General features: G+C 39.4%; 3 protein-coding genes, 1 long non-coding RNA gene and 1 other non-coding gene across 10 annotated transcripts; 1 reads left to right on the plus strand and 4 right to left on the minus strand.

Moving 5' to 3' along the window:
* Positions 1–99,153: 99,153 nt before the first annotated feature.
* LOC136867329 (serine/threonine-protein phosphatase 6 regulatory ankyrin repeat subunit A) lies at positions 99,154–304,777 on the minus strand. 6 transcript variants are annotated; one of them, XM_067144486.2, is made up of 5 exons: positions 304,719–304,777; positions 204,755–204,864; positions 174,078–174,128; positions 156,671–156,721; positions 99,154–101,695 (listed from the first exon to the last, which is right to left on the minus strand). In XM_067144486.2, the coding sequence occupies exons 2-5, from the start codon at positions 204,759–204,761 to the stop codon at positions 99,582–99,584; spliced, it is 2,223 nt and encodes a 740-aa protein (XP_067000587.2). In that variant the 5' UTR covers positions 204,762–204,864; positions 304,719–304,777; the 3' UTR covers positions 99,154–99,581. The 6 variants fall into 6 exon arrangements, with proteins under 6 accessions (XP_067000587.2, XP_068083174.1, XP_067000588.2 ...); XM_068227073.1 differs by lacking the exon at positions 304,719–304,777 and adding an exon at positions 226,953–227,067; XM_067144487.2 differs by lacking the exon at positions 304,719–304,777 and adding an exon at positions 216,670–216,688.
* TRNAL-CAA (transfer RNA leucine (anticodon CAA)) lies at positions 199,466–199,542 on the minus strand. The gene has a single exon. It is a non-coding gene; the product is annotated as a tRNA-Leu (tRNA).
* On the plus strand, positions 244,227–245,964 carry LOC136867328 (uncharacterized). The gene is made up of 2 exons (XR_010859664.2): positions 244,227–245,668; positions 245,777–245,964. It is a non-coding gene; the product is annotated as an uncharacterized lncRNA (long non-coding RNA).
* Positions 304,778–314,809: 10,032 nt separating the features above from the next.
* Positions 314,810–403,654, minus strand: LOC136867330 (ankyrin-1). The gene is made up of 4 exons (XM_067144489.2): positions 403,514–403,654; positions 391,019–391,146; positions 362,353–362,403; positions 314,810–317,405 (listed from the first exon to the last, which is right to left on the minus strand). The coding sequence occupies exons 2-4, from the start codon at positions 391,023–391,025 to the stop codon at positions 315,292–315,294; spliced, it is 2,172 nt and encodes a 723-aa protein (XP_067000590.2). The 5' UTR covers positions 391,026–391,146; positions 403,514–403,654; the 3' UTR covers positions 314,810–315,291.
* A 55,859-nt stretch (positions 403,655–459,513) lies between these two features.
* Positions 459,514–549,663, minus strand: pasi1 (pasiflora 1). Its single transcript, XM_067143236.2, has 6 exons — positions 549,601–549,663; positions 543,851–543,939; positions 538,091–538,190; positions 507,250–507,437; positions 485,661–485,711; positions 459,514–468,191 (listed from the first exon to the last, which is right to left on the minus strand). Exons 2-6 carry the CDS (start codon positions 543,935–543,937, stop codon positions 468,108–468,110), a joined length of 510 nt encoding a protein of 169 aa, XP_066999337.1. The 5' UTR covers positions 543,938–543,939; positions 549,601–549,663; the 3' UTR covers positions 459,514–468,107.
* Positions 549,664–576,716: the final 27,053 nt, after the last annotated feature.

Below are 576,716 nucleotides of genomic sequence, written 5' to 3' on the forward strand. Positions count from 1 at the left end.
AACGAAAGAGGCCAATAAATGTCAAATGGAACGAAGGACACACCAGATAAAATCACCTCTGGTTCCCTTCAACGTCAAATAGAAACAGCTCCAAAAGGAAGGATAGAACACTTTTTGTATGTAGCACGTGTTGTCACGAGCGAATGAGGGGGGGGAAAAAGACGAACATCAAAACACAGCGGCGTAATAAGGTAACACTACACTCCCGACTGTGCGCGGTCGAGCCACGATACACACTGACAACAAAACAGGTCCCATTGGTTTGTTTCCCGCCTCGGAGCAGCCCACGACAAATCCGTGCTAACACTACCGACATCTCTTGCGCAACACGTGAACTAACAAGACCGTGCGTAGGATTTGCCTCTGACGTTGTAATACCCATATGCGATTTCGCTCAGCAGCTTTTCTTAGTCAAGTGAGTGTGCACGTGTGTGAAGGCAGAACAGCCTGTCAAAAGAAGATATTTTAATATATTGTCTAGATCACATACAATCTGACAAGTCTGCACACTATACACACACGCAAACGTTTAACTTCACTAACTTTTTTTTAGAATTGTTGAAATTTGTAGATCTAACTTCACGAACGTTTTGAATTATTCGAGTTCGCTGGGCTGATTAGCTCGGACAGTTGAGGCGCTGGTCCTCTGACTCAAATTTGGCAGTTTCGATCCTGGCTCAGTACGGTGGTATTTGAAGGTGCTCAAATACATCAGCCTCCTGTCAGTACATTTTACCAGCACGTAAAAGAACTCCTGCGGGACAAAAATCCGGCAACTCGGCCTCCACGAAAACCGTCAAAGTAGTTAGTGGGACATAAAAACAATGTATGTATGTATGTATGTATGTATGTATGTATGTATGTATGTACGTATGTATGTATGTTGCGTATTCAACCCGAAGGCTGGTTTGATCCTCTACAGCTCCACCAACAGTTGTCATGGATAGCCCAGGTGACAATGAAGAGGTATACTAGGGAAATGAGGAGTGAGTTAGTTTCCCGTTCCTTTCCTCACTGTGCCAGAAGTTGCTATTACAAATCAGTCTGCCAAGCCCACTGAAATGCATGCACCAACCGACCCTATGAGCGATATTTTCACACCATTCATAACAGGAACTGGCTGCATAAGGAACGGTGTTACTAGAATCGCTCATACCTCGGTCACTTTCATATTGTCAGAGCCAAGGATGAGACGGAGACAGGTCAATGAAAGTAACAAATTTATTGTAGCCCACACCAGAAGACATAGTGCACTGTAAACACTACATCCCGCCAGTAAAGGCAAAATATTATTATTACTATTATTATTATTATTATTATTATTATTATTATTATTATTATTATTATTATTATTATTATTATTATTATTATTATTATTATTATTCGAGATCTTTACAAACAATTTATTTCTTAACAAATATTTACCGTATTGTGTATTCTTTGTCTTCGGGCAAAGTCTAGCTGGGGGAAGAGTTTATAATTAATAATGCATACATTAATACCAAGCGAGTTAGCTATACATTTGAGTCAACTAGCTGCGAACTTGCATCCAGGAGATAGTGAGTTCGAACTCACTTGTAGTTTTTCTTTCCTTGCAGTAACCGTGTTCTCTTCCCTTATATCTACGATTGGAAAACCCTGTGAGCGGGGGACGCAGACGAAGAAAACTCCCACGGTATCCCCTCGAGGAAATCTTCATTAAATCAGATACCGGTACATGCAACGAAGTGAGCCTGCAACGTTCTGAAGTTTAAATCCTGTCTGTTGGAAAACATCTCTGTGTCTCTTCAACTTGTAACATTTCCTCGCTAAAGATTATTTTTGAAAAATAGCGCAGCACTGTCTAAGTCGCACGTTACAGAACACAAGACCAATTTTGAGTGTGCACGAGAGTTACAATGGTGTCAGTGCACTGGCGGAGGCAGCGAGATCGAAATAGAATTAGGGTCTCCGAACGTGTTGGCGTTAATTAATGTGGTCTAAAAGGCAGGTTCATGTATTATTATTATTATTATTATTATTATTATTATTATTATTATTACTATTACATATTAAATAATTTGTATTTCGTTCGTTCGTTCGTTCGTTCGTTCGTTCGTTCGTTCGTTCGTTCGTTCGTTCGTTCGTTCGTTCGTTCGTATTAACGTGTATGTATTATTAATTATAAACTCTTTCTCTACCCCTGCTCGAAGACAAAGAATACACAGTATAGGTTGGCAAATAAACTGATTGTAAAGAACTCAAATTAATAAATAAATAAATAAATAAATAAATAAATAAATAAATAAATAAATAAATAAATAGATTAATAATAATAATAATAATAATAATAATAATAATAATAATAATGGTTTTCTGTCCCACTTTTAGTTTTCAGAGATGCCCAGGTGCCGGAATGTTGCCCATAGGAGATCTTTTACGTACCGGTAATCCTACCGAAACGATACTGGTGTATTTGAGGACCTTCAAGCACCACCGGACTGAGCCGGGATTGAACCCGCTAATTTGGATTCAGAGGTCTAACATTCTATCATCTGAACCATTTATTATTATTATTATTATCATTATTATTATTATTATTATTATTATTATTATTATTATTATTATTAGAGTTAAGAGAGGCTGGTAGTACTTAGTTGAACTGTACTTCTCCTTATAATAATCATCACCACCACCACCAGCTGTTAGACCTGAGTTCGATTCTGGTTCCACCACAATCTTAAGACTAGACTAATGAATCAGAAGTATGGACCCAGTTCTAGAAACTCTCAACCGTTCAGTGGTCCGTCCTCCTTCCTACTTAAACTCTAAACGAATGCTGGGATGGTATCAAACATCTAGGCCAGTGATTCCGCTACATCATCACGGTATTTCATCCTTCTAAAAGTGATACACTCCCCTCCATTATTAGGAATTTGGTACACCACCCTGACGAGAAAGGCCCAATTAATAAGCACTGGATTCTTTAGAAATTATGCTTCGTGACAGGACTACAGACCTACTTCAATAATATTTTCAGTACTATGTATTATTAGGCTACAGTACGTTTACATTTGGATAGTAATTGTTGTAGTCACTATACTAACCCACACTGCTGTTTACATATGGCAGTCGTGAAGTGGCTAGTCTAGCGACGAATATGAAGCCATTTGTGTGTCGTGGGCGTAACCTCTCATGGAAACAAGAGTAAAAAGTTTGAAAGAAATGTACTTTTCGTGTATGTAGAGCTTTGAGATCAAATTGAGTGCTAGAATCGAGGACGAAATGTGCTTATCGAGAAGAGAGTGGGCAAAAAAAAAAACTGGGCTATAGATGGCCCAACCGAAAATTTTCTGCAGCTGATTTCACCTGCCACACAGCGTCTGCTAGTGCATTAAACAAACGCGAGGCCGATACAGCCTTGATAGGCTACCAAGCGACTGCTGCTCAGCCCAAAGGCCTGCGGATTACGAGATGACGTGTGGTCACCACGCGATTCCTCTCGGCCGTCATTCTTGGCTTTCTAGACTAGGGCCGCTATCTCACCGTCATATAGCTCCTCGTTTGTAATCACGTAGGCTGAGCGGACCTCGAACCAGTCCTCAAGTCCAGGTAAAAATCAATGAAGTGACCGAGAATCGAATTCGGAGCCTACGGATTACAGGCAGGCACGCTAGTACTATCCACAAGAGAATGTCCTACACAGTGAAAATGTGGGTGCGGGAGTAGCGCAGTGGGATGGTAAGCAGCCCGCCTCCAAATACCTATCTTGTCTCAAACTGCGACTAGTACTGTCCCAAGAGTTTAAATAATAATAATAATAATAATAATAATAATAATAATAATAATAATAATAATAATAATAATAATAATAATAATAGTTTTACGTCCTAATAATTACTTTTGCTGTTTTCGGAGAAACTGTAGTGCCGCAATGCTGTCCTACTTACGTGCCAGTAAACTGGCGTATTTGAGCACCTTCAAATACTACCGGACTGAACCAGGATCGAACCTTGGATTAGATTTTTTTTTCTAGTGGTTTTACGTTGCACTCACTCTTAGAAGATTTTCGGCGGAGCAAAAATGGGAAAGTGCAAGAACTGGGAAGGTAGCTCCCGTGGCCTTAATTAAAGCACAGTCCCAGCTTTTAGCTGACGTGAAAATGGGAAGTCACAGGAAACCATCTTCAGAGCTACCGACGATGGGATTCCAACCCCCTATCTCCCGACTACAAACTCATAGCTATGTCACCCCGAACCACACAGCCAACTCGTTCGGTGCTTTCGATTAGAGCTATAATGGAATGACTATCTAAAACGATAATATCTCCGAAAAAAGAACTTAACAAATGTTTACATACATCTAGATACGTGCGGTTGATGCCTGTATCTGCTGAAGTAAATTGATTACACCGACATTTTGTCAGCTATAATTTAGCTGTAAGAATCTAATTTAAACTTCGTGTCCGACCTGGACAATCCGGTATTTGTACACTTTGTTAGAGGCTGACAAATGGCTTATACCTTTTATCTGCTTTCTACGGTCTTCCTTTTCTCGGCACTTACGAAAGAGTCATTACTGAGTTTTGGAAGCTTATTCCTGCTTTCCGCTGAAGCAGAACTTATGTAAACACTCATCGAAAAGCAATTATATATTTCAATGCTTTATCCCGTTACTTTTGGACCGTAATTACCACTTCCTTCCACTTGTACACGAAGTTATTAGAGATAAAGAATCGTGCCACGGCTACACCTGTTGTGATACGCAACATTTAACACCGTCGTAAGTAAGGACCGGCTTTAGGTCTAGATAATGGGATTTTAAAACACGGTAAAGTGAACCTTTCATCTGAGATCAATTAACCTTGAGTTTCACCTTCTTCTCTCCGACGTCTTCTAATATTTATGTCTCATGACCCACCTAACGCAGTACTTTGCGGTGGTTGCTCTTGAATGAGAGCTGCATTTCTCTCGTAAAGCGGCATGAAGGTACAGGATCTTAAAGACAGTAAGTCATGACCACATCCAGTCCTTAAGGGTGAAGATTTAAGGGGAAATGATGGCCGATTAAGTGCGAAGTTTTAAAATTATCACAGCGTTAGTATTATTTGAGACGGAAGAATTCAATTATGCACTCACATTCACAGTAGGTTAAGCATTAAGGGAGATGACTATTTATATTTATATTGAATTTGTAGGCTTCCAGCCAGTTTTCTTTCTTTTTCACAACACTTCGTTGATAACGTCTTATAATTCGATCTGCCGATAAAGGTGGAGGTCAGAAAAGTTGGCTTAACGAAATTAGATAAGAAGTTTCTGATGAATTTACTTAATTTAAGTGTCAACGTGTGAGGACTATACGGCCCAGATGGGTGAGGTGTCTCACTCACGGGGAGGTGGGGGGGGGGGGGGCGCGGATAACAGGAATACAATTTCTTTCCTTTTTCTACAATTTGTTTTACGTCACACCGACACAGATAGGTCTTACGGCGGCGATGGAATAGAAAAGGTCTAGGAAGCGGTCGTGGCCTTAATTAAGGTACAGTCCCAGCATTTGCCTGGTGTGAAACTGGAAAACGACGGAAAACCATCTTCATGGCTGCCGCAAGTGGGGTTCGAACCCACTATCTCCCGGATGCAAACTCACAGCTGCACGCCCCTAACTGCACGGCCAACTCGCCCGGTGAGTGCAATTTCAGATGAATAGTCAAATTTGAAAAGACGCCGTGATTACGTAAGTTTTCCGAATTAGGTGCAGTAAACGGCATTAATTTGTCAAATAAACCTATTTTCTAGGATGGATAGTGATATTGAATCAGAAGTATCGATGTGGGTCTTGTTTGCGAGTACACACATTTTAATGGAACATTTTTTGTAACGTCACGTTCCAATGACCATTTCACCCAAGTCAAAACTATGGACGTAAACAAGCCATCTTCCCCAGATCGTCAGCTTTGTCGGAAGTGTAGCTTAATTTGTAATTATTTTGTAATAGTTCTGCTTAATTTAAATTTAATTTAACATTAATAACCGTATATATTTTGAGAAACTAGCCGTTGTTTGAGATCATGAAGCCCACGGCCGTGTCAGCAACACAGCCTACTAATCCTTTCCATATCCTACATCCTACTCTGTTATTTATTGCTCATTTTCCGAGACATTTTATTTTAAAATATGGTTTTCATTGCAAATCGAAAATAGCTAAAGATGTTTGTATGAAACTGTGCCTGGAAGTGCATTTTATTTCTAAACTGATCATAAGACCTTGCCAGCCAGTATATAGTGTTGTGTGTCATTTGTTGTGTGTGACTGTGGTCTTCGAAGTATGACTGGCGTGATAGAAAGGGGGCTGAACCATAGCTGGTGGATGAAGAAGGTAGGACATGACTGTTTAAGAAGCAACCTCAAGTCATTCCATTCCTGGTTAAAAGGAGATATTTTTATTGCCAAATTAGTATGTAACATTTTAGGCTTTCCCTGTTTCTCCGTTCTGTTTCATTGTTAAATAATGTGGGAAATATTTATAGTCTTTTCTCTAGTCAGTTTCAGGAGAAATACTAATGTTCACCATGCGGGGCTAAGTTAGGTTTTTGACACTCACTGTAATTTTTTTTTATATCATGAGGATGTTCGAGTGTGTGTGTTTGCCGCGTAATCCTCTTCAACTTTTATTCACTAGGGCTCGTTTCTTTTTAATTTAACGTTCTTGTTCCTCTTTTGGTATTTGAGCATTCCTTCCCACAAGTCTCACCTCAGTTTTAATTGGTTAATCGTGCCCCAGTAGGATGTAATCTAATTTCTCGTGTTTACGGGACTACACGTCATTTTTTAATCCCTGCTTTCGTACTTTTAGCCCTTTTCTAAATTTCTTTTTTTGACTAAAATTTATTGTTGGCTGTTTATGAAGAATGAGATAAGTTCTTTTCTTGGGCAGATACAGTTTACCCAATTAGAATCTATTTCGGCTGCGGCTTTCCTTACTTTATTCAAGATAATTAAGTGAATAACACTCGGATTCCCTTCTTGATAGGTTAATACATCAGGTAATGCTGTGTTATGTAATCAACTGTGTGCACTCCCGTTTCGAGTGGGGATTCAGTGATTCCTCTCATAGCCGTTTTACATGTGGTTTATCATCGCTTTTCTTAGATTAAATATCTTTGAGATCAGTTCTTCTAATGGTTTTTAATATTTATTATTATTATTCATTCATTCAACTTCGCTAATCGGCCAACTAGGGACCACGATAAGCCTCACTTTACATTCTGGCATTTGTTCATCTTTCGCTTGATCCACATCGTTTTCATTATCTCACTGTGTTTAGCACGACGTTCTTCTGTCCATTTAGCACCAGTTGCCCGTTTTTCGTCCCAAAAAGTCCCAAAAGTCTTGATGGCTGCTCTGAAAAGATTTCGGTCTTGTTCATCTTCTGCTTGTAGGCCCAGTTCTTTAAGATCTTTCTTGACATTAACGTACCATGGCATTGCCGTTTTTGGTTTTGCGTCAAATATACTGAAGATACGTTTCGTCCATCGAGAGTCGATCATCCGTCGTATATGACCGTAGAAGCGAACTCTGCCTTTACGCATTGTGTCCGTGATCTTCTCTATCTTAGAGTATACTTCTTGCTTGGATTTTCTAATGTAGATGCCATTTTTGTAGTTTGGACCAAGTATGGTGTGTAGGATCTTTCTTTCTTTCTTTCCTCTCTAAATCCGCAAGCAAACATTTCTCGGACAGGATAAGGCATTCAGATGCATACAGTGATACTGGTTTGATGACCGTGTTGTAGTGACGAATTTTTGTGTTCAAGGAAAAGCACTTTTTGTTGTAAATGTTGCGGGTGGTTTGGAAAGTGACTTCCATTTTCTTGATTCTTGCTGCTATGGCCTCTTTGTCAAGTCCATTTTGCTGAATCCATTCCCCAAGGTATTCAAATTTACTAACACGGTTTATCGTTCCATATTTGGTGTTTAGTTGTGCCGTATCATCTTTGATATTTGACATTACTTCTGTCTTTTGAAAGGAAATTTGTAAACACGTTTGTTCTGCTACTTCCTTCAACACATTGATCTGTTCTGATGCACTTTCGAAATTTTCTGCCATAAGGGCTATATCATCAGCGAACGCTAAGCAATCTATTTCCACTCCATTTTTCTTTGTCCCATTCCTTACGGGTTTGTAAAGGTTTCTTTCTTTTAACGTCTTTCACCACTCCTGTATTACCTTCTCAAGTACGCAGATGAACAAAAGAGGTGACAGCCCATCTCCCTGTCGAACGCCTGTCTTGATCTCAAAGGGTTCAGAGAGACATCCTTGGAATTTTACTTTGGATTTGGTATTAGTTAGTGTTGCCCTTATTATCGCCAGCAGTTTCTCATCGACTCCCATTTCTGCAAGGATGTTAAGCAACACATCACGGTCGATGGAGTCGTATGCTTTCCTGAAGTCTACAAATGTAGATACATAGGTTCTACCTCTCAGCATATGGTATCATATTATGGTTTTTAGGTTAAGTATTTGTTCTGCACTTGATCGGCCTTTCCGAAAACCTGCTTGGTATTCCCCGAGTTTGTGCTCAATTTGCTGTTCTAGTCTTTCAAGGATGGATAGTGACAGGATCTTGTAGGCTACTGGCAGAAGAGAAATTCCCCGGTAATTGTTCACATCTCTTATATTTCCTTTCTTGTGTAAAGGATGGATCAAGGCTAGCTTCCAGTCCTCTGGTAGTTGTTCTTTTTTCCACATATCTACAATGGTTTGGTGTAGGATGTCAATTGCTGCCTCCGGGGCATGTTTCCACAGTTCCGCAATCATGGAGTCTTCACCAGGAGCCTTGTTATTTTTCAGTCTCTTTATGTGGCGTTTGATTTCATCGCGATTTGGTGCAGAAGATGGCAGGTTTTGGCTCACTGGTTTGTTTGTTTTGATGGGGTTGGCTGGTTTTTCACAGCTTAGAAGGTCGTTAAAATACTTAGCTAAGATTTTTCAGTGTTCTTCATTTGATGTTGCAAGAGTTCTATCTTTCCTTAGAAAGCAAAGGAAAGGTGCCTTGTATCCTTATACCTTCTTTTTAAAATTTCTGAAGTATTCACGGGTCTCACCTCTATGAAAGTCTTGCTCAATCTTGTCCAGTAGTTCCTTTTCATACTTTCGTTTCTCACTGCGTATTATTTTTGCTGTTTGTGCTTGTTGTGTTTTGTACATCTTCCAATCTTCTTCTTTTTTCAAGGTGTAATACTTTTTCCAGGCATTCAGACGATCCCCTAATGTCTTCTCGCAGTTATCGTTCCACCACGTGTGCTTCTTCCTCTTCTTGATTTCCGACACTCCTTTTGCAGCTTGTATCATCTGCTTTCTTGTGCTGTTGAAGTCTTTTTCCACTGGTTGGGCAAGTTCTTTGAATTCATTCTCTCTTTCTCTGAGCTTTTCTGTGTCAAAGCGAATTATGGTAGGTTCGTTCTTATTTTTGTTGAGAGGGATTGGCCGAAACTTGATTACTGATACATAGTGATCTGAGTCTATGTTTATTCCCTTTTTTACGGTAACGTTCATGATTTCCGGACTGTATTTTCGAAATATAGCAACATGGTCTATTTGGAATTCTCCTATTGTTTTGTTTGGGCATCTCCATGTCATCTGTTTTCTTGGTAAGTGACGAAAGTGTGTTGACATCAGTTGGAGGTTGTGGTTATCACATAGTTCAACGAGGCGTTCTCCATTCTTGTGGGTTCTTTTGTGTGCTGGGTAGAGCCCAACAACTTTCCTGTGTTTCCGTTCACGTCCTACCTGTGCATTAAAATCAGCCAATAGGATCTTGACGTGGTGCTTTGGGATTTTCGCTAATCTGGCATCCAGGATGCGCCAGAATCTATCTGTGCCTTCCAGGTCTTTTTTGTTTTGTTCATTAGTTGGAGCATGTGCATTGACTAGCGTATATGTTTTATTTGCACAACGCAGGGATAGTAGGCATAACCTATCATTAACAGCTTCAAAATTTAAGACTGACCTAAGAATTCTGGTGTTGACAGCAAAAGCTGTACCGAAGATAGGGGTGTTTTTCATTACTCTCTTATGGGATCTGCTCTTGAAGAACCGATACCCTTCAGACTCAAACGTATCTTCGTCAGTTAAGCGAGTATCTTGCAGAGCCATTACTGCGATTTTATTTTCGTGGAGGGCATTAGTCAGCTGTTTCATCTTACCAGTTTGTATTAAACTGTTTATGTTGAACGTTGCCAAAAAGGTCTTAGATATGGGTTTCAGCTTTCGTGACTGTTCAGGATTTCCAAGACGTTCCGACTCGTCTTTAGCATGATGTTGCATCCCCCCAGAATCCGAACGGGATGCATGCGTCGCCTATCGGCGACGGTGGATTTCTTTGAAAAGTTGCCACCTGGGGTATTAACTTCATTATTATTATTATTATTATTATTATTATTATTATTATTATTATTATTATTATTATTATTATTACACTGACTGATAGTGACAATGCAACACCAAGGAGGAGTGGTTCGAAAGGGATGAAAGTTGGGGAAAAAACAGAGACGGCACGGATGAATAATTGATGTTTATTTCAAACCGATATGCAGGTTACACAATGCGCACGGCATCGACTCAGTAGGATGTAGGACCACCGCGAGCGGCGATGCACGCAGAAACACGTCGAGGTAGAGAGTCAATAAGAGTGCGGATGGTGTCCTGAGGGATGGTTCTCCATTCTCTGTCAACCATTTGCCACAGTTGGTCGTCCGAACGAGGCTGGGGCAGAGTTTGCAAACGGCGTCCAATGAGATCCCACACGTGTTCGATTGGTGAGAGATCCGGAGAGTACGCTGGCCACGGAAGCATCTGTACACCTCGTAGAGCCTGTTGGGAGATGCGAGCAGTGTGTGGGCGGGCATTATCCTGCTGAAACAGAGCATTGGGCAGCCCCTGAAGGTACGGGAGTGCCACCGGCCGCAGCACATGCTGCACGTAGCGGTGGGCATTTAACGTGCCTTGAATACGCACTAGAGGTGACGTGGAATCATACGCAATAGCGCCCCAAACCATGATGCCGCGTTGTCTAGCGGTAGGGCGCTCCACAGTTACTGCCGGATTTGACCTTTCTCCACGCCGACGCCACACTCGTCTGCGGTGACTATCACTGACAGAACAGAAGCGTGACTCATCGGAGAACACGACGTTCCGCCATTCCCTCATCCAAGTCGCTCTAGCCCGGCACCATGCCAGGCGTGCACGTCTATGCTGTGGAGTCAATGGTAGTCTTCTGAGCGGACGCCGGGAGTGCAGGCCTCCTTCAACGGGAAATTGTTCTGGTCGATATTGGAACAGCCAGGGTGTCTTGCACATGCTGAAGAATGGCGGCTGACGTGGCGTGCGGGGCTGCCACCGCTTGGCGGCGGATGCGCCGATCCTCGCGTGCTGACGTCACTCGGGCTGCGCCTGGACCCCTCGCACGTGCCACATGTCCCTGCGCCAACCATCTTCGCCACAGGCGCTGCACCGTGGACACATCCCTATGGGTATCGGCTGCGATTTGACGAAGCGACCAACCTGCCCTTCTCAGCCCGATCACCATACCCCTCGTAAAGTCGTCTGTCTGCTGGAAATGCCTCCGTTGACGGCGGCCTGGCATTCTTAGCTATACACGTGTCCTGTGGCACACGACAACACGTTCTACAATGACTGTCGGCTGAGAAATCACGGTACGAAGTGGGCCATTCGCCAACGCCGTGTCCCATTTATCGTTCGCTACGTGCGCAGCACAGCGGCGCATTTCACATCATGAGCATACCTCAGTGACGTCAGTCTACCCTGCAATTGGCATAAAGTTCTGACCACTCCTTCTTGGTGTTGCATTTGCTCTGTCAGTCAGTGTATTATTATTATTATTATTATATTTTCTTCGTTATGCCCATTCAAAGAGCGTGTTTGAACTTGTTGGTTGGCCTGATGGTTTTTGCCGCCTTATCCTCCCAAACTCTCTTCATGAATGCACTGTGGGTGTTGCATCTTGCGTTCAGTGAACGACTTCCTACCAGTTTTCTTTTTAGATTTCTCCACGAATTTGTGGCTGGCTGCTATTGTGCTAAACACTCCACGATCTTCTATGATGCCGCCCGTGATGTTCATTTCTTGGAGTTCGGCCTTAGTTTCTTCTAGCCAGTTTATTTTGACCATCTTTGAGTTGATTACTTTAAATAATCTTTTGGTGATTCTATCGCTGTACATTCTATAGATATGGGTATAGAATTCCAAGCGTCTCTTGCGCACGGCATCAGCGAACCTGTCAGTTAATGAATAGAGGTCCGGTGTTCTCTTAATCCACATCCCATTTTCGTTGGTGGATCATACATTTTCTGGAGAATTTTCTTTTCTTGTTTTTCAATTTCTATAATTTTAGACTGACCTCCAAGGGATACGGTTTGTGAGGCGTATAAAGTTTCCGGCAAAACAACTACCTTGTAATGTCGTAATTTTGCATTACGCGATATGACTCTCTTGTTGTAGTAATTCCACGTTAGTCTGTACGCCTTATGGAGTTTAGTGGCTTTTTTTATGTTGGCCCTACTGTCTAGTCCCGATGGTAGTATGATTTCTCCAAGGTGTTTGAAGGAGGACACCTGTGAAATTGTGCCGTTTTCCATCTCTAGCGGAGTTTTTTGCTATGTTGATATAGATTTTCCATGAACTGGTTTTTCGTACGATATCTGGAGGGCTACCTTTGATGCTACATTGTGCATTCTCTGTACGGCGTATCTGGTTTCATCTCAAGTCTTAGTATTGATTGCTAGTTCATTAGCAAAGGGTAAGCATTTCACCTTGACCTTGCTTCCCAAGTTTCCGATGCTCACACCTTTGACGTCCCTTTTCCATTCTCTATTAACTTTGTCTAGAACTAAGTTAAACAGAATAGGGTAGATGCCGTCACCTTGACGAACGCCCGTGCATATTTCAAAAGGCTCAGAAATTTCCCCAAGGAATTTCAATCTAAAAGTCGTATTCGTGAGAGTTTTAAGGATTAGTTGTCCGGTCTTCCTGTCCACTCTGAGTTCTTCTAGAGTATCAAAAACGGTCTGTCTGTTCACAGAATCATACGCATTCTTACAGTCCACAAAAGTGACGATCGTGCTGGTAGCTTGACGGAGCCTTAATATCGTCTTCAAATTCGACCTTTCCTGAAACCCGCTTGGTACTCGCCAATCAGGTGATCTGTCTGTTTTTCCAAACGGTTTAAGAGATCCTTAGAAATAATTCTGTAGGTGATTGGTAGTGGGGAATAGCATCTGTAGTTGTTTAGATCCTCCTTGTCACCTTTTTTTGTGCAATGGGTGTAATAATGCATACTTCCAATCCTGCTGGATCCTTTCAGTTTCCCAGATTTCTACTAGGATTGCATGAATTCTACTTACGAGGTCATCTCCTAGTTTTCACATCTCCGCGGTGATGCCATCCTCTCCAGGGGCTTCATTATTTTTAAGCAATCGAATGTTCTCTGCTGTTTCCTGTATTGTCGGTGGTTGTGAATCAGGATTCAGCATGGGCTTTTCGAAGTTCAGTCTTTCTTTTGGAGGATCACAGTTGATGAGGTCTCGGAAGTAGTCAGATAGAATTGTGCACTTGGTGTACATTGTACATTCGGTGTTCGTTTCTAATGTTCCATCTGCTTGATGGAAACGTAGGTGGTGGTTAACTTCTCACGGAAGATTTTGCAGAAAGTCCTAGTGTTGTACTTGAGGAATTCTTGCTCGATTTCTACGAGTCTGTTTTTGTCACACGCTCGTTTATTCCGGCGGATTATATTTGAGATAATTTGCTGTATCTTTAAGAAGGCCTCTCATTTTTCAGTTTTTTTATGTCCATTCCACTGATCCATGATTTCCTGCGATCATCAATGGCTTTATCACAGGTCATTTTCCACCATCTATGTTTTCGTTTCCTCGGAGGCTGTCCTAACTTCAGGGCTGATGCATTGGTTCTTTCTGCACTCCTTGTGCTTTACTCCGCTGTCTGTACAATGAACTCTTTAAACTTTGGAAACGAGGCATTCAAGTCACTAACTCGTATCCTATATGATGCAAGTGTCCGAATATTTTGTCATATATCTGAAAATAATACATGGCGTTAGAATGGTTCACTTTACCGCTTGTAATTATGTAATTAATTATTACAATAATTGTTAAATAAGTAAGCATAACACATTAATCATATTAGATCCCTAAGCATGATGATATTATTCCTAAGCATATTAGATGAAGATAAATATTATATTATTTAATCATTCATGTTTTAATCTTAGCCTTATATTTAATATAATAATTTAAAGTGGGTCAAAATCCCAACAACCCTATGTTCAATTTCTGTATTTGGTTAATAAAATAGCTTGTAAAAAATAAATAAATATGAATCATCCTTACTTGTGAGACTGAAGTGTTATTTTCCTCGCCATGGAAGCTGCTTTGAACACTTCAACGCTGGCCACATCAGGAACACAATTATGGTCCACTTCTTTAATCACTTCTGCGGCAGCACAAATCCACACTTCACTTCATTTGTTGTCGCGTTTCTTATAAAAACCGTAACCATTAAATAGCAAAATTTGGTTTCCTTAAATGCTAGTTGTGAACTCCATATTTATCTGCTCCACTCAATGACACAAACACAAATGACTTGAAAATAGCCCTTAGGTACCCGGTAATAAGGCCATTCACTCTTCAAGGTCGCGTCATACTATTATTAGCCGGTCAAACCTCAGAACTGACAGCTGGGTTTTTCCAGAGACATTCGGAACTACTGGGACTCATTAGCTTATTTACTCAGTCGTGAATACGCGGAAGGAACTCATGGGACGTTTTTCCTAAGCAATTTGTATTCGGAATTCATGGGAATGGAACTCGTGGGACGGAACCATCAGAAACTGCCCCAGCTCGCCTGTAGCCTCGTGTAAGGAGAGTCTCACAGCCCGTAGCACTGTTCAAGATCCAATCAAGATACGTAAGGTCCAAGGTTACTCCAATTGTTAGGGACAAGCTGAGCGATTTGATTGATTGGTTGATTTAATTTGAAGTCACAGTAGTGGCAACTCAGAAACAGATGAAATAAGCTATCGAATGCCAAACCGCTAACAGTTACAATAATCTACTACAAACGTTCAATGCAAGCCCCTAGGTGGCACTCCGAACCAACAGTAGTGATATCTGTTAATAAACTTGAAAATCAAGTAGGCCTACTCTTCAGAAAGTTCAGCGTATTTTCGCAAGGTTACACGCCCTCGGACGTTTAAGGTTTTGCCTACCACTTGTGACGTGCCGTACTGATGTTACGTTTTGTATTACAGGATGAATGCTTCTGGATCCCACATGGATATTCTGATAATGTACATAGTACAATGCAGTTTAATTAATACGCTGTACAAGAAAAACTGACTTCCTCAACAAATTATGAAAGTTGATATAGGTGATTTGGAATCTAAAGGATTTCCTGGTTTCCTTTTCATTAATTTTCATATTGCAGATTTTCTTCAACTTCCCATTCTAAAGCCTCTTGCAGGCCATGTCATTCTTATGCAATAAGAACTGCGTCATCTGCAAATATTATCGTGGTAAATTTTACTCCACTTACGTTGATGCAATACCTTTTAGCTTTAGCCTCTTCAGTATATAAATTGAATAATATTAATAACTAGCAAATATACCCGTGATTCACTACGGTATTCTACCTCGGATACGAATTTCTACGTATTCTTTTTATTTTACAAAATACTTTCTCTCGTGCAGAGAATGTCTGGCGACAAAGTATATTTTAACATTCATTTTTAGAAGAGAAATATACTTGAGAAATGTTGATGGTAACCTCATTGTAACAATGATTTCTTAGAATTGTCAATGAACCCCTTTAGGGTATGATGGCAATCTCCCCAACGCTGTAACTGGTAGAGACATCTGTTCCAAAAACAGGCTTCAAAAACGGGAATTCTTCCCCTCGCTCCAATCATCAGACCCACTATGTCGATTTCCTCTGACTGGTATTTCTCCCTGCAGTAAGGAATTATTGGTAGGTCTGAGGGCTGCGACTTATGGCTTTCAAAGCGAACAGTGGGTGGGGTCGGTGATGTAACCTATCTTCTTATTCTTGAAGGCAATGATGTCGATCCCTCTGTGGGTTCCGTTGTCCACTAAGCAATGAATCTCTTCAAATACCTGGAAACCATGGTCTTTCAGCGTTGTCGCAATGAACGAGAGGATGTTATGATGAAGCGTATTCCTTAAAAGTTCACCATGATGACAAGATTCCAGAACATGCGCAATTGTTTCAATCTCCTTGAGGCAGCGCCTACAAATGGAATCGTTCTGAGATATTCCTGATGCCGATATAACTACTAAAATATTTGCTGGCATCCTAATTGCCTCACGCCATTCACTACATGACAAGCCTTGATTGTTTCGAATCCAGGAGTTGGCAGGAGTATATTCATTGTATAAACATACACCTGTTTCTTTCTGATGCAAGTTACACCACTCACTGAATGCCCTTTTTCTCAGTACCCTTCTCTTTTCTGGCATCAGTTATTTCTAAGCGACGATGTAGCAAATAGTCAGATGGAGGGACATTGAGGGATTGTAGTGAGAGAATTATTTCTTCTTTAAGATTTCTTGTAGCATGGATGTAGATAAGCCTTTGTGAAATAAAGCACCCATAGTGTACTTTTAATTACTAGTGCAAGTGCGCAAAGGTAAAGGTTCATTGTTAGCGCCCAACCGGGACTGCGTTCCCCCACCCCGGTTTTTTAGAGCACCTCGCTTATTTTCGAGGTAGGCCTGGCGTGTGGCTCCACACATGAAGTTAACGGCACGGGTCCGAAGACCCACGGACGCCATGAACCCACACGATTAACCGTTCTCGACCTTTAAAATAATGAAGACCTAGCTTTCTTTTTCTTTTTTTAAAGAATAACTATGTGAACATTTTAAGATGTTTGTCGTTTTTACTACTAATTATTTACGTAGTAATTTAGGCTTATAATTATTTCTCATATATGTGCTAACGTTCTGTAGGACAACTAGAGCAGAATTGAATTGGTAAGACGGGTGAAAGAAGGGTGGAAAGGAAAACTCAGGAACGAGATGGCACTTTTCTCAAATATTGTGTGTCCGCAATCGAGACTATTAATAAGGTGTCCGCAATCAACACACAACACTTGTCTTAATGCCAGTCACAATCGAGTTGGAGAGATTTGATTATATTCTAGAAATGCAGCGCTATATAATGTATAAAGAATCGAGATACAGAAATAAGTCACAGAACCAAATTTGAAGATCTCTCCAAATTGAGCAGCTATTTTGTAATCTGCTTTGTGAAATGACTTACCGTTTCACCAGCAGCGAAGGTCAGCAACGTCATTAAAATTGCCTCCATGTTTTGATGTTTTCATCGGCCAAAAGGTTATATATTTGAACAACTTAGAATTTTAACTCAAAGGAAGGAGTGTCCAGTGATCAATTGAATGTATGTACATAACAAAAGATGTTTAATAAAGGGACGTTTCAGATATAGTCCAGGGATTGTAGAGAAAATCAATAGTATAAAAGAAAATGGAAAAACTGATGTGGTTTTCTTATAAACCCCCAGTCTATACAGTGATTTTTAAATCATATGCATATCGAAACGTTCTCCTCGATGAGCATACTTTAAATATGAAGTTTGGTCGGGATCTATCCAGCCGTTTCGCTAACTGGCATGGTCTTGATTTGACCTAAATTTGATAAATTTCTGAAAAACTGGCAAAAATGAAATTACAAACAGCGGAAACCCTACAACTTTATTTATACAGTGCGATTCAGCAGCCCCTTCCAATATCGTTTCCTGTAGCCCAACTAATGTGCACATGGTTATAGGGGCGCTATTCCCCTGCAGGCGTACTGTATGGTACTAATATTCAGTGAGCACACTTTGTACACGATTCTGAATCCTAGCGAAATGTTATATCATCCGTTCGCAAAACATGACGCCTTGAAATCATGTAGCAACGTCATTTTACCATGTAACTATGTTAATGTGTCGTTCTTCGTGACTGGGTGTAACAAAGAGCGGAATCAATGCATAAAACTAGGTAACAAAGCAGTAATTAATGTCTTAAAGACCGAACCGGATGGCGTATGTACGCTGTTCTCGTCATACTACCAGCATATTCCCAGCAGTGTAGCGTAGCGGATGTGGTTAGGCGTTCGCTTAGCAATTGAAGGAATGTGTCAGCGGCGGTTCGAATCCTGCGTCGTTCAAATATTTCTTCATCGGTATGATGTTTGAGTGCGTAAATACAGGCCCACGTTTGCCACATTCAAACAGTAGAATGACGCTGTTATTCGTCTTGTGCCCTGCGCATACTCCACTGGTTAGGGCCTGAATGTGCTGTAATCCCTGCTGTCATTCGGCATGTTTTTTCACAGAGGAATACGTCGGCATGCTCCTCATTTATGGGGAAGCAAGTCAAAGTGCGGGCGAGGCACTACGTCTGTACCAGGAACGGTATCACGACAGGCGACACCCGGCTGCTACGACATTCCGCCGTGTTGGAAGACGTCTAAGGACAACAGGCGTGATTTTCAACCAGCCACCAGTCGGCGATAGGCCCGTTACATAGAGTGAAACAGAAGAGGCCGTTCTGGAGGCAGCTCATAATACTCCGCACGTCAGAATAAAGGCGACTGCACGACAGGTGAACACCAACCAGCCGTCCGTCTTGCGAATACTGCATGAACATGAATTTCACCCATACCATCTTGAGCTACACCAAGAGCTCCACGGGCGGGATTTCGAAGCTCGAATGGAGTTCTGTCGTTGGCTATTAGGCAGCATTCTTATCGCATATCTTGTTCTCGGACGAATCGCGCTTCCGCAAGAACGGAAACGTCAATCGCTAACACATGCACTATTGGAGTCCGAATAATCCTCACTTGGTGCGACAGGCGGCCCATCAAGTACGATGGGGAGTGAATGTTCGGTGAGAAATCTTGGGGATCGCCTGATCGGACCTTATTTCTTTGAGGGCCATTAGACGAGCTCATGCTACCTGCACTTTCTGCGTCAGGAGCTCCCACTGCTGCTGGAGGATGTGGCCTTGCAGGATCGTTTAACGATGTGGTTGCAACAGGATGGAACTCCACCACATAAGACTTTGCCCGTTCGTAACCATCTGAACAAGAAACTGCCGGGGAAATGGATAGGGCGGGGAAGCCCTCTTTCTTAGCCCACCAGATCACCGGATTTAACGTCGTTAGACTTCTTTTGTGGGGACATTTGAAGAACGTCTTTTACACTCAAGCGCCGCAAAAGCCCAAGCAGCTCCGGCAACTCATCACGGACGCCTGCCGAGCAATTACACCTGGAATGCTAAGCATGCAAGACGATCTATTGGACACCGCGCCCGAAGTGCATAGACCAAAACGGTCATCACATCGAGAATTTGCTGCGATAAAATATTGTCAGAGCAGTTGTGTTCGTATCATTTCCGGTCTGTATGTGTCCGGCCTGCTAACTAATCGGCTCTTGTTACGGTCACAAACATATTCATTCACATACAATTTGCATGAAAGCGTGTATTTAACTTACATTGCGTGCGGGACGTATTAAACAAATATTTTAAAAATTTGTAATCTTCACCTCGGACTCGAACCTCCCACCTAACATGCATGCTCACTCTGCCACGCATTTACCAGCTACACTACGGTTCTATATGGCATATTGGTCAGCTTATAGCAAGTATTAGGTTCGCTGCGGTCACAATATCTTTTTCTTTCTTTTTTTCTTTTTTTGCTATTTGTTTTACGTCGCGCCGACACAGATAGGTCTTATGGCGACGATGCGATAGGAAAGACCTAGGAATGTGAAGGAAGCGGCCGTGGCCTTAATTAAGGTACAGTCCCAGCATTTGCCTGGTGTGGAAATGGTAAACCACGGAAAACCACATTCAGGGCTGCCGACATTTGGGTTCGAACCCACTATCTACTGGAAGCAAGCTCACAGCTACGTGTCCCTATCCGCACGGCCAACTCGCCCGGTACGGGTCACAATATCAAGTTAGTGTTTTGCCGGCGTGTCAGGTTCATATTATCTAGAAGGCACACGCATGTCTTCCAGTGTTTAATACGAGTATAATATTACAGAGTCCTATCATGGTGAGGCGGTAAATACCAAGATATCCGGTTGTGTTGCCTGAGCATTCCGGCTAGGCAGATGTTTCAGGACGGAATGAATATTGTAGGTTGCATAAAACTACATTTGAAGGGGCGGCTGAATCACGCTGTGTGGATAAGCATGGGCACGTTTATAACTGCAGACCTTCATATCGAGATTTACTGCTTTCAAACGGTACACCATATCGACCAACAGATTCAGCCATCAGACGCCCCTTTATGTGTTCTACATGGTTGGTCCTATGACATTTTCTGATAACTCCTATATTTATGGGTTACATTGAATAGGGTGAAATTTAAGTACAGTTTTTACACATTACTTAATTTTTTGGATACTTATGTGAAAGCTGGAATCATCAAATATATGACCACTGGCCGTGTAAATACGCGCACCGAATTTGGTAGTCCTATTTTTCCTATACATGTGTCAAACGATAACATACTGTATACGTGTACAAAGTACAAAATTAACTTAAAAAGTGAGAAATACAGCTCTATATAACGTATAACGGATCGAGATACGACAAAATGTCATAGGACCAAAATTGTAATCTCTTCAAATTCAACAACGATTGTATTATCTGTTTTGTGATAATACTAGCCATTTAGCCACCAATTAACCCGAAACGGAGGTCTGCACCGTCATTGAAGTTGCCTCCAGATTCCGATATTTTCCGGGCCAAAAAGTTATACATTTGAACAGCTTGGAATATTTCCTCAAAGGAAAGAGTGTCCAGATTTCTAAATTAGCACTGGCATACATACGGAGTAATTAAGGAAGAAAGTTGAAATTAACAGAGGATTATTACTGAGGACAGTAGTGGGATGGGACAAATATGTAAATACCAAGTGGATCTATTGGAAAATGAAATGCCCCTCACTAAATTGTGATGATTTTGAGTTACGGATATACGAAGGCGGTAACAAGGAGAAATTTAGGTGCAGGGATTCTTAGGTAAACAGATAATAAGATGACTTATGGTCTTATTACTTAAGCCTAAAGAGGCAAGGCAGAGCCAAGAACTTAAAGCGGAAAAAAAGAAGTAGAAGACAAATACAGTAAAGAAGACAGCAAATGACAGAAAACATCGTACGGTGTGACATAATGGGCTAAACCCCTCGCCACTGATCAAATATTAACAGCTACTCTTAGTCATATTCTTGGGAGAAGACGAGCTGCTCGACTAAGTGGTATGTCCCGAGCTGTCAACGGAGAGATGGCGTGGAATGACATTAGTAGACAAATAAGTTTGATTGGCGTCTTTTAAAGTAGAAAAAATCACAATATGAAGATAAAGTTGGATTTTAAGGGTTAAATTGGGGCAAATATTCGTTTATAGAAAGGGGAGTTAATAACTGGAATAACATACCAAGAGAGATGTTCAATAAATATCCAATTTCTTTGAAACCATTTCAGAAAAGGCTAGGAAAACAACAGATAGGGAATCTGCCACCTGGGCGACTGTCCTAAATGCACATCAGGATTGATTGATTGATTGATTGATTGATTGATTGATTGATTGATTGATTGATTGATTGATTGATTGATTGATTGATTGATTGATTGATTGATTGATTGATTGTTTGATTGATTGATTGATTGATTGATTGATTGATTGATTGATTGATTGATTGATTGATTGATTGATTGATTGATTGATTGATTGATTGATTGATTGATTGATTGATTGATTGATTGATTGATTGATTGATTGATTGATTGATTGATTGATTGATTGATTGATTGATTGATTGATTGATTGATTGATTGATTGATTGATTGATTGCGATTGTAAACTCCAACGGTATTCAGCAAATATCCCGCAGAATGGCATTTTGACGTCTCTCTCGCCTTCTACCGAAGTAACACACACGAATTTACAGGAATGATGACGAACATGGCATTAAGTACTTCCCTGCTGGCAAGCAGCCAGAGACGTTGCGACGGTAACCGGTAGGTAGGTTGTCGGCCTGTCTGTCATCCAATACGGAGCATAAAACCCGCAGAAAGTAGTAATTTTCTCCTATAAACCCCCAGTCTATTCACTGATTTTTAATTCAAATACAGATCAAAACCATCCCTTTGATGAGTATTATTTAAATATGAGATTTGGTCGAGATATGTCCAGCCGTTTCGCCATGATGGTGGTACAGACTGATGGACAAACAGACACGAAAGCTAAAAGCCACTGATATGGACTTGAGTTGACCTAAATACGATAAATACCTGAAAATTTGGCAAAACAAACGAAATTACAGACAGCGAAACCCCTACAACTTAATTCATATAAATGACAGATAGGTATGGGCACGTTTATAAGTGCAGACCTACATATCGAGATTTACTGCTCCTAAACGGTACATCATATTGACAAACGGATTGCACCACCAGACGCCCTTTATGTACAATGGAGAAATACAGCCAAATCCAACATATAAGGGAGAGAAATACGACAAAAATTAATAGAACCAATGTTGTAAATCTCGTCATGCTGAATACGATTGTGCCATGTGTTTTGTGATACGACTTACCGTTTACCAACCAAATACCTCAAAAGGAAGGTCTGCACTGTCATTAAAATTGCCTATATATTTCGATACTAGCAAGATACCCGTGCTTCGCTACGGTATTATAATGACATTTAAAACTGAATGCTTAACAGTTTTATATATAATCCGCCAAAATTCGCGATCTGACTAGTTTTCTGAGAGAATCCGCCAAAATTCGTGATCTGACTCGTTTTCTGAGAGATTACGGCAAAGTTCCTCCCGTTTTTCAATCTTTCTTTCCAGCAATCGATTTCGTACTTCCCGGGCTAGGTCCAGGTATTCCACCCGATGAGTTGGGTCCCTAAATCTTTGGCATCTTTCCCTATAAGTATTTTTAATATGGATCAAATCCTTGAGGAGTTGAATTTGGATTATTATAATTATTATTATTATTATTGTTATTGTTGTTGTTGTTGTTGATGTTGTTGTTCTGGACCCCACGGAAAGATGCAGGACCGCTACTTGGCGGTAAATTATATCTGCTGCCAATGTCATTGCTGACAATGTAACCAGCACCATCGTTGCACGTAGGCATGTGCGCGAGATTTCTGGTGACACACATGATATACTTCCGTACATTATTAACCTTATTATAGACGTGAACAACTGCACGGTCAATTTCATTTCTATCGTTTATTTCAAATGTTTTTAAATTTTCATTTATATGCCAGGAGAATCTACCGTAATCTATGCTGTAATGGCCGCTAGCTGCTAGTCGCGCGCAAACTTTCTCTCGCAAAAATTGTAAATTGCAGGTGATATAGTGCTTGAAGTGATAAAGAATTACATTCGTGCTGAAGTTCAACGTGCTTGAAGTGATAAAGACGTTATTACATTCGTGCTGAAGTTCAACGTGTGCAGCTAACTACAGTAAACTATCAGTGTTATACTACTAAGTTGTCATAATGGCTCCTAAGAAGCTTCCCCAAGCCAGCCCGCCGCATGGCGCCAGCATACAAGAACTCGTTAAGCAGGCCGTAGCCGTAGCCGTAGCCGAACAGTTACAGCCCCTAATGTTGCAGCTCCAGGAACTAAGAGCGGAATACAAGGAAAGTGTCAAACTATTACAAGATCAGCTTCAGGCTAAGGACAAGGAACTTGTAAAAATTAAAAGCGACTTTAAAAACAAGCAAGATGAACTGGAGCAATACCAGCGCCGGCAAAGTATTCGTATTTTCGGCATTCCGGAAAAGGAAGGAGAAGATCCCGATGTCATCGCAATAAGCATCGCAAGAGATCTTGGTGTCGACCTTGACCTTCGGGACATTGACAGGAGCCATCGCATTGGAAGACGACTGGGTGCGAAGCCACGACCTCTGATAGTGAAATTCGTTTCCTACCGTAAGCGGAGTGAAATCTTCCACAAGAAAAGAGGCCTTAAGGGAACGGCGGTCACAATAAGAGAGGATCTGACTGCAACAAGACTCGCAGTCCTCAAGGAGGCAATTTCGAGGTTCGGTGTACGCCAGGTATGGAGCATTGATGGAGTAATCAATATAAAAATAGGATCAAATAAGTTTAAAGTGTGCACTATGGAACAGTTAAATGAACTAAAGTGATATGCGGGAGAAATGATCACAACATTTTGTTACTTTCTATTGTAGTTTAATTTTAGAGTTAACCTTGTAGTATACCGTAATTTTTAACTTTAACTCTCTATTAGAACGTAATTAGTAATATAGCTTACTTTTGCTTGCCGTAGTGGTAGATTGGTGTTAGTAGCGGTAGACTGGGTTCAGTGCCTTATTTTTGTCGTGTTTATTTCCACTTACATTATTGACACATTGCCATTATCGTATTGATCGCTGTAAATTGTTATTTCCATTTCATTCCCATTATTGTCATATTCATCTCCAACATAACGGAGAACAACGTAATTTACAGTCCCCCTGATAACGAACTTGTGACAAACGAACAGGCTCCCCTCTTCCTTGCAAACATTCCTCAAAACCTTTCACTTACTCCACCCTCCCCCAATGTCGCTGGAACCAGCTGTGCAGGCAACATACACCTATTGTCATCTGAGCTTTCTTGCCATTCCCAGTCGACAAGGGACATCATTAACCACCAGCTTTCTCCGTACAGTAATGCTTTAAAAATTTGCCATATAAACGCTCAAAGCCTCCTTGCGGAGGAGCGAATGGACGAAATAAAAGCCCTATTTATGCCTCCCAGTTTCCACGCAATATTAATCTCTGAATCTTGGTTAAAACCACATCACGCAATAGAAAGACTGCAGCTGGCGGGTTATACATTTCTTAGATCCGACAGATTAAATAAGCCCTCCGGGGGTACCGCTGCGTATGTTATGACCAGCTTACGCCCTAAAATAATCTGTAGGCCTCCAGGTCCGTACGAGCGAAAACCTGAGTTCATGTTCCTGGAAATAACTGTGAGTGAAGTTAAATGTCTTCTGGGTGTAGTATATAAGCCACCGAAAGCGGGTTTTTTATGCGATCTAGAGACTCAAATACAAGATTTAGTCACTGATTACTCAAATATAATTATAATGGGCGACTTTAACATAAACCTTCTTGAACCTAACTCTCCTCAGACAACCCAACTTTTAACATCATTTAAAGCTTGCAATTTAACGTTTCTCCCTCTCAACGCTACACATCACACAGACACATCACACACCTTAATTGATCTCATTGCCACTAACCAACCTGAATTAGTTCTTCATCACGGTCAAATTAGTGTCCCGGGTATATCGCGACATGATGCTATATTTATGGCCTATTCTATTAAAAGTCCCAAGTTCAAATCGAAAATAATTTCATATAGAGATCTACGAAGAATTGATAAGATTAAACTTTTACAAGACGCAGTTGCAGTGCCATGGCATGACATATTTAAACTTAAAGACATAAATGACAAAGTAACTCTCTTCAATCAACATATGACTGAACTGTATGATAGACACGCCCCTGAAAAGAAGGCTCGAGTTACGCGGAAGCCAGCTCCCTGGCTCTCAGATGAGATTAGAGCACTAATGGCTGAACGCGATGCTACTTATAGACGAGTTAAGAAACATTGCACTCCTGACAATCTACTGAACTATAAGAGGCTGAGAAACGCTACGACCCAACAGATTAGAAATGCGAAACTACGACACGCCCACAGTTTAATTCAACCAAATGTTTCAACAGCTGTGTTGTGGAAATCCATAAAGAGCTTTGGAATTACCAAAGGACGAGACGATGACGAAATAAATATACCCTTGGAAAAACTGAACGATCATTTTTCATCTAACTGCACATTAAATGCAGCGCTGAAACAGGAAGTTCTAGACGGGAATTATGCAAAGACGCGAACAGATAGAGAAAACTTCTACTTCCGTCCAGCAACCCACTCACAAGTCAGGTTTGCTATAAATCGGATAACATCAACGGCAAAAGGAAATGACAGGATAGGAATAGAGATGATAAAAATTATTCTGGATGTGATATTACCTGCACTAATTAACATATTTAACTCTTCCCTTGTAGACAGCACATTTCCCGAAATATGGAAAGCGGGCATTATACGTCCTCTAAAAAAAGTAGCTTCCCCTTCTGAACCATCTGACTACAGAGCCATCTGCATACTTTCTGCTTTATCCAAAGCGCTAGAGTTCATCGCTCATAGACAAATAACAGACTACATGACGACTTACAACTTATTTGACCCACTACAATCTGGTTTTCGTCAAGCACACAGTACTACAACGGCACTACTGAAGGTCACAGAAGACATCCGAGAAGCTATGGACAACAAGGAAGTGACAGTTTTAATACTCTTAGATTTGAGCAAAGCTTTTGACTCTGTTGACATTGACATCTTGCTCTCGAAATTGTATTCCCTCCATTTCTCGGACAGCGCCCTCCTTTGGTTGCATTCCTACCTGCATGGCCGTCGGCAGTGTGTTACAGATAGAATAAACAAATCAACTTGGCGGTCTGTGCAGTGTGGTGTGCCCCAAGGGTCAGTGTTAGGACCCCTTCTTTTTTCCATTTACATTAATGATGTCTCCCAAAACCTAACGCATTGCAAATACCATATTTATGCTGATGATGTACAAATGTACCTCCATACATCTCCAAATCTAATACTTTCCGCCATAGACAAAATCAATCAGGATCTAACATCATTTTCTTCTTGGTCTTTGAGATGTGGGCTTAGGTTAAACCCAGCTAAAACGCAAGCCATCATCCTTGGATACCCAAAACTACTCACGAAGGTCAATCGACCAGAGATTCCATCTATAAGGTTGTGTAATACTAACATACCATTCACGTCATCAGTAAAAGTCCTAGGCATTACTTTCGATGATGACATGTCATGGAAAACGCATATCACGAACATCACCCAGAAAATATTCTCTGCATTGCACATGCTGCGCGGGTATAAATACTTATTTCCTGAAAAACTAAAAAAAATGTTGGTAGAAAGTCTGGTTTTCCCTCATTTCGACTATTGTGACGCGATTTATAGAGACGCTCGAGGCAAGTTATTGAGCAGATTACAACGTGGTCAAAATGCTTGTGTGAGATACGTCTGTAACCTACGGTACTATGACCACGTAACTCCTTCATATAACCATCTATCTTGGCCCCGACTAGAGATCCGTCGCACTGTGCATTCCCTATGCCATCTCCATAAAATCCTTCATTCTTCACAACCATTTTACCTTACTTCATATTTCAAATACTTATCCTCTTATCACAGTCTTAACACCAGATCCACTAATAATTCCATCCTTGCTTTACCTACCCACAGAACTGCCATCTATGATAAATCATTCACAGTAATTGCCTGTCGTGAGTGGAACCTCCTTCCCGAAAATATCAGGGGGTTAAGCGCTATTCATACTTTCAAGGAAGCACTTTGGAGACATTTTATGCACCAGTAAGGATCATCTGTAAACTTGATGCTGCTACTTACAACCATTCTATTGTTATGGATGTCCTGGTAGAGAGTCTAAAATTTTTACATGTATGATATTAGTTTTAAGAATTTATCCCTTTTTATGTCTGATTTATTTAATCTTAATTTAATCTTAATCTTAACTTATTAATTTAATCTTAATTCATTTCATCTTAATGTAATCTCACCATTCTTGTATTATTATTAATTTAATTTGTATTAGACGTAGTTATTGTAATACAATGCAACATATGTATATTTCAGTTCCTGGTTAGATGGAAGAGAAGGCCTGAAGGCCTTAATCTTGCCAGGTAAAATAAAACATTACTAAACTAAACTAAACTAAACTTCATGTTCTCCAAAGGAAAGAATGGCTCTTGAAAACGAACCCAGGAAAGATTAAAAATGATCAGTTTATGATTAGAATAAATGCATTATGAAGAGTAAAGTCAATTTTTTCAACTCCTTTTTCACCCCACCGCCGTTCAGTTGATTTACCCACCACCCCCCAAAAAGGAAGATGGCGTGTTGCTTTATTATTAAAGGAGAGTCCAAATACCAATGTTCACGTCTGATACCTTCAGTTGTGAGATATAAGTATCCCCATAAAAAGAATTCACTTTTTTCACTACCTCCCCCCCCTTAAGTGAATTTTCCAGCAAAAGAATACTTGTTTCTTTAATAGTAAAGGATTTTCTAAATACCAATTATCACGAATCTAACAACTTCAGTTTTCGAGATATGTGTCCTCATAAAAGGAATTCAACTCGTTTTAACCTCCGCCCCCCGAGATGATTTCCCCCAAAATGCTTTTTTCTTTGTTTTTAAAGGAGATCCAAATACCAAATTTCTCGTCTGTAAGAACTTTAGTTTTTATAAGATGTATCCTCATACAATTAATTCAGTTTTTCAATCCTTTCACCTCGCCCCCACCCCATTTATTGGATTTTCCAAGAATACGTGTTTCTTTAATTTTAAAGCAGATTCCAAATACCAATTTTCACGTCTGAAAAATCTTTCATTTTTGAGATAGAAGTGTCCTCATACAAATAATTCAACTAATCTTTCTATTTCCCATTCCCCCATTTAAGTGGATTTCCGAAAACAAAAATAGGTATTTCTTTATTTTTAAAGGAGATTCCAAATACCAAATTTTACGTCTGTAACATCTTCAGCTTTTGAGATATCAGTATCCTGATTAAAAGAATTCAGCCCCATTTTCAGTCACTTTTACCCCACCAACCAAGTGGTTTTTCAAATAAAAAATATGCATGTTTCTTTATTTTAATAGATATAAAAATACTATTTTTCACTTCCGTAACATTTTAAGTTTTTGAGATATACTGTAGAAATGCTCATTTTAAAATTTCATCCCCTTTGTCCCCTTAAGTGGAGTTTCCGCAAACAAATCACCTATGTTTCTTTACTTTTACAGGATATTCCAAATACCAATTTTTACGCCTGTGACATTTTACGTTTCTGAGATATACTGTAGATATAGTCTTTCTAAAAATTCACCCCAATTTGTCACTCCTGTTTAACCCCCATTAATTGGATTTTCCAAAAACAAAAATTTACGTGTTTTCTTATTTTCAAAGGAGATACCAAATACCAATTTTCAGGTCTGTAATATATTCTGTTTCTGAGATATAAGTATCCTCATTTAAGGCATTCAACCTCTTTTCACCCCTTTTCACCCCTCCTATTGGGATTTTCCGAAAGCAAAAAATATGTGTTTCCTTATTTTTAAAGGGGATTCTAAATACCAAATTTTACATCTGTAAACATTAAACGTTTTGAGATATAGATACACTCATTTTAAAAATTCACCCCCCTTTTCACCCCCATTAATTGGATTTTCCAAAAACAAAAAAACACGTATTTCTATATTTTTAAAGGAGATACCAGATACCAATTTTCAGGTCTATAATATCTTTAGTTTCTGAGATATAAGTATCCACATTAAAGGCATTCAACCCCTTTTACACCCTTTTTCACCTTTCCTATTGAGATTTTCTGAAAACACAAAATACGTTTTTCTTTATTTTTAAAGGAGATTCTAAATACCAATTTGTACATCTGCAAACTTTTAAAGTTTTGAGATATTGATACACTCATTTTAAAAATTCTCCTCCCTTTTCACCCCCATTAATTGGATTTTCCAAAAACAAAAAAAAATTAATGTTTCTTTATTTTTAAAGGAGATCCCAAGTACCAATTTTCAGGTCTGTAATACCTTCAGTTTCTTAGATATAAGTATCCTCATTAAAGGCATTCAACCTCTTTTTGACCCCTTTTCACCCCTCCTATTGGGATTTTCCAAAAACAAAATAATACGTGTTTCTTTATTTTTAAAGGAGATTCTAAATACCAATTTTGACCTGTAACCTTATAAAGTTTTGAGATATAGATACACTCATTTAAAAATTCACCCCCCTTTTCACCCTCCCATTAATTGCATTTTCTAAAAACAAAAAATACGTGTTTCTTTATTTTTAAAGGGGATCCCAAATACCAATTTTCAGGTATTGTAATATCTTCAGTTTCTGAGATATAAGTATCTTCATTAAAGACATTCAACCACTTTTTCACCCTTTTTCACCCCTCCTATTGGGATTTTCTGAAAACAAAAAATACGTATTTCCTTATTTTTAAAGGAGATTCTAAATACCAATTTTTACATCAGTAAACCTTCAAAGTTTCGAGATATAGATACACTCATTTTAAAACTTCATCTCCCTTTTCACCCCCTTAGCGAAGGAATATCCAAACATCCTCCCTTAGTGAGCACCTACATTGTACTATAAATGTATCCTCCAAATTTCATTTCATTATGTCCAGTAGTTCTGACTCGGCGATGATGAATCAGTCAGTCAGTCAGGACATGTTATTTTATATATATAGATTTTCCGGGGGTAAAAAGTGAAAATGTTAACATCTTGTAATTTTTTCGTCGGTTACGGGATAAAAGCTATAATTTCACCAAATTTCAATTTTCTAACTCGTCTGGCAGATTGTGCCACCATCTTGATTTGGGGGAGGGGAGTAAAAATTAGAAATTTTCTGCAAATTTTTAAGCCCACGAAGCCTATAGGTTATCGCTTTGGATAAATATATCCGACTGCGTTCTTTTGCTGAGCCCCAAATTTGAAGCCCCCACCGCCACCCCCCCCCCCCTCAGGGAATGTTGAGAATTTTCCATTTTTCTAGGGATTCTGAGGTCATCAGCTTCTCTGGTACCAAGTTTCTGAGATGCCAGGAAGTGCCTCATTAATTCACGTCTATTTTCATTTTTATACCATTATATATAGATCGCTTCAAACCGACTTGCTTTTGGGTAGATAAGAAGAAGAAGAAGAATCCGTAGCCTTAGTAGCCGTGTGCAGGCATTTAAATCTGACGCCATCTACGCTGCCTGCTCGTCAATTTCGACTTTCAGTTTTATTCTACCAGATGACAGAGTAGGATCGATCTCTCTTTGGCGACCTATGACTGAGCTTTTATTAATATTGTCGAGGGAAAACCAAACGTGTCACCAGAGATCTTTTACATGCCGACATCGTACGATATGGACTTTTTTTTTTTTCGTCCTTAAAAATGTCGACTACATCTGCGGGTTTGAATCCACGATTTTGGGATCCGGGTACCGACAGATTAACACTAATCCACAGAGGGAGCTATTTTTTACTCTTTTCCAGATCTTCAACCCATCACAAAAGTGTATATTTAAAGAAAAATGTCAGGTAGGAAAAGGTTAGTTGCAAAAAATTAATACAAATTTGATAATTTTTACTGGTAATTACCAGACTTTTTGAAAATATGAACATTATTTCATGAATGGTAATGAGTATAAGCATGAAAATGTTAAGTGTCGATTGACTTTGCTGAGGTTTGAACATTTAAATATTACTAACAGAACGAAAAATGTATCTCCTCTTTTTAAACAATAATCGCCACTACCGCTACCATCATGATGTCCAGTTGCATTCCATAGAAACTCGTATTTCCATCACAGTATTTATTAGAGCGCTAAGCCGTTGACTATCGTTCACGAACTAGGGTTTAACTACAAGAGCCCACGTCATGAACCATAAATTACCTACTGAGCTATAAATGGAACTCGAATAATTTAATTCTAAAATATATTTCACCGCACACAAAACGGTAGCGACGTTTACAGGAGCCAATTTTCTGAATCATCACAATCCTTGAAAGAATGTCTCCGTGAAGTTAAATGCTAGAGACGAACATACATACGGGGATTAGTAATTTTAAAGGTTGCCTGGAGCACTTATCCGCACACGAGGAGAAGATAACTATTTATTTGTCCTCATAAAATAATTTTACTGTCATTTCATAAATGCTTCTTCCTTTCACGAACCTTATCCTCAACCATTATTCACACAGTTGAGTGAAGACATCAGAAACTTTATAGCTTCACAGCGAGACCACCAAGAAGATTCAGCTATTGTTGAGCTAGAAGCTAAGAGATTCCTTTGGATGTCACCCGTTATAAATAATTGTTGGAACACCCTTTCGGTCGGTGGACGATAATAAGAAGGGGGACAGAATTCCCTGGACCCTATTAGCCACGCTTGGAGGCGGTCTTTAAACACACTGGCTCCCGGCTCGTATTCAATATACCACCGTTATATATTCAAGTCAGTTGTAATCATGTTCCATTAACATCAAGAATAAAAAATGGAATATATTTATTTTGATAATACTCGCTGTCTGTCTGCCTTCCTTCATTTCTTGTGACAGATCCAAAGCGTCAGGCTAAGAACGGATCCCTGCGGTGACCGATGTACAATCGTGAGAACACTCGTGTTCGAATCAATATTCTACATTAAATCAAAATAAATTAGGTAATCTTTAGTAGAAGAGGGTCGTGGTGTAGAAGCTGTGTTGCCAGACTTATCAGTTTAGAATAAGGGACAAAAAGTTCGAAATATAAAGAAAGCCTTACTTATTTGTAAAAAAAAAAAAAAGTACCCAGTGAAGAGAAATGATATCAGTTCTAATTATCAGATCGTTTCTACATTATACACATCAAGAGAAAGCCTGAATAGGGCAATGATTTTTCATTTTTATGGAATATTAAGTGTTTCAATCTTTATCCCCTTTCAGCGATTCTTTCTTAGGCGTTAAAGCTATTAAGTGTTTCAATGTTTATCTCCTTTCAGCGATTCTTTCTTAGACGTTAAAGCTACTGCTGGATCATAGGAGCTTGTGGTTCCTTGGGCAATATCTCCGTGTCAATGTGTGAGAATTATGTTTGACAGTTCATGTTACTATGCTATTAACAGAGTTACGATTTTTTGGTGCGAACTTTTTTGTTAGGGTAAATAATTAAAGCTGTTTGGAAAGATATCATAGTGTGAAATTATGTTTCTAGTTGCGAAAAGAGGCATTTTTCACGCACCTTTTTTGCCCTTTTACCGGGCGAGTTGGTCGTGCGCGTAGAGGCGCGCGGCTGTGAGCTTGCATCCGGGAGATAGTAGGTTCGAATCCCACTATCGGCAGCCCTGAAAATGGTTTTCCGTGGTTTCCCATTTTCACACCAGGCAAATGCTGGGGCTGTACCTTAATTAAGGCCACGGCCGCTTCCTTCAAACTCCTAGACCTTTCCTATCCCATCGTCGCCATAAGACCTATCTGTGTCGGCGCGACGTAAAGCCCCTAGCAAAAAACAAAATTTTGCCCTTTTAGTGACCCTTATCCCTTTTTCCGCCAACCATGCCCATAATCCCCACTTTCCACCTTTTTTTCTTTTAAGTTTAATTCCAATTTATTCTACAATATTTCTAATCGATATAAAATATTGAACTTTAAATTAACGTCTTTTCAGCTTGCTGTGTACCTGCGAATAGTAAGACTATCTCTTTCAGTAAACACCACGCGGAGTTGAGAGCACACTTGCAATAATGGAAAATAATTGTGTGTTCGACAAAACCTCTTTCTCTCGCTTTACTGCTATAATGTAGCCCGCAATGATGCAGTTGACGAGTGATTCTATCCCACCACCAGAATCAGTAGCCTGCTGTTCGCGAATGTGAGTTTGTTACTGTGAGAGATGTCATCTGTTCGCATGGAGGCGGAGGCCGGTGACGCTTAGATATCAGCAACCGCACCCGCGTAGTTCCCAGAATTGAGACTGAGTTCTGCTCGAAGCTACTAGAAATCGCTGAGACTGCAGTACCAGCATGAATGAGAACATTCTGGTAACTGTCGCGGTGTTATCAGAGAGCGTGGACAGCAAGTGAGCGAGTAAGCGCAAGAGTGAGTTGTGTGATAGTCGCATTGAGTTAGCAAGTGAACTGGTCTTAACACTTTGTTACATTATTAACGAGTGTACTATTAAATTTTACCATGCCAAAGGTGTACAGTGCCCGATTTATTGCCCTGGCTTAGGAATTCAAACTAGATTTCATAGACACTGATGGAACTGTTATGCGATGTACTATTTGTGATTCAAGAATTTTGTTAGATGAAAAACACCAGCGAGATCGTATCAAACAACACATTTCCAGCTCTAAGCATCAAATGAATAAGACTTTTCAAGCAAACAAATCGCGGCAACTTCTATTACGAAATGCGTTTCAACAGAATTCTTCAAAAAGCCAAAATTTGAAGGAATTAAACATTGATTTGTGTGCAGCTCTTACACAAGCAGGAATTCCACTCAATAAGGTGAACCACCCAGTCTTCAAGGGATTTCTTGAAAAATACACAAAGATGTCAATGCCCGATGAGAGTTCTTTAAGAAAAAACTACTTGGAGCCTGTTTACCAAGGAGAAAGTGTCTGATTACGATGTGGGAATCATTGTGGATGAAACCATAGACTCAATTGAAAGATATGTTTTGAACATTTTAGTTTTCTCTTAACAGGAAAGAACGTTAAGCCCATGTTGTTAAAAATGTATGAGCTGCATAAAGCCAATGCCTGTATAGTAATGCAATCAATTATGGACTTCTGCCGAAAACTCTGGTCCAATGGTATCTATCTTGAAAGACTTCTTCTTGTGGTTACGAACCAAGCTCCATACATGATTTCAGTTGTTAACCAATTGAAACCTCTACTTCCTAAGATGAAGCTTGTGACATGCTTGGTTCATGCCCTTCAAAGGGTTTTTGAATCCATAAGGAACGAATACATCGCAAATAAATTCATCTCTACTCTGAAGCAGATTCTACTGAAAACTCCGAGTCGTGTTGTTGCCTACAGGGAAACCACTGGCCTGGTCCTTCCAGATTTCCCGGTCATTACTCGCTGGGGATCGTGGATTGAGTGTGCTGCTATGTTGTGTGAGAGTTTTAACAAAATTGGAGAGTTTGTGCTTTCTTTGGATCCAGCCCACGCAGGAATTTCCTAAGCACAGCAACTTCTATTAGCGGAGAAAATACATCATTTGCAGACAGAACTATATTGTGTCCATAGTTACAAGTGCCTGACTGCAGTTATTAAACGATTAGAAGAACAAAGTCTGAAAAAGGAAAAGCAATGGGATATTTTTACTTCCATGAGGGAGCAGTTAGATGGCTTTGCCAAATACAAACTTGAGTCTTGTCTTCAGAAGAATCCAGACATTGAGGAATTCGCCACATCTGTAGAGTTGCCATTACGAGTGAATACAAGTTTTGCCCCACTGGTTTCTGTGGATGTCGAAAGAAGCTTTAGCATCTACGAAGACATTCTATCTCCAATTAGAAAGAGGCTTACTTTTAAAAATGTAGACATGCTTAATGTCTTGAAGTACAACAGCTTCATGTTTTTTTTTTCTCTTTTGATGAGTGATAATTTGATGTACTTGTTTGTAATTCAATAAAATGGAATAGACGAAAGAGAAATGTTTGAATTAGTTGAATAAACTAGCATATTTTTGTCTATTTTCTTTAACCTTATTTGAGCACTTCTTCCCTTCCTTTTTTCATCTGAAATTTGCACCTAAAAATCCTAACCCTGGCTATTAGTAATCCTATGTGCATGCTTCAAAATTGAATTGATCCAAACACTATCCGTAGGGCCTACTCAACATACCACCGCCATACATTCAGTCAATTGCAATCACGTTCCATTAATACCAGGAATAAAAAATAAATATGTTTATTTTGATAATACTCGTCTGTTTACTTTATTTCATTACTCGTGACAGATTCAAAGTGGCGGGCTAAGAACGGATCCCAATAGGGACCGACGACAAATCGTAAGAACATTTGTGTTGGAATGAATATTCTAAATTAAATCAAAGTAAATTAGCTAATATATACTACTATAGGTTCCGTCGTATTTGCCATATATGTATGTCAGATCAGAATAAGGGATAAAAGTCTTGAAATCTATTTATCAGTCCATGCAATGAACTGACGTATGTTAAAGATTTATTGGACTTCTACTATCCATAAATTATTATAAACTGTAAATTTGAATATCGGGGCAATGTGATGAGTCATCCTGAGAGATTGAGACTCCTTCAGCTGATATATCAAGTGAAATTGGTCGGTAAATGTACCCCTGGAAGATGACGGATATAATGGCTAAAATATTAAGAACGTGGTTTCGTGCTTCATTCACTGACCTGTTCCGAACTGCAGTTCATGTGGATTGCCAACACGGACAACGGATCGATACTTGAAGAAGAAGAAGAAGAAGAAAGAACAAAATATTAATCTAATCAGCTGATCTTTTCTATATTCCATAGGCCTACACTAAAATAAATAAATTAATAAGCTATCATCGCCTTCGTCATCGTTGCCGTATCGTGAATTTCGAACTACTGTCGGAGATTCCAAACCAAGGATAATTTTTTCCGCCCAAGTACATGTTTTCCTCCCTTCTTGCGATTTATTGCCGGTTGTATCAGGCTGAGTTTTTGTTAAATTGTAACAATTTTCTTTACGTCACACCGACACAGATGACGATGGGATAGGAAAGGGTTAGGGGTGGGAAGGAAGTGACCGCGGCCCTATTTAAGGTACAGATCCAGCATTTGCCTGGTGAGAAAATGGGAAACCACAGAAAACCATCTTCAGAGCTACCGACAGTGGGGTTCGAACTAGTGATGGAATAATCGAATATTTTTATAATCAATTAACCTCCATACGATAATTAAAAAATCGAATAAATAATCGAATAAGTTTAAAATATCATTCAGTTGTATCGCATAGAATATTCGGATGCGTCATGAATCAATTTTTCGGTTGAAGTGTGTCGGATGGATAATCGTTTGAAATGAGCGAATAGATGAACTCTTATGAAAAATAGAAATACGCCTTTTTCCAAACGTATTTCCAAATGTTGAAACTAAATGAGTGAATTAACTGTCTTAATAACATCACTTTTCATTTGATTATTTCGAAAGCATTCACTATTCAATTGACTCATTCATTCGAATGAATAATCGAAAAATAATCGAATGGAAAAATATTCGATTGCCTCATTCATTCGAATGATTAATCGAAAAAGAATCGAACGGAAAAATGTTTTATTGCCTCATTCATTCGAATGAATAATCGAAAAATAATCGAATGGAAAAATATTCGAGTGCCTCATTCATTCGAATGAATAATCGAAAAAGAATCGAATGGAAAAATATTCGATTGCCTCATTCATTCGAATGAATAATCGAAAATAATCTAAAGGAAAAATATTCGATTGCCTTATTCGAATGAATAATCGAATGGAAAAGTATTCGATTGCCTCATTCATTGGAATGAATAATCGAAATATAATCGAATGGAAAAATATTCGATTGCCTCATTCATTCGAATGAATAATCGAAAAATAATCGAATGTAAAAATATTCGATTGCCTTATTCGAATGAATAATCGAAAAATAATCGAATGGAAAAGTATTCGATTGCCTCATTCATTCGAATGAATAATCGAAAAAAAATCTAATGGAAAAATATTCGATTGCCTCATTCATTCGAATGAATAATCGAAAAATAATCGAATGGAAAAATAGTCGATTGCCTTATTCATTCGAATGAATAATCGAAAAATAATAGAATGGGAAATATAATCGAATAAAATTAAATAATCGAAAAAAGCTATTTTTTGTATTCGATTATCCCATCACTAGTTGGAACGTCCTATCTCCCGAATGCAAGGTCACAGCTGTGCTACTCTAACCGCACGGCCACTTGCTCGGTCAATATATCAGGCTGTATTTGTAATTTCGAGAGAAGTGACCAAAATAGGCTGATTTCTTGTATTGTGTCATAGTTAGGGCTTTACATGGTATCCCGGCACGAGAGAGTATCTCTTCATCGTGAAGCAGGTTAAAATCCCAATAGATGTTATTAGAAACTTGTGAAAATTGGCTTAGTTTGTTACAAACGTCACACTGCTGTGAATTGAATGAACTGACAGGCGACAGGTAGGGTGGAAACAAGTAATGTGATTCCGTTAAGCTGCTAAAGCCTGTGTGCATGGAATCTGTGAAGCTGCAGTGAGAAAACTAGAATTCTCATAGATTGTTGGTCCAGTGGAGCAGAGAATATGTCTTCTTTTTCTTTCTGGCCGTTTCCCAATTTCTTGGGACCAAGCTCGATAGCTGCAGTCGCTTAAGTGCGGCCAGTATCCACTAATCGGGAGATAGTGGGTTCGAACCCCACTGTCAGCAGCCTTGAAGATGGTTTTCCGTGGTTTCCCATTTTCACACCTGGCAAATGCTGGGTCTATACCTTAATTAAGGCCACGGCCGCTTCCTTCCCTTTCCTAGGCCGTTCCTATCCCATCGTCGTCATAAGACATATCTGTGTCGGTGCGACGTAAAGCAAATAGCAAAAAAAAAATCTTGGGGTCGGTACATGCGTAGATTTGGTGCAGTTTTATAGCTGGATGCCCTTCCTGTCTCCAACCCCATGTGAAGGGATGGAATAGCTATTTCGTGTTTATGTGGTGGTAAGTAGTGTTTGTGTAGGCCTATAGATGAAGATGCGTATTGAGACGAATACAAAAACGCAGTCCCTGAGTCATAGAATCATTACAAAATACAAAAATAAAACATTCATACTGTAATTCTAATATGGAGATGAGCCAAGCGCTGAATACTAATGTATGTAAATAACGATAGCCTAGGTGCATCACACCAGAATTTTGGTATTTACTCGGCACGAAACAGTATGAGGACTCCCCCCCCCCCCCCCCACAGAGCTACTGTAGTTCATCTGCGTCCTTCTTGAAACTAGCTGGGAGAAATTAAGGGGAGCATGCGCTGTCAGACACCGCGCTTTCCCGAATAATGGTATGCGCGACCATACTTCACTTATGCCGTGTATATGAGGCGAACTCATAGTTGTCTATTCTTGCGTTTTATTTTATTTAACGACGACTGACACCATGACACTCACTGTGACCTAACAAACCAGACTATTCAGTAATTGTATTTCTAATGTAACAATTTACACCACAGTATTATTTGAATAAATCGTAATTTTCAAATGTCTTTGATGTACATTTTTTGAGATAACAAATAGAATGCAGTTTTGAAAATACAGTATCATTGGCTTCCCTTAAGCGACTTATAATGTGCAGGTGTTGATTATTGTTATGTTAAGGGACAGAGGATTACTGGACTGACCCATAAAATATGGGACCCCTGGTAACCCTGTGTAGGAGTCTCCAAGATCGATTTCTCATGCTAGGAAGATTCTACATCATATCTGACAGTTGAAATATCGTTCACACCCTCTTGAAGTCTGCCAAAGAACTGCCTGACATCAGATGTAGCGATGGTAACTAAAAAGTATGAAAATAAATCTCCCTATTCCTCGTAAACCAATAAAGGTCGGGCTCGGAAGAGAATAACAGTAGTCGAGAGTGGTTGGACAGGAAGTATCAAAGTAAGCAGTGTCGGACTCCGTCTCCACCATCATTTCTCCACTTCTCCAGTCTTCACACAGAATGTAGATTCCAGCACTGAAGATCAGAGCGATATGACAATCACAACTTTTGGGCCACCCGTTACTCAATAACTCTCCACAAAGAGCCCTTTTTTTTTTTTTTTTTCTGGTGCACCAATATACTATAGTAGGCTGGCTAAAACTGGATGTGCCGGGCTGAGTGGCTCAGACGGTTAAGGCGCCGGCCCTCTAACCCCAACTTGGCAGGTTCGATCCTGGCTCAGTCCGGTGGTATTTGAAGGTGCTCAAATACGACAGCCCCGTGTCGGTAGATTTACTGGCACGTAAAAAGAACTCCTGCGGGACTAAATTCCGGCACCTCGGCGTCTCCGAAGACCTTAAAAAGTAGTTAGTGGGACGTAAAGCAAATAACATTATTATTATTAAAACTGGATGCATCTTCAAAACAAGCAATACAATAAACAAGCTTGATATAACTACGGCCAAACTTAAGTGAGAACTCCACGCAGTCAATGGTGACCACACCTCTGCGCAGGAGAAAATGATGGGAGACAATGTAACAGAAAATGAAGGGACGAGTGCAGGGAAGACATCAAACATATAACATAGGACCGACACAGAATGCCTGCGGAGTTTCATTGCTGAATCGTTTCTCCGCCAAGAAAATGTCCAAATATTTATCAGGTGGTGGTTATTTGGCGATAGATTTGGTGTCTATGGTAAATGAGGAAGTTGAAATCAGTGTTACGTGTCAGCCCTCTCGTAGCACCCTTCGGTATTTCCTGAAAAGGATGAGTAAGCCAGACCAGAGACCTTCCAACCGGCCCGAACATGCCATGCCCTCTCCTTCTGTGCTCTAATTTGGTTCCCCCGTGTGCCTTCTCGAAGGCGAAACGAAAACGTTCCATCTCCAGCCGAGCCCCGAAGATTCGACTACTCTATCAACAGGATATAAAAAGGAGGCTAGCCGGGAACAGTCAGTCACTCAGTAGCTGGAGTAATTGGAGTTGAGTTGGAGTAGTGTTGCTGGTTGTTGTTGTTGTTGTTGTTGTTGTTGTTGTTGTTATGTTGCGTTAGAACGCAGGGTGTGTGATGGGTGTTCCACCAAAGTCAGTGTCAGAGTATCGTCGTGTTGAGTACTGAGTGGAGTAGTGTGTGTGCCGACGTGTAGTCAGTAAGTGTAACAGTTGGTGTGAGTAGAAGTGGAGTAGTGTCAATTGTCGCTATTATGAGACTTCGTGGCTCAGGCGGCAGCGCGCCGGTCTCTCACCGTTGAGTTCCGTGGTTCAAATCCCGGTCACAACATGTGAGATTTGTGCTGGAAAAAGCGGAGGCGGGATCAGATTTTTCCGGGTACTCCGGTTTTCGCTGTCATCTTTCATTCCAGCAGCACTCTCCAATATCATTTCATCTGACAGTCATTAATCGTTGCCCCAGAGGAGTGTGACAGGCTTCGGCAGCCGGCACAATTCCTCACCGCTAGATGGGGGCAAGGGCGGGGGGGGGGGGGCAAGCAATGGTAGTCGTGTGTTTTGACAGTCGACAGCCCTATGTTCGAACCTGTCTGTGTGCAGCTGCTGTTTGAATTGACTGAGCGAGCAGAGCGAAGTGGAAGTGACGCCTGTCAATAAGGATTATAGCCCGTTCCAGGTAAAGATTGCCTAGCTGGAATCTTGATGAGAGAGATTTGTAAATAGATAGCAATTAGTGAAATGTTGGAATAAAATATAGCTGCATGTGTGTAATAATTAGGTCATCCTGATATTTTTTTAATTTTTTAATTTGGTTTACGTCACACCGACACAAATAGGTCTTATGGCGACGATGAGATAGGAAAGGGATATGAGTGGGAAGGAAGCCTTAATTAAAGTACAGCCCCAGCATTTGCCTAGTGTGAAAATAGGAAACCACGGAAAACCATATTCAGGGCTACTCAACGCACTATCTCCAGAATGCAAGCTGACAGCTACGTGACCCAAACCGCGCGGCCACTTCTTAGTTCATCCTGAATTAAATTAGATCGATAATAGACAGTGTTTCGTTCGCAACACTATGTATTTTTTAAACACGTCATCGTACGTTGTCATGAATAAAACTTCATCAGTCTGCACCACTTAACACGTAATTTAATTCATCTGAGTGCAGTACTTCTCAGTAAAAATAGTTTCTCTACATTTCAACAAGGAAAGGTGAATAATATCCGTTGTACACAACAACCTATTGAAATAGCTTAATTTTGTGTATATCTGATTCATTTAGTGGTGTTTAGTGCTTGTTGGTAGAAATTGGGAGTAGTAATAATTATTTAAATTTTGTAACAAGTAATTCAGTTGGTCTTCAGTAAATTACGTTTTCTAGGTTAAGTAGGCTAGCTATTATAGGTGCACCTTGTTTCGAATTTAGGTTTAGGTAATACTTTAGGTAACAATATTAACTTTAAAAATAATTGTAAATATCTGTAGGTTCGTTGGTTGTACTTACAAAGGCAGATTATCATAAGGAATAGTACCGTAACTTCTGCAGCAACTTCTCCGGTATTTCGTATAGATATACGTTCAAACTATCGCGAAGGTAATAATTTACTACATTAAAAAACACGACACGCCTGTAAACTTCCATTTAAAAAGAAGTTAAAGAGATTACACGGTAATAGTTAACAGTCGTATTGTTATTGATTATTGTCGCTCCTCATATTCAAATATTGCATTGTTGGCTACAGTCGTGAACAAAGGGTGTAGTGTAGTCAAGTGAATATAAATAAAAATCAGCTGACCTTGTATTCCATTCATTTGTACTTCTGAGTAGGTAGTTAGTATCCGTAATTTATATTTCGCTCCCTCGATCTTTCAGTATTTATGAGCGGTTAGCTAATAATAATAATAAAGTTCATATATCCCAGTAATTGCAGTTCAAGTCCCTGGAGTAGTAGTAGTAAATTTTGATAGAAATATTTGAGAAATTATTGTAGACAACCTCGTATTTTTCAGTAGGCCTAATTCAGGACACTTTTATTCTCCGTCCCGTGGAGTAGGGAAAATAATAGTAATCCACCAGCTGTAATAATCACATAACCACATTTCAGTAGAATTGTAGTGAAGATAAGGTATAATATATTAGATAGTATCTTGCCAGTTATATTCGTGTTTTTCTTCGTGTACGGCAATCCTTTCGATACTTAAGCATTTAACCAAACGCAGTGTAGTGTAGTGTAGATACATTGTAGTATAGATACAGTACATTTAGATAGTGCCGTATCTTGCCTGCTATATTCGTGTGTTATCTTTCGTGTGTATCTATTAGACCCTAATACTAATAGTAATTTGTCTAAGCATTTAGCTTCGTTGGTAATCTTTGAGTACAGTAGTTCTTGCAAATTTCATTTCTGTTGTGCTTAGTAGTGACATACGGTACGGTACCGGTATCGTAATTAGGATACGTCTGAAAGTAGTTTAAAAATTACTGTAGTGTACTGTACAGTAGTATACGAGTAATATCCTATTAGAAATTAGTGTGCTTATTTTGTTATTGTAAAATATTTGTGTAGTACTGGTGTAGTAGAGGTATCCATAGAAACTCTTACTAAAATATTGTTGAAATTAGGATAGGCTTAATTGCAGTTTGGAATTGTGTAGTTCTTGTGTATTACTTTCGATATTCAGTAATTAACAGCAGTTTTTATCCTGTTAGGGGTTGTAGGATTAAAAAAAAATAGAGCACGACTAAGTAGTATTGTAGTGTAGTCGTATATTAATTACCTTATTGTTGTGTAGTATCCCAGACAATATATCCCTCCGTTCATTTATTTTTTTGCAAATAAGTTACTTTATTTTTTAATTTAAAATTTTCCCCCCGTAAAGAATGACTAAGGAGCGCGAGTGTACTTATTGTGGGTGTGGTGAGGCATTGAGGGGTATGAGGGAGGAGTTGGAAAGTTTGAGGGAGATAATTAGGATTCTCACAGAAGACAGGAAGGAAGATAGGACTCCCTCAAACAATGTACAGGTTACAGTAGGTGTACAAGAGGGAGGGGAAGGAAAGGGAGGAGTTGTAGAAGACAGGTGGTCTAATGTTCTAAGGGGAAGGAGATTGCAGGCCAAGGGCTCTACTCAGGATCAGAATTCAGGACAGGTGTCTGTGCGAAATCGGTACGAGTCACTCCAGGTAGAACAACAGAGGGAAGATGAGGGACAGGGAACTGTTGCTGAGATGCATGGAAGTAGGAGGAAGGGAAAAGGTAGGAAAGGGAAATGTAGAGTAGAGGATAGGAAAAGACAGGTGGAACAGGGTCATGGGAAGGAGAAAAGGGAGGAGGAAGTAGCTTCTGCAGCTATCAGAAAAGATAGGGCTGACCAGGAGGGGAGGGGATCAAATGAGGTGGGTAGGGTTGAGGCTCTGGTCATGGGGGATTCCATCGTTAGACACGTGGGGAAAGTGTGTGGAGGAAAGGGAACCAGGGTAGAATGTTATCCAGGAATTAGGTTGAGTCAGATGTTGAGGAAAGTAGAAGAGAGGGAGGAGGGGAAGGAGAAGGTGGTAGTGTTTCATGTTGGTACCAACAACGTAAGACAAGCTGATATAAGTACCAACATAGTTGGAGATGTGTGGGATCTGGTAAATGCAGCACGGGTGAAGTTTAAGAAAGCGGAGATTGTTATTAGTGGAATACTGTGTAGGAGGGATACTGACTGGAGGGTGATTGGGGATTTAAATGAGACTATGGAGTGGGTATGTGGGAAACTGGGAGTGAGATTTCTAGATCCTAATGGGTGGGTAGGAGATAGGGATCTGCGCTCGGATGGCCTTCATTTAAACCGCAGTGGTACGTATAAGTTAGGAAATTTGTTTGGAAGGGTAATAGGGAGGTACATTCAGGGAAACGGGATGGCCTAGGGAGCGGTGATAAGGGAACAGGGAACTGGAAATCAAGTAGGGATGACATAAAATTGTTAGTGTTGAACTGTAGAAGTATTGTAAAGAAAGGAATAGAATTAAGTAATTTAATAGATATATATTTACCAGATATTGTAATAGGAGTTGAATCATGGCTGAGAAATGATATAATGGATGCAGAAATTTTCTCACGGCACTGGAGTGTGTATCGTAGAGATAGGATAGGAAAGGTGGGAGGGGGAGTTTTCATTCTGGTGAAAGAAGAATTTGTAAGCTACGAAAAAGTTAAAGATGAGACACATGAAATTCTAGGTGTAAGGCTGATTTCTAAAGATAACAGGCAACTTGATATATTTGGAGTGTACAGATCGGGAAAGGGTAGCACTGATGCGGATTCGGAATTATTTGATAGGATAGTCAGCTATGTGGGAAACGACATGGAAAGAAATGTGATTGTAGCGGGAGATCTGAATTTGCCAGATGTAAATTGGGAAGGAAATGCGAACGACAGGAAGCATGACCAACAAATGGCAAATAAGTTAATATGGGAAGGACAGCTGATTCAGAAAGTGATGGAACCAACCAGAGGGAAAAATATCCTGGATGTGGTGCTGATAAAACCAGATGAGCTCTATAGGGAAACTGAAGTAATAGATGGTATTAGTGATCATGAAGCTGTTTTTGTGGTAGTTAAAAATAAATGCGATAGAAAGGAAGGTCTTAAAAGTAGGACTGTTAGGCAGTACCATATGGCTGATAAAGCAGGTATGAGGCAGTTTCTAAAAAGTAACTATGATCGGTGGAAAACGGTAAATAAAAATGTAAACAGACTCTGGGATGAGTTTAAAGAAATTGTTGAGGAATGCGAAAACAGGTTTGTACCTTTAAGGGTGGTAAGGAATGGTAAAGACCCACCTTATTATAATAGAGAAATAAAGAGACTAAGAAGGAGGTGCAGACTGGAAAGAAATAGAGTTAGAAATGGCTGTGGAAGTAAGGAGAAATTGAAGGAACTTACTAGAAAATTGAATCTAGCAAAGAAGGCAGCTAAGGATAACATGATGGCAAGCATAATTGGCAGTCATACAAATTTTAGTGAAAAATGGAAGGGTATTTATAGGTATTTTAAGGCAGAAACAGGTTCCAAGAAGGACATTCCAGGAATAATTAATGAACAAGGGGAGTGTGTATGTGAGGATCTTCAAAAGGCGGAAGTATTCAGTCAGCAGTATCTAAAGATTGTTGGTTACAAGGATAATGTCGAGATAGAGGAAGAGACTAAGGCCAAAGAAGTAATAAAATTTACATATGATAACAATGACATTTACAATAAGATACAAAAGTTGAAAACTAGAAAAGCGGCTGGAATTGATCAGATTTCTGGGGATATACTAAAGACAATGAGTTGGAATATAGTACCATATCTGAAGTACTTATTTGATTATTGTTTGGTCGAAGGAGCTATACCAGATGAATGGAGAGTTGCTATAGTAGCCCCTGTGTATAAAGGAAAGGGTGATAGACATAAAGCTGAAAATTACAGGCCAGTAAGTTTGACATGCATTGTATGTAAGCTTTGGGAAGGCATTCTTTCTGATTATATTAGACATGTTTGTGAAATTAATAACTGGTTCGATAGAAGGCAATTCGGTTTTAGGAAAGGTTATTCCACTGAAGCTCAACTTGTAGGATTCCAGCAAGATATAGCAGATATCTTGGATTCTGGAGGTCAAATGGACTGTATCGCGATTGACATGTCTAAAGCATTTGATAGGGTGGATCATGAGAGACTACTGGCAAAAATGAGTGCAATTGGACTAGACAAAAGAGTGACTGAATGGGTTGCTATATTTCTAGAAAATAGATCTCAGAGAGTTAGAGTAGGTGAAGCTTTGTCTGACCCTGTAATAGTTGAGAGGGGAGTTCCTCAGGGCAGTGTTATCGGACCTTTATGTTTTCTTATATATATAAATGATATGAGTAAAGGAGTGGAATCAGAGGTAAGGCTTTTTGCGGATGATGTTATTCTCTATAGAGTGATAAATAAGTTACAAGATTGTGAGCAACTGCAACGTGACCTCGAAAATGTTGTGAGATGGACAGCAGACAATGGTATGTTGATAAACGGGGCTAAAAGTCAGGTTGTGAGTTTCACAAATAGGAAAAGTCCTCTCAGTTTTAATTACTGCATTGATGGGGTGAAAGTTCCTTTTGGGGATCATTGTAAGTATCTAGGTGTTAATATAAGGAAAGATCTTCACTGGGGTAATCACATAAATGGGATTGTAAATAAAGGGTACCGATCTCTGCACATGGTTATGAGGGTGTTCAGGGGTTGTAGTAAGGATGTAAAGGAGAGTGCATATAAGTCTCTGGTAAGACCCCAACTAGAGTATGGTTCCAGTGTATGGGACCCTCACCAGGATTACCTGATTCAAGAACTGGAAAAAATCCAAAGAAAAGCAGCTCGATTTGTTCTGAGTGATTTCCGACAAAAGAGTAGCGTTACAAAAATGTTGCAATGTTTGGGTTGGGAAGAATTGAGAGAAAGAAGAAAAGCTGCTCGTCTAAGTGGTATGTTCCGAGCTGTCAGCGGAGAGATGGCGTGGAATGACATTAGTAGACGAATAGGTTTGAATGGCGTTTATAAAAGTAGGAAAGATCACAATATGAAGATAAAGTTGGAATTCAAGAGGACAAACTGGGGCAAATATTCATTTATAGGAAGGGGAGTTAGGGATTGGAATAACTTACCAAGGGAGATGTTCAATAAATTTCCAATTTCTTTGAAATCAATTCGGAAAAGGCTAGGAAAGCAACAGATAGGGAATCTGCCACCTGGGCGACTGCCCTAAATGCAGATCAGTATTGATTGATTGATTGACTAATCAGTCAGCATACAGCAAACTTTCTCGAATGAAGGTTCGGTTTTGACAAGATTTGGGACCTCAGCCAGATAATCAACGATCCATTGTTCTGTCAACGTGCTGTAAAATATAGGAGCATTTCTGCTCCGGGGGAGCAGACAAGTGTAACGCTACAACAATCAATCAGTCAATCAATCAATCAATCAATCAATCAATCAATCAATCAATCAATCCATGATCTGCATTTAGGGCTGTCGCCAAGGTGGCAGATTACCTATCAGTTGTTTATCTAGTATTTTCTTAAATTACATCAAAGACGTTGCTCCGCCTCCGTAGCGTAACGGTTAGTGTTATATTAGCTGCCGTTCTCGGGGGCTGAGTTCGATTCCCGGTAGTGCCAGAAATTTAAGATTGGCAAGAGGGCTAGTTAAAATGGTACATGCAGTTCACCTCCATTGGGGGTGTGCCTGAGAAGAGCTGCACCACCTTCTTGGGATGATGACACGAGTTTACTTTACTTTATCAAAGACGTTGGAAATTTATCGAATATCTGTCTTGGTAAATTATACCAATCCCTATTTTATTTTCCTGTAAAGAACTATTTCCCCAATTTGTCCTGAAATGAAATTTCTGTCGTTCAATTCATACTGTATGTAATATTTTTAAAAAACTGTTTATTCGTACACATTTAAGTAGATTTCAAATGATGGTATTACGGAGAAACTGTGATATAATTATAAATGCGTATAAATAACAGATGATTATGATAATCTTGTGAGAGGAAAGATGGAAAATGTGTGTTTATAGTCTACATGTTTAATAACTGAAATTATATCGATCACACATCTATAACACAAACATTTGACATTTTATAATGTTTCTCTTGAATAAAGAGCCTGTCGTAATCACATATAAACAAGATTTAGTTTTTGTATTGAATTAAATACGCCTCCTTAAATTGTTGTGTGAGATATTCTCAGTGCTGATAATTTAGCCTCTTTCTAATAGAGAAGATCTGTTCACTGCGTTGTGCCACAGTACAGCAGTTTGGCTACAGCTGTGGCCATTGCCACCTATGGCTCAGTTTGCCATGTCTGGTGGAGGACGAATTTCACTGCCATGTTCCGTACAATATGATGAAGGTCAGAATTCGCCGATACTATCGTACAGTCATGTCATAAAATATCACCGTATAGGAATTTTTGGAACCATCGCTATACAGTAACTTACGGTCTGTTCGTTTACTTTGTTAGCTCGAGATGCTCTTGATGTCCCTAGCTACCTGTCCCTGCCCCCAGCCCCACCCAAATGTGCTTGTGACCAAATTTAAACTCTTAAAGTATAGTAGCCATGTTCGTCGCTTCGATGTTGGTCTGTCCGATTGTATCGCAGACTAGAACTCAAATAATTTCAAACGCTCATGGAGGGCTATTTAAACTGCACTGACACAATATGGCGGTATTTTTAAATACGAAAACCACTTCGTCTGACATTCCATGCGGAAGAAACAGTACAGTATAATAACCGGGAATTGTTTTAATGTATCTAAACTTCGAATTATTGTTCCGTACTGCGTTTCTATCTCGGATTAGGCGAACAAAAATCGACGAAAATTGGCCACGATAAGCGGAACCACGGCCACATGGTACGTAGCGTGGGTTTGAAATACAAGTGAATACTTAGAATATAGGTTTATAATAATAATAATAATAATAATAATAATAATAATAATAATAATAATAATAATAATAATAATAATAATAATAATAATAATAATAATAATCTTAAGCCGCTTTTCCCACATCTGTGGGGTCGCGGGTGCTACATGTTTCTGTGGTAGTTGGTAGTGTACTGTGTTGTCTGAATATGAAGAGGAGAGTGTGGAGACAATCACTAATACCCAGTCCCCGAGCCAGAAGAATTAAGCAGACGCGATTAAAATCACCAACCCGGCCGGGAATCGATCCCGGGAACCTCTGGACCGAAGACCTCACCGCTGACCACTCATCCAAGGAGTCGGACAATAATAATAATAATAATAATAATAATAATAATAATAATAATAATAATAATAATAATAATAATGCCCTGCTCCTTGGCTGAATGGTCGGCGTAATGAACTTCGGTTCCGGTGCCCACGGGTTCGATTCTCGGCCGGGCCAGGCATTTTAACCACGTTATGTTGATTCTTCTAGCTCAGGGGCTGGGTGTTCGTGATCGTCTTAATAGGCTTACACATCTTTATTTACGCGCAACACATCACACTACTAACCCTCACAAAAACCCACAATAGTGAACGCATTTCTCCGCATAGCGTTGGTGTTAGGAAGGGCATCTCATCGTAAAATTGGCCTTATTCAATCCTTGTGCGGACCCCAGATAAGTGGAAGGACACAAGGAAAAATATTATTATTATTATTATTATTATTATTATTATTATTATTATTATTATTATTATTATTATTATTATTATTATTATTATTATTATTATTATTGTAAGCCCTATACCTAGACTCTTCTTTTGCGAATGTCTTCAAATCACACTAGTTCCAATCTTCATCGAACCAATTACAGCCCCTTGAGTGTCTTCGGGAGTATTTTCCTCCATAAACGAGACGAGAGCAGTAGACCTACTCACAAGAGTCACCCATGACCTCGAACGCTCTGAACCGAACTGAAACATGCTTAGAATATACAGTAGATCGTCCATCACAATAACAGTGGTCTGAGTCATTCCCATGCAAAACGGTGCATTCTAGCTCAAGAGACATCTGAATAATCATAATTTCAAATCCTAAGAGATGAACTTGGGTTACGTAAGGAAACGTAGCATCAATATAATATGAGGAAACATACATATAATTCAATGACATGAGTTTATTGTTACACTGTCCATCAACAGTGTCACAAAGTTTCTGCTTAAAATAATTACGATACTTAAACCACATTGGTTCTAATGACCTGATAGCGCTGCTATTATTTTTTTCAAAGTGCAGTCATGGGGTTCCAATGAAGTGGTTGAAACAAATTGGGAGAGAACAATATGCACATCTCACTACAGACATACGCTTACTTTCAACATCACTTCAGCCTTCAAGCAGTGCAATATCGTACAACTGGATTTACGTCGCACCGACACTGATAGGTCTTACGGCGACGATGGGATGGGCAAGGGCTAGGAGTGGGTAGGACGCAGCCCCAGCATTTGCCTGGTGTGAAAAAGGGAAACCACGGGAAACCATCTTCAGGACTGCCGACAGTTTAACATCGAAAGCCACACTAACCTATTCAAGTCACAATACATGGCCACATTGTTGACTGTGGAGTCAGATTTAATTTGCTCGCCCGTAGTGTGAGCGTACCTATCACACAAAACCATGCATTAAATAAAAACTAATGCAGATAATGCACTCAAATTTCGCATTCATGCCATGCCTTGAGTGATTGTTGGATGTGGAACAAATGTTTCATTTGAAATAATTTCGAAAAGAGCGGATCCATGTACTCTAAACACAATGCAATTTCGGACGGTTGTAACAATTTGATGATGACTACCAATAAATAATAAAATATCATGAATAAAAATATATAAATAAATAACGTTACTCAAAAATTTCATAAAATACTTGAAATAAATTAAATTAATAAAATAGTTAATCGAAATGTCCGTAGTATGGGCGCCAGAGTTCACCAGAATGGATCCCTCGAATTTAAATACAGCATAATAAACGTTATATCCCAGGGTGTGTACATAATGCTGTGTACTGGTACATCTGCTGCAGGCCTTACCTAACCTCCTGAAAACGACTAAATAGGTAGGAACTGCACCTAGGTTCATCAATAACTCTACTGATTCTAAACTAGCTAACTATATTCTTAACAAAATCCGTGCATGAGCACCTCATCAACACACAAAATTATACATATAATACCAGTAGCGGCTCGTTCTAAAGGGCAGAGGGGCACGTGCCCCTCCGGCTAAGTAACTGTTAATGCATGGTTTTATAAATACTGGCAATTTGAATGGTGATACATTCAGTTTTGATATTAGGCGCCGCATGCAGCTAGAGTGTCAATGTTTTCATCATACACGTACTTTGCTTCCTCCGGCGGGCTCTACGCTGGCTGGTCATGCTGGGCCCTGTGCCCTTAGCTGCTGACTCTTTCTTACGTAATTTTCGTTCACGCATGCGTGGAACGAACTAATTTTTAACATGCACTGAATGGGAGATTGGGTCATTACCGAAGCCAGCCCGCTACGATTACGAGAATACGCGAAGGCTTATCGCGCCGAGCAGAACATCGTGTTCCAAGTCTGTCATCTGCGGTCTGATAAACATGCTGTACTGGCTAATGAAATTAGTCAGTATCCTATCTCGTAATATTTAGTGTGGTGTCGTTAAAAGTAAATCTGTCGTGTTTTGTGTGCGGACATACAGAATCCCTATGAAGAGTCTCTTAAGGTATATCACACAGGTATGATTAACATCTAGGCTACGTACAATGAATTCTGTGAGTAATATTTTAAATAGACCTTTTTCTCAACTGTCCCTAACGGAAAAGACTGAGATAAAGACACTCGGTCGACCAACGCCTCATTTACAACTAGAGCAAGTCGGACAATATAAAGGGCGTGAATATCGACGTAGATTCCAGCCAGGGGTGTATACAGAATACGAGTGGTTGTGTGGCTGTGATTCAAGGAATGCGTTTTTCTGTTTTCCGTGCATGTTATTCGGACATGACCAGACGTGGACGAAAACCGGAGTAACAGATCTCAAACACTTGAAAGAAAAAATTAAAAAACACGAAAGTTCCTCCCAACATATCAATTCATGCATGGAATTAGCTGTGCTAGGGAAAGTTAATATAGTGACTCAACTGGATTCTGCTTATCGCCAATCCATTAACAAACACAATGATCAGGTTAGGAAAAATAGGCACATATTACGCAGAATTATTCAGTGCATAAAATTCTGTGGCGTATTTGAAGTGGCACTCCGTGGCCATGATGAGACAGAAAATTCTCTAAATCCTGGAATTTTCAAAGGCCTCATTAATTTTACGGCTGAAATAGACGTTGCTATGAAAGAACACCTGGCCAAAGCTTCTGTATTTAAAGGCACTTCAAAGACCATTCAGAACGAGCTTCTTGACTGTATGTTAAATGTGTACAGGGAACAAATTTCTTCAGAAATTGGGGAATCCCAATTCGTTGCAATAGAAGCAGATGAAACAACGGATGTTTCAAACAAATGCCAATTGGTACTTGTTTTTCGATATGCATTAGAGGGTCACGTCCATGAAAGATTCTGGGGGTTCATGAATCCAACCGACAGGACAGCGGATGGATTGAGTCAATGTCTGTTAGAGCAAATTAATCCCATATTAAGGGACACACCACATGAACTTATTTGTCAGAGTTATGACGGAGCCAGCGTAATGAGCGGAAGGACAGGGGGTGTGCAGGCGAAATTGAAAGTACACTACCCTAATGCACATTTCATTCATTGTTATGGACACCAGCTAAATTTGACAATGCAGAAGGCTTGTTCGTACAGTCCCCAAGTCAAATTATTTTTCTGTAACCTGTCCGCAATTCCAACTTTCTTTTCCAACTCGTCTCACAGAAGTGACCTATTGAATGAAATAATGAAGACTAGACTCCCTCGGACAATCACTACTCGCTGGAACTACAACATTCGTACGGTGAATATAGTTTATGAGAATAGAGATAAACTGATCGAGTGCTTTCGTAGAATAGAAGAAGAAGGTAAAACGTCTGTTAGCGTAAATGAAGCCAGTGGACTGCGACGTGCTCTTGAGGATACCATATTCATGTTCTGGTTGTCTATTTTTCACAAATTAATGCCGCATGTTGACATTTTGTACAATCAGCTACAAAAACGCGAAACAGATTCAGTCCAAATAAAAAAGGCTATTTCTGACTTCGCAAAGTGCGTAGCACAACAACGTGAAGAAATAGATACAATTTCATGTGACCTCACGGACTACAATAATTCCGATAAAAGACGTAGAGTAAGTGACACAAGGACCATTGCAGCGAAAGAAGTATGTGACGTTGTAATGAATCAGGTGTATGATAGGTTTGCATTTACTGGGTACATTGAAGCTGCAACACTACTGTACTCAGATTCGTTTGACAAATTCTCTATAAACTTTCCACAAAATGTATTAAATTCTACTGTGTTACATTATCCAATGTTGCAGAAAGAAAGGCTAAAGACGGAATTAGAAGTGATTTACAAACGGACAGATTTCAGGCAAGTGAAAGGAGCTCTACCACTTCTCGCTTTTATTTTAGAAAATAATCTGAAATCAACGTTCAAAGAAACGCTAAAGCTTCTCAGGATAATTGTGACAACACCCATGTCCACAGCCGAAGCAGAGCGCTGTTTTTCGACACTGGCTCGTATTAAGACATTTTTGCGCAACACAATGACCGAAGAACGACTATCTGCTCTGGCAATGATTTCTATTGCGAAAGACCTTATTTACGATATGCCTGACTTTGACGATAAAGTCATTTCTAAGTTTGTGAATTTAAGGCATAGAAGAATGGAATTCGTGTTTAAATAAAGAGATAACACTGCGGTCGTTGAACAAGGCCCTACCGTATTCATTTGTATGGCCAGGGCGAGTAGACTGTACTTCATTCGTCCTGTAGACTCAGTAGAAGGCCTATCAGTCGGTACAGTAATTTGAATGGACTTCTGTATTACAAGGCCCTCCAACGGTAGTTCCATAATGTATATAGCGCTGTGAACGTATTTCAGATAGACTTCAGTGGCAGTAGGCACATTGAAATAGTTCAAGATACATTAGTGACAGTAGGTGCTGTACATTTAAATAGTTCAAGATACTTTAGTGACAGAAGGTGCTGTACATTTAAATAGTTCAAGATACTTTAATGACAGTAGGTGCTTTACATTTAAATAGTTTATGATACTTTAGTGACAGCAGGTACTGTACATTTAAATAGTTCAAGATACTTTAGTGACAGTAGGTGCTGTACATTTAAATAGTTCAAGATACTTTAGTGACAGTAGGTGCTGTACATTAAATAGTTCAAGATACTTTAGTGACAGTAGGTGCTGTACATTTAAATAGTTCAAGATACTTAGGGTGATGAAGAGTCTGGATCGCTGCCTTCTTCGAATGGACACCAACATTTCATTCCACAGTTTCTCTTAAAATGAAGAAGATGACAGTGAAGTAGGTGAGTAATGATCAAGTATTTAACATTGTGTGATGTGTATCCGGCTATGCATTTCTTTACTCATGTGTGCTTAGTAAGAACGTAAATTTGTGAAAAGGTAGTGTGCCCCTCCACCAGTTCCCCTCAGCAGCCGCTGCTGTATAATACACACACAAAAGATTGCTGGAAGACTCTATATTTACAACAACAACAATAATGAAAACAGTGGGAAAACGAAAGCGACAACTAAGCTACCATTTGTAGATAGTCCGATGAACAATGTACATATATGTAGATAAATACCCTTCACTGTCTCTGTATCAATACGACTTACCGATTCTCATAATCGGCAGTTATAACATCACACAGATACTGTACCTCGTAATACTGTGTTCACAGACTTAAAAACTTGTTGTAAAGATATATACAATTAAGTAACACATGCTTTTCGACTCTGAACATAAATTTTGGAAAGTCTGAGATAGCTTTCACCAACATATAATGCCAGGCCGCCACAAGTGCTACAATACTTAATGCGCAAGCACTCCACAATCCGTCGATCAGCCATTTTCCACGAACACAACAAGACTACCTTCACGAACGTTTGAAGTCCAGTCCCTTGTAGCTGTGTCACTCGAATACCGTATATCCAGCACTACTTCCTTCTCGTACAGTGTGTCAGTTGTGGTTCTTTCATACAGTGATGTCGAAGTTTTTATAACCATCCGCTTCTCCCTTCCTCTCAGATGATACGTCTGGATTGGTCCTTGCCAGCCAATCATGAGTGGTGCTCTCGTCAAGACCATGCCCTGAACTCATACTTGGTCCCAAGAAATAAACAAACGCTGGGGTATATCACATGACTCATAGAACTTTCCTAGCACAATAACATCAACAAACACATCACATCAGACACTGGGATGCCCGTATGAGTCATCCAAATTACCAGAGTCCAATATAGCAATGTTTTCCCACTCGTGCAAAACAAATTACTCATACCTACATATGTGGATATCTCCCAGCTTACAAATATAAATGACAAAATATACAAATGAAATACTGATAATAATAATAATAATAATAATAATAATAATAATAAATCGAATACTGACAATGATATCGCTAACTTCTACATACAGTGCGAGGCTGTGATATATGTACTATCACACGGTGGACGGACTATACATTTTTCGTAAGTATTTCTGAAACACTACTGTATCCACGAAATGCATACATATCAGGATTATAGTCTTTTTTCTCCAATTTCCAATCACTACGGCTCCTTTGTGCCACCGGCCGCGCGCGTTTGGTAGTCCAATATCAAAAGCCACACTAATTACATTTTCAAACGACGATGTGGGTAAGTCAGTGCCATAACCTGCCTTTTGTCGGCATAGGCCTATTACAACATAGGCATATACTTTGGTGCAGAAAATTGACTGACTGCATATCACAGTGTGTATTCTAATGATGAAATACCGCTCATGTAACTTTACTTGCGGTTTTTCATATTGTAATCTTACAATATCGGCGTCGCTTCTCATATTAAACTTATATTAACAAAAAAGTATACTTAGGGACAAAATATGACGGCTTCAGTTCCTGGAAGCGAGCTGGAAGGCTGCAATCAATAACACCCTGTACCCTGCTGAGTTAACGAGTTCGAAGCGATCTTTGTTTGGTGTGGAGAGGTTGCCAAACCACTTCCTTCCACGCTCTCTTCAGTCTTTACCCTTTATTCGTGTTGAGTGCAGTAGACAATTTGGCAACTCCGACTGCAGCAGACGTAGTAAATCCCATAAGCCGCTAATAGCCAGCAGGCCTCGCTGGAGAGTAGTGGTGTGAGGCGAGGTCGTCATGTTTTGTCCCCAAATACACACGTCAGAGGATGGCAATATTTTGTTTTTGTGTCAATGTGGTACAAATGTTTCTCTTGAAATAATTTCAAAAAAGAGCGGATCCGTGTAATCTAAAAACATTGCAATTTCGCACGGTGGGCGGTCTATACGTTTTTCGTAAGTATTTCTGTAACAGCGCATTTTTTGGAAAGCTTGCATCTATAAGGGTACGATCTGTATGTCCTGACCAGAAACTGTACTGCAATGGGCTCTGTTTACTTACATGTTCGCCAAGGACTGATGTTATAAAACGTTTCTTATTTTCTTTTCGTCATTTTTTTCACTTTTGCTTGCCTCCACATGGATGTTTCGTGGTCATTATGCTTCAAGTTTCTTTAAAACATTTATTCCGATAGTGCGTTGTGTCACAGATATACAGTTTATTAGCTAATCTGTCACCGAGGTCGATAGCTGCAGTCGCGTAAGTGCGGCTAGTATCCAGTATTCGGGAGATAGTAGGTTCGAACCCCACTGTCGGCAGCCCTGAAAATGGTTTTCCGTGGTTTCCCATTTTCACACCAGGCAAATGCTGGGGTTGTACCTTAATTAAGGCCAAGGCCGCTTCCTTCCCACGCCTAGCCCTTCCCTGTCCCATCGTCGCCATAAGACCTATCTGTGTCGGTGCGACGTAAAGCAATTAGCAAAAAATTAGCAAGCTAATCTGTCACTCATTGATAAAGCCACACCAGTTGAATGGCTGTGTGGTAGAGCTATGTACATACTGCAACACACAAGCCGTAGTTTTCTCTCCTCTGTACGATTGCGTTGACATTTCATAATGAAATTTACTTTGGTCACTGTTCCAAACATGGCCTTTGTCCACAATCACATCTGTTATAAATTGTTCACTTCCTCCACAATCGCTTCTGCCTTCCAACGTATACTATTATCTTCTTGTATGTCCTTACTTATGGCGAATTAAGTAAACTGCTTGGATGAAATGTAGATAAAAGTGATCGAAGCTTTAAAATTGTCCTGGCCAACTATTTTAGACTCTCAAAATTGCGGTATATGCAGATGCCTATAGTGAACTCTAGATCTATATGCTCTTGATCTTTACGAAGGCGAAAAAATTAGTGTATCCATATATTCCATATGATCTATTGAATTAGGAGGATACACTCATTTTTTCAGCTTTGTAAAGTGAAAACCGTCAATACGGAATGATTCTAATATCTTGTAATGCTCTTGATCTATCAAATTGCGACATTACGTGCTCGTTTAAAGTCTGTAATTGTGACAGCCTATTTCCTTTGGGGTAAGCTTCTTCTCGTCGTTTGCTAGTTACATAATTTAAAACTAACTTGCAATGTATTTACTTGTAATGCACTTATAGCACAGCATTAGTTTGCTATAAAATTTGAAGCCACGATTTTAATAGTCTTCATAAAAGTTCTTCAGTATGATATCATCAATACATTCTAACACACCGGGCCTCAACTTTGGGTATACATAGTTCGTACACTCACTTCGACTTGACGGTTCCTGTAGCTCTGGAGATGAAAATATGCTTTGAAAATTCACCTTCTTCTCCTTGAAAATCAGTATATCCATCTAGCGTAACATCATGCATTTCTGTGTCATCCCCATGAGATTTCTGCATTTTTATGCAATATAACATATTCGCGAACTCCATATCCTCGACTCCGATTGAGTTTTCCATATTCAGCACGTTGCGACTTTGTCTCTAAAGTTTTGACACCATTTGTGGGATTAATTATTCTTTCCATGATGGCAATGTGCACAGTTTACACTGTAACTCGCATCCGAACACTCCAAGAGACACATTCGTACTGCAGCTACACTTGTCAGTGCGCTAGGAGGCAACTGCCGAGTTCTACACTGAAAAGTCATAGACCACTATTTGTGTGATGAACTGTCTACAGTATACTCTAAGCATGTTCCGTGCGGTGTAGGCCTGTTTTTACACTAGGCGGTTAAGTTGATTCAACTCAGTTGCCCTGTAGACTATGTGAAGACGCAAGCGGATTGTGCTCACATTGAGGCAACTTGTGGAATCAACTTTTTTTAAGTTCATTCTAGTTAGTACAATGATAGAACCCGAGGAAGCAGGTGCGCTCTCTTTACTAGCTATCTTAACAAAGGAGCATATTCAAATGAGAAGACTAGTCGAAGAAAAATGTGGGTTCATCCTTTTCGAGAAAGAGGCGTTTTTTCTCATCTATACCTACAACTGTTTTGTCATGAGCTCGAAATCAGGAAAGAAATAGTGACCTACTTTCCTCCTAGATTTACTTCTTTTTATCAATATACTCCTCACAACGCACGTCCCATACTGTTGCGCGATTTCTAACTTCCTAAATAAAAAGTTCTACATGGAATGTTGAAAACAACCTTTCCATATTAAATCAGCTAGGCAACTGATCAGCGGACTCGACTGTACCTGGTACTTTGAGTTGAGCCAACTTGTGGGGAGAACGTGAGCGGCACTTGTGCCTGTTGGCCACCCACCTGGACGTGCCAGTAGCCCGAATATAGTTTTTTTCAATTTCCTCGTTAACGCCCGGCACGCTTTTGAAGTCCACACTGTGGTCCACGTGGAGTCTATCACTTAGACTACAACAAGGCAAGCATGCTACTGGTCAACAGTGGAGTCCCCCACCCCCAGACAGCCGTATATAAGACATCTGCTACTGGTCAGCAATCGAACCATCGGGTGGTCCTGCTTAACGTTTGAGTAGCCGTTCGTTAACAAGGAAAGTGCAAGAACTATATGAACGGGGAGATCCGATTCCTATTTAAAACTTCTACCTGTTGCTATCCCTGACCCCCGCCAAAGAAACTAGTTGAATCAACCTACCGCCTAACGTGAAACAGGACTAAGAGCATTTGAGGTACAGGATATGTCCCTTGTCAGTTGTGACGTGGGGCGCTCGGCCGTCACTGCTCATTATTTCTTCTTGTTTCCGTTTCCAATAAGCTTGAACCTTCTTTTAATTGATATGCTTAGACATTTCGGAAATGTTTACAAAGTTCAAAATTATTTCGTGCCCCTGTGTGGTGTAATGGTTAGTGTGATTAGCTGCCACCCCCGGAGGCCCGGGTTCGATTCCCGGCTCTGCCTCGAAATTTGAAAAGTGGTACGAGGGCTTGAACGGGGTCCACTCAGTCTCGGGAGGTCAACTGAGTAGAGGTGGGTTCGATTTCCACCTCAGCCATCCTGGAAGTGGTTTTCCTTGGTTTCCCACTTCTCCTCCAGGCAAATGCCGGGATGGTACCTAACTTAAGGCTACGGCCGTTTCCTTCCCTCTTCCTTGTCTATCCCTTCCAATCTTCACATCCCCCTCCAAGGCCCCTGTTCAGCATAACAGGTGAGGCCGCCTGGGCGAGGTACTGGTCATTCTCCCCACTTGTATCCCCCGACCAAACATCCCACGCTCCAGGACACTGACCTTGAGGCGGTAGAGGTGGGATCCCTCGCTGAGTCCGAGGGAAAACCAACCCTGGAGGGTAAGCAGATTAAGAAGCAGAAGAAGAAGAAGAAATGGCTGATGCGCACTCCACTCACTATTATGCCATCTGACCTTGAAAGCTATTTGGACAAACACATTTTTTTACAATTACGTCATGATACAGATAGGTCTTCTGGCGACGATGGGATAGGGAAGACTTAGGTGTGGGAATGAAGTGGCCGTGGCCTTAATTAATTCGCCTGGTGTGAAAATGGGAAACGACGGAAAACCATCTTCAGGGCTGCCGACAGTGGTCATACTCTTTGGACCTTCCATTTTTCAAGACAGGTTTTTATACACTTCTTGCTAGCTTTGATAGTTTTGAAATTATTGAAGGAAGTCCTTTATTGGCACGAATGGATTTTTGCCGAGGGATCCAATTCTGAAAAGGTCTATCAATGTAGGAAAAATGTCAATAAAGAAAACTGTAATTGTTAATGGAAATATTAACGGGGGACATTTTTGTAAACCTTACAAAATGTGAGGCAATTTTGAGGATTTCACGAAATATGACTTTTTTGTAAAATATTAAAATAATAATAGCAAAATAATAATACTACTAATAATAATAATAATACTTTTGTACAATTTGCTTCGCGTCGCACCGACACAGTTAGGTCTCATGGCGACGATGTGACAGGAATAAGGCTATGAGTGGGAAGGTTTTTTTTCTATTTGCTTTACGTCGCACCGACATAGATATGTCTTATGGCGACGATGGATAGGAAAGGAATAGGAAGGAAGCGGCCGTGGTTTTAATTAAAGTACAGCTCCAACATTTGCCTCGTGTGAAAATTGGAAACCACGGAAAACCATCTTCAGGGCTGCCGAAAGTGGCATTCGAACCCACTATCTCCCAAATAATAATAATAATAATAATAATAATAATAATCATAATAATAATAATAATAATAATAATAATAATTAGGGGGCGGATTTCTATGACAAGTCATATTTTTCCCTTAACATTATATCTTATAGTCTTGTATTTTCAACACGTTTCCAAGCATGATAATCAAAATTAAACAGGTTTTATTGGGCATATAAATTAAGTTTTATGGCATATTTTGAACAAAATATCATTATAACGGTATATTTTGGTCATTTTCATTTGAATTTCGTTTTATAAAGATCAAAATAGGCTCTAGAAATTATTTTTCAGGATAGACTGGAATATACTACTGAAAAACCATTCTAAAGTAGTGTATGGAATGTTTCTAACAGGTAGGAGCTATTGTTTGCTAGCTGGGTCAATTCCTGGAAACCGGGCTATTGTTTACACGGTAGCAGAGGTAATTCTGCAGTTATTTGTCACTGTTCTTATCTCTCTCTCCTTCGCCCTTCCCTCTTCCACCTTCAACACACTAAATGACCTTGGTCATTAGGAAGCTTTAGTCATTCAGTTCCTTTCAATATGCCTAAAACGAAAGTCTCAATTTGTGGGAAGTTGAGAAGTTTTGTTCGCGAGTTCGGTGAAAACATATTCAGTACGGATAGAGTGATATTATTCTGTAAATTGTGTGAGGTAAAAAGTTACTGCCGAAAAACGCTTCTCTGTGCAACAATACTGTAATACTGTAAAACATAAGAATTGTGTAACTAGATAATCTGCACTCGAAAATAGGCAACGTCTACTATTCGAAACCCCGACATCAAGTTCGCAGTGTTCACAATTTTCACAAAGATGATGGTTTCGTCTAACATTCCTTTAAAGAAAACAGCCGAAGCTTCAGACCGTTTCTTGAAAAATATACAAAGCATCCTGTTCCCAACGAATCTACTCTCAGAAAGGACTATCTGACCCCTTCTTATGAAGAGATGTTAGATATAATAAGGTGTGACGTGGAAGACAGTAAGATATGAGTTTCAATAGACGAGACCACTGATGTGGATGCAAGATACGTAGCATATGTGATCGTCGGCACGCTGAAGGAAGACCGGTCTGGAGATACGTTCCTCCTGACATGGGAAGTGCTAGAGAAGACAAACCATTCCACCATTGCAGTTCTCTTCGACAATTCAATGAAGCTGTTGTGGCCAAACGGGGCAAAGCGAGAGCACATTTTTTCTATTTGTAACTGACGCTGCTCCGTATATGGTGAAGGCAGCCATGGGACTTAAAATGCTATACCCGAAAATGATACATGTGACATGTCTTGCTCATGCTTGCATAGGGCAGCTGAAAAAGTTGCTACCCTGAAGTTGATAAATTAATATCGAATTGTAAGAAAGTGTTTGTCAAAGCTCCACTTTGTGTTCAGAAATTTCAAGGAGAAGCACCTTCACTACCCCTACCTCCCAAGCCAGTTATAACGCGATGGGGAGCTTGACTTGATGCCGCAGTGTACTATTGCAAAAGATTGGAGAAGATCGTGAAGTCTTTTGATCCTGCAGAATCGTCCTCCTTAAAAACCACTCAAGATTTATTTTCAAGCACTACATTAAAAGCGGACCTGGCTTACATAAAGTCCAATTTTAATTCTTTATCTGGAGCAATCACGCAACTGGAAGTTTCAGGTGCAGAACTAAGCAATGCACTGGATGTTGTAAAGTGCATTGAACAGGAATTAAAGCATGCGAAAGGACCAATAGCATCTAGGGTGTGTAGAAAATTAAAAAATGTACTGGAAAAAATTGCGGACTTGTGTATCTGGCTGGAATAAGTGACATTCTTTGTGGAAACCCTTCATCTGCAGATTTCCAGGAATTTTCTCCAAGTGATTTAACTCTATTCAAGTACGCTCCCCTTACATCATGTGATGTCGAAAGAAGTTTTCTCGCTACAAGACGATACTCACAATCAGCGATAACAGGAGGGGATTCTCATTCAACAATCTTAAGATGCATGTGGTCATAAATTGCAACAATTCTGATGTTGGATACTAGATCAGGTATGAAAGTTTCATTCAAATAACATATCTTTTGTGTATAAATTAAAACTGATTGATATTGAACAGTGAAAGTAACTGTAGTGTTTATGTCTTCCACACAGTCCGTCCTTGCCTAGGAGTATGCAGTGTAACCTTAACGAGTTCATGAAATATTCATCATTTTAGCTGATTTTGGTTTAAAGATTTCGAAGAACTAAAACTTTTTATTAACTCTAAATTAATTGCAGCCTGCAGCAATCGTAGTAAAAGTGTTTGTTTCTATGTAACCCATATTTTGAATTTTATAGGTCAAACTTTTATTTTAGGTCATAAATGCATACACATTTCATACATTTTTAGGTCATAGAAATCCGCCATATAATAATAATAATAATAATAATAATAATAATAATAATAATAATAATAATAAAACATGAAACGGCGTATACCTTTTAGTGCCTGGAGTGTCCGAGGACATGTTCGGCTCGCCGGGTGTAGGTCTTTTGATTTGACTCCCGTAGACAGCCTGCGCGTCGTGATGAGGATGAAGTGATGATGATGACGACACATACACCCAGCCCTCAAAGCGGCGAAATTAACCAATGATGGTTAAAATTCTCGACCCTACCGGGAATCAAACCAGGGACCCCTCTGATCAAAAGCCACGACGCTAACCATATAGCCATGGAGCCGGACACAATAGGCCTAATAATAACAATAATAATAATAATAATAATAATAATAATAATAATAATAATAATAATAATAATAATAATAATAATAATAATAATAATAATAATAATAACAAATGTTATTGGTTTCAAGTCCCACTATAGTCCGAATACTTTGTAAACGTCCTGCGTGGAAATAAGTCGTGCATGTGGGAGGCGCAATCGAGGGGGCTGTCTGATCTCCCACTCCTCTCGCTGCCCAGTCTTCGTCTACACATCGGGCTAATCACTGTTACGCAGTGGCTGAACCAACGTGTCAACAAGCGAGTTAAAAGATAGCGAACCGAGAAGAGAGAGAGCGCGTGCGAATGAGATCCCCCACACTCCCTACATGACGACGCGCCTTCAGTCACTCAGAAGGACGTTTACTGAGAATTTGGACTGTAACTACTTTTTTTTTCTTTTTTTCTTTTCTTTTTTTTTTTTTTGCTAGGGGGCTTTACGTCGCACCGACACAGATAGGTCTTATGGCGACGATGGGACAGGAAAGGCCTAGGAGTTGGAAGGAAGCGGCCGTGACCTTAATTAAGGTACAGCCCCAGCATTTGCCTGGTGTGAAAATGGGAAATCACGGAAAACCATTTTCAGGGCTGCCGATAGTGGGATTCGAACCTGCTATCTCCCGGATGCAAGCTCACAGCCACGCGCCTCTACGCGCACGGCCAACTCGCCCGGTACTGTAACTACTTATACGGTTTTCAGAGACGCCGAGGTGCGGGATTGCTCTCCCGAAGGAGTTCTTTTACTTGCCGGTAAATCTACCGACACGAGGCTGAGCCAGGATCGAACCTGACAGGCTGGAGTCAGAAGGCCAGCGCTCTACCACCTGAGCTACTCAGCGGGGCAGGTACATTATCCTGGGAGCAAAACGTCCGACGGTGTTTCAAATTTCACAATAAGGTAACCCTGATAAGGTAAAGGAAGGGTTATTCTGCCCGAAGGCAGGTCCGAACCTCGGCAGAGGTGTTCCTGAGCCGGAGTTTACGTGCGGTAGGGTGGCCAGTTCCTTTCCGCTCCTCCATTCCCTTACCCCCATCAACAGCGCGTGGCAACCCATCCAACTCCTGACCACACCCAATGTTGCTTAACTTCGGAGATCTCACGGGATCCGGTGTTTCAACACGGCTACGGCCATTGGCACCCTGATAAGAGAGACGTGAAAATACCGAGCGAGTTGGCAGTGCGGTTAGGGTCGCATAGCTGTGAGCTTGCATTCGGGAGATGGTGAGTTCGAATCGCACCGTCGGCAGCCCTGAAGATACTTTTTTGTGGTTTCCCCATTTTAACACCAGGCAATGCTAGGATTGTACCTTGATTAAGGTCACGGTTGCTTCCTTCCCAATCCTATCACGTTCCCATCCTTGCGTCCCCGAAAACCTCAAATAAGCATCGAGGCTTTCACTTCCGTGACCCCTGAGTTCGATTCTCGGTCAGGTCAGGTATTTTAATTGTGTCTGGTTAATTCCTCTGACTCGGGACTGGATGTTTGTCCCAACACACTTCTATTCATATTTACACAACATATGGCACTACCGCCCACCACAGAAACACGCAACAGTGAATACGTACATCCTTCCACATAGGGTGGGCCTCAGGAAGGGCATCCAACCGTATAACAGGGCCAAATCTATATGCGCAACATAGTTCGCACCCGCGACCCCACCAGGGCGTGGGAAAAGCGGTAGGAGAAGAAGAAAAAGACTCCTTGATTGTTGTCAACCTTCTGTCAAGAGAAGACAACAGAGTTGTCATAATCATCATCGTCATCATTAAGACTTGTACATGCTGTGACAGTCCGCACCTGCAAATTAAACTGAATGTAGGTCACGACTAACGGGATAAATGCGCTATGCCCAGAATGTCAGACATCAAGAACAGATCCCGATTCTATGCGATATTTGATACGTTTGTAAAGCTTCTTTCTTCCTTTCCCTTTTTAATTTCCTTTTTTGTCAGCTGGACAGGCATGTCTGTCTAATGAAGCAGGTGTTCACCTGTTCATACTCGAATGCTTTGAAGGACGATACCCGAGAAGGATTCTTAAAAAAAAAAGAATACATTATATTCTCTATTTCCATATATAATGTTTAGAATTTCAAATTCATGGCATGGGGCCAAAGTGACAGCTCTGCTCTCTCCCTTACCCCTTTCAAGGCTAGAATGATAAAATCCTTAACACTTCTAGTGGCAGATTGCTGTCACCATTGTCACTTCCATAATCTTTTCCGCCTCGTAGTCTTTGAATGATAGTAAAGCTAGAGGGGAGAAGGATTGTCACATACTTAACGATGTCATCCCTCCCTCCCACAGTAGACTTCTCAAGAGAGATGGACGAGAGACAACACGGCTTCTGCTGCGTCATAGGGTAGCAAGCCTTCCATTGTGACCCGCGGTCCATGCTCCTCTTTTGTTGAAGAGAAATAACCGCACAGGAACCATTCTCTTTGACGGCAATGAGCTAAGATCCCCTGCTGAGACGTTCAAGAAAAGAAGTCTAAGATTTTGATTCTTTCCTATTTATCGCACAACAAAGATTAACTGAACCCTGTATTAAATCATGAATAAATAATAATAATAATAATAATAATAATAATAATAATAATAATAATAATAATAATAATAATAATAATCTGTCTGTTAGGTCATCAGCCCAGAGGCTGGTTGGATCCTCAAATAGCACCACCAAAGGTTTGCGGTTATAAGGAAACCCCAAAAACCAACGGCAGCACCAAAATGAGGCGTACTAGGCAAGATGAGGAGTGAGGTAGTTTGCCATTGCTTTCCTCACTGGGTCAGAAAGTACTATTGCAGCACGACTGACCCTATGAGCAGCACCTTTCATAACACTCAGATGCACTAGTCATGTTCTGAATGTCATTACTCAGCACTACCCATAGCCCAGCAACTTCCATATTGTCACAGCCATGGATGTTAACTGGGACTTCGGTGGAAGCTACACTTTACTCTGGCCTGTGCCAAGAGATGGATGCAAAAGTATAATAATAATAATAATAATAATAATAATAATAATAATAATAATAATAATAATAATAATAATAATAATAATAATAATAATAATAATAATAATAATTGAACCAGGGGTCCACCTTCTCCGGTTGATTAAACTTCGCACCTTCTCTATGACTATATAATATTAGTGATGACGAACTTTTAAAAACTTCTAAAAACTTGCTTCTCCGACGGTTAGATGGCTGTGCCATATACTGAATATATTTTTGTTGTTGTAGTTGGTAAACCTTTTTTCCTCATGATTGTTTTTTTAATGTACCGAAGTTGTCAACACTTCACCTGGTTCCTCCTCTAATATAATCTGCCTATTACATGCCGTTAACTATGTTCTCTAGCCAATCAAACCCGGTGTTGTGTATGGAAATTTAGCCTATCGGCGCTTTGTATTTTAATTTAATCGGGAACTTTCCCCTACGGAGCTATTTAAGGAGAGAACTTTAGGGCCGTCTTGTCTGGTTTACTCCGGATATTGACAGTGCGACTTGACGGAGGCCAGGACGCAGGGTGCGGCCGGCTTGAAGAAGATCCAGCGCTATAAGGCCATAGCAGAATTTATCTAAACATGCCAATGTGCCGGCGGGTAATTCGAGGGGACGGTTTCAGCAGTGTTCTTAATATCTAACATGTAATATGTTCTTTTTGGGCAGACATGTAGGACTTTCTGTGCAGTCTTCGGACTCTATTTATATTCCCTACTGGGAAAACATTTAATGTAAGGGAACACGAGTGGTGATCCTCAGTTTTCTTCCCTTCAACTTTTGAGCTTGGTGACTAAAGTTTTCAACCACTAAATTTTGGAAATCTTGTCTAGGCTTTTAACTTGTTCCCTTTTAGTCGCCCTTTTTAGTATGGGATTAGCCTCTGCTTCATTGGGCCTTAAGTCCACGTAGGTTCTCGTCTTTTCCAGAATGTTCGTTAAGGAGAGCTGGTGTTTCACCTCTTTGCCTTTTGTTAATGGCCTATTGTGTGTAACCTTTCCTTTTTATCCTTAAGGCCTTGTAGTATGGGTAATTATGCCCCTGTATATTCTTTATATTTTTTAGGGTAACCATGTCTAAGTTTTGGTTCCCTTTGGGAACAGTACTTAAACTAATTGTGGAACTTTGTAATAGATAGGCCCACTATGGGGCAAACAGTGTATGAACACTGTGATGTGGGGTCACCCTAGGGGTTAACAAGCGTAAATCAGATTGTAAATAGCAATGCATTGTTTGCTTGAGGCTAGCCTCTATTGTATTCTGGAGCTGAGACTCCTATAATATTGTACCTCTTCGGAGAAACTATGCTCCTTCATAAAATTGTACCTGTCAGGAGCAATTATGCTCTTATCATACGTAGGGCCTAAGTTAAAGACTGGGTGTTCTTCCAATTAATTTTGTACCTGATTAAGGACTAAGTCCAATGCCTTGTTGGAGCTGACGAGTTCGTTGTTAATGTAAATATCCCCAAGTTATATTTCAACTGTTCCTTGTTATGCCATTAAATTTCTCTCTCTAAATTTTAAGAAAGGAAATAAATAATATTTCCAATTTTTTAAAAATAGAAGTTGCTCTAAGTAATCCCCTGTCTAGCCATTCAACCCAGGCCCTTTCTATTCCTCTGTGAGCCACGGAATCGCGGTAATAATAATAATAATAATAATAATAATAATAATAATAATAATAATAATAATAATAACTGTACCGGGGTACACCTCCATCCAGTTGAATTGCGCGCCTTCTAGAAGGCCATCTGTGCTGGGAATCCTAAACTATGTATCTGAAGATACTTGGACCTTTAATCTTTAGATGTCTCTACTATCGGCCTATGTGTCAAACTGCCAAATTTGCAAAAAAGGAAAGAAATAAAAATTCAATATTTAGTGTTTTAACTTATGCTCTGATCTTTTCTCTGTCCACCCACTCACACCAGCACCTTCTTACAGCTCTGTAAACCACGGAAATCCCGTAATAATAATAATAATAATAAAGTCGATGGCATTTCAGGGTGTTTAAATACAATGCAACTCGGAGACGTTCGCTTTCAGCACGTTAAAGAATTCTTGAAGGACAAAACTCCTACATCTCGGTGGCTCTTGAAATCCTCAACAATCGAAACGATGTTGAATAATGACAATACAACCCGTTTCACAAATAGGCCACTAAGACCTTTGGCCTCCGAAGACGACTGCCGCCCACTCATATGAAATGCAGATATTGAGTAACACGTGGTTAGCTTTACGACATCCTAGCCGATTCTGTTAGACTTTCACGATCGGGTCCGCTGTCTCTCGTACCAAACAGCTCCTCAGTTCAAAATCACGAGGCTAAGTGAATCCCATAATAATACCGAGCGTGTTTGCAGGGGGTACGGCCCTCGTAATTGTAAGCTTTCATTCGGATGCGGATTATTATTGTTGTTTAAAGAGACCGAATATCTCAATCATCGGCTCTCTTGCATTCAGAAGTGGGGGTTCGAACTCCACCATCGACACCCCTAAAAGAGTTTTCCGAGATTATCCACTTCCATACCAGCCAAATGCTAAGGCCGTACCTTATAAGGTCATGGCCGCTTCATCGCAGTCCTAGCACTTTCATCTCACCGTTGCCGAAACCCGTTAATAAGCCAAAAAAAAGTGTCGATCTCGACGTTCCATTCTACTCCACTAGATGGCAGAGAAGTTGGAGCTCTACTGGGAACCGTACTGCTGAGCTTAAACTAATTTTGTCGGGTAGACATCAAATGTACCTCCAGATTATCTTTTACATGCAGACATCGTACGATATGTAATGCCGGTGATCTTTTCTTCCTTCTTGAATATAACGATTACTTTTGCCGCGGTAGAACTCACGATCTACCACTGATCTACAGAAGTGGCTAATAATAATAGTAATAATATTAATAATAAAAATAAAATACTCGGTATAAAATTTCACGTCCGGTCCATTTCAGTTCACAAACATAAAGGCAGCAAACATGTTTAATAAGCGCGACATGAAAATATGCCTCCCTTGTAATAAGTCCTCCCTACTTGCACTTGTTCTGCACGCCATCTATAGCTCTGTGAGTTTCTCTGAGTTTCTCTGAGTTTCAACTTGACAGTTAACCGGAAGTCAGACATTGGTGCCAAATGGTTCCGAGTACAAACAGCTGATTCGTGACACACAACACGAACGGAAATGTATATACCGTATTCGAACATAAGTCTTGAATCAATTATTCTTTGTGGTAATATGTATAACTCATATATGCCCTAAGATTAACAATAACACAAAATATATTTAAGATAAGGCTATAAAAGTAGATCAATGCTCGAACAGATAAAATGCGAGAAAATGAAAATTCTACTCACCATCTAGAAGGGCTCGCGTTGTTGATAGATTCAGTTTCTCCTAAGGAAGGAAAAAATCCTACAAAGGGAATACACCACTCATTTCTGAGTCACTATCGGCATTGTCATCTTCTGTTGAGGATTCACTCTCGCTTGACCGTAACGAGATAATAACATCTTCAACATAATCGCCTGTGATACTTTCCCTCTCCCAAGCTTCATATATCTCGGATTGTCTCTCACAACCTTGCTCCAGTCGTCCGCACTTACACAGCGTACGGCTGCCCACAGAAGTCTTTCAACTTCCGAAACTGTAACGAGTCGATTATTTGCAGGTACACAATCCTTCACTTGGGCCCAAATCAGTTCTATGGCGTTAAAATGGCAATGATATAGTGGAAGGCGAACAACTTTATGCCCATGTCTCCTGGCTATTTCATCCATCACGTAAACTGGATACTAGAGTTTGTTTTGTTTCACCAGATGCATGAGATCCCCACTTCCTCATGCCATCGAGAACCGAAATATTGTGCTCCTTCTACCACTCAATCAACTCATTTCTAGCCGCTATTGTTGGTACTTTGTTAAGCATGACCGAGTGAACTGACAAAGACCGCGAAAATCACTGAGCACAATACAACACACAGCTGATAGCACGTGGTTATTGTAAACAATAGATCGACAACACTGGTAACCGGAACTAGACTCTAACGCGCTCTATCTGAGCGATCGGCTACCTATGACTGGCTGTTTATTAATTCATTTGGGCTCCGCCAGATGGCAGCGCTCAAATGTTAAGTCGAAACTCGTAAGAACTGTGCTATACGGCTATCTGGTGGAACCATGTGTAACCGTGATTGTGATACAACCAACGGACTTAACTGCAATCAGTCTACACTTCTTGCACCTTTAGTACGTCTCATCTAGCGGTATCTTGAAACCTTGTGTAGAAGTTATAAATTTCACTTTCACGGTTGGTACCCCTTTTTTCCCGAATTATTAAGATGGCACTACCTGTGTCCAATCAACAACCAGCCTGTAAAAGAGCGATTCAGTTTATCAGTGACTGTCATCTTCCCTGGGTGTGAAAGTGAGCTGGCTGGTAGCGAGGTAAGGCCTATATTTAACATGTCTTCTTCTTCTTCAGCCGCTTTTACCACACCTGTGGGGTCGCCTGTGCAAACTGCGCCATACATGTTGATTGGAGAATTAATCCCCGAGCCGGCCGAGAATTGAATCCAGGACCCTATGAACAGAAGGGCAGTACGGTGATCCTTCAGCCAACGAGTTGGACAGCTACATTCAACACATGAAGACTTAAAATAGCCTCTCCTAGTTGAGGTAGATATTATGTAGACTTCTAAATTTGTAATTATGGAACTGTAAGGAAGGGCCTTCGGGTTTTTCAATTACATAATGTAGGGAATATTAGGACAAGCTCTTTTTAGCTATAAGGGCCAAACGTTAGTGCTACAACTTGAATGTAATCTTCATTAGGATGTTCGAATGAATTACCCTCGGCATCCTCCTTTTTCTCTTACCGCGACTAGGTATTTTCAAAATTTAAACTCTCGTCAACCATTCAAGATTTTAGGTTTTTCTCCTAGGCGCCGCGTAGTTTGAGCTTATCCCCTGATTAAATTGGGTACCCATAACCCCTATTACTTTATTTCTCTGATGTAATTCTTTCTGGAGATCTCATATGATGTTGAATCCCTAATCTTTTGCTATTTTCTGTCTTTGCTAAAACTATTCTTTCTTCTAGTTTGGAGTTAATTTTCCCTGTGCCTATTATGTACGAGTCTAGTTCCTGAATTTGAGTGAGAAAATCCCAATTAAGATTTAATTTAAATAATAATAATGTTATTTGCTTTGCGTCCCACTAACTACTTTTACGGTTTTCGGAGACACCGAGGTGCCGGAATTTAGTCCCGCAGTTCTTTTACGTGCCAGTAAATCTACCGACACGAGGCTGACGTATATGAGCACCTTCAAATACCACCGGACTGAGCCAGGATCGAACCTGCCAAATTGGGGTCAGAAAGCCAGTGCCTCGACCGTCTGAACCACTCAGCCCGGCAGATTTAATTTCACAACTGTTTCATTTCCTGTTGGGAGTAACCGAGTTCTAAATACTCTAACTTCTTTTCCGTTAACATTGAACGTGTAAAATGGGGCTTCCCTTCCAGACTCTCTTAGCATTGCTTTTATTAGCTTAGGTTCCCATTTTCCTTGAGACTGAGTCTCAACCTTGTTAAATGTACGAATACTTAAAATATTCTCTATTAATGTTATCTGTTGAGCTCACTTTATTTGTTTAGATATTTCATTATTTCTTATACGCTCATGTTTTAATTGATTAAAAAAGAGGAAAGAGTGAAAGTTGTTAAATACACGGTAAAATTGAAGAATCCGCTTCTTCTCTTACCCACCTCGCCCAGCCCCGAGGCCCTGCCATTTCCTTAAATCAACAATCTGCTGTAAAAATAAGGATAAAAGTTGTCTCAACGATCTCACACGAGCATTGTGTTTCTTCCTATCTTCAGTTTGCTGTGAACCACGCTTGAATTTTCTGTCATCATATACTGTACAGCTGAACGGTTTACTAAATATTGTTTTAAACAAAAGTCGAAAACATTTACTCACTATATGACGAACATAACGTTTTAATGTTACTACGATACATTTAGTTTCACTTCAGATATTTTGTTTTAGCTAGAATACACAAATCACTGACTTCAAGAAGGTCGCCAAAGGTGAGAGTACATACTTCGAAGAAATTTAACACCTTAAATGAACAAGGAGGAACCTACAAAATATATTTTAGAGATAATCTAAAATATTCAGCAGCTTAAGAGACATGGAGGAACCTATGAAATCAGCTTTGTAAATAACGTATTTTTTTTTCAATTTCAATCACTACTGATCAGCATTTAGGGCAGTCGCCCAGGTGGCAGATTCCCTATCTGTTGTTTTCCTAGCCTTTTCTTAAATGATCGCAAAAAAATTGGAAAATTATTGAACATTTCCCTTGGTAAGTTATTCCAATCCCTAACTCCCCTTCCTATAAACGAATATTTGCCCCAATTTGTCCTCTTGAATTCCAACTTTATTTTCATACTGTGATCTTTCCTACTTTTAAAGACACCACTCAAACTTATTCGTCTACTGATGTCGCCCCATGCCATCTCTCCCCTGACAGCTCGGAACATACCACTTAATCGAGCAGCTCGTCTCCCTTCTCCCAAGTCTTCCCAGCCCAAACTTTGTAACATTTTTGTAACGCTACTCTTTTGTCGGAAATCACCCAGAACAAATCGAGCTGCTTTACTTTGGGTTTTTTTCCAGTTCTTGAATCAAGTAATCCTGGTGAGGGTCCCATACACTGGAACCATACTCTACTTGGGGTCTTGCCAGAGACTTATATGCCCTCTCCTTTACATCCTTACTACAACCCCTAAATACCCTCATAACCATGTGCAGAGATCTGTACCCTTTATTAACAATCATATTTATGTGATTACCCCAATGAAGGTCTTTTTTTATATTAACATCTAGGTACTTACAATGATCCCCAAAAGGAACTTTCCCCCATCAACACAGTAATTAAAACTGAGAGGACTTTTTCTATTTGTGAAACTCACAACCTGACTTTTAACCCCGTTTATCATCATACCATTGCCCACCGTCCATCTCACAACACTATCGAGATCACCCTGCAGCCACTCACAGTCGTGTAACTTATTTATTACTCTGTACAAAATAACATCATCTGCAAACAGCCTTATCTCTGATTCCATTTCTTTACACATATCATTGAAATATATAAGAAAACATAAAGGTCCAATAATACTGTCTTGAGGAATTCCCCTCTTAATTATTACTGGGTCAGATAAAGCTTCGCCTACTCTAATTCTCTGAGTTCTATTTTCTAGAAATATAGCGACCCATTCAGTCACTCTTTTGTCTAGTCCAATAGCACTCATTTTTGCCAGTAGTCTTCCATGATCTACCCTATCAAATGCCTTAGATAGGTCAATCGCAATACAGTCTATTTGGCCTCCTGAATCCAGGATATCTGCTATATCTTGCTGAAATCCTACAAGCTGAGCTTCAGTGGAATAACCTTTCCTAAACCCAAACTGCCTTTTGTCAAACCAGTTATTAATTTCGCAAACATGTCTTATATAATCAGAAAGAATGCTTTCCCAAAGCTTACATGCAATGCATGTCAAACTGACTGGCCTGTAATTTTCAGCTTTATGTCTGTCACCCTTTCCCTTATACACAGCGGTACTATAGCAACTCTCCATTCATTTGGTATAGCTCCTTCAACCAAACAATAATCAAATAAGTATTTCAAACGTAAGAGAACATAGAGCAAGCTACGAATCTATTTCGCAAGTAGCCCTCAATTTTCAACAGCTTACAAGAACACAGAAGAACGTATGAAATCTGTATTGAAGTAGATTAGTAATTTAGTAGTGTACCGGGCGAGTTGGCCGTGCGGTTAGGGGCACGCAGCTGTGAGCTCGCATCCGGGAGATAGTGGGTTCGAATCCCACTGTCGGTAGCCCTGAAAATGGTTTTCCGTAGTTTCCCATTTTCACAGCAGGCAAATGCTGGGGCTGTACCGTAATTAAGGCCACGGTCGCTTCCTTCCCATTCCTAGGCCTTTCCTGTCCCATCGTCACCATAAGACCTATCTGTGTCGGTGCGACGTAAAGCAAATAGCAAAAAAAAAGTAATTTAGTAAGTAGTAAGCAATATAAGCATGCAAGCAAGTAAGTAGAAAGTAAATAGAGCCTCCAGTTATACACAGAATTCGAGCCTGAGAAATGTGATGTTTCATTTTATTCAAATATATATTTCCTTCATTGACCTGGAAATAGAACGAGAAAAAATGAAGCTGTAAAAGTACATCAAACAAAAAAACAGTATGTTATTAAAACGATCACATTTTAAACAGTAAATTCATCTGTAATTTTCTAAAAATAACGTTCCGTGCAGTTGCTAGTTTAACAATTATACGTGTTTCTGCCAGAAAGTTAAAATACAATTAACTTTATCCAGCTTATTCGAGCTATTTCTGGAGTCACTGCAGCCACACATTTCATTTCGGTTCTGCCAGACACCACGCTACTTTTGAGATGAAAATTTCAAATCAGGATCGATTGCAATTCGAACCTTAGCCTTCCAGATGGAAAACCAGCAGCTAAATCGCTGAACTAATCACGCTGCAACACACTCCCTCCTCCCACTTGCGTTATTTCTCTTATGTCAGCATGTAAAAGATATCTGGTGACACATCCCACAAAATTAATTAAAACTCGAAGGAAAGTAATCCAATAAATTTCCGATTTCCCTGTAATCTGGCAGCGTAAAACTGTACGTCGAATTTGATAAGCAGGCAACCCTGATCACTTTATATAAAAATGCCTGCACACGTTACCTAGAAAATGTTCTTGGTTTTAATTATCACTGACTACTGGTACGGTTTTCGGAGACGCCGAGGTGACGGAATACTGACCCACGGGATCCGTCTTATGTGCTGGTCAATTTATCGTCAAGTACAACGCTGGCGTACTTGAAAAATTTCAAATACCATCAGGCTGAAGCAGAATCGAGCCAGACAACTTCGGCTCAAAAAGAAAGCGCTCTACTGCCTGTCTGAACCATTCAGTGAGGCGCACAGTAGCTGAGGATATAAGATTATTATTATTATTACCGTGTTTTATTTTCAAGAAATAACAATGAATCGTTTTATGTGAGGAACTTGACAGCAAAAGCTATAAAGAATGGTAAATTAAACTTACATAATGCTACCGTGAAATTGATAAAATATGGAGCTGAAGGATAAATTTATAGGTATTTTGAGTGGTGTAATTACTGCGGCGCAAATCACGAAATGTCAGAAATGCGCGCTCTGTTCTCTTGCATGGCCGTGGGTTATATTCTTAGTCAATAATTCGATAAATTTAGAGACTAGATTTCCTCTTCTTGGCATATTTAAGTGTGTTTCACGTCGCACCGACTCGGACAGGTCCTATGGCGACGGTGGGTCTAGGACTCTGAAGAAAGCGACCAAAGTCTTAATTTATTTGCTTGGGGTGAAAGTGGGAAACCATCTTCAGGGCTGCCGACAGTGGGGTTCGAACCTACCATCTCGCTAATGCAAGCGCTAACATGATCCAAACCGTGTTGTCAACTAATTCCGTCGTCTTGACAATCACACAGCTCAGGTGTTCACTCAACCAACACCAGAATTTCGTTAATTTCTTCCCTATCCCGTAGTGCCGATGGTATGAAAAATGTGGAAGCCTTATCTTCCATTCCACCAGGAACCTAATATATCCTTTACGGGGATGACTTTGCGATGTACATGAATACAACTGAAGTCATGTAAAACTGATATACCGTACCAACATGCAAGTTTAAAAACAACTGAAACATTTTGTATAGGCATTCCGGCATGGACGCCGCGAGCGGGGTGTAGAGTGCGTGCATTTGCACCCCTCTGGCTAATGAAAAGGTTGGGTTTAAGTGGAAAAAATCCGCAGCAGCAACAACAACAACAAGAAAGGTTGTAGAATAAGTGTTATTGATTTTACTTCCCACTAACCCCTTTTACAGTTTTCGGAGTCGGCGATGTGCCGGAACTTTGTCCATCAGGAGTTCTTTAAAGTGCCGGTAAATCTACCGACACGAGGCTGACATACTGGAGCATCCTAAAATGCCACCGGAATGAGGCAGGATCGAACCTGCAGAGTTGTGCTCAGGAGGTCAGTGTTCTACCGACTGAGCTACTCAGATCGGCAAATGTCCGACTCGTTGGCTGAATGGTCAGCGTACTGGCCTTCGGTTCAGAGGGTCCCGGGTTTGATTCCCGACAGTGTCAGGGTTTTTAACCTTCATTGATAAGTTTCAATGGCTCGGGGGCTGGGTGTTTGTGCTGTCCCCAACATCCCTGCAACTCACACACCACACCACACATAACACCACAATAACACGCAGTCACCTACACACGGCAGATGACGCCCATGCTCATCGTAGGGTCTCCCTTACAAGAGCTGCGCTCTGCTCTCGACCCACCTGCAGCTACTGTTGGAGAGGTAGGACATTGGGACCAACCGGTAAAAAGGCATATAATATGCCCAAAACGCAGGCTTCAGCATGAATAACTGATATCCCTGTCTTATGCTGGCTGTGATTAACGAGCATTAAGGTATGTGATAATTTTTATAAAGTGTAGTAGTGTTGCAATTAGTTGTCTTCAGTGACCTTCTGCAAGTCATAAAACCTCAGAGACTTAGCATCGATCTCCACGAAAAAATTAGACCGTAAATAATATCTGTTGATAATTTTTGTTAAAACAATGTTATGTCAGAATACTGGTGAACATGAAAATGTAAATGCCAGCATAACTTCCAAATAGTTATTTGTATCACAAAGTAACCAAATTTTTAAACAGCTCGACTGAAAAGTTATGAAATCTTATGTTGTAACATTACATGCTAATTCAAGGCCTTAATTTCTTTCAGTGGCATTCAATTCAATTATATGATATTAGTAAGGCTCGGAATTTCATGCCCTAAACAACTAAGAAATATGCATGCAAATATGCTCTTAAAAACTCTAAAATATGCCAATAAATATGCACTATTAAAATGAAAAGATGACAGTAGACAAGATAGTCAGGTTAGTATTGATAATAATAAACTTACATTTATTCCTTGGAGATTGAAGCAGAAATGGTCCCGCTGTCAATGCTGAATGACGAATGGCAGTTCACAACTATCACTTTGCACAAATTTTCAACTGAAAAACATCATCTGTTGTTTTGCAAAACACTGCGCCACAGGAAGAGGCAAGTTTCCTTCGAGAATGTCTCTAATAACACACAACTGTTTATAACCAGGAATTTTTGAAGTTACATAATTTATTTTTTCTTTCACTTTTTGTCCTATATTACCAGAAACAGAATTTAGATTGGATATTGTTTTTTCGAAAAACAGTAAGTATTTCCTATAAGGAAGATCCTACAGCTTCCGGAGACATTATGGTGGTTGGCAAAAGAGAAAAATGGGCATTATTTTATAAAAACAAGATTCTTTTCTAACTCAATGCCTGACAAAATGTTTTGCACTGTTTGTATCGATGCAGCTTCATTCGAGTCCAATGAATTAACAACCTCTTTGAATACTTCTACGTGCTGAGCATAATACAAAGCTGCATCTAGCCATGTTCCCCATCGTGTTAACACTGGCACAGGAGGAAGTGGGATATTGGGTGCTGTTGCTCTAAACAACTTGACTCTTGAAGGAGATTTAACAAAAATTTTCTTTGAACAGGCCACAAATCGATCTACCAATGGGAACGAATTGCGTATTGTCTCAGCAATGTGATTAAGTGTATGTGGCAAACAAGTTATATGAATTAAGTTAGGAAAAATGCCTTTCAGTGTTTGTCCTGATTTTACCATATAAATACCTGCATCGATAACAAATAAAAGTAGCTAGTCGGATTTGATTCCAGATAGCCATAATAATTTCAATGAGTCCATCACACACTAGGTTACAGTTACTTTGTATTGGGTGGCATTTCACACACACTAAGAAGATATGGTATCGTCTTTTGTTCCTTATTTAAGGCGCCCACAATTACTTTAGCAATAAATCGGCCCTCAGAACGGGTGGTTTCATCAATAGACAACCACACAAACTGATCCGCTAATTCAATTTGTAAATTTGACAATACGTTATTGTAACAACGTCCTACGTAAGTCTTACGCAATATAGCCTACTTGCTTCAGGCACATGTTGTCGAGTGTAATTAGCAAGAAAATGTTTTAATGTGGGGTTATTAATTTTATACAAGGGAATATCAGCAGCTAAAAATGCTTAGCACAAGTCGTAATAAAACTCACTAATCCTACTTCCTAAACACTCTAATAGTTGTTTTTGAACAGGCTCTTTATTTGCAAGTTTGCTAGTTAAATTCTCCTGATGTTTTGCTATGTTTATGTGTTGAACTATTTGAAACCTTTTCTTACTTCCTATAGTTCTCTCACATGCTCCACAGAACAGTACCCTATTATCTGTAGATATTAAGTCACCTGATTTTTCTCCGGGTACTCCGGTTTTCCCTTTCGTATTTCATTCCAGCAACACTCTCCATTATCATTTCATAACATTTATCACTCATTAATAAATCACCTTGGGAGTGGCGACCCCATTGTAATAACAGCCTATATATGTTTCATTCATTACATCCCTGACCCGGTCAATGACTGGAAAACAGGTTGTAGGTTTTCATTTTCATTAAGTCACCTGAAAACTCCTTTTGTAAATTAGTTAATCTGCAACTCAAAGTTGCTCTTATTTTCGGCATTTAAAGGACTTTTTAATGGACACTTTATACGCGAAACATAGTTTGGTCACAACCAGTTCACACCACTGTTACACGACTCAATGGACAGCCAGTCGACAGCTAAGCACAAAACGTGAGGGTAGATGATGAAACAGGGAATTCACTGCATGACATCATAACTCGTATGACAAGTTGCGTCATCATGCGCAACATTACTGCCAACATCAACCAGATGAAAAAAGCTGATTAAAAAATACTGTAAAAACCATTAAACTGATTAAAATATGCCATATAGGTGCTAAAATATTAAAATATGATACATTTATCAAAATGACAAAAATATGCAGTTATATGCACCATAAAAGCATGTTCTAATGACTGAAAATTCCATAATGCATGCACATAATGTATAAGCATACATTTTAGCCCCTAAAAAATGCAAATGCATGAACTTCCGAGCCCTAGATGTTAGTTACATATTATGGAACACAATAGTACCTTTATCTCAATACCGGACATGCGGTCCCTTTTCACATACAGACACGCGCGCGTGCGCGTTAGTCCCGAAGGCAAAAGTCAAGAGAGATTTTTGAGATTCAGTGATGTAAGCGGTGACTGTTCTGTTATTTCTCTAAACATCTCTTTGGAGTGTTACAAGAATTTTAATGTGGTGAAAAGTTAGTAGCAGAAACATTAGATGGTGCAGCAGTGATGGCAGGACAGCACAGTGGGTTGCAGAAGTTATGACCAGAGTATATTTGTTCACTGCAATGATCATAGGCTCAACTTGGTATTACAGCAATCTGTCAACCACATCACAGAATGCAAAGTATTTTTTCAGTCCTTGTCCAGGTTAGCAGATTCTTTTTTCATCCCCTAAAAGGGCTGCTGTTCTTCACGGTGGAACGAGAATTCAAGGTAAGGGTTCCTATGTTACCCTACAAGAATTCGATTTCTATTTCCTATTAAATTTATTTGCTGAAGTGCTTCCTCAATCTGATGTTATGTGTCAGATCCTTCAGAAGAAAATATGTGATGCGGCCTTCTGCTCCAAAGAGATCCAGTAATTTAAAGCAATTTTGCAGACAACCAGAAATAATTTTGAAACTAGGCTTATGTGATCAAAGTTGCAAGACAATGAAATGAAGCAAGATTACCCTCTAAAGTGCCTGAGAATTGATTTTATAGGCATTAAAAAATCATCGTATCTCCTATTGTATTTGGAAATAATTCACATCATATCCGTGCAACTGTCGGATAGATTTTCTGATATTAACAAGCTGGAGTTCCTTCATTTAATTGATACTGACCAGTTTAACAATTTTGCAAAGGAGTTCCTGAACAGTGCCTATCAGTCGTTAGCGAAGACCTATGGACAAAATTTTTACTACATGAAACTTAAAAGTGAACTGTCTGTCATCTACACGAAGCCGGAGCTTGTGAAAAATCATGCATATAACCTCTACCAATATTTACACAGCAGTGGTCTTAAAAAAGCATATTCAGGAGCAATGAAATTGATGAACCTCATTCTCACCATCCTGGCAACTAGCGCTGCCTCTGAAAGAAGCTTCTTGGCCTTAAAAAGGATACATAACTTCTAAAGAAATTCACAAGTACAGGACAGGCTCTCTGCACTTCCTTTCATTGCGACTGAGAAGGAATTTCTGAGTGACTTAATGAAGAGGCCTAATTTCTACACTGCTATGATACATATTTTTGATGCCACAACATGCTGTCGTATCGACCTGAAGTACAAATAGGAAACTGAGGTAAGTATTGAAGCTCCATTAGAAATTAATTTTAAACTTTATGTTTATGAGTGCACGAGTATCCTGCCATACGTTTCTCATGACGTGAACTATTTTCAAATAGTGCTTGATCGAGACTGCTAGTTTCTATGATGTTGATCCTCATAGTATTCAATATATTATGTGCCATTTCATAATTTTCAAATGATGTTATCTTATACAAAAGTAATATCAATTAATAAGTCGTTCACTTTAATGAAATATACTCAAAAAATACACACACACTCTTATAACAGTATTATTTTCAGTCTTTTCACCTCTTTCTCAAATTGTCTTCTTCCTTAGCACTCTGCATAATACATGTTACTTCAATTCTATATGTTCTATTTCTGATGCTGCTAACTTTGTTTTGGCTGCGATTTTATCTGTATTTTTTAAATACTTTTCTAAAGCTTTATTTCTCAATGTTGATGCATTTTTGGCTGCACGGATGATTTTTTTTCAAAACATTGACAGCTAATACTCCACGAGCTGCAGATACTGCATCAACACCAGACACTGTGCAATCAAGCTATTTTAATGAAGATTCTAGACTAGGCAATCTTTGTTTATTGAAAAACCTCCTCCTACAGTAGCGTTGTTATGAAACAAAACAAGTACTTCTTGTGTGAAATGGATAATTTCTTTTGAAACACTGCGTTGAAAATAGGCGGTGCGAAGAAAATTGTCCAATCAATCAGTTTTGGGATCAAACTTCTTGAGATACTTCACTACTTCTTCCTTTGATAAGAAATCTAAGTAGTCTCGTTTTGCAATATCAGCTGCCATAAGAGATTAAGTTTTGACTCAACAAAAACTTCTAATACAGCAGTTGCCCTGCAGGTCCTAATAGACAATTTGGTCATAATTGCAGGATTGTAGCAGCTGGCACCTCTAACATACTTGAAAGCAAGAGGACTTTTGACAAAAATATTCATACAAATATCAACAAGAAATTTTCTGCAGTCTCCATAGAACTTAAGAACTTTCACACATCTTTTATTCCCTTACCTTCTTTTTAAAAGCTGCTGAAGCCGCAGATCCAATGTCAGCAGCAGGGAAGGGCTTGAGGTTTTCTGTTTTCTTCAAATCAATCGAGAGAAGTTTCATATCAGTATTTGCTGATTCTAAAACCTGGTTCTTTACAATTCTTCCCAACAGGTGTTCAAGCATAGTACTCAGATCAGAGAACATTAAAGGCAAAAGAGGATTATTACTCTGATACCCAGATATATTGTTCTAGTTCAAGGGAAACAGAATGCATGAATCCCAACTGTACAGAGAGCAGATAATTTCTTACAAAACTTTTCATAATTCCAAAGTTTTCTGATGCAGTAAGTTTTTCCTCAAAAGCATCAACATACCTATTAAAATGTGGCAACATTTCCACAGCTCTTTCAATAACTCTTGAGTTTTCAGCACATCTGATAGAGCAGAACTTCAGAGGAAAGAGATGTGATCCTCTTATGCATTTGTAATCTGCACATCTACTTGGAAAGTCCTTGAAGAAATAATATAGAGAGTGCGAAAATCTGTGAATGTACCATTCAGAGTTGTTGTGTGCCATTTTATAAGCAGCATGAACAGTATGCAAGGAGCAGATACCAAAATCCAACAGCTCTGGATCTGAAGGTTTGAATGCTTTGAACTGAGAGTGTTAAACTGCTGAATGATGCAAAAATGGAACTTAGAAACTAGGAATATTCAACAGAAGGAATTGCACCAATAGAGGATATTGAAATTGAGAAGGGATATGGGACAAAGGTTCTCAGACTACAGTGGAACAGAAGGTCGGACACACTAATTTAATACAGAATTTTTAGCTCTCCCAGAAGTATAGACTAAGAGAATCCTACTTTCCTTAATATATAACTTTTTTTTATATCACCGGATTTCTCACACCAGCACTTCTCCTATTCGAGGTGTTGTTGCAGAAGGAATGGTGTACCGAAAATGGAACCAAGAAGGTTAAAGAGAAGTGGGACTCGCCATTGCCTGAGAGTATCGCTGATGAATTTTGGAAGCGTTATCAGGAAATAAACTGCTTAAGGGAAGTGGAAGTTCCTTGACTAATCACGCATGGTATGAAGGAAATGAATCAATAACACTTCATACCTTCGTAGACGCTAGCCAGCACGTTTATGCTGCTATTATCTTTTTACAAACTGAAAGTGACCAGGGAGTTTCAGTGCAGCTGCTGTTAGCTAAAGCCAGGGTAGCCCCTCTCAAAACTATCAGTATTCCCAGGCTAGAATTATTAGGCTGCCTAGTTAGAAGTAGACCAGGGTAGCCCCTCTCAAAACTATCAGTATTCCCAGGCTAGAATTATTAGGCTGCCTAGTTAGAAGTAGACTCACATCAACAGTTTAAGTTGGCTCTACATCTACAAAATGTGAGAGAATATTTCTGGAGTGATTCTTCAACCGCATTAGCTTGGATAAGATACGAACCATGGGCTTCATTTGTTGGCAAGAGAATAAAAGAAATCAGGAGTTTAACATGTCCACAGGACTGGAATATGTTTCCAGAAATACGTAATCCAGCTGACCTCATTTCAAGAGGATGTTATCTGACCCAGCTGAAGGACTCTGAATGGTGGAAAGGTCCAGAATTGTTAAAATGACCAGAAGAAGAATAGTCATTTAATCATCTAGAAGAAAATGAGGATGAAACCACAATTCTAGCAGAAAGGAAGAAGTTGGACTACACCATGACAATGCAAAGTCTAGAAATGACAAGAAATTTGAGCTTGTCTTAACGAAATGGAGTTGTAGCATGGATTCTTAAATTCTGTTGTAATGCAAGGAAGACAAACTCCCATGCAGGTCCCCTACATTTTTCAGAAATGAAGTCAGTAGAGCTGATTGTCATCAAATGTATTCAATCAGATTCATTCCCAGCTGAAGGTGATAACGTCAATGGGATAAAAGTTGTCAGGTTTGAGAAAGGGAAATAAGAAAATTAAAAAGAAAATGTAGAATAGTAAACAGGAAAATCAAAGAGGGTAGGGAGAGTAGAGAAACTAGCAAACAGCTAATGAGGGAACTGAATAGAGTGAAAAAGGAAGCAAAAGAGAATCATATGAATGGCATACTTCAAGAGGGTAATGACCACAAAGGGAAATGGAAAAAGCTGTATTCATATGTTAGGAATCAAAAAGGAAAAGGAATCCAAATTCCTACAATGGTGGGAGAAGGGGGTGAACACTTTTTAGTAGATACTGAGAAAGCAAATCCATTTAGTAGGGAATTGAGAGATTCAGTAGAAGATTGTCAGGAGTTGGAAACCGTAACAGAAGACAGAGAGGGAGAGACACATAGGGAAACAAGAAGCTTCTCATTCACAAATTAAGATATTTTCAGAGAAATCCAACTGCTTCAGCAAGGAAAAGCAGCAGGAAGTGATCAAATTACTGGGGAGATATTAAAGACAATGGGGTGGTACATAGTGCCTTATTTAAAATTTCTCTTTGACTATGTCATAAATAATAGTGTAATACCTAAGGAATGGAAGGAATCTATAATAATACCAATTTATAAAGGAAAGGGTGATAAAAGGAAACCAGAGAACTACAGATCAATCAGCCTGACCAGTATAGTTTGTAAAATACTGGTGAGTTTAATACCAAAGTACATCAGAGGGATATGTGATGATAAAAATTGGTTCATGAGGAGCCAGTATGGATTTAGAAAGAAATTTTCTTGTGAGGCACAACTGGTGGGATTTCAGCAGGACATATCAGATCAGTTGGATTCAGGAGGCCAGTTAGATTGTATAGCCATAGATCTTTCCAAAGCCTTTGATAGAGTGGAACATGGAATGTTATTAAAGAAATTGGAGGGAATAGGACTGGACGTAAGGGTTATACGTTGGATAAGAACATTACTAAATTCAAGGGTTCAGAAAGTTAAAGTAGGAAATAATATATCACAGGAAGAGAAAGTTTGGAAGGGAATTGCACAGCGTAGTATAATTGTTCTGTTACTTTTCTTAATATACGCAAATGATTTAGGGAACAATATAATATCAAAAATAATATTGTATGCAGATGACATACAGTGTTGCCAACTTAGCGGATTTTCCGCTAAATTTGGCAGAATTAAAAGATTGTCGGCAGAGAAATATACCATTTAGCGGACAGCGGATTTTTTGGCAGAATTCTAGATTTATTATAGCGGAATTTATCGTTTTATCCATTTTACTTTTTTAAATTTGTACTCCAGTCTCTCTCTGAGCTATTCTGTATTTCTTGTCAGGAGCTAGCAGTCACATGAGGAAAACATGTTATTTGATTTGATGTTATGAGGTCACGGTATCGTAAATTTGCAATGCGTGGGGAAAGGGTACTTATCTCTTACTTCATGAATGACGACAGATAATTAAACACTGTGAGAAAGTAGCATTTATATTTATGCTATGAAGGAAGACCGTTTAATGAACTGGCCTGTTCTGTGTGTGACCCTTGAGGTAGGGGATTCACCTAGGTTTTTTTTTTTTTTTGCTATTGGGTTTACGTCGCACCGACACAGGTATATCTTATGGCGACGATGGGACAGGAAAGGGCTAGGACAAGTTAGGAAGTGGCCGTGGCCTTAATTAAGGTGTAAAAATGGGAAACCACGGAAAACCATCTTCAGGGCTGCCGACAGTGGGGTTCGAACCTACGATCTACCGAATACTGGCTGCACTTAAGTGACTGCAGCTATCGAGCTCGACGATTCACCTAGTTTGTACCCAGAAGTAAAATGCCTACAAGTTTTAGCTTACCGGTTCGCAGGCAGGGGGTTAATCCCAGTGAAACTCACAGATCAGGTGAGTGCAGACATTTAGTTTTATTATTATTATTATTATTATTATTATTATTATTGCTCATTATTTGAGATTGGATTTCTTGGAGGAATTTTAGCGGATTTTTCGTAGTATTTAGCGGATCTTGAAAATATAAGTTGGCAACACTGATGACATAATTGTTTATAGGAAAATAAATAACACTGAGGATTGTTCAGAATTACAAAGGGACCTTGAGAGTATCCAACAATGGGTTGAAGAAAATAATATGAAGGTTAATGAGGCAAATCAACTGTTACAACATTTACAAACAGGAGCTTTAAAACTGAATCTGAATATACTTTGGATGAGGTAGTTATCCCAAAAAGATGGCAAGTGCAAATACATAGGTGCTTTGAAAAGTTCTCGGAATGTACTAGAATTAAGTATCTTACCTCGGTGGAAATGCTTTTATTTTTCAACATAGTCTCCCTGTAGACTAATGCATTTGGTCCAACGATGTTTCAATGCCTTGATCCCATCTCGAAAATGAGATTCCTCCAGGCCTGAAAAATACCTCTCCAATTCGGCTGTCAGTTCTTCTCTTGTAGAAAATCTCCGTCCACCCAGGAAAATATTCAGCTTGGGGAATAGATGAAAGTCTGATGGTGCCAAATCAGGTGAATAAGGTGGAGGTGGCAACAATTCATACCCCAGTTCATGAAGTTTTGCCATGGCAATAACTCTTGTGTGCGGCGGAGCGTTGTCCTGACAGCTTATAAATCTCATATTTATCCCGTATTGGCTCAACACAACTTAACCTTAGTTGCGTTGTCCTGATGAAAGATGACCTTTTTCCTTGCCAAGCCAGGCCTTGTTTCGCATATCTTTTCCTGTAGTTGGTCTAGGAGGTTTGCATAGTATTGCCCCGTAATTGTTTGGCCAGTAGGAAGATATTCTATCTGCAGAATGCCTTTTGCATCCCAGAAAACTGAGGCCATGACCTTTCCGGCCGAACGCACTGCCTTTGCTTTCTTTGGTGGTAGTGAATCAGCATGTTTCCACTGCTTTGACTGCTGTTTTGTCTCTGGGGTATAGTAGTGGATCCAAGTTTCATCTGTAGTCACAAACCGGCGCAAGAAATCTTGTTGGTCGCACAGAAAACGGGCCAGACTTTGTTCGGACATTTCCAATCTGGTGCGTTTGTTGTCCAATGTCAAAAGCGCGGCACCCATCTTGCGGATAATTTTTTCATACCCAATTCTTCGGTTAAGATATAATCTACCCGTTCAGAAGACATCCTTACAGCTTCAGCAATCTCCCGCACTTTCAGTCGACGATCCTCCATGACCATTTTATGCACTTTTGCGATAAATTCTGGGGTCGTAACACTTTTTGGCCGTCCACTACGCGGATCATCATCCAAGCATTCCCAACCAAATTTAAACTCGCTGGTCCACTTGGCAACAGTTGAAAATGAAGGAGCATAGTCCCCCAGTGTGTTCTGAAAGTCGGCATGAATTTCCTTTGCTTTCATACATTTCTTTACAAAGTATTTAATCATTGCTCGAATCTCAGTTTTTTCCATTGTCACAAATCACTATGCGGGAACAACAACAAAGAGTCGTCACTACCACACTCCTGCAGCTAGAGCACTGACGCGCCACGTGTTCACTCACAAAGGATGTGTGATTATTGCGCAGGAACCTTGTTGCTCTAGCACCGACATCTAAAGATGATTCCGAGAACTTTTCAAACCGTCCTCGTAGCTAGGTGTGAGATTTGAAAGTAATTTGCACTGGAAGGGTCATGTTGATGACATTGTTGGGAAAGCATACAGATCATTACATGTCATAATGAGGCTACTTAAAGGATGAAAAAAAGAATTAAAAGAAAAAAGTGACTTAAGTATGGTTCGTCCATTATTCGAATATGCAAAAAGTGTTTGGGATCCTCACCAAGAATACCTAATAAAAGAAATAGATAGTGTGCAGAGGAAAGCATCAAGATTTGTAACAGGGGATTTCAGGACAAAAAGTAGTGTATCAGAAATGTTAGAGGAACTTGGGTGAGAAACTAAGTAAGAGAAGGGAGAAAACTAGACTTATAGGATAATATAGAGCCTATACAGGAGAAGAAGCATGGGGAGAAATCCGTGAGAGGCTTCAGCTGGAAAATAATTATATCGGCAGAACTGACAAGTATAAAATTAGAAGGAATTTTACCAGAAGCGATTGGGGTAAATTTTAATTCATTGGGAAGGGTGTGAAGGAGTGGAACAGTTTACCAGGGGTAGTGTTTGATCCTTTTCTAAAATCTGTACAGATATTCAAGAAGAGAATAAACAGCAACAGAGAAAATACATGAAATGTTAGAGGGCATTCAACCAGTGCAGGTTATTGTAAATAAAAAATGTTTGTGATTAAATTAACTCCATCCCCTGGTCTAAGGAGTTTGGACAGCCGAAGTAGGGGACTGCCTGTAAGGCTGAAGTACAGTGGGGACTTTGAGGGCCCTTGGACTGCTACGGTAGCTGTGAAGGCCCTTCAGGAACTCTGAAAAGTGGTGGCAAAAGGGGCTCTGGTTGAGACGCAGCAGGTCGTTATGCTACTTAGGCTCCAAAATGGATAAACAATAAATAAGTAAATAAATGCAATGTTAATTTTAATCTTGTACCAGTTATATAGTATTATTAGAATAATTTCACATACTGTATATGAACAGACTATGTTTGTAAGTACAGGAGATATTATAAGTAGAATTTTGTAAACATATAAATTTAATAAGGATGAGGTGTGTGTTTAATAGAAAAAATTGTTAGCGTAAATTGTATAATATTGAATACAATAGGAAAATTTTCTTCTTCTCTTGTTAATTTAAAATTTAGTGCTTGACAATAATGTATTTTAGTGTACCGTTTGCCACCAAGGTAGACACCTCATTTGCAAATAAAGAGATTTTGATTTGATTTGATTTGAAAGGTCTCATTCGAGTGAAGACCAAGATTGTGATGAGAGAGGATCTAATGAACTTCAGATACCGTACCCATTGTTGTTACCTAAGAAACATAAAATAGTTGAAGCAATGATTATGGTGCAACGTAGACTTCGCTGTCATGCAGGTTTGCAGTTTTTAATGGCCTATTTGAGGAAAAGATACAAACTAGGAGGACAGTAAAGAAGGTGATAGCAAGTGGTCTGCAATGTAAGCATCATAAACTAAAGAAAGATATGAGCTGAAACAGAGTCTGCCCCTCTACCTAAGGATGCCAATGTTTTTGAAGTGGCTGGCACTGACATGGCAGGACCATTGATTCTGAGAGATAATTCTAAGGTATGGACTGTTCTCTACACCTGTGCCGTCTTCCGAGCAATCCATTTGGAACTAGTTTTGCCATCTGAATCTTTCATTGAGAAGATTTATTGCTAGAAGGGGCCATCCATCCATTATCCATTCTGGCAATGCATTAAAAAGCCTACATCTCCAAGAACTTCAACAACAATCTAGGTTTCAAGGAACAGAGTGGAAGTTCAATCCCCCTACTGCAAGTTGGTGGGGAGGAAAGTGGGAACGTCTGGTCCATTCCATTAACCCTTACCCCTCGAAATAAAGTTCTGTCTTGTCCCTACTACTCCTATTTTAAATGTGAATTTCCATCTTATATGACCTGTTTTCATCTTTCACAATTTTGGAGATGTATTTATGGTATAAACTTATACAGCAAGCTCTACTGGAACAAATAAAAGCAATATGTGCAATTTAAGACATGTTATTTTACATTTTTATTATTATTATTATCGCATACCGATTGGTTTTGTTAGTAATTTCACTGAACAAATTAACGGTAAAAGACAACTGAGAAACTCAAATTCAGTGTCCAGTTTCATACCTCATGGTGGCTTGTAGCCTGCAACGACTGTAAAGACTACTTTTTGAAATCTGGATATGTTGACTTATATTTGCGCCAGCCGTCAGCATCAGCTACATGTTGGGTTATGGTACACAAGCCGACCACCACCTGTTCTTTTGCATGTGCCATCAAATGCTGTAGATATATTCATTAGGGTACAAGGAATGAGAGAAGAGGTGCAAAAATACTTGGTTTTTGTACTATTACCTGACATATACAACACTGAACAGTACACTGTGTATGATTAGGACAGCACATGGCAACTGTGTTTGTTAAATATTGTTTGAGCCTTTGCGTACTGAGTGGACAGGACACAGCTCACGGCTACATTGCCATCTAAATAATAGATTTTTGACTGACTGTCAAATAGTATCTGGATTTTACAAAGTTCCATGCTGAACCAAAAGATGGCAATACAGTATAGCATTGTGTATTTCGGCAGACGAGCAGTGGGCGATAAAATGTCATGTCGGGCCTTGCCCAACACATGACCGGAAAGGGAATTTTGTAATATCGGGCCTCCCCCAACAGACAAGTGCTATGGGTTAAAGAATTGTTGAGACAAATGCTCGGAAGGTCTGTACTCACTTATGAAGAATTATCTACTTCGCTTTGTGACCTAGAGGCCATTATCAATGGACGTCCACTGACTTAAATATCAGAGGATCCTGAAGATTTAAATCCTTTGACACTATCGATGTTTCTTAACAATGTTGGAGATAGTTTTGTGCAAGATATTGATCATCTTGAGAAAGAGAAGTTCCAGGCACACCTGTGGTTCTAACAACACCTGATGCAAGAACTGAAACAAAGCTTTAGAAAGGTTCTGGTTGGTTGCATGCAACAAAAGAGAGTGTAGTGGCCACTAGCAAGAACAGTGTCGCTCTTTCCTGGCAAGGATGGTGTACCTCGTGTAGCCAAGTTAAGACTGAAAGATGAGACACTCATAAGACCTATTGAACAACTGTACCCTCTTGGAGATGGACACTTGTGAGGACCCTTTAGTTTCCAAAGCCTCTTCACCTGATTACATTCCCCATCGGAACCCATAGTGGTCACAGAGTGATCCCCAATCCAAAATACTCCTCTTAAAGTTATAGACTATGGAACCATGCTGATAAAAGGTCCTGTGATATTTGCAGGCATAAGTTATGTGTGATATTAAAGTCACTGAAATTATTCTTACAATTTCAGAGTGGGAGAAATGTTGAGAATTTCAATTGTTTTGGATTGTGTAGTACTTCTACTTTGTGTCATTTGGTTGTATATCACAGCTATTCTTTAATCAGTGAAATTAATTGTCAACCAGGTCTGTAATCTATGAAGATTATATGTTGTTACTGACTTTACACAATAAATATAATGAATATCAAATTAAGTGTATTACAACACCACATGTATAAATGATTTAAAATCTTCAAACATGTAAGAAAATGACTCAAAAAATATAAAACAGTCTAATAAATTCCATAAAATGACCAAATAATGACATATAATTTTAGAAAACTACCTAAAAATACAAAATGGCAAAAAAAATAGCCTAATAAATTATAATTTCTACAATGTGGGAACAATGATCAGGATTTCAGTACAAGTTAGCGATTTCTATAATGAACCAATTAAAATATGACACGTCATCAGAATCCTAGCCTTGGGGACCATTAAGGAAGTCATTAACAAGAAGCACACAATGGATGCATGCATTATCATCCATTATGACAAATTCTACTCCAAAATGTTATAGATATGGTGTCACTGCGGGTTGAAGAACGTCATCCCTGTATTGTACAACCAGGATATTGCCCTGCATGACTAGGAGTGGCATATGGTGGTCGCACTGATTGAAAATGAAATCCTACAACCTGTTTTCCAGTCAGTGACTGGGTCAGGGATGGAATGAATGAAGGCCCCATCTTGCGGCGAGGATAGAAATTGTGCCGGCTGCCGAAGCCTGTTGGACTCCTCAGGGGCAATGATTACTGACTGACAGATGAAATGAAATGATAGTAGAGTGTGTTGCTGGAATGAAGGATGACAGGGAAAACCGGAGTACCCGGAGGAAAACCTGTCCCGCCTCTGCTTCGTCCAGCACAAATCTCACATGGTGCGACCAGGATTTGAACCACGGAACCCAGCGGTGAGAGGATGACGTGCTGCCACCTGAGCCATGGAGGCTTGGTGGTCCCACTTATTAGATTTTCTCCAAACACATTGCCAATAATTGTTATAAACAAGGCTTATGCAACATTAATTGGTGAAAAGGACTTTATGTTAATTCTGAAGAGACCACTAGTGCTACAACTTCAACTGAAATACTGCCTCCCGTTTGAGCATGGTGTTCTGTCTGTAGGTGTGACAAGTTATTTTACAAACATCCTAAAGGGTTGTCTTTCCAGCCTGCATACGACAGGCCAAGATAGCAACACAGTTAAAAGAGTGTAAAATAAATCATGAAGTTCCAATAATACAGACTTGTGAAACCCCTTCTTTATCATCACAGGATCAGATAAAGTTTCACCTACTCTAATTCTCGAGATATATATTCTGGAAATTTAGCTACCTTTTCAATCACTGTTGTCTAGTTCAATAGCCCTCATTTTCATTAGTAGTCTCCCACATTTTACCCCTATCAAAGGCCTTGGATAGGACAATAGACCTCCTGAGTCTAAAATATCTGTTTTATCTTGCAGGAATCCTACAAGTTGAGCCTCATGGAATAACATTCCCTAACCCAGAACTGCCTTCTGTCAAACCACTTAGTAATTTTGCAAACATACCTGATATAATCAGAAAGAATGCTTTCCCAAAGCTTTTATTTTACAGTACAACCTCGATTATACATTCTCGGAAACTGAATTTTCCCGTATTATTCGTTCAAATTACGTGGTCCCATGAGCATCCTAATTAAAGCATGTAGGCCTAGTAAAAATCCTGCATTGTCGATTCCCTGGATCAACCGCCCAGTCCCATCACCGCTAAATCCTCGATCACGCATTTTTCAAGAAACTGTATCTCACGAAAGGATGGCTATAGCATACTTACAGACCTTAGTTTTTTAACATCCCGTCATTGCGGTAATTAGAAGAAGTACTGTACTGGAAAAGGGGTCAGCGGTGAACTTGCATAAGGGACCATCTTAGCATCGCATTTGAGTGGTATTGTTTAGAGAATCCTTGGAAATTATAAAGCACGAAGTGGCCATAACAAGTGGAAAGAGACAGCGCGCATTTCAACAGCTCGACTTGAAGACGGAACGAGTCTTGTCAAATGTTCGTACTTGCAAAACGTCTATGTTATGTCCAGGGTTAGAAGTTTACTTTTCTTACTTTTTTCAAGTGTATCGCCGAACAGGTTTTTGGCACCTCCCTCAGGGCACTCTACTCACTAGGCTTTCAGGCATAAATCGAAACTGCTCCTTCTTAAGTAACATAAATTTAGTATTTTAATATTATTGTATATGATTATGTTATTATCGAGACCAGAACAGATGTTGCACCTTACATACATAAATCCATGGGAGGTTTTGTGATTGCCTATTACTGTTTTGGTCCTAATATAAGACTGAGAATTTCAAGTTTTTGTGTTAAATTGCCATAAAAACTGCAGTCGTTTTATTTGCGCACCTTACATTTAAAAAGTTTGTATCATTTCACACTCTTATCGACTTGTACAGTGAGCTCGCTTTCCAGCTGAGCTTAAGGTCACAAACAAACCTAATTTCTTGAGTTTTGATGATATTTTTTTCTCTTTTAAATTTGATTCTGATGAGTGACAGGCAGAATTGAATATAATGCATTCAAGAACTTGAGAATCGATACTTACATTCGAAACCGTATTCTCAAGGTCAACATAACCTTTAAAAGATGATGTAGGCCTAATTTACACGGTACAAGAATTCCATAAACTGACTACGAACACTATACCGGTGACCAAATTACAATGGAAGATTAAAAAATGGGATTTCACCATCATCTTGGGCGCTTTTATAACTAATGTGCTTTATTTTATTTTATTTTATTCTAGAATTAAAAACTACTTGTGGTCGATTGTTGTTTGGCTTCGCGTTACGAGTATTAGATTTTTTTACGAGTTTGGCTGATCAAAGTTGCTGAACTGAAAGAAGTTTTCAGCCTTAGCACTGGTTTTCTCTGCTGTTGACTATTGTGCTCCAGTGTGGATTAATAGCCCGTATACAAAGTATGTTGAGCGAAAATTGAATACCAGCATGTGTCTCATATCTGGCACCATCAGATCAACTACAGTTCACTGGCTCCCACTGTTGTCTGGAATAATGCTACCTGACTTACGAAGATCCAGTACTCCTGTTCGAGAGTACAACAAGATCTGCAAGAATCCTCTGCTACCTGTTCTAAATGACATATCAGCTCTTAGTCTCCAAAGACTGAAATCACGACATCCAACCCTTTGTGATGCTGCTCTGAAGATGTCACCAACTTCAATGCTTTGGAGGAGTGGAAAGGCCGCTGGAATAACTCTCCTGATTTGCCCCTATACAACATCTTCAGAGGGGAAAAAATTGCAAATGGATCCCAACTGCCACATGCATTTTGGTCCAGACTGAACAGGATCGGGACAGGTCATGGAAGGTGCAGGGATTCTCTCTACAAGTGGAACTTTGTACCATCTCCAGAATGTGACTGTGGAGCCCCTCGCCAAACCATTCCCCACATTGTAAGCGAGTGTCAACTATGGACTTATCCGGATAGATTGGAAGACTTCCTATCTCCAACAGCGGAAGCACTACAGTGGATTTTAAAAAGTTGGACATTCAGATATAATAGATAACACTAATGCCTGAAGTGAATCAATGCTTTTTGTTATTGTGTATATATTGTATATTATGTATATAATTTCCTTGCCATACGCTTATAATAATTGTACCGGGAGGTACACCTCAACTCTGCACATTTAAAAGAAGCGCCCTATCAAACAAAACGTGAAACAGATACGGCATGAAGTTGGGACATTGACTAGAAGAGGTCACCATTGAATTATTGATTAATGTGTTATTTTGAAGTTGCCTAAACTGACTGGATTCATTTGTTTGGTTTGGTTTACTCAAAAAGTTTGAACTTTTCTCCATAGATGTCATCACAAGAAAAACTGAGGTAATGCACTCTGGTGCAAGGTAGAAGAATTAGTGATTTATAGGTTTTCACAAGTAAACTAACTTTCATTTATTTCTATATTTCAAGGTTGGCAACACTTCCTTCTCATTCTGACAGCTTTTGAATCTGGCCAAACACAAATTTTCTGTACATTCTTTTTTTCAGCCAATAATAGGCTTCATGTAAAGTTTTGTTCGGCCAATAAAAATGACAGGGTGTGTCTGGATTTAGTCCAGAACCTTCTCGAGCCATCCCCTCGGGTATATAAACTGCAGCTTTTTCAAGCTACCTTGTCTTATCGATCGTCATCTTACTGAGTGTGCGTGTTAAAACAGGAGGCAGGGCACCTCATTCTTTGCCAGGCAGTATACTAGCCCAGGTAATGGCCACCAGTTTTCTCTCTCTGTAGCTATCTCCGCCAACTTATCCGAGGGGAAGGATCTTCTTTTTTTTTTTTTTTTTTTTTTTTCTAAGGGCTTTACGTCGCACCGACACAGATAGGTCTTATGGCGACGAAGGATAGGAAAGGCCTAGGAGTTGGAAGGAAGCGGCCGTGGCCTTAATTAAGGTACAGCCCCAGCATTTGCCTGGTGTGAAAATTGGAAACCACGGAAAACCATCTTCAGGGCTGCCGATAGTGGGATTCGAACCTACTATCTCCCGGATGCAAGCTCACAGCCGCGCACCTCTACGCGCACGGCCAACTCGCCCGGTGGGGTAGGTTCTAAACTTTAAGTATGTAACCATCTCATTTCTGAAATGTAATATCCTCCTTTTCTAATGTAAACTTCATAAAGGTCTTTTAACTGTAAATCAGGGACAGAGAGTGCGTTACCTACCGGGTGAGATGGCCGTGCAGTTGGGAGCGCGCAGCTGTGAGCTCGCAACCGGGAGATAGTGGGTTCGAGCCCCACTATCGGCAGCCCTGAAAATGGTTTTCCGTGGTTTCCCATTTTCACACCAGGCAAATGCTGGGGCTGTACCTTAATTAAGGCCATGGCCGCTTCCTTCTCACTTCTAGCCCTTTCCTGTCCCATCGTTGCTATAAGACCTATCTGTGTCGGTGCGACGTAAAGCAAGTAGCAAAAAAAAAAAGTGTGTATTAACCTCCCGAGTTCCCCTTCAATTTATCTTGAGGTGACTAGGATTTTGTAACAATTTCTCTTTTCTGTAAATCTTTAAATTAACCTTCATTCTAGTCACCTCAGTAGCAAGCCCAATTAGGGTTTTGTACTTAATTTTTTTGGGAGCGCAATGGTACGCCTCCATATATTTTGTGTTTGGGCCAGTAATTTAACCTGTTCTTCTTTCCACGAAGGCCCAGTAGTTTTGGCTAATAGATTCTCCTGTGTAAAAAATTGTAAACTGTAGGTTGGGCCTAGAGGGGCCAGAAATTGTAAGATTTTTTGTAATGTTGCCTTGAGTAGACTGTAAGAAATTGGGAGCCAGTCTCCTGTGTTGAATGCGGAGAGATTGTAAACTCTTTCTTTTTTTGTGTAATATTGAGTGGGGCCTTTGGAAGGCTGTATTTGTAACCTTTGGAGCAAAGTGCTCTTGAATTGGGAGATTTCTCTCCTCGTCTAACTAAACGCAACATTTGCAATGTTGTAAACTTGTAAATTTGGAGCTGGAAGCTCAGCACTTGTAATTTCCAAACTGCTATTTGTATCTGTAACCTTGTTATTTCATTAAGTGAAAAGTTTGTTAAGTTTGTGATTGGAAAAGAAATATAACCTTTATTTAAAGTTTTAAATTAATTTTTGATATCGTGGTTAAAACCCATTCCCACCAGCACCTTCTTTCACCTCTGCGTACCACGGATAACCCCGGAACAATAATAATTGTGGAAACTGACCAAGTTTCCCCAGTAAAACTGAATGTAAAGTTTCGAGATGTTTAAGTTGTGTACCAGTAATTAATGTTTGAAGCCAGTCCCGCGGTCATACTTGCCTGCCCTTCACCCGGAGGGCCTGGGTTCGATTCCTGGCCAGGTCAGGCTTTTTTGCCTAAATGTGTGGGCTGGCTCCAGGTTTACTCATTCTACGATTACCTTTAATTGAAAAGCTATCAAATGGTGAGATGGCGTCCCCAGTCTAGAGCGCCAGGAATAATGGCTGAGAGAATTCGTCACACTGACCGTGCGTCACCTTGTAATCTCCAGGCCTTTGGACCATGCAGTGGTTGCTTGGTAGGCAGACGGCCCATTGGGGCTGTATTTTGGTTTTATTTAGGGGTGTTTGTAAGATTATAATTATACATATTTCATTTTGTGATGTTTAGCCAAATTGATTGTTCATTCATTCCTGGATTTTCCATTTTCCCATGTTGTACGCTTTTCCCAAAAATTCTCCAAAATGGAGAATCGAGGTTCCTCTGTATTTATTTTTCTGCACCGCACTCATATCTCATGTATTATTCCATTTATTATTAAGCTTGTTGTCCTTTTTGTTTTTGTAATTGAATATTAATATTCCTCGTTACAATGTAATTTAAATGGTGAAGTCAAAGAGAGGAGGGCCACAAACCCAAAATTCACCATTTCTAATCTATATACCAGTACATAAAATTATACTTTTGTTTATAAAATTCAAATGTTTGCCTCATCCTTAATCTTTTTCTTGGATTAGGTGTACAGAGGTCGAAAACAAGTTTGGTTAATTTCTGTCTGTCTATTTGTAGGTTTGTGTCAACATCAAAGGACAACAGCTAAACAGAATTTCCAGTAAATATTCTCATATTTGTGCCCGTATTGAAATTCAATATAAATGTTAAAATACAAGTGTTTATTTGTAAGTTCACCTATTCAATACATAAAATACATTCTTAATTCTTGTTATAAATTCCATATTTGGTACAAGTTTTGCCCGTCTACCAGGCTTCATCGGCCATAATAATATCTGAACTAACCTTGAGACATTATTATGGCTGATGAAGCCTGGTAGACAGGCAAAACTTGTACCAAATATGGAATTTATAACAAGGGCGAAGTCCTAATTATAACTGTATTTTATGTATTGAATAGGTAAACTTACAAATAAACACTTGTATTTTAACATTTATAAACAAAATTTCTCAAAACTGGTAAGTTCAAGGATAGCCAGGATGTGCACAGGGTATGTATTATTTTATTAGTATGTGGCACAGCAATACTAACAGGATCAGAATAGGGAATACCAGAACTCTGTTAATATTAGCAGCATGAAAACTGTACATAATTAAAGTTATCTAAAACATCAGTCCTGACTTTTTATGCTGCACGAGATCTCACCATATGTGTCTTGTTACATTTTATATAAAACTTCCATATATTTTTGGACATATTAGTTCTAACTAAAAGGTGCACACAGCAATTATAGACAATCTATTTCTCAATCATTTATGTCTAGTAAATTCCTTATTCTATTTGTTTCCTTTTTACGCTGCACGAATACAGGTAGGTCTTATGGTGACGATGGGAATGGACAGGGCTAGGATTGGAAAGGAAGCAGCCATGGCCTTAGTTAAGACACAGTCCCAGCATTTGCCGGGTGTGACAATGAGAAACTATGGAATGCCATGTTCAGGGTTGCCAACAGAGGGGTTCAAACCCACTATTTCCTGAATGCAAGCTCACAGTTACATGACACACTGTGTAGTCAACTCATTCAGGGGAACAGAAGTGTTCAAGAATAAATTTTGACTATGAAGTTCACCAATGGTCAGCATCACTGACGTGGAAATATTGTTCATTTGACATGGTAACAAAATAGCATGCGATGCTGGTGATGGTTGTTGCTTTTATAGCTGATAAACGATGTGATTGTTAGCCCCTATTGTTCAGAAAGGTAGTGAAGATAACTTACTGAAATGTGAAGAAAAACTTAAAAGGAACTATCACCCAAAGAATGATGAGGAGGGAAGAAATCATAAAAGAATGGGATGGATACTCTGGGGTGGAATGTTTTAATAATTCTGAACTGGAAAAAAAAAGTGATGATCTACAAGTCAGAAGTCCATAAAAGTTTTCAACAATAACATTACATTGTGCTCTGTGTCTTCTGCTGCCATTCATCTTGCTAGATGGCATTTCTGCAGCAACTACATGAAGACTAAGCAATCACTGGGATACAGCTAGCAAGTAAATAAAATATGGTAAGTACACTGAAAGAAGTACTGTACTGAAGAATTGTATCCATGATTTTACCAAACATTCTACGTGTTTTGGCGGAAATGCATTACAACCTAGCAAACTAATTATTGAATGTTGTGGAAATGGAGGTGATTTAGGCACAGTAAAATAAACTACAATGTAATTACAGGAACTTACAAAATATGCAATTATTATGTACAAGTAACATTTAATGTCTTCAGTAAAGAATGTTCATACAGAAAAGCATTTAATAGGTGTCAATGTTTACATAATTCTAACAGTGACAAAGAAAATGCAGACGGAGAAAGGAATCTAAAATAACAGGCTCCATACCAGAAGGAAAAACAAACAAAAAAAAAGCAGCAAAGTTCTTTCCCCTGTAGGCTACACACACATACGACTTTAGTAATCAACATTACATACAATCAGTAGATAAAATAATGTCCACTTGGACAAAAAAAGTATGACAGTGGTGTATACTAGCACTTATGTCAACAAAAATAGTTATATGAAATAAAATTGAAACTGAACGAGAACATCCAAGTTTTTTATGAGAAGGAAATAAATAAAAATAAGTTCTTTACTTTCTAAATGCCTGATAATCTGTCTGATAATACGTTCCACACATAGATGTTAAATCATAATTTTTGATGTCAATGAATGATTAATAATTTCTGAAGAATACAGGATCTATATATCAGCACCATTTTGCCTCAGGAGAGAAACGCATGCTGAGTGATTTCTCATACAAGCTATTTTCAAAGGGGTTTGGTTGTCAATATTTGTGTATTTAACCACAGCTCCCTTCTTAATCAGCAGCTGAACAATGTCAGCATCACCACAGAAAGCAGCACAATGAAGTGGTGAATTCTTATTTTTTGACAGAATATTTACATCTGCACCATTTTGTAACAGTAATTTGGAACACTCTGTTCTACCATAGAAAGCACTCAGATGTAATGCTGTCTGCCCATTTTTATCAGTAGCATTAATATTGGTTCCTTGCTGAAGTAAGAACTGAAGGCAATCAACCTTCCCTCTAGTGGCAGCTATGTGAGATGGCAATTGGCCATCGTTACACTTAGCATTCATATCTAGCCCCAATTCATGAGCCACTGTTAAACACTCCACATTGTGGCTTGCAGCCACATGAGCAGCACTAACACAGCCAACACCTCTCCTATTTTTATTCATTTTTTGCAACAGCATCTTAAAACACTGTACATTCTTTTCTGCTGCATAATCTAAAGGAAATCTTCCACCATGATTTACTGAGAAAGGATCTGCTCCATATTTCATTAACATCTCAATGCAGTCTACTCTACCTAATTCAGCTGCAAAATGCAAAGGGGTATTTCCAGCAACATCTTTAGGATCATACATACAGGAGTGTTGGAGCAATAAAAGTGCACAGTCTCCACGGTTGCCCAGGACTGCAAGATGAAGGGCAGTCTGGTAATTGGAAGTGCGTTCATTGATGTTGGCTCCCCCTTTTAATAATAATTTTATGCATGCTAAATCTCCTTTCACGACAGCACAGTGAAGAGGGGTGAGACCTGATTCTAACTGTACATTTACCTTAGCTCTATGTTTAATTAACAGCTCAACACATTCTGAATTTCCACGCATCCCAGCAACATGTAGAGGTGTGCCACCATCAATCATTTTTGCATTCAGATTAGCTCCCCAGTGAATCAAAAGTTGCAAACATTCTGAGCTATAGGCAGCAGCAGCATGTACTGGACCATGGCCTGTAGAGTCATGCTTGTTCACATCGCTTTTCTTGACAAGTGAAGTAAAATATGTTACACCTTCCATTGCTGCTAAATCCAAAGGAGTAACCCCATTTACACTTTGAGCAAATATATCACTCCCTTTCTCTAAAAGAATATCAATGCACTCTTTAGCATGATAGCTAACAGCAAAATGCAATGGAGTAATTTCATCACTGTCCTTCACGTTCACGTCAGCACCGTTGTCAAGGAGGAATTGAACACACCGGTTCTGTCCATTTCGTGCAGCAATGTGCAATGGTGTGATGCCATAAATATCTTGTGCATTTACAAATGCACCTTTATTCACCAACAGTTCTGTAAGTTCATCATTTCTGTTTTGAATGGCAAGATGAAGAGCAGTCACCCCCTTCTTATTCTTAATTCCAATGCTAGCATTTTTCTCCAGAAGAACTAAAACACAGTTCATAAAACCTTTCTGTGCAGCTATATGAAGGGCAGTATCACCAGTATTATTGACTGCATTCACATCACTTTCTGCCTCCAATAAATGTCTCAGTTTTACATCATCATTCTCTGAAACTGCTGAATGAATGGGATTATCTTTGAGAGTTTCAAATGCAATTTTCATTAATGCCAATGTTTCCTCGCTGTAAGACATCTCTATTTTATGTTTCATCAAGATTTTAATACAAGATGTGCTATTTATCTCCAGTGCTAGAGACATAGCAGTTTCCCCTTGCTTGTTCTTCAAATTTATATCAGCACCATGTTGAATAAGCAGTTCTAAACATTCGGGATGATTGAAAAAAGCAGCTATAGCAAGTGGTGAGTCAAGCATGGAGGTATTGGGGGTATTTCCATTTGCATCTGCTCCATGTTCCAGTAAAATCTCAACACAGTCAATATAATTCCTGAGCACTGCATATCCAAGAGGTGATTTTTTAAATCCCGAGTTCACATTGGCTCCTCCTAATATGTATTTCTTGGCCGCTTCTGAATTCCCGCATAGTAATGCTGCCACCAGACAGCAGTCCTTGAATGACAGTATCTCAGTAAAGAAATTATAATCTGAAAAGCAAAAGGAATAAACAGAATTAACGAAAACATTTGAAACTGACTGAATATTACTGGTATCAGTGTACCCATCTCAATGGACCTTGTTAATACCTTTTTGTGTGGACCACTAAAATACGACAACATAAGGAAAATAGGCTAAGAAATTGAAGCTGTTGCATTTAATTACATTGTATCAACCAACACAGAAAACAATTTAAGGGAAACATTAGCTAGAAAATAAACATAGAAAACAAGGAACATATGAACTATAAATCGTCATTGCTGGGACAAAAGCTCCTACTGACCCACAGCACATACATTATGAAGAGCGAGAATGCCTTGACAATGTGCACACAATATTCCACCTGATGACAGAACCTTACCGGCCAAAGTTCTAAGCTAAATTATTTCACATAGGAGGTTTTGTTCCAGCAGCAAAGAAATATTACTAAATGTGTATAAACACAAGTAATTTTTGTTCAAAAATCATATACAATGCAGACTGTTTCATTTTCAGTCTTGAAATATACATCACATATTACATGAGAAGGTTGCCGATGCCGAAAATTTGTCAGAGTTGTGAACACGCAACACTACAAAACTGCAGTATTTCTAAACAATTACATGAATGCTGGACTAGAAATGGATTTAGCTGTGCATGGTTTTAACAGACTGCGTACAAAATATACACTTCCTTCTCAAAAACTAACTATCAAACATAAAAAGATCACCAAACAAGATTAATACAATCAATAGAAATAACTAAATGCACTTGAACTTTCTTTGTGTGCACTTGTGCATGTTATATGCACACTTTTTCTTGATCTAGCTTTTAATTTCCTTTGTGCGCATATCTGGTTCCCATGGTTGGATCCTATATTCATATTCCTTCTTAGTTCTGAGTTTTGAAATATAAATGGGATACAATCCACTGCATTGAGTTGTGCTAATTCTTCACCTACTGTCATACTCATCTGTTACATTACCACCGTCAGAAGCACACACTCGACAATACATTGCTAAATGCAGTGCCGAATTTAACTACTGCAACACCTCTGGGTCCAAATTTGATAAGACAATATTACATGTACTATTATTTTTATAAAATGAATACACTAATACAGTAGAATGCCTCCAAGATAAAATATCAAACATTAGTACAATAATAATAATAATAATAATAATAATAATAATAATAATAATAATAATAATAATCTATATAAATAAAGCTGTAGGGGGCCACTGTCTGTACTTTCGTTTGTTTTGCCAATTTTTCAGATATTTATCCATTTTAGGTCAACTCAAGACTGAATCGGTGGTTATTATTTTTCGTGTCTGTCTGTCTGTTCCACCATCACAGTGAAATGGCCGGACAGATCTCAACCAAACTTCATATTTATATTATACTCATTCCGAGCAAGGTTTTGATATGCATATCATATTAAAATCTTTGAATAGACGGTTTATAGGAAAACCAGAACGGTTTTCCTCCATTTTCTCTTATACTATTGATTTTCTGTAAACTACGTGGACAGTATGTGAAATGCATCTTCATTATAAAAAAATTTGGTTATGTTCATAATTTACCTTACTCTTCAAATGACGGAGAAATTTACTATGTTCTGCGGGTACCATGCTCTGCATTGAGTGATCGACAGACCGACAACGAACCTACAGGTTACCATGGCAACGTCTCCGACTGCATGCCAACAAGGAAGTAAGGTATTGCCATTTTCCTCATCATGCCTTTAAATTCGTGGTTGTTCCTTGGGTAGAAGGCAAGAGGGGCGTCAATCGGCCATTCTGGGGGATATTGGTGGAATATCGTTAGAGGTTATAACCATCCTCGAATAGCTCAAGTAATAACACCATTACTCATCTTCTTATCTGTTTACCTAAGAATCCCTGCACCTAAACTTCTCCTCTGTTACCACTTTCTTATATCCATAACTCACACCAGCAAACTTTATTGAGGGGAATTTGATTTTCCAATACATTCACTTGGTATTTACATATTTATCATCATCCAGCTATCCTCAGTTATAAACCATTTTCTATTAATGTCAGCTTTCTTAGAAGTATTATTTTGCTTCCTTAATTACTCCGTATGTATGCGAGTGCTAATCCCGAAAGCTGGACACTCTTTTCTTTGAGGAAATATTCTAAGGTATGCAAAAGTATAACTTTTGGCCCCAGAAAGTATCGAAATATGGATGCAATTTTAACAACGGTGCAGAACTTCATTTTGGGATAATTGGTGGCTAATCGGTAAGTCGTATCACAAATCAGAAAGCACAATCACCTTTCATTTTGGAGAGATCTGAAACGTTGGTCCTACGACTTTTTGTCATATTTCTATCCCTTATACATTAAATAGAGCTGTATTTCTCGATTTCAAGTTAATTTTGTACTTTTACAAATTATTGTTGTCATTTGGTACACTTTTAGGAAAGATAGAATCATGACATTCGGCTCGCACATCAAATTTCACCCCATTCAATGACTCTTAACTCAATGAAACCATAAATATAGGAGATACGAGAAGACGTCATGGGACCAGCCATGTAAAACACTGAATGAGGCGTCTGATGGTGAAGTCCGTTTGTAGATATGTCGTACAGTTTCAAAGCAGTAACTCTCGAAATAAAGGTCTGCACTCTAGACATGTCCATACTTATCTATATAAATAAAGTTGTAGGAGGTCTGCTGTCTGTAATTTCATTTATTTTGCCAATTTTTCAGATATTTATCCGTTTTAGGTCAACTCAAGACCGAATTGGTGGTTTTTATTTCTCGTGTCTGTCCGTTTGTCTGTTTGTTCCACCATCACAGCGAAACGGCTGGATAGATCTGGACCAAACATCATATTTAGTGTATACTCATCGCGGCGACAGTTTTGATATGCATATCGTTTTAAAATCTTTGAATAGACGGGGAAGGATTATAGGACCCCCCTGGTTTTCCTCCATTTTCTCTTATACGATTGATTTTCTGTAAACTCTGTTAACTTTATGTGAAACGCCCCTTCATTTTAAACAACTTTTGTAATGTTCAAAATTTACCTTACTCTTCAAATGACGGAGAAATTTACTAATTTCAGCGGGTATTATGCTCTGCATTAAGTGACCGACAGACCGAAAACGAATCTACAGGTTATCATGGCAACGTCTCTGACTGCATGCCACCAGGGAAGTAACATATTGCCATTTTCATCATAATTCCTGTAAATTCGTGGTTGTTCCTCGAGTAGAAAGCAAGAGAGGGGTCAATCGGACATTCTGCGGGATATTGGCGGAATATCGTTGGAGGTTATAACCGTCCTCGAATAGCTTAAGTAATAACACCATTAGTCATCTTCTTATCTGTTTACCTAAGAATCCCTGCGCCTAAATTTCTCCTCTGTTACCGCTTTCTTATATACATAACTCATACCATCATAATTTATTTAGGGGTATTTGATTTTCCAACACATTCACTTATTATTTATATATTTGTACTCATCCCGCTGTCCTCAGTTGTAATCCTTAATTACTGTCTTCCTTAATTACTCCGTATGTACGCGAGTGCTAATCCCGAAACCTGGACAATATTTTCTTGGAGGAAATACATCTTCCAGGCCATGCAGATGTATCACTTTTGGCCCCGGAAAATATCGAAATATGGATGCAATTTTAACGATGGTGCAGACCTCCCTTTCGGAATAATTGGTGGCTAAACCGTAAGTCGTATCACAAAAGATCACGTTTCAATTTGGAGAGTTTTTTTTTTTTTTTTGCTAGGGGCTTTACGTCGCACCGACACAGATAGGTCTTATGGCGACGATGGGATAGGAAAGGCCTAGGAGTTGGAAGGAAGCGGCCGTGGCCTTAATTAAGGTACAGCCCCAGCATTTGCCTGGTGTGAAAATGGGAAACCACGGAAAACCATCTTCAGGGCTGCCGATAGTGGGATTCGAACCTACTATCTCCCGGATGCAAGCTCACAGCCGCGCGCCTCTACGCGCACGGCCAACTCGCCCGGTCAATTTGGAGAGATATACAACTTTGGGCCTATGACTTTTGTCATATCTCTATCCCTTATTCTTTAAATAGTACTGCATTTCTTGAGTTCAAGTTAATGTTGTACTTTTTACATGTGTATGTTATTGTTTGGCACACTTATAGGAAAAAATGCAATCATGACATTGGGCAGGCACATTATGACATGACCAGTGGCCATATGTTAGCAAAATTTTATGATTCCAGGGTCACATGAGTATCAAAAAAATAAAGTAGCATATGAAAACTGTACCAAATTTCACCCCATTCAATGAATAACTGAATCTAACCCATAAATATAGGAGATACGGGAAAACGTCACAGGACCAACCATGTAGAACACTGAACGAGTCATCCAATGGTGAAGTCTGTTTGTAGGCGCAATATAATATAGTCTTACTCACTTCATTTACAGTAATTTACGGAGAAATCCATATATAATGTAGAATACCGTAGCGAAGCACGGGTACATTCACTAGTAGTAGTAGTAGTAGTAGTAATAATAATAATAATAATAATAATAATAATAATAATAATAATAATAATAATAATAATAATTCAACTGAGAGAGCAGATGCAGATGCCTATCAACTCTGCACAATTCACTACCCTGTCTTTTAAACATTAACACATAATCACAATGAGAGTGGATATTCTCATGTTCCATTAACAGCTGGTTTCCATGCTTCCGATCATTGAAGCCAGTTGTTGCAAATTGGGATCATCATCATCATCATCATCATCATCATCATCATCATCATCATCATCATCATCATCATTTCATGTTTCCAGCTTCCCAGGTCAAGTTGTGAATCAAGGACCTCCATCTCTGCGTGTGTCTATACCACTCTCCTCCTTTTTTTAAGTATATCTTCTGGTTTTCCTCCCCTCTTCTCTATGCACTCCCACACTGAATCTGTCCATCTCTTTCAGGGTCTCTTTCCTGTTAACTTCTCTGAAAAAGCTTTTGTAGCACTCTCTCTTCTCCCAATCTCATCATATGCCCATACCACTTTAGCTGTTTTTGTTTCTATCCTGTCTTGAATTTTCAAGATTCCTGTCCTTTTCCTGATCTCTTCATTTCTAATTCTATCCTTTCTGGTCTTGCCCTCGATACCTCTTAGGAATTTCATCTCTGCTGCCTGCATTCTACTCTCCTCTCATTTCATTGTAGTCCACGATCCAGCTACAGAGGTTAGTATGGGTTTATAATAGGTTGAATATAATATTTTCTTACATTTCTTTGGGACATCATGGTTCCACAAAACACCCCTTACACTCTGGTAGAAGCTGTTTGCTTTTTGTATTCTTTTCCCAATTTCCTCTGTTATCTTTCCGTCTTCTGTGATCACACTTCCCAAGTACTTGAAACTTTTAGCCATTTCCAGAATTTTACCATTCAGTTTCATCTTTCCTCTTCCTTTCTTTCTTTCTTTCTTTCTTTCTTTCTTTCTTTCTTCCTTCCTTCCTTCCCCTTGTCATCACTATTGTTTTACTTTTCTCTGAGCTTACTTTCATCCCAAATTTTTCTATCTCTTGACTCCATACATCTACTTGTTTTTGCACTTCCGTTTCATCCTCAAAAATGTTTACAAGAAGCTCGCAGTTGTCTCTAGGTGGCGTTGGTTCGCCACCCATTTGAATAAGTTCTAGCCCAAAATCATCTTGATACCCATACGCAGAAACAAGGGGGGCATGTTTCAACATTGTGGTGGTATTCGTAATATTATAACAGACAGTTTTCGCAAAAGTGGAACAAAAATTCCGTTATTCATGCAGGTACCTTTAGCTTTAGAATATCACAAAAGTGCGCAAATCCTAAAAACTCATTTTCAAACTATTAGAACTTTTCATTTTTCCCACCCCATAAATTTGCCGCCCTGGTCCTGGGCCCATAAGGCCCATGTCTAAATACAGCTCTGGTTATATGCTCCTTGCAAATGTACTTTCGTCAGATCACATAGGTAATGTACCAACTGCAAGATCAAATACCTACATCAAGATGTAGAGAGGGAAGAACATAAAGAAAAAAAGCACACACATACAAACAAAACAGAATCACACTCAGTTAATTCAATGATAACAGCAGAAAATTTGGCAGCCACAACTAGTTACACAAAGAACTTGTGACCATGTTGGCGCAGTTCTACAATATACTCTGTAATGCTTTGTTACTAATTAGAACTTAGTTGTATAACAACAATTTACAGTACCGTATTACAAATGTTTTATTCCTATTCAATACAGTAAAGTGTTTTGACACCTACAATGTGGATGAAATTTATATATTGTAGTACCAATTAGTAATATTTTGTGTTGGTGGCTCAGTTGAATATCTACATGTGTTGCACTGCGACCATTGACACGTGATAGTGACATGAAAATGCTCAGATATAGTTTGATACATTTACCACAGGTAGTAGTTAACTGTAGGTAATGCCAGGTCAAGGTTCATGTTACAAAGATAATAGCATCCAGCTGGATGGCTAAATGGTTAGAGTGCTGGCCTTTGGTCCAAAGGGCCCCACGTACGGGATTTAAACCTTCATTAGTTAATTCCGATGGCTTGAGGGCTGCATATGTGTGCTGTCATTACAATTCATCATAGGTAGGGTCCCATCCTCATACACGCACAGGTCGCCGATACGGCGTCCACTCAAAAGACCTGCACTAGGTCTCTTTGGAGGCCACACGCCATTATTTATTTAAGATAATAAGTTAGCAAAAATAAAGATTATAATAGAAAGCTAGGAAAGGAGGGGAAGCGTGAATAAAGACAGCTGACAGGTATACAAATATAAATTCGGTATATAAAGTGATTTTCATAAATACTCATAAAAGAAAAGGGGTGGGTAGAAACAAACCCAGGAAAAAAGGGTGGAAGAGATCCCAAACAGCAAGAACATTATAATAGCTCAAGTATAATGTCTATTCTCCAATCAAATAATCTCAACGAGTAGGAGCAGAGTAAACAGCATACAAGAGTAAAGCAAGAGGGGAGATAGACAAAGATATCACTTTGCAAATATGGAACGCAGATCCCAAACAAATATAGTACTCGATAAATCAATGCCCATCATAAGACCCAGTACAATATTAGTTACAACTTCCCAAACACATCATACTTTACAAATGTGTAGAAAGTGTATATAGAATGTAAAATACAGAATGAATATCAATGCTAGAATTCAGACGATTCCAAGAAATGTTAACATCAAATAGAAACAACATTTAAAAAACAGAAAAACTAAAGTGACCAAGGAAATAGACAGGAAAGTCCAAATGTCCCAAAACACAGGGAGTAGTGAGGAAAAAATCTGTGTTGGAGCATAGTGCTTAGCATTACTCAGTTAATAATCTATGGAGCAGAACAAGCTCACTTCAAAAATTTATGTTAGGTAATTGAATAGATTCACCATTTATGTCTGTCATGGGGCATAATGTACATGTTTAGTCTAGATTTAGTTACCATTGCCAAAAGAGACCATGGTAAGCTCAACGAGGAATGATAAGTGATTAAAAATAAAGAAAGAATCCCCATAGGGAAAATGAGAAAGTTCAATAAAAGTGTTCATACCTCATGGTTCTGTTCTCAAGACGATAACCCTGGTGCTCAAACATAATAACCCAGACACACACCAGGAATGTAGTACTCCTCCCTCTCCGACAGGCCAAAAATCATCCCCACAGGATAGCGGCCTTTGAATGCCTCGACTTCAAGATTTGATTGCTCAGTCACATTCTCCTTTTCTCTTGCTGGGAGACAGATGCCCACAACACCCTCTGGGGTTCTCCATCTTCCTGTACTAGGGGGAGGATTCTTGTGCCCACAGTATGCACTAGCCATGTGTCTTATTGGGTGTGCCATTTACCAACTGATGAGCCCAACTAGGCACACTGGAGCGAAACAATGCCAACAAGGAATGAGTTAGCTGGAAAATTTATAATGTCCAATAACGGACCACCTATATTGGTATTATAAATTTACTCATTCGGAACAAATATTTCAGGTTCCCTGTGGGAATTAACATCTTTATCATAAGTGGTATGTTCCGAGCTGTCAGTGGAGAGATGGCGTGGAATGACATCAGTAGACAAATAAGTTTGAGTGGTGTCTTTAAAAGTAGGAAAGATCACAATATGAAGATAAAGTTTGAATTCAAGAGGACAAATTGTGGCAAATATTCATTTATAGGAAGGGAAGTTAGAAATTGGAATAACTTACCAAAGGAGATGTTCAATAAATTTGCAATTTCTTTGCAATCATTTAAGAAAAGGCTAGGATTTCACCATCATGTTGGGCGCTTTTATAACTAATGTGCTTTATTTTATTTGATTCTAGAATTAAAAACTACTTGTGGTCGATTGTTGTTTGGCTTCGCATTACGAGTATTAGATTTTTTGACGAGTTTGGCTGATCAAAGTTGCTGAACTGAAAGAAGTTTTCAGCCTTAGCACTGGTTTTCTCTGCTGTTGACTATTGTGCTCCAGTGTAGATTGATAGCCCGTATACAAAGTATATTGAGCAAAAATTGAATACCAGCAAGTGTCTCATATCTGGCACCATCAGATCAACTCCAGTTCACTGGCTCCCACTGTTGTCTGTAATAATGCTACCTGACTTTCGAAGATCCAGTACTCTTGTTCGAGAGTACAACAAGATCTGGAAGAATCCTCTGCTACCTGTTCTAAATGACATATCAGCTCTTAGTCTCCAAAGACTGAAATCACAACATCTACCCCTTTGTGAGCTGCTCTGAAGACGTCACCAACTACAATGCTTGGGAGGTATGGAAAGGCCGCTGGAATAACTCTCCTTATTTGCCCCTATATAACATCTTCAGAGGGGAAAAAATTGCAAATGGATCCCAACTGCCAAATGCATTTTGGTCCAGACTGAACAGGATCGGGACAGGTCATGGAAGGTGCAGGGATTCTCTCTACAAGTGGAACTTTGTACCATCTCCAGAATGTGACTGTGGAGCCATTCGCCAAACTATTCCCCACATTGTAAGCGAGTGTCAACTACGGTCTTATCAGGGTAGATTGGAAGACTTCCTATCTCCAACAGCGGAAGCACTACAGTGGATTTAAAAAAATTGAACATTCAGATATAATGGACAACACTAATGCCTGAAGTGAATGAATGCTTTTTGTTATTGAGTATATATTGTATATTATGTATATAATTTCCTTGCCATACGCTTATAATAATTGTACCGGGAGGTACACCTCAACTCCGCACATTTAAAAGAAGCGCCCTATCAAACAAAACGTGAAACAGCTACGGCATGAAGTTGGGACATTGACCAGGAGAGGTCACCATTGGATTATTGAGTAATGTGTTATTTTTAAGTTTGAACTTTTCTCCACAGATGTCATCACAAAAAAACTGAGGTAATGCACTCTGGTGCAAGGTAGAAGAATTAGTGATTTAAAGAAGTTTTGTGTTTATAGGTTTTCACAACTAAACCAACTTTCATTTATTTCTATATTTCAAGGTTGGCAACACTTCCTTCTAATTCTGACAGCTTTTGAATCTGGCCAATCACAAATTTTCTGTACATTTTTTTTCAGCCAATAATAGGCTTCATGTAACTTTTTGTTTGGCCAATCAAAATGAGAGGGTGTGTCTGGATTTAGTCCAGAACCTTCTCGACCCATCCCCTCGGGTATATAAACTGCGGCTTTTTCAAGCTACCTTGTCTTATCGATCGTCGTCTTACTGAGTGTGTGTGTTAAAACAGGAGGCAGGGCGCCTCAGTCTTCGCCAAGCAGTATACTAGCCCAGGTAATGGCCACCAGTTTTCTCTCTCTGTAGCTATCTCCGCCAACTTATCCGAGGGGAAGGTTCTAAACTTTAAGTATGTAACCATCTCATTTCTGAAATGTAATATCCTCCTTTTCTAATGTAAACTTCATAAAGGTCTAACTGTAAATCGGGGACAGAGAGTGCGTTACCTACCGGGTGAGATGGCCATACAGTTAGGAGCGCGCAGCTATGAGCTCGCAACCGGGAGATAGTGGGTTCGAGCCCCACTGTCGGCAGCCCTGAAAATGGTTTTCCATGGTTTCCCATTTTCACACCAGGCAAATGCTGGGGCTGTACCTTAATTAAGGCCACGGCCGCTTCCTTCTCACTTCTAGCCCTTTCCTGTCCCATCGTCACCGTAAGACCTATCTGTGTCGGTGTGACGTAAAGCAAGTAGCAAAAAGAAAAAAGTACGCATTGCCCTCTCGAGTTCCCCTTTTATTTATCTTGGAGTGACAATGATTTTGTAACAATTTCTCTTTTAACCTTCATTCTAGTCACCTCAGTAGCGAGCCCAATTAAAGTTTTATACTTAATTTTCTGGGAGCGCAAGTGTACGCCTCCATATATTTTGTGTTCGAGCCAGTAATTTAACCTGTTTTCTTTCCATGAAGGTCCAGTAGTTTGGGTAATAGATTACCCTGTGTAAAAATTGTAAACTGTAGGTTTGGCCTAGAGACGCCAGAAATTGTAAGATTTTTGTGTAATGTTGCCTTGAGTAGGCTGTAAGAAATTGGGAGCCAGTCTCCTTTGTTGAATGCGGAGAGACTGTAAACTCTTTCTGGTTTTTGTGTAATATTGAGTGGGGCCTTTGGAAGGCCGTATTAGTAACCTTTGGAGCAAAGTGCTCTTGAATTGGGAGATTTCTCTCCTCGTCTAACTAAACGCAACATTTGCAATGTTATAAACTTGTAAATTTGGAGCTGGAAGCTCAGCACTTGTAATTTCCAAACTGCTATTTGTATCTGTAACCTTGTTATTTCATTAAGTGAAAAGTTTGTTTAGGTTTGTGATTTGAAATGAAATATAACCTTTATTTAAAGTTTTAAATTAATTTTTGATATCGTGGTTAAGACCCATCCCCACCAGCACCTTCTTTCACCTCTGCATACCACGGATAACCCCGGAACAATAATAATCGTGGAAACTGACCAAGTTTCCCCAGTAAAACTGAATGTAAAGTTTCGAGATGTTTAAGTTGTGTACCAGTAATTAATGTTTGAAGCCAGTCCCGCGGTCATACTTGCCTGCCCTTCACCCGGAGGGCCTGGGTTCGATTCCTGGCCAGGTCAGGCTTTTTTGCCTAAATGTGAGGGCTGGCCCCAGGTTCACTCATTCTACGTTTACCTTTAATTGAAAAGCTATCATATGGTGAGATGGCGTCCCCGGTCTAGAGCGCCAGGAAAAATGGCTGAGAGAATTCGTAACACTGACCGTGCATCACCTTGTAATCTCCAGGCCTTTGGACCAAGCAGTGGTCGCTTGGTAGGCAGACGGCCCATTGGGGCTATATTTTGGTTTGATTTAGGGGTGTTTGTAAGATTATAATTATACATTTTCATTTTGTGATGTTTAGGCAAATTGTTGATTGTTCGTTCATTCCCGGATTTTCCATTTTCCCATGTTGTATGCTTTTTCCGTAAATTCCCCCAAAATAGAGAATCGAGGTTCCTCTGTATTTATTTTTCTGCACCGCACTCATACCTTATGTATTATTCCATTTATTATTAAGCTTGTTGTCCTTTTTGTTTTTGTAATTGAATATTAATATTCCTCTTGTTACAATGTAATTTAAATGGTGAAGTCAAAGAGAGGAGGGCCACGAACCCAAAATTCACCATTTCTATTCTATATACCAGTACATAAAATTAAACTTTTGTTTATAAAATTCAAATATTTGCCTCATCCTTAATCTTTTTCTTGGATTAGGTGTACAAAGGTCGAAAACAAGTTTGGTTAATTTCTGTCTGTCTATTTGTTGGTTTGTGTCAACATCACAGGACAACAGCTAAACAGAATTTCCAGTAAATATTCTCATATTTGTGCCCGTATTGAAATTCAATATAAATGTTAAAATACAAGTGTTTATTTGTAAGTTCACCTATTCAATACATAAAATACATTCTTAATTAGGACTTTATTCTTGTTATAAATTCAATATTTGGTACAAGTTTTGCCCATCTACCAGGCTTCATCGGCCATAATAATATCTGAACTAACATTGAGACATTATTATGGCTGATGAAGCCTGGTAGACAGGCAAAACATGTACCAAATATGGAATTTATAACAAGGACGAAGTCCTAATTGTAAATGTATTTTATATATTGAATAGGTGAACTTACAAATAAACACTTGTATTTTAACATTTATAAACAAAATTTCTCAAAACTGGTAAGTTCAAGGATAGCCAGGATGTGCACAGGGTATGTATTATTTGATTAGTATGTGGCACAGCAATACTAACAGGATCAGAATAGGGAATACCAGAACTCTTAATATTAGCAGCATGAAAACTGTACATAATTAAAGTTATCTAAAACATCAGTCCTGACTTTTTATGCTGCACGCGATCTCACCATATGTGTCTTGTTACATTTTATATAAAACTTACATATATTTTTGAAAATATTAGTTCTGTCTAAAAGGTGCACACAGCAATTATAGACAATCTATTTCTCAATCATTTACGTCTAGTAAATTCCTTATTCTATTTGTTTCCTTTTTACGTTGCACGAATACAGGTAGGTCTTATGGTCAGATCAAAAAATTAGATGTATGGCTTTTCAGGCGTTTGCTCTATTAACCAGCATTTTGTCTTAGGTCTGACACTAGACTCTTCAGAGTGGGATGTGTCACCTGCATACACCCCAGCATCAGTGGGTAGGGTCTGACACATCCCACTCTGAAGAGTCTAGTGTCAGTCCTAAGACGAAATGCTGGTTAATAGAGCAAACACCTGAAAAGCCATACACCTAATTTTTTGATCTGATTTTGATATGCTCTATTGGTGGAAAAATATCTAGTTCCCTCCATGGGAACTTAGAATTTCCATTTGGAATTGCTAGGCGGGCATTAATTCCATTGTGGAGTCTTATCTCCCGTATGCAGTTACCAGACTGTGCCTCATAAAAGGCTTCTGATAAGTCCACCTGCATACGACACTACCAGTGTCATCTCTATCCGTGTTCATTTTCAATCATTCTGTGTTTTTCGACTCCTCATAGCTTCACTAGTGTTCGTCCATTTCTTTTTGCTTCCACCATAATGTTTTTCGTATCGTACGTCAAGATGAACTGAAGACTTTTCTCTCTCAGTACGATGTGTTGTGCGTTTATACTTTGTGTGCCAACCGAAATCAATGAAAAATAGACTGACATGGAAGAAATCACATAATATTTCCTTGTTCTATACTTGTTTATGTTTTACATTTTCTCTGTTTCAATCTGTATTTGATTATGTTTTGTTTTCAGTATGTACGAGACATACTTCTATGTATGTGTTCCAAAATTCAACTTTTATGTACTCACTCACCGGCCAAAGAGCTACATGTTTAGCTGGTGGCCCGCCTGCCCCTTACCGGGCAGGAATGAAATAACTATTTGAATAAAGAATACCACCTGCATACACCCCGGCATCAGTGGGTAGGGTCTGACACATCCCACTCTGAAGAGTCTAGTGTCAGACCTAAGACGAAATGCTGGTTAATAGAGCAAACGCCTGAAAAGCCATACATCTAATTTTTTGATCTGATTTTGATATGCTCTATTGGTGGAAAAATATCTAGTTCCCTCCATGGGAACTTAGAATTTCCATTAGGTCTTATGGTGACGATGGGAATGGACAGGGCTAGGACTGGGAAGGAAGCAGCAATGGCTTTAGTTTAGGCACAGTCCCAGCATTTGCCTAGTATGACAATGAGAAACTATGGAACGCCATGTTCAGGGTTGCCAACAGAGGGGTTCAAACCCACTATTTCCTGAATGCAAGCTCACAGTTACATGACACACTGTGTAGCCAACTCATTCAGTGGTATATTTTTACCAAACAGAAGTGTTCAAGAATCAATTTTGACTACGAAGTTCACCAATGGCCAGCATCACTGACATGGAAATATTGTTCATTTGACATGGTAACAAAATAGCATGCGATGCTGGTGATGGTTGTTGCTTTTATGGCTGATAAACGATGTGATTGTTAGCCCCTATTGTTCAGAAGATAATGATAACTTACTGAAATGTGAAGAAAAACTTAAAAGAACTATCACTCAAAGAATGAGGAGGGAAGGAATCATAAAAGAGTGGGATGGATACTCTGGGGTGGAATGTTTTAATTCTGAACTGAAAAAAAAAAAAGTGATGACCTACAAGTCAGAAGTCCCTAAAAGTTTTCAACAATATCATCATATTGTGCTCTGTGTCTTCTGCTGCCATTCATCTTGCTAGATGGCATTTTTGCAGCAACTACATGAAGACTAAGCAATCACCGATGGATACAGCCAGGAAGTAAATAAAAATATGGTAAGTACACTGAAAGAAGTACTGTACTGAAGAATTGTATCCATGATTTTACCGAACATTCTACGTGTTTTGGCGGAAATGTGTTACAACCTAGCAAACTAATTATTGAATGTTGTGGAAATGGAGGTGATTTAAGCACAGTAAAATAAACTGCAATGTAATTACAGGAACTTACAAAATATGCAATTATTATGTACAAGTAACATTTAATGTCTTCAGTAAAGAATGTTCATACAGAAAAGCATTTAATAGGTGTCAATGTTTACATAATTCTAACATTGACAAAGAAAATGCAAACGTAGAAAGGAATCTAAAAATACAGCCTCCATATCAGAAGGGAAAACAAACAAGAAAAGCAGCAAAGTTCTTTTTCCCTTGAAGGCTACACACAAATCCAACTTTAGTAATCAACATTACATACAATCAGTAGATAAAATAATATCCACTTTGGACAAAAAAGTATGACAGTGGTGTATACTAGTACTTATATGTCAACAAAAATAGTTATACAAAATAAAATTGAAACTGAAGGAGAACAAGTTATTTATGAGGAGAGAAATAAAAATAAGTTCTTTACTTTCTAAATGCCTGCAAATCTGTCTAATAATACCTTCCACACATAGATGTTAAATCATGATTTTTGATGTCAATGAATGATTAATAATTTCTGAAGAACACAGGATCTAGATTTCAGCACCATTTTGCTTCAGGAGAGAAACGCATGCTGAGTGATTTCTCGTACAAGCTATTTTCAAAGGGGTTTGGTTGTCAATATTTGTGCAATTAACCATAGCTCCCTTCTTAATCAGCAGCTGAATAATGTCAGCATCACCACAGAAAGCAGCACAATGAAGTGGTGAATTCTTACTTTTTGACAGAATATTTACATCTGCACCATTTTGTAACAGTAATTTGGAACACACTGTTCTACCATGGAAAGCACTCAGATGTAATGCTGTCTGCCCATTTTTATCAGTAGCATTAATATTGGTTCCTTGCTGAAGTAAGAACTGAAGGCAATCAACCTTCCCTCCACTGGCAGCTATGTGAGATGGCAATTGGCCATCATTACACTTAGCATTCATATCTAGCCCCAATTCATGAGCCACTGTTAAACACTCCACATTGTGGCTTGCAGCCACATGAGCAGCACTAACACTGCCAACACCTCTCCTATTTTTATTCATTTTTTGCAACAGCACCTTAAAACACTGTGCATTCTTTTCTGCTGCATAATCTAAAGGAAATCTTCCACCATGATTTACTGAGAAAGGATCTGCTCCATATTTCATTAACATCTCAATGCAGTCTACTCTACCTAATTCAGCTGCAAAATGCAAAGGAGTATTTCCAGCAACATCTTTAGGATCATACATACAGGAGTGTTGGAGCAATAAAAGTGCACAGTGTCCACGGTTTCCCAGGACTGCAAGATGAAGGGCAGTGTGGTAATTGGAAGTGCGTTCATTGATGTTGGCTCCTCCTTTTAATAATAATTTTACGCATGCTAAATCTCCTTTCATGACAGCACAGTGAAGAGGGGTGACACCTGATTCTAACTGTACATTTACCTTAGCTCTGTGTTTAATTAACAGCTCAACACATTCTGAATTTCCACGCATCGCAGCAACATGTAGAGGTGTTCCACCATCAATCATTTTTGCATTCAGATTAGCTCCCCAGCGAATCAAAAGTTGCAAACATTCTGAGCTATAGGCAGCAGCAGCATGTACTGGACCATGGCCTCCAGAGTCATACTTGTTCACATCGCTTTTCTTGAGAAGTGAAGTAATATATGTTACACCTTCCATTGCTGCTAAACCCAAAGGAATAAGCCCATTTTCATTTTCAGCAAATATATCACTCCCTTTCTCTAAAAGAATATCAATGCACTCTTTAGCATGATAGCTAACAGCAAAATGCAATGGAGTAATTTTATCACAGTCCTTTGCATTCACGTCAGCACCATTGTCAAGGAGGAATAGAACACACCGCTTCTGTCCATTACGTGCAGCAATATGCAATGGTGTGATGCCATAAACATCTTTTGCATTTACAAATGCACCTTTATTCACCAACAGTTCTGCAAGTTCACCATTTCTGTTTCTAATGGCAAGATGAAGAGCTGTCACCCCCTTTTTATTCTTCTTTCCAATGCTAGCATTTTTCTCCAGAAGAACTAAAACACAGTTCATAAAACCTCTCTGTGCAGCTATATGAAGGGCAGTATCACCAGTATTATTGACTGCATTCACATCACTTTCGGCCTCCAGTAAAAGCCTCAGTTTTTCAACATCATCCTCTGAAACTGCTGAATGAATGGGATCATCTTTGAGAGTTTCAAATGCAATTTTCATTAATGCCAATGTTTCCTCGCTGTAAGACATCTCTATTTTATGTTTCATCAAGATTTTAATGCAAGATATGCTATTGGTCTCCAGTGCTAGAGTCATAACAGTTTCTCCTTGCTTATTCTTCAAATTTATATCAGCACCATGTTGAATAAGCAGTTCTAAACATTCGGGATGATTTAAAAAAGCAGCAATACCAAGTGGTGAGTCATATAATGAGGAATCGGGGGTATTTCCATTTGCATCTGCTCCATGTTCCAGTAAAATCTCAACACAGTCAATATAATTCCTGAGTACTGCATATACAAGAGGTGATCCTGCATTAACATTGGCTCCTTCTAGTATGTATTTCTTGGCCGCTTCTGAATTCCCGCACACTAATGCTGCCCACAGACAGCAGTCCTTGACGGACAGCATCTCAATAAAGAACTTATAACCTGAAAAGCAAAAGGAATAAACAGAATTAACAAAAACATTTGATACTGACTGAATATTACTGGTATCAGTGTATCCACCTCAATGGACCTTGTTAATACCTTTTGTGTGGACCACTAAAATATGACATCATGAGGAAAATAAGCTAACAAACTGAAGCTGCTGCATTTAATTATACTGTATCAACCAACACAGAAAACAATTTAAGGGAATCATTAGCTAGAAAATAAACATAGAAAACAATCAAGGAACACATAAACTATAAAAATTACTAAATGTGAATAAACACAAGTAATTTTTGTTCAAAAATCATATACAATGCGGACTGTTTTATTTTCAGTCTTAAAATATACATCACACTAGAGGCGAAAAACTATCGATAGTGCTATCGATAGTTATCGATAGCGACCACTATCGTCTGATATCGATAGTCAACGATAGGTTTTTTTTTCCCTCTTCGGCTTATTTTATACCCTAACAGAAATTGTACCGCTTTTTGCAGTTAACTGGTGAGGAGTTTGTTCCAATTCAAATGTGTGCATTTAAGTATCTCTGTGTACCTGTGACTTCAGTGCCGGCAGAAAGACTATTTAGCATTTTGGAAGGTGGGATTCTCCATTCAACCTAACCTTAGTTGAGTTGGTGCCAATACGGGACAAAAAATGAGATTTGTAAGTTGTCAGAGATTGTATGTTGACGAGAAAAGATAAGGCACACTTTAGGTCAAAGACTTAATGAAAACAACTGGAAACTCTCCTGCCAGCTGTTGAGAATGCTGTAAAACATTTTTCCAAATATATTACAATACTCAAGAAAATGTCGGGTGATCGCAAAATGAACACTGCAGCTGAACAAGAATTTCTCGGGCGATCACGTTATGGGCAAGCGCGTGCAGCCCGAGAATGTTTCGGACGTGCCACTGAAGATATTTATGAGTGATTCCGATTTGAATTTCAGAAATTACATAGCATGAAAATGTTGTGCTTTGTAATGATTTTTTGTAGATTGTGTTCAATAAATGTTCTATTTTCAGGCATAATGGTATGATTCGTTCCACTTTTTGAAAACTATCGTATTTTTAAAATGCTGTTTGTTCGGGGCGTCGACCTATAGAGAACTTTTGCCCCTACTTGCACCATGTGATATGAACCTGCGTGTAACTGGAATGGAGGAAGTGTAGAGTGTTGAATGTGAGGAGAGGAACATTAAGGACGACACAAACCCCCAGTCTCCAGGCCAGGGATATTAATAATTTACAATTAAACACCCCTGACCCAGCCGCGAATCGAACCCGGGCCACCGGGTGACAGGTGGACGCGTTGCCCCCTACACCGCGGGGCCAGACAAACTATAGATTACTATCGATAGTAAAGCTCATAATATCGGAAAACATCGATGGCGATTACTATCGATAGTTTTCCGCCTCTACATCACACATTACATGAGAAAGTGGCTGATACTAAAAATTTGTCAGAGTTGTGAACATGCAACACTAGCAAACTGCAGTATTTCAAAACAATTACATAAAAGCTCAACTAGAAACGGATTTAGCTGTGCATAGTTTTAACGGACCATGTACGAAATATACACTTTCTTCTCGAAAATTGACTTTATCAAATATAAAATATCAACAAACATGATGAATACAATCAATCGAAATAACTAAATGCACTTGAACTTTGTCTTCGTGTGCACTTGTGCATGATACATGTACACTTTTTCTTGACCTAGATTTTAATTTCCTTTGTCCACATATCTGGTTCCCACAGTTGGATCCTATATTCATATTCCTTCTTAGTACTGAGTTTTGAAATATAAAAGGGATAAAATCCACTGTACACTGAGTTGTGTTAATTCTTCACCTGCTGTCACACTCATCTGTTACATTACGACTGCCAGAAGCACACACTTCACAATATATTGTTATTACAGTGCCGAATTTAACTACTGCAACACCTCTGGGCCCAAATTTGATAAGACAATATTGCAGGTCCCATCATTTTTATAAAATGAATACACTAATACAGTAGAATGCAACAAGATAAAATACCAAACATTAGTACTACAACCTTCCACCTACCATTACTTCATAAATCTTTTCAAGAACAGGGGTTAATTGCGTAAATCATGTACGGTGGTAGGAAGTATATGTTCCAGCTAGCTACTCGGGGTAAAATATATCAACTTAGTCCAAAAAACCTGTTAATATAATTGCAGGTTCCGTTGAAGAGTAAAGATATTCGCATATCAATCATTCAACCCCCCAAAATCAAGCAACTACTTTATGGCTACATATTATTACCTATTCTCAGCAAGAAAATGCAGAAATTATCCTAAATCTAGTTTATTAGCATGCTAATATGATATCAAATAAAATAAAATCGAATTAGGGGCTGTAGAGAAAAGAAAAATGCACTTATGTTACATTTTTAACTTGAATACATAAATTATTTCCATTGACATAGTTGAAAGTAGATGCTAGTTGCTTTACGTCGCACCGACTCAGATAGGTCTTATGGCGACGGTGGGACAGGGAAGGGCTAGGAGTGGGAAGGAAGCGGCCGTGGCCTTAATTAAGGTACAGCCCCAGCATTTGCCTGGTGTGAAAATGGGAAACCACGGAAAACCATTTTCAGGGCTGCCGATAGTGGGGTTCGAACCTACTATCTCCCGAATACTGGATACTGGCCGCACTTAAGCAACTGCAGCTATCGAGCTCGGTTGAAAGTAGATGTACCGTAACCTTTCATTCATAACTTGTCACTATTACTTTGTAGAATCATTTCAATTCATTACTTTTGCATACAAATATTTCATGGGGCAAATGAGGATTGATTCTTTATTTCAGGAGGGGATAGGGTTTCTTCATATTTAGTTTGTTTGGATTTTTGTATTAACATTTTTGAGATACGAGATAATCAATAAGTTTCCTGAGTATGGTTTCAAAATGCCTTCTCACTTTAAATTACTATGTCTATAAGGATACCAAATAAATATTGTCATATTCAGACACACCAGTAGAAATCACATATTTCATCAGTGAGTGCCATTAATAGAATAACCAATCAGTTCAAACTATGAAAGTCGTGCTCTACGATTATATATTTATGTGCTATAGTAATTAAAATAAACTCTTATATCACTTACCGCTGTGCCAATATGACGTAATTCAATACACCAATCTACATTCATATTGTGAAACATTTGTTCTGTAAGGCGATGTTCCTTCATATCCCTATATCTACTCCATAAAGTATGTGAGATTCAATTAACCTAACATAATCTCTCATGTTACACTACCAATCGACAATTAATCACCTGGACTGTACCTCTATATTCATATGAGCATGACCTAACCTCGCTGCTTGCGTCTTATCATACAATAACCGTAACTAACACATAAATCCACAACATCATCTTCCAACCATTGCTCACACAATGAACAATTAATATTCCCCAATACTATTATTACTTCATAATTCTCATATATCTCTTTTCTTTCAGACTCACCTGCTTATACAAATTCTCATCTCATTTCTTCTAAACAACCTCTTTGTTATGGTTACTAGTCAATCGACGACAAATTCTTCTTATCAACCGCGAATTTCCAATATTTAACCCATTTCTTCTTATAATACAGTCATAATGGCCGTGTCTGTCGATCTGGTCCTTGCAATATCCAGGTTTTACTCTGTAATTCACAGACTCTCTTCTTAACCTCGCCTACTTCAACGCTAAATGATCATTCTGAGTAGATTGGTACATAAGCATCGATATTCACATTCCATATATTTTTACAATAACCTAAAATCATCTTACGAGCACAGTATAACTATTACTCAAATTGGCACACGCTTGCGATTAATTTCTTAAAATCTAGCACTGTCATTCACATACTGGCACATATAATTTATTTGCAGGCAATTCTGCATTCCTACTATTATATTTCAACAACTACAAATAACTTTGAACTGGTAATTTGGAAACTTATTACTTATCTCGTCTCAATTAGGCCAGCTGCTGGCTCCTTCTCGCTTCTTATGCCATCTCTTGAGCACTCAGCCTTGGTCTCCGTGAAAGTCACAGCTGGGCATCGGTCTCGGCAGTCTGGCTTGAGTCAAATCATCTCAGGTAGTCATCCTCCACCAGTTTAAGCGTGTTTCATCATATCTCCCGTGTCCATGCAATAAGAAGACAACATTATTTGGGCAGAATACATAGCTAGATCTTCCATTACAAGCTTTCTAGGACGTATAAATAGCTATTTGGTATTTCTTAATACTCAAAAGTTGTGCTCTAAGTATATATATTTCCAATAAAGCTTGTTCTCATTAAATATATCCTCTACTGAATGTTGATTAGAGCTTCTGAATAATATCCCTGCAGTTTTTGATGGTATCCGGCCACTTATTATAATGCAACTGGCCCTTTCCTTCTCAATCCTTTACTGGTCCATAGGTTTTCTTAACTTCTATATTTTAAAACGAAAGTATATATGTTTTCCTCTCGTCTTGGGTTATTTTTGCAGGTGTAAATAACTAAATTCTTTGTTCGAATGTATTTTATCTCTCGGCTTTCTCCTAGTACGCTGATAATATTCTTCTTAGCTCGCAGTAAAATTGCTATCTTTTTAAATACGATCTTCTCTTACAAAATAGTTAAGAATAGAATAGATTCAATTATTTTTTAAGGACCATATTGTTCTATCTAAGAAACTATTTTCTTTCTCACCGGTCATTATAAGTCTCCTCTTTCTAATTACGATCAACATGCCACATGGATACACTTCATATATATTTGCGCTGTCTGAAGCTGCTCTGCGCCATTTTATCCACTACGTCTCCATGTTAATGATCATCTCAACTGTAACGTAATGGTACATTTCACCTCCCAGTTAATTTTTGAATATGTTGGTCACAATATATTTAAATTGTACTTCCATTCACACATCTAATGGACCTTTACGTTACATAATCTCTTTCTCCGTACTTCGTTTCTTATACGTTGATCTCCCAAATGATTTTATATTATTTTAAGCTTCCTTCTTTCATCTACTTTTTTAAGCAGTTTCATTCTCACTATCTGTTTGGTATTCTGTATCACAGCGTTCTTCTTTCCCGCACATTTCCGGCATGTTGCTTGGGATCAGTTCTTCATCTTCTCTATAATAATATTTAATGTTTGCTGCATTGTGGACTCCTTGATATGTCCCGGACATGTTCTTGACCTGGTATGCGTTGTTTCTGAATACTTTCCTAATAACATATGGACCATCATATAAATGTAAAAATTTTGCGAAAATCTTTCCTGTGACACTGGAACTTGGTGACTTCTTGATCAGCACTAGATCATTTACTTTTAATTGAGGGTGAAACTTTTTGTTTTGCCATCTTCTAAGCCTTTTCTGGGATTTCTCCTACAATTTTCTTCGTACCATGCTATTTAATTCTTGCGCATTGGGTCTATTTTCTTCCACTTTTCCTATAACGGCATCCCATGGCCTATCTGGGACCTAATTTCTATGTAGAATATTCGGAATCTGCCCAGTGGATTCATGCCCAGTGTTGTTTATATTATGTTCAATTATAGGAATAACATAGATTCATTTCCAATGATTTTTCCCACAGTAAATTCGGCAGAATTTTGAGATCTCTTTCATGCAATGCTCTACTGGGGTAGATGACGGATGCCTAACTGAACACAATACATGCTTTATATTCAATTGTTCTGATGTAAATTGAGTACCACGGTCACTCAGTATTCTTTCTGGCCTTCCTATTCTTGGTATTACACCTTTTATAAATGCATGGAGGACTTGCTTTGAATTGGCTCTTTGAATAGGTTGCATAACTGCGTACTTGGAGAATATATCCATTGTTACCACAATAAATTTTCTTCCTTTCCTAGCTACTGGAAGTGGTCCGAATATCGATTGCGAATATCTCATTGGCCTTAGCTGGCAATATATCTATTGGTTGGTGGCTAGCTAATCTTGTATTGTGCTTCGTTCTTTGGCATATATCACATGTTCTAATTACTTTTCTTATCATCGCTCTCAGTTCTTTCCAAGTAAATCTTTCTAAAATGGTGTACAACACTTTATCAATACCTCCGTGTCCAGTAATCCGGTGGGTCAACCATATTAGTTCTCTTTGCAACTTCATTGGCACCATAATTCGTGCTTTTCTCTGTCCCTTATGAAGATATTTATTCAACCTTCCATTTATTAATCCAAATGTTTGTGCCACTTGTGACTCCTCGGTTTGTCCTTCCAACCTATTTATGATTTTAGCCAGCTCTGTGTCTGCTCTTTGTAAGGTATCTATTGTTTGTAGCCTATTTATAATATCCCTATCTTGGTCGTCCAGCTCTATCTGATATATTAATTCCTCTCTTTGTTCTGGATTCCTACTTAACGCATCAGCTAAGACATTATCCTTGCCTCTGCAGTATTCTATTTTTAATCGAAACTGCTGCGTAAATAGGATCCATCGAGTTACACGTTCACTTGCCATTGCAGCCTTTAGACCGAAAGTTAATGCTTTATGATCGGTACGTATGATTACCGGATATCCACTTATTATTTTTGACCATTGCTGTAATGCGAATACTATTGCTAATAATTTCTGTTCCGTTGTCGTATAGTGTTGTTCGTGCTTTCTTAGCCTACGACTCGCGAATGCCAAGTACGTTAGTTTCTTTTCACCATCCGTTTCCTCTTGGTACAAGCATGCCCCGACTCCTATATTGGATGCATCAGATTGTATGACAAATTCCCTCTCATAGTCAGGATAACCCAGCTTGATATTGTTCGCCATGAACTCCTTCATTTCTATGAAAGCCTTATCCGTTTCTTCACCCCATTTCCATCTGTTATTTATCTTTAATAATTCTTGCAAGGGTGCTGCTACTTTAGTATATCCTTTGCAGTGATCCGCGAGAAATTGTGTCATACCGAGGAACTGTCTGAGCTGTTTTATTCTGGTTGGTCGTGGAAAATTGCATATTACTTTAATTTTAGCTGGTTTAGGTCGTATCCGCTCTCCATCAATGATATGTCCTACGAAAGGTATTTGCGCTTGGCAAAACTTCGATTTGGTGAAATTGACCTTAAAACCTGTATTTCTCAAATTGTCCAACAGCCTTTCAAGTCTTTCGCAATGCTCTTCATACGTTTGTCGCAAGGACCAAGTCGTCCACGTAAGAGGTCACATAACTCTTTACCTCTGCTGTTAGATTTCTGTCCAGAACCCTAATGAGAATGGCACAACTAATCTTTAAGCCAAATGGAAGCCTGCAGTAGGCACACGTCTGGTTATCGAACATGAATCCAGTCAACAACCATGATTTTTCTTCCAGTACGATGTGATGGAATGACGAGGTGAAATCTAAACTAGTAAAGTATTTCATGTTATTGAACCTCTTGATGATGTCCTTTATTCTCAGCACTTGATAGTATTCCGGGATCAGTTTCTCGTTTAATTTTCTCACGTCTAGGCAAATCCCCAAGCTTCCATTGCTTTTCCTTACAATAACTAAAGGGTTTAGATAAGGAGTGGCTGTTTTAATAATTATTTCATCATCCAACATTTCTTGTATAATTCCTTTAACTTCTTGGAAATATTTTTCAGGTATCTCATACAGTTTCGCTTTATATGGCGTCCAATCGTTAACTAGTAACTTGTACTTGAAATTCGGGATTTTTCCTGGTTTATTTTTAAATACACCTGAATATTTCTTCAAAATTTTGTATAATTTGACTTTCACCTCTGATGAAATTCTAGTTTCTACGAGGCTTTTCCATCTCAGGATCCTTCTCCTCTTCTTCCAAACTTAATATTCTTTCAATTTTATGGACTATTTCTGCTTCTGCTGTACCAATTGGGCTTTGGTTTTCATTTGTATGGATACTTTCTTGATCGCTATCATTAATTTCCCGACCTTCAATTCTCATATGCTCCATGTGCTCTTTATTAATGCTTAAGCTGATCCTTTCAGTCGTTTCCTTTCCATAACTTTCGTTAATTGGAAATCTAATCTCTTGCCTTTCCATGTCAATAGTCATCTTTGTGGTTATCATAAAGTCCACACCTAAATAATGTTGTACTTTATTCTATTCATAATTACGAAAGGGTGTTCAAATCTCTGATTCACAATTCCAATACACAGGTACGTTTGCATTTTACATTCTACCGTTTTATCCGGTATGATCCCTCTAATTTTTATTCCAGACACTGGTATAGTTGGTAATATAATTTTTCTCTCTATTTCTAGAAATAATATGTTTGAGATTACACTTATGTTTTCTCCTGAATCTATGAGACAGTGTGTTCTCATTTCATTGACTCTCACAACAATTATCGGTAAATTCAATCCCTGAGGCCTTATATTTGATGAAAGATCATGTAATAAATCCTCCGGTCCAATCTCCCATGATTCAATTTGCGCGATCAACCAACTCGTAATTTTGTTATTAATTTTCTTTTCTCTACTGCAATTTTTATCAACAACTAATTCATAATTGATGTTTTTTTCTCGGAAACATCTAATCCTGCATTAAAATTTTGCAACCTTGCAAGAAATGCACCAAACAACAACAAAAACCAAACACAATACTTACCATAAGGGCAGTAGCACCAAATACGAAGCGTGGAGGGCAAAATAGGGAGAGAAAAGGGCAGGATCTTACGTTAACATTTGACAGGTTGGCAGGTCAACATTGTTAACTACTAAATGAAAGCAAAATTAAATTTCAATAATTTAAACTTTACTTAAAGTTCAGGAAACAAAAAATAAAATTAATGAAAATTATAACTTTCTGAAATATGTTAAAAGGTGAACAAAAATCAAGAACAATTAATTGAAAATTAAATAATCTCTCAGAATTATACATTGAAAGAACTATTTTTTTTAAATAATAAAATAGTGAGTGTACACTCGGATAACAATGAAAAATAATTCTTATGCTGTAATAAATAAGTACGTCGAAGAACTTACACCCTAAAAAGAAAAATTTCTTTTTAATTCATAAAAGAGGAGATGAATGTCCCTTATTTTTAAACAATAATAATAATTAATATCATGAAAACTCACTCAGACCGCACACTAGAGTAAATCTTACAGTACCAAGAAATGAGCGGAGTCTGCAGCTCGCATCAGAATTCATTCAATAACAAATTTTAAAACGGATCCGTGTATTAAATATTAATCATGTAACTGGCCAGCTTATCTTTCTAAGTAGGTAGAAAACAATCTCATTCCACTGAAATTTGTTCCCAGGACTTGTACACAAGGATATCAATCATCTAGAAACTTGGAAGCACACTCAAAATTTAAGAGAACGATAGCCAACCAAATATTTCACACGAAAATAATTGAAATAACACAAGAGAACAGGCACGAACTCGAATAAAAATATGACTCAAATAGTTTACAATTTACAAAATGGAAACTCTTAAAATTCCACAGAAAACAAGCAATGGTACACACGAAGCATCCAGCTTCCCAAAACCGAACCCAACATCTCACTACAAGAGACAATAGGCAAAGCCCCCACAAAATTAGCGTACCTGAGATAAGATAAAAATACGACATGCAATAATGAAAGAAAGAAAGAAAACACGGACGCGAATAATCTGAGGAGGGCAAAAGTATCTTTGGGGAATAATTGGAACAAATTTCAGCTTCGAGCAACTACAATATTACAATATAATTATAATTTAAGACTACCTCCAACCAAAAATAAATAGGGAATATAAATGCCGGCTATTAAATATTAATTTTAGGAGGCCCTGGAAGACGGTTATGCCCAGACGAGACCGGAAATAAACCATCCCATTAAGCAATTAACCAAAGATCCATCACAAAAACAATACAAGCACATAACATCTTTCAAAACACTGATAACAGTGCAATAGATATCACAAATATGAACCAAGAAAAGTAGAAAATGCACCAACAAAATAATAATAATAAAAATATTACAAAACAGAAAACAGTATCATAACGATAATCACAATTAAATGAGGAGATGGAATAATTGGTCTTTCACCCGTGCATCTACCGCGTTCCAGAATTACTCCATGATAATAATTTGAATATAGAACTTTACCAAAATCACGTTAAGTTACATTTGAATATTTAGCAAATACAATTTATATCATTAAAATGTCCAACGAAGAAGTAATTCCAGCTTAATTTAATAAATAAACGGTGGTCGACATGTCCATAAACTGTAGGCCTAATTTCAAATTACCGGTACTAGGTTGGCAGATACGATTCAAATAGTGTTGCCGAAATACTTCACAAAATTAATGTCACACAGATACTTCTTTTCCAAATAATCCGGCAGTAGAACAGTTTTGAAACCACTAAGTAGATACATCCTTGGGTATCCAATTTAATATAATCGCATAGCTTATGTTGTTAGGCCATCTTGCAAAAAGGCACACTCACTCAGATATTCGTATTCCGTTAAAATAAAAGAACAGTAGGTAGGAAATACATTAAAACTCAAAGTACACTACAACTAGGGCAAATGCCCTGGTTACACGGTTATCAGCCAGGAGCATTGCACTCCATTCTACCAAAACTCAATTGCGTCTTATACGCTACACTTCTCCAGAAGCGTTCATCTTGGCGAGCTGCTGGTAACAGACTGGCATTCAGTCCAGTCAAGCCGTGCGTCGCTCAGTTGAAGTTCGACAACAGCGCACACTCAAGTCAAAGATTTGCTTAGTGAGCCAATCAGAATTTTTTAGATATCGACGTAACAATAGCAAGAAGATGCATTTTAAATCGCCACAGTTTCAGGCATATAATTTAACGGCAATGCAACCAATAGCCGATATTTGCTGATAAAGTCCCCACACACAAATATACATGTCCAACAAATGAGGGTATCATAAATTATTGTCTCAATAAAGTCCACACCTAAATAATGTTGTACTTTATTCTATTCATAATTACGAAAGGGTGTTCAAACCTCTAATTCACAATTCCAATACACAGGTACGTTTGCATTTTACATTCTACCGTTTTATCCGGTATGATCCCGCTAATTTTTATTCCAGACACTGGTATAGTTGGTAATATAATTTTTCTCTCTATTTCTAGAAACAATATGTTTGAGATTACACTTATGCTTTCTCCTGAATCTATGAGACAGTGTGTTCTCATTTCATTGACTCTCACAACAATTATCGGTAAATTTAATCCCTGAGGCCTTATATTTGACGAAAGATCATGTAATAAATCCTCCGGTCCAATCTCCCATGATTCAATTTGCGCGATCAACCAACTCGTAATTTTGATATTAATTTTCTTTTCTCTACTGCAATTTTTATCAACAACTAATTCATAATTGATGTTTTTTTTCTCGGAAACATCTAATCCTGCATTAAAATTTTGCACGTTTGGATTTCATCGACGCTTTCCTGACTCCATGCTTTTGTATTCCTGGAGCTCCAAACTTTCTGCACCTTCCATATCTCTGACAACCTCTTTGTCCTTTATTGCTTGTTCCCATTTCTCTTTATTCCTTGTGTTTTCCTTTAGTTCCTGAATATATTTTCTATTTGCAAATTCCCTTTCCTTGAAATTCTGTCCTCTTCTTCCTTCATAGAAACGTTCTTTTAGGAAATTATTCCGATTTCCGCTCCCTGTGTACCTATTTGGTCTGTAATACGGTACATATCTATCGTTTACCTGATATGTTCGCCGACATTCATGACCTCTCTGACATTGGCATTCTCTTAACTCTTTTCTTCCATCTATTTCTTGATTCCTAGCATTGTCTTTATGTTCTCTCTGTCCACCTATTTCCAAGTTCTCCTGCGCATTTACATTTATCAATTCCTCATTTCCTATACTCCACATTAACCTAGCCATAGGATGTACAGTTGTCAAATCAATTTATCTCAACCTATCCTCCATCTCAATCGCTGTCTGAACATTCGCAGCTGCCAACAGCCTTTGCACATCAGGTGAAAACTGCCTTTGAATGGTTTTTATGGCTTCCAACTCACTCGGTACGGTATCTAAATCTCGGAAACGATGAAACTAGAATGCAAAGTAATTACTATATCTTGTTTGCCCATTAGATGCATATTTACACAAATAAAGCTCCATTCTAAGCTGTTGCTGAACTTCTGAGTTCCAATATCTTCTCAGAAATGCTGCTTTATACTCCTCTTAGTCATGAAAACTATATTTGAATGCTTGATACCATATACTTGGGTTGGAGTCTAAATGCTTGTCAATAACTCTGAGTCTTTTCTCATTTTGAATTTGATTCTCCTTAAAGTGATCTTCCATTTCCCTTAAAAATTGCTTCGGGAATAAACTTGCGGTATTATTGAAATGCTTTGGCCTATCATCGACAGTCTTGATTATATTTATCACTGCCGGACTCCCATTGTTACTATTTCCATTTCCTATTATACCACCATTAATAACTTGGCTCAAATCAGTTGTCATCACTGGTGTCATTTCTCTGTCATTAACCTGAATTTCCACAGTCCTTAATAAACTGGTTTTTGTGGTTTGGTTCTCTATTCTTAACTCTTGTATTTCTCTACGTATGGTTCTCAATTCCCTTTCCGCTTTGTCAATCCTATTATCGGTCTTGTTTTTGCTCTGCTCAGCTTCTTCTTGCATTATACTCATTTTATCTGCTACCTGATCTCGTGCCAGAATGAAATTTACTTCCATCGACTTATTCATGGTTTCGATTGCATCATTTAATTTGTTTATCCTTTCTTGATATTGTTCCCATCTCTTTGCGGAGTTTATTCTCAGGCCTTCTAAATTATCTGTCAGACTGTTTATTTCTTCCACCTTTAGATTTTGTATAATGTTTCTACTCTCCGTCAATTCCTCTCTGGCTTTATCTCTTGATAAACCTCTTTACTCTTACTCTCCACAATCCCTGTCATTTCAGTAGGTAGAACATCGATATCCGTTTTAATTTGAGTTATTTTGCTTCCAATTTTCTCAATTTCCATCCTTACAACCTCTTTAATTTCCTTCATCATTTCTTGCTGCCTCTCCTCCTGCCTGTTAATCATTTCTTGCTGCTTTTCTTCCTGCCTGTTAATCATTTCCAGGAGCTTCTCATTCTGCTTCCTTACTTCTTTCTTCCTTTCTCTTCTCGCTTCCTCATTCTGCTCATTAATCATTTCCAGGAGCTTTCCTTCCTGTCAATCATTTCTTGCTGCTTCTCCTCCAGCCTGTTAATCATTCCCTCATTCTGCTTCCTCATTTCTTCCTGTCTCTTCTTGCTTCCTCATTCTGCTTTCTTGCTTCTTCCTGTCTTTCTCTTCTTGCTTCCTCATTCTGCTTACTAATCGTTTCCAGGAGCTTTCTTTCCTGTCTGTCAATCATCTGTCTGTACATCTCCAAGATTCCATTTTGTTCTTCCTTGGTTTTCTGTATCTGTTCTTGATTATTGCATATCGCTTCATCTCTCTTCTTGGTTTCCTCCTCAACTTCCTTCTGATAACTCTCAAATTGCGATTTCAACTGAGCTAAAGTCACCAATTTTTAAAATATCGTTTAGTATGTTCTATTATTCCCGTTAAATTATTCATAAGCCTAACTCTATATATCCTTCAACCTTAAACAATTCAGCCTCCAAATCTCAAATCTGAATATTCAAAATTTGTTTTCCTTTACTAAATCTTGCTTAATTAGGAAAGACTACCCAAGACTACTGTAACTCAGCCAAGACAGCTTATTTAAGTATCATATGAAAATCCAAACAACTTAAAAAATATATATGAAATCCAATTTCAACTATGTTTAGTCCCTATTCGCTTAACCCATTATTATTATGAATTAAATTGACATTCTATTACTCTATCCTGATCATCATTGATGCATTAAATTCTTTCAGGTAATCTAAATAAATGTACAGTGAATTCTCTCCTTCTTCAATTCTGATGTCTGGGAAATCATTCTTCACTGTATGCCACATCTATGTTTAAAACCTATCAGGCATCATCTCTCTCTTCAATCTAGTCTCACAATTATACTCCAATTACATATCATTGCTATTTTCTAACTAGGGTACTCGGGACCACGTTTGTCATCCTCCCTTTCTTCAATCTTGCCTCACCGTCGAAAGTGAAATTCATATGCCTTAACATCAGTCATAGTCTATGTTCCCAATATTTATTTTTGACTCCCGCGGTGTGTTTCTCTTCAATCTTGCCTTACGTTGTGCCACTTAAATACATTCACCAAGGCCCAACATTTATTTCTGAGTCCCGTGGTATCTTTCTCTTAAATCTTGCCTCACAGTTGTGGCGCCAAAATACATACAACAACCACGGTGCCTTTCTCTTCAAACTGACTTTCTCTTCAACTTGCCTCACATATGGGAGCCAAAATTATATACACCCTTCCACCTACAATTATTTCATAAAACTTTTCAAGAACAGGGGTTAATTGCATAAATCATGTACGGTGGTAGTAAGTATATGTTCCAGCTAGCTACTCAGGGTAAAATATATCAACTTAGTCCATAAAATATGTTAATATAATCGCAGGTTCCGTTGAAGAGTAAAGATATTTGCATATCAATAATTCAACCCCCCAAAATGAAGCAATTAACCATGATATCGCTCATATCATATCACAGATTATTGCTATAAGCACTTATACTACCTTATGGCTACATATTATTACCTATTCTCAGCAAGAAAATGCAGAAATTATCCTAAATCTAGTTTATTAGCATGCTAATATGATATCAAATAAAATAAAATCAAATTAAGGGCTGTAGAGAAAAGAAAAATGCCCTTATGTGACATTTTTAACTTGAATACATAAATTATTTCCACTGACATAGTTGAAAGTAGATGTACCGTAACCTTTCATTCATAACTTGTCATTATTACTTTGTTGAATCATCTCAATTCATTACTTTTGCATACAAATATTTCATGGGGCAAATGAGGATTGATTCTTTATTTCAGGAGGGAATAGGGTTTCTTCATATTTAGTTTGTTTGGATTTTTGTATTAACTTTTTTGAGATACGAGATAATCAATAAGTTTCCTGAGTATGGTTTCAAAATGCCATCTCACTTTAAATTACTATGTCTATAGGGATACCAAGTAAATATTGTCATATTCATTTAGACACGCCAATAGAAATCACATATTTCATCAGTAAGTGCCATTAATAGAATAACCAATCAGTTCAAACTATGAAAGTCGTGCTCTACGATTATATATTAATGTGCTATAGTAATTAAAATAAACTCTTATATCATTTACCGCTGTGCCAATATGACGTAATTCAATACACCAATCTACATTCACATTGTGAAACATTTGTTCTGTAAGGTGATGATCCTTCATATCCCTATATCTACTCCATAAAGTATGTGAGATTCAATTAACCTAACATAATCTCTCATGTTATACTACCAATCGACAATTAATCACCTGGACAATACCTCTATATTCATATGAGCATGACCTAACCCCGCTGCTTGTGTCTTATTTATCATACAATAACCGTAACTAACACATAAATCCGTAATATCATCTTCCAACCATTGCTCACACAACAAACAATTAATATTCCCCAATACTATTATTACTTCATAATTCTCATATATCTCTTCTTCCAGACTCATCTGCATATATAAATTCTCATCTCATTTCTTCTAAACAACCTCTTTGTTATGGTTTACTACTCAATCGATGACAAATTCTTCTTATCAACTGCGAATTCCCAATATTTAATCCATTTCTTCTTATAATACTGTCATAATGGCCATGTCTGTCAATCTGGTCCTTTCAATATCCAGGTTTTACTCTGTAATTCACAGACTCTCTTCTTAATCTCGCCTAATTCAACGCTAAATGATCTTTCCGAGTAGATTGGTATATAAGCATCGATATTCACATTGCATATATTTTTACAATAACCTAAAATCATCTTACGAGCACGGTATAACTATCACTCAAATTGGCACACACTTGCGGTTAATTTCTTAAAATCTAGCACTGTCATTCACATACTGGCACATATAATTTATTTGCAGGCAATTCTGCACTCCTACTATTATATTTCAACAACTACAAATGAACTTTGAACTGGTAATTTGGAAACTTATTACTTATCTCGTCTGAATTAGGCCAGCTGCTGGCTCCTTCTCGCTTCTTATGCCATCTCTTGAGCACTCAGCCTTGGTCTCCGTGAAAGTCACAGCTGGGCATCGGTCTCGGCAGTTTGGCTTGAGTCAAATCATCTCAGGTAGTCTTCCTCCACCAGTTTAAGCGTGTTTCATCATATCTCCCGTGTCCATGCAATAAGAAGACAACATTATTTGGGCAGAATACATAGCTAGATCTTCCATTACAAGCTTTCTAGGACGTATAAATGGCTATTTGGTATTTCTTAATACTCAAAAGTTGTGCTCTAAGTATATATATTTCCAATAAAGCTTGTTCTCATTAAATATATCCTCTACTGAATGTTGATTAGAGCTTCTGAATAATATCCCTGCAGTTTTTGACGGTATCCGGCCACTTATTATAATGCAACTGGCCCTTTCCTTCTCAATCCTTTACTGGTCCGTAGCTTTTCTTAAATAAATGCTTCGTTCGAACGTATTTTAACTCTCGCTTTTCTTCTCGTACGCTGATAATATTCTTCTTAGCTCGCAATAAAATTGCTATCTTTTTAAATACGATCTTCTCTTACAAAGTAGTTAAGAATAGAATAGATTTAATTATTTTTTAAGGACCATAGTTGTTCTATCTAAGAAACTCTTTTCTTTCTCGCTAGTCATTATAAGTCTCCGCCTTCTAATTACGATCAACATGTCACATGGATACACTTCATATATATTTGCGCTGTCTGAAGCTGCTCCGTGCCATTTTATCCACTACATCTCCACGTTAATGATCATCTCAACTGTAATATAATGGTACAGTACCATAAAATATTAATAATAATACAACTGAGAGAGCAGACGCCTGTCAACTCTGCACAATTCACTACCCTGTATTTTAAACAATAATACATAATCACGATGAGAGTGGAAATTGTCATATTCCGTTAACAGCTGGTTTCCATACTTCCGATCATTGAAGCCAGTTGTTGCAAATGGGGATCATCATCATCTTTATTTCCCATTTCCAGCTTCCCTGGTCGGGTTGTGAATCAAGGACCTCCATCTCTGCCTGACTCTCTACCACTCTTCTCCTCTTTTAAGCACATCTTCCGGTTTTCCTCCCCTCTTCTCTATGCACTTCCACACTAAATCTGTCCACCTCTTTTGGGGTCCTCGTGGTCTCTTTCCTGTTAACTTCTCTGAAAAATCTTTCTTGGCACTCTCTCTTCTCCCATTCTCATCATATGCCCATACCACTTTAGCTTTGATGTTTCTATCCTGTCTTGCAATTTCAAGATTACTTATCTCTTCATTTTTAATTCTATCCTTTCTGGTCTTGCCTTCGATACCTCTTAGGAATTTCATCTCCACTGCCTGTATTCCATTCTCTCCTCGTTTTGTTGTAGTCCACGATCCAGCTGCATAGGTTAGTATGGGTTCATAATAGGTTGAATATAGTACTTTCTTATATTTCTTTGCGACATCTTTGTTCCACAAAATACCCCTTAAACTCTGGTGGAAGCTGTTTGCTTTTTGTATTTTTTTCCCAGTTTCCTCCATTATCTTTCCATCTTCCCAAGTACTTGAAACTTTTAACCACTTCCAGAATTTTACCATTCAGTTTTATCTTTCCTCTTCCTTGCTTCCTTCCCCTTGTCATCACTATTGTTTTACTTTTCTCTGAGCTTACTTTCATCCCAAATTTTTCTATCTCTTGCTTCCATACATCTACTTGTTTTTGCACTTCCATTTCATTATCAAAAATGTTTACAAGGAACTCGCAGTTGTCTCTAGGTGACGTTGGTTCGCCACCCATTTGAATAAGTTGTAGCCTGAAATCATCTTGACACCCAAACGCAGACCCAAGGGGGCCGTGTTTGAACATTGTGGTGGTTTTCGTAATATTATAACTGACAGCTTTCGCACAAGCAGAACGAAAATTCCGTTATTCACATTAGTACCTTTGGCTTTAGAATATCACAAAAGTGCGCACATTCTAAAAACTCGTTTTCAAACTATTAGAACTTTTCATTTTTCCCCACCCCATAAATTTGCTGACCTGGTCCTGGGCTCATAAGACCCATGTCTAAATACGGCTCTGGTTATATGCTCCTTGCAAATGTACTTTTGACAGATCACATAGGTAATGTACCGACTGCAAGATCTAATACCTACATTAAAATGCAGAGGGGGAAGAACATCAAGAAAAAAAGCACACACACAAACTAACAAAACAGAATCACACTCAGTAACTGCAATGACAACAGCAGAAAATTTGGCAGCCACAACTAGTTGCACACAGAAGTTGTGACCATGTTGGTGCAGTTCTACAATATACCCTGTAATGCTTTGTTACCAATTAGAACTTAGTTGTATAACAATTTACAGTATTACAAATGTTTTACTCCTATTCAATACAGCAAAGTATTTTGACAGCTCCAATGTGGATGAAATTTATATCTTGTGGTACCAATTAGTAATATTTCATGTTGGTGGCTCAGTTGAATATCTACATGTGTTGCATTGCGACCATTGACACGTGATAGTGACATAAAAATGCTCAGATTTAGTTTGATACAGTTACCATACGTAGTAGTCAACTGTACGTAATGCCATGTCAAGGCTCATGTTACAAGGATAATAGCATCTGCCTCTATGGCTAAATGGTTAGAGTGCTGGCCTTTGGTACAAAGGGTCCCAAGTATGGGATTTTTACCTTCATTAGTTAATTCCGATGGCTTGAGAGCTGGGCATGTGTGCCGTCATTAGAATTCATCATAGGTAGGGCCCCATCCTCATACACGCACAGGTCACCAATACGGCGTCAACTCAAAAGACCTGCACTAGGCCTCTTTGGAGGCCACACACCACTATTTATTTAAGATAATAAGTTAGCAAAAATAAAGATTATAATAGAAAGCTAGGAAAAGAGGGGAAGCGTGAATAAAGACAGCTGACAGGTAGAGGTCCAATGTGGATGTTATACAAATATAAATTTGGTATTTAAAGTGATTTTCATAAATACATGTAAAGGAAAAGGGGTGGGTAGAAACAAACCCAGGAAAAAAGGGTGGAAGAGATCCCAAATAGCAAGAACATTATAATAGCTCAAGTATGTCTATTCTCCAATCAAATAATCTCAACAAGTAGGAGCAGAGTAAACAGCGTACGAGAGTAAAGCAAAAGGGGAGATAGAAAAAGATATCACTTTGCAAATATGGAACGTAGTTCTCTAACAAATAGAGTACTGGATAATCAACACCCATCATAAGACCCAGTACAATATTAATTACAACTTCCCAAACACATCATACTTTACAAATGTGTAGAAAGTGAATATAGAATATAATATACAGAATGAATATCAATGCTAGAATTCAGACGATTCCAAGAAAGGTTAACATCAAATAGGAACAACATTTAAAAAAGGGAGAAATAGATAGGAAAGTCCAAATGTCCGAAAACACAGGGAGTAGTGAGGAAAAATCTGTGTTGGAGCATAGTACTTAGCATTACTCAGTTAATAATCCATGGAGCAGAACAAGTTCACTTCAAAAATTTATGTTAGATAATTGAATAGATTCACCATTTATGTCTGTCATGGGGCATAACATACATTTTTAGTCTAGATTTACTTACCATTGCCTAAAGAGACCATAGCGAGTGATTAAAAATAAAGATAGAATCCCCGTAGGAAAAATTAGAAAGTTCATTAAAAGTGTTCATACCTCATGCTTCTGTTCTCAAGACGATAACCCTGGCGCTCAAACATAATAACCCAGACACACACCAGGAATGTAGCACTCCTCCCTCTCCGACAGGCCAAAGATCATCCCCATAGGATAGCGGCCTTTGAATGCCTCGACTTCAAGATTTGATTGCTCAGTTACATTCTCCTTTTCTCTTGCTGGGAGATATAAATGCCCACAACACCCTCTGGGGTTCTCCCTCTTCCTGTACTATGGGGAGGATTCTTGTGCCCACGGTATGTACTAGCCATGCGTCTTAGTGGGTGTGCCATTTACCAACTGATGAGCCCAACTTGGCACACTGCGGCAAAACACTGCCAACCAGGAATGAGTTAGCTGGAAATTTTATAATGTCCAATAACGGACCAACTATATTGGTATTATAAATTTACTCATTCGGAACAAATATTTCAGGTTCCCTGTTGGAATCTACATCTTTATCATAAGTAGTATGTTCCGAGCTGTCAGTGGAGAGATGGTGTGGAATGACATCAGTAGATGAATTTCTTTGCAATCAGTTAAGAAAAGGATAGGAAAACAACAGATAGGGAATCGGCTACCTGGGCAACTGCCCTAAATGCAGATCAGTAGTGACTGATTGATGCAAGGCACCACAGAACTTTTAATTTCTTTACCTTTCTTTTATGTTATGCAGAATCCGCATTTGGGCCTAATTTTACGCTACCTTACCCTCTCTTCATGCTGGAATATTCTTTCGGAGATTCCATGATGCTTATGATTATTTGTGTGGGGGTCTTATTTCTAGGGCCTGCTTCACAAGCTGATGTGAAGTGAGTTCACAGTATAATATTTTCATTTCCTCGGTAAGGTCTGAGTTGATCAGACTTTGTGACTGTGTTCTGAGTTGAAACATATTGGAGCACTGGTGGCTTCTGTTTATTTGACGTGAATATTGTGGGGGTGTGCGCGCGCGTGTGTGTCTGTGTCAAATGTACCATATTATAAGCACATGTCTGAGCCCACCATTTGTAAGTAAAGCACCTGCATGTCTGTGAGTACCCCAGCATCATTTTCATTTGTTTTATTTGAGGCCTGCCCATTTTTATTTTCTCTTGCTGTTTTTAGTTTTTTTACAAACCTCATGTTTTGCTATATCAGTAGGTTGCCTTACCCTAGATAGATTTTATTTATATTGGACAAGCGGGCTTACAATCATACCATTTCATGTCCGCCCTGGTTGGGATTCAATGGCCTGCACCTATTCTCCGCTTCCAATTTTGACTGCAATATTTTTAATCCATGTGATCTGGGTAGGGGTCTAGTTCAAGTCCCATTCCCAGCGTATTTGCTAAGCGAGAGTTCCATCTTTACGAATGAATAAGGAGGTAGCAATTACTCCCCACATACGCTACCAAAATTCGTGAAATGCCACTACATCCAAGTTATCAATGCACCTTTAGTACCCAATACCACCAGAGGTACCAAAACCAGCTGAAAGCCACATGGATTGTTAGGATTTGAATTTACCATGTAGCTTGTGTCGTGAGTTAGATGTGGCTACAGGTGATTGTCTTGAACAGACTTCTAGCGAGGTACCTCCGTGGTTAGCTCCTCGACCAGGTATATGACTAGATCTACATCGTGGATCCAAGGTGAACACGGATGTCTTAGTTCATCGGAGATATTTCCAGGACTTCATTCACCAGTATCCAGCTGCGAGACATGTCTTCACGTATGGTTCTAACACCAGAGAAAACATGGGACACTCTTTCTTCTTCGATAATATCAGCATGAAGATCTCACTTCCTAGTGTATGTAGCAAGTAAACTGCATAGCTTTCCACCATCTTACAAGCTATGCAGTTTGCACTGGGTGACAAGAGAAACCACTTTCTTGTGCGTACCTATCCGCTAAGTTCTCTGCAGTCTATTGGTATCTGTTTCCCAAAACACCAACTCCAGATTCATAGTGTGCCGTTTCACAGTTCTTCATAAGAGCTGTAGGAACAAAGATGGAGTCTCTGCGAGCAAAATGTCAAATAAAATGCATTTAACGTCAGTACGGGCCGAGATGCAAGTCCTTTCGTCGGTCGATTACGGAAATAACCGCGTATAGAAGGCGCTGAAAAAATTACAAATGGACATTATTTAAAACCATTATTCAAGAAAAATGTGCTCATCACTTATTATATAATCTGAACTCGAAGCTGTAAGAAGACTCAAGACTAGATTGAAAGGGATTATCCAGCGGAGCTAAAGATTATAAGTTGGAAACGAAAGATAATTCGCGGCTACACGCCAATCAGCTGATATCAAGATTAAATCGTTGCGCGGAAGATTAAATAGGTAAAAAAAAAAAAAAAAGAGATAAATAGACTACAGTAGAACTACGTCATGAAGTGGCGCAGGGCTTCAATAAAATTTTCCCGATACTGTTTAATGTTGAAGGACACCTACTGATCAGTTGTTGAGTGCATTTACGCCAACAAAAAGATAGCGGAAAGAAATGTATTTTCAAATTGAAATATATACAGAACATCTGTCTTAGTCAATTTTGAACTAGTTTATTGGATCAACTGTACCCTAACGAAATCTATGCAATCTGAGCAATGCAAGAGATATATTAATTGGAAGATGTCAGCAATGAATCAAATATTCTATTATTGTTCTGTTTCATACGCACGAGTCTCCACCATGGGTCTGTAAGGAAGCAAGGCAATGCTGCTTGGATCCTGACAAGGCGATACGATGTTAGCTGTCCCGGATGACCAGTGATCAGTGTTGAGAAGCTACGATGTACCCGACCACTTGTGGAGGAACCAGATGACGAGATCCTAATCTCAGATGACCGGAGATGAGGAAACATCGAGACCATCTTGAGCAAAGCTAAGTCCATTATCTAAGTCGTTTTCGTAAGTAAGAGTATATTATTTCTTTTATTGCATGTTGATGTTTGTTTTGTGCGAAGACAGTGCGTAGATAAACATCTTGCTGATGTGATTGGAAGTAGGTATTCATCCATATGGTATGTCAATTCCACTTGTAGGCGTGGTCACCAAGTGATTTTCCGATCGTAATGTTTTCCAGTGATATGTGAGGAGAGATAGCTAGAGTTATTATTATTACCAGTGTTGAGTAAAGAGTGAAGTTGGCATTAATACCTGTGTGTCCTAATTTAATCAATGTCAATCAGTTCGAGATCGTATATAGGATGTGTTTTATGAAGGAATATGGCAGTAGACTACTCCAAGTTCATATTAAATTTGGCACTATGACAGTAGTAAGTAAAGTAGGCATTTTATGAATGTCACGGCACGTTGATGTGCAAGTTAAGGTAGTGATTTACATATGATGAAGTGAAAGAGTTGTTATATATGAAATATGAGTATTAATTAATGCGTCATAGATATGATATAAGGATGTTAATGATTTATGATGGTGGTATTTATTGTTTTCTTCGAGAGAGAAGTAGTCGTAGTTGTGCGAAGTGAGATCTAGTCATTTCAAAGGATGTTTCGGAGAGTGTCACTGAATTCTCGCCAATTCCATGTAATAATTCTGGATCATACGCATTGTACATAGCTTAGGATATGATCTCGAGACGAGTAGTGCAATGTTTTTTTTATCCATGTTAGGATTACCTAGAGAATCATATATGTACTCAAGATAAGATTTGAGCCTTCACTGATTTACTTAGGATGATCTTGAAAACTCTCACGATGTATAACTTTATTTCTGGACAAATTTCAACCTAATAGGCTGATCACTGGTGACATAGATTTTCAAGGGAGAATTATTGTTTTTTTTTTTTTTTAGTCGGAGATAGTGTCATCTGACCAAGTAGATTTTCCGTTGATAGTATGTGTTATGATAGCTGCATATGATATGTGTGGTGACTTTTTTTTTTTAGCAACCATGTACGCACGTAGTCTGATAATCAATAAGCTAAGGTCATATTACCTTAAGTTCATAAATTAAATCTTGCGATAACGTTACTTGTAGGGTGATTACGACTTACAATGGACGTAGCTTAGCTTATGATGTGTGACACAAGGAAATATGAGCGTCTAAGAGGCAACTAAGTAGGCGGAAGTAAATGTTTAAAATGTAAAACATACAAGAGAGTACTTGTCAAATCAAAGGAAGAAGAGCTTTGTGATAGCCTTTATTGAGAATTTTAAACCTGCATCTAGACAAACAGTCAGTGAAAATTAAGTAATGTGACAGTTTATAGAGTAAGGAATAGGTGATAACTAACAGAATCTAATGCTTATCCCAAGAATAATTGATTCAGACAACTTGAACTCCATTTCTTAACCCGCCAGTGCACGGGTCACAAAAAGTTACATGAGTGAACGGGTTGGGTCTCACAGACCCATCATCCTATTTCTTTTTTATAGTATGCTAATATATTTTTATTTTCAATATTCATTCCCTCCTATTCCCCTAACATTATAAACACATTGCTGTCACAAAACCATTGATGATTAACACTTACTTAACATTTTACAAAGCAATTCTCTAACCACTGCAAATTTACACACAATATTATATTTGATCACAAAATTCAGAACTTATCAAGTCAAAATTTATGAAATCATCATAACCTAATCTTCACGATCCAGAATGTTCACTGGAACATTCACATTTCAGCTTTACATTCATTGCACACAAATACGGAGAGTTCAAGATACATTAACTTTCTGCACAAACAGCACGAGTAGCGGGTCTTTTCTGACTTTACAGTATGCACGACGTCCTCTTTTGTTTTCTATATTTTCACATCCTGCTTCTGCCGTCAACCCAGATATCCTTCTTGCAGTATCGCGAATGCTCTTAGGAAGATATCTTGAGACAGCTCTTTCTCTTATTTGTTCTTCAGTTAGAAGAAACAAGAGTTTCTTCAAAAAAATTATTCCGTTCCTTGCATCTGGAGAGTTAGGGTTGTTGACCCTGAATATTAAATATGCGTTAAAGCCTGTAATATTCAGCAATGCATAAAAGACCACCATTGTCCAACGTCCAGTGTTTCGAGCTGTCCTTTTGTCTACACAGCATACACCACCCTTAGCTGAATTATAGAATGTGACTATTACAGGCTTCCTCTTTCCTTCTATACTTTCCTCATTTTTATCATCGCTGTGCATCAACGAGAGGAAAACCACAGTAAATTTCATCATCTGATAATGGTTCTTCCAATAATGAGGCAACTCGTTCCATATCACGTGGACTGCTGACATCATAACTCTCCTTTTTCTTAGACCTACGAAGAAACGAACTGATTAGAACAGGTCAACCCATTTTCAGTCTCATCTCTGTACTTAAAACCCAAGGAACTAAGGTGAAAGACAGCCAGGCTAGCTAAACCACGGATTTGGACAAGACGCTAAGATATAATCACCCTATAATCTTCTTTATGTACACGGTTAACATGGAAAGACTCAAATGCTTATGATAAAAAAACTTACACGACTGCACGGGTTGGGTCTCACAGGCCCACAGAGCACTTTAACTTACCACTGCTCACGTACTAAAGCAATCACTCCCATGTTCGTCTGCAGGAATACTACACCGGTGATAAAAGGAAGGTAGCAGAAGCCGGAAGTATGCAGCTATCACCGTCTATCAGAAAATGTTGGAAATACCAGCCCATAGGTCTCACAGACCTAACCCGTGCATTGGCGGGTTAACTGAACATTAACTCGGCAATTCTACTAGCGTTTCTTTATTTTCTCAAGAGAGTATCACTAGAAATACTGTAAATAGTAGTTAATACAATTTTTATTTTTCTTCTTTGAGGATGCATCCTATATTCTTAGTATACTTGATTTTAATGTTTATTTTCTTGCCAGTATGGCACATGTAAATACCATTATCTGTATTCACATTAATTTATTTTATTATCGCCCAACTTTGTAAGTGAGTTGTATACGTAGGAAAACATAGCTTTTTCGAAAGTTTCCCAGATGTTATATCGGATTTTTTTTCAATAATTCGTGATTTTGGAGATCAATGGGCTTATGAAAGGAAATAATATGATCCGAGAAGACATTTATTTAGGATGAATTCGGAAGATGTAATTTTTCTGAAATGTTGTTAACGGATATAGACTATAGGGTTGACAGTGAGTCACTCATTTCAAGAACTATTTCATTGGTAAAAATTTGAGATAATTTTCTTGAATATTTGACTTAATATTTAAAATAAATATGGAATAATGAAACCTAAACACTCTTTCTCTGTGTTCTTAGAATAAGAATTAGTTGTAAGACTGTAGTAGTTTCAAGCGACGACAATTTCTCTAAGAGCTAATAAGAGTATGGTATCTAACTAGATACGAGTAAGAGACGTCTTTCTGCGTTAGTTAGAAACTACCATTAATCGACCTGGACGTTTTTCTATTACGGAACTCACACCCGTAAAACTCAGTCACCGGATTAATTGAATTTAGAGCTAGTCAGGATCTCTTGTGTCCATGCCTGGACGCGGGAACGGCGCAATAGAGATCATGACCTAGGCAGATTGTGTAATCCTGGCACCTGAATAACTTTCGAATGGCTTCCAAGCCACGTTTGGATTGCAGAAAATAAATGTGCCGATGAAGCTGCAAAGGAAACGACACTTTTAAATCCTGGACCCCTGTTAATAGCTTCTTGTGTGGACCAGTACCATATGACATCATGAAGAAAATAAGCTTACAAACTGAAGCTGTTGCACTTAAATATATTGTATCAATAATAATGTTATTTGCATTATGTCCCACTAACAACTTTTATGGTTTCTGGAATTTTGTCCCTCAGGAGTTCTTTTACGTGCCAGTAAATCTACAGACACGAGGCTGACATATTTGAGCACCTTCAAATACCACCAGACTGAGCCAGGATTGAACCTGCCAAGTTGGGGTCAGAAGGCCAGTGCCTCAACCGTCTGAGCCACTCAGCCCTGCAAATATATTGTATCAAGCAACACAGAAAACAATTTAAGGGAAAACATTAACTAGAAAATAAGCACAGAAAACAATTAAGAAACACATTTACCATCTCCCAAACGTTCACCATCATGACATTTTTAGTCATGGGGTGCTCATTTGGCGTGCACAGTAGGATCCCATTTCTGTCACTCTGAGTGTGACGTCACTCTCAAGACAACTCTAGCGGAAGTCTCAGTAAGCATAGTGAAATAGTGTTTTACTTTATTTTATTGCTTTGAACTGATCCTTTGCTAGTTGGTTTGTTATTATAGTTATGGTTGTGGATAATGTATGTGTGATTGTCATAAATACGTGCAGGATTAGTTCAGTTTACTTATTTAAGTGCGGAGTGGACGGTGTTAAAATACTAGTTTTTTAAGTGTTCTAGTTTAATTAATGTTATTTCCATTGTCATAATATAAACATTTGAGTGTGAGGATTAGTAGAAGTTTTTTAACAATGACAAATTGTGCTGTGACTGCATGTGAAAATTATAACAAAAAACTGAAAGGTACAAGCATCACCTATAATTCATTTCCAAAAGACTCAGCTGTTAGTAAACTCTAGATTCATGCTTGCAAAAGGGGAGATGAAATTAACGTGAAACATGCAACAGTGTGTAGTGCCCACTTTAATCAAGAATATTATGTGCATGACCTGAAATCGGAACTTCTAGGATTACAACCACAGAAGTTGCTTAAAACTGGTGCAGTGCCTGGTTTAAATTTAATTTCAGGGCTTACACTTATACCAATAGATGGCCACGGAAATTCCCAAGTGTCAACTTTACTTTCTTCCCAAGATAGGCCTATTAATAATGAACAGGCTGCTACTAGGAAAATTCGGTATCAAAAACATGGGACTCGAAAGTGTGCTATTAAAAGAATTTTCTCTCTCTCGCCCATATACAAAGACACCAAAACTGAACCATTTAGTAAACTGTCGCCCGAACAAAAACTACGAAAGAAGTATCATAAAATGTAAAAAAAAAAAAAAAAAAAATGCTTAGAAAGTGAGTTGACTTGGCTTAAAACTGAAATCAGATAATTTCAGTCAGCCTTGAACACAAAAAATAAACAACTAGTCTATTTGAAAACTTCTATGCAAGAGGCTATGAAACTAAACATTCTAACAGAATTCTAGGAAAAATGTTTACAGAAATACAAATCAACTGCCTTTTCAATGAAAACAAGAAACCTTGCTGGACAAAAGAGGATATAAGCAAAGCACTGACTCTTCGATCTTTATTTTTTTTAAAGTATGCATTCTTACGAAAGTGACCAGCACCTTCAACTTTAAGGAGATGGATTTCAAACTCGTTTCCATGCTGTGCGTGAATTTTGGTAGACTTCCTACATTTAATGGAAACCCACGCAAAAAGTTTAAATACTAATGGAGATATTGTGTATACTGAGCTTTGACAAAATGAATGTTGATTCTTGCATCTATTCTGACCAAGAAGAGGACAACATTCTCTGACGCCACAGCCAGATACAGGTTGTGATTGTCCGTGGACTGTGCGCAGCCCGGAAACAGCCTGTACTTTATACTCCAATGACTGGTGTGCTAATGAAGGAAATTACTGTTGAAGTACAGGCGGCAGGCATCATAGTTGTAGGCATAGTCTTAGACTTGGGGGAGGGGGGGGGGGGAGTACACGAAAGTATGGAAAGATCTTTGAGTGGACTACAAAAACACATGTTGTAGTAATCCTTCAGATGAGAGTAAACATATTTGGGTGTTTTGTGACATGCCACACCTGATAAAACTATTGAGAAACCATTTCTTAGATGATGGTATTGCACTATCGGGAGGGAAGATTGTTGACAAACGTGCTGTGGAATAGCTCCTGTCACTGGATTGTTGTGAAATCAAACTGTGCTCTAAACTTACAACTCATCACCTGTCTGTTTTCGGTAGAGACCATCAGCGTTTTTATCTTGAATTCCAGCTGTTCTCTAATCATGTTGCACCTTCTGCCAGACGAAGAAGAAGCTGCTAAGTTTATAAAACTAGTAAATGGCACTTTTGATGTACTGAATGCAAGAATTCCTAGTTTAGAAGGCCGTCCACTCAAAAGTGCCTTTGGATTGTATATGAAACAAGAGGGAGTTCTGTGCAAATTTTACTTTGCAGATCACTTGAGTTGGTCGCAGTTTTATCGGATTAAAAATAGTGGTCAAAGTTATTCCTCGCAGATGCACATAGTTGAGTGTAACCTCCAATTCCTTGTCTAAGAGTGTGAACAGAAAATAACATCATGTCGGAAAAAATCATATCTAGTGTTTCCATATCCGTGTTGGATAGTTTTTATTCGTTTATTCAGTAGTTTTTTCACTTAGCATGGGTAATTACAAATGCTGATAAAGGAAAGATCACTGTAATAATGTACAAAAAAAATTCTATCAAAAAAACAGGAAAATATTTTCAGGTGTTATGTTCAAAAAGATTGAAAAGGAATTTTTAAAAATCTGAAACAGATTTTAAAAAGCATCATTTTCATATTAAACAAACAGGAAATCTCAAAGCTCATCAACATGAAACCTAGAATCCCTTTAGCTAAGAGCATTACCCAAAATTCTTAAAGACGGAATCCCTATTAGACCAATTGTTAACTTTAAAAATAGCCCCACTTGCAAGATATATAATTTTTCGTTAAACCACTAACTTACACCTTTTTCAACAAATCTCCCACTAAACACTCTTGTCATTACTGTAACACATCCAAAAACCTTAAATTGAAGCTACACCATACTATACATTCATTTGACATAACTGACATGTATTCAAATAGCCCTGTAACACACACCATTAATCTTGTCACAACCAACCTACACAAACACACTTTACAAAGGAAAAATTAAGTGTATCCTCCTAATTCAATAAATCATAAAACGTAAGTCTTGCCCTAATTTGGCAACCTTTATTTTGAGATTCCAAATAAAGGTTAGCTTCCTTGCCTGCCTGGATGGCATTTCCACTACAAGATATTATGCCATCTCAAAATAAAAGTTGCCAAATTAGGGCAAGACTTATGTTTTATGATGTATTGAATTAGGAGAATACACTTAATTTTTCCTTTGTAAAGTGAAAACCGTCAATACAGAATGATTCTAATATCTTGTAATACACAAACACAGTTTTAATTTAATTTTGTGTGGCTATTTCTAGCTGAGTGCAGCCCTTCTAAGGCAGACCCTCCAATGAGGGTGGGCGGCATCTGCAAAGTGTAGGTAACTGCGTGTTATTGTGGAGGAGGATAGTGTTGTGTGTGGTGTGCGAGTTGCAGGGATGTTGGGGACAGCACAAACACCCAGGCCCAGGCCATTGGAATTAACCAATGAAGGTTAAAATTCCCGACCCGGCCGGGACTCAAACCAGGGACCCTCTGAACCGAAGGCCAGTACGCTGGCCATTCAGCCAACGAGTCAGACACAAACACAGTAAATTAAGCAGACAAGAAATTGATGAATTTGTGATTATTTTGAAAATTTATTTTATCCAAAAATTACTTTTTTTTAAAACACCACTATAAACCAACAGGAAGGTCTCCCTACGGGTGCTCCAGCTTCAGGTATTCTAGCCAAAATTTACGTTGACAATTTGAAAAAACTTAAAATACTGGTAATCAACAACACTGAAGGAATCATTTTTTTTTTTTAGGCTAGGTATGTCAATGACTACTTTGCAATAATGAATCAATGTGCTATTGTGCCCCAACTTACCTTGTGTACCAGCCATTCACATTACACTACCATCTGCCGGACTTGTTCTCCACAGACTGACCGCCATTTTGAACGATCAGCTGACTCTCCCGCTCACCTGACGTCGCTCTAATATCTCACACATTCTAGAATGAACTGTCGATCATATAAATACGCCTCACCTCGCGCAGTTGGGCAGGTTGAATGAGAGGCCATTCCCCGCTGGATGTGCGAGCACACCACACTGGACAGAGCTGGTTCTCTAGTCCCTTCGACTGCTGTTGTTTCGGTTTCAGGTGAGACAGAGATCAAGTCATGTAAAACAAACTTGCATTCATCTTTCTAAATAATCATGGAGTTGCGAGAGTCACGCAGTTGCATGGCACTAAAATCCATTTGTGTTTTTGGCTACTGATCCTTAACGCAAGCTTGGACTTATAAACGCTTTACTGTATTTTGAACTACTTCACTCTTCAAGCAAATTCTATCTTCATGTGCCTGTCGTTACTCCTATTAGAACTCTTTTCACAACAGTCGTGTCTCTCGGTGCCCTCATTTGCGTCCCACCTCCACCCCTCATCTTGTTTGAAACTTTGTACAATTGTATGGTATTAGGTATTTAAAATATAGGACTGACTTGTAATGAATTTAACTATCGTTTGATTAATCTCACTCTGGATTCTTTTGTGTTACTTATTCAGTTAAATTTATGAGACTTGTTAACGATTTGGCATAAGTGTGTCCATGTCTATGCATCTGTATTAAATATATATAGTATTTAAACTAAACACGTACCATACACTTTCAATATTTGTCTCAGTATCCATCGAATTATATTTGTAATGCTTTGTACCCACTGGTCGGTTGTGTACACACACGTATATCATATTCTAGTAAAAGTTTATTATTATTATTATTATTATTATTATTATTATTATTATGATCGAAATTATCATTTCATTTAGTTGTATATTCTGTTACCATCCTCTATGTCCCAGATCCCTCTGGACTATATTCCACTGTGCACAATAGTATTTAGTTATTATTATTATCATCATCATCATCAGTAATACTGATGTTAAACCTGTACTCTGTCACTGAGCAGTAGCTTCGGCCAAACATACGGTCACCACATGGTGACAGAGTACCATAACAACCTAGTAACAATTGATAACAACATAATAGCAGTTCGTAAGAACATAGTAGCAGTAACACAAAATGTAAACACAAAAAAATGTAACATCAACAAGTTAATAGTAGGAACTTAATTTTAGAGAAACTTAACTCAATAGACCTCTTCATAAAATTTATATTAGAATCAAAGGTCAACAAATTATTACATATTTTAGACCTCAAAATAATTAGAAATAACAACAAACTTTCCTTTGTTATTTTTAGAAAGTCAAGACAAACTATTAATACAGTACTATAAAGCAAGATTCTCTCCATCCTGGTTCTCAAAAATGAGCAACTTTCTTTAGTCTGATACACAGAGCCTTCAATATCCTTCTGTCCAAAAAAAATTTCAAAAAAGTGATCAACACATTTCGTGCAATAGCTGCCAGCAATAGTTAACTCTCTGAAGCATGGTGGTATGAATATATATACCACCTTTTTAATTCATTCTGAGGACGGTGTATGATGGTAAATTTCTACTACCACCACTTTGCACTTTTCTGCTAGTTCTAAACTTTGTTGATATAGTGCGTTATAATCTGTTCTCATCGGCTGCCTAAGAGTGTTCTTACTTCAGGGAAGTGAACCTTAGTGCATCACCCGTTGTTATTTATCCAATTGTGGCTCTAGAAATCTGCTTTTGTGCTGTTTATTTCTGCAGAACAATTCACTAGATATCAGAGCTAAAGTAAGTAAATGAAATAAAATGGCGTATGGCCTTTAGTGCCAGGAATGTCTGAGGATAAGTTCGGCTTGCCAGGTGCAGGTCTTTCGATTTGATGCCCATAGGCGACCTGCGCGTCGTGATGAGTATGAAAAGATGATGAAGACGATACATACATCCAACTCCCGTGCCAGCGAAATTAACCAATAATGGTTAAAATTCCCGACCCTGCCGGGAATCAAACTTGGGACCCTTGTGACCAAAGGCCATCATGCTAACCATTTAACCATGGAGCTGGACACTAAAGTAAGTGATAATCACTTTGTTTTACTTAATAATGTTTATGTACCTCGATTGGGAAAAATGTGTAATGTGTTATCTACCACCATGCTTGTATCATGCAAATATGGACTAAGGGGATTATAACCTAACCTTTCTGTTTTCCCTTGTGACGGATGCCATTTCAGTCAAATCTTGAACAATCATCTAGAAATGAAGTTCAAGTAAAGACACGTGGGTCACTTGTGCTACAGCATACGACTGCTGAGTTCAATTATAAGAAATAAATTGACAAGATATTGATATCTTGTATTGAAAAGGTCTTGTCAATTTATAACTGCACTTCAATATGGAACAAAAATGAAATATATAGCTTATAATTATGCCGAGTTCAACTCAATAACCAAAGCACTCAACGGCGCTATGCCAAATTCAGCATGAAGAACAAGCAAGTTCGCACCATGTGGATGTGCACCGAATGTAATGTTCCCTTGTAAAACGCGAATAAAAATTAAATATGTGTATTTTTACAAATATTGGGATAGTGTTGCTCATAATTAGAGTAGCATTGCAACATATTTATGATGAATTTATTATTGTGTTTGATTTATTTTACCCGTGTATCTTTTTGTTATCCTTTTTGCCATAAATGAATATAGTTCAATCAAATTCATTATTGCATTAGTGTTCACTAAGGTTTAGAACTGGGAAAATGATCTTAAAATTCCACATATTTGTAATCATTAGCATATATTGGTTGAAAATGACACAGACAAACTTGCACAGTGGTTTGTTATGTATACCAGCTTATACCACCCATACCAAAAAAAAAAACACGCACGCACACACGCACACACACACAAAAAAATTCAAAATCATTAATATGATATTCTGCTAAATGCATATAGAAGAAGTAAACTTGCCCTTGGCATTTTCATAGCAAAAACGCATCTTGGGCTTCAAAGAGTTAAAAGAAGTTTTGTTGTTAAAATTATCAACCCAGTAAAACAGCAAACCACATTCTAAACTTACTGGAGACTAAGAGAAAAGAAAAATTTTGTTACTTTTATGTATAGTAAAACTTGCTCAAGCGGAACGTCTATAAAGTGGAAACTTGTCCAATGTGTACAAAAATTATGGTCCCGGCACACTGTATATGGCTTTGCATGTTAATTATGTTGTATAAAGCAGAATCTGTTCAATGTGGAAATGGAAAAGTTATGAAAATAATTACTGTATAATGTACAAATTATGCTTTAGCTGTGAAATTTATTTAGGAATAACCAGTACTGCAGGTACATAAATATTTCACCAGGGGAAGAGTCAGGTGTTCACAGACCATGACATGCTGCTCTAATGAGGTCCAGGTTTACCTAATTCCTGGTAGAATGGGATTTAAATCTCCACTAATTGCCTGACTCTTGCCATGGTTTGTAGAGATCTTTATCTTGATGTACAACTTGAGCCCAATTCTAAGATAAACAGTTCCCTTTCTTTGTGCCCCGTCAGTAAATTTGTGTCAGTTTTGAAGACAGCATGATGGCTAAAAATTATATGTCACTGACACTGAACGAGAAAGTGAAAGTTATTGAAGCAAGTGAAAAGGAGAAGTTGTCTGTGCGTGAAGCCGTCTCATTTCAGATGTGGAAAAACTCAAGTTTATGAGACTTTAAAACATAAGGATGATCTTACTAAGCAGTGGATGGATGGGAATGGGGAAATGAAGAGGAAATCTAAGGTAACAGGCAATGAAGAAATCAATGATGTAGTGTGGGAATGGTTCATCAGTGCCCATTCGAGAAACCTTCCGGTTAGTGGACCTATGCTACAGAATGAGGATCTTGCCGTTGCTAAATCACTTGGCAACACCGCCTTTAAAACATCAGTTGGGTGGCTGGAGAGTTTCAAAACAAGAGACAATATGATGACGATGCTTGTTGTTTAATGGGGCCTAACATCGAGGTCATCGACCCCTAATGGTATGAAATAAAATGACAAACAAAGAGGTCAAAATAATCCACCGACCATAATAAAAAAATGTAATGAAGAATGAATGGATGGACATGAACCCCAAAAGACAAAAAACAAACCAGTGGATCCGACTCTAAAAAAGGATCGTAAATAATAATATTATTACTGACCAAGGGACCACTTGTCTGTCTGTTAGGTCATCAGCCCAGAGGCTGGTTGGATCCTCAAATAGCACCACCAAAGGTTATGCGGTTATAAGGAAACCCCAAAAACCAATGGCAGCACCAAAATGAGGTGTACTAGGCAAGATGAGGAGTGAGGTAGTTTGCCATTGCTTTCCTCACTGGGTCAGAAAGTACTATTGCAGCACGACTGACCCTATGAGCAGCACCTTTCATAACACTCAGATGCACTAGTCATGCTCTGAATGTCATTACTCAGCACTACCCATACCCCAGCAACTTCCATATTGTCACAGCCATGGATGTTGACTGGGACTTCAGTGGAAGCTACACTTTACTCTGGCCTGTGCCAAGAGATGGATGCAAAATTACTGTATCCATCAAGAAATGACAGCAGGCAGAGGGACCACTTATAAAGCACAATGATGCTTGATGTCTAAAGGGGTGCAAAATCCACATCTAAGGCCCCACAGAATGGTACATGTCGCGAGTAAAGTAGAACCATGGTATTTGTCATGTTGGGGTACTAATCAAAAGTAGCGAAGACTCACGGTGTTCCACACCAGATGGTACTACTCACAAGTATTGCACTTCGTACAGGGAACGCGGACCTATGGTGTTTCTCACACAATGGCGCCACTCATAGCCAACGCAAACCGATAAGTTTCCCCACTGAGGTGTACTAATCACGGGCGCCAGTATTCCCGTGGTGTTCCTCACATAGTGGGTACTAATCACAGGCAACGCAGACCCACGGTGCCGCTCATATAGAGGTACAACTCACAGGCTACGCCCAGACTCACGGTGTTGCTCACATGGGTACGGCGCACGGGTACTGGAAACCCCCTTGCCAGCCTCTTTACTGCTACTAATCACAAACCTATTTCGTACCTAATTTAGTGGTACTACTCGCAAGTACAGGCAACCCATGGTGTTCCCCGCATGATGGTACGAATCAAAAGTAGTTTCATGGTTCTAATTCAATCATCCCTTGGTCGCCCCTTTTAGTCGCCTCTCACGACAGGCAGGGGATACCGTGGGTGTATTATTCGTCTGCATCCCCACCCACAGGGGGTAAAGAGAGAGAAAAAGGAAGAAAGAAGGGATCCGTCACTTCAAAAAATGAAGTAACGGACGAAGAAAGGCAAGGGCCACGAAGGGCGTGAAAATGAAAGACTCCCTAGGCCTCAAATGCTCTAATACCGTTGGGGTCGGAAAAGAACAAGAGTTGACCAAGGTAGGTCAGATAGGATAGACGAAAGTGACGAGCCTGGCACAAGTAAGTGGAAGCAATGCCAACACTTGGCCAAGGCCCCCGTGGTCGCCAATCCACACTCCCAAGATGAGATCCCCGTCGGCCCCTTGTAGTCGCCTCTTACGACAGGCAGGGGGATACCGCAGGTGTATTCTACATGTGCGTACCCCACCCGCAAGGGTAAGAGACAATATTGTATGGAAACGAGTCTGTGGCAAGTCCAAAGTCGTGGATGGAAATGTAGTAGCCATGTGGAAATCGAAGCTGCAAAATTTAATTTCCGGCTATAAACCTAAAGACATTTTCAACGCAAACGAAACAGGGTTGTTTTTTTGAGCCTTGCCTTCAAAGTCACTTGCACTTTGTGGGAAAATTGTGGTGGGGGTATAATATTGAAAGAATGGCTTACAGTACTATTGTGCAGTAATATGGAGGGGGAAATGGAAAAGTCCCTGGTAATTGGGAAATAAGCAAAACCAAGGTGTTTTAAAAACTTGGACTTGCACAAGCTTCCGGTAATTTGGAGGAGCAATGGGAAAGACTGGATGACCAGTGCTCAAATGGAAGAATGGCTTAATGAATTCAACTGTGGGATGAAGAAGGAAAATGCTGCGGATGATGATGATGATGATGATTGTTGTTTCAAGGGGCCTAACATCAAAGGTCATCGGCCCAAGAAGGAAAATTGCAAAGTTATTCTTTTTCTTGAAAATGCCACTTGTCATCCACATGTGTTGCTTTCTGATGTCAAGCTAGCCTGGTTTCCACCTAACACAACCAGTTAGACCTATGGACCAAGGTTTTAAATCTCACTACAGGTATTTATTGATGCAGTTACTGATCAAGAATTTTGATACAGCTGACAACACCTACTCCCTTGCACGCTCAGTTTCCATACTGGATGCTGTCAACTTGATCAGTGTGGCTATGAAGCAGATCAAACCTCAAACAGTCTTAAAGTGTTTTGCAAAAGCAGGATCTGCAGAAAATGACTACGTTGGCACACCTGAGGGAAGTGACTGAAAATGCTGCACTGATATCTATGCTGAGCCAACAACAGAATTTTGCATGTAATGTAGACGAATACATTTGCAGCAACGACCAGCTTGCTACTCACTACACTTTCCAGTCTGCTGTACAGCTTCTGTAGATCCACCATACAAAGAATGAAGAAGATGGTAATCCGAGGGACGAAGACCAGGAAGAGGAGGAGGAAAGAGAAAGTCGGGAAAAGGTACGCTCTCATGAACAAGCTATTGAGTGTGTCAGGGTCATAATGAAATTTGCTGTCAAGTTGAATTCAACGTGACTCTTGAGCTACTGTACAGCGCTAAGGTCTGCATTGAGAAAGACATGACATCAAGGAAGGTGAAACAGGTTTCTTTGTTAGACGTATGGAAGGAGGAATAATTTGACAAATACAGTATTGTATATAATGTGTTATATGAATACCGTAGCTTGTTTATTAAACATGTGAAATAAGGTAGAAATTGTCTGGTTTTCATTGAGTATGGTACATACAGTACATACTGTACATAATATGTTGAGTTTGTTATAGTGCAGGCCTATGCAAGAGTAAGAAAAACCTACTGTACATCAAGATATGGTGTTACTGAGATCTGCAACACCAATACTAGACTAATGGATCAGGGGTAAGTAATTTGTGAATTCTTTTGTATAATTTTGTTTAACCGGAAACTTGTCTAATTCGGAAAAAAAACTTGGACCCTTGCGATTCCGCTTTGAGCAAGTTTTACTGTATAATAATAAAAATATTTTGTATAACATACCTCGAAACAAATCCGTGGATTTCAGCAAAAACTTTGGAAGAAAGGCACCCCCTGTAGATGAAAGAAAGGAGTTACACCAGCAGAAAATGTGCCAATACTGGGCAAAGATCAAAGCCAAACACCAGAACTAGCATGGTCCAAAGTAGGCCCATTTGAACCCCAACACAAATTCCACTTTGTTTCACAATCCACAGTATTAATAATAACACAAAATGTTTGAACTCTGGAGTCTATAAGTTAAAATGTACACATTGTGAAGCTAGCTACATTGGTCAGATGGGAAGAAGTTTTACCACCCATTAATGCTTTAAAAAAAAGGCATAAACTGAGCTCGGTAGCTGCAGTTGCTTAAGTGCAGCCAGTATCCAATATTTGGGAGATAGTGGGTTCGAACCCTACTGTCGGCAGCCTTGAAGATGGTTTCCCATTTTCACACTAGGCAAATGCTGGGGCTGTACCTTAATTAAGGCCATGGCTGCTTCCTGCCCCATCGTCGCCATAAGACCTGTGTCAGTGCGACAAAACGCAACTTGTAAAAAAAAAAATTAAAAAAAGGTAAAAACATAATAAAAACTCAGCTACGAGTATTCACATCTCAGAATGTAATCACTCCTTTTCATCAATAAATCAAGATACGTTTATTTCATGCATGATTAATAAGAGCACTCTACAAAAACATATACATTCACACTGATCGAAGAAATAACCCAAGATCTTAATGAACTAACAGATAAATCTAACATTCCTTTTGACGTAATTGCAAAGATATCTATCTCGATGAATAATATCATCACAAAACACACACAAGCACTTCATACTCCCCTTATCCCCCTCCCTCCACTTGCCAAACATTTGCTGCTCGTCGCTGCATAACAGTTGCTTCTAGTACTACATAAGCCTTCAACATTACATTACTTCAATTTTCTTTCTAGCAATTGGCATAATTCTCCTCCTTTTCTTCTTATACTCCTTTTCATGCACACATCTACAATTTGCCTAACAACATTCATCAGTGCAATAGAAGTTCTTTCACTATCTTACTTCAAGAATATTCGCTCGCCTAGACGCAGCAGTCAGTGCCGACAACCCACTGACCATGCTCCTTGCGCATGGTGGCGAGTTCCAGGCATTCAAGAAACAGGCCAGTGAAGATATCTCCAAGCTTAAAGAGGAGCTGAAGGCTCTGGAAAATCAGCTCCAGAAACAAGACGACATATTGGACGAGTTACATGTTATAAACCTCATTTTAGGTCCGTATTGAAAATTTTATTCAACAATATTAAAGGTGTTTTAATTTGTTCCACCTATTCAATACTTATATTTTCGCTTATAGTGGTTACATAAATAGATTCTTAGTTACATGGGACATGTTTTGCCCTCAATTAAGGGCATCTTCAGCCTAAACACAATCATCAACAATACAACTAAATTAAAAGTGGAAGTTAAAAGTTTAGTTAGTTATTAAAATTCGGAACATAAAAATGTGAAAAGTGATACAATATATAAAGATGCTAATGGAAAACTGTCTTATGATTAAACCATAATCTTGTCGGAGACTAAAACTTCTTCTATTAAAATTCTAATTAAAAACAGTTCATATAAAATATTAGTGGAAAACCAAAGTGGTAATAATATAAAGCCAACTTATATTTTCACTTATAGTGGTTACATAAATAGATTCTTAGTTACATGGGACATGTTTCGCCCTCAATTAAGGGCATCTTCAGCCTAAACACAATCATCAACAATACAACTAAATTAAAAGTGGAAGTTAAAAGTTTAGTTAGTTATTAAAATTCGGAACATAAAAATGTGAAAAGTGATACAATATATAAAGATGCTAATGGAAAACTGTCTTATGATTAAACCATAATCTTGTTGGAGACTAAAACTTCTTCTAGCGGAGTCAACCGTATTGCTGGAAGTAGGCCTAATATCTGTGGGTATGGGAGGAGTATTAGAGTTTGAAGAATTAAATATATTAGGTATCCTAAATTTATTCAAACTAACTGACTTTAATAATTTCGGCATTAATTCATGTAACATAGTTTTATTGTCCGTGGTTTCATTAAGATTCTGTTGCTTATTGTACGTCTGATCTAAATAGATGTATAAACTTTCTAATTCGTTCAGCATTCTCCCTTTTTGTATGTTTCTAATTATCGCTAAGCCTTTCTCTATGGATTCAAATCTGTGACCAGTCTCCCTCATATGAAAACTCATCGCTGAGTATTTCCTATGTTTTTCCGCGTTAACATGTTCCATGTATCTTGTCTTAAAACTTCTCCCAGTCTGTCCAACATATGAAAAATTACACTGAGTACATTTGAGTCTGTTTACTCCCGATCCCAAATAACGATTTTTAACATAATTAACTTTTTTATTAAAGAATATGGACTGGTTAGTAGTTCTAAAAGCTATATTAAAAGTGAATGTAGCATACTCAGTTTTTTTTGGTCTTTTCTGGTATTAGATTTGTAGATAATTTGTTCTTAATTTTATTGATTAATTTGTTAATCATTTCTATTTTGAAACCATTTTGTTTATAATATAATATAATAATATAATATAATTTAATTCTTTCTTCAAATTCTTGGGAGATAGAGGGATTCTAAGTGCTCTATAAATCAGACTGTGAAAAGATGCTTATTTATGTGAACTCGGGTGTAAAGAAGAATTGTTTATAGTTGTAGATGACTATATCGGTTTTCTAAATATTTGGAAATCAAAAGTGTTAACATTACGCGTAACTGTTATATCTAGAAAATTCAATGAGTTATCAACTTCGTCCTCTTTCGTGAATTTCAAGTTAGGTTAGATTTCATTTAATTTATTTAAGATTTCTTGACTATTAGTGACATCTTTGTTTATGATTACAAATGTATCATCTACATATCTCAACCATAAATCAATTCCTTTAATATTTGCTATTACTTCATTGTGTTCGATTGAATCCATACATATGTCAGCAAGGATGCCCGATATTGGGTCACCCATTGCTAGTCCATTCTGTTTATAAATATTATTGTTAAATGAGAAGTAATTATTGTCTAATACGAAATTTAACAATCTAGTGAATTCTTCTACTTCAGTTTTACTAAGATTACTGTGTTTACAAATATTATCATGAATGATATTAACAGTTTTATCTGTCGGAATATTCGGGAACATATTCACTACGTATTACGAACACATCATCTGGTTTGGACGCACGCCAAATTTAAGCAAAATGTCACACAAGTCAATGGAATTTCTTAATGGTTGTTTATTATTAAAAGTGTAATGTCTTTTAAAAAAATTATGAATGTATTTGGAGACTTTATACGTGGGAGAATTTCGGCAATTGATAATCGGACGAATCGGAATATCTTTTTTGTGTATTTGGGGCAAAGCTCTAGTTACTGGGAGCCTAGGATTCATATTGACAAGTTTTAATTGTTCTTGTTCAGTAAAGAGAGATGTGGATCTTTTAAGTAAGGCCTTTAAGTTGTATTGAATTTTAGCTAACGGATTTTTAGTTACTAATGTGTATTTGTTATTATCAAAAAATTCTTCAGTTTTCTTGATATATGTATCTTTATCCATCAAAACGATCGCATCCCCCTTGTCAGCCTTGGTTACTATAATATTGTTATCTTCAATTTTCGATTTCATGTTTTTTATGGTTTTCTGTTGTTTGGGATCAAAATTGGTATAAATTTATTTAGCCAATCTGGGTAATCTCTTCTTTAACTCCAATCTTACTTTGTCTTGTACATCGCATGGGAGTTTTGATATGTTCGCTTCCGCTTCTGCAACTGTGTTAATGATGTCTATTTCTCTATCTTTATTAGGCCAATTGTGTTTTGGACCCCTTTTAAGTAGGTCATTCTCTCCTTCCGTAAATTTTACCTTGGTCAAGTTAACTACCGTGGGAGTAAAAGTGTCCGATGGGCCTATAATTTGTTCTTGTTTCGTTTGTTTACTACGACGTATTTGTGTGTCTATCAAATGATTCAATTTCTTATTCAATGTATCCTGTTTCTTACTAAGTGCATATGTTAATTTGTGTTCCATGTGTTGATAAAATGACTGCCATTCTAATGGGGCTAAATCCTGTGTCACCGCTAAGTGAACGTTATATAATTGCAAATTCAATTTGGATTTCTTCCTGTAATATGCCTTGATTTCATTTTTAAGCCATAATTCATTTACCTTATTTTGGGTTACATTATGGCTTGGATTGCTTATGTTCTTACGTTGTGTTGATTTAAGAAAAGTAGGTACTAGTTTTAGTCTCAGACATTGTTTAAGAAAAGCTAAATCCTTTCCTAACTTACAAATCTTCATTTTCAGATTGTGAAACTTATTTAATCTACATTTTGTCTGGTTGGCTGTCACATTACATGTTATAAACCTCATTTTAGGTCCGTATTGAAAATTTTACAGTTCAACAATAATAAAGGTGTTTTAATTTGTTCCACCTATTCAATACTTATATTTTCACTTATAGTGGTTACATAAATAGATTCTTAGTTACATGGGACATGTTTCACCCTCAATTAAGGGCATCTTCAGCCTAAACACAATCATCAACAATACAACTAAATTAAAAGTGAGAGTTAAAAGTTTAGTCAGTTATTAAAATTCGGAACATAAAAATGTGAAAAGTGATACAATATATAAAGATGCTAATGGAAAACTGTCTTATGATTAAACCATAATCTTGTCGGAGACTAAAACTTCCTCTATTAAAATTCTAATAAAAAACAGTTCATATAAATTATTGTTGAACTATATTGGACGAGGCCGAACAGTAGAGTCCCCGGAAGTGCCTTTTATTGCATGGTGTCCCGGAACAGCCATCCAAGAACGTTTACATCAAAATGCTAGAGACACTAAAAAAATAAACTTTCAGTAGAACTTTCAATTCTTGGTATGGATCACTGTCACATGCTGGGTCGCCGAAATCGAATGTCTTCTGAGGTGGTCTCACAGGGAAATCGACCGATCATCATTAAGTTCCTTCAGTACCATGATCATAATCATGATCGAGTGTGGCACACGAAACAAGCTTTGAAGGGTAGTGGGCTCATGCTAACGGAGTCCCTCACAGGTGTGAGAAAAAACATCCTTAACCAGGCAAGGGATTCATGGGGACTACAGAAATGCTGGACTCAAGATGGACGCATTTGTGTTTTAAGAGAAGATGGAAGCAAAACTCAAATATGCACAATGGCACAGTTGAAAAAACATTGCAGGGAGTAGGATGAACATCCAAATTTAGAGAAAGAAATTGTGTGTGCTAATTTATATCTGTGTGTGTATAAGTGTGTGCTTGTGAAAGTGGATCTACTCACCAGTTTGCTCGGATAAGCTCATTTTATATTTTACTTAATTTGTTCTCCTACTGCATAGTTTCATATGTTTCCTGACCAGTACAATGGTAATACCATTGACCTGCATTCCTCTCCACAGAACTCACCCCCCCCCCCCCCCCCTTTTACATTCGACCTTACCATGTTCAACAGGACAGGTGTTGCAAGAGCATCTCAATAGCCACCCGCGGTCGTTACATTGCTGCCACCTAAATGGCCAGTCATTATTAGCTCATATGGAAGAGGTACAGGCTAGTTTTGAAGTGAACAATGTACATATTATTGGAATCAGTGAAAGCTGGATGTGTAAAGATTTGCAATCATCGGCAGCTAACCTTGACGGATACTCAATATTACGCCACGACCATATTGACAAAATAGGTGGTGGGCTTCTACTTTATTACAGAAATGACCTAGAATGTAAGATAATTTCCATTTCTGACCCAAGACTTACACTGCGACCAAAATTTATGGTTGTAGAGTTAGACTGCCATAAAAAGATATTAATAGGAATTGTATTACAAGCCACCTAAAATAAAACAGACTGATGATTCTGAAGAGGCATTAGCAAATCTTATCTCGGCATACGATGACATTATAATCATAGGTGACTTCAACACTGACCTTTACCGGGCGAGTTGTCCATGCGGTTAGGAGCGTGCAGCTGTGAGCTCGCATCCGGGAGATAGTGGGTTCAAATCCCACTGTCAGCAGTCCTGAAGATGGTTTTCCGTGGTTTCCCATTTTCACACCAGGCAAATGCTGGGACTGTACCTTAATTAAGGCCACGGCCGGTTCCTTCCCATTCCCAGGCCTTTCCTGTCCCATCGTCGCAATAAGACCTGTCTGTGTCGGTACGACGCAAACCAAATAGAAAAAACACTGACCTTTTAAAGCAGACTAGTGACGTGAACAATCTACTGAATTTATTTCTCGCTACAAAGCTGACGATTTTACCCTTCAACACTACTAATTACGTTCATTACTCTGACCGCACAAGTCATACCTTAATTAATCTTCTTGTGGCAAATCAACCTAAAAAAGTAATTAAGCACGGACAGATCCCTGCTCCTGGCTTCTCTTCACATGACTTATAATACATGTGTTATTCTACGTGAATACACAAGTACAAACCGCTCTACATTAAAACACAAGACTTACGACATATGGACCGGAATAAACTATGCCACAATGCATACAACTTGCCTTGGTATAGTATACGTAATTTTCAGAACATTAACTATAAAGTAAACTAAATTCAATTCACTGGTACTGGAAATATTTGACAAGAACACACCAAAGAAACAGGTAAGAATCACCCACCATTCTTCCGCGTGGCTAACGGCCGAGATAAGATCTGTTATGGCCAGTCGTGACAAACTGTACAGACAATACAGACAGACTATTTTGAGCAGTACAAGATTCTGAAGAACAGAACCAAACAGTTAATTAGAAATATAAATATAAATACTTTCAGGAACTGATGAACAATAACAGCCCGTGACAAAAATGGACTAAATTGCGTACGTTAGGTATAGGTAAAGCCGTAGAGCAACATGTACCAAGCATATCACTAGAGGCTTTAAATGACCATTTCACATGGCCAAGAATATCCTCTACCTCCTTCCCTAAAAATTCACTACCCTTGTTTCAAAAGCAGTCTGTGTATGACCAATTCTCTTTTTAGAAATGTCAAGTTAAAGCTGTGATATCTCTATTACATCTAATGCCACAAGTAATGATATTCTTATATCGCTGAATAAGGATATCTTTGGAGCTGTTCTGCCAATACTAACCCATATATTTAACTACTGCCTGACAAAAGCAGTGTTCCCAGATGTTTGGAAAGATGCAATAACTACACCCATCCCGAAGAGCTCCAAATTAGATTCTCCTTCAGATTATCATCCAGTGTCTATCCTACCACCCTTATCCAATGTCTAGTTCAAACACAAGTTACTGAATCCCTTACCAAGCATTCCCTCCTCAACCCCTTTCAATTAGGCTTCAGGAAAGGACATAGCACTGCGACAGCTTTACTACGAGTGACAGATGATATCAGATGTGCAATGGACCAACGGGACGTGACTTACTAACATTACTAGATCTCAGTAGTGCTTTCGACACTGTCAACCCTCAGTTACCACTGCAGAAAATTTGAGAGTTAAATTTTAATAGTGAGTCACTTTGGTTTTTTTCCTCTTGAAAATTGCCGGTAATGTGTGACAGTTGAAAATATGAGTTCAGGATGGCAAAATAAGACCCTCAGTGTCCCTTAGGGGTTGGTTCTCAGACCACTGTTATTTATCATCCAAATTAATTATATATCAAAAGCACTCAAACTCTGCAAATTAGAAGTGTTCGTGGATGATGTGCAGATTTATTATCATTCAAAACCGAGTGATATCGATACTGCAGTTACTAAAATAAATTCTGACCTTCAACATCTTAGTGACTATACAAATAAAAACAGTATATTATTTACATAGTTTACGCCCATATTGGAGCACTTATATCAATCCATATACACTACAGTCTTCACAATATTAGTTGTAATGTTTTCTCAACTTCCTCTTCTCTTCCCAGAACTTCATTTTTTCTGAACTCGTCACCTCTCTTCATCTGTAATAGTGTACAGTTTTCATCTGACTGTTTTTAATTTTAGTCTTGTATCTCTACTTCTCAGAATCCTCCTCTCTTTTCTCTCTGCAATTTGTTTCATTGTTATATTCAGCTCTTCTAAATTATTCTTGACCCCAATGAACCAGTTGTTCTTGGTTTTACTTTTCCAAAAGAAATTGAATAATTGTTTCAGTAGTCTGGTCTCTGGTTAAGGACACTGTTTTTGCCAACTAGGCCCTACTATAGATTGCGTTAACTTTATTGCCTCTGTAGGCCACCCCTAGTGGACTTAGAGTGAACTAAAAACCGTAGATAACTCTTCTTTTGCCGAGAAAAAAGTGGCAGAAAAAAGTAAAGATGGAGCGAGCTGTTTTTGTACATTTGTGTAGCGATAATTGTGGTGTAAAATAAAAGTGTAGTTAAAGCAGATTCAGTGTGTTGTGTACTTTGTGGCAGAAAAAAGTAAAGATGGAGCGAGCTGTTTTTGTACATTTGTGTAGCGATAATTGTGGTGTAAAATAAAAGTGTAGTTAAAGCAGATTCAGTGTGTTGTGTACTTCACTACATAATTGGTGACCCCGACGTGATTCAGTGACGGAAGTGCGCAATAAACATAGCAAAGTGCATAAGTGTAGTGTAAGCGTGAAGAACAATGGATGCAAACCACACAACGGGTACGCCAACGGCAAACGAATCTCATTCAGGACACATGGTGGGTGAAGCTAACAAGGTAAGCATCAAGATCCTAATGGATAGTGGAGCCGATGTTTCAATAATCCGTGTCACTTCCAGTAACAGAAACTGTGACCCTGATTTTAAATTGTTTGCAGCTAATGGCACAGAAATCCCAACTTATGGACTTAGAACACTGAATATTGATTTGGGACTCCGTCGACAATTCCAATGGCCTTTCATAGTAGCTAAAATTGGCAAGGGCATATTAGGTGCTGATTTTCTGAAGAAGTTCAACTTACTAATTAAACTTACTAAATAAAAAGCAGTTAATTGATGGCGAGACTAAACTCTCTGTCATGGGTGAAGTAACAGCCATCACAGCTGATAATGTTGTTAGCACAATGTCAAATGCACAAAAGTTTGCTGATCTCTTATCCGGTTACCCAGATTTAACAAAACCTAATTTACTACCTACTCAAATCAAACACGACATTCAACACTTCATCCCAACTGAAGGCCAACCAGTTTATTGCACACCCAGACAGCTGGATCCTCGGAAGCTACATATTGCTAAACAGGAATTCCAGTTTATGCAAAACAGTGGAATTATTCGACCATCAAAGTCGCAATGGTCTAGTCCTCTCCAACTGGTCCTCAAAAAGGATGGAACTTTTCGACCATGTGGTGATTACAGATGACTGAACGCACAAACTATCCCAGACCGATATCTGATTCCTCGGAATGAAGATTTTCAACCTATTTTGAGGGGTAAGAAAATATTTAGCAAGCTCGACCTCTTCAAGGCATTTTTCCAAATCCCTGTAGCAGAGGAAGACAAACCTAAAACCGCTATTATCACTCCGTTTGGGTTATATAAATTTAATGTGATGCCGTTTGGACTCCGTAATGCACCAAGCACCTTCCAACATTTCATTAATGAGGTATTTAGAGGCCTAGACTTTATTTTTCCATATCTTGATGACTGCCTAATTGCTTCAGAATCAGTAGAGGAACATCGTGAGCATCTTAAGATTGTGTTTGAGAAGCTACATGAATTTGGCCTCCGAATCAATGTCTCCAAATCTGTACTTGGCGTAGAGCAAGTGGAATTCTTGGGACACTTAATCACCACAGAAGGCTCCAGACCCTTACCAGATAAAGTGAAAGCGATTGTTAACTACAAACTACCACAGACAGTTCATGACCTTTGTGTATTCTTAGGTACCGTTAATTTCTACAGACGTTACCTCAAGGATGCAGCAGAAACGCAGTCTCTTTTGCATGCTTATCTCAAAGGTGCTAAAAAGAAAGATAAGCGACAAATTAACTGGACACCAGAAGCTATCACAAAATTTGAAAAATGTAAGCAGGATTTGGCAAATGCAGCACTGCTTACATTTCCAGACCCAACATATCAGCTGGCCCTGGCAGTAGATGCAAGTGACTTTGCAGTGGGAAGTGTCCTGCAACACTATGAAGAAAAAGGATGGAAACCTATTGGATTCTTTTCGAAGAAGTTAAGCGATACACAGAGAGCATATAGCACCTGTGACCGAGAACTGTTAGGAATCTACCTCTCTGTCAAGCAGTTCAAACATTTTCTCAAAGGAAGAGACTTCATAATATATACGGACCACAAACCACTCACTTTTGCATTTAATCAGAAAAATGAGAAGGCATCTCCACGGCAGCTGCGACATCTTCAGTATATCTCTCAGTTTACAACAAACATCCAACACATTAGTGGCAAGGACAATATCGTTGCAGATAACCTGTCACGGATTGAATCTATGACTGTCATCGATTACGACACAGTCGCTGAAAGCCAACGTCAAGACAGTGAACTTAAACAACTTCAAGAGGAAAGTCGGTCACTCATGTTCAAGAGCTACCCACTGCCTTCTGGAAAGTTATTGTGGTGTGATACCTCCACAAACAACATAAGGCCATACATTCCAAAAGAATTTCGCAAACAATTCCAATTTCGCAAACAATTCTTTCTTCAGATCCACAAAATGGCGCATCCAGGGAAAAAGACTACTGTTAGGCTGATGACTTCTAAGTTTATCTGGCCTGGTATCAAGAATGACATCAGAAAATGGACGCAAGCTTGCATGGGATGTCAAAAAAGCAAAATAACAAGACATACCAAATCGCCAAACAGCCATTTTCAAGATCCTGATGAGAGGTTCAGCACTGTTCACATAGACATTGTTGGCCCCCTTTCACCTTCTGATGGCTATCTCTACTGCCTCACATGTATAGATCGCTTCACCAACTGGATGGAAGCAATACCATTGCAAAATATAACAGCAGAGACGGTAGCAAAATCATTTTATGATCATTGGGTGACGCGGTTTGGAGTCCCAGCAAATCTAGTTACTGACCAAGGCCGACAGTTCGAAAGTCAGCTCTTTAAGAATCTTTCTGAATTGTGTGGTGTGAAACTTAAACGTATGACACCCTATCATCCGCAGAGCAATGGTAAAGTTGAAAGTCTGCATCGAACAATAAAATCTGCTATCAAAGCCCACAACTCTATAAAGTGCACAGACACCCTTCCGACTGTGTTGCTAGGTCTACGCACATCACTCCGGGAGGACTCGAACAGTTCAGTTGCACAAATGGTGTATGGCACGCATATTAGGCTTCCAGGTGAATTCTTTGATAACCCTCCATCTCATACCGAACCAGAAACTTTTGTCTCCAAACTTCAGCAGCACATGCAGCAACTCAGGCCTGTGGACGTTAAGCACAAAACTTCCCGAACTGTGTTCATCCATAAAGACTTGAGTAAATGTACTCATGTATTTCTGAGAATCGATAGAGTGATAAAACCTTTGCAACCCCCATATGAAGGTCCTTTCCTGGTAACTGCCAAAACTGATAAATATTTCACGGTTACCATAAAAAACAAATCTGTGAATATCTCCATTGATCGCCTGAAACCAGCCTACTTCATAGCAGCAGATGATGAAACTTTTACAGCTCGTCATGAAGAACGACCAGGTGTCTTGCAAGGACTCTGCTCCCCTGATGGATCAACCGCGGATACTCAGGACAAACCCAGCAAGGAGAAAGTGGTAACAAAATCACGTAGTGGAAGGACTGTCAGATTTCCCACTCGCTATTTAGATGATGTATATATTTAATATTCTTGTGATTATGGTATATTTTGTTTATGTTTATACTGTCTTTGTATCGTAACTTGGTTACTGGAGGGGGAGCGGTGTAGGCCACCCCTAGTGGACTTTGTTGAGTGAACTAAAAACCGTAGATAACTCTTCTTTTGCCGAGAAAAAAGCGGCAGAAAATAGTAAAGATGGAGTGAGCTGTTTTTGTACATTTGTGTAGCGATAATTGTGGTGTAAAATAAGTGTAGTTAAAGCAGATTCAGTGTGTTGTGTACTTCACTACACCTCCTATGGGCCCTTTTGACTGTTTACCACCATCAAACACTTCACTTCCAAAGATTTTAAAGAAAGATACTCTATCAACATTCCAAATGCTGGGGCTGTACATTAATCAAGGCCACGCCCGCTTCCTTTTCACTCTTATCCCACATCACCATAAGACCTATCTGTGTCGGTGTGACGTAAAACAAATTGTAAAACAAAACAAACATTTTTTCCCGAGTGTCTTGCATTATGGATGAAATGCAGAATCCAAGCCATCATATGTAAAACCTTCCAGTAGGAAATGTGTTGTGAGACATCAATGGAAGATTCACAGTGTTATGGTTATGCTCACTGGCATATATCAGGTTATTTTCTATAAATAAAAGTTTCACTTCAATAGAACAGTTTCTTTATTCATCTGGTTGTCATGACAGTTTTCTAACCCAGTCCAAAGATAACAAAAACAAATGACAATCCCAAAGCAGCAGCTCTTTTTCCTAAGATATGACATCCTCCCACCTTGAGAGGGTGGAAAAACAACACAACTATACATAAATAGAAAGCCTCTGTGACTCAGGTGGCAGTGCGCCGGCCTCTCACCGCTGGGGTCCATGGTTCAAATTCCAGTCACTCCATGTGAGATTTGAGCTGGACAAAGCAGAGGCAGGATGGGTTTTTCTCCAGAAAATCCAGTTTTCCCTGTCATATTTCATTCCAGCAACACTCTCCAATATCATTTTATTTCATCTGTCATTAAATCATTGCCCAACAAGAGTGAGGCAGGCTTTGGCAGCCGGCACAATTCACATCCTCACCACTAGATTGCGGCTTCATTCATTCCATTCCTGTCCTGGTCAAATGACTGGAAACAGGCACAGGAGTTTCATTTCATAAACATAAATACAATCACCTCAAAATACAATAATTTCAAATCTAATCTGGTTGGAAATTTTACAGTCCTACCACTTCTACAGGTTTCCCTTGGCATCTCCTGTCTCAAAGAAGGATTAGGTGATTTAGATAGACATCTTGGTTCAACCTTTATATGCTCTACCCAATCTGATGAAAATTCTAAGGAATAGACTCTCTGAATGGGTAAGAGTAGTGATGAAGTAGCTGTTTTCAAGTGTACAAGACTAGCAACATTATTCCTCCCTGGAATGATCTTCACAACATGGCTCAATGGCCAGTCTATACGTTTGGCATGCTCACTTCCTATCAAGACAATGTCTCCTAGTTTTATCTTAGCCTCAGCTTTCTTGGGATCAGGTCTTTGACATAATTGGTATTCTGATCTGAACCTATTCCTCAAGTCAGTCATTAGTTTCTGTTGATATCTTAGCCTGATATCAAGTGAATTCTCATCAACAGCATCACAATCAGATACTCCAGTTTCAGTGATATGTAAAAATAATACTGGTAACAAAGGAGGAAACTCACTCTCTGAGTCATATGTAAGTCAGTTGTCAGAGATCGAGAACTAATAAATTACTCTGTATCACACAGAATAGTGTTCATCTCTTCATAGGTAAGAAGGGCTTTACCTAAAACTTTCCAAAGAATCTGCTTCATTACTCCAATGAGTCTCTCCCATGCCTCTAGGGGGCTGCAGGTGGAATGAATTTCCACTTCATTTTCTTCAATCTTCTGTATTGCATGATTTTATTCCAGTCGACGGATCTCTAATCATTTGAAGTGCCCATAGAGTATGATCTGTTATCAGAATAAATTATTGCGGGCCTCCCTTGATGAGCAAGAAAATGCTAAAGACCCTGATGATGATAATAATATTCTAGGTGCACAGCTCTATAAACACCACGTGTAAATAAGCAAATACAGGCCTTAAAAACATCTCTTAAATGAAACGACCACCAAATAACACCTACTACCTTCTATACCAGAGAGTCTTTGATTCAATCCTTGGGTAGAGGGGCAATGGGTCCTACATACTGTACCTTACACAAATAACGCATTTCGACAGGATCTACCGGTATTTAAACACAAGGATCAAAATTTCCAAAATCAGAAAGGATATACTTTTTGAAAACATGTTTGGCTAATAATTTAACTCCAAATGTATTAAGCTCTGTTCAGAAAAGATCTTGGCATCAAAAAACACAAAAAATCTACCTGGCTCAAAAACAACATAAAATTTCTCTATGGCAAAAATTGTTTTGAATGCACAGCTGTATGATGCTCCCTTGAGTGCTCCTTTATCACTGGTCCACTTGGAATTGGATTGTTTTCACAGATTTGTTAATCAGAAACTCCATAATATATTGACTAAATAACATTTCTCTAAGTTATAGAAAAAATTCCTTTTTGAATGCACAGCTGTACGATGCTCACTTAGTGCTCCTTTAATGCTGGTCTGCTTGAAATGGGATTCTTTTCAAAGATCTGCCAATCAAAACTCTTAATATATTGACTAAACAGCAAAACACTTTAGACAAAAATATAAACATTTAAGCACTCCTAAATCAATAGTAATTAGAAATATGAAAAACATTTCCGGAACACCAATACAGTTTGTTTCCTCATCCTCCCATCAAAAATTTGACATACAAATTCCACTGATACTGAACTTAATATTTTGGAGAAAGGTCCGTTACACACCTGGCGTAATTCTTCAAAATTGAAGAATACAATCACAATGACTGCTGAAGTTCAGCAAGCTATTTCAAAGTTACCTTTAGATTAAACAGGATGAACTCAGGTTTGAAGAAAAAAACAACTTCCCAACCTGATTGATGAACAAAATTTAAGAGTATCTTTACCATTACTGCCTTTTAAAACCTCAAATGACCTTAAACATAAAATCAGAGATAATTTAGTACAGTGAAACATCGTTAGTGCATTCCTCTTTAACACTTTTTCCCACTTAACACGTTATAAATTCAAAGTCCCATTTCTCATTGTATTAAATCTATACAAAAATACATCTCTTGTCGCACAACAAATTTTTGCTATTGCACAAGAACCTAGTTTATCTGGATTAAGTGGGACCGGAATTGGTCTGAATTATCGAAAATCTGGATAATCCGAAGAAACGATAAAACAAATACAGTACATGTTATACAATCTATTAACATAAGTTGTAGAGTAATACTTTTTTTCAATTGTACAAAAAATATAAGAACACTTTTTTTTTACATTTACGACTCTGTTTTATGCACTAAAATAATGTGCAAGTTTTTTCTGTTTTACATTTGTACAGCGTTTGCGCGCAGCACGCTCACGAAGATGCGTAACTAACAACAGTTCTGCTGGTGTGGTTTCAATCAAGGATTCTAAATAGGCCATCAGTTTGTCCAGCTGCATTGTTGCCTCTTCTTGAGACATTGTTTCTTCTGATGGAGTGCTGGTTTCATTTTCAAATTCACCATCAGTGAATTAATAGTTCGTTGCATTCAGAAGAGCATGGGTTCGAATCCCACCTTGGCCGTCCTGGGAATGGTTTTCTACGGTTTCCCATTCTCACTTCCAGATGAACGCCGGGACAGTACCTTTGATAGAACATGGCCAAATTACTTCCAATTCTTGTCCTTAACTATCGTTGGCGGAAAAGACATTCAAGAAAAGTCAACGCCGTAAAAGAAATATTGTACAAGTATAAAATTGTTTTTAATTATTGATCCAGATAAACCAGAGATCCAGATTAGTGAGGGCCAGATAAATGAGTTTTTTGTGCATCATTTAGTACAATCACATTTTCCCTAGCACTGACAATGGTTATTTGTCATCCCTTGTCAAATAAACTTGATTTCCAACTCGGATAAGAGCCGTTGCCACAGTTGCATGATAACGATAAAAAGCCTTGAACTTTACAGGATAAATTGCTGCACCTTCGGGGCGTAAGCCATTAACCTCAGGAATGTTCAGTTTTGCTTGCAGGTTAGCAGCGACATTGCTGAATAACACAGTGAGCATGTCTGTACATGTATTTTGCATTCCTTACAGAAGTTAGGAATTTATTTTGTGTTGAGTGGTAAGGTGAAGCATAGTGAATATTTGTTATGTGATGGCCCACATCTGGATTACGAACACAATCATGTGAAGTTGACCAGTGTGGTCCATACTTGTCTTGTGCAAGCATAGTTATGGATAAGGAAGAAATCATGAAATTCCATAATGAAGACAAAATTAAAATCAGTCCGAAAGTGGACTAGCATCCACACCTTCAGGAAAGGTGCAAATGTCAAAACACGCACCTTCATTTTTGACTTGATCACTTGCCTTGGTCGCAGTCAAATTTTGTACACCTTCAATTTCGACTTGATCACTAGAGTTGGTCTCAGTCAAAGTTTGTACAAACAATCACCCTAGAAATTAAGTTCAGGTAAAGAAACTTAAGTTACATGTGCTACAGCATTCGACTGTTGAGCTCAATTATAAGAAATAAATTGACAAGAGGGTAATGTAATATTATGTAATATTATTTACTTGATATATTATAACTGCACTTCAATACGGAACAAAAATTTAAAAATATAGCTTATAATAATTATGCTAAGTTCAACTCAATAATCAAAGCACTCAACAGCATGGTGCTGTGCCAAATACAGCATGAAGAACAAGCCAGTTCTCTTGTAAAGCATAAATAAAAATGAAATATGTGTCCAAGATTTTTGCATATATTAGGGTAGTGCTGCTCATAATTAGAGCAGCATTGCAATATATTTATGATGAATTTATTATTGTGTTTGATTTATTTTACTCATGTATTTTTTTGCTATCCTTTTTGCCATAAATGAATATAATTCAATCAAAATTATTATTGCATTAGTGTTCACTAAGGTTTAGAACAGGGAAAAAGCCACAAATTTGTAATCATTAGCATATCATCGTTGCCGGGATAAAACCTCCTATGCAATAATATTTTTGGAGATATACTGACCTGCAGCACATACATTATGAAGAGCGAGAATGCCTTGACAATATTCACACAATATTGTACCTTAGATGACAGAACCTTATCAGCAAGACTTCTAAGCTAAAATATATCATACAGGAGGTTTTGTCCCGGCAGCGACGATATATTAGTTGAAAATGACAGACAAACTGGCACAGTGCTATGTTATGTATAGCAACTTATACCACCCACACCAAAACACAAAAAAATTCAAAATCATTAATATGATATTCTGCTATATACATATACAAGAAATAAACATGCCCTCGACATTTTCATAGCAAATACGCATATTGTGCTTCAAAGAGTTAAAAGAAGTTTCGTTGATAAAATTATCAACACAGTAAAATAGTAAACCACAATCTACACTTACTGGAGACTAAGATAAAAGAAAATTTTGTTACTTTTATGTATAATAATAAAAATATTTTGGTATGACATACCCTGAAAGAAATCCATGGATTTCAGCAAAAACTCCGGAAGAAAGGCACCCCCTGTAGATGAAAGAAAGGAGTTACACCAGCAGAAAATGCACCAATACTGGGCAAAGATCAAGCCCAACTCCAGGACATTTTTTTTTTTTTTTTACAAATTACTAACTTGTTCTAAAGAAAGAGTTACAATACAGCATTTAAAACTATCAACACAAATTTCAAATTTTTGAACTCCGGAGTCTACAAGTTAAAATGCACACATTGCGAAGCTAGCTACATTGGTCAGATGGGATGAAGTTTTACCACCTATTAATGCTTTTTTTTTTTTTTTAAACTGAGCTGGGTCGCTGCAGTTGCTTAAGTGCAACCAAAATTCCAATATTCGGGAGATAGTGGGTTCGAACCCTCCTGTCGGCAGGCCAGAAGATGGTTTTCTGTGGTTTCCCATTTTCACACTAGGCAAATGCTGGGGCTGTACCTTAATTAAGGCCACAGCTGCTTCCTTCCCGCTCCTAGCCCTTTTCCTGTCCCAAAGTCGCCATAAGACCTACCTGTATCTGTGCGACGAAAAGCAACTTGTAAAAAAAAAAAAAAAAAAAAGAAAGAAGTGTAATAACATAAGAAATACTCAGCTATGACAATAAATCAAGATATTGCATGTTATAGATAAACAGAACAAGTTAGTTAACAAAACTAATATACTTAGGCGCAATAGTAAGAGAACTGAGACTGATTCTCCCTCGTTTATGGATCATAACAATTGGACTGATTCAACTACCGTATTTCACGGCATAATCGTCGCCACCGCGTAATCGTCGCATCCTTTATTTTCAATACAAAAATCGGACTTTAAACCTTTAATTACATAATCGTCGCACGTCCAAATTTTGTTCACTAATCTGGTTAAAAGGTAAATGGAACTGCAACGTAAGTTGCACATGAATGCGCAATTTAAATACGTGTATGGTTAATGGGCAATTTGGCAACACAGCCACGTTTGCGACATGTTGCACAACGTATAAATAAATAATACCGGTATATGTACGACGCATGGCTTACCGGTAGACTATCGGCAGTTTGACAACGTGGTCGCGAGACAGTGTACTATTTATTCACCACCTACATATTATGCTTACCGGTAAGCTATCGGCAGTTTGGCAACGTGGTCGCGAGACAGTGTACTATTTATTCACCACCTACATATTATGAGTTCCCATTTGAAATACGTAAGGCTGTAAGTTATCGCTTATCAGCAACGTCGCCAGGAAATACCGGCTAGGTAGGTTGAATGGACCTCGAACCAGCCCTCAGATACAGGTAAAATTCCCTGACCCGGCCGTGAATTGAACCCGAGGTCTCCGTGTAAGAGGCAAGCACGCTACCCCTACACCATGGGGCCGGCTCCTGTGTTATTGCGCACGAAGTGAAATCCAAGACGATAACGCAGATTTCCACGGAATTATTTAGCCGAATTATTTACGATGTCACAGTTGTCATCGCTAGACTCTTATCTTACTACTACGTCATAAGTGTCCGGGCATGGGATGAAAACTTTTATCCAAGCAGTCAAAATAATTATTATCCAATGCTATTAAAGTTTTATTTTATAAACTCGTCAGTAATGTAATGTAAAATCATTAATTACAGGGAAGAAATATTAACCTAATTACCGTATGTTTAAAAGAAATTGAAAAAAATGAATGTTTGTTACTGACGTCTTGGAATACAGTCAACTATACAGTAGATCTACACCGCGCTAGCTAGAGCTCCGGTTTGCGAGCTTTGCACAAGCGCAGTAGTGTGTCGCAACCAACGAGCTAAACTGATAAATTGTTGCATGCTTCCTTGCTGCCTAACAGTATTGGCTGCTCTGGAATGGACAGATCACAGATGCATTTATTTGTTTCAGATTTACGTGATTACTGTAGACATGTGTGCTTGAGAACTTAAGTTTTTAATTTGTGTTTTGGGTGTTTGCAGAAATAATTTGTTTTAATAGTGAACAATTACGGAAAGTCATTTATATCGCAAAACATTAACGTGTGAAGCATTTATAAGCGATTATGGGTAAATATAGAAACTATTCTGCAGGCTTCAAGCTAAGCGTAATTGCCTTCGCTGAACAGCACGGGAACAGAGCTGCAGAAAGAAAATTTTCTGTGAGTGAAAAGTTGGTGCATGACTGGCGGAAAGTAAAAAACAAGCTAAAAAGCACAAACCCTTCTAGACGCGCGTTTAGAGGTCCTAAAACAGGGAAGTTTCCTATAATTGACGAAGAAGTGTTTAGGTACGTGGCTGCAGTGTATCATATGAAATGTTACAAATTAAGGGACAGGAGGTAGCGTGCAAACACAACATACCGGTAACTCAGTTTAAGGCGACTCGTGGGTGGATTAAGGGGTTAATGCGACGACACAATCTGTCAGTGCGAAGGAGAACAACAGTAAGCCAAAAGTTGCCAGCTGATTACACGGACAAGATTGTAAATTTTCACCGATTTGTCATACGTTTGCGCAAGGAAACTTCGTACTTGCTTTCTCAAATCGGTAATGCCGATCAGACTCCAATCTTTTTTGATATGCCTCGCAACAGCACTATTGCGCTAAAAGGATCACGGAGTGTATTAATGAAAACCAGCGGTAGTGAGAAGTTGCGATGCACGGCAATGCTAGCCATTACAGCTGACGGGAGAAAGTTGCCGCCTTACATCATTTTCAAGAGGAAAACGATGCCTAAGAATATACAGTTTCCCCGTGGAATTCATGCACGAGTGCAACCAAAGGGTTGGAGACGTAGAACTCATGCTGGACTGGGTTAAAACTGTGTGGAATAGAAGACCTGGTGCACTACTAAAACAACCAGCTCTGCTTGTTTTAGTTTCCGAGGTCACCTCATGAACGAAGTGAAGCAAATTCTCACTACAAATAAGACACGACAGATAGTCATTCCTGGTGGCCTAACATCTGCTTTGCAGCCACTAGACGTATGTGTTAATAAACCCTTTAAAGACCACTTACGTCGATTTTACAACGAGTGGATGATGAGCGGCGATCAGCAATTGACGCCCGCCGGAAATATCAGGCGTCCACCCTTGGACTTGTTATGCTCGTGGGTGAAGAAGAGTTGGGATCTTATACCACCTGAACTAGTCTCCAAGAGCTTCAAAAGGACTGGGATTTCGAATGCACTACACGGTTCCGAAGATGACGCAGTGTGGCAGGGAGACGAAGAATCTGATACTGGTATTATTAACAGAGGCGAGGACGGCGCATCAGATAGCGAAACCTGCGATAGCGACACCGAAGATTTGGAATAAATTGCGTACCGGTAAGTCCGCATTTCACAACAAAGCGATAATTTTTTGCAAGTGTAATATTTTAACTTTAATACTCAAATTAATGACAAATTAACTTAATACGTTCATTTTTATTTTCAGGTTGGAAAAACGTTCGCCGAATTGTTGCGAAAAATTATGAATTTTGTTTCAGACTATTTTAATTATTTTGATGTATAAACGCGAGTATTACGTGCATCTTAAATTTGTATCAAATACAATTTAGTTATAAATACATTTTTTGAGTAATACAAATACTGGTATTAAATATTCATCGTATAATGGTCGCACCCTACAATTTTTTCGAAAATTTTGGTATAAAAAGTGCGACGATTATGCCGTGAATTACGGTATTCCTGTATTTCATGAGCCTGTTTTGATTTTGATAAGTCCGAAATAAGTGTTACGGAGAAAGGTCCCAAATTTAATTGGCCCGTTCAATTCAAACTTAAAGACACGATCACAATCACAGCGGAAGCTGAAAATGCAAAACAAAACTTGCCGATGGAGAAGCAAACAGAGACTAGATTTAATATTAAGAAAAACTTTCTAATTTAATAAATAATAACAAAGACAGAGTTTCTACACAACATAACCGAATAATAACTTCATTGAAACAGAAAATTAAGGAGAATGGTTTGATTGTGACTAAGGAGGACAAGGGGAATGTGACGGTCATTATGAATAAAGAATCATACATACAGAAAACCAAAACCTTTTTGCAGAGAATTCATTCAAATTTTTTTTTTTAAAGACCCAACAAATATTATCCAGAGAAACTTAAAGCAACTTCTTAAATGATGATCTTTCAACCTTAATGAAAGGCAGTCCCAAAAACTTATTAATATGAACCCGTTTGTTCTGACAGCTAGGGCACTACCGAAGGTGCATAAAGAGAATATACCTATAAGACCCGTCATTAATTTCAGAAATAGCCCTATATATATATATATATATGACGTCTATATTTATATACAATTTTTTTTAGAACGTTATAGATTTGAGGGTAACAGGTCTATTAACACATTACAGACCGGGTGCCCTTCACCCCATGCACAGCCCTGTTCCTGGCTACTTTCTAACTACCTCCAAACTGGAGTGCAAGCATTCAAATAAACTGTCAGAACTTCACTAGCCTTTGAAGGACTGCTGTGTTTTTTTCTGGTGGCCTTCCTGAATAGTCAAGTAGATAAGTAGATAAGTATTTGTGGAAATCTATTTTGGCTCATAGTTTTCGGAAATACGGGGGTTTCTCTTAGGGGATCAGTTGGCCGGTATTCTTTCAGACACGATTTCTTCACCTGCCCTATCAATATACACAAAGCAATTATTTTAATTTCCCTGCTAGAGACATTAGTCCACTTTAGTGTTTTCGGGGATACGTTATGAGAATGTGAATTCTGCTCATAGTATAAATTTGTCTGCTCAGCTACATACTGAAAAGAATCCTCACCAAACATTTGTCTGCTCGGCTACATACTGAAAAGAATCCTCACCAAACATAAGTCCTGCTACTTGTCCTACGTTTCCACGTTCATTAGACCATACCTGTATACCAGGAGCACCTTCAAAATCTTCTAGCCTAAGTTCACTGCTGTCCATAACCCAGTCATCAGAAAACACTGCATTATTTACAATATTTAGAATATTTACACCCGTAACACAATTATCAGACTCGTTTTGCACCACATGAGTTCCACACCTTGAAGATAAGGCTATATCCTCCTCACCACTTTAAACATTTCCGTCAGAAGATATTTCATCATCGAACTCTAAATATTCAGCATCACTTGGACATTCAGAGCCTGTATCAGAACATAATTCACGACTAATTTCATCCCTGTCTAAACAAGTACGATCCCTGGGTGCTGCCATCTTGCAGACTGCATAGCTCTTTAAACTTTGTAAACATGTTGTCAGGAAATGCAAAGAAAAGCTATAATATGGAGAATAATCTAACAAAATGCGACTATCGATTGTGTAGAACCATACATAACAGCGTTCTGTCACCCTTGACCCGAATAGTTCTGGTATATCTCAAAAGATAGCACTAAACTTCAGTCTGCTGCTAACACGAGATAACTCAGGACCGGTCCGCAACGCTCAGCCAGGCAAACACAAGTTTTCTCGGGACTGGATCGCATTGTGTTAAGAATTCCAAAGAATTTTGTGATCGTATTAAAGATTTAAACATGCAATCAAACCATAAGATGTATTCATTTGACATCAAAAATATGTTCTCAAATATTCCAGTATGAAAAACGATAAATCTTGTTAAGAATAATCTACTTAAATATAGTAATTTGAGTAGGCAAGAGATAGCTGATTTTATTAATATTTTGGAGTTTGTCAACGCTAATAATTACTTTACCTTCAACGGCCAAATATATAAACAGGAAGGTCTTCCTATGGGGGCCCCAGCTTCTGGAATTATGGCAGAAATTTATATGGATTTTCTTGAAAATAATAAAATCAACTACATTAAAGGAATAACAAGCTGGTTGAGATACGTAGATGATACGTTTGTAATAATTGATCATAGCATTACTAATGGACAGGAGGTATTAGAATTAAACAATATGGATTCACAGATTAAATTTTTGAAAGTGAAAATAATAAAGCATTAAATTTTCTTGAAATTATAATTATTAATAACTTTAATAAACTTAGGTTTAAAATATTCAGGGAACCCACTCAAACGGCGAACGTAATTAGACATACTTCCATACACCCGGCAGCACTTAAGAGGGCCTCCTTTTACAGTACGATTTACAGAGCTAATAATATACCCATGTCAGAAGTAGATCGTAAAAATGAATTGGATAGTTTATTTTATAGCAAAAAGCAATGGGTTCAACAGGCAATTTGTGGATAAAATTATTAGCAAAATTGAGAGGAAATCATATTCCACATTAACCAAGTATACCAAAAAGAAAGAAGATAGTTATGCCCTTTTCACCTGTAGTCACAGTAAAATATACAAAATTATGAATGTTTTCAAGAAACTTAATATGAAAGTTTCTTATAAGACAACTAATAACAACGCTTATCTTTTCTTTCATAAGTGCACTATCAATAACTGCAATAGCAAATTTCAGAATCAGATGTTTACAAATTAAAGTGCCAGCAGTGTTCCGTCAGTTATATTGGACAGACAGGCCGCAATTTTAACATAACGTATAATGTACATGTTAATGCATCAAAGTACGGCAGATTCTCAGCATTCGGTTCTCATATGGACGATATCAATCATACACTATGTGATCAAAAGTATCCAGACACCTGGCTGAACATGACACACAAGTTCATGGCGCCCTCCATCGGTAATGCTGGACTTCAATATGGTGTTGGCCCACCCTTAACCTTGATGACAGCTTCCACTCTTGCAGGCATACGTTCAATCAGGTGCTGGAAGGTTGCTTGGGGAATGGCAGCCCATGCACCGAGGAGAGGTAGCAATGTCGGTCGGTGAGGCCTGGCACGAAGTCGGTGTTGCAAAACATCCCAAAGGTGTTCTATAGGAGTCACGTCGGGACTCTGTGCAGGCCAGTCCATGACAGGGATGTTATTGTCGTGTAACCACTCCGCCACCGGCCGTGCATTATGAACAGGTGCTCGATCATTTTGAAAGATGCAATCACCATCCCCCAAAGTGCTCTTCAACAGTGGGAAGCAAGAAGGTGCTTAAAACATCATTGTAAGCCTGTGCTCTGATAGTGCCATGCAAAACAAGGGGTGCAAGCCCCCTCCATGAAAAGCACGACCACATCCTTAACACCACCGCCTCCGAATTTTACTGTTGGCACTACACACGCTGGCAGAAGACGTTCACCGGGCATTTTCCATACCTACACCCTGCCATAGGATTGCCACATTGTGTACCGTGATTCGTCACTCCACACAACATTTTTCCACTGTTCAATCGTCCAATGTTTACGCTCCTTACACCAAGCAAGACGTCATTTGGCATTGACCTGCGTGATGTGTGGCTTATCCGTTTCAGACCGTGTACGCACAATTGTGCGGGTTCGTATTTTAGTTATCCCTGACCGGATTTGATGTTTTTTCGGTGCTAGACCGGACTGCAATGATTGTGCGGGACACGTGGCGTGTATTTCAATTGCTTTTAGTATGCGCTTGACCGTCAGCGCAAAGGAAGAAGAGTTTAAAAAGCACAGTTGAGCGAGATGGCGGGAAGCAGTAGTGCCAAAAGTAAGTATTTATTTATTGTGTTTATATTAATCTAGAAGCTTTACTGAATACCGGAATATATTCAATGAAGTGTGTACATTGGTTAGTGAACGTAAATTTTGAAGATACATCGTCGTATGTGATACGAGGTTTTGAATTTTGATACGCACAATTGTGTGGGTCCTGTTTTACGGATGTTAGTTTTTATTTCGTAAAATAAACTATCAATATGTATATATTGAGGAGCATTTTAGTCAGTTTTTGACATACAAACAAAAATTCACACCTCCAGTTTTCTTTCAGGTCTGAAAGGGTTATGGGCAGCCGCTTGAACAAGAAATCCAAGTTTTCTCACCTCCCCTCGAACTATCATAGTACTTGAAGTGGATCCTGATGCAGTTTGGAATTCCTGTGTGATGGTCTGGATAGATGCCTGTCTATTACACTTTACGACCCTCTTCAACAGTCGGCGGTCTCTGTCAGTCAACAGACGAGGTCGGCCTGTAACACTTTCATGCTGTACGTGTCCCTTCACGTTTCCACTTCACTATCACATCAGAAACAGTGGACCTAGGGATGTTTAGGAGCGTGGAAATCTCACGTACAGACTTCTGACACAAGTGACACCCAATCACCTGACCACGTTCGAAGTCCGTGAGTACCACGGAGCGCCCAATATACTGCTCTCTCACGATGTCTAATGACTACTGAGGTCGCTGCTATGGAGTACCTGGCAGCAGGTGGCAGCACAATGCACCTAAGATGAAAAACTTATGTTTTTGGGGTTGTCGGATACTTTTAATCACATAGTGTACATTCACGGGCATAAAACAAAACCTTCAAATTCTCCATTTATGTAAGAAATGAAATTACTGATTTTTTTTAGAAAACATTTCATAAACATTGATCAAAAATGTAACCCGATTTCTAATCTTAATGAGATATCAGAGGAAATCAATAGGGGAAGGTCTGGCAGTACTGGACACCTAAGCAAATGCTCGAATTTAAAGGGTCGACTAGTGTGGAATTAAACAAATTACCGATTTTCAAGAACCTTATTATTCACCTTATGACTGCTGTTGAACTCTTACATACTAACATTATACAAAAGCAATTTATCAGTAATTTAGGAAACATAACAATCTTATTTAAAAACATGGCGTACAGTATCGGACAGTCTGCTTTCAAAGGAGTGTTCTTACTTTCTTATATATTGTTACATTATTTCACACTGCACATGTCACATTAATAATAAAGTTCATTTCCCTTGAAGATTTGTACACTTTTCATGAGCCCAACCCTTGCATAAACTGCACTGGATCCAGTCCTCAGCGAAATTTTCCCCGCAGATGATGCAATCAGTTTCGTCATCTCCAGTGTGAAATTTTAGCGCTTTCCTTGCATTTTTACTGCGCTGAATATTTTCTTTTAATTCTCTCCTGGATTTAATATTGGACTTGACGGTCGTCTGCAATGAATGGGCACCTTTTATTCGTTGCATTTCTTCGAGTGAGGAGTTTGTAAGGGCTTGAAGTGAGAATTTCACTTTGGTCCCCACGGATAGATATCAGTTCAAGCGAATGCCAACTGAGCCAGATCCATACGACACACTTTGGTAAATGCAGCATTTACCAGCCCGGAAATGTCTCTCAGCGAGAAGTAAGCTCATTTCCGGAAGAAATTAATTTTACCCTGTCGCCTAATGTGCTTTTGGGAACTTGGGATACTTCTGTTTCCACTTTTTACTTCATTAATGGCCATTTTCATATTTTCCTCTGTCCATTTTCCACGTTTCTTCTCCATTTTGAGCTGGAACAAAATAGAAAATTCTTATAGTCAGCGAGAAAACTTACAAGCTTCATGTCCGATACTGCCCTCCAATCGTCTGTCCGATACTGCCCGACCCATTAGTTTAAATTTTATACGTCAGGAAACTGAATGTATTAAAGCCACAGGGATATTATACCACTCAATTGTGTACTAACCAATAGTAATTGATGAACCGTACTGTAATTGCTTCGTCGACGGATTACATTCTTTACCCGATACCTCCATTTTTTAATTCGTCGTTGGGCAGCCTAGTTTGACGAAATGGAGTCGCTCAGCGGATACCTCAGGGTTTTCTTATGGCAAGTAAGACATGTAATCTTACTGTAGAATTCGCTTTACGTGAGTTCAAGAGAATCCCAACTCATGGGTGACACCTACCGACACTCACGACATAATAATAATCGTCGACAACTTTTTCCAAATATTGACTTCGAGAGAACTTACCATGATTAAATGAAGCACCCAATTGCACGGTACCTTCTTAGCTATTAATTAACTTACGAGCTAGACAGTAATTAAAGAATTCATGACACAAGCAATTATAGAAAAATAACATGATATTTATTAATAAATATTGAATTATTAAATTACCATATTATGCGACGCATTATTTAAAATTGACTGAAAATAAGTATGGAGAATGAGTCAGCGCTGGCTCGTAAAAAATAAACGAAAAATAATATTCAGTATTTAAAATTATTAAGATGATCAGTTCCTTTGTGAAGTAGAAGTTAAGTATTTACACATTTACAATAGATCACTGGACACATCTGAGGTCCACCTTGCAATTGGAACGTAAGTATAACATCAACACCATTAACTTGTTACGATAGTTCATTTTCTTTAGTCTGATTAAACCAGTCTCACTTGGACACAATATCCAGCCGAAATGCATCTCAAAAACACTAATAGGTTAAGTCTGAATAAATTGGAATACATTTAAATAAATCTGAATAAATTAAAGGAAATTGAAAATAGATCGAAGTAAATTAAGATAATTCTGAGTAAAATCCGAAGTCATGATTTGCAACGATCTCGTTGTATGTGGATAACTACTTACGAACTAAGGCATTCTTTCCTAGTGCCTGGTAAATACGGCTCCTACTCTAGCTTTTCCCTAGCTGAAGTTCGTTAAAGAAAGGTACGTTCAAACGGAGAATATTAATCGATCTAGCTATCTAACTAATTTTCAACATAATCTTTGGCTGTCATACACATGTCGTTTTAGGTTCAATGTCCCTTTCTTTAGTTATATTCCAATAACATTCAACTACAATGCAAGCTACTTTTCTCTCTCGCAATTAGTATGGAAGCGCTATGCCGCGAGGTTTAGAAACATAATCTCATATACATCAGTGTCGTAATGTATCTGGTTAACTACAGCTATTCACAGTATCATAGTATTCTGATGTTCATTATAAATCATCTACACTAACATACGATTACGTCACGAGCATACATCTGTAATAGTAAACCCAGTTCATACCTTGGCTTGTGTAGCTCCAGCGGTGAGGGCAATCTTACGTAAACGAATCATAAAATAAACTTGTAGTGTGGCATATCTTAACTTGCAAGTACACGATGGCCCTGCATCGCGTGAAACATCTCTTATCACTATATATATATATATATCTCTCGAATCTTTCATACAATTACCATAATCATATCCTTATCACAACATTCATCTAATATTAACACCGTAGCCTCCATAATAATTTATCATTTCCCAAATTCACGACTACGTCAAAATACCACACTGTTTCTTAATATAACATCTACAAGTCGCTGCTTCTCATAACCTACGGATGAGTTCAATGCCCTCTCTATGAACCAAACAATGAGTAATTCCATTTGTTTCTTTCTACACCGCGCACAACCACTCATGACGTCAACTTTAAACATTACTTCTATGAAATCTCTATAATCTCCCAGTATGTCATTAAAATCAGCTGTTTCACACTTCTCTTTCAAACCGCACGCTTCATACAAATATTCTGGTCGATATAGCATAAACTATTGCTATATTACTAAATCATGTAACTACGAACTTATATATCTGACACTTCGCTGGTAACTTTCACTTGCATTGCCATATTTATCGGTCTACAATTAGCCCATCGGCACATACCTAAGGTACATGTGTAGGCAAACCATAAATTATGCGATAAAATATTGTGAATGACTTAGCTCGCTCATGGTTGTCCCTAGTCCAGCTGTTCGGTTCCCAAATGGATGTAGTTGGGTCTTCGGTTCGGTCACGGGTTGAACATATGGTACATCATCCGCTCCTTCGTTCTGGAAGTACTATCTGGATTCCCGTTGCCTTCCTTCGTCATGGCTCGATCGGATGGTTACCCGTCGCCTTCCTCGTCATTGCCTGGTCGTATGGTAAGATGAACTGTTCCCAGTTGGTCCATCATGTGTATTTAGCACATCATCTTCATCATCTTCTTGTCAGTCTCAAAGTTGAAGATTATATTGCAGTATACAGCCATTTTACTATTCTTCTCTGACGTCTCTAATCCTTAATTTTATTTCTTTTTATTTTTCTTCGTAGCTCTCCGACGTATCCGCACTTCCATATGTAACGAATTCAGTACGTCTATTTTCTGTCTTCACTACTTGTGAATCTTAACGAAAACTTTTTTTTTATTCCTTTTCAACCGTTGGAAAATACTTCTTTTCTTATGCGTGATTCTTTGCTTCTCCTAAAAGAATTATTCCACTGACGGTAATTGCGTCCGCTCTCTACGTCGTGAAAATTCAAGATGAAGTTTTTTAATAATCAAGTTTTTTTTTTTTTAAACAATACAGTAGACCGTCCACTGTCCGTTTTACCCGAATATTTGACCATTCCATGACGTATATGGCCCTCTGTATCATCACAACAGGTGACTATTCCTTGCTTGCTATAGATTACATGGCCCATACCTTCGGTCGGCGCCATTTTGTAATCTGTCGTGGACGTGCGAGCGGGCACAGTACATTAATTGATATTGCACTTACCTATGCTGACGTTATTAGCCAAGAAAGGTATCTTCGTACAGTGACACTGAGCACAAAATCATGAAATCTCACACCACAAGTACACTTCTTAAGTAACCACCTCAAAATGGCGACCACACACTTCCATCACAACAAGCTTGTAAGCACTTACTGAAGGGTGCTGCAATCTTGCTGCGATTCCCAAAAAGTGACACTGTCCGATACTGCATGCCGTCCAGTACTGCCAGATCTTCCCCTATACTTTTCGAGGAGTTATTCAATAAATTCTTTTCACGAAGGCGGGTGAATAATGCTTTATGTTACACCTCTCCCCTTACATCAAACTTCCCTCAACCTCCCCTCACAGTCGGTCCTCAACGACCTTCGAGGACGTCACTCAGTCAGCTTTAACACTTGAGGTGAAGTGGTCGAAGTAAGGCGGGAAAGGAGGTGATTGACTGGATGGGCACTTAATTCATATTTTATTTGAATTTATTTTTTAGTTCATAATTTTCTTTTTTCTTTTCTAGGCCCCTATTGTCAACGCATAATCAAGTTCAACTTGCCTCAGCAGTATAACTCCACCTTCTAATCAAGAAAGCTATTTTAACATGACATTACCATCACACTGTTTTAAGTACAATATGCATATAATTTTCATTCACACAGCCACTCATGTTGTCTTATAATTGGAAAATTCGTTGTTTAACAACATTTTAATCTGTGATTTTAACTGGATTTCATGCTTCTATCATGTTCATGCTGCACCATTTAAACATTAAAGATTGACAAGACGCCATCACGCCGCGTCACAGAACCAAAGATTTTTATTTACTTACTTCAACGTGTCCTCACCTCTTTTTTTTTTTTTTTTTTTTTGCTAGTTGCTTTACGTCGCACCGACTCGGATAGGTCTTATGGCGCACCTTATTTTTAATGTTTTGTATTTGTGACTGAAGATGTCCCATAAGAGGACGAAATATGTATCACAAGTATAATGTAGTCTTCTTAATAAAGACAATTACAGTATTGTAAAGGTGGAATTATAAATTCAAATTTTCACAAGTTTAAATCAAGATGTTCATTTCATGCCTGATTAATAAAACCACTCTCCTGAATATGTAAGAAAATTTCTACATTCACACTGATCAAAGAAATAATCCAAGATCTTAATGAACTAGTAGATAAACTTAACATTCTTAATTACAAATATATCTATCCCGATGAACAATATTATCACAAAACAAACGCGGCTGCTTCATACTCCCCTTATCCCCCTCCCTCCTCACGCCAAACATTTGTTGTTCGCTGCTGCGTAACAGCTACTTCTAGTCCTACATAAGCCTGCCAGGACAGTCACCAAGGGAGTCCAGCAGGGGAGTGAGTACTGAAGTGCATCACCTTTAATATTACATTACTTCACTTTTCTTTTTGGCACCTGGCATATTTTTTCTTAGACTTTTTTCTACACATATCAACAATCTGTCTAACATCTTTCATCGGTGTAACAGAAGTTCTTTCTCCATCTTACTTCAAGAATATTCTCTAAATAACTGTTTTGAGGAGTTCCCCCTAGTTCTACTCTTAACAAATACACAGTATCATTCCTAGGAACATTCTGCTATATCCCTTTTAAAAATTGTTCCTATTTTACAACCATAGCCTGTAAGGACTATCTTCAATACCAAAAACTACATTTTTACTATGGACTATTCTATGAAAATCAGCCATAAATATATATTATTCACCTTAGAACATTAAATCATCAATAAATATAATTGTATTTTTTAGGACACTGTTTTGCCAACTAGGCCCTACTATAAATAGTAAAATTGTGTTAATTTTATTGCCTCATATGGGCCCTTCTGACTGTTCACCGCCATCAAGTCTTCATTTCCAAAGGTTTTAAAGGAAGATAGTCTATCAACATTGCAAAATATTTGTGATACGACTGAGCATCGAACTGTGTTACCGGTTGTTTCATAAACCGGTACCCATAGGGAACCTAAAATATTTGTCCAGAATGAGTAAATTTACATATACCAATATAATTGGTCTGTTACATTATAAATTTTCCAGCTTTCTCATTCCTGTTGCCAACGTTTCACCCCAGTGCGCTAATTTGGGTTCGTCACTTGGTAACTAGCACACCTACCAAGATGCATGGCTAGTCCATACCGTCGAGGCCACTGCATAGGGTACTTAAAAGCCACCTGCAGTGCCAATGCAAAACTGATGAGCCTAAATTGGCACACTGGGATGCAATGCTTTCAACAGGAACGAGTTAGCTAGAAAATGTATAATGTCCAATAACGGACCAATTATATTGGTACTGTATTACCGGTATTTGATTTTAAATTGATGTATATTTTTTGTGTTTTGGAATTATATTTTTCCAATAAGTGCTTTAAGATGTCCCAAAAGAAGGGAAAAAGCATGTTTCAAAAAAGTTACAGCACTGAAAATGGAGTTTCTCTCAAATATATTTGACAGGATTTGTCAAACAGTCTTCCTAGCCTTCAAAACCCAATATTGTTCCCTCAAAATGTATCTAAACATGAACTGATTTTAGCGAATCTTGTTTACTTACATGAATGCATAATAACATTCCTTTTTTTTTTTTTTAATTCAGGTATGTTGTTGATGAGATGCTGTGCAGTGAAGGCCACTGTCCTATGACTTCCTCTGCATCACTCATTTTTGAGTGCTATTGAATTAGTATGGTCTGTGGCAAAGCAGTATTAACACAACCAGTGGCTTCAAGACCAGGCCGTGAACTAGACAAAGCCAGAGCTGTATGGAAATAATCTTTTGATCAGATAGGCCAAGTGGAAATGTTAAAACTGAACCAAACTCCATGGCGCAACAGCCCCGGAGGGCCATGGCCTACCAAGCAACCGCTGCTCAGCCCAAAGGCCTGCAGATTACGAGGCATCGTGTGGTCAGCACGACAAATCATCCTGGCCGTTATTCTTGGCTTTCTAGACCGGAGTGGAAATGTTACTTTTTGGATATAGGCAAGTGGGCCTTTTCACGTACTTTTCAGATTGTGAGAATTAAATATACCCAAGAGGTTACAGCAGAGAAATAAAGTGAAACATGCTGAGGAGAAGATTGCAAAGTTCTACAATAATGAGGTGAGAGGTGGTCCAGAAGTGGAAGAACTTATCACTAATCATAGCAGTGAATCAGAGGAGGAAGAACAGAAGAAGCAGAGGAGTTAGCTTTTTCCATTGGAAGGGCCATTCTATGAGATTAAGGGTATTCCAACTTTGTCAGAAAATAATAAATATTTAACTGGCCTGTCCTTTCTGATATAAAAATTTACATTTGAAAATTATAGGGAAATGGTACCTTATCGCTAAACAAAGCTATTTACCGGAAGGATCTGGGTTCAATACTCATGCAGGTTGGAGATTTAACCTGAATGTAGGAGAAGGTTTTAGGTCCAGTCAATCTACAGGAGAACATCTGAGGAGCCATCGAATGGTGAGATATTGGCCCCAGCCTAGAAAGTCAGAATAACAGCCGGGAGTCCTTGCGCTGACTACGTGCCACCTTGTAATCTGCAAGCCTGAGGCTGAGCAGTGGTCACTTGACAAAGACCTTACAAGGCTGTAACGCCATGGATTGAGGGAGTCATGAAAAATAGAATTCTTACCAAAGTTTATGCTCAAGCCCATGAGCTCTTATTAGGAGTATGTTCTCGGCCCAAGTAGTATGTACTCCATTTGGTAAGAAGGTTCTCCTTCGATGGAGTAGACACTCAAGCGAACTACCATGTTGATCATTTTAAATTTCTGACCTTTCAGAGCAGCACTGAAACAGTGATGTAAGCAACAGACAGCTGATGAAAAGCACAAATTCATGTACAATGGAAGAATCAAACAGCCGGATGTGAGAAGGATTTTTTGAGTGGTTAATATGTGCATGGGACTCCATTCCACTACCACAGGTGGAAAAATCTTTTTAAAATGTGGTACCGCGAATTCACTTGGCGGAAATGATGATGATGTTTTATGGGAGCATGACAATGACAAATCTGATTCTTCTGCTATTTTATTCCAAATAAATATATATTGATAAAAATTGTAATTCACATTTTTTCCTATTGTAGGTAAAGTCTAGATCCTTCTGCAACAGCATGTGGATAGGAACCAAAAGAAGAAGAATATATATGCACTGTCCAATAATCTGCACACCCTAGTTTAAGGAGAGAAAATTTAAGGAAAAAGAATGTCGGCTTAAATTTTTGTTTTATTTTCAGGAAATTAACCCTGCATAATGTCATACTCCAAAACTAAAAATAATAATAATTAAGAAGTACTGTATGTTTTAAAAAAATACATCATAAGGCCGAGATGGTTCCAGGAATGCGAAAAAGATCTGAGGCAGATTGTTATTTCAGACCAAGAAATTCAAGACAGGAACGCATTCAGAAGATTGGTGAACAACTACCAAGGTTTCCAAATGGCATCAACTTCCAGAAGATGGAAAGGACATTTGTCTGAAGAGCATAAACAGGCACTCGTCACTGGGCTCAGAAGATACTGGCAGGAAGTCAAAGCCGGAACAAGAACAAGACCTAGACACTGACATGAAGTCGGTTGTTACCACGCAGTCCATAGAGGCTCAACTCGATGTATAAAAAAAATGAAGACACCATCATGACCGGACATGCTGCAGGCGATGTAGTATTCATTCCTGAGTTTCAGATCATCACTTTAGATATACCGTTTCAATTTAGAAGTCTGCAGTTCCCCGTTTGTTTGAGTTGCATCCTCCCCAGTAGTGGTACCCTTCATGGCAACTAGACTGAGTAGCTTTTCCGTAACTTGGAGATCTTTGTCCACCCCCAGAATAAATATTGCAAGATGTGCTGTATCAACAACATCAATACTTTCATCAAGGCATCTGTAATAAGCAAAAAACTCCTTAGCTTTTAATGAAAGTTGCTGTTCAATATCGTCTTCTATACATCAAGCAACAGTTGCTCGAAACAGGTTCATTTGACCGCTCATTTCAGTAGGGCACACACATTCCACAGCTATGTCGATGCATTCCTTCACAAATGGTCTCGCAGTAAAAGGTTTCAACTGCTGTGAAATTACATATGAGATTCTGTAGCCGGCTTTTAAATTTGCACCACTCTTTCTCAGATCTTCTCCATCTTGTAAAGAGTAATACAATGTATAATTCCTTTTTATTACCTACTACCAGTGTGAAAACATGATTCTTTACTGTTTCTGTACCTTTGTAATAATACAAAAATAACACGTCGTTCAGGTCTACAACTATTTTAATTTGTTCATCCCATACAACAATCTCATGCCAATGAGCACATTTCATTTTGTGGTGGGAGTCTACATTACATTTCTTTGATATGATTGGCCACATAGCAGAGATTTTGCACTGTCCCCTGCTTGCACAAAGAGAAGACAAGTTCTTTCCACTGGCTCTCTGCCATCAGATTCGGCGAGGCCCTCTTTCTTTCATTACTTTCTGCCTCTATTTCGAACTCTGATATCGCTGAAGTGATCTGTGGCAGTATAATTTAAAGGGAATTAGTATAACTACTGCCATCTATGACTGTTAGTATGTGTGGAATTTAAAATGTATCAATTAACAATGCACCATGAACTGATAGACAGCTGTAATTTGTTAATTGTGGTACATCTAATATCTTGATTGGATGACGTGGAGTAATTTCTATGGCTTTTATTCCTTGACTCCACTGTGCATTTATCAACTGTTGACGTGCGTTGACTTATTGACCTACTCTGTGAACTGGAGTCAGCAGATGGTCATCTCCAAGATGGCTGTATTTGAAGCGATGCTCTGTCTAGCCATTATGGCTAAAGGAAATGATTACCTTCCACCCTAGTTAAGGGACTGAAGTGGCTGTGGAGCCTCTTACTTCTTAGAACCTACGGTGATAAGTTATTGGTTGTTTTAATTTACTCTTAAAGGGGATGATTAGTACAGTGTAATACAAATTCTTTCTGTAAACTAACACAGAGTGTGTGGTAAGACTAGTTTATAAAATGTGCCGGAAAGGATTAATTACAGACCTCTTCGTCGGTTAAGTTCGTTAAAGCTCATACTTTGGTGAAGGTAGCTCGTCTACCATGACTGTTGGCACAAGGAGTTCCCACGAATTAAAACATGTCCGACTGAAATGTTTGCTATACAGCGCAATGGCGATGCGCTGATAGTTCCTGTGGTACTGAGTGAAAATCTCTCAAATTTTAGATTCATCATTCGAAATAATATTAGAAGCAGTTTAATGGCCGGTTTCTGGAATGACAGTTATCTGTAGATGCGTAGTTATCAGTGACTTAACATGGTGATACGTTTAAAACGAGTTTCCAAAACAAAAGCATACCTGCCAACTTTCGAAAAGAGAAATCCGGAAGATCCTTAAGCGGAAAATTCTTAACAACACGCACATGCGTAACAGCCTTGAGACATAATGAAAAAGGACAGTGGGGGGGATTATAAACAATACTAATACAAGTCAAATACATCGTTCCCGGAACTGTCGTTTTGCCGTATTCATTGTTTGATTTATTCGGTCCAAAAAATGTTCCACATAAACCAATGTTAAATTTCCCTGCATCCATCGTTTCTCAAACTATTGTTTTATCGCATCGATCATCGAAAAATTAATTGTCCTCGGTCACAATTTTCCCACATTAATCAATCGTACAAAAGAAAAATATACGCAACATTTCTTTGAATTTAGAGAGACTGCTCAATACTCTTAGCATATAATAGCGGCAACCTGTTGCAAGAATGTGTGAGCGATTTGGAGTTGCTAGTCTTGAACAAGGATCTTGTAGGCTGGAGTGCTGTGCGCAGGTTATTCACACGCAACCTCACTACGAGCCCCGTGGTGCCAACGCTTCTCCTCAACCACTAACTGACCCCTAGAAGTATACTTATTTACAAGAATTAAAATGTAGACAGCATAAAACTCAAATTTGCCACCATTTTCTGTGTTGGTATAGGCTGGCTAGTGCCGACAACATTGCAGAAAAAAAAGAGAAAATCGCGCAGTGCGCCAGATTCGTTTTAATTATTCACAGGGTGATTAATTGCGTCAGCTTGTGTAGTGTGTGGGATGCTAGAGGCCTGTTGACCACTTTGTTGCCTCTGCCCAATAGTCTTGTTACAAGCCAGACCTAATCAAGCCACACCAATAATCTTTTCTCATAGCCTAGTCTTGTAACTAGTTCATAAGTTGGCAGCTTCGCTCAAGTCGCTGTGACATCATTCGAAACACGCTGCGTTGAATTTCTAACCTCTGTGACATCGTCTGAGCTGAGCTGCGGGAGCAGCACCGTGTTGGGTATCTAACCTATCGTTCGCAAAGGGTCTACGGAATATTTTCCTAAATACAGGTTATTGCCGTAATATCCACGTATATATTTAATTTGTAATATGAGAACTGAACTTAAAGGTTTCAATTATTACAAAATGTGTAAAGAAAAGTGAAATGAAACAGCATAAGTCACGCTTTTTATTTTCACCTCGTAGGCCTATATCATGGTTGCAATATTTTCATACCGTTATGTATGGGATGAGCTAAATGGTTAGCACGTGTTGGCCTTTGGTTCGAGGGGTCTCGATTGGGTCGAGGATTTTAACTTTCCTTGGTTAATTCCAATGGTTCGGGGCTTTCTGTTTGTCGAATTAAACATTAGAATTCATCTTAGGTAGGGCCGCATTTTAATATGCGCGTAGATCGCCTATCACGCGACAACTCGAAAGACATGCACCCGGCTCTGGAGGCCATGCGTCATTGTTCTTCTTCTTTTATGACCACATAGGATCACTTTAGTCGGTCCGTCGTTCAGGTCTCTTTGAAGGGATTATTAGGGCTTTGCGGTCTTCCCAGTACTTCTTCAGACGCTCCGATCTTCGTGCCCTTTCCTCAGCTGAAAATATGCGTGTTGTTGGTTTGTTTTGTGTAAGGGTAAAGCGGAGGTTTGTATTCTTGAGTTTTGTATTCAATTTTATCTTATTTGTGGTGTCTTCTGTTGTAAGGTCTATTTCCTTCAGATCCTCTCTTACTTCTCTGATCCAGTTACATCCTGTTGTCGTGTTTTTTGAGACAAGATTGTGTTGTACTAGTTGTTTCAGAAGCCTCGAATCCTGCATCCTTATGTTCTTATAGTAGTAGTAGTAGTAGTAGTAATAATAATAATAATAATAATAATAATAATAATAATAATAATAATAATAATAATAAATTTACATAACGAAAAATGTCCCAATACAGTACCCATATTTTATTATTTTGCTTTTCTCCTATTTTTATGTTGCCCGCATTTATAGTTTTCCCCACACCCGTCGTCTTTTTCCTCCTGCCCCTTGAAAAACGATGCATCAAGGTTTTACTGTGTATGTTATGATCAACTCTAAAATTAAATACACGAAGTTACTTCTTGATGAGTGCTCATCTGTTTTCACTTTACACTGGGAACACTTTCCGTGATCGTATAAAACAAGGAAATTAAGCAGAATATGCCTCACGAAAAGACTGATAATATCGTTTCTTACGAACATTACTAAATCGCTTAGAAATTCGTCACACAATTCCACGAGTTTCAGAACTACCGCCAATGTTACACACGCACACAAACATAGCCTTTCAGCTGCTACGAAGCACGACACAGTTACTTTTCACGGATTTCTTTTCTTCAAAATCGCAGCCTGCTACTTGTTTGGGAACATCTGATTGAATGAAGCAGCAGTTGTGGTCGAACAGGTGACAAAAGCACGGTGATAATCGATAATGTGATTATCAATACATTTATCGGTCGAATTTCAAACACTGCATCTCGTTCTACCAGCTAATATCAAAAGTCAAACAAATCCAATTTGACCGCAGAAAGCGAAACCAAGCGCGGATATTCAAAATCCGTACAATAACATTGTTCATCCGTACAACCGTAAAACACACTCAAAATCTGCACATTTTATGGAAAAAAACGGAATACATGGCAGGTATGCAAAAGTTATCGGCTTCTTCACAGTTATCTCCGTAACGACTGGTAACTGCAGCTAGTGCTGTAGTTACCTTTATGTTAGAGCTGATTCCAACAAATACTGATATGAGGCGCCACCCCATAGCATTTTGTACGAGGTCTTATATTAGTTTCGTAAACATTAGTAAGTGATAATGAACTGGTTATAGTATATTTACAATCATTCATTGTAGTTTTAATGAGCTTGGATGTGCTGGAGTCGACAATATTTCGGTCAGTACGTTTACTTCCATGTTATCACTGGCTTTAGTCACTGACTCCACTTGTATGGTGTCATCTGTCCCAGCTGTTTAGAGATTACAATCTCCTCAGAGCTTGACACCTCTACTGTATATGTAACTTCCAATACGAGAAATGAATCGTCAAATAAAATAGAACTCGTATCAAACGGATTCATCAGGCTCAAATTGATCATTCAGTGTAACTATAATGTTAAGATCTCTTTCGTCAGGCTTTGAATCATGAGTCCCACCAACAGTTAGTGAACACCCAATCTGATATTATGGAGTATTTACCATTAATATTTACATTTGTACTAAATAATAAATATCTTAGGTACTGGTATGCATTTAATATAAACCTGCTGAATAATAAAATTGATTTTTAATGTTATTTCCTTTAACCAGTGACATGAGGTCTCATAGACTTTCAATAAACATAAAACATCTGGACTTATTTAATTAAAAATCTTGCAGGGAGCTGTAGTTTATGTTACCTTCTTATCTGTGTCAACACAGTTCACACCCTGAGTCAGGGTTAGCTAGCTACGTTCCATTGAAATTCTCAAGTGGACTGCACATCAGCAGTTACGAGAGTATTAAAAATAATAACACTCGTATGGCCTCAGCTACCATGTGCAGACATTTCCATTTGACGCCATCTGGCTGTCTGCTCGTCAATTTCGACGTTCCGTTTTAATCTAGGTCCACTAGATGGCAGACCGAGTAAACCGAAACTCTCTTGGGCGTCTATGGCTGAGATTCAATGAATTTTGTCAGGTAAACACCAAATGTGTCACCAGAGATCTTTTACATGCAAACATCGTACGACATGGAGTGTCGAATGGAATTATTTCCGCCCTTAAAAAATCCGACCACCTCTGCCGGGTTTGAACCCACTATCTTGGGATCCGGAGGCCGACACTCTACCACTGATCCACAGAGGCAGCTTACGAGAGTATTTTTGTCAATGCATGTTGCATGATCAGTGTAAGTAAAACATCTCAAATTACTAGTCCGTTGCAGTTATTAAGAACTACAAATTCTCAGTTTGAGGAGTAGATTAGGGAACTACTAATGAAAAATTTAGTGATATGGCTACTTTCTTTTAGCTATTGGAGATCGCAGTTTGTAATGCTTTCGTGTTGTTCAAGTTGTGCTATGAAAGCCCGGGAAAAAAATGGAATTGGAATTCTTAAAGTGTTTGGCATCTGATCAGGTCAAATTACATATCAAAGAAGAATGATAAATGAGCAAGTTCCTGAGAGATACGAGCAGGAATAAGCAACATTTTGCACGTAAGACTCTGTGCCAAGATACGGAAGGAAAACTGAAGAAACGGCTATCTTGCCGTACATGTCCAGCATCCTTGAAGAGAAAAACAGTATATGTGTGTTCTTTCAGTTTGTTTGCCATCTACTAAAAAAATCTGCAACAGCTGCAGCGAGAATAAATGAATATCGAATCATAGCAAGTAGAAGAGAAAGTGTGAGCTCGTAAGTTGTTCTCTGTTGGCTATTATAGGGCCTGTGATGAATCGTCCGCTAGTGGCAGCACCGTTGGTATCTGAGGGTTGCGCCGGTTGGTATCTGTAGTTGTAATATGGTTATGTTCGGTAGTGTTGTTCTTTGAAGGCAAAAATTTAATTGTCGTACATTATTGTTAAGCGAAAGCGAAGAGCATGTGATTTGGTGATAGCGTTCTTTTATTTAGTGTAAATATAGTGCTGAGTTTATGAAACTTATACAAATACCGACGAGGAAAAAATGCCTACTTGCTTCATTCCGGGATGTAAGTCTGGCTACAAAACTATGAAAGGTAAACACTTCTTCAAACCACCTAAAAAATGAAGCAGAATTTTCAAAATGGGAAAAGGCGATTCCCAGAAAGGACAAAAAGCTTTCTGATAAGTGTTATGTGTGCGATTCACATCTTTCTGATGAATTAATTGTTAAATCAGATTCATTTGTAATACAAGGCGAAGAGGTAGAAATTCCTAGAGATAGATGGAAACTGAAAACTGGCGCTGTCCCTCATATATTCTCCAATTTGCCACAATATCTCACGAAACAATTAAACAAACGAAAATCACCCCGTAAAAGACAGCCTCCGAAGACGGAGGAAGGTTCAAGAAACATATCACACAGGCTTCACCGCAAATTAAGTTTCAATGCTTTTTCTGACAGTGCTAAAAGAAATTAAACAGATACATACACAGCCAAAAAGACAATAAGTTCACTTAGAAACAAACTAAAGAGACAGGGACGTAATATAATGACTATCTGTAATAAATTGTAAATAGCTAATGCTAAGATTTTGTTGCTAGAAAAACGATTAAGAGATCCCAAATTACAGTCAAATTATTCAAGTGAGCCGACATTAAGCAGAAAGCAAAAGGTGATTATTGACACCATGTTAAAAAAGTCAGCTAAGAAATAAGAAAGGGATGAGTTATGATAACGAATTCCTTTCAGATAGTCTATCATTTAAAATTAAATCACCTAAGGGCTATAGACACTGTTTAAGGCATGACATACTTCCCCTTCCTTCGGAGGCTAACCAGTGAAAATTAGTTAAAGGTCTTAAGTGCCCTTACGGGGTGAACACCCATGCCATTAGTGCTACTGAGAACTATTTCTGCGATGAGAAGAGTGAAAACAATCGCACGGGAATTCTCATATATGATGAAGTAAAACTGAGAGAAGAGGTTCAGTTTAACACCAACTCATTAAAAGTTGATGGATTCGTAAATACAGGAGAACACACCCAAGAACACGGGAAAAAATAAACTCTCAAATCATGCGTTAGTGTTCATGTTTGTGCCACTATTGCATAATTGGGTTCAACCGGTTGCTGTGTATGCAAGCTGAAATTCCACACCTGGTCATATTTTGTCACAAATTTTAATCCAGGTGGTCTTACAACTGGAGCAAATTGGCGCTAATTATAGGTTTCACCTCAGACAGGAGTCAGTCTAATAAAAAGGTGTGGAAATGTTTATGAATAAATGGAAAAGAAGGGAAGGTCATGTGCTCTATTTCTAATCCTTTTGATTCTAATAGGATGCTGTACATATAATTAAGTGCATCAGAAATAATTTTCACGACAAAAGGCAAGTCTATTACAATAATGAAGTTGTAGACTTTAAATTTTATCGACAAGTTTTTTAAATGGATAACTGCCATACATTTGTAGGTTTGAAAGTCTGCCACAAGCTAACATCTGCACATATAGACCCCACTTCATTTCAGCGCATGAACGTGAGACTTGCTTTTCAGTTATTTAGTAATTAGTTGCAAATGGCATGAAGTTCTTTAGACAGATAAACTCGGAGGGATTAGAAGACAGCGGGTTCAAACCCGGCAGAGGTAGTCGGATTTTTGAAGGGCGGAAAAAAGTCCATTCGACACTCCATGTCGTACGATGTCGGCATGTAAAAGATCTCTGGTGATACATTTGGTATTTACCCGACAAAATTAATTAAATCTCAGCCATAGACGCCCAAGAGAGATCCGGTTTACTCTGTCTGCCATCTAGCGGACCTAGAGTAAAACGGAACGTCGAAATTGACGAGCAGACAGCCAGATGGCGTCAAATCGAAATGTCTGCACACGGTAGCTGAGGCCATACGATTATTATTATTATTAAGGGAATTAAACATACTAAAAGATGAATATTGAATTTTCACGACCGCATTGTAATCGAAACAGACTTTCAACATATTAGGTCGTGTTACGTACATGTAGTACGTGTTGAAGAGATGTTAAGTACAGAACAAAAATGGCCAGCCGGACACCAGTGGGATCCGAACCCACAACCTCCCGATTTTGCGTCGGTTGCTCTACCAATTGAGCTATGGTGGCCTAGGCCACTGGTGTCCGGCTGGCCATTTTTGTTCTGTACTTAACATCTCTTCAACACGTACTACATGTACGTAACACGACCTAATACGTTGAAAGTGTTTCGAATACTAAAAGGTGTATGAAATACTTCTACACCAGTAGGGGCGCTTTATAAAGATTGAGTAGGGCATCAAACCTTAATAAAATGGATAAATAACCTCAGTGGGGAGAATAATACTTTTGCTTCAGAAAGAACTCTTTAAATCCCTAAGAGTAACAATTGAGAGCACCATACAGATTTCCGAGTATTTATGAAATAATGGATTCCGATATGTGCTCACAGCCAAATTTAATCAAGATCCACTAGAACGGCACTTTGGTATACTACGCTCATTAAGTTGTAACGACCACCCTTCAACAATAGATTTTCCAAATTTACACACATGTTACACATGTTGCATGCAGTCTATCTGAATGCCAACCAAACGTGCCCTGTCATCGGGTAGTACTTGTAAGCCAAATATGAACTGAGATTGACATCATTCGTCAATCAAATGAGAACACTGGCTAAGAAGACAGAAGAGACAAATAAGGCCATAGTAGAAAACGCACAAAATAAAATAAGACAGGCACTAGACTTCACTGAGAACATGGATGACCTCTTACCGGACTGGGAGGACAATTTAGGTCTAATCAACAGTGATAGCCGCAGTCTTGCAAAGGAGTGTTTAATTTATTATCTACGAGGATATACAGTACGCAATGTATTCAAGGTCACAAAATGTGTCAGCCTGCTTCACGGAAAGCCTACAGAAGAAATACTTGCCGCAGCCCTCACATTTATTAGGGACTATAGCAATAAATACAGCACTGACAGCACTTTCCTCAACCATCCTTCAAGAGCAGTTTATAATCTGTTCATGCAAGTTGAAAGTGTAGTGGAACAAAAACTCTCCCGTGAACATAGTCTATGGGGCGATATATTTTACGAGTGTTTGGACAGTCTGCACAGTATCACTATTAATTCAAAAGAATGATGATGCTGCGATGACCCTGTTGTGGACATTATCCCTATACTTGTTACATTATATGAAATGCTGATTTTCAAGACAGATGAGAAAGGAACTGAAATCTTCTAAGACCACAAAGTCTACCCGGAAGCTATCTATACTATCTGACAACTGATTTCTGGAATGGTAAGCAAAATCATAATATTCTGCACGCAATAATTGTCTTTTATTCGTATGCTGACTTGTATGCTCAAGCTCAAATACTGCTGGGAGAGCAACCTAGTGGAGGAACCGATGAACTAGAGGAGTGATCACACTACTTCCTTCTACTCGCTATAATTGAATCATCAGTGTCTGAATGATAGGTTCCAAAGTGTGCTGCATGTTTTCACTTTTGTAATTATTTTTGTTTACGCTTATTGTGTTTGGATCAGTGAAAAGTGATCTGTTTGGTAATTGCTGTGTATTTTTATAATTTTACTGATGACAACAATCAAGGTGAAATTTAAGATGTCTGCGTACTGTGAATTAGAAAGAAGGGGAAATATATCCTTGCATTATTAGATAGTGGCCATGATCGTTAAGGCGCTGAAGTCTAAAACGGTCTAACACCATCAGAATGTTGGCCGGCAGGGTAGGGGAGGTGGTGGTATACAATTTCTAATCACTAGATTGCGTGCCAAAAGCCTGGATTAAATTCCAAACCTCTCCGCAGTGCTCATATGGAGTGAGGGCATATGACGCTGTTGATGGTGATTCGTCCGTCGGATGGGGACGTTAAGCCTTGAGCAGACCCCTTGGTGCTATTCGACAGGAGTAGGCTATGTGCCGGCACCGGGTTTCACCCTCTCCCTACTATCATATATCACGTCATTCATTTCATCTCCCATTAACTCCTCTGATGAGGTTGACGTCAGGAAGGGCATCCGGTCATAAAAAACCGCCACGACAAATTCATCTCACCTCATACCCGACCCCGTAGCGAAACGGGACAAGGGTTGGACAAACAAACATTAGATAGTACATATATTCATATTATGAGAGATTATTACATGTTGAATCAGATTGATTGGGATGACTGTGTTCATATTTGTCAACCATTTTTCATTGTAGAAAACTCCTGCTAGTAAAAGTAACTAGATATTACCAAAATAACCCTAAAAACATTTGCGTAGAGACATCTATTGGAGGACAAGAGATACTAAACATGACGATAACCGTACTGTTTATTACCAGGGCTTATAAATCTGGATTGAAGTTTCTGGAAACTCATTAAAGTTAACAGCGCAGTTAAAGTTACAAGCGCATTTAGATAACTCACAGGTAACTGTGGTGTACCAGAAACCAGCCATAAAAGTGTTCCCCTCTAAATTTCAAGGTGATACCCGGTATGTACTTTGACGGCCTTAAAACCAAAACAAACCTCTGGTCTCCGTAATTGTTATTCTCTAGTGTTATATTTAAAGACTGTTCTAGGCACAGCTAAGGCCTAATAGCAAATTATTATCGCTACAGTGATACTTCGCCTTCTGCCATTAGTGGTATTTTGAATTTGTTGTGATGGTTCACCTTCCCTTCTGGTTTATTTACTTATTTTATTTCTTGTGTGACCTGTAAATTGAGTTTTTTTTAACGCACTTCAATATTTTGGTAGAAAAATTTGTCTACTAAAAACGGTACCCCATTATTAAAAAAAAATCATAGTCATTGAGAGCTCTCAAACTAGCATAGTCACATGACAATCGATTGTCCGGCTCCATGGCTATGTGGTTAGCGTGCTGGCCTTTGGTCACAGGGGTCCCAGGTTCGATTCCCGGCAGGGTCAGGAATTTTAACCATCATTGGTTAATTTCTCTGGCACGGGGGCTGGGTGTATGTGTCGTCTTCATCATCATTTCATCCTCATCACGACACGCAGGTCGCCTATGGGAGTCAAATCAAAAGACCTGCACCTGGCGAGCCGAACGTGTCCTCGGACACTCCCGGCACTAAAAGCCATACGCCATTTCATTTCACAATCGATTTAAAAGTTTTCTTTTTACAGAAAAGGAACTGCAGTTCGCGTGCAAAATATTTTTAAAATGTATTAAACGATTTTTGATTTAATATTGTTTCAGTGAAAGAAAAGATTTCTTCTTATTCTCAATTAAATTTATTTAGTTAAATTCCTTTTTTTATTATTTAACAAATTATTTATAGGTGTTACTTTCCCCTTTTTAAAAAAAATATTCTTATTTATTAACCCGGTAAGTGCTATGCCTGCCTATAGATGGGCTGACATAGCCAGTCAAGCACTGCTACGCCTGTCTATAGATGGTCCACGAGAACTCGAAATAATATTGAACATAACTGTAGGATTCTTGCTTGTTGATGATGCTTGTTGTTTTAAGGGGCCTAACAGCTGTAGGATTCCATTTGCATTTATATTTATAAAACAAACCAACATTTATACACATTTAAAGCTTTTTTTTTTTGCTAGGGGCTTTACGTCGCACCGACACAGATAGGTCTTATGGCGACGATGAGATAGGAAAGGACAAGGAGTTGGAAGGAAGCGGCCGTGGCCTTAATTAATGTACAGCCCCAGCATTTGCGTGGTGTGAAAATGGGAAACCACGGAAAACCATTTTCAGGGCTGCCGATAGTGGGATTCGAACCTACTATCTCCCGGATGCAAGCTCACAGCCGCGCGCCTCTCATTTAAAGCTAATAACCCCACTGATAAGTTAAAAATTGAGGCTTCTACAAACTTTTTTACATACAACTGAAAAAACTCAGCACTGAGGTAGCAAACAGTTAACTGCTAGCTCAGCACTTAAAAGGTTAAAGTTTTTATGTGGTTAAAACTATTTAGAGTTTCCTGGTATTTCACATGAATTTCTCTACCATATTCCCCTGGACCCACCCTCTGTTGCGATTCTTTTAAAATGTGGTTCTGCCCAGATTCCATCGCTTGCCAGTCCTGTGTCTTAAGTTTTGATCGAGGTCTACTCTAAGTATTTGGCATGATTTCACACTGGGACGGCCTCTAGTCCCTCTTGTGGTAGTACTGGCAATCGAAACTGAGTGTTTGTGGTGTTGTGCCGTAAGTTGTTTCGTCGTCCTGTGTTCAATTGTCGGTACGTCACAGATCGAGCGAGAGTGATTGGGAGAATTTGCGCAGACTTCACAGCCTGTGGCGTAACCACAATGTCACTGTGGCTGATTCGCATACACTCATCGTGAGCCTCCCTGCCCACTTAAAGTGCTGTGCCCCCGCAGGACAAAATGCCTCACACGAGCATCTCTCATCTAGACCATACTGATGGTTTTTTATGTAACTGACTATCTGCAGAAATGGCTGCTATCGGCATATCTAATGTTATTTATCCAGGAGCTATTTAAGAGTACTCCCATCTCCACATCTTAGAGAGTTTCCTTGATGATGTATTCTGAATAGATGATAAAAGTCAGCGGAGATAATATCCAGCTTCCACATTCTCCCTGGCTAACCTCACATAAGCAGACTGGTTGCAATACAAGTTTACAATTGTTCTGATCCAAGCCAATGTGCATGTGGAACAGTGCATGTAAGAAGTTAACAACTTCAATTGAAAAATTAATGTCTGAGCATTTTTAAACCGCTTGAAGGCCAGCTCCTGCAAGAGTGAGATCTGGTAATCTACCCTTCCTGATATACTGTACAGTGCTACCTTTCTCCAGAATTCTCACATACGGTATTGTGCAGTTGCATAGAGGAAAACTGTAGTATTAATATATTATTTATTGAAAGAATATATAAGCAACCCATGGGCACACATGGGGAATCAAATTAAATAAAACCCCATAGCACTACAGCCCCAAAGGGCGTTGACCTACCATGAACTGCTACTCAGCACAAAGGCCTGTATATTACGGGGTGATGTGTAAGCAGTGCAATGAATTCCCTCAGACATTATTCTTGGCATTCTAGACCAGAGCTGATATCTCACTGTCAGATAGCTCCTCAGCTGTTCTCACATACGTTGAGTGGACCTCAAACCAACCCTCAGATCCAGAAAAAAATTTCTGACCTGGTTGGGGATTGAATCCGGAGCCTCCATGTGAAAGGTAGGCTAGCTACCCCCTAGACCGCAGGGTTGGCAATCTTTAGGAACCACTGCTCTATAATAATGTTAGGAATGAAAGAATTATGGAGATTACTCACTATGCCACAATAACCAACAGAAACAGGAAACACTCACCTTCCATGCTTGTCTTCTGTTGGCCTCTTTAACTCCACTGTTCACAAATGATTTGATATTTACTGCACAGTTACACCTCCATTCAGCTTCTAGCAACTCTGAGAGGGAATCTGGAATCAGAAAAGAATACATAGAAACACTTTCTTCTTCTTCTTCTTCACTATTTGCTTTACATCGCACCAACATAGATATGTCTTATGATAATGATGAGACAGGAAAGGGCTAAGAGTTGGAAAGAATAGACCATGGCCTTGATCAACATGTGAAAATGGGAAACCACATAAAACCATCTTTATTGTTGCTGACAGTAAGGTTCGAACCCGATATCTCTCAAATGCGAGTTAATAGCTACGTGACCAAAACCGTGCAACCACTTACTCAATAATTCACAGTGACTTTGCAATTTGCAAAAAATATATACATATATCTGAACAGTATACAAGGATCACTGAGAGGTATAAAATGGCAGGAAAGGATCTAGTTGGGCAAAAATGTATCAATCACTACTGATCTGCATTTAGGACAGTCGCCCAGATGGCAGATTCCCTATCAGTTGTTTTCCTAGCCTTTTCTTAAATGATCGCAAAAAAATTGGAAAATTATTGAACATTTCCCTTGGTAAGTTATTCCAATTCCTAACTCCCGTTCCTATAAATGAATATTTGCCCCAATTTGTCCTCTTGAATTCCAACTTTATCTTCATATTGTGAACTTTCCTACTTTTAAAGACAAAACTTATTCATCTACTGATGTCGTTCCATGCCATTTCTCCACTGACAGCTATTGTAACACACTGCTTAGTCGAGCAGCTTGTCTCCTTTCCCACAAGTCTTCCCAGCCTTAACTTTGCAACAGTTTTGTAACGCTACTCTTTTGTCAGAAATCACCCAGAACAAATCGAGCTGCTTTTCTTTGAATTTTTTCCAGTTTTTGAATCAAATAATCCTGGTGAGGGTCCCATACACTGGAACCATACTCTAGTTGAGGTCCTACTAGAGACTTATATACCCTCTCCTTTACATCCTTACAAAATTTGCCCATGAGTACAGACTAATCACCTTCTAACTATCATTTGTTTCTGTCTCTGTGAAACTCTTTGAAAGTAGAATCACTTAACAATTTCAACAGGGTAATAAAGCAACAAGTTGCAACAAGATTCACAAGAATGTCAAAATTTGTCCACGCGAGCAAAACATCTAACTTGGAAACTCTTGGAATGGAGAATAATTTAACAGTTTCAACATGGTCACAAAGCACTTGGCTAATTTCATGATCACCAAATCAATTCAGTTCTCAGAGACTGCAAGACTTCAGGACCAACTAAAAATGTGGATATGGAAAGAAATAAGAACTACTTTGATAAATATTTTATCATAACCATATAAAACTTACTGTAAGACATGGTCCCTTTCAAAACCTTCTTGATGGCCTGGAAGTAACAGAAAGGCTGAAGAAATGGTATTAAGAAGGGAAATCTGCATTCTGGTCCACATCCTTTTCTTAAATAAAACACAGTCCACTTTTCAATTTTATGGTCATTTGGAAGAATCTGATCCAGACAACAAAATAATAGTCCCAGTACCTAAAATTACAATTTATACCAAGCTTATTGATTCATCTCATAGTTTTCATTCCTTTCCCCTCTCTTGCATCTATTCATCGATGTAAAGGAAATGTTTACAACATGCAGATTTTTACTTTTTAGGTACTTATCAACCACATTTTATGAAAAAATCAACACACAAGTGTTCACTATACCAATGGTAATGTACTCAAATCGACAAGTCATCGATTTAGTCTGACTGTTACATTTTGCTTGGTGGTTTGTGTGGCACAAGTTTAGCTACATGAAATTTGGTAAATTCCTCTTATTCTCAGCATAGGGTGTACTGTACAAAATTGTTTACAATGAGCAAATAAAAAAAACGAAATTGACACTGAAAATAGTATCCATCCTATCAAAACAAAAAATAACACATTGTTACACCTTGTTTACAGAGAGAGAGTTCATGACAGGAAATATTGGCCACTTCCCTTACCCCTTCTGCCACTACCCCCTTTGTATCACCAAGGACACACAGAAAATTATAATTTCAATCATATCATTTTCAAGAACTATTGCATACAGGATACCTGATGTGGCATGTATGGTCAAAGAAATAGATATTGCAATTCTGATACCGCTACAATACTCTTTGACTTCTAGCAACATGGTCTAAAGAAATTGAATTAACCTGGAACACCACAGTGGGGTCTGAGAAACCCAACATGAAATATACCACTGCATACCTTTCCCATTTTTACAAGTGGAATTTAGGTTCATCCAAGTAAGTTAGGTTGGTGGTACCTCTTTGAGCACTACAATGAGTCCTTCCAATATGTCTGTTGTATGCAGCATTCTGACACAAACAAATACAGGTCAGGGTCACAGAAACACCAGTTTGGTATTCACACTTGTGTTTTCCTCATGTGTCAGTAATTGACAAAAGTTAACACCTTGCTAGCCAAGATTTTTAACATTATAAGGAAGTATAAAGTATAAAAATCTTACTTCAAACTCCTTACACAGGAGAAATGTGTTCATTACAATGACTAGGAACCCACCAGCCCGCTCCCAGAAGTACAATTACTTTTATAGCCTAATAAAGATCAGTGTCTGCCACTATCCATTTCTGAAGTAGCTACTTGCATTCCTATTGGCCAACGTGAAAAGAGATGCAACGCCATTCCCATCAATAATGATAATTAGATTGCGTTACCAACCCCAGCAGAATAAAAGCACAAATAAAAAGAACATATAAAGGAAACAATGTGGAATAAAGACCACAGGAATGTGTCAAATCAAATGCACTGCACTGCGCTCTGCTATTGCCCTAGGTGAAATAGAATGCGCTGTTGTTGTCCTACAGAATGCTAGAGACCTAAAAACTGCTTTCCAAAACTAACCTGGGGCTTACACCCCCAGAACAGTTTGCTTACTCACAGTCTAATGGTTTTGTCACTAACCAGAATGATAAATTAATTTTTTATTTTTTATTTTGCTTTACGTCGCACCGACACAGATAGGTCTTATGGCGACGATGGGATAGGAAAGGCCTAGGAGTGGGAAGGGAAGCAGCTGTGGCCTTAATTAAGGTACCGCCCCAGCATTTGTCTGGTGAGAAAATGGGAAACCAAGGAAAACCATCTTCAGGGCTGCCGACAGTGGGGTTTGAACCCACTATCTCCTTGATGCAAGCTCACAGCTGCGCACCCCTACTCCCATGGCCAAAGACAGATTTATCACAAAGACAACACTTTTGCTACTGTAAACTGGCAAAGAATCTTCGCCTACACTTTAAAAAAAACAATCGCTTTATTCTTCCTTTTCTTGTTTTGTCTAGCATTTTTGAAAACCACTTACATACTTACGTTTATCAGTACTCAAACTTTTAATATAAAACTGTACACATGTCAACCAGCTGAACTGACCACAACTGACAGTGAATTATCATCCTGATCTGGTTCTAAATATGATTTGGCCGGGTTAAGTGGCTCAGATAGTCGAGGCACTGGCCTTCTGACCCCAACTTGGCAGGTTCAGGCTCAGTCCAGTGGTATTTGAAGGTGCTCAAATATGTCAGCCTCATGTTGGTAGATTTACTGGCACATAAAGGAACTCATGCAGGACAAAATTCCAGCACCTCAGCGTCTCTGAAAACCATAAAAGTAGTTAGTGGGACATAAAGCCAATAACACTATTATTATTCTTAAATATGATTTAGGGATTTCCTTTTGAATTATATGCAATGCAATCAAGAGTGAGTTTTGAGTTCAACAGGAGGGGAAAGATGACATAATCTGAGCCTACAACCTACAGTGAATGGGGGGAGACCTGACAGCACTGATTGATGATAAAGATCACTATGTTGTAATTTTTGTGCTTGTGCATGTGTAGTGAAACCAGCCTACTTCATAGCAGCAGATGAGACTTCTACAGCTTGTCATGAAGAACAACCAGGTATCTTGCAAGGACTCTGCCCCCCCGATGGATCTACGACGGATTCTCAGGACCAGCCCAGCAAGGAGAAAGTAGTAACCAAATCACATAGTGAAAGGACAGTCGTGTTTCCCACTCGCTATCTAGGTGATTATGTATATATTTAATATTCTTGTAATTATGGTGCATTTGCGGGGGAGCAGTGTAGGCTGCCCATTAGTGGACTTGACTGAACTCAGAACCAAAAATAAGCAATCTTTGCAGAGGAGAAAGGCGGCAGAAAAAGCAAAGATGGAGTGAGCAGTTTTTATATATTTGTGTAACGATAATTGTGGTACAAAATTAAAGTAGTTCATTTTCCGGTGGCTGAGAGTGCTGGAGTACGTGAAATTCATCGTTGCATGTCTGCTGTATATGGCGAACACTGCATGTCCATGATGAGCGTACACAAGTGGCATAGGAGATTCCAAGAAGGGCAGGCATCACTTCAAGACGATGCGCGCCCTGTTCAGACCCAGCGAGCCATTACTCCTGATGTGATAGGATTTAATGATGGCCTTTATCCAGGAAAACCAACAAATCACGGAGTAAGAAAGACAATCGAAGACATCTGTTTCATTCGGACAAGGAAGCGCAAGAGGGAATGCAGTTGTAGATCCGTCAGCGACCTACCTCTTTCTACAAAACCAGAATTGACAGTCCGTCTCCAGTGGGATAAATATGTTAACGCTTTTGGTAATAATTACTTATGAACAAAACCATTCCATGGTCACGTTGCAGAGGGTGTTTGGTTTACATTTGACTGCCCCTTATATGTGCCTTGAAAATGTAATTCTGTTTTCAAAAGCAAAAGGCAATGGAAATAAAAAAATGACTGAATAGTTTTGACATTGTGGTTTTGCTTGTGTTCCAGTGCAAGATATGACAATTAATATTGTTTAAATATTTGAAAGATAAATCCACTGACATTCATTTTTTTTTTTTTTTTTTTTTGCTATTTTGCTTTACGTCGCACCGACACAGATAGGTCTTATGGCGACGATGGGAGAGGGAAGGGCTAGGAGTGGGAAGGAAGCGGCCGTGGCCTTAATTAAGGTACAGCCCCAGCATTTGCCTGGTGTGAAAATGGGAAACCACGGAAAACCATCTTCAGGGCTGCCGACAGTGGGATTCGAACCTACTATCTCCCGAATACTGGATACTGGCCGCACTTAAGCGACTGCAGCTATCGAGCTCGGTCCACTGACATTCAGACAGCAGCCTCACTGTTAGAACAGGTTCAGAATAATATGCCAGAATTGAGACAAAATTTCATTAATGCAATTTAAAGGTAGCAAAGGAAATTGCAAATCCCTGGAAAATAGACCCAGTTTTCAGAAAAGCATGACATCCTGTCAAAATGTTATTTGATGAGTTGCCGACTGATGAAAGAATTCTAAACCCAAAAGAGAAATTCTGAATATTTGTGTTTAATGGTTGCCTGGATATGATAATCCAGCAGATTTTAGTAAACTAAGAAAGCATGAAAGATGTAAATTATATCAGCAAAATTTTTCCTACTGTAGCCAAGAGAACTAATCAGCTTAGAAGAGGAAAATTATGGAAAAAGCAAATAAACTTTGCCAATATTATCCAACCGATTTATCTCTTACTCCTCCTGGACAGATAATTTGTGATCTTTCAACTGTAAAAGAACTCACCAAACTTGTGACAGTAACTCTCGGCCATTGCTAGTAGTGTCACTGATTTGTATACAGAGCTGAAACTTCATCTTACATTACCGGTCACTACCATATCCACCATGCGATTGCTCAGTAGACTAAAACTTATTAAAATACACGTGCACAGTATATTTCTCTCAATTTCCTCATTAATGACGGGCAACTCGCAAACATTAAGCAGGCCCATGACTCCCTCAAAGGTGAGCTAGTCCTGGATCTGGCTTGCTTGTCAAGTTTCCCATACTGCACAGCTGCATGCAGTTTTGTCCACTAATGTTGCTGACTCTCAGTGGCTATATAGTTAAAAGTTAATGAGTCAACAATGCTGTGTCGTAAGTTGGGGAAATCCTGACTCTCTATGTACAACAAATGTAGACACAGCCAGCCAGCTAGGCTTCATAAACATGCCAGTCATTAACAAGGAAACTGCAAGAACTATATAATGTCACAGATGATTCAATGACTCTACATTGAAAGTGATGAGGCCAGCAATATAGACCCTGGAATGCATGCATAGGCAGTAATTAGACTGCACTTTTCAATTATTCAGTTGTATTCTTTGTTAATGTGTGCCTAGGCTGATTAAGCGCACTGCTAATCTTTGCTCACTATGTTAAGCATCGAACAGCAAGTTATCACCGTTCAGCTTGTTTAGAGCGATTTTAACACTGCAATGCACACAGAAATGCAAGCATATTTTTGAGCTTATGTTTGCAGTTTGAAGTGGTATCATACATTATTTCTGCTGTAACAAAGTGCAAGGTGCATACTTCATCAGGTAGGTAGGTATGTATTTGGTATATGAAATGTAGTTGTTTTTTTTTCCTACAGGGATCAAATAAGATATGTTGAGCAATCACAGTCAGCATAAAAATTCTTTTGACGAGTGCAATCAAGAAGCTGTGGACTAAGACTGAATTTGCTTGATTTCCTTGCGAACAGTAGTTTGTTATTTCATTCCATGCCTGTTTGTAATGCAGTCCTGTGTTTGAGTTTCTTGACTTCTGTTTGTGTGTTCCCTAAAGTAAGTTCCATGCATAGCCTACAGAGTGTATATATATATTAAGTCTTTTTATAATGAACCCTACAACTTTTAATCATTTTAGTTAATTTTCATAACCTACAGATGATAAAATTCACATAATGGTTGAGAAAGTCGATTGAGGGGGGCGTCCTTTCTTGGTTACGCTACCGCATCAAATACTTAAGCGTGGCTGGTTTATGGTAAGTATAGAATATTTGTGTGATTTTTAAAATGGCTAGTTCTGTATTAAGACCGTCAGAAGGAGCATAGGGCATACTGGAGGATGATGACAGTGAAATGTATGTAAGTGGTGGCAGGCAACTTGAGCACAACAATGTAACCAACGGCACTGAAACCAGCAGTGAGGTGATATGTTCAAAGTGTGGGAAACCATTTTGTCCTAGTAACAGAATTATGTTGTTGTCAAGTGTGATCACCAGAGGTCCCCTTGTGAAGCATGCTGGAACCCGCACTAAGAAAACTTGTCAGAGATACTTGCTCCAAGATATGGTTTTGTTATTAGGAGACATTTTAACTGAGAGTATGATAATTCATAAATATCAATCTATTGAGTTGACAAAAACTTTACTTTCTTGTGCACCAACTACAAGGTGATTTATATAAACTGGTTGGTTTTCAAAACTATCCCATTTCAGTCTCAAAGCAGATAGATGCAAATGCTTTCGAAATGTGGAGAAACTGGGAGATTTACTTATCAATGCTTGCCAAAAATACACAAATTATGCTTTGTTCAGCATCACTTGTTTCCCAAATTTTTTAGTGATTATGAAGTTCATTGTCTTGATGGATGCAGTATTTTTGTATCCGTCTCTTGGCACAGGCCAGAGCAAAGTGTAGCTTGCACCGAAGTCCCAGTTTCATCCATGGCTGTGACAATATGGAAGCTGCTAGGGTATGGGTGGTGCTGAGTAATGACATTTGGAGCACAACTAGTGTGTGAGAGTTATGAAAGGTGTTGCTCATAGGATCAGTCGTGCTGCAGTAGCACCTTCTGGTCCAGTGAGGAAAGCAATGGCAAACTACCTCACTCCTCATCTTGCTTAGTACACCTCATTTGGGCTCTGCCATTGGTTTTTGCAGTTTCCCTATAACTGCATATTCTTTGGTGGTGCTCTTTGAGAATCCAACCAGCCTCTAAGCTGATGACCTAACAGACAGAGAAGTTCATTGCATCCAAGCAAAGGGCATTTAAGAATATGATGTGCGTAATCCTCATAATGGTGACATGATACCTTGTTATAGTGACATTGTCCTGTAATTTGTCGAGCAACTAGACGTCCTTCAGTTAACTCAGGGTTATTTTAAGAAGAATACCTCGCTATGATCAACTTCGTTGAGGTCAGAGTATTCTTTTAGAATTTGAGGCTGGCAAGATCAGCAGACCTACAGGCACCAGATCATTTCCTGTGGTGTTATCTCAATTGACAACAAACAATTGAAAATTTGAAGATAAACATCATGACTGAAATCAGTGGAAAGGATGAGGAAATGTTGCAGCAAACTGCCAGAAGCATGGAGCAGGAGGTACAGTATCTACAGAAAAATGCTGGTCATTTCCAACATGTGCTGTGATGTTTTTTATTTACTGATTGGTTTTACGTCACATCAACACAGATAGGTCTTTGTTTACAATTTGTTTTATGTTGCACCAACACAGATAAGTCTTATGGCGACGATGGGATAATAAAGGGTTAGGAGTGAGAAGGAAGCGGCCATAGCCTTAATTAAGGTACAGCCCCAGTATCTGCTTGGTGTAAAAAAAAAGAGGAAACCACGGAAAACCATATTCAGGGTTGCCAACAGTGAGGTCCGAACCCACCATGTCCTGAATGCAAATACACAGCTGTGCTTGCTGTGATGGTAAATTAATCTCCCACAGTTTCTTCATAGTTGCATCTTCCTACCTCCTACCAAACAGAAATGGGATTGTTTTGTAAACCACATGGTTTATATTAATCACCTGGTATTTTCAAAGTTTAATTGCCAGAATTACAGCCTGCCTGGTGGTCATGATCATTAATGCGTCCTTTATGGTCTGACACCATGATTCACCATTTCAAGTCCCGCTGATTTAAAAAAAAAATCTCCATCAGAATGTTGGCCGGCAGGGTAGGAGTTCTGGTGTTATGCAGGTATTGTCAATCAAGAGTGAAGTGCCTTGGAAGCCAGTTTGCTCCCCGCTCTTGAGGAATGAGAACAGGTTAGCGAGCAAGTAGGGGAAGTGCATGACGTAGTACGCACTGATGGTCAGTGGTGCAAAGGTATAGCACATCTTTCTGGACAGGTTAGATTGCAACGAGATATGCGTGGACTCATGTGAGGTGACAGTAGTGTGTTCCGGCCTTTATCCTCACACCACACGACATGCAAGCCTAGTTGCTAATGTTGCATTTACTAGGGAAGAGAGTTCAGCACAGCGTAGGCCATCGGTGCCAACAAGTTTCAAACCTTCTTGGGAAGAAGGGTATTTGATACTTCAAGAAAATAACACACAAAATGTTTAATATGTAATAAAATACTGAAGCACATTAAAAAATTTAATCTGTAGCGCCATTGTTCCTTATGTCAACAAGTATGATAAATATGAAGGCCAGGAAATCATAGCATTACTAGAAAAACTTAAAAATAACACATTTGAGGAAGTACGTACATTTCATCTTACCCTATTAAACTCTATTTATATTATAATGTTCAATAATTCCTCAGAGATGATTTCTTTATGTACCGGTATGTATTTCATTGCTGTTGTTCATATGATAACATGTTCATGATAACATGTTCGAGCGGCATGAACAGTACTGCCGCGGTATGCAACCTGCCTGTCCACTGCTCTCTTGTTACGTGACTGACAGCCGTCCCAAGTGGAGCAAGTAACACCGGCTCCCTAGAGCAAATACGTGATGATGTCTGGTGTTATGAAATTCAATTCTTAATCAATAGATTGCGTACCAAAGCCAGAATTCAATTCCAAACATTTCCACATTATTGATAATAGAGTGAAAGCATACGTCACTGTTGACAGGAATTAATCCATTGAATGGGGTTGTTAAGACTTCAGCAGACCACGTAATGCTATTCGACAGGAGTAGGCTGTGTGCCAGTACCAGGTTTCATCCTCTCCCATCCTATTACTTTATTATATAGCCTACCATCATCAATTACATCTCATGAACTCCCCTGATGAGGTCTACGTCAGGAGGGCATCCGGTCACAAAAAATCACTACGAAGATTCATCACATTTCATACCAGACGCAGTAGATAAACAGGACATGGGTTCAACATACAATTGCTAAAATTACATACGGTATCTTAAACGATGTAAATAGGCCCTAATAAAAACACTCAAATGAACGGGGCCATAAAATATATTGTAGGCCTACTGTATTATTCAGGGGCGGTGTGTGGTATTGTTGCAGGGTTGCACAACTCCCAATAATTTTGCACTTCATTTGTCTTCTTTTCTTCTAAAGTTTTAGTTTAATAAACCTAACATGTATTCGAAAACGTGTTAAAATCAACCATCTTCGGTCATTCGCTGTACTAATGCTTCGTAACGGACCAACAAACGCTGCTAGCTTCGAATCAAACTCAGGGGGGTTTGCTTTCCTGCATCAACTTCCTAGCAGACAGCGCGGCATAGCGTACCTCAGCAGGGACGAGCCTCAGCCTGCATAGCATCAGCCAGCATTCTCGCCAGTATCGGTCTCACGGAGTAGCACGAGACTAGCAAGTCCCCTATCTAGAAACAGTTCCAAATGTCCCCGTTAGATTGCTCTATTATGCGGAGATTACTTCATTCCTACTTTCTCTCCTCTCGCAAAGTTAATTCATTTCCATTTTTAAATTTAAAAATTTAATGTATGTTGCAGATAGGGATAGGAAAGGGGTAGGAGTTTGAAGGTAGTGACCATGGCTTTAATTTGCGTGGTGTGAAATTTGGAAACCGCTGAAAACCATCGTCAGGGGCTTCCGACAGTGTGTTCGAACTCACTATTCTATGAATGCAAGCTCACAGCTATGTGACCCTAACTGCACGGCCAACTTACTGGGCAATTTCTTTTCCATGCCATACCAGGCCACCCACAATATTACCAACATCTTGCCTTGATGAAAGAAAGGATGGCAAATTTTCAATTAAAGTAAGGCAAAAGTGACTGTGCCATGCTGAGTGGTTCAGATGGTTGTGGCGCTGGCCTTCTGAGCCCAACGTGGCAGTTTTGATCCTGGCTCAGTCCGGTGGTATTTGAAGGTGCTCAAATACGTCAGCCCCGTGTTTGCTTTCCTGCAGCAACTTTCTAGCAGACAGCGCGGCATAGTGTACCTCAGCAGGGACGAGATTTACTGGCATGTAAAAGAACTCCGGCACCTCGGCGTCTCCGAACACCTTAAAAAGTTGTTAGTGGGACATAAAACCAATAACATTATTATTAAGAGTAATTGTAGTTACAGTGTATAATTAGCCTCTTATTTCCTGGGTTGTAATTGCCAGATATATTACATTTTTTAATAGGAATATAGTTCATTACTTAACGATAATAGAGTTTCTTGTTATGTCTGTAAGCTATAAAAATGTGACACTGAAAGTGTTGGTGCAACACCCAGCTTCAGATACCACCAGCCGCCACTGGTATTATTACACTAGCCTACAACAGAGAACTAGAATAAAGAAGTGCAAAATGACGTAAGTCGTGATATTATTTACTATGTAGGGTTTGTCAGACCCCTCTGTATGAGTTTTACAACTGTGGAGTTCCAGGGTTAGGTACATGACTAAAAGACGGACTGCTCCGTAGAGTTATTATATAGTTAACGGAATGTATAAGAATATACCAATAACGAATACAAAAATTTAAGCATAAAGCTCTATTTTTCTAAAACATAAAATACGGAGAACAGCCGACATCTGAGCTTCCTTTCCCCACAGGCAGTTAGAAAGACATCACGTAAAATGTTGGGTATGAAAACTTACATAATTGACTGCCTTTTCCAAAAAGTTAGTTGTCCAACGTTGAACACAACGAACTTCTTCAGAAAACTAGGCGGCGATATCCAAATAGTATGTCGAGATCCACCTACTATCATAGGTGACGCCTAAAACCTGCTAGAACCTATGCACAGGTGGCACACAAAGAACAAAATACCTGCGCATCACAAAACAGCGACGGTTACCTGCATACGCCGAGGAATCCCAGAATGATGCAAGATATATATCTCGCTCACTGTTGCCAACCCCACGGCACAAATACAGAAAAATAATAAGGACGACTTCCCTGAATTTTTAAAATAATGATGTTCCTTCAACAGATATACTCGGCCGTTTGCAGTACCGTACCGGTAACTGACAGTAAATTAAATACAGTACTAGATCATTTCATGTCTATAAAAAGAGCATCCAGGCTTAAGAAAAGACTTCAGGTCTTTTGGGCTTTTACTTCTATTGGTGTTACCCACATTAGACCTAAATGTATATAAGAATTATAATGAATTCCTATCAAAATGCGTATTTTTTTTCTTATGAAACAAGCATAGTTTGTGCCATACAATTCTGAAGAAGACGTAAAATCATTTTAATATATTTTGAGTTTATCCTTTTAAATATTATATATGCGGTTCACTACACGGAACAGCCGGTCAAGCTTGTAACATCGTGCGCCACATTTCGGTGTGTAATGCGGAAGTGCGTACAGTATTCAACACGTGTAACGTGTAATAACTCAACTTAAGTACTGCGATTCATCATTGGTGAGGTCAGCGCGGCATGTTTCCCATTTTGCATGTGTCACTCATTACAGTGATTGGTTATGCAAGGGAGATATTCGGCAGATTGAAGTGATCGTCTTTGTGGGGTGCACAGTGTTTCCTTATAAATATATTGTGTTTCTTTTTTGTGTATTGCATTGCTTTTGGTTGTGTGTATTGTTTTTGTCTGTTTAGCATTTTATATAATCAATCAGCATGTAATATGTGAAAAGGAGAAGTGGTGAAGTTCTCAGGAGAAAGGAACGGCAAATGGTGCTTAATACATTTTCATATTTGAAAACAAAGCATCCAGGACAAAGTGTAAGCTGGGTAGTAGATGAAGCCACAAAGGCTTTAGGAATGTCGAGTTCTTCCATCTTCAAAATAAGGAAGGAAGCCAGCGAAGGTCCACTCCAGATTTCAGCAAGAAGCGGGAATGAAAAAGTTAATTCGCAGTAATTCCAGACTCATTAAATACGATGATATTGTCAGAAGTGGAATGCGGCGCATTGTTCATGAATTCTGTTTCAGGAAAGAACCGCCAACTCTGAACGCAATCCTCACTTCCCTAAACAGTAACCCCGAACTACCCAATTTAAAAAAAATCTGCGTTGCATGTTATTCTCAGAGAAATGAACTTTGTGTACGAGAGAAGGGGAAATAGAACAATGTTAATAAAAGGAAGATATTGTGTCTTTGCGTCATAAGTACCTCCGAAAAATTAAAAAGTACAGAGAAGAAGGTTGGAACATTGTTTATACAGACGAAAGCTGGGCTAATACTGGAATAACTGTTGCTAAAGAGTGGAAAGATAAAACAATTACAACGCCAAGACAAGCTTTTCTTGCAGGGCTTTCAATTGGGATGAAAACTCCTACCACTCGTGGGCCGTGATTTGCTATCGTTCACGCAGGTAACGAAAACGGGTTCGTGCCTAAGGCTGAATAGACTATATTTTTTTGTGTAAGAAAAATACTGCCGACGCACACAATGAGATGGACGGAGTGTGTTACGAAACATACTTTTTAGAAAAACTTTTGCCAAACTTGCTTCCAAATTCCCTTATTTTATTGATAATGCTTCTTACCACAGCAGAGAGAAGGAGACTATACTGACAAGAAGCTGAAATGTGCTATGCAAGAATGAATGAGGGAACATCATATTCAATACGAAGATGTTGAAAAAAAAAGACTTAATGGACATCATTGCTTTGGAAAAGGGAAAATACGATAAGTATAGATGAATTTGCTTTAGAAAGATGACACACAGTACTTCGGCTGCCTCCCTACCACTGCGAATTAAACCCCATTGAACTCGCATGGTCTCCGGTGGAACATATATTATGTGAGCTTTATTATTTGAGCTTACATAATATGGACTTCAAAGTGACAGAAATGCAAAGATTAACTGAGGAAGGTTTAGCATGTGTCACACCTGATAACCGGAAGAATTATGTGAATCACAGGGTGTGAAATCGCGGGGGAAAGGGAGGGTTTCGCCTCACCGATGATTTTATCACAAAGATACCCCACACTAAAATTGCCCAGGGGAGGATACTTCGTTATAAAATGAGGAAAATATAATACATATATTACTGAAATCAGTGTATTTTAGTGTGCATATTTTCATAAAAAAATAATACACATAAGATAGAAATAATAGGATGACTGCCAGATCTTGAGCAATAAAACAACGCAGCGGTGGCAACTCCGCACATGCAGCCTATTTTTCATGTTTCACTCTGGCAAGTCAATCTGAAACCAGAGAATAATTTTCCATTGAACATCATTCTTATTATAACAATAGAATTCAAACAAAATATTTTAAATTTATATTTTTCAGGGGGAGGTGGTAATATACTTACAATGGAATTATACAATATACCCTTCCCGGCCGGGTACTGCTTGAAATAAACACTACTAGTTAGGTCCTGTGACCCTTCTCCCCCCACCATTTTTTTCCGATTTCGCACCCTGGTGAATCACGTTACAAAAACTGAAGATACCGTATGCGGAAGGCTGATGAAATTCAGGACGACATCGAACCCGTTATCGACCACCTCGGTGACTCTTCAGACGAAGATTCCTCAAGCAGTGTGTAAATGGAAGATATGAACATCCCACTCCTGCCTTAAAATCTCTACATTGCTGACAAGGTAAGAACAGGAGATGAATTTATTTTAAAATTATATTTACATTTTACTGTATTCGTCTATCTGTGCTTGTGTGTTTTCGCATAAAAATAGGTCATTGGGCATGTTACGGAAGAATATTTAAGTTCTCATATTTTGTGATAAAGATGAAGCCCTTGCATCTGTTGTCAGTTACGAGTAAATTTGTCTGAAGTGAGGTGTAGGATACATCACCGAGATAGAGATATCTCGCCGTCATCAATCCTTAACGGAGCTTCCTGTGTTATAACCACACGGTATTTGCCTTAATAGTGAAATGATTCTACGGGCTGATAAACTCAGCACTGCGCTCCCTTAAAGCAACAACAATCGTGAAACTTTCTCAGCTATAAGAAGCAAGACATAATCATTTCAAGTTCTGGACACGCATGTTACTGTTTATGTTATTATTATTTAGTTCGCATCCCTACATGTTGAAACTCTTACTCTATTTCGAATGGTACAGTCAGTGGGCTGATATCCTTAGAAACGTTATGGCAAAACGAAATTTCATAACTGTAATTTCATTAATGACTGGAGATAATCGGCCATTTATATTATTATTATTATTATTATTATTATTATTATTATTATTATTATTATTATTATTATTATTATTATACCTGGAAGTACACCTCTACCCTGTGCATTTAAATGAAGCGCCTGGAAGAACGAGATCTAAAATTTAATGTTTACAACAGCTATTTCAAGAAGTTGGGACATTTCTCCATAGATGTCTCTATTCAAGAACTGATGTCATGCATTCTGGTGCAAAGTGGAACAACGAGAAATTTAAAGAAAATTTGTGTTTATAGGTTTTCTGAGCTGAATTGACATTCTTTGCTTTTGATATTTCAATGTTTGCAACACTTCGAACTCTTTCCGCCAGCTTTAGGAGTCTGGCCAAACAAAAATTTTGTGTATTTATTTTTCTGTCCATCATAGGCTTCTTGTAACTTTTCGACTGTCCAGAGCCTTCTCGAACCTTCCTCTCGGATATAAAAATTCGTCTTTTCGAGTTAAGTTGTCTTATTGATCGTCGTGCTATTGAGTGTGTGTGCTAAGACAGGAGACGGAGGCCTCATCCATCGGCAGGCAGAATATCAGCTAAGGCAATGGCCACCATTTTTCTATCCCAGCAGTTATCTCCGCAAGCTGACTCGAGGGGAGGTTCCAATCTTTAACTATGTAACAGTTCATTTCCTAAAATGTAAACTTCTCTTTCGTCTCATGTAAAAGTTCGATTAAATTAAGTGTATGTATGAATGTTCAATCCGTCAGCGATTCCGCTAGTGGGATCCTCAAGAGCTATGCCATCAGCTGCCATAGATGGCCTAGGCATCACTGGAGAGGCGTACTAGGGAAATAAGAAGTGAGGTAGTTTCCCGTTGCTTTCCTCACCGAGACAGAAGTTGCCATTACATATCAGTCTGCCAAGCCCACTGAAATGCATGCACCAACTGACCCTATGAGCAATATTTTCACACCATTCATAGCAGAGACTGGCTGCAGAAGGAATGGCATTACTAGTATCACTCATACCTCAGTCAGTTTCATTTTGTCAAAGCCAAGGATAAAGCTGAGACAGATCAATGAAAGTAACAAAATTGCTCTAGCCCATACCAGAAGACAGTGCACTGTAAACACTAGGTCCCGCCAGCAAAGGCACAAATTAAATGTACTTAACTGAAATTCGGGAATAGAGAGTGTGACACCCTCTCGAGTTCCCTATCTACTTGTATTTGAGGTGACTATACCTTGTAACCGTTTTCTATATGTAGCCTTGTAACTTAAATTTCCTCCATCTAGTCACCTCAGGAGTGTGGGATTAGCCTCTGCATCGTCGGGCCACTGGCCCAAGTAGGGTTTTCATCTTTGATTTCTAGGAGCGCAAGTGTCCGCCTCCATACATTTTGATTTTTGGGCCAGTAATTTAACCTGTACTTTTCACGAAGGCCCGGTGGAATGGGTACTCGATACACCTGTGTAAACTTTAAAAGTAATTGATATGGTCTTGTAAATCATAGGTTGTGCCTACAGAGGCCTGAAAGTGTAATTTTATTGAGGAAAGACGCTGTAATGCGAATTGTAAAAGTTAATGGTTGCCTTGAGTAGGCTGTAAGGGTTGGGGAGCGTAGTCTCCTTGGTTGAATTGTAGAGCATTGAGGCTCTTTTCTTCAAATGTAAAATATACTAGCAGTTTCCTGCTGGCTCCACCAACAATGTATGAAGTATGGTGTTGTTCGTTACTATCCTCACGGATGTATCTGCAAAGTTTCGAGTTAATGAAATAAAGCACATGATCTGCTGTGGTAATAGAATGTAATATTATGTCAACAAAACACTTGAAAATACATCACACAGAGAAATTGAATTAAATGTTCCTTGGAACAAAACTACGCGGCGAACTGATTAAAAGTCCTACAAAGATATTCGTCATGGAAACAAATGTACTCATAACTTTTTCTCAGAATCTACCAATTTAAATAGTTATTACCTCAAAAGAAAGCGCTTGATCCACTCAGTGTTTTAGACCAAAATAAACTGCGTACTTCAATTAGAACGAAAGATATGATTGCTTCAATGAGAAAAAATGCTGAAGAAATGAGACGTCAAGTTGAATGTGCACTCATAGCTGTACTCAGAATCAACCAATTTGAATAATTAAGAGCTGAAATGAAAGAGCTTAATCCACTAAGTGTGTTTAGAACCAAACAAACTGCGTACCTCAATTAGAACGAAAGATATGATTGTTTCAATGAGAAAAAATGTTGAAGAAATGGGACGTCAAGTTGAATGTGCACTCATAACTTTCCTCAGAATCAACCGATTTGAATAGTTAAGAGTTGAAATGAAAGAACTTGATCCACTGAGTTTTCTTAGGTCAAAACGAACTCATTACCTGTCAGAACCAAAGATATGATTGCTTCAGAGAGACAACAAATTGAAAATTTCAAATAATTTGAGGAAGGCGGAAGTTAAGTGCAAGATGTTGTTTTGCCCAAAAAAAATGACGTGTGTCTCCTGACAGTTGCAAGGCGTCAGTGCGCCGAAGTTGAGTGTCACAATTTTAAAACGGCATGTCACATATAATAGATATGAAAGATTGGGATTAGCTAGTACAGAGAAAATCATGTAACTTGTAGAAGTCTATTTTATGGCTGGTTTGTTGGAAGAGAGGTCTTGTTGGGGTTGAGTAGTGGAAGTATTGGGATCGGATGTTTGTCCTGATTGAAGTATGTGTTGTTTAGCCATATTGTATGCCGGTGTCTGTCAGTTGGAGATTGGTCTCGTCTATGGATGTCAATATTAACGCCAAGTTATAGGTTAGGTATTCATTTTGGATTATCAGTATCACGTATTTCATTGTAGGAATACTGTTTGTATTTGTTGATGTATGGGAGTGATTGTTTGGACGTTGTAAGAACTCTGTATTAAACTGGGAGTGAAGCTGATTGCCTGTGTTGACCCAGCTAAAGTAGTTGGAAAATATTTTCCATTACTGAACTGAACGTCAGCATTCGACAGTCAGATAATCATAGTGATCACCTGGCTTAAAACTGATCACAATGACAAAATCTAATGGAAATGGTCCTTCCAAGGGACCGCTATGTGTAAATCTAGGACCAATGATCAGAATTCTCCAGCTCAACATAGAAGGAATGAGTCGAGCTAAGGGCGAGTTACTATCGAGAACATCCCTCGATAAAAATATTTATTTGATTGTTATCCAGGAAACTCATGCAGCAGATGAATATCAACTGCACTCTAGAGGAAAACTTCCTGGCTATGATATTTTAGGAGCTACATTCCATCATGCATACGGGGTCGCAAAATATGTAAGACACGCTGTTGAAAATGCCTCGCTGTGCACTACAAGTACTACGGAAAACATCCACTCTGTGATCACCAGAATAGAAGACATTACAGTCACTAATGTGTATAAACCTCCAGCTGAGCAATGGCCCCCTAGTGTGCTCCAACTCCAGCCACATCCAGCTGTCCACCTCGGAAATTTTAACAGTCATGGAGATACACTTCTAGTGATGAGAACGGGGAATCTTTGGTTTCATAGGCTGAGGATCACAACCTCCATCTTATTTATGACGCTAAGGATCTCTGCATTTTTAGATCAGTAGCATGGGGACGAGAGTCTAATCCTGATTTGTGTTTTGCGTCTACTAACAACTGCACGCCCCTACCAGTTACGCGAAAAGTTCTCTCCAGCATTCCTCAGAGACAGCACCGGCCAGTTGTAATAGAGATCGGAATAAAAGTCCCTATTGTTTCAACTACTCCTCATCCACGCTAGAACTTCCGAAAGGCAAATTGGCCTGCCTTTACTGAACAGCTTGATAAGGTATTGGGATGGATTCCCCCAACAAGTGACAACTATGAGCGATTCACATGTGCCGTAATAAGCACAGCAAAGAAGTTTATACCAAGGGGTTATCGAAAGGAATACATTCCTGGAAGGAGCGAAGCTACCGAAGAACTGTATCAAGAATTCCAAACAAATGGAGACAAGAACACAGCTGATCAACTATTACACAGCTTGGACACTGATCGCCGACAGAAATGAACAGAAACAGTTGAAAACCTCGACTTCAAACATTGAAGCAGGAAGGCACTGTCCTTGTTAAGGAATTAGGAGATGGGAGCCGATTAGCTCGAGACATTAGTCCTATAAACCCCAACAGAGTTGTACCTCATATCGTGTCAAGTTCAAATGCTCAGAAAGATCGTGACCATACCACTGCAATCAAAGGGAAAATCAGAGCCTTGAAAAGAGACAGTCTTAAGGGCAGCATGTTTTCTTGTCCATTCTCTCGAGAGGAAGTTGCTACGGCTTTAAAAGATGTGAAATCAGGAAAATCCACTGGTTTCGATGGCATCCACTCAGAATTTTTAGTGCATGCTAGGGAGTATGCAATGATCTGGTTTGCAAAGTTCTACTTCTGTATCTTAGAAACAGGGTCCATCCCTCGATTTCTGAAACAGACAAAGATCATCGGCATTCTCAAACCAGGTAAATCTTGTAAAAATCCCCAAAGCTACCACCCAATTGCACTTGTGAGTGTGGTTTAAAAATTATTGGAGAGACTTCTTTACAACAGAATTGGCTCAGTAGTTCTTGGCCATCTACACATTGAACAAGCGGGCTTTCGCCCAAATCGAAGTTGCACAAACCAGGTTCTCTCTCTGACTACACATATTGAAGCTGGTTTTCAGAATCAACTTAAAACCTCAGTTGTGTTCGTGGACATTACTGCAGCGTACGATACAGTATGTAGACAAGGACTCTTCTACAAATTGTTTCGAGTAATACCTTGCAAGAAAAGCGCCAAGCTCATCGAAAACATCTTATAGACAGGATGTTTCGTATAATTTTGGGAAACAAGACAAGGAAAGGATCCTTAATAACGGTCTTCCTCAAGGATCGGTACTAGCACCTCTGCTGTTTAACTTATATATATCTGACTTACCGAAAAGAGCCTCTAAAGCATTTGGTTATGCGGATGACTGGGCATTTGCAAAGCAGGGCAAATCTATGGAGAACCCCGAAGATAGGCTGACAGCTGATCTCGCCACCTTAGATCAGTACTTTCGCAAGTGGAGACTTAGGCTAAGTTTGAGTAAAACTGAAGTCTCATGTTTCCCTCTCAACAATAAACTGGCCCAACGTGAACTTAATATAAAATTCCAGAACACTAGAGTTCCTTCACAACAGACACACAAAATACCTCGGAGTAACCCGTGACAGAACACTGTCCTTCAAGGAACATCTGAAGATGACAAAAGCTAAACTCTGGTCACGGAATAATATCAACCACAAACTGTGTGGCATCACCTGGGTCTTCTGCTTCGACCATACGAACTTCAGCCCTTGCCCTTGTCTTCTCAACTGCAGAATATTGCTCTCCAGTCTGGCCGAACAGCTGTTACACCAAAACTGGTTGAGGCACAGCTAAATCATACTTTGCGCATTATATCGGGAACCATAAAATCCACCCCCACTTCTTGGCTACCAGTTGTGGTCCATATTCCTCCACCTCACCTATGGAGAAAGAATGACTTGTTGCGTGAGCACCAGACGCTGTGGAGGAATTCCAATCTGCCAATTCATGGAGATATACCCAACGCCTTGAACAACAGACTTCGGTCCATAAATCCGCCAATAAGTACTGCCAAAATCCTGGTTGACAAATTCAGCCTGCAGCAGGATTGGATTCAAGAATGGACCCCTATGGCTCCAGCTCAGTATCAGAATTTCGCCTGTATTACAAGAATATCAAAAGGATTTGACCTACCTCGCAAAACCTGGACAACCCTCATATTGTATCTTGACAGACCATGGAAAATGCGCTGACTTCCTCTATAAATGGGGCAAACTTCCCTCCCCGGAACATAGCTGCGGTGCCTCTAAGCAAACAGTTCGTCATATAGTGGAACAGTGCCCCCTGAGTGCTTATCAGGGTAGCCCAAAAGACTTTCTTGACCCAGATCCTTCTTGCAGAGCTTGATGGTGAAATTGTAACCTACTTAGTGTATTGTGTACTTAATTTGTGATTGTGATTGTGTGTTTTAATTTTTAATGTCATACGCTAAATAAATAAATATGGATGCCCGGTTGGGACGCACTGAACTGCATTATATTATATCTACACTAAATGTTATATAACCTACAAAGTGCTATGCCAATGCACTTGGCGGAATACAACGTGAGTACGATTTCAATATGAAACAAGAAATCAAGAACTTGTCACCTAAGATATTGGAGAGTATGGCTGGGGTATGGTGACATTTGACATCAACCTCCAACTACAATCCATCTACCACTAAAGATCAATTCGATATGGTGTAGCGAGTTATACTGCATATGTTTGTTATCCCATTATTCAGACTAGCGCGATTACATACAAATTCAAGTAAAGGTTTTGTCTATATATATATATATATATACAGCGAGTTTGGCTTGTGGCAAAGGACGGAGAAAGTTCGAATACAGTGTTGATAGAAATGGTCGTCGTACCAGCTAATTTATTAAGCTTGTTATCATGACATGAAAATGCTGTGCGGGTTGTAAATAAAAAGAGATAAACAGTGTACCGGTATCTCTGATGTTGTAATTTCTTTATATTACTGAGGAGGTTAAGTTTGTAAGTATATATATATATATATATATACATATAAATGGACAATGTGTAATTTCACACGAGAATATAACCTTCCCAGAATGCCCTAATGCCTTTACTTTCAGTTCAACAAGTCATCAGGCTAGGAAGGCAAGTCGGGATCATCAGCATATGACCCCACCCTGGAGGATAATTTATTCTCATGGTTATTTCATGTTATGCATTATCAAATACACTGCCGCCCAATCGGTTTTCCTTTGTTAGCTCTGTTCCAGAACAGTGAATTAAATGTAAATGTATTGAGGAGTCCAGAAAGCTGTAGATGCTACTTGACTGCTACAGAAGTTTCGTTTACACAATGATAATAACGATAATCAGAATAATCATAATTGATGCATGAGCATTACCTTGTGTAGTGCAAGCTTAAAGTGGATGTCTGCAGTCTGAGTCCTAGTTAGCTGGTGATCACGTTGTGGAGATTGTGCACACTTCACGGGTATTCATCATTCTTCCCCAAAGCAGTTTTTCCAAACCTTAATGTGAAAAATACATAAAAACCACATAAAACAAAATTGTACGTAATATAGTTGCATGCACCTTTACAGTGAAACTGTAGTGACGTAAGATGGCAGCGACCGCAAGTTTCCGGCTTCATTAGCAGCAATGCAACGAGATACGGCGCTGCCTCCCTATTTGCTATACGTCTACGACATGTGATGACTAGACCCCGCATTATATGTAATTACATACCTGTTCCCAAACATGTAGCTACTAGAAAAACTTAAAAATATCGGCGAATCAGACTAAAAGGGTTATATTCCAGGAGTTTAAAGTTACACATTTTTACATATTTTGATGAATTATAAATACTTTGAAAAAATTAAATTTTATATATTTTGAAGGATATTGCGCATTTGAAAGAAAACACAATTCATTTTCACTACTTTTACATTGGTTTAAAACACTTGAAAATAGTTTTAAAAGCCTGTACATTTCCAACATCTAAAAATAATTTAATAACTTAAAATTAAATATTCTCCCAAAGAATCGCATCCCTTAGATATGTTGATGATGTATCGGTACAGTGTGAAGGGTGGATCAATGACATGTCGCTGCTATTGTGGAGTACCAAAATAGTTGGGGATGTGTGGGATCTGGTAAATGCAGCACGGGTAAAGTTTACGGAAGCTGAGATAGTTATCAATGGAATACTGTGTAGGAGGGATACTGACTGGTGGGTGATTGAGGATTTAAATGAGACTATGGACTGGGTATGTGGGAAACTGGGAGTGAGATTTCTAGATCCTAATGGGTGGATAGGGTATAGGGATATGCGCTGAGATGGCCTTCACTTAAACCGCAGTGGTACGTATAAGTTAGGAAATTTGTTTGGAAGGGTTATAGGGACGTACATTCAGGGAAATGGAGTGACCTATGGAGCGGTGATCAGGGTTCAGGGATCTGGAGGTCAAGTATGGATGACATAAAAATATTAGTGTTGAACTGTAGAAGTACTGTAAATAAAGAAACAGAATTAAGTAATTAAGTAGATGCCGCATATACTTACCAGATATTGTAATAGGAGTTGAATCATGTCTGAGAAATGATATAATGGATGCAGAAATTTTCTCACGGAACTGGAGTGTGTATCGTAGAGATAGGATAGGAATGGTAGGAGGAGGGGTATTAATTCTGGTGAAAGAAGAATTTGTAAGGTATGAAAAAGAAACATGAAATTCTAGGTGTAAGGCTCCTTTCTAAAGATATTAGGCAACTTGATATCTTTGGAGTGTACAGACCGGGAAAGGGTAGCGCTGACGCTGATTCAGAATTATTTGATAAGGTAATCAGCAATGTGAGAAACGACATACATTATAGCGGTCGATCCCGATTTATCAAATGGCAGTTGGGAAGGTAATGCGAACGACAGGAAGACTGACAAACAAATGGCAAATAAATTAATATGGGAAGGGCAGTTGATTCACAAAGTGATGGAACTAATAAGAGGGAAGAATATCCAGGACGTGGTGCTGGTAAAACCAAATGAGCTCTATAGAGAACCCCAAGTAAGAGACGGTATTAGGGATCATGAAGCTGCTTTTGTCGTAGTTAAAAATTAATGTGATAGAAAGGTCATAAAAGTAGAACTATTAGGCAGTACCAGTGACGCATAAAGCAGGCATGAGAGAGTTTTTGAAAAGTATATATGATCGGTGGAAAACGGTAAAAAAAAATGTAAACAGACTCAGGGATGGGTTTAAAGAAATTTTTGGGAATGTGAAAACAGGGTTGTATCTTTAAAGGGGGTAAGGAATGGTAAAGACCCACCTTATTATAATAGAGACATAAAGAGACTAAGAAGGAGGTGCAGATTAGAAAGAAATAGAGTTAGAAATGGCTGTGGAAGTAGGGAGAAATTGAAGGAATTTACTAGGAAATTGAATCTAGCAAAGAAGTCAGCTAAGGATAATATGATAGCAAGCATAATTAGCAGTCATACAAATTTTAGTGAAACATTGTAAGCTACGAAAAAATTAAAGATGACAAACATGAAATTCTGGGTGTAAGGCTATTTCTAAAAATATTAGGTAACTTGAAGTCTTTGGAGTGTACAGACCGGAAATGGGTAGCGCTGACGCTGATTCAGAATTATTTGATAAGGTAATCAGTAGAGTTTGTGATTTATAGCATTTGCGATAAATGTGAAATATGCCGAAACTTTGACAGAGTATGTACCTTCATCTTATATGACCCGTACGGGTGGTTTTTAGCGATTTCGAATTCGCGATAAAATGCGAAATTGGTTCAAAATGCGAAATTATACAATTTATGCGAAATAGATGCGAAACTCTCAGTTTTATACGAAATAAACATATATTGTTAAAAACTATGTATTTTTCTTAAAAATAAGATATAAATGTTGTTATTTATTTCAGGAGAAATAATTTTTACGGCGCCCATTGCGATCGTAAAGCGGTAACATGCTTTGACGGACACTTCCGTCTTGGTGCACGGAACATCTATAAGTTCATTATCGCAGTTAGCTGGTCGGAGAGATTTATTCTCTTTGTTTTGCAGCCTAACCGATTGATGTCAGATGATACCTGAAGCTATTTTCTCTGTGTAAATAGTAACTCTGAGCTGAAATACGGAAAATAAAAAGCACCTCATTTCGCCGCTCGTTGTAAACAATCATGGCGGCATCCAAGCGCGGCATGGATGAGTTTATTCGTAACTGGTTTGAAAATAGTGATGTTGAAAGTGGAAAAGATTTTCTGGAGAGTGAAAATACTTCTTCTTCTTCAAATGACAGTGATGAAAGTGATTCCGATTTCGGTTCCGAGATTATAGTGCCAATTGAAACTACGTGACAAAACTAGAATGCAACAAGAGCGAGTGAGAAGTCTAGTTTTCCTTTTTTTTACGTCGCACCGACACAGATAGGTATTACGGCGACGATGGGACAGGAAAGGCCTAGGAATGGGAAGGAAGCGCCCATGGCCTTAATTACAATACAGTCCCAGCACTTGCCTTGTGTGAAAATGGGAAACCACGGAAAATCATCTTCAGGGCTGCCGACAGTGGGGTTCGAACCCACTATCTCCTGGATACGAGCTCACAGCTGCGCGCTCCTAACCGCAAGGCCAACTCGCCCGTTGAGAATTCTAGTAAAATGATACTTGGAATTATGATCTTGTTGACAATAAGACTCTTTCTGTAACGTGTAAACCAGTTTTTGAAATTCACTCTATAGTGAGGAGGGGTTGGGTAATAATCCGAAAGAAATGGACTTAGGGAATGAATTTCTAACCCCACAGTTCTGGGATCACGTTACTAAGGAAACCAATACCTATGCCCCTACATTTCTTGCTAATTGATCTGCTTCCCTTGAAACCAGTAATACGAACAAAAACATTGGTTTCCTGTTACTATAGACGAGGTAAAAGCTCACTTTGCTTTGTGTATCCTTATGTAGCCTATGTGATTAATCAAATTTATGTTAAAGTGAAGAAAAATAAATAGTATATAAGGGAATATTTCCTTTCACAAGTAATGGCAGGCCAAACGGTTAAATCATTCAACGTGTGGAATTTCTTTCACTGGCTAAAGAGCACTGCAAAGACCAGTCAGTCAAACAGCAAATACACTTTCAAGCACCACGTTCATTCTCTTTGTGTGTTGACCCTTGATCTTAGTCGGTTATTCTTGACATTGGTGTTGAGTAGTAGTTCTGTTTAAAAGTACGGTAGCGATTTATTCTATTGTCTGTTAGCCATGGGTAGAAGCGAAGTGACGATCAAACAGCATGCCGAAAGTCACAAATCGGGACATTTTTATGTACGGATACAGATGGCCTATATTGATGTGCTGACTCTGCAATCAAAAACTTGAAGAAGAAAAAAATTGTTTTGCAAGCTTTCCTTTGCCTTGGCTGCACTTCTGTGCATTTGGGCCTCTACGGACAGTGTCAATGTAGAGTTTTCTTTTAGCAAGTACAACATAATTGTAACTGATAGGCGGTCTCAAATGAAGGAGGACACCTTTTAAATAATTGGCATGTTGTACTTAAATCATCATTGAAATTCCTCTTCCTTGTAGGTGTGTTGTACTGTGATAAATAAATACGTTCAGAATAGTATTTTTCACTTTGAAATTGTGTTTGTAAATTTGAAAATAAGCATATTCCTGTGTGTTCGTTAATACTTCTTGCAGTCTTATGTTGATATTTGTCTTATTTTCTATAGTGAATTCAAAATTGCATGTCGAGCAATGTGTGATTAAACAGTATGATTTTACTCCCAACTGTTGTGTGTGCAATTTAGCAAATTATGCCTATTTTTAACCAATTTGCTACAAAATGCTAAATTTGATTACTTTAGATGCTACAAAACACTAAATTTGAAAATCAAAACGCTAAATCTCTGATTTTTAAATGCTATAAACCACGAACTCTAGTAATTAGCAATGTGGGAAAAGACATAGATTATAGCGGGAGATCCCAATTTACCAAATGGCAATTGGGAAGGTAATGCGAACGACATGAAACATGTATAGGTACCTTAAGGCAGAAACAGGTTCCAAAGAGGACATCCCTGGAATCAAAATGAATAAAGGGAGTGTGTATGTGAGGATCTTCAAAAGGCAGAAGTATTCAGTCAGCAGTATGTAAATGTTGTTGGTTACAAGGATAATGTCCAGATAAAGGAGGTGACAAATACTACAGAATATTAAAATTTAAATATGTTAACAATGACATTTACAATAAGATACGAAAGTTGAAATCTAGAAAAGCAGCTCGAATTGATAAGATTTTTAGGGATATAGGGTTGGGATATAGTACCATATCTGAAGTATTTATTTGATTATTGTATGGTTGAAGAAGCTATACCAAATGAATGGAGAGTTGCTATAGTAGCCCATGTGTACAAAGGAAAGGGTGATAAACATAAAGCTGAAAATTACAGGCCAGTAAGTTTGACATGCATTGCATGTAAGTTTTGGGAAGGCAATCTTTCTTATTATATTAGACAAGTTTACGAAATTAATAACTGGTTTGATAGAAGGCAGTTCGGGTTTAGGAAAGGTTATTCCACTGAAGCTCAACTTGTAGGATTCTAGCAAGATATAGCAGATATCTTGGATTCAGGAGGTCAAATGGACGGTTTCGCGATTGACATGTCTAAAGCATTTGATAGGGTGGATCATGGGAGACTACTGGCGGAAATGAGTCAATTGGACTAGACAAAAGAGTGACTGAATGGGTTGCTTTATTTCTAGAAAATAGATCTCAGAGGATTAGAGTAGGTGAAACTTTATCTGACCCTGCAATAATTAAGAGGGGAATTCCTCAAGGCAGTATTTTTGGACCTTGATGTTTTCTTATATATATAAATGATACTGAGTAAAGAATTGGAATCAGAGATAAGGCTTTTTGCAGTTGTTGTTATTCTGTATAGAGTAATAAATAAGTTACAAGATTGTGAGCAACTGCAACGTGACCTCGAAAATGTTGTGAGATGGACAGCAGGCAATGGTATGATGATAAACGGGGTTAAACGTCAGGTTGTTGGTTTCACAAATAGGAAAAGTCCTCTCAGTTTTATTACTGCGTTGATGGGGTGAAAGTTCCTTATGGAGATCACTGTAAGTACCGGTACCTACTGTCGGCGCAGAAAGTATGTGCGGTCGAGTTTAAACGCTAATAAAATTTGAACCAGTCCATCATTCTAAAATATAATCACACCGTCGTAAAGCTTGTTCTATTCTGCGTTCTTTGGTGGTTTTTGCTTTTTTTATTATGTTTCTTGTGAAAGATATATTAGGCAGAATGCAAAAAGTACCTATTTTCTGGCCCATTTTTTGTAAACAAGAACTTTGTAGTACCATTGCATGAAAGAGCATTGTCCGATATTCATGAAATTTAGGTGGATTATGGAATGCTCTATTATAAATATACCGGTATATCTGAAGTTCAATTACTTTACACACTTTGGCAAAGAAGTTGTTATTGTTTTTGTAAAAGGCTGTCCGTTTGATAATGGGTGTTCTTCCGAAAATGAGATTGAGTTCATCAGAAAAGTCTGAAGTTTTTTGTTTCAAATCGCTGAATACCGAAAACCTACAATGTTTTCTATATTTTATACCGATTTCTATTTGAAACCACTGGCGTCAGCAATTTTTCAGCTGAGTCAGCACACGAGGTCATTGACCCCATGACGTGACGACCATGTGACCGTGACGTCACGAGCACGTGGCCTTGTTTGTAAACAATAGCACGTGCTTTTGACAGCTGTCGTCTTGACACACCCTAACCTCACATTTGAAGCACGTGGGCGCGGCTAACCTCACTGCTGCCATCTTACTTTTTCGCCACGTGGTGGGCACGGAATTGTATCAAGTGAACGTGGCTAACCTAACAGCCGTTATCTTGACAGGTCCTAATCTCATGCATTTGTTTTAGCTCGGAATTTTGAGTTTGTGTGCATGGCTAACCTCACTTCCCCCATATTGACAGGTCGTAACCACGTGCACTTGTTTTGATGCGGAACAAGGGAACGTCACTAACTTCACTGCTGCCATCTTGACAGTCCCTATTCTCACTGCTGTCATCTTAACTACGTGTGGAACGGAATTTGAAAAAGTAACAGCTGTTAAGATGACAGCTGCCATCTTGTCAGGTCCTAACCGCATGCACTTGTTTTGATGCGGAACAAGTGAACGCGGATAACCTCACTGCTGCCATCTTAACGACGTGCGGCACGGAATTTGAATAAGTGACAGCTGTCGTCATATTCTCAGGTACTAACCACGTGTACTTGTTGAACAAGTGAACGTGGCTATCCACACTGCTGCCATCTTAACTACGTGGCGCGCGGAATTTGAAAAAGTAACAGATGATAGCTACCATCTTGTCAGGTCCTAACCACGTGCACTTGTTTTGAACGTGGCTAATCTACTTGCTATTATCTTGACATGCCCTAACCACGTGCACTTGTTTGGCGCAGAACGTTTTGTAAAAGTGTGCGATCCCATAACCTCACTTCTATTATCTTGACGGGACTTAGCCACGTGCTTTTGTGTGCTGTGGAATTTTTTGAAAAAGGGAACGATCCCTAACCCTACTGCCATTATCTTGACAGGACATAGCCAGGGGGCCTAACCTCAGAAGATTAAGGCTAGCTGCCCTTCTCGACATGCCCTTTCCCCCGACACCGTCTAGGAGCGTATCCGACAGCTTAATCCCTCCTCCTCCTCCTCACAATTACGCAGGTCAGCACAATCCTTCCTCCTCTTCACAGTTACGGAGGTCAGCTCAATCCCTCTTCCTCTTCCTCCTTACAGTTATGGAAGTCAGCACAATCCCTCATCCTCTTTACAGTTTTGCCGTTATCGGACAGATGCCCCTCCTACGCTTGGTGGACCTCCCCCTCGGAGGAAGCCAAACTACACTGTTGCTAAGGCTTTACGTTTCCATCCGAAGCGTGACCTCCCATCCTAAACAACATAAAACATGTTGTTAATCTGTACAGGTTCAATCCTGTTACAGAGGACCGGAAAAAATGCATTGTACTGTGCGCCTCTAACAAGATCAATATTTTTTTGTAATTCGAACATATATAGTCTGTTGTTATCTTTAAAAAAAGATTTGAATAGTCATCATACATTCACATCACGTTCTGAACAGAAAATTACCTTGATTATAAATATATGTTAGAAGGAGGGTGCGCGGTATCCTGTTGATAAAAACAAGAGAAATTAACACGCAGGCGGATGATAGTTTTATTGTCAGATAACCATTGTTATTCTGACTTGCAAAAGTTTTCCTTTGAAAATACGAATCTTGCTTGTTATGAATACCGTTCATTTACCAAGAAGTTTCCGTCCCTAGCATTTGTTTGATGCACTCCTAGCATGTTCATGGTCACAAGGTTAACATTCTGCAAAGGGAGTCGGATAATAATTGTTATGCACCTACTACAACATTTGCTTGGTATTATCGCTGTTCATTTACAGTCGCAGCATTTGTTTGGGATAGTAGATGGGTAGCCAGTCTCTGTAACTAGATCTACTAAAAGCCCTTAACACTGTAACTCGCGCGGTGTAATGTTAATTAACTCATGTGTTACTGGTCTTATATCCGACTAATTACATTCGACAGGCTGAGCGGCTTGGTCGGTTAAAGCGCTGGCCCTCTGACCTCGATTCGATTCGATCCTGGCTCATTCCAATGATATTTGGTGGCGCATAAATATAACAGCCTTATGACGGTAGATTTACTAACACATGAACGAACTCCTGCTGGACAAATTTCCGTTACCTCGTCGTTATCTGTCTACAGCTTAGCAGATTCGATCCTGACTTATTCTAAAAACGCTGAAATAGAACAGTCATGTAACGATAAAATTACTAACACGTTAAAGAACTCCTGCGGGACATAATTCCGTCACCTCGACGTTATCTGTCTACAACTTGGCAGATTCGATCCTGGCTTATACTACAGGTATTTAATAGCGCACAAATACAACAGGCTTGTGACGATAAATTTACTAGCACGTTAAAGAACTCCTGCGGGACAAAATTCCGTTACCTCAACGTTATCTGTCTACATTTTAGCAGATTCGATCCTGGCTTATTCTAAAGACGCTGAAATGCAACAGTCATGTAACGATACATTTACTAACACGTTAAAGAACTCCTGCGGGACAAAATTGTGTTACCTCGACATTATCTGACTACAACTTAGCAGATTCGATCCTGGCTTATTCTAAAGGTATTTAGTAGCGCACAAATACAACAGGCTTGTGACGGTAAATTTACTAGCACGTTAAAGAACTCCTGCGGGACATAATTCCGTCACCTCGACGTTATCTATCTACAACGTAGCAGATTCGATCCTGGTTATTCTAAAGACGCTGAAATACAACAGCCTCGTAACGGAAAATTTACTAACACGTTAAAGAACTCCTGCGGGACAAAATTCCGTCACCTCGACGTTATCTATCTACAACTCAGCAGGTTCGACCTGGCTTATTCTAAATACGTTGAAACACAACAGCCTCGTAACGGAAAATTTACTAACACGTTAAAGAACTCCTGCGGGACAAAATTCTGTCACCTCGACGTTATCGTCTACAACTTGCCAGATTCGATCCTGGCTTATTCTAAACGTAGTTAAATACAACAGCAAATATCACGTCGTTTATTTCATCTTACTCCTCTGTTGAGGATGACATCAGAAAGGGCATTCGGTTGTTAAAAAAAAACCGTCTCACATGGCTAACTCGCTCAGTATCACGAAATTAATAGTCATTCTTGTCCTTGCAAATATAATACTGTTATTATTAATATTGTGTACCTCTTACCCGAAGACCCCGGGTTCGATTCCCATTTAACCTTTGCAAAGCTTACAGATAGCTACGCAACCCTAACCACGCGGCCAATTCGCTCGGTATAGGTGTGTTGCAATGACATTATCACATAATGCAACTAGAACCATAGAGTATAAAGATATCTGTATTATTACTCTAATTGCAAAGCCTACAGCTACACAATCCTAGCCGCGTGGCCAATTCGCTCGGTCCTAGGTGCCAACATGTTTTATCTGTTTAATTTGATAATATTTTCCTTGCTACTGTCTTGGACACTTCATAGTGTGTGCAGTGCAGCACACGAAGCGTGCATTATGCTGAATCGTAAAATACCTTTGATAAGCTCAACAAGATGTAGTGGAATGTGCCAGGGTTGACCAAGACGACGAGATTGAACTGTCTTCTTCGCTCCCGTTTGAAATAACAGAAATTAATAAATTGTGTCTATTTCTTGACGTGCGTTGGTGCAATAAGAAGGAAAGGCTGATTATCTATTTTTGTACTGGGGGCGTGTTGACATTAATTATGTAAATACGATATTCTGAGGTATTGAATAATAATAATAATAATAATAATAATAATAATAATAATAATAATAATAATAATAATAATAATAATAATAATAATAATAATACCGCCTCTGCCGAGTTTTCAACCCCCTATCTTGCGCCGCGCGTCTCTGCCGAGTTTGAACCCGCTGTCTTGCGATCCCGAGGTTGACACTCTTCTACTAAACCACAGTGGCAGGAATAATAATAATAATAATAATAATAATAATAATAATAATAATAATAATAATAATAATACCGCCTCTGTGGAGTTTTGAACCCACTATCATGTTGCGTCGCGCGCCTCTGCCAAGTTTGAACCCGCTATCTTACGATCCAGAGGCTGACACTCTACTACTAATCCACAGAGGCAGGAATAATAATAATAACAATAATAATAATAATAATAATAATAATAATAATAATAATAATAATCAGGGCCCGGATTTCAATGACATGTCATCTTTTAATTGGTGCGTCATAGATTATATACAAATCCTGTACATGGCCCCCAGATTATAGAAATGCGTATTTATTAAGTCATTTTTCGACATTTTTTGAAGTATTTGATTTTTAGGTCATTTTTTCGCTTTTTGCGTCATTATTTTGTCATTTTAAATATTTTATGTTTCTTATTGGTTATTTTTAAATAAGAATCCACTTTTACGACATCAACCAACCAGTTCCTATATCTTGACGTACTTGAAGGTTTACGTGAAGGTTCAACTTCGAGTTTCTGCACTCAGTTGTGAGCTGAGTACGTAGCTTTGTACATCCCTCACCTTTATGTCTTAACATGAGGTAAGAGCTAAGCTATTCTTGGGCGACCTTCAGACGAGGGCTAAGCCTTTATCCGTTCATCAGGGAAGTGTGTTCACAGTGTGACGTTAGCAGTGAGGTATTTCTGCCAGGGTACTCTATTTCCTTGTGCCTTCAGGTCAGTTTTAGCTGTACAGTTTGTAGATGTCAGTTATGTGTACCGGTAACCATTTCGAGTGCGTGTTAAAATGCCAAAGGTAAAACCATCCAAGGCAGGTCAGTCGAGACAAACTGTCTCTGAATTCGGGAAAGATACCTTTTCTACAGATGATGAAATACTATTCTGTAAAGTGTGTGAAGTTAAAGTGGCAGCAGCAAAAATATTCACTGTTGAACAGCACGTCAGTCGCGACAAACATGTGCGCGGTATTCAGAATATCAGCAGAAAGAAAAGTACTCAGCAGTTACTCATGCAAAACGCATCATCAAGCAGAGGTTCAACCTCAGCCTTTTTTAATGAACTGTGTGAAGTTTTTGTCACAGCAAATATTCCTCTTCATAAACTAACTGTTCCTAAATTAAGGCAGTTACTAGCACGGTATACAGGTCATTCCATTCCGGACGAATGTACGCTAAGGAAAAATTACATACCCCTCTGCTATGAAAAAACACTTCAAGGAATACGGGAAAGAACAAGCGGAAAGAAGATTTTTGTCTCAGTAGACGAAACTACTGATGTTGAAGGTCGTTACGTAGCTAATGTAATTGTAGGAACCCTGGAAATAGATAACCCCGGAGAAATATTTTTGCTAACTCCTGAAGTCCTTGTTACATCCAGAGACTAAATGGAATGCACCCACCAGATTTTGTACTCTTTGGTTTTGAGAACAGTTTTTTTTTGTACGGGAAATAACGATGAAAAAGTTGTTGTAAGTTTGTGGAAAATAATAAAAGTCATCACCTGTGTAACTATCTGACGAATTCCGTTATATCGGGTAGATTTTCGGGTTCGACGTAACATTAGTGGCGACCGTGACAGGATGTGAACAAAGCAGTAATTTGAAATGGATAAGTTGACTAAATCGCGAAAACCAATACGTGCGATGTTCACGAAAACATACGATGCGGTGATGGCGGAAACAGACCCCAACAAGGTAAGATTGCATTTTACTAAACTAGAACGACTAGAAAATGAACTCAAGGATGCCGATGAGAAAATATTAGAAGTGCTTCTCGACGACAGTGACGAAGAACGATACACAAATGAATACGACAAAGTGAATGAATATCGTCATAAAGTAGATGAAGCTCGTCAGAGAATGGAGTGTGTTGTATTAACACAACGTACAAATGAAGGAAATCAAATATCGAGTGATGGTTTCGTAGGTTTCTCACAGAAAAAGCTCAAACTGCCGAAAATCGAACTTCGAAAATTTTCCGGAGAGGTTAGGGACTGGTTAGGGTTTTGGAGTCAGTTTCGTCGAATTCATGACGACTCAGACATAGAAAAGGAAGATAAATTTCAATATTTGATCCAATGTACTGTTGAAGGAAGTAGAGTTAGGGAGGTGGTAACTAGTTTCCCTCCAACAGCTAAAAATTATGATAGTGCAGTTCAGTGCCTTAAAAGTAGATTTGGAAAAGAAGAATTACTCGTAGAATTTTATGTTCGTGAACTACTTGGACTTGTGATTCAAAATGTTTCTTCAACACAAAGACTAACTCTCCTAAAGCTCTATGATCGCTTAGAATCCCACCTTCGATCCCTTGAATCTCTGGGCATGACTGCTGATAAGTACGCAGCATTCTTGTTTCCGTTAGTTAAGTCATCTCTACCAGAAGACCTGCTGAGAATATGGCTTAGAAATTCTGTCCATCACCCTGTTAGTGACTCTACCGAGGATTTATACTGTGACAAACTCTCACAACTGATTGTATTCCTCAAGAATGAAGTGAAAGGTGAACAGAGGGTAGCACTTGCCCAAGGAGGATTTAATACAGCAAATCAGAAGCCTACAAAGCAGAAACCTAGGTTAAACGAAATGGAAAACATGGCCACTGCTAGTAGTCTGTTCACAGGAGACATTAAAGATCTTGGAAATGTATGTGTATTCTGCAGAAAATCTCATGAGAGCAAAGAGTGCTTCAGGGCACAGAAGATGACTCTAGTGGAAAGAAAGAATATTTTGATGAAAGCAGGGTATTGTTTTCAGTGCTTGAAACTTGGTCATGTTGCCAAGATCTGTAAGGGTAATGTACTGTGTCACTTCTGTGGAAAGAAACATGTTATTCTAATGTGCCCAACATTACCTTCAAATATTTTCAAGGAAAATGTGGAAGAAACACAAGACGAAAAGGAAGGTGCCAGTGCTACCTTGGGTAACCAAAACTGTAGTCAGGATGTTCTTCTGCAGACCTTGTTGGTGAAGATCACAGGAAGAAAAGGGGATCGGGTAGTAAGAGCACTCATAGATAGTGGATCACAACGATCATACATATTAAAGAAACTGGTAGATACCATCGGACTGGAACCGTCGGGATCTGAAAACATGATTCATGCTCTGTTTGGAGGAACTGAATCAAAAGAGTATCTACATTTTAATTATCAAATACAGTTGAGCAGTTTAGATGGCAGGTACACATGTAAGATCCCTGTATTGGATCAACCGATTATTTGTGGTACTGTCCCTAGAATCCAAAGTGGTCCTTGGATGAAAGAACTCGAAAAAAATAGAATCTTTCTCTCTGATTCTGGAGAAGGGACGCCTGAAATTGAACTTCTTTTAGGAGCGGACACCTACGGAACACTTCTCACTGGAAGAATAAAAAACATGGACTGTGGACCAGTGGCTGTTGAGACTCGACTTGGGTGGGTTGTTATGGAAAGGCTATCTCTGAACAGTCTCTCAGACTCATCCAGTATGGTGGTATCGTCGATGTTGACTTTGAACACTGCAATCACTGATTTATGGAAGTTGGACACCCTGGGAATTAGGGATCCTGCTGAGAAGACATCGAAGAAAGAAATAGAAATGGCTACCTTGAATCATTTTAAGAAGACTGTCTCAATCGACGAGGAAGGCCGTTACGAAGTCCATCTACCATGGAATGAGGTATCTGAGGAGCTCTGCGACAATTTGGAAATTGCTGAGAAGAGGTGCAGGACGACAACTAACAAACTGTTGAGTAGCAACAAGTATCAGGAATACAATGTTGTGTTTCAGGATTGGCTTCAAGAAGGGGTGATTGAAGAGGTACCCTTTCAAGACCTTGAGAATAAATGTCACTATTTGCCTCACAGAGGTGTATTCAAAGAAAAGTCAACCACACCGTTAAGACCCGTATTTGATGCTTCTTGCAGGGGGAAGGAAAGTCCATCTCTGAATGAGTGTCTGGAGAAAGGACCAAATCTGCTGGAACAAATTCCACCTATTCTGATCAGGTTTCGCCGTCGTGAAATTGGAGTAATTTCGGACATAAAAAGGGCCTTTCTGCAAATTTCTATTGCTCCTTCAGACAGAGATTTCTTGAGATTCTTATGGTGGGAGGATTCCTCCATGAAGAAATTCAAGATATTCCGACATCGACGAGTTGTATTTGGGCTGAAGTGTAGTCCATTCTTGTTGGCTGCTGTTCTTGATCTCCATTTAGAAAACAGCCCTCCTGAACTGCAAGAAACAGCACAACTATTAAAAAGCTCATTCTATGTCGACAACTGCGTAACATCCCTTCATTCAGAGGAGGATACGACCCAATTTGTTGAGAAATCTATGAAACTACTTTCAGGAGCCAGATTTGAACTACGTGGCTGGGAATACACCTCAAGGGGAAAAGAGAATACGTTTGAGAAGATTTCTCCTGTTCTTGGATTATTATGGGACAAGGAAGAAGATGTATTGTACTGTGATGTGAGGCCTCAGAATGAGACTGGATGTGTTACACGAAGAAAAATCTTGTCATCTGCTCAGAGGATTTTTGATCCCATTGGTTTTTCATGTCCTCTGACCTTATTCCCTAAACTTCTCATTCAGGATAGCTGGAATTCAAAGATGGGGTGGGATGATCCATTGCCAGAGGATGTACAGAAGAAGTTTAGAAAATGGGAAGCTGAAGTTTGGCGACTTTCTGAAGTGAAAATACCGAGACATTTCGTACTAAGCAGGTCTGAACAAATCTGGAGTTTACATACATTTTGTGATGCCAGTCGGAGTGCTTATGCTGCAGCTGTCTTCATACGAAGCTGTGCCGGTACTGAAGGGATTGTTTCTGTTCAGCTGGTCATGGCAAAGACAAGAGTTTCACCACTGAAGGAAATTTCAATGCCGCGATTGGAGCTCCTGGCATGCTGTATTGGTAGTCGACTAGCAAACTTGGCCAGAGAAAGTCTGAACTTGAACATCTCCGAGTTTTATTGGACGGACTCTTCAGCGGCATTGTACTGGATCAAGAGAGATGAGTCGTGGGGAGTATTTGTGAACAATCGAGTGAAGGAGATTAGATCTCTGACGAAACAAGAAGACTGGAGGCATGTTCCTGGGGAGCAGAATCCAGCTGACCTTCCATCTCGAGGCTGTTCCGTAGAAGTCCTGATAGACTCCAAATGGTGGGAGGAGCCCCACTGGTTGAAGTTGGCAGAAGGGGAATGGCCGACATCAGAAGTCAACGTGGATGATGACATCATCAAACAAGAGAGAAGAAAAATGTCTCCATCACTGATCAATTCCTCAGCGGAGAATGGAGATGCCTGGTACTTAAGAAGATTTTCCAAGTTTTTTCAAATTGTCAGGCTCATAGGATGGATACTGCGATTTGTTGGAAAATCATTGAAACGTAGCAGTTGTGAAAGCGGGGGTGATCTCTCTGCTTCAGAACTAGCACAGGCGGAGAGAAGGCTCCTGCGTCTTGTCCAGACAGGGGTTCTGGAAGAAACTGAAAGACGACGACTGAACTCCCTTTGCACCTTTGTGGACCAAGATGGTCTTCTGAGACTGAAGACTAAAATTGTTCAAAGAGAAGATGAGGAAAATTTTAGATATCCCGTTCTTCTGCCTTCCAATCACAAACTTGTAGAGATTCTAATCAGAGACTACCACATACAATATTCTCATGCGGGTGTTGGGGTGTTACTTAGAATATTAAGGGAAGAATACTGGATCTTAAGAGGTCGGAAGACAGTACGAAGGGTGATCACAAAATGTGTCAAATGTCGACGATTTGAGTCAAAGAAAATTGATGTAGAACCTGCTCCATTGCCAGAAGATAGAGTGAAAGATTCGTCCGTCTTCGAGGTCAGTGGGGTTGATCTTGCTGGGCCGCTGATTTTAAGGGGTGGAGAGAAAGCTTGGATTTGTTGTTTACTTGTGCTGTGTATCGAGCTGTACATATTGATCTGGTGTTAAACCTCTCCACAGAAGCATTTCTTCAAGGACTTAGACGATTTATTGCAAGGCGGGGACGACCCAGAGTTATATACAGTGACAATGGGACCAACTTCACAGGAGCTGTGAATTCCTTTGACTCTTTGGACTGGCATAAGATAGAAGAGGAAACATCTTCAAGGAGGATCCAGTGGAAATTCATTCCACCCACGGCTGCTTGGTGGGGTGGATGGTGGGAGAGGATCATTCAAATGGTCAAGAAGTTGTTGAAGAGGACATTGAGAAGAGCCTCTCTCACCTACGAAGAGGCTTTGACTGTCTTATGCGATGTGGAGTCTGTGGTAAATTCTAGGCCTTTGACGTACCTGTCTGAGGATCCAAGCGACTTAGTGCCACTGACTCCTGCAATGTTCCTGCAGGACAACCGGTCGATTGGAGTCCCTGATCTGGATTGCCTTGACAAGACTGATCTCAGAAGACGGGCCAAGTACCTGCAGCGTTTACGGGAGGAATTGAGGAAAAGGTTCCGTGATGATTACCTGAGCCTTTTAGTACATCCGCAAGTTAAAGGAAAGTGTCGAAGGATGCTAAAGATTGGTGACATTGTGTTAGTAGGCTCTGATCAAAGGAAAAGACTCGATTGGCCTTTGGGTAAAGTGATTGAGATGTTTCCTGGTAAAGATGGTAACACAAGAGTGGTTCGAGTGCAGACTGCTGGACGGGACATCATCAGGCCCATTCAACATTTGTACCCACTGGATATTACTTCATCGCAGGATACCTTACACGTGGAAGATGATGGAGATAATGAGCAAGAAAGTGTTATTTCTGCTGTAAAAGATGAACTGAAAACGAAAAGTGGACGTTTGGTGAAACTCCCTGCACGATATAGGACTTACGTTTTGTGATAAGTTCTTGTCTTGTTAAACTGTGAAGGTGAAATGACTGTCAGATTATTTTATTGGTTCATTTTGGTTTTCTGTTAACAGGAGAATAAAGAAAACCAAAAGGTGGGAGGTATGTTACATCCAGAGACTAAATGGAATGCACCCACCAGATTTTGTACTCTTTGGTTTTGAGAACAGTTTTTTTTTGTACGAGAAATAACGATGAAAAAGTTGTTGTAAGTTTGTGGAAAATAATAAAAGTCATCACCTGTGTAACTATCTGACGAATTCCGTTATATCGGGTAGATTTTCGGGTTCGACGTAACAGTCCTGGAATCTGTTAATCATTCTACAATATGTCGAATGTTTGACAGGGCCATGGTTCTGCTGTGGCCTGACGGTGTGAGGTACGATGACGTTTTACTATTCGTGACCGATGTCGCGCCTTACATAGTTAAAACTGGTAAAGCTATCAAAGTTTTTTTATTCAATAATGGTGCATGTAACTTGTCTAGCTCATGCTTTCCAGAGAGTGGCAGAAGATGCGAGGGAGAATTTTCCTGACATTGATAGATTTGTGTCGCAGGTAAAAAGGCAAGTATCAAGGCCCCATCGCGCAGGAAACTTTTTAAGTCACCAGCTTCCGATATCCCACTACCTCCACAGCCTGTAGTCACACGTTGGGGCACGTGGATTAGTGTGTGCGAGTACTACAGCGACAAATTTTTAGCAGTGAAGCGAGTGATAAACTCTCTAGAAGCCCAAAGCGCCAGGGCTATCGAAATCGCCCAAGAGATGTTTACAGCTGACGATGTGCAGGGTAAGTTGGCATACATTAAGGCAAATTTTAGCTCCCTGTCGTCAGCTGTTACACGACTTCAGGACAGAGGTGTGAGAATCGAACAAGCGACAGCTTTGGTGAGATTTGGAAAATGTGCGTGATGAAGTTGGCGAGTCGGTATTTCAGAAACTAAAATCTATTCTTGATAAAAACACAGGATACAAGGTTTTGTGCTAAGTCGTCCGGGTACTCACTGGGGAAGATTTCAGTAAAGTGGATATTGAAGAAGAGCTGTCACCAAGTGATTTAGTGCACTTCAAGCACGCACCCCTCGGAAACTAAAATCTGTTCTTGATAAAAACACAGGATACAAGGTTTTGTGCTCAGTCGTCCGGGTACTCACTGGGGAAGATTTCAGTAAAGTGGATATTGAAGAAGAGCTGTCACTAAATGATTTAGCGCACTTCAAGCACGCACCCCTCGGAAACTAAAATCTGTTCTTGATAAAAACACAGGATACAAGGTTTTGTGCTAAGTCGTCCGGGTACTCACTGGGGAAGATTTCAGTATAGTGGATATTGAAGAAGAGCTGTCACTAAGTGATTTAGCGCACTTCAAGCACGCACCCCTCGGAAACTTAACTCTGTTCTTGATAAAAACACAGGATACAAGGTTTTGTGCTCAGTCGTCCGGGTACTCACTGGGGAAGATTTTAGTGTAGTGGATATTGAAGAAGAGCTGTCACTAAGTGATTTAGCGCACTTCAAGTACGCACCCCTCGCATCTGTGGACGTCAATAGGAGTTTTTCGATGTACAAGAACATTTTGGTCGACAATCGACGTTCTTTTACCTTCGAGAATCTACGGATGGTCACAGTTCTATACAGCAACACGGTCTGAGGTAAATATTAAAACCTACATAATATGGCATTATATATAGCTTTGCAGTTATATCTGCAACCGACGGCGATTACGATTATCTTTACAGGAACGTTGTTTTCCTTTTCAGATCATTTCTCTTTGCGGAGAACCTGGTGTCCGAAGATCTTCGTACCGGTACATTTTTTTTCAAAGGAAAACCGAGATTCCAAAACAAAGAACTGACATATTGCTATGTCAATATTAGAGAAAATATCAATATTGTTCGTATCTAGAAATGTGTATAATTTAGTTTCAAACAATAAATACTTGAGATTTTTAGGTCTTTTTTGTTCATTTTTAGGACATTATTTTATTATTTTAAGGTCATTCTAAAGGCCATCTTTTAGCATTTTAGGTCAACAAAATTTGGGCCTTGTAATAATAATAATAATAATAATAATAATAATAATAATAATAATAATAATAATAATAATAATAATAATAATAATACCGCCTCTGCCGAGTTTTGAACCTGCTATCTTGCGTCGCACCAGTTTGTAAGCTTGTATTCAGTAGTAGTGATTATTGTTTTAAGAGGAAGTACATCTGTTAGGGGCGCTAAGCTTGCATCCGGGAGATAGTAGGTTTGTATCCTACTGTAAGCTGCCTTAGAGAATAGTTTCCAGTAGTTTCCTCCATGAAAATGCTGGGGGCTGTACGTAAATTAAGAACAAGGTTGCTTGTTTTTATCTCCTATCCTATCGTCGGTATATAATCTATCTTTGTCGTTAAGCCACTACCAAAGCCATTATTCATGTTCTGGCATACTGGTCACCCCTGTACACGTCGTATCATAAGAACAAAAAAAGGAGTGAAGCAGTATGTCTGCGCAGTACAGTTACTCTTGCGACCTCACTGCGTCCAATAACGGCGTAAATAAAATTCTTCGACTGCTCAGATGATATCATGGTATATTTACTATAAAAATTCGCTTAACGTGAATCCCGAAGAGTGGTGCAACTGTCTATAATTTGTAATCCAACATTTCCGATGGACGTCTCCATCCCTTCGCACCTAATTTATCGCATTAGAAAGACGAGAATCGCAACATATACTTATCAATAAACTATTCTACCATTTCAACCTATAAATAAACATATTACACATATTTAATCTTAACCAATTAGTTTATTAACATAATAATACGCTTAGAAAAGAGGAAATCATATTAAAGTTTTGTTTCATTCTTCAAAATTCCAAATAAATATCATAAGAGTGTCTTAATGTACTATCTGCGCACTTTTTAGTGATAGATTTACACCCTAGAGCTGAAGCGGTCGACTTCGGTTATCTTCGAGATTCATATTGGCAACCTTTGAAACACAAACTAAGAATCGCTTATCATCGCTGAGCGCCATCTGGCGTACACTGTAAGTACTCGTACTGTTCTTGTTTACACAGCAAAGCCAAACTATAGAATTCATGCTAGGAACACGTTTCGCAACGGAAAATGTTATATAGTATTATATATTGTGTGTGTGACACAGTTGTTTGCTTACAATAATAAACGTTTATAAAATTCATACCGGTATCGATCGATCATATTATCGATTCAATTCAGATTTCATTTCCATTCAGTTGGCAGTATTAACGGAACCCTTCTTACTTCTCCAACGAGTACAAAAATCTATCACTAAAAAGTGCGCATACTATACATATATTCACTAATAATGATCACCTGCAGTCTTGACATGAGCTAACTGCATTTCCATTCATCGAACTGATGGTTGAACTCTTTTCTTTCATCATAACATGTCCGCAGATATTTATATTGACAATTATTAAAATCATTTCTAAAGAAACGCATATTTTCTTACTTTAAGCTTCTAACATTATTTCTGATCGACTAAGTTGTTCTGCCACTGTCAATTACGGTATTTTAATTACCGATAAATGACTCGCTAAGCTGGCTATTTTCTACTGCCATGCATAATCCTGGCACCTACTGGCCTAACCATTCAGCATTTAATTATTTAAATAGCATCATACAACCTCTTGAAATCATTATCTATGACTGAATTCTAATTATTTTAGTTATTTTAATCACAACTCTCACTTAAGATTCTAAGTTCTACCTTCAATGAAATGACATTCGCCTTTTAAATTGATTCACTCCTTTCAATCGATTGGATAGCTCAATTATAACTATAGAATTATTGATCATTACAGCATCATACACCACACATTACCTGGTACAATACCAAAATGGGATAACTATTGAGGGTATTTCCTAACATTATATCCTTATTTTCAACATATGGATATAGTGAGACTTATTTGACTTAACATTTACCTGCCTCGGTTAGCTATACCTTCATTATATTTATCTACTTCCACAATGAGATGTCTTTTCATGCCAACGCTTCTTGTATACGATCCAAACTTAAATATACCTATCCTTCATATTATTCTATCACTTCTGTGCCTTTTTCATATAAATTCATCCCCACGATTGCTTATCTCTTTCATTATAACCTGCGTATCATTTAATTCATTCATAACACCTTTATAACGTAGCCATTCCTCTTATATCTCATAACCTTTAATCGTATGCACATTTCCCACGACGTACTCTATTCCATTGAAGACATCTTCACTTCACTGGATCACATCTTATTTCCCATAATGACATCTAACCTATAACACTCCTTTCTGTTTCTGCATTGACAAAGAATAACTCATATTTTCTGCATATCTCTTCTACAGCATATTATCATGATGACCAACAACACGTTACGTTACTTCACCATTTCTCAACATATGCTGCCATTATGCTGTAGTCAACTCTACTCATTCCTGCTATCAATAATAAATTCTCCATATCTAATATATTACATTCAATACACACTGTCACTTCTCCCAATCGAGGTATATGGATCATAACATATCTTAACCATGAGAGCTATATTTTGACATTACACTTCACTGATCCCATTCATATCATAGGTACACAATTTAGGTAATATTTTTATAATGTTATTATCCTACATCAGTTTAATTAAGAACTATGATTTAGAAAACTTGGCTTGTCATTCTCGGGTTTATGACGAATCTGTAGCCATCCAAGCTACGGCTGCTGCGCTCGGCCGGCTGGAATCCATAGAAGCTGGTCTCCCGTTCTACATCAGTTTGGTTGGATCGTCCGTTACTCACACATCCCCAAGACGGTCCACTGCGGATCTAGTTGCACATATTGTCGGCCTTCTTTCTTGCGCTAAGCTTAACAGAATATAAATATGACATGTATGAGTTCATATCAGTCTTCAGTAGTTCGACAGTCTAAAATTGTTCTTCTTATATATTTGATAATAAATATGACTGCTTTCAAATGGGTTTTATTAGGTTAACTACTGCTCCAGTATCAATTCTGTTTCTAATTGAAAGTGAATTCAGATAATAATATTGTTTTTGAAGTTCTATTTCCCTTAATTTTCTTCCTTCTTGATATTCTCGAACTGATGATTGAACTTTTTTCTGTCATCATAATATGTCCGCAGATATTTATATTGAAAATTATTTTCAATTATTTTCAAGAAACTCATATTTTTTCTTTAAGTTTCTAACATTATTTCTGACCGACTAAATTGCTCTTCTGCCATTTGGCAATCTTTTACTCCGTCAGTAGTCAATATTCTGGTCCTTGTCTGACCACTTGCCTCGACTGCTAAGTTTTCTCTTCTTATTTTAAACTGGAACACTTTTCTTTTATATTAGATATGTGACGTTCTACTATATTTTCTTCTGTTACTTGCAGAATATTTTGTATATATTTTGCTAGTTTCCTTGCGATTATACGCAAACGGTGCCTTCGTCCTCCATTTAATCTTTCGTCAGATAGTTGTATGATAATAATATATATAATTTATCTTGTTTTTTCAACAATCTAACTAGCATTTCAATGTTCTTTTCTTCCATAGCCTTCGTGATCATGCTCCATTTTTCCGAGTTCGGAAACTCCGTCTCGCATGGTCCATACATCTATTTTGACGTCATTTTTTAACGCGCGAGGCCAACGTGAGAGACAGGCCACGGTCCACTAAAGTCACGTGACAAGACCAGTCCCAGGAATGGCAGAGCGAAGCCGGTTATTACCTGTGATCTTGCGGTGTTGTTGCTACTTTGTTGTGGATTATGGAAGGAATTAACGGAGATTTTGTGTTTATTTGAATATGTTGGTGTTGTGCAACAGTTCCTTACATTCATAGTGTTGTGTGCGGAAGTGTAAGTAAGTATTTATTTACAAAAATATGTATATAACCTCAACGTTCTTCACTTCATTCAGCAATGTTGGGCTGCAATACACAAGTTCGATAAATTACAACTCCAGTGCTGAGGATTTAGAGGTAATACATTTATTTCCTATTTAATTACAGATATATGAAAATGCCTCGTCGCTGTAGTGTCTTCGGCTGTCGGTCTAATTATGACACCAAAACTGAAAAAACATCGACTTTTTCCTTACCGACGGATGAAAGCCGGCGTAAGCTATGACTTCGTTACATTCCGACAGATTTTTCTAAACTGAAAAACCCAATAGTATGCATAAAACATTTTGATGAGTCGTGCATAATTCGAGTGGACAGGGTTACAGTTAAGGGAGAGCTGAGAGAGTTTCCAAGAATAATTCCGAAACTGACTGAAACTGCTGTGCCAACTATTTTTCCAAATACACCTTCATATTGTTCGCCAGGCATGGCGTGGAACAAATGTAAGACTTGTAAATAGCTTACAATAGGCCTACCTTTCACCCTGGATTCAATAAGATATTCCCTACATGAATGTTATTGTAAATATAGGCCTAATTGTACATTAACCAGTTTCATTAGCAATATTTGATTTCTATGACTATGTATTTTTTTACTGCAGTATAATCCTTAGTTTTTGTCATCCAAGCCTAGTAAGAGACACTATGTTTCATTTACTTTCTAATTCAATAGGGTGGTTCCAAAATAACTTTCAGGAAGTGAGCATAATTTCAGTATTAAATATGTTGCTGAAGCCAGGCATGGCGTGGAACAAATGTAAGACTTGTAAATAGCTTACAATAGGCCTACCTTTCCTCCTGGATTCAATAAGATATTCCCTACGTGAATGTTATTGTAAATATAGGCCTAATTGTACATTAACCAGTTTCATTAGCAATATTTGATTTCTATGACTGTGTATTTTTTACTGCAGTATGATTTTTAGTTTTTGTCATCCAAGGCTAGTAAGAGACACTATGTTTCATTTAATTTCTAATTGAATAGGGTGGTTCCAAGGTAATTTTGAGGAAGAGAGCATAATTTAAGTATTAAATATGATGCTGAAGCCAGGTATGGCATGGAACAAATGTAAGACTTGTAAATAGCTTACAATAGGCCTACCTTTCACCCTGGATTCAATAAGATATTCCCTACATGAATGTTGTAAATATAGGCCTAATTGTACATTAACCAGTTTCATTAGCAGTATTTGATTTCTATGACTGTGTATTTTTTTACTGCAGTATCCAAGGCTAGTAAGAGACACTATGTTTCATTTACTTTCTAATTCAAAAGGGTGGTTCCAAGATAATTTTCAGCAACGGAGCATAATTTAATTATTAAATATGTTGCTGAAGCCACGTATGATGTGGAACAAATGTAAGACTTGTAAATAGCTTACAATAGGCCTACCTTTCACCCTGGATTCAATAAGATATTCCCTACATGAATGTTATTGTAAATATAGGCCTAATTGTACATTAACCAGTTTCATTAGCAATATTTGATTTCTATGACTGTGTATTTTTTTACTGCAGTATGTTTTTTTAAAATTTTTGTTATCCAGGGCTCGTAAGAGACACTATGTTTCATTTAATTTCTAATTGAATAGGGTGGTTCCAAGATAACTTTCAGGAAGGGAACATAATTTAAGTATTAGATATGCCGAAGCCAGGTATGGAGTGGAACAAATGTAAGACTTATAAATAGCTTACAATAGGCCTACCTTTCACACTGGATTCAGTAAGATATTACTTACATGAATGTCAGTTTTAGTTTTTGTTCAACCAAGTATAGTAAGAGACACTATGTTTCATTTGATCTGTAGTTCAGTAGTGTTCTTTTAGTAGGTTAAAATGCGCTGTAATGTATTTTATTTACCGCGCTACGATAGTCTCTCGCGTGAGCTTGGGGATGCATTCTCTACAGTAAGACCGGCCGAGTCACGTGACATTCAGTGTATGATGTGCGCGCCGCGGCCTGTCTTTCTCGTCCGCCTCGTTAACGCGGCAGAAAATGCAATGGCACACTGTTTAGATAGTCTGTTCAGACGAGTTTTTATCTGTGCATTTTTATATTATCGTAATATTGAATATGTATTATTGAGTTATTCGTTAACAGCAGTATACAAATATCTGTGTGCATGTGTGTGTAAATGTGGAGGTGGTTACAAATGCTAGTCGCCAGTCATGAAGGTAGTTTTCCGTGAAGGAGGTTTTCTGTGATTTTACATTTTCATACTAGGCAAATGCTAGTCGCCAGTCCTGAAGATAGTTTTCCGAGAACAGTTACGCATAGACACCTGCTCTGTTTATCAGTGCATTTTTATCGTAAAACTCAATAATCATTATTGGTTATTCGTTAAAACAGTGAACGAAATATATAATACCTGTGCGTGTGTAAAACGTGAAGGCAGAGCGCAATCCAATGTGCTCATCGTTTGATTAAAAAAATGCGGACAGGTAATGTTTGATCGATACATGGGTATATAAGCGATCAATCAATTCTCCCCCTCTCTTACTTTCAACGAAGCAGCTTTCGCAACAAGTTGAACTAAGGTGAGCACACGCGTGTACAGTTTGTAAAATGAATATATATTTAAAAAGTAAAATAAAGTATATATTTACGATTTTTCTTTTTAGAAAATCATCATCAACATTGCCAATATTATCGGTGATTGTTATCTGCTTTCTACTCTTATTAACAAACATCTTGTGGCTTGATTTTCTACATTCATCTGAGAAAGTAAGTTTGATTTTTTAAATGTAAACAATTTTATGATTATTATTATTAATTGATTTTATCTTACTTTTTAGATATTATCTTCATTTGTAAAAAGAAGACTCATAATATCAGAGCAACAAACGTTTACTGATTGGAGTATTTTTGCCATATCCACATCGCAGAAAGGACTAGGGAGTTGTTATCTGCTGTCTACTCCATCATTATCTGTGATTGTCATCTGCTGTCTACTCTTATTGACAAAAATATTGCGGGTTGATTTTCTACATTAATCTGCAAAAGTAAGTTTGATATTTAAAATGTAAAAATATTATTATTTTTCTTTTTATTGTTATCTTTCCTTCTTAGATGTTATCTTCATTTGTATAAAGAGAGACTCATAATATAATAGTGGCAAACGTTTACTGATTGGAGTATTTTTACCATACCCACATCGCAGAAAGGACTGGGGAGGTTCTTTCAACGATCGCAGAAAGGACTAGGGAGTGTTTGTTGTATCTTCTTTCAACGCGTACGTCATTTAAAGGTATGTTTTCACCTTTTTATTTATCAATTATGCGTTTGTTTTTTAAAAATTTTAATAATAGGGTTTGATTTTTTAGAAAAATGGAAAGAATTAACAATCTAGGACGATTTACAGGGACACCCACAAGAACACTAAGTGATCTTCCTGTTAATGAACAATTTAAAATGATTTCACTTCAGAGAATAACTACTAGATTTGGTGATATGATATTTTGTATCTGTGAAGAATTTAAGGTATTTCAACCTAATAGATTTAATGCTTTATCAGATTCGGAATTAGATAATATAAATCAACAAACAATTGCCTTGTGATACCATGGAATAGCAAACAATACATGTATTCTTAGTTTTGTTGATATTTAATTAATATACATCTATAATTACTATTATTATTTTTAATGTCATGGCATCTAAATGGGAAACTATTCATACATGTTTTTCATCACGTATACAAAGTGGTATTATAAAAAATCATTGAATATTTTAGATCCAAATTCGTTTTGCTATAATATATTTGAAGGAAAAATATCTTCTTTGTTAACTACACACGCTGCGCTTAAGCGAAATGCCTCACTTGCATGTTCATTTACTCTTTTTAAAGATAATGATGACATTCATAAAACTTTTTATATATCATCGAAAATGAAAAAAAAAAACTGTTTTGCTCTGATAATATTTCAGGATGGTTTCGTGAACACGCTGTAGGCGAATTGCTTGCAAAATTTCAAGTTTGCAGAGGGTGCGAGCAATAAAGCTCTACAAAGTATTTCTCACGTTGAGACTAATGTCTAAATTTGATCTATTAAATTCAGGTAGACAATATATCCCACTTCCGAAATCCATTGCAGATAAAAAAAGTCTGTTATCAATATTCGGAATAATGATGACTATTGCTTTCTATGGTGTATCGCAATGTCATTAAAACCAGCAACACTTAATCATTCAAGAACTTCACAGTATAAAGATATGTTTATTGAGTTGCAAAGTACGTTAAATTTTGACGATGTTACTTTTCCAACGGACTTAACAGACATTTCCAAATTTGAGAAAAACAATCCTAATTTTTCATTTTGTGTGTACGGTGTAAACGGAGAGGGTATTGTTGGACCACTTTACTCAGCTTCTTCTCCGAAACAACATCATCATCATCTTTTATGTCGTGTACCTGAATTTATTCCATGCTTTTCCCATAACTTGTCAGGCTACGACAGTCACTTCATTGTTCGTGTGTTTGCCCAATGAAATTGCAAAACGTTCACTGTAATTGCACAAAATCATTAGCACATTATTCCATTCAGTCAACTCCTTCTAGATTCTTGTAAATTTATAAAATTTCTCTTGATACACTTGTAAATGGGCGTTTAAGTGACGAATTAAAATACATTAATCAGTATTTTCCAGATCCAGACAAATTTAAACGTTGTATAAGAAAAGGAAAGTATTCTGCCATATGAATATATATTCAAAGCTATTGGAATTAATAATTTTATCTTCTGTATTGAGTGTCATTTAAAATTTGACATGATGAGAAAAATAGTTCGTAGTGTGTGTAGTATTTTTCATATCTGGTAGTGTTTTTGATTATTCAATTGTTTTATTCGGAGATTGTGTCGCCAACCTTCTCACATCGAAACCGTGCTAAATTTATATTTACTCTGTAACTAGAACTGTGCTTTTTTGTTTTTGCTTGTGCTGAGTAATGGCGCGATGTGTTGTTGAGTGTAGATTTGAGTTGAGACAGAATGTTTTAATAAATTTTTTTAATCAATTATATTATTGAGAGTTGTGCCCGAATTTATTTCTGATAGGTTATGGGCCCAGTGTGTCAGTACGTCATGAGTAAAAATGGCATCAGTTGCGGATACGCCGAAGATTGAGAGACTTGGGCCGAAAAACTATGTGGTGTGGTGCAAGCGAGTGAAGGCTTTCCTAATAAGAAAGAAATGCTGGACTGCCATCGATCCCGGTTATGATGATGATGATGAAGATTTAACTGCAGACGAAGAGGACCTAAATGCCACTGCACTTAGTTACTTGACGGAGTTAGTAGAGGACTGTTACTTGAATGATGTAACCAGACATGAACGAGCAAAGCATGCCTGGAACAGACTTAAAGCAATCCATTTCAAGATTTCTCCTTTTCAATTTGTGAGTACCATGGACGAACTGGCAAGCTGCATCAAGAAACATGATGAACCTGTTTTGGAATATCTGAATCGAGTTGAGCAATTAGTGGAAAAACTGAGAAATCATGGATCCAACATCAATGATCAAGACTTGGCGGCCTACATGCTGAGAGGTTTGAAGCAGGAAAATTACAAACACATTGCCCACGTGATGGAGTTAAATGAAGAAAAACTATCGTCAGAAAATGTGAAGAGTAAATTGCTGCTGGAAGAAGATAGACTAGAGAGAGAGAAGGATGAACGTGAGAAGAAAAATCAAGAATTGAGGAGCTATGTTATGAAGAACAAAGGAAAATTCCATGGTTTTGAGAAGAAACACAATTTTTCTGGTGAAAAATTCAGCTCTTCTGATAGATCCTGTCACTGTTGTGGTCAACTTGGGCATTTTGCAAGAGAGTGTCCAAAAGTAAGAGAAGCCAAGTCAAGAGGAAATGTGATTTGTTACTCTTGTGGCAAGGAGGGACATCCTTCGTTTAGGTGTAGAAACTCTGAAGCTAGTACAAGTGACAATAGGGGCTCAGACGGAAATGTCTATGACAACAATAAACCACAGAGAGAATTCAAGAATAAAGTTGCCACTTATGAAGAGAAGAAAGAACCGGAGACAGAAGAAAAGAAGATTGGAAATAGCACTGTGAAAGTGAAATATGCTGTGCACTTGATGAGAGGACCTGAGGACAAAGAATGTAAACAGGACGAAAAGTCAAGTGATGCAAACACTTGGATTGTGGACAATGGTTGTAACCATCACATTATACCGCACCGTGAGTTGTTGAACAACTTTACAAGAAATGTGTCAGGTTCAGTGCAGGTGGGAAAGAAAAGTGTCGTATGTGATGTGAAAGGCAGTGGGTCCATAGTACTGAAAATAAGTGATCAGTGTGGTGGATGGACTTTGAAATTAACCAAAGTACTGTGGGTTCCAGATGCATCTGATAATATTTTGTCAGTGAGGCAACTTGAGAAAACTAATGTGCGTTTTGAGATAGACAATGGAAAGCTGACTGCTTATGACAAAGGGAATGGAGATGAAGAATTGTTCAGTGCCTATGCAAGAGAAGAAATGACATGTATATCATCAAATGTGATTGGTATGAACTAGAGAAATCTGACTGTCAAGATAGTGATGGTGAACAGGAATCTGTGTGTGCAGTTGCTTGCAAGATGGTAACAAGAGAAATATGGCATGGCCGTTTTGGGCATGCTGAAAATTTGCCTGACAGTGATTTGATTAGCAAACAAAAAGGTAGTGAGAAGTGTGAAGTGTGCATGAAAGGCAAAGCTAAAAGGGCTCCTTTCCCAGATAGACTAGTAAAATCACCAGCTCCCTTAGAACTTGTTTACTCTGATGTTTGTTATGTAAAGCCTGAAACATTGGGAGGGGGAAATATTTCCTAACCTTGACAGATGACTATTCCAGATACAGTGAAGTGAGTGTGTTAAAGCACAAAAGTGAGGCTTCTGAAAAAATAATCACATTCAAGAAAAGAGCTGAGAATATTCAAGATAAAAAACTGAAAACTGTTCAAACAGATGGGGGAGGAGAATATTGTAATAATGACTTGAAACAGTTCTTTGTTGACAATGGTATTGTTCACAGGCTGTCTTTACCAGGCGAACACCAGCAAATGGGAGTGGCAGAGAGGCTGAATCAACAGCTTCTGACTTTAGTTCGGTGCATGTTATTAAATGCAGGTATGCCTTTGAATTTTTGGGGTGAGGCGATATATACTGAGTGTTACATTAAGAATAGGTGTAAAGCATCTGCTATTGAAAACAGTGTGCCCTATGAGTTGTGTTTTAACAAAAAATTGTCTGATGAGGTAATTTGTAGAATGAGAGTATTTGGATGTCGTGCCTGGGCATATGAGGATCATAACAAAGCTGAGAAATTAGAGTCTAGAGCAAAGGAATGTGTCTTTTTGGGCTATCCTGACAATAGAAGAGGTTATAGGCTGTGGGACTTGGAAACCAAGTGTGTTGTTTTGTCCAGAAATGTAGTATTTGAGGAAAGAGTGTTTCCCATGAAAACTAAGGAAGGACCTGCTATTGTGTTACCTGTTAAGTCATGTGAGAAACCATTGGTTGTAGATTTGAATTTGTTTGATTCTGACAATGAATCTGACTTGGTGCGCAGAACTGATGAGCAAGTAATAGATGAGCCAGAGATAGGTCCTGAAATCAGTGTGAATAACATCAATACTGAAGTGCAGACAGAATCTGAAATTCAATATTTTGATGTTTTTCAAGCTGCTAAAGATCATAATCGCGGCTACGTCATAGAAGTTTCTGTTGCATACCCTTCACATCTGCATGATTCAAATTCCGAATTTCCTTTTTGCGTTGAAAAAATGATTCCACCTAATCATACAAAGCATAATAATCTGCCAGCGACTCTCTTTCTGAAAAAGGGCTATGTTATCCACATCCAATGTCTTGTTCAATGTCTCGAATACGGCTTACAGTTAGAGTGTATTAATCGTATCGTTGCGTTTAAGCAGGAAGCATGGCTTAAACCGTACATGGATTTGAATACTGAACATCGTCAACGTGCTACAACATTTGAGAGTACGTTTTCTAAATTGATGAATAACTCTTATCTATGTAAAAAGCATGGAAAATGTACGCAAACATCGCGGCATTCATTTAATTAATCAATGGGATGACCGGTATAGGGCACGCAAGTACATCTCAAAACCAAATTTCAAAGCCTATCATGTTATTGATCGTGACCTTATTTCCGTTGAAACGAAAAACTCAGATCGGCTATGCCAAGCCAATTAATTTATTTACGAATGGCTATACTTGATTTTTCAAAATTAAAAATATATGATTTTCATTACGGATTTGCAAAGCAACAGTTACCTCATCCTACAATTTTGCATATGGATACAGATAATTCCATTTATAATATTCGGAAGACAGACGTCTATGATGTGATGTAAAACCATTCTCAGTTCTTTGACACATCTTTCTTTTCACCTAGTAATCTATTTGACATTAAGCCACAGAACAAAAGAGTCATAGGACTTATGAAAGATGAATGTGGTATGAATATTATGACTGAGTTTATTGGTTTAGCACCAAAAATGTATGCCTATGACTTCAATATTCACAATCTGTTAAAAAAGCAAAAGGCGTACGTTCAAGCGTCGTAGGCCGTTTACACGTTCAACACTATCGCGATGTACTAACATCTAGAAGTGCCGCCTTCTGTACGCAAATAAGAATTCAATCACCCAAAATAAATGCTCACTGCTTTCTTTTGATAAACGTGTATGGGATAGTAATTCTCTTACAAGTGTGACATGGGGTACAGCAACATGTATCTGGCTCCATGGCTAAACACTTAGCGTGCTGACCTTTGGTCACAGCGGTTTCTGGTTCGATTTCCGGCAGGGTCGGGAATTTTAACCATAATTGGTTAATTTCGCTGGCACGGGGGCTGGGTGTATGTGTCGTTTTCATCATTTTATCCTCACCAAGACGCACAGGTCGCCTACGGGAGTCAAATCAAAAGACCTGCATCTGGCGAGCAGAACTTACTCCCGGCACTGAAAGCTATACTACATTTCATTTCACAGCAACATGTAAAATTACAAGATGCATAATTAACTTGTAAGAAAGGAGTAGAGCAACATGTAAAAATAACATTATCATTTAAGATGCAGAAAAATTACTAATTCTGTACATCCATTATTTGTAAGAAAGGGAAATTATATTATCATTTAAGACGCACAAATGCCCTTTAAGAAGGAGGGTACACCAACATGTGTAAAAATTATATTATCATTCTAGATGCAGAGAATGAGTAAAGCTATAATTAAGTTGTACATATAAGAAGGGGAAATTACATTATCACTAATGCTGTAAGAAGGTAATACAGCAAATTATGTTATCATTCAAGATGCAGAAAAAATTACACATGCTATAATTAACTTGTACATACAAGATGCAATGTTAATAAATAATGTAGAATTGACATATTCATTTATTTTAGGTTATGTATTCCTTTGTCCACATGTTAATCAATAGAAGTATTACCTTCTCCTTGCGACATCCTCCTCCTACCGCTCCCTCCTTCTTTGCAAGATAAAGTTAGGTTCGATTGCTTAAATTCTACGTCTGCACATCACTCGAGGAGGAGGAGTAGGATGAGGAGGAAGAGGAAGAGGAAGAGGAAGAGGAAGAGGAAGAGGAAGAGGAAGAGGAAGAGGAAGAGGAAGAGGAGGAAATATGCCCTGTCAGAGGAGGAGGAGGCTGTAACATTTTATAAAATTAGATAGACAACGTAGTTAACAGCAGTCAGGTTAAAGTCTAAGAGTGTTCAGAAGAGCTTGCTTTAAATCTATGTTCACTAAGATGTCAAAAAACAGGAGCCTAGTTTAAGATGGTAAGTATGCCCAGAAAAAAGGTCTCAGAAGAGCAGCTTGCTTTAAATCTATGTTCTCTAACATGTACATACTTTGTATGTCAAGAACAGCAGCTTCGTTTAAGATGGTAATTATGTCAACAAAAAACCTCAGAGTGTTGAGAAGAGCAGCTTGCTTTAAATCTATGTTTACTAAGAAGTCAAAAACAGCAGCTTGGTTTAAGTATGCCGAAAACTATGTTCTCTAAGATAATAGTATGTTGAGAAGGGCAGCTCGCTATAAGATGGTAAGTACACTGAGCAAATGTCATGAGATAGCGGAGCACTGATGCGCAGGTGTGTTGTCTGAGCTCCACACGCCCCCTGTGCCAGCGGCAGTTGTATAAGACACCTTGTGAGCAGTGGCTGTGCATGTGACAGGTGTAACATGGAACGTCGTCGTGAGCTGACACCGTTCGAACGGGGTGTGGTGGTCGGTGCCTGACGGATGGGAAGTGTAATTTCGGAAGTGGTGCGGGAATTCGGCTTCACACGATCAACCGTGTCCAAGGTGTATCGTGAATGGTTGAATGAGGGTGTCACCGTCCACAACAGACGAACGAACGGCCGTCCAGTCACCCTCGATGACCGTGACCGGCGACATCCGAGACGGATTGTCAGTAGTGACAGACGGGCAACCGTGCAACAAATCACGGCTCAATTCAACACATGGCGTGTTAGACATGTCTCCCAGTGGACAATCCGTAGGAACATGGGTTCTATGGGGTATGGAAGCCGGCGCCTCACACGGGTGCCACTGTTAACCCAACGTCATCGGGCACAACGACGCACATTTGTCGCCAGTCACCAGGGATGGACATTGTAACAATGGCGTAACGTGATATGGTCGGACGAATCACGATTTCAACTGCACCATGCCGATGGGAGGCACCGTGTATGGCGCAGACCACACGAAGCGATGGATCCCGCCTGCCTCGAAGGTGTGGTCCAGGGCGCTGGTGTATCTGTTATGGTCTGGGGTGCATTTTCCTGGTATGGAATGGGCCCCCTAGTTGTTCTGGAAGAGACTTTGAATGGTACGCGGTATGTTAAGCTGCTTGGAGACCACCTCCACCCATTTTTGGCCTTCCAGCGCCCAGACGGTTCTGCGGTGTTTCAAGATGATAACGCGCCGCCACATCGCTCCCACGTCGCCCGGGAATGGTTCCAGACACATGCAGTGGAGGTCCAACGACTGCCATGGCCACCCAGGAGCCCCGATATGAACCCTATCGAGCATATGTGGAATGTCCTGGAACGCAGGCTCCGTGCCATGGATCCTGCACCCACGAACAGACCAGCATTGGCGGCCGCTCTGCAAACGATTTGGTGTCAGCTGCGTCCAGAGGGCTACCAGGGACTTGTCGACTCACTTCCACGGCGTCACACTGTAGTTCGCAGGGCCAGAAGAGGCCCCACACGCTATTAGGTGCCTATCCCATGACATTTGCTAAGTCAGTGTATATGTCGACAAGGGCAACTTGCTTTATAACTAAGATAGTAGTAGGATGAGAAGGGCAACTTGCTTTCTTCACGGCGTGGCTAAGCCCCGCCAAGATAAATTTAAATTCTGTGCCATAAGTTAGTAGCAATAAAGTTTACTTCCGTCAAGATAGCAGCAATCAAGTAAGTCATGTTCAAAACAAGTGTACGGAGTTAAAGATGGCGGCTGTTATCTTGATTGATGTTAAAAAAGCACGTGCAATTTCAAATTGCCCGCTACACCACATGCATAAGGTACCAACAGTAAAGGTTTAGGTTTGTTAACATAGCAGTACTGAAGTTAGCCATGTTTAAAGTCCATGCCCACGTGGTTAAAAGATGACAGCTGTCATAAAAAAGCACATGGCATTTCAAATTGCCCGCTATCACGTGCATAAGGTAGCAGCAATGATGATTTAGTCCCGTCAAAATGCCAGCACTGAAGTTAGCGATGCTCTGTTTTTTAAGGATGGCAGCTGTCAAAAAAGCACGTGGAATTTCAAATTTCGCGCGCGCACGTGCATAAGGTGGCAGCCATGTGGTTTAGTGCCGTAAGAATGTCAGCAGTGTGGTTAACAATGCTCTCTAGTTTAAAGATGTCAGCTGACAGCTGTCAAAAAGCACGTGGCTTTGTTTAAAAACAAGAGTACGTGGTCACCCGGGGTCAATGACCTTGGGTGCTGACAAAGCGGCAAAAGTGCTGACTCCGGGTATTCAGGAACCCTATTGCCCTGCTACTGGTGATAGTTGAGTGGATAAGGCGAATTATTGCCTAAAAAGCGGCTGCAACCATTTTATTTTACTAACTTCGAGCAGCGGACACTGAAACATAATGGTTAATTGTATCGACCGAAGTTGACATTTACATAGGTTAGACTCTACCAATTTCATGCGATATAACTGTTCAGGATTGCACATGTGATTGCGACGCAAACGAATAATATTAGTAATATGACGTCTAGAATAATAATGCTGTTTAAACCACGGAGATTTAGGTATAATCGGAAGGAGAGTAAACAAACTTTGACACGTTCTACTCGATGGGTGACTCTAATCATCTTGCCATAATTGTCTGATCGTATCTCTAGAACTGTTCCAAAGATCAGTACAGGGTAATGTCAAATGGTGTGCTTCACCCTGTCCTTTACCCGCGACAATAGTCAAGGCATCGGCCTGCTCATTCGCTTTAATATTAGAACGACCAGGAATCTAAAGTACGGTAACCATTATCCCTAACTGATGAATATCACAACAAATTCTTCAAAGATTTTGAATGTAACAATTTTTCCTGTAACAATCAATCAATCAATCAATACTGATCTGCATTTAGGGCAGTCGCCCAGGTGGCAGATTCCCTGTCTATTATTTCCCTAGCCTTTTCTTAAATGATTTCTATGACATCGGAAATTTATTGAACATCTCCCTTGGTACATTATTCCAATCCCTAACTCCCCTTCCTATACATGAATATTTGCCCCAATTTGTCCTCTTGTATTCCAACTTTATCTTCATATTGTGATCTTTCCTACTTTTAAAGACGGCACTCAAACTTATTCCTCTACCAATGTCATTCCACGCCATTTTTCCGCTGACAGCTCGGAACATACCACTCAGTCGAGCAACTCGTCTCCTTTCTCCCAGTTCTTCCCAGCCCAAACTTTGCAACGTTTTTTTAACGCTACTCTTTTGTCGGAAATCAGCCAGAACAAATCGAGCTGCTTTCCTTTGGATATTTTCCAGTTCTTGAATCAAGTAGTCCTGGTGAGGGTCCCATACACTGGAACCATACTCTAGTTGGGGTTTTACCAAGGACTTATAAGCCCTCTCCTTTACATCCTTACTACAACCCCTAAATACCCTCATAACCATGTGCAGAAATCTGTATCCTTTATTTACAATCCCATTTATGTGATTACCCCAATGAAGATATTTCCTTATATTAACACCCAGATACTTACAATGATCCCCAAAAGGAACTTTCACCCCATCAACGCAGTAATTAAAACTCAGAGGACTTTTCCTATTTGTGAAACTCACCACCTGACTTTTAACCACGTTTATCATCATACCAATGCCTACTGTCCTTCTCAAAACATTACAGAAGTCATTTTGCAGTTGCTCACAATCTTGTAACCTACTTATTACTCTATACAGAATAACATCATCCGCAAAAAGCCCTACCTCCGATTCCACTCCTTTACATATATCATCTATATATATATAAGAAAATATAAAGGTCCAAAAATACTGCCTCGAGGAATTCCCTTCTTATTTATTAAAGGGTCAGATAAAGCTTCGCCCACTCTAATTCTCTAAGATCTATTTTCTAGAAATATAGCAACCCATTCAGTCACTCTTTTGTCTAGTCCAATTTCACCCTTTTTTGCCAGTAGTCTTCCATGATCCACCCTATCAAATGCTTTAGACGTGCCAATCGCAATTCCGTCCTTTTGACCTCCAGAATCCAAAATATCTGCTATATCTTGCTGGAATCCTACAAGTTGAGCTTCAGTGGAATAACCTTTCCTAAAACCGAATTGCCTTCTATCGAACCAGTTATTAATTTCGCAACCATGTCTAATTTAATCAGCAAGAAGGCCTTCCCAAAGCTTGCATGCAACGCATGTCTATCACCCTTTCCTTTATATACAGGGGCTACTATAGCAACTCTCCATTCATTTGGTAGAGTTCCTTCAACCAAACAATAATCAAAGAAGTACTTCAGATATGGTACTATATCCCAACCCATTATCTTTAGTATATCCCCAGAAATCTTATCAATTCCAGCCGCTTTTCTAGTTTTCAACTTTTGTATCTTATTGTAAATATCATTGTTATCATATGTAAGTTTTAATATTTCTTTAGCATTAGTCACCTTCTCTAACTGGACATTTTCCTTGTAACCGACAATTCTTACATACTGCTGACTGAATACTTCTGCCTTTTGAAGGTCCTCACATACACACTCTCCTTGTTCATTAATTATTGCTGAAATGTCCTTCTTGGAACCTGTTTCTGCATTAAAATACCTATACATACCTCTCCATTTTTCACTAAAATTTGTTGACTGCCAATTATGCTTGCCATCATGTTATCCATAGCTGCCTGGAATTGTTTAAAGCTTGGAGGATACTGAGGGAATCACATGCAATGTAGCCACTGGTGAGTTCAGAATACTCTATGCATAATAAGGCTTAACGGATCGCAAAAATATCCGCCGTAAAGATAGATGTCTCGGACGGGAGTGTGTGTTGTTTTGAAATGTGGAGATCTTGTGAAAGAACAGCAGCCCCTACACCTGGAGGATTAGTATGTTTGGACCCATCGGTATATAAGATTGGGGAAAGGAAATGGACACTGTCACTGTGCAACTCATATGTGTTTATTGGAATTGGTTCCAAATAATTGACCAAAGGATTTAGAACCACCGAATGAGGGAAGGATAATTTGGGGGGCGTAATAATATGCTTGAAAGGTAAGAAGATAATTAGATGTAGACGGGGTACGTATAATAGTATTTCGAAGGGAAAAGGGAATTACGTGCCCAGGCAAGACCTGGGTAACGGCGCAGGGGAGTACCTCGTTCCTGATAGTAGCGTATTAGTAAGGGTAATTTTGGAAGGAGGGGATAGGAGGTTATCGAGAGAGTCCTAAGAATAAATTTGGAAGCAAGCAATTTTCTCCTTAAAAATAAAGGTAATTCCGCAGCCTCTACCAATATCGTGTAATTTGGGGAAGATTTCAGAGCCCCGATACAGAGTTTAATAAATTGTACCTGAATCGAGTCCAATTTAGAAAGCTTCTTATTAGCCGCCGTATCATTGAAGCTCGTGCCGTAATCAAAATTCGAACGAATGATGTTTTTATATAACAGTAGCATTGTACATGGATCGGATCCCCAAGACCGCTTCATTAAGGCAGAAAATAATGTTTCTTTCGGCAGAGATCTCCCTCCTATGTACTGAATGTGAGTGTGCCATAATAATTTCCTGTCTGCGTAAATACCTAGGTGTTTAGTCGACGGAACAATCGGGATCGAAAAACCTTGAAAGAGGACGGACGCGTGATCAGTATGCTGTGACCAAGAGAAAATTACCGCTTTACAGTTTTCGTAGGCCACTTTTAATCAATGATCTTGAAGCCAAGTATCCAAACCCAGGAGAGTCTTATGTAAGGAAAAGTAGATTTCTTCAAGAGACGAAAGACTTAGATAAAAACCAGATCATCGGCGAATTGCAACATACGACCCCTGCGTGTCATAACTTTCTCAAGGGACATCGAACATAGGGTAAATAAAATAGGACTGAGAATATCACCTTGAGGCATACCATGAGAAGTCATTCGTGTCTTGATATGCGGAAAGTATTTTAATTGAATTGTTCTGTCAAAAACTATGTTCAACAGAAGATTAACAAACAGGGGTGGCAAGTTATAAAAGAGCAATTTTTGAAGTAACACGTGGATGTGCACGTTATTACCGGCGTAATAATTTATACCCTCTCCGTAAATATTTTAGGACTGGCTGCACAGCTATTGAAATTCTTGTCTTTAAAGTGGTTGCCGCTACGTTATTCATCAAGCAATTCATGGTCACAGATACCATGGTTTCCAAAACTTATAAACATGAACTTCCACCGGCTTAAAAGGTCATTAATGTGCCCATCTGTGGAGTATGGCCAGACGGTGCCTTTTCCTGTATTCTCCTGCATTCTAGTGTCGTCGGTATGAACTGCCTCGCCTCACTCCTCCTCCACTGGGCGTGTATGCACATGTCATCATTGCGGCTGTGGACTGACTGGCAGGCTTCTGAGTAGTCGCCAATATCGTTCTGAGACTCGGTTGGCCCAGATTGGTTGCGCAGTAGATGTTAGTTTTCCTCGTCCTGCTCGTGACGTCATCACAGGAGCACCATGACTGTGTAGCATACAACCGCATGCGTATCTTATATCGTTGTTTATAGCTGTCTGTCTTATAAAGAAAGGATTTCCACGTAATTTCTTTCCGTATATTGCTGTTGGTTTATATAGTGGCCTACTGTATTTTGCGTAGTGTGTGTGTGTCGTAGTTCGTTTCTGTGAGATCTCTGTTAAGTTGCTGTGTTTCGTGCAGTGAGGTGCACTTATTTTCTTTTCGTTAGTCGCGTGAACAGTGTAATAGTAGCTGGAGTGAAATTTCTGTGTTCATAGTATCATTGCGATAGAAAACCGTGCCGCAATCTACAGCGGGATGAATAGAGGTTATCTCGGGGAGGTCTACTCGTTCCATCGGAAGAATGGTAAACCAAATAAATTTGAGTTAATTTTCACGGACACTCACGGAGGTGCTGAACTGTGACAAAAAACCTACGGTACTTAACGCCCTTGAAAGGGCCTTGGCTTGCTCAGCGACGGCTGCTCAGCCCGAAGGCCTGCAGATTACGAGGGGTCGCGTGGTCAGCACGACGCATCCTCTCAGCCGTTATTCTGGGCTTTCGAGACCGGGGCCGCCATCTCACCGTCAGGTAACTCCTCAATTCTAATCACGTAGGCTGACCTGACCGGGAGTCGAACCCGGGGCCTCCGGGCGAGAGGCAGGCACGCTACCCCTACACCACGGGGCCGGCGCTGAACTGTGACGCATATCTAATATTATACGCAAAGTGTGTCAAATAATTAGTAGTAAATTCCCCGCTGTATGTTAGAACGAGAACATTCATACGCATACGACAAATGAATATTCGGGCAAGAACTGAAAAATCCATAGCAGCTCATCGGCGAAAGGCACGACAGTGGATTTCATCTTCAAAAGCAACCACTTCATGACATCTGATCTCACGGGTAGGACTGTGTTCTAATTAAGTGTTCTTTCTTATTCTATAATTTTAAAAAGTAGGAATATCTATGCATGGTTTCGAATATGAACTTACTTCTGCTGCTGTTACAATATATGTTAAGCTTTAAACTCGATACCTGCGGAAGTCAGTCAGTATATTGTATGTTAACATACGGTAGTTCCATTACGGAAGTTCTGCTGTCAAGATTTAATATTACAAACATTTCATATCTCTAAACATTTATTTTAACAGATTTGAGGGCGCATAACCTTCCTCAAACTAAATAGAGGAACTTGGAAATGTTAATAAATTTCAAGCGTTGGTCAGTGCACCGTCACGTTACATTTATGCCTTATTCGTAATAGAAATAATGAAAACTTACTATGCTGTACTCTTTTTCAATCTTATAACAGCAGTAATCTCTATGTCTGGTCTGCAATTAGTTATGAGAAACTGTAATGTTTGCTGGTATTATGAGATTCCTACTGATTTGCGCGCTCTGGGCTCGGCTGCTTTGCTCCTACTGTGACGTCATTTCGTTAACCAATAGCAGCTCGTCTCGCGTTGGGCCCAACCTTGAGTAGTGTTTAAGAACCTTGGTTCTGAGAGTGAAGCGAGATGGAACGGCGGCGTGCTTCTCTGCTTGACGTAATGGATTGTGGAATTAAGATGGACCCAGGGTGAAGTTACTTTGTTAGGGATTGCGCCCTCGTGAACTTTGAAGGTTTTCTTTGAATTTTATCTTAATTTTATCTTCCTCGCCTGGAAATTTTAAGTGCCTTCTAAGGATTTCCTCTGCATACTGTCCCCTTCAAAATTGGCAAAATCATTTATTGGAAAGCATTTATTTCTACTGTGTGTTAAAATATTATTTATGAACCAGGAAGGGAGTTTTAACACGTCGAGTTGACTGAGCGAGATACGCCAGGTGGCTGGGAATTCCACTCAAGGCCAGGCGAGGGGAGAACGCAGAGACAGCTAGCCAAATAACCTTGGAATCAGCCGTGAATGACACGTGACCAGGCTGAATGTGTGTCAAGTGCTCGATCGATAATTGTGAAGGTGCATGACGTCTGACTATGGCAGCCAATCAAGCGATTAATTTGGTGCTAAGTTAATAAATTAACCAATCACTTATGAGAAAAAGACGCACCCCTGTCTTAAGACAGTGAATAATGGATTTTCCTAGGGAAAATTTACACAGAAATTTCTACCTCTGAACACGTCTTGTGGAGGATTACTCTAGCTTCAACAACGGACGGAGGAAGACGTATTTCGCTTACTGAGAAGAATTACTCTAGCTTCGACTACGGGCAGAAGAAGACGCACTTCGCTTGCCAGGGAACTTCGTCATTCTGAGTCTACAACTGGTTACAACTGCAGTTCAGATGTTTGCGGATTCCACCTATAATTCAGCAGACTCTAAAAGTTAAGTTTCCTTGTCATCTTATCAGACATCGGTGTGAGTTTTGGACCTTGTCTTAGACGTGATTTTTAGTTTCAGCTTCACAAGATTTCCACTGAAGAGGTCACCGGTTCGAGTCCGAGGCAGGATGTCAGTCTTCTTTCTTCGTGAACGGTGTGATTTCCAGCGCGCCAGCATGTCTCCAATGCACGAGTAAAATGTAAGGCAGTCCAGACGGGCGTGACGAGGATCGATGGTGCGTAAGGTGATAATGCACTAGGTCATCAGCCCGAGTTCTACAACCGACAGTCACCACCAAGTAATATTTAAACTTTGTTATTCTTTCTTTCCTTTTGTAAAGTAATTGTAATGACATAGCCTCTACTTATTTGTTTAGACATTTTCTATTAGTTAGAATTTTTCCATCTCTTCTTTCTTGGTGATGGTAGATTGAGGATGAGTGAGTATTTGAACCTATTAGTTTGTTTTGAGTGGATGTCTTCGAGAAGTGTTTCAACTGTCCCGAGTTCATTGTGGCAGGAGAAATAAGTGTAAATTGACCCCAACGTTAAACTTGGACTATTTGAATATTTTTTGACTTTTAATAAGATCAAATGGGACAGAAATTCCGTGGATTCTATCATGTCAGAGTTCATTCTTCAATTATGCGACATATGGTTGAGTTTTGTGTGCAATAGAGTCATCTGAAATATTATTGTGTAGTAGCTTCCGCACGTATGATCTTGCGCGGCTAGTAATAATAATAATAATAATAATAATAATAATAAAAATAATTTAACTAAATTACCGCGTAAAAGAACACCTAAGGTCATGAGCATAATATTAGTTATTATTGAAAATGGTTGATGTGCGCTCATTATTGTAATTTAGGCCTGGGAAATGGCAGTATCTGACCGATACAATTTGTTATATATTTGCTGTGCTGTGATGATTAGTTGATTGATTGATGGATATTATTGAATTCAGCAGTCGAGCTGTGCATCCATTAATGAGTCAATGACGGAATAAATATGTTACTTGATGTAATGTCTTCGTTATGAGTGCAGATTAATCGAGAATCACAATTATAGTGGAGAAGTAAAAATAAATGTCGTAGCTCATGAACCGCGTGCGCGGAATGTTTATTCTGGCCTATGTTTAAGCGATTTATCGATGATTTTTTGGATGATTTTGTGTTCGTAAATTTTCTCTAAACGTTGTCGTATAACTGTGTTCTATAATTAAGTGATAATCCTTGCTCTGTCACATTTCCCAGTTGATGAGAGGAGGTCACCACGATAGTGTCATCGTGAGAATAATTTTCCTAACTTTGTCTAAACATAAAAATTAATAATCAAGGGCTAGCGTTCGTATAAATATGTATATAATATTTCCGTGTATCCTTGTGTGAGTGTAGTATGTATGATTTGACTGTGTTTTGCTTAATGTAAGTTTATAATCCATATTTGTGATGATGCTCTTCATTATTTTGTGGAATTTTCGGCCTAATTTACGCCAACTTTAGTGGTTCACCATTTGAATGAATTCAAACCTTTAGTAAATTTTATTCGTTTTTAAGGAGGAATAGGATCTTATTTAACGAATACACATGAATAAGTATAGGCCATGTCAGTGGATTGAAATCACAAAGTCGAAAATTGTAAGAAGAATTTAATTAATTGTTTCGAGTAACGGATAAATGTAAATTGACATGAGGTCAAGTTCCGAGCTATTGTGTGAGAAGCAAATACTAAATAATTATAAAGTTGAGTTTATTAATTAATTTAAAGGTCAAGGAAGACGACTTAACTATAATTTTATAAGAGAAAAATTTTTATTTAATTTTCAAAGAGAAATGAAAATGATCATTTTCAAATTTGTTTAAAATCAAATCCATGAAGGAAGGAAGTTTATTTTCAAATTATTAAATTATCAGAGAGAGAGATCATCTCAAATTAATCATTATTAATTATTTAATTAATTTTTCACTAAAAATATGAATATTATATTTGCAGATACAGGCATTTCCTGTTTCGTTTACCGATGAAGTACCTATGTGACTACGACATAAAAGAAGACAAATCATATAAACAGAATACCTAGATTTTGTTAATTATTGTATAATTTATGAAGAGCAGTAGTTGTAATAAATGTCTAAAACCTATTTAGCTTTCTCTCATTTGCCACTAGTTCATTATCTATCCCTGCACTTTAAAATTTTCGCACAGCCAATAAGCGAACGATCTACACCCTGGAGATCTTCGCTCACCGGCCGAGCTGAGCCCGGCATGACGGGTGCAGGTATAGATTTGGCGGCCAACGTGTTAAGGCCCGATTTATTGGCTGTACCAATAAAGAACTCGATCTTGTAGTCCAGAATTTGGATGCAAACAAGATGCAGTGGCAAATTAAAAATTTCAGGTTTATTTTGTGACATTTATTAGCCCAAATTACGCTCATGTTAAAGGTTAGGAAGGGCCTTGGTGCTATATTATAAACAAAATCTGGATGATATTTTCAAAATTTATCTTTTGCGGCAGATTTCCGCATAGTTTGGACTTAAATTATAAGATATTATTGTGTGCGATAATAATCTTCTTTTATGACTGTGAATTCAATCCACACGTGACTGTCGATCGGAACTCGGGTATTAGACCATCGAACCTGGTCCGTCCAATGTCTGAACTGCTAGTTGTCTCAAATTAGAATGGGTACTGTGACTATGGAGGACCTTCGTAGGCTCCTAGAGGTAGTGACCGCGGACTTGAAGGACAGTTTAAAACAAGAGTTAAATGAAAACAGTAATTCATTGAAGCAGGAGCTAAAAGTGGAGCTAAATGAAAATAATGACTTATTGAAACAGGAATTAAATGAAAACAATAACTTACTGAAACAGGAGTTAAAACGTGAGTTAGCTGAAAACAGTAATTTACTAGAACAAAAGTTAGGTGAGAACAATGAACTGTTAAAACGTGAGATTAGTGAGAACAGTGTACTGTTAAAACGTGAGATTAGTGAGAATGTGAATGCTCAATTAGGACTTAAGCTAACGGAGAATAATGCTCAACTAGAACGCAAATTAACCGAAAATAACACTCAGTTGGAACTTACACTAACAGGAAAATTAAATGCAGGACAGGACAAACTCAAACAAGATCTTAAGGGTGCCCTGGAGGAAATTCAAGCTAGGACGGATGAAAACTTAGGGAAACTGCACATGGACGTTAAATTATTTAACGGAAAACTAGCGTCAGTCCAGAGTGAATTGGTGTCCGTTAAGCAAAAATTTTCTAACCTGAAACGGGAAATCCAGGCCGGAATCGATAGCTCCATGTCAGCTATGTCAAATGAGTTTAGCGAAAGGCTAGCCAAAGTACAGACAGGAATACTGCATGGACTAGATCAATACAAGGACGAAGTAAACGAAAATTTTAGGACCATTGAAGAGAAAATTAGTGACAATGCCGAGGACTTGTCTGCAACTAAAACCGCATGGGGCAGGAAGTTCACCGAAATCTATGAAACGGTAAAACAGGTGGAGAAGGGCGTAATAGCCGAGATTAAGGTAGCCCAAGTCACTAATTCGGAACGACTCGAATACTTTTATGAGACAATCGAGGAAACCCAGCAGAGTCTTGAAACAATAAAAACATCCGTGGACAAGGAGATAAGTGAAGTTAGAGCTAGCTCGGAAGTCTACAAACAGGAATTACAGGGAGAAATACAGGAGCTTACCAAGGAGCTGAAGCTACTCAAGTTACAAGGAGAGAGTAATAATATTGTAGCTAATTCTTTATTAGAACGGCAGGGACAACTGGAGAAACGTTTATCTGGGGAAGTTCAATTCTCAACTCCCAAGACCGATGAAAGGGTAATTCTAAACGTTCCCGTAAATACCACCAACCCATTTTTAGAGCCTGTTAGAGGGGAAACAAGTCAACTGAACACTTCTGGTCAAACCCAAATCGTAAATATAATACGATTGCATGAGGACCACCCAAAGAAATTCAATAATGTAAAAGGAATAACCCCCAAGAGTTTTATTAACGAATTGCAGGAGTTCTTCCGAGACAATAAAATCCCTGTGGAACGTCAGCTACGAGTAACCGAGAGATACCTGGAAAACTCAGTGTTGACGTGGTTCACAGCCTTCCGATACTCGTTTGACGATTTTGAAGGCTTTAAAAGGGCATTTTTAGAGAAGTACTGGAACTCAGATATTCAGGACCAACTTAAGACAGAACTGTACGCTAAGAAATATGCTCAGTCTACACCCACGCGCTTCTCAGAATTTTTTTCAAGCCAGTTACGCAAATTGCGTGAGCTTGACGCGCCACCTACAGAAACTGAACTAATAAAGGTCATCGTAAGACAACTGCCTGCGGATATCCAAAGAATTATGATAGCCTCGAACGTCCAGACGGCAATTCAGGCAGAGGCTATTCTCAGACAGTTAGATATGACATCTAGGGAACCGTCTCGGCGAAGTACAAACCCAGAGCAACAGGTGTTCCATGCAACTGTCAATCGACCAGACGACAGGAACCTTAACAGCCAAGGGAGAAACCGGAGTCGCGAAAGTGAAGAAAGACCGCCCAGGGATCGTTCTCCAAGACCAGGCTATAGGAATGAAAGAGAATGGAATTACTACCGGCGGAACAATCGGAGAAGGCCGTATGAAAGTAATAGAGATCGCTGGAGAAGAGAACCCAACGACCGCAGACTCGAAACCCGGAAGAGGAACTGGAGGCAAAAAGAGCGGGAAAAATATCTCCGCGAGTTACAACAATCCAACCAAGAACGACGCAAATGGCACCGGGCTATCCACGACCAAGACGTCAATCCTGACATGGTCGGCGCCGAGAGCCTAGAATATCAGAGAGCTAAAGAAAAGGAGGAAAGGGAACGTCCTGAAAGAGAAGAACAGAGTCAGGGCGCTATTAAAAAAAAACAATCCCTGAACTAACAGGAGATAGCCGGAATTCTAGCCCTTGTATTGACAATACGACACGAGAATGGATAATAGTGCAGATTGATTCTTGGATGACAAAGTCGGAGGATTTACTAGAAGAAAATATGGATTCAAGTAGAATTTGTACGAGGACATTGCCAATAATTTTAGCCCGAGTGTGTGGTGTTAGAGTAAAATGTTTGGTCGACACAGGGTCCACCATCAGTGTCATCTCCAATTCGTTTCTAAATGACTTGAACGAAAGATATAACATTCCGATTATTCCAGTGTCTCATGTAAAAATAAAGGGAATTATCCCGGATAAAACTGTAGCATGTAGACAACAAACTTTACTGGATGTTGAAATTGGGAATTCAAAATTTCAAAATATTTTCCTGGCCATGTCAAATATAAAATTCAATATCATCCTTGGGGTGGATTTCTTAACTACTTATCAGGCCAACATCGATCTTAATTTAAATCAGATACTATTCCGGTCAGATGAAACAATTGAAACAGTCATGGTTAACCCATCAGAAATAGCTGATCAGAGTGTGTTCCAAATTAGTAACGCCTATGCACCGTGGGAATCTGAAGACCAGGAGGCCACAGAAGAAGTTCACCAGGCCCTGGACAACGTAATAGAAGAGGGCGATAGTACAACACACCCGTACGATCTTATAAACTCCAAGGCTGAACAAGCATTAGGAACAGAGAAAGAGAGAGGCCAGCTCCGAGATCTTCTGATGAAATATAAATCGCTGTTCGATGACAAACCAGGCCAGATTCCTGATTTTAAATACTCACTGGTAGCTACAGATTGGACCCCATTTAAGAAGAAACCCTATCCGATCCCAGAGAAATTTCACTCTCGTGTGGCGAAGATTATCAAGGAGATGGAACGGGATGGAATTATTATGAAAGCTTGCACACCATTTCTTAGTGCTCTTGTAGTAGTAAATAAACCAGACGGGTCTCTGCGCATTTGCATCGACGCGCGCGATATAAATAAGAAGTTAGTACCAGAAAGAGACCAGGCACCGGCAATCAAAGACGTCCTGAGGAAATTCCATGGCATGAGATTGTTCTCATCAGTTGATTTTACAGCCTCCTATTATCACATACTGTTAGAAGAGAAGTCTAGGCTGTTAACTGGGTTTATGTTCGATCAGCAGACCTATGTTTTTAGAAAGCTTCCATTCGGCATTTGTAACGCCGGAGCCGTTCTCGTCAGAGCCTTAGATAGATGCCTTACAGAAGAAGTTAAGAGCTTTACCACCAGGTACATTGATGATCTGCTTCTGGCCAGTGAAACCTTTGAAGAACACCCAATTAAATTGGAGAAATTGTTAGATAACCTTTCTAAGTCTGGATTCCACATCAACTTAAAGAAATCCCATTTTTGCCAAGCTGAAATATTGTTTTTAGGCCATATAATTGATGGGGAAGGAATACGACCCAATCCTGTAAAAATAGAGGCCATCAGCAAGTTCCCAAGGCCGATCCGCGTGAAGCAAGTACGGCAGTTCTTAGGCATGGCCAACTTCTTCGCGAATCACTGTCCGAACTTCACAGAAACCGTCGCTCCATTGCAAGACTTATTGAAGAAAGGCAACAGGTGGAAGTGGAACAGAGAATGTGATCTAGCCTTCGCAAAGACCAAAGAGATGCTGTCAAATCATGTCAAACTAGGATATCCCAATTTCAAGAAACCTTTTATCCTACAAACAGATGCATCAGGAGTCGGAATTGGGGCCGTACTGTTTCAAGAAGACGAAAGGAATCCCGAGGACAAGATCTACCTAGCCTTTGTCAGTAGAAAACTGCGCAGCCACGAGAAACACTACTCAGTAACAGAATTAGAGATGCTATCTATCGTCTATGCCTTAAAATACTGGCAGAAAATTATCTATGGGTTCGAGATAATTATTAGGACCGACCACAAAGCACTGATATTCATGCTAAAGGCCACAATGGCGTCTGAGCGCATTTTTAGATGGACCATGTTCGTACAACAATTTAACATCAAATTAGAGCACTGTTCAGGGAAGAGTAACATGCTAGCTGACTGCTTGAGCCGTAATCCCAACGAGGAAACTTTACAAGTCAACCAACTGGAATTAATTCCCGAAGATCACGAGTTTTTGAGAAAATTGAGATATATAAAACAAGCTCAAAAGCGAGATGGTAACCTGAGACCTATTATTGACTTTCTAGAAAACAAAACTAGACCTAAGGACCCTGGGTACAGAAAGATAAGAAGGAAAGCGTCCCGGTATCAATACTTAGATGGTACTTTATTTAAATTTGTGGACACAGCGAAATCGAAGCTGAGAGTACTAGTACCTTCTAAATTACGCGAGCCATTGATATGGCATGCTCACAGAATCACCGGCCATGGTGGCATTGACAAGACACTAGCCACGATACAAGAAAAGTTTACATGGGACAAACTCCGGTCAACTGTAAGAAACATAGTCCGAACTTGTGACGTTTGTCAAAGAGTGAAACCGAGCTCTCATCTGCTCCAACATAGTCCGATTCCGATCATTCCTTCTAGGCCAAAACAACTATACGCAATGGACCTATTTGGACCTGCTCCGACATCGAAGCGAGGTAACCGGCATATCATCGTCACCATCGACGTATTTTCAAAATACGTAACTTTGTACCCGATCCAGAAAGCGAACTCGAAATCAATAATTCGGCGCATCACTCGCAATCTGATTCCAGATATGGGCAAACCAGAGACATTACTCACTGACCATGGGTCCCAATTTACATCCACAGAATTCCGTGAAGCCATGGAACAGCTTGGAATTAAGCATATTCTGAATTCTATCCGCCATCCTTCAAGCAACCCGGCAGAGAGGGTGATGCAAGAGCTAGCTAAATTCTGTAGGATTTATTGTGGAAATACACATTGGTTATGGGTTGACGTTCTACCTATAATGATGGAGTGTTTAAACAGTACTGTACATGAGGCCACGGCACAAATCCCTGTCAGTCTCCATTTCAATCGACCACCAACTCGACCTTGGGATAGCATCGTTCAATGCCCCGGTAACTTAAGGCCAACACTAGAGGAAAACATTCAAAAGGCTGCTATCTCATTAAGGGAGCAAGCTGATCGCAGACAACGGAGGGTAAGAGAAAAGAAATTCCGTCGACCCCTGAGATTGAATGAATATGTTCTTTTAAAGAAACCAGCCATTTCGGAACCTACCAGTAAATTCTACGCAAAATTCGCACCTCTTTTCGTGGGTCCCTATAAAATTATCCGAGTATATGGGAATAATGCCTACAAAATTCAAAGTCTTGGTAAGAGCTATGAGGGAATTCATAATGCCTCAAATTTACGAAGCTACAACTGCCCTAGACCAGTAAATAATGCCCAAGTCAACACTATAATGGAAGAAGAAACGTCATGGGATACAAGTGAGGATGCAGTGTACCACCATGCATCGACCCAAGTCAACCTGCAAGAAGAAACCTGTGAGGAATGTCAAACAATGCAGAACACTATAATGAATCAACTTCGACTACTGGGCGCAGCACTAGAAGCGGACAACAGGAGGCTACGTGCCGGAACAAGAGCTGAAAATATGGCTTAGAAGTGTGACGCATGTTTACCACTCAAATTTTTCAGGGAACATGTTAAGGGTCTATTTCCAGCGTTAATGATTTCATCTTCCGACTAAATCATTAACCAACCAAGGGAGATGATGTCCCCTTCAAAATTGGCAAAATCATTTATTGGAAAGCATTTATTTCTACTGTGTGTTAAAATATTATTTATGAACCAGGAAGGGAGTTTTAACACGTCGAGTTGACTGAGCGAGATACGCCAGGTGGCTGGGAATTCCACTCAAGGCCAGGCGAGGGGAGAACGCAGAGACAGCTAGCCAAATAACCTTGGAATCAGCCGTGAATGACACGTGACCAGGCTGAATGTGTGTCAAGTGCTCGATCGATAATTGTGAAGGTGCATGACGTCTGACTATGGCAGCCAATCAAGCGATTAATTTGGTGCTAAGTTAATAAATTAACCAATCACTTATGAGAAAAAGACGCACCCCTGTCTTAAGACAGTGAATAATGGATTTTCCTAGGGAAAATTTACACAGAAATTTCTACCTCTGAACACGTCTTGTGGAGGATTACTCTAGCTTCAACAACGGACGGAGGAAGACGTATTTCGCTTACTGAGAAGAATTACTCTAGCTTCGACTACGGGCAGAAGAAGACGCACTTCGCTTGCCAGGGAACTTCGTCATTCTGAGTCTACAACTGGTTACAACTGCAGTTCAGATGTTTGCGGATTCCACCTATAATTCAGCAGACTCTAAAAGTTAAGTTTCCTTGTCATCTTATCAGACATCGGTGTGAGTTTTGGACCTTGTCTTAGACGTGATTTTTAGTTTCAGCTTCACAAGATTTCCACTGAAGAGGTCACCGGTTCGAGTCCGAGGCAGGATGTCAGTCTTCTTTCTTCGTGAACGGTGTGATTTCCAGCGCGCCAGCATGTCTCCAATGCACGAGTAAAATGTAAGGCAGTCCAGACGGGCGTGACGAGGATCGATGGTGCGTAAGGTGATAATGCACTAGGTCATCAGCCCGAGTTCTACAACCGACAGTCACCACCAAGTAATATTTAAACTTTGTTATTCTTTCTTTCCTTTTGTAAAGTAATTGTAATGACATAGCCTCTACTTATTTGTTTAGACATTTTCTATTAGTTAGAATTTTTCCATCTCTTCTTTCTTGGTGATGGTAGATTGAGGATGAGTGAGTATTTGAACCTATTAGTTTGTTTTGAGTGGATGTCTTCGAGAAGTGTTTCAACTGTCCCGAGTTCATTGTGGCAGGAGAAATAAGTGTAAATTGACCCCAACGTTAAACTTGGACTATTTGAATATTTTTTGACTTTTAATAAGATCAAATGGGACAGAAATTCCGTGGATTCTATCATGTCAGAGTTCATTCTTCAATTATGCGACATATGGTTGAGTTTTGTGTGCAATAGAGTCATCTGAAATATTATTGTGTAGTAGCTTCCGCACGTATGATCTTGCGCGGCTAGTAATAATAATAATAATAATAATAATAATAATAAAAATAATTTAACTAAATTACCGCGTAAAAGAACACCTAAGGTCATGAGCATAATATTAGTTATTATTGAAAATGGTTGATGTGCGCTCATTATTGTAATTTAGGCCTGGGAAATGGCAGTATCTGACCGATACAATTTGTTATATATTTGCTGTGCTGTGATGATTAGTTGATTGATTGATGGATATTATTGAATTCAGCAGTCGAGCTGTGCATCCATTAATGAGTCAATGACGGAATAAATATGTTACTTGATGTAATGTCTTCGTTATGAGTGCAGATTAATCGAGAATCACAATTATAGTGGAGAAGTAAAAATAAATGTCGTAGCTCATGAACCGCGTGCGCGGAATGTTTATTCTGGCCTATGTTTAAGCGATTTATCGATGATTTTTTGGATGATTTTGTGTTCGTAAATTTTCTCTAAACGTTGTCGTATAACTGTGTTCTATAATTAAGTGATAATCCTTGCTCTGTCACATTTCCCAGTTGATGAGAGGAGGTCACCACGATAGTGTCATCGTGAGAATAATTTTCCTAACTTTGTCTAAACATAAAAATTAATAATCAAGGGCTAGCGTTCGTATAAATATGTATATAATATTTCCGTGTATCCTTGTGTGAGTGTAGTATGTATGATTTGACTGTGTTTTGCTTAATGTAAGTTTATAATCCATATTTGTGATGATGCTCTTCATTATTTTGTGGAATTTTCGGCCTAATTTACGCCAACTTTAGTGGTTCACCATTTGAATGAATTCAAACCTTTAGTAAATTTTATTCGTTTTTAAGGAGGAATAGGATCTTATTTAACGAATACACATGAATAAGTATAGGCCATGTCAGTGGATTGAAATCACAAAGTCGAAAATTGTAAGAAGAATTTAATTAATTGTTTCGAGTAACGGATAAATGTAAATTGACATGAGGTCAAGTTCCGAGCTATTGTGTGAGAAGCAAATACTAAATAATTATAAAGTTGAGTTTATTAATTAATTTAAAGGTCAAGGAAGACGACTTAACTATAATTTTATAAGAGAAAAATTTTTATTTAATTTTCAAAGAGAAATGAAAATGATCATTTTCAAATTTGTTTAAAATCAAATCCATGAAGGAAGGAAGTTTATTTTCAAATTATTAAATTATCAGAGAGAGAGATCATCTCAAATTAATCATTATTAATTATTTAATTAATTTTTCACTAAAAATATGAATATTATATTTGCAGATACAGGCATTTCCTGTTTCGTTTACCGATGAAGTACCTATGTGACTACGACATAAAAGAAGACAAATCATATAAACAGAATACCTAGATTTTGTTAATTATTGTATAATTTATGAAGAGCAGTAGTTGTAATAAATGTCTAAAACCTATTTAGCTTTCTCTCATTTGCCACTAGTTCATTATCTATCCCTGCACTTTAAAATTTTCGCACAGCCAATAAGCGAACGATCTACACCCTGGAGATCTTCGCTCACCGGCCGAGCTGAGCCCGGCATGACGGGTGCAGGTATAGATTTGGCGGCCAACGTGTTAAGGCCCGATTTATTGGCTGTACCAATAAAGAACTCGATCTTGTAGTCCAGAATTTGGATGCAAACAAGATGCAGTGGCAAATTAAAAATTTCAGGTTTATTTTGTGACATTTATTAGCCCAAATTACGCTCATGTTAAAGGTTAGGAAGGGCCTTGGTGCTATATTATAAACAAAATCTGGATGATATTTTCAAAATTTATCTTTTGCGGCAGATTTCCGCATAGTTTGGACTTAAATTATAAGATATTATTGTGTGCGATAATAATCTTCTTTTATGACTGTGAATTCAATCCACACGTGACTGTCGATCGGAACTCGGGTATTAGACCATCGAACCTGGTCCGTCCAATGTCTGAACTGCTAGTTGTCTCAAATTAGAATGGGTACTGTGACTATGGAGGACCTTCGTAGGCTCCTAGAGGTAGTGACCGCGGACTTGAAGGACAGTTTAAAACAAGAGTTAAATGAAAACAGTAATTCATTGAAGCAGGAGCTAAAAGTGGAGCTAAATGAAAATAATGACTTATTGAAACAGGAATTAAATGAAAACAATAACTTACTGAAACAGGAGTTAAAACGTGAGTTAGCTGAAAACAGTAATTTACTAGAACAAAAGTTAGGTGAGAACAATGAACTGTTAAAACGTGAGATTAGTGAGAACAGTGTACTGTTAAAACGTGAGATTAGTGAGAATGTGAATGCTCAATTAGGACTTAAGCTAACGGAGAATAATGCTCAACTAGAACGCAAATTAACCGAAAATAACACTCAGTTGGAACTTACACTAACAGGAAAATTAAATGCAGGACAGGACAAACTCAAACAAGATCTTAAGGGTGCCCTGGAGGAAATTCAAGCTAGGACGGATGAAAACTTAGGGAAACTGCACATGGACGTTAAATTATTTAACGGAAAACTAGCGTCAGTCCAGAGTGAATTGGTGTCCGTTAAGCAAAAATTTTCTAACCTGAAACGGGAAATCCAGGCCGGAATCGATAGCTCCATGTCAGCTATGTCAAATGAGTTTAGCGAAAGGCTAGCCAAAGTACAGACAGGAATACTGCATGGACTAGATCAATACAAGGACGAAGTAAACGAAAATTTTAGGACCATTGAAGAGAAAATTAGTGACAATGCCGAGGACTTGTCTGCAACTAAAACCGCATGGGGCAGGAAGTTCACCGAAATCTATGAAACGGTAAAACAGGTGGAGAAGGGCGTAATAGCCGAGATTAAGGTAGCCCAAGTCACTAATTCGGAACGACTCGAATACTTTTATGAGACAATCGAGGAAACCCAGCAGAGTCTTGAAACAATAAAAACATCCGTGGACAAGGAGATAAGTGAAGTTAGAGCTAGCTCGGAAGTCTACAAACAGGAATTACAGGGAGAAATACAGGAGCTTACCAAGGAGCTGAAGCTACTCAAGTTACAAGGAGAGAGTAATAATATTGTAGCTAATTCTTTATTAGAACGGCAGGGACAACTGGAGAAACGTTTATCTGGGGAAGTTCAATTCTCAACTCCCAAGACCGATGAAAGGGTAATTCTAAACGTTCCCGTAAATACCACCAACCCATTTTTAGAGCCTGTTAGAGGGGAAACAAGTCAACTGAACACTTCTGGTCAAACCCAAATCGTAAATATAATACGATTGCATGAGGACCACCCAAAGAAATTCAATAATGTAAAAGGAATAACCCCCAAGAGTTTTATTAACGAATTGCAGGAGTTCTTCCGAGACAATAAAATCCCTGTGGAACGTCAGCTACGAGTAACCGAGAGATACCTGGAAAACTCAGTGTTGACGTGGTTCACAGCCTTCCGATACTCGTTTGACGATTTTGAAGGCTTTAAAAGGGCATTTTTAGAGAAGTACTGGAACTCAGATATTCAGGACCAACTTAAGACAGAACTGTACGCTAAGAAATATGCTCAGTCTACACCCACGCGCTTCTCAGAATTTTTTTCAAGCCAGTTACGCAAATTGCGTGAGCTTGACGCGCCACCTACAGAAACTGAACTAATAAAGGTCATCGTAAGACAACTGCCTGCGGATATCCAAAGAATTATGATAGCCTCGAACGTCCAGACGGCAATTCAGGCAGAGGCTATTCTCAGACAGTTAGATATGACATCTAGGGAACCGTCTCGGCGAAGTACAAACCCAGAGCAACAGGTGTTCCATGCAACTGTCAATCGACCAGACGACAGGAACCTTAACAGCCAAGGGAGAAACCGGAGTCGCGAAAGTGAAGAAAGACCGCCCAGGGATCGTTCTCCAAGACCAGGCTATAGGAATGAAAGAGAATGGAATTACTACCGGCGGAACAATCGGAGAAGGCCGTATGAAAGTAATAGAGATCGCTGGAGAAGAGAACCCAACGACCGCAGACTCGAAACCCGGAAGAGGAACTGGAGGCAAAAAGAGCGGGAAAAATATCTCCGCGAGTTACAACAATCCAACCAAGAACGACGCAAATGGCACCGGGCTATCCACGACCAAGACGTCAATCCTGACATGGTCGGCGCCGAGAGCCTAGAATATCAGAGAGCTAAAGAAAAGGAGGAAAGGGAACGTCCTGAAAGAGAAGAACAGAGTCAGGGCGCTATTAAAAAAAAACAATCCCTGAACTAACAGGAGATAGCCGGAATTCTAGCCCTTGTATTGACAATACGACACGAGAATGGATAATAGTGCAGATTGATTCTTGGATGACAAAGTCGGAGGATTTACTAGAAGAAAATATGGATTCAAGTAGAATTTGTACGAGGACATTGCCAATAATTTTAGCCCGAGTGTGTGGTGTTAGAGTAAAATGTTTGGTCGACACAGGGTCCACCATCAGTGTCATCTCCAATTCGTTTCTAAATGACTTGAACGAAAGATATAACATTCCGATTATTCCAGTGTCTCATGTAAAAATAAAGGGAATTATCCCGGATAAAACTGTAGCATGTAGACAACAAACTTTACTGGATGTTGAAATTGGGAATTCAAAATTTCAAAATATTTTCCTGGCCATGTCAAATATAAAATTCAATATCATCCTTGGGGTGGATTTCTTAACTACTTATCAGGCCAACATCGATCTTAATTTAAATCAGATACTATTCCGGTCAGATGAAACAATTGAAACAGTCATGGTTAACCCATCAGAAATAGCTGATCAGAGTGTGTTCCAAATTAGTAACGCCTATGCACCGTGGGAATCTGAAGACCAGGAGGCCACAGAAGAAGTTCACCAGGCCCTGGACAACGTAATAGAAGAGGGCGATAGTACAACACACCCGTACGATCTTATAAACTCCAAGGCTGAACAAGCATTAGGAACAGAGAAAGAGAGAGGCCAGCTCCGAGATCTTCTGATGAAATATAAATCGCTGTTCGATGACAAACCAGGCCAGATTCCTGATTTTAAATACTCACTGGTAGCTACAGATTGGACCCCATTTAAGAAGAAACCCTATCCGATCCCAGAGAAATTTCACTCTCGTGTGGCGAAGATTATCAAGGAGATGGAACGGGATGGAATTATTATGAAAGCTTGCACACCATTTCTTAGTGCTCTTGTAGTAGTAAATAAACCAGACGGGTCTCTGCGCATTTGCATCGACGCGCGCGATATAAATAAGAAGTTAGTACCAGAAAGAGACCAGGCACCGGCAATCAAAGACGTCCTGAGGAAATTCCATGGCATGAGATTGTTCTCATCAGTTGATTTTACAGCCTCCTATTATCACATACTGTTAGAAGAGAAGTCTAGGCTGTTAACTGGGTTTATGTTCGATCAGCAGACCTATGTTTTTAGAAAGCTTCCATTCGGCATTTGTAACGCCGGAGCCGTTCTCGTCAGAGCCTTAGATAGATGCCTTACAGAAGAAGTTAAGAGCTTTACCACCAGGTACATTGATGATCTGCTTCTGGCCAGTGAAACCTTTGAAGAACACCCAATTAAATTGGAGAAATTGTTAGATAACCTTTCTAAGTCTGGATTCCACATCAACTTAAAGAAATCCCATTTTTGCCAAGCTGAAATATTGTTTTTAGGCCATATAATTGATGGGGAAGGAATACGACCCAATCCTGTAAAAACAGAGGCCATCAGCAAGTTCCCAAGGCCGATCCGCGTGAAGCAAGTACGGCAGTTCTTAGGCATGGCCAACTTCTTCGCGAATCACTGTCCGAACTTCACAGAAACCGTCGCTCCATTGCAAGACTTATTGAAGAAAGGCAACAGGTGGAAGTGCAACAGAGAATGTGATCTAGCCTTCGCAAAGACCAAAGAGATGCTGTCAAATCATGTCAAACTAGGATATCCCAATTTCAAGAAACCTTTTATCCTACAAACAGATGCATCAGGAGTCGGAATTGGGGCCGTACTGTTTCAAGAAGACGAAAGGAATCCCGAGGACAAGATCTACCTAGCCTTTGTCAGTAGAAAACTGCGCAGCCACGAGAAACACTACTCAGTAACAGAATTAGAGATGCTATCTATCGTCTATGCCTTAAAATACTGGCAGAAAATTATCTATGGGTTCGAGATAATTATTAGGACCGACCACAAAGCACTGATATTCATGCTAAAGGCCACAATGGCGTCTGAGCGCATTTTTAGATGGACCATGTTCGTACAACAATTTAACATCAAATTAGAGCACTGTTCAGGGAAGAGTAACATGCTAGCTGACTGCTTGAGCCGTAATCCCAACGAGGAAACTTTACAAGTCAACCAACTGGAATTAATTCCCGAAGATCACGAGTTTTTGAGAAAATTGAGATATATAAAACAAGCTCAAAAGCGAGATGGTAACCTGAGACCTATTATTGACTTTCTAGAAAACAAAACTAGACCTAAGGACCCTGGGTACAGAAAGATAAGAAGGAAAGCGTCCCGGTATCAATACTTAGATGGTACTTTATTTAAATTTGTGGACACAGCGAAATCGAAGCTGAGAGTACTAGTACCTTCTAAATTACGCGAGCCATTGATATGGCATGCTCACAGAATCACCGGCCATGGTGGCATTGACAAGACACTAGCCACGATACAAGAAAAGTTTACATGGGACAAACTCCGGTCAACTGTAAGAAACATAGTCCGAACTTGTGACGTTTGTCAAAGAGTGAAACCGAGCTCTCATCTGCTCCAACATAGTCCGATTCCGATCATTCCTTCTAGGCCAAAACAACTATACGCAATGGACCTATTTGGACCTGCTCCGACATCGAAGCGAGGTAACCGGCATATCATCGTCACCATCGACGTATTTTCAAAATACGTAACTTTGTACCCGATCCAGAAAGCGAACTCGAAATCAATAATTCGGCGCATCACTCGCAATCTGATTCCAGATATGGGCAAACCAGAGACATTACTCACTGACCATGGGTCCCAATTTACATCCACAGAATTCCGTGAAGCCATGGAACAGCTTGGAATTAAGCATATTCTGAATTCTATCCGCCATCCTTCAAGCAACCCGGCAGAGAGGGTGATGCAAGAGCTAGCTAAATTCTGTAGGATTTATTGTGGAAATACACATTGGTTATGGGTTGACGTTCTACCTATAATGATGGAGTGTTTAAACAGTACTGTACATGAGGCCACGGCACAAATCCCTGTCAGTCTCCATTTCAATCGACCACCAACTCGACCTTGGGATAGCATCGTTCAATGCCCCGGTAACTTAAGGCCAACACTAGAGGAAAACATTCAAAAGGCTGCTATCTCATTAAGGGAGCAAGCTGATCGCAGACAACGGAGGGTAAGAGAAAAGAAATTCCGTCGACCCCTGAGATTGAATGAATATGTTCTTTTAAAGAAACCAGCCATTTCGGAACCTACCAGTAAATTCTACGCAAAATTCGCACCTCTTTTCGTGGGTCCCTATAAAATTATCCGAGTATATGGGAATAATGCCTACAAAATTCAAAGTCTTGGTAAGAGCTATGAGGGAATTCATAATGCCTCAAATTTACGAAGCTACAACTGCCCTAGACCAGTAAATAATGCCCAAGTCAACACTATAATGGAAGAAGAAACGTCATGGGATACAAGTGAGGATGCAGTGTACCACCATGCATCGACCCAAGTCAACCTGCAAGAAGAAACCTGTGAGGAATGTCAAACAATGCAGAACACTATAATGAATCAACTTCGACTACTGGGCGCAGCACTAGAAGCGGACAACAGGAGGCTACGTGCCGGAACAAGAGCTGAAAATATGGCTTAGAAGTGTGACGCATGTTTACCACTCAAATTTTTCAGGGAACATGTTAAGGGTCTATTTCCAGCGTTAATGATTTCATCTTCCGACTAAATCATTAACCAACCAAGGGAGATGATGTCCCCTTCAAAATTGGCAAAATCATTTATTGGAAAGCATTTATTTCTACTGTGTGTTAAAATATTATTTATGAACCAGGAAGGGAGTTTTAACACGTCGAGTTGACTGAGCGAGATACGCCAGGTGGCTGGGAATTCCACTCAAGGCCAGGCGAGGGGAGAACGCAGAGACAGCTAGCCAAATAACCTTGGAATCAGCCGTGAATGACACGTGACCAGGCTGAATGTGTGTCAAGTGCTCGATCGATAATTGTGAAGGTGCATGACGTCTGACTATGGCAGCCAATCAAGCGATTAATTTGGTGCTAAGTTAATAAATTAACCAATCACTTATGAGAAAAAGACGCACCCCTGTCTTAAGACAGTGAATAATGGATTTTCCTAGGGAAAATTTACACAGAAATTTCTACCTCTGAACACGTCTTGTGGAGGATTACTCTAGCTTCAACAACGGACGGAGGAAGACGTATTTCGCTTACTGAGAAGAATTACTCTAGCTTCGACTACGGGCAGAAGAAGACGCACTTCGCTTGCCAGGGAACTTCGTCATTCTGAGTCTACAACTGGTTACAACTGCAGTTCAGATGTTTGCGGATTCCACCTATAATTCAGCAGACTCTAAAAGTTAAGTTTCCTTGTCATCTTATCAGACATCGGTGTGAGTTTTGGACCTTGTCTTAGACGTGATTTTTAGTTTCAGCTTCACAAGATTTCCACTGAAGAGGTCACCGGTTCGAGTCCGAGGCAGGATGTCAGTCTTCTTTCTTCGTGAACGGTGTGATTTCCAGCGCGCCAGCATGTCTCCAATGCACGAGTAAAATGTAAGGCAGTCCAGACGGGCGTGACGAGGATCGATGGTGCGTAAGGTGATAATGCACTAGGTCATCAGCCCGAGTTCTACAACCGACAGTCACCACCAAGTAATATTTAAACTTTGTTATTCTTTCTTTCCTTTTGTAAAGTAATTGTAATGACATAGCCTCTACTTATTTGTTTAGACATTTTCTATTAGTTAGAATTTTTCCATCTCTTCTTTCTTGGTGATGGTAGATTGAGGATGAGTGAGTATTTGAACCTATTAGTTTGTTTTGAGTGGATGTCTTCGAGAAGTGTTTCAACTGTCCCGAGTTCATTGTGGCAGGAGAAATAAGTGTAAATTGACCCCAACGTTAAACTTGGACTATTTGAATATTTTTTGACTTTTAATAAGATCAAATGGGACAGAAATTCCGTGGATTCTATCATGTCAGAGTTCATTCTTCAATTATGCGACATATGGTTGAGTTTTGTGTGCAATAGAGTCATCTGAAATATTATTGTGTAGTAGCTTCCGCACGTATGATCTTGCGCGGCTAGTAATAATAATAATAATAATAATAATAATAATAATAATAAAAATAATTTAACTAAATTACCGCGTAAAAGAACACCTAAGGTCATGAGCATAATATTAGTTATTATTGAAAATGGTTGATGTGCGCTCATTATTGTAATTTAGGCCTGGGAAATGGCAGTATCTGACCGATACAATTTGTTATATATTTGCTGTGCTGTGATGATTAGTTGATTGATTGATGGATATTATTGAATTCAGCAGTCGAGCTGTGCATCCATTAATGAGTCAATGACGGAATAAATATGTTACTTGATGTAATGTCTTCGTTATGAGTGCAGATTAATCGAGAATCACAATTATAGTGGAGAAGTAAAAATAAATGTCGTAGCTCATGAACCGCGTGCGCGGAATGTTTATTCTGGCCTATGTTTAAGCGATTTATCGATGATTTTTTGGATGATTTTGTGTTCGTAAATTTTCTCTAAACGTTGTCGTATAACTGTGTTCTATAATTAAGTGATAATCCTTGCTCTGTCACATTTCCCAGTTGATGAGAGGAGGTCACCACGATAGTGTCATCGTGAGAATAATTTTCCTAACTTTGTCTAAACATAAAAATTAATAATCAAGGGCTAGCGTTCGTATAAATATGTATATAATATTTCCGTGTATCCTTGTGTGAGTGTAGTATGTATGATTTGACTGTGTTTTGCTTAATGTAAGTTTATAATCCATATTTGTGATGATGCTCTTCATTATTTTGTGGAATTTTCGGCCTAATTTACGCCAACTTTAGTGGTTCACCATTTGAATGAATTCAAACCTTTAGTAAATTTTATTCGTTTTTAAGGAGGAATAGGATCTTATTTAACGAATACACATGAATAAGTATAGGCCATGTCAGTGGATTGAAATCACAAAGTCGAAAATTGTAAGAAGAATTTAATTAATTGTTTCGAGTAACGGATAAATGTAAATTGACATGAGGTCAAGTTCCGAGCTATTGTGTGAGAAGCAAATACTAAATAATTATAAAGTTGAGTTTATTAATTAATTTAAAGGTCAAGGAAGACGACTTAACTATAATTTTATAAGAGAAAAATTTTTATTTAATTTTCAAAGAGAAATGAAAATGATCATTTTCAAATTTGTTTAAAATCAAATCCATGAAGGAAGGAAGTTTATTTTCAAATTATTAAATTATCAGAGAGAGAGATCATCTCAAATTAATCATTATTAATTATTTAATTAATTTTTCACTAAAAATATGAATATTATATTTGCAGATACAGGCATTTCCTGTTTCGTTTACCGATGAAGTACCTATGTGACTACGACATAAAAGAAGACAAATCATATAAACAGAATACCTAGATTTTGTTAATTATTGTATAATTTATGAAGAGCAGTAGTTGTAATAAATGTCTAAAACCTATTTAGCTTTCTCTCATTTGCCACTAGTTCATTATCTATCCCTGCACTTTAAAATTTTCGCACAGCCAATAAGCGAACGATCTACACCCTGGAGATCTTCGCTCACCGGCCGAGCTGAGCCCGGCATGACGGGTGCAGGTATAGATTTGGCGGCCAACGTGTTAAGGCCCGATTTATTGGCTGTACCAATAAAGAACTCGATCTTGTAGTCCAGAATTTGGATGCAAACAAGATGCAGTGGCAAATTAAAAATTTCAGGTTTATTTTGTGACATTTATTAGCCCAAATTACGCTCATGTTAAAGGTTAGGAAGGGCCTTGGTGCTATATTATAAACAAAATCTGGATGATATTTTCAAAATTTATCTTTTTCGGCAGATTTCCGCATAGTTTGGACTTAAATTATAAGATATTATTGTGTGCGATAATAATCTTCTTTTATGACTGTGAATTCAATCCACACGTGACTGTCGATCGGAACTCGGGTATTAGACCATCGAACCTGGTCCGTCCAATGTCTGAACTGCTAGTTGTCTCAAATTAGAATGGGTACTGTGACTATGGAGGACCTTCGTAGGCTCCTAGAGGTAGTGACCGCGGACTTGAAGGACAGTTTAAAACAAGAGTTAAATGAAAACAGTAATTCATTGAAGCAGGAGCTAAAAGTGGAGCTAAATGAAAATAATGACTTATTGAAACAGGAATTAAATGAAAACAATAACTTACTGAAACAGGAGTTAAAACGTGAGTTAGCTGAAAACAGTAATTTACTAGAACAAAAGTTAGGTGAGAACAATGAACTGTTAAAACGTGAGATTAGTGAGAACAGTGTACTGTTAAAACGTGAGATTAGTGAGAATGTGAATGCTCAATTAGGACTTAAGCTAACGGAGAATAATGCTCAACTAGAACGCAAATTAACCGAAAATAACACTCAGTTGGAACTTACACTAACAGGAAAATTAAATGCAGGACAGGACAAACTCAAACAAGATCTTAAGGGTGCCCTGGAGGAAATTCAAGCTAGGACGGATGAAAACTTAGGGAAACTGCACATGGACGTTAAATTATTTAACGGAAAACTAGCGTCAGTCCAGAGTGAATTGGTGTCCGTTAAGCAAAAATTTTCTAACCTGAAACGGGAAATCCAGGCCGGAATCGATAGCTCCATGTCAGCTATGTCAAATGAGTTTAGCGAAAGGCTAGCCAAAGTACAGACAGGAATACTGCATGGACTAGATCAATACAAGGACGAAGTAAACGAAAATTTTAGGACCATTGAAGAGAAAATTAGTGACAATGCCGAGGACTTGTCTGCAACTAAAACCGCATGGGGCAGGAAGTTCACCGAAATCTATGAAACGGTAAAACAGGTGGAGAAGGGCGTAATAGCCGAGATTAAGGTAGCCCAAGTCACTAATTCGGAACGACTCGAATACTTTTATGAGACAATCGAGGAAACCCAGCAGAGTCTTGAAACAATAAAAACATCCGTGGACAAGGAGATAAGTGAAGTTAGAGCTAGCTCGGAAGTCTACAAACAGGAATTACAGGGAGAAATACAGGAGCTTACCAAGGAGCTGAAGCTACTCAAGTTACAAGGAGAGAGTAATAATATTGTAGCTAATTCTTTATTAGAACGGCAGGGACAACTGGAGAAACGTTTATCTGGGGAAGTTCAATTCTCAACTCCCAAGACCGATGAAAGGGTAATTCTAAACGTTCCCGTAAATACCACCAACCCATTTTTAGAGCCTGTTAGAGGGGAAACAAGTCAACTGAACACTTCTGGTCAAACCCAAATCGTAAATATAATACGATTGCATGAGGACCACCCAAAGAAATTCAATAATGTAAAAGGAATAACCCCCAAGAGTTTTATTAACGAATTGCAGGAGTTCTTCCGAGACAATAAAATCCCTGTGGAACGTCAGCTACGAGTAACCGAGAGATACCTGGAAAACTCAGTGTTGACGTGGTTCACAGCCTTCCGATACTCGTTTGACGATTTTGAAGGCTTTAAAAGGGCATTTTTAGAGAAGTACTGGAACTCAGATATTCAGGACCAACTTAAGACAGAACTGTACGCTAAGAAATATGCTCAGTCTACACCCACGCGCTTCTCAGAATTTTTTTCAAGCCAGTTACGCAAATTGCGTGAGCTTGACGCGCCACCTACAGAAACTGAACTAATAAAGGTCATCGTAAGACAACTGCCTGCGGATATCCAAAGAATTATGATAGCCTCGAACGTCCAGACGGCAATTCAGGCAGAGGCTATTCTCAGACAGTTAGATATGACATCTAGGGAACCGTCTCGGCGAAGTACAAACCCAGAGCAACAGGTGTTCCATGCAACTGTCAATCGACCAGACGACAGGAACCTTAACAGCCAAGGGAGAAACCGGAGTCGCGAAAGTGAAGAAAGACCGCCCAGGGATCGTTCTCCAAGACCAGGCTATAGGAATGAAAGAGAATGGAATTACTACCGGCGGAACAATCGGAGAAGGCCGTATGAAAGTAATAGAGATCGCTGGAGAAGAGAACCCAACGACCGCAGACTCGAAACCCGGAAGAGGAACTGGAGGCAAAAAGAGCGGGAAAAATATCTCCGCGAGTTACAACAATCCAACCAAGAACGACGCAAATGGCACCGGGCTATCCACGACCAAGACGTCAATCCTGACATGGTCGGCGCCGAGAGCCTAGAATATCAGAGAGCTAAAGAAAAGGAGGAAAGGGAACGTCCTGAAAGAGAAGAACAGAGTCAGGGCGCTATTAAAAAAAAACAATCCCTGAACTAACAGGAGATAGCCGGAATTCTAGCCCTTGTATTGACAATACGACACGAGAATGGATAATAGTGCAGATTGATTCTTGGATGACAAAGTCGGAGGATTTACTAGAAGAAAATATGGATTCAAGTAGAATTTGTACGAGGACATTGCCAATAATTTTAGCCCGAGTGTGTGGTGTTAGAGTAAAATGTTTGGTCGACACAGGGTCCACCATCAGTGTCATCTCCAATTCGTTTCTAAATGACTTGAACGAAAGATATAACATTCCGATTATTCCAGTGTCTCATGTAAAAATAAAGGGAATTATCCCGGATAAAACTGTAGCATGTAGACAACAAACTTTACTGGATGTTGAAATTGGGAATTCAAAATTTCAAAATATTTTCCTGGCCATGTCAAATATAAAATTCAATATCATCCTTGGGGTGGATTTCTTAACTACTTATCAGGCCAACATCGATCTTAATTTAAATCAGATACTATTCCGGTCAGATGAAACAATTGAAACAGTCATGGTTAACCCATCAGAAATAGCTGATCAGAGTGTGTTCCAAATTAGTAACGCCTATGCACCGTGGGAATCTGAAGACCAGGAGGCCACAGAAGAAGTTCACCAGGCCCTGGACAACGTAATAGAAGAGGGCGATAGTACAACACACCCGTACGATCTTATAAACTCCAAGGCTGAACAAGCATTAGGAACAGAGAAAGAGAGAGGCCAGCTCCGAGATCTTCTGATGAAATATAAATCGCTGTTCGATGACAAACCAGGCCAGATTCCTGATTTTAAATACTCACTGGTAGCTACAGATTGGACCCCATTTAAGAAGAAACCCTATCCGATCCCAGAGAAATTTCACTCTCGTGTGGCGAAGATTATCAAGGAGATGGAACGGGATGGAATTATTATGAAAGCTTGCACACCATTTCTTAGTGCTCTTGTAGTAGTAAATAAACCAGACGGGTCTCTGCGCATTTGCATCGACGCGCGCGATATAAATAAGAAGTTAGTACCAGAAAGAGACCAGGCACCGGCAATCAAAGACGTCCTGAGGAAATTCCATGGCATGAGATTGTTCTCATCAGTTGATTTTACAGCCTCCTATTATCACATACTGTTAGAAGAGAAGTCTAGGCTGTTAACTGGGTTTATGTTCGATCAGCAGACCTATGTTTTTAGAAAGCTTCCATTCGGCATTTGTAACGCCGGAGCCGTTCTCGTCAGAGCCTTAGATAGATGCCTTACAGAAGAAGTTAAGAGCTTTACCACCAGGTACATTGATGATCTGCTTCTGGCCAGTGAAACCTTTGAAGAACACCCAATTAAATTGGAGAAATTGTTAGATAACCTTTCTAAGTCTGGATTCCACATCAACTTAAAGAAATCCCATTTTTGCCAAGCTGAAATATTGTTTTTAGGCCATATAATTGATGGGGAAGGAATACGACCCAATCCTGTAAAAATAGAGGCCATCAGCAAGTTCCCAAGGCCGATCCGCGTGAAGCAAGTACGGCAGTTCTTAGGCATGGCCAACTTCTTCGCGAATCACTGTCCGAACTTCACAGAAACCGTCGCTCCATTGCAAGACTTATTGAAGAAAGGCAACAGGTGGAAGTGGAACAGAGAATGTGATCTAGCCTTCGCAAAGACCAAAGAGATGCTGTCAAATCATGTCAAACTAGGATATCCCAATTTCAAGAAACCTTTTATCCTACAAACAGATGCATCAGGAGTCGGAATTGGGGCCGTACTGTTTCAAGAAGACGAAAGGAATCCCGAGGACAAGATCTACCTAGCCTTTGTCAGTAGAAAACTGCGCAGCCACGAGAAACACTACTCAGTAACAGAATTAGAGATGCTATCTATCGTCTATGCCTTAAAATACTGGCAGAAAATTATCTATGGGTTCGAGATAATTATTAGGACCGACCACAAAGCACTGATATTCATGCTAAAGGCCACAATGGCGTCTGAGCGCATTTTTAGATGGACCATGTTCGTACAACAATTTAACATCAAATTAGAGCACTGTTCAGGGAAGAGTAACATGCTAGCTGACTGCTTGAGCCGTAATCCCAACGAGGAAACTTTACAAGTCAACCAACTGGAATTAATTCCCGAAGATCACGAGTTTTTGAGAAAATTGAGATATATAAAACAAGCTCAAAAGCGAGATGGTAACCTGAGACCTATTATTGACTTTCTAGAAAACAAAACTAGACCTAAGGACCCTGGGTACAGAAAGATAAGAAGGAAAGCGTCCCGGTATCAATACTTAGATGGTACTTTATTTAAATTTGTGGACACAGCGAAATCGAAGCTGAGAGTACTAGTACCTTCTAAATTACGCGAGCCATTGATATGGCATGCTCACAGAATCACCGGCCATGGTGGCATTGACAAGACACTAGCCACGATACAAGAAAAGTTTACATGGGACAAACTCCGGTCAACTGTAAGAAACATAGTCCGAACTTGTGACGTTTGTCAAAGAGTGAAACCGAGCTCTCATCTGCTCCAACATAGTCCGATTCCGATCATTCCTTCTAGGCCAAAACAACTATACGCAATGGACCTATTTGGACCTGCTCCGACATCGAAGCGAGGTAACCGGCATATCATCGTCACCATCGACGTATTTTCAAAATACGTAACTTTGTACCCGATCCAGAAAGCGAACTCGAAATCAATAATTCGGCGCATCACTCGCAATCTGATTCCAGATATGGGCAAACCAGAGACATTACTCACTGACCATGGGTCCCAATTTACATCCACAGAATTCCGTGAAGCCATGGAACAGCTTGGAATTAAGCATATTCTGAATTCTATCCGCCATCCTTCAAGCAACCCGGCAGAGAGGGTGATGCAAGAGCTAGCTAAATTCTGTAGGATTTATTGTGGAAATACACATTGGTTATGGGTTGACGTTCTACCTATAATGATGGAGTGTTTAAACAGTACTGTACATGAGGCCACGGCACAAATCCCTGTCAGTCTCCATTTCAATCGACCACCAACTCGACCTTGGGATAGCATCGTTCAATGCCCCGGTAACTTAAGGCCAACACTAGAGGAAAACATTCAAAAGGCTGCTATCTCATTAAGGGAGCAAGCTGATCGCAGACAACGGAGGGTAAGAGAAAAGAAATTCCGTCGACCCCTGAGATTGAATGAATATGTTCTTTTAAAGAAACCAGCCATTTCGGAACCTACCAGTAAATTCTACGCAAAATTCGCACCTCTTTTCGTGGGTCCCTATAAAATTATCCGAGTATATGGGAATAATGCCTACAAAATTCAAAGTCTTGGTAAGAGCTATGAGGGAATTCATAATGCCTCAAATTTACGAAGCTACAACTGCCCTAGACCAGTAAATAATGCCCAAGTCAACACTATAATGGAAGAAGAAACGTCATGGGATACAAGTGAGGATGCAGTGTACCACCATGCATCGACCCAAGTCAACCTGCAAGAAGAAACCTGTGAGGAATGTCAAACAATGCAGAACACTATAATGAATCAACTTCGACTACTGGGCGCAGCACTAGAAGCGGACAACAGGAGGCTACGTGCCGGAACAAGAGCTGAAAATATGGCTTAGAAGTGTGACGCATGTTTACCACTCAAATTTTTCAGGGAACATGTTAAGGGTCTATTTCCAGCGTTAATGATTTCATCTTCCGACTAAATCATTAACCAACCAAGGGAGATGATGTCCCCTTCAAAATTGGCAAAATCATTTATTGGAAAGCATTTATTTCTACTGTGTGTTAAAATATTATTTATGAACCAGGAAGGGAGTTTTAACACGTCGAGTTGACTGAGCGAGATACGCCAGGTGGCTGGGAATTCCACTCAAGGCCAGGCGAGGGGAGAACGCAGAGACAGCTAGCCAAATAACCTTGGAATCAGCCGTGAATGACACGTGACCAGGCTGAATGTGTGTCAAGTGCTCGATCGATAATTGTGAAGGTGCATGACGTCTGACTATGGCAGCCAATCAAGCGATTAATTTGGTGCTAAGTTAATAAATTAACCAATCACTTATGAGAAAAAGACGCACCCCTGTCTTAAGACAGTGAATAATGGATTTTCCTAGGGAAAATTTACACAGAAATTTCTACCTCTGAACACGTCTTGTGGAGGATTACTCTAGCTTCAACAACGGACGGAGGAAGACGTATTTCGCTTACTGAGAAGAATTACTCTAGCTTCGACTACGGGCAGAAGAAGACGCACTTCGCTTGCCAGGGAACTTCGTCATTCTGAGTCTACAACTGGTTACAACTGCAGTTCAGATGTTTGCGGATTCCACCTATAATTCAGCAGACTCTAAAAGTTAAGTTTCCTTGTCATCTTATCAGACATCGGTGTGAGTTTTGGACCTTGTCTTAGACGTGATTTTTAGTTTCAGCTTCACAAGATTTCCACTGAAGAGGTCACCGGTTCGAGTCCGAGGCAGGATGTCAGTCTTCTTTCTTCGTGAACGGTGTGATTTCCAGCGCGCCAGCATGTCTCCAATGCACGAGTAAAATGTAAGGCAGTCCAGACGGGCGTGACGAGGATCGATGGTGCGTAAGGTGATAATGCACTAGGTCATCAGCCCGAGTTCTACAACCGACAGTCACCACCAAGTAATATTTAAACTTTGTTATTCTTTCTTTCCTTTTGTAAAGTAATTGTAATGACATAGCCTCTACTTATTTGTTTAGACATTTTCTATTAGTTAGAATTTTTCCATCTCTTCTTTCTTGGTGATGGTAGATTGAGGATGAGTGAGTATTTGAACCTATTAGTTTGTTTTGAGTGGATGTCTTCGAGAAGTGTTTCAACTGTCCCGAGTTCATTGTGGCAGGAGAAATAAGTGTAAATTGACCCCAACGTTAAACTTGGACTATTTGAATATTTTTTGACTTTTAATAAGATCAAATGGGACAGAAATTCCGTGGATTCTATCATGTCAGAGTTCATTCTTCAATTATGCGACATATGGTTGAGTTTTGTGTGCAATAGAGTCATCTGAAATATTATTGTGTAGTAGCTTCCGCACGTATGATCTTGCGCGGCTAGTAATAATAATAATAATAATAATAATAATAATAAAAATAATTTAACTAAATTACCGCGTAAAAGAACACCTAAGGTCATGAGCATAATATTAGTTATTATTGAAAATGGTTGATGTGCGCTCATTATTGTAATTTAGGCCTGGGAAATGGCAGTATCTGACCGATACAATTTGTTATATATTTGCTGTGCTGTGATGATTAGTTGATTGATTGATGGATATTATTGAATTCAGCAGTCGAGCTGTGCATCCATTAATGAGTCAATGACGGAATAAATATGTTACTTGATGTAATGTCTTCGTTATGAGTGCAGATTAATCGAGAATCACAATTATAGTGGAGAAGTAAAAATAAATGTCGTAGCTCACGAACCGCGTGCGCGGAATGTTTATTCTGGCCTATGTTTAAGCGATTTATCGATGATTTTTTGGATGATTTTGTGTTCGTAAATTTTCTCTAAACGTTGTCGTATAACTGTGTTCTATAATTAAGTGATAATCCTTGCTCTGTCACATTTCCCAGTTGATGAGAGGAGGTCACCACGATAGTGTCATCGTGAGAATAATTTTCCTAACGTTGTCTAAACATAAAAATTAATAATCAAGGGCTAGCGTTCGTATAAATATGTATATAATATTTCCGTGTATCCTTGTGTGAGTGTAGTATGTATGATTTGACTGTGTTTTGCTTAATGTAAGTTTATAATCCATATTTGTGATGATGCTCTTCATTATTTTGTGGAATTTTCGGCCTAATTTACGCCAACTTTAGTGGTTCACCATTTGAATGAATTCAAACCTTTAGTAAATTTTATTCGTTTTTAAGGAGGAATAGGATCTTATTTAACGAATACACATGAATAAGTATAGGCCATGTCAGTGGATTGAAATCACAAAGTCGAAAATTGTAAGAAGAATTTAATTAATTGTTTCGAGTAACGGATAAATGTAAATTGACATGAGGTCAAGTTCCGAGCTATTGTGTGAGAAGCAAATACTAAATAATTATAAAGTTGAGTTTATTAATTAATTTAAAGGTCAAGGAAGACGACTTAACTATAATTTTATAAGAGAAAAATTTTTATTTAATTTTCAAAGAGAAATGAAAATGATCATTTTCAAATTTGTTTAAAATCAAATCCATGAAGGAAGGAAGTTTATTTTCAAATTATTAAATTATCAGAGAGAGAGATCATCTCAAATTAATCATTATTAATTATTTAATTAATTTTTCACTAAAAATATGAATATTATATTTGCAGATACAGGCATTTCCTGTTTCGTTTACCGATGAAGTACCTATGTGACTACGACATAAAAGAAGACAAATCATATAAACAGAATACCTAGATTTTGTTAATTATTGTATAATTTATGAAGAGCAGTAGTTGTAATAAATGTCTAAAACCTATTTAGCTTTCTCTCATTTGCCACTAGTTCATTATCTATCCCTGCACTTTAAAATTTTCGCACAGCCAATAAGCGAACGATCTACACCCTGGAGATCTTCGCTCACCGGCCGAGCTGAGCCCGGCATGACGGGTGCAATACGTAAGTAAGCATATGAGGCTGAAGCTACTTCTCGACCACGGCAAGATAGTACACCGTATGTGGTTTTCCAATTCTCCTTTACTGATTCCGTGTGGTGAACTGAATATTTCGAGATGGGAAGTGTGTACCGGGACATAATGAACCTCTGCGTCATCTAAATTCAGTACTTTAGTCTTGTGGTTTTCGAACATTTTTCCGGTTATAAAAAAGGGAAATTATATGTTAACCAACTTTGTTCTCTAGGGACTTGCGTCTACTGTAAATTAATGTTAATTCTTATTCTTGGAAATTGTAAATTTAATACTTAATGTTTGGTTGTGGCCTTCTAGGCCTGATAGGTAGGGGTTAACGGAATGTTTTGGCAAGGTTACTAACCAAGCGAGTTGCTACAAGGGTGTGGGGTTTACGTTTGTATTCCATTTCCATTTTAACTTCTTTTTGGTCTTCTTAATTAAATTTTATTTTTAATTTGCTTTGTATTTTCGTGGTAATTCGGCATTCTGTTTTCCTTTGGTCTCTTATTATGTATTTGCCTATTGTTGATTGGTGGCCTGTGATTGGCCCTTTCCCTTAATTGACCTAGCGTGTGTTCGTTGGGAATGCTAATGTGGATTGTTGGTGATGCTGATTGTTGATTGATTTTGGTGGAAATGAATTGATGTCCCTGTTATGAATTTAGTATTGTGGGTGGTTTAACCTGTTTTTCTTTAATTATATTCGGCATTTTTCTCCCTGATGGCATATTTTCCTACCCCGTGTCGCGGACCTGATTATTATTATGATTATTATTTTGGGGTAAACATTTTTGAAAACTTGATCGTGATACTCCACCCTTCCTTGTAGGAACTCCTTGGAATGTGCTCCAAATAACATTTCTGATTTTAAAAGAAAAGGGTCAATTAAGTAAACTTTGTTTCTGAGTCTAACAAGATATATGATGGTAATGTGAAACTTGCCATGAAATCTATTGGTATTTAAAGGATATCTAAAGGTTGAAGAAGTGTTTCAGAATATCGTGTAATCTTTATTAATTTATTAATTAATTATTTTATTCAATTAATTTCTAATGAAACGGTCGACCGCATGTTTTCTTTAAATCTTTGAGCACTAAGTTTTTCTTGGTTTATTTCCAGCGAGGATTATTGCAATTTAATTGTAAACTTCTTAAGGTCTATTATTAAATTTCTCTTTGTTTCCAAGTCAGAGGTCGTTTTTAGTTTTTGAAAGTACGTGAACATTTTAAAATGATGACCAGATCTCCATTTTATCCACCTCTCTGGTGTCACCGGTTTACTTAATGGCGAGTACTTGTTCATTTTTCCTTATTTGATATTTTTTTGGACTCTCGCGTTTCCATAACTCTGATCTGTACCTTCTTTCATGTATGGTCAGAGCATTTGCTGTCACTTGGGGCAATCGGGTAATTAATTGCACTAAGTGGTACAACGTAGAGGTAGCACGTCGTCATAGGCCCCACGCAGGTCAAAAATATAGCTATCAAGGGTTCTTTCCGACAGCGTGCGAGAGTAATATCAGTTAACAACAAGTTAATAGCGTCGGTGGAAGAACGACCCGGGAGGAATGCGAAGTGGTATTTGGGAAGTAAATTATAGTATTCTAAGGACCATTTTAGTCGCTCAAGAATATCTTTTGAAAATGTTTCGTAGGCATTGTGCAAAGGAAATGCCCCGTTAACTTTCTGGAAGTATAGGGTTTTGACCTGGATTTAAGATAGAGTAGATACGAAAAAATCCGTTCCATTGGGTAGGAATCTGAGCAAAATCGAGGCAACGATTGAAATTCTGAAAGAAGGTCGTTCTCGCCAATGTAGGAAGTTGTTTTAATACCGAATACGATATATCATCCCGGCCGGGGGCGAGGTACGTGACGTCTGGAAGGCCAGATTTAATTCATGGATATCAACGGGACTAAGGAGAGAAGAAAATTTGAGATAGGAGGGATAGGGAAACTATGAGGGGAAACAAAATCTGGGGTTAGCTGATTAAAGAAAAGCATTATAGACTCTATATTATAGTGTACAATAGATGGTGTGTGGAGGAAATGGTTTGATAGGTGTGCAATCGCTCCCCATGTGTTTTGACGGCGATTGTCTATTAAGGGAGGAAATAAAGGATTTCCAAGCGAGGCGGCGTTTGTCGTTAAATTTCTTTTAAATTTGGGCAACAAGTACTTTGTAATATAAATATGTTGGATATTTCCCAAACATCGAAACGAGCGAAGTGCTGCTTTCTTTTGTGAAATTAAAGTGACACACTCATTGTCAAAAAATTGGCCGTTTAGGATGGTACAGATCTAAATAATGAGTAGTTAGGGAAGTAAAGGTATTATAGGGCATATGTTGATAGTCAATACCAGAAAACTTGTCCATCAAAACCAGTTGAAATTGGGTTGTATTAAAGTGCAGCTTTCTCCTACCCAATTTGACCGGATGTATATCTGCTTGATGACAGTCAGCAAGGACAATACGGATCGGAAAATGATCACTCGAATTAGTGTCCCCTTTACTACCTCCCATTCAATTCAGTGTGCCATTTCACTATTACATATTGTTAAATCAACTGCACTTTTCTATTAAAAAGGCGACGTCACCCAAGTGGGCGAAACATTATTTAAGATGCGTAAATTATATGTTGCTGCTAATTTAGCTATTTTATTTCCTTTAGGACAAGATGTCTCGCATCCTCAGCTATGATGGTGACAATTGAAGTCACCCCGAGGATAAAAGGGTGCAGAAATTGCGATAAAAATGTTCCCAATTAGCATATGAGCCTTGAATTTTCGGTGGACAGTAGAGAGAAATAACATTGATATTTGCAACAGAAATACCGACCACTTGCGTACCCGAAATTCTGTATGGCAAAGATTTAGAATGAAACTATAGTTGGTTGGATACCATAATACAGGCCCCCATCATAACCATAGTTATCATGTTGAATACAAATATAGTTTGGCTGGGCCCATCCAAGTTTCCCTGAGCAAAATTATGTATGATTTATAGGAGTCAATAAGTAAAAATAGTTCGTGTCTCTTACTTAAAACACCATGTGCATTCCACTGCAGAATGATGATTTTGGAACAGACAGTGCTAAAGAGTGGAGAAGTGACATGACTTCCTCTTGCATGGTTAAAAGCATTTCAGACCATTTCGAATCATGTTCCGCTGCCCGTATATAGGCAGATAGTTTATTGGAAATGGTGTCAATTGTGGCATTGAAAGGGGGAGATATCGCGAAGCGTTCTCTTAAAGTGCCATCATCTTTATCAACACCACCTGGAAGAACCGTTGTGGGATGCCTAGATTCGGAAGACATGGGAGTAGGTTAACTCCTGAAGGAGGAAGGCATATGGAAAATTTCACGTGAAATTGTGCGCAATTGGCACACCGAGGGCTTGTAGCACTACAATTATTCCGAGTGTGTCCATAACGTTGATATTTTAGGCATATCGTGGGTTAAAAACAAAGGGTTCAACCTGGGATAGAACTCTATAGATAGGTACACATTGAGGCAGGGTCTGACTGCGTAATATGATCTTGATTGTGCCTGTGGGAACGTAGGATTCCTTGCCATCCTGCATGGATCGCCTGTTCACAAGTTGAGCTACCACTGTAGGTACTGGCGATTCAGCGTATTTGCGAATTTCCTCTTCTGTCAAGTCCCTATCCATCCCTCTGATCACTCCAACCTTATAGATAGAACCAGAAGGAATAAAAGCTTTAAGGTGCTCTTCCTGTAAAATGTGATTTGACAGGAAAAGTTTGGCCTTAGTTCGGGAGTGAAATTCAATTTGAATCCTATTTTTACCTCTACGAAAGATTTGGTTCATACCAACAAATTTCCTTTCATAAACAATGTAAGTAATATTGTGTTTGCATATATATTCTTCCAGGGACAGAGATCTATATAGTACTTCATAATCTTCTGACCTGCTCGACACATATTTTAACTGGCTTAAAATGTAATACGCATATTTTATTGTATAGTGCAGCAGTTAACCTTCAATACCGATGTGTTGTTGTAGGTGTGATCTGTGGGTTTTGAAATGTCACCAGTGGCGGCCGGTCAGTACGTGCTACCGGGCTCCAGCACGTAGCTTGGAACTGTAAGGAATATTATTTATGTACAGTACAATTATCCTGGTGCCTTTTCGTTGTTCTGAGTACGATATGAATTTGTGTTTTGTGAAAATCAGGACGAGATCTGTCGAACACCTAGCGCCGTTCTCCCGGGGAACAAGGCTCGTGCTCATGTGAAGTGAGCCCTTGCCTGTAGCCTGAAGGAAGCAATACGCAGGCGCAGCCAAGCTTGCAACACTCCCCCTAGCCGGCGGAGTATACCGTAAACCGGGATCAACTTTCACTGATCCCATTTATAGTTACTTCCTCTCCCGCAAGGGGGTAGAATTACTCGATGTCCTTATGTTCACGGCCGACTTGATGCGTCGCTCTAGCTAGCTCCTTGGAGCACAGCGAGGGATCCAGTCGGCCGTGCTTATGTTGAACGTGGTAAGCGAATCTGCCACTAGAGAGTAGCATCGTCTGGCCTCGAAAGTAAAGCGTAAGTGGAGGCAATCTATCACACACATGCTTATTAAAATATCCATCTTCCTTTTGTGTCAAAAATAAGGAATTCGTAGGTGAGTCAAAGAATCTTTGAGTGACTCTAAATGTTATCCCGCATTACAATGTAATTCACTCTGGTGAAATGAAATAGCGTATGGCTATTAGTGCCGGAAGTATCCGAGGACATGTTCGACTCGCCAGATGCAGGTCTTTTGATTTGACTCCCGTAGGCGACCTGCGAGTCGTGATGAGGATGAAATGATGATGAAGACAACACATACACCCAATGATGGTTAAAATTCCAGACCCTGCCGGGAATCGACCCCGGGATCCCTGTGACCAAAGGCCAGCGCGCTAACCATTTAGCCATGGAGCCAAACATTTACTCTGGTAATAGGGAAGGTTCCAATGAATCAGTTGGTAGCTCTTTCAGTTGCTTTGTGCGGTTTTTAATCTCGCGGCTATATTATTGGTGCGTGTTTTTTCTGTCATTGTGTTAGTGCTAAAGTTTATACGGAGATTTATCAAATTATTTATCCACTGCAGTGTATATAAAGTGAAATTAAATTAGTGTTCTTAGTGGGGATCTTTCCCACGATTCTATTTGCACTGATGTAAGTTGCGCCATTAGGTTAGTAAAAACAATATTTCTCGAATGAATTATTTATCTCGTAGACAGTTGTCGAATAATTCATCTGCTTCCAAATTAATGTTGTTTTTGTTTGTTCTGAGTTATAAATTGTGAGAAAAGTTGTATTATTATTATTATTATTATTATTATTATTACCAAGTTTGAAGTATGCGTTGTTCATCATGGCAATATACAGATTTAAAACAGCGTATTTAGCTTGTTTCTTGTAGCACGTAGGACGATTTTTTCACGAGCCGCCACTGAATGTCACAGAAGTGATTTGGATAAGGTGTACAAGAAAGAAGGGACGTTCCGCTTATATAAGAATTATAAGATCTGTTCAGATCATTTCCAGGCCAGCGACTTTAAAAATCCTCGACTATACAGCCAAGGGTATGTTACATTTTTACTATAATTGTACGTAAATATTCCTCAAAGCATCACTATCGACAGCATTTTCATACTTTTCTTTCTTTTATCCCTCTTCTCAGATTAAAGCCGGGATTTTATAGATTTTCTTTCTGTTAGTAGGCTTCATGTTAAGAGGAAAACTGTCCAGCTATTAAATGTTAATTCATTGCATCATGTGTGTAAGGAATGTGCCGATATTTTTATTGACAAGTGTCTTAATGTGATGATACAATGTTTTTAAATGAGAAAAAAGATAAATCCAACCGTATGAGTTCAGGCAGGAATGCTAAAGCTAAAAAAGTAATGCATAAATGACAGATAAAGCCTTTTCACAGCAGTCCATTTCACATCTTGTTAATGTGTCTAATTTCAGTCTTTGAATAATAACTTTTTAAATAATTCTTCATTCATTTACCAGAATCATTTACCGAATCTAGTCTACATATTCCTACCTTGTTTACTGCTGCTCGCTTCTACTTCCTTCTCGCCGCACCATGCACCTCACTCACCTGTCGTTTACTTGACTGATTACGTCATCTTCGCTGCACTTCGCTGCTTGTGCGCTGTGTAACCACGTGACATTATGTTTCTAGTACTCACTGGCTTGTAGCCTGCGTTCTTTTTCTGGAATCTTCCTTTCTACTATATATTGCTCTCTCCGCCTTTCCACCGTTGAGTCGGGCTTCGTCGCGGAGTGGTGGACCACACACTAAAACAGTGCTTATTGTAATCATGTCAATTTCATCTGGACTCTATCTACAGCGACTCGGTGAGCAAGACTTATAATATTTATCTGCATTTGGACTCAAAACTTTCATTCGGGCTATTGCCTGCTGTAATACTTTCTTCTGTCGAGTGGTTATGCTTCCCTTTAAAAACGCATAACTTAGACTGCTTCTATTCACGCACTGCGCTACTGACGATTGTAAATTATTTTCAGATGTCATCCTAGATCTATGCTATTACTAAACTTCAGGAATACCCGGTGAAGAAAATCCTTTCCCCGTCCTAATCCTCATCCTACTTCCCTTCCCCCTCCCTTTCATGCTTTTTCTCTTTCAGGGTTCAGTTTCGATGTATATTGTACACTTCCAATGTATTCAACAGGCTTTCCTTTTATGTACCATTGGATAATTATTTGTAAATGTGGCACACCGTTTGGATTTTTCTTCTACTTGCAATTATTTATCTTGTTGTTAAATTATGGTTGTTAAATATATATTCTATTTCGCATTGTTATTTTGGTGATCTTCTATTGGCCTAGTTTCTTCCTTACTTTTTTTTTTGCTAGGGGCTTTACGTCGCACCGACACAGATAGGTCTTATGGCGACGATGGGAGAGGAAAGGCTTAGGAGTTGGAAGGAAGCGGCCGTGGCCTTAATTAAGGTACAGCCCCAGCATTTGCCTGGTGTGAAAATGGGAAACCACGGAAAACCATTTTCAGGGCTGCCGATAGTGGGATTCGAACCTACTATCTCCCGGATGCAAGCTCACAGCCGCGCGCCTCTACGCGCACGGCCAACTCGCCCGGTTTCTTCTTCCTTACTGCGCGATTTTCCTTGATTTATACTACTCATCATCATTTATTATTATTATTGTACCGGGCGGTACACCTCCACGCCGCTTATTTAAACCTTGCGCCAGTTGAAACTCCCCTACTGGGAGAAGTCTGAACTTGGTCTTATGTGTTAATTTTCAAGTTACCCTGAAGATGCCACTACTTGGAAATTTTGAAGTTTCTGAACTGTGTTGTTTTCGATGTATTTTTGTTTTGCTTGTAGTAAGAAGTGTGAGCATTCTCTTCTAGAGGACACTACTGAAGTACTACAACGGTGCACCCTAGTGCGAAGTGAAAGAACTGTTTTTGTTGAGAAAATTTAATTTCAAAAGTTTGTTCTTTGCTAAATTTCTTTCAGTCATTGTTTAAGTTGGCAATATTAACCTTTCTTTCCCCTTGTTTTGAATTTAGCCAATCCCGAATTTCTCGAATTAATTTTCAACCAATAATATGTTTCTTCTTCGTATTGTGTAGGGGGTTTCTTGGTGAACCAATAAAATCCTTGTGGGAGGGTGTTCTCATTCCAAAAACGCCTCGAACTTTCCGCGAGAGTATATAAACTGCTGATTTTCGGGTCTCGGGGCCACTTCAGTACCATCTTTCAGTGTGTAAAGTACATAGCAGGAGGCGGGAAGCGCCTCTTTCTTCGGGGAGCAGTTCAACACCAAGGTAATGGCCTTTTAATAACTTCTTTTCTTGCTAGCTCAGCAGTTTAAATCTCGGGGCGGGTCCGAAGCGTCTCTACCATGTAACTTTCCCTAAAATGTAAAGACTCTTAGCCTCTATTCTTTTTCAAAACTACATATTGGGATAGAGAGTGCTTAACCCTCTCGATCTCCCACTCATATTGTTCTGGGGTGAACTTATTTTTCTCAACCGATTCTTCCGTAACAGTAATGTAAATTGTTTCTTTCTTAAGTCACCTCTTTAGTATGGGATTAGCCCTTGCATTAGCGGCCTAGTGCCAGGTTAGGGTTTTAAACAAGTGTATTAGGAGTGCAGATCGCCTCCTCTCAATTGTTATTTTAGAGGTCAAGTAATTAACCTTTTCTCACTTAATAGACCTCAGTAGGTTGGGTATGTTACCCCTGTGTATATGTCCTTAGAGGACAACTTGAAGGTGGAGTTTGGTGTGGCCTTTGATAGGCTTAAAGTTGAGAGCGAGTGGCTCTTTTTCGAAAATTGAGTGTTGTATGCCTCGAGGAGGCTTTACTGTGTAATTTGGAGCAAGTGCTCCTGGGCTTGATTGGGGTCTTCTGCCCCTTTGTTGAATTCTGTATATCGTAATGCTGGGCTAATTGCCCAGAATTGTGTGTCTGGCTCTCGGAGCCCAAATCCTGTAATTGTACATTCTCGATTAGTGGTTTTGCTACTCTGTACCTGCCAATATTGTTAATTCTTGTTTTTTGCTAAGAAAATATAACCTTGTTAAATTTTACATTAACTTTAATTTCGTAGTTTGAGACCCGTTCACACCCGCACCTTCTTTCACCTCTACCTACCACAAAAACACGGTAACAATTATTATTATTATTCTAGTACGCTGAGCTCTCTACTGTATCGCTATATATCTTTGCATATTTCACTGCGTACTTCTGATTTATTATCGTTACTTGTACTTTTGTCTAAACACGCTACCACCCCGACTGTTATGGTAGCGCTATTATTATAGTATGATAGCAGAGGTCCTCCCTCACTACAATTGATATTTGAATTTAGCGCGATTTTTCAGGTCAAGTCACTAGGAGCGCCACCGTCGAATTGTCTCCCATTTTAGCAAGGCGAAATCCGTAAGTGTCGCCTATTGTCTCTACTGTATTTGATTACACTCAGTGGTGGTGCGTGAACAAGTGAATGCAGCATGGATGTAGGCTCCACGCTACCTGCCCCACTGTCATTTCTGGCAAGTTGTTGCTGCCTGTCCCTCACTGTGGCCATTGATTCCATAATGGAAACGTTTATATGTGCCGACTTAGCTGATATTCACCTCGTTTACGAAGCAGCTGGAGAAACTGCACATGCAGCGAGGAAGCTGTATAGATGCCGGTTTTAAAACCGCCGTATTTCCAATAGCCGAACGTTTTTCGCTGTGTACCGAAGACTCTGGGACTCAGTTTTGCTTCATCCTCTGATCGAGGACCGCATTGCGAACTTGTCGAAGAGAGATCGAATATAAGCACACGGAGCTTGGCAAGACGACAAGTAGGCATGTCTAACTAGACAGCTCATCGTACATTGCGTGAACAGCTACTGTAACCACAGCACTACCACAGAGTTCAGCATCTAACCGAGCAAGTAGCCGCATGGTTTGGGTCACGTAGCTATTAGCTTGTATTTGGGAGATAGTGGATTCGAACCCAACTGTCGGGAGCCCTGAAGATGGTTTTCCGTGGTTTCCCATTTCTTACCAGGCAAATGTTGGGGCTGTATCTTGATTAAGGCCAAGGTTGTTTCTTTCCTATTGCTGGTCCTTTCCTATTCCATTTCGCAGTAAGACCTATCTTCGTCGGTGTGACGTAAAGCAAACTGTAAAAAAAATAAAAAAAATAAAGAAGGTTGAGCATCTCCAAGAAGCATATTACCTACCAAGAGCTGAATTCTGTACCGTACCTGGTTCTTGCAACAATGTGAACATAATGCAGATATTTCGCATAGTGTGTAGATTACATAGAGGCATCCTCTAAGTGGGAGTGTATAATTAATTTTCACGAAGCCCACGCATGGGCAGAAGACCCTCATGCCTTTTCTAGAACAGGTTTTCTAAAAATATTAGGGCTGTAACTTTGATAGATCAGCTTCTTGGACCATTGGAGCTGTGTGCACGACTGACTGGCTCTAGTTATCTCCATTTTCTGCAGTCTACTCTGCCAGAGCCTCTGGACGACGTTATACTACAGATATGTAAGCGGATGTGGCTCAAAATGCTGGAGCACCTCCTCACGTCAGTATGCATGATCGTAGATCGCTAGAACGCCGTTTTCCTAATCGGTGGGTTGGTCGGCATAGTCCCGTCAGCTGGCATTCGAGGTCCTCCGATTTAAATCCACTAGATTTTTATTTCTTGGGGCGCCTCAAAGACGAGGTGTACCAAGTGGAAATTACCGATGAAGTAACTCTAAGACAACGTATTTGGGATGCCGTCGGAACTGTGAGAGCTGATGTGGAGGTGTGGAGGCGGGTGAGGGCTTTATGGTCACAACACAGGGAAGTGTCTTAACGGACGACATTTCTTGCATTTGCTATGAAGGGACAGAAGAGTAATTTCGGACGAAATACGTGTTCCAGTAATTGGGGAGTCACGATTAATAATTTGGAGTTGTTGACAGTTCACTATTTTCTTTCTTGTGCATTCTAACAAATTAAAAGCTATAATGTTTGAGTGTGACGGTTAGCTTTTATTTAGTCCAACTAACTTCTTTTTACGGTTTTAGGAGACTCCAAGGTGCCAGAATTTTGTCCGAAGACTACGAGGTTCCAGAAGTTTGTCCCACATGTGTACATTAACGTGCTAGTAAGTCTACTGATAGGAAGCTGACGTATTTCTAGCAGCTTCAAATACCACCAGACTGAGCCAGGATTAAGCCTGCCAAAAACCAGGAAGCCAGTGCTTTAACCGTCTGAGCCACTCAGCCCTTAAAATTTTTATTTTGGTACGGTTAATAAGCAGTGCATCGGACGAGTTGGCCGTGCGGTTAGGGGCGCGCAGCTGTGAGCTTGCATCCGGGAGACAGCGGGTTCGAACCCCACTGTTGGCAGCCCTGAAGAGGTTTTTCCGTGGTTACCCATTTTCACACAAGGCAAATGCTGGGACTGTGCCTTACGACTACGGCCACTTCCTTTCCACTCCTTGGCCTTTCCTATCCCATCGTTGCCATAAGACCTATCAGTGTCGGTGCGACGTAGAGCAAATTGCAAAAAATGAGCACTGCAAACGCAGCAATTAGTTATAATGCTTTAATTTGGCATTATAAATTTTCTGTTCGTTTGGAAGGAACTGTAGGTACGTTTAATTTATGTACACTAGTATCCAAAGGTTAAGTATAAGTTACGAGTACGCAGGGCAACAGGAAATAGACCGCAAATTGCATGATATATGCACCTATATACCTTACGTGTTTGCTCTGTATAGGAAAGGAGTGTTCCCTGCTTTGACTAGCGTCGTAACCGCAAGGTAAACACAGCCAGTGCCTGCGCCCCACATTCCCTCAGTCGTGTTGCCCTGTTATAGTGTGCAGAGTGTAGCCTCGTGGTAAACGTAACAACATAATGGCACAACGACGCCATTTGGACCCCGTTTGGCAGGGTAGAACACTCGGCCGCCTGGAAGCAGGCCAGACAGCGACCGCAGTCGTCGTATCCTTGAATGTGCCACAAAGTGTCATTTCCGGGCTTTGGAGACGATTTCGGGACACAGGAGATGTTAGTCGTAGGCCAGTACCAGGTCGACCATAGGTAACCACTCTACAGCAGGACCGATATCTGGCCTTAACCACCCGACGAAATTGGAGTGCATCTGCAAGACAATTGTCGGCGGAGCTTACAGCCGTCTCAGGGGTTGCCGTTTCCCGGCAAACTGTGTACCGGAGGTTCAGAACAGCAGGGCTGTTTGCCCGACGTCCGGCGGTGTGCGTCCCGCTCACTCCAGCACGGAGACAGGCTCGTTTACTGTGGAGCCGTCAACATCGAAACTGGAAGATGAATGAATGGAGGCATGTGCTCTTCACAGATGAATCCCGCTTCAGTTTGCAGAACGATTCCCGTCGCACATTAATCTGAAGATAACCGGATAGCCGATACAAACACAGGAACATCGTGGGACGGAACCAGTATGGTGGTGGTGGCGTCATCATGTTGAATGGCCGTACGGACCTGCACGTCTTCATGGGTGGTCCGAGGAACACTGTTAAGGGGAGATATAGGGATGAGGTACCTGAGCCACATGTTTGATTCTTCAAAGGTGCGGTTGGTCCAGACTTCCTCTTAATAGACGATAATCCCCGACGGCACCGCGCTGCTCTGGTGGATGAATTTCTGGCTGGAGAAGACATTCATCGCATGGACTGGCCAGCAAAGTCTGCGGATCTGAATCCTACAGAACATGCCCCGGATGCATTGGGGAGGCGAATTCCATCCCGTCAGCCTCCAACAAGGACCCTCTAAGACCTTCGCATTGCCCTTTCGGAGGAATGGGATCGACTGCCAGAAGAGCTCTTGGACCATCTGACAGAGAGCATGCCACATCGCTGCGAAGCATGTGTGGCCGTTAGAGGTAACCATACACCCTATTAACAGCATATTTTGTTGTGGAAGACATTGCCAAGTTTTGTTAGTTGTGGTCAAAGGTGTACCTTAGCTATCAGAACCTTTCTGACACTGTTTTTTGGACATATTGTGTGACATGGTTGATTCAGCTTGCGTTTGCTCAGCAATCAGTCTGACATTCCTATCAGGCGGTATGGCCTCGTTTAGTGATTATGCTTAACTTTTTGGACACTAGTGTAGTTCAATAACATGTACATTATACGCTTGAAACAAAAGTTCCATACGCTTTAATAATTCACTTTCAATATTACTCACTTGTATATCCTATCCCATGCATTACTTCCTGGACGCAGGGAACATTGTTTACGTATACGTTAGGATGATTTTTCGTTGTTTATTCTCCCTTTATGCAATGCAAAACAGGAATAGTTGCATAGTTCATGTCCTGGAATGCCTGCCTATCCCAACCCTATGCTCGAATAATTATAATACCACACAATCATGTACGACCCGCACAGACACAGATGATCAAGCCATTTCCACACTCACTAGAGCATGGGGCTGATGACCACAGATATCCCAATCCCCTAAAGGACATAACAGAACCCTCATTAACACCGGCTATTCGATACATCTCCATTAACCGAGGTGGGTGACGAAGGGCGTCTGAAGATCTTGAAATGGAAAGAAAATGCTGACAATTTATCCTAGACAGACTGTCCGTAAATAAACAAAACTGGTTTGGGAAGAATGTTATCTAACATATCATGAAGCAGTAGCGCCAGCCTTTAGCTGTTATCTTGGACAGGATGCACATACTCGTAAACAAAACCGGTTTAGCAAATATGTGCGTAACTTGTCATGACCCAGTAGCACCAGCCTTCAGCTGTTATTGTAGACAGGATGCACATATACATAAACAAAGCAAAGCTATCCATTCGCATCAGAGGTGTATTAATTACTCTAAAAACATCAACATATCCCACTGCTCACGAAATTAACTTCCGACGATTTCTAAAAAAAATTATATATAGTGGTTCGACACATCATTCTCGATTGCTACAAGAAATATCTGCATGCATACCCCTAACAATCTGTATGATAATTTATCCTTAGTAATGCCACTGGATGCAGCCATCTTTGATTACTACCTGTCAAGCCAAAGGGTCACTTCCTCTGATCACAGAAGAATCCCATTCCTTGCTAGATACCCTTTCTCTAACCTTTCCCAGTTTCCAAATAAATTCAACAGACGGCAGAGCGTTCCTAATAACTTACATGCTCCTAAGAGAAAAATCACCGGGCGAGTTGGCCGTGCACGTAGAGGCGCGCGGCTGTGAGCTTGCAACCGGGAGATAGTAGGTTCGAATCCCACTATCGGCAGCCCTGAAGATGGTTTTCCGTGGTTTCCCATTTTCACCCCAGGCAAATGCTGGGGATGTACCTTAAGGCCACGGCCGCTTCCTTCCAACTCCAACTCCTAGGCCTTTCCTATCCCATCGTCACCATAAGACCTATCTGTGTCGGTGCGACGTAACGCCCCTAGCAAAAAAAAAGAGAAAAATCTACATACAAACAGACCCCATCATGACATACACGTTAGAGATTATCGGGGAACACATATCGAAGGATAACCTAACTACACTAGAATGAGTGAATGCCATGTATCTTAAAAAAGTTCTCTGCCTGGCAAAAAGCTCTCCTTCGAGACTAACTTATGAGCTCACAACACAACCGTTCTATACATATGAATCACGATTAAGAATACCACTGCTTTCTACGACACAATACCAAGCCTTAGCCTACATTAAGAACTGCCAGAAGCAGCGTGATGACATCACAATGCATGAATTCTGACTACGAACTGCGGCATACCATAACACGCTTCTTATTCAATGTTTATAGGGCAGGAAAGATAATATGACTATGACAGGCATATAAGGACGGTTTATCTGACCTAGGTATTTATAACAAATGCTGCGAAGTAGTATGGGTCCTATAGTTGAATATTTATATTTCTTTTGTTACCCTGTAATTTACCTGATGAAGTGCAAGAGAGGAGGGCCACAAACCCAAACTTCATCATTTCTAATCTATACACCGGTAAATAAAAATTATACTTTTGTTTATAAACTTCAAATGTTTGCCACATCCTAAATCTTTTTCTTGGATTAGGTGTACAAAAGTCAAAAAAAAGTTTAGTTCAATTTCTGTCTGTCTGTTGGTTTGTGTCATCACAGGAAAACGGCTATAAAGAGAATTTCTCAAAACTGGCAAGTTCAAGGATAGCTGGGATGTGCACAGGGTACATATTATTTAATTAGTATATGGCACAGCAATAGTAATGGGATCAGAATAGGAAATACCAGAACTCTGTTTGTATTAGCAGCATATAAAACTGTATGGTACATACCGGTAATAAAAGTTATCTAAAACATAATTTGTGATCTTTTATGTTACACAAGTTCTCACCATGTCAAAAATAATAATGGAGATAATGTGTTAAATTTTTCAACTACTTCCAAATATTTTTGGAAATATTAGTTCTACCTAAAAGGTGCACAAAGCAATTATTTCACAATCATTTCTGTCTTTTTTTTTTTTGCTAGTTGCTTTACGTCGCACCGACACAGATAGGTCTTATGGCGACAATGGGACAGGAAAGGGCTAGGAGTGGGAAGGAAGCGGCCGTGGCCTTAATTAAGGTACAGCCCCAGCATTTGCCTGGTGTGAAAATGGGAAACCACGGAAAACCATTTTCAGGGCTGCCGATAGTGGGGTTCGAACCTACTATCTCCCGAATACATTTCTGTCTAGAAAATTCCGAGTTTTATTTGTTTCCTTTTTACATTGCACGAATGCAGGTAGGTCTTATGGTGACAAAAGGAATGGACAGTGCTAGGACTGGGAAGGCAGTGGCCATGGCCTTAGTTAAGGCATAGCCTTAGCATTTGCCTGGTGTGAAAATGAGAAACTATGGGAAACCATGTTCAGGGTTGCCAACAGTGGGGTTCAAACCCACTATTTCCTGAATTCAAGTTCACAGTTACACGACACACTGTATAGCCAACTCATTCGGTGATATATTTTTACCAAACGAACTATATTAACAGAGATGTTCAAGAATTTCAATTTTTACTATGAAGTCCATCAATGGTCAGCATCACTGCAATGTTGGGGATGGTTGTTGTTTTTATAGCTGAAAAATCTTGTGTTTGTTAGTCCCTATTGTTCAGAAAGATAATGAAGATGACTATCGAAATTAGAAGAAAAACTTGAAGCAACAATCACTTCAAGAATTAGGATGGAAGGAATCATAAAAGAGGGAGATGGATGCTCTGGGGTAGAATGATTTAATAACTTTGAACTGGAAAAAAAAAAAAATTATGACCTATAAAGTCAGAAGTCCCTAAAACTTTCAACAATAACATTACGCTGCCATTCATCTCTGCTAGATGGAATTTCTCCTGCAGCTACACTAAAACTGAGCAATCACTGATGGATTTGCTTGGTGTGAAAAGTAAATAAAAATATGGTAAGTTCACTGAAGAATTGTATCCAAGATTTTACCGAACATTCTAAATGTTTGGAGGAAATGCATTACCACCTAGGCAACTACGTATTGAAGGTTGTGGAAATGGAGGGTATTTAAGTAAAGTAAAATAAACTACAATGTAATTACAGGAACTAACAAAATATGCAATTCTTATATACAATAAACATTTAATGTATTCAGTAAAGAATGTTCATACAAAATAGCATTTAATATGTTTCAATGATTACATAATTCTAACACAGCAAGAAAATGCATGTGTAGAAAGGAATCTAAACATACAGGCTACATACCAAGAGGAAAAAAAGAAGCAGCAAAGTTCTTTCCCTTGTAGGCTACATACACATAGAACTTTGGTGATCAACATTATTTTAGACCTACAGTACATACAATCAGTAGATAAAATAATGCCCACTTTGGACAAAGTAGTATGACAGTGGTGTATACTAGTACTTATGTGTCAACAAAAATAGTTATACAAAATAAAGTAGAAAATGAACATGAAGTTACTTATGAGGACAGGAATAGAAATACGTTCTTTACTTTTTAAATACCGGTACCTGCAAATCTGACAATATCTTCTGCACATAGGTGTTAAATCTTAATTTTTGATGTCAATGAATGATTAATCATTTCTGAAGAATACAGGATCTATATTTTGGCACCATTTTGTCTCAGGAGAGAAATGCATGCTGAGTGATTTCTCACACAAGCTATTTTCAAAGGGGTTTGATTGTCAATATTTCTGCAATTAACCACAGCTCCCTTCTTAATCAGCAGCTGAATAATGTCAGCATCACCACAGAAAGCAGCACAATGAAGTGGTGAATACTTACTTTTTGACAGAATATTTACATCTGCACCATTTTGTAACAGCAGTTTAGAACACTCTGTTCTACCATAGAAAGCACTCTGATGTAATGCTGTCTGCCCATTTTTATCAGTAGCATTAATATTGGTTCCTTGCTGAAGTAAGAACTGAAGGCAATCAACCTTCCCTCCACTGGCAGCTATGTGAGATGGTAATTGGCCATCATTACACTTAGCATTCATATCCAGCCCCAATTCATGAGCCACTGTTAAACACTCCACATTGTGGCTTGCAGCCACATGAGCAGCACTAACACTGCCAACACCTCTCCTATTTTTCTTCATTTTTTGCAACAGCATCTTAAAACACCGTGCATTCTTTTCTGCTGCATAATCTAAAGGAAATCTTCCACCATGATTTACTGAGAAAGGATCTGCTCCATATTTCATTAACATCTCAATGCAGTCTACTCTACCTAATTCTGCTGCAAAATGCAAAGGGGTATTTCCAGTAATATCTTTAGGATCATACAAACAGCAGTGTTGGAGCAATAAAAGAACACAGGCCCCACGGTTTCCCAGGACTGCAAGATGAAGGGCAGTCTGGTAATAGGAAGTGCGTTCATTGATATTGGCTCCTCCTTTTAATAATAATTTTACACATGCTAAATCTCCTTTCATGACAGCACAGTGAAGAGGGGTGAGACCTAATCTTAACTGCACATTAACCTTAGCTCTGTGTTTAATTAACAGCTCAACACATTCTGAATTTCCACGCATTGCAGCAACATGTAGAGGTGTTCCACCATCAATCATTTTTGCATTCAGATCAGCTCCCCAGTGAATCAAAAGTTGCAAACATTCTGAGCTATAGGCAGCAGCAGCATGTACTGGACCATGGCCTGTAGAGTCATGCTTGTTCACATCTTTTTTCTTGAGAAGTGAAGTAAAATATGTTATACCTTCCATTGCTGCTAAACCCAAAGGAGTAAGCCCATTTAAACTCAGAGCAAATATATCACTCCCTTTCTCTAAAAGAATATCAATGCACTCCTTAGCTCGATAGCTAACAGCAAAATGCAATGGAGTAATTTCATCACAGTCCTTCACATTCACGTCAGCACCGTTGTCAAGGAGGAATTGAACACACCGGTTCTGTCCATTACGTGCAGCAATGTGTAATGGTGCGATGCCATAAACATCTTGTGCATTTACAAATGCACCTTTATTCACCAACAGTTCTGCAAGTTCATCATTTTTGTTTCTAATGGCAAGATGAAGAGCTGTCACCTCCTTCCTATTCTTCATTCCAATGCTAGCATTTTTCTCCAGAAGAACTAAAACACAGTTCATAAAACCTTTCTGTGCAGCTATATGAAGGGCAGTATCACCAGTGTTGTTGACTGCATTCACATCACTGTCTGCCTTCAGTAAAAGTCTCAGTTTCTCAACATCATTCTCTGAAACTGCTGAATGAATGGGGTTTTTTTGGTGAGTTTGAAGTGCAATTTTCATTGATGCCGATGTTTCCTCGCTGTAAGACATCTCTATGTTATGTTTCATCAATATTTCAATACAAGATATGCTATTGGTTTCCAGTGCTAGAGACATAGCAGTTTCCCCTTGCTTATTCTTCAAATTTATATCAGCACCATGTTGAATAAGCAGTTCTAAACATTCAGGATGATTTAAACAAGCAGCAATACCAAGTGGCGAGTCATTTATTGAGGAATCGGGGGTATTTCCATTTGCATCTGCTCCATATTCCAGTAAAATCTCAACACAGTCAATATAATTCCTCCGCACTGCATATCCAAGAGGTGTTTTTTTACATCCTGCATTAACATTGGCTCCTCCTAGTATGCATTTCTTGGCTGCTTCTGAATTTCCGCATGCTAATGCTGCCCACAGACAGCAGTCCTTGACGGACAGCATCTCAATAAAGAACTCATAATCTGAAAAGCAAAAGGAATAAACAGAATTAATGAAAACATTTGAAACTGACTGAATATTACTGGTATCAGTGTACCCACCTCAATGGACCTTGTTAATACCTTTTGTGTGGACCACTAAAATGTGACATCATGAGGAAAATAAGCTAACAAATTGACGCTGTTGCATTTAATTATATTGTATCAACCAACACAGAAAACAATTTAAGGGAAACATTAACTAGAAAATAAACATAGAAAACAATTAAGAAACACAAGAACTGTAAAAATTACCAAATGTGTATAAACACAAGTAATTTTTGTTCAAAAATCATATACAATGTGGACTGGATTTTTTTTAGTCTCAAAACACACACTGCATGAGAAGGTGGCTGATACTGAAAATTTGTCAGAGTTATGAACATGCAACACTAGCAAACTGCAGAATTTCTAAAGAATTTAGTATTTTCTCAGCTAGAACACTGATTTAGCTGTGCATTGTTTTAACAAACCGGGTACGAAATATACACTTCCTTCTCAAAAATGGACTTAATCAAACAAAAATATCTGCAAATATGATGAATGCAATCAATAGAAATAAACAAATGCACTAAAGTTTTTAACCTTTGTCCACATATCTGGTTCCCATGGTTGGATCCTATATTCATATTCCTTCTTAGTATTGAGTTTTTAAATATAAATGGGATACAATCCACTGTTCACTGACTTGTGTTTTAATTCTTCACCTGCTGTCATACTCATCTGTTACATTACCATCATCAGAAGCACACACATTACAATAAATTGTTATATGTAGCGCCGAATTTAACTACTGCAACGCCTCTGGACCCAAATTTGATAAGACAAAATTGCAAATACTATTTTTTTTTACAAAATGAATACACTAATACAGTAGAATACCTCCAAAGTAAAATACTAAACATCAAAACCATAAAATAATAATAATAACAATAATAATAATAATAATAATAATAATAATAATAATAATAATAATAATAATAATTCAAGTGAGAGCAGACGCCTGTCAACTCTGCACAATTCACTACCCTGTCTTTTAAATATTAACATGCAATCGTGGTAAGAGTAGAAATTCTCATGTTCCGTTAATAGCTGATTTCCATGCTTCCCATCATTGAAGCCAGCTGTTGCAAATTAGGATGTCCCTCCAAAATGCTTACAAAGAGCACATGGTTGTCTCTAGGTTGCGTTGGTTCACCGCCCGTTTGAATAAGTTGTAGCTAGAAGTCAACTTGATACCCATACGCAGAATCAAGGGGGCTGTGTTTCAACATTGTGGTGACTTTTGACTTAATTCCCTAATTCCTTTCACTCCGGTGTGGAGCATAGGGCACATGTAAAGAGCTCTCCATCTGACCTTGTTCATTACCATCAGCTTGATGTTAGTCCAGGAGTACGCAATGGCTGCCACCTCTGCTTTAATGGTCCTGCGCCAGACCATCCTCGGTCTGCCTCTCCGCCTTGCTCCTTGAGGGTTCAATTCCAGTGCCTGCTTTGGAATATGCTGTTGACCTCTTCTCAAAGTATGTCCAATCCATCTCCTTTTCTCCATTTTCTTTCTTTTATGATTACCTCAGCTTTCCGTTGCTGGTGCGCTGCCAAAGTTAAAAGTGTTCATACCTCATACCCTGGCACTCAAACATAACACACACACACCAGGAATATAGAGTCCTCCCTCTCTGACACACCAAAGATTGTCTCCACAGGATAGTGGCCTTTGAATGCCTGGACTTTTAGATTTGACTGCTCAGTTACATTCTCCCTTTCTCTTGCTGGGGGACATAAACACCCACAATACACTCTGCGGTTCTCCGTCTTCCTACATTAGGGGGAGGATTCTTGACGATTAATCAACTAATTCAATCTTTGTGTGCTCAATACAGGGAACCAACACATTTCAGCAGCGCACATGGCACATTCCCACATCTGGATGTCAACTTGTGCAACTAGGCGGTAGTTCCCCTGTTGAGGTGGTAAGTACACAATCCTCTGTGATAGTAATCATTTGCCGATAATTCTAACGCTCTTGAATTAAAGACAGTCCAAAGTACCCAAGGCTCATTACTTCGGTGGAGCAATTGGCAAGAATTTTTAAAATGTGCATTGACTGCCAATGATATGCTGGAGTCTGTTGATAACGACATTTCTTCCAATATAACTGGAATTCTGGCTGCTGCAGGGGAAACAACTTCTTCCTCATCCAGTATCCCATGGTGGACTCATGGACTGACGAAAATGCAGCGACCATACGTAATCGTTGACAGGCTTTTAGACATTATCGTCGGAATCCTACACTGACCAATCATATCATATTTAAGCGTCTGCACACTAAACACCAATTTTTTATTCGAAAGTAAGAAAGCTACGTGGGGAAAGTATGTATCTTACATGATAGCACAAACTCCGTCATCACAAGCGTGGACAAAATTCCGTCATCCTGTCAGTGCAGAACTTACCCTCAGTCCCCAGATTCTCCATTAAAGGATATATATAGTTATGATTACTTCAAACAATGCAGATCACATCGCGTCACATTTCGTAGGTACATCCAGCTCTGGGAGATTTGCCCTAGCATTTCTAGACTATTAAGCGTGAAGCAGAGGCACACTATCTCTCCTTCGCCTCTAGTGCTTCACATTCCTAAAACATGCCTTTCATGAAATGGAAATTGGGAAGTGCACTTGTACTGTGCAGGGACATGGCTCCTGGACCAGACAAAATCCATAATCAAATGCTTGAACTTTTAATGACCGATGTCTCAATGATATCCTCACACTATTCAACAGAATATGGAGTGAGGAATTCTTCCCATATCAATGGCATGAAGAAATTGTACTACCAATTCTCAAGCTAAGTAAAGATCGAAAACTTCTAGATAGAATAGACCAATATGTCTTACAAATGGTCTGTATAAGCTATTGGAAGAATGGAGAAACCGACGAATTGTGTGGGTCATCGAAGTGGTATCTCTCTTGACTAACTACCAGTGTGTTTTTCACTCTCATCGGTCTTCTAGCGACCATGTGGTCAGACTGGAGAGATATGCCCCAGCATTTCTTGACTATTAAGCGGAAGGAACACCTAGTCGCCATGTTTTTTGACCTGGAGAAAACTTATGACACTCTTTCGAGTCCAAGCAGGGAATACATTTTCTCAATCTTACATTTAAGAAAATGAAGTACCACAGGGATCTGTACTGAGTGTCACGCTGTTCGCAATTGCCATCAATGACATAGTTGCCACTGCTGAGCCCGCATTCATTCCTTTGCAGTATGTAGATGATTTAGCTCTACATTACAGCTCTGGAAGGATGATGTTTGCTGAGAGACAGTTACAACAAGCTATTAACCGAGTGGGCAGATGGACCTTGCAAAATTGTTATTGATTTTTCAGGGTGAAAACCTCAGTTGTACACTCACGTCGACATCGGCTTGTGCATCCTGGACTAGAACTCCCTTGCGAAAGCCTTACCAGTGGTTGCCTGCATCAAGAGACTTAACATGCTTTTCTCAGGCTAAGAGTATGGTGTTGCTATGCTTCTACACGGAAACAGTCCAGCATCAAGATTACGCTGAACCTTATAGACAGTGTTCACCATAGTGGAGCGTTAGGCTTGCAACGGAAGGTTTCCGTACTAGCCTGAGCCAGTCTTTTCTGTCTCAGTACATGTTTTGAATGTTCTTAGCCTCACATTAATTGGGCATTTTGTTAATGGGCACCTCGGGTAACATTTCATTCTGTATTCAGTATTTTCCCTTATGTATGTCACGATTCCACCACCAGAGGGCAGCAAGGTTCTAAGCTCACGATTATTTCTTCTATTTCTTTCTCTCCTTTGTTTATGTATTTCTTAGGAATTTTGTCCTTGGCTGAGAGGGGAACATGGCAGCCTTAAATTTTTACAAAGCATTTTTATGCTATTATCAAACGTTTAGTTATTTCGATTGTTGGGTATTAGAGGAGTCTCACTTGCAATGTCCCATTTGCTTTGTTTTTATCCCTCTGTTTTTTTTTTGCTATTTGCTTTGTTGCACCGACACAGATAGGTCTTATGGCGACGATGTGGTGTGAAAGGGCTAGGACTGGAAAGGAAGTGACCATGGCCTTAATTAAGGTACAGCCCCAGCATTTGCCCAGTGTGAAAATGGGAATCCACAGAAACCCATCTTCAGGGCTGCCGACAACGGGGTTCGAACCCACTATCTCCTGGATGCAAGCTCATAGCTGTGCGGCCCTAACCGCACGGCCCTCTGGTTTTGTAAATAGACATATTACTCTCCTGATACTTTTTAATACTATTTTGAGCTTTGTGTGTGTGATTCCATGGTTGTCCAGCATGTTTTAATCGAAGCCATTTAAAGTAACTTAGCTTCATTTAATTTGCATTCAGATTAATACTTTGCTGTCGAGCTAGAAAGTTTTTCGCATTTTCCTGATTTTTCCTTGCCTGTTGCTTTATGATTTGCTTTATGTAGCTCATTTTTCCCCCTCCACATAGTGGCCGACATATGGTTTATGTTTATTGTATGTGTGGGCATATGTTTATTGATATTTAAGAACCTTGTTTGTTACCTTATTTTGTTCACTACTCCTGGAATTTGTCTATGAGTGAAGTTTACGGCCCTGACCTGATGAATCTCCCTGTTGTGGGTCTTGATTAAATCCATGCAGGCAACGAGGCTATATCCAGATTATTATATTTGTTGTGTGGTATGTTTTGGTGGAATCTGTGATGTGGGTTTTATTATGACAACGTCTTTGGGGTAGGCATTGGTTACAAGTACCGACTTTTGGGCCAACCACATTATTGTATTCCCTTGGATCTGCGAGAACGGTTCGACTCCTTTGTGGGTCACTTTCTGGTACCTTTTATTTATGATTGATGTCTCCGGTGGAGAGTGGAGTTTGTATGAATAATGTATCATATGCCATTTGCACATTCTGAAGAGGATTGTTTATTTTGATTCAATTCCTTTTCTTATTTTACCCATATTCTTATCGCAGTATTTTGGATTTTATTTCCTTGGCTCCGTATTTCATTAATTCCGGTTAGTTATTTATGCAAGGTACCATACCATGGATCTTTTCTTTTATGTTCATGCGGCCTCCCTTTTGGTTTTGATCCATGCAGAGCCTGCATTTGGGCCTAATTTTAAGTCACCACACCCTCTTTTCATGTCGGAATATTCTTTCAGAGATTCTGTGATGCTTAGATTATTTGGGGTCTTCTTTCTAAGATCTGCTTCACAAGCTGATGTGAAGCAAGTTCACAGTACTGTATAATATTTTCATTTCCTCGGTAAGGTCTGAATTGGTCAGGCTTTGTGATCGTGTATAAAGTTGGAGCAAATTGGAGCACTGGTGGCTTCTGTTCATTTGACGTGAATATTGCGTGTGTGAATGCCAAATTCATCATATTACAAGCATGTGTGCGAGTCCACCATTTGTAAGTAAAGCAACTGCATGTCTGAGTACCCCAGCATCATTTTCATTTGTTTGATTTGAGGCCTGCTCGTTTTTATTTTATCTTGCTGTTTTAATTTTTAACAAACCTCATATTTTGCTCTGTCAGTAGGTTGGCTTACCCTAGATATATTTTATTTATATTGGACAAGTGGGTTTAAATTCATAGTATTTCATGTCTGCCCTGGTTGGTATCCAATGGCCTACAACTATTCTCCGCTTCCTTCTATTGGATATGCTATTTCTTATATGTACTTCATGATTTTAACTGTAAAATTTTTGATCTATGTGATCTGGGTAGGGGTCAGTTTCAACTCCCATTCCCAGGATTTTCGCTGAGCACGAGTTTCACCTTTACAAATAAGGAAGTAGTAGTTAACTCCTCATGTATGCTACCAACATTCGTGAAATGCCACTACATCCCAATTATCAATGCATCTTTAGTACCCAATACCACCAGAGGTACCAAAACTGGCTGAAAGAAACACGGCCGGTTGGGATTTGAATTTATAGCTTGTGTCGTGAGTTAGACGTGGCTATCGGTGGTTAACTTGAACAGATTTCTAGCGAGGTACCTCCATGGTTAGCTCCTCGGTTTGATATATGGCTAGATCTCCTATATGGATCAAAAGTGAACATAGATGCCTTAGTTCATCAGAGGTATTTCCAGGACTTCATTCACCAGTTGTTAGACCCCTTTAAACAACAAGCAAGCAAACAAGCATCATTCACCAGTATCCAGTCATGAGGCATGTCTTCATAGATGGTTCTAGGATTAGAGAAAATGTGGGATGCTCTTTCTTCTCCGATAATATCAGCACGAAGATCTCGCTTCCTAGTGTCTGCAGTGTGTATAATGCGTAGCTTTTTGCCATCTTAGAAGCTCTGCAAGTTGCACTGGGTGACGAAAGAAACCACTTTCTTGTGAGTACTGATTTGTTAAGTTTTCTGCAGTCTACTGACACCAAGTTTCCCGAAACACCCACTGGTACAGCAGATTAATGACCTTCTAGGCAAGTTGTGTAATGCTGGGGCCAGAATCACTTTTGCGCGGCTTCCAAGCCAAGTTTGGATTGCAAGAAATTAACTTGCCGATGGAGCTGCAAAGGAAATGGTACTTTCATGTCTTAGACCTTGTTAATAGCTTTTTGTGTGGACCAGTAAAATATGACATCATGAGAAAAATAAGCTAACAAACTGAAGCTGTTGCATTTAAATATATAGTATCAACCAACACAGAAAACAATTTAAAGGAAACATTAACTAGAAAATAGAAAACTATTATGAAACACATTTACCATCTCCCAAACTTTCATCATGCCTTTTTCAGCGTGAAAATATCTAACGAGCAAGGGAATTAATTTCACATTCAAGTGGTTAGAAGCGTCTACCATCACTGAAATAATATGATCTTTCAGTTCACTGGTAACTTGTTAAGCATCAGGTGCTGAACTCAAAATATTGTGATTACAGAGAATTACAGCTACTCAGCTGGGCCTGTAATATTACGAGTGTAACATGTCCTATTAGAACAATGCAGTACTCGGGAGTGTGGTGTCATGAAGCATCAATCGATCATCAATGATCTGCATTAAGAACTGTCGCCCAGGTGGAAGATTCCCTATCAGTTGTTTACCTAGCCTTTTCTTAATCATTTTCAAAGAAGGAAATTTATTGAACATTTGCTTTGATAAATTATTCCAATCCCTTACTCCTCATTCTATAAACTAATATTTGCCCCAATTTGACCCCTTGAATTCCAACTTCATATTATGATAATCCTATTATTAAAAGCTCTGTGCAAGCTTATTCGTCAACTAATGTCATTCCACAACATCACTCCACAGACAGCTCAAAACTTACCACTTAGTCAAGCATCTTATCTCCTTACCCACAAGTTTTCCCAGCACGAAGTTTTGCAACATTTTCGTAACACTGCTCCTTTGTCAGAAATCACCCAGAACAAATCGTACTGCTTTCCGTTTGGATCTTTTCCAATTTTCATTATCCGGTAATCTGGTGTGGGCCTAATACACTGCAACCACTCTAACTGGGGTCATACTAGAGATATATATATGCCCTCTTCTTTAAATCCTTACTACAGACCCTAAATACCCTCATAACCATGTATATATCTGTAACCTTTCTTAACAACCTCATTTTGATTAACGCAATGAAGATCATTCCTTACATTAACACCTACGTACTTACAATCTTCCCCATGAGATGTCTTCCCATCCAAACAGTACCTTATGGGAACAAAAGGATATTTTGTTTTAATTTGCATTTTTATTCATGTATACACATGGACCAGTTAACAGCTGCTAGCCAGGCCGTCCCGTTGAGGGAAATGTGAGCCGGAACTGGGTCGAGCGGTCAAGGACACGTGAGCTACGTCACAGCGGTGTGCTAACGTCATGAGAGAGAACTGGACCAGGGAGTGACTGAATTCTAGAAAGATCCGTATTCTCGTAAGAGGGAACAAATCAGTTAAGCTACAATCTCAACCAATAGTAACTCTAACTGGGTGATTACGTCACCTTACTAGTTCATTGGTCGAGAGGTGAAATGTTAAGACGTGAAGGAGCGAACATTCTCCTTTTTTCTCTCTCTGAAGAAGTAAGAAGAGGTGAAGGAACGAACGTTCTTTTTCTGAAATAGTCTTGATGATACAACTTCGTCTTGTATACTACATATATGGAAACTTCGAATACATCAGCATAATCTTATGGACTTTGCCTGTAAATGTCTTATGAGTTCGTATTCATTTATTATTTATTTATTCATTTATTCCTGACTTACATTTGTGATGAAGTTGGGGCTCACAGCCCTCTCTTACACTTAACCACTATAAACAATAAAATTTAAAAATGTAAAGATCAAAGTAAGACATAGAAATTCCAAAAAGAAATAATACAACGGACAGATAATTTTAAGACTAAGTTAGGCCTACATATCAGTACAGTAGTGTGACAATACTACTACTACTACTACTACTACTACTACTACTACTACTACTAATAATAATAATAATAATAATAATAATAATAATAATAATAATTGTACCGGGTGGCACACCTCTACACCGCACATTTAAATCTTCCGCTTTTAAGTACTCCTCTACAGGAGAAACTGTGAACTTAAAAATAGACCTCCTTAAACTTTTGCTCAGAAGATGTCACTACCTTAATTTTGTGATTATGAAGTTGCCAGTATGGTGTGAATTTCAACTTGTTTTGTTTTCCGTTCCTCAAGAAGTGTGTACATTCTCTCATAGATGTCTCTACTAAAAAACTATGATCATGCACCCTGGTGCGCAGCGAAGGAACTTTATTTGAATAAATTTTGTATTCATGAGTTTGTTCTTTACTAACTTTCATTCATTCATTTGTGGGTTGGCAAATATTTATCTTTCTTTCCGCCAGTTTCGAATTTAGCCAATCCAGAATTTCTGAAATTAATTTTCAGCCAATCACCGGCTTCTTTTTCAATTTGGTGTGTAACTGTAAGGTATCCAATAAAAACCTGTGGGTGTGTCTTGATTATTCATGAGAGGTCTCGAACTTTCCCCGAGGGTTTATAAACTGCGGACTTTCTCGTCTCTCGGTCACTCGATTAACATCTAAGTGTGTGGACATAAAGCAGGAGGCGGGAAGCGCCTCTTTCATCAGGCAGCAGGTCTTCAGTAAGGTAATGGCCTTTTAACATCTTTATTTCTTGCTAGCTCAGCAGTTTAACCCGCGGGAAAGGTCCGAAACTTTTACCATGTAACCTATCTTTCTGTAATGTAATTTTCTGCCGGCTTATGTAAATTAACTGTAAATCGGGAATAGAGAGTGCTTTACCCCCTCGAGCTCCCCTTCATTTTAGTTTGAGGTGACTACATTTTGGTTACTGATTTTCTTCTCTTCCTTAATGTATTAAAATTTATTCTTATACGAGTCACCTCCATAGTTTGGGAATAGCCCCTGTTTCATCGGCCTAGTGCCTTTTAGGTTTTAAGAAGCTACATAGAGGAGTGCAAGTATCCGCCTCCTTCCTTTTGTTTGGGCCATTTATTTAACGGTTATTTCTTTTACTCGAAGGCCCTGTAGGTTGGGTACGAGATACCCCTGTTTCTATTTGTAAGCTAGGCCATGGAAGCCCAGAAAGTATAAGACATTTTTGGTGTTGCCTTGAATAGGCGTGGAAAACTGAGAGCGTGTCCGCTCTTTTCATGTACTGTAATTGTGCCCCTGGGAGGCGTGACATTGAAAATTACGGAGCTAGTGCTCCAGAATGTTTGAGGGGTGTTCTGCCCTTGCATAAGATGGTGATCTTTGTAAAAAAAAAAAAAAAAAGTGTGAAGCTCAGGAATTGTTAAGTGAGGATTTAAAGCTCATGTTCTGGTTATTCCTCCTATCTTGTCTTAACTAGACTTGTCTTTCGCTACTAGTACCTGTGATTTTGTTACTTGTTGTAAATTTTACAAAAGAAGAAAAAATATAACCTTTTTTAAAATTTTACATTAACTTTGACTCTGTAGTTAGACCCATTCATCCCAGCACCTTCTTTCACCTCTGCTCTTCCACAGATACTCCGGAACAATAATAATAAAAAAATAATAAATGAAGAAAACCCATTCACACAACATACACACAATGACTCACACAACTCAGTTTTATGTACATACATCCATTACATATATTATCATTATAGACTGTTATGCCTTTCAGCGTTCAGTCTGCAAGCCTCTGTGAATTTACTAAACGTCGCCACAATCCTCGATTTGCAACTAGTGTTGTGGCCTCATTTAGTTCTATACCTCTTATCTTTACATCGTTAGAAACCGAGTCTAAACATTGTCGTCTTGGTCTACCTCTACTTCTCTTACCCTCCATAACAGAGTCTATTATTCTCCTAGGTAACCTATCCTCCTCCATTCGCCTCACATGACCCCACCACCAAGCTGTTTATGCTTACAGCTTCATCCATCGCGTTCATTCCTAAATGAGCTTTTACCTCCTCGTTCCAAGTACCCTCCTACCATTGTTCCCACCTGTTTGTACCAGCAATCATTCTTGCTACTTTCATGTCTGTTACTTGTAACTTATGAATAAGATATCCTGATATCATCAGGAAGATGGATACTGACATTCTGTGAGTCGGAGCATGGAATGTGAGAAGTTTGAATCGTTGTGGTAGACTAGAGAATCTGAAAAGGTAGATGGATAGACTAAAGTTAGATGTAGTTGGTATAAGTGAAGTACGTTGGCAGGAAGAACAAGATTTTTGGTCAGGCGACTACCGAATTATCAACACAAAATCAAACAGAGGAAATGCAGGAGTTGGTTTAATGATGAATAAGAAAATAGAGCAGCGGGTAAGCTACTACGACCAGCATAGTGAAAGAATTATTGTCATCAAGATAGACACCAAACCAATGCCCACCACAATAGTGCAGGTCTATATGCCTACTAGCTCAGTGGATGACGAGAAAATCGAAAGAATATATGAAGAGATAGAAGATTTAATACAATATGTAAAAGGTGACGAGAATCTAATTGTGATGGGAGACTGGAATGCACTGGTAGGCCAAGGAAGAGAAGGTAATACAGTAGGAGAATTTGGATTGGGACAAAGGAACGAAAGAGGAAGTCGGCTGGTTGAATTCTGCACTGATCATAATTTAGTCCTTGCCAATACTTGGTTCAAACACCACAAACGACGGCTTTATACGTCGACGAGACCTGGAGACACTGGAAGGTATCAAATAGACTTCATTACAATTAGGCAGAGATTCAGAAACCAGGTGTTAGATTGCAAAACTTTCCCAGGAGCAGACGTGGACTCTGACCACAACTTGTTGGTCATGAAATGCCATCTGAAGCTGAAGAAATTGAAGAAAGGAAAGAATGCAAAAGGATGGGATCTAGACAAGTTGAAAGAAAAGAGTGTGAGGGATTGTTTCAAGGAACATGTTGTAAAAGGACTAAATGAAAAAGTTGAAGGAAACACAATAGAGGAAGAGTGGATAGTCTTGAAAAATGAAGTCCACAGGGCTGCTGAAGAAATGGTAGGAAGGAAGAAAAGATCAACTAAGAATCAGTGGATAACTCAGGAGATACTAGACCTGATTGATGAACGACGAAAATACAAGAATGCTAGAAATGAAGAGGGCAGAAAAGAATACAGGCGATTAAAGAATCAAGTGGATAGAAAGTGCAAGGTAGCTAAGGAAGACTGGCTGAAGGAGATGTGCAAGGATGTCGAAGGTTGTATGGTTCTAGGAAAGGTAGATGCTGCATACAGGAAAATCAAAGAAACCTTTGGAGAAAGGAAATCTAGGTGTATGAATATTAAGAGCTCAGATGGAAAGCCACTTCTAGGGAAAGAAGACAAAGCAGAAAGATGGCAGGAACATATCCAGAATTGTATCAAGGTGAAGACGTAGAGAATTTGGTTCTGGAACAAGAAGAGGCTGTTGATGCTGATGAAATGGGAGACCCAATTTTGAGGTCAGAGTTTGACAGAGCTGTGAGCGACCTAAATAGGAACAAGGCACCTGAAATTGATGACATTCCCTCTGAATTACTGACTGCCTTAGGAGAAACTAGCATGGTAAGGTTATTCCATTTAGTGTGCAAGATGTATGAGACAGGAGAAGTCCCATCTGATTTTCGGCAGAATGTTGTTATACCTATTCCCAAGAAAGCCAGTGCTGACAGGTGTGAAAACTATCGCACCATTACTTTAGTATCTCAGACCTGCAAAATTTTAACACGTATTGTTTACAGAAGAATAGGGGGGAAAAAATGTGGAAGCTAAGTTGGGAGATCAATTTGGCTTCAGAAGAAATATAGGAACACGTGAAGCAATCCCGACTTTACGTCTGATCTTAGAGGATCGAATCAAGAAGGACAAGCCCACATACATGGCATTCGTAGATCTAGAAAAGGCATTCGATAATGTTGATTGGGATCAGATACCGAGAACGAAGAATTATCTAAAATCTGTATAAAAATCAGTCTGCAGTGATAAGAATCGAGGGCTTTGAAAAAGAAGCAGCAATACAGAAAGGAGTGAGGCAAGGCTGCAGTTTGTCCCCCCTCCTTTTCAATATTTACATAGAACAGGCAGTAAAGGAAATCAAAGAGGAATTTGGAAAGGGAATCACAGTCCAAGGAGACAAAATCAAAACCTTGAGATTTGCCGATGATATTGTTATTTTATCTGAGACTGCAGAAGATCTCGAGAAGCTGCTGAATGGTATGGACGAAGTCTTGGGTAAGGAATACAAGATGAAAATAAATAATTCCAAAACAAAAGTAATGGAGTGCAGTCGAACGAAGGCAAGTGATGCAGGAAATATTAAATTAGGAAATGAAGTCTTAAAGGAATTAGATGAATATTGTTACTTGGGCAGTAAAATAACTAACGATGGCAGAAGTAAGGAGGACATAAAATGCAGATTAGCTCAAACAAGGAAGAGCTTTCTTAAGAAAAGAAATTTGCTTACTTCAAACATTGATATAGGAATTAGAAAGATGTTTTTGAAGACTTTTGTGTGGAGCGTGGCATTGTATGGAAGTGAAACATGGACGATAACTAGCTCAGAAAGAAAGTGAATAGAAGCTTTTGAAATGTGGTGTTACAGAAGAATGCTGAAGGTGAGATGGATAGATCGGATCACAAATGAAGAGATACTGAATCGAATTGGTGAGAGGAGATCGATTTGGCTAAATTTGACGAGAAGAAGAGATAGAATGATAGGACACATCTTAAGACACCCAGGACTTGTGCAGTTGGTTTTTGAAGGAAGTGTAGGTGGTAAGAAAGGTAGGGGTAGACCAAGGTATGAATATGACAAGCAGATTAGAGCAGATGTAGGATGTGGTAGTTACGTAGAAATGAAAAGGTTAGCATAGGGTGGCATGGAGAGCTGCATCAAACCAGTCTATGGACTGATGACTCAAACAACAACATCCTGAGTCCACCCAGCTTTTGCTGCCGTAAAGATAGGTTGGTCTGAAAACAGGTTATTGCATGTGAACTATGATAGTCATACATTTAACAGAAATAGGTCGTTTGTTTCTTAAAAAACTTCATTGCCTGGAAGAAGGGTCTATGCCACTCATTCAAGATGTGTTTATGCGAAGATCCCACAATTTGATTGCTCCTCGGGAAAGATATACCTTAGTTAACGTGTCAAGAACAGGCGGAATCAGCCACTCCTCCTGCCTCGAGAATTGCCACAACTCTGCAGCTCAACTCTGCTCATTAAGAAAGAAAAAAGAATGACCTACTGAAGATGTGTAGGTCTGGGAGCTGACTTCCTTCTTACAGAATACTGTTGATCGCAACTGTGACCTCACTGCATGTTCCTAGAAAAAACTTTTGACACGAAGATTTGAATTTATGAGACGAAGTAAGGTGCCGAATGTCCATTGGAAGTGTATTCCAGAGTCTCGATGCAGTAACTAAAAAGGAATGATTGTAAGAATTAGTTCAACTTAGTGGAATTTCAAGTAGTGAACCAGAACGGGTACTAATTTCATTTAATAAGGAAAGGAAACAAAAATTAGAAGAGAGGTAAGTAGGAGTGTTCGTCGAGAGCACTTGGTAAACAAGTGTCATTAGGTGAAAATTCCTTTGTTCATTTATGCGTAGCCATCCCAATGTTTTGAAATATGGTGTAACATGAGCGTCATGTCGCAGTTGGAAGGCATATCGTATGCATGAGTGTTGTGCTTGCTGAAGTCTCAAAGCTTGTTCAGCATTTATATTGACTAGTACCATATCGCAGTAGTCTAAAATTGGGAATAGTAGTGCTTGGATTAATTTTAATTCAAGTTTTTGAGGAAAAGAATTCTTGCGACATTTCAGAGAATATAGAGCTGCATGAACCTTTCTACATACATTTGTTACGTGTTCATTCCAGGTCAGATTCTCATTGATGGAGATTCCAAGATTAGTTACATTTTTAAGGTACGGTACAGCAATGTCATTGATTATGATTGGAGGAGGATTGAAATTGCTTATTACATGTAATAATTTAGAGTTTCCTATGATAATACTTTGTGTATTACTAGGATTTAGGATTAAGTGGTTGTTTTTAGCATAGGTGGTAAGCCTTTCAATACCTGAATTAATATGCTGAACTGTTTCATGTAAATTGTTTGTAGTGGTGTGTTTATATATCTGCATATCATCAGCATATAAGTGGTAGTTGCAATACCGAAGTGTGGAAGATATGTCATTAATATGCAAGATGAACAGTAAGGGCCCTAGAACAGACCCTTGGGGGACACCAGGTGATTTTACAGCCCATTGGGATCTTTGATTGTTTACCACTACGCACTGGCGACGATTTGTAAGGTATGACTTAAAGAAATTTAGGGCTATCGGGCTGATATGCAGAGAGCGTAGCTGGGATAATAGTATGTCTATATTTACCATGTCGAACGCACTACTAAAGTCAAGGAGTGTCAGTATCGTCACCTGCCGTTTGTCCTTCGAGTTAGAATTTCATTCTACAATTTTGTACGGATTATTTCATTCTGAAGTAAACTTGGAACATTTCAAGTCATCAAGAAGAAATTATTATTTCACGAGTGAACTTGTGAACGAACCCATTGAACATGAAGTGGATCAACATAAAAGATTATTACAGTGCGTAAGTCAGCTAGAGACAACTCCAAGCAGTTTAAGGCGAGAGTTATTGTAGAACATAGAATCAAGATATTAGCTAGGAATTATACATACTGGATACTATTCAAAGGTGCCAGAGGATAAATGGAGCGTTAAATGTTGTAAATCTTTGCGTCAAGAAATATTCAAGTATAATAGTGCACAATTTAGTGATGAAATACAAGTGGATCAAATTTAAATTTGAATCTTAGTTTCAGCCTAACTACGAGAGCAAGATCATCAGTCATGGATCAGCGAGGGAGGATTTCCACAAGAATTTCGTGGAATTATAGCCACAACTTCGTATTGCCTGACTTTGGGAACATCATGTACTTGTAAGCCAGCACAATGAACTTGTACGATCCAACTTAATCGAGAGATGAGACCTCTGTCTTCATGTCTACACATCCCAGCCGAGTCTGTCTGCATCGAGAAGCACAAGTACCATTTAAATTATTTTTTCTTTTCTGTAGATTTTCACCAGATTGTATTCTAGATTAATTAAATTCTTCACTATTAGATAGATTTGATCTTTACTTTCATCTTGGTGTTGGTTAATTAGAGCATAGGTGTTACATTATGTGAGTGTGTGTTTGAATTATGGTCTTCAAAGAATATCACTGGAATAATAATAATAATAATAATAATAATAATAATAATAATAATAATAATAATAATAATAATAATAATAATAATAATAATAATAATAATAATAATAATAATAATACTTTCAGAAGTCGACATTAAAGCAATGACTTAAACTAGAATATTGATTAAAATTGAGATGGCCGGGCTGAGTGGCTCAGACGGTTGAGGCGCTGGCCTTCTGACCCCAACTTGGCAGGTTTGATCCTGGCTCAGTCTGGTGGTATTTGAAGGTGCTCAAATATGTCAGCCTCGTGTCAGTAGATTTACTGGCACGTAAAAGAACTCCTGTGGGAATAAATTCCGGCACCTCGGCGTCTCCGAAAACCGTAAAAGAGTAGTTAGTGGGACGTAAAACGAATAGCATTATTATATTAAAATTGAGATGTATTCTAATCTTTTGAATCAGATCCTAACATTAATTTCATTCCTTGGCAGCCACGTGATATTTATTTCTTCAGAATATTTTCTCATGATTGGGAATAATAATCAGAAAATAAAGGTCAAGTGAAGTAGGATGGGATAATTAAACATATGTTGGTGAGAGTTAAATTTGGTTGTAAGGTGAACGTTGAAATGCCGAAGATGCCCAATTCGACTGAGATGATATGGAATGAATCCATTGTGGCGAATGTGGTGCATGAGTGGACTAACTGAAATGGTGAACTGAATTATAACCACGTGGTGACAACTAGGGTACACACTGGCCATGAGTGATAATAATAAATTAATTTAAATGAACTCAACAACAATTAAAGATTTGTATGCTGTGATTTAGTATTGGTTTCGCATGACTGAGCGTGTGTTATCTGAATTTATCCCTAAATATACGTGGAGATGGCGGATTGATTTGTGTCTGATCGTGATTTTTTTCCGTCTCATTCTTTGTTTTCATCCATTGCTAGGAGTTGCGTGTGTTGTCACTGTAGGGTCATCTACATAATCTGAGAGATCGTAATCTAAAAATAAGAAAATAACAATAATAAACATAGACAACAATAAGTCAATTCCATAATGATACTCTTATCTGAGATGATGGTGTGGTTGTGATGTATTTTGGAATCTTGTGTACATAATTTTGGTGTTTATTTACATGTGGATTTTCATGTGCGTATTCACGTAGCGAGATTCTGATCATGCCGAACCCAGGACTATGGTTTGTGATGGATTATGCTCTAATATTTCCTACAAATGGTTTAATACAGTAAATCTACTTATGTTTCATGATGAACTAGCTTGAATACAACCCAGTGAGATCTTGGAAAGGCGGGAATAAACCAAAGAATCTGATAAGAATAGAACCGAAGTTGATAAAAATGAAGGTAATAAATAATGGAAATGTATTGTAATGAAATTGAGCTATAAGGCTACAATATTCACAATCACCCTTGACTTATTGGTGTGAGTGTGATAAAAGTCTTGTAATTAAAAATAAATAATGCAATTAATGAGTGTAAGGTTAAAATGCAACATAAATTGACAATAGGAGTAAACGTTGCCTATAATTAGTAAAGAGAAGTAAAAATGGTAAAATATCACATAAAAGGAACATAACTGAGAAACTGAAAATAAAACCTAAAGTAATTAAATCATTTCAGATTTAACTCGAACCTTTGTGTATAAAATGTACAGTAGTATAGGCATGAATTAGGACATGAACTGAAAATAATACTGTAATTCTTAAAGGATATAATAATAAATTAATAACAATGAGGAGATGGATGTGGAACTCTACACAGTTTAATGAACTACTGAGTAAGTAGAATGCTCACTTCCTCAGAAAAGTAAAATGTCATTGGAACCAAATGAATTTATTTTGGAAATGTAACATTGTTATTTGAGATGGTAAGAATTTTTACTAACGTTGAAAATTTGACTGATTTACAGTTATCAATCAATCAATCAATCAATACTGATCTGCATTTAGGGCAGTCGCCCAGGTGGCAGATTCCCTATCTGTTGCTTTCCTAGCCTTTTTCTAAATGATTTCAAAGAAATTGGAAATTTATTGAACATCTCCCTTGGTAAGTTATTCCAATCCCCTAACTCCCCTTCCTATAAATGAATATTTGCCCCAGTTTGTCCTCTTGAATTCCAACTTTATCTTCATATTGTGATCTTTCCTACTTTTATAAACGCCATTCAAACCTATTCGTCTACTAATGTCATTCCACGCCATCTCTCCGCTGACAGCTCGGAACATACCACTTAGTCGAGCAGCTCTTCTTCTTTCTCTCAATTCTTCCCAACCCAAACATTGCAACATTTTTGTAACGCTACTCTTTTGTCGGAAATCACCCAGAACAAATCGAGCTGCTTTTCTTTGGATTTTTTCCAGTTCTTGAATTAGGTAATCCTGGTGAGGGTCCCATACACTGGAACCATACTCTAGTTGGGGTCTTACCAGAGACTTATATGCACTCTCCTTTACATCCTTACTACAACCCCTAAACACCCTCATAACCATGTGTAGAGATCGGTACCCTTTATTTACAATCCCATTTATGTGATTACCCCAGTGAAGATCTTTCCTTATATTAACACCTAGATACTTACAATGATCCCCAAAAGGAACCTTCACCCCATCAACGCAGTAATTAAAACTGAGAGGACTTTTCCTATTTGTGAAACTCACAACCTGACTTTTAACCCCATTTATCAACATACCATTGCCTGCTGTCCATCTCACATCATTTTCGAGGTCACGTTGCAGTTGCTCACAATCTTCTAACTTATTTATTACTCTATAGAGAATAACATCATCCGCAAAAAGCCTTACCTCCGATTCCACTCCTTTACTCATATCATTTATATATATAAGAAAACATAAAGGTCCGATAACACTGCCCTGAGGAACTCCCCTCTCAACTATTACAGGGTCAGACAAAGCTTCACATACTCTAACTCTCTGAGATCTATTTTCTAGAAATATAGCAACCCATACAGTCACTCTTTTGTCTAGTCCAATTGCACTCATTTTTGCCAGTAGTCTCCCATGATCCACCCTATCAAATGCTTTAGACATGTCAATCGCGATACAGTCAATTTGACCTCCAGAATCCAAGATATCTGCTATATCTTGCTCTGGTTAAGACGCAGCAGGTCGTTATGCTACTTAGGATCCAGAACGGGTAAAAAAAAAAAAAAAAAATAGTAAATAAATAAATGCAATGTAAATATTAATGTTATACCAGTTTTATAGTATCATTTGAAGCAATTCCACATACTGTATATCAGTTGACCATATTTGTAAGTAGGACAGGATATATTATAAGTAGAATTTTGTAAACAATATAAATTTATTAAGGATGAGCTGTGTGTTTAATAGAAAACATTGTTAGCGTAAATTGTATAATATTGTATTATAGGAAAAATTTTCTTCTCTTGTTAATTTAATATTTAGTGCTTGACAATAATGTATTTTAGTGTACCATTTGCCACCGAGGTAGACACCTCATTTGCAAATAAAGAGATTTTGATTTGATTTGGAATCCTACACGTTGAGCTTCAGTGGAATAACCTTTCCTAAAACCGAATTGCCTTCTATCGAACCAGTTATTAATTTCACAAACATGTCTAATATAATCAGAAAGAATGCCTTCCCAAAGCTTACATACAATGCATGTCAAACTTACTGGCCTGTAATTTTCAGCTTTATGTCTATCACCCTTTCCTTTATACACAGGGGCTACTATAGCAACTCTCCATTCATCTGGTATAGCTCCTTCGACCAAACAATAATCAAATAAGTACTTCAGATATGGTACTACATTCCAACCCATTGTCTTTAGTATATCCCCAGAAATCTGATCAATTCCAGCCACTTTTCTAGTTTCCAACTTTTGTATCTTATTGTAAATGTCATTGTTAACATATGTAAATTTTATTACTTCTTTGGCCTTAGTCTCTTCCTCTATCTCGACATTATCCTTGTAACCAACAATCTTTACATACTGCTGACTGAATACTTCTGCCTTTTGAAGATCCTCACATACACACTCCCCTTGCTCATTAATTATTCCTGGAATGTCCTTCTTGGAACCTGTTTCTGCCTTAAAATACCTATACATACCCTTCCATTTTTCACTAAAATTTGTATGACTGCCAATTATGCTTGCCATCATGTTATCCTTAACTGCCTTCTTTGCAAGATTCAATTTTCTAGTAAGTTCCTTCAATTTCTCCTTACTTCCACAGCCATTTCTAACTCTATTTCTTTCCAGTCTGCACCTCCTTCTTAGTCTCTTTATTTCTCTATTATAATAAGGTGGGTCTTTACCATTCCTTACCACCCTTAAAGGTACAAACCTGTTTTCACATTCCTCAGCAATTTCTTTAAACCCATCCCAGAGTCTGTTTACATTTTTATTTACCGTTTTCCACCTATCATAGTTACTTTTTAGGAACTGCCTCATACCTGCTTTATCAGCCATATGGTACTGCCTAACAGTCCTACTTTTAAGACCTTCCTTTCTATCGCATTTATTTTTAACTACCACAAAAACAGCTTCATGATCACTAATACCATCTATTACTTCAGTTTCCCTATAGAGCTCATCTGGTTTTATCAGCACCACATCCAGGATATTTTTCCCTCTGGTTGGTTCCATCACTTTCTGAATCAGCTGTCCTTCCCATATTAACTTATTTGCCATTTGTTGGTCATGCTTCCTATCGTTCGCATTTCCTTCCCAATTTACATCTGGCAAATTCAGATCTCCCGCTACAATCACATTTCTTTCCATGTCGTTTCCCACATAGCTGACTATCCTATCAAATAATTCCGAATCCGCATCAGTGCTACCCTCTCCCGATCTGTACACTCCAAATATATCAAGTTGCCTATTATCTTTAGAAATGAGCCTTACACCTAGAATTTCATGTGTCTCATCTTTAACTTTTTCGTAGCTTACAAATTCTTCTTTCACCAGAATGAAAACTCCCCCTCCCACCTTTCCTATCCTATCTCTACGATACTCCAGTGCCGTGAGAAAATTTCTGCATCCATTATATCATTTCTCAGCCATGATTCAACTCCTATTACAATATCTGGTAAATATATATCTATTAAATTACTTAATTCTATTCCTTTCTTTACAATACTTCTACAGTTCGGCACTAACAATTTTATGTCATCCCTACTTGATTTCCAGTTCCCTGTTCCCTTATCACCGCTCCCTAGGCCATCCCGTTTCCCTGAATGTACCTCCCTATTACCCTTCCAAACAAATTTCCTAACTTATACGTACTACTGCGGTTTAAATGAAGGCCATCTGAGCGCAGATCCCTATCTCCTACCCACCCATTAGGATCTAGAAATTTCACTCCCAGTTTCCCACATACCCACTCCATAGTCTCATTTAAATCCCCAATCACCCTCCAGTCAGTATCCCTCCTACACAGTATTCCACTAATAACAATCTCCGCTTTCTTAAACTTCACCCGTGCTGCATTTACCAGATCCCACACATCTCCAACTATATTGGTACTTATATCAGCTTGCCTTACGTTGTTGGTACCAACGTGAAACACTACCACCTTCTCCTTCCCCTCCTCCCTCTCTTCTACTTTCCTCAACATCTGCCTCAACCTAATTCCTGGATAACATTCTACCCTGGTTCCCTTTCCTCCACACACTTTCCCCACGTGTCTAACGATGGAATCCCCCATGACCAGAGCCTCAACCCTACCCACCTCATTTGATCCCCTCCCCTCCTGCTCAGGCCTATCTTTCCTGATAGCTGCAGAAGCTACTTCCTCCTCCCTTTTCTCCTTCCCATGACCCTGTTCCACCTGTCTTTTCCTATCCTCTACTTTACATTTCCCTTTCCTACCTTTTTCCTTCCTCCTACTTCCATGCATCTCAGCAACAGTTCCCTGTCCCTCATCTTCCCTCTGTTGTTCTACCTGAAGTGACTCGTACCGATTTCGTACAGACACCTGTCCTGAATTCTGATCCTGAATAGAGCCCTTGGCCTGCAATCTCCTTCCCCTTAGAACATTAGACCACCTGTCTTCTACAACTCCTCCCTTTCCTTCCCCTCCCTCTTGTACACCTACTGTAACCTGTACATTGTTTGAGGGAGTCCTATCTTCCTTCCTGTCTTCTGTGAGAATCCTAATTATCTCCCTCAAACTTTCCAACTCCTCCCTCATACCCCTCAATGCCTCACCACACCCACAATAAGTACACTCGCGCTCCTTAGCCATTCTTTACGGGGGAAAAATTATAAATAAAAAAATAAAGTAACTTATTTGCAAAAAAAAATAAATGAACGGAGGGATATATTGTCTGGGATAGTACACAACAGTAAGGTAATTAATATATGACTACACTACAATACTACTTAGTCGCGCTCTATTTTTTTTAAAATCTTACAACCCCTAACAGGATAAAAACTGCTGTTAATTACTGAATATCGAAAGTAATACACAAGAACTACACAATTCCAAACTGCAATTAAGCCTATCCTAATTTCAACAATATTTTAGTAAGAGTTTCTACGGATACCACTACTACACCAGTACTACACAAATATTTTACAATAATAAAATAAGCACACACAATTCTAATAGGATATTACTCGTATACTACTGTACAGTACGCTACAGTAATTTTTAAACTACTTTCAGACGTATCCTAATTACGATACTGGTACCGTACCGTATGTCACTACTAAGCACAACAGAAATGAAATTTGCAAGAACTACTGTACTCAAAGATTACCAACGAAGCTAAATGCTTAGACAAATTATTATTAGTATTAGGGTCTAATAGATACACACGAAAGATAACACACGAATATAGCAGGCAAGATACGGCACTATCTAAATGTACCGTACTGTATCTATACTACAATGTATCTACACTACACTATACTACGTTTGGTTAAATGCTTAAGTATCAAAAGGATTGCCGTACACGAAGAAAAACACGAATATAACTGGCAAGATACTATCTAATATATTATACCTTATCTTCACTACAATTCTACTGAAATGTGGTTATGTGATTATTACAGCTGGTGGATTACTATTATTTTCCCTACTCCACGGGACGGAGAAAAAAAAAAGTGTCCTTAATTAGGCCTACTGAAAAATACGAGGTTGTCTACAATAATTTCTCAAATATTTCTGTCACCTTCTATGTCTGGAAATGGAGTACACAGACGATAATAAATATTTTTGGATTCATGTGTAAAAATCCTAGGGAAGTTCAAGAAGTATCAGCAGCTGTAAATTTTTTCTTCACATTCATGAAAAAGTTAAAATTTTATTTCAAGAATAATGTCCAGAATTCTTGTGTTCAATAAAAGTCCATTTTATTTTGTTTTTGTGTAATATCGTCTATCCTGCCACCAATGCCCTGCGAATATAAATTTTATTAAAAATGTCCTGATATAGCGATTTTGGCTCTATGAACGTTCCACCCCTGGAACTCTCGTGCAGCCGGCTGAGCCCTAGTTTTCATCAGTAATCTCCCAGGATTTACCCTGTCGATAGCGGTACAGTCCACTTGACTAGCGTTGGCTACTGAATGCATGATTCGAAGCAGTGTATCGATTCATTCAAGTGTCCGAGTGAATCGATTCACAGGAACGGCGAGCTCACGGCACACGATTCAGCTTACTCCCAGCGGACAGTGCTGAGTGGCGCACTCACTGGACATTGATGGGGAGCCGAGCTTCTGCTGCAGCGAGACATACAGTGAGCCATGGCACACCAAAAGAATCGTGAACGAGCACGGCTCAGTGAGACACAAGATACACACGGCTCCTTATCGGCTCACTGGACACGCGGAGAGCCGAGCTTCCACTGCAGCGAGACATACAGTGAGCCACAGCACACCAAAAGAATCGTGAACGAGCACGGCTCAGTGAGACACAAGATACACGGCTCCTTATCGGCACACTGGACAGCTGGACACTGGCGGAGAGCCGAGCTTCCGCTGCAGCGAGACATACAGTGAGCCATGGTACAGTACACTGAAAGAATCGTATGCTATAATGGATTCTCGAGTTCAGCTCGTTTGAAAATACCCATTTGCATTCACTGTCCTCTTCTTACAGGGAGGTTTAAATAATAGATGGTTTTATTTGCAGTGTTAAAAAGGTAGTCAAAACATAATTCTGAAGTAGCTAGTAAGTAGGTAGGCTATTAGGTTACACTATTTATTAGTTTAATGAATCTTAGTATTATAACTTAGTTGACATTTGACAATTAAACTCTACTCTAGCCTGCCCTATGACTATGAGTCATGCTCATGACCACTCAAAAGTACCTGTTTTACACTGACTGACAGTGACAATGCAACAACAAGGAGGAGAGGTTCGAAAGGGATGAAAGTTGGGGAAAAAACAGAGACGGCACGGATGAATAATTGATTTTTATTTCAAACCGATATGCAGGTTACACAATGCGCACGGCATCGACTCATTAGGATGTAGGACCACCGCGAGCGGCGATGCACGCAGAAACACGCCGAGGTACAGAGTCAATAAGAGTGCGGATGGTGTCCTGAGGGATGGTTCTCCATTCTCTGTCAACCATTTGCCACAGTTGGTCGTCCGTACGAGGCTGGGGCAGAGTTTGCAAACGGCGTCCAATGAGATCCCACACATGTTCGATTGGTGAGAGATCCGGAGAGTACGCTGGCCACGGAAGCATCTGTACACCTCGTAGAGCCTGTTGGGAGATGCGAGCAGTGTGTGGGCGGGTATTATCCTGCTGAAACAGAGCATTGGGCAGCCCCTGAAGGTACGGGAGTGCCACCGGCCGCAGCACATGCTGCACGTAGCGGTGGGCATTTAACGTGCCTTGAATACGCACTAGAGGTGACGTGGAATCATACGCAATAGCGCCCCAAACCATGATGCCGCGTTGTCTAGCGGTAGGGCGCTCCACAGTTACTGCCGGATTTGACCTTTCTCCACGCCGACGCCACACTCGTCTGCGGTGACTATCACTGACAGAACAGAAGCGAGACTCATCGGAGAACACGACGTTCCGCCATTCCCTCATCCAAGTCGCTCTAGCCCGGCACCATGCCAGGCGTGCACGTCTATGCTGTGGAGTCAATGGTAGTCTTCTGAGCGGACGCCGGGAGTGCAGGCCTCCTTCAACCAATCGACGGGAAATTGTTCTGGTCGATATTGGAACAGCCAGGGTGTCTTGCACATGCTGAAGAATGGCGGTTGACGTGGCGTGCGGGGCTGCCACCGCTTGGCGGCGGATGCGCCGATCCTCGCGTGCTGACGTCACTCGGGCTGCGCCTGGACCCCTCGCACGTGCCACATGTCCCTGCGCCAACCATCTTCGCCACAGGCGCTGCACCGTGGACACATCCCTATGGGTATCGGCTGCGATTTGACGAAGCGACCAACCTGCTCTTCTCAGCCCGATTACCATACCCCTCGTAAAGTCGTCTGTCTGCTGGAAATGCCTCCGTTGACGGCGGCCTGGCATTCTTAGCTATACACGTGTCCTGTGGCACACGACAACACGTTCTACAATGACTGTCGGCTGAAAAATCACGGTACGAAGTGGGCCATTCGCCAACGCCGTGTCCCATTTATCGTTCGCTACGTGCGCAGCACAGCAGCGCATTTCACATCATGAGCATACCTCAGTGACGTCAGTCTACCCTGCAATTGGCATAAAGTTCTGACCACTCCTTCTTGGTGTTGCATTTGCTCTGTCAGTCAGTGTATATTGGGAAGAACGGCTCGGTATTCTCTCAGTTCATATGCCACATCGTTGCACAAGACTTCAATCATATGTGAACAGACGCAATAACTTAACCAACAGTATGTTGAATCAGAATACCAGCAAGCTACTGTACATCTCGGGTAGCCTATACAAAATATGACGATTTAAAAAATCCTCAGCTGATAGAAAAATACATATTTTAAAACAGTGACTCAGCGAGTTGTTGTGCGGTTAGTATCACGTAGCTATGTGCTTGCATTCAGGGGATGGTGGGTTCGAATCCCACCGTCGGCAGCCGTTAAGATGGTTTTCTGTAGCTGCTACTTTCCTAATCCTAACCTTTCCCACCCTGCGTCGCCGGAAACCTTCGATGTATTAGAGTGACTAGCATTTTTTTCTAAGAAAGGAGTTCATATTATGAAGACCAGATGGCAGCTGTGAGCACTGAATGCTGTTGCTGCCGTCTTACCAGCACATACTACACAAATGCAGTAGGAGCGGTGACTAATGTGCCATGAATCGGATCACTGATCGATTCAGTAACGTGAACGGAATCAGATGAATCGATTCAGTAAAATGAATCGAATGTCCCATCACTACACTTGACCTGCTATATCTTGCTGGAATCTTACAAGTTGAGACTCACTGGAATAACCGTTCTTAATCTTGAACTGCCTTCTATCAAACCAGTTAGTAATTTTGCAAATGTGTCTAATATAATAAGAAAGAATGCTTTCCCAGAGCTTATAAACAACACCTCAAGCTGACTGGCTTGTAAATATCCACTATATTATCACCCTTTCCCTTACACACTGAGGCTACTATAGCAACTCTCCATTCATTTGGTGTCGCTCCTTCATACAAACAGTAATCAAATAAGTATTTCAGATATGGCATTATATCCCAACCCATAGTGTTAGATCCCTCTCACTCCAATTTCTTTTCAATATTGCTAATAGTCCACTATGATTTATTTCTGTACTTTCATCAGAAAATTACCTAATGTGTAATACAACAGAATGTTCCCAAACAATTAACAAAAATGTTCTTCATATGTTGAAATAAATGTATGATTTAATCAGTAAAACAGTGTTTAAATATCTTCAAATCATTTATGACCTGTACTTCACTAGGGTATGGTCCAGCTCCTTGGCTGCACGGTCAGCATCAAGGCGTTAAATTCAGAGGGCCCCAGGTTCAATTCCTGGCTGGACTGTAGATTTTAATTGCGTGTGGTTAGAATGAACATGGTTTGCTGCTGCATTATTGTCCTCTTTGTCACTATTGGAGCCTTTATCTTCACCATCACTATTATCTACATGTGGAAAGTTGAAGAGGTTAGAGTTGTAAAGGTTCACTGAAATGGTATTCATGGTGCGTTTATAAGAATGGTCAACGACTACTACCACTTTCAGAATTATTGTCATGTAATGTAGATGGACCCGGTATACGTCTTTTCCTTCTTTTCAGGATCGCATGTAAATTGTTGCTTGTTCTCAGACATGTAGTCTACAGTGTTGCTACATTAATGGCGCATATAATCTTTAAAAGAAATGGATAGTTATCAGATGAATTTTGTTAATCCAAAAACTTGCTTATTTCTTGTTCTTTTAGTTCTGTATGCATACTTATGGAGGTTAAAAATTGAATTGATATATAAAGGATATATAATGTAAAACATGCACTGCATTTCAATAATAACATGTAAATATGATGATGATAATAATTTCGTGTGGCTATTTGTAGCCGGGTGCAGCCCTTGTACGGCAGACCCTCCGATGAAGGTGAGCGGCATCTGCCATGTGTAGGTAACTGCGTGTTATTGTGGTGAAGGATAGTGTTATGTGTGGTGTGTGGGTTGCAGGGATGTTGGGGACAGCACAAACACCCAGCCCCCGGGCCATTGGAATTAACCAATGTAGGTTAAAATCCCCGACCCGGCCGGGAATCGAACCCGGGACCCTCTGAATCGAAGGCCAGTTGTATTGTATTGTATTTTATTTCATCCAACTGATCATACTGTGATATGGGACACATCAATAATCATATTTACAGTAACAAAGGATAAAACAGTAATATACATGCCATGAGAAATAAAGAGAAATATACAATCCATTGATGAAAGAAACAGTGTGATTGGGAGTAAAAACATGCTTTAAAAAGGAAAGCAGGCCGTTGCTATCAAACAATAATGCAGCAAGCATCCAGCCAACATACTGTTCATAATAATAACACTAGCCTGCAATGATTTCCCAGTTTTGGTGAAAATAGATGGTTCATATGGAAAACGAGTTGCTGATTTAGAAAACACCAACGATTTTAATATACCGGTAACACACACAAATTTTATGTAGTTAGATATTTTATATATATCTATGTTCAAGATTTAATATAAATTTTGAGGAAATATGAATTTATTTCATGTTTTGAAATTTTTTTTACCAGGCATCAACATACATCAACAACACTAATATTAGTGTGTAGAAATCCATGGAGAAAACAGAAATGTTTTCTTTATACAAGATATCAATTAAAAAAAGACATGCTAAAATTCTTTATTATGCAAATTTACAGAAATATGAAAATAGTTCTGTCACATACAAAAAAATTGCCAGTCATAAAAATTGGTAGAATACAACAGTGATCAGCTCTTTATGCTTCAGAAATGCTCAATTTACATCATTAAAGGAACAATTAGAGATTTAAGAAAGGGCCAAAAATTAAAAATGGAATACATTACACTAAACCCAACATGGAAATATATTTCAAAATATCTAAACTTACGGTACTGATAAAATGAGACAGTGACAAATTCAATTTTTAAGCCATTTGGAAAGAATGAATAACAGCAGATTTACATATCGAATACACAAATTTTTGCAGATCAAATGTACGAGATCAAAATGGTATAAGCAAGTAGAGAAAGATTTCACTGAATTTGGATCACCAAATCTGCAGGATAGGAATATAATCAGGGAAATTATTCACACAGGGGATTTGAGGGAAGATGAGAAGAAACCACAACAATCGATGGAAATGAAGAACTACTGTATTGTGCAAGGAGGAAACCTCTAACAAATGTTGATTCCAAGTGACCCATTCATGAAGAGGAAGAAGAAGGTGTAATACATAATATTATGACTTACTCTCAGGGAAAAAATATACTACCAGGGAGGGGGAGAGGTGAGTAAGACACCCCTAGCACCCCTTGGTGAAAATATAATATAACTTCAGTGTTATCTATTGTATTGGATGCTTTGTATACTGTAAGAAAACCAGACGCTGGCAGTGAATTCAGTGTACTAAAATTAATTACAATCACCTCATCTCAGACCTCAGAAAAAAGTTTATTTTGTTGGCAAGTCATTTACGATCACCTATTAAATTATTTTCTTGCAGATCTTTAAAGGGGTGTCAAAATTTAGTGAAATGTGATCAAAATCATAATAGTAAAGGAAATGATGAGGCTACTGTGAAAAATTCTTACATCATCCGGTAAAATGGAAAGCAAATTTGAACTCAGCACAGCTAAGTTAGGTAAGATCACCTGTTAAACCTTTTACTGGAGGAAACAAAATATTATTTTGCAGGCTAGTGTAATCCATCAGACATCAGAAAACACCAGTAGAGCAAAATGGGGACAATATGTCGACATTGGAGCTGCCACTGCAATCTATGATGTCGACGTAGGCGTTTTAAAGCCTAATATATCCCCAGAAATCTTACAAATCCCAGCTGCTTTTCTAACTTTCAACTTTCGTACATTTTGTATATGTATTTATTATCATTCATACATTTCAGTACACTTGTCATCAGTGACAGAGATATAGCATTGCTGGGAATCAGTGAGACCAAATGGAAAGGAAAAGGTTAGAGGAAACTAAAGAAAGGATACACCTTATACTATAGTGGAGGAAGAGAAGCCAAATGGTGTACTGTAGGTCTCATAATTAGAAAAAAAAAAAAACCTAAAGGAATACCTAGAATTGGTGGAAAACATAAATGACAGGTTGATTAAGGTCAGATTGAGACTTGAAACTGGTGTTACAGATATAATTCAAAGGTATGCTCCACAAACAGGAAATACAGATACGGATTTAGAGGAATACCTTGAATATCTGGAAGGCCATATATAGGACAAACAAGATATGATCATAGAAGACATGAATGCCCAAAGAGGTCCGGAAATAAAAGGAGATGAAGAGATTGTAGGTCCATTTGGATATGGGAAGAGAAACAAGGCTGGAGAAGATAACAAGATATAGTTGGGATAATAAAATCAAAACTCTGATAGATTACATTTTGGTCGAGAAAGGTAACAGGAAAGTGTTGGTATATGTAACAGCCCTCCTAAGTGAATCTTTCAAAGGAGATCACAGAGTTGTCATAGCAAAGTTAAAGATGGGAAAGAAAAAAAAAATGACTGAGATTAGGCAGAGTAAGCTTAGGGTGTGGAAACTGAGGAGAAGGAAATAAATGAAGAGTTCTAGACACGCATGAAAACAAGTATATCTCAGGAAGACAACGGAAGGATAGAAGAAGAATGGGCATATTTTAAAACAGTCATTGTGGAGTCTGCAGAAAAGACCTGTAGAAGAGTATCAGGAAGGAAGAAAGATCAAGAAATGCCCTGGTGGAAACACAGGATAAAAGATATAGTTAAAAGGAAGAAACAAACTTAGAAAAGAAGGCTGAGAAACAGAGCAACAGAATGCAAAACAGAATACAGGCACTGCAAGAAGGAGTGCTCCAAGGAGGTTCAAGAAAAGAAAAAGAAATGCTGGCAAAAATTCACTGAATCTCTGCAAGAAGGTACAACTAGAAGCAAAAAGATCTTATTCCAATGGGTTAAAAAGAAGAAAAACCCTGATGAAGGTGCTAACTTCATTAAAAATGAACAGAAGGAAGTGATGACACAGAAGCAGGATATATTGCAGAGGTGGGGAAAACACTTTTGAACAGTTTTACAATGTGCAAAATACCTCGGTACAAGGAGAAATCAAAGAACCAGATTTAGTGCAGATGGAAGATAAGGAAATTGAGGTGTCCATGGCAGAGGTTGAGTGGGCCACTAAAAGAATGAAACGAGGCAAGGCAGCTGGAATTGACGAAGTCACCATAGAAATAATAAGAACAGCAGGAGCAGTTGGTCTACAGAGTGATATGGAGAGAATAGAACGTTCCAAAAGAGTGAATAAAAGGGGTCATTATACCAATTTTCAAGAAAGGAGACAGGAAGCAATGTGAAAATTAGAGGAGTGATGCTGATACCTCATACAGCTAAGATCCTTGAAAGAATCTTGGATAAACGAATAAGAGACAAAGTAGAGGGAAAATTGGCAGAATACTAGTATGGATTCTGAAGAAGCAGGTCCACATTTGACCCAATATTTACATTGCGCCAAATGATGGAAAGGTATTGGGAATATGGAGAGGACATGGTAGTAATGTTTCTACATATTGAAAAGGCATATGACAGTGTCCCAAGGAATTTGGTATGGAAAACATTGACAGAGGCACAGATTGGGAATGAAAAATGCAGATGGTAATAGCATTGTATCAAAATTGCAAAAGCTGTGTTAGAACCAAAGTGGGTCAAACTGAATGGTTCAGAGTTGAGACAGGCAAGTGTATTGTCCCCCTTACTCTTCATTATCATCATGGATAGAATTCTACATAATATCAAGGAGAAGATGATGGACGAGCAAGTGAAGTCTATGCTCTTTGCTGATGACATTATAGTTTGGGGAGGTAATGAAGAGGAAGTACAGACACAAACTGATTTATGGAATGAGAAGATAAGAAATTTTGGAATGAAGATTAGTACTGCAGAAAGCAAGACTTTGATCATGATGAGAGGTAACAGAAAATCCAAGGGAGTGATAAAAATAGGAAATGAACCTCTTGAAGTAGTGAAAAATTTTTAATATTTGGGCAGCGTGATGTTACAAGATGGAAATTTGGATGGAGAAATTGATTTAGGAATACAGCAGTCTGCAAGTTTCTACCAGTGAGTGAGAGACATTGTATAGAACAAAGATGTGCCGATGAAGTGCAAGAAGGTTTTATACTCGTCCTATTATAAACCTATACTGACCTACGCTTCAGAAGCCTGGACGTTGACTAAGTGGAACCAAAGTAAGATGAAAGCAGCTGAAATGAGGTTCTTGAGGAGCATACAGGGAAAGACAAGACGAGATAGAATATGAACTGAGGAAATAAGGAGAAGCATGGGAGTGTGTAAACTTCAAGAAGAGATTGGTATAGCAAAGCTAAAATGATTTGGACACACAATCAGAATGCCGGGAGAGAGAATACCAAAGAGAACATTCATGGATACAGAGACTGGAAAGAGGCTTATGGGATGGCCTAGAATGAGCTGGAGGAGCTCTGTTGTGGACTGTATTGCAAATAGAGGAGTCGATAGCAGTAAAGTACTAGAAGAGGAATGCTGGAAAGATTGAGTAAGGTGGAGGGCTTTGGTACACCACCCTACCCAGAGAGAATCTGGAAAAAGGAATGGATGAAGAAGAAGAAGACATACATTTCAGTAATTTGCCAGTATAAATTTCCTCCTCTACCTGGACATTATCCTTAAATCCAACTACTTTTACATACTCCTGACTGAATACTTCTGTCTTCTGTAAGTCATCACATATCCACACCCCTTGTTCATTAATGATCCCTGGAATGCCCTTCATTGGAACCTGTTCCTGCCTTAAAGTATCTATACATATCCTTGCATTGCTTCCTAAAATTCAAATGGCTGCCAGTTATGTTAACCATCATACACTGCTGTGCAAAACTTAAGAATGAGATAGAAAAAAAAAAAAAAAACATAACATATCAACAACTCAGTCAAAATGAATGAAAGTGCAGTAACATGTTGTCAGAGGTCTCCCACATGAGCATAAAAACCTGGCATGAGGTCAGCACGACTATGGAGCCAAATGGGTCTGGCCCCACAAAATGATGCTGTTGAAGGAACGGGATAAGACTGCGAGTCAATCAGCGAGCTGTTGCGGTGCACTGTGATGATGTTATTCATTACAACATGGCCTGGAAACAACATTTGGATGATTTCACATGGGAAAGAATCATCAGGAAGCTGGAAGAAGGACGAAGTGTGACGAGTGTAGCCCAGGAGTTTGGTACTGGTCACAGCATTGCATGGAGAGCATTCTGAACCACAGGTACTGCTGCCCAAAGGAGAGGAAGAGGTTGACCACAGTCAACTACAGCAGCAGATGATCGCTACATCGTGCAACAGGCAAGAAGAGACTCATGTAAAACAGTGGGTGCAACTGCAACCACATTTAACAGGACCGTAAGGAACCCAAACTCATGCTCCACAGAGGCATGAAGATTGCATGGGGGTGGTCCCTTAGCCCGACGACCATTATGTTGTGTTCCACTGACACCTGCACAATGGCCGCACCATTTGCTATGGTGCCAAGAACATCAGGTCTGCTCTGACGAGAAGTGGGGTCGTATGGTCTTCTCGCATCAGAGCAGATTCAGTATTTAGAGTAGTGATTCTAGACATACCCTCATCTGGCAAGAGGTGGGAACACATAATGCACCCAGGAACATTGTTGAACACGATCATTTTGGTGGTCCAAGTGATCTGGTGTGGGAAGGCATAATGTTGCATGCGAATACCGAACTCCAAATCTTTGAACGGAGTACACTCACTGATCAATGTTATTGTGACAGTGTACTCCTTCCCCATGAGCGTCTTTTCAGGGGTGCATACAGTTCTGGCTTATTTCTTATGAAGGGGAATGCATGACCGTGTCGAACAGCGCAGGTGGTGGAGCTCTTGGAACAAGAAGATATTCAGCTAATGGACTTGCCTGCCCATTCCCCCAACTTAAATCCCATTGAGCATGTGTGGGAAATGTTGGGCAGACATATTGCAGGACTTCTACATGCACCAACGCCATCCAGCAGTTCTCAACCACACTGGTGAAGGAATAGAATGCCTTACCATAAGAACTCCTTACCAATCTTGTCACCAGCTTGGGAACATGTTGCAGAGCAGACATGGTTGTCCATGGTTATCACACACCCTTTTAAGAACCATGTCCCTTCTTTTGTGATGTCGAGGGGACCATCATGAGTCGCGGTGACTTACGTGTAATTTATTGTCTCTGTATAAAAATGTCATTTCTGTTCGTCTGATCAGATATTCCTTCCAGCTGTCTACCATACCACACTGTAGCAGTTATTGCTAAGTATGGCTTAACTTTCATTGAGCTGTTACTTGGCAGCGAGACACCATGCGAGAGTTACTTTTGTCCTTAAGTTTTGCACAGCAGTGTATTATCCTTAGCTGACTTTTTCCCTAAATTCACTTTCTTAGTAAGCTCCTTTAATCTCTCCTTATTCCTGAGACCATTCCCAACTCTGATTTCTTTTTAATCTGCACTTCCTTCTTAATCTCTTTATTTCCCTGAATTAGTATGATGGGTCCTACCATTCCTAACACTTTTAAAGGTAAATACCTGGTTTTCACTTCTCAACAATTGCTTTAAATCCAGCCCAAAGGCTGTTCACATTTAGATTTACTATTTTCCATTGGTCAGAATTTTTCTTTTTAATTTCCCCATGCCCCTCTTATCAACCATATGGTATTGCCTAATAGTCCTACTTTTACAACATTCATATATATTGTATATATTTTTAATCATGACAAAGACAGCTTCATGATCACTTATACCATCTATCACTTCAGTTTCTCTATGGAGATCATCTAGTTTTATCAGCACCACATTTAGAATATTTTTCCCTCCAGTTGGTTCAATCACTTTCTGTTTCAGCTTTCCTTCTCATATTCTTCTTCACCGTTTGTTGATCATGTTCTCTGTCATATGCCTTCCCTTCCCAGTGAACACTTGTTAAGTTCAGATCACCCGCTACAATAATGTTTCTTTCTATGTCGTTTCACACATACACACATACATTATCATTATAGACCATTATGCATTTCAGCGTTCAGTCTGCAAAGCTCAGAATTTACTAAACATTGCCACAATACTCTATTTGCAACTAGTTCTGTGACCACATTTAGTTCATACCTCTTATCTTTAAATCGTTAGAAACTCTAACCATCGTCATCTTGGTCTCCCTCTACTTCTCTTACCCTCCATAACAGAGTCCATTATTCTCCTACGTAACCTATCCTCCTCCATTCACCTCACATGTCCGCACCACCGAAGCTGGTTAATGTGTACAGCTTCATCTGTTGAGTTCATTCCAAACATAGCACTTATCTCCTCATTCTGAATACTCTCCTGCTATTGTTCCCATGTGTTTGTACCAGCAATCATTCTCGCTACTTTCATGTCCATTACTTCTGACTTATGGATAAGATATCCTGAGTCCACCCAGCTTTCACTCCCGTAAAGCAAAGTTGGTCTGAAAACAGACCGATGTTAAGATAGCTTCATCCGGGAGCTGACTTCCTTTTTACAGAACACTGCTGAATGCAACTGCAAGCTCACTGCATTAGCTTTACTACACCTTGATTCAATCTCACTTACTATATTACCATCCTGGGAGAACACACAACCTAAATACTTATAATTATCTACCTGTTCCAGCTTTGTATCACCAATCTGAAATTCAATTCTGTTGAATTTCTTACCTATTGACATCAATTAGTCTTCGAAAGGCTAATTCTCATACCATACTTACTGCACCTATTTTAAAGTTCCAAGATATTAAACTGACGGCTTTTGGCACAATCTGCCATTATGACCAAGTCCTCAGCATAGGTGAGAGTGCTTACTACATTTCCACCTGCCTGAATCCCTTCCTGCCACTTTATACCTTTCAGCAGATGATCCATGTAAACTACGAACAGCAAAAGTGAAAGATTCCAGCCTTGTTTAACCCTTGTAAGTACCCTGAGCCAAGAACTCATTCTACCATCAATTCTCACTGAACCCGTTGTCAACATAAATACCTTTGATTGATTTTAATAATCTACCCATAATTCCATAGTCCCCCAGTATGGCGAACAACTTTTCCCTAGGTACCCTGCAATATGCTTTCTCTAGATCTACGAAACATAAACGCAACTGTCTATTCCTCTTGTAACAATTTTCAATTACCTGGCACATACTGAAAATCTGATCCTGACAGCCCCTCTGTGGTCTGAAACCACACTGGTTTTCATCCAACTTCCCCTCAACCACTGATTGCACCTTCCCTTCCAAGATGCCGGTGAATACTTGCCTGGTATACTAATCAAAGAGATACCTCGATAGTTGTTGCAATCCTTCCTGTTCCCTTGCTTATAGATAGGTGCAATTACTGCTTTTGTCCAATCTGAAGGTAGGCCTATCTTACCAACACTCCACGCTAATCTTACTACTCTATGAAGCCATTTCATCCCTGCCTTCCCACTATACTTCAACATTTCAGATCTAATTTCATCTATTCCTGCTGCTTTATGACAATGGAGTTTATTTGCCATCCTTTCCAGTTCCTCAAACATAATTTCACCAACATCATTTTCCTCCTCCCCATGAGCTTGGTTGTTCGCGACACCACCAGGAAGATTTCCTTTTACGTTGAGAAGATTTTCAAAATACAAGTCTCTCCACCTGTCCAGTGATTCCCTGGGATCTCTTATGAGTTCACCTGAATTACCCAAAACACTGTTCATTTCCTTTTTCCCTCCCTTCCTAAGATTCTTTATTACTGTCCAGAAAGGTTTCGCCTGCTGCTTGACCTAGCCTTTCCAGGTTATTACCAAAATCATCCCACAACTACTTTTTGGATTCAACAGCTATTTGTTTTGCTCTGTTTCTTTCATCTACCTACAATTCCCTGTCTGCATCAGCCCTTGTTTGAAGCCATTTCTGATAAGCCTTCTTTTTACATTTACAAGCTGCTCTCACTTTATCATTCCACCAAGATGTTTGCTTTATCCCATCTTTACACACAGTTGTTCCTAGGCATTCCCTTGCTGTTTCTACTATACCATCCCTGTATGCCACCCATTCTCTTTCTATATCCTGAACCTGCTTACTGTCCACTGTTCAAAACTTCTCGCTAATCATATCCATGTACTTCTGTCTAATTTCCTCATTCTGGGGATTTTCTATGCTTTTTCATTTGCAGGCAGATTTCACTTTCTCTATCCTAGGCAGATGAGATAGTAGTCTATATCATCGAAAAATCCCCAGAAAACCCTACATTCCTAACAGACTTCCTGAATTTGAAGTCAGTTAAGATATAGTCTAATATGGATTTGGTACCCCTAGCCTCCCATGTGTAGCAGTGAATAGCCTTATAATTGAAGAATGTACAAATCTATCCACATTATTCACTCATTTATGTGCCTAACAGAATCTATGTTGTGTGCAATGGTATTCTTGATGAACAGCCCTACCCCGCACTCTGTCCCTCCCTCTAAAACACCTGTCAAGTACACTTTATAGTCTCCTATCTTTTCCTCAATATCTCCCCTAAACCGAATAGCATTTACACCTAGCATGTCCAGATGAATCCCCTTTTCTGACTCAGCCAGTTCTACTTTCTTTCTTCCATAAGCCTCATTAATATTGATAGCTCCCCATAGAACTCCATTTTGTTCGCCAAGTTGTTTCCAAGGAGTCCCTCGCCTGTCAAATGGGAATGGGACTCCGTTACTCCCATAGGTCCGAGGCTTGCTTAAAATGTTTTGAGCTTGGTAAATTTATGAATCAGGATGTTACCTTATTACACATAGTCCTAGTGAGGATCTCTGCTCCAACTGGTTTGGGACCACTGGTGGATTGTATAGTCCTAGCCGCCCGAGCACAAGGAGGGCCATGACTCAGAATATGTCTGAGATGCCCACTCCCATTCCATAGTAACTGGTATCCTGACTCTCAGGACCACTTACTAGGCCACTCAGCCAGTCCCACATAGCTATCTTATCAAATAATCAGCATCAGTGCCAGCCTTGCCAGGTCTGTAAAACCCAAGAAATCATGTTGCCTATCATCTTTAGAGATACGTCTTACACCTAGAATTTCATGTTTCTCATCCTTAACTTTTTCATAGCTTATAAAAAAAAATTTCACCAGTATGTTCATAACCTGTCCGTACGATAAACCCTCCAGTTCCATTAGAAATTTTACGTATTCATTATATTACTTCTCAGCCATCATTCAATTCCTATTACAAAATCGGGTAAATATATATCTATTCAATTACTGGGGGATAAAGCACTACACACCATGCATGCATTCTTTAGATTTATTTAGTTAACCAACAGCAACCCTCAATACTTACAATCAAGTACATAAAGTAAATATACAGTTCTCAGACTCCCTGGCATATGTTCGGGCACTGTCTATTCACAATCCTCAACATCCTCCCCACCTTAGTCAATCTCGAAGGGGATGACCAGTTGTATGGGCTTGCTGATGGTGGTCCCATCAGCTGTCCATAGGATGAGAGTCCACACCTTCCTGTCTTGTCCAGGTCTTTTCTAGGTGATAGAATGCCTCTGCCACATATGCCTTGGTTCCATGTTGTCTTGAAGAAGAACTACGTCTCCTACGCTGTACTCCGTCGAACTTCCTTTCTGGTGTTGTACTTCATGATAATTCTCAACTCTGAGAAGATACTCCTTCTTCCATCTCTTCAGAAAGTCATCACGTAGCTTTTCTTCAAGTCTCACTTCCTTTCTGAGTTGAGGATACTGGGCTCTGGATAAGTGGGCAACATCGTCAGTTGATTGCCATATGTCAGTGTCTCAGCGCCATCTTGAATAATAGGTTGAGAGTTGAGGGCAGCTTCTATTTTCACCAGTAAGGTTGTACGTGTCTCATCATCAGTTTGCGACCATCCCAATACTATTCCTCAGGCATTGTTTGGCCATTCCAACCATTCTTTCCCTCCAGCCTTCCCACCAAGCTGCCCTTGGAGCAATGAACTTCCAGGAGACCTGAAGGTGAGTGAAGTTCTGGCTCCTGAGTAGACTGTTGAACAGTTGGGTGAGAAAGGCCAGTTTCTTATTAGCTGCCTGAAATATCTTCACATTGTCAGAGTAGATGGTATGTGGTAGTCCTCTTCTACTGGAGAACCATCTAAACACCATCAGAAATTTTCTGTGCTCACATCTAATGCTAGTTCAAGGTGCATAGCTCTTGTCATGGTGCACATGAATAGGACGATGTAAGATTCCTGCGATTGGGTCCTCACCTTGACGTAAAGTGTGACTGCGAACTGCTGCACGAGTTACACATGAGCAGTTGGCAAAGGAGCTTCTATTTCACTCTCGGTTGTTCTTGGCAATTTTGGACGGTAAACATCTGTGAATAACATTCTTGACTGACTGTCTTGCCTTGAGGACACGAAGTTTCTTGTGTAGCACTGATTTTATTTAAATTTTTTACAATTTTGCTTTACGTTGCACTGACACAGATGGGTCTTATGGCGATGATGGGATAGGAAAGGCCTAGGAGTGATGATGAAGTGGCCATGGCTTTAATTAAGGTACAGCTCCAACATTTCTTCTTCTTAAGACATCGTCTCCAAAGAGAGGTTGACGATCCACACGGCCAGCTCTGATCTTGACATTGCAGCATGAAAGACCTCCTCCAATGTACAACAATGCCATCTTCAGATATTCTTCAACCACGAGTGGCCTAGTGTGAAAAACGGAAAAATTGAAAGTGAAGCTCTGATAAGACAATACTAATTCGCAAATGATGTAGGCGTATATGGGTCTGTTTTATCGGAAGTTTCACAAATGGATGGGAACCATCGAGAAGGAGAGGCCATTTTTCCTGTCATGTCAATTATGCATACTGCAGGCATCTTTCAAGTCGTATGAGGCTATCCTGTAGGAAGGAGTTGAAGCGTCCAATTTTGGATCTTCCTGGAAGTTCCGATTTCTCACTCAGGGTGTTATTTTGACAGTAAAGCTCTTTTGCTGGGCCATTCAGATCCAATGCAGTCTTCCAGTCTCCAATTCATGTGCGGTCAGATGGCTGGTGAATTTCTCCGAGTGGTTAGGGCCGAACTTACATCCGGCAGATAGTGGGTTTGAACCTCACTGTCGGCAGCCCTGAAAAAGGTTTTCTGTGGTTTTCCATTTTCACCGGCATATCGCAGGTTCTTATTTTCTATAAATAAAAGTTTCACTTCAATAGAACAGTCTCTTTATTCATCTGGTTGTCATGACAGTTTTCTAACCCAGTCCAAAGATAACAAAAACAAATGACAACCCCAATGCAGCAGCTCTTTCTCCTAGGATATGACATCTTCCCACCTTGAGATGGTGGAAAAATCGACCCAATCTGATGATACCTTCTAGGGATAGACTCTCTGAATGGGACAGTGTAGTGATGAAGTAGCTGTTTTCAAGAGTACAAGACAAGAAATGTTATCCCTCCCTGGAATGAACTCCACAACATAGCCCAATGGCCAGTCTATACGTTTGGCATGTTCACTTCCTATCAAGACAATGTCTCCTAGTTTTAATCTTAGCCTCAGCTTTCTTGGGATCAGGTCTTTGAAGTAATAGGTATTCTGATCTGAACCTACTTCTCAAGTCAGTCATTAGTTTCTGTTGATATCTTAGCCTCTTACTCAGTGAATTCGCATGAACAGTATCACAATCAGGTACTCCAGTTTCATTGATATATAAAAATACTGCTGGTGACAAAGGAAGCAGCTCACTGTCTGATTTAGAAATGTAAGTCAGAGGTCAGAGGTTGAGAATTAATAAATGACAGTAACATATACAGCACATGTGAATAAGCAAATACAGACAGGCCTTAAAACAATCTCTTAAATGAAATGGCTCAACCAAATCAACACCGACTATCTCAGATACCACAGAATCTTTTATTCAGTTCTTGGGTAGAGGGGAAATGAGAGCCTTTAAATTATGTCCTACATACCTTACACAAATAACACACTTTGATAAGGATATTGCATGTATATAAAAAAGCAAACATCTACTGGTATTTTAACACCAGGATCAAAATTCCAAAATCAGCAAGGATATACTTTTTTGAGAACATGTCTGGCCAATAATTTAATTCCAATTTTTTTAAGTTCTGTTGAGGAAAAATCTAAATCTTCTACTTGGCATCAAAAAACTCAAATAAAAACAAATTCTATCTGGCTCGAAAACATAATAAAATTTCTCTATGGAAAAAACCTTTTGAATGCACAGCTGTATGATGCTCACTCGAGTGCTTCTTTATAAATGGTCCCCTGGAATGGGATTCTTTTCAAAGATTTGTCAATCAAAAACTCCATAATATATTGACTAAATAAAACTACAGAAAAAAATCCTTTTTGAATGCACAGCTCCTTTTATGCTGATCAACTTGAAATGGGATTCTTTTCAAAGATCTGTCATTCAAAAACTCTAATATGTTGACTAAAAAACAAAACACTTTAGATAAAAAGACAAATGCTTAGGAACTTCAAAATCAATAGTAATTAGAAAAACTGAAAAACATTTCCAATACAGTTCAAGATTTCCATCCTCCCATCAAAAAATTGACAGATTCAAACCACTGATAGCGAACTTAATATTTTAAAGAAAGGTCCGAAACACAACTGGCCTAATTCTACAAAAGTGAAGAATACAATCAATATGATTGTTGAAGTAGAACAAGTTGTTTCAAAGTTACCTTCAGATAAACAAGATGAACTCAGGTTTGAAGTCAGAAAAAAATAATTTAACTTCAAAAACTGTACCATATGTATATATTTTGACATTTAGCATTACATTTTAGTAGAATAGTGCCATTCTTGTTTAATCTTAGTAATGTTTTATTTTGTACACTCGCTATTGAATAAGCAGGTTCATTAACAGCTGGAACATAACATTCCCCGCATATTTGCATCCCAACAATGCACTTTTGTATCTACCCTGCACAACTATTGGACACAATGCTGGTATTGCAGCATAAGATATTTGAACTTGTCATAATGATATCAGTGACTCTTTAAACTTTACGAATTGTTTCCTGTTTTTAACATAATAGCATAATATAAATTTTTTTGGAATATGTGGCATTTGTGGGACTCCAGGAAGATACTTTTAACTTCAAAAACTGTACCATATGTACACATTTAGACATTAAGCATTGCATTTTATTAGAATAGTGGCATTGTTTAATCTCAGTAATGATTGATATGTACAGTCGCTATTGAATAAGCAGGTTCATCAACAGCTGACAATGACCTATTTAACAAGTCAAAACCGGTACTGTGTTTTAGTGTAATTTAAATTATTAGACACTTTGTATAATAAAGTATTGATTAGGTGGAAAACTCACATCCATCATACCTGTGAAGACTGGCACTGTAATCTGTAAATGCCTGATTTGCCAAACTTGTCCAATTTATTCACGGTCCCTGGATTGTGGAAATGAGACAGATTGTTGCTGGTTGGCCTGAACGCTATTTTTACCCCGTGTTTTTTAAATAGGTTTGTTATTTGGTAAACAGAATCGTTGTTGAAGGTGAAAACTGAAAAACAGTCCTTTTGCTTCTTTCCTTTAATAAGAGTAGATTTAGGTTTGTTTTGAATTTTAGATATCATTTGGTCGATGAATCTTCTGTTGTACCCATTAGAATAAACTGTTGTCCTGATGGTATCTAGTTCTTTCTTTAGGTTGGAACGAGATAATGGAATATTGAAAGGCCTGTGGACAAAGCCATGGGTCTACACATGCACGAGTCCAATCATAATTTTTCTGATATAGACAAGGACCTACAAATTATTGAAACCATGGATAAGGGACCTCTACTCAATATCAAGGAAATGTTTTACATATCGTTAGACCAACAAGTCAATTTTAATCACAATCTGAATGAATACACACACACACACACACACACACACACACACACACACACACACACACACACACACACACACACACACACACACACACACACACACACACACACACACACACACACACACACACACACACACACACACACACACACACACACACACACACACACACACACACACACACACACACACACACACACACACACACACACACACACACACACACACACACACACACACACACACACACACACACACACACACACACACACACACACACACACACACACACACACACACACACACACACACACACACACACACACACACACACACACACACACACACACACACACACACACACACACACACACACACACACACACACACACACACACACACACACACACACACACAAAAAAATTATGAGTCCATCCATCCCCTTAACCTCGAGACACATGTAGGCAGAACCGCGCGACAACGAATCACTCCCCCACTCTCTCATCACCCCCCCCCCCCCTCCACACCTCAGCCAACCCAAAGCAAGCCACGGCCCTCCCCCCCCCTCCCACTCCCTTCCTAGCAACAATAATTGTCCACACAAACACAGTCGAGCAGAGCACATCCTACTCTTCTAATGGTAGGTCAATGTGAGCGAGAACAAGGGAGTAAGTACTATTTCAAATCACTTTATAATTAAAACTGAACACACACATTAGTTTCTCATTTCCTTTCTTTTTCCTCAGACATCCACCTTTAATGATACGGTGCCATAAACCAAAGCCATACCATCATCAATTCTTACATGAACAACAACAGTACACGACAGTTTCAACTTCAAAAGCAGATGTTCCATAACGAAGGATGTTCACCAAACCCCTCAGCTAATTTTAACTACCAATTATTCTTAACATCAGCTCTCCAGAAGATCAACAAGTTTGAGCCACGCTGTACAAAAGCACTGCAAGATAATGTGACATTGAGCAAAGCAATTTCTATAGGCTATTTGTCATATGTTTCATTGTCAAATGTGTTTTATTTCAACTACTGTAATTAATATGTTTTCAAGGTGATTGAAACAAGACCAACAAGTCCGTTCCACGTTCTACAAACACACGGCAGTATTTTTAACCCAGATTCAAGAACTTTCTTAAAATGCCAACCATTTCATGTCATTGTGTATATGATTTTGTCATTATGTTTTATGTCAACTTATTGATATGTATTTAGGCAATTCTTATGGTGATTGTTATCAGATTACCTTTGATTTAATGAAATGAAATGTCGTATGGCTTTTAGTGCCGGGATATCCCAGGACGGGTTCGGCTCGCCAGGCGCAGGTCTTTCTATTTGACTCCCGTAGGCGACCTGCGCGTCGTGATGGGGATGAAATGATGATGAAGACAACACATACACCCAGCCCCCGTGCCATTGGAATTAACCAATTAAGGTTAAAATCCCCGACCCGGCTGGGAATCGAACCCGGGACCCTCTGAACCGAAGACCAGTACGCTGACCGTTCAGCCAACGAGTCGGACTTTGATTTAATTATTCTGCACGAACTGATGATGACTCGTAGGGAGTCAAAACTGGTCTTCGCTTAATAAATTTAACATATTTAACATTGTGTTGAATGGTGGAACATCCCTATTATATTAGTTTCCTGATATAGTCGCGGTTTTCCAGGTTGCACAATCTTAACTGCTAGGCCATGTTTACAGACTTTTAATCAAACAGAAATTTACAGAAAATATAATGATGCACATATGCAATATTCCCTAACTCACATTCTTCTTACAATATTATGTTCTTACATCTTAATTTTAAAAATCACATGATATTTACTATTTTATATTACAAATTAGTTTACAAAAATTTTCTAACTTAAAATTGGGGATCATACTATTGTACAGTAATTACAAAGCATCTAATATTAATTAGAATTCAATCAGAATCATGAAATTTTACTTAAGTGACCATAATCCAATGGTTATATTAATTACCTTACATAGATACTGGATTGTAGGAGTTTAAGGCAAATTTATCCGGGCTGCGATTACCATTAAATAAATGTGAACTGAACTATCCGACATCTTGTATTACAATAATGCACTAATTTTATACAGTTACGGTACTAACCTACAAGACAAAGTTTACTATAAGGATTAAATTTACCAAACAGCAGTAATTAAATTTTAGAGAAACTTAACTCAATAGACTTCTTCATAAAATTTATATTAGAATCCAAATCATTACATACTTTAGACCTCAAAATAACTAGAAATAACAACAAACTTTCCTTTGATACTTTTAGAAAGCCAAGACAAACTATTTATACTATAAAGCAAGATTCTCTCCATCCTGGTTCTTAAAAACGAGCAACTTTCTTTAGCCTGACCCATAGAGTCTTCAGTATCCCTCTGTTCAATAACCATTTCAAAAAAGAGATCAACACAATTCATTCAATAGCTGTCAGCAATGGTTTTACAAGAAGTTTAGTTGATACAATTATCAACACAGTAAAAAGCAAACCACTGTCTGCACTTATTAGAGACTAAGAAAAAATAAAATTTTGTTATATATATAATAATGAAGATATTTTGTATGACATACCCTGAAGGAAATCCGTGGTGGTCGGCAACATCTCTGGAGGAAAGGCACCCCCTAGACAGATGAAAGAAAGGAGTCACACTGGTAGAAAATGCACCAATATTGGTCAAAGATCAAAGCCTAACAGCTGAACAAGCGTGGTCCAAAGTAGGCCCATTCGAAGAAGAATGATAATATTTTTTCAAATTACTAACTTGTTCTAAAGAAAAACTTACAATACAACAATTAAAACTACCAACACAAATTCTGCTTTGATTCACAATCCACAGTGTAATAATAATAATAATAATAATAATAATAATAATAATAATAATAGTACCGGGCGGTACACCTCCACGCCGATTATTTAAACTTTGCGCCAGTTGAAACTCCTCTACTGGAAGAAGTCTGAACTTTGTCTTATGTGTTAATTTTCAAGTTACCCTGAAGATGCCACTACTTGGAAATTTTGAAGTTTCTGAACTGTGTTGTTTTCGATGTATTTTTGCTTTGCTTGTAGTAAGAAGTGTGAACATTCTCTTCTAGAGGACACTACTGAAGAACTACAACGGTGCACCCTAGTGCGAAGTGAAAGAACTGTTTTTTTTGAGAAAATTTAATTTCAAAAGTTTGTTCTTTGCTAAATTTCTTTCAGTCATTGTTTAAGTTGGCAATATTAACCCTTTCTTTCCCCTTGTTTTGAATTTAGCCAATCCTGAATTTCTTTAATTAATTTTCCACCAATAACGTGTTTCTTCTTCATATTGTGTAGGGGTTTTCTTTATCCACCAATAAAAAGATTGTGGGCGGGTGTTTTCCTTCCTGAAACGCCTCGAACTTTCCGCGAGAGTATTTAAGCTGCTGATTTTAGGGTCTCTGCGCCACTTCAGTACCATCTTTCAGTGTGTAAAGTACATAGCAGGGGGCGGGAAGCGCCTCTTTCTTCGGGGAGCAGTTCAACGCCAAGGTAATGGCCTTTTAATAACTTCTTTTCTTGCTAGCTCAGCAGTTTAACTCTCGGGGCGGGTCCGAAGCGTTTCTACCATGTAACTTTCCCTAAAATGTAAAGACTCTTAGCATCTATTCTCTTTTAAAGCTACATTTTGGGATAGAGAGTGCTTAACCCTCTCGAGCTCCCACTCATATTGTTTTGAGGTGAACTTATTTCTCACAACCGATTCTTCCTTAATGTAATGTAAATTATTCTTTTCTAAAGTCACCTCCGTAGTATGGGATTAGCCCTTGCATTAGCGGCCTAGAGCCAGATTAGGTTTTAAACAAATGTATTAGGAGTGCAGATCGCCTCCTCTCAAATTGTTATTTTAGAGGTCATGTACGTAACCTTTTTCTCACTTAATAGACCTCAGTAGGTTGGGTATGTTACCTCTGTGTATATGTCCTTAGAGGACAACTTGAAGGTGGAGATTGGTGTGGCCTTTGATAGGCTTAAAGTTGAGAGCGAGTGGCTCTTTTTCAAAAATTGAGTGTTGTATGCCTCGAGGAAGGCTTTACTGTGTAATTTGGAGCAAGTGCTCCTGGGTTCGATTGGGGTCTTCTGCCCCTTTGTTGAATTCTGTATATCGTAAAGTTGGGCTAATTGCTCAGAATTGTGTGTCTAGCTCTCGGAGCCCAAATCCTGTAATTGTACATTCTCGATTAGGGGTTTTGCTACTCTGTACCTGCCATTATTGTTATTTCTTGTTTTTTGGCTAAGAAAATATAACCTTGTTAAATTTTAAATTCACTTTAATTTCGTAGCCTGAGACCTGTTCACCCCCCGCACCTTCTTTCACCTCTAACTACCACAAAATACGGTAACAAGTGGTAGCAGAGCGTGGTTCCGATACACGGACCTCTGGGTTATGGGCCCAGCACGCTTCCTGAACTTGAAGCATTGGCCGTCTCAGCGGAAGGAGTTAGATACGCTGATTCTTTGCGTGTCGCGAAAGAACCCCCTCCCTCTTTTAGTAATTTTCGGCCTCCACCTCGCCGACCAGTCACACCCCGTAAATGTTATGCTTGCGGGTCGCCTGACCATCTTCGCAATAAGTGTCCACTGATCAAGTCTAGTAGGGCAAATAATGGAGCTGGTTCATCACAAGGCTGTTTTAAATGTGGGGCTTTCTCACATATCGCCAAGAATTGCCCAAACTCAAATAGCACCCCCTCCTGCTCAACTTCTGGTGCAAATTCCACCAATGCCAATAATAAAAAATGACTAGTGGCTTCGGCTGAGTTGACTAATCCCTCTTCCCGAGGCTCAGCCCCTGGTAAACAGGTCGAAAATTCAGGGAACGTTCTATCTTCAAATTCATCTTTTGAATGCCCCAAAGAATGTCTTAGGATTGCGGCGGATACCCCCGCACCGGTTCCTTTTCTTAAAATTGAGTTAAATAATGAACCAATAACAGCTTTATTAGATTCAGGCAGTGTTTGTTCAATTATTTCGGATCAATGGTATTCAAAATTGAAATCTGTTTGTAAACTACCTGACTATGGTTCATCTCCTGTTCAATATGTTTCGGCTAATTCATCTCCATTAGAAATTCTCGGTTCTGTAAATGTCAAAATTCGTATTTTTAAATTTACATGGAAAATCAAATTGTTTGTGGCTAAGCACTTGTCTTGCCCCATCATATTGGGAGCCGACTTTATTTCTCACACTGCTCTTGTGCTCGATCTTCAGAGTAGGTCGTGCACTTTCAAATTTGCTTCCAATTGTAAAATCCCCTTGTTAAAATGTAATTCTGCATCATGTTCATCTATTTCGCCTACCCAGGATGAGATGTTGTTAGACCTTAGACATCTACCTGAGGAGCAGGCTGATAGTATTCGTAAGTTGTGTCAGTCGTTTCCAGAGGTGTTCTCTGATACTCTTGGTGTTACTGACCTTATTGAATACAAAATTGAGGTCACGGATTCGATTCCTGTCCGTTTTCCACCTTATAGGCTATCTCCACCAAAAATGAAGGCTCTGAAAGAAATCATCGATCAGATGTTGAAGGATGGTATTATTAGGCCCTGTAAGTCGGCGTATTCATCACCTATTTTTCTAGTCCCAAAACCCCAAGGTGGCTTCAGGCCTGTTATTGATTATAGGGCTCTCAATCGGAACGTGGTGTTACAATCTGTGCCCCTTCCTGACCTTCATTCTTGTTTTTCATGGTTTCGTAAGGCCAAGTTCTTTACTATCCTGGACCTGAATCAGGCCTACAATCAAATTCCCCTAGCGGAAGAGTCTAAACATCTTACAGCGTTTGCCACGGATTGGAATTTGTATGAATACAACCGCGTGCCTTTCGGGCTCCCCACGGGAGCAGCTGTACTCACTAGGCTGCTAGATAGGGTCTTCTCTGACATCAAATTTGAGTCCTTGTATCACTACTTGGATGATGTCGTCGTATTTTCGGAGACCTTTGAAGAACATCTAGATCATCTGCGAGAAGTTCTCAATCGCCTTCGTAAGGCTGGGTTAACTGTCAAGTTGTCCAAGGTTGCCTTTGCTAAGCCCTCTATGTCATTCCTAGGGCATATTGTGTCACCTGATGGTGTTGCCGTCGATCATTCTAGAACACAGGCCATCCGTGATTTTAAACCTCCCAAGGACATTAAAGGTATCGCCAGGTTCATTGGTATGGTGAATTTTTTCAGGAAGTTTATTCCTAACTTCGCTAATAGAGCGGCGCCCTTGAACCTTCTTCGTAGGAAAGGCATCAAATTTGAGTGGGGACCTTCTCAACAAGCCGCGTTTGAAGATCTTAAATTAGCTCTCTGTAATGCCCCTGTACTTGCTATGCCTGATTTCTCGAAGAAATTCATCGTCCAAACCGACGCGTCGTCGTCGGCGGTAGCTGCAGTCCTTCTTCAAGAGACTGAACTAGGGAGGCGACCCATCGCCTATGCATCTAGGACGCTATCGCCTCAAGAAGCAAAGTATTCCATATATGAGCTCGAAGGTTTGGCAGTCTTATTTGCCTTAGAAAAGTTCCGTCTCTATCTGGAACATGTCAAATTCGACCTGGAGACAGATAATCAAGCCTTAAGCTGGGTCTTAGGTAGGCCGCGTCGTACTGGTCGTATAGCCCGTTGGGCCATCCGTATTTCCGCCTTCCAATTCGATGTCAGGCATATCAGAGGTACCGAAAATGTTGTTGCTGATGGACTCAGCCGTATGTTTTCCAACGAGGTCGAGACCCATGATCCGGACGATAGTTCTTCACCTCCCGAGTCCATGCTGTCTGATGTTAATGCCATGTTAACAGATGCTCCCATGCTCTTTAGGGATATCGAGAAATACCAATGTGAAGATCCGACGCTGACTCCGATAATGGAAACCCTTTCTTCTGGGGAACATGTCGTCCCTTATGTTTTGAGGAATGGTGTTTTATATTGCCCTTCGAGGCATGATAAGATGATGAAGGTTGTCGTTCCAGCTGTTCTTGTACCTATGATCTTCAAGTACTATCGTGAGACCCCATTAGGAGGGCATCTAGGCATCTTTAAAACTCGTGAGAAGATTCGTGAAATGTTCATCTGGAAGGAGATGGACGGTGAAGTCCGTGAACTAGTAAAAGCTTGTAAATCCTGCTTGCTTAGTAAACCCACCATGTCCACCAAGGTAGGCATGTTGTCCTCTCATCAGGCTTCGCGCCCCATGGAACGCCTGTATATTGATTATGTAGGACCCTTCCCTCAGTCGAAGGGAAATGCCAACAAGTTCATCTTTGTATGCGTAGATGGTTTTTCAAGATTTTCCTGGTTATTTCCGACTAAGCTGGCTACCGCTCAGTCCACCATTACTTGCCTAAATTCTATCTTTGCTTCTTTTGGTCCGTGTCAATATATTGTATCTGATAATGCTAAGGCTTTCACATCTAATTTATTTCGTAAATTCTGCTTTGACCTGTCCATATCTCATGTGACAACTTCTGCTTATTACCCTCAACCATCTCTGGCTGAACGGATTAATCGTAATCTCAGGTCCGCGCTTATTGCCTATCATCATGAAGATCATTCTAGATGGGACACGTCCCTGCATTGGTTAGCTTTTGCATTGAATTCGGCGGTTCATGAATCTCACAAGTTTACTCCAGCTTCTTTGATGTTTAAGTTCGTTCCCAACACGCCGCTCTCTAACCTCTGGTCTCTGAGTGACATTCTACCTGAGACAATAGACCCAGACAACATTAAAGATCTTTGGAAAAAGGCTAAAGCCAATCTTAAAGTCTCTCATGAAAAGGTTAGGGAAAGATATGATCGTGGACGGAGACCCACCAATTTGAAGGTAGGCGACCAAGTGATGGTCAAGAATTTTGTTCCCGCGGGCAAGCTTGCCCCCAGATTTCATGGGCCGTGCATAATTCTCGATTTCCTTACGCCGGTTACGTTGTTATTAAGTAATCCAGCCACCGAGAGGATATTTACGGTTCACCTGTCCCAGGTGAAACCGGTGTAATTTCTGTGTTAACTTGCTTCATATAATTTTAAAAGAAATAGGAAGGTTATATTTTTTTTGAGGGGTTTCACTTTTAAGGCCTTCTGCCCTAGGGAGCTGTTTCCTTCATGTGTAATTATTTTGTGTAAACCTCCCCCGATTAGTTAAACTGCCATCCTGACCTTGCCACGGCCATTACCACGCTCCCGTCTCCTGCTCCACTATACACAGTGGCTTGCTTTTGAAAAGAATTTCTCCACGCCGCTGGCCCCTCAACCTCACCACCATGAATGTACCCTACTATCATTCTGGTTCAACAAAAATTCTGCCGCCGAGCTTTAATGTTTCAGTGCCCCTGCAGCCGTGCGGCGCCGTGCCGCGACTGGGATAGAGGAAGGGCCCCCTCTTCTCCAGCGAGAACGACATGTGCACGGCGAGCCGGAGCCCTCCTCCCGGCCAAGGCTGATGTGCGGCGCACAACCTGTAACTGGCCCGCGACCTGCATGTTCACCGCGGGCGCGGCGTGCTTCAACACCCCTGCTCCCCTCATAGTGCGGGCGAGCGGTATCTCAGAGTACTTGAGGGGTCCGAGCGGCCGCCTTTGAACACAAGCTGCAGCGGCCGGTCTGGCCATCCAATTTAATCAACTACATGGACATTTACTATCAGCAATTACTACACTTGGGAATTCAACAGCAATATTTGGTGGACTTTGAAAATTTTTCTTCACTTTCAAGTATTAAAAGTTTTTCTTCTGAATTCAACTTCTACAAACATAAAGACATTACTTCAGCAGTTACGACGAGAATTTTTGAAACTGGATCAAATCAAATTTTCACTATTTTGATAAATGCTTCTGCAATTAATCTCCATAGCAACATCATAACTTGGACCTTGTTTTCAAACAACAGTTTATGTTCTTCCGTGTCACCCCCTTGGAGGAACTTTTGGGGGGGGAGGTCTGTACCGGGCGGTACACCTCCACGCCGATTATTTAAACTTTGCGCCAGTTGAAACTCCTCTACTGGAAGAAGTCTGAACTTTGTCTTATGTGTTAATTTTCAAGTTACCCTGAAGATGCCACTACTTGGAAATTTTGAAGTTTCTGAACTGTGTTGTTTTCGATGTATTTTTGCTTTGCTTGCAGTAAGAAGTGTGAACATTCTCTTCTAGAGGACACTACTGAAGAACTACAACGGTGCACCCTAGTGCGAAGTGAAAGAACTGTTTTTTTTTGAGAAAATTTAATTTCAAAAGTTTGTTCTTTGCTAAATTTCTTTCAGTCATTGTTTAAGTTGGCAATATTAACCCTTTCTTTCCCCTTGTTTTGAATTTAGCCAATCCCGAATTTCTTTAATTAATTTTCCACCAATAACGTGTTTCTTCTTCATATTGTGTAGGGATTTTCTTTATCCACCAATAAAAAGATTGTGGGCGGGTGTTTTCCTTCCTGAAACGCCTCGAACTTTCCGCGAGAGTATTTAAGCTGCTGTTTTTAGGGTCTCTGCGCCACTTCAGTACCATCTTTCAGTGTGTAAAGTACATAGCAGGGGGCGGGAAGCGCCTCTTTCTTCGGGGAGCAGTTCAACGCCAAGGTAATGGCCTTTTAATAACTTCTTTTCTTGCTAGCTCAGCAGTTTAACTCTCGGGGCGGGTCCGAAACATTTCTACCATGTAACTTTCCCTAAAATGTAAAGACTCTTAGCATCTATTCTCTTTTAAAGCTACATTTTGGGATAGAGAGTGCTTAACCCTCTCGAGCTCCCACTCATATTGTTTTGAGGTGAACTTATTTCTCACAACCGATTCTTCCTTAATGTAATGTAAATTATTCTTTTCTAAAGTCACCTCCGTAGTATGGGATTAGCCCTTGCATTAGCGGCCTAGAGCCAGATTAGGTTTTAAACAAATGTATTAGGAGTGCAGATCGCCTCCTCTCAAATTGTTATTTTAGAGGTCATGTACGTAACCTTTTTCTCACTTAATAGACCTCAGTAGGTTGGGTATGTTACCCCTGTGTATATGTCCTTAGAGGACAACTTGAAGGTGGAGTTTGGTGTGGCCTTTGATAGGCTTAAAGTTGAGAGCGAGTGGCTCTTTTCCAAAAATTGAGTGTTGTATGCCTCGAGGAAGGCTTTACTTTGTAATTTGGAGCAAGTGCTCCTGGGCTCGATTGGGGTCTTCTGCCCCTTTGTTGAATTCTGTATATCGTAAAGTTGGGCTAATTGCTCAGAATTGTGTGTCTGGCTCTCGGAGCCCAAATCCTGTAATTGTACATTCTCGATTAGGGGTTTTGCTACGCTGTACCTGCCATTATTGTTATTTCTTGTTTTTTGGCTAAGAAAATATAACCTTGTTAAATTTTAAATTCACTTTAATTTCGTAGCCTGAGACCTGTTCACCCCCCGCACCTTCTTTCACCTCTAACTACCACAAAATACGGTAACAATAATAATAATAATTTTTTTTTTTGCGAGGGAGTGTGGAAAATCTTTCATAAGACGCTTGTTAGGGTCCACACTCAACAAATGTGTGGAGATTCTTACCCACTAAAAACCACACTCCCTTTTCCCACGACGTTTATCTCCGCCCCGGAAACCGCTCTCGCATTACTTCAGGATGAATGTCGTGCTTAATGCATCTTGTGCTTCATCTTCCTTCTTCTGCTTTACTGTCTGTCGTAATCGTCCAGGTCCTTCTTCTTCTGATGCAGAATATTTTCTACGTAGACTGACACCTGGTCCCAAGATACTTAACTTTGTAGCATTACTGATACGATCCCTCCTGGCGTCAATTCTCCCTGCATAATTTCTAAGCATCTTCTTTGTGGCAGCCAATGAACACACATAAAGAAAGTATGTAATACGTCATCGATATCACCGCAGTATATGCACACCGGACTAGTTGCTAGCCCTTGCCTATGAAGAAATTTTTGGAAGTATCCATGACCTGTCAAGAACTGTGTGAGATAGTAGTTTACTTCACCATGATTTCTGCCAACCCATATGCCCAGAGAAGGTATCAGTCTTTTCGTCCATTTCCCTCTAGAGTCATCTTCCCATCTTGTTTGCCATCGTTGCATTCTGCGACTAAGAGCCAAAGCCTTTGCCCTTTTCCTTCCTAGCTCTTCTTGTGTGAGCCAAATTTCTTGTCTTTCGAAGGCCAACAAGTCAATAGGAGCTACTGCTGCTACTACTAGAATCGCAGGTTCTGATACTGTGCGATATGCACAATCAATTCGTAAAGCTGCTCTCCGTTGTACAGCCGCAATTCTTGTCCAATATTTCGCAATTTTTAACGATTCAGCCCAAATTTCCGAACCGTGTAGCAGTATCTATTGAACAGTCGACATGAGAAGCCGCCTTTTACTAGATTTCGGCCCCTTCATATTTCCCATGAGTCTACTCAGTGCAGTCATGGTTTTTGCTGCCTTATCTGTTACCCGTTGGATGTGGTCCCAATATGTAAGCTTAGTATCAAGCGTTACACCAAGATATTTTGTGCTCCTATTTGTTTCGATGGCTATCTGCCCGATCTGCATCAGTACAACAGTATTAATCCTTTTCCTCGTCAGGAGGATAATTTCCGTTTTATGATCTGCGAGTTCTAACTTGTGATTTATCATCCATTCTTTGACACGTCGCATCACCTGATTCAATTTAAATTGAGCCAGCTCTAGGTTACAGGTTACTATCACAGCAGCCACATCATCAGCATAACCCACAAGTTTTACATCTTCTGGCATCTCCAGCCGTAACAAATCATCATACATGATATTTCGAAGGTGTGGTCCGAGAATTGAGCCTTGCGCTGCACCAGCTGTGAGCCATTTTCTTCTCTGACCATCTTCCGTGTCGTATCACAATGTACAGTCTTTCAAATAGTCTCGCAGTATATACATGAGATATTCTGGTAGCTTGAAAGTTTCTTGTAGAGCTTACAAAATATCACTACATCTTGCCGAGTTGAAAGCATTTTTAACATCTAGAGTCACAAGAAGCATCAGCTTTCTAGAGTAATGATTACCCATTTGAGCTCGTTCTGCTGTCTTCATCACTTCCTTCACAGCATCTAGCGTTGAGTGACCACTGCGAAATCCATGTTGTTGGTCTGATAGGTCGCCAGCTAATCGGACTGCTGCTAGTATTCTCGGTTGTAGTAGCTTCTCTAAACCTTTCCCGGCGGTGTCCAGCATACATAGAGGTCTGTAACCCCCAGGTTTCTCTTTACTGGTCAGAACCAATCTAGCTATCTTCCAACGAAAGCTAAAAATTCCCGCTTCCAAACAATGATTATACATTCTCAACAGCAGTTGAGGACATAATTCGACTGCCACCTTCAGTACTTCTGCTGGAATACCATCTGGTCCAGGGGCTTTCTTATTTCTAAGGGAATTAATTGCTGTTATCAATTCTTCAGTTGTAAAAGGTGGTACATTATCTAGTTCTTTCTCGGCCTCATCATCAATCCTCTCTGCATGATCAGGGAATAGTGTGTGTACTATTTCTTCCATGGTGCGTGGATCCATGATAGGGCTTGGTAGCATCCCGAATGTCTTCATAACAATTTTATACCCTAATCCCCATGGATTTTCATCCACTTCCTTACACATTTCCCACCACTTGTCGGCTTTACTCTTTTTAATTGTATTTCGCAGTCTTTTCTTCATAGTCTTATACTCTACTGAGAGAGATTCATCATTATGTCATGCTCTTTGTGTCCATCTGAGTCGCAGCTCAGTAATTTCTTCATTCCACCAATATGCTGGACGTTTGCCTCTCCGTTGTTTGATTCTGGTCATTGATGCGTCACATGCTTGCTGAAGGAGTCTCATAGTGTGTTCCACGCATTTATTAGCAATTATGCTTCTTTTGCCTCAGTGACATGTATCCGTCATACAGTCCATACCATTCTGTATTACTTCATGAAATTTTTCTCTATCCATAGTGGCTATGTTCCATCTTTCTGGCTTGCGCATGGTAATCCTTAGATGCGGAGTCTCTTGAAGTACACCAAAAGTGATATACTGATGATCGCTTCCAGTATATTTTTCAATTACTCGCCATAATAATAATTAATTACAATAATAATAATAATAATAATAATAATAATAATAATAATAATAACTAAACATTTTTGAACTCCAGAGTCTACAAGTTATAATGCACACACTGCTATATCCATTTTAAAAATTGTTCCAATTTTACAACCACAGGCTGTAAGGATTATCTTCAGTACCAAAAACTAGATTTTTACTACGGACTATTTTATGAAAATCAGCCACAACAAATGTATTATTCATATTAGAATATTGTATCATCAATAAAATTGTATTTTTAAGGACACTGTTTTGCCTTCTACTGTAAAATGTAAAATTGTGTTAGCTTTATTGCCCCATATGGGTAGAGCCCTGCGCGGACATAAAAAATATTATCTGCATCCGCTCCACATCTGCACTTCCTTCAGCCGCACCCGCATCTGCGAATAATTATCCATGGATACTGTAAATATTTAACTATAATTTATTACACCCAATGTATTGAAACTGATAGATCTGTTAACATAATACAATAGGCCTGGTATCTGGCACCAGACCACCCACAATCACAGGTTTATGAGGGATTTTCTATTGCAACAACTACCAATGTATTGACCTTTGTTCCTTTGTTCCATTCATTGCAGGCAAAAGCCAGTTAAGCTACATTCAGATTTACGGCTTTATGGTCAAGGTTCTTTATATATCACCCTTCTCCCATACCACTATCAAGGGTCGCCTAACCACGAGCAAAAATAAGGGTATAACGCAGTGAAAATTAATAAATTTCATTATTTAGAAATTATCAGAAAAATTATCCGCACTGCCATTCAGTTTGTATCCATGGATATCCGCATACGTGCAGGGCTCTACATATGTGCCCTTTTGTCTGTTCACCACCATCAAGAATTCATTTCCAAAGACTTTAAAGGAAGACACTATCAACATTGCAAAATATTTGTGACTGAACTTAGTACTGAACTGTGTTACCAGTTGTTACAGAAATAGACTCCCATAGGGAATCTGAAATATTTGTCCCGAATGAGTAAATTTATAATACCAATATAACTGGTCTGTTATTGGACATTGGACATTTTCCAATTTCTTTGCGATCATTTAAGAAAAGGCTAGGAAAACAACAGATAGGGAATCTGCCACCTGGGCGACTGCCCTAAATGCAGATCAGTAGTGATTGATTGATTGATTATACATTTTCCAGCTACTTCATTTCTGATGCCAGCGTTTCACCCCAGAGTGCCAATTTGGGCTCATCTGTTGGTAACTAGCAAACCTACCAAGAAGCATGGCTAGTCCATACCGCAGAGGCCACTGCGTAGGGTATTTAGGGCCACCACAGTGCCAATGCACAACTGATGAGGCCAAATTGGCACACTGGGGTGAAATGCTGGCAACAGGAACAAGTTAGCCAGAAAATGTGTAACGTCCAATAACAGACCAATTATACTGGTACTGTGTTACCGGTATTTGATTTTAACTTGATGTATATCTTTTGTGTTTTGGAATCATATTTATCCAATAAGTGGCGGAAGGGACAAAACTTTTTTTTAAGTGACAGTACTGAAAGTGGAATTTCTCTCAAATATGTTGGACAGGATATGTCAGTCTTCTTAGCCTTCAAAAACCAATACTGTTCCCTCAAAATGTTTAATTATATTTGAACACGAGCATGAGAGTTCTTTCTGTGCTCACTCATACCTCAATAATGTACCACATGATGGATCGAAGGCAAAACAATAGGGATACAAAAATAATCACAAAATGGAGGAAGGATCAATTACGGTAGTGGTAATTGGACGGTGTTATGCATGACTTGACCAAGCGCCAAATTTTCATTTCGAGATATTGACGTGAACGCGTTTGTTAGCATATAAATTCGAGTCGTGAATGAATTGGCAGATTTCTTTCACCGTAAGAAAGACTAAGGTCAGTTCTATTTACAGACTAATTACCAACTGAATAGCAAGTCATTAAGTGTCTGATTTTCCATAAAATGTCGCTTAGTCCATTTTAGATTTCTGAAGTAATTCAATCTTTCTGTTTCGCATCAACTGACCAAGTGACAATTTTGTCGCTTTGTCATGTGATGCATATTAATGTTATGCTTTTACGTATGTTTTACATTGGGGATTGTTACTACGAAAGGGTAATAATCTAGGTAAACAGACGTATAAATAGTCTTTTGAGTAATCTTGAACAAAACTTCTGTTTATTATTTTACAATACCGTTAGCATACATACAAAGAAACATATTATCCACACTACTACACACTGATATTTTACAGATGGGTAGCACTTATTCCGGTGTATCTACTTGATATCACTAACAACAGAAATTGAAATAAAATTCACAATATTCAATCTGACACAGGTATGGGAAGTATCATCAGCTTCATCTAAGTTTCCTTTTCAACAATGAAATAAAGTTCCTGGCAATCGAATCTATCAATATCGTCTTCAATACCCGGATGACTGCAGAGTTTACGATAAAAGTCAGTGGCATCTTTTGGAATAAGTAACATCAAAGAGCGCATGTCGCTGAGTTTCGCTTCTGAAATGGGTTTTCCATTCGGCCACAAAGGTGTTAACACATTGCTAAAATAGTGGGTCACGCCATTTTGTGAAGGACGACCAACAGATTTCTTCTTCTGAATGTTTATTTCAACTGGCTGTCCTTTATATTCTTGCTTGAAGAAGATGCTAAATGGTTTGTCTTTATGTAGCTCTATCTCTTTTACTTTCAGCCAGTTTATCTTCTCTCTCATAGTTATTTGTCTTCAGATTCACGATTTGTTTCTCAAGTAAATCTGTACTTTTAAAATCCTCAGGCTTCATTCTGTGAACAACTAAGGGATTCCTCTTCCTACAAAACTTCATCACATTGATGTAGTCCTCTGCTGTATACAACCTTTGCTGAAGTTTCAGTGCACATTATATGTCCCCAAAATCACTGTCATTGGGGAGAAAGCTGTGTCCTGGAACAAGGAAACGTTGAGTGATATTTTTCACTGTGGGATGCTGTTCTAAGATAGCTTTTAACATCAAAACCATTTTTATGTTTCGGTTCTGTCCTCTACAGGAATCTGACCACAAGATTACTTCTTCAACAGCTGGTAGCTCTTCCATTAAATATTTCATCAGGCATGAGGATACCTCCTGTGACCCTCGGCCTGCCTCACCCTCTAACCAGACATAGCAGTGTCCTCTTTCATCCTTACCGCTGCGTATTCCTAAGTTATAAAGCCATAACTGCCTTTTATGAAAGACTGTATTTGTAGGAATTCTAAGCAATGGCAAGGTTTTCTCTAGGTCAAAACAAAGAACTTCCAGGGTGCCATTTTGTTTTGCCTTCAACATGTCCGATGATCTCATATCCTGCGCAATTTTGGCTTGTTCAAGATGATTTTCCTTTTTTGTTTTTAAATTCTCGGCTTCGCATCCAGTTGTGTTTTGGATCTGAACTTCCAAGGTGTCACAAACATCACATGTGTCCTTTTTCAGTGGTTTCCTTTTGATGTTGAACTTCGTGAAGAATATCTTCTTATAACTTGCTTTTGATACAGGATTTGAAACCTCGTCCTTGTACATATCACACATGACATTGACCGTTATTTCAGGGGCAAGAAATTCTGCTTGTGTATCGCTTCTTCTATAGTGAGATTTGTAACGTGGAAACTTCTTTATGTATTCTATCACTTCTCTCAGTTTATTTTCAGGGAGTTTATTTCTTCCACCAGACAATCCACGACGATCCACAACGCCCCTTGGTGATTGTATCTCCTTAATTGCCAGATGAACCTTTTCCACTGGAGATCCTAAATGTTGGCAAGAAGAAACTTTTGCATACTTGACACCGTGGATGGTGTAAGTTCTTGTGGCTGTTCTTTTATTGGAGTCCTTCACTCTCTTCCGTTTGACATCTTTTGTTGTTACCATGGCACAAATAAGAGCTGTTTGTGCATCGTGTGATGTAGTACTATAGAAGTTTTTAAACTCTTCTTTCACTGCCTCAATTCCTATCTTGTTCAGACATTTACATGAACAAATGTATTCTCTAAATTCTTTGGGTTCTTTAAGATATCCCCGCTGTGTGATATAGGTTTCATTTTGAACACATTTCATCTTCCTAATTCTTCGATTCTGAAATGGATATTTTCTTTTTCGACCTTTTCTTGGTCTCCCTTCTCCCAGAGAATCATGATTTTGAGCTTCCAATATCTGAGATGCTTCATTCATCGGCTGAGGAGTTGAATAATGGGTCTGGCTAGCCGCATAATTAGAGATGCTGGAGTCTAAAACAACATGTTCATTAGTAGAATTACTATCATCGAAACTAACGTCTGTATGGGAATGAGAGAAGTGATGCTCGTCCAGTATTACAGGAATGGACTGCTGGTGATCTTCAGATCGTGTATTTTCCTGTAAAACATAACACTATATTGTGGAGTAAAAATGTATTTCTTCCTAGAAAAACCTTACCCGACTCTGATCCACAGTATCTGCCTGGCAATGCTATAGGATATGATGGTGTTTCGTTTCCATGAACTAAATCGTACTTACCTTCAACAATGTTGTTGCGTCCTTTCTTCCCTCAACAAAGTTTGAATCACTAGAGCATCTCAGTTTTAAATCTGAATAATCATCCTGAAGATTGCTAGTCGTGGCTGTATTACACCTCAGAACAGTACTTTGGGTAACATGACAGCATTTCATTGGACTCAGCTCTGTCAGACTGCTGGAAAAAATGACATCTTTTGGGAATTCGTAAACGGGTGTCGCAATAGCTGGTGTCTGTGGATGTAAATCCGGCTCATCTTCCTGCGTAATGAGAAGAGAATATAGAATGGTGAAACTGTTTGAAAAACAATCCATAAGTAACATGCATTTGTCATGTATGCTAGTGGTACTGTGATATAGACTGAACAACTAACCTGTAATAATGTTTGCAAGAAGATTTCCTTCCTTGCTAACTCGACGATTCGATGAGCTCTTAAGGAAGACCTACAGTGATCCATGCCAAAACAGAAATGAATAGTGTTAATAAGCACTCACTAAATAATTTTGTTGATATGAAGACGGTAGACAATCACGGAGAAACTTCACTCTTGTCACAGGAATAAAAAGGCGGGAAAGAGCAATACGCATAACATGACCAAGCGACCGCCAAATGTCGTTTATAATACCAATATAAATGGTCCGTTATTGGACATTATAAATTTTCCAGCTAACTCATTCCTGTTTGCCAGCGTTTCGCCCCCGTGTGCTAGGCTGGGCTCATCAGTTGGTACCTAGCACACCTACCAAGACGTTAGCTAGTGCATACCGTGGAGGCCACTGCGTAGGCTAATTGTAGCCACCGGCAGTGCCAATGCACTATGAGAGACTTTGTCTCCTTATCATAAATTGATGCCTGCTTGGCCATCACATGATATAGATGTTGATTCCCATAGGGAATCTGAAATATTTGTTCCGAATGAGTAAATTTATAATACCAATATAAATGGTCCGTTATTGGACATTATAAATGCACTAGCTAGCGTCTTGGTAGGTGTGCTAGGTACCAACTGATGAGCCCAGCCTAGCACACGGGGGCGAAACGCTGGCAAACAGGAATGAGTTAGTTGGAAAATTTATAATGTCCAATAACGGACCATTTATATTGGTATTATAAATTTACTCATTCGGAACAAATATTTCAGATTCCCTATGGGCATCAACAACTATATCATGTGATGGCCAAGCAGGCATCAATTTATGATAAGGAGACAAAGTCTCTCATAGTGCATTGGCACTGCCGGTGGCTACAATTAGCCTACGCAGTGGCCTCCACGGTATGCACTAGCTAGCGTCTTGGTAGGTGTGCTAGGTACCAACTGATGAGCCCAGCCTAGCACACGGGGGCAAAACGCTGGCAAACAGGAATGAGTTAGCTGGAAAATTTATAATGTCCAACAACGGACCATTTATATTGGTATTATAAATTTACTCATTCGGAACAAATATTTCAGATTCCCTATGGGAATCAACATCTATATCATGTGATGGCCAAGCAGGCGTCAATTTATGATAAGGAGACAAAGTCTCTCATAGTGCATTGGCACTGCCGGTGGCTACAATTAGCCTACGCAGTGGCCTCCACGGTATGCACTAGCTAGCGTCTTGGTAGGTGTGCTAGGTACCAACTGATGAGCCCAGCCTAGCACACGGGGGCGAAACGCTGGCAAACAGGAATGAGTTAGCTGGAAAATTTATAATGTCCAATAACGGACCATTTATATTGGTATTATAAATTTACTCATTCGGAACAAATATTTCAGATTCCCTATGGGAATCAACATCTATATCAAATGTCGTTTAGTCACTTGATGCAAAATTCAACTGCATGAGAGTTTCTTTGGTCAGTTGATGCAGAAATATCTTTAGGCGTTATTTAGATTGGCGCATGGTCCTAATCGATTTATTTTCGATATAAATGATGTTCGAGAGTACGAAAATTTTTTTCCATGTAGTTTGAAGCCTCGGCTACCAGGTGGTGTAGATATCTCGAAAATTGAGAATTGGCGCTTGGTCAAGTGATGCATAACACAGTCCAATTATACTAGATGGAATATTTTCTTGCACTGAATGAAATGATTTAATGATGTTATAGAATTAAACTTTTCCTTTAATAAATTTTCATAGCTGTGGCAAAACTTGAGTGTGCCCACCAGAAAATGCAACAAAAGATGAGCTTCAAAGACTGTGTCATATGAATCAAAGTCACTTAACCTGACAGTGTGGAGCAACGTGTAGCACACATCATGCAATAGCTGGCTGCTGCTGTGGAGTGATGTGTCTGACACGCATTGTGCTGTATGTGCATTATCGTTCCATCTCATGAGTTTCCTTTGAACTATGTCCGAGGTCTATTCATAGCTATCTAGATAAAGCTTCATTCTTTCATTTCATGCATCTATCGATCCATTTTAACGATTGCTCGCCAAGTTAACGATAAGATATCTGTTAGGTTCAACCTTTTCAATACTAATCAGGTACGTGTTTATGTTACAAAAACCTTTTATTCAACTTGGGGACCGGTTTTGACATATATAATGTCATCATCAGCCATAATAGAAATGAATCACAAATATATAAGCAAAGGCATAATAATCAAAACTATTGTGGATACATTTTGAACTATGTTCATTAAAAATCTATAACTGTCCATTCACACCACGTGTTAAGATAAATCGCCTAGTTATCGATGTGTGAATTTCACTGACTATTCGCTCGTGTACTTTTCTTCCAATGGCGTTGGTAAACAAGGATAATTTTTCTAGCGATGCTATACAAGGCATGTTAAATGAGTGTTTTAGTGATTATGAGGATAGCAGTCATAATTTTAGCGATGATTCTGATGACAGTGATATTGATATTGCCAAATTAGACCGTGATGAGGATGAAATGATACAGAAGAGACTGTTATTTCCGATACTACTCGTGCTGGATGTGGTAGTGCTGCGTGCAAATTTTACTGGGATGATATGGATAATTACGTAAGAAATAAACATTTTGTAAGATTCTTTTTTACCCCCCAAGATTTATCTCTAAATGTCTTGCAACCAGTAAAGTCTTCCAAACATTTCTTTTTCTCTTGAACTCGTCCTCTTGAGTGTAACGGAAACAAATCACTACACTTAGCGGTACGTGAAGTCCCGAGGAATGTTACTTCCATTTCGATCTAGGGTAAGGGAGTTGATTCCAGTCAACGAAAATGATAAGTATTATCTTAGCCCTCTTCATGTTGATGGGAATAGTACAGAAACGAAATTTTAGGTCTTACTTCTCGAAAAATTGTAATACTAATAATAATACTTCATTAACGGTAATACCATTTTACATAACAGTAGAGAAGAATAAACAAAACAAAACACACCAAAAAGGAAGTTCAATGGAGTATAAGTAGAAAAATATGTACAGATATAAACACAGGTTATATTACAAGTAATCACAGGAAAGTAATAGTCAATTCTGGAGATTATGTGAATGATTTCTAAATTTTGACAATGAGCAGTTAAATATATCAATATCCACTTTGTTTAGAGATCTTGACATTCGTTCAATTGGCCCACTGAATGCGTAGTTAGTTCTATGCCAATTTGTAGACAATGTATTCTTGAACCTTGTGCGTCTGTCTGGTACATGTACGTCAATTTTTGCAAGGAGTTGTGGACAATTCACCAAGGAATGAAGTAATTTAAAAATGAAGAGTGTATCCAATAATTCACGACGTTGTGACAGGCTATGCAGATTTAAGGACTGTTGTAGGGCTGTATAACCAATATTATCATATGAGAATCCTGCTCTAAATGAATATAAACGAAGAAATTTATGTTGTACTGAATCTAATCTATGGATAGAGGTCTGATGAGAAGGGTTCCAAACAGGTGTACAGTATTCTAGTATAGGGTGTACCATAGACACATACAGCAATCGATAGGTAGCTAAGTTTGAAAATTCTCTAGAATATCTAGCAATGCAGCCCAATCTTTGAAATGCTTTCTTGTGAATATTTTCAATATGTTCATTAAACAATAGGTTATAACTGAATAAAACACCAAGGACATTAACTTGTGAAACAGGAGTTAGAATGTTGTTATTACTAAATTTGTACTGAAATGATATTTTCTTCTTGTTTTAAAAAAACGATATTATTTTACATTTCTCATGATTAAGTTTCAGCCCATTTTGAATACAGTACTTTTCCAGATGATGTAAATCTTCTTGAAGCTTTAAACACTCAAGTGGACAATTAATTTGCATAAACATATTTGTATCGTTGGCAAACAAAAGCAATTCAGAATTCTTAAGTATATTTTTAATGTCATTTATGTAGAGAGTAAAAAGTAAGGGCACAAGGTGAGACCCTTGAGGAACTCCACTGGTAACAATAATAGGCGCACAAAAATGATCCCTTATTTTATCAATCTTCAGGCGATTTTTAAGATATGATTCAAACCATGAGAGGAGAAGCCCATTTATTCTGTAGCCTGTTAGTTTTTACATATCGTGGTCGACAGTGTCAAAAGCTTTTGAGAAGTCTGTATAAATGCAGTCCACTTTGAAGTGGTTTTCTATTGCATCCAAGAGGAACTGATAGCATAAAAGAAGATCGCTACAGGTTGACCGTCCTGAAAAGAATCCATGTTGCTCATCAATGATGATGTTTCTAAACAGATGTATGATTTTGTCAAGAATTACTGATTCAAAAATTTTGGAAATATGAGAAGAAATTATAACTGGTCTATATATTGTTTTATGTCAGTTTTATCACCATTTTTGAAAACAGGACTAACAAATCCTTTCTTCCATTCCACTGGAAAAACGTCTTGGTTTAATGATAAGTTGAACAGATAAAAGAGTGCTTTACATAAAATAAATGAGCAGTACTTGAGCACGTAAGTTGAAACACCATCAGGTCTTACAGTTTTCTTTAATTCCAGAGATATCATTTGTTGTAAATTTCTGCCTTACTAATGTTTATAACTGATAGATTGACAGAGAAAGGATAATCATATGACATACTACTACTATTCTGATAAGAAGAATAAACAGATGAAAAGTGGTTAGCAAAAAGGTTGACAATATTTTCTCCAGTATCTGCTGTAACTTCATTAAGATGCATTGTTGAAGGAATATTATTACATGACCTTTTAGAACTTAGATATTGCCAGAATTTCTGTGGATTGGAAGTAATACTTCGTTCACAGTTGAAGACATACATTGTATAGCAAGATTTAGATTCAGACTTGCATTCATTTCTTAATTTCGAGAAATGCTGATAATCACTATTGAGACCTGATATTTTGTATTGCTTGTGTGCTTTCTTCTTTTCAATAAACAGGGACTTCAATTTATGATTAAACCACTTTGGGAATTTGGGAGTCTTAACATTCCGTATGGGGATGTAAAATTCCATGCCATAATGTAATACTGAATAGAAGGTTTCTACTGCTTTATCAGTTGATACATTTTGAAACATCCCCTTCCAGCTGAACTGTGACAGATAATAATTTAGTCCATTAGAGTCACCATTTAAGAAGTCAAAATAAAAACTATCAGCAGGCAAGGAATTGTATAGCTCATATAGGTAAAGAAATCTCTAATGCTGGGTGGTATCTATCAAGGGGGACAATGCTTTCATTACTAGATTTTACTTCATTGGAACTGGAGTTACTGAAAATCAAATCAAGAAAGTGATTCAGAAAATTTGGGATAGCCTGAAACTGATTTAAACAGAGATAAGAAAAAGTGTCTATAACTAAAATGGACTGCATAGTGTGGTTACTTACTGAAATAAGGCCAGAAGATGTTTCTTCATTTACTATCCAATTAAGATGTGGTAGATTGTAGTCACCAACAATGAGCAATAAATGGTTGTCAAGATTTGACATAATTTTTTCAAAAGCACTGCAATGTTCGAAATATTTAGACAGGAGACTTGGGTGGAATGTATACAGCACCAATGATTAATTTTGTGGTGTTAAAAGTCAGGGACACAAACAACTGTTCAACTGTGTTAATGCACGGTATCAGAGTAGGTTTAAACCTCTTGCTAATACAGATCATTACCCCCCCACGGGATGCCTTCATACTTGTTAAAGAAGACCTATCACATCTGAAAATTGAATATGTTTCGAGTCCGAGTTCCACATCACTAATTTCATCATTTAAGTTTGTTTCGGTTAATACCATGAAGTCATAGTCAGCTAAACATGAAGAAATTTTAAGTTCAGTTAGTTTGCTTTGAAGTCCATTTACATTTTGATAGTATCCTCTAAAGTGTTCAACTAACCTTTTTATTGATGTCTTTGGTGCTTTCTTAGTATAGTGTTTCTGATTTCTGTGAAATGATTCCCTATCTACATTGTGTATTGTATTCCTGATATAAGTTATATTTTCTAAATCATTTTCTGTATCACTTAAGTTTTTATCATTAGGATTAGCCTCCCACCGCATTTTCTTAATTAGTTTCCCGTGAGCATTCTACTAGATATTCTATTGAGAAGTTTACCAAACTTAGAGGTTCCTTTTCTGTTAAGGTGTGGCCCATCTTTTCTAAAATCACTACCTCTAAGCCAACTATTACCATCGACAAAAAGGACATCTCCATTACGGCATAACCAGTCGAGAGTGGAGTTTACAGCATCTATATAGCGATAATCAACATCATGCCAATGTAAAACGCCACTGAGACAAAGCTTCGCCGCTGGAAACCTCCTTTTTATCGCAGTAATAAGCCTATCAGTTTCAGCCATTATGTCACTAGCTGTTGAGAAATTATGAAGGTCATTTGTGCCAATATGAACTATCAGGGCTTCAGGATTTTATTTAATACTGTCACTGTTTACATGTTCAGCAAGTTGACCCACTTGTATGCCTGGATAGCAGTACGCAATTCCCTCTTCAACTTTGGGTCCAACATTTCTTATCATCGAGTCCCCCACTATTACTGTACGGGCTTGTTTATGTACCGGTCGCCGACGGGATTTTTTTTGTCTTTTCGACACTGCAGCAGAGTCATGTTCTATGATTGCCTCATGATCATTACATTCTAACACTTGAAAACTGTTTTATATCACTAAATTACTATTTACAGAATCTTTAAATGCAACATGTTTCCGGTTAGGCCTAACATTCTTCGACTTAACCTAAATCATTTTTGTATTGTCTCGGCATTTCAACATTGTTTTGTTTAAAGTTCTTCAATTCCAGCAGAGCATTTTCTAGATCTGTTGATAACATTTTAATAATTTCATCTTTGGATAAGAGTTCAAGTTCCAGATCTCTTATACTAAACCTCAAATGCGAGGAGTCCAAAGTGAGGTTATCGGATATGAGATCGTCTACCGGATCCGACACTTCGCTACCAAACGTATCCTTAAATATGCACTCATAAGAATGTACCACCGTCATGCCTCTATTTAATTCATAACTTTGGACAAACTTGAATCCATATGCAAATTGCCTCACTTCAATGACAATGAGACTAAAGACACTATACAGTATATGATGGACCAAAAAATTATTTCCATTATAATCAAAATTGGTTGGAAATTAACAGAGGGGTATGGTATCAAAAAACAGTTTGGTGCACAGGTACGCTAGCCTTTAAATGCCCAGTGAAAGCTCCTCCCGCATCCAGTGAAGGCTAGATTTTTAAATGCTCCCGCTCAGAAGGGTTAAAGAGGTATAGTAGCATCTAAATTTGAGTTTAGCTAATGTTCTTTACTTACATGTATGCATAACAACATTCCTTATTTTTTTTAAATCAGGTATGTTGTTGATGAGATGCTGCACAATGAAGGCCACTGTCCTGTAACTTCCTCCATATCACTCATTTTTCAGTGCTATTGAATTAGTATGGTCTGTGGCAAAGCAGTATTAAAACAAAACAGTGGCTTCAAGACCAGGCCATGGACTGGACAAAGCTACAGCTGTATGGAAATAATTTCTTGATCAGGTAGGCCAAGCGGAAATGTTAAAACTGAACCGAACCCCATGGCACAACAGCCCCGCAGAGCCATAGCCTACCAAGCAACCGCTGCTCAGCCCGAAGGCCTACAGCTTACGTGGTGTCGTGTGGTCAGCAAGACAAATCCTCTTGGCTGCTATACTTGGCTTTCTAGACTGGAGTGGAAATGTTATTTTTTGGATGTAGACAAGTGGAATTTATTATATACTTATCAGATTGTGATAATTAAATATATTCTACAGGTTACAACAAAGATATGGAGAAATGAAGTGAAACATGCCAAGGAATGAGGTGAGAGGTGGTCCAGAAGTGGAAGAATTTGTCTTTAACCACAGAAGCAGTGAATCAGAGGAGGAAGAACAGAAGAAGCAGAGGAGTTAGCTGTTCCATTGTAAGGGCCTTTCTATGAGTTAAGGGTATTCCCAATTTGCCAGGAAATAACAAATTTTAAACTTCCCTGTCCTTTCTGATATAAAAATTTACATTTGATAAATATAGGGAAATGGTACCTTATTGCTAAACATAGCTATTTTAGGCTGGTACTGTGATCTAGGTATAGCAAGCTTGGCTCTTACCAGGATATGGATTCAGTTCCCAGGCAGGTTGGGGATTTTAACCTGAATGTGGGGATAGGTTTTAGGTCCAGTCAGTCTACGTGAGAACATCCGAGGAGCCATTGAATGGTGAGATACTAGCTCCGGTCTAGAAAGTCAAGAATAATGGCCGGGAGTCCCTGCGCTGATTACGTGCCATCCTGTAATCTGCAGGCCTGAGACTGAGTAGTGGTCACTTGACAAAGACCCTTTTTTTTAAATAATATTTATTCATTCGTGGCGTCGACCTCTAGAGATCTTTTGCCACTGCTTGCACCATATGATATGAATCTGCATGTAATTGGAATTGCGGAAGTGTAGAGTGTTGAATGTGAGGAAAGGAACGTTAAGGACGATACAAACACTCAGTCTCCAGGCCACGTATGTTAATCATTTACAATTAAAAACCCCTGAACCGGCCGGGAATCGAACCCAGGGCCACCGGGTGACAGGCGGACGCGTTGCTCCCTACACCGCGGGGCTGGACTGACAAATATCCTACGAGGCTGTAACGCCATGCGATGAGGGAGTTATGAAAAGTAGAGTTCTTACCCAAAGTTTATGCTAAAGCGCATGAGCTCTTATTAGGAGTATGTTTTCGGCCCATGGTAAGAAGGTTCTCATTCGATGTAGTAGATACTCAAGCGAACTGCCATGTGGATCATTCTAAATTTCTGTCCTTTCAAAGCAGCACCGAAACTGTGGATTTTACAGTGCAGTACCTTTCCAGATTTTTATACAGATAGATCAATACACGAGCCTTTGCTGGCAGGACCTAGTGCTTAGAGTACACTATGTCTTCTGGTATGGGCTAGAGCAATTTTGTTACTTTCATTGATCTGTCTCTGACTTATACTTGGCTTTGACAATATGAAAACGACTGAGGTATGAGTGATGCTAGTAATCCCATTCCTTATGCAGCCAGTCCCTGCTATGAATGGTGTGAAAATGTTACTCATAGGATTGGTTGCTGCATGCATTTGAGTGAGCTTGGCAGACTCATATGTAATAGCAACTTCTGACTCAGTGAGGAAAGCAACGGGAAATACATCACTCCTCATTTCCCTAATACGCCTCTTCAGTGATGCCTAGGCCATCTATGACAGTTGATGGCAGAGCTGTTGAGGATCCAACCAGCCTTCAGGCTGATGAATAAACATACATACATACATACATACATACAGATTGATATATATATTTGGGGACATGAAATGATGCAAAAATAAACACAATTTGTTGTACCTTTTGCATCTTTTCATGAGATTGCTACATTTTGCCACCTTTTTTCTTCTATTTCATGCTTCAGCACCTTTCCCCCCCACTTTTAACTGCTTTTTAAAAAGATTAAACAGGATATTTTTTTCTCTTCTTGAACAGATTTTTTAAATTTTGTTTAATCAGAAGTCAACAATAGTCAATAAATGAATATTAAAATATATGTTAATTTATGGAAACCACTAGTAATTCATATCCCAGCAACAATGATCAACCTGCAGCTGTGAAATGAAATTAATATTTAAACAATGATGCTGCAACAATTTAAACTAAGTTCAGTTAGTACTGGCATGAATTTAACAGTTCCACCCACCCCGGTGAAAGTTTAATGGGGCTTATGGTTCCAATCTGTAGCTAGCTTCAGGTAGTTTCCGTCTCCGATTTTAGATGGCGCTGTAGGTCATTCATAACATGTAGATAGTTGTATACAGGTTCTGTAGATGGCACGCAAGTAGGCATGAAATGAGCGATATTAATAATTAAAGGCAATTTGTCTCGAAATGTAGTATTTCAAGTCTAACCTCAATCAGTGGGCCCTTCTAACAAAGAATTAGTCGTATCACGTCAAGTATTATGGAGATAATATTGCTGAATTGCACTGAATCCGACTTTACCCAATCGACTGACCTTGTTCGAACTTATATCGATTTTGAGCGATAGATCCCATGATGCTACAGTATTTGTGTTGTTTGAATACCAAGTGCCCATTTGCTTGTGCTGTAAAACTTTGTTCCTTGTGCTTGTTTATTAGAAATATATCTTCGGCAGTCCTCCTGAAATCCTGTATTTCCTGTTTGAGTACAGCTCAGGGGTTGAAAGCTGAATGGTTCTATTAATGTAGTTCTATATGTTTCCTGTCTCAGTGCATTTAATTCTGTTATTTTTATTTTCATGTGATACTTGGATATTGATGTGATACCCCATTCTCTTGCATATGGTTGCATATGGTGTGCTCTGCTGTCTTGCTTTTAATGGGATTTATTATTTGTTATAATATCAGCTTTGTGTTAATGTGTCAATCATTCATTTGAAGTTAAAAGCTGCTTTGAGGCGTGGGTTTATGTTCTCAGTAACATAGTATGCCATATGAACTAGGGGTAGCAGATCATTATTTACAACATAGTAAGTACTTGGAAATAAAAATATATGAATTACAATGTATTGGGCATGGAAGTAGTAGAACTGCATTATTATCGACGGGTGGGTGGGAGCTGTAAGAATAACCGGATGTGCGTCAATGAGCCGGATGCTACTTCTCTGCGCTATCTGTTGATAATAGCAGTAAGGTATTGCACAAAATCACGGCCGACTTGATGCGTCGCTCTAGCTAGCTCCTTACTGGCTTTGACAATCGGGTCCACGCACTGTAATCGGAGTAGTTACACAGCTCGACATGTGGCGCTGGATGCCTATCTATTTGCGGTAGAAATGCATACTTTTTTTATGGAAAAGATATTGACTTTGATTGCCGATTTATCATAATTTAGAGTTATGGAGAATGTTACATAGGTTAACATTGGTAAGATGATTAATCTTAAAGGTTACTTTCGCTGATATTTGCCAAAATAATGTCGTGAAATGAAACTGCGGAGAGATGGAGTAGTCCAGCTGACGTTCTGATAACGACTCTGATTTTCGATTTATCTAAATTTAGGAAATAAAGGAGTACGTTACATTGACTAATACTGTTAAAATGATTAATCCTAAAGGTTACTTTCATTGATAAGTGCCAAAATAACGTCGTGAAATGAAACTGCAGAGAGATGGAGTAGGCCAGCTGACGTTCCTTAACGTTCCTTTTATTATCATGGCATTTAGATACATAGCAGAACTTACCACAATACTTTTGTCTTCTGATGTTAACCTTGACATTAAGAGTCATTGTTCAATTAGAGTTTTAAAATTCTTCATGAGCTTCTCTCAGGAAAAGGGCTGGACAAAACATAAAAATCCTACTGTTTTCTATATTCGTTGTATGGATAACATAAGTATTTTGACTCAAACATGTTTTAATTTTAATATATATAGTCTCAGATTACATTTCATTGATATCTTTCACTAGAATTTTAAATACCGGGCGAGTTGGCCATGCAGTTAGGGGCGCGCAGCTGCGAGCTTGCATCCGGGAGAAAGTCGGTTTGAACCCCACTGTCGGCAGCCCTGAAGATGGTTTTCTGTGGTTTCCCATTTTCACATCAGGCTGTACCTTAATTAAGGCCACGGCCGATTACTTCCTACTCCTATCCCACCGTCGTCATAAGACCTATCTGTGTCGGTGCGACGTAAAACTAATATCAAGAAAAAGAAGAAGAATTTTAAATCAAAATTCAGTGAGAGAAAAGTATTTTGAATAAATACATTGTAAACAGTTCATTGCTCAGGTAACAACACTTCAAACGTTGGCTTTACCGTCATAACAGTAATGGTTCTTGCTTGTCAGTGTTTAAATGTTAAAGTTCAGATTATCTTGGATAAAAATGTGTTGTGTTGCGGTTATATGGCAAATATGACTCTGCCTAAAGGATTATTCAATGAAAGAAAATTTAGGGGTAAAAATACCCGATTAGCATGATTAGATGCCACCGCCGAAGGCCAAGTTCGATTCCTGGCCCTGCCACGAAATTTCAAAAGTGGTACAAGGGCTGGAATGGCTGTCCACTCAGCCTTGGGAGGTCAACTGAGTAGAGGGGGAGTCGATTCCTACCTCAGCCATCCTCAAAGTAGTTTTCCATAGTTTCTCACTTCTCCTCCAGGCAAATGCGGGGATGGTACCTAACTTAAGACCACGGCCGCTTCCTTCCCTCTTCCTTGTCTATCCCTTACAATCTTTCCATCCCCAACACAAGGGCCCTGTTCAGCATAGCTGTTGCGGTCGCCTGGGCGATGTACTGGACATCCTTCTCAGTTGTATCCCCCGACCCGTAGTCTCACGCTCCAGGACACTACCCTCGAGGTGGTAGAGGTGGGATCCCTCGCTGAGTGCGAGGGAAAAACCAACCCTGGAGGGGTAAATATATTAAGAAAGAAAGAAGATAAATACCCGAAATAGAAACGGAAAACTAAGATGAAAGTGCTAACTGCAGTATGTGGCATTAATTCACTGAACGTGTAGTACTGACCTCCAGCCCATCAACATCTCGTGTTCGGACATACAGAGCTGTGCATCGCATACGATAACAGTGCGAAGATCTGAACTTCTAAATAAACAACTAAACCTGGATTCTGTTCACTTAGTTTATTGAACACATTCACAATACACTGCCTATGGTCACTTCTGAGTGGTTTTCCTCTTTTGTGCTTCACTACATACGATGATAATACCTCTTGCTCCATTTCTCTCACTATGACTACTGACACTGACTGCTGCTGCAAGATGCAACACCTTATCTCAATGCTGTACAACTTGGGACTTTACGTCACTACGAGAAGACCTCCTGTATTACACCATGCCATGTGCCTTCATTTCTCGTTATTTAATCACTATTTTATATTTAAAAAACATACATATATATATACACACACCGGTATATATGAAAACCATTTGATTACATACTCTTCCAAACTCTAAATGTAATAAACTAATTATTCTCACGTACAGTAAGTTGAGCAGACCTCAAACCAACCCCCAGATCCAGGAAAAAATTCCTGACCTGGCTGGGGTTTGAATCTGGGGCCTCCACGTTAGAGGTAGGCTAGCTACTGCCTAGACCACAGGGCTGGCAAACTTTAGGAACCACTGGTCTATAATAACATCGGGTATGAAATTATTATGGAGATTATTCAATATGTCATGATAACCAACAGAAAGAGGAAACACTCACCTTCCATGCTTGTCTGCCGTTGGCCTCTTCAACTCCACTGTTCACAAATACTTCAGTATTTACTGCATAGTTACACCTCCATTCAGCTTCTATTAACTCATACAGGGACAGACAAAACCTTCAAAAATCTGGAATCAGAAGAGAATTGATAGAAACACACCTATTTTTTCTTTGCACGTCGCACCAACACATATAGGTCTTATGGTAATGATGGGACAGGAAAGGGCTACGAGTGGGAAGGAACCGACTATGGCCTTGTGGCCTTGATCGATGTACAGCCCCAGCATCAAATGATGCTGAAGTAGATGAACCGGGAAATATATACAGCAAGAAGTTGTATCAGATGTTATCCTTTCTTAAAAATGTAGAGGGGGAAGAGCAAATATGCTTGTCTAAAACTCGATTTCACCTTCGTGAAGATGTTAACAAACAGGAGAGGAGTAAGCCCTAGAAACAAGAACCTCTAGCTACAACAAGTGAACTATTTTCAGAAGAGATTAAAACAAAACAATAATTGAACTGTCTCTTCTTTGTAAGGGCTCATAAGTCCAAGCACAAAAAATGTCATTTGAGAAAAAACGAGACATGTTAAAGGCTTCAAAGAGATGCTTAATTTGCTTCAAGACAGGACATCAAGTGAAAGACTGCAATGCTAGTATAAGATGTTTAATTTGAAGCAAGAAACACTGGCAAATAATGGGTCCCGATCCTTCAAGAAATCAAGAGAAACAGAAAACAATTGAAGTGGAAGAACATCCCAAAGATGAGAAACAGAATTCTACCTTATCCAGTCACTGTCAGAAGGGAAAAGTTTTCCTACAGACATTTCTGGTCAAACTTGAAGGTAACAAGAAGACAAGAGTTGTGAGAGCAATTATCAACTGTGGTTCACAGAGATCATATATTCTAGCAAGTACTGCCATGAAGATGGGATATAAAACAGTAGGATCTGAGAAGCTTGAACATGCTTTGTTTGATGGAATTACTTCAAGGAAAATAAAAAACTACTGTTACGATATATAGTTGAAGAGTTTGAACTGTGATTATTCTTGTAATGTTGAAGTCTTCGATCACCTGGTCATTATTATTTATAAGCTTCATTTCCGTATTGATTGGTATCACTGTACAAAAATAATATGAGTCACCACCTTATCAATACACTTATTTATTTACTTCCAAACTGGTAAATAAGGTCAAGACCGGTTTCGACCCCTAAGGGATCATCTTCAGTTGACATACACAAAAATATCTACAAAAACATCACATATATTGATTAATGTTTAAGTTAAATTCAATTGTCATTAGAATGTTGGTAGGTACATCTTAGTTTGGAAATATGTGTTATAGGAGATTTATAAGCCCACTCTATTTGAGCTGTTATGTATATAGGTCCTATGTTCCCCTGCATATAGTGTCAAAAGTATTGCATTGAATATAATTCATCAATTTGACAAGATGCTAGTGAATTGATTACTAAGATAGTAAAGTATGTACATTTTCTGGGAGGTACATGCTGTTCTACATGTTATCACTTTACAATTTATATTACACAATTACACATCATCTTATATACTTATTATTTCTACTTACAGATACATTATTTTACAACACGAATGCCTCCACGGTACAACTAACGTGCAACTCAATCAGGACATATGACATTTAAAACGCACTTCATCTCATAATAGTCACCAACCTAACCTGAAACGACACGCGACAAGAAGAGAATGCTTTCTTAATAATATTCAGGATTTCAAGACAGCTCTAACAACAGCAGCAGCCTACAAAATTGCCAGATATTACTATCAAAACATCACGCAATTCACTCGTAAAGCACACAGTACAAATATGTATTCGATCCTATTTATGTAAACATTCATATATTTCTAATGGGCCAATTATATTGAACTATAACAACTAATCATAACAACCCATAGTACTGTTGTCAAACTATGTTAACCCCATTTTACGTCTGAAGAATGTGCATATAGCACCACATATTAGTACTTTTAATGTAAAGTATTTTAACAGGTATCTCATACCAGTATTTTAGTCCTAAGGGTTCATTTTAACAAGATTTTTACATGCCTGCACCTAACAAAACAAACAGTGTCAAGGTACAACTCTATTTTAGGACATAAAACAAGAATAGAAGGTGCTACAAACTTGTATTTTAATATTAAGGATCCATGTTAACAAAGTACTATATACCAATAGTTTACTCATAAGAATCCAAATCAACAAGGTCCTTCTACATTTTTCATTTGACTGAACTATAAAAGTGAACAAGAAAACCTTATAAACCACTACATAAAATGTAATGAGGATACTGATAGTCCAATAGTACATCTTGAAGACCCTACATTGGACTTAATATTATCAATGTGTACAAATGCAAAAATAATTTTACTTCATATTGTGTAATATAAATTGTAAAGTGATAACATGTAGAACAGCATGTACCTCCCAGAAAATGTACATACTTTACTATCTTAGTAATCAATTCACTAGCATTTTGTCAAATTGATGAATTATATTCAATGCAATACTTTTGACACTATATGCAGGGGAACATAGGACCTATATACATAACAGCTCAAATAGAGTAGGCCTGTAAATCTCATATAACACATATTTCCAAACTAAGATGTACCTACCAACATTCTAATGACAATTGAATTTAACTTAAACATTAATCAATATATGTGATGTTTTTGTAGATATTTTTGTGTATGTCAACTGAAGATGATCCCTTAGGGGTCGAAACCGGTCTTGACCTTATTTACCAGTTTGGAAGTAAATAAATAAGTGTATTGATAAGGTGGTGACTCATATTATTTTTGTACACCTGGTCATTTGCGGGAACATAACTAGAATCATTGAGTCAAGTCCACATCTCAAAGAGTTTGAAAGAAATAAGATTGTTCTTACTGATGCTGGAGAAGATGAACTACCAATAGAACTCCTTTTAGGAACCGATGTTGATCAGGAGAAGGGATTAATTTATCATCTCGTTTAGTGGCAGTGCACACAGTCCCTGGATGGGTGTTGATGGGAAAAATTAATTGGAGAACCAAGTAGCAGTAAGCAGACTGCTTTGACGACAACTTTACTGACACATGTACCTTGTATTGGACTCGTGGAAATTTGATGTTTTAGAAATTTCTGACCGTAGTGAAGGTACGACAAAAATTCAAGAAGAAATTATTCTCCAACATTTACAGAAGACATTGAAGAGGATCGATGATGGTAGTTATGAACCGAAACTCCCATGGGAGGATAATCTAGTAGCCTTGCCTGGCAACAAAGGTATTGCAGAGAAAAGAGTGAATTCTAAAACTGAAAAATTGATTAATTTGGCCAACATGACTATGATGCAGTGTTACAGAACTAGAAGCAAGAGGGCATAATCAAGGAAGGTCCTGAGACAGTGACTGCACTAATTTTCACTACCTACCTCAAAGAGCCGTCTTCAAATACCTACTACACCTGTTCGATCAGTGTTTAATATTTCCTGTAAATCAAGGGGGTGGGGGGGTCTCTATCTTTGAATGGTTGTTTAATGAATGGATCCAATTTTCTGGAATCAATACCTTCCTGGTGGTGTTGCAAACAACCAAGCTCATGGGGGGGGGGAGAGAGGAGGAAAATGATGTTGGTGAAATTACGCTTGAGGAAGTGGAAAGGATGGTAAATAAACTCCATTGTCATAATGCAGCAGGAATAGATGCAATTAGACCTGAAATGGTGAAGTATAGTGGGAAGGCAGGGATGAAATGGCTTCATAGAGTAGTCAAATTAGCGTGGAGTGTTGGTAAGGTACCTTCAGATTGGACAAAAGCAGTAATTGCACCTATCTATAAGCAAGGGAACAGAAAACATTGCAACAACTATCGAGGTATCTCACTGATTAGAATACCAGGCAAAGTATTCACTGGCGTCTTGGAAAGGAGGGTGCAGTCAGTGGTTGAGAGTAAGTTGGATGAAAACCAGTGTGGTTTCAGACCAAAGAGGGGCTGTCAGGATCATATTTTCAGTATGCGCCAGGTAATTGAAAAATGCTACGATAAGAATGGACAGCTGTGTCTATGTTTCGTAGACCTAGATAAAGCATATGACAGGGTACCACGGGAAAAGGTGTTCGCCATACTGCGGGACTATGGAATTAAAGGTAGATAATTAAAATCATTCAAAGGCATTTATGTTGACAATTGGGCTCAGTGAGAATTGATGGTAGAATGAGTTCATTGTTCATTGTACTTACAGGGGTTAGACAAGGCTGTAATCTTTCACCCTTGCTGTTAGTAGTTTACATGGATTATCTGCTGAAAGGTATAAAATGGCAGGGAGGGATTCAGGTAGGTGGAAATGTAGTAAGCAGTCTGGCCTATGCTGACGATTTGGTCTTAATGGCAGATTGTGCTGAAAGCTTGCAGTCTGATATCTTGGAACTTGAAAATAGGTGCAATGGGTATGGTATGAAAATAAGCCTTTCAAAGACTAAATTGATGTCAGTAGGTAAGAAATTCAACAGAACTGTATGTCAGATTGGTGATACAAAGCTGGAACAGGTAGATCATTTCAAGTAGTTAGGTTGTGTATTCTCCCAGGATGGTAATATAGTAAGTGAGATTGAATCAAGGTGTAGTAAAGCTAATGCAGAAAGCTGGCAGTTGCGATCAACAGTATTCTGTAAGAAGGAAGTCCACTCCCGGACGATACTATCTTAACATCGGTCTGTTTTCAGACCAACTTTGCTTTATGGGAGTGAAAGCTGGGTGGACACAGGATATCTTATTCATAAGATAGAAGTAACAGACATGAAAGTAGAGAGAACAATTGCTGGTACAAACAGGTGAGGGTATAAGTCCAGGATCCGCCGGCACGGGCTCCGCGGCTGCTGCTCGTGCGTCTATATGACGTCATGTATGACGTGTTTAGCGAGTTGATGTTGGCAAACATGGCGGATAATTCGAAGGAACCTGTAGCAGCCGCTAAATGTATGAATTAATGGTCTGATATATTTAGTTGTTTGAGACTGCGTAACACAATTCACAGCCACTAGATTGGCACTAGATTGGGTTAAAAATTGACTAGTTGGATAGTGAAATAGATATTAACGGCGCGATATGATGGAGCTGACTTGATTTCGCGAAAACTTTACGAATATTAAGTACGTCCGGCAAGTAGGAAAAGCACTGATCTGGTTTGGTTAAGTCCGGCTAGTGGCAAAACCATTGGTCTAGAGACAAGCAAAAGGGGGTCGGTGGGCACAAGCCCCCATGTTAGGGCCGCGAAGCGGCCAACAGCCCCTAGCATTCTTTACGAAAGCAATTGTGATTCACCGAAAAACACTTTTATTTGCTAGTTGCTTACGTCGCACTGACGCAGATAGGTGGGAATGGGAAGGAAGTGGCCGTGGCCTTAATTAAGGTACAGCCCCAGCATTTGCCTGGTGTGAAAATGGGAAACCACGGAAAACCATATTCAGGGCTGCCGACAGCATTACTAATTTAGCGCGGTGATCCACCGAAAACCACTGTTAGTGACACGTTAGGTTAGGTTTGGTTAGGTGCGACAGCATTACTAATTTAGCGCGGTGATCCACCGAAATCCACTGATAGTGTCAGGTTAGGTTGTGATCCACCAAAAACCACTGATAGTGTCAGGTTAGGTTGTGATCCACCAAAACCACTGATAGTGACAGGTTAGGTTGTGATCCACCAAAAACCACTGATAGTGACACGTTACGTTAGGTTTGGTTAGGTGCGACAGCATTACTAATTTAGCGCGGTGATCCACCGAAATCCACTGATAGTGACAGGTTAGGTTGTGATCCACCAAAAACCACTGATAGTGACAGGTTAGGTTGTGATCCACCAAAAACCACTGGTAGTGACACGTTAGGTTAGGTTTGGTTAGGTGCGACAGCATTACTAATTTAACGCGGTGATCCACCGAAATCCACTGATAGTGACAGGTTAGGTTGTGATCCACCAAAAACCACTGATAGTGACAGGTTAGGTTGTGATCCACCAAAAACCACTGATAGTGACAGGTTAGCTTGCGATCCACCGAAAACCACTGATAGTGACAGGTTAGGTTTGGTTAGGTGCGACACCATTACTAATTTAGCGGGGTGATCCACCGAAAACCACTGATAGTGACAGGTTAGGTTGTGATCCACCAAAAAGCACTGGTAGAGACACGTTAGGTTAGGTTTGGTTAGGTACGACAGCATTAATAATTTAGCGGGGTGATCCACCGAAAACCAAAGCTAGTGACAGGTTAGGTTAGGTTTGGTTAGGTGCGAGAGCATTACTAATTTAGCGGGGTGATCTACCGAAAACCACTGGTAGTGTCAGGATAGGTAGTGATCCACCGAAAACCAAAGCTAGTGACAGGTTAGGTTAGGTTTGGTTAGGTGCGAGAGCATTACTAATTTAGCGGGGTGATCTACCGAAAACCACTGGTAGTGTCAGGTTAGGTAGTGATCCACCGAAAACCAAAGCTAGTGACAGGTTAGGTTAGGTTTGGTTAGGTGCGAGAGCATTACTAATTTAGCGGGGTGATCCACCGAAAACCACTGATAGTGACACGTTCGGTTAGGTTTGGTTAGGTGCGACAGCATTACTAATTTAGCGGGGTGATCCACCGAAAACCACTGGTAGTGTCAGGTTAGGTTGTGATCCACCGAAAACCACTGATAGTGACAGGTTAGGTTGTGATCCACCGAAAACCACTGGTAGTGACACGTTAGGTTAGGTTCGGTTAGGTGCGACAGCATTGCTAATTGAGCGACTGTTGTTGAAAGTACACTTTTGGTGATGACATCACGAATAGGAAAGCAACACTATACACACGAGTATATTGCAACCACTGAGACAGGGTATGAATTTATGGGTACTCACCAAACGTTGGCACAGAAGTAGACAGAAGATGGACTTCTTGTGTTTGCGTAGATGTACTCCCTCTTAAAATAATAATTACTAGTATGGATGCAGCACTGAATGGGAGTTTTAATTGTTTTGGCTAGTTCTACTTCATCTTAAAACAATAATCACGACTATCACAGAACTGAACACACGACTCGACTGTTTATCTCTAGTTATACTTCCTCTTAAAACTATAATCACGACTATGACAGAGCTGGACACACAACTCGATTGTTTTTGTCTAGTTGTAGGCCTACTTCCTCTTAAGATAGCAATCAAGACTATAACATAGCTGGACACACGACTGGTTTGTTTTCGTCTACTTGTACTCCCTCTTCAAACAATAATCACACTGCTGGTAATGAAACTCGTGATTTGAGTTTGATGTATTTTTGTTCCTCGTAAAAGTTAAGTTGGCGATAGTTCAGAGAGAGACGACAGAGTCATCTTTTGGGGTAAATATTAATTACATTGCAATGCCATCTCTATTACTGGTAATGTACTATATGTATCTATATATACCTCGTTTACGCTTCAAATTATCAAGTAACATGTTAGCTGAGTGGATAAGCTGATGGACTACGGAGTTGAAGATCGCTGGTTCAAGACGGCCTGTCGCCAGGAGTTTATAACAGGTAAGTAAAATTAGATTAGTATGCGAATATATAAGTGAAATAACTACGTATAAAATAGGTTAAATGGATGCCGGTGAAATACAGGCGGGGGCTGAAAGAAAGTGAAGGGAGAGGAAATACAAGGTGAAAGTTCTTCAGTATCTTTTAAGTTCTCCCCACCCGAAACCCCTCCTACCCAGGAGGTCCCGTAAGTATGTCGTCATAGCTGTGCCGGCGAATTCTGGCCTTGTTCCCAGGTGGGAACAATGGCAAGAGGGTATTCAGGATGAGATAAAGGCTAAGTTAGGAATGAACTCGATGGATGAACCTGTACGCATAAACAGGCTTCGGTGGTGGGGTCATGTGAGGTGAATGGAGGAGGATAGGTTACCTAGGAGAATATTGGACTCTGTTATGGAGGGTGAGAGAAGTAGAGGGAGACCAAGACGACGTACAGTTTTTTAAGGCCATTGTGTCGTTACATTGTTCATTTTATTCGATACATTTGTGTAATTTGCTTCATGGCTGACGATGACCTACGATTTAGGTCAAAACTAGTCCCTGAATGTTAATATAAATGTATACGGTATCATTTATGATTTGTATTGAAAAGGTGGGAGATTAAATATAAAATATTTAACTATTATTGAAATTCACAGTTCAATACAGACCAATAATCATGAAATTCTTATCTTTTGAGAGTGAGGGCATACGTCACTGTTGACAGCAATTCATCCATTGGATGGAGATGTTAAGCCTTCAGCAGACCACTTAGTGCTATTTGACAGGAATAGGCTGTGTGCCGGTACCGGGTTTCACTCTCTCCCATCCTACTACTGTACCATATTATATACCATCATCAATTTCATCTCATTAACTCCTCTGATGAGAGTGATGTCAGGAGGGCATCCGGTCACAAAAAGACACTGCAAAGATTCATTACATTTCATACCAGACGCCACAGATAAACGAGACACGGGTTCAATATACAATTGCTAAAATTACATATCTTAAATGATATAATTAGGCCCTATTAAAAATACACAAATGAACAGGGCCATAAAATAGTTTTTACTGTATTATTACACTATGCAGTAAAAAACTAGAATAAAGAAGTTTAAAATGCCATGAGTTGTGATATTCACGATATAGGGTTTGTCAGACCCCACTGTATCAGTTTTAGAACTGTGGAGTTCCAGGGTTGTTTGTTTGTCCAACCCTTGTCCCTTTTCCTTAAGGGGTCAGGTATGAGAATAAACAGCAACAGGGAAAATAAATGTTAGAGGGCATTCGACCAGTACAGGCTATTGTAAATAAAAAATGTGTGTTAAAAAAAAATTAATTCCATCCCCTGGTCCATGGAGTTTGGACAGCCAAAGTAGGGGACTGCCTGTAGGGGTGAAGTACAGTGGGGACTTCGATGGCCCTGGGACCGCTACGGTAGCTGTGAAGGCCCTTCAGGAACTCTGAAAAGTGGTGGCAAAAGGGGGCTCTGGTTAAGACGCAGCAGGTCGTTATGCTATTTAGGTTCCAAAATGGGTAAAAAAAAAAAAAAGTAAATAAATGCAATGTAAATTTTAATCTTATACCAGTTGCATAGTATTATTTGAAGTAATTCCACATACTGTATATGAGTTGACTATGTTTGCAAGTATAGGAGATATTATAAGTAGAATTTTGTAAACAATATAAATTTATTAAGGATGATCTGTTTGTTTAATAGAAAAAAATTGTTAGCATAAATTGGATATTATTGTATTCTAGAAATTTTTTTTCTTCTCTTGTTAATTTAAAATTTAGTGCTTGACAATAATGTATTTTAGTGTACCATTTGCCACCGAGGTTGACACCTCATTTGCAAATAAAGAGATTTTGATTTTGATTTTGATGAGATGAATTTGTCATGGCGGGTTTTTATGACCGGATGCCCTTCCTGACGTCAACCTCATCAGAGGAGTTAATGAGATGAAATGAATGATGTGATATATGATAGTAGGGAGAGGGTGAAAACCGGTACCGGCACTTAGCCTACTCCTGTCGAATAGCACCAAGGGGTCTGCTCAAGGCTTAACTTCTCCATCCGACAGACGAATCACCATTAACAGTGTCATATGTCCTCACACCAAATGAGCAGTGAGGAGAGGTTTGGAATTTAATCCAGGCTTTTGGCACGCAATCTACTGATTATAAATTGTATACCACCACCTCCCCTACCCTGCCGGCCAACATTCTGATGGTGAAATTTTTTCGACCAACAGGACTTAAACCGGCTAACCTCTGGGAGTTCCAGGGCTAAATAACTAAAATAGGGACTGATCCGTAGAATTATTTTGTATTTAAAGGACTGTATAAGAATATAATGTACGGTACCGGTACCGTATACAAAATTATAAGCATAGGCCTAAATGCTATATTTCTTCTCAAACATAAAATACTGCGAACAGCCGATATCTGAGCTTCCTTTTCCCACAGCAGTTGTTAGAAGGACATCACGCTGATCACGCAATAGACTCAAGGCAGTCTAACCTAGTCAGCGTTCGGTGACAGTCATGCTGAGTGAGGTGCCGGTAGAGCCGGTGTGGAGTGTGACCGGTGAGTGGAAAAGTAAGACGGGAGGGAAGAGGAAGATGATTGGTGTGGATCAATATCGTGCAGCTATTGGAAGATGGCAGGGAAGATGGAAAAAGGAAACAGTTAGAAATAAAGAAGGTAAAGTGGAAACAAGAATGATGGGCGAGATGATACTGGTGGCAGCGGTGATTATGGTACTGTTAGCCATAGAAGGTGTGGAGGTGAATCCCGGCCCGACTTCCAGTGGCAACATGAACTGGGAAGACGTGGAGATCATAAGAAGAGAGATGAAAGAAGTGGTAGAAGAAGTATGTCCGTTTGAGCAGATTAAAAATATGATGAAAGAACAAATGAAGGAATTTGAACATATGAGGTGTTGGATACAGGGAAAAACAGACGAGACAATGAACAAAGTGGAAATCGAGAGAGAAATGATATCACTAAAGGCAAAAATAAAGGAGATGGAGGAAGAGGTGGTGAAACTGAAAGTAGAAATTGAAGACAGCAACCGAGAATGCAGGAGGAAATGCTTATTTATATATGGAGTGCCGGAAGACAAAGGGAAAGACAAAGTGCTGACAACCTACAAAGTTGTGGAAGTTATTCAGAAAATGATGAAAATTAACTTTAGTGAAGTCGATATTGATGATGTGGAAAGGATAGGTAAAAAATGGGGTGATAGGCCGATAAAACTGAAGTCGTTTTCCACCCTGATGGCGGAAGTAGTGATAAAGAGGCGCAGATAATATACGTAGCACAAAAATTTGGATTAAAAGAGACATGGGAAGAGAAGGGGTAAAGAATATAAACACGCTGAAAAAACATTTAGTCAGGGCTAAAATACAACGGTTAAGAGCCTACATTAAGGGTCAACAACTAGTAGTATCCTATGGACTATGGACCAGTGTGTGGACAGCGAAGAAATTATAGGAAATGGAAGAGAATAGGAAGGACGAAGGGGTAGTGGGGAAAAGAGTGGAAGAAAGGCAAGTCAGAGACAGTAAAGTGGATGAAGACGGACCTGGAGATAAAGAAAGAACCAAAGAAAATAAGTCACTGGACCCAAGCTTGCAGCAAGAAGAAATTAACTTGACAGAAGAAGACATGAATGCTATTTACAAATCGATCGAAGGAGCCAGAGAGGTAACAGCTGAGATGAGGAGGGAAATAAGGAAGGAAACCAGCGAGACCAGGGCATTAATTATGGAGCTGAGGATGAAGGCCTGTGGGAGAGAAGAAAGGAAGATACAGGAAGTGATTGTGGGGGCGGAAACACAAGATGTAACAAGAACACACAAAGGAAGTGAAAATACGGCTGGGAGGCAGGAAGAAGAAGCAGCAAGAGGTACTCTGGCGAAAGGGAGAAGTCTGAGCCTAAGGGAGATATGGGGTAAGAAGAACATATTGGACGAAGGCATAGTGACAAGAAGCAAAAAAGGCAATTTGCAGTAGAAAGTAAATTGGTGTACACATCAGAATAGCGGAGTTTGTGTGTTACTCGTAAATATGACAAGAGTGATTAAATAGTTAAATTCGTAGGCGGCAAAGTGTGCAGTGAATGAGGAAGAGAGTGATTGTAAATTGGATAGGTGTTAAGGATAAAGCTAATATGTGGAGATGGTTGGTATATGAGCTGAGGGTCCAAGTTAATGGTGAGTGAATATGGTTTCAGTTAAGGTGATGATTTGTCTGGATTCTGAAGATAATAAATATAGTGAGACAATAGAGTTCAAATAGTGGTCAACAGTAACTAAACGTAAGGTGAAAAATTTCACACCGGCACTACAGTGGAGGAAATACGAAGCCAGGTTTGCAACTTAAGTAGAAAACCAGAGAGGTCAGTGTTCAAGAAACAATATGCTGAGTGCGAACCCGGCCGGAAGTGATAGGTATACACTTTGTTTAAAGTGCAGATGCAAATCTGACACAACATCGTACTCTACATAGCAATACGTTACCAGTTTAGCTTCTCATTACCATACTGTCATACTGTCTTGTTTAAAGTGCAGATGCAAATCTGACACAACAGCGTACTCTACATAGCAATATGTTACCAGTTTAGTTTTCCATTGCCATACTGCCATACTGTCTTATACTAGGGACAACAGTCCATTCTGCCTCGTTGCAATTTGATTATTATTATTTATATCAATATGGCCTTTTTTCCTTGCTTTGGTGTCAGATATGTTTATTTTACAGGAATTATTGTATGTGTGTGTTAGATTAAGCTGCCTAGGTTGGGAATTACTATTTTTCTCCTTAATAGATAATTAATGAGGCTTCAATGCTGTAGATCGAAGGAAAATAAAGGCATTTAGGCCTACTTACTTACTTACTTTAAAGCAATAGACTAGGTGTTGGGTATGAAAACTTACATAATTGACAGCCTTTTCCAAAAAGTTAGTTGTCCACCGTTGAACACAACGAACTTCTCCAGAAAACTACAGCGGCGATATTCAAATAGTATACCGAGATCTGATCCAGTGACGCCTAGCACCAGCTAGAACCAATGCACACACACACACACACACACACACACACCAAAAAAAAACCTGGCTGAGGAATCCCAGACTGGTGTAGGATTTCGCTCAATGTCGCCAACCCCACCGCACAAATACAGAAAAATAATGACGATTTCACTGAATGTTTAAAATAAAACAAGTATGTTACTTCCTTCAGCAGATATGCTCGGCCGTCTGCAGTACGGTACCGTAAATGATAGTAAACTAAATATAATATCGGTACTTAATCACTTTATGTCTAGTGGCATAGCCGACTTTACAAGCCGGATCATTAAAGTTTGGCAACGTGCAGCGGAGGCCAAGGTGAAAGAGCGGAAGCTAACAGTGTATTATGTTGAAATGTACCGGTAGTAAGCTTCGTCTTGTATTTCGTTTTTATTTTTCACGGATATACGGTATTCGAGAATATATAAAAAGGTAAGTGATTGAATAAGCATACGAAGAACCTATTATCGAAATATGTGACGGCGCAGCAGGGCTGAGTAGCTTGGCAGATTCTATCCTGGCGCATGTAGAGGGTCAATGTTCCCCATTGAACTATAGGTAATTGCCTCATAGTGTTTACTCTGTGGTTGTTTACTCTTTGTATGATGCATTTATTCCATGAGAGAATGTAGAGTGTAGACGCTATGGATCAGTTGTATCATACAACTTGTACGGTATGGCTAAGATAATACTGCATGTGTGTAGTTGGAGGAGCTCACTGACTGAGCTCAACATTTTAGCCTGTATGTAACAGCAGTACGATGTGTATCGTTGTGGAGTATGTGTTCGAGAACCGTGTACGTGTACAGAGATGTTGAAAGTTCAATAACCATTCTGTTAACTAACATGTGGTATCGTGGTTATGTTACTCCTCGCATAGCCCGATAGTTAGTTCATCTATAAGGTTATGGGCCCAAATCAACAGAAATTAAGAGATCCAGATCGACAGAAATTCGGAGATTCAGAGTGACAGTCTGCTCAGTATGTTCCAAAAGGTTCTAGAAAATCGACCAAAGGGAATGAGTAAGAGATGACTCTCAACGTTATTTTTTCACTTCTGTACGCAACGGCTGCCGCAAAGATCGCCAGGAATTGCACGCTAGTGCCCCTGAAGTCAACAGGTCTGAACTAAAATTCCCGGGCAGGCGATTTAAATCGTATAGCGCGGCGGGTACCCAGGTTCTCATCCTCCCTCCACTCTTAAATATTTATATTAAATATATGAATTTCTTTTTTTTCCATTTCTTTCATTTTCTTTTCTTTCTTTCTCTTACCTTTTTCTGAAAGACTTCATTCTGTACAATGATACACCTGGAGGTTGGCCTGTGCTTAATTATTATTAATACTATTTTTTGCTGGAGAAAAGAAGCTTACCAGCCTGTGCTGGTTATTATAATTTTATTTTTACTAATTCACAAACCCATGACGGATGGGAGTGACCAACCTGGCCTGTGGTGCATTTTTTCTGCTGAAGGAAAGAAGCTAACTCACAAAGGGAGGAAGTTAGGAAGGAAGGGAGGAAGTGACCAGAAGGTGAGTGGGATTAGCAATCCTTATCGCGGATTAAGAACTACGACAGAAACAGGCACTAAGATGAATATGTTTGTGGGCTTAAAAGACAAGAGAGCGATTACATATTCTGTGAGTGTTCCCCCTTACAACAAGCAAGAGGTATAAATAATGATTCCTTTCACCCCATCCGCACGAGAGGAGTTCCAACCTCAACAGTCAATAGTATCAAGATGTGCCACTTATGCAGGAGATGAAATATAAATACAATGTAAGAAAGAAAGCCATATTCAGGAACCAAAGTGATTAAAAGAAACTCATATGCTAAGGAGGGAGTTTGAAGGATTTAAAGGTAAACAGAAATGAAACATGATGTTTTGATTTATGGAGCTATATTCTACCTACTATCCACAGTATTACAGGTATAAAAATTGTGTAGAAATTTTCCCTAAATTTTAGTGATCATAGTATATCATAATTTCATAACATTATATTCAGTAGTGTTAATCATCAATTAATATTCATCTGCTAGAAAACAATACAATACAACACAAATACAAAATCATTCATTTATGAAAGAAAGACTGGAACTGACAAGTTACAACATAATAGTTTTCTCTCTTTTTGCAGTCTAACGTTACACTGACATGTCAAAAGTTTTCGGCAACACCATTTGTATTTTCTCAAGGAACTTACTATATGATACATGTTTCAGTATGTCCAATGAGGCACCCAGGGCCACACACTGAGAAATATTGAGATGTGTACTTCTTTTGCATCTGCTAGAGGATGGCAAGTCTCTGGCAGAGTACTGTTTGAAGAAACCAAGACATGATAGCACGTAACTCTGTTCCCATATATTGCACCAAACCACAACATAATGTGCCATTTCACTGTTACGTAAAGTTCCGTCCGTAGGAAGAACAAAGATGGAGTCCAAATCTCCGAGAATAGTTAACGTCAAAATGTCTGGAGATACCGCGAGCGAAAGCAGCAGTATTCATTTCAGGCGCTTGTGGAAAGAATTTAGATATAGAAGGCAGTGGAAAAGAAGGAATGTGAAGATTGTTACTGACGATTATTAAAAAAAATACATAGGAAAACAAAATTGGAAGAGCTACTTTTAATCAGAGTCGAGTACGGAAAGCGACAGCGTCAGTATTAAAGGAAGGTATCAACAAGAAATCATTCCAGCAGAAACAAGGAGCAGATTTATTGGTAGCCGCATCGCAGATCAAGCAGAAGATTTTTTTAATTTCGTTCCGCGAACTTTAGATACGTGGAAATTCAAGCATAAACCACTACAAGCTTACGTCACTGCAGTCTTTGCTGACGTGTTACTTGATATCATCCAAGTTAAAGAACTGAAGAAGTGGGATTCCTATATTAACTTTTGGAAGAGATAAATGAGCAAAATCTGTTCGTTTTGAGTCGTAGAATTACATTACCCCAAGATTATTATTTGTCGAGTATATCAACTCTTTCAAGGAGAACAATCTTTCGCATTAAGCAGATTATATCACAGCTATTCCATGATGACGACGCTAATTGATTCTGTCTGTTATTCTAGTCCAACTAGCCCAGAAATGAGCAAGATGTTCTAAGAAGATGATAGGCCAGACTGCCCAAGTGGGTGCTGTCGGATGACGTTGCCTGCCGAGAGATGACTAAGCCCAGAGGAGAATTATGCGAGCATTCCCTGTTCGCATAGGGAAATAAAAGGAGGCGTGTCCCTATGTCCTGTCAGCTGGACATAAGCCAACGACTGGAGCTGCTGAATTCAGATAAGTCTTGTTTTTAAATTAATGTAGTGATGCTTAATATTCATATTTGAATTTAATACAATTTGCTAAGTTATTCCGTGCGAAATAATGAAACGACGAAAGTGGTACCGGTATACAATGAATTAGATCAAAGGTGGTTAGGTAATCTTCGTATTCTGAATGACAAATCCATAGTCAGGTGGTCAATCAGTGATGAAAGCCTACGTTCGAAAAGTGATCCAGGTAATGTGAAATGCCGAGTTCGTTAAGGTGACAGTAAATTGTGTACTATGTCAAAGATAGATTTAGGTACGTGTGTACGTTGGTTATGACCAAAAAATGTCAAGCTAGGGACCAGCAGTAGGATATGCTTGCCAAATAGATAGATGTGTTTACAATAATTTAAGGTTATGACGGAATTAAAGCCATAATGTCGTGAGATATGTCCATAAGCCGTGATTGAAATAATAAATGCTACAATTGAGAAAGAATGGACACGTATTTGGTAAATGAGACGTGTTATATGTTAGGAGTGAAATAATGATTATTTTAAGAGAAGTTGATATGAGATTGATAATTTAGAATGATGGTAGTTATTGATTCTTCGCGAATATGAGCATGGTGATTTAGTAGTGGACTTAATGGTTTCAAATTGAGTTTTACTAAATGGTAATGAATATGTCGTATCTCTATTTACTATTTCTCTTACGAGCAAGCATGAATAAGTTGATATATGATCGAAGTGACACCTGTTGACTAGCGAGCATACTTGAAAGTACCGATGAGGCCTCAATTAGGAGGATGAAATCGAGCATATTCACAATGTCACAGATGTTTTTCTAATTCTGATCTATTCTCAGGCGAAAGGAAATGTAGTATACTTCTTAGGTAACATCCTATCACTGATGGCTGACTGTAGGTGTATGAATTGTTATCTTATGGTTTAGTTTAGTATAGTTTAGATGAAACTAGTAGAGTAGTCGTTAGGGAATATATGAAATCGCACGTGTACTCAGTCAGAGTAGTGAGAAGATTCAGATTAAGAATAGTATGTTGAAACTTTATGGTACTTGTTGAATCATTTATTAAAATTACATTAATTTAGAAGAAGACTTATCAATATTAACACAGTAAAGGAAGAAGCATGAAAAATATGCTGCTACCTTCCGCAACATTATCGTGTGCAAGGGACTTTGCTGTGAAGTGAAACCATCTTCAAGGTTGCCAACAGTGGGGTTCGAACCCACCACTGGCCGAGCGCAATCTCACAGATACTTGACCGCACTGTATAGCCTACTTTCTGGGTGTTTTGTAATACAAAATTAAATACATTAATAGCCAATCATTAGGATTTTACAAATTGAAATTGTTGAATTTGAAGTTTTCAATAGTATTTAACCCATACACAGTGTTCGCCTTAGGACCTTTCACTGACCGCCTGGCTATCATAACCTACATATGTGTTTGTTACATAATATTTGAAGTTGCTTTACGTCGCACCGACACAGATAGGTCTTATGGCGACGATGGGACAGGAAAGTGCTAGGAGTGAGAAGAAAGCGGTTATGGCCTTAATTAAGGTACAGCCCCAACATTTACCTGGTGTGAAAATGGTGAACCACCGACAGTGGAGTTAGAACCCATTATTTCCCGAACGCAAGCTCACAGCTGCGCGCTCCAAACACACTCAGTTTAAATAATATTAATACATATTTCAGTCACTGAAGACCTACAACCTGTTTTCCAGTCAGAGACCAGGTCAGGGATGGAATGAAGGAGCCCCATCTTGCGGCGAGGATAGGAATTGTGCCGGCTGCCGAAGCCTATCGCACTCCTCAGGGGCAATGATTAATGACTGCCAGGTGAAATGATAGTGGAGTGTGTTGCTGGAATGAAAGATGACGGGAAAAACTGGAGTACCCGGAGAAAAACCTGTCCCGCCTCCGCTTTGTTCAGCACAAACCTCACGTGGAGTGACCAGGATTTGAACCACGGAACCCAGCGGTGAGAGGCCGGCGCGCTGCCGCCTGATCTACGGAGGCTACACATATTTCGGTCATTATGTGTTCAAAATTAAAATGTAAACACTGTAAAACTGTTTATTTAAATGAAAAAATCGTCATTATTGTCAGCATAATTGCGCAAGTTACATCGGAGTTCAGCTTACCACGTAGTGTTGTGCACGAGCGGTGTCTGGATTAGCGTGGAATCGCATGCGAGCACTCGATTCTGCGGGGCGTAACAAACCCGCCTGGCTCTCCACAGCAACGGGAGTGATTATGAACGAGCAGTAGAACACTAGAAGTTCAAACTACTCTATTACGTCTACTTCGTTATAACACTAAAATAGCTTATTTTTGCAGTTAATGTTTACCTGCCTAATGTTATGGTTAATCGCCTGAGGGGAATAAGTTGAAATTTTACGTATCATATTTATTTTTTACGTAGTATTCCCCGCCCGGCTACTCATTCCTGCCACCCAGGTAACGAAAATTTCTGGGGAGAACACTGCATACATCATGAATGAATATGGACATATGTAATTACTAGCTGATGTACCCTTGCTTCCAGTGGCGGCTCGTTTGGGAGGCGCTAAGGCACGCCCCCCCCCCCCACGGGGTTCCATTAAATTAGGGAATTTTAATCTTAAATGTTAACAAGCGAAATATTTTACTATTATTATCAAGGGCGCGAGTTGTACTGTACTGCGGCCCGATGCGCTGCTGGCCCGGCGCAGGAGGGCGCTCTGTCATAGCGGACCAAATACTCCGAGTCTCGCTCGACTTGAGTGAGCCAATCAGAGGCACAGTAGAGATGTGCTGTTCTAACGGAGATTCCGGCGCGTTTCTGCCGCGGCCCATGGTTGCAACCAACCTACCCGAAACATTGCTGATTTGATTTCTATTTAACAGGGGTCAGTTTGTGCCATTTCTCTCCTAAAACTAGGAACTATTTTACTGTGGCACTTACCTGAGTTAAATGTGCCGGTATATATTTAAAACAGTCTTGTAGTTTTTAGGATTATTAACTAACGAAACGAGTAACGACTGTAACTACTGTCTCCTCGCACTAGACTCATGTTGGCCATACTCACTGGAGAGCGCGATGTTTAGCTGTGTGTTGATGAATGATCTCGTGAGGTGACTGTGACGAGGTGAAATTAGGAGAAAGTTTGTGATTTATATGTAGGCGTAGTGTTATGTTTGCACTTCGTACAGTATGATTACCATCGAACATATTAAAGAACTAACGTTTTCTTCTCTTTCTATCGAGAAGAAAGTCGAACTGAAGGAGTGTGGTAGGCCGACACCAGACTTCTCGTTGAAAAGACCGGAGGTCAAGGAAAATGAAAATAGGGCTTTCCAAAGACAAATTCATTCTCCTGACGTATATAACAAGAACGCGCGGATATGTGGAAGTGATATCTGAGAAACCTTTTACTGCATTCCTTGCCTGTATTCTCCCGTTCTAGGAAAGGAGATAAATGGATCACCACAGGGGTGATATCAATAGTACCATGGACTTTGAAATGCTTGGTAAAGTCAATGTCGTGTCTTGTTTGAGTGATCACTACAGCGAAACTATTCGTAAACATAATTCGATCGTGGACAAGAACAGGCAAATGTTAATAATAATAATAATAATAATAATAATAATAATAATAATAATAATAATAATAATAATAATAATAATAATAATAATAATAATAATAATAATAATAATTGTTACGGAGTATTGTGGATGTGCAGAGGTGAAAGAAGGTGCTGGGATGAATAGGTCTCAATCTACGAAATTAAAGTTAATTTAAAATTTAAGGTTGAGGGTTGAGAAGCAGATACAGGAAAATCAGTTTGGTTTCAGAAGTGGAAGATCAACAATAGAGCCCATTTTCATTATGAGACAACTAATGGAAAAGCATTGGGAGTACGGGAATGATATGGTGATGACATTCATTGATATTGAAAGGGCATATGACAGTGTCCCTAGGACGAAAGTTTGGGACAGTCTGGTGCAAAAAGGAATTGGACAGGGATTAATAAAAATGATCATGGCATTGTATAAGGAATGTTGTAGTTGCGTGCAAACACAAGTTGGCAGGACAAGTTGGTTCAAAATAACTAGTGGGCTGAGACAGGGAAGTGTTCTATCACCAATCCTGTTTACAATAGTAATGGATGACATCATGAGAACAGCAAAAGCAGCATATAGAGGAAGAGAAATGAACATGATGTTATTTGCAGATGATATTGTGATTTGGGGAGAAGACGACAGGAAGGTTCAAGAACAGTTGAATGTGGTGAATGGGAAGATTGAAGAATGTGGATTGAAAATAAGTGTAGAAAAGAGTAAAACTCTTGTTATGACTAGAGGGGAGAAAGAAGGGAAAGGTCAGATTAGACTTGCAGACAAGCCCCTGGAAGTAGTGGAAACGTTTAAATACCTGGGGAGTGAATTAATGGAGAATGCTCGACTGGATGCTGAGATTAGTAAAAGGATTCAAGCTGGAAGTTGTTTCTATCATAGTGTAAGAAATATGTTATGGGACAAAGATGTGCCAATGGAAGCAAAGGATACTATGTACAAGATGTATTACGTACCCATAACAACTTACGGAGCAGAAACTTGGACAATGACAAAGAAGGATGAGAGTCGAATACAGGCAGCCGAAATGAAATTCTTGAGGAGTATGATACAGAAGAGTAGACGAGACAAAATAAGGAACGAGAAAATCCGGGAAGCAATTGGAGTGGAAAAAATGAATGATAGAATAGAGAAGAGCCGACTAAGATGGTTTGGGCACATAAAGCGAATGAGCGACGAAAGAATGCCAAAAAAAGGTGATGGAAATGCAAATCCAAGGAAGGAGAGGCCGTGGACGACCACGATTGAGATGGAAGGATACCATCCAACGCAGCATTATAGAAAGAAACCTGGACTGGGACACAGTGTTGGAGGAGGAGTGGTGGAAAGACCGAAGAAAGTGGAGAGGAACCATATTTGCCCCTACCCGGCTACAGCTGGATAAAGGGAAATGATGATGATGATGATGATGATGATTAAAATTTAACAAGGTTATATTTTCTTTGCAACATCAAGAAATAACAAGAATGGCAGGTACAGAGTAGCAAAGCAATAAATCGAGAATGTACAATTACAGTGTTACAGGATTTGGGCTCCGAGAGCCATACACATAATTCTTGAGCAATGAGCCCAACTTTACTTATATAAAGGTTCAACAAAGGGGCAGAAAACCCTAATCATGCCTAGGAGCACTTGCTCCCCTTTACACAATAAAGCCTCCTCGAGGCACGCAAAAAACTTTTTTTTTTTTTGGAAAGAGCAACCCGCTCTCAAAGTTCCAGCCTATCAAAGGCTACACCAAATTCCACCTTCAAGCTGTCCTCCAAGGACATAGACACAGGGGTAAAAAAAACCCAACCTACTGAGGCCTATTCACCAAAGAAACAGGACAATTACATGGCCCCAAAATACAAACTTGAGTGGAGGCGTAACTGCACTCATAATTCATTTCTTTTAAAAACCTATTTGGCACTAGGCCGCTTATGCAAGGGCTAATCCCATACTAAAGAGGTGACTTATATAAGAAAAAGATATACATTACATTAGAAGGGAAGAAACGGTTGTGAAAATAAGTTCACCTCAAAGCAATATGAGTGGGAGCTCGAGAGGGTTAAGCACTCTCTATCCCAATTTGTAATTTAAAAAGATAGAATAGATACCAAGTGTCTTTACATTTTAGAGGAAAATTACATGGTAAAAGGCTTCGGACCTGCCCCGAGAGTTAAACTGCTGAGCTAGCAAGAAAAGAAGTTATTAAAAGGCCATTACCTGGTGGTTGAACTGCTGCCCGAAGAAAGAGGCGCTTCCCGCCCCCTGCTACATAATTTACACACTGATAGCTGTTACTGAAGTGGCGCAGAGACCCGAAAATCAGCAGTTTATATACCCTCGTGGAAAGTTCGAGGCGTTACGAGAATGATAACCCCCGCCCACAAGCATTTTATTGGATAATGGCAAAAACTACTACACTAGACGAAGAAGAAACACCTTATTGGTGGAAAATTAATTACAGAAATTCCTTATTGGTCAAATTCAAAACTGGCGGAAAGAAAGGGTTAATATTGCCAACTTAAACAATGACTGAAAGAAATTTAACAAAGAACAAACTTATGAACCCAAAATTTCTCCAAAAACACAGTTCGTTCACTTCGCACCAGGGTGCATAATTGTAGTCCTTCAGTAGTGCCATCTAGGAGAGAATGTCCACACTTTTTACTACAGGCAAAACAAAAATACATCGAAAACGACACAGTTCAGAAAACTTCAAAATTTACAAGTAGGGTCATCTTCTGAGAAACTTGAGAATTAACATGGTAGTTAAAGTTCAGGCTTCCTCCAGTAGAGGAGTTTCAACTGGCGCAAAGTTTGAATTAGCGGCGCGGGGGTGTACCGCCCGGTACAACAACAACAACAATAATAATAATAATAATAATAATAATAATAATAATAATAATAATAATAATAATAATAATAATAATAATAATAATAATAATAATAATAATAATAATAATCGCATATGCATTGCACCGTATAGTGTTCGAAGTGTGTATCTTGATGACATGGTTTGAAGAACTTGAGATATATTATGGAATTATGAAACTAAGGCGCGCCCCCCCCCCACTGCTCATATCCACGAGCCGCCACTGCTTGCTTCGCTACGGAATTCTCAAAAAGACTGGTTTTTGTGGTTTTCTCAACTGCAGTCAACATAGGTCATTACAATGACTTCAGTAGGATTATAGCGATTAAAATCAATGTTATATAAAATACTCAATCAAATGAAAAGCGCACATTTTCTCACTTCTTACAAACAGTTTTTTTTATTGGCTTTACGTCGCACCAACACAGATAGGTCTTATGGCGGCGATGGGATAGGAAAGGGCTAGGACTGGGAAAGAAGTAGCTTGGCCTTAATTAAGGTACAGCCTCAGCATTTGCCTGGTGTGCAAATGGGAAACCACGGAAAACCATCTTCAGAGCTGCCGACAGTGGGGTTCGAACCCACTATCTCTCTAATACTGGATACTGGCCGCACTTAAGCGACTGTAGCTTCGAGCTCGGTGCGCACAAACAGTTCTACGGTGCCGATCTAACAATCCATAGTCCCAGTGCTGTAATGACCAGGCCGCAGATAGCCGCGAACACTACTCTGCCGTTTTCCTATAAATGTGTACACTGCTCATTCCAAACAGTGCTTCAGAGTAGGGATTGATTAGCTGGAATGCTATGATGAACCAGTGTGTTACGTACCAGTAGTATCAGAAAATGTATGGCCGGGCTGAGTGGCTCAGACGGTTGAGGCGCTGGCCTTCTGACCCCAACACGGCAGGTTCGATCCTGGCTCAGTCCGGTGGTATTTGAAGGTGCTCAAATACGTCAGCCTCGTGTCCGTAGATTTACTGGCACATGAAAGAACTCCCGCAGGACTAAATTCCGGCAGCTCGGCGTCTCCGAAAACCGTAAAAGTAGTTAGTGGGACGTAAAGTAAACACCATTATTAAATTAGAAAATGTGTGAACCATGCTAAAGAGTTGAAAGACCCAACTCCCCAGCTACTTGCCACCAATATTCAGGCAGGCTATTATACTCGGTACGCAGCAGTAATCCCATCTATCGGAGATGAGTGACACCATGAGAGACGAAGAACATCACAACAAAGAATGGTCAATGCAATGTTACTGTTGATCAATTTGATGAGCTTTCAATATTGTAGGCCTTCATATTTAGTTTTCTTCCAACTTTGTGATATTAGGGCATCTTAAAAAATGATTTATAGCGTAGACTGTAGTTCCTTATTCCCCGACTTTACATACCGTTCCATTAAATTCTGTTTACCCATTTTCTCGTGACTCGGCGCTGATATGGACTTAAAAACAAAAGTACAAATTCATCAGTATCTCTGTTATCATAGCCGGTACGGTAAAATGTATAAGACATACATGATCGGAAATGTAATACTATATAACTTTATTTATGTAGTATTTATCGATAGGAACGCTAATAACATAAATATTTGAGAATTACATTTTAGGCCTTCCCCTAAACTACCATTTCACTCACCGTGATTAAAATTACTTATGGCCTAGATTGTAGCGACTTATTCCCCGACTTTACATACCAGTTTTTATTAAATTATCTTGAGCCGTTTTCTCGTGCTGCGTGTAGATGCAGACAGACAGACAGACAGACAGACAGACACGCAGACAGACATACAGCCAGACAGACAGACAGACAGACAGACATACAGACAGACAGACAGACAGAAATTACGGAAAATTAAAAAGTGCATTTCCTTGTTACTGTTGACATGTCTGATACAGAAATACCATTCTTTTTAAATTCTGAGCAATGTACAGACAAAACTCTTATTATATATATATATATACAGGTACTGAACCTTGTACAACTCTTTCCATCATATGATATGAATGACTTACCATCACAAAATTCAGAAACACAAATTACTTGGAAACTGAACAGATACTACTGTGTAGAAGGACATGCTTACAAAATGAAAATAGAGGAAGAGAGCATAACACATATTTCATGGACTCAACAATGATTCGATAGTAGCTGCTACTGCATGACTGAATACTTAGTCTCCCAATTTCACCTGTGGAGTGAATGTGGTTTTTTGTGAGCCTGTGACAAAAGCGGAACGTCCTCTGTGAGGCATATTCGAACAATTTGCCTAAATGTTTCCATTCCGCTTTCTTCCCAGGTTCATAAAACACGCCATGGCAAAACAGGTTATTTCCAGTTGTGTTCAGAAGGTGGGGAGGATCAAAGATTGTAACAATATCCTTCCCTCCCACTATGAAGAACGGACCAGGGTGTCCAGTGCGAGTCTCACTGCACAGCTCTCACATTACCCTACTGTTTGTGGGACCCTGGCAGCACACACTTGCTACAATTTCCAAGCCAGTTTTCTGCAAAGCACGAATGACATCCTTTAACAACACTTTCAAGTTTATCAGTGGATACAGTGCATCTGCAGAAAAAGTAAGCAACAGGTTGCTTCCATTTTCTGAGGAGACCTCTAACCATGAACACCAAGGGATGATCAGCAAATCTGTAGGTACGTCCTAGGTATTACTTGTTATGAGTCTCATTACGTTCTAGGTGTCCATAGTCTTTGTACCCATCAATTAATCCAAAGTCACATTGTAATGAAGTCCAGCAGACAAAGAAACTTCATTAAAAGTGAGGGACCAAACTTACTGATCACTAGCCTACTCACAGTTCTGACTCAAGATTCTAACACTTTGAAGAAAGCCTTGCCAATGCCTGTAGGAAATCAACAAAAATTAAGCATTTTGATAAGAGTTCAACAGTATCACTGTTGGCAGTAGTAGCAGAAACAGCAATACTGCAAGTGGTAGTAACAGTGGTCGAAGTAGCAGCAGTAGCAGCAGGAGTGGAGGCGGTGGGAGCAGCAGTAGCAGAACTCATAGCAGCTGAAGGACCTGAGCGAGGACAAGACCATGTCGAGGCACATCTATATTGAAAAAAAAAAACTGCTAAGTAAGGTATGAAATTTTTCCTCCCCTAATACAGTGAATGCAGGGTATTGATACATATTGAATAAAGTACTTCAGAGGCCTTCACGACTTCGCCTCTTTCCCTAGCGCGGTTGCGCCCGTGTTTCTTTCCCCCCAACACGCGCTCGGCCAATAGGCTATAAAAGAGCGGATTTGAACCTTTTGGTGGGCATTTTGAGATTTAAGAGGTAGTATACATTTCTGGGTATGCATTAAGAACAATATCCAGAAGGATAAGCTGTGACACATGTTTAGGTCTCTTGCAGAGTAAACTTTAGAGAGGTGGGTTAGTTGTGCCATCAGATGGTGTTGTGTGTCTGCATTACAGTGACAGGAATATTTACCAATTAGTAACAAGACTACAAGGAGCATTACCTAGATTGTGGAAATCTTTAAAAAAACTTCTCTTCTCTCTGTGCAGAGCCTCTTTAAGAGAGATGAAATCCAACAGTTCTGGTTTTAACGTGGTCGTTGTTGGTATGACAATAATGGTTTGATAGAATGTTTATTGTCTACATTTTCCGATGTCGTGTTAAAAATTTATAGAGAGCACACAGGGCCGTCACTCGGGTGGGGCGATTGAGGCGGGCGCCTTGGGCTCCGCGATCAGGGGGGCGCCGCCGTGGGTAAAAATTAATATATTTTATGCGTTTGTAGTCTAATTCTATAGACGACTGTATTGGTCTCTGATGCGCACAAATTCTCTTTATGCATAATGTACTGTAGTAACTGTGTATACTGAGCTGTGTGTCCGCTGTGGTAGCAGGTAGTGAGGGTGGGAGTAGGATCGTGACTCATCGGCGCCGGTGAGTCGACATCAACACCCCTCCCTCCCCGCAGTGCGCGTCGGACACAGTTTACACTTGTCTTGGTTATTTGGTTTAATACTGACATTGACATAGACACGCCGTCGCTGTTTACGCCAATTGCTAATAGTTTATTCTTCCGTGCGTTACGAGCTTTTTAAATACCGAACGATGTTGTTGTGAAGTGCATAGTGAAGTCATTTGTAGAAAACTCAAGCATTATGTCGAAAAAGTTGTCGGGGGCGCAAAAGGAGAAAGTCGTACAAGGAAAGTGAGTTAGCGAATGAGGCTTTATTAAGTAAAGTGCCAAAACTAACAAATTTTATAAAAACTAATACGACACAAAATGTTACCGCGGCTGAGACCAGTACGTCTGCACCTAGCTGTAGTTCCTCCTCACAAAGTAGCAGTCAAGAGGCCAAAGACACTGAATTTGTACCTGTACCTTCCCTACTGATCATTTCATTACAAGTGGTCGTAACCACAGTGATCGCGATAGTGATAATGGCAATAAAAAAGTGACGGAACTGTCAACAGACACTGAAACTAAAATTGAATTTATTTCCAATTTGGATCAGGTGCCGGTGATTACTTTAGATCCTGCAACGTGGCCAACGCACATTCAGCGTGATGAGTTTGTATGAAAGGGCCGACTGAATATTCTAGAGAAGACAATGATTACCCCCCAAAATTGCGAAAATAGGCACTTTTCAAACCAATTTCGGTATCGGTTTTTGTAAAATGGAGAAAAAATATCAAGGCGATGGTTGATTTTTTCAGAAAAATCAGATTCTATCTATTGTTTCCATAGTAGATTGTTTAATCCCTCATCAAAGTCACATTTTGGTCAAGCAATGGGTTTTAACAACTGGAAAAATTTGGCAAACTGTTGTCACCAGACCATTTCAAAAATATGGCTACATGGTTTGAAGCAGAAAAAAAGAATTAAAGGAGACACATCAATCAACCAGCACATCATGAAGCAAATTGAAACTGAGGGTCAGCGTTCAGAAGAAGTATTGAGTCGGTTAGTGGAAATTACTTTATATCTAGCAGGGCACAGTGTGGCTTTTCGTGGGTCATCTACCAAGTTTTCACAAAAAATAATGGAAACTTTCTTGGACTTGTGCAACTTTTAGGAAAATTTGATAGTGTAGTAATGAAACACTTAAGACGTATTCGAAACAGACTTTCAACGTATTAGGTCGTGTTACGTACATGTAGTACGTGTTGAAGAGATGTTAAGTACAGAACAAAAATGGCCAGCCGGACACCAGTCCTATCGAGTTGCCAAAGAAACCACTGGAGAAACTCTCGCTGACTTGCTGTTCAAAATAATTGAAGAGTGTAGCTTGAACATGACAAACTGTCGTGGTCGTGGGTTCGGATCCCACTGGTGTCCGGCTGGCCATTTTTGTTCTGTACTTAACATCTCTTCAACACGTAGTACATGTACGTAACACGACCTAATACGTTGAAAGTCTGTTTCGATTACATTGCGGTCGTGAAAATTCAATACTTAAGACGTATAACTAACAAAGAAATACAATTTCATATATTAAGTGTGTCAATACAAAATGAGCTAATAACTATACTAGGTGACTCAGTAAAGCAAAGTATCTTGACGAAAATAAAGAAAGCCGGATTTTTTCCGTTATCCTTGATTGTACTCCATGCATAAGTTACAAGGAGCAAGTTTCATTAACGATTCGCTACGTCACTGAAGATGATGATGGGAAGATCAAAGCAGAAGAAAGCTTTATATCCTATCGAGTTGCCAAAGAAACCACTGGAGAAACTCTCGCTGACTTGCTGTTCAAAATAATTGAAGAGTGTAGTTTGAACATGACAAATTGTCGTGGTCAAGGATACGATAACGGCGCCAACATGGTAGGTGTACATAAAGGAGTTCAAGCCGGTGTACTGGCCAACTTCCCTTTGGCAGTGTTCATTCCTTGTGGGTGCCATAGCCTAAACCTAGTAATGGCTGATGGAGCTAAATCATCAGTTAAGTCTAGATCTTTATTTGGTATTTACAACGCCTCTTTACCATCTTCTCTAGTTCAACGAATCGCTGGTGTGTAATAAGTGACCATACTAAAGCACTTACTTTAAAGCAAGTGTGTGAAACGTGTTGGGAATCTCGCATAGGCCTAAGTGCTGTTCAGGCTGTTAGATACCAATACGCGGAAGTTAGGGATGCATTGGTTGAGTTAGGCGACAACACTGATGACCCCCAAACAGCCTCTGAAGCTCAATCTTTAACTAATCAGATGGAAGACTTTTCCTTCGTCGTAACTTTGACCTTGTGGAATGACATTCTTTTTGAAGTTAATTTGAGCAGTAAAAGCATTCAAGGGAAAGAGGTAGATACCAGTGACTGTTCTGAGAAGTTCAATACGTGTTTGGAGTTTTTAAACAGATTTAGAGTGAATGGATGTATGGACGCAGTAATCTCCGCTATAGAAATAGCTGCTGAACTTGGTATCGGACCTGTTTTTACCGAGAAAAGTATTTATAAACGAAAACGCATTTTTGGTATGAGTCTTCTGAGGAAGTGGGAACGTCACCTGAAGAAACCTTTATGAGAGAAGTTTTTTCTTATCCATTAGTGGATAAAATTTTGAACTCACTTAGGAAGAGGTCAACTGCGTCGAAAGAACACCAACAAGTGTGGGGAGTTTTGGGTAATGTTGCTCAACTTCCAGGAAAAGAAGATTTAAAACAAAGTTGTTTGGACCTTGAAAGACATTTAACAGACAAAACAACCAAACTGTCTGATATCAACGGCATTGAACTGTATCTTGAACTTCTACATGTAACTTCGATTTTGGATCATGGAAAGAACAAAGTCACACCAAAAAGTCTTGTGTATGCTCAAAAATACAAACAGTAAAGATTTGTTTACAAACTTGTGGGTCGCATTAAGAGTGTTACTAATAATACCCGTGACAGTTGCTAGTGCCAAACGAAACTTTAGTAAGCTTAAGCTTATAAATACTTATTTGTGCTCTACAATGGCACAGAAAAGGCTGAACGCTCTCGCCATTCAAGCAATAGAGAATGACACTGCAAAAAACCTAGACTTTAGGGAAATTCTGACAAAAATTACTCATGCAAAAGCCAGGCGAATACCTTTCAATGTTTGAAGTTTGTATATAGACGACAAAAATAGCACCAAAGACAAAAACAAATAATGAAAAATCAAAAACTGTATTTTGTATATAAATTAATGAAATCTTAGTATATGTATATAAAATATGTAGTGGTGGGTGGGTAGTCCGTGATGCTGTTATTTATAATAGCTGCCGGTTTTTCCAGTCGGGAACACGGCGGGTCCATAGGTGGTGGATAATGGAGTGGCTGTAAAGAGCTAGGGTATCCCCCCCCCCCGAACCAAAACTGGAACGAAAAAATTACGAGTTTTATAGGGGCTGGGTAGCACCAATTTAAGCCTTGCTTTGGGCGCCTACATACCAGGCGACGGCCCTGAGAGCAGATGAAGAACAAGAATTATGTCAGCAGTGAGGATAAAAACATTTAGCGGAATAAGTTGTCAACGTTCCACAATAATTCGGTTTGTGAGTAAATTGTTCTGTGTTTATTCATCTAAAATGTGTACTTCTAACTCCAGTGAATGCATTTACTGATATGTGAGTTTCTTAGTATCATTTTAAGAAGAGCGTGCATTTATCATAATCACCTTACTGGTCTAAATGTAGTGAATGTGGGTGAAGTCATTCAAAGTCGGAAACGCCCCCTTTTCTCTCGCCCTACGCTTGACAGATAGGTACAGCTTTGCCAAGCGTAGGGATCATTACTAACATTGCGGTTAGAATCCATTTGATTTGAATTGTGTCAGTTAAGGTACTCGTCCACGATGCAACAAAACTTGCATGCCACTTTTGTGTTGCACAAGAAAAATGGCACGTACTGTGTAAGCTACTCGTCCACGGTGCAACTAAAATGGCATGCAACTTCGATTTGAGCAAGAAAAGTTGAGTGGCATCGTGTAAACAGTCATGCAATTCGAAAAGTTGCACGTGCCACTCGAATTCTGCGCAACTTCCAAGTTGCGTGCAATTGCGAAAGTGGCATTGTGTACACAGCGGAAGAGAGGAACTTGCGCCATCTGAAAGTGGCGTGAAAAGTTTAGATCATTTTTGTGGCACAACTTTCACAAGTGGTCACCTGCTGTGGCATTATACTGGTGTTTGAGAGTTTCACATTCGGGAATAAATTAAGATAAGTGCGTACCTGTATATTCTTTATTGTAAATGAAATATAACCATCACAATAAAGTAACATTTATATACCTTTAAGTAGTCTTCTTTCATCACTCTGTAAATAGCATCACAAACTTCAGGTTCCGGTATTACATGTGAAATAGTGTACAGTATGTCGGTATCCGGAATAGATACATCAATGATTGATAGCTGTCACCTGCAACAAAACAAAATGTAGGAAATTACAATAAGCTAAAAGAAATGATTCCTTATGTGTACTGTATAAAATCTATCTGTCAATCATGATTCATTCTCCCAAAATAGCTGTTTGTCTCCATCGCCTAGTCCGGGCACTTCTAGTGTTTCCCAAGGAGCGACAAGAAACGACGCCGCTGTTCTGAATTTCAAGAACAGGCTGCTATTAACCAATGTATGGCGTTTCTACAGAATGTTAGTAAAAAGATGAATTTAGTGTCTTTAGAGAATATGTCATCATCATCATCTGTTTACCCTCCAGGTTCGGTTTTTCCCTCGGACTTAGCGAGGGATCCCACCTCTACCGCCTCATCAAGGGCAGTGTCCTGGAGCTTCAGACTCTTGGTCGTGGATACAACTGGGGAGTATGACCAGTACCTCGCCCAGGCGGCCTCACTTGCTATGCTGAACAGGGGCCTTGTGGAGGGAAGGGATAGGCAAGGAAGAGGGAAGGAAGCGGCCGTGGCCTTAAGTTAGGTACCATCCCGGCATTCGCCTGGAGGAGAAGTGGGAAACCACGGAAAACCACTTCCAGGACGGCTGAGGTGGGAAGCGAACCCACCTCTACTCAGCTGACCTCCCGAGGCTGAGTGGACCCGTTCCAGCCCTCGTACCACTTTCCAAATTTCGTGGCAGAGCCGGGAATCGAACCCGGGCCTCCGCGGGTGACAGCTAATCACGCTAACCACTACACCACAGAGGCGGACTAGAGAATATGTTGCAAATGAAATGCGATAGCTTAACGATTGTTTTAGGTACAAACTGAAGACTGGCATACAACAATGTACGGTATATTGCAAATTAATAATGAATATGCAGCAAACAGGTCTGGCGTAACAGCTCCATTGGCAACAGTTCTGATTTCACAGACAACACCATATGTAAATGTTCTAGCCTTACATTACTATTATGTTGTGCAAAAGGTAGACGAACAGATTCAGTAAAATCATCGCCTAAACTGTATCCACAATGACAATAAAGTAACATTTATATACCTTTAAGCAGCCTTCTTTCATCACGAAATAAATAGCATCACAAATTTCAGGTGTAATAGTGCATGTCGGTGTCCGGAATAGATATATCAATGATTGATACCGGTCACCTGTAACAAAGCAAAAGGTAGGAAATTGCAATAAGCTAAAAGAAATGATTCCTTATGTATACTGCATAAAATCCATATTTAAAAAAAAAAAATTCGGCTTACCAGTAGCTAAATATCTCAATGTCAACACAAGGCATTCCGTTGGTGATAATGATTTTCTCATTAGCGTGTTTTCCTTCTGTATCAACGGCGCTACCCTTCTCAGCAAATATTCAAGATCAATCGCTGACATTCGCAGGAAATTCTTGTAGAAAACTTGGTCTCCCATTGACAATTCCTGTAGCAAATTACAAATCCACAATGTTCACGACCTAAAATCCATTTCGTCACCCAACATTTCCGTTTCGCTAGTTCTCGTCTTTCTCTTCGTCGACGCAATAAATTCAGCGATAAGCAAGCTGCCGATAACACCTCGCCAGAAGACATGCTTGCTACTATCAACACTTACATCTGCTAGAACATCTGACTAGGAAAGTTGCATGCGAGAAAACTTGCGCCACTTAAGTAGCGTGGTGTAAACACACGGTGCAATATTTCTTTGGGCGTGCAAGTTTTTGTGTTGCGGACAAGAAGAAAGCAAACTTGGGTCATAATCGATGTGCTGTTCATCGATGCTTGGACTTCTGTCTGGAACCATTTCCTGTAATAAACCAAGTTTCATTTGTTACAACAATAACAACAATGATAATTATGTGAACAACAATAATACATGATTATGTAACCAGTTATCCATTAGGTAGTAAAATAAATATAACTTCCTACTTGGAAAAACCCGCTACCACCTTGAAAGTAGCCAGTTACCTACAGTAGAAGACTCCTGTACAATGTGTGAGGAAGTTACTGTAGGTTAATTCCAGTAATTATTATTATTATTATTATTATTATTATTATTATTATTATTATTATTATTATTATTATTATTATCATAATTTCTTTCTTTCTTTCTAGGTCCTAAACACAGAAGATGAATGACAAGAAATAGCTAAAGATTTCCACGAGAAGTGGAATTTCCCCAACTGTATTGGAACATTGGATGGAAAACACGTCAACATTCGAGCTCCAGCAAACAGAGGCAGTTTGTACTTCAATTACAAAGGTGCTCATAGTATAATATTAATGGCACTAGCAGATGCAAACTATAAACTGATCTACATCAATGTTGGCTCTAAAGGCAGAGATTCTGATGAAGGGGTATTTGACAGGAACTTTTCTCTTTCGAGAGCCCTTGAAAGTGACACAACAAACATTCCCAGTGCAAAGCCATTGCCGGGAAGAACAATTTCAGTACCACATGTCATTGTTGCAGATGATGCATGTGCACTAAAAACCCACACAATGAAACCATTTGCTTTCAGAAACAAAAGTGACCAAGAGCGAATATTCAACTACCGTTTGTCAAGGGCTAGAATAGTTGTAGAGAACGTGTTTGGAATTATCTCTGCTAGATTTGGATGCCTCAGAAGAACAATGGAATTCGAACCTAATAAAGTGAAGACAATCGTGTATGCTGTTTGTGTATTACATGATTATTTAATTGCACGTTCTGCTGCAATATATGCCCCAAGGGAAACATTCGACAGAGGAAAGGGAGATGGAACTCTTTACGGAGGGTACCTGGCGCAGTGAAGAATATGAACTGATGCTATTACAAAGAAGTGCTGCTATAAATGCCCATGCATCAGCTAAAAACATTCAGGAGGAGTTCAAAGAGTATTTTTGCCGGGAAGGATAAGCTCCTTGACAATACAGAAAAATACAAAGTGTTAGGGGTATATGTACAGATATTTCTTGTAGCAATAGAGAAGGATGTGACGAACCACTATATAGCAAACTTTTAAATAATCATCGGAAGTTATTTTGGACAGCAAAGGGACACTATTTTTTAGAATAGGTAATATGCGTTGTTTTTGTGAATGATGAGCTTTCCTTCGATAAGAGGCAAGTTACGCGCCATTCTTGCCAAACTGGTTTCTGTTTATGTTTAAGAGAATATGTACTACTGGAACAACCGAACGCTTCCGATGCAATGCCAGGAGATGTTACGTAATATACTTGCCAATCTGCTTTTATGTTCAAGAGCAACTGAACTACGACAACAGCTGAATGCTGCTACCAGGGTATGCCATGTTATGTAACATTCTCTCCTGACTGGTTTTGTCGTTGTTAGTATTATTTTTCCATTTTAGGGGCTTCAGGCAACCCTGGTAATCGGTTTCGGACCCTGGAGATGTATCGAATCGTCAGCGGTAACACTGGTTCTTTTGCTGTTACCTTCTTTAGGTGGTTGGGATTGTTGGATGCACTTGAGAACGGTTGGCTGTTGGGAGAGCTCTTGCATTATTGTAGTGATAAAGTAGTTAAAACCTATTGAAATAGCTTAATTTTGTGTATTTAGGATTCATTTAGTGCTATTATTTAGTGGTGTTTAGTGCTTGTTGGCAGAAATTAGGAGAAGTGATATTTATTTACATTTTAGTACAAGTAATTCAGTTGGTCTTCAGTAAATTACGTTTTCTAGGACTGAGCACGATAGCTGCAGTCGCTTAAGTGCAGCCAGTATCCAGTAATAGGGAGATAGTGGGTTCGAGCCCCACTGTCGGCAGCCTTGTAGATGGTTTTCCGTGGTTTCCCATTTTATCACCAGGAAAATGCTGGGGCTGTACCTTAATTAAAGCCACGGCCGCTTCCTTCCAATTCCTAGGCCTTTCCTTTCCAATCTTCGCCATAAGACCTATCTGTGTCGATCTGACGTAAAGCAAATAGTAAAAGTTTTCTAGGTTAAGTAGGCTAGCTAGGTGTAGGCGTACCTTGTTTCGAATTTAGGTATAGGAAATACTTTAGGTAAAAATATTAACATTAAAAATATTTCCAAATATCTGTAGGTTCGTTGGTATAATACTTACAAAGGCAGATTATCATAAGGAACAGCACCGTAACTTCCGCCGCAAACTCTCCGGTATTTCGTATAGATATCCGTTCAAACTATCGCGAAGGTAATAATTTACTACACTAAAAAACACGATACGCCTGTAAACTTCCATTTAAAAAGAATTTAAAGAGATTACACGGTAATAATTAACAGTCGTTGTATTATTATTGATTATTGTCGCTCTTCATATTCAAATATTGCATTGTTAGCTACAGTTGTGAACAAAGGGTATAGTGTAGTCAAGTAAATATAAATAAAAATCAGCTGATCTTGTATTCCAATCATTTGTAGTTCTGAGTAGGTAGTTAAAATATCTGTAATTTATATTTCGTTCCCTCGATCTTTCAGTATTTATGAGCGGTTAGCTAATAATAATAAAGTAGTAGGAGTAATTTTGACAGAAATATTTTTGAGAAATTATTGTAGACAACCTCGTATTTTCCAGTAGGCCTAATTAAGAACACTTTTATTCTCCGTCCCGTGGTGTAGGGAAAATAATAGTAATCCACCAGCTGTAATAATCACATAACCACATTTCATTTGAGAATTGTAATGAAGATACGGTATATTAAATAGTATCTTGCTTGTTATATTCGTGTTTTTCTTTGTGTACGGCAATCCTTTCGATACTTAAGCATTTAACCAAACGCAGGGTTTCATTTCTATTAGAGCATAGTAGGATAAGTAATACTAAAGAAATAATATTCTGTCTACGCGCTTAACTTTATTGCTAATCCTTGAGTACGGTAGTCCTTGCGAATTTCAAACTTTAGGCCTACTTAAAATTTTCATTTCTATTTGTGCTTAATAATAACCTATTGTAATTAGGATACGTTTGAACGTAGTTTAAAAACTGTTGTAGTGTATTGTAGTGACTTATTAGAATTTAGAGTGCTTATTCTATTATTTTGCGTAGTCTTGCGTAGTCTTGCGTAGTCTTGCGAATTTCAAACTTTAATTGTAATTTCCATTTCAGTTTGTGCTTAGTAATAACCTGTTGTATTATACTTAGGATACGTCTGAACGTAGTTTAAAGTCGTTGTACCAGTAGCGTATTATAGTAGGTATCTTATTATAAATTAGTGTGTTTATTCTATTACTGTGAAATATTTGTGTAATATAGTATCTGTAGTATCTGTATTAACTCTCTTACTAGAATTCTGTTGCAGTAATTAGGGTAGACTTAACTGCAGTTTAGAATTGTGTTGATCTAATTCTTGTGTATTACTTTCGGTTTTCAGTAATTAACAGCAATTTTCATTCTGTTAGGCGGCCAGTATACAGTAATCGGGAGATAGTGGGTTCGAACCCCACTGTCGGCAGCCCTGAAGATGGTTTTCCGTGGTTTTCCATTTTCACACCAGGTAAATGCTGGGGCTGTACCTTAATTAAGGCCACGGCCGCTTCCTTCCCATTCCTAGGCCTTTCAGATCCCATCGTCGCCATAAGACAAATCTGTGTCGGTGCGACGTAAAGGAAATAGCAATAGCATTCTGTTAGGGTGGTGTAGAAAGAAATTCGTACAACTAAGTAGTATTGTAGTGTAGTAGTAGCTTATATTAATTACTTTGTTGTTGTGTGATCTTTGTGAACTATCCTAGACAATATTTCTTTCCTTTCATTTTTATAGGCAATATTCCTTTCCTTTCATTTTTATTTGCACAGAATAAGATATTTTATTTTTTCCTTTTCTTCCAATTATTCCGTAAATAATGGCTACGCAGTGCAAGTATAGGAACTGTGGGTGTGGCCAGCCATTAAGGAGTATGAGGGAGGAGTTGGAGGGTTTCAAAGAGATAATTAGGATTCTCTCAGAGGACAGGAAGGAAGGTATGCCTCCCTCAAATAATGTACAGGATACAGTAGGTGTAAAGGAGGGATGGGAAGGAAATGGGGGAATTATAGACGAGAGGTGGTGTAATATTTTAAGGGGAAGAGGATTGCAGGCTAAAGGCTCTGTTCAGGATCAGAATTCAGGACAGATGTCGGTACGAGTCACTGCAGGTAGAACAACCGAGGGAAGATGAGGAACAGGGAACTGTTGCTGAGATGTGTGGAGGTAGGAGGAAGGGAAAAGACAGGAAAGGGAAATGTAGTGCAGTGGAAAGGAAAAGACAGGTGGAACAGGGTCATGGGAGGGAGAAAAGTGAGGAGGAAGTAGCTTCTGCAGCAGTGAGAGAAGATAGGGCTGACCAGGAGAGAAGGGGATCAAATGAGGTGGGTAGGGTTGAAGCTCTGGTCATAAGAGATTCCATCGTTAGACATGTGGGGAAAGTGTGGGGAGGAAAGGGAACCAGGGTAGAGTGTAATGCAGGAATTAGGTTGAGGCAGATGTTGAGGAAAGTAGAAGAGAAGGAAGAGGGAAAGGAGAAGGTGGTAGTGTTTCATGTTGGTACCAACAACGCAAGGCAGGTACATTCAGGGAAACCGGATGGCCTAGGGAGCGGTGTTAAGCGAACAGGGAACTGGAAATCAAGTAGGGATGACATAAAAATGTTGGTGCTCAACTGTAGAAGCATAGTAAACAAAGGAATCGAATTAAGTAATTTAATAGATATATACTTACCACATATTGTAATAGGAGTGTAATCATGGCTGAGAAATGTTGTAATGGATGCAGAAATATTCTCACGGAACTGGAGTGTGTATCGTAGAGATAGGATAGCAATGGTAGGAGCCCGAGTATTCATTCTGGTGAAAGAAGAATTTGTAAGCTAGGGAGATGAACAGATATCAATAGATGACATGAAATCTCAATGACGGAAATGTGTAGCGGAGGCCATGGAGTGGACTGAATCAAACGGGCCAAGCTCACTTCACATACAGTGATCATACATTGTCTAACTATTACGACATAACTCGATAATCGAGACCCATATTGAGATAATCGATTGGTACGTCGAGTTATGAACGGGACAGTTTGTTAAACATGTTCCTTTGCCAAGATCGGTGATTTCAAGAGCGTTCTGTATCAAAGTGGTTATGCGTTAAATGTCAAAATCATCTGGAAGGGAGATTACAGGCTGCAGAATTCGGAAGATTTATTAAATGCAAACCGACTATTATTATTGTATCTTAGAATTGGATTTTGTTTTGAGAAAACAATAGGGACAATAAAAAAAGTTCTAAAAGGTCATCAGAAGTATCACACACGGCAAGAAAGGAGCGAGATCAAAAGCTAATTTTAATTGTGTAAATATTGTATGAATAGTACGAATTATTTATTGTAATGGGAAAACATATTCTCTCGAGATATAAGGCGAGTGCTAACTCAGTATCTTTAAATACCATTTATGCATATGATATTGAACTAATCTTACATTACAAGTTTCAGTTATTACGTTATTACGATGTCGCCACGCATGAAGGATGTTGATTACATGATGTCAAGCTACCAGATAATAATGTGCTAAATTAGAAGGTGGTCCCAAAGGACCTGGAGAGTGTTGAGATAGATGTCAAATGATAAAATTAAGATCCGAGGGATAAGTACCCAAAAATAAATGTATTTCGTCTACTCTGCTATGCAGTTGCTTAAAGTAGTGTAGAATTGATTTGTGGTGTCAAAATGTGACATGTATAAGTAAAACAGCTTGAATGATACCGTATGATCGTCGATCATTATTTCGTAACGGACAGGAAATGTTATGATTTTTATTATGAATAATCCAGGAAAAATTATAATCTGTCGTCTGTTATATATTTGTGTCCAAGCGGTTAACACTAGGCATTACGCAAGAGATTTTTAGTCATGGTCGCTGCATTTCACTAAGATAATGTCGTCATAAGTGAACTTCAGTGTGTGATTTATTATGTAGATAAGTTTTATTTGAAAGTGACCATAAGATGATTGGTATGTGCTTAAATTAGAGTCATCTAATATCATATTTTCACGTTATATGCGTAGTTTTCGCCAATGAGATGACCGTATTATCGCATTGATATTGATTTATTAATATGCAAGGACAAGGTAGTCTTCGAGAATAATATGCTTGATTATTTGGAAAATGAATTGAGAATTTATTGAGCATGATGCGCATATAAAATGAGAAGGGTTTTGAATAGGATCGTCGAGATAAAATGAATAATTAATGTGTTGTTTTGTGGAGAATAATTCATTGGGGTTGTTCATTAATGATATGATGCAGTCTTCGGAAATATCCCGGTGATATATTTATTGAGGTTAGAATTAATGTTCGTCATGCGTATGAATGTAATGGTGGTCATGAAAAATGTGTACTTAAGCATGACTGCAATTTTTTATGATAAGGTTTTCGAAGGATACCAAAGTTACTTATGTGATTGTCCTCAAAGATGCGATCACCTAAGTGTTAATGTGAGTGAATTACGCGCACATGTGAAGGGATGAAACATAATCTTCAATAATAAATGACACCATGTAGATGAAAACCATGTCGCAAACGAGATGTGTAGATATTGTTCTGAGCATTACGTAGTTTTATTTCCTGCTAAATGATATTCTTCTGGTAGAACACAGATTTGCTAGTGAGCACTGAGTATAAATTTTCAGGATTTTTCATGGAGGATACCGGGGGCTGCAGAGTCATCGGAAGTTTTGAATTATTACTGATGTCCTTATATTCAGGAAGTTGTTGTCCAGATGCAGCTGTTGCAGAATTTCGAAGGAGGCTGATTTCCAATTTATTACGCAACCTTAGTAATTAGAGAGAGATCATAATGTAGTCCTATTTCCTGATCGCATATTGATATGAGCGACAACGTTGAAAATATGTCATAGGAGCATCCAAGTTTTTAAATTTAGATTTTCTGAATTAGGCGATGATTTTTAAAGATAACGGAATACTGAAAGACCTGCCAAGTTGGGGTTAGAAGGCCAGCGCCTTAACCGGCTGAGCTACTCAGCCCGGCAGGACAAGGATTACAACCCAGACTTGATATTCGTGTCTAGAGATCAACTAGACCAACCACTCGCACTGTTCTGTCCAACTTCCCAAATAGTCAACAACGACCAGTTATGGTGGAAGTCGGTTTGAAAATTCCCCTTGTAAACTCAATGCCCTTACGCAGATGGAACTTTCAACTAGCCAGTTGGGATGGATTCACAAAAGACCTTGACTCCAGCCTAGCTGTGGAGAATCTTCAGCCGACAGCAAATAACTACGACGAATTTGTTAAACTAGTTATCAAAGCTGCCAAGTCCAACATTCCTAGGGGTTACAGAAAGGAATATGTACCTGGATGGAATGAAGCTAGTGAGGCTTTATACTGTCCCCGTCAAATTTGGCGATATCTAGTATATTTCCAACAAGTGGATATTAAAAGTTTTATTGTCTGCCTGGAGTAGTAATTTGTCATTTGGGAAGTAGTTGGCGAGCTCAGAACCAGTTTTTTTCGTCATTCAGAGGGGCGATGTATTGATTGAGCTTCGACAAGGCCAAGGTAAATCACTTGACATGTCCATGCACTAACCTGCCACGCGTGAACGACAGACAGCCTGATTCCATAATAGTCTGAGCCAATTAAAGGTGCCCTGACGACCAATTATCGTTCTCGTTGGAGTACACGCCTCCCAAGCCGAGAATATAAAAAGCCTTGTTCCGAGTAAATCACTCTCTACTCTCTGAATATTCTGCATTTTGCATTCTCTGTACTTGTTATTATACGCTGCTGTGCGACGCTACGACCACGTGGAGAAATAACTTTTCAGTTCAAGCAGACGACCGTTCTGCCACAATTTAGTGAAATAATTAGCTAACTCCTACGGAGTAAAAATCATCTCAAAATCCAAGTTAAGTGTGACTATCTAGAAGAATAATCAAAATTCTGCGTGTGTTCGTGCCAATACTTACTCTTGCCATCTCAGTTACAGCTTACGTCCGGAACTCAACAGAAGTCGTCTTGAAAGCCGCAGCACATTAACATAGATAATTCTGCAATCATCTGCAACTCAACTTCATCGAGGGACCTCGACTACCAAGTCCCCATGGATCTCTAAAATGTGAGGCGTCTCTGGTCATTGGAAGGAAACTGACCTCATCTAAAACTTGAGTACCATTTAATTTGATTTCTGTCTCATCTTTTGTAAAACTAGAGGTCTTTCTTCTTTAAATCGTAGATCTATTAGTTTTGTTGCAGTTAGAAACATTTCATTTTTCCATTTCTTAAGGTGTCGTGGTAGACGAGTCACGTGTGTGAATGAAATTTTGAACCTGTTAGAGTAGACATGTAGTCTGTCTTTGAATGATTTCCCGTGCTTATGAGCTAAATATCTAAAAATCACTGACTACGCGATAAATCTACTTTCTTTGTAATGTTGAAATTTATCGGACTTGAATTTACGTGTACATTTTGTGAGATAGGGTCGAACCTAGTGTCTTTTCAAGATCACTTGTATTCCTTAGGATCGAGTCATCTAATTTTATGATATTTTACGACGATTGGTAGATGTAATAATCACTTGAGTAATAATAAAAATGACTAAAGATCGGGTAAAAAGCGAATTAAACGCTCGTGAGCCATAACTTACTTTAGATTCCTTATATGTGAGATTGAATGTGCTCTGTTCATGAAGTGTCTGGAATATGACCAATCCTGCGGGATATTTATTATGTAATTGAGCGATTGGATGATTTATTTATGATGATTGACTTGTTCTTGTGTTATTGGGAGCGCAAGATAAATTATCATTAATGGAGCACGTGTTGCGTGTGTATTTCACGGATAGGGAATAATAATAATGCCATTGAGGCTCACGGACGCGATAGTTTCAACTTGTAACCCATATGATGGTAGTGATTACGGATTTTATTGGAATCTTCAATTATAGTTTCAAAGGTTAGATGAATTTCCATCGTTGTGAGAAGCATATTTCTACCCAAGTGATATCCCTAACTTCGATCACTAGTCACCATTAATGATAAAATAATTTCTATACACAAATTATCTCCTACTGGATATGACGTGACCTGACCATTCTAAAAAATCAAGAGTAAACTTGCTGGAACAGGATTCGATGTAAATAATGTATATAAAATACGTGTTTCCCAGTATGAATGAGTGTGTGTGTAAATATGTGTATTTTTTCTTGTATCATGTTTATTCTATTTAACTTGATCTGGTCGTGTACTTGTGGCGACGCAGATTACATTCATCGTTGTGCGCTACCTTAAGAAGTAATTTTCGTGCCCTTAAGGGAAAATTTGATAAGTTTAAGTCGAGACAGACTAGGGAAGGATTTATTTTGTTGACGAACGTGATTTAAAAGGAAAGATCATCTTGTTCTTTTCACAAAGGCAATCGATTTGTAAAGTAAACTATTATTTAACTAGCCCACACGTGGATAACAATGTTTTTCTAACACATTTATATTTGAATTTTGAAATATTTTAAAATTAATTTGAAACGTAAATGCCATGCAAAGATCAGAAGTAGATGTTCACTAGCTGCATAATTACTTTGAATTCTGGTGATAATGAGTCAATAATTAATTGGAGAATAATTATTTTGGAATGTAAATGACAATCACTATGTGAATGATGCGGTGCGAAATTAATTAGAAACACGATCGTGTGATGGTAAAGAACGTGTTACTTAAATAAGGAGATAGACTGATAATAATAATAAGAATAATAATTAATTTTGAAGTTTTTGAAATTAATTTCGGTTTTCTATTAAAGCTTATACTGGTGTAATTGACAAATGTTAAATACTTTAAATGATAAAACTTAGTAGAATTCAGCTTAAGCCACGTGTTGAGGCTATTTTAAAGTCATGAAGGCTTTAACTACTTTATTGTAACAACATTAGCAAGACAGTTATCTAGTTATTTTGTGAACCTCTTTGTTAAGTTTTGAATTCTTTCAGCCGAATATTTTGATTTTAAAAGGCGGTAGGCCTAATTTTTCTTTGATTTTCGTTACAGAACAGTAAGGCTGGAGGTTAAGAAATACGTGTCTCTCAAAGACTGAGGAAGAAATGGATATTATGAAAGTTCAATGTAAAAAAATAGTAATATCAGTAAGAACATTTTCATTTGTGATCTGCTTGTGTTAATAAATGTCAGAGTGTTGTTTTAAAAAAAATATCCTTGCTTGGTCATCAACCCTTTTTTCCCTTAAATGCCTCTAGAAAACAATAGCCAATGAACGAACGGTCCACCTTGGGATCTCTCGCTCACTGGCTGGGCTTAGCTAGGCAATAACGGGGGCAATACCAAGAATACTAAAGTTCTGTAAATCAAACAGTGGGCTCACAGCTACTCCACTCTTTAAATAAGAGCAGAAGAGAGAAATGGGAAGGTACACTCAAAGAAATGAACTTTGCAAAGTCAAGCAGGAAAGCCTGGAGAATCTTGAATGGGCTAACTGGCAAGCAACACCCCCAAAAAGCCTCATCCTAAACTGAGTCTTGACCTTATTGCCAACAGGATCGTAAAACTCACAAGGACAAAGAGGGACAAGAATCATACCAGAATAGTAAAATGTAACCTTTCTAAACTCAAGCGCAGTGCCCCGAGAAACGAGTCGCTTTCCAGACCGTTTTTCACAGTGGAAGTAGGAAATGGAATTAAACAACTGAAAAGAGGCAAGACTGCTGGTCCCGACAACATCTATAATGAATTTATTAAGAACATGGGCCTGCATTGTATATACTGACTCACTTCTCTCTTCACTTACGTACTCCAAGACAACAGATTGTCCAGACAATTTAAACTGTCAAAAGTTGTAGCCATTCTCAAACCTGGCAAACCTGAGGACAGCCCCGAAAGTTATCGACCAATAGCACTGCCCATTTGCATATTCAAGCTTTTTGAACGAATTCTCCTAACCAGAATAGCTCAGTTCATTTAAGCTGTTACTCCTCCTGAACAAGCTGGATTCAGACATGGACGCAGCTGCACCGATCAAGTTTTTGCTCTAACTACACTTATCGAAGCTGGTTTTCAAGGACAACTAAAATCAACAGCTGTGTTTATCTACTTGACAGGTGCATATGACACTGTTTGGCGACAGGGACTGATCTACAAAGTATTGCAATTTGTACCAAGTCGAGAAATCGTGGATCTAATATCTAGCATGCTTAGTGAAAGACAATTCGAAGTGTTTCTAGGCAACACTAAAGGCCACAAACGAAAACTAAATAACGGTCTACCACAGAGATCTGTCTTATCACAATTGCTATTCAATTTGTATATTCATGACCTATCAAACACAACATCAACTAAGTTCATATATGCTGATGACATCGCATGGGTAGCACAGAGTAATAACTTTGAAGACGGTGAACAAATTCTGACGGAGGACCTTAAGAAGATGTCAACTTTCTTTAAGACCTGGAGATTGATCCCCAGGACAACAAAAACTGAAGTATCTTGTTTCCATCTAGCGAATCGTGCTGCAAAATACAAAACAAGTGTTCTGCTCAATGGACAAAAGCTGAGTTACAATCCTTTCCCAAAATATCTTGGAGTCACTTTAGATGGAACCCTGAGCTACAAAGAGCACATCACTAAGCTTTCTAATAAAGTCGTCGCAAGAAACAACATACTGCATAAGCTCTGTGGTACCTCCTGGGGAGCCTCTGCTGATTGTCTACGTTTAACTGGCATTAGCCTTATCTACTCGGCTGCTGAGTACTGTGCTCCTGTCTGGTCGGAAAGTGTACATGTGAAGAAGGTAGACACAAAATTGAACGATACAATGCGTTGCATTACTGGTACCATCAAATCAACTCCATGTCACTGGTTACCGGTGCTGAGTCACATCCCTCCACCTCACTTAAGACGGAAGCAAGCTCTACTAAGGGAAGCTAAGAAAATCTTTGCATCACCCTCTTTGCCACTGCACCAGGAATTCTGCCATCCGTCACAGCAGCGACATCAATCAAGAAGACCAGCAAGTGTCACTGCAAGGCAACTCATTGCAAATGGATTTGACCTAACTGAAAGCTGGAAGCATGAGTGGTCAACAAAAACATTGGGAACAATTGCCTACCATCTTGATCCCACAAAGAAGCCAAACGGTTTTGACCTACCGAGGAACCTCTGGTACCGTATCAACAGGTTAAGGACTGGGCATGGTTGTTGCAATTATTTCAGGTACAAGTGGGGCTGAATCAGTTCACCAATGTGTGATTGTAACCTAGAAGAACAGGCGATTGAGCACCTGGTCCAATGCTGTCCTCTTCATTCGTACCCTGGCACTCCTGATGATTTGTTCGCTCTCACACCTGGTTTATCTGAATGGCTGAGAAGGATGGACTTTAAAGTTTGATTTTGCCTTGTGTACATGTAACATATATTGTATAAAATCACCATATGATTAAATAAACTGTCATGTGAAATCAAAGCAATTAAGCGATAATTTCCACATTTTTTTCTTGATCCTTTCTTGTGGATTGGGACAAAGATTGATTGTACCCATTCCTCGGGCCAGCTTCTAGAATTCCACATTGCTTGGGAGATTTTCAACAGCTTTTCAATTCTAGCATCGCCTGTAGTTTTCAAGACTTCTGCACTTATTCCATCAGGTCCACACGCTTTTCCAGTTCTAAGCATTTTGAAAGCCATTTCTATTTCATCTCGGAGGATGTTAGGTTCAGGATCTGACTGTTCGTCGATCTTCACTTGGTCTTGTACATTGCATTGTTCACTGTGCAGATCCTGGCAGTACAATCTCCATATTTCTAGAACATTCTCTATATCCACAACATCATCACCCTGTGGGTTCTGTACAATCCAGGAATATGGCTTGAAATCTCGAGTGATTGTTCTAATTTTGTCAAAAAGATCCTTGCTGTGGTTTTGATTTGCATGGTCTTCAATCTCAGAACAAATGTTACTAAGGAATTTATTCTTATCTCTTCTAAAAGAAGACTGAATCCTTCGATCAAGATCAAACTGTTGCTCTCTTTTTCTTTAGTGTTAATGCCGGATTTTTTTAAGGCACCTTCTTTCTTCTTCAACTGAAGGATCATGTCAGAGATCTACAGTTGCCTTCTAGTATTTGGTACTCTAGATTCATTCAAAGAGGACTCTATCCAGGTTTTAGTCACATTCCACAGCCCTACGGCGGTTGTTACTGTAGCCTGTAATATGGAGGCTCTTCGCCAATGATTCTTTGAATGACGACATATTAAGTACTTGTGGTATCCTGTGTGATCTTTTGACTGGTGTTTGAAGTTTCATTCTTATTTCTGGACAGGTTTTTGTGTCCATTACAGAAGACATCCATCTTGAACCCTGATCAGGATCTAGTCAATCTGATTTTTATATTGACCATCAGGCAAAGTCCATGTGTACATGTGCTGGATGTGATGCTTGAAGACTGTGTTAGTTCTTTTTTGCTAGTTGTTTTACGTCGCACCGACACAGATAGGTCTTACGGCGACGATGGGGCAGGAAAGGGCTAGGAGTGGGAAGGAAGCGGCCGTGGCCTTAATTAAGGTACAGCCCCAGCATTTGCCTGGTGTGAAAACGGGAAACCACGGAAAACCATTTTCAGGGCTGCCGACAGTGGGGTTCGAACCTACTATCTCCCGAATACTGGATACTGGCCGCACTTAAGCAACTGCAGCTATCGAGCTCGGTACTGTGTTAGTTATAATGAACCTGTTTTGAATTCCAAACTCAAGAAGCCTGTTTCCCCGTTCATTTTTCTCCAATTCCATATCTTCCTACCGATGTTCTGACATGCTCATCATGTTGTGTTGAACCACTTTTGCCATAACAATAATTAGTTCTCTGCTTGGTAAAGCTGAAACAGTAGCATCAAAATCTTGATAGAAGCGGTCGAATATTTCATCAGACGCATCCGCTGTTGGGGCATAAACCTGAATGATGTTGATTGAAAGTGGCTTGCATTTGAGACTTAGTGTTATTATGCGATCATTAAGAGGTTTATATCCTTTCACTAGGCCATTCAGTTTGTCGCTGATCACAATTGCAACCCCGTTACTGCTTTTTTTCATATTTTCCAGAAAAGTAGACCCAATGATTACCATTTCTAAAATGGCCATTGTTTTTCCAGTGAGTTTCACTTAGCCCAGCCACTTCTATATTATACCTTTTCAGCTCTTGTATTATCAGGAAAAGTTTTCCTGAAGGTAAAAGTCCTCTCACATTCCCAGCAGCCACACTCTGCTTTGTTCTTCCAGTCGCAAATTTCGCATATGCAGTCTGGTTGCCTACATGCACATGCCCAGTAACACATTTCACACTTTGCAGCCTGGAACCGCAAAAGCACCGGTTGTCAGCCGGGTTGCATGACGAATTAGATCCATTTAAAGCAGGTATCATGATAGTGTTCATGGGAATAATAGTGCAGTGAGGTCCCTCTCTCTTCCACACCGCAGTACCACAGCCGAAAAACCAGTCATTCTGGTGACGCTTGAGGCTCCCCGCTCTTGACCCATCTCGAGCATGAATTGCTCTGTGCATCAAGTCGATACTGATGGCGCTGCTGCCCGACATCCGGTTTTCAGTGGATTCCAGTAGCATTTCCTCCAGTGAGGGACCACCGCTCTTCCTCAATGACCTCCGAAGCCGTTGGCTCCCTGAGGGTGTCAGGTTACTTCTCGCCGCCTAACACTCGGCGTGGAGTCGCTGGCTGTACGGTCTACTCCTTACTAGGACGGAAATCCATGAATCGTAGGGAAGAATGCAAGAAACTACAAATAAAGGAATCCAGGAAATGCAGGAAGTTACTAGAACAGAAATCTGTGACTCACAGGAAAGAATACAGGAAGTTACTAAAGCGGAGATCCGCGAATCACAGGAAAGAATGCAGGAAATTACGAGGAAGGAAATTCAAGACATGCAGGAGATTACTAGGAGAGAAGTGAGAGGAGGAATTAAGGCTGATATGCAAGGAAATTTCTGCAAAATCACTGATGTGGTTCAACAAAACCTTCATGTGATGCAAGATCTAGGATATCCGAAGTACAAGGAGGCGTACAGAATTTAAAAAAGAGATGACCGCGGCAGTGAATGAGAATAAAAGAAATGTTCAAGAACATTTAAAGGCCGAGTTTAAATTGAACATTCATGAATTACAATTTCGAGTTGATCAGGACCTTAAGGAACTCAAAAAAGAGGTTGATTTGATGCAAGGGAAAATATGAGAATGAGTAGGTCCAGAAATCCTGTCTTGAATAGATAAATAAGATCGTTTGCATGGTTTGGCTCATACTGACGTATCGCCCGCTTGGCATCCCACAACAGCGGAGAACTAGAGTAAGCTTCAGAGAGTACAATGCCATGCTGAAAGGCTAATTAACCGTCACTCCCCGTCCACATCCAATAAGGTTACCTTTCATTGAGACAATAGCCAAACAAACTGACCTGATCTTTCTCCATCAATTCCTCTCCAGCCACTATAGAAATTGATCCCTTCCAATGTATATCCCTTGTTTATCGCTCTACTCAGAGAGGCAAAGGAGTTACGCTTTGTGCGCCTTTCACCCGTACCTCTGCCTTTCAGACGGGCTTCTATTGGCGTTCCGCAAAGCTACTGTACTCGCTGTCAGGGGATGTCAAGAACTTGTCTCTTCCAACGTTTCAAATTTATATACTGTAACAGTAAATATGGTACTTGGTGAGCATGAGAAACGCGGGGCGTGTAACTTTCTGCTTGAAGTGCTTACAGAAGGAGAGGGTTTTTCTTTGAAAAAATTCTTAAGTTTTTTCTACATTTATTAATAAGTTCAAAATTATATCACCTCTGTACAGAAGAAATAGTGGGAGGTGTTCTTTCCTCGTCCTAGGGTTGGCGATGTCCTGGAATTCCGGCTGCTCCTCCTCTCTGCACCATTGAACCAGCATTCCTCCCTCGATGGAAGTTTTTGAAGATCTCGAATTTTTAGAAGATCCATGCGGTGTAGAAGTAAGGGCGTTGAAACAGACCATGTAAATGATAAAAGTGAACGAACACCGTTAAGCCTTGGACGTGTTAATGCGAAAGGCGGGTTCTGCACAGATGAGAAAAGAATATAGTAACGGTTTCAACAAGGTTTATAACACATAAGAACTGTATAACTGAAGAATTATCACACGGTAGAATGTCACTGAAATCTATCCCGTGTTATGTCTATATCATTTGAAATGAATTCTGTGCGGCAAAATGTCACTGAATTCGAATAAGCACACACGTTTAACTCTCGGAAATTAAAATCATAAAGTGAATAGCCACTAGAAACTTGTCGTCGAATGTCACTAAAGTCAACCTACTAAATAGCCACCTAAAGTTTGTGATACTGGGCATAATCTGAAGTTATTCCACACGACATATTTCTTAGTCTGAACACTGTTAATGTAATCAATTGGATGAAATGAAATCTTTCACTCGTGAAGTTAATCTTGTTCACGCATGTTAATGAAAAATAAAGTGAGGTTGATCATTTATCAACAGTCCTTAGTTCGAATGTTCGTAGAATTGAAAATGCACAGTTCAAATACATAGTCTAAAGTCCATCATCTACAAAATATTTACACAGTTTAGAGAATTATCTCCACGCGAAATTATAAGCTAGTAACGTAGTCACCAAGTTCAAGTTAATTCTGTACTCAATCACTTGTTAATGTTTGCCACTTGAGGAATTCGAAGTTAAAGCACAGTCACGTCAATGAGATTTCCCGAAATATTCAATCACTTTGTAAGGAGCAAAGACTGTTCCAAATCCTATCACTTTCCACAACAATAACTTTGAATTATGAGCACTTGGAAAAAAAATCGCAAGTCTTAGACATTCATTCAGAATAAACAATCTCTTGAAAATATTAAGAGTTTGATGAAGCACAATTTATGTCGCTCTCCGTTGTAGCAGAATTCTATCATTCACGAGTTCAAGAAAATTGTATAAGTCCACACTCGACGCTACGGAGTTAAAGTCCAGGACTTGACGAAATATGACAATCACTTCACGTCGTATCGCAGTCCTCACGAGCCTACCGCTCGCTGCTAGCCGCACGAACTCCACTGCGATACACACTGGTCTGCTAAATTTTTTTACGGGGGGCCCCCGTAGCCCGCTCCCCCGTCGTGGCAATCGACTCAATCTACATTGCCTCCGACATGCTATTAGTTCTATGTGGAAAGAGATAGCTGCGAAGAGTGGGAAATGATACAAGGAGTATCTGCCTGTTTCCATGTTAGACACGTTACGAGGCGAGTTTGTATTGGTTGGGTGGTGTTAGGTGTGGTATTGAAGGGTCAGAGAAAAACCACATAGGCAGAAAATGGAATGAGCCTACAAGTAAAACCTGACATCTTTTGATAGCACATGCAAGGATGTGGGCTGGAAAAGTCCAGAGGCTGTGTTAGTTAGGAGTATGTGTCATGCAATCATAACCATTCTTCCTAATTTTTGTCAGTTATTATGGGGAATCAGTCCTTCTTGTCACTGCCTGGTGCGGCTCGGGTCCGCTGGCGTCTGGGTTTTGGGCCGCAGGTTAGTCCCTTGGTCGAGCAGCCAGCGGTCCCTGGTGCCAAGTCTCCTTTAAGGAGAAGGGGAGTATAGCCAAGCCTTACTTGGGGTAAGGGGCTTCTTCTTCTCGCCTGTTGACGTCCCTTCTTTGCGGTGTTGGTGGCACACACTTGTCTCTGCAACTATATATACACATATATACAAACATATATACTGTACCAGGAAAGCCTAGGTCCTGGCCCATATCAATCGAAAGAAACGTTATTCCAGCATAAAATATCCGTCCGACGTACGAACAGCTAAGCAAAGGAATGTTCTAGCATGTGCCAAACTCCACGAGTGCACTAGGCGAAGTCAAGTGACGTCACCTGTCGCTCGAAGCTCACCTCCCCTAGAGATATTTCTCGAAAAGAATTTTTCTTTTCGCAAGCTTTTCAACGCCTTAACCAATTTCAACGGGACAAACGCCGAATTGTAGCGGACGTCATAAAAGTTAATCCCTGTGAATTTCGAATTAATCCATCCCATAGTTGTTGAGTTATAATAATTTAAATTCTAAGAAGATTATGCACTCACATGACCAAGAGAACCACCTCTCCCAGCGCCGGTATATATGTCAAGGCTAACAAGCAGAGCAGGGCAGTACAAGGACGAGTACACAGATGTGTGTGTGAGTGAGACAGAGGGGAGACCGACCCTCGTACAGTATGTCCGCGCAGTCACGGTGAAAGTACTTGCCGTCGCGTTTTCGGAATGCGAAGTTATATCGCCGACAAAATTATAAAAGATGTCGCACTGTATTTAGTATATCGCGTCGCGACTACAGTCTAATTCTAAAGACATTTGAGAATATAATACGAGTGAACTTATTGAAGTGCAAATACTAAATATTTAACGTTCACAGAGTATATCGTTATGTGTGGACTTAGTTTACTTCACATGATATTGAACTTCTACAATGACAGAAACTAATGTGTAGAATTACCAGAACTCATTTCTTTTCGAGTATTGAACTGTGTTTCTTTATTCACGTAGTGTTCATGCCATATTAGTATACGACTTACAGTAGTAAATTGGGTGAATACTAAGAACTTTTTCTGAGGTATTATGACGTTATAATAAACAGATAATCAGAAAATAATCCTTAGTGACTTAATGACCGTGTTCAAAGACTGTGATTATAGACTATGATTTGCCTTTTTCAAGTGTGAACTGTGTAATTATGGACATTCTCAGTAACGACTTTAAATAGTATTTCATACAGAAAGGACTGTGATTATTCATTTAACGTCTTAAAGTTCAATTACGCCATAAACTGTGTTCGACAGTAAATGACAGTGTCAGTGATAACTACTCGCACTAAGTGAATTTTCCGTGTGCGAAAAATCACCTTAACGAGCTGCAGTTCTACACGATCCAGTTCCAGCTATCATCACCTCATCGAGGGACGTCAACATGGTGTGTTAATGGAACATCGCCGATCCTGATTCTCCACGGAACATTCCAGACGTCCGTCTTTCAACATTTGTAGCAACATTTCTTTCATTAAGTGAGTAGTAACAAACTGACTAAAATTTTCTCATTAATTTTGAACAGTGGAAACTTCAGTGCCGCGTGTGAACAAATATTTCAGAGTTCTCATAATTTCTCAGAAGTTAATCTTTTGTGATTAATTTAATTTTCAAATTTAATTTTCATATCTCATAGAAGAACTTTAGGCTTTTCAAGTGTGCTATACATCAAGGCTTACAAATTGAAAAACTGAAAAACTTTCAACAGAAATTTAAATTCTCATGTCAATTTGCAATTACAAGTGTGTGCTCATATTTAGAAAGACTTTAGGTGGAAATCTAATACCTCGTATTCTCACACATGAAAGACTTTGGAATCAGTGATATTCATTTAATTTTCATGAACAGAATTCAGGAAGATTACGTTCAAACTTTTAATTTTAATGCCAGATTTGAGTCCAATAATCATATTGCAGGGTGAAGAATCAATAAATTGTTTTTTAATTATAACCATCTATTATTCGCTCTGCGAGTCTATCCTACTCTGTATCGGCTCCAAAACCAAGTTCCACTCGCTGAGGTCCTACTTATGCCCTTTGCCCAAAAACGTTTCCTGGTACAGAGAGGATAGAATATATAATAGATGCCGCCGCAACTTTAGGGGCTCGATTTGGAGCCGTGCCATAATACTCATGCCCTTTACCCAAAAACGTTTCCTGGTACAATACACACATACGCACATCGTTATAATATATGCATTTACACGTTTCTCGGTAGAGTTCGGGCCGCTCTTCCGCTCTCATGTCCTGTAAATTTAGTAAATCAAATCATTAATATTAGCTGCAGGGTGGTTTTCTGTCCACTCCCTTGTCACTAGCGGGAGGCCGGGGTGGATTGGGTCGTCTCTTATTAAGGCTGTGCTGCCTTCGTCGTTGTATTTCTTCTCTCAATCCTCCCTCGCTTGATTCTCTGCAACATAAGATAGGAGACATAGATAGACATGTACATATATACACGTGTTTGCAGTGTGGTGTGCGTGCGTAGTATTAAGTGGAGCGGTTTAGTGAGTTGGTGTCAGCTTAGGAGACGTGGACGTTTTTGGGCTCCCGGTCTCCTTACCCTGTGGCTGAACAGAATGTGCTTCGGTGTGGGGTATTTGGTGTATAGATCGACGTCGTAGCGTCCTATTCCACTGACTAGTGGGTTGATCTTATTACCCCATGATTTCGTGTACATTCGAAGTGTTTGTTTTCGTATGTATTTCCTTATCGAACTGACTTTCGCAATTGCGCGTAGGTGGCGTATTAGTGTGTCATACGGGAGTCTAGCCGCTGCTCGAATGCATTTGTTTTGTATTAGTTCCAGCTTATCCAGGTTCGTTATAGCAGTGTAGCCCCAGGCCTAATTAGGGCCTTGTATATGTTGATTGCTACTCTCTTGTTAATACTGGATCTTTTATTCAGTATAGGATAGAGCTGTGACAGTCGTGCGTGTGTTTTCCGGTGGATGTCTTTAATGTTATATAGCATGGTTAGTTTTCTATCTAGGAGTACTCCTAGATATTTGACCCTGTCGTGCCATGATATCTTGATTAAATCGTTTGAGCGGTTTGATAATGGCTGGCCTATGTGTGCGTCTGTCCTTCCTAGTGAACAGCAGAGCTTGGCATTTGTCAACGTTGACCTTGATACGCCATTTGGTTAGCCAGGGCTCGAGGGTTCGCAGTGCTACCTGTAGTCTCTTTCGGGTGCATGCTAGCGGAGAGTGCTGTACTGTGATAGCAGTGTCATCCGCGTAGAGGTGCGTGGTAGTGAGTTCCGCTGTCGGCATGTCATTCGTAAATAGGATTAACAGGATTGAGCCTATTAGTGACCCCAGGGCTACGCCCGCCCTGATCGGTAGCGTGCTGGACGGTGTGTTGTGAACATCTACTTGGAACTCTCGGCCTTCCAGGTATGATTTAATTAATCTTATGTACTGAACCCTTGACCTTTGTGCCCTAAGAACATTATGCATAAATCGACACTTAAACTAAAAGTTGGATTTTTGATAGCATGTATTTGACACGTGACGAGGGGGTGATTACCTTCGGTCCCACGCTCTGGGGTACGTGACGTCAACCACACGTGTCGACGGCGGAAGAATCTCAAGTCATTTTTATGAACTATTTCAAAGCGCGTGTACATGGCGTGACCACGCCAAGTCAAAAAAATATAGTGCCTATCAAAGGAGGTCAATCATCTCACAAATCGAACCCGTAAAAATTTTAAATCTCCGTGAACACTACCGCCAGAAATGTAGCAAGCATGTAGTCATTTTCAAAACTCTTGAAATTGCAGTTTAGGTAAGTCAGAAAATTTATAGAAATTTTCTTGGCGGCAAAGGGCTATAAATATGAAGGGACGCCATGACGAAGCCTCCTTCTCCGGCATTTGTGATACAAGGCGGACGAAAAAATTGTTGAGCTGCTCTGCGAAATCAAACCAACGAAAGTAGACTGAGTTCAACTGCAGATTTTAGCCATTGCGGCAAGTCTTGACTCCATGAGGAGATAGTTTTCTTGAGTGAAATAATTGTACCAGATAGGACGGTCAAAGTACTGAATAAATTCTAATGTGATTAAGTAATTCGTGTGCGGAAATAATTATAGTCCATCGTGTGCGTTCAAGCAAACAAGTGAAGGTTATTTTCTTTTTTAATGCTTTATTCCAGGAAACCTGAAGAAATAATAATAAATTGTGAAGCCATGAATGTAAAAATGGCTAAATAAAATGCCAGGGTCACAGGTGAGCCCTATGACGAATACTGGGGTGACGACATGAGGTAGGTGACTTTCCATCTTACTACCTCTTATATCTTGTCTCGTGATTTCTGAAGGTGTATTTGAATGGGGATATACGACGCAGTGGTCACCCCTACTAAGTTTTGTAAATGTGAGAGTACGACTAAAAGAGTCATTTGTTTTATTTTCCACTTGGATAAAAGTTTGAAGTCTTGCGAGTGCCGTATAATGTTGTAAAAAGTTATTGAATAGGGTTCCGAAGTGATATCACGTCCAATGTAGATCGTCATCCGTTTGAGTGTACTGCCTATATTTTGTGATGTCAAATTAAGATGTTCATTCGACGTAAAATTCTTCTGTCTGCAATTTGACGTTGTTAATAATAATAATCCATGGTCACTCATTTTCAATTGAGCGGAAGCGCGCTGTCGGGTGAGAACCTAGGGTGATGAATTTGGTCAGGGAGAGAAACGTTTTTATTTAATGCCCATTTTAAACTGTGTCTGACTGACAAGAAAAAGATCTAGTAGAATGTTTCAGTCATTTCGCGTAAAAATCAAGTTATTAAATACGATATCATTTATGCGAAGTTATTCATGATTAATGCATTGTGCGGTATTAGACGTCGGGATTTCTAGTGAGGATTTTATTCCAGTTCTTTGTCGATGAAAATTGTGGAGCTGGGAAACAGAGGTTAGTTTGTGAATCAGGTTGGACCTGTCATTGAAGCCGGGACACGGAAGCCCGAGGAATGTTTTATATGAGTTGAGATGAGATGTGCGAATCAGGTTAGAGTCCTGTCATTTGAAGCCGGGGCATGATAGCCCGAGGAATATTTTATAATGTTGAGAATGGAAAGAAATTCATAGAAATCCATAGCGGTAATAATTGGCGACGCGTATAATTAGTGTGGGCATCTTGAAGCATAACCTGTGCATTTTGTTGGTTAGAATATCGTATTTGTTTAATTATGTCGGCAGAGTTTAAAGGGAGCATTTTGAGAAGTCAGTCAACTGTGAATAAACCAGGTGTTTCCTGTAACTGCCAAGCGAGCTTGGGGGTATGAGAGGCCTCAGCTATGATAACGGGAAAGGAGTGGAGTTGAGATTGTACTGTAATTCTCGGCCAGGGGAAACGTTAAAATGCTGGATTTAGTTGAAATTCATAGCCGGTAATGATCTAAGTATTGTGAAATACTGTAATTGGGGACGTAATGAACATTTGAAATCACGAACTTTGAGTATAAGGAACAGAGTAACCTAATTCAGGGTTGTCCAAAATATAGAGCGATGGTCGTGATGATCGGTTTGTCTGTGAGGGGTGTGCAAAATTCATAATGGTAATGACGAGATATGACATCGTAGTTATATGGCGAGTTGTTTGGTTTGTACGTAGATTATTAGGATATCCAAGTGTTAATAACGGTTAGGACTAGATTAGATTTTTAAGCATGATATCACGAGACAGGATATATATAGCTGGACATAAATTATGTAAAATTCTTTTCCAGCCAGATAAACATCGCAATATTGAACTCACATCACAGCTGCGTAGAAATTTGTGAAGAAACCAGAGTCCGCGGAGATAAAATTTGTTGTTCGTTAATATTTCGTTAAATCATTTAAATTTATTTAATTATTAAATTCAGTGAAACCGCATTTGAAATAACTTTAATCAAGCGAATAACTTGGAGATGCATTCTGGAAATTTTAGTTTGTTTTCTGGGGAATGTTAACATGTAAAGTAACGATTAAGGGGACATATCCGAAGGAAATGGATTTTACTGCCACAAAGTTGTAATTATTGAACTTTGATTGATTGAGCAGTGAATGTGCTGGGGATAGTAAAGTGGAACTTTGGTCATAAACCGATGTAACTTAATTGTGTTTAGCCTTCAGCCTAGAAACTTGGATGGTCAGGGGGTCATCAACCTCAGTGATTTAGATTAGGGCCATATGCCATCGTAGCATCATTTCCTTGCGGTCATCATCCACAATGACTTTAAAGTAACTTAGAAGATTAGATGTCGGTCCATGACATAGACGCAGGTCACATCGATTCAATTAAGGGTCCATGCCGTAGAACCACTGTGTGGCACACACCGATTGGACGGCCTTAATTATACTCAGAGTCCAGAGTTCGTGTTACGAGGGCTGGACCATAACGAATCACTATGATCGTACATGTGGTCTCACATGGAAGCCGAATTTAAGGATTTCCAGACTTTCCTTTCTTAAATGATTAATAATTGAGACAATGGTTTCTAGTAAGAATGCCCATCAGGCAATTACGTTAAAGTCTCACACCAGTGTTCTGACATTTATGTAAAAATGATTGTGGTGTCCAGTGGACACAATTGACTATGACACCGTTGACATAGTAAATTACTTCAGAATTTCCTGAATAAATAGGAATCTTTTAAACAGACCTTTCATTCCAGTAGATAGATTAGAATTACTGAACCCTACCTTTACCTCAGCAAGTGACGAGGAACCCGATACGACCCAAGAGACAGATCTCATGAACTTTGCTGATAGGTAAGGAAGGTAGGTATCCCTCAATATGGACCTAAAGGGTTCAGTACCGTGGGTGGAATTCGAGGTCTATTAATTTCGCTATAAGTCCTTCGTGCCAGACTTTATCGAATGCCTTTTGGATATCAAGGAATACCGTGCCCGTGTCCATCCGCTTGTTTAGTCCGATGGTCGCTGGTTTTATGAACCGGGTAAGCAGTTGCGGGGCGGAGTGGCCGTTCCTAAAACCGAATTGTTCATTTCGAATGATGCCTTTTCCCTTAATATGTGCTATCAGCCTTTTCAGCAGTATTTTCTCGAATACTTTGCTGAGGGCGTCCAGGAGGCTGATGGACCTGTAATTATTAGGGTTAGATTTGTCCTTGCCTGGTTTGCCGAATACAAGGATTCTCGCCTTTTTCCACTGTTCCGGATAATACTGCAATTGTAACATTGCATTGTATATTTTTGTGAGTAATGCGAGGGCTTTCGGAGTTAGCTTTTTGAGTATTATGTTCTGAATCTCATCTGGGCCGGGTGCCTTCTTCGGGTTAAGGTGACCTATTATCCATTTAATTTCGTGGATATTAGTCTTCTTAACCTCGGGCTTAGGTGCGTTTGATAGGAATTCCGCTACCTTGGCCTCTGTTTGTCTATTGAAGGCGGGATCTGACGGTTCATCATTGAGCGTAAAGGCCGCTTCCAGTGAGTCAGCTATCACCTCGGCTTTATCTCGGTTTTCGTATACTGGTCCGTTAGGTTCCTTAATTGTTCGGATCACGTGTGGTTCTCGCGTGAAATATCTCGCTAAGTTTCACACCGCTCTGGTATTTGTGTCGAACGTATTCAGTTTGTTATTCCAGATCCGCGACCTGTATTCCATTAGTTCGGTTTCGATTTCAGTTCTGAGTTCGTTTTTACGTATACTGTCTTCATCGTGGTGGTATCGGGCCCAGTTGCGCTTGTGTTGGTTGCGTCTGCATATTAGCTCTTTAATGTGGGCCGGTATTTCGATGTTAGTGTGTTGTTTAGGTTTGTGTACCGGGATGCTCGCTGTTGTGGCTGCCTGGATCGCATTTATGAGTGTTTTTAAGGATTCATCCGTTTGGGCTGGGTTTACTATTTGTATGTCCTCGGTCCCTTGTAGATTGAATCGAGTTTTCTTTCGAATTTACCCCATTTGGCTGCTTTATAGTTGAGTCGGCGCTTAGGGTTATTCTCATATTCCTCTGGGTTGGCTTCCAGTGTAAATATCACTGGTTGATGCCTCGGCCCTAGGTCGTTTATGACTTTCATGCTCTCTTTGATGAATATGTCGCAGTAGGACTATGTCTAGTATGTCATCGACCTGTTCGTTTGGCGCTAGGAACGTGGGTTCACTGGGGGCTGTTACCACATAGTCCTGGGATAGCATGTGGTTGTACAGCTTTGTACCTTCTGAGTTAGGTCTGAGGCAGCCCCAGCTGGCGTGTTTCGAATTTAGGCCTCCTCCTAGGATCGTGTTTCCATTTAGCCTTAGTACCGTTTCAATGTCTTGTTTGTTAAGGCTTTTAGGTCTGGCGTATGCCGATATGACATTGCTGAGTGTTCCTCGCACTGGCATGGCAATTCCGCATGCCTCCAGCTCGGCCAGATCTGGTAAGTCTAGTTCCATATGTTTAATGTCCTTCCTTACCAGAACTGTCACCCCTCCGACTCTATTAGCCTTGTCGCTTCTGTGTAATTTGTAGCCTCTTATGGTGAACTTCTTCCCCGGTGGGAGGAAGGTTTCTGTTAGGAGAGCTACGTGTATGGTATTCGCGGCTAGGAAGGCTTCAAGTTCGTATTTTCTTGACCTGACGCCCTGGCAGTTCCATATTAGAACTCGAAGCTCTTGTGTGTTATTGTTATTATTATTTTTATTATTATTATTATTATCCTCGTTGGGTTGTTCAGCCATCCAGGGTTAGGAGCTCAGAGATCGCGTTCGCCAGGTCCTCTAGCCATGGGACTGATAGGGGCGTTGCCAGTAGTTAGGCTATCATAACTCCATTGGTTATGATTTCGGTTAGGTTCAGGTTCGGGAAGACGTTTTTCAGAATTTCGTCTATCTTTCCCCTGATCACCCTTCCTGCCATGTTCCATTCTGGCTATTGCACCGGTGTTAGAGTTTCAGGTGTGGGTGGTGGAATGGTAGTGGCTGGTGTGGTGTTGGGGGCGGTGGTGCTGATGCCTGTTTACTAGCGGCAGGTTCTCTGCGGGGGGTGGAGCTAGCCTGAGGCGGGCCCTGTGGCAGCTCGGGATGTGCTTGCGTGGGCTTGACCTGCCTTTGGTTCCTTGCATGGGGCTGGGCCTTCTTTTTATTATGGTTGGAGGTTTTGCTTTGGACGGTGGTGGGGGCTGGTTGGGCTGAGGGTCCGGGGTTGTGTTTACCCTCCGTCCGTGAAGGTTTAAAATTCAAGAGACCTCCGCCTGAAGGGCGCTGATAGCCTGAATGGCCTTGTTTTTGGCTCTTTGTGCCTGAAGGGCCTGCAAGACCTGAAGGGTCCTTTTGCCTCAGGGGCCTTTTTTCTGCTTGCGTGAAGCGCTTATGCCTGAAGGGCCAGGTTGGGCTTTAGGGTCGCCACGCTTGTCACCCTTTAGCCCTTTGCCTTGATGGGCGGCTTCGAAGTCCTTGCGGCTGGGACAGTCCTTGAAATTAGCCGCGTGTTTCCCCCCACAGTTAGCGCACTTAGAGTACACGGGGTCGCTGCCGTGGGGGAATTCGCGGGACAAGTGGGAGGCAGCGCATCTGCGGCACCTGGGCTCCAGTCTGCACACCGCCCCTGGATGGCCATGCCTCTGACACACTCCAAATTGGGGGCCAGTGGCTGGGGGTCGGTACGGCTCGACCGACACCAGCATGTTCGCGAGCATCCGCATTTTCCGCAGATTGTCCGCTCCTGGGGTGTCCGCCACGGCAACTAGGAATAGGTTGCCCTTGGCTGGCCTATTTCCTGTTCGCATCCGCACCACGGAGAATGTCGGGATATCCTGTGCTTTCAATGCAAGCTGAATTTCGTCCGCATTGCTTCCATTAATGGGGGTCCTCACTACGAACCGCCTCATGGTGCTGTTGGGCAACACTTTTACAAAGTTAATGTTCAGCCCTTTTAGCATCTCGATAGCGATTTCATAGCTCTGAAAGCTTGACATATGGAGCCGGATTGCTTCATGCGCGACTATTCTCGGCCGAGAGAAATAATAATTTCTCTGTTCATGCTTTAGCTTTTTGAGGAGCTCCATTTCGAATTTCTTCGTGTCCTTGGTGTATACCGTAAGGGGAGGGGGAGTTGACCCCTTACGGGTGACTGGTTTTGTTTGTGGAGGTGGGCTCTGCCGAGTCTGCCTCTTGTGTGTGTTGTGCTGAGGCTGGGTTGAGCCGATAGAAGTTTCTGTACTGCTATTGGCTCGGGTATTTGGCTTGCGTGTCCCGCCTTTCTGGGCTTTGCGGCTCAGGGGCTGGGCTACTTTGCCTTTCCCCTTCCCCCTCTTCCTCCCCTTTGTCTCCCTGAAGCCGTCATCCCGGTTTCCCGGCTGGGTGGCTGGGACCTCGGGTTCGGTCACCCCGTGCTAGTTGGGTCCCTTTCCTTCGGAGCTTTCGGCTTCGGCCTCCCGGGATGTACCTGAAAGGTCAATCACCAGTCGGGCTTCGTCCGAATCCGAGTTTCTCGTTTGCACGGGTGGAGGTTGGACTTTATTTGGCGCCATACGCCGAGACCGTTTCTTCTTCTCATTCCTTCCCTTGTGCGCTCGGGTTGGCGGAACTGGGTCCCACTTTCCCGGCGTCCGGCTGGCTGACCACTGGGTCGGGTTTGAGGGTTCGGTTCGTGTTGGGGGGAGAGGTAGCCTCCAGTTTATGTTGCTGTTGTTCCTCAGTCAATGGCTCAGCGGAGCCACGTGACTGCTCCTTCCCGTGCTCGGGTTCCGGCACTTCGGGGCCTAGCCTCGGTTCCCGGTCGCACGAGCACAGCGTCACGCACTCCAGCTCGGTCTCCACGCGCCGCCTGCTCTTACTTCGGGGGATCGGCCTTGTGGCTGTCCGGCCGAGTGAGCAGCGGCTGCACCGGTATGTGCGAGCTGGCCTGTACTGACGGGGTGGTGATCGGAGATGTCGTGGTGGTGGTGGTGGTAGTATTGGTGGTGGTGGTCGTGCACGCATGTTTATACATAGTGTGCCCCGTCAGGTAAACGTCATGCGTTACGTTTACTTGCATTGAGTCAGGTGTGCAGTCTGCTCTCTTCTCCTCCAGCGCTTTTCGTTTCCTGCTCTCGGAGCACACTGTGCGGTGAGTCACCCCCAGCTCTCGCTCGGCCGGGTCATTGACCGGAGCGAGAGCCGGTAGCGAGACGCTATGCGCACTTGTAGCGTTGAACCCTACTGACATATTCGATACATTATTACTAAAGAATAATATATTGCTGATGGGGGTGGTAGGCGGGGGGCGGCGCAGTGATAACTGCGCTTTGCCCTCCACTGATGAATTGACGGTTGTAGAGTGGTCAGAGTGCCGTGATAACGACAGCTCCGCACTCTCCGTCAGTTCTTGAGGTTCTCCGTTGAGTGTCTGTATTGTTCCAGGCTTGCCGACAAATTGCTCCTTCGGAAGTGAAGATTTGCTCTTTCCGGAGTAGCAAGCCTGGTCCCGTGTATGTATCTGTTGGGACATTCTAATGCGAGCTAGTGGATGCGGGATGATCCGTTGTTAAGCGAGTCCCTGGGCCACAGATTCCCTATCTAACCCTAAGTACCGAGAAGTGGTAACCGGCTGGGACAGGTAGTGTATCCACTCGAAGTTCTCTGAAGGTCTCGGTGAAAGGAGAGAGAAAGCGGAGCGAGAGGCACGTACGTCCTTCCGCTACGGTAGTCAGCTCGTCCTTTGGTCTGCTAAGGTAAGCAGCTCTCCATTTATACCCGATCCACGCCAAAATATGCCTTCACATCTCACTCCACAACTTCGTCGTCTCTCGTCGGATTTCTATCAAGCCTTGCAGGAATGAAGATAAAATATCGGGCTACATGATGATGTGGTTGATTTTGTCTAGTTATTATCGTGGGGAAAGTTATTAACCGAAGAAATTCAAGGAACATTCCATACTGATCTAGGCTCTCTCCGTGTTACGGAGCGTCATTCCGCTCTACGTCACACACAGCTGTTGCTCGCTGTTCCAGTCTCTCTTCCGCTGCTGGGCCGGCGCGTAACGCCAAGTTTTAAATTTAATTACGGGGACTTTGTTTCGTACCGCTGTTCCCGGTACAATACAGAAAAATATAATGTAAATGCTTCATATGTCTGTGAGTGTGTGGGTGAATGATTGGTAGAGTGAAAGGGAGTATACGAGCACAGGAATGTAAAATACATTCACATTTCTTTGAATTACATTATATCACAATGCCTTCTATGTATAGTTTAAATTTTGTGGAAATATATCTCAAAATAAAGCAGCAATAACAAAATTAATGTAATGATGCATGTTATATTTCAGTTTTTCCTCTCTCCTGTAAAGTTAAATTTGTTGAAATAACTATCGATAGACAATGAAAGAACAGTAGGAAATTAAGTACTGTATGTGTATCTTGCATAGTACTACTTAAGTATTTTGAAAAGTATGTAAACACTGTAAATAATATCTCAAGATAGGTCTAGGGAACATTTTGTATGTACATGTCTTTTTTCTCTAGACCTTCCATATATTTGTACAGAAATTGCGGTAAACAAATAATACTCAATATGTTACAATGGGTTAGATGGGCGTATGGAATAGTGTCAAAGCTGTAGTGAGAGATAGGGATGTTAGATTTTTAATCCTTTTTGCTAACCTCTTTTGCACATGATAGCTAAATGATCTTGTTGGTCTGGAGGATTATACCCAGGTAATTGAATCTGTTCACTGCAATTAATGGTTCATTGCACGTGAGGGTACGTATCTTTAAGAGTAATTTTCCATCTTTCCTAAATGTCATTTTAACTGCTTTTTTAAAGGTTAATTTCAAAGTGATTTTCATTTATCCATTTTTCTAGTTCTATCAATGTTCTTTGTGATTTTCGTTTGTTTGAGGATCCTAATACCATGTCATCTGAATACAGTAACAGTGTCGTACTTCAGGTGTCTTGAAATATACTAATATCTGCCATGGCGATATTGAATAAAAGTGGATCACCTGATCTGCCTGATGAGACTTGATGTGGTCATGCTGTCGTCAGTCAACTTCTATAAGGTTGTATGCTAAGAAGTGTTCCAAACGAGTTGTTGCCGGACGTAATTCACTGGACAAAACTTTTGATCTCTTGTCTTAGATTCCCGATGTGTATCTTGCAAGCATATCTTGCTTTCGTGCAATCCACAAATACTGTATAGTATTTCCCTTTGGGTTTTCTTAATGTTCCTTTGACTTGATTTAGCAGGAAAGTCACTGCTTGTGTTGTGCTTTTTCTGGGCATAAACCCATATTGGCAATCTGGAATTTGTACTATGGGTGTTAGTTCGTTGTGAGAAGCTTCATGAATATTTTGAAGATGATGTTCTCCAGCGCAATCTCTATATGAATTGGGGTCACTGGAATCCCCTTTTCCTTTGTAAAGGATTTTTATGATAGAAGCTCTCAAGTGTCAGGGATGGTCCTGGTTTTAATGCAGGTAATAGTAGTAAACTTGCGTCCTCATCCTGAGGTAGCGCAGCTCTTTTCAGGCACACCCCCAATGAGGTGAGCTGCATGTACCATTTCAACCACATACCAACCCTCCTGCCATTCTTAAACTTTTGACAGTACCGGGAATCGAACCCGGACCCCCGAGGACGGCAGCTAATAACACTAACTTATGCTATGGAGGTGGACAATGCAGGTAATAAGGAGATTTGTTCAAAATGGTAGAAGTGCATCAAGAGTCTACTTTAGATGTTCCGGACAAATGTGGTCAGATCCAGGAGCTTTTTTTTTTTTTTTTTTATTTCTTCCATGGATAGTTTTATGTTCTGGAGGAAGTCCAGCTGAGGATAAGTTACATCTCTTAGACTCTTGGTTTAGAAGGGCCTTAAATTGTTCTTCCAATTTGTACACAGGAATTTCAAAAGATTTAAACGGTGAATTTCTTCGAAGGGCAACAAAAGGATTATTTGTTTTGTGGCCTCATTAGATGAAGTATGTGCTGTGTCTGTATGTAATGTCCTGATGTTCACTAGTTTACTACGTTTGATGATGATGCTTGTTGTTTAAAGGGGCCTAACGTCTAGGTCATCGGCGCCTAATGTTACGAAATGAGACGAAATGTAATGACAAATTAAAAGTCCAAAATCCTCCACTGACCAGAATTCAAAACGTGAGGACGAAGAATGAATGGATGGATATTAATTTAAAACAATCAGTGGATCCGACCTGCAGTGCCTCACATTCACAGAAACTGATGTAAAACAATAGTATTACTAACCAAGGGACTGCTTCTAAAGCACAATACTGAATTGATGATGCTCGAGTCTAAAGGGGTCCAAGATCCAAGTCATTGGCCCCTCATAATGGCAGTTATTGCTAGGAAGTAGAACCATGGTATTGGTCAGGGTGCGGTACTAATCAAAGGTAGCGTACACTCGCGGTATTCCACACATTATGGTACTACTTACAGGTAATGAAATTTGCACGTCATACAGACCTATGGTGTTTCGCACACTGCGGCACCATTTACAGGCAACGCAAACCTATGGTGTTCATCACATAAGTGTACTAACCACACAGACTCGTACTATCCCATGGTGTTCCTCATATAGTGGGTACTAATCATAGGCAAGCCAGAACCATGGCGTCACTCATATAGTGGTAACAATCACAGGTACTTTAAAAGCCGACAGTGAACTCTAAGTGGGGGGGCTGACTGCACGGTGCTCCTGCGTGCTACTAATCACAAACCTATTTGGTACCTAACATAGTGGTACTATGCGCGAGTAAAAGCGACCCATGGTGTTCCCTGCGTAGTGGTACTAACCACAAGTAGTTTCATGGTTCTAATACAATCATCCCTTGGTCACCACTTACAACATACAGGGGATACCGTGGGTGTATTCTTCGTCTGCGTCCGCCACCCACAGGGGGTTACTACGTTTGAGAAGTGTTCTTTGTTTCCCATTGCCTTGTTTGGTTCTGCCTTTCTGCAGTGTTTGATCTGTGTCGCAGGAATTTATATTGGAGTCGTGGCATAACAAGGCATTGGAGAATCCTGAAATCTGATTCTGGTAGTTCGAGATGGCCAGTCGATCCACTGGGAGAAAGTTTGGAGCCTCCCTGTTTGTTGCTTGATACTGTCCCATATTTTGTTACGGCATCAATACCTGCTACCTGTCATCTCACCTGGGATAAGCTGTGTGCTGCCTTGGGTCACTACTAGTCACCAGTGTTATCTGGTCTGCTGTCCAGCTGTTGAAAACATCAGTCTCATCTGTGTTGAGTATGCAACCAGCTCCGTTTACTTGACCTACTAAGAATACCTGTCGGCTACTAGGCTGTGTGTCACTTGCTGGAAAAGCGGGTGACTGACCTCGTTGACTTACTAGCCGTAAAGCTATGTGTTATCTAACATCTGAGGTATTATTCAAGTTTTCAGTGCCATGCACCAGTGCAAATTATAACTCCTTTAGAGCCCATGTCCAGCAATAAAACAGTGAAAGTGAATTTTATGGGCTTAGCCCAGTTTAAGGCGGCGAGGTTGCCACAGATTTATTTTCCATGACTGTTTTTCTCTCAAAAATCATATAACAAGACATAATCTCCGAATTATTATCTGCAACTCAAACGACACTCAATGGACACTTGAAGTGCACCTGCGCAATTATTTAAGAATGTATAGTGTAATATTGGTTTATTTTTCTGTTTCCATATTGGTTGTTCCCCCTCCTGTTCCTTCCCCTTCCGTTTTCAAACATAGTCTTGGTGGCTGGTTGTATCCAGTTATGCTCATTTTCACTGGATTGGTCAAAGAATTAACTTGTCTCATTAGGGGTTCCTTTTGAATCCAAAGCTAGCTGGGCTGCGAACATTGGAGTGTAAGTCTTGGGTGAAAGGTTGATGATTGTGGCAGCGAATAGACCTGTGAATGGGTAAGTGATTGTGATATCTGCGTGTGTGTTGGGCTTATACCCCAGTATGCTCCTCCTTTGTACTGCCAGTATGGTTTTGTCATTTGAACTGTGTTTTTAGTTGGGTCAGTAGTATGCCCTTTTCGCTCTATTAATTTTCAGTATGGTTTTATGCAAGATACTGTAGTGGGAAAAAGGCTCAACTGAATATTGTATTGAAGAGTTTGTCCAACAGAACTAACTTTGTAATTAGTTGAGAAACTTTTTAGGGAACATCATAAAACATGTTTATATTTATGAGACATACTTGTCTTCCAAAATCAATGGAGTTACATTGGTGTTATTGCTGCCATGTGTTTCAGCAGTTTAATTTGTTTTGTAACTATGTTCCTCTCTGTAACGTTCTGTCGCTAAGTTTTAAAGCCTGATGAATTACAGATGATAAACTACCTTATGACCATACTTTCTATCCACCTTTGCTCCCCGTCTGGTGAACTAGGGCCTTACACTAGTACTTTCTCACTACTTCAATCATGTCCAGAAAGAATTATCATCAGCATGTACACAAGTGTAAAATTTGTCTTCAATCTGATTCTAGGCTGGGTAGAAAATGCTCCCAAAAATTGATGCAAGCCTCAAAATAACCATAGTAAACTGAACTGGGATCCCACAAAGTGGATGGACTGGAACAACGATATCAATGTGTAACATCCCTTTGAGAGAGAGATTTATTAAAGAAATAAATCATCCGTCCTCCAATGAGGGTGACCATTTGGATCCGGAATACAGTTTCAATTCAATGGAGTTTAAAAATATCAAGAAATGAAAATTTAATCGTTGAAGCTGTTATCTTCTATTTTCCCACGGTTAGTGGGGGAGCAATGTCAATCACGTTCTCAGGTACAGATGGAAGTGAATGATTTGCAGAGAGTCCCTCAGTATCTGTATTACTATTTTTTCTAACTCGCAGAATGGAACTTTCAAGTTTTGTAGGAAGTTCGATGTCTGAGCCTCTTGCTTCGAATAGCAGGCCTCTGACAATCCACTGATCGATAGGTATTTTATACTTAGATGAAAGGTGAGGCAAGCATGGAACATAAATAGCTTGCTTTTCTAGGTCCACATCCCGAGCCTGATCCAGGTCCCTTTCAAAGCGAATGGTGGGATCTAAGACCATTGCTTTAATGTCTTCTCTGTTGATGGCTATGGTGTCCGCCCTCCGATTAGAGTCATCGGTAGAGACGCAGTGAACCTCCTCATGCACCTCAAATCCACACTGTCTCAAGCCTTGAGCAATCGACAATCTTACACGGTGGTGGCGGTGGTTGCGCATTAGTTCAGTGCTCCGGCAGAATCCCAACACATGTCCAAGGGTTTCTGTCTCGTTGCAGCCATTTTGGCGGCAACGGGTTGTGTTGAATGACCTACCGGGTACCGACCTGACTGCGGTGAGGTTGCATGTCATCTTCACTGCATTTATGTATTCGGAGGAGGACAGAGGTGATTTACGAGTCATCCAGGAGTTTGCTTTCGGGCAGTCTGAATATAACACTACTCCTTTTCCTTTATGTGGTAGCTGACACCACGACTGAAAGGACCGATTTCTCATAATTTCGCATAGTTTTCTTCCGTCAATCTTTGGGGGGAGACTTTCCTTTTTTATGTCAAGTCTGTGGAGTGCCATATCTTGTTCTTCAGGTAACTTCCTAACGTACGGTAGGTGAACGTCCTGAACATGGAGTAAGCGATTACAAATATTGTAATGCTGTATATTAGCTTCCCATTCTGTGCAGATTATTCCCATCTCTTTGACTTTTCTGGCACTATACCGCATCAAATTTGGAGTATCATCAGGCAGCGTCATTATTTCTTTTACAGAACTTGTTATAATTTTGTCCAGATCTTTAAGAAAAGTGTTTGATAGTTGTGTCAGAGGGGCACATTGTAGAGGATAGATCAAACCAGGCCAAACAAACTCAGTTAATAATCTTGATCTTTTGCTCTGGTTTTAGAAGTTTTGTTTTTACCAGATTATTTAAGTCAGAAGTTATTGTGCTTATTAGTTTATGTCTGTCAAGAGAGATTTCATTGTTGAAGTCAATTCCTAAATACTTGATTCGTTCACTGTTTGTTTTTATCGATGGGATTATTGATCCTTCGACTGTAGTGACGTTTCCTTCAGTTAATTTTCCTTTCTTCAGGATTATAGATTTGCTTTTAAGAGGATGGATATGTAAACCAATTTCTGCAAAGCTGCTTTCAGCCAAATTTAACAAGGTAGTAGCATCATTTTCGGTTTTGCTGAGTATGACTAGGTCATTTGCGAAAGCAAGATAGGATAAGGACTCAAATAATAAGACACAGGGTTTTTATTAAAATTTATTACAATAAACTCTTATCAAATATAGTATAAAACTGCATATAGTATACTAATATTCCTGATATAACAAGTCCCATCATGAATACAAACAACAATGAGAAGCTTAAATATAAGCTATAACCATGGACGGAATTGAGCAGTGGTTCTCTTAAATGGACGAAGGGATTTCTATGTTGGTCTTTGAGTATTACATATAAATATATACACACACACACAAAGAATGATAAAATTTAAAAAACAACAGTAAATTCTGCCCATTAAACCTCTGTCAACTGAAAAATGTTATACTAAAATGTACAATATTATCAAGATATTTGAAACCTACATTATTTATTCTATACAGAGTGAAGGGGGAATGTTGTATCACGACCATATTTGCTTCACGTCGCACCGACACAAATAGGTCTTATGGGGACGATGGGATAGGAAAGGCCTAGGAGTGGGAAGGAAGCAACTGTGGCCTTAATTAAGGTACAGCCCCAGCATTTGCCTGGTGTGAAAATGGAAAACCATTTTTAGGGCTGCCAACAGTGGGGTTCGAATCCACTATGTCCCAGTAATGGTACATTTTAAAACAATACTTTTAGGTGAGGTAATACAATAGCTATGAACATGCACCGTAGTACAGTACTTTGCTTCTGTATGTTGTGAGTCACTCCAGTCACAAGGGCAAGTGACCTGTTATGACAAACACAATGCACCTGGATGAAAGTCATAGTAGTAGACTGAATCACAACAAGCACACAAAGTGGTGGTGTAACTTTATGTTTACCATCACTTGCTGTAGACAGCAGTGCCGTGAATATTTGTTTGGTAATCACTCATATGAAGTGAGTACTTTTATGTTTATGAACACTCGCCACGCATGTGGCATAGAGCAGAACTGAACACATTGATTTTTGTCCTCCTGGACAAAAACATGACATTAACAGCTGTACCATATTGTAGCAAATACATTTCATACACCACTCATATTTTCGGTGTAACTTTTCTTTTCACCATGTACATGTACAATGTACATATGTTAAATCTCGAGGAAGCAGTAGCAACAATAATAATTACAAAATAGTTGCTGTCATTAGTTCTTTGCATTTCCTACACAGAACTTCTTAAAAAGAGAATTATAAAGTTTTGATAGCATTACATTATACAATTTTGCTTCAACACCCCAGTCTGAATCCTGCAGGTGGGATTTTTGCAAATGTGGTTCGAGTTCTATTTTTTTTTTTTTCCCCATGGCTTTAACGTTGCACAAACACATCGAAGATTTCCTGGCGATACAAGAATGGAAAAGGGCTAGGACTGGGAAGGTAGTGGCTGTGACCTAAATTTTCCTTGGTGTGAAAATGGGAAACCATGGAAAACCACCTTCAGGGCTGTCGATGGTGGGATCCGAATCCACCATCTCTCAAATGCAAGCTCACAGCTACACGACCCTAACTGCACAGCAAATTTGCTCGGCCAACATAAAATTGGAGGTCTTGAGGCAATGATTATGAAATCAAAAGTCATGTAAAACTACAAGCTTGCTTGCTGTTACTGGACCAACAACACTTTTTGTACTATATATATGTGTTTCCTACAGCTGAACTCTGTAATGTGTAACCACTTTCATCCAAACAATTGCTTATCCAAAACAGAGACAGACTACTTTATTTCAGTTTACAGAGGTTTTGTTGTACATTAATATATTAAACAAATTTCAAAAGTGAAACCTTGTTACAATGCTTTTCAGGTGTTCAGAGTATTTCTGTATCAACAAAGCCTTACTTTCATCGTTATGCTGTTGTTCACACGTCTACTAAGATCTCCCAGATGTAAACAACTTTAAAAATTAAGGGCAAATCCATTTATTAGCTGTAAGATTACTTAACCACCTTATAGCAGTAATATTACAATATGTTTCCAAAAATAAACCTAGGGAAGAAAGAAATATTTACAGAAGGCACAGGAAGCAATCTGCTAAATTTATACATACAATTGAATTTTGAACTAGCATTTTCTAGGATCTACTGTTAATATTATATACCCTTGTAGACACTTGTCATTATAAAATGGGTGAATACATTCCAGTCTTCATCTTTAACAGTTTCATTTTCCCTTAATCTATTATTTTAAAATCTCACTCTCGCCAACCCTTAATCCCCAATCAAACCTTTTCAAGAAGGGATGTACAATTATTGTATTCACAATATTTTCACAGCAATAATTCACCTGCAGTATTTTGGAGCGTGATGCATTTAACCTGACAATGAGGTATTCATCAGCTACTACATGTTTGTTAAAAAATCATCTCCATGCTTGAAGTTGTCTGTTTTTCAGCTGCTTAAAATCTGTACATGGAATCTCTGAAGTATGGTCGCGATTCCTGAGGGTGCATGCTCCCGTAACTTTCACCCAGCTAGTCTCAAAGAAGAAATCAGGCGAACTGAGAATGCACTGAGAGTCTCAAATGCAGTTTTGTGCATAACACAGACGTGCAAAACACATATAAAATTTTTTGCCAGTGGTTTAATGTCGCACAAAGGTTTTCAGCGACAAGGATGGGAAAGGGCTAGGATTGGCAAGTAGCAAACGGGGCCTTAATTAAGGTACAGCCTGGTGTAAAAACGGGAAACCGCGGGAAACTATCTTCAAGGCTGCAGACGGTAGGATTTGAACCCATCATCTCCCGAATGCAAGCTCACAGCTACGCACTCCTAAACTCACACACCAAAACTCTGGTGTAATGCAACCAACTTCTCTTAGGCTACCATTATTTAAAAATATTAGTAAGCAGCTTTTTATTTTCAGTACATTTATTTATTTATTTATTTATTTATTTATTAATTATTTACTGCAGTCCGAAGCAATAACGTACACTGCGGTAAAGGAATGCTAAAATTATTATACAACTGAAAAATAAATAAAATGTCTCAGATTAAATGATCTTTGCTCGGTAATGGGCCACTTTCATAGCACCATCACAGCCTACCATTAACTCTTGCATTATGCACGAGTATGGGTACAGTTCACAAGTACTCAGGTGAAACATTGTCTGCTTTACCCCACACTTGCAGAGATCTGAACCCTATGGGTATCGCTATTTATGCAAATAGACTCTACACCTCCCCACACCACTCTGAAGTCTGCTGTTGTCCGCACAAAGCTTTTCCTTGATTTGAACCGTCTCCTTGGAAATTGGTGACCAAAGAGAGGATGAGCTTGATCCTCTACTGACTCTGTTCGTTCAGTTTGTGCTATGACCTCATGACGTACACCAGGAGGGGATATGCCTGCCAGGCAATATAGTTTACAGACAGGTGTAATGCCGGCCCATGGTGCCCCTGCTTAGGTACTTGGAATCTAATTCCAATACCGAGCTGAATGTCTGCATTCCAGAGGTATTTTCAGTCTGTGTTATAAATTTCGGTACAGTATGAAACACATTTTATTTTCGCATTTTGACATGTTCTCTGCTTCAAGACCAACAACCAAATGTGTAGCGTTAACGTGTTATGTTCCCTCTTCCTTTTGTGCTGACTACTCATTGAATTGGCTGGCTATGGTCTTGTCTAAACAGGCTTTTATGAGAAGAGGAAAATTGTATTCAGTGATGACACATCCATTGTAATTTGATGTTGCAAGTTCAAAATCTCAATAATATTATTAGCAGAACATGTATTACTGTAAGTACTGTTTAACCGAGTTGTTAGTACGTTATATTTTGATATATTTTACTCTTTTTGAAAATTTCACCCTAACTCAAGAACAGAGGAATCTTGCACCATTAACACACACAGTCCTGACCTTGGAATGCCAGTTTTAGTTCATCTGGCTAAGATTCCAAGAAGGCCATAGTGCCTGGGGGTTTGGTTTGTTTAAAACCATTTATTTAATGCTTTTTCTTTAGTAAAATATTCATATTCTGGATGGATACTTTAGTTTAAAAAGACTCTTTTAATTGACACTTTAGCTTTGTAATGTTTCATAACTTTTGAAGGTGTTAAAAAAAAATTTAAGTAACGTACCAGACGTGCTTACAGCAGAACTTGACGTTTTTTGAAGCAACCAGAAAAATAAAATTATCAGTATTGGTAAACAATACCCACAATATCAGAAAGTCAAATAACTTACTCAGAAATGCAGAAAATACACAGCCACATTGATACACAGAAATATGTTATGTGGGAAGATATTGAATGCAGTCAGCCTACCTTGGAATTCAAGGGTATACTGCTAAACCAAGTCCTTTTGTAATTTGCATTCACTTTTCAGATATTTTTTCAACTTCCTCGATAGTTTGAATACTTTCTTCCATCATTTTGATTAGTTCAAAATGCCACTCATTTTAAAGTTAGCCAAGAGCAAGGGAATATGATAAATTATTACTAAGAAATTCTGAAAGTCCATACTTGGAGTTTGTGAAGTGGTGGTGAGAAAACAAGCCTGTTTGGAGAGAATTTTTGGTCAGCAGAAATTATTAAAACTAAAGCCGAAGATAGAATGAGATCCGAAGTGATAAATTTGCTTTTATCGAGTCAGGCAAAGCTGAGAAGAAATAAACAATGCTGCCATATGAGCTACCAAACGAAGTATTACTACAAGTAGGCACTGTGAAAATATATCCTGCTCCTTCCTCTGTCCTGTGACTTCTATCGAAGAGCTAGAGAAATACATCAATGATCCCGGAGAAATATATTTCCAATTTCCATGAAATATATTTCCAATTCTTTTAATCTTTGAACTGCAAAGATATACTTCATTTTTGTGTTGATATAGTTTATTTTCATAACTCAACAAATCTCAGGGAGGGGTTGTGTGTGTGTGTGTGCGCGCGCGCGCGTGCACGCACGGTAGTGGTTTCTGGTGGTTTTCAAGCAGCCGTTTAGTGGGTAATCCTATTCCACTGCTCCACCGTTGGCAACACTGCCTTCTACAATGTTGTCCTTGATGAATGACATAATGTGTGACCCTACCAAGAAAGACGTTTGTGTATTAATCTCTTTGCCAAACTCTACACAAAATATCAGCATTTTGTAATTTATCTGTTCACACAATTTTAACCATTTCACTGAAACATAATATTTCAAAAGGCTCCAGGTGTTTTATATCACTTTTATTTGCCATTCAGGTTTGAGGCATCCTGTAGTACAGTACAGATGAAGGTATGTAGGACATTTACACGAAGGTGGAGGTTGGACCTGTTGGTACACAGTAGTCTAGTGTTCTGCATTTAAAACAGAAACTTTGTTCAGCAATTTGGCTCTTAGATTTCTGTCACGCACCTACTATCCTCCCTAATTTTAACACCTAAGTAAGTGAATGTTAACTATATTAAAAGAAATAAAAACATACTGATTTGTTTGATACTAAATGAAATTGATTTGCTTTGAAAACATCCTTCTCTAAAAATACTGAACATCAGTTCTCTTTAATACCTGTCAATACTGTAACAATTTCATTTCTTGGGGTACTCCAAATCAAAAGAAGGATTTCCTTAAATCCTGTCAATTGAGTCCATTCTCTCAGAAAAGCAAATTACAGAGCATAGAAACTTTAGCTGCCCTGAATATTTGAAGATTACTGAACGAAGAATATTTGAGAACCACTGAAAGGTATAAGATAGCTTCAAAAAATAACGTAATATGAGCCCACATGGAGAATATTTTATAAGCAGGTACAAGGAACACAGTAGTAGGACACTGATACACATTATTATTCAACCTAGTCACCATTCCAGTCCAAGCACTTGCTCAACAGAACACCAAGACATTGATACCACCACGGAAGTTGCTTTTTCTTCCTTTTACAAGTTACTTTACGTCACAATAACACAAAAAGGTTTTACGGTGATGATGGGATAGGAAAGGGCTAGGAGTGGGAAGGAAGCGGCCATGGCCTTAATTAAGGTACAGCCCCAACATTTGCCTGGTGTGAAAATGGGAGACCACAGAAAACCATCTTCAGGGCTGCCGACAGTGGTGTTTGAACCCACTATCCCCTGTATGCAAGCCCAAGCTGTGCGCCCCTAACCGCACGGCCAAGTCGCTCGGTCCAACACAGAAGAAATATCCGTCCAGTCTCTGAAGCCATGTCATTACAGCAGTACATTCCACCACGAGCACCGTAACAATTAATGTGTGCTGTTGGCTGGGTGTGGTCTGGCGTCATGTGCAAGGCCTGTTGAGAAGTTCAGAGCATTTTCTGGGAAATGCTCCAGCGTGCCATAGTAAGTGACAGCATTCATTGTCGCTCTTCCAATGAGAAAATCAACCATCTGAGTCATCCTCCCTACAGCCTCGACCTAGCACCCATTGATCATCTCTTTGGATCGAATCAATCACTGTACAGGCATTCAGCATGCCATCAGGGAGGCTTTAGGCTTCAGGGACTTGATGCAAATTGGACCAGGTGCTTGGACAAGAATGGTGACTATACTGAATAATAATAATAATAATAATAATAATAATAATAATAATAATAATAATAATAATAATAATAATAATAATAATAATAATAATAATAATAATATCAGAGCCCTACTGCTGGGTATCCTTATATCTGCAAGTAAAACAAAAGTTTTTCTGTGCGACCTCGTTACGTTATTTGTTGAAGCGCGTTTGTAGTTATAACAAAATCAAGCAATGAAAATGATATTAACATGAAGAATGTGCAAATGAATTCTAAAAATTGTTTTATGTTTTGAAGTTTATGACGATAAATACTATTGCAATTTCATTTTTTCAAATAAAAATGATATAAAGCATATCGTCAAAATAATTAACAATACAGCTTTTCTAAAAATTGAAGAAGAGTTTTACAACACTTCTTAATAAAAAGATCCTGAAGGAATGAGACACTGCATGTCTATTCAGCACACATAAAAAAGAGATTATAAAAATACAGTTTTGGCCACATCCATAAAATGCAAAAGCAATTTAATCTAAAAAAAATTTCCTTAGGAAGAAAAGCTGTAAAAGTAAATATTAATGATGACACAAAATGTACACCTGTCAACAATATACAAACTGAAGAACTGAGATCACAACAATAAATTATTAGGGTCCAACAGTAATATTCTGGGTGTAAGAGATACATGCATTACTTCGTAACAGTAGTTCGAGCTCAAGATTTGAGATGGCTCCCCTAGCGAGGAAGCATAGGAATTTCCTCAGAATATCCCAGACAGAATAATAATACTAGTTCGAAAATACTATTTTTAAATGCACTATGCAGAGAGAAAGTATAAAAGAAGTCTATTAAATAAAATATACTCTTTCCAGTGCACATAAATATTACAAGATCCAAAATTCTGAGAAAGCTCCATTATTGTGCAAAAATACTTCACATATTTACATCTTATCACTAAAAGTATATTTTGAGAATGGTTATCAACGTTGATATACTGCATTTGTAGTTAAGGCCTGCATGAAACTGCTTATAATTACTAAGTTAGGAATTTAAAATGGATGGAATACAATCACTTTAGAATATAACTTCTGATATGGAATGGAGATTATCACTAGTTCTATATACTAAGGTTTCTTCCTTACTGCACAGCTCTGAAGGAATAAAAGATTATTAAATACCTGAGCATTGACTATCCACCTACTTGTTTCATCTTCAATGCTGAACACAGTGTAAATAATAATAATTATGATGATGATAATCAGAGCTTTTTTTTTTCTTTTAAAAAATAAGTCTACCTGAACACAACCACCTCATTTCATAAGAAAAGCAAACAGAAACATATCAGAACTTTGAAGCTCTTGTCTTTTTCTTCAGTTATTATTATTATTATTATTATTATTATTATTATAAAAAAGGATATTATAGGCTTATATACAATATTTTAATAAAATAATAATGCCAAGATGAAAAGAGTTTAAAAATCCAATAATTTTCACAACAGCTCCCAAACTGGGGTTCACACTGGCATTGCTTTGCTCAATATGACAACTGTCTGCTGCTGGAACCTCACGCCAGCACCCCTTGCACTTTTCTATCGCAGCTGCTGTCTTTCTTGCGAAGTTGAATCCAATAATTGCAATTCAAACAATTTTTGCTTGTGGCATTTAGCACTCACCATCTCAGATAACATCATTATGGTAGAACATATTCTTAAGTTGACTCTTGATAAAAGTAATTTACAATATTTAAATCCAGACCAAACTTCTGAGTAGAGTAATAATTGGGAGTTTTGTTTTCAAACAGCATATAAAGTCACAAGAGAATCCAGGCTTTTAGTGACTTTGAATCAGAAATTGACATTCTGTATCAATTTCATAGACCATACTGAAAAGAAAAGGGGAAACAAAACTTCAAAAAGAATAACAGTCAAACTGAGATTTCCCTCTTGATCGACCACTGATTTACGTTACCAATGACTAAAACTGAAAATTTAAGATGGAGATAGTCCCACTTTTGAAATACTGTACTTATAAAATGTATATTTAGGAATAATATTAAGGTCCTAAAAGTTTACCGGCACGTGTTCCAGCTGGAGAAAAAAAAAAAATGCTCTGATGATGATGATGTTTAACAATAATAATAATAAAAAACACAATGCTCAGCTTTTTTCATTTCAACAACTGAGACTTAAGGGTAGAGTAACTCAATATTTGGAGATTGCATTTCTTCAAATATCTGGTACTGTGAATACACACAAAGCCAACAATAGATCTGAAAGTAAAAGAAACAACTATTTTATGGTAAGAACTTTCATTGTCACACCAAAGCAAAGCATTTATATTTAATATCCAAGTTCTATAAGCACTTAAGTAGGGTTAAAATTTTTCAATCCATAGAAAACAATGCAAGCAGCAGTTTTAAACTGGATTCTGCAGAAGCATTTGTCTGAACTTCAGTCATTTATTCCAGGCTTTATCATTTTTATTTCATAATTCCTGCCAACTTATAGAAATCAAAAATAGGAAGATTTTTAATTCTTGGATTTCATCAAGCATACAGCGCCATGGTTTCAGTAAATGAAAGGACAAGATAAAAGGTGTACACATCTACAGTTACAATGCAAATGACCATTAAATTTTAAATCTTAAACTAAGAAAACATAAAAACAGTTAGAAGAAAATATACCTAATGATTCTCATTTATGGTACATACAAATAGTAACATTTAGACATTAAATCAAGAAATGACTACAACTTACCAAATGGTGAAAAATATGCAAATGTAGGTATTATTATTATTATTATTATTATTATTATTATTATTATTATTATTATTGCTGTGTTTACTTATTTAACACTGAACTGGCAGTTAAATTTGCCCTCTTCAAAAATGCACTGTCATACTGCTGCTCAAAAACACTTTCCACTCAAGACTCAATTGACCACCAATACTGTAGTTTGAGATTTTCGTCATTCAGAGATGATCGGAATTGTGTCCTCATCTTCTTTATCTGGCTAATAATCTTTCACATTTGGCATTGCTCCACCTCGTATATCCCCTATACCAGACCAAGAACAAACTACTATTTCTTTTTGCACAACAGACGATGGTAAATTCTCCACTTGGAAAGCACAAAACTGGCAATGTAATGCATCCATAGCTTCTTGGTCATCTTCAACATATTTCACTGGCAATATAACAGAAAACTTGGAAACAAAATACTTTATGGCATTGAAGGAAGAATGCAAAGAATTTATCTGAGCTACTTGAGCATTAACAATAACTTCACAATTCAAATTAAATTTACGAATGATCACAAGCTGCGATAATTCTTCGGGTGCCAGATTTTCTACAAGACAAGATGTTGAGTAGCCAGTTACTAAATAATCATCAGCTTTCTTATTCTTTCTCATGTGATAGACCACTTCTAAAACTGCAGGATATTTTTTTTATGACCACTGGCTACAAACCTACACAGAATGTCCTTCAACATATCAGTCAGCATGGATCTTAGAACATGAATGTGAGGTGCTTGCGACTGAAGTAGTTCATCATTTTTCTCAAATATACGGAAGATATTTGCCAGAAATTAGCAAAATGCTTTATTGAATTTTGACGACAGAAAAAGAAATAGTCTCTCCCCTTGTGAAATATTGACACTGCAACTAGGTCCTTTATTTTCTTCACAGATGGAGATGAACTACTCTCCACCTTTTCCTAGAAATAACAGAAGCTTGTTCTTGTACTCTACTGACACAAGGGCCACGCTCCATTTCTGTTTCTTCATATGTCCTTAGTTTGAGAATTTGGAAATAGTTGAGGGATGTGTCTATGCCATTGGACCATTTTACCTCATCCTTACAAGAACTCTGTGAAATCAATCTTTCTAGACATTTCCCCAAGGATAACCAGCATGTGCACATATGCTTTAATACTTTTCTAACATCAGTTTGGTACAAAGCTTGATACATTTTGAGATGATCTTTTCTCTTCGAGCTTTTGTCTAAATAATAATAAATATCAATCAGCATCTCGTCAATTTGGACAGGAAGGGATTCTGCACCCTTCATGGCAGCCAAATGAATCAAATGGCATGGGCATCCCATAATAATAATGTTTTTGCACAGCTCTCTTAGTTTAGCAAGAGCACCATTTTTTCTTCCCATCATCACAGGAGCATTATCTGTGCTGAAAGCTATGCAGTTTGCCATCTGAAAGTCATATTTTTTCGGAACATCCAGGAGCAAATTAGCAACATCAACACCAGTAGTTACCCTTCAAATTTTCCATGGATAGCAAATGATTTTCAATCTTTTTCAATTCTTTGTTGAAAAACAAGACGACAACAGGATAGAGCTTACTATCTTTATCATTGCTACCATCAGTTGAAATCGCAAAAGGTTCGGTCTTTATAGTTTGAATCACCTTACTATCAGCATCATAGACCATTTCATTAATTATGGCAGATGTTTTTGTTCTAGCACACGTGTACTTCTTCGCAATGTCTGAATCTGGGAACATCTTTCTGAACAATGGTCCTGCGTGATCAGAACAAGACAATGCAAGGTTATGTTCGACAATGAACGGCGTGAACAAACATTCTGCTTGAGTGACCGCATCATCTTCCTTCCCGTCTACAAAAAAAAAACACTTAATTTTTTGTTCTTCTCGAAACAGCTAGCACTATCTTTGCGTTTTTGTGTGATACTGTGATCTACAATATCAGTCTTCCATTCATGCGAGATATTTATATCACACTGACATACGGACCAAAATGCATAATAGTTTCCTTTATTAGACTGGTTTTCTTTTCCAAGTTGCTTTACGTCACACCGACACAGATAGATCTTATGGTCACGAAGGGATAGAAAGGCCCAGGAGTGGGAAAGAAGCAGTCGTGGCTTTAATTCAGTTACAGCCCCAGCATTTGCCTGGTGTGAAAATGGGAAATTATGGAAAACCATCTTTAGAGGCACCGACAGTGGGGTTCGGAACCTACCATCTCCTGAATACTGGATATTGGCTGCACTTAAGCGACTGCAGCTATATTAGACTGTAAAATGAACGGCAATTCAATTTTATAGCCATCTCTGAACACTTCGAGATAACGTCTGTTAAATTGTGTGGCCATACTGTGAAGAGAAAATACCAGAAACTGTCACCAACACAACTCTCTGGAATAAAGTCATTAAAATTGTGAACTAAGAATAAACACACACACACACTGAAATACACAAAACTACCACATACAAAATAGATAAATACATTATTAACATACGACTTCGACAGGGGAAAAGCACAGAACCTCAGGAAAAACGCGTGACCTACAACTCCAATGACTATACACAGAAACGAGCGCGTGAACCACACATACACAATAACAAACTCACTCTTTTGTCTCAATTAACGAATTTGATGGAGTCGCTAGTGCGCACTAGCTTCTCTGGTTTGTAGGACGATTGCTATCCTGAATTCTCAGCTGAACAGCACACACGCTGCTGCAGTGAGCGGGAAATACGATACACAAAGGTGATGGACGATACACTTACCAAATAAATACGTTTGAAAATGAGATTGCGTAAATTACACTTACTTATAAGAATTCATCCTAGGGAAAGAGTATTGAGCATACTGGAGGTTATATTGGTCAAAAAACCGGAAGCAGTAAAAATAAATCTGAAAACCAGAAGACGAGTTAAAAAACTGAAAGTTTCCAGGTAAATCGGAAGGGTTAGCAGGTATGTTATTTACTCAAGGTTTTGAAAGAGCTGGAATTGGAATTAGCAACAATAGGGAGAAACAGATGAGCCTCTCAACCCAATGAACCTATACTGTCTTGATTATCTATTCCCGGAACTAAGTTTTCCCAGATTATTTGTTCAAACTACATGGTCCCGTGAGCATCCTAATTAAATCACGATGTAAAAATCCTGCATTACCCGTTCCTTAAAGAAACGATTTCCCGGATCAACCGTACAAAAATATCAGTCCCATCAACTCTAAATCCTTGACCAAGCATTTTTCAAGAAACTTTATCTCACGAAAGGACGGCTACAGCATACTAATGAACCTTGGTGTTAATGTCCCGTCATTGCGATAATTAGAGCAAGTATGCTACTGTACTGGAAAAACGAACTTGCATAAGGGACTATCTTAGCATCGATTCGGGTGGTATTGCTTTGAGAATCCTTGGAAAACAAAGCAGAGCGTGGCCACAACAATTGGAAGGAGATAGAGCGCGTTTCAACAGCTCTACTCAAAGACTGAATGAGTTTCGTCAAATGCTTGTACTTGTAAAACGTCTACATTATGTCCTTCTTAACACAAATCTATTTTAATATTATCGTATACGATTATGTTTGTCTCAAGTATTATTACAATATTATAAGTCCACCTGTTCAATACAATACAATCCACTATTTCATATGGTCAAATATTTTTTATACATAATACATAATAATACATAATAATAATAGTAATAATACTTGAGACATACGTCAACTTCAATACGGAACCAAAATGAGAATAGTTACTTGTACGATTATGTTATCGAGACCAGAAGAGATGTTGCACCTTACGTACATATGTAAAACTACAGGAGGTCCTGGGACTGCCTGTTACTGTTTCGGTCCTAATGTAAGACTGGGAATTTTAGGTTTTTGTGTTAAAACCAGTTGTTTTATTTGCGTACATTAGATTTAAAAAGCCTGCATCATTTCCCATTCGTACTGACTTGTGCAGAGAGTGCACTTTCCAGGTGACCTCAAGGTCACAAATAGCCATAATTTCTGAAGTTTTGATGATATTTTTTCTCTTTCCAATTTGATTGTGATTTAATGATGGGCAGAATTGAATATAATGCATTTGAGAACTTTTGAGAATTGATACCTATATTTGAAACCACATTCTCAAGTTCAACATATCCTTTAAAAGTTGATGTACGCCTAATTTATTCGGTATGAGTATACTGGTGACCAAATTACAATGGAAGATTTAAAAAAAGGAAAGATTTGCCATAATGTTGGGCAGTTTTGTATCTAATGTGCTTTATTTTATTAGATTAGAGAATTAAAAACTACTTGTAGTCGACTGTTGTTTGGCTGAACAGAGTTGCTGAACTGAAAGAAGTTTTCACGGTAAACTGGAGTGTAAAGTATCGAGATTTTTAACTCGCGTACCGGTAATTAATGTTTGAAGCCGGCCCCGCGATCTAACTTGCCTGCCTCTCGCCTGAATGGCCCGGGTTCGATTCCTGGCCAGGTCAGGCATTTTTACCCGGATATGAGGGCTGGTTCCAGATTCACTCTGTCTACGTGTCTACCTTTAACTGAGGAGCTATCTAATGGTGACAGGGTGACCCCAGTCTAGAGAGCCAGGAATAACGGCTGAGAGGATTAGTCACACTGACCATATGCACTTACTTTGTCTTTGAGGGACTGTAGAACATGACGTTAAAATCATGCTTGTCTAGGGAAAACTTATTTTTAGTGAGCCGAGTGTAAGGGACTGAAAACAATAGCCAGTGTATCACTTCAATAGCTTTTTTAACATACTCATAACCAGCCTTATACTACCAAACACATTCTGAGGCCACTCATCATTTTTCTCTTATTTTGTGATATTCCTACCATCAAGTGGGAGAAAGCCAAATGCTAACTACAAAACACTAAACTCTGAGGCCAGCCAGGACCAAATCTCCATGCTAATTAGTAGTAAATGTGAATAGGGATTCTACATGGGCCTCAAACTAGAACACTGCACGAGTACATGACCCCATGTTGTACACTTAAAGCATATTAAATTGATATACACAGGAGCCAAAGTGTTCTTAGGATATGGCTGTACCATCTAGATACCCTTCTTGCATCTTGTCTTGAATGGGAACAACTTCCATCCTCTGCCAGATCGTGCCGTTGGTTATGTGGTCAAGGAGAGAAACTCCAAGAGGCCAATGTATATGTGCATCTCCATGGTGTGCAAAGGACTCTAGATGTTATCAGTGACTGGCCTGCTCTCGGTTCCATACAATGCAACCGGACAAACTACAGTGCGGTACACCTTTGATTTGAGGTGGACGGGCACATGCCTATAGCACAGCACTCCTGTGACTCCCCTCCATCTAAACCATACCACATTCACTCTAGCTCACACTTTCCGATCAATGCCACCACCATCACTTTGCAGGTGGGATCCTGAATATGTGAATCAGTAAGTTTTGACTAGGTCTTGACCATTGATTGTGATGGTAGATATCCTTGGATTAGTTTCCAGATACTCTGTCTTCTTAACATTTAGACACAACCCTACAGTTCCTCTTTGATTGTAGCTACAAGCAGGGGTTTACTGGCATACAGTATAGTCCAAAGAACACTCTCACGCAGGTCTCATAAGATTGTATCCATAACAAGTATGAAAAGCAGTGGTGACTGCTGGTAGGCATTAGGTTTTCCAGCTTAAATGTTCATGGATTGCTGGTATTCTTATATGAAGACATTTTTCTTAACAATTGCTGTGCGGCTCGCTAGATGTTGTACCTTACTCTGTTATAAGTTTTCTCATGAAGCATCCAGACCTAGTCGATAAACAGCTCTGGTATGCCATAGTCGCGCAACACATACCAGATACGCTGATGCAAAACATGATCAAACGCTTTTTCTAGGTTGAGGAATGCCAGGTAGCTTATACTTTTCTCAATATTTCTCCAGAAGCATTTATGCCATGAAGATTGCATCAGAAGTACTGAATCCCTTTACAAAACCACACTTGTTGATGCCTACAGCAACAAGGTCTCTAAGGCACAAGTCAATAGTTTGAACAGTCTGCTGGGTCAATATGGGCACTATTATGCTTGTTGCCCAGTCAGTGGGAGCATGACCTTCATCTGCCATGGCCAGATATTTAACAGCATCACTAGGGTGTTCTTTCAGCTTCCAAATATCTGCTGGTAGATCACATGAGCCTGGTGCTTTTGAATGTTTTTTCACATACTTTACAGCATGGGCGACTTCATTAGAGGGGATGTGGCTTAGTGGTGGAATTTGTGAAAATGAGGAAATTCCACACTTGAAATTTCATCAAAGTACTGCTGCCACCTTTCCAGGATATGATTTCTGTCCTGCAGTCGGCGCTTATCTTTGTCTTTGATGCACGTTAAGTGTTCGATGTCTTGTGTTGCCTTATCTCTTGCTTTTGCTAGCCGATAGATACCCTTATCTCCCATAGTGTATAGCATTGCGTACAGACCTTCACACTGCTCAGCTTTGGTCCCAGCAACAGCTTTTCTAGCTGCTTGTCTCGCTGCAACATATTTGTCCCTGCTCTCTTCGGTTTTGTTTACATGCCACTTTTTGTAAGCATTTTTCTTCTCCTTCACTTTCCCAGGGACTTGTTCAGTCCATAGCCATGCCTGCTTGTCTATTCTGCATTGGCCTACCATCACTGTACCAAGGGTTGACTTGGCAACCTTGACAACAGAATCACAGGGCATCAGCAAAGCCTGGAATGACTGGGAGGAATTTGATGCAGTTGATAAGAGCTGCATTTTGCTTCCATAGATTCCACCACTTGTTCTGCCTGAGGGCGATCATACGAAGGATGACCCTTGTTGGAAGGTTTTCTGATCTTCATATCAAAGATGAGCAGCTTATGTTGCGGGGCATGATTATTATATGCTACACATAATTATGTTACCTTATCTGAGGAGTAAGCAGTTAAAAAAAAAGGTAGAGCTAGTCAGAAAAGATGCGTGTCTGGGATCCTTAAAAGTGAATATGATGTATAGAGTTTATGACATGTGCTTAGAATTCAAATATCTACAAAAAAGAAATTCATATAGATTTTCTCCCTAACTTCAAAAATTTTCCACCAAAGTAAAAAAAAGCTTTTCTGGGTTTTGACACAGGCTTTAATTGATAAAATCCAAAAAATTATAAACTGTGAGTCTCATACAAAAACGAACATAAATGCAGTGTTTAAAATGTAATTTTCTATAAAAATTATATCATCGCCATCATAATTTCTTAATTCCAGCAAGCTGGGTGCGGTAGTGTACAAGCCTCCTCCAGTTTTCCCTGTCCATCCACAGATGTTCAGATGTTGTTCATATATATATGTGATGCCAGCTTATATTTCAGATTTCACGGTCCTTGAAAATCTGCTTCTCCCAAACATCACGAGGTCTTCCTCTTGGTCTCCTTCCAGGAACACTACGGTCAAAGTATGCTCGAGGAGTCCTATGGGGATCCATTCTTTTCACCATTGCAATCTCTACAAGTCAAGGCTCTCCAGCAAGCTTCTTTCCAATCCACGCTGTTGTCGGATATCCACATTCCTTATTTTATCCATTTTTATTTTTTGTAGACAAGAAAGGAGGAACTTCATTTCTGTTACCTGAAAAAGACTTTTTCTTGATCCACTAAGTGTTGCTGCTGCCAGACTGTATGTCAAATACACGTAACAGATATATTTTGTACGAGCTGATCTTGGAAATTAACGGAAATGTTTCTTCCAAAAGTATTTGACATACAGCATGAGGGAATGTGGAAACTTCCTGTATTCTGTTGCTAATCTCTTGATGTACGATACTGTCTGAGGACAGAACACTACCTAAGTACTGGAAGGTGTCTACAATAACCAACTCCTCATCTCCAATTCTTAGATGAATAGTTGGAGAATTTCTACTCATCACCAAGCCAACTGTCTTGGTTTTGCCGATTTTAAGACCTAAGGTTGTAAAAGCTTCACGCCAAAGATCTAGTCTAGCTTGTACTTCTGTTTCAATCTCACCCCATACCATTACATCATCAGCAAAAACCAGGGCATTAGTTGTTGGATCCTTTCTTTTATCTGCTTTTAAAACTTCATCCATTATGATTATGAAGAGGTGTGGTGAAAGACAACTTCCTTGCTGGATTCCACTCTTTGTTTCGAACCAACCTGACCTTTCATCCTGGACCTGGACACAACTCTTGGTTTCATCATATAATCATTATACTCGTGCTATGACATCATCGGGCACTTTCTTAAGTCTCAAACATTCCATGGTATGCCTGTGTGGTACATGGTCGTATGCTTTCTCGATGTCAAGAAAAACTGTTATAAGTGTTTTACCTTTCTCCCAAATCTTCTCATAGAGAATTCTGGTGGCAAAAATGAGGTCTAAATCCTTGTTGTTTCTCCTCAAGTGTAGGTTCAACATATTTTCTAATCCTGCTCTCAAGGATGGATTTGTAGATTTTGAGGCCATGTGACAGTAGGGTTACACCTCTGTAGTTGGTACATTTCTTCGTATCACCTTTTTTCAAGAATGGTATGATGACTCCCTGCTTCCAGTCATTGGGTATTACATTCTCATTCCAAATTTTGTTCAGTATTCTGTACATCCACTGTTGACCAAACTCTGTGAGTGCTTTGATCATCTCAATATTAAATTCATCTGATCCAGCTGACTTCTTGTTTTTCAGTTTTGGATACTGCTGTCTCCGCTTCCAAAGATGTCAAACTATTGGTATTTGCGCTGCCAAAATCATAAGGTTCGTTGTCTAAGGGAGTAACATTTCCATCACAGTTCAGTAAAGTTTCAAAGTGCCTTTGGAACTCGTGTAATATTATGTTTTATTCCTAGCCACCTCACCATTAGTGCAAAAGCTGGAATTGGTACGCGTTATCGCAAAGACCGTGTGCAAATCGTCGTTTATCGTTCGGAATAAATTAATGGTGTGTGCGGAGCACCATATTTCAGAGACAGCAATGGAAGAAGCAAAGACCAGCAGTGTATCTTGTAACGCTATTATGTGTGTTGCAACGATGGCGTGATTTACGCAGACGCAGTGGCCTGGGGACCATGAAGAAAGCTGAGACGACACCAGTTAAGTTTACCTTAAATTATGGGCATGTTTAGATAGATGAATTAGGCTAGTTCGATCCTGAAGTAGTTTAATTGTAAATGTCAGTCTTTTTGTGGCTGAGCTGTTTTATTATTGTAAAGTAATGGTATGTTTCAGGGGAAGTGCATGTTTGAACCCTGAAGTTTTATTATTATTATTTTTCCTTTTTATTAGAAGGGAAAGAGGGAAATTATTAGGTGTAGATAAGGATATATTTGTCATGAGGTTACTGTGTATTCCAATTTATGTTACAGGGTGTAGACTTTCATTAAGGAGGCTGCACAGCCGTAAATTTGTTTGGGAATAAATTTTAGCAGGGAACAGTTTGTTTGTTTTAAAGCATGGGGCATGTTTACAGGTGTTTGTATGGCAGATGTAACCAGATCGAAAGTGCATCGTTGAAATAGTGTCTTTTAGACAGGCAAAGAGAATCAGCTCATTGTGATTGTGTTGTGATACTACAAGAGAAAGGCAAGATTAGCCTGATAAATTGAGATTCATAGAAATGTGTGTTAAGACAGAACGGAGGTGCCTGCTAACTGATATAAGGGAAAAATATAATGGTGTTAGCTGCGTTGTGAGAGAAAGGCTTGATTTGCCTAGAGTGTTCATTAATACTATAAGAGTCGAACTCGTGTACTCCGAGGTGTTAGGCCAGATGTGCTGTGTGTCATATATAGTAGCTGTGTTAAATTGAAATGTGTAATTAAGGGCGTAGTAATGCGTATTGAAAAGCATTAAGTTGAGTTCGAGGCCTGTTGTTTATATAATGAACAGAGCACTGATTTGCAGCGTTAGTATGTGTTCCCTGATATATTAGAATTTCTCAGGCAAGAATTAAGAATCCAATTAGCTGATATCTTCTCTTGCGAGGCAGGATGTCTCATAACTGGAGAATTAGTAGTGTCAGAAGATGTATGATACGATTTGAAGGTGAACGACCATCAACATGTGTAGCTGAGTCAGGATTTCCTTGGTTTATAATAAGGAGTTTAGCATCTCATAAATTGTATTTCAGATATGCGGATACACAGTGATAATTGTTTATTTTATTGCATGATATTTACAGGTTTCTTTGAAGTGTGTCATTTATTCATTTGTGTCATATATGTTATTGATGTTTATGTCATTGTCATCATTGTTAAAGACTTGTTTATTACATATGAGTCCGAAGCTCACTTTACTGGGGAGTCGATTTCTAGCCGTCCAACTTGTAACAGAACGGTCTGTTTGTAAAATCAGTGTAGACTTAAGTTAGGGACCCCTGGAACAGTGAATAGTTGATAAATGTTGTAAATATAACTTGTAATATGGATCGGATATAGCATAATTCTATTCTATCACGGTATGTCCTATGAACGCTAATTGAATGATATCCGTCAGGATTTATTAAGCTAAATTAACTGCGTCGACTCGAAGCGAAGTGTGTATTCTTCCCCAGATTTATTTGTAAATATTTTTATATTAATACGGGATATTGCCCGTATTTTCATGTCATGTATTAATTATTTGTTAATCCATTCCAGTCTGGGCCTTAATATCCCTAACAAACGTTCTGGACTGGGCATTTTTAAGTATATTTAAAACATTATATCTCTGTACCTGTAGGAGATATTTGCATGATTCTGTTTTCTTTGTGCTTGTTTGAACATCTAGTTTTGAAAAATGCTATTTGTATTATGTCAACTGTCACCTGAGATTTTAAAACTGTTTATACAGTATATTATACCATGTTTTGCGAATGGAAAAAAGGTCTGACGGATAACTAAGTAAGTACAGTTTTCTGAAATACTGTTATATTTACCCTATTATGCTAATATAAAATGTGCATTGCAATAACAAAACAACAATAATGAGTACAATATAAAAATAATAATTTTTCAATAATAATAGTAATAATTACAATAATGAAATTGGAAGCTCTTATGACATTCTATTTTAATTGATAAATTTTGTCAAAAGTTACTCAAATGTAAGAAAATTGTTCCATTTACCATAAAAGACTTCTGAGAAAGAGAAAATACAGTCTTCTAAACAGACAACTTTACTAATATGTAGACAATCTTACGTATTCACGCAAATTTGAAATACGCGGGAACATGCGCTAGGCCATAAAACGAACTCCAATCATATTGACATGTAAGAAGATGTTTTGAATTCATAAGTCAATAACATGTTCATTTGCGCGTAAACTTATATCATAAAATATCGAAAATATAACTTTCATCAAGCACATGTTTGCCGCGAGAAGCCATGTCTCAGAGCTCACTGAGTGACAACATCTACTGATGCATGTTGATCGAAAATATCGTAAATTCTCTGACTTAGACATATAATACTGCCATCTGCTTAAATACTCACGTAACTAATACATGAAGAAACACGATGTAACTACCAGAATGCGTGCATAGTTCGTTCTCAATTTTTAGTGAATTGTCAAACCTCACGATGGGCTTTGCCCGCAGCGCGGCCTGAGCGTAATTTCGGCCGCTGCGAGCTATGCTCGTAGTTAGACCGGAAAGAGTTAACAATGTGCACGGCACATACTGGTAATTTTGGCAGTTGTTTGAGCCATTTTTAATTGTTTTACTTATTAATTTGTTTATTTTGCAAATTTTCAATAATGTTCTTATACAATAAATCTATCTTACCCCCTATTTTGAATTTTATTCATGGAATTATGTTACTGTTTCCCGTTCACATACCTATGGTATATTTTAGCCTGAGATTTTTTATTAATTTTAGTCCTGATCTTATTTTTGCAAACCGACACGCAGCTCTCCGACGGCGCCGGTAGACTATTTTAAGATGGGAACGGTACAGTATACCGCTACATGGAGTGATTTACGAGGCTTTTTTGCCCGCCAGCAATCTAGGAGTGAGTGATGCTCATGATGAGCAAGCAACACTCGGGGTGACAGTTGCCTAGTCAACAGGGAACGGGAAACTAAAGTGGTAGTGCAGGATAAACTTACAAGTCACGAATACAGTTTAAGGAAGCCAGTAGGCTTCAAAAGTGATGTGTGGGAAAAGTTTTCTATTGCAGTTAATCATAATGGTAAGATGGTAGGTATGTTCTTCATTGGTGACATATAAGACTACAACACCATACCTGAGGTCACACATTAGAGAGACGTAAAATCAATAACATGTAATGTAATTACCATTGTGGTGACACATCTGTAAAGTACGTGTTGACAGAACACACAAAAATTGCTTGCGGAGAAATGTGTAAAAATGTGCACTTCTGATTTATGTCCTTTCAGTGTCGTGTCGGGTGATGGCTTTTCTGAGATGTCTTAAGAACTAGTAAATATTGGTCCACGGTATGGAAGAGTAAATGGGGATAATATTCTACCCTCTTCTAAAACCATCTCACCTAACACAAACAAAGGTAGCTGAAATAAGTGCGCAGATGCTCATTAGGTTGATCTTAAATGGACATTGAAAAGCCTTGTCTTAGCCGCGTGTAATCGATTTTGTTTGCAGCCAGAAAGAATATTTGGTTTTCCATTTCATAGAAATACAACACTTAATGAGGGAATAACATTTACATTTCAAGCACTGGGAAACGTCCATATTTAATTTTCACTGCTATAACCATTTAAATGAATCTAAAACACTAAATATAACAATAGAATCCATAACACAACGAACATAAAACATTATTTAATTTCCTTGCTCTCATTCGTTATTCTTACATTACTCTTCTTTTCGAACCGAAAATAGAGTTTAATTTTGCATTTACCGAGAGAGTGGCTACACGGTTTGGGTCACATAGCTGTCAGCTTGCATTTGGGAGATAGTGGGTTTGAACCCCACCGTCGGAAGCCCTGAAGATGGCTTTCCGTGGTTTCCCATTTTCACACCAGGTAAATGTTGGGACTGCACCTTAATTAAAGCCACGGCCACTTCCATCCCACTACTAGCACCTTCCTATCCCGCCGTCGCCACAAAACCTATCTGTGTCGGTGCAACGTAAAGCAAATTATTTTAAAAAATGTATTCATTTTACGCCTGCCTCTGTGGTGTAGTGGTTAGTGTGATTAGCTGCCAACCCTGGAGGCCCGGGTTCGATTCCAGGCTTTGCCACGAAATTTGAAAAGTGGTACGAGGGCTGGAATGGGATCTAGTCAGCTTCAGGTCAACTGAGTGGAGGGGGGTTCAATTCCCTCCTCAGACATCCTCAAAGTGGTTTTCTGTGGTTTCCCACTTCTCCTCCAGACAAATGCCAGAATGGTACCTAACTTATGTATTTCATTTTTCGGAGTTCTGATTCATGTATTATTTATATTTTATCAGAATGATAAAATGATAACTATATTTAATGTTGTTTACAAGATAAAAAATAGCTATTTAATTTCCATTGAATCAGTATCTGTAATAGCTGCCTCTGTGGATCAGTAGTAGAGTGTCGGCCTCCGGATCCCAAGATAGCCGGTTCAAACCCGGCAGAGGTAGTTGGATTTTTGAAGGGCGGAAAAAAATCTGTTCGATACTCCATGTCGTACGATGTTGACATGTAAAAGATCTCTGGTGACACATTTGGTGTTTACCCGACAAACTTCATTAAATCTCAGCCATTGACGCCGAAGAGACTTTTGGTGTACTCTGTCTGCCATCTAGTAGGCCTAGAGTAAAATGGAACGTCGAAATTGACGAGCAAACAGCCAGATGGCGTCAAATTGAAATGTCTGTACATGGTTGCTGAGGCCATAAATTATTATTATTATTATTATTATTATTATTATTATTATTATTATTATTTAGTATCTGTAATACGAAGATATCATCAAGTATAAATTATAAGTAATAAAAAGACAAATCTGGACAAACGTAAATGTAATGGCATTATTTTATCGCTTTCTAACAAAACTTCACATAATTGCCTGTTTCCTGTCCTCGCAAATCAACAGCTCTCCGCTCGGGGGGAAACCCACTGGAGTCCAGGATCTTCGAACGAATACAAGCGAGTGAAAAGCATACATTGCAGTGCTCTAGTAGGGTTACATTTATATAAAGATTATTTTGAGTGATACAGAAGAAAAAAAGTAGTACCAGAAGATTGGAAAAAGGGTAATAATTCCAGTATTCAAGAAAGGTGATAAGGAAGAATGTAGCAACTATAGGGGAATAATCCTCATTTCACATGTAGCAAAGTTCTTTGAGAAGATATTAGAGAAAAGACCGAGAATGAAAGAAGAAAGGAAAAGGAGGAAGAACAATAGGGATTTAGAAGGGAGCGATCAACTTTTGATCTAATTTTTGCATTAAGCAACATGATGGAAGAAAGATGGGAGTTCAGGAAGAATTTAGTGATGACATTTATAGATATTGAGAAGGCATGCACGACAGTGTACCCTGGCAACTGGTCCGGGACGCACTGATAAAAAAGACAGTAGGCAGAGCAAAAGTACAAATGATGAAAGCCATGTATGAAAAGTGTGTAAGTACAGTAGAACCTCGATAATTCGAAAGTGGTTAATTCAAAATCCCACCTAATTTGAAGCAGTTCTCGTTCCCGGAAACATGAGGTATGGTTTTGCATGTTATTTAAATTGTTTAATTCAAAATACGGATAATTAATAATTCAAAGAACAATGTCGGTCTATTACTGAAATTCAGACTTTTAATTCAAAACTGCCTTTACATTTTTTAAAATAGTATTTTACAGAGTAATTTAAATTCAAAATTTATCCGCATCATGACAGAATGGGTTTTTTGGAATAAAGTGATTGCATGCATTAATGTGTGTCTTAGAATACTTTGTGATGCAGTAAGGGTTGGCACTTCTGAATTATGAGACAAGTGTCATGGTAGGAAATTGTACAAGGATAGAGTCACTGCACTGTGTTGTAATACAGACAGAAGCGAGAAACTTTCTCCCCTCATCATGGGAAAATTCGATAAGGCACGATGTTTTAAGTGCATAAGATACTTTCCGTGCAAGTACAGGGCATCTAAAATGCATACAGTACAGTAATCCAATGAATAAAGCACTCGCACAGGGGAGCCACAATGAGTTATCCAAGTGCATTATTTGAATACTGTAAATGCACCTTGTTGGAAACATTTTTGGAAATAGTTTTTTTTTTTCTTCATGGATTTGAAAGGTTTAAATTGTGAATCAAAGTTAACTGCATGCAGTAATGTGTCTTCAAATATTTTGTGATGCGGCAAGGGTTCACATTTCTGAATTACGAGTTGGCAGTTAATTCAAAACCAAGTCATTCGAAATCCGATTTTTGCGTTCCAACGACTTTGAATTAATGAGGTTTTACTGTAGTGTGAAGATTAAGATAGGACAAACAAACTTTTTTTTTTTTTGGCTAGTTGCTTTACGTCGCACTGACACAGATAGGTCTTATGGCGACGATGGGACAGGAAAGGGCTACGAGTGTGAAGGAAGCGGCCATGGCCTTAATTAAGGTACAGCCCCAGCATTTGCCTGGTGTGAAAATGGGAAACCACGGAAAACCATATTCAGGGCTGCCGACAGTGGGGTTCGAACCCACTATCTCCCGATTACTGGATATTGGCCGCACTTAAGCGACTGCAGCTATCGAGCTCGGTGACAAACAAACTGGTTCAATGCAGAAAGAGGACTTCGATAAAGAAGTGTATTATCCCCTCAACTCTTTATCACAGTCAAGGATGAAATCTACAAGACTGTAAAAAAAAAAAAAAAAAAGTGAAACAAAGAGACAAAGGCCTTACTCTTTGCAGATGACACAGTAATATGAGGAAAAGATGAAATCGAAGTACACAAACAAGTACTGTAGGGAATCAGGAGATAGAGGAATATGGAATGAAAATTAAAATAAATGTGGAGAAGAGTAACAGTAATGATGGTAAGAGGTAATAGAGAAGGAAGAGGGAATATTAAAGTAAATGGAAGACAATTAAAAGTTGCAAAAAGCTTCAAATATGTGGGGTGTATACTTGCAGAAGATGGGAAAATAAATGAAGAATCCAAGAAGCCAATGGGTTTACCAATATGCGAGAGGTATATTGTGGAACCGGGATGTCCCAGAGAAAGGAAAAGAAAAAAAAAAGAAAAATAAATAAATAAAAAATAAATAAATTCTGTACTCAATTTATTAAACACAAATTTTGACATACGAAGCAGGCACACGGACAAAAACAAAACGTGGTGAAATCAGAATCCAAGCAGCTGAGATGAAATTCCTTTGAGGAATAATGGGAAGAAACAAAAGGATAAAATCAGAAACATAGAAATAAGAAAGGGATTTTGATTTCCTAAACTGCAAGACAAGAGAGAGACCAATAAGCTGAAATGGTATGAATACATGATGAGAATGGAAGAGGATAAAGCTCCAAAGAGAGTATTTATGGAGAAAATAATAGGACAACGAGAAAGCCCCAGAAAGAGGTGGATGGATACAGTGAACGAGAGTACAGAGAAGAGAGTAAAATTAGCAGAAATACTGGAGGAAGGAGAGGAGTGGTGAAGAGATAAGACAACTATGGAGGTGCTTGATTCACAACCTGACCCAGAAAATTGGAAACAGGAAATGAAGATATGAAGCAAGGTTAAATCTTGATATGTAAATACCCCAGCAACAAAAGCTGCAAATATACCTCCGCAAGGAATGACTTTCTGTACTTTACCACGCATACAGCATTGCCATATAGCAGGGTATGTTCGTGTAGCAATATGCAATGTTTGCCCATCCCTGACATGTGTGAAAAGTTTTAAATACATAGTTGTTAGCTAGAACTTACTTTGCATATTTTACATTTGATCAACATCACTCTCTTGATATCAGTTTTAATATTCAAGGTACACTCATTCCATGAAATCATTTACGGTCTAGCATACTGATTTACTCACATTGTAAGACATCCACAGCCAACATACTAGGGCAGCTATGACTGATTGCAGCTGAAAGAAAAAAAGGTATTCCAAATTATTGTACACGAGTTATGGTTACCAGAGGTATTAAAAAAAAAAGAACATGGGAGACTTGTCACCAATATAAATAATTATTGGATGAATGAAAAGCTATATTTTATTTTTAATTATCAGTGCCTTATATGCTGGAAAACATGACTCAAGATACATAATGAAATAAATCTTGCTGATATGTCACTATCAAATCCAACAGATTAATTTAAAATGCCCCTTATATGACTAAAAGAGGTCACAGAACTAGTTACTGTCCCTTTTCATCAATAGAATAGTAATCATAATTGTACTATTGTTACTCCTTATCTGATTTACTCTAAGTGATTATCATGATATTTTAAATAATGCTGTAAAGATCTAAAAATTGAATGTGTTAAATAAATAAATAAATAAATAAATAAATAAATAAATAAATAAATAAATAAACAAATAAATAAATAAATTTAATACACTAGGCAAATTTTTTGTAACTGCAAGATTGAGAGAACGGCAGAACTGATTCACATCGTAAAGCATTCTGATGTAAGCTCTTGACCTGTACATTTTCGGAGTGTCTTTAAAAGTATAAAAATTTCTTACCGTATATTTTTAAATTATTAAACAAAACTGTAGCATTCTGATTGGCGACTGCACTCGCCAGTGTCTCAAGGCCGCCTGAACTGTGAGAGTGCCGAGCAGGTGGCACGATAAAGGAGGTGGAAAGGGATAGGCAAGCATGCTCAGTCAGCAGACGTCTTCTTGGTCAGTTGTAGGCCTACTTTGTGGACAGCAATAGCTGCTGTTTTGCTACCCAGCAGTTGAACAGTGCATAGTACATTCAAAATTCCTCTAAATTTAAACGAGAGTTCAGTGTCCAGATTAAAATTAAATTCCAAAGCAGCTTTTGATATTCGATTAGCACAGCTAATATGGGATAAAGCCCCAATGGCAAATAGTAAGTTATTACTGTGCGTATGAACAGTCTTCTAAAACACATCATAGGTAATGACATTCTATTTCTTCTGATGGGAAAATTATTGTTCCTGGGGGAGATTTCATAAAGGTTTTGCCTGTTTTGCCACATGCTTAAAGCCAAACAGTTACTGTATTTACTCGTGTATTAGATCCACTCGCGTATCAGACGCCCCCTGGCTTTCCGAGACAAAGAAAATTTAAAAAAAAAAAATCTCGCATACAAGACAAGACGCCCCCCCACCAATATAATTCGCCAGAGAAGAACAACGATTCCGCTTCAAAGCAGGTACAAGTCTTATTGCAACTCTGATATCGCACAAATTTGTGAATAGTTTCGTCTGTATGACCCACGTAATGAAAAAACGCGTCAAAATCATGCGGTGCATCTGTGTTTCACAGTTAAGAAATGCTCGCCTCCGTAGCGCAAGCCTACTGCAGCTCTGATGATGTCGCACAAATAGGTGCATGCATCAGTCATGCTATATGTCTGTTTTGTGTTAAGAATGTCCGCCAGCATAATGGTTAGCACAATTAGCTGCCGTTCTCGGAAGTCTGGGTTTAATTCCCAGTACCGTACTGCCAGAGATTTACGACTGGCAGGTAGGTTGATATGCGGTAAAAATGGTGTATGTAACTCCCGTCCAATGGGGGCTTGTCTAAAAAGAGCTGCACCACCTCGGGATGAGGAAACGAGTTTACTTTAGTTGAGAAATATTCACGGTTGTTGCTATTAATAAAGCACGCGAGATCATTAACAAAGTGATACTTTAATATCTCGTAACTCGGGCCAGAATATATTTTTTGGAGAGAAGCATGTTTAAAAAGTGATAAAAACTATCCAATTATAACAATTGTTTTACTTGCCAACGTACCTAACAAATAATAATAATAATAATAATAATATTGATTTTATATCCCCACTTATTTTTAATGATTTTCGGAGATGCCGAACATACAAGGATATGCACTAATAAAAGAAACTGAGACATTGAACGTGCAAAATTATAAAACACATTTCCGCCACACCTGTTGATATCCATAAATGCAAACTTTTCCTGTTATTTATTTTTATTCTTTCCGTTGTGGAACTTTTGGCACTATCTGGGCGATAGCATACCTAACCTCTTATCTCATTTACAGCTGTTTAGGTAAATCCGGATGTGAAAAATGTAGAGAACAAGCATGAAATGTACTTAAAAATATGGGTCTGGCTTTCAAGAGGTGCAGTTATCAAAAGAATGCTACCAGTCACTGTGTATTACATTCGGAAGTACAAGTCGTAACATACGCTAGTTACCAGCTGGTGGTTTGGCATCCTTTCTACAGCATGGCTTTATTCGGAAGGAGTGGCTTCTACTACACACACATCAACTGGGAATATCATAGACCATCTCCAGAAACCATTTGGGAACTATTTTAAAATGTTCCAAAAGACGGGACCTCGAATGCTCTTGACTGTAGTGCATGGCTGACGAGATGGCAGTGAAGATGACATCACTTGGAATAACACTCCGGTAACAGGGAAGTTCGCTGCGCAAGATCATAATTCAAATGAAAGCAGTGATCAGGTTTATTCAGGTTTACTGTGTGGTAGGCCTACTGCTCAACTGACAGAGACAAATGACTGTCCATTAAGTTATTTTGTATCAATATTGCATAATATGATAATATACCTTTATCCCTTGTCTCTACGGGGTCGAGTATGAAGTGAGAAGAATCTTCAAAGTTAGTTTTTACGACCGTATGCCCTTCCCGACGGCAACCTCATAAGAGGAATTAATGAGATGAAACGAATGGCGTGATATGAGTAACTAAAACTGACTACATTTACTTTATATGTAGGTCTAAAAATCATATTCACCGTTTATTGTCTTTTTACATTTAGAAATACTGCCTTCCAACAAAAATGGCCAGTATAACTCAAATACATTCATAAGTTTGTTAAGGAATACAGTGAAACTTCGTTGGAACGTTTCTACAGGGGACAAGAAAAAAGAATGTGTTAAGCGAGAAACTGTACTAATGAATATACAAATAAAACCTAAACGAACAGGGACATGGAAACAATAAATATGATTTTTTCCGACATGAGGGCAGTTTACGTCGTGTATCCGTGGGTACAGTGAAAACTATAGGCCTTTCTACCATTTCTAAAGATGAGAGGACAGTATTAAAAGGTGTGAAAAACACAAGAGAACAGATATGAAAACCTTTTCTGCTGGGAATTATAGAATAACAAGTACCGGTACACTGAAAAGTGTGAAAAACACCAGTCAACAAACATGAAAACATGTGCACAGGGGCCAACAAAAATATTGAAGTATTATAGTGGATCACACTCTTTCTGAAACAAATGTTAGTAGATGCCTTTTATTTCGGAGCAGTGGGTTATTAAATGTTATTTTCTAGTCACACTCTTAGACAATTAATTGGAAGTTACATTCGACCATGTGCAACTGCAAGGAATAATTTCGTCTTCATTAAGTTATTAATGAATTTCACATTTCTTCACTGTACCACTCAACACAAAATACATTTCTACCTTCTGAATGGAATGTGAAATACAAGCATAAACAGGCTCACTCTGCTATTCAGCAATCGCGCTGCTAACTGGCAAGCAAAACTGAACATACCTGAGGCTAATGGCTTGCTCCCTGAAAGTGCAACTTATCCTTTGAATTTCATGAAGGCCCTTTCCTGTAATCGCACAATTGTGGCGACTGTTCTTACTCGAGTTGGAAATCACGTTTCTTTCAAAAGGGATGACAAACACAGTAACATTCTCAAGTCTCGAAAAAATGTGATCGTAGCAAGAGTTAATAGTGAAAATTCTTGACTTGATAAGCGAGGTATTTTTATATAGATTTAATACAAGAATCAGGACTTAGAATTTATGACATTCTAAGCGGAAAAACGTGTTAATCAGGAACACACTAATGAGGTTTCACTGTAGTGTAGAATGTTTACAAGTACAATTTATAGCTCTTTATAGCCTAGAAGTCGTGTTCACTGCACAAAATTTGAGGTTATCGCATACTGGACCCCACTTTACATTTTTTGGCTGTAAAAGTGGGAAAAAAGGGATAATTTCGAGTAAATACGGTATTAATTTATAATTGCATCATGTACTCTCCTCTTTGACCCTTCTTCAAAACAAGCTGCTTGCATCGAAATATACAGGTAAAACCACAAAAAAAACAATGGATTTTGGTGATCTTTTTGCAAGAAATCGGTAAGGCGACTACCCCTCTGAAGATGGTGATGGATCAAATGTAACTACCAGCCAGACTTTCAACACATGATGATATAGCGATTGAAATTTATTTACTTTCCTTACTAAAAGCCTTCATTTAACCACATAATCAATACACAATTTTTCATTGCTGAATAGTACTAGTTTTGGCTGATATGAAGGCCATCCTCAGCTATTCACAAGACATTGTTAGATAAGGACATAGTAACATTCCAAATGTCTTAATAAAAACAAAAGTCGAATGGGGTTAAATGCCAAGAAGCGAGCACCATAGATGATTGCAAAAACACACAATATATGCAAATTTAATATGTTCATTGAAGTCTGTATCTGATACTTAACACATGATCAGATAAAAAGACAGTCTAATGGAGTTTGATCCCAATAAGTTAAATAATAATATATTTATTGCAGCCAAATAGCCATACAGAAAGAGAGAAAAATAATATATTTATAAACACTATTCTCGCGTGCTTGCACCTTGGATTGCATATTCTTTAATAGTTTTTGTTCTTTTGATGCAGAGTTCTATGTGGTAACGTTCACACATGTATCCACATAGTTTGCACTTACATGTCTCTGTCGGTTCATGGTATGAGGTGTTGGTACAAATTAGATGGTGGAAACCATGTACTGCCAGTCTTGTAAATACGTGCCTCATCTCGAAGTTGGATGATGTCCATGTCCGGTCTATCATGGCCCCAGTTCCAAAGAATTCTGAAGGAATGTCTTCTCTTTTTTTGCTGAGTGTTGCTAGGAGATTTTCTGATGCTCTGGTGTTGGGTAGAGTCAGATGTATTCTGAAGTCTTCAATGAGGAAGGATTCTCACGCTAGGAGGTAGACGAGTCTTGATCTTGTAGTCTTGGATACACCGATCGCTCTTTTTATGTATAGAGCTTTTACTCTTTCTAGAGAGGATACGTTGTTTTCTGTGAGGTACAGCCATATGATTTCTATCCCATATGTTATTATAGGCATGATTTTTGATGTAAATAGTGCCATAAAGAGGCAGAAAGTAGCCATAGTAAACAACTCCCAATAAGTTAAGGACTATAAATGAACATAAAAACACACACATAACTTATATAAACAGGTGTTTAAAAATATTCCATGTCATCGACGGCGGCAGTTACTCGATTCAGAGTTTACAGATTTCCTGGCTAATAGCCCACTTCAATTCACAGCAATTTGTGTTTACACTTCCAGTAATTATACAGGCCAATTCTTGCATAGAACATACATCCACACATCGCACAGCTGAGGGACGGGGGAGATCTTGACTGGGTTTGGCAAAGTATGCGTTCCAGTTGCTTAACCCTACACCGGGCGCGTCGGTGAATTTCGTTCACCAACCTGTGCATTTCATCTGTAGTTTTTAGTTCCTAAGAGCTACAGCCGTCGTGCTGCTAGTACCTTCCGGCGAAGTCTTATCGATACTCTCAGTGTAGCGGTATCTGTCCAGGAAATTGTACGTGTCATGCTATTCGACCTTGACTCGCACGTGCCGTCATTTGGTGAACTTTCTTTACCGTGCGCCTGGAAATGTGAGTAAAATTTTACCTTAAACGTTCTTGGAGTTTTATTATTTTAAAATGTAAACTATAGAAGGAACAAAAGTAACTACCTATTTTTATTGTAGGGCGAAGACATACGAACGCTGTTACAGGAATTATCTGATGAGGAGGAAGGATCTGAGGGAGCTGAAGTTTGTGATTTTTCTGATGGTGAAGATGAAGTGGTAAATCATTCAGACATTGAACATGACAGTGAGATTGAACGAGAAGGTGATGTAGGCGTAGTTGATAGCTACGAACACGACGAACTAGGGAGTTTTTCTTTGGGAAAGACGAAACAATGTGGTGCACCACTAGCTTTTCAAGGGCTACCTCTAGGATTGAAAAATCTTTTGTTTCAACTCATGAATAAGTGGTTGGTTGAACAAGCTAAGATAGGAACACTGCCTCTGGATATCCGAGCAGTGTTATCCCCATACCATCAGGAAGAAACATTAGAAGAAACAAATTGCCATCGAGGAGAGGACGATGCATTCACTGTGAGTGGAAACATAATCAAGTCACCACAATGAAGTGTAATCAGTGTCAAAACTTTGTGTATAAAGCATACTCTAAAAGATGCATTAGATGTGTAAGCTGTGAGAATAATGATAATGATTAATGAAGATTGTTAGTAGTGTTTCATGAGCTAAGTATTCATATGTTTCAATTTTATTTTCAGTCTTCTACCCATGAACATTTTTACCTTTTATTATTATATTTATGTACTGTCACTTGTAATTTGTGTTGTAATTATTATGTCTAAGGATTATAAAGCATATAAGGAGTTAAAATATCAGTCATGTAAGAGTTAGTACTTGTTAACCAGTTGCTAAGACTAAGAAAAATAAATGGTGAACAAAATTCACCACGCGCCCGGCAATGTAACTGAGGCACAGACACTTTGCCGCCAAAGTAAATGATCCTTGGCAAGTGTTCCCCAGGTTTGTGGGTTTATTTCTGCCATCTTTAAAGTTTGTTTAAGTTAGTCTTTGAAACGTCTCAGGGGGGCACCCCGAGGTCTTGAACTGGAGCTAAGTTCACCATAGAGGATCTGGCACGGTAGTCTGGTGTCATTCATACGGCGAACATGTCCTGACCATCTGAGGCGATGGCCAATGATCAATGCTTCTACATTTTTAGCACATGCTTTCTTGAGAACTTCAACATTAGAGACGTAGTTTTCCCACTTGATGTTCATGATGGAGCATAGTTTTTGCTGGTGAAAGCGCTCCAGCTTTTTCATGTTACGGCGGTATAAGGTCCACGTTTCACAGCCATAGAGAAGTGTAGAGATTACTACAGCCTGATACACCATTCTTTTTGTGCGAATTGTAAGGTTTTTATTCCTGAAGACTCTGTGTGATAGTCGGCCAAAGGCCACATGCGCAGCACGAAGCCTGTTTTCCATATCCTGTTCTGAAATACAGGTCTTTGACAAGACACTCCCAAGGTAAGTGAAGTGGTCTACTTGTTCTAATTTGGTGTTTGAGATGGTAATGTTAAATTCTGGAATGTTAGTCCCTGGTGCAGGCTGAGCAAGTATATTGGTTTTTTTTTTTTTTTGGTGAGGCATAGAATTTCAAGGATACTTGTAAGTTGATGGTGAAACCAAAAAGGTCATATGCATCCTTGAAACTGTTGCAGTTCCTCAGGTGTAAGAGCAGGTGATGCGGTATCATCAGCATACTGCATTTCAGTTACTTTAGTAACACTGGTATGTCTTCGCGAGTGAAGTCTGGTCAAGTTGAAGAGGCCTCTGTTGTTTCAAAAAGCATGGCCGCCAGATACAAGGCAAACAGAGTTGGAGCAAGTATGCAACCCTGCTTCAATCCATGTGTGATTGGGAATGGTTCGGAGAAGTTGTTTTGATGGAGAATCTGTCCAGCCATATCATCATGAAGTGCTTGCACCAGGCCCACAAAATGCTCATGACAGCCAAAGCGTCTCAGAACTGCCCGCATAGCGAGTCTTGGAACACAATCGAAGGCCTTTTCCAGGTCATAAAACACAAAATAGAGAGGCTTCTGTTCTCTGCATTTCTCTTGCAATTGTCTTGCACAAAAGATCATGTCTACAGTACTTCTGGAGGCTCAGAAACCACATTAAGACTCTGGTGGAGTCCTCTCGGAGATGACTCACAGGCGGCTAAGCAGGATCCTTGTGAGAAGTTTACTTACAATGGATAACAGAAATGCCACGACAGTTGTTACATATACTACGGTCACCTTTCTTGAAAATAGTAATGATATTGGTATTTTTGAAATCGCCGGGTACTTTTTGGGTTTCCCAAAATGAGAGGATGAGGGTAAAGAGCCTTGTTTTCAGGGGTAAGTCTCCACCTTGAATTAGCTCCAGAGGGATGTCCTCTAGTCCAGGTGCTTTCCTAGATTTCAGCCTATCAAGTGCCACACAGAATTCCTGATAAGATGGTGGCATTGCCATCCATAGTTGAGGGGAAAGGAGGAGTTGTGGCACATCCCGTAGAAAGTCATTGGCAGCAGTGGAGCTTCAGTTTAAAAGAGTGGAGAAGTGTTGCTTCCAGCACTCCAGGATGTCTACTATTGGTAAGGGTGTTAGCACCATCAACTGTTTTCAGAGTTCCAAATGAAGAGCGAGGTGGACCGTAGATATCTTTTATTCCCGCATAGAAGTTCCGCAGGTCTCTGGCGTTCTAGAGCCTTCTCCTGCCTGCAGTTATTCATTTCTCTTATTTGAGTCAGACATTTATCTTTCAGGTCTTGAAACACAGCTTTCTTCACGCTGGATGATGGATCTTGAAGAAGGGATAGGTGGGCTTCCTGTTTGGCACTGATAAGGCTCAAAATTTCTTCATTGTTGTCCTTGAACGAGTCTTGCCTCTTTCTTTTCTTGTAACCGATGATTTCCCCAGCTGATTCAATGCTAGCCCTTTGGAGTGTTGACCATTCTTGCTCCATGTTATTTGTGCATACTGGATTGGTTACCAATCAGTTCACGATTGCATTTTGGATGTCCGACGATGTGGATTTATCTGAGAGAGTTTGAAAGTGGCAAACTTGCGTTGGGGCTTGCTTCGGTGATGCACAGTTGGTGTCCAATGGAAGGATATTCTGAGTCAACAGATCAGAAGTTTGTGATCTGCCCAACAATTATCAATACTCCTCGCACTCTTAGTGATGAGAACATCCTTCTTGTCACTATGTCGGGTGATGACTTAGTCGAGGATGTGCCAGTGCTAGGATCGTGGGTGCATCCATGTGGTCTTGTAATGGTTAGGTAGGCAAAACTGAGTGTTGGTGATGAACAGCTCGTGTTTTGCACACAGGCCGAGAAGTAGCAGACCATTGGCATTGCAATTACCAATACCATGTTTGCCCATTACACTTCCCCACAACCAATTATCCCTTCCCACTCTGGCATTAAAGCAGTAGCAGTTTGTCTGATGATGCTATCTTGGTGATGACGGAGTTCAGCTGGTGGTAGAAATGGTTCTTAGTTTCTTCATCAGCTTTCAGGGTGGGGGCATATGCAGAGATGAGTGCGATGAACCTATCTCTGGAGAGTGGTATACGGAGTGACATGAGCCTTTCACTGAATGCAATGGGTGTGAGCTGATGATCATTTACCAGTTTCATCTTAACTGCGAATCCAACTCCATGAATACGGTTCTCTTCCCTTTCCAAAAGATGGTATAGCCCGATCCAGACTCAACAATCTTCCCTACATCTATCTGATAGTCTAGTTTCGTTCAGTGCAGCGACGTCTATGTCTAGAATATCAAGCTCATGGGTGATGAGAGCTGTGCTTCTCTCCGGCCTATCACTGTTGTCGTTATCAAGCAATGTTCTGACATTCCAGGATACAAATATAATTTTACATTCATCTGCCATATTTCAACCACATGTGGGGTTACCCGCTGGGTGCAGCTGCCCAGCCAGGTGAAAGGACGACTTCCGATGTTTAGCCCACATTTCCTAGGGCCTTCCCCATTTGGGGTGGGCAGTGATGGTCCTAAAAAGGCTTGCCCAGGCACAGATGCAGGACCAAATTCTTGAGTAGCCACCGGGTCTCATGAAGACGACCATCACACATCTGATTTTTACAAGTAAATATTCTCATATTTGCGCCTGTACTGAAATTCAATATAAATGTTAAAATACAAGTGTATCTGTAAGTTCACCTATTCAATACATAAAATACATTTATAATTAGGACCTTATCCTTGTTGGTGGGATAGCGAAATTTATAACAAGGATGAAGTCCTCATTATAAATGTATTTTATGTATCGAATAGGTGAACTTACAAATAAACACTTCCTCTAAAGCATTACTTTGTCAATTTTATATTTTTCATCTAAACTGTGTTATGTGGCTGAAGATGTTGATAATATACGAAACATGTACCACTTTTGACCAATAAAAATTGCCTTAGGCAATCATTGTATCGACTAGGTGGAAAATAAATAAATACTTCATTGTGAACTCGATAGCTGCAGTCGCTTAAGTGCGGCCAGTATCCAGTATTCGGGAGATAGTAGGTTCGAACCCCACTGTCGGCAGCCCTGAAAATGGTTTTCCGTGGTTTCCCATTTTCACACCAGGCAAATGCTGGGGCTGTGCCTTAATTAAGGCCACGGCCGCTTCCTTCCCACTCCTAGCCCTTTCCTGTCCCATCGTTGCCGTAAGACCTATCTGTGTCGGTGCGACGTAAAACAACTAGCAAAAAAAAAAAAAACACTTTTATTATAACATTTACATCATACATCTGCCGCCAACATGCAGGTCTGGACTAGAGGCTCCCAGTTTACCCTAAACCGGCCTCCACCATTCTTGCCCCATCGCCACTGGACTTGATCGAAAGGAAGAAGGTAGCAGGAAAAGTCCCAATGGCATGGATTTGTTTAAGGAGGATGCCGACTTGCCAGGAAGTGATCTTCACACCCACGGTCTTGAAGCCATATCCTGCGGCACATGTAAGATGAGACGTGCAGGTTAGGCACCAAGATGGCAACGGACTTCTTCAGACTCGAGTTATGAATGAGTAGCGCCTTCACAGCCAGTCCGTCTGGCATGAACTCATCCTCCTCCACAACCGTTGCGAACCGAAGTGAGAGGTTCCTCCTCTGCTTGTTTGCTATTGGGTGTTCCAGTGATGCAATCCAGTGGCATTTCCTCCACTGAGGGGACCATCACCCCACCTAAGGGAGCTCATCCACCCGAAGCCATTAGCCCCTTTAGGGAGTCAGGATATTTACTGCCACCCAACACTTGGCGATGTAGTCTGTATCTAAAAAACTTAACACTTATTCAGATAATAGGTGACATTAATATCATTGTGTGTTGGTACTCTAAAAAGAGTGAGCTGTGAGAACATGCATATTAAGAACTACACTGCTTTTTTAATACATCTTTCATTAACATCAAAATATTTGTTAAAAAATCACAATGTTGAACTGGAATAGGTCAAAATTCTGATTGTTGAAACACATGAAAACATATCTGTTATATATATGCTTGAAAAGGTGGATTGATTTTCAAGTTATAAATGCTGTTATATTGGCTGAGGAATACCCAATGTTTAAGAAAATCAAGTCACATCTGTCTGTAAGGGCGATAGTTGAAGATTTCTACAAGAAAGACTGATCATAAAAAAATTTATTATGAGGTGGAAAATAGAAAAACGGCAAAGGAAGCTAACCGCCCGAGGTTCCAGCGGCACAGAAATTTCTGGGAACACTAATGTTCTTGGAGGGTCAATAATTCCTACACTATTCAAATATTGATAGAAAATTGAACACACATCACACGAATGATCCTCCAAACAGTTCCCCTCTTCTTCCCTTCCTGAAACTTTCTCTGCTCCCTCCGCTTACTTCCCCTGTTCCCCTCTCCACCATGCCATAGCCAGCTACTACTGTCACAACACTAACAGCTATATAAGGTGCATCACTGGAACCTCGAGGGGTAAGCTTCCTTTCCCGTTTTTCTTTTTTCGACTTCGTAACAAATTTATTATGATCCATCTAAAGGTCTTTCTTTTCTCCTTCTTGTAGTTATCCTCCACTATCGCCCTTCCAGACTGATGTGACTTTATTTTCTTAAACATTGGGATATCCCTCAGCCAATATAATAGCAGTTATAACTTAAAGAAAATCGATCCACCTTTTCAAGCATATACTGTATATATATACATAAAATAGACAACATGTTTTTGTGTGTTTCAACAATCAGAATAGTAATCAATTCAAGTTCAACATTGTGCTTTTTTAACATTCATGAGAAATGTATAAAAAAGCCGTGTAGTTACTAATACGCATGTTCTCATAAATCTCTCTCTCTTTTTTCTTCTTCTTTTTTTTCCCCCTTTCTTTTTAGAGTACCATCCATACCTTAATTCCTGATGTTCCTCATGGAACATAGGGTATCAAAGCATCTCCATCTGGTCCTGTTGATAGCCAGCCCTTTTACCTCATTCCAGGTCTTGCATTTTTCCATCCCTTCCATGTGAACAGATCTTTGCCACGTTTGCTTGGATCTCCCTCTCTTTCTTTTACCCTGCAGGTTCCAGTCTAGTGCCTCTCTCTCAACTGCTTTGTTCGCTTCCTCAATGTATGCCTGATCCATTTCCATTCTCGCCATTTTATCTGTACGGCCATCTCATTACTTCTGGCCAGCAGAAGTTAAGAATAATTCACAAACAGCAATTAATATAGGTCTGCAACTTGGATATAATTACTCCAGTCACTTTCCAAGTCTTGGAACCATATAATAGAACAGACTTTACATTCCTTCGGAAGATGAGCATTTATAGTCCCTAACTTATTGGGATCCAACTCCATTAGACTGTCATTTTATCTGATCAAGTGTTACGTACAGCCAAAACTGGTTAGGACGTTTTTGTGGGGACCAAAAAAAACCCCCACCCTATACATGTTGCTTACAATTATGTTTAAAGTTGTCATGGGAATGTCCAACATCTGGGTGATTTGCATACGTTTCATGTGTGGATCAGCATCCACTTTCTCAATAAACTTTAATTTTTCATCATTTGTAAACTGTCTACCTTTCTTCTTCTCCAAAACTGAATGTCCTGCAAACCACTATGCATAAGTACAGTAGGCCTAATTTACATATGTTATTGCACAATTTACTTAGGAACGTAAAATTAAGCACCAACAGGTCAGACAAGCTACTGTTGCGCGATCCAAAACAACCACAGCAAAGACTTGCTTGGGACTGACACTCTTACAGCTGTAGGCCGACGTGCAACTGTGCTCGGGGCCATGAAATTAAGTTCTCTACCTAATCATTACCCAGGCCAGTTCTCGCTGCCCTATCGCGGGCGCAACGTGGCTGGGAATGTTAATTTAAATGTCTTATGTTGGGAGTTATGAACGTATTAAAGAGTGACGTAAATGTGCTCTCCAGGTTTCTTTAACATGGATTTTACACGACATGGCCTGAGACTTTGTAATAACGGCGTAAGAACCAATGAAAAGTTGCGTATTGATTAGCTGGTTAAATAAAGACTTTTAGTGTGGAAACTAAATCATATCCATCAATACAGGCCTAACAATGAAGTCCATTGCTTACACATTGAAATTTATAGCAAAACATTCAATTCTGCAAAAGATATCATCATTTTCTCGAAAGTTGCCATTCTTAGTTAATTTGAAAGTCATTGGGCTTATACCCGGTAGTTCAAAACCACACACTTGCATCAACAGATTAATACTGAAGATGAAAGCTAGCTACTTCAATTTCCTACATAATTCTTGAATTCCTTGGAATTAATGATTAGCCTTCACATATTCTCATTCTAAAAATTGGAGCCGTAGTTATGCTCCTCTGAAATCAAGACATTTCTCATCTGCTCCTAAATGAAACCAGATTAGGGCCTAATTCTAAGAAGTATGTACGAAAATTGTTTAGATTTGGAAATAATAAATGGAGATGAAGCTGGACAGAGAGCTCTAATCCCTTGAACTGACTTAACAACATCCAATAAAACACTTCCAATTTCTTTCAAGAGGCATCAATTTCCAATTCACTTGGCATTTAGTATCATAATCAGTAAACCTCAAAGGAGGTGACGGTCTCCATTACCTAAGCCAGTTTTCAGCCATGGCCAATTAAATGTTGCTATGACAAGAGAGCGATATTTTAAAAGTTGCCATAGTGCCAAAAGGTAATAGTACAAGGAATGCACCAAGCAAGTTGCTGCGTGGTTTGGGTCACATAGCTATCAACCTGCATTCGGGAGATAGTCCGTAACGACAGGATTGCAATCATTACAGTAATATTTGTCTTCCTCTTTGAATGGTGTGGATATTTTTTCGTTGCGTGAGGTTATGTTTGCCAGTGAGTTATCGAAGTACATTATTTGAATTCTGTAAATGCAACCTGTTGGATACATTTTGGAAACAGATTTTTTTTCATGGCATTTGAGAGGTTTAAACTGTGAATCAAGTTTAACTGCATGCAGTAATGGGTCTTAGAATATATTGTGATGCCGCAAGGGTTGGCATTTCTTAATTACGTGTTGATGATTAATTCAAAATCACGTAATTAATGAGGTTTTACTGTATTAAGATCTGCACCAGGGTCCATTTTAGCCACTTTCATGAACCTTTAAAGATAATTTTTAATGAGGATGAAGTCTATCTGGTTCCTGACAATATGACCTTTGCAGTTCGCAGGGGATGTTCATGTATACAAGCGCTGGGGATGTAGGTTGAAGATACTGATGACAGAGAGCTGTTGTTCTGAAGAAAACTGTACCCAACAATCTCCTCTGATATTTCAGAGGTCCATGCCAAGACCTAAACTGAAGAAAATGGAAATTGCAACACCTAGAAGGAGTAGTGCTACATTGCTGTAATTGAACATGCAGGACGAGTGTTCGGTTGTGATTCGATGATTACACTTACAGGTCCCTCTGACCGCAAGTTTGGACAACAAAAGGATGTGCCCACCACGAGCTGCAATACATTGATGAATTCGTCGAGGCATGGAGTCAATAAGGCCCTGGATCGCTTCCTGAGGAATTGTGGCCCATGCTTGCTGTACTGCACGGGTCAGTTGTTCCAGAGTTGTGGGTAGCTGAGGGCGGTTGGCCAGTTGTCGACCCATCATGTCCCACACATGCTCAATAGGACTGAGGTCTGGGGATCTGGCAGGCCATTCTAAGGTTGTGATGTCGTGGAGAGCTTCTCTGGAGATGCGTGCAGTGTGAACCCGGGCATTGTCCTGCTGAAACATCCCATTAGCAATGTTTGCCATCATAGGGACAACCACTGGATTGAGTACCCTATCAACATACTGTCGAGCAGTCATAGTGCCCTCAACAAGCACTAATTGTGATTTCACATTAAAGCCAATAGCTCCCCAGACCATAATGCTTGGTGTTGGCCCTGTGTGCCTCTCGACAATAAGATCTGGGCGGCCCCTCTCCCCGCTACGTCAGTGCACACGATTCCGGCAATCACTACGGGCAAGACAGAAGCGCGATTCATCACTAAAGACGACCCTATGTCATTCATCGACCCACGTCGATCTTTCTTGACACCAGGTCAGCCTTACACGTCGCTGTTGTGGGGTCAATGGAACACCTTCTGCAGGGACACGGGCTCGTAAGCCCGTTGCACGCAGGTGATTACCAACTGTTTGTTGTGTAATGTGGGGTTCCACAGCTGCTCGAATTTGCGCTGCTGTTGCATGGGGTTTCATCCGGGCCATCCGAATGATGCGGCGATCCTCTCTCACAGTTGTCTGTCGCGCTGGGCCTGTGCCAGGTCTACGAGTGTGGGTACCTTCATTTGACCACTGCTGCCATACACGTTGTACCGTAGATGCCTGTCGGCCAACACGTGCAGCAACAGTCCTTAGCGATAATCCAGCCTCACACAGCTCTATTATCCGAGCCTTCTCAAACAGCGACAGTTGTTGATAGCGTGCTCTTCTCTGTCGTCGAGGCATGTTTGACGGGGAACACTTCACTGCACAGACTGCAAGTCAACTACGCTACACCAGAGTCCGTATACTGGAGTTGATTCCTCCGCGACCAATCACGTGGGGAGACCTGTAGCAACAATCCAATGGGTCTGAAACTTTGATCGTTTACATACCTACATGGCATAGTTCCATATCTTGAAAATCAATACAAACGACCAATGCCTTCATGGTGTTGCAATTTCCATTTTCTTAGGTGTATCTTTGTGTTTACACTGAAGAATGTGTTTACAACAAATGCTGATTTTAGCAAGTTTACTATCAATATTATAAGATTTAACAGATTCTCATATGTAATCAGTCGGCTATTCTGCTCTTTCTCCAGGAAGAACAATAAGTTCTCAAACCACCTTGTTGAGAACTAAATATCGAACCATTCATGGAACTAATTTTGAAGAACCAAGGTTTGGAGTAATGGTGGTGGTGGTGATTATGGTTTCTGCTTGCGAACCTTATCAGTTGGCTAAGCCTTTGAATACCAAATCTGCTGGTTTACATTCTGCTCTTCCTTCCACTTATGCAGCTCAAAGTTTTTTCATTGACCTTGTCGGTCCTATTGTGCATTCATCGCATGGCAACACCTGTATTTTCACCTTACTAGATGGTTTTTCTAAATATTTGGTTCTTCATCCTTTACGTAAAATCTCTTCTCACATTATTATTAATCTTTTCTCTAGCCACATTTTTCCTCTCATTGGATTACCCTCTAATTTAGTGTCTGATAATGCCCCCATTTTCACTTCTAAACCCTTTTTTAATATGCGTTTCCAATTGGGAATTAAGACAATTACTACATCTCCATATTATCCCCAGGCTAACAACGTGGAACGCTATCATCGAAATCTTAAAATTGTCTCTCCATAGTATGTTCATCATTCTTACCATAAAGGCCAAGGATGCAAATCTCTCTGCCCTAGCCATTGCTTTCAATTCTAGTATAAATTGTGCCACCCAACAGACCCTGGCTAAACTTTTTTTGGGTCGAGATCTTCACACCCTTTTAGAGTCTGAAGATAATAAATCCACTGAATCTCTTTGGACTGAGGCCCTTTCTCATCTTCGCACTGCTCAAGTTAATTATAAGAAAACTCATGATTCTCGGCATATCCCTTCTATTTTCAAAATCAGTGACATGGTCCTGTTGCGTATTACCCCCAAAATTCCTCCAGTAACCAGTTTTCTGCCAAGTTAGCCCCCTGCTGGATAAGTCCATTTCACATTATTTCTTTGCCTAACCCTACTAATGCCCTTTTGCAATCCCCCTCTGATTCCCTCGAAGTTAAACGTGTTCATCTTTCTCAATTTAAGAAATTTCATCTCTCTACTTTTGGCAACTAATTTTTTTTTTTTCCTTTCCTTTTGTTCCTCCTTACCTACCCCTCCATTCCAATTCTAGGGGAAGATTTTCTTCCCGGGGTAGATATTCCTTTTCGAGGTAATTTTGTGTTCTTTCTTGTCCTGGTATTGTTTCCTATATTTCTCTCTCTCTCTCTCTCTTTGTTTCAGTGGACTTATTTCTTCCACCATGTTTTTTCAAAATTATTTTGCTCGCCAGTTGCTGGTCTCCACCACCCCATTCTGATGCAGGCTCTCCATGAGTACCTATGTACCTTGTTTTTTTTTTTGCCTTCAAATTTTGCCTCATGGAATTTAATTTTCTTATAGGACACCATTTAACTGTTAACTATTTATATGCCACACACATATATATCTTTTATATTGTTTTATATTGTTTATATTGTGCTTTAGATGTTAGTATAACTTTGCTTTTTTGAACTCCTCCTTTTTATCTCGCATCCTTCCCATTTGGACCGGTCATTTCTTCATCCCCTTCCCCCCATTTTCTTTACCTACTCCCCTCTCCCTTGTTCCTCATCTTTTCGCCAGCATGAGGTAATATGTAACATTCTCTCTACAAATATGCAAGTTTCCAACATTCCTACCTTCTGCTGCTACGTACTGCCCTGCTCGCCTGCTACTATGTACACCTATGGACATGTGACAGTGTAGTCACTGTTCTGGAAAACGCTGACTCTCTCTCACCTATACTTCTAGATTTTTCCATCGTGCTATATAACCCAGGTTCCACCCTTCACAAGTCAGTCTCGCATCGTTACGGAGTGGTGGAGCACCGAAGACCTGTATTCTGTCTTATTATTTTGCCATCGTGACCTATTTACATCAGATAGCTTGGTGAACAAGAAAAATCATAATGTTACTTCGACTTTAGACTTTTCCTTGGCCCATCTGGCCTTATTTCCTTTCTTTATAGCTGGTTTCTTATGTACTTTTTCATTCAGCCAGCCAGTGTCAGCATACAAGATGCAAACTTCATTCCTTTCAACTTAACTAACTATGGCAACGATACTCTGGAGAGAAGAATATTAATTGGAATCACCTATGTTACGTGCTTGCAACACCTACTGATTCATCAACACTCATTTTTCCAGAAAATTAAAGCTACCTGGCATAGAATCTCTTCCCCCTAGTATCCATCTTTACTCTCTTTTCCCTCCCCTTTCCTTGCATTTCGATCGTACCATTCCGCTTCTTTCTTTTTATCTTTTTCTTTGGAGTTCCGTCACCACTTCTGTAATTATATCTGTGTCACGCCTAAACTTATATTTACTATTGGATGTACTTCCACTATCTATGTGACATTGTAAATGTGGCATATTTTCGCTTGGTTTCAGAGCTGTTCCTACGATTTTCATTGTTCGCTTATTCATGTTGGTGTTCTAATCTTATCAATAGAAACTTATATTTCTTGTTGATCATTAAAAAATATTTATTTGTACTGTTAAAATTCTAGTTCTCTCTATTCTGACCTTTTTTATCCTCTGGGGTCCATCACCTTCTCTCTGCGTATTTGCTTACTAAGTCACTATTCTCCCATGCTGCCCATGTATTACAAATGCCAGTAAATCTGTCGACTCGTCGCCATAAGACCTATCTGTGTCAGTGCGACGTAAAGCCCCTAGCAAAAAAAAAAAAAAATTTTAAATCTGTCGACATGATGCTGATGTATGAGCCCCTTCAAATACAACCGTACTGAGCCAGTTGCGGTCAAAAGGCCAACGTCTCCAACCGCCTGAGCTACTCAGCCCGGCAACTGTGGGTGTGATTTCGAGGTGCAGTTTCTGAGAATACTAGTTCATGCCCGGCAAGTTGAAGATGACTGAATAGCTACAGCAGTTGCCAAACTGCCAAAATATGACCAAAATATGTTTTTCATCTTTGAAAACTCAAAATATGACCCAACAGTAAAAAAGAGGTGAAATTAGCATTTATATGACAAATAAGAACCACTTAAGGTATTCATTGACACTAGTGATGACATTTCCGCAAAAGTAATCCCATTTTCTTGAAACTAATATAAAAAATTCTAGGGATATAAACTAGTGAATTTCTGGCATGAAATATTTAAAAATTAATATCTGGGGGGGGGGGTTAGTCTTAAAAGATAAATTACAAAAATACATGTTCTATGTGTCTATGTTCCTATTTAACCCAAAGTACTCATTGTTGCTGCAAATTGCTCTGCAATATGTTCTGAGTGTTGTACGGCAAAATAGCTTTTGTGGCTTTATTAGCAGCAAATTTATATAAGTTTTTCGATAAATTAAATTATTCTCAGGAAGGAAAATACTTAATTGTGGGGGCCAGACAATATAATTGCATTCGTCTGCTGTACGTTTATTTATCTTCATTTTAGTTTTTAAATGAAGCTATTATCTTTAAAAAATCTTACAAGTACCATGCTATTCACGGGACTAGGACTATTCCATTCATATTGGGAGGCTGTTCTTCAATGCATTAGTGCCAATAGAATACTCTTTAACTCCAGAGATACTTACATACTAAATACAAGGGAACCAAAAGAAGAAAGCCCCAACTGTTTGAAAAGGCTTTGTCTTTTTTTTTTTTTTGCTTTACGTCGCACCAACACAGTTAGGTCTTATGGCGACGATGAGACAGGAGAGGCCTAGGAATGGGAAGGAAGCGGCCGTGGCCTTAAGGTACAATCCTAGCATCTGCCTGGTGTGAAAACAGGAAACCACGAAAAGCATCTTCAAGGCTGCCGACAGTGGGATTCGAACCCACTATCTCCCGGATGTGAGCTCACAGCTGAGTGCTCCTAACCGCACGGCCAAGTCGCCCGGTAAGGCTTTGTCTTACACAGGAGGGCAGCATGTTGAATAAAAAGGATGGTCTTTCAAACCCTGGAAAGTAATAACCAAGTTGAGAAAAGTTGAATTTAGTAAGCGGTATGACCACCCACAGAGAGGGAAAGGATCAACACCCTCCAGCCAATTACTGGGTTAGGCACTTTCGAGGATTATCTTGTAGTGAATGGCATGATACCTTGAAAATGACAGGCAACCTAGTGGCTGTATAAGCTATTTTGGGTAAGACCATGGAAACTAACTATTGTCAGCACTGTCACAACGATGTAGAAACCCTTGCTCATGTCCTCAGTTACTGCTTGCATGGGGAAGCTCCACGAAATACAAGGCATCATAAAATACGATCTGCCATTGTTCAAGCGTTAAGGGACTCGGGCTTTACACTCTTCGAGGAGGTTCATGGTCTCTCTGTTACAGGCAGCGCCCATTGAATTGACACGATAGCCTTCAAAGACCACTGAAAGGGCTTTATAATAGATCCAATGATCAGATTCGAAACATACATAACACAACCCTATGAGGTACATGAGGAAAAGAAAACAAGAGATGAACCAACCATTCCATTCTATCAAAAAGAATACCAGTTGTGTGATACTGAAGTCATTGGATTAATGGCTGGTGCTGGAGGAACCATTCCTCTCTTTATTGTCAAGTTCCATAAATCTTAACCTCGATCAGGCATTAATAAGGGAAGTTGCAGTGATTGCCTTGAAGTGTTTGATTCGAATCCTCAAGAACCATAACTCCCAAAATTCTTAATGCAACAACATACGTCAAATGTGCTTAGCAAGCATTTTGTAATCAACTCACAATTATTTTTAAAATTTTCTTGGTTTTTTTTTCTCTTTTGTATACTTTGTCCTCAGGGGCGATCTCCAGTGGGGGGGAGTATGTATGTATGTACTGTATGTATCAATCAATCAATCAATCAATCAATCAATCAATCAATCAATCAATCAATAAACAAACTGAGCGAAGGTGAGAGAGAGCCTGTATTTTCGTTATTCCTCATTAAGCATGAACACAGACTTAATTATGAATATCTTGATTGATCATTTATTATCATTTACTTGAGTAAGGGAACCTCCATTATTGATACTTACATTGAGGTTAGTTTGTTGGTGTTTATGTCTTGTGATTTCAATATGTAACTAGTCAAGTTGGCAGCAGTGATGAGCAATTTAAAAAAAAAGATTAAAAAAAAGAGAATAGGGCGGCGATGTTTATCTTTTAGTGTATAGCCTTACGTGACGAGTACTATACAAGGAAACCTGCATAAGGTAAATATTTCTTGAGACTAGAGAAAACACACTTTAATATGGACCAATATAAAAAAGGTGAAAATTTTCTTCAGAAAGACTAATGGAGGGTCAATGAATACTTTAACTATGATGATAATCACCTGATCTGCATTAAGAAACAATCAGGTCTGGAAACAGGGAGATGAACATCCAAACTCTACTCATCAGTGTAGTTTGAAGATTCTATCTTTTTAGGTCGTCTGCACAGAGCAGTAAATAATATTATGCAATTTATTTTGAATTTCTAATAACATGATTTTAAAGGTACTTACATAGATATAATAACCTCCAAGTAGCCAAAGACCAAATATCAGCTGGAATGCAATACCAACAGCCATGGTTATTAACCATGGTAGCATCAAGCCACGATTCATGATGTTAATACCAAATGTTAACACGATCGAGGTCATAATCAAGATCAGGAAGTAGGTAATGAAAACACCGCCGACCCACTTCATAGCTGTAATAGAAAACAAGTATTATAATATACTATACACTATTTAAAGCTTTAATCACTAAACAATACAAGTATTTCATGGTTAATGCTGTGAAAACTAAAGAAATCTCCACACTGCTCTGCAATCACAGAATATGAAACTGAAGCATTACACTGGATAAAACAATATCGTGAAACCTCGTTAACAGGTTTTCCTGCTTAGCACGTCGTAAATTCGAAGTCTCGATTCTCACCGTATAAAATCTATATAATCGATATAAAAAACATCACTTATTGCCTCACGAATTTTCGCTATTACCGCATAATACAATCACACTTTTTCTAGCCCTGAAAATGTTGTCATCCCTTGCGAAATGAGATTTCCAACTCGGGTAAGAGCCGTTGCCACAGTTGCGTGATTACGGAAAAAAGGCTTGTATTTTGCATTCCATTCAAAAGTTAGAAATTTATTTTGTGTTGAGTGGTAGTGAAGTGCAGCAAATATTTGCTGCGTGATACGGTATCCTATATCTGGATTAGGAACATAATCGTGTGAAATTGACTAGTGTGGTGCATATTTGTCTTATGATAGCTTAGTTATGGATACAGAAAATGTCGTGAAATTCCTTTCTATGAAGACAAAATTAAATTGTCAGAAAGTGGACTGGTGTCTGCATCTTAAAGCGTGCAGAGGTCGAGAATGTTGAACTTGCACCTTTGAGTTTCGACTAGATCACTCGAGTTGGTCGAAGTTTACTCAAAATAGCAGCCAAAGTCGTTCCTCCCGCTCGCACATGGTTGAGTATAACCACTTTCAATTCATTGTGTAAGAGTGTGACCAGAAAATAATGTTTAATAACCCACAGCTCCAAAATAAAAGGCTTATTTTAACATTTGTTTTAGGAAGAGTGTGATCCGCATTGAATCACTGAATCATTTATTTGGCATTAAATGACAAGTGCAATACCTTTTGTCATAATACATTAAAATATATAGATATACATTGAGTAGTCAAAAGTCACGAGAAGGGGTGTCCCATTCGAAAATGTGCCGTGTATGAACCCTGAGTGTCGCGGCTAGCTGAGCAGTCTGTCACAGAACCAGTGTCATGAAGATAGCCACATCGTGAGTGAACCAACTTTGAACGTGGGATAATCATCAGCACACGGCGCATGGATCATAGCATTGCGGAGATTTCATTTGAACTTGGATTTGATGATGCTTGTTGTTTAAAAAGGCCTAACATCTAGGTCATTGGCCCCTAATGGTACGAAAAATAACAATTTAAAAGTTCAAAATCATCCACTGGCCAGAAGAAAAAATGTGAATGGATGTCCCATTGCCGAAAATCTGTCATTTTTCAGGCCGTTAACATGCTCACATCGTCGCCATAAGACCTATCTGTGTCGGTGCGACGTAAAGCCAATAGAAAAAAAAATTCTCACATGGGTGATACTAACAATAAGTTCACTAATATCAACCAAGACATGACAATTCTCAAAGTTATACAAAAAGGCCCTCTGCTCTATATTACGGAAAAATGTTTTATCATCTGGAGCAGTTTTTCAATCCTAACTTCAATCTAAATGAAATTTCAGAATAATCAAACATTTTATTTGACCTTTTATTTCCTATCTTTAGTAATCATGCCTCAGATAAAAAGAATTCTTTCTTTTACAATCTTTTTAAATTCCCCTCTCAGCAGCAGTCTTTCTTTCCTCATACTTCAACTCCACCTTAGACACCCCTTCTCTCCTCCCCCTACCTTGTTTACCCACTCCCATCCTCTCCCTATCTACTCCTTTGTTCACATTGCCTGCTTCTTCAGCAAGTCAGTGCTTGTTCCCTTTACACTTCTTTGTTTACATGGCCTGCCTGCTTCCTTCAGCAATTCGGTGCCTGTTGTACATCAGACATTAGACGTGAGTCTCATAAATAATTTTTCTCCTTTTTATTTCTTTTCTGTACATTTATTCATTCCTAATTCTGGCTATCATTTCCAGATTTACTTCTTTGCCTGAGGTCCTAAGTCAACATAAAGACACCATATTGTTTTTGTTGTGTATATTTTAATGTTATAATTATTCCTACAACACTGTCTTTGTCCGGTATACGTATGTTTTAGTAATATAATAATAATAATAATAATAATAATAATAATAATAATAATAATAATAATAATAATAATAATAATAATAATAATAATAATAATAATAATAATCGTATGGCCTCAGCTACCGTGTGCAGACATTTCAATTTGACGCCATCTGGCTGTCTGCTCGTCAATTTCGACGTTCCGTTTCACTCTGGGCCCACTAGATGGCAGACCGAGTAAACCGAAACTCTCTTGGGCGATTTAGTGAATTTTGTCGGGTAAACACCAAATGTGTCACCAGAGATCTTTTACATGCCGACATCGTACGACATGGAGTGTCGAATGGACTTTTTTCCACCCTTCGAAAATCCGACTACCTCTGCCGGGTTTGAACCCGCTATCTTGGGATCTGGAGGCCAACACTCTACCACTGATCCACAGAGGCAGCTTATGTTTTAGTTATCACATCATCATCATCATCATCATCATCATCATCATCATCATCATCATCATCAATTTCTTCGCTCCAGCAAGCCGGGTGCGGGTGTGCACGAGCCTCCTCCAGTTTGTTCTATCCATCCACAGATGCTGCTCATATATGCGACACCAGTTCACATCTCTAATTTCAAGGTCCTTCATTATCTGTTTTTCCCAAACATCACGAGGTCTTCCTCTTGGTCTCTTCCCAGGACCATTGCATCCGGGAGATAGGGGGTTCGAATCCCACTGTCGGAAGCCCTGAAGATGGTTTTCGTGGTTTCCCATTTTCACACCAGGCAAATGCTGGGGCTGTACCTTAATTAAGGCCACGGCCGCTTCCTTCCAACTCCTAGGCCATTCTTATCCCATCGTCGCCATAAGACCTATCTGTTCGGTGCAACGTAAAGCCCCTAGCAAAAAAAGACCATTGTGGTCAAAGTATGTTCAAGGAGTCCTGTGAGGGTTCATTCTTTTCATGTGACCATACCATTGCAATCTCTTCACTTCTAGAGTCTCCAGCAAGTTTCTTTCCAATCCAAGCTGTTGTTGGATATCCACATTCCTTATTTTATCCATTTTTGGTTTTTGTAGACAAGAATGGAGAAACTTCATTTCTGTTGCCTGCTGATCCAGTAAGTATTCCTGCTTCCAGACCATACGTCAATATAGGTACTACATATATTTTGTACAAGCTGATCTTGGAAACTAACGGAAATGTTTCATCCCAAAGTATTTGACGTACAGCGTGATAGAATTTGAAGCTTTCTGTATTCTGTTACTAATCGCTTGATGTATGGTATTGTCTGATGACAGAACACTACCTAAATACTGAAAGTTGTCTACAATATCCATCTCCTCATCTCCAATTCTAAGATGAACAGTTCGAGTTTCTACTCATCACCAAGCCAACTGTCTTAGTCTTGCTGATTTTGAGACCTAAGGTTTAAAAGCTTCATGCCAGAGATCTAGTCTAGTTTGTACTTCCACTTCTGCCTCACCCCATACCATTAAATCATCAGTAAAAACCAGGGCATTAGTTGTTGGATCCTTTCTCTTAACCGCTTTTAAAACTTCATCCATTATGATTATGAAGAGAAGCGGTGAAAGACAACTTCCTTGCTGGGCCCCACTCTTCGTTTCAAACCAACCTGACCTTCCATCCTGGACCTGAACACAACACTTGGTTTCATCATATAATCGTTGTACTCGTGCTATGATGTCATCGGGCACTTTCTTATGTCTCAAACATTCCCATATATGCCTGCGTGGTACATGGTCATATGCTTTCTCGATGTCCAGAGAAACAATTATAAGTGTTTTCCCTTTCTCCCAATACTTCTCACAGATCATTCTGGTGGCAAAAATGAGGACTATAGTTGATTTATGAGGTCTGAATCCATGTTGTTCCTTCTCAAGTGTAGATTCAACATATTTTCTAATCCTGCTCTCAAGGATGGATTCGTAGATTTTGAGGCCATGTGACAGCAGACTTATACCTCTGTAGTTGGTACATTTCTTTCTATCACCTTTTTTCAACAATGGGATGATGACTCCTTGCTTCCAGTCATTGGGTATTACATTCTCTTTCAAGATTCTATTTAGTACCCTGTACATCCACTGTTGTCCTACCTATCCTAGTGCTTTGATCATCTCAACACTTAATTCATCTGATCCAGTTGATGTGTTGTTTTTCAGCTTAGATATTGCTGTCTCTACTTTCAACCATGTCAGACTAGTGGTATTTGTGCTGCCAAAGTCATAAGGTTCATCGTCTAATGGGGTGACATTTTCATAATAGTTCAGCAAAATTTCAAAGTGCCTTTGGAACTCCTGTAATATTTTGGTCTTATCCCTGGTCACCTCACCATTAGGAAGTTCTATAGATTGGACATAGGCAGGGGCGCCACTCCCTGTGTAGGGTTGCCTCCGAAAAGGGTCCCTACCTGCTACATAATTTGTTTAATTTTGATTTGGCTGAGGATGGCCACTAAGTGGCTGAAACTAGTCCCAAGACTTACGTAATATAAATTACTTGATATATTGTATTGAAAAGGTAGACCCTCTTGTCAATTTATTCTTACAATTGTACTTCAATACGGAACAAGAAATGAAATTTAGGGCTACTGTAAATCAGTTAATGTTGGGAGTCAGGAATCCATTTCTACCAGGATTGTAAGGAGGCAACGGCACTGCATAGGTTTCACCAACCAACCCATGTCCGTTTGCTGACACACTGACACAGAGCTCAACGACGTGCATGAGCCCATGGTGACATAGAGCTCAACGATGTGCATGAGCCCGCGGACATCGGCAATTGACCATGGAACAGTGGCGGTGTGGGGTATGATCCGATGTTAGTTGTATGTGAGTGTGGCACATGCCCCATGAAGAAATGGATCCTACGTGTCAACACAGTTGTGTCCAGATGGAAGGTGGCTCAGTTCTGGTCTGGGCAGCATTCTCATGGTCGTAATTAGGCCCCACTGTCCAGCTACAGGGAGCGCTGACGTTATCTGGACATTCTGCATCCTTTTCTGGCCCTAGAGCACCCTGATGGAGAAACCATGTTTCAATAGGACAATGCGCCATGTCACTGCTCTGTGGTGGTTCGCAGGTGGTTGGAGGAGCACTTCAGTGAAGTTAGACCATGCATTGGCCCTCCAGATTCCCTGATCTTAATCAAATCGAGTGTGTAAGGGATCCTGTCAATGCTGGTGTACGCTCCATGAACCCCACACCAACTACATAAGACCAATTGTGGGTAGCAGTGCAAGATGCCTCCAGAATAATTCTAACACCTTGTGGAGTCAATGCCTCGCCGTACTGGTGCTATTTTGAGGGCTCATGGAGGAGCAACTCGTTATTAACAAAAAAAATTTACTTCACACCGACACAGACAGGTCTTATGGCAACGATGGGATAGGAAAGGGCTAGCGGTTGGAAGGAAGCAGCCGTAGCCTTAATTAAGGTACAGCCCCAACATTTGTCTGGTGTGAAATTGGGAAACCACGGAAAATCCTCTTCAGGGCTGCTGACAGTAGGAATCGAACCTACTATCTCCCGGATGCAAGCTGCGCGCTCCCAACCGCATGGCCAACTCGCCTGGTAGTTATTAACATCACATTCAGTGTCTTCCCATGACTTTCGGCTACTCCGTGTATACTCCATATACACTAAACGAGCTCACTACAATAATAAACTACATATACCTCAAAATATCTTACATGCCAATGGATACACTTCTGTATCAATATAAATTTATGCTCTGTTCAGACTAAACATTTATAATCAAGTATGTATATTGACAGATATGCAAGTAACAACAAAATTATAATATTGTAGAAAAAATGTCCATCAGCAGTGCAATGATGCAATAATACTTTGATATTTGTATTGGCCCCCGTGCACATATTTCCATATTTGTCGTTCGGTGGTTTTCACACCTTTTAGTGCACTTGTTATTTTATAAGTCCCAGCGGAACAGGTTTTCGTATTTGTTCTCTCGTGTTCTTCACCCCTTTTAATACTTTCCTCTCATCTTTAAAAATGGTAGATATAAATTTTTCACTGTACCAGCGGATACACAACATAAAATGCCCTCGTGTCGGAAAAAATCTTATCTAGAGTTTCCATATCCCTGTTGGATAGTTTTTATTTTTATATTCAGTAGTACGTTTCCTCGCTTAACACATTAATTTTTGTTGTCCCCTGCAGGAAAGTCTTAACAAGATTTTACTGTATCTATACATATAAAATTGGATGTTAGTATATTTGACGTTAATAGACTCAAAAACTACTCGACCGATTTCGCTGAAATTTTCACAATTTGTTTTTATTACATCTGAAAGGGATTATGAAGTGGTTTGAACGAAATTGGTGTGGTAGTTTTATTATTATGAGTGATTTTATGTAATTTTATTAAATTGCAAAGCCGCACCAAGATTGGATCGACTTGATGGACAGATTGTCGCTAGGCGACAGCGGCTTACGCTATACCATGATAGTCCGCTAAATGAAATGGTGTATGGTTTTTAGTGCCGGGAGTGCCCGAGGACATGTTCGGCTCGCCACGTGCAGGTCTTGTACAATATAAAGTACATTAAATATTCCTTAATCACAAGGAATTACGGGTGTTGGAGGTTCATGAGAGCAATACTGTTTTCCTAACGTGGAATGATCTATAGCAGGGCCATTCACACAACGCTCTTCGAGCGCTTTGTTGGAGGGTAGTTTCGGTAGTGGTGGAAGGAGCTTGGCTGGCGGAGCGCGCCGAAGTGAGCAGCCGATCCATCAGTCGCTAGTATTATTATATTTTTACAAAGTGATGGATACCCAGAAAATTTGTTGAGTTTTGCAAGGCATTTCACCAGCCAAAATCCTTGAGTATTGATATTGGACATTTTGCCTTGAAATCATCAATAAGTATTTTAAGAAACTACCTTCGGTGATTTGCTTTAACATTCAATAGACTTCTATGTATTTTTCTCTGTTCCACAATATCAGTTGGTATGAAGTATACTTTGTCTTTTAGGCAACCTCTAAATTGAGGAAGTGTTATTATGTAATATATAATATGTGTGTGTGTTTATTCATGAAGCAATTTATACCTCTTCAAAGAAATAACAACAAATAATGACAAAACATCACGGCAGGTTTCTTCAGCTACATACAGTATTGTGTACTGTTCACTGAGTATATGAGAATTTGCAGTAATGCTATGGCCCCCATATAGTCCGGATATGAACCAAATAGATCATTTATGGTTTGACTAGAAGTGGGTTCATGTTACATCACCACCACCCTGCTGAATAAGCCTACTGGAAGACATGCTGTTGCGACTGTTGTACAAGATAACCCAGGATACTTTCCACCACCTCCTTGAGTTGAAGTCTCGCAGAGGCCACAGTTCTGCGGGTTAGAGGAGGTTCTAGCCTGTATTATGTAGGTAGTCATAATGTAATGGGTCATAGGTGTAAAACCCTTTGGTGTGTGTATGTGATATCGTTCTACTGGTTCCCCTGCTCATCTAACTTATGTGGTGAGTTACAAAGCACAATCTTTTTCCCATTACCATTTCTTTTTCAAATAAACATGAGTAAAGTCAATTTAATAATACAGTAGAACCCCTATTTAACGTTTTTACAGGGACCTGATCTTTTTAACCTTAAATAGGGATTTATCTTAAATCGAGATTTCAGTAGAAAGCACACCTTTCACAGAGATCTTTGCCTGTATTAACATAAATTGTCGGTGAATGCAAAAGTGCTTCGGTTTAAGGTTGTTCTTATATACATGATTTTCCATAAAGATACCAATCTCACACAAAAACACGTCATAATTGGTAAGGTATGACACTGCAATTGATTTGTTTAAACATTTTCGCGGATGTTTTCCAAGCAGCGGCTTACTCATTAACATGTATTTTCTAATTACAACAGTCTGAACATGCATATTCAGTTTCATTCTTAAAAATTGTAATATCATCATTCCAGAGACTTGTGGCAAACATTCCATTTTTTTTTTTTACTTCAAACGGCGTCACCTAACCTAGGTTTACCGAGCATGTATTATGAAAACATATTTCAAGCTCCCTGTAGGATAATAACATTTCCACTATAAATTTACAACGTAACAGCCTTTCTGAATTTTAACAAGACATGAGAATACATAACATAACCTCTGAAATTAGTTATGCCCACCGCTGTATCTTGAGAAGGAGAAGTATCACATTCTTATTTTATTTCAATACTGTACCATGACGCTATCCCTGAAGTAGAAATATTAGTCAGATTGGATTAAATACAATGGCCGGCGGTGGCATCAAACAGAGTAAATAAGCATGCAAGGTCATAGAAATCCAGATTAGCAGGACACCACAAAACATAAAAACATTGGCGATTGTTAAGACGGGACAACAGTAAAAAACGGAACTACTACTTTTTCGGCAATCCAAGTGTTCACGTGTAACTCAGCCAAGATAATAAATGTATATCACAATACTGCAGAAAGAAGAGGGAATATGCACTTGAAAACGTACCGAGAAGTGGAATCTGCCAAGTTAGCGACATCCAGCAGCAAAAGAAGTAAGAACACATTTTCCGACAAAAAATACAACTGGGAGAAGAGTAGAGCATAATTAAACACGAACTATAAGAGTAGCCCGTAGAAAGGAAATAAATCTACACAGTCTTTAATTACGAAACTAGTTGAGAAGATGATCATATAAAAGAATTTAGACATACATACATACATACATACATACATACATACATACATACATTATCATTATAGACTGTTATGCCTTTCAGCGTTCAGTCTGCAAGCCTCTGTGAATTTACTAAACGCCGCCACAATCCTCGATTTGCAACTAGTGTTGTGGCCTCATTTAGTTCTATACCTCTTATCTTTAAATCGTTAGAAACCGAGTCTAGCCATCGTCGTCTTGGTCTCCCTCTACTTCTCTTACCCTCCATAGCAGAGTCCATTATTCTCCTAGGTAACCTATCCTCCTCCATTCGCCTCACATGACCCCACCACCGAAGCCGGTTTATGCGTACAGCTTCATCCATCGAGTTCATTCCTAAATTAGCCTTTATCTCCTCATTCCGAGTACCCTCCTGCCATTGTTCCCACCTGTTTGTACCAGCAATCATTCTCGCTACTTTCATGTCTGTTACTTCTAACTTATGAATAAGATATCCTGAGTCCACCCAGCTTTCGCTCCCGTAAAGCAAAGTTGGTCTGAAAACAGACCGATGTAAAGATAGTTTCGTCTGGGAGCTGACTTCCTTCTTACAGAATACTGTTGATCGCAGCTAGGAGCTCACTGCATTAGCTTTACGACACCTTGATTCAATCTCACTTACTATATTACCATCCTGGGAGAACACACAACCAATATACTTGAAATTATCGACCTGTTCTAGCTTTATCACCAATCTGACATTCAATTCTGTTGTATTTCTTACCTACTGACATCAATTTAGTCTTCGAGAGGCTAATTTTCATACCATACTCATTGCACCCATTTTCAAGTTCCACGACATTAGACTGTAGGCTTTCGGCACAATCTACCATTAAGACCAAGTCGTCAGCATAGGCCAGACTGCTTACTACATTTCCAGATTAAATTACACAGGTCTAACATTTATTATCAATTGAATGATTGCTATAGAGAAGATTTCTTTAAGATGTATTGTCTGATCCAACTCATCTATTGTATTTTCATGAATGAGCCAAGAGTCATAGAGAAGTTCTAATTGCATGGGGGAAATGGATTACTCAGAGCTGCCCAACCTAACCTAGGATGAGCCGAGGGCCCAGATGATAACAGCCGAGCCACTGGCAGTAATGATACAGTCTAGTCTATCCCAACACCGCTGAGCACATGAGATAAGTTTCTTGTTATTTTAAGATATTTATGTAGTTTAGTAGAGTTAATTGTGTTTCTTTTGAAAGTATGAAATAATATATGTGCCTGTTGTGATCAACGAAATCAACTCCTTTGACATGCCTACCTCTCACGATTAACATATGTGGTAGTCCATGTATAATGAAGTAAGAAGTGACCGTAGTATAAATGAAAGATATGATACCGAATGAGAGCATTACGAGAAAATGTGTAGATCCCAAGTCATAGCCTAGGTTAATATTGATGCCAGTAAAGAGTATCATAGAGGTTAAACGTTGTATTAAATAAGGCTGTTTATGTAAGAGTAACAATATCAGATAGGATAAAGGTTATAAGCTATTAAAAAGAGATGGATCCTACGTTGTTCTGAAGGGAAATAGAAGCAAATGATACGTCGAGGGAAATATTTTGCAACGTGGAGTTGATGTTAAGAAGAAATATGATATGAAGTGCAATATTTTAAGGTAGAAGAATTGAATTAAGTGAAATATGGAATATGAAGTACGTCAGAAAGGTTAATGTCTTAGAGAATAGAGATCCCATCACAATTACAACGTACTCAAGCTGAAATATAAATTAATATAATGGAGTGTAGTCACCTAGTAACCTCAATACTTAAAATACGAAGCTGTAATCTTCATGACGAACCAAATCAGAGTTGAGAGCTGCTACGAAATGACTTAGGCTAGTGTCATGCAAGAGAGAATATGTGATTTTGTAATGTAATATATCTCAGGTTATTGAAAGTTTTAATGCATCTTAAGGGCACATAGGCAGTAAACAAGTTCGTTGCGACACATGAGTTTCGAAAATTCTAAATTTCCATGGAGGGAATTAGATATTTTTCACCAATAGAGCATTTGAGTTTGTTAATGTTATGCATATATTGAAAGTATAAAAATGTAGAAGTAAGATTGAAATTAAATATAGCAGATTTTAGCAGCGTAATTTGAGCTGCACGTTACAAGAATCTTGTCACATTTTCCGAAGCATAAATAATAAAGTCCATGATGAGATCCCGATTCACATTAGATAATTAAGAATGAATGTTAGTTGAAACCCATCTCAAAAGTTTAGATCATTTATAAGGCACTTATGTTGAATCATGTATGACTCAAAGTCACTGTAAATATCATAAGATATATTTCTATTTTCAAATAAGGCGTGTTTAAAAGGGTAGGCTATGCTGAGACATTACCTATGAGATGTAAGAATAACCATACGCTGAAGATGACAATAAGAAGGCTGTTCGTTGTCGTATGTATATAGGATCAACTGATCAGCAGTACGCACTTATAGGAAAAGCATTTGGAAATATCATTATTTTTCTCTTCTAGATTAATTTTTATTCATTTATGTAGATATTTATTTGTTAATATATAATATTAGTTTAAGAAAATCCCACTTGATGATTATTTAAAAGTATTGCAGTAGAATAAGATATAGCAGCCAAGATTTTCAATGACTGAATGACATTACGGATGAGTCGGATGAAGACGTCCATTGGGGACGTAAAAAGAAAGGTAATGAACAAAGAGCTAGGTTGAAAATGAGTAACCGTGTCAATGCACCGAAGTCCTCTTCAGATCCCATGATAAAAATCGCAACTGCAAGAACCCCTGAGAAGCTGGTTGGGAAAGGAAATTCTTTTACGTAGACCTATGTGGACGCAGGAAGGGCGTAGTACATACATCATTTACTTCAGCCTTTATTTATAAGGAGTTAACAACTACTGCCATTGCACTTATTGCAAAAACATGTTATTCTGATATTTGTTTACATCAGTTTGAGTTGTGAAGAGACCTCAGACTCGCTCGTGCGTAGCGAGGAATCAATACGGAAGATGATAGATTGCATTCAGTATAAACACTGGAATAGATTGTATGAATAATGATAACGGATACAAACTAACACGCCCAAATTTGCCCGTAATAATGGATGAAGCAGTAAAAGGGTTCTCACTGTAACCAAAGAATACTGCACAGATTAATATAGGAATTTTCAAAGATTATAATAACAATGTCATTAAAACGGGGGTTCTCTTCTGCTACAACGGCTGCAGTCGGATGTGTATCTGAGTCTGACATCTTGCTTTAGCACTAAGTGTCTGCGTTCTAAATTTCTCTGCTGTCTTGAATTATCCTTACCAAGCTTATGACATCTTTTTCATAGGTTCTTAACCACTCAAGCCGGTCAACGTATATAACACGTCCGCGGGACTCTACTCATTCAGCCGGTTCAACGTACCACAAACAGCCGCTGGAGGAGGAAGCTAGAATGCCTACCGCTAATCTAACACTGCTGCTTCGCGGGATTTGTTTTTACCTTATGAATCGAGAAGTTATGTATTTCCATTCCATCTCTGTTTCATAATTAGAACTAATACAAAATTGATCAATATCTGTTGCTTTTGAATCATACTGATAACGAATAGAACATGAGATGCGCTCTATTTAATTTCATGGTTTTTGCTTTAAAAGATATCACATCTTTTCCTGCCATCTCGAGAATATTTTGTGAACTATATCTAGCTTGAAAATTCTTACCACTTATGAAGGGGAAGCAGCAAAAGCAAATACTGTGCAGATATTTTTTTTTTCTTTGCAGGCTAACGGCTACTCAGTTGCAGAGGAATGGCTGGGCCGTTTCATTTTCTTATGGCGCGGAGATTATTGGTTTGATAGATGACAGTAGTGGAAGTGATGTATCAGGAAGCGATATTTTCGGTAGTGACTATGCATAGCAAGAGGTTGCTGGAGAAGTGGCAGACAGCGCAGATGAAGAAGAAATTGCTTCAGCCATAATAACTTCGTTCACTGTTCAGTGGTTGAGGTGAGAGATAGATGTTGTTACGAGCACACAAAAGATCATCTTCAGGGGTGTGTCAGGTACAAAAAAAACATTTCGCGTCCATTTTAGATGTTCCTTTTTGCTATTTTTCAACAACAAAGTGATTGACCTAATTGTTTGAGAAACAAATAGGTACACGGCAGTGTAAACTTGGCGCGCCCTTGAAACCAAGGTCGCACCCCCGGAAGTGGAAGCCAGTGACAGGGGAGGATATTTATGTGTTCTTGGGACTTGTAATGTTCATGGGGACAGAAACCCACCCTGAAGAGCTATTTCACCAAGGATGGATTTTTAGAAACCCCTTACATTCCCTCAAACAATGGCAAGGGCAGGTTTAAACTCATCTTGTGATATTTACATCTTGTTGATAATTCTACATGGGATACACATGGAAATTATAAAGTGACATTTTCAGATGGCCTACAGCCCCACCAAAAATATTTCTGTGGACGAGTCCCTTACGCTCTGGAAAGGCAGACTTGGAGTAAAAATGTATATTCCCTTACATATTTTTGTAAATATTGCAAGTGATTATGGACAACTCTGAACAGCAGCCAGAACATATACTGCTCAGAAATATTTGATGTTATCTCAGTAAGTAGTCCTAAAATTTTCATTACGTTATTTTTCATAGATTTAACATTATGAGGTCTTCAACTCGATGGTGTCTAAACTTCTGCTGAGTTTCAATTTAAATACCGCCCGAGAAGTGAGCAGCTCTGCCAGCTTGAGATGTCCCATAACCACAATGAAGAGAAATAAATATGAGAATTTTAACATTTCCTTAATGCTAAATGCAGGTTTTTCCCTACTGTGAATTACGTTAAATCGAATATAAAATTGCATTGCTCTTATGGGATAATTTTTGGGACTGGAAATTTCTTCTGTTAAATGCGGGTTTACGCTAAATCAAGGTCACACAAAATCGGGGTTATACTGTACAACGAATAATGTTATAAAATTACTGTAGTAAGTTTTTTGGTCAGAATGACATAAATATTTCAATGAAAACTAGTTAATTAGTTATGTCAGCGGTGGCCAAACACTGCACAGTTCGCAGTGTGTACAGTTACCCCACACTGACTTTGCATACGTGAAGAGCTTGGTAGCCGTGTCCACTCTCAGGAGAGAGAGAGAGAGAGAGAGAGACAGACAGAGAGAGAGAGAGAGAGAGAGGTAATGTGGTGGGGAGCACTGACCGTAGTGGTGGCTAGGTGTATTGATTAGGGAACATAGCATACATGGTTCAGGACGGCAGTTTGTTGCAAGTGCTGCTGAAAATGCATAGCATTATGGAAAACACATCAAAAAAGGGAGGAAGTGGTGAAAATTTGCAATCCTTTAAAACGGGCTGGGAATTGCAGTTGTTTTTCATTCCCGACCGACAGAATTCTAAATGCTTAATTTGCCATCAGACTATTGGTGAACACCAGAAATTTACTGTTGTCGAGCGTCACTATAACACTGTCCACAAAGAAGAATATGATACACTAGCATTTCGTACATGATATCTTGTTGAATAGAATGTTTTATCACAGGTTTACTCAAACAAGGGCATATTGTATGGATTTGTATTTATTGTGTATGACGTATAAGCCACAAGAAAATAATATAATAATACCGTAATAAAATATTGTGCGGTGTGAAAGTTTTGGACTCAGAAAAGACGACTGCTATGACTAGATGGCTGGGGTGTCGTAGTGTTGTTAATCGGTGGGCAAGGAGAGCAGTATTCCCCTCCCGAATGGCTAGTTGAGTCGGTCACGCTGAGAGGAGCAGTTCCGGAGGGGTGGTAACTTTCATGTGCAAGCATGAGGCCAGTTCATCACACAGCATATCAGTGCACTGCACAGGTGCGACATTCCTGGCCACTGCTGAGTTATGTTTACCTGAGTAACTACATGCTACAAAATTATTTGTCAACATGTAACACCACTTTCATAGTGTACTAATACTCTTTGATGCTAGAACCGCAGATGGGTCACTTATGATCCACCTTCCTTTTATGCGACTTTTCATTAAGGAATGGAGTTACTAACCACTGAATATAGCCAAAACTGTTAGGATGTGTTTGTGGGAACCGAAAAAAAAGAACGTCATAAAGAACGTGTTTAAAATTTTTTTTTAATGTCTCTGTTAAATTTAAGGTTAGGTATGAATGGAAAATAATTATGATAAAGACAAAGAAACAAGTGTTGTGTTTACAATTATAATTGATGAAATAAATAAAGAAAAAATACATTTTAAGAACACCAACATAGTAAAACTTCAATGAAAAACATTCTTAGAAACACAAACTACACACGTCAGTTACAATTATGTTTAAAGTTGTCACTGGAAAGTCCCACATTGGGCGATTTGCACATGTTTCATGTGTGGTTTAGCACCCACTTCTCAATAAACTTTAATTTTTCATTATCTGTAAACTGTCTAGCTTTCTTCTTCTCCATAATTTAATATTCTGCACACCACTATGAGTAAGTACAGTAGGGCTAATTTCTGTAGGTTGTTACACAATTCATTTACGAGCATAAAAGTAAGCACCAACATGACAGTTCTATACTTAAGTAGAGTAGGCCTAATTTACGTACATAAGTCACTCAGGCCTTTGTCAGACGACACAGGAGTAAAACGCGCCTGTGTGTATGCATGCGCGGGTGCACCCGCTTCCACTGATTTTTTCACACACAACTGGTCAAGTGGTGGAAAACTCCCTGCTCTTTCCAGCGGATCATTTTCAACACTCTTTTCAGTGTGGTAATAAATATGGAACATCAAAGTCTTCGTTTACACTTAAGAAAATACAAAAATAGTTCGCGCATGCTGTGTCCTTCACATTTCGTTACAGAAGATGGGTACTCTCTCAATAATAGGTTCGAATGATATCACGCTTTCCGTAACATGAGACCACTGGTATTTCCGACATTTAAGTTATTAAGTTCTCAATGTCTATTTCGGGTTCCATAACAACTGCTGTACATCACACAGGAAAGGAAAAAAGCACACAAATAACTTTTAAATTGAAATTGAGAAATAAATAATGTCAAATGGGCGAGAGCTTACCTCCGTTTGTTTATCGTATAAATCCATTTTTACTTTCTTATAGGTACACTATTGGGTTCCGTACTGATGGTGAGCACGGTCAATCCGTTGTGTATGACGACATGCATAAAACCTAATGTCCAATAACAAGTAACTGTGGGCCTAGGACCGCAACTCACCACGCACTGCCTGCTCAAATACTTCTCCCGCGTGCTGTTACTCTCTGCCTCCGCATCATCTGAAAGATTCTATTTGAACAATCAGTTCTTAGTTTAGGCCTAGGCGGACCAGCGGCTAAGCGCGGAAGCGGGTCGAACCTGTGCCGTCTGAAAGAGGCCTCACAAACGTAAAATTATGTACCAACACGTCAGACGCAAAGATAATAAGACTGGCTTGGGACTGACATCCCCTGTAGCTGTAGGCCAACATGCAACCGCGCTCTGCGGCCGTGAAATCAAGTTCTCTACCAAATCCTTACCCAGGCCAGTTGTTGCAGGCCTGTCATGTGCGCAACGTGGCCGGGAATAGTAATTTAAATTGCTTATGGTGAGAGTTATGAACATACTAAACTCTCTCATCCTGTACGCTTATGAGGGACGTGAAGTTCCCGTGCCGATCTCACAATCCTCTTCCATCATTTTCGATCTTGAGCCCGCTCTTCCCAGTTATCAATTTGGAGGGTCCAGCATACCTTGTTGATCTCCTCCTTCCAGGTGCTTCGGGGTCTTCCTGGGGTTTTTCCTATTAAGAGATCCCTTGTATAGATCTACTTGTGCTCTGTTATCCTGCATCCGCAGTACATGTCCAGCCCAGCACAGTCTGTTGGATACTATCACACACATTACAGTGTGTCCAGCTCCATGGCTAAATGGTTAGCATGCTGGCCTTTGGCCACAAGGGTGCCGGGTTCGATTCCTGGCAGGGTCGGGAATTTTAACCTTAATTGGTTAATTTCGCTGACACGGGGGCTGGGTGTATGTGTCGTCTTAATCATCATTTCATCCTCATCATGACGAGCAGGTCGCCTAAGAGCGTCAAATCAAAAGACCTGCATCTGGCGAGCCGAACTTGTCCTCGGACACTCCCGGCACTAAAAGCCATACGCCATTTCATTACATTATAGTGTGTTGTTGAGAGAGGGTGTAAATCTCATAATTAGATCTTTTCTTCCAGCTCTGGAAGATAGGATCGAACCATGGGCCAAATATTTTTCTATAAACTTTATTCTCAAAGACTTGCAACCGCTGCTGCTCTTTCTTGGTTATACTCCATGTCTTGGAACCATACAGAAGTACTGGTCGAATGATTGTATTGTAAATAATCATTTTTGCATTCCTTGTTAAAAACTTGTAGTCTAACATAGGGCTCATAGAGTAAAATGCCGTATTTGCATTCTTAATTCTAGCTTGATGCTCCTGTTTTTCTCATCGATTAATACACCAAAGAATTTAAACTTTTTAAAATGTATATTTCACAATCTTCAAAGGCAAACTGTCAACCTCCTCATGATTTGGCCTCTGTACAACCATGTAATGTGTCCTTTTATCATTCACCCATAAGCCAACATTTGCCAACTTTTCTAGTTCCATAAGTAACTGCTTAATTTCTAATTCATTGCAGCCAATAAGAACAATACCATCTGCATACGCAAGGACTTTATGTTGTCTCCCCAATATGATGCCAGCAGGTACAAGAGCTTATTTCCTGTAAATCTTCTCCAGTGCAATGTTGAATAGAATAGGAGATAGTGCATTCCCTTGTCACAGACCAGTTTTATTCTGGAAGGAACTTTATTTTTTGCCCTTGAGCAAAACACAGCTAACATTACCATACATACACAGTTTGCACATGTTAATTTTATGGAAGAGCCAAACTCCATCATGATGTTCCACAGCCATTCTCTATGGACTGAATCATATGCCTTGAAGAAATCTATAAGAGATAATGAACTGACTCCTTGTGTTCCCACACCTTATCATTAACCTTTAGCAGACAAATTTTTTTTCTTGTGTAGTCCTGCACTAGTCGTATTTTTTTCTTCAAAAAAAAGTTTTATAATTACAATGAAGGTATAATGAAGACAAAAAGTCTGACTCAATATTATGAATTAATTTATCAATCTAGGTACACAATATAAGCAATAAACATGTAGTTAAAAGACAGTTTGTCCTTTTCCTACTTATATTTCTTTTCCGTGTGGTACTTCTCGAAGCAAATTCCAGGATGAAGTCCAGGTTTCTTGGTGCAGGTGTTGCAAAAATATACTGTTTCTCTTCTTCTGCCCTTTTTCTGCCTGTTGCTGCACAATGCACAATCTTTGGAATTTCCCTTGGTGTCTGAACATATGAAGTGAGGCTTCCCATTCAGCCGTTCTTCTTTGTTACTGGTTGATGGTCGTCCTCCCTTGTTGACATTTCGGTTACGGACATGACCAACCAACTCTCGTACTGCCTTTTCGCTGTGATTTCCTCTCCATGTTGAATAATAAGAAGCTGTTGACCACACAGACATCCAGCAACCAGAAGAAAAGTTTATGCAACCATTTGTAAGATTTCCTCCCAAAATTATATGTTGACGTATAGTGGTCGGATATGTCCACTCCTCCCATATTGTCAGTGTAATCGCAGATCATCACAGGCTTCAGAATAGGATCAACATCCTTCCAACTTTTAGGTGTGTATTGCTGCATGCTGATGTGCCATGTACTCAAAATTGACACAGTCCTTTTGTCCTTATGAAAAAGCAACCATTTTATCCTCATTCCTGAATGCCACAACATCATGCTTCTTCACATTCTTCAAAGCGGTTGATTTCGTTTGAGTTGGCAATCCCTTCCTGTTTGTATTCACTGTTCCCGTTATGTGAAACCCTATTTTCAGCAGTTTCTCTGCCAGATCACAACTGGTATAGAATCTATCGGTGTAGATGTGGAAGCCAGCAGTACCACTGATATTCTGAACCATCTGTTGGCATAACTGAAGAACAATTCTTGTTGTAAACGGATGATTCAGATGCGTTAGTGCATTTGTTGTGTGAGCACCGTAGTATGGAACGAGTGAGCATACAAATACTGTCTTTGAATCTGCTGCTACAAATATGCGCAGTCCCCGGGGGATTGTAGCACTTAAAAATGACGCCCAACGTACTTTCATCTATAGAAATATTACGCCCTGGAACATAATACTCTCTAAATTTCCCTCCCAAATAGTCCACATTACGTATTTTGTCGTCCCTGTTTCTAGTAGCAGCAGGACTAGGAGGGCATACGTGAAACATCCAAAACGTGGTCAGAAAACGGTCTCTAGAAAACACATCTTTGAAAAATGAGCATTTGTCTACCCAATCTTCAGCAAAATAATCCTTTATATCTGATTTAGGATTCATGCCCATATTGATTTGCTATTTGCTTAACGTCGCACTGACACAGATATGTCTTATGGCGACGATGGGATAGGAAAGGCCTAGAAATGGGAAGGAAGCGGCCGTGGCCTTAATTAAGGTACAGCCCCAGCATTTGCCTGGTGTGAAAATGGGAAACCACGGAAAACCATCTTCAGGGCTGCCGACAGTGGGGTTCGAACCCACTATCTCCCGATTACTGGATACTGGCCGCACTTAAGTGACTGCAGCTATTGAGCTCGGTATGCCCATATTGAGTACTACACCGAGAAAAGTCCTCATTTCTGCAATTGTCACATCAGTCCAATGAGCCCAGATGCTCCTCTCCCTCAATGCTGTATTAATTTGTATTTTTTCTCTTGCATAACATAGCGGTTATGACAAAGTAATGGACATTTCCTCCAAAGCATTATTTTGTCAATTTATGTATTTTTCATCTAAACAGTGTTATGTGGCTGAAGATGATGATAATATATGAAACATGTACCACTTTTAACCATTAAATTGCCTTAGGCAATCATTGTATCGACTAGGTGGAAAATAAATAAATACTTAGTTGTGAATCTATTGAAGTGCGATACGGACCATGAAGCTAATTTTATGTAATTACTTGTAAAACTCGTAAAGAAAAGCTTTAATGCATCTAGAAGGCTGTGACATTCCTAAAGGTTCTATACAATAACTATAGATAGCAGCAGCACGCATAATTGCTTCACACATGTATATATTTACCGTGGAAACAGCTGGCGGTTACATCCCGACATATGTCCAGAACAGGAAACTAGGATGTCGGGAAATGCCCGACAGTTGTCCGCTGAGGGTTAATAGTCTTAACTGCAAATATGATGTCTGTAGTGGATCTGTTACTACGAAAACTGTTCTGATAGTCACCAATAACATTTTCAGAAAATGGTTTTAAATGCTGTAAAAGAAAAAAAGACAGAATTTTGTAGGCAGTGTTTACAAAATAATTTTGAACTTCTTCCTTATCCCCTCCTTTATGAATTGGGACAATGAGTGATTCCGTGGTTTCCCATTTTCACACCAGTCACACCAGGCTGTACCTTAAAGCCAAGGCCGCTTCCTTCACACCACTATTCATTTCCTATCCCATCGTCGCCATAAGACCTACCTGTGTCAAGCGATTTTCATTAAGACACAACCACTAATAACATAAATATTTGAGAATAAAATTTCAGGCCTTCCCCTAAACTACCATTTTGCTCAGCGTGATGGAAATCATTTATAGCCAATATTGTAGCGGTTCATCACCCGACTGTACATTCCGATTTTCATTAAATTCTCTTCAGCCGTTTTCTTGTGATGCGTGTACATACATACATACATACATACATACATACATACATACATACATACATACATACATACATACAGACAGCCAGACAGACAGACAGCCAGAAATTACGGAAAAGTAAAAAATGCATTTTCTTGTTACTGTGGACATGACAGATACAGAAATACCATTCTTTTCAAATTTTAAGCAATGTACAGACAAAACTCTTATTTTATATATGTAGATTACATTTTAGGCCTTCCCCTAAACTACCATTTCGCTCAGTGCGAATAACATTATTGATAGCATAGATTATAGCGACCTATTCCCCGACTTTGCATACCAATTTTCGTGAAGATACGACCACTAATAAAATAAATATTTGACAATTAAATTTTAGGCCTTCCCCTAAACTACCATTTTTCTCAGCGCGTATAGCCTATATTGTAGCGACTTATTTCCCATCCTTGTCAAGCGATTTTCATAAGACACGACCACTAGTAACATAAATATTTGAGAATTAAATTTAGGACCTTCGCCTAAACTACCAATTTGCTCAGCGTGATTAAAATAATTTATAGCCTAGATTGTAGCGGTTCATCACCCGACTTTACATTCCGATTTTCATTAAATTCTCTTCAGCCATTTTCTTGTGATGCGTGTACATACATACAGACAGACAGACAGACAGACAGACAGACAGAAATTACGGAAAAGTAAAAAATGCATTTTCTTGTTACTGTGGACATGACCGATGCAGAAATACCATTCTTTTCAAATTTTAAGCAATGTACAGACAAAACTCTTATTTTATATATATAGATGTAATCTTTTTCCACCATATTAATAAGCTCAGCAGGAATGTTGTCACTACCTGAAGCTTTATTGTTTTTTGAACATATAATACTTTGTAATACCTCTTGATATGATGGCTCTGGTATTTTTCTTCTGATTGGGAACTAGATGGTTTTCCAATACAGGTTTCTGGATCAGCACAATTCAGCAAGGAATCGAAGTATTGCTTACAGTAATTTAATAATTTGTTCTGATCAGCAATTAAATTTCCAGACTTATCTCTCATAATACTCGATCTTGGTTGAAATCCTTTTTTAACTGTGTTGACAGTTCCATACATCTTGCGGATGTTCCTGTTTCTGTAGTTATCTTGGATTGATTCTATGTGTTGTCTCAGGTAGACTTTCTTCTTTCTACGAATTAATTTACAACATTCTTTGTGGGTTTTTTTTCTGTACAGTTCCTCAACATCTACATTCTTATTAGACTGCAGCCACGTACTACGCCATATTGCCACTTCATTAACTGCATCGTGACATGCCTCATCGAGCCATTTCTTTTTTTTTACTAACACCTTTTGGTATCACTTTCATTACTACTGTTGTCATGATTTGTTTCGCATTCATTCACAAACTTCGTCATTTGTTACATCAATGTCTTCTATAGGATCTTCTCCCAGAATATCAAATTTGTTTGTAATTTCCACATTATACTTTAATCTTTCATCCTCCTGCTTCAGTTTCTCAGCGTCAACTTTGCATCTTTCCTCAGCCTGTGTCTTACACGAGGTTTTCAATTTAATTTTAACAGAAGCAATTCATCATCATCATCATCATCATCATTTTTCCACTCCAGTTGCCCGGGTGTGGTTTACGAGTTCTCTCCATTTTTGTCTGTCCATGTACCACTCTTCTCTCAAGACGACATCCCAGCTCACTCCTCTTGTTCCTCTTTCACTTGGTCCAGCCATCCCTTCCTAGGTCTTCCTACAGGTCGTTTTCCGGCCACGACTGTGTGTAGCCATTGTTTTGCTGTCCTTCAATCGTCCATTCGTTTGAAATGGCCAAACCATTTCAAATGGGCCCTTGTCACTTTTTCATTCAGGGATGGGTACACACCAGCTTCCACCCTTATTCTTTCATTCCTTACCCTGTCCCTTTTTGTCTTCTGTACCATAGTTCGTAGGAACTTCATTCCTGCGGCTTGTAGTTTGCTATCCACTTGTTGGGTTGCTGTGCAGGTTTCTAGGCCATATGTTGTTATGGGAGTGAAGTATGACTGAAATAGAATTTGCTTTGATCTTAAGGGAACTTGTTCGTTCCAGAGGAGATTCCGAACTTGATGGTAAAACTGAGCTGATTTTTTAATGCGGTTGTTAATCTCATGCTGTATTCTGTTATCACTTGAAATGATGCACCCAAAATATTTATATTGGTCTACTGTTTCCAGCTGTGTACCTTCCAGCATTATTTTTCCTTTCTTCTTCTGCCTGTTGACAGACATAGCAACATTTTTCGATTTATTTATTGTTAATCCGTGTGCTTTCAAATGTTCATTCCAGGTGTTCAGCCTCTCTTGGACTTCCTTCTCTGTATTTCCCCAAATTACTACATCATCTGCAAATGCAAATGCATTGATGTCCATATTGTTCTTTTGCTTAATTTCTTTCATGACTTCATCCATGACAGTGATAAAAAGTAAGGGTGAAAGGGTACTGCCCTGCTGCACTCCTTTAGTGGTTTGGAACCAATCAGAATTACCGTTTCCTATCTGTACGCAACTGCAGCAGTCTTTGTAAAGCATTTTAACTTTTTGGATAAGCCCTTTGGGTTATTTATTTAGCTTATGGCTAGTACATAACTCTACATACAAATATTCAAAAATATAACAAACAATATAACACCTTAAACAATCAACCAATCTCTAAAACAGTTCATAAACTTAAATCCAAGCTGTCCAACCATTGTACAACCCCGTCAGAAGCACACACAAACTCCTTCAACTGACCGGAGTATGATCTCCTAGGACATTTGGTGACAATATGACAGATGGTCTGTTTCTTCTCACCACAGGTTCGGATCCCACTATCGGCAGCCCTGAAGATGGTTTTCCGTGGTTTCCCATTTTCACACCAGGCAAATGCTGGGGCTGTACCTTAATTAAGGCCACGGCCGCTTCCTTCCAACTCCTAGGCCTTTCCTATCCCATCGTCGCCATAAGACCTATCTGTGTCGGTGCGACGTAAAGCCCCTAGCAAAAAAAATCTTCTCACCACAGTCGCACTCAGGGGAGGAGCGCATAACCCATATATGCAACAATGACCCACATCGTCCATGACTGGTACGGACTCTGTTGAGAAGAACCCAAGTTCTTCTGGGGAGATTAAAACCAGGTGGTGGGTGTTGGCGACTAAAGAGGGTCTGCCATTCATCTGGAGCTGAGTTGGTCCACTCCAATTGCCATTCATCAGAACCGTTAAGTTCCTATTGATGAGTTCTCTTGCAGTCTGAATGGGCGGAGATCTTGACTTCAGACGTCCATACCTAACAACCATGTCTTCATGAATGGGAAGACTTGGGTTCATTGTTATCTTCCAGAACTCGCAAATTACGTTGTTTTGTCTGCGAATCCTTCAAGGTGTTATGTGACTCAAGACTGGCAACCAGAAAAGAGGAGTAGATCTGACTGTGCCGCTGACAATGCGCATTGTCTGATTCAGAACAACATCAATATTCTTAACATAAGGGCTATTCAGCCAAACAGAAGAACAATACTCGGCTGTAGAGTATACCAGTCCCAGTGCTGACGACCTAAGAGTGGATGCTGATGTTCCCCACGTAGAACCTGCAAGTTTCTGAATGATATTGTTCCTGGTCTTCCGTTTAGCAGCAGTATTCATTAAATGTTTCCTGAAGGATAGTGTCCGATCAAGAGTTACTCCAAGGTACTTGGGGTTAGAATTGTGTGGTAGGGGAGAGTTGTCGAGGGAAACATTCAAAGTAAAGTTTGCCTGCCTGTTATTAAGGTGAAAGAGACAGGTTTCTGTTTTGCTGGTGCTAGGTATCAAACACCACTTATCAAAGTACTCGCTCAAAATGACAAGGTCTCTGTTCAGAATTGCTTCTATTTCATTCACATTGGATTGCTGAGTAACTATTGCTAGGTCATCCGCGTAAGCGAATTGGCGTGATGTAGTACGGGGTATATCGGCAATGTACATATTAAACAGCAATGGAGAGAGCACAGATCCTTGAGGGAGACCATTGTTGAGCTTTTTAACTTTACTATGTTTGTTATCCATAACTACCTGGATCAATCTATCTGACAGCATGTTGTTTATGAGTTGTGACATTACTCTGCATCCAACAAGTTTAAAAAACTTATACACAACTCCCTCACTCCAAACCGTATCATAAGCGGCTGTAAGGTCTATGAACACTGCACCACTCTTCAGTCGTTTTTCAAAACCTGCTTCAATGTGGGTTGTTTACGCAAGAACTTGGTCTTCACAACTACGGTTAGGTCTAAAACCGGCTTGTTCTGTCTTAAGCATTCCCATATAGTCTTCCTTGAACACTATCAAATGCTTTTTCTAGATCCAAAAACACTAGTTTAAGTCTTTGCCCTTCTCCCAATGCTTTTCTAACAGTATTCTAAGTGCAAATATGAGATCGGTAGTTGATCGGTGTTCTCTGAATCCATATTGTTCTTCCTGTAGTTGTGGTTCTATTATTTTCCTTAGTCTTTTTTCAAGTATTTTCTCAAATATTTTCAAACCATGAGACAATAAAGTGATCCCTTTATAATTGCTACATTTCTTCTGGCTTCCTTTTTTGAAGAGAGGTATTATTATTCCCTTTTTCCAATCATCTGGGACTTTCCTATCCTTCCATATTGCATTAATTACTCTATGAAGCCACTGTATTCCTATTGCACCAGTTGCTTTGATCATATCTGCACTGACTTCATCAAATCCTGCTGATCTTTCTTTGGGCATACTATTAAGGACAGTCTCTACTTCCTTCCATGTTGGTCAGGCTCATCATTGCAGCTTAAACTGACCTAAGTGGTTACATCATTGGAGTCTTTCCTAGTGCTGTTGTATAAATTATCAAAATAGGATTTCATGATCTTCCTTATTTCTGTCTCTTTCCTAACTATGTTACCATCTGGTTCCTCTATTGCTGTTATGTATTCAATGTCTCTTCTTATATTTTGTATTGTTCGGTAAAGTAGTTTAGAATTAGCTTTGCTGTCTTGCTCTAGTTTATCTGTGAAATCAGTCCAAGCTTTCTGTTTTTCTTCGGTCACAATTTTCTTTACTCGTAGCTTCTGATCTCTGTATTTCTGCTGCAGTTTGTTTACTCTAGATTCATTCCTTTGACTTCCTTTTTGCATTTCTTTGTCTCTGGCTTTCCTGGTTTCATTTTTCGCTTTCACAGCAATCTTCACCCGATTGTTCCACCAAGGAGTTTCTTTTGCCTTCATTTTGCTATTAGTTTTACCACAAACTTCTACTGCAGCTCCGACAATGCTTTCTTTGAACCTAGTCCACTCGATGTTGCCTTCTTGTAATGCATCTGATGGTAATTTATTGGTCACTTTTTTTGTGTATTCAACTTGTTTCTCTGCCTTCTTTAGCTCCCATGTCTTGATTTTTAGTTTCCTGTATTTCTGAGGTCTATAAATTTCAATGTACTTTATTGTTGCGAGGAGAAGTCTGTGGTCACTGTCCAGGCTTTCACTTGGTATAACTCTGACATCACATATGGTCTTTCCTGCTTCATTGTAACAGAAGCAATTATCATATCATATTGTAGTGCTATCAAGGTTTCTTTAGCATGTATTTAATATGACACTTCGGAATAATGGCGTAATAACCAGGGAAACGCGCTAGAGAGAGACGTCTTAACCAGTTTCAACTGTATTACTCTCTTGGGAATTAAAACTTTTTTTTTTTTTTACATAGTTTACGCCCCCATTGGAGCACTTTAATCCGTCATATACATTAAAGTCTAATAGTATTACCATATTTTCTTGTGTAATTAACACACTTTCTTATAATCCATCATATACATTAAAGTCTAATAGTATTACCATATTTTCTTGTGTAATTAACACACTTTCTTGACGAAAAATAAGACAAAAACTCCGGATGCGTAAATTATTCAAGGAATTCAAATATTTAAAAATTATTTACAATTCATCTACATTTAAAATATACATAAAATATAATATAAACACAAGTGATTCAACTCATTTGCGGTTGTCGTCATTTGGCGTAAAATTCTGGCGTGAGATTTTTCTGAAAAGTCAAATAGGGTACGTCACTGGAAAATATTATTTCTGTTACGAGCTAACAATACGACCTGAAGTGAAATAAACATTAACTAATAAAAGTACAATTCATGCATAAGTTTATCACATAGCACATCAGTGTACAGCACAGGTTCGACATTCCTGGCCACAGCTGAGTTATGCTTACTTGAGTAATTACAACAAGCTACAAAATTATTGGTCAACATGTAACACCGTTTTCATAGTGTAATAGTCTTTAATGGTAGAACCACAGATGGATCACTTATGACTCACCTTCCTTTTATGCAAATTTTGATTAAGGAATGGAGTTACTGACTATTAAATATTACTCTCTTGAGAATTATAACATTTTTTAAAATTTTTTACATAGTTATTCCCCCATTGGAGCACTTTAATCAGTCATATACATTAATGACATACCAGCAAAATAATAAAACTGTCAAACACAATAAAGGCTGGGCATGGAAGTGGGGACCCTGCTGTATTTCCCCAAACTGTTCGTATCCAATCTTGTACGAGTGACATGTCCATTCACCCTTTTTTTCTTGGATAGGAATGTGGATCCCTTGCGGAAATTTTACTTTAGGCATTGTTTCTGGTTTTAGAACAACGTAACGTGCAAGCTTTCTGCCATCAGCCGTTACAGCAAGCACTGCAGTACGTTGTTTTTCGCTTGTTATAGTGTGTACAACAACACTCGATGTCCCTTTCTTATAGAATGTTCGACTTTGTGGCATATGGAAACTTATTGGCGTCTGACCTGCAGTTCCTATTTGCGAGATAAAATATTTCTTCACATTACGCTTCTCAATCACAAAGCGATGAAAATCAATTACTTTTTGATTAAAATCATTCAGCATTTTTTTGGCATAATGTTGTTCTTTGTCAAAGAGAAAGTCCATTTCTTTTCATAAAATTAATCAACCATCCGCAGCTAACGTTTAAATCCGAGACACTGATTCCATTTGCGGCGGCTATTTCTCATCCTTTAAAATAGCGTATTTCGTGAGAAACGGCATATCCAACATTGCGCAACGAAATCATATATTTTAGAAGATTCTCCTCTACTTGCAGAAACTTGCCGCTTTTTGGTCCACAAAATGCTTTGCGAGGCTTTTTGGTTGCTTGAAGTGCACTTCTCTGTTACCGCGGGAGCGCATGTCGCATTTCTTTTTCGGACACTGAATACTTGCGGCCCGCTGCCCTATTCCCGTATGTTTTGGCGTAAGTTAACTGATCACTGTGAGTTTATATGATGCAGTATTACTGGAATACTTGTTCACTGAGTACTAACAAACAGTTCTGAGATCACAGAAAACGCATGTCCCATACCCGAAACACTCGTAAAATATGTTTGTACCAGACTGGAATAGACCATTACTAGTCACTTCTGTGCTGATTCCTCTCAATGAACTACTGCAGTGGTACTTCCTACTGGTTGATAACAGCACGTTGCCCAGTATTTGGAATGCCCGGTTTCACAATGGGAAGGCTGCTACTTGAGTAGTTGACATCTTTTTCGAAACGCATCCGGAACTGTGTGATGGATGTTCAAAGAAGTGGGTGCGTCAAATATGCGAACATTTCTTTTTCTCCACTTTGGACCCAAAAATATTGGGATGCATAAATTATGCAAGGGCATTAATTATGCAAAAAAATATGGTAAATAGAGTCAGCTTTTCAGCTTCTTCTTCTTCTGCTCCCAAAACTTCATCCTGTCGAACCGGGCTGCCCTTTGGTTGTCATTGATGGTGATCCTTTGTTCAAATGTTATGAGTTTGAATTTTGTGTTTATTCCTTAGAATCCTCTTTGCTGTTAAATTTAATTCTTCTAAATCATTCATGATCTCTATGTATAACATATTTATTTAGTATTAAAAAGAAAATGAAAAATTAGCATGAAGTACAGTACAAATTTCAGACATGTGTTACTGCCTTTACAGTTTACTATCACATGAGGAGCATATGTAGTAGTCTTTGGTTGTGCATTTGCCACAGTTTTTCTGCAGGAATGACAGTTCACAAATGTCTTGTTTTCAGTGCAGGTAGTCTTTACGTGGCAATAAGTGAGCTCTTGTCTGTCAGGAATTTCTAGCTCATGTTTACCGCCCTGCCTGCTACATTTGTAAGTTTCAGCTAGTTCCTCTCCAAGCAGCAGAATGAATTCTCTACACTTAAGTTTAGTCTCATTTAGTGCATTGTACACCACACATGAATTTATTCCTGCTAAATCCAATACATTTTACTGGACATTGCTTGGATGGTCGTTTCGCTGAATAAAAACGAGACATCTGATCAAATACACCTAGTCCATACTTAGATCCATTATAAAAAGTCATGGTGTCTGGTTTCTTCTTTTCTCTATCCCCAATGTGAACACCTGGATGCATACAGTAGTACTCAGAACGAGAACATTTTTGTTCATCAATTTTTAGTGTAGCACCATTGGTCTTGAGCAATGTTGTGGAATACAACTTTTCCTTTGCTTCAAAGACTGATACTTCCATACAAGCTCAGTTTACAGTACCAACAAGGGTACATGAATTGGTTTTCAGTGTTTCAACAAGAGACAAGGAGGTAAAGAAACTGTCACATGTGGTATTTCTTCCTTTGTACATGTAAGGCCCCATCAGCTTCTTTACAACAAAGTCACCAAGACACTCATCATTGGGTCTAGTGTCATCTGCTCCAAGATAAGAGAATGCATTCACAACACTCTATCTGTATTTATTAGGTTCTGAGACTATGCACTATGAACTATGTAAATCTGCAGCAACATTTAGAAGGAACAAGTTGCTCATCTATAGTTATATATGGCACTGGTATGTAGCTACAGTGTGCATTTGCAATGAAATTATACCACATCAAACTTATCTTACTTTATCCTTTCGGATCTTGCCGATCCAACATAAAATCTCAAAAATCGCATCATTTCCCTGAATCTGTCACATGCCACCATTGCCTTTATGAAAGGAATACCCCCACTTCACTGACCATACCCCACCCATTTCTAACCTCTTTGCCCCTAAGGCCCTATGGATGTACAGTATAGTTAAAAATGCTTCCAGTTCTTCAATTTTCAAAGCCTTCAGTGCATACCACAATATGTCTCAGAATTTTGTCAGTGATAATCAGTCACCAAGCACTGATGCAAGTCTCATTCACATAGTGTTTTACATGTGGAGTTTTTAACTTACAATGCAGAGTGGGCCCATGGTGATCTTTGAACACATTATGGTGTGAATGTCTACCAGCTATGACATCATTTACTACAACCAATGACCTGGATCATACCAACTGAATATACAATTTAAGAATCTGTGGCAATATCTGAAAGTTGATTTATCTGTTCATCAGACGTAATGTTCCAAAGCCCACCCTCCGATTCATGGTCTGAAATGTCATTTAGGGTGTCAATAATATCTTGCTCTTTCATTAGACAACACACAACCATAATAAACAGCCCTGTTACTTCCATAACTTGCTAGAAGCACACTGATACTGTATTTCACCAACCAATGAAGAAGTTCAAACAAGTAACCAGTACCAGAGGTTGCTTCTCCTACATACACAGACCTATCTGTGCCGGTGCGACATAAAGCCAACTTTAAAAAAAACCTCTTGCACATCTGGCATGCATAGTTGTGACATAGACTGTGATTGTTGAGAAAGCAGGAAGAAACAAAATACACACAAAAGTGAAGTTGTAAAAACAAACTGACTATACCCAACCCATTTCTAACCTCTTCACTCCTAAGGCCCTACAGATGAACAGTATACTTAAAAAGATCTACATAACAAGATAGGTAGATTGTAAACTGTTTCTCGAGCAAAACTACTATCCTTCACAAACTTGGTCAACTACGTGTACCGAGAAAAGAAGAAAAATGAAAGAATCATGAATAAATTAACATAATATGCCAGGTAATTACCAATACTTCAGGAAATGGTAATTGCCACTTATAGTTATGGTTTATTTTACAGATACTTACAGCCACGAACATCCGTCTCAAATAGAGGTGTATACAGCTGAGAAGACTCTCCACCAGCCAACATGTACGAGATCATTGTAATGAGGATGACACTAAAGGCCTGTAAGGAAGATTAAAATAGAAAAAGCATTTTATTTAACACAGTACATTGTAACTTCAATGGTCTTAGGTTTGTTTACTGTTTGAAAAGGGCCAGACTACGGAGCCAAGCTATAGTAATGATTGATAAAAAATGAGAATATTAGGCCTAAACCAAATGGTATAATACACTGAGCGGCACGAAAAACGCAACACTTCAATTTCTTTCAAAAACTGAAATTTATTCTAAATTTATGACACTTTTATGACACTAATCCACCATCTTATGATGGAATATTGTGGTACGATTCCATCTAAAGGTCTAACAATGAAAAGAAAAGACGATTATAAACAAATTGAACAAATTAAGCGAGAGATGCACATTTCAAGGAAATTTTGAGTAAGCTCATAAAGGTAATGCACTCTGTTTTAATGTTACACACTTCACAGACCTCGGAGACTATCTCGGGGATCTCTGTTCGCATCTTCAAAAGCGTTTAATGCCACCTCCTGCAGCAATGATGGCATTCAACCTTTCAGGCATGCTCCTGATTAATGCGGTAATGTCCTGTTGAGGAATCATCTCCCATTCTTCCAGGAGGGTGTTCCGTAGGTCCTGTAGGGTCTCTGGATAGCGCTGACGGACTCTTCTCGCCAGCTGGTCTCAAACATGCTCAATGGGATTCAAATCGGGGCTTCGAACCTCTGTTTCATCCAAGAACTGTTGCACAAATCTCGCAACATGTGGGCGTGCATTGTCATGCATTAGTGTAAAACCATCACCAATAAACGGAGCGAAAGGCACAACATGCTCTAGAAGGATTTCCTCCACATACCAATGTGCGGTAAGGCTCCCATGCTCCACGAAGACTAAATCCGTCCTTGCAGCTGTATTGATTCCTGCCCACACCATCACAGAACTACTGTGAAAAGGCGTCTGGATGAGAATGTGCAAGGCGAATACCTTTCCCCTGGCCTTCTCCAGATGCTCTCTCTTCCGTCAGGTGATCGGAGGACAAATCGCGACTGGTCGGTGAACAACACTTGATCCCACTGTTGTACTGTCCAGCCAAGATGTTCCCTTCTGAAACGCAGTCGAGCTGTGCGATGCTCTCTGGTGAGTTCCGGTCCTGTAGCAGGTCTTCTGGACTGGAGATTGGCTTCTTCCAGTCTTCTTCGAACGGCTCTCTCACTAACATTAACCCCTCGAACTTGGTGGAATCGATTTTGTGCTTCAATAGCGGTGGTGTGACGGTTGCGGAGAACTTGAAGTTTTAAGAAGCGGTCATCTTTCTCCGATGTTGCTCTTCTTGGGCCTGATCCTGGTCTCCTTGCAAAGCCTCCAGTTTCCCTGTACCTTCGTACAGTTCTGGAAATTGTAGAAGGTGTAGTACGCAACACTTCTGCAACGTAATGCATGCTGAGACCATCTTCCACCAAAGCAACAGCTTTCGCAGCTTGTTCAGGGCTCAACGGCATGTTTACTCCAGAAAGCTGATTAAGAGAATCACAGAAAGATCCTACAAACACGTGTGATTGAATGGGGAACAATTAAAGGTACAACAAGAAGCGCTACAGGAGCGGGAGAACATTATTGGCTCACATCCAGCGATGTGTCTTCCAGGTTGCGCGGAAAAAACAATCGAGGCTAGTGCAATAAACAATCAACACTTCATTGTTTACTCGCAAAGCAACGCCGACAGCATACCCTGTCTAGAAACAATGGTTGAAGTGCTTCACTTCGATTAAATAGATAATTACACATCATTTATTGGGTGTTGCGTTTTTCGTGCCGCTCAGTGTATATATGAACTACTTCATTTTACAAACATACAAAAGTATCCTGAACTTAATTTTCAGGCACAGAACTATATGGCTGAAATATGTCTTGTTACTGAAGAGTTGGTAAAACACTCCTCTAATCAGACTTCATTATTATTATTATTATTATTATTATTATTATTATTATTATTATTATTATTATTATTATTATTGATTATCCAATTACAAACCCTATTTTACACATGGTATATAACAGAAATTGCAGCTACGATCAGTATAATTGATTCAATCAGCAAGTTGTCTCAAAGCTATATACTAAATCTAAAAAATTATGTTTTTCTGAAATGGTGGAGAGAACAAGATTCAGTTTGTAAGTCAGTGAGGCAAACAGAAAAGTCTCCCAACTTGAGAAGATATAGTGCAATGCTACTCTTGTGTTTCGGTTAAACGTACTTGTGTTAACCCCTCAAGCTGTCAATTTAATCCTGAGCTGCACACTTCTCAAGCGGTATTTAAATTGAAGCTTAACAGATGTTTAGAGACCATCAAGATAAAGAATGAATAATGATACCTTAATAAACAACTCCAATTATCCAGGTCAACATAAAAAGGGCAACATTTTACAGCTTAATTAACCCTACAAGTGCCAAGAGTCGATCTTCCATTTGCTTTGTACTGTCAGGGCCGAAAAAAAATCAACTCTGACTACGTGCGTGTTTTCAGACATATAGCGACATCTTTTCGCAATTCTTGGAAGCAGACAGTGACGAGGAAGTTTCGTGATTGCAATTAGTTAAGTTATTACCCTAATAAGATATATGTATTTCTGTTGTATTTACTCGCTGAAGATGCATGGGCCATGTGGTCATTGTAAACAGATATGGATGACCAATTTGAAAACATTGCAGGAGATCTTGAGAGAATAAGTAGTTTATTGGAAGATGAGAGTGATTTTAGTGATGTGCAAGATGATGAAATTAATAGCAGTGATTCTGAAGATAACAGCAGACATGATTCTAGGGATGCCCAAGGAAATGGATTTAAGGATGTCCAAACATTTGAACACCCTGATGATGAAGATGATGATATACCACTGCAGGTACACCTCAATCGTATTATTAATTGTAATCCAGTTGATCCCATCAGTGATACAATCAGTCATTCAGATGTCTCATGGCAGAAAGTTAGCGGACCAGAGCCTGTAAAAAATGGTATTGATTTTATGCCAAGAAAGAATGGCTTCCAAGCTAACATCCCCAGGATTTCAAATGCTATGTCTTATTTTGATCTCTTTTTTCCTAAAGAATTGTGGGGGATGATAGCTAGTGAAACAAATCATTATGCTGCTGAACTATTAGAACAGCATTCAGATTATCTAGACGCACATCCTCACAGCAGACTGAAAATGTTCAAATCTGTAAGTAAGGAAAAACTAAAAAAGTGGTTAGGCATTATTTTGAATATGGGTTTAAATCCCAAAATGGATGAAAAGAAACACTGGGACACTAGATTTTCCCAGTATATGCCAATCTTTTCATGTCCAGGAATGACTTCCAATTAATTAACAGAGTGGTACATTTGAATTCAAATGCCACAGCAGTTCTAAGGGCTGAACCTGGGTATGATTCTTGGCACAAGGTGAGACCATTGTTCGACTTCCTAAATTCTTTGTGGAAGAAATTGTATATTCCTGCACAGGAAGTCTCACTAGATGAATCCTTGATTGGAATGAAAAAAAGAGTTAGAACCAGCTTTTGGGTGGTTAGGCCGTGTGCATTTTACATAGTTTCGCCCAGACGTGCCATTTGGGCTCATCAGCTGGATTGGCACGCCCCTCCAGGACTCTGCTTAGCAGTGGCAGACCAAGCGCATGGTCCCGCCGTGTTAGCAAATAGGGATTGCTAACCTGCTAAAGGAGAAATGAATTCTCCGTTTCCAAAAAAATATTACTCTCCATGGAGAGAGAATGTCAAAAATGGCTTTCACGGCTGCAGATCTTACAATCACAGGAATAGAACCAGCTTTTGGGTGGTTCTATTCCTGTGATTGTAAGATCTGCGGCCGTGAAGGCCATTTTTGATGAAAATAAGAGTTGCTTTCATACAGTACATGCCAAACAAGAAACATGCTCGATTTGGCATTAAAAAAATTGAACTGTGTGAAAGCAAAACTGGATATGTGTTTCATACTGAGCTGTACAATGGCAAGTACTTTTTTGCCTCCGGTGACCCAGATGGCATGGCACAGAAAGTAGTTACTAAGAATGTGGGTAAATGCAACCTATATAATAAGGGGTACCATTTGTTTACTGACAATTTCTATACAAAGTGTCAGTTGGCAAATGTTCTCCGTCAGAGAACACAACTGCAAGCTGGTGATATCCTCTATTATAGAAAGGGGTATCCAAACCATTGCATATTGCCAAACACTACAATAAACACGTGGGTGGAGCAGACCTGAAGGACCAGAAGGTGCATCATGTTGCTGCAAAACATGCTGTAAGGAGATACTGGAGAAAAATCCTTCAATTTGCTTGACATGACAATGCTAAATTCGTACATTGCCTACTGTGACAACTCTGACATCTGCCTCCAAATGAATTGTCATGACTACATTGTTGAAGTAGTGGAGACACTGGCAAAGAAACCAACCCCAGCTAGGCCTAATATTCCTCTGAAGCAATCACCTGGACCGCCTGGAGACAACAGCCATTACTATGCGAAACTGCCTGCACATCAAGAGCGAAAGTGTGCGGTATGTGGACCAACAAAAAAAGAGGGGAAGATCATCACTCTGGTGCCCAGGGTGCAATGTGGGAATCCATGAGTAGTTTTTTGCTAGTGGCTTTACGTCGCACTGACACAGATAGGTCTTATGGCGACGATGGGAAAGGAAAGGGCTGAGAGTTGGAAGCGGCCGTGGCCTTAATTAAGGTACAGCCCCAACATTTGCCTGGTGTGAAAATGGGAAACCACGGAAAACCATCTTCAGGGCTGCCAATTTTGAATTAACTGATTTATCGAAGTTCTCCTGTATTACTTTTAAATTTCAATTGTAAAGATATCAATATGAATCGTGTGTACTGAGTGGTGTATTTATCTGACTTATATCCAGTGTTTAATCAATATTTCAATTAATACCAGATATTTCTTTGATTATTACATTATTATAAAGAATAGGCCCATGCCTTAGCAAAATTTTGCAAGGTACTCTTTGTCTCTGTGGCAGCCTACAGATGGTGTAGGAAGAATTTAAAATAAAATAAATCTTATTTTAATTTAAATTAAAATAGAAAAATATGACTTGTTCAGGTTTGCAGTAAAATTATTGTAATAAATGCTTACCTTAATATGACACTCAATTTCTCCTCAGGTGTTATTGGTAAACGCATGTTGGTACGATTCCCAGTAATATCCTCTCTGATGGTAAATAATAGTTCATCAAACGATGTAAATGACAAGCGAAAATATCAAAAGAACTTGTTAGGATTCTCTCTCAAATCACTATAAAGTGTAATGAATTGCCCCTTTAAAAGACTGTTAAAAATTAACGGATGTACCCAGAAACGCCTATTTCTACGCCGCCTCTGATGATAGTATAGACAAGGTGGAAAATAAAAAATACTTAGTTGTGAATCTGTTAAAGTGCGATACGGACGATGAAGCTGATTTTATGTAAGCCTCTGACGATGACGACGAAGTATACGGAACAGCAACATACAACATAAAGTTGTTTCCGGAATCACATCCATTCTCGCACTGAAGGAGCGACGCAGGCCAGCCACTAGCCGGGCAGCAGTGTGGCTCGTATGAAAAGCAAACGTGACACGCGTCGGCTGGTGGCGTGGCTCAGCGTGGTCCGTGTGAATGCGGCCTAACAGTATAAAACAAAAGTACTTACCACAGAATAGACGGCAACAGCTCTGCTTCCTGATTTCACATCGTTGGACCAAATACATGGTGACCAGCACGTCTTCAAGACCACCATTGCTACAAATAAGATGAAACACAAAATTAACAGCATAAAAATTACACATGTTAAGACTTACAGCAGGGGAAAACAAAATTCAGCAAACCAATAGTGATATTTGGGCACACTGATCTTCCAAATTTTGTATACAAAAGAAGAATATACCAAAATGGTTCAAGATTGTGTGCTAATCATTTTACTGGATGAAAAAATGTGGATGTATATTTACCAGAAGAACCAATTCCACTAACTCAAATAGGAGCATGAAATATGTGAATATGCATAAAATTACCATTAACTTAACCTCACCATCCACAGAAATATAGGCCTACCACAAATGTTGGCCACCAATGGAATAAACGCATATAATCAATATCCTCCATCCAAGGGCAAACCATATACATAGTAATGGCGAGCAAGGCTTCAGCGGTGTTAGGAAACATGAGCTGTCTCTTCCACACAAAAATCATTATCTTCAGACACAAGCATGGGTACTGTGTTTTTGGTGAATGGAACAAAGGAACATCTTACTAAATATTAAGCTTATAAATGAATTAAATAAATCAGACAACTACTAATTAGTAATTGTCCTTGTCTCATTTTCAAGTCACAATAAGTTCTGAAAATAAAGTCAATTTTCATTCAACCACACCAGACATCTTCAATCACTGATCACACTTTTGATTTTCCATGGCTTCGGCAGTGAGCAGGTGTTTCCGAGAACGTCGCCTAATATCCACAGAAGTAAAAAATAATCATACTAGCGGTCATACGTCCCTACTAATCACTAAAGCAAAGCAAAGCAAAGTCACCTCTGTACAGGCCATGAAGGTCCTTGGAAGAGTGGAAGGTAAAGGCTTCAACCATTGTTAACCTCAGCACGTGATGGGGTAGAGTGGTTAGCTCCAGGCCCGGCCACCTTTGCCCCCAGGAATTAAGGTGGTACTCATTTTTGGTGTATGCTGAGTGGACCTCAGGGCCATATGCACCTCCGGAAGTGGAAATCTCGTTTCTTAAATTTTACGACTTCCTGACGGAGATTCGAACCCATGTCCTTCCGGGCGAACCTAGCACGCCTTTACCGCCTCAGCCAGGCAGCCCCTCCCTACTAATCACTACTGGCACTAAATGGGTTCCTAATTTTTGGCAGAGAATTTAGAGCAATGTGAGCCAATGCACAATCTTGCTGAATCAGTGAAACTCTAGGACAGTGAGTGCCACTTCACGGTTGCAGGGTATGCTGGGTCACACAGGTCATCAATACCATGGAAGGAGTAGACTTCACTAAGGTGTGCATGTAATTACTTCTTATCATCGGTCAGTCCGGCTTCATGGTTAAACGGTTAGCATGCTGGCCTTTGGCCCAGGAGGTCCCGGGTTCGATTCCCGGCCAGGTCATGGATTTTAACCTTCACTGGTTAATTCCAATGCCTCGGTGGGGCTAGGTGCATGTGCCGTCTTCAGCATTAGAATTCATCATAGGTACAGCCCCGATCCTCAAAGATGCGCAGGTTGCCTATATGGCCTCTTTGGAGGCCACATGCCATTAAAGAAACTAAGAAAGGGGTACACCTTGTACTGGATGGGTAACAGTAAAAGGGAAAGAAATGGAGTAGAATTTGTAGTGAATCAGAATTTTCAACCAATAGCTGAAGTTGAGCATGTAAAAGAAAGAATTATAATAATGCACATACATGTAAACAAAGAACTATTGAAGATAGTACAGGTGTATGCTCCACAGACAGGATGTAGCATGGAAGAAAAAGAAGATTTCCTCAATCAACTGGAAACACATATTATTGGAGATGGGATCATGATAATGGGATATCTGAATGCTCATGTGGGAACTGATAGAATGGGATATGAGAATGTTCTGGGCGATAGAAATGAAGATGGAGAGAAACTGTTGGACTTTTGTATCAGAAATAACCTGATAATAAAGAACACATGGTTTATGAAGAGGAATAGCCATAAGATCAGCTGATATAATAGGGATGGACAGTATGGAACACTCATCGATTTTATAATAACAGACTGAGAATGGGAAAGATACGTCATGAATATGAAGATAATCCCCAGTGAAAGTATGGAAAGTGATCATAGATTATCAATTGTGAAATTAAAACAAGTAAAAATCCCTAAAATTGTACTGAAGAAAACACCAAAGTTCAGGATTTGGGAATTGGAGGAGGAGGAGGAGGATAAAAGAGTGACATTCCAAGATTGGATAAAAAGGAAGTTGCCTAACATGGAAATACGAAGTGGAGAACGAGAGTGGGACAATTTAAGACAGACATTTGTGGAAGCAGCAGTTGAGGTATGCAGGAAAACAAAAGCAAAGGTTAAAGGGAAAGGAGACACAGTGGTGGACAGACAAAATTTTAAAAAAAGAAATAAAAGAAAGGTACAAGGTGAAGAAAGAAATGGATAAGGGAAAGCAAAACACGTATAAGAGGGATGAGAACAAGATAGAAAGGTTACATGTGGAATACAAAAGATTGAAACTACAAGTAAAGAGGAGTATCAAGGAAGAAAAGTTGGGGAGAGTTTACCAACAAAATTGAGCAAGATTGTCGAGGAAATCAGAAACTATTATACAGAGTAATAAAATCTAAAATAATAAATCAAGAAAAAATCAAGGCATTAGAGAGAAAAGATGGATCCATAGTACATGACGAAAAGAGTCTTCACAAGGTGATGGCAAAATATTTTGAAAAACTTTATAATGAGGATGACTGCTCAGAGGAAGGAGATAAGAAAATGGAAATAACAGATGGAGAAAAAGAAGAGAAGCCGATAACATGGTTGAAACTTGAAAGGGCAGTGAAAGCAATGACCAAAGGTAAAGAAAGTGGAAAAGACTAATTCACTGCTTATATGATTAAGGCATCAGGAAGCATTGAACTACAGTGGCTACACTGAGCCCTCAATGTCATATGGAAGGATGAAAGGATACCTGAAGATTGGCAACAACGAAGTATTGTACCATTGTTCAAAAAAGGAAATAGGAAGAAATGTGAAAATTTTAGAGGTATAACCCTATTAAACTTATCACATAGGCCTATGGGCTAAAAATAATGGAGAAAGTCATAAACAAAAGACTGAGGGATATAATAGAAAACAGAGGAAGAACAATATGGCTTTAGACCCAACAGATCAACAATAGACTTGATATTTACAGTGCGAACGATAATGAAAAAACATCTGGAAAGGAACAAGGAAATCATCTTCGTATTTTTAGATTTGGATAAAGCTTACGATACAGTTAAGAGAAAACATGTATGGGAATGCCTACTGCAAAGGAATGTAACAATCATTAATTAACAAGATGAAAATGTTGTATCATGAGAGTAAAAGCAGTGTACAAGTGGGGAGTGGTGACTCCGAAACATTTGATACAAAAAAAAGGTCTCAAGCAAGGAAGTGCACTGTCACCATTATTGTTTATTATATTGACGGATGAAATCATAAAACGTGTAAAACAGAGTATCGGTAGTGATGAAGTGAATGCTTTGGTATTTGCAGATGATGTGGTGATTTGGGGAAAGGGAGAAAAGGGAGTACAAAGGAGACTGGACATTTGGAATGAAAATCTGAAGGAGTTTGGATTGGTAATTAGTAAAAAGAAAACTGTAGTCATGCACTGTGAAAAAGAGAAAAAGAGAAGCCAAGTGAATATAGATGGAGAACAGTTTACATATCTGGGTAGCATTATTAATGGAAGAAATGAAATAAACCCTGAAATTAATAACAGACTAAGTAAAAGTACAACATTTTATCATCAAGTCAGAGAGTTTTTATGCGATGACAAAAGTACCCAAGAGAATGAAATTAACATTATATAAACGGTATTTCATACTAATTGAAACATACGGACTAGAAACACTGGTAACTTATAAGAGACAAGATCCAAGCAGTAGAAATGAAATTTTTAAGAACTTCAGTTGAAAAGACAAGAAGAGATTGAATTCAAAATATTAAAATCAGAGAGGAGCTAAATATAGAACCGTTAGTACAGAACATACAGAAAGCAAGACTGAGATGGTTCGGACATGTAAAAAGAATAGGAAAGGAACGGGTAGTAAGAAGGGAATTGAATAGATAAGTTAAGGGAAAGAGACCAGTTGGAAGACTGAGAAGAAGGTGGATGGATCAGGTTTGGAATGACATTAGAGACACTGGATTGGATGTGGCAGAAGTAATGGAGCAGGAAAAGTGGGACAGAAAGGAGTGGAAGAGGCTTGTTAACCACACCTGGGCGACTGGAGTGGGACATTGATGATGATGATGCCATTAAAAGAGTCATTCTGAACGAAGAGATACGTTAGACCGTGTTTAGATTTTTTTCACCCTTCCTTGAGATGAGCAGCTTTCAATGAATGAAGGATGAGCACTAGCTCGGGTCACAGCTAGCATCCTGCCTAAAGGCAACCACAGTCTGAGAGTTACAATCATCACATTCATTGGATCCCCAACCAGCAGTCTTTAAGTTGTAGCAAAAAGCTTGCTTTTGTCCCTTAACACTCTTAAAATCCATTAATGGCATGTTCCTGGGCTTGTTGTAACACATTGTTGGCGAGCTGTCCCGACTGCTCTCTTTGCACATATTTATTTTTTAACACTCCAAAACACATCACAAAGTTACGTAAAAATCTAAAAGCATTAGAGAACTAAAAGATGTGCATACTGCTTTAGATACTAAAAGAACTAAAAAGAGACACAGGTATACTGATTTACATACTAGGACACAACACAGTCATTGCGAAGGAGTAAATATATTTGGCAACAACACTTGTTTTGAAGTAGTTCACCAACATCACTTAGAGGGAGGGCCTGCAAAGTTGGACGGTGGGTATGACCTGGTTTCTGCTTGCTTTGATGCTGGCTGAGGATTTAATGGCCATGGGACTAGGCCTATATACTAATCTCTCTTCTCGAAGGACTATCTTAGTAATCTTTGGATAATAATTCTCTGCCTCTAAACTGGAGAGCACTGTTACTATATGTAGGAAGCATAATGACTGACAGGAAAGTAACAATAGTAATCTAATAAATGATGTTTACTTCCATTCCTGATAAACAGCGAACTACCCAAAATCTAAAAGAATAACAGAATCAAGTGATGAAAAAGACGGGCCTCAAGACTGATTATATACACAGGATAAAAGGAAAATAGCCTGGTACATATCGAAGGGTAAAGAAGAGATTTATAGCAGGCCACCGAACGGTTGAAAATCGTAAAATTGTACCAACAACGACATACAATGAGTATAAATCCATGATCTTATTACCTACAACGGTCGTTAGAACGCGGCTTCTTACTATAAAGAACCTCTGATCACTCGAAAGGACTGATCATAACCTACACAAAGAGTAAGTTAATGCAATTCACCCGAATTTATGTCCTGTTATTACAATTTTTAACTTCACGACAGTGCCAGATTACACATTCTACACAAAAACGGTGCTCTTTCTAGGATTTTTACAGACAAAGGAAGAATATCTCTAAGTTGATAATTAATTGAATTTTCTTCGGCTGTTAAATTGTAAACACCACATCGCATTTTCAGTTTTCTTGGCGATTTTCGAACCTTCTAGTTGCCTGCTTCCAATCAAACGGTACCTCAAATAACAAATCGAATTGTAACATCTCTGCTGAATTAAAAGTAACGTTTACTCACTAAATCTCAGGACAAACTCCTGCTATACTCTGATTGTTTACGAAGTTGACGCCCTTCTACTACTTTTACTCAATTTAAACGTATTGCGCTTCGTACCACATACCCTACTCATTTGTTTTTTAACCAACCTTCATCAATAAAAACAAAGATTCATACAACATTTCCTAACGCAGTTACGACAAATTAAAGTATAATAATGCGTATTTCGACATAACTTTCCCTCGAATACATTAAATATAACAGTAGCATTTATTCTTGGAATTGGAAGGATAAGTTCAGAAGAAATCAAATCCAGAATCGCTTTGCTGTTTTGGCAGTATTGGTACGATGCATCATCACATACTTCGCAGTGTTGCATTTTCGTACGGAAGTGTCATCCGAGTAACCCGCTGAGACTCCAAATCAGCGGGGCTTCAGGGAATTGGAACTCGACGTAAGAAATATGCCTGTTGCAATTTCTTGATGGCTGCGGTGATTTTGCATCTATCTCTTGGTAGATGCCAAAACAAAATATAGCTTCCACGGAAGTCCCAGTCTCATTTATGACTGTGACAGTATGAAAGTTGGTTGAGGTATGGGTGGTGCTGAATAATGGCATTCGGAACACAAGTAATGAGTCTGAGAGTGTCGGCTGCAACACCTTTTTCTGGCCTGGTAAGAAAAGCAACGGCGAATTACTAACTTCTCATCTTGCCGAGTAGGTCTACGCCCCATTTTAGCGCCGCCATTCGTAATGATAGGCTAATGTTATTGGCTTTAAGTTCAAATAACTACTTTTACGGTTTTCGGAAACGCCGAGGTACCGGAATTTAGTCCCACAGGAGTGTTCTTTTTATGTACCAGTAAATCTACCGACACGATGCTGACGTATATGAGCACCTTCGAATACCACAGGACTGAGCCAGGAACGAACGTGGCAAGTTAGGGTCAGAAGGCCAGCGCCTCAACTGTCTGAGCCAATCAGAAAGTCGCCGCCATTTGTTTTTGTGGTTTCCCTATAACCACATAACCAGTGGCGTGCACTGAAAGAACTTTGTATTAACATTTTCTAATTATTCCTTAGAACGCTTTTTATAAAGTTTAAAAAACTGCGAACATCTAAGCCAAGCCAAGTACAGCTGTCTCGACAATCCTCTCGCACTACCGCAGTTCGGCTTCTCCGGTTTCCTTGCCGGCGCGAAAGAGAGCTACCGTACCCCAGCGAAGCTTGAAGTTTCCTTGTCCTGGCAGCGGGGCGGAGCTGTAGGCCCTCCCCGACAGCGATTTACGGCTACAGGCCAGCTAGCTTAGGTAAGATGAGGTAAGGGTTGTTCTGCCCGAAGGCAGGTCCGAACCTCCGCAGAGGTGTTCCTGAGCCGGAGTTTACGTGCGGTAGGGTGGCCAGTTCCTTTCCGCTCCTCCATTCCCTTACCCCCCACACCAACAGCGCGTGGCAACCCATCCAACTCCTGACCACGCCCAATCTTGCTTAACTTCGGAGATCTCACGGGATCCGGTGTTTCAACACGGCTACGGCCGTTGGCTTAGGTAAGGTAATGTTAGTTTTAATACTTGACACTCGAAGTCTTCAGCGCCACAGACTAGAGACTGCAAGAAAAAAATATCGACATCTTAACAGTATAGCCACTTGCACATCATCTTGCTAATAAAAATAGAGCCAGTATATGAAATCAATTGTAATATAGAAGAATAGATTAGTCTTGGGATTCGGCATGTATACAGCTTTACGAGCAATTCATTGAGGGTACGTCTAGATTATGTGTTCCGATAGCCGCAGAAAAATATTTAGATTGCTCAGCTTGAACACAGAGTTAAAGGCGAAGTAAAATAATTTTGTATTAGGTTGTCTGTGATGGTGGTATATAGTGAATTTTTGTTGTGTTCCTATTGCATTATAGGTGAAAGTTTCGCGAGTTCCGTGTGTTATACGTCGTGACAAATATTTTCCCTCGTTTGTCGTTGATGCACGTATACTCAATATGCGAGTGAAACTATAAAACTTCAGCGACGGAAAAATACCAGTTAACTTTTGCTGATTAGTTTAGATTAGGCTTTTTAAGTAAAAAACAAATAGTCCCAGTGTATTTTTGTGAAAACCATGACTGTACAAAGGGCACTAGGAAAGTTTTGCAATGTGAGTGAACGCTTTAGACTTTTTCATAATAATTTCCACCACACTCAATACACTTCTCCATACGTCGAAACCAGCCACTGAACCAACTCTGCCACTTTTCTTTGGTTACATTTTCACTCTCTTCATCCCATGCTGCCAGGAGCTCCTCGTCGGATGCAAAATTCCGCCCTTTCAGCTTCATCTTCACTTCTGGGAATAGTGCGAAGTCAAATGGGGCAAGATCAGGACTCTATGGAGGGTGATCAAGCATAGTCAACCCTGATCTGGCAAGAAATTCCACTGTTACATTAGCATGATGTGCTGGAGCATGTCGTGATGCAAAAGCCAAATGTTGAGCCGTGACCATGGACGGAGCTGCTTGAGAGCCTGAATGACCTGAGGCAGACAAGTCTCACTGTACCACTTCGCAGTAACTGTCCTTTGTGTTTCTAGCACAACTCGAGGCAGGATGCCCCGTTCAGAATGCTGCAATCATCCTTTTCTTCACTGACCTTGACTTTCGCACAGTCACAGGAGTACCCTCATCTTCAAACAGCCACACCTTGTTCTGGGATTTTGTTGGGACATCGTAATAATAAAGCCAAGTTTCGTCACTTGTAACGATGCTATTGACGTTACGCGAAGTCCCATTTTCAAACTGTTTTAGCATTTCTCGGCACCATTTCACTCGATGTGCCCGTTGTTCCTCTGAAAGTGAATGGGACACCCAAAGGGAACAAACCTTTCTAACATGGAGATACTCGTGTAGAATTGAATGAATAGCTGGCGCAGGGATGTGGTGGATCTCTTCCACCTGCCGATATGTCAACCGCCTCTCTTGCTGCGACATTTTCCTCACAGCTTCAATGTTTTCCTCAGTCACTGATTCAGACGGTCGCCCAGAACGAGGATCGTTTTCAACCCCAAAATTTCCCCTCTAGAATTCTTTGTGCCAGCGAAAAATTATTGTCCGATGTGGACAGTCTTTCCCCAGCACAAGAGTCATTTCCTCTAGGCACTGGTCAACAGTTAATCCACGAGCAAAATTGTAGCGGGTAATTGCGCGATATTCACCTTTAGACCACAGTGACATCTTAACTTGCTTTCAATCCCACTGCTTGGTAACAACTGGTGTGAAGGTCGCGCCTTGCTGTCTTCTAGACCGGTTTTCATCTCTCACCATAACAGGGGTGTCCAGACAATCGTTTTTGCGTATTGCAAAACTTTCCTAGGCCCTTTGTACTATCTACCACGAAGCGTCGACCGATGAAACTGTAAGTACATTGTTTAATCTGCCGTGGATATCAATTTGGAAGTATGTGCGATCGTGTGGTTGCAAAATATTCTTGAAAGATCTTTCTCGGGTAGACCTTTCCGCGAAAAACGCAGCCTTATAAAATGGTAATGTTGACTTTAGAGATTGTAGTGGCGCTACGATTGTTTGTATTTTTTTTTTTAAAAAAAATTTACAGCGGGGGAATGAATATGTTCACCGCACGCCACTGCCATAACCTTTGGTGGTGCTATTTAAGGATCCAACCAGCCTTCGGGCTGATGACCTAACAGACACACCTAAGAAATATGTTAGTTTTTTCTTTAATGATGTTTAAGATTCTAGAGAAATACAGTATGGTATGTAGATCACAGGTGGCTGGGCAACCAAATAGTGTGTCGGCTGTAACAGCACTTTCTGGCCTGGCAAGGAAAGCAACAGCAAACTACTAATTCCTCAAAAGCCCTCAAAAACAAACTTCAAAGTTATCCACCGTATGTTTTTAAAATTATTGTTTCAGGGTGCTTGTTATTTACCGTACGGTACGAAGTACGTCTCATTTCTTCTACAGTTGAATAAAGTGCTTGCTTTCTATGCTCGACGTTGCGAAGCCCAGTTAATCGGCATTTAAGACCTGATAGTCGAATGGCACAGTCTCTGTCTTCTCGCCAAAGCGGCCGCGTTTCGAATCTCGGCCAATGCAGGTGGAAGTTTTGGAATGAAAAGTCGCGTCCCTTTGGTTCGGATTCCATGTAAAAGTGGAGGACCGGAAGATATAATCACGATATCAACAGTCACATAAAGCTTGCTTACTTTAGTTAGCGCTTGGACCTAAGAGTGCTTATGTTTCTAGTACCGGTACCTGTTAAAATATAATAATAATAATAATAATAATAATAATAATAATAATAATAATAATAATAATAATAATAATAATGAAAACCTACAACCTGCTTTCCAGTCATTGACCGGGTCAGGGATGCAATGCATGAACCATATATAGGCTATTAGTACGATGGGGTCGCCACTCCCAAAGTGATTTATTAATGAGTGATAAATGCTACGAAATGATAATGGAGAGTGTTGCTGGAATGAAAGATGACAGGGAAAACCGGAGTACCCGGAGAAAAACCTGCTCCACAGCCGCTTTGTCCAGCACAAATCTCACATGGAGTGACCGGGATTTGAATCACGGTATCCAGCGGTGAGAGACTGACGCGCTGCCGTCTGAGGCACGGAGGCTCCAATAATAATAATAATAATAATAATAATAATAATAATAATAATAATAATAATCATCATCATCGTCGTCGTCGTCGTCGTCGTCGTCGTCGTCGAGTGCCTTACCTAAACCTGGACGTTGGCGACCAGTGACTACAATAAAAGTAGGCCAAGGGCGAATTATCATGCATCATGAGCCGGTCTTTGCATACGGTAGAGCACAGCCATTTTGATAGAGGGCGATCAGCTCTTTTCCGCTCCTCTTATGCTGTGGATGGAGGCGGTAGAATAACATCCACTGTATCCGCTGCCTGTAGTGAGAGGTGACTAAAAGGGACCCCAGGAGCTCTTAATTTGGGATCGACGGTATGACTGACCTATGTTTATTTCCGCACGCAGATATTGGCGATGCAAGTGGTAACCATGGTACTAATGTAGCGTGATCACCACTGAAGTTTGTTAGCTATGCATAAAAGATTTTGATCGGCTGAAATTCAGTTTTCAATATATTTAGATGGAAAGAATAATGTAGATTTAATATTTATATATATTATACCCTTGCAAATGCATTTAATAATAGTGATAGCAACACAGTAGAGTTGGGAGCGGAGCGGTTGTAGCGGTAGAGCCCACCACCGATCCCCTCCGCTTACAACTGCAAGTACTCGCGGAGGACCAGAGCACAGTGTAGCGCACGACACATGCTTAACAAGGGAAGGCCACGAAGTTCGGATGACGGATTATTTTCACAAACTTTGTACACTTTTAGTAGTCCATTAAGACAACAAAATGCGCAATTAGTAAGGCGTACTAATTAGGCGTTCTCGAGAAAATCGCAAGAGAAGATTCTGCGTCGAATATGCACCGGTGTGTTGAGATCACGAGCACGAGATGGCGACAGTCCAGTTGTTAGCATTCAAACTCCGAAATCGCTGGATCGCTGAATCGAGTCCCGCTGATCCTTTTGTTTTTCAACACTGGTCATATTTTTTCAAATATTCTTTCAAAGCGCGAGGTACCTTACCCGATTTCACCGTCAGGTATGATGGATGGTGGGGGTAGCGGTGATTGGGATTTCGCAAATCACGACAGGCATACATTGTCAGGAAAACTTTTTTTCTTTACGTTGCACCGACACAGATAGGTCTTATGGCGACGATGGGATAGGAAAGGCCAAGAAGTTTTAAGGAAGCGGCCGTGGTCTTAAGGTAGAGCCCCAGCATTTGCCTGGTGTGAAAATGGGAAACCACGGAAGACCATCTTCAGGCCTGCCGACAGTGGGATTCGAGCCCACTATCTCCCGGAAGCAAGCTCACAGCCGCGCGCCCCTAACCGCACGACCAACTCGCCCGGTCAGGAAAACTTTATGCATTCGGTCGTTTACTTGTAGATAATTATAAATATATGATGCAATGATCAAAATTAGCGTCCGCCTCTGTGGTATAGTGGTTAGTGTAATTAGCTGCCGCCGGGTCCGATTCCCGAAATTCGAAAAGTGGTACGAGCGCTGGAACAGGGTCCACTCAGGCTCGGGAGGTCAATTGAGCAGGGGGAGGGGGAATATACGATTCCCTCCTCAGCCATCCCCGAAGAGACTTTCCGTGGTTTCCCACTTCTCCTGCAGGTAAATGCCAGGATGGTACCTAACTTAAAGCCACGGCCATTTCCTTCTCTCTTCCTTGTCTAACTCTTCCAATCTTCCCACCCCCAACCAAGGCACCTGTTCAACATAGCGGATGGGACCGCCTGGGCGAGGTACTGGTCGTCCTTCCTAGTTGTATCCCACGATTCAAAGTCTCACGCTCCAGGACACTGCACTTGAGGCGGTAGAGGCAGGATCCCTCGCTGAGTCCGAGGGAAAAACCAACCCGGAGGGTAAACGGATTAAGAAAGGAAGAAAACAATTAGTAAAGAGCCAAATAACATAAAGTCAATAAAAATTCATCCGAATACACGCATTTTTTCAATACCTTTGAATTGTAATATATATGAAGGAATATGACCAGAGTTAAAAAACGATGAGCGGGACTCTATCCCGCGATTACGGAACTTGAAAGCTAACCACTCGACCGCCGCCATCTTGTGCAGATGAACGCAACGTCCCGGTACGTATTCGACGCGAAAACTTCTCTTGCGATTTTATGGAGAACGCCGAAGTGGTACGCCTTACTACTGTACTTGCACATTATGTTGTCTTAATGGACTTCTAAAAGTGTACAAAGTTTGAAGATGACCCATGTTCTGAGTTTCGTGGCCTCCCCTTCCTACCAGTATTCAGTCTGTGCTTATCAAATTTGCGTCCATATTTCCTCCACTTGTGTTTCGTAGATAATGCAAAGTATATTGGGTAATAACTGTGGTATTAGTTTGATATTTAATCCAATTATTAGATGGTATTCATATTTTAGAATATTTACAGAAATTTAAGTAATTTTTGTCCACCTCTGTGGTGTAGTGGTTAGTGTGATTAGCTGCCACCGGGTTCGATTCCCAAAATTTGAAAAGTGGTACGAGGGCTAGAACGGAGTCCATTCAGCCTCGGGAGGTCAACTGAGTAGAGGAAGGTTCGATTCCTTTCTCAGGCATTCTGGAAGTGGTTTTCCGTGGTTTCCCACTTCTCCAGGCAAATGCCGGGATGGTACCTAACTTAAGGCCAAGACCGCTTCCTTACCGCTTCCTCGTCTATCCCATTCAAACTTCCCAACCCCCACAAGGCCCCTGTTCAGCATAGCAGGTGAGGTCGCCTGGGCGAGGTACTGGTCATCCTCCCCAGTTGTATCCCCGATCCAGAGTCTGAAGCTCCACGACACTGCCCTTGAGGCGGTAGAGGTGGAATCCCTCGCTGAGTCCGAGGGAGTAACCGACCCTGGAAGGTAAACAGATGAAGAAAAGAAGAAGAATATATCTACATCTTAAAAACTTAGCAGTGTAAATGCGTGAAAATTGGTATTTGGAATCTCCTTTAAAAATAAACACATATTTTTTTATTTTCAAAAAATACACTTAAGGGAGTGACAAAGACCGAAAAAGTGGTGGAATTATTTTTATGAAGATACTCCCCTGCGAACCATGTGGCCTTGCCGCTCTAGGGAGGCTTGCGTGTCCCAATGAAGCAGATAGCCGAGCGCCGGTGCAACCATATCGGATGGGTATCTATTGAGAGACCAGACTAAGGAATGGTTCATCGAAAGGGGGGTAGCAGCCTTTTCGGAAGTTGCAAGGGCGGCAGTCTGGATGTTGACTGATAAGGCCTTGTAATAATACTCAACATGGCTTAGCTGTGTTGATACTGCTACACGGCTGAAGGCAACGGGAAACTACAGCCGTAACTAACTACCGAGGACATGCAGTTCTCTCTGTATGCATGATGTACTGATGATGGCTTCCTCCCGGGTAAAATATTCCGGAGGTAAACTAGTCCCCCATTCGGATCTCCGGGTGGGTACTACACGATAGTGGGCAACCATAAGGAGGATGGAGACTGACATTCTGCGATTCGGAGCGTGGAATGTTAGAAGTTTGAATCGCTGTGGTAAGTAAGAGAATCTGAAAAGGGAGATGGATAGACTAAAGTTAGATGTAGTTTAGTATAATTGAAGTACGTTGGCAGGAAGAGGAGGGTTTCTGGTCAGGCGACTACAGAATTATCAACACAAAATCAAACAGGAGAAATGCAGGAGTAGGTTTAATAATGAATAAGAAAATAGGGCAGCGGGTAAGCTACTACGACCAGGATAGTGAAAGGATTATGGTGGTCAAGATAGACACCAAGATAATGCCCACTACAATAGTGCAAGTCTATATGTCTATTAGTTCAGCGGATGATGAAAAAATCAAAATAATATATGAAGAGATAGAAGATTTAATACAATATGTAAAAGGTGATGAGAATCGAATTGTGATGGGAGATTGGAATGCAGTGGTAGGCCAAGGAGGAGAAGGTAATACAGTAGGAGAATTCTGATTGGGACAAAGGAATGAAAGAGGAAGCCGGCTAGTTGAATTCTGCACTGATCACAATTTATTAACACTTGGTCTAGACACCACAAACGATGGCTGTATAGGCTACACGGACGAGACCTGAAGACACTCGAAGGTGTCAAATAGACTTCATAATGATTAGGCAGATATTTAGAAACCAGGTGTTGGATTGCAATACTTTCCCAGGAGAAGACGTGGACTCTGACCACAACCTGTTGGTTATGAAATGCCATCTGAAGTTGAAGAAATTTAATAATGGAAGGAATACAAAGAGATGGTATCTAGACAAGTTGAAAGAAAATGTTTCAAGGAACATGTCACACAGGGACTAAGCGAAAAGGCTGAAGAAAACACAGTATAGGAAGTATGGACAGTCATGAAGAATGAGATAAGTAAGGCTGCTGAAGAAAAGTTAGGAAGAAAGGAAAGATCAACTCAGAAACAATGGATAACTCAAGAGATACTAGACCTGACTGAGGAACCACGAAAGTACAAGAATGTCCCAAATGAGGAGGGAAGAAAATACAGGCGATAAAAGAATGAAGTAGACAAAAAGTGCAGGACAGCTAAGGAAGAATGGCTGAAAGAGAAGTGCAAGGATGTTGAAGATTGTATGGCCCTAGGAAAAGTAGAAGCTGCATGTAGGAAAATCAAGGAAACCTTTCGAGAAAGGAAAACTAGGTGTATGAATATTAAACGTTCAGATGGCAAACCACTCTACGGAAAGAAGACAAGGCAGAAAGATGGCAGGAACATATCCAACAGTTGTATCAAGGAAAATAAGTAGATGACAGTGTTCTGGAACAAGAAGAGGCTGTTGATGCTTATGAAATGGGAGACCCAATTTTGAGGTCAGGATTCGACAGAGCTTTGAGAGTCCTAAGTAGGAACAAGGCATCGTGAATTGATGACGTGCCCTCAGAATTACTGACTGCCTTAGGAGAAACCAGCATGGAGAGTGCGTAAAATGTGTGGTACAGGAGAAGAGCCATCCGATTTTCGGCAGAATGTTGTTATACCTATTCCCAAGAAAACCGGTGCTGACAAGTGTGAAAACTACCGCACCATTAGTTTAGTATCTCACGCCTGAAAATTTTTACCACGTATTATTTACAAAAGAATGGAAATACAAGTTGAAACTGAGTTGGGAGAAAATCATTTTGGCTTAAGAAGAAATGTGGGAACACCTGAAGCAATCCTGACTTTACGTCTTACGCCTTTACGTCTTACAGGACTGAATAAAGGGTCAGTCGGCTGTTAGTCGGCGATGGGGCGTCACCTTCTTGCTACTTAACGTCATGTCGAGGCTTCATCATCGGGTGCGTAGGACTCCCTGGTCGGGGGAAGGGAGTTCGCCGAGCACCGTATAGTGTGGTCCCCCACGCCTGCGGCTAGAGAGTTCGTCACGTACGCACCCGCACCAGCACTTCACTCAGCCCTCTGAGACTACTGGGCGTCTTTCCAGCCCGGAGCCGACTTGGACCCGCCACTGCCGGACCCTTGACCTCTCCATCCACAGGAAATGAGATTGAGATCTGCTCTTTGGGACGTCCTAGACGATGACGTGGAGGAACGTGACGACTCCCGCTCGGGCGCACCCAAGTACCAGGAAGACGACGGCGATCCCGCGTCTTCTCAGGGTGAGGACGATATCGATTGACACCTGGACAGCCAGGCGGACTGGAGCGGCCCCTGGCTCCGTCCTCGCCCTCCGCCGGAGCCACCTCCGGATCATCATCTACCCGGCAGACCACGTGCTACTCGACATCCGCTTCCGGAGCACTACGTCTCTGTTGCTGTGCCGGCTGATGCTCCAGTCCCGTACCTCGACACCGCAATTGGTAACTACGCTACTCGTCTCTTCGCTCGGGAATCCCACCTGCCACGGCCTGCACACGCGCCGACCATCTTCCGGGTTACGAAGCCATCCGCTATGATGGACCAGGCCGTGGACGTCCTCCTCTCTGCTGGAATCATCGAACGGGGTGAGTGCTCTTCAGCCTTTCTCCTGTTCCTCGTCCCCAAGGATCCAGCGGCCGCGCGGGTCATATATAACCTTAGCGCCTGGACCCCCTACATCGATCATCCCTCATTTTCTCTCCGCGGCCCAGTGCAGGCGTTAACTTCGATTCCGCCCCACCACCTGGCCTGCAAGCTTGACTTACGGTCCGCGTTTTACCAGATCCTTATCTCCCGCGATACCCGGCACCCGTATGGTATACTCTACCGCGGGCGCCGGTATCGTTGGACCCGCCTGCCGATGGGGCATAGCCTGGCCCCATCCATCATGCAACGCTGGGCCACCGCCGTGCAGCAACTTCTGTTCCAGGAGTTCGGCGTCCAGATGATCACCTATCTGGACGACTAGCTCATACACAGTTCCGATCTGACATCAGCTCTCATGCTGCAGATCGACACCTTCATGATTCACGTCCTTGGCATCACTATCAACTATGCCAAATCACTGCTGCACCCGACCCCCATCTTGAAGTACTTCGGCGTCACAATCGACATCCCGAGTCAGGAGGTAACCATGCACTATGCGACACAGCAGCGCGCCCCCTCCCTCGTGCGCACGCTGCCTGACTTGTCCCCTTATAAGCTCCAGCGGGCGTCGGGTTACCTCTCCTGGCTCGACTGGGTCATGGGTTGGGCCGTCTTCCTGTCCCGGCACGTTGCCGCAGGAGAATTCTTCTGGGTACGAAAGCTCCTCACTCCCCATTTTGTCGCCACACCTCGCCAGATGTCCTACGGACGTCGCCAGCTAGCTATCTTCACCAATGCGACCCCTCGGTCGGTGGCGGCCGTCTGCCCAGCCTTCAACTGCACCTAGGCGCGGGCCTTCCAGAACGCCTACAGGATCAATGTTGCGGATACGGCAGCTGCCGTTGTGGGTTTGCACCATCTTTTACACGATTTTGATTTGTTTGCTTATGACCATGTCTTAGTGTATACAGACAGCTCCGTCGCTCGGTACTCCTTGCGGTCCGGACGCGGGGCTGTTCTGCATGATAATCCATTTACATTTGATCTGTATGTACAAATTCTGAATAAAGTAGCACCAGGGTGCGAAATCGGAAAAACATGGTGGGGGGAGAAGGATTGTAGTGCTTAACTATTAGTGTTTTATTTCAAACATTACATAGGGGTATATAAATCCCTTCTAAGTAAATTATCCCCTCCACCTTAAACATGTAAATTTAAAATTTAAAATTTTAGTTTGAATGCTGTTGTTATAAAAAGAATGATGTTCAATGGAAAATTATTCCTGGTTTTTTTATGGAGTTGCCAGAATGAAATATGAAAAGTAGGCTGCATGTGCGGACTTGCCACCGCTGCGTTTTTTTTTATTGTTTAAGGTCTGGCATTCATCCTATTATTTATATCTTATGAGTATTACTGTTGATGTTTTTATGAAAATATGCAGAGTAAAATACATTGAATTCAGTAATATATGTGTTACATTTTTCTCGTTTTATAATGAAATAATCCTCCCTGGAAAATATTAGTGGGGGGGAACCTCTAAGATAAAATCACCGGTGGGCGGGGAACCCTCCCTCCCCCCCCCGCGATTTCGCACCCTGAGTAGCACGGAGGGGCTTACGTCTCTCGTGGCACCCCATCGCCTCGACCGACAATCCAGCGGACGCACCCTCCCGGGAAGTGCTGTCTTGAGTACACGCGAGCCTCGGACCTCTATAAATACGAGGCTCGCTCCAGGAGGGTCGTCAGTCGACTGTTGGTCGGCGATGGGGCGTCACCTTCTTCACATTATCGAATGCCGTCTCTAGATCTACGAACACCATGTATGTATGGTTGTCTTTCTGGCAAGAAGACCTCTGCTCTCCCGTCACCAGCGAACTGCTCGCCGGGCGGTCTCCCCTCCGGGTTATATGGCCGAAGATAGACCGCGTGTACCACCATCGACGGAACCTCATGGATCCGTCGCGGCAGCAAGGGCGAGATCCGCGGGCGACCGGAGAGCAGAAGCGAGTAATTCCCCGAAGGGCAACCTCGGCCGACCCCTCGGCGTTGGGTACTCCCCAGTCCCAAAGCTGAGACTCGGTCCGAATCCGCCATCCGGGTGGATCCTCAAATACTTTATTGCTCTTAATTACATAATGGGGCCAAAGGCGAAACAATTACAATCGAGACAACACTTTAGATACAAAAAAGAACAAGCGCCGCATAAGCAACTACAAAACAAAGTATACAACAAATAATACCCGACGATACTGCTGAAGCTGCTGAGTCCTTGCGGGAGGCAGGCCCGAAGAGCCGCAAATAGGTGGCGCCTCGTGCGCCGCGGCCCCTGCCGCGCCGAGCCGTGCCGCGGCTGACCATAGGTGTCCTGGTGGGCGGCTGGAATTGGAAGCCTGGGGGCAAATTCACAAGGTCGTCCCCAGTAGCGTTGGCATGTTGGATGGCGATATTCCAACCCTTGGTGAGTGCTATGTAGAGGACCGACGCTCGCGTATAAAAATACTGGCGTTGGGAGTCATCCATCCGTTGCCAATTTGAGAGGGCCCAGAGGATGCCCTGGGCCTCATGCTGGTCGCACCCCAAGGGCGTCGCTGGAACTAATTGTTTTAGTACCTCTGCCAGACGAAACACTCTTTGCGGCTCGGGAACTGGTAGGCTGCTGGGGTACGATGTTGGAGCTAGGCTGCGCCAGGGGATGGTCTACTCGTCGTCCGACTCATCGAGGTCCTTCGGTGGTTTAGATCGGTAACTAGGCGCGGGAGATCGCTCACTGTCGGGTTGCTAACGCTGTTGCACTTGCTGGTGATCGAGATCACATACCGAGAAAGGAGAATTATCTACAATCTATACAGAAATCAGTCTGCAATGATAAGAATCAAGGGCTTTGAAAAATAGGCAGCAATTCAGAAAGGAGTGAGGCAAGGCTGCAATTTATCTCCTCTCCTTTTCAATAGAACAGGCGATAAAAGAAATCAAAGAGGAATTTTGAAAGGGTATCAAAGTTCAAGGAGAGGAAATCAAAACCCTGAGATTTTCCGATGATATTGTTATTTTATCTGACTCTGCAAAAGATCTGGAGAAATTGCTCAATGGTATGGCCAGAGTCTTGGGGAAGGAATACAAAATGAAAATAAATAAGTCTAAAACAAAAGTAATGGAGTGCGGTCGAACAAAATCAGGCGATGTAGGAAATATTCGATTAGGAAATGAAGTCTTAAAGGCAGTAGATGGCTGTTGTTACTTGGGTAGTTTTTTTTTTTTTTTTTTTTTTGCTAGGGGCTTTACGTCGCACCGACACAGATAGGTCTTATGGCGACGATGGGATAGGAAAGGCCTAGGAGTTGGAAGGAAGCGGCCGTGGCCTTAATTAGGGTACAGCCCCAGCATTTGCCTGGTGTGAAAATGGGAAACCACGGAAAACCATCTTCAGGGCTGCCGATAGTGGGATTCGAACCTACTATCTCCCGGATGCAAGCTCACAGCCGCGCGCCTCTACACGCACGGCCAACTCGCCCGGTACTTGGGTAGTAAAATGACTAATGGTGGTAGAAGTAAGGAGGACATAAAATGCAGATTAGCGCAAGTAAGGAAGAGCTTTCTTAAGAAAAGAAGTTTGTTCACCTCGAACATTGATATAGTAATTAGAAAGATGTTTTTGAAGATTTTTGTCTGGAGTGTGGCATTGTATGGAAGTGAAACATGGACGATAACTAGCTCAGAAAAAAGGGAATAGAAGCTTTTGAAATGTGGTGTTACAGAAGAATACTGAAGGTGAGATAGGTAGTTAGAATCACGAATGAAGAGATACTGAATTGAATTGGTGAGAGGAGATCGATTTGGCTAAATTTGACCAGAAGAAGAGATATAATGATAGGGCACATCTTAAGACACCCAGGTCTTGTACAGTTGGTTTTTGAGGGAAGTGTAGGTGGTAAGAATGGTAGGGGTAAACCAAGGTACGCATATGCCAAGCAGATTAGAGCAGATATAGAATGTAGTATTTATGTAGAAATGAAAAGGTTAGCACAGGATAGGGTGGCATGGAGAGGTTCATCAAACCAGACTATGGACTGAAGGCTCAAAAAACAACAACAGCTGAATTATTATTGAAATTAAAAGTAATAAGCGAGAACTCAAGCTTGTACATATATTAACATTACGTTAAATTGAACATGTTATTTATGATTGCTTCTGATATAATGTGAGAGAGGATCATTTTATGTAGCTATGTGTAAGGGAATATTTAGATTTTATGGGGCATGAATCTCGACTCTTGGGTAGATGAAAGCTTCGATACGGCCTGTATATCACGAAGGAAGTACTCTGAATCTGTCTGTCTGTTAGGTCTTCAGCCCAGAGGCTGGTTGGATCCCCAAATAGCACCACCAAAGGCAATGCAGTTATAGGGAAACTGCAAAAACCAATGGCAGAGCCCAAATGAGGCGTACTAGGCAAGACGAGGAGTGAGGTAGTTTGCCATTGCTTTCCTCACTGTACGAGAAAGTGTTACTGCAGCACGACTGATCCTATGAGCAACACCTTTCGTAACACTCAGACACTAGTTGTGCTCCAAATGTCATTACTCAGCACCACTCATACCCCAGCAGCTTCCATATTGTCACAGCCATGGATGAGACTGGGACTTCGGTGGAAGCTACACTTTGCTCTGGCCCGTGCCAGAGATGGATACAAAAATACTGCATCCATCAAGGAATGGCAACAGGCGGCGTACTCTGAATAACTAGAAATAATATTACGGTTCAGTTTTTGGAAGCTTGGTATGTCGGACTTGTTTCTAAGGAAACGTACACACGTATAATTGTTACAAGAAACGTATTAATGTATGAGGAAATGGCAGCTTGTAATACATGCGATGCATTGTAATCACTGATCATTGAGCGTGATGCACCATCTACAGGATTGATGCAGTAACACTACTACAGAATTTGATATATGTGCCCAGAATAGAATGCGAGAGCAGAAGTTTTGCAGCCCAATTCAACAATCCTCCGGAAGGAAACAGTATAATATACGAGAGAAACTCAATTCCTTTTTTTACGACCTTATTCCCCAGTGTACCGTAAAATAATTTTAAGATCTTGTAGGAAATAGTAGGATTGGAAGAAGCCTCCATTCTGCTCTATAGTCACAACACATTATGTGCACAGTCAACACCAAGGCACGACAGAAACATACCATTGTTGAACAGATTGCTTACTGTGCAGTCCGCATTCAGTTAATATAAGAAGGGTAGGAAAGATTTCCCCTATTCCCCGTTCACACAGCACGCGTCCGTAAGGATTCCGGGGGCGATCAAGCGTGCTGATTTTATGGATGGTTGCCACGGGTGATGGCGGGGAGGGGCCATCACTACGGGGAAGCCTGCTGCGATCGCAGCTGGTACTCCCACTGTACTCGTTAATATCGTCGTGGTGACAGCCGAACTAGACACGAGGTCACTGATCCTCAGAACAGGGATTTTCTCTGTTTGGGGATTCAGTTCCGAGTGTCGAGAACGACTGAAACTTCGGGGATATTAACAAATACGTGTGATGAGATGCGCGTCCGAAAGGATTCCGGAGGCGACAAAGCGCATCGACTTACTGGATGGTCGCCACGGGTGATGGCGGGGAGGGGCCATCACTTCTACTTTAGCCTACAAGGAATACTTTGTAGGCTAAGCTTCTACGAAGGCTTCCTGCGTTAGGTCAAGGAAGCAAGACACCCTCATCGTATTTGGTGGTGTCCTTGAGGTGACAGCCGAACTAAAGACGAGGTCAAGGACTGCTGATATGTTTTGAGGATCAGTCCGAGACCGAGAGTCGCGGGAACGACTGAAGCCTCGGAGGCATCAACAATTAAGTGTTGGGTACGGTGCACGTCCGAAAGGAGACAAAGCGCCCCCCCCCCCCCCTTCCCCCATGCGTAAGGTCGTGGACGACCTTCACAATGAAGACAGATAGCCTATCAGGGTACCTTTCTTTGATAGCTTCCACGTAGATCTGTTGAAAGGTGTTATATAAAAATTTTCTTCACTGCTTTTCTCTGATCTAGTTGTTGTTGCTGCTGCTGCTCTTCGTGGATTTATCACATATTACCTATGCGACAGATGGACTTAGAAGTTCTACTTACTATCTGACGAGAGAGAAGAAACGTGCTGTGAATCGACAAAATGACGCATGTTCAGTTGCTGTGAAGAGTTTAAATTGAAAATTTTGGAATCAATGGATGGTCATGAAATCTATGTGTGGACAATTTTGTCTATCCCTATGATATTCGCTAAATATAATTCAACTTCACTGTTCTTAATTGCAGTATTCTTTAATATTCAATCAAATATAGAAGGCTGTCTGTATTTCCCGTAGCTGATGGGTTATAGAAAAACTCACAACCATAGTGTTAGCAGGAAATTTAAGATAACCCATCTCCCATAATCTCGAAAACCATAGATCCGGGAGAGCGTATTGCTTACTTTAATCTTAATTTGTGATATATGCATTGTTCATGGTGTGGGTTACTGCAGACACGTCCTAGTTTGTGAACCATGGGCAGCAGCTGAGTGGCCTAGTAAGTGGTCCTGAGAGTTCAGTTTCTATGGAATGGAAGTGGGCATCTCGGACATATTCTGAGTCATGGCCCTCCTTGCGCTCAGGCGGCTAGGACTATGCAATCAACCGGTGGTCCCTAACCCGTTAAAGAAGAGATCCTCACTTGAACTATGTGTAAGTAAGGGTAGCATCCTGCTTCACAGAATTTTTCATCGAGCATGCTCAGAACATTTTAAGCAAGCCTCGGACTTATAGAAGTAACGGGTCCCACTCCCATTTGACAGGCGAGGGACTCCTTTGAAACAACTTGGCGAACGAAATGGAATTGGCTGGGGGGCTAACAATATCAATGGGGTTTATGGAAGAAAGAAAGTAGAACTGGCTGAGTCAGCAAAGAGGATGCATCTGGATGTGTTGGGGGAGATAACGAGGAGGAGATACGATATTATAAAGTGTTCTTGACGGGTGTTAAAAAGGGAAGGGCAGAGTGTGGGGTAGGACTGTTAATCAGGAATACTATTGCACGTGAAATGCTTTCTGTTAGGCACATAAATGAGCGAATGATGTGGGTAGATTTGGAGTTTGCATAAAGTTAGGACGAGAATTGATTTGTCTATTCACCATGTGAGGGTGCAGATGAAGATGAAATTGACAAGTTTTATAAAGCATTGAGTGACATCGTAGTCAGGGTCAACAGCAACGATAGGATAGTGCTAATAGGCGATTTCAATGCGAGAGTTAGAAATAGAATAGAGAATCTCCAGGACGAGGAAATTAGACAGAAGTATATGGATATGATTAGTGAAAAGTTCCAAACAGTAGACAGTAAGCAGTTTCAAGATGTAGAAAGAGAATGGGTGGCATTCAGGGATACTGTAGTAGAAACAACAAGATAATGCCTAGGAACAACTGTGTATAAGAATGGGAAAAAGCAAGGATTGATAAAGTGAGAGCAGCTTGTAAACGTAAAAAGGAGGCTTATAGAAATGGCTCCAAACAAGGACTAAAGCAGACAGGGAATTATATGTAAAGGAAAGAAACAGCGTGAAATAAATAGTTGTTGAATCCAAGAAGAAGTCGTGGGAAGATTGTGATAATACTTGGAAAGACTAAACAAGCAGCAGGGAAACTTTTCTGGACATCAATAAAGAATCTTAGGAAAAAGGAAATGAACAGTGTTTTGGGTAAATCAGGTGAATTCATAATAGATACCAAGGAATCACTGGAGAGGTAGAAGGAATATTCTAAAAATCTTCTCAACGTAAAATGGTATCTTCCTTGTGATGTTGCAAACAACTAAGCTCGTGGGGAGGAGGACAATGATGTTGGTGAAATTACACTTGATAAATTGGAAAGGATGGCAAATAAACTCCATTGTCATAAAGCAGCAGGAATAATGAAATTAGACCTGGAATGGTGAAGTATAGTGGGAAGGCAGGGATAAAATGGCTTCATAGAGTAATAAGATCAGCATGGAGTGTTAGTAAGGTACCTTCAGATTGGACAAAAGCAGTAATTGCACCTATCTATAAGCAAGGGAACATGAAGGATTGCAACAACTATCGAAGTATCTCATGAATCAGTATACTAGGCAAAGTTTTCACTGGCATCTTGGAAGGGAGGGTGCGATCAGTGGTTGAGAGGAAGTTGGATGAAAACCAAAGAGGATCAGATTTTCAGTATGCGGCAGGTAACTGAAAAATGCTACAAGAGGAATAGACAGTTATGTTTATGTTTCGTAGATCTAGAGAAGGCATATGACAGAGTACCGAGGGTAAAGATATTCGCAATACTGGGGGACACTAGGATTAAGGGTAGATTATTAAAATCAATCAAAGGCATTTATGTTGACAATTGGGCTGTAGTGAGACTTGACAGTAGAATGAGTTCTTGGTTCAAGGTACTTACAGGGGTTAGACAAGGCTGTAATCTTTCACCTTTATTGTTCATAGTTTACATGGATCATCTGCTGAAAGGTATGAAGTGGTAGGAAGGGATTCAGTTAGGTGAAAATGTAGTAAACAGTCTAATCTATGCTGACGACCTGGTCTTAATGGCAGATTGTGCCGAAAGCCCGCAGTCTAATATCTTGGAACTTGAAAATGGATGCAATGAGTACGGTACGAAAATTAGTTTTGAGACTAAATTGATGTCAGTAGGTAAGAAATCCAAGAGAACTGAATGCAAGATTGGGAATACAAAGGTGGAAGAGATAGATAATTTCAAGTATTTAGGATGTGTATTTTCCCAGGATGGTAGTGCACTAAGTGATATTGATTCAAGGTGCAGTAAAGCTAGTGCAGCAAGCTTTCAGTTGTGATCAACAGTATTCTGTAAGAAGGAAGTCAGCTACCGGACTAAACTATCTTTACATAGGTCTGTTTTCAGGCCAACTTTGCTTTACGGGAGTGAAAGCTGAGGGGACTCAGGATATCCTATTCATAAGTCAGAATAAACAGACATGAAAGTAGCGAGAATGATTGCTGGTACAAACGGGCGAGAACAATGGCAGGAGGGTACTCGGATTGAGGAGATAAAGGATAAGTTAGGAATGAACTCGATGGATGAAGGTGTACGCATAAACCTGCTTCGGTGCTGGGGTCATGTGAGGCAAATGGAGGTTGATAGGTTATCTAGGAGAATATTGGTCTCTGTTATGGAGAGTAAGAGGGGTAGAGAGAGACCAAGACGACGACTCTGTTTCAAACGATTTAAGAGATATAGAACTAAACGAGGCCACATAACTAGTTACAAATAGAGGATTGTGGTGGTGATTAGTAAATTCACAGAGGCTTGCAGACTGAATGCTGAAAGGCATAACAGTCTATAATGAAGATGTACGTACGTATGTTTCGATACATGCAGTTTACAAAACTGAATATAGTATAACTGAAAAACATGTAGTAAAACCACAAATAAAGAATAAGATGTCCGGAAGATATCATGGATCAAAATTTAACCTTTGTACTCGATTTAGATATTGAACAGAGGAAGAATGGCCTGAAAAGTGTTTGAACCGCAGTTGAAACAGATGACTATCGAATCCCTACATCGACATGTCAGCCTAACACGTGTTCACCAATGAAACTCCTACTAAACAACAGCTCTCCGTTACCGTCAAAACCACCTCCTTATACATGTGCTTGGCCAGGCTTCTAGAAATTACATTACAAAATATACCTTCGAGAAAATTCTAGAGTGCGTAATACATAGGTTATAATGTGCAGAATATTCTCAATCGCTCTAGTGTCTATACCATTCTGGAAGTTACAGTGTGTTTCACAATTATGGATTACAATTTATATATACAGGTAAGAATACATTATAATATTAATTAACAGGTATTTACGTTAACGGAACTGATATAAATGTCTATGTCTAACACATTTTTCATGATATAACCTCACACACAATACGATCATCCGACTACGTAAATAATATTAATACTAATACTTTCATGACAACCGTACAGAAAATACAATCATTCAACTATGTAAATAATAATAATAATAATAATAATAATAATAATAATAATAATAATAATAATAATAATTCGAGCTCGATATCAGCATTAGTTACCCATGGGTGAGAGAACATTGTTTTCAAGTTATATCTGTTATCGCACTTGCGTCACAATTTACTACTCCACATTCCCCTGATAATGATGAATAATTTTACTATTCTTCCCGGATGCATCCACTCTCTGTTCTATAACCTTACAATAGTGTACAGCGTATTTTCGTTACCAATTTCTCTCATATCCTCCTCATCTATAAATTGATCTCTTATTTCCCTTGTCTCTAAACAATCTTTTATAAGCTGAGCCTATCCTGTTTCTTCAGAACATAGTAAATATTTATTTTCATCTTTATTTTGTCTGTATGCCTTATTTTTGTACCCTCATTAACCACCATATAATGCCCCTCATTTCCTTATTTGTTATATTATCTATATTTGTCCTCATTCTCCAAATTACTTTACAAAAATCCTCTCGTGACCTCTTATTTTTACACGGTGAAGCAATTTGTTGCTTTTCAATATCATTACCTCTTAGATCTATCTCTTTTTTTTTTTTTACATATTCTTAGCTGTTCTATTCAATCCCTTTCCCAGTAGTTTCCCATTCCTATAATTTCCAAATTATTCCGTCCCCATCCATCCAATATCCTTGGTTCTGATATTTCATTTGGTGTTGTAGGCTATCTGTAACACTTCGCCACCTGATCCCAACTTCAGTCTTAGCCAATATTTGATTATCTTTTTAACAATATATACCTGCAGACTTACATCATTGCGCATCATTCTCACTCCACAGTTAGCTGTACAACTGGGCAGTTCCATTTATTTTAGTAAATCTACTCGTAATTGCATCAAGTGTAAAAACTCTGCCTTCAACTCACCAGATCTCTGCTCCGTACAATACCCTAGATTTAATTAGAGCATTCTTTAAATGTTTTATCTCTTATTTCCCTTGCCTCTGAACAATCTTTTATAAGGTGAGCCCATATCTTTTCTTCAGAAATATTTTTATACACTCTGTAATCAGTGTTGGGCATCTTTTTATCCGAAATGTTAATAGCTGTCAGTGAATTAGTTTAGTTCCTTTTATTTGTTCTGACCATTTTACATTTCAACTTAACATCATACTCAAATATTCTACTTTCTTGACAACTTCTAATCTCGTCTCACTCATCCACCATTTTTCATTCTTTGACAATTTATATCCTTTTTTGGTTTTCTGTACATTCATTATTAATTCCACTCTTTACAATAATTTACCACTTCATTTATACTTACCTGCATGCTAGCGGAAGTCAATATGAGCAGAAGGATGTCATCCGCAAAAATGAGACCTGAAATATCCTGATTCTCATGACTTAGGTAAACCCCTGTCTCGAAGTCTTTCGATTGAAAAAATATCATTCAACTATTTAAATAACGTTATAGGGGGTCCGATGTTTTTAATTTCCTTTATTTTGATAATTTTTCGGTTATTTATCCGTTTTAGGTCAACTCAAGACCATATCAGTGGTTTTTAGCTTGTCTGTCTGTCTGTCTGTCTGTCTGTCTGTCTGTCTGTCTGTCTGTCTGTCTGGCTGTCTGTCTGTCTGTCTGTCTGTCTGGCTGTTCCACCATCACGGCAAAACGGCTGGATAGATCTCGACCAAACTTCCCATTTAGAGTATACTCATTCAGGAGCTAGTTTTAATATGCATATGATTTTAAAATCCCTGGGGGTTTATCGAGAGATCAAAGAGTTATTCACCGAGCTCGATAGCTGCAGTCGCTTAAGTGCGGCCAGTATCCAGTATTCGGGATTTAGTAGGTTCGAATCCCACTGTCGGCAGCCCTGAAAATGGTTTTCCGTGGTTTCCCATTTTCACACCAGGCAAATGCTGGGGCTGTACCTTGATTAAGGCCACGGCCGCTTCCTTCCCACTCTTGGCCCTTTCCTGTCCCATCGTCGCCATAAGACCTATCTGTGTCGGTGCGACGTAAAGCAACTAGCAACCAAAGAGTTATTCGATATTTTCTCATACACTATTGATTTTCTGGAAAATCTGCAGACTACATGTGAAACGTCATTTCATTTTAAATATTTTTTGTTATGTACATAATTTCGCTTACTCTTCAAATGACGGAGAAAATTACTATATTCTTCGGGTTCCGCGCTCTGTCGCAGTCCGACAACGAACCTATCGGTTACCACGGCAACGTCTTTGGCTGCTTGCCAGCAGGAGAGTAACGTAATGCCTTTTTTGTCATCATTCCTTTAAGCTCGTGGTTTTTCGTTGGGTAGAAGACGAGAGACAATCATTTTCGAATAGCATCAAGGGCGGCTGTCAATATTTCAACAGTACCGCAGAGTGTAGCCCATTGGCACAAACAGTGGCCATATGCGAGCCGAAGCCGAAGTTTATGATTCTAGATGCCACATAAGTATGCGAAAAACAAAGCAATGTGTGAAAACTGTATCCAAATTTCACCCCATTAATAGTTTCTAACTCGAACACATATGTAGAGGAGATACGAGAAAATATGATATGGGGACCTCCACGTGGTGTTTCTCGGATAACGGTAAGAGATATACAGTTTAATAAAATCTTACTCTCTGCGTGTACAGTAATTTACGTAGCAATCCGTATACAATGTAGAATACCGTAGCGAAGCACGGGTACATTTGCTAGTTAAGACTAGCACTGTCGATTAGTTATTATATAGTACATCTTATCAATTTTCTAGATTATCTGATAAATAATAATAATAATAATAATAATAATAATAATAATAATAATAATAATAATAATAATAGCAAAACATTAATGAAGATATTTTTCAAATTCACATAAAAGTTCAATACCAACTTAACTGACCTAGGATATAGTTCTACATAACATAACATAACATAACATAACATAACATAACATAACATAACATAACATAACATAACATAACATAACATAACATAACATAACATAACATAACATAACATAACATAACATAACATAACACAACACAACACAACACAACACAACACAACACAACACAACACAACACAACACAACACAACACAACACAACACAACACAACACAACACAACACAACACAACACAACACAACACAACACAACATAACATAACATAACATAACACAGAATAGCATAACAACTGCACAGTATTTGTCATGGTAATGCTTTATATGAGAAAATACTTAAAATCGGCAATAAAATGTAAACACGCACAGTCAAAAGGGATTACAGAGTCTTGTATCTTTCATTCTAGAAGCTGACGCTGTCTATCATCAGCCGTCCTGTGTTTCATTCTTGTACACAAGGTGTTGGATCGCACAGAACTCGTGGCTCGAATAAGTTGATGAAAATCAAACTAGGCATATTTTCAATCACAAGACTATTCTTGGATGGCGTCATGATGACATTCAAAATGCTAAATCCCCTTTCACAGTCAGCAATAGTTATTGGCAATGTTGATATAGCCAACAAATTGTCTTTCACACATTTACCATTACTGTTCATGAAATACCCCAAGTCTTCACGAACCGTGTCGATGATGATTATGACAGCTAGGTCACCGGTCCCTAATGGTAAGAGGTGGAAGAAACGAAAATTAAAACTTCAAAATGTATCCAGTGACTAGAATCTAAAACGAATGATGATGAAGAAATGATAGTGAAACAAAAACAATCAGTGGATTAAATTCACAATACCTGAGTTACTGGGATGACGGATTATTATTTAAAGGCCTCCAAAATCCAGGTCGCTAGCCCCTCATAATGGTACTAATCACTGGGAGGTAGAACCATGGTTTTCCTCCTATAGTGGTACTAATCACAGGTAACGTAGACTCATGGTGTTTCTCTAATGGTGGTACTAATCACGGGAAATGTAGACCTATCATATATCGAGTACAATGGCATCACTCACAGGTAACACAAACCCATGGTGTTTCGCACATAAGGGTACTACTCACAAGCAACGGAGACCCATGGTGCTCCGCATATAGTGGGACTAATCACGGGCGCCGGTATTCCCTTGGTGTTCCTCACTAAGTGGAACTAATCACAGGCAATATATACTTATTGTGTTGCTCACATAGTGCTACTAATCAGAGGCAATGTCGATCCACGGTGTATGACGCATTATGGCAACAAGCACAAGTAATACAAACCCATGGTATTCGTCACATAATCAAACTACTTTTAGGTAACGACACTCATGGTTTTCGCACGTAGTGGTACTTACCACTATGTGCGCCAGCCAAACCCGTGGTTTTTCTCACATAGTGGTAATAATCACAGGCAACGTACACCAATGGTGTTTCTCGTAAAGTGGTACTACTCATAGGTAGCGCAGATCTACTCTGAACCCAGGGGAACCGACACATTCCAGCACAACGTTACGGCACATGGGCATAGTTCGCGCAGCCGAATGCCCGCTCCCCAGCTTCGGTGGAATACACACGATCGTAGACCCTACTAACCACAGAACCGTGGTGTTCCTCACATAAAGGCATTACTCATTGGTAACGTCGATCCACGGTGTTCCTCAGATGGCGGTACTAACAGCAAGCAACGTCGACTCATGGTGTTCCTCACGTAATGGTATTAAGCACAAGTAGTTTCATGGTTCTAATATCATCATCTCTTTGTCGCCCCTTTTAGTCGCCTCTTACGACAGGTAGGGGATACCATGTGTGTATTTCACCTGCGTCCCCCACCCACAGGGGTGTAGACAGAGAGAAAAAGAAGAAAAGGAAGGGATCCATCACTTCGAAAAATGAAGTAACGGACGATGAAAGGCAAGGGCCACGAAAGGCGTCAAAATGAAAGACTCCCTAGGCCTCGGATGCTCTAATACTGTCGGGGTCGGAAAAGAACAAGAGTTGACCGAGGGAGGTCGGACAGGATAAATGAAAGTGAGGAGCCTGGCACAAGTAAGTGGAAGCAATGCCAGGACTCAGCTAAAGGCCTTGTGGTCGCCAAACCACGCTCCCAAGCTGAGAACTCCTGGGGCCCCTTTTAGTCACCTCTTACGACAGGGAGGGGATACCGTGGGTGTATTCTTCGTCTGCGTCCCCCACCCACAGGATGGAACCATGTCGAATGGCATGCAGAACCTTTTACATAGTAGTGCAAATTTGTTCTATTCTTCAAGCCCTGGAATATCTACATCTACTGGTCATGTAGAAGGTTCTATTAGTTGATTTGTTCAATCACTGCTTTGAACTCCAATGCATTGGCAGCATCACTTTGGGAACTTCAGTAGCGCTAAAATAAAAACCAATTCGTGTGAATCAAATAGAAGGGCAGCGAACGCTCTTTAGAACTGTGATTCTGATCATCGAATGCCATTAGGAGATGTTCATACTGTGATGTGTAACTCTTTACGATTACCTCAGCAGATCTATGAGATAAAGCTACCCAGCGCACAAACAGAATTTCCCCTACTTTTGCTATTTGCAGTCCTAGGTCGTTTGCCTGCAGTTGATACTGATTATTTGGATATCTATGGTACAATAAATATACTTTATCTATGAACATCTAAAATTCATTTACTCCAGACACGGAGTTTACTCTTTTACCCACACTCAGTTCTATTATATAACACAGACTATACCACTTGGTAATACAGTAGTAGGATACTTCAGACTTGGTCATTTTAGCGCACCAGATTTTTATTTAGCACCATATTTACACACACCAATCAATATTTTTGCTAAAAATTCATGTGAGGAGCCACTAGAATATAATCAATTAACAAAGGTATTCACTATACTCTCAGAAGAAGCAGACACCAATTACTGTATAGAAATCTCAAGAAAAATATTATTGTTTCGTCACCAGTGAAGTATGCCCGGATATATATTATTAAAAGTATTTTTGATTAAATTGTTGTCAATTCATCTATAATAACCAACAATTTAGAATCAGCTACAACTATTTCCTCGCATGATGTTAATACAATTATACTGGAGGCTGACGTAGGGCTCTGGAGGCCTATATCCTTTTCCAGTTCACTGGCTACCTGTAGATCTATTAAATCAGGGTATTTCTTATATCATATGAAATGCAACATTTTGTTGCCCTGTATGCTGTACGAAAACCTTATTAGTATCTGCATGCTGTGTAGTGACTTGTTGACCAATAAGATATTGTAATTGCCGCTTCTCTGCAAGGTTAACTTTATCCGAGATTGTTCTGTTTGCTTTGGATTTTTATGATTAAAATATTTTCTTCCCCTTTCTTGCTTCCATAATACATAACATTAGTATTTTCTCATTCTTCTGAAATGCAGAGTTCTGATTCTCTTTCAACATCCAAACCAAGTTCCATTCCTTTCCGACAACCATACAACAAATTTTCTGATCTTCAATAACTAGCCAAGGGTATGTATTCAAGAACTTTTCTAATTGTTGAGCAGTGCAGTATTTTGGATATGAAGGCAAACTTTCTCTTACAGATGCCGCAGAGGTAGAACTAC

This window comes from Anabrus simplex, chromosome 3 (genome assembly GCF_040414725.1).
Source record: "Anabrus simplex isolate iqAnaSimp1 chromosome 3, ASM4041472v1, whole genome shotgun sequence".
Lineage (NCBI taxonomy): Eukaryota > Metazoa > Arthropoda > Insecta > Orthoptera > Tettigoniidae > Anabrus > Anabrus simplex.

Coding starts and splice junctions, on each gene's coding strand:
- LOC136867329 (XM_067144486.2), bottom strand. Junction 156,722..174,077: donor ATCCATGGATTTCTTTCAGG/GTATGTCATACC, acceptor TTTCATCTACAG/GGGGTGCCTTTCTTCCAAAG. Junction 101,696..156,670: donor ATCCACGGATTTGTTTCGAG/GTATGTTATACA, acceptor TTTGCTTTTCAG/ATTATAATTTCTTTACTGAG.
- LOC136867330 (XM_067144489.2), bottom strand. Junction 317,406..362,352: donor CACCACGGATTTCCTTCAGG/GTATGTCATACA, acceptor TTTGCTTTTCAG/ATTATGAGTTCTTTATTGAG.
- pasi1 (XM_067143236.2), bottom strand. CDS start 543,937: ATGGTGGTCTTGAAGACGTGCTGGTCACCATGTATTTGGTCCAACGAT. Junction 538,191..543,850: donor CTGTTGCCGTCTATTCTGTG/GTAAGTACTTTT, acceptor TCTTCCTTACAG/GCCTTTAGTGTCATCCTCAT. Junction 485,712..507,249: donor TTGGAGGTTATTATATCTAT/GTAAGTACCTTT, acceptor TTTTTCTTTCAG/CTGCAATCAGTCATAGCTGC.